The 406,131-nt window shown below is 39.7% G+C and overlaps 10 protein-coding genes and 1 long non-coding RNA gene across 29 annotated transcripts; 5 read left to right on the plus strand and 6 right to left on the minus strand.

Annotated features, from left to right (window-relative positions):
• The first annotated feature begins 11,976 nt into the window (after positions 1-11,976).
• On the plus strand, positions 11,977-62,010 carry LOC135492476 (myomodulin neuropeptides 1-like). The gene is made up of 2 exons (XM_064778983.1): positions 11,977-12,298; positions 59,235-62,010. Exons 1-2 carry the CDS (start codon positions 12,241-12,243, stop codon positions 60,269-60,271), a joined length of 1,095 nt encoding a protein of 364 aa, XP_064635053.1. The 5' UTR covers positions 11,977-12,240; the 3' UTR covers positions 60,272-62,010.
• Positions 62,011-63,659: 1,649 nt separating this feature from the next.
• On the plus strand, positions 63,660-70,214 carry LOC135492571 (1-aminocyclopropane-1-carboxylate synthase-like protein 1). The gene is made up of 14 exons (XM_064779115.1): positions 63,660-63,793; positions 64,404-64,463; positions 64,660-64,730; positions 64,845-64,914; positions 65,025-65,091; positions 65,469-65,566; positions 65,988-66,065; positions 66,247-66,347; positions 66,612-66,747; positions 66,950-67,094; positions 67,291-67,433; positions 67,577-67,739; positions 67,903-68,007; positions 69,050-70,214. Exons 1-14 carry the CDS (start codon positions 63,695-63,697, stop codon positions 69,202-69,204), a joined length of 1,491 nt encoding a protein of 496 aa, XP_064635185.1. The 5' UTR covers positions 63,660-63,694; the 3' UTR covers positions 69,205-70,214.
• A 9-nt stretch (positions 70,215-70,223) lies between these two features.
• On the minus strand, positions 70,224-80,536 carry LOC135492572 (neuronal acetylcholine receptor subunit alpha-7-like). The gene is made up of 9 exons (XM_064779116.1): positions 80,404-80,536; positions 75,192-75,331; positions 74,737-74,781; positions 73,452-73,561; positions 73,085-73,265; positions 72,670-72,943; positions 72,213-72,299; positions 71,920-72,035; positions 70,224-71,697 (listed from the first exon to the last, which is right to left on the minus strand). The coding sequence occupies exons 1-9, from the start codon at positions 80,465-80,467 to the stop codon at positions 71,383-71,385; spliced, it is 1,332 nt and encodes a 443-aa protein (XP_064635186.1). The 5' UTR covers positions 80,468-80,536; the 3' UTR covers positions 70,224-71,382.
• A 13,228-nt stretch (positions 80,537-93,764) lies between these two features.
• LOC135492500 (ankyrin repeat and KH domain-containing protein mask-1-like) lies at positions 93,765-96,287 on the minus strand. The gene is made up of 2 exons (XM_064779013.1): positions 96,143-96,287; positions 93,765-96,023 (listed from the first exon to the last, which is right to left on the minus strand). The coding sequence occupies exon 2, from the start codon at positions 96,015-96,017 to the stop codon at positions 94,695-94,697; it is 1,323 nt and encodes a 440-aa protein (XP_064635083.1). The 5' UTR covers positions 96,018-96,023; positions 96,143-96,287; the 3' UTR covers positions 93,765-94,694.
• Positions 96,288-97,610: 1,323 nt separating this feature from the next.
• Positions 97,611-103,691, plus strand: LOC135492011 (zinc metalloproteinase nas-14-like). The gene is made up of 11 exons (XM_064778067.1): positions 97,611-97,719; positions 98,101-98,167; positions 98,548-98,641; positions 99,474-99,595; positions 99,850-100,037; positions 100,408-100,611; positions 100,873-100,999; positions 101,420-101,653; positions 102,010-102,156; positions 102,490-102,615; positions 103,390-103,691. Exons 1-11 carry the CDS (start codon positions 97,672-97,674, stop codon positions 103,554-103,556), a joined length of 1,524 nt encoding a protein of 507 aa, XP_064634137.1. The 5' UTR covers positions 97,611-97,671; the 3' UTR covers positions 103,557-103,691.
• A 135-nt stretch (positions 103,692-103,826) lies between these two features.
• On the plus strand, positions 103,827-106,828 carry LOC135492010 (UDP-glucuronosyltransferase 1A1-like). Its single transcript, XM_064778066.1, has one exon. The coding sequence runs from the start codon at positions 104,340-104,342 to the stop codon at positions 105,921-105,923; it is 1,584 nt and encodes a 527-aa protein (XP_064634136.1). The 5' UTR covers positions 103,827-104,339; the 3' UTR covers positions 105,924-106,828.
• A 128-nt stretch (positions 106,829-106,956) lies between these two features.
• On the minus strand, positions 106,957-124,721 carry LOC135492012 (tektin-3-like). Of its 6 annotated transcripts, none has more exons than XM_064778070.1 (11): positions 121,005-121,147; positions 120,022-120,109; positions 114,802-114,969; positions 114,398-114,576; positions 112,854-112,939; positions 110,996-111,133; positions 110,569-110,639; positions 110,120-110,263; positions 109,554-109,776; positions 108,955-109,109; positions 106,957-108,776 (listed from the first exon to the last, which is right to left on the minus strand). In XM_064778070.1, exons 2-11 carry the CDS (start codon positions 120,102-120,104, stop codon positions 108,542-108,544), a joined length of 1,482 nt encoding a protein of 493 aa, XP_064634140.1. In that variant the 5' UTR covers positions 120,105-120,109; positions 121,005-121,147; the 3' UTR covers positions 106,957-108,541. The 6 variants fall into 6 exon arrangements, with proteins under 6 accessions (XP_064634140.1, XP_064634141.1, XP_064634139.1 ...); XM_064778071.1 differs by lacking the exon at positions 112,854-112,939 and adding an exon at positions 113,237-113,322; XM_064778069.1 differs by lacking the exon at positions 112,854-112,939 and adding an exon at positions 112,192-112,277 and having other exon boundaries at positions 106,958-108,776.
• Positions 124,722-140,606: 15,885 nt separating this feature from the next.
• On the minus strand, positions 140,607-142,324 carry LOC135492038 (uncharacterized). The gene is made up of 3 exons (XR_010448013.1): positions 142,243-142,324; positions 141,245-141,669; positions 140,607-140,701 (listed from the first exon to the last, which is right to left on the minus strand). It is a non-coding gene; the product is annotated as an uncharacterized LOC135492038 (long non-coding RNA).
• Positions 142,325-144,165: 1,841 nt separating this feature from the next.
• Positions 144,166-216,599, minus strand: LOC135492405 (uncharacterized). 4 transcript variants are annotated; one of them, XM_064778872.1, is made up of 13 exons: positions 216,428-216,599; positions 204,679-204,802; positions 166,236-166,368; positions 154,838-154,962; positions 152,983-153,803; positions 152,295-152,348; positions 151,773-151,911; positions 151,210-151,325; positions 150,659-150,743; positions 150,256-150,434; positions 149,740-149,930; positions 149,188-149,344; positions 144,166-148,950 (listed from the first exon to the last, which is right to left on the minus strand). In XM_064778872.1, exons 2-13 carry the CDS (start codon positions 204,791-204,793, stop codon positions 148,918-148,920), a joined length of 2,148 nt encoding a protein of 715 aa, XP_064634942.1. In that variant the 5' UTR covers positions 204,794-204,802; positions 216,428-216,599; the 3' UTR covers positions 144,166-148,917. The 4 variants fall into 4 exon arrangements, with proteins under 4 accessions (XP_064634942.1, XP_064634945.1, XP_064634946.1 ...); XM_064778875.1 differs by lacking the exons at positions 204,679-204,802; positions 216,428-216,599 and adding an exon at positions 197,247-197,539; XM_064778876.1 differs by lacking the exons at positions 204,679-204,802; positions 216,428-216,599 and adding an exon at positions 180,591-180,717.
• Positions 216,600-226,425: 9,826 nt separating this feature from the next.
• On the minus strand, positions 226,426-402,689 carry LOC135493029 (tumor protein p53-inducible protein 11-like). Of its 11 annotated transcripts, XM_064779780.1 has the most exons (9): positions 245,779-246,812; positions 242,263-242,356; positions 241,066-241,173; positions 240,828-240,927; positions 240,490-240,591; positions 239,629-239,768; positions 237,046-237,075; positions 234,410-234,463; positions 232,629-232,759 (listed from the first exon to the last, which is right to left on the minus strand). In XM_064779780.1, the coding sequence occupies exons 1-9, from the start codon at positions 245,925-245,927 to the stop codon at positions 232,757-232,759; spliced, it is 780 nt and encodes a 259-aa protein (XP_064635850.1). In that variant the 5' UTR covers positions 245,928-246,812; the 3' UTR covers positions 232,629-232,756. The 11 variants fall into 11 exon arrangements, with proteins under 11 accessions (XP_064635853.1, XP_064635852.1, XP_064635851.1 ...); XM_064779784.1 differs by lacking the exon at positions 237,046-237,075; XM_064779786.1 differs by lacking the exon at positions 234,410-234,463 and having other exon boundaries at positions 232,693-232,759.
• Positions 354,063-405,643, plus strand: LOC135493028 (uncharacterized). The gene is made up of 7 exons (XM_064779778.1): positions 354,063-354,267; positions 376,664-376,819; positions 378,046-380,909; positions 387,787-387,963; positions 388,129-388,312; positions 388,746-388,910; positions 404,092-405,643. The coding sequence occupies exons 3-7, from the start codon at positions 379,565-379,567 to the stop codon at positions 404,513-404,515; spliced, it is 2,295 nt and encodes a 764-aa protein (XP_064635848.1). The 5' UTR covers positions 354,063-354,267; positions 376,664-376,819; positions 378,046-379,564; the 3' UTR covers positions 404,516-405,643.
• Positions 405,644-406,131: the final 488 nt, after the last annotated feature.

The following is a 406,131-nucleotide window of genomic DNA, read 5'->3' on the forward strand; positions in this document are numbered from 1 at the left end:
TGATAATGGTGTAAATAATGGGAAGGACTCTGCCTGTAATACGGGCCAATGACAACAATTATGAAAGTACATGTACATGGATTTCGACTCCACCCAGTGGAGCTGGGCGCAAAGGCGCCAAAATAGTTGTCATTAAATTCTGCACCGAAACAAATATTTTTTCGCAAGGGTTGGCAAAACGGGTAGTGAATACAAGTGTATGCATGAATCATCTCGCACGTTTTATCGATCCGTTATATCAAACGCATGTGACAAAACCTTGCTGGCGACTGCACTTGATAAAACTTCCTCACACGCGCCAGGCACATGCGTTGACAAAACGAGTACACCTGGCGTAGATTTTGATCATTGGAATTGGGTTTTCAAGGTGACAGTCAAGACATTGATGCGTCAGTAGTAATTGAAAAATCGAAAAGTATCACGACGGCTGCAGCAAAGCGGAGATGCGTGGATTTCACCCAGAAAATGGATAAGAACCTCCATCATTGCCGTCACAGACTGTTGATTACGCCGTGTGGTTACTGAAGCCGGTAACACGCTGCTACACTTATAATCCGGCGTTGATATCTTCTCATAACGGGTCCTCCGTACGCCTACCGAATCTCTTGATAGATTTATGACGTTGGTAGCGATCGAATTCACGGCGGGAAGCGGAGGCGTCCCGTCCACACACGCAATCATCCATTCCATACCGGATGCTCGCCTCGTGGAGACCATAAGCAAAGTCCTGCAATTTCCGCCGGTCTTTTATTAAAGCGTTACCGCCTGTCAGACTAAAATTCATTCGGAGAAAGCGAAAATTGTGAGAGTTTGTTGGTTCTGGAGATTATCGTTGTTTATAAGTTACCCTATAGAGGGCCGAATGAAGCCAGCAATGCAAGCTGTTTTGCCAACACTTTAGATTGCTAGACTCAAACATGGCACCTTGCTTTCTTTATTCCGTTTGCGACCAAGTCGTCAAATCTTCGCCGAAGCTTTTTCAAGGGCAGAAATTGCGCAAGAAGGCATTGAAACCTGTGCGTTCTCACCTACAAGTAATTAAAATAGTCCGCGCCAAAATAGCATCCTAGAAGTTAATTCAATAGAGTCGAGCCCTTTTACAGAATGAAATCCAGGCATTAATATCAAACTACAAAAAGGTAACCCTAGGAACGTACGCACAGTGCCTTTGATGACAGCGACTACATCTTAAGATGAAAGATTTTTTAAAATTTTCAAGCTGCATTGTCATGCGTCATCCCACTATCAAGGACCGACTGCCTCAAGGGTCCAGCTTTCTGTGACCCATTGCATCGAAACCCTGCTTCTAAGTGTTGCTTCTTTTGGGAAATTATTGCAGAAGGCTGGTTTTCTGCAAATAAAGTGGCTCGTGGCCTTCCGATTTCAAGTTGGGCAGCGTTTGTACCGCAGCGGAGCCAATACTCTATCTGCTTATCTTGCGACCTGCTGGTTGCACGCTGCGGGTGAAGTTTCGTCAAGTCTTCACTACGAGAAGAAAAATACCCTGAAAGAAACATTTCATTACCGTACGTGTACTTTGATAGAAAAACACCCGGAGATACTACAAAAAGACAATTAATATAGTCTCCAGTTTCAATATACCAATAGGCCTACCGTTGAATGCGGCTGAGGAAGAAGCTGTAAACGCTATCGAAAAAAAGATTTGGGGGAATTCTCGCTCGTCTTTAACTATTGCCTTTTTTCAACACCGATGAGACAAATTGGCTCAGAGGCTTTTTCTGTTTAATCGTCATGGCTACTGTAAAACACCAAATATATATTCGCGGACAACCCCGATTCGCGAAAATAAAAATCGCTAACGTTCATGTTTTCTTTAATTTGAAAAAACCGAAAGAAATTTCAAAATCTGCCAAAATAAAAACCATGAAATTTAGATTTTCCATTAAAAAAAAAAAAAAGGCACGAAATATAAACGCTAAACAAGAAGCGAAATCTGACTCGGGGCAATATCCTTCCAGTCAGCTTCCACGGCATTTTCTGAACACCTTTAACAACCAGACGGATGTCATCATCGGAAAGATTAGATTGTTATTTGACCATCATATGTATAGAGGCAGATTGGTTTTTATGCCTCTCGCTTGGAGACAGCAATGAAAGGCCAACGCTGGCGAACTTGGATCTAATGACAAAGAACAAAGGAGTACATGTAGGCCTTTTGTTACATGTAAAGTGCTCGATTCGTCTCCCGACGCGTTCCAGACAGATTCTTATCGTGAATGCTGCTAACGGCGTATCATAAATAAAAATGAATAGGACAGGTTACCCGTGTATAGGCCTATTTATAAACATTTAGTTTGAAAATGCCATCAATAGGTCTAAAGTCATTAAGATTTGTTTTCGCGTCAATATTTATGCCTTTTTGATGAATGGGAAAATCGGCGGTTCCTAAGTAAAATTTTTCGGTGACCTTTTCGGTGACCTTAGAGGAGGACAATACAAGGCGCGTCTATGAGATTCCCTCTCTGCGGCACTTTGATTTTCGCCGAACAAATCGGATGTACAAAGTTGCTTTTTGAGTCTCCCACGGTCACGAGCGAACCAGTCTGAGTGATCTAAGTTGTTTTTTTCTGAAATGATGATTGTTATCGACCAATCACAAAGGAGAGCCAAATTCTGCGTGAGGAAAAACCAATCACAGGAACCAGCCTATCGCAAACCACGCACCTCACTGCGAGATCTTGCGATATTTGGGTAGTTGATCGCTCCGTTCTGTTCTTGAAAAGAAGGACGAAATACCTTCAAAATTACGTACGAACATGTATGTAACCGAAATAAATGTTCCTTAAACGTTTATTGGTAGCGTCTATACATTGTATCCGTTTTTTCAACGCGTGCGTAGCTTTCCTCATGTTTTACAAGGTATCATAATTGTCGCGTGCGTTGACAAAACGGATATTACATACACACCCGACGTCCCTCCGCATTCGAATTAGTGGTTTGAATATACATTTTGTTTCACCAATATTCTTCGACCACTGAAATATCTCGGGACGCTCTGGTAGGCACAACTCCGTACGACGCTTTACGTTCGCTTAACACCAGAATCCTCGTTGAGTGCCCATCATCGTAGCTAGAAGCACGATGATTACCCGCTATCACTTAATGGAGGCTTGCTAGGTCATTGAATTAATTGGCAAGAAAGACAATATTGAGTACCTATGATTAATCAAGATGATATCGGCGTCGGACAAATTGTTTCTTGGTGGACATATAGCTTCAATGGACCTATCAGAGCTTCAGGAAGCAAAAAAAAACAGGTCTTTCTTGGCAATTTCTACGATGAGATGAGTGCTAGATTTCAATGAGATGACCAGATTTAATAAATGGGTGCTAAAACACGACCATTGAAGTGGATTAATGCGATTTGTAGTGGCTGGTGACACGCCATGAGAGAGGCTGGTGTTTCAAAAAGGAAAACCAGGGACGTAACAGCGCTGTTTGAGCAAGCGCTTTGTAAAATGGCTTGCATTTTCTCTCTCAAAAAGTGCTTTCAGCAACTTTTTTCTGATGAAGGTGAAAAAAATCTCTTTATCCTGACATGATTTCAGCATTACACTGGTGCCGTAGAAATGATTACTCTTCCGATACATGTGGAAGGTCACTCACATCATTTGCATTGAACTTTTTTCCTGCGATTTCGCCGCAGATTAGTCTAGTTTCAGCTTGGTGCTGGTTTCTGCTTCCAGAAGTACTGCATGTGTGCGGCAATCACAGCTTCAAGAACTGGTATGCTACTACTACAAGCCAGCTCTTACGGATATATACTGTCACCGCAGTATAGCCACACTGTAAAGGCAATTATCCGTTTATTCAGCTGACACAATCACTCCAAGAATCATCCGAATAGGTATGCTAGATGTCAAGGAACGACACAATCGGACCTAAACATATATCGAGCTGCAACAGGAGACGTATCACTCGTTTCTGTTCGGACGCCTATGTGTAATACCAAATGTATAAATTATAAGAATGTGGAAACAATACAACAGCATCTTATCTAGCACTAGGTGCCAAATTCGGGGGATTTTACAAGATAAATCGGACCCTACCCCAATAGCTATCGCTCGTTTTTGGTGGCCGGTAAATAATATTTGTCATCTTCACATGAAATCAGCCCGTCTATATGCAAAAAATGTGACACATTGACCGATTATGGGGAATTTTATATGGTACAAAGCGCTAGCCTGAGCTACCAATGCTTCTACCAGGATGAAAGGTGAACGTTTTTTCCTCTTTTCCTGGTGCAACGCGTAAGAGTTTTTGTTAGTTGCTTTGATGGCAAGCAATGCAAACATGGGCTTATACCCAGGGGAGTCGCGGCATTAAAATTATCATAGACTCATTCCAAGGGTCGTATTGCCATTGGTCATTCTCCATGTATGGAATGCAGAGAAAAAAACGTGCAATTTGACATCACAGCTAGTGCATGTAGGCTTGCAGATGTAGATCCTGAGAAAATACAGTTTAACACATTCAAAGACATTCCCATCTACTTGAACGATTTTTAGCTGTATCAACAGCATTCATAATGCGAAACTGGCCATGCTCTTCGGTTGACTGCTAGATCTGGATTCTCACGTGACTCAAGTTAAAGCTCTCCTCGTCTTGATTCTTGTTGAGGGAAAAGAACCGTGATTCGCTGGTTGTTCCAACACTAACCAATCAAAGATCGTCCTACAACTTATTTGTTGTTGCAGAATTTCCATGTACATTAAGTTGCTAAATGAGAGCGGATGTAATGGCCATGCCTTGACGTCAAAGGTATTTTATGACAAATTTTAACATCTTCGAAAACTAAATCAACAATCTACCTGCGTTGTCGACTGCCGTTCCAGTTGGTTGTTCCCTGTCTGTTACATTTTCACGTCGGGGATACCCAGCGAAGCGGAGCAGCAAAACGACAGAGTTGGCGACATTTTGATAATGTATCTGGCATGTCTGGAGAGCTCGTTTCTAATATCATACAGAACAATCAAACAAAAACTGCTCTCCGGAATGTAATCCTCACGATTCACCATATTTGCCCGGTGAGGTGCAAAAGCCGACTCGGACGCTCCAGGTTGTGGCCAATCACTCCATATACAGTACCTCAAAAGCGTATGTCTTGGTCTCTCGGAGTAACGGTGGCTGTAATCGGGTCCATCAGCCATTATCGCCGCTAATAGTCACTTCACACAGATTCTTTTCTCACGTATGAAAAATATGAGGTTTGATTACATCGAAGGCATTTGTGGAAAGCTTGCGTGGTAATATTGTTCTGGCACTTGCAACATTCTTTATCTGCGAATTACCAGTGAACATATGTCACCTTGAGATAAGTGCTTTTTGACCTATTACGTTGGTGGTGCTAATATCGTATCACATCACTCTAACGCAAAACTACCTTGCTGATTTTTAATTACGGCATCTGTATACTCCTTGACAAATACAAACGTGGCTGTATTCCCCAAGTTCTAGGCACTGAATCAACTGATATCATGGGTAAATAACTCCTATTTACCTCTGCCAATATCTATTGGGTTTGGCGATTGTCCGCAGATGCACTACAATGTGGCGATGTCATGAAACTTCTATTTGCGAGTGCCATGTGTCAGTTATGATGACCTTGGTGTAATGTACCTGGTTGACTTTCTGTTCCAGCATATTAATTAAGTGCGTCAATGTTTCATTGGTATGATTGCGTTATAAACGTGACCATACTATTGTGCATGTTTTCGTTATGACTTATTTAAATCTGTGATAGTTTGGAAAACGGTCAACCCTGTGACGACGACAACGATGATAATGATGATAAGTACTGATGATGATGATCATCATCATCATAATCATGTCATGGTGTGATGATGAGTATGATGATAATGATGATGAAGATAGATGAATATGATTCGTGGCCCGACTACATGTATTGACATGTACATGTATTACGAAGACAAATGAACAACAATGCTGATGACAACGATGATGATCGGATGTCGACGACGATGATCGGTTGTCGTCGACGTGATGATGAGAAAGATAATGAGTTCTCATGCGCAGTTGCCTTGTCCCTGGAAGAAAATAGTGGTCTTGGTTGCTTCCGCTTGGCCTTGGTGCTCCTCTGATGAATAGAGCAGCAGCGCGCAAGTCCCATTCAACTTGTCTTTTTCTGAGCCTTCGAGCCAATGTCAAGAGTCCCAAACCTTCCTTTCATTACGGAATGTATCAAAAGCACAATATAAACAAGTTAATACCAAGGTAGGAGAGTTCCTTCTCATTGAACTCTCCTGGTATTTGCTTCCGACGCAGCGATAGCCTGTTTGCGCTTGCCTATCCTTTCTGCGACAATACCATGACATCTACCCGTAAATCCCTGTCTGGCATCCCTGTCTGGTTTTTATACTCGGACTGATATACAACAGGTCTACTTATAAAAGGAACTAAAAACGAGGACCAAACGCACACGCTATTAAGGCTAGAGATTAGGGCACATAATGGGTTGGCCCTGATTCCTTTCCGTAAAAAATAAAAGTGCAGCCTCCAAGCGCTAAAAGTAATGGAGAATTAACACTAGGTAAACAATATTGCTGTATCATTTGTTTCAAAGGGCAGGAGCCAGGTTATTACTTATTTTATTTTCTCCATACTTCAATGGACTGTAAAAAACGCACATAAAGTGCACTAAAATAGTCTTGTAAAATAAAGCACTGAGTTTTAGTAAAACCTTTGCTCGAAATCATCTTCTTAAGATGGCAATTAAAAATCTAACAATACTTTACCTTTTTAACAAAAAAATGGAGCAGAAAATCGAACCCATGCCTCACATTGTGACGCTCGGCAACACATCTTTGAAGTGCCTCGGAAAAAGAATTCAAAATTTTCTTGGAAGCTTTATCAATGTTTTGTGTTAAGTCTCGTTGTTTACTGGTTTGTATATAATTAATGAGGTTTTTGTGTATTTTTCATATTTTCGTCAAGAAAATGCCATTGGCATTGTCATTATTATTACGTTTTCTAATGACTTGCTTCTCTTGTTATGGGAAGACATAATGTAATGTTTACCATAACCAGGGAATGTTTGTTTGTAACAGAAAGGCCACCCTCATAAACCATTATCGCTATTTTTTATCGTCATCCATCGTTATGTTATTTCAATATTTGAGTCGGCAGTATTTTCACGAGATAGAATCATCTTTGTCGATGGCATCAATATCATTATCGTCATGTCATCGTCATCGTCGTCTTCGTCTGTATCATCATGATCACGACCATCGTCGTCGTCATCAATCATCATTACTGCATTTGTTTTGTTATTGTCGTCGTTGTCGTTATCGCTACTGTCATCGTCGTCGTCGTTGTCATCTTAATCGTGAACGCCATCGTCATTATAGCAGATACTAGATTTTTTTAAGTAGAAGGAATACCCTCTCAAGAGTCACTTGCTAATGTCATACCGTCTTGTTTTTTTCGATATCTCGAAAACATAATGTCGAAAAAGGAATGCGAAAACAATGTATGCGAATGATCGAAAAGGTCCACATAAATTGCCTTACGAACAAAAATTCTTCACTCGGATGACGTTGGCGTTGGCGTTAAATTATGGGTTCCTGAAAGTGTTGTTGTTCATACTTCAGTAGCTTCTCAATTTACTACGTTTTTTCACGTGTTGGTTGCTTTTACAGTCCTGGTTTTCGTTTCGATTAATGGTACACACGCAATTATTACATTTTCCGCACATTAGCTTCATGCTGTTTCGCATCGGTTTGTTTTGAAATAATAGCATACGTCAGGTTTTTGGGCTTTTATCTGTGGATAGGAATTAATATAGCGTGAATGTCCTTTTCCCCAGACTGGCTTTGAGAGTGAAAGTGTAATTTTGTTGAAATTAAGTGAGAAAGGTAGCGAAAAACAGGAAATGTTATTATACGTCTGATACACTTTATTTCTGAAAAAACGTAACTTAACTGCTGTTTGCTATTGCTGCGTTCTCGTGCGTGACATTCTAAAATATTTCGCGTTGGCCATGGCGTAAATTCTTCTACTTACTACATGTACGTGTAGTATGGTTCAATCATGATCTCGAGAATTAACAGCAAAAAAGCCCCCCCCCCCAAAAAAAATACGAGAATGAATCGTGTGCTCATGCTTTTTGTGTAATTTGAGAAACTTTGATAGTAATTCTCAGATAACTCTGCAGAAACACCTCGAACATAGAAACATCCTTTGAAGAAAAGATAATGACCATCCCATTCAACAGGTTCAAGGTCGAATCTGTGGCAGGTAATCAGAAGAATCAACTTCTCAAACCCCATGAGAATGATAGCCAAGTACCTTCACCAACCTACTACTTTGCACCTCCCGGCGGTGTTATTACTCTGGAGAGCTTGGCGTCCTCATCATGAGATACAATAACAACGTCCAAGGACCAACATGTATACAAAATCGCGGAATTACATCTCACAAAATGTCTACCGACCAGTCATCTATGGCCATACTCCCACTACACAGTCAGATATTAAAACAGAGCACAGCAATGGACAGTCAGAAACTATTCTTCGTATAAGCGTTGAGTGTCAGGGAAAATTGGAAAGAAGAGGAAGCACCACAAAGAGAAGGGGTGCAGATACAAGGTGCACCATTTCGGTCCAACATAATCTGGTGGCTGGGCGTGTCATAACATCATCAGGGAATAGATTGCTTCGGATACATTCAAAGGGCCCCGGTGAATTCTAATACCTCCGATGTGGTGCAGAGAATCCGAAATGCGGACAAAAAGTCCGTGGAAGCGTCTTGGTTATGCTGCCAACTTGAATTTGATACCAGAACGCGCCTGTGTGACTCTCAAGAAATCGTCGCAGGAATTCCAAAACATGTAAAGTGAGATGTATCGCGTTTGATAGCGATTAGATCTCATGAATATCACTTGGGACTGGCTGGGCTTTGATACTTTTACCATTCCTTCTATCGTAACGTGATAGCCTGGTATGGAGGGTAAATTAGCATACAACAGATAACAGCGTCACATTAGAATTTGCAGTTGCGATACAGATAATGCTGTCATCCCTCGTGTGCAATGGGTAAAATGAGGCATCGTTTAGATAGCTTCTCGTAGCATAAAGCATGTTAAAGGCGAGGCTCCATTCATGTTGATTATTAATAATTAGAAACACATATAAGTATCGCCGTAGTGTCGTTACCTTGAAACTTGGTACGCAAAGGATTGCTGTATAAGTCTACGCAACGGCATGGTTGAAATTTATATCACAATTCGTATGTAGCTGCAAAGTAATTTAAAATTTTCAAATTCAAGCTTTAAGTCAAACCTTTTCAACAATCGAACCTAGTCTTTGATGGGGGGTTCTTTTGTGTCCATATCTACTCACGTGCCAAAGTTATTGAATGAGAAACATGTAGCAAAAACATGGTCTATTCAGTGACCATCCCCTAGACAATTGACAACCCGACACCACGTAGCCCATTTCACGAGAAAAAACCCGAAAATGCTTCGGAAAATTTGTCATTAGTATCTCACTGGAAATGGCTCGTTCTATTAAACTTGGTGGTCTATTGTCCTAGTCTGACGAACTAAGCCTTTGAAGTTGCAGACGAAATATGACACTTTGATCAACTGCTGCATCTTCTATATGAAATCCTCCAAGTACATGTATCCTAGTAACATTTTTTTGTGAGATGGACGATGGTAAGTTCCTTTCCATTAACGAAGTTCCGTTCAATACGTTTTTTTTCGCTATAAAGTATAAGTAAATAGATCCCGACCTCTAAGTCTTCTCGAATGCGGTATCAAAGTGACAGAGGGAGAATGTTCGAGGATGTGGTAAAAAGTTTGTGTCAATTTACATGTGAGAAGCCCTTCTTACAATCCTCTACTGAGAAATCCAAATAAAAATGTTCTAAATTCTCGTGAAGTTCTCAAGGTTTAAATCAGGATCATAAGTACTTAGCAGTCTTGTAACTGGATTATCATTTTCAATTTCGCATCAAAGGGATGTACCGATTTATATCATCTATAAATCTTCGGTGATGCGATCCTTTTACGAATTTTTCTTCCCTCTTTTGTCTCTGTTATAAGAAGGCGGAAGAGTATGAACTAGAGCACAAGGCAATCACCTATATCCAAAGAAGTTACGTTATCATCTTGAACAAGTTTTTCTGAATTATCCTAGGTACTCCGTATGTAGCCATCTCTCATATAGTAGAGTACAAAACTTGAGATGTGAAGGTCTGCACACTTTAGCTAATATAGAGCAACCGAAATTCGCGAAAGTAAAACGCCCGCGAAAATTTACGGTTTACAGTATAGTCAATATATATTTGCGTGGCCTGAAGTAGTATAAGTTCTTCTATCTCTGCCTCTGTAATCCGCCACCATAAAACTACAGCATGACATTTGATTTATTCATTGAAACCAGTCATTTATCAACAATAAATAGCAATGGAAGTGTATTGAATTTTCATTATTGATCAATTCGAATACTTTGGTGTACCGGTAAGATGTTATACGTCTATTGATGTTGGTCTCAATTTATCAATCGGATATCATGATCACTGCTGCGTGTACACGTAGTTATGGTCAGCGTCAAGTCATTTTACAAGGATAGAAGTGATTACTTTGAAGATACATTAGTATATACGCCAGGGTTGAACCGCTTTTTAACCCATTCCTAGACGCAAAGGCAGCACGGAGAACATTTCTGACAAAAGATGAGTCGCCTTGAGGTAGACGATAACTGCACTAAGCCATTGTGTATAACTGCATTTCTATTTTCCCGGAGCACCAGTAAATACGAACTGCGAACCTTTAACGTGCTGTAGATACGCCAATCAGCTCTACTCGATGAAAATTAATTTGGTCCGATCCACCTAGCTGGCCCGGCCTAGTATTTAGCGAATCGCTGACGCAAGCGGCCTAGTGATGGATTCCTCGCTCATGCCACAGTCAGTGGTGGAATCCTCGCAAGTCGTATAAATTGGTATTGTTATCCGAGGTCATGTTTTTCTGACGATCTATCTCAGTAGGCCTAATATAAAATGTCAAGGAAGGCACTAAAAGATTTTCCTTAAAAAGGAGAGGGATGAATAATATGTGACCTTTTAATGGATATGCCCCAAACTTTGATCTTTTAACGGCATTCTCGTGTTCTTTATTGCATAATCTAGCAGCGTTTGACATACTTGTATCAGCGTTATCTATTATTGTCCTTCATTTCACAAACAATGCGTCCTTTTTATCTGATATGATAAAAATGTGAGTGATGGTATAAACTTACAGCAAAAGGGCCTTATAATGATTTCTTACGACCAGATATTCATAATGAGTCGCTCATCTTACCTTTGTGATATGACCAATGCACATGAATATGACCTTGATGTATATGGCAACTCCTTGTCGATTTCGCCAAGTTGCATTTCATCAAACATACCGATTTTCCCATCTCTACGTTTAAGTGTAAATGTACGCAGATGATGCATGCATGTATTAGCATTATCAGGGTATACATTCCAATGCTACACTGGACAGGTATTGGGATATTCAACTTTAAATAGCTGGACGCTTTTTCTTGCACACCCGATATATATGCTTCATGATCATAGTTATGTTGATATAGACAGGCATAAATCCCCATTTCCATCGCTAGGCAAGTTTTCTTTCACTTGTATCCAGTCATTCAGATTGATAAAGAAAACCCAGAGAAAGACCAGGCGGTTAAACAATATGATCTTAGTCGACACCAGAAGCTTAGTGGCAATAATGGGTAGGATAAATATCATATAGTTTGTCCTTTCCATGAATATCAGCGAACTATTTCTAAAATAAATTGATGAGCTTTGACGTCTGCGTGATTTCCTCCCGTGATTCATAGCGTGCGTGTCATTGATTGGTTGATTTGAATCCTCACAGGCGCTGCAGTGACAGGGCGTTACCAATACACAATGGTGGTATGCGCTACACATCATTAATATCGAACCCCAGCGCCGCGGAATCTGGAGAGAGATCACACGCATCGGGAATGCGATTCGCTTCAAATATCGTAACGGTAACACTCATTCGCTAGCAACTCGAAGTGACACAAAAAGTGCTTAAGTACACCGTATCTACTTCGTCAGGTCATTTGCCATTTGACAGCTCTAGGAGGAACATCGTGTTGCGCTTATAAAGGACTTTCCATTCATAGAAAGGCTAGAACTACAGGACCAGATAAGAGGAGAAAGTTTTAAGAGAATATGCCATCCCCCGTGGTCAAGCTTACGCTTGGCGTAGCCATCCTGACATTTATACAAGGTAAAGTCATTTCTTTTATAAGCCATTCTTTGTCCAGTTATGTTTTCATCTTTGTTGTTCGTATATTGTTTTTTTTCTTTCTACAGTAAGCGCATAATAAAAAAAGATTCTTGATTCATATTATAAAAGTCAACGATACTTAAATAATCCATTAAGGAATCGCTATCAGAACCGTTGTAATGTTTTTGAGTGTTTCCGTTTTTGAGTGATTCCCCTCGGTGTTAAGACGCTGACTGACAGATTGACACGTTTTTATTTGTTTCCCCCTGTTAAGATGGCATGGTCTCTGTAGTTATTTATTGTTTGGAAATACTGAAATGTACGGAACAACCAAAAATGTTACTGCGGGTAATAGCTGCCTTAGCTTGTAAAAGACAAATACGTGTATGTCCTATTATGGTTCGATGGGTTCCTATGACTTTAGACATGTCGGAAAAGGTTAAACTCGATTGAGCACTCTAAAATCTGCCCCGAGCCCCAGCGAATTCAGTATGGTGTTTCAAATTAATATGCTAGTATATGCCGCAGTGGCAGGCCGTAACAGACTAGCGAAATCATTTAAGGCTGGTAAACGTAGGGGCGAAAGGAACTGAAAGAAGTGAATTTCAACCTTCAATAAGGCCGTCCGACGAAGCAAGCCCGTAACCGGTCTATCAATCTAAATCACCTTCCTGGGATTACGCTCGTGAGTGATGTGATACAGATCCGTGTCAGCATAAAAATCACCATCAAAACAATAGTATGTTTGATGGTACGCTATTTTATAACTAATGGGCTTTTCGCCCAAGGTTTATCAGTCAGGATAAGTCTAAAATAGGTGAGCTTGGCGACCTCAAATGAAAAATCAGCAGACGTCCTCAGTATATTTCCAGTCGTTCAGTTTTTGCTGCCCGCTTTATTTAGAAATAGGTTTGTCCGTCAAGCGATGTTTTCCTTCCTTAAGGCCATATGAAGATTATAACTATGCTTCTCGTCCACACTCATAAGAAAGAAAGAAAGAAATTCCCTAAATTATGGTATCTATAATATATGTTTGATCCAATCAGGAAGGATATACATGTACAATACATAATCAGCGGTATTGACAACACGACGGCACACGTCTGGGCTGACGTAAAACGCAATAAAGTGGTGGCAAAAAACGAAAACAAAGATAAGGAAAACAACTTTTTGGCGGCGGCAGTAGAGAACGGAAGGAATAGTTTATTTTTAGCTGGCCTTTAGAGACAAATAGAGACATTACACTTCTTTCAAAACACCCTCCTACGCGGAGCAGCATCAACGTCTGCAGACATGTCGCACTTTTTGCAGTAAAATATTATTTTACAAAGAAGCCTACTTTTGTTTCCTGTCACGATACAGACACAAAAGAACATGTCTGTCTATCATATAAAATCACTGAAATGAAAATATAGGATACGGGCGACGCCCTGGAGATGCACGCGATTCAACGTATTTTTTCGTTGGCGTCATCATTTTACCGTAATGCCTACAGAGGAGGTTGGCATGTGTGCAATTTTATTTAGTTTTGTCAACAGACTGTTCATAAAAAGGTTTTCGAGCCTTTAAAATATAGCGGTGTACATCAAGAAGTTTTTTTCGGGTACATTTTTGTGCAGGCCGAAAAACCTTAAGATTCGTCAAAAGCTAAAAACCTTTATATTTCAATAGTAAAAAGGGTCTGTGTATCAAAGGACTTGAGAATAAAACGCCAAGAACTATTTATCTTTAAGAGTTAAGGGTCTACATAAGAACATAAAGCTCAAAACATTTTGTAAATGTTTTTGACCATAACTTCGCCGAAATATAACTTACTACATGTATACGGCCAGCAGGCCACTCAGCTCAGTGCTCACGGATTATATTAAGCTTTCCTTCGTCTGCCACTCCATCAGAGGCTGTAGTAGCCCTAAGCTAAATAGTGTATTTTTAATTGTCGCTAGTTTTCCGGGCTATTGTCTATTTCAATTATAGATACAGACAACGTCAAGAAGACCAGTGTCTCGCAGGATTTATACCATTAGTTTCCCTTTTACCAACTAGATTGTACAATTGAGTAGCTGTCCGCATTTCAACAGTTTAGGCACTTCCTCACCAGTGTGGTTGCAGTGGGCGTGAGACAAAAATGGAGTTTTATCTCCTCCTCTGTCAAATAAAGTGGTGCAATTATAGCCCTTTTAAAATTATTATGTGTTAATTAATGTCTGCTGCCAGCTTTTTTTGGACGCTAGAGGGGATATAGTTGTCTAAAATATACAGGTTGTCAGTAAAGATGGATATCTAGAACGAGAAAGCGAAATTAAATTCTGTCAAAAGTGTCATGCAGGAAAGAGGACTACAGTGTACACACCTTCAGACTCATCCCTATTCTCAAAGCAGACTCCTCCTCTGAAACAAACACAAGCAGTTTGGCCAATGTTCCAGTACGTTGATTGCGTTACAGGAAGTCCAGTCAATTGACAAATGTTCTTTGCTGTTTCGGAGCAGCAACTTCACAGTGATGCCGTGATGTAAATGTACTAACCTTATCAAGGGTCAGTTCGTTGTCAAATCGTTCATGAGGGTTCAGGGCTTTGACACTAGAATCGGCACGTTCGGCGAACATTTGCTTGTAATACAGCTAACTAACGTTGCTGGAACAATTTGGCCTATAGCTGCTGACGACAAAATCGGCAACACTCCTCAGCCTCCGGGATCACTTGGAAAATGTAAAACCAGAAGTAACCCACTCTCGGGAATAGATTTAAAAGCACGCTTAATGTTTAATCAGAGAGGTGTTGTTAAAGACATGTTTGCAAATCATTCTTTCGTGTTAATGTTTTAACAATTGAAGTCTGTAATGGAATACCTTCTTCCTTTGTCTCAGACGCTTCAGGTAATGTTAGGAAGTATGAAATAGTAATGTGCTTAATTGCGAGAGATATCAACAACTACATGTCCTGAGGCAACAGATCTCAGACTGGAGAATAGCTGTACTGTGTATGGCTTATTCATTTGTAGACTGAAGAAACTGTCAACATATTTTACCTCTGATTGGTAAATTCTTGTCATTCGAATAGCCAGGGACGCCGTTACATCGTCGAGTGTCTTCGAAATGTAAGCCACCATGCTATTGGTTCCTCGCAGCGAGTTTAAGCTGCCTCAAGAACTTGATAATGTTATTCGAACAGTTAATGTCAAATGAACTAATAGAACGTTCATCATTACGTACACACAAAAGAAATTTAAACAGAAGGCATTTGTTTGCTGATACTAAGAGTACATTCTAGAAAGGACCAGACGGCTCAGTTGGCTGAGACGGCCAGTCTTTTCACTTCCCGACATTTTCGACTGTTATGAACCGCGAAATAAAAATTAAAGTTCTACATGTATTTCTAATATAACGATAGGTCCTTGCTCCAAGCGCTTCGTCATCCCAGACAATTCAAGTGTAATGTCGAAAAGTTAACATCGTGTTGGCGCTCATCAACTGATATTTGAACTCAAGGCCTCTCGGTCCGGAATGCAGCACTCTAAACACTAGGCCACCGCGTTCCTGTTATACTACCCCTAGATTATCAAAATAGTTTCATACTCCGAGAAAACATGAGTTGTAGAACCGAAGCTGTTGTTTTACAGTGTAATTATTGTCAAACTGGCATTATCCGTCCCTTACGATCTTTGAATGTGACATTTTTAACTCTGCTTCTGCGCACTTTCGCCAATTATATGTTTTAGTCGCTTTACAGGCGATAATGTTACCTGAATGGCAGGGTATGTATGAAATGTCACCTATTGTTGGTATAGTTATTCCCAGATATGACAGTCAGATGTGGTATTTAGTTCATTCCAACAAAAGTTGCGATATCCGTCCTACATGTATCTGCATATACTACGTGTCAATGAGAAACCTACCTTACTTTTGATTCTTAGCGGCTCCTTTGGCCTGCTGGTGAATCAAATGTAACCAGATTTCTTAAATAGAATATTCTCTATGAGAATGAATAGATGAGAAAAAAAAAAGATTTCGTACTCAAAATCAACTAGAGAATCATTGCCAATTGTGAAAACACTTTTCTTTCCGAAAGGGAACAATGAGCAGCATCAGCTAATAATTAAATAACACAATATCTCCACAACATATTGCGTAGTGTCTTGTTTGGTTTGAACATTTGATTAATTTTCATTAAAAAACAAGGGGGTTATTTTAAGAATAAAAAGGTAGTGCTTGTTTTATTTGACACGTAGTACATGCATGCTTTAACATGTCTAATGGATCATCATTTCCCTGTGTATACTGTTTATCACCTTTAGTGTTGCTAGTCAGGAAGAGATCAGCCTAATTCGTGCATGACACCAAAAATGTCAAAGCACCTTTAATCTGTCGGAAAAGTATTCCGTTGTCTCCATTTACACTGTGATACATGTAACAACAGTATATTTCATATGTGTGATTTGCGACTACAATCCGCTGCCGCCAAAACGAGGTATCAAGCAATTGAATTGAAAACAATGCTACACTGCAACCAAGGTGGTTTAGAACTTTACTCAAAGCCGTTTGTGAAACTAATTCAATTAAATAACACCTTGTTTTATGTCTTAACTAAACAAGATCGATTTCAACCATTCGGCACCAAGGTTACGACACTATATTGGTTTCCTTGCAATTTGTGGACCATCAAATGATAACTCCGTCGCTAATTTACTACCCAATGCTATCCTCAAATTAACTTAAGACATCGCGAGCAGTACACACCGAACAGATCGTTCTCAATGACCGTTATTGGTGACATTACTAATCTGCAACCTGACTCTTGATTTAATTAGATGGCTCGGATACAACCATGCATGAACAACCAACAACATGAAAGCGGAGCCTCTTAACACTGAAAAGCAATTGGAAGTAATTATACGCCAAACAGATAGTTTTTTCGACTTCTTTGGTGAAACTAGAAAGTCGTCTCTTTAGTAAAATCGTTTCCTGGAATTATCCTTGTTGAGGAAATAGTAGATACTACAATTTAAGTTTGATGGAGGGAGCCCAATTGAATTCGGTAAAAGTAGAAATGATCAAACCATTTTTGCGCAGATTGATGCAGAGCATCCCTGTTACTGCCAAAGAACTATAAAACTGGGTGTTACAAACTCTGTGGAATACCTTCACCAGGAAGAATTACATTTGAGTGGCCTTTTTCGGGACGTGCATTCATGCTGCGGTCGATTCTCACTTCGTTCTGCCTAAGCGGTTGAAAGTGTTGTAGCGTAAGATTCGAATGTAACTCTATTCATCAAGCTAAATTTCGTGGGAGGCAGCCAATACATAGATTTTGATACGATGTGCTCCTACCTCCCAAGCATGCCTCCCTATCACACCAAACATTTGATTTTTTTTAAAATTACGACGCGGCTTTCGTATATACATGTTTGTACATGTACATTAATCCCAAAGGTACAGTATAAATGTGTCATATTAAGGAAAATATTTATGAAGATTAAACAACGCTATGTCCAAAGGTACAGTATAAATGTGTCATATTAAGGAAAATATTTATGAAGATTAAACAACGCTATGTATATGATTCTAAGCAATTGGTGAATATACATTTTTATTGTACATTGAAAAGGATTTTTTTCTTCTTCAAAATTGAGATGTCTAGCACATTAGTGCATCAAGGGTATCTATTCTTAGTAATAACACCAAAAGCAGACTTTGAACTAAAGCGCGTTCACTCAGAAGTAAAACCTTTCCTTGAACTACGCATTGCTAAAGTGTGAAGTGGTGTCTTCGATGCTCTGGAACAGAGGAACGAGTCCTAAAAAGGAGCGGACTCACACTGGGAAATAGACTATGAAACGTCTCTCTCTTTTACAGCAATACGAAATATCCTTTTGAAAGTCTTTTGATGTGATACTGACTAAGAAAATAACAGATTGCTTCAATAGTGCACTGGATGCCAATTAGGAGTTGATTCTGGGTATGGTTGACATTTATGTCTGAGGCATATGTTTGTTAGAGAGAGAGACAGAATCACGGCCGATATATGTATAGGTTTGCCTCTAATTAAAGATACGTGCTTACTTTCAAGAGGAAATGCCACACAATAGAAACAGACAAGTATAGAGCTTGTGCAGCGCATTGTTTCTTCTTACAGCTAATACTCCTCAGATACTAGATTTAAAGGGCCTGGTCTCAGTTGTGTGGTAAGGGTAAACCGTGAGAAAACAGCATCCTTTTTTTAAAGCCTCTTACTTTGGCTAGACGGCTTGAACTCTAGACATGTAGAACACAATAAACTGGTTTAAACTGATAAAAGGTCATTTTCTTTTGTCTTCAGCATATATCATGGCGGCTGTATATACTAGTATATATGATGAAACCAGGCAAATAGAAGTGGGTGGACTTTGGTTGAAGCTTTGGTGTGTTTTCTGCTCTCAGTAATTTATCACCGGCAGTAAACCTTTCTGTCAAACAGCAAAACAAGAACCATGGACCAGCGGTCAAGAAGTCCCTGGTCCCTGATCAGTAAGAATTGGTCTGGATACTTTTATCCTTATCAGCAATACATACAGGTGACGGTCTTCTTTACAAAACCACACGGCAGTATTGCATCTTGATATCCCAAAGAACATATTCCTGATTCAAGCCATGTAAATGAAAATGATCTTAGCTTTGATGGAAACGACTTCCAAATTTCATTCTTTTTGTCGTCCAGTCAAATCCTATATTGACAGGACTACCATGAAATCCCATCCCTTAAAGATCAAACGGTAACGTTGAAATACAGGATCAATCTTTCAATAACAGTAATATAATACGGTAAAAGAAGGTTCCGACATTTCCAATGTCGCGTTCTGAAGTTTGGCGTCTCCTGAAACCGCGCGCGCGACGATGCACTCTAACTTTCATTCTTTAAAATACCAATCTCTTTTGCTCACCACCATGAAATAGTGGAAGTATCGTACTGAGTAAGCGCTTTTATCTCATTTATCACATGAACATACGAGCCCCTGGTAAATAATCGGCGCGATGAGAACCCGGTGCTTCCTAATCGATAGGTACTGTCAAGTAGCGGAGACAAACCTAGAATATCTTCATCCGATCGGGTGCACCACGTCTAAGAAATGCAACTTATTAGCTACAAGGCTGAGAATATGACTAATTGTTGAAGCAATGCAATCTTCCTGAAAAATAGCCCCAAACGTTCCATATTCAGATTACAAGCTAATAAAACAGGTCCAATAATAACTATTGGTATTATATCAACAGAATCTTCCTCTCTGAGAGCAACGGCCTCTTTCTTTTCACCTTTTGTGCACTCCTTTGTTATTTGAGGCCACTCGTAGCCGCTGCCTTGGCTGACGATCTTTCTCCTTCTGTCCGCATGAACAAAGATAAACGCGGATGACTATTGAGTTCTAGTCTCGTCAGCTAAACCTTTTCGCATCCAAACAAAATTAAAATTTCTTTGTACAAATGAAAGCAGTATTTTCTTCTTCCTTTCTACACACAAGTTTTTGCAGACTGATGAATTCGTGTACATGTATACATGTACATCATCAGCACCAGGGTTTTTTTTATTTCTAAGTTGGTAAAAAAGAAAGATTCAGGATGAAATTGTTTTGAAGATGACATTAAGAGAACCTTGATACTGTGAACAGCCACATTTATATTTCTGCGATTCGCAAAAATTTTCACGATTTTTATTTCGACGATTTTTCAAATTTTTTCTACAATGTTTTTTCTGCAAAATTCGGTGTTCCAGATCGATGGGTTCAATCCCCAGCACAATATCGCCCCAGGTCACGATAGATTATCACTAGTATCATCGGATCAAGACGAACGACTAATATTTATCTGTAAAATTGCATGTCAAATTATACCTATACACCATATTCCCTTGTATAACGCCCCTTGGACTTATCATAGAGCAAAAATCCTTTTACTTCAAAGTAATAGTTTTTTGCATGAAGCTATAATGTACGTGTACACAAAATTGTGTGCAATTTCCAAGTCAAATTATAAGTTAAGATGAAACTTGGAGGTAACATCAGAAGATTAGAAACATTTTTGACTTGATAAACATCGGTAGGACATAACAATAGATGGTTTTGGCAATTATGGGCTTTGGTTACCAGAGGTGTTCAAAGACACACAAATCCAAGCCATCAGTATTGCTGTTTAAGTGCTTAACACTGGTCATTATATGATAGGATTTCTGTTTTCAATCATTGAAGTCATATTTTAGGTCCTTTTTTGACTGATTAAAAATGCGATTGGTAAAAATTGGTGTTGGCTTCAAAGACAAAATACAGGGAGAGAGATTAAAATGAGTGGCAACAAACTTTTTTCAAATGAATCTCCAACCTGGGATTTGTCCTACAGCTCAAGCATGTCTAATCCAAAAGCTCTAACGTGTATTTAACTGTCCTTGCGCAAGCTCTGTCCTAAATACAATATGCACATGTTTTGACTGATCTCATTAATCTCAGGGACGAACCCCAATTACATGACGAAGCAATTAGTCATTAATCCATCTCACCTTAATACGTTTCAATGGAAGGTAAAGTGAACATGTATGTTAACTGCGGAATGGAGAATTTGCGCGGAGTAAATCAGGGAAACTATTTGTTTGATTTGCCTAAAAGCATTTTAGGGATTGTAATATACTCGAGCAATTTCATGATGAGGCATTTGCGCTTTTTAACTGGTGGTTTTGTTTTATGTTTGTTTTTATTGTCATTTTAAAAGTAAAAATGGTCTTATTTGATTGATGAAGGTCTGGTTAATGTGGCAGTCGTAAAGAGATTGGGCCGGGGTCTTTGATAAAAAAGATGTAAAATAGTATGGAATTGACCAAGCCAACCGATTGCCATTAACCGCATGTGATTCACTTCTGTGTTCGTCAGGCAAATTCCTGTCGTATCGTATAATCAACAAAGTCCGTGTAGGATGATTCTCTCAAATACTTGTTTTTCTGCTTCCTCTGCAGTACTTACCTTTTGACCAATTAATTTATTAAGAAAACAATACGTTATTCTTTTACGTTAAATACATCTGGAAACATGCTTCTTTCCAAAAATTAGAAGACAGTGATTCATCCCAGGTAAAGACATCTAACCATCTTCAGCGAATCACTGGAGAATACTTTATTATTATTATTATTAAAAACATTTTTATAGCGCTTAACGTTGTTAAAACTTCTAAGCGCTTTACAATTTATAATAAAACAATAAAACATTAATACATGATAGAATAAAAGTCATTACTAAAGAAAACGTGCAATAAAACATTAATACATGATAGAATAAAAGTCATTACTAAAGAAAACGTGCAAGTGGGATTTAAAAAAAAAAAAAAAAAGAAAAAAAAAAGGATTCAAAAGAATTTCTTAAAAATATGAGTTTTTAGTGCAGTTTTAAAACGACCCAAGGTACTCTGGCCACGAACACTATTTGGCAGCTCATTCCATAGCTTTGGTCCCGCCACTGCGAATGCAGAGGAGCCTATCACCCGGCTAACTACTAACGTAATAGATTCATGAGCGGAAACCTGAAAACATAAGCTAAATTTTGGGAGAGTATACGAAAATTTGATCAACTAGAACCTAGAATTCCAATATATCCAATAAATAGTTTCATGTATAATCATAGAGTTATAAATGCATAGGCTTTCACTGCACTACTCATGACGAATAGATCTGATTTAGACATGTTTCTTTTTTCTCAAGGATATGTATTTACTTTTACGTCACAAAATTATAACTCAATAAATCGTTAAAGTTCACCTATCATCCGTGTTGATGGTCTGTAATTTGTGAAAGAAAACCAATAGGTTTCCATCTAGCCTCCAGCTACCAAACAACATCTTTTTGTTTTCAACTTTATTTGATGTGTGGCTCATGATACTTGATTGAAAACTCAATGTTATGTTTTGAGTGAATGTTTGGTTCGATTTATCTCTTAGGGGTACTTTTAAGTATACGATTTGTTTTACCTAGCAATGGCAATATGTCCACCATAGTTAATGGGTTGGTCATAGAAACACTTGTTTTATTACACATGTATTTATTGATTTTCATCTTTTGCCAAAGGTCAGAGCGGGAGTATCTATTTGAAGAAATGCATCACATATTAACAACATGAATAAAGACTAGTCTTTTATTAAATTTTTCGGGAAGACAACTTTTATTTTCGATTTTTTTGACGACCCATATCCATTTGAGCACATAACGAAATAAAATGAGTATTTTTTTTCATTTGATAGAGTCTTGCTGTTATATGATATATTCATGCCTAGAATATACTCGAATAATCTAGTTATTAGTTTTACTATTGGTTTCTGATAAATTTGATTGATTTCTCAGTTACTTCTGCGAGTGCGTTTAAATTTTGATAAGATGTATTGGTCTGTCATCCGACTCGTTATGTAAACACGTTTTTACAAGAATCAATTAATACGGCTTCTGACTTAAATAAACGTAGGTGCGTGATAGAAAGGATTCCAGACCCAGAAATTGACTTTAAAGGTTTTTAAAATTTTCAAGAATTGATTTTTCCAGATTTTGGTCAAAATCGATTTTCATTACATAGCATATTCATATAGAAACTCCACCTTGCATTCTGTTGAGGTAGTTATCAAGATATGAAAATACTGAATCATCCATGCATAGATATGGCTATAATAACAGTATATCCATATCTCTTTTGTGCTTATAGTATCTCCACCCGTGAATATGATCTTCAGCGGCACCTCCCCTAGCGAATACCCTATCCATTCAGTAAGGATGCCCTCAATAGAGAGGTTCTACTGTTAGTTTAAAGTTCAATGTCAAAGGAAAGAATTTCAGCGGATTAAGGATATGATCTTTGAGGTATTGACGGCCATGGCCTCTATAGAACCATATACATTGTACCATGATAGTAATACGTCAGAATACAATCAGCCGGACTCTCCTTTGGGAGGACATTTTCTTCTTCTGCATCGGTAGTCAACTTCAGATAAGACTGTCTGTAAGAGACACGCATTCAAATCTGTCTTCGCCATCGCAATTTATTTTTTAATATCCAAGAGAAAGAAATTGGTATCATCAGCGTTTTTATTTACTTTGTCTCAAATATCAACATCACGTTCAAATCTCGTTCCATATCCGAGTTGACGTGACCCGACTCAAACATATCAAGCAAATACAGTGCGTCGATCAACAAGTTTCTGTCCCTTCGGCGCAAGACAGTAAGACAGCTCACGAGTAATTAGGGTACCAGGGCATCGCGTATCATTGATAGATTTTATTCTTATGGCCGCTCATGCGATTAGTCGAGATCTCGTCAGTGTCATACGTCATGCGCTCTTGTCGAGTATTGAAAGGGAAGGACTTCAAATTGAAGTGGGTGTTCCGGGTGCTCGATATCACTTCAGAGAGACGTAAATGGAAACCATTTCCTAGATTAGAATCGATTTCCCATCTGAGACTTCAATTTGAATTTCATTCATGTTCTTCTTTTAAATATCGTTCTAATGTGAACAGGTAAACTGAGTAGCGTCAGAGAAATGAAAATGGCGGCATTTTATTTCATTCTAAAATCCTGTACCGAATATTGCATCAATGAACAGTAGTGCATTTTTTAGAATTGGAAACTTCAGGTGTTCAGTTTTTTTCGAAGGCGATTTCATATGCTTATTGAAATTTCCTTGAGGCCGGATGGTATGGCTGTTGAAGTTCCGGTCACTGAACCATCAACCAATACTTTACTCGCCTACTAAATGGTTTACACATGTCGCCAATCTCCCTTCGTGATTTCATTAACTTGTAATACCTTGGATGTACTCTGATGGCTATGTATACCCAGGCGATCAGCTAAAGAGACGGATGTCCTAAAGTGTATCATCCGCTGGCCGTCGCGTCTGTTCGAGCTAGACTATGGGTTACCTTTACGTTACTGCTGAACAGTTCCCTTGCCAAATAAAATGCAACGAAAATGTAAAAAAACAATGGTAGTTATAATAATGTTCCGGGTTTATTTCCGAGAAGATGCCTTGCGATGCACTCAGCTGATGAGAAGAGAGTTGCCAAAGTTCATGATATAGCACTTCGTTAGTCATCACGTCCATTACAAATGGATTAAAGAGAAACCAATGTAAAAAAATTCGTGAAATGGCTTATTTTGTTTTTGGCGTTGGTTGTCATCAAAATCCTCATATCAAATGTGCTCGAGTTGGATCCACTACATGGCGAAGAATTGAGTTATATGACTTGTTCGACTTCCACATTTGGGGAGGTTCCTGGAAGAGATTTTGGAAGAATGCCTAAAGAAACAACTCTCCCCACTGTACCCGATGACGCTTGGCTTTTACCATAACTTACATGGAGCACTACACAGTTTATAGCACACAGTATAATCGTTCATGTGTCAATTTTCCTGTTCAGACACAAATAAATCACCACAAAACGCGCAGTGAAAGTAGGGGACTTAGTACGTAAACAATCTCTGAATCTTCTCAGGAAAACCTATTTTCTCCACTGTATCTTTAAGCGCCACAAAATGTCAATTTCTCTAATGAGCTTTTCGTCTTTGATGAAATATTGGTTTTAAGTACATGCACATGTATACTCCTGTACATCCTATACGTCAAACATACATTTAACTCGCCTATTCATTTCGTCATTGACACATGATGGACTGCGATACATTGTACATGTATGTGTTCTTTGTGTGAAACAGTTACCTTAAGACAATGCGTCCCAGAACGCCAATGCAATTAACGCAGAATTGATTAGTTATTTCTGAAGACACATGAAAACAGATTTATCCTTTATGGTTCCAACGTTGACAACATCTAAAGCATGAGAATATCAAAATGATAATCTCATGCTTTAGAACAAAAATTAGATGTTGTTCAACAATTATGTCTAGATTTACAAAATTTAAATGTCAGATTAACAAGACTTAGATGATTTTCGATTTTAGTCTAGATTTACACGTTTGATGGTGGCCGAACTGAAGAATAAATAAAGATGAAGTGTTTAACCCCCACGGACAGGAAGAATGCCTGCTGTAAGAAAAATTCCACAAGATGCAATTTAGCATTTTAAATGGTATGCAACCAATTACAAGCCATGCGCGCACTTTCGATTAGTTTTCAACCAAATGCACAACCTGTAAAGATCGCCTGCTGACTGATATCAAAACTCTTAAAATGTCATCTAAACATCTTTTCTACCATTTAATAGGATGTCGTGTGATTGGTAATATCATTCTTCATATTCATTATTGGGCTATGAACCCGATTATGAGACTGACACAGGACAATAGATCACATGGGAATGCCTATAAATTTGAATAAAGAAATTTATTTCAGTGTAGAATAATAAACCATATTGATTTGAAATTTACGACAACATATCTGAGACGGACCTTTTTGTGATATTGCATTGGAACGATCTAATGATCAGAATAGAGAAAAAATCGTAAGTAATAGCAAAACTACCAGAAAAATCCGATGTTTGCCTGACATTTGGTTGATCAAACAATGCCATTATTCCCATTTGCAAATGATGCAATCATGTCTTATAATAAGAAATCGCTCTTCATGTTCTGACTTTCTTTTTGTTATTACCTAGAACTGGTGATGCGGAGATTGCGGATAAAAGAAAAACTATACAGTTTCCATTTCCAAAGTTACATTTAGTGAGATATTCTTTAATTCTTGGTTCGTGCTGGTAATTTTCAAGACATAACCATCCGTTTCAGACCTTATGGTGTTTATGTCTCCTTTTACCATCATTGCCAAACATTTATTTTCCCTACATGGTGTATCAATGATAACACACTCTGAATTTATACCTGTCCTTTTTGCCATGTTATATTTGAAAACTTTCACATATACGACAAAAAGATCAAACTCAAAGCAATGGTATAGTGGAGTTGAAAAAGTGGTAAATCTGAACATTGATGATTATGTTTTGACTACTTCCTGTTCACTCAGACAAGCTGCGTCCTGTGTGGGCGATCCTATGCAATTTTACGACATATAATTGCCTGAGAAAAAGCCAAATAACGATCATACTGTTTCTTAATTTTAATATTCTTTGAGAAAGAAAAGAAAGGAAAGAGAAATGAAAGAAATTCTGCAGGGTTCATCGAACCCAAATCAAGTATTTCAACCACAATCTTGACAACAACGACCCCCACGAAACTTCTTTCCGAGTGGACGATACGGGTAAACCGACAGAGGCTAATAAATGTAATATTCTGGAAATAAAAACCCTTTAGGTTTTAATCTCTAGAGGTTTTTCTGTTCATTGATATTATTTGAAGGTTGTCGATCGTGGTAAAATCCTTCAAGCTTTTTCAAGAGCTTAAAAAACGTTTACTTTTTGAGAATGATGGGATGTGTAATTAAATGGCGTCCAGGTGATGTAAAGCAAATTAGTTTAACTCGAGGGCGATGACGTAAATAATGAAGTAAACCATCATTCTTAAGGTGGTGATTAGCTGATAATGAAATGAGAAAGCCAACAGCTGTTAATGCATCTATCAACCACTCTGTATATATAAGGAAAGCATTAAATTTAGAAATCTATTTTACTTAACACCAATGGAGCATGCACTTGTTGTATTAAAACCATTCATTGCGTTTAGTTCATTTAATTTCATGCTCATTCAGCAAATGCAACTTCTATTTGCGTTTAACTTGCGCGGTGTGGTAGCTCATTGTTGACAACGAAGCCAGTAAATTGGCAGAGAATTGATTCAATTTTCGCTAAATGATTTTCAGCAGAAACTAGATGAACCGTAATGTCTGCAACTTCAACTTATTGAGAGGGTAAAAAGTAGAAGTGCTCGAGTTAAGTGGTTTGATTTTGTACGCGCTTGGTTTGGTTGTAAACCTTAAGGCGACGAAGCTGATCGTTGCTGAGACATTACAATATTGTACACTCGAGCCGGTTGCGGCGCAATGTGTTGGATGCCGTTGTACACGTACATGTACCGCGATTGTATTCGAGTAACGGAAGGCTTGGATTTAAAGAAAGGAAAGGCTCTATGAAAGCGTTCACTCGTAAGCATTGCGACCAAAGACGCAGTTCGTCATATGTGGCTATTCTTACGTTACCGTCGTCATCATTCTTCAAATAAAAATTGCCAAGTCGCATTAATTGTAACTGCGCATGTGCGACCGAATCTCACGTAAGAATAGCCTGCGAGGAATGGCCTGGTTTACGGATACGCAAGAAGAAGCAACGCAATACATTTTTCTTAACCCACCGCTTCCCACGCCCTTCATGACAACTACCATCATCATAGCTGCTCCAATATTGAAATCGTATTTTTTTAATCACCAGCGAACTTTCAATCATGCGAGGGAGGAGAATGCAAGACTGTCACTTCTACTACACTACCTTTGCGAACAACGTCACTAATACGAGGTACAAAATACAATAAAAACTCCTCTTGCTCATCACAGTTAAGTTAACTTTCTTATCAATGCGACAGGTGTTGATGAATAATGGAAACACGCAATATTACTTGGTATTGAGATTCTCTGGGCGTTCTATCTGGATTACTACCTAATCTCCTGGGCGTCGTAGCATTTTGACAGATTCACTTTATGCAATTGTTGTCATACATTTACGTATTTACGAAATAGCGCAGGCGATGTTTCAAAAACTGACGGAGATTGTATAATCGGTACCTTCGTCCCGAAGTAGTTTAAAACGATGATTAGAACCCCTTAATTTCCCTTTTCTCATCTCACTGAAGTTAAATCTCATATCATTGCGACAGGTGTTGATAAATAATGGAAACATCCTACGTGGAAATGAAACACTTCGACAGATTCCGTGATAAGTTTCGTGCAACAGGTGAGCCTTGCGCCATGGATCGGGCTTGTGTCATTGTTCTTTGGCTCCACATACGCTTAAGCTTTGATTTAATGTATTGAAACGTAACCGATAAACATATTCCAGTGTGCGTTGACAAAACGTATTGTATTGATAGTTCGTTTCTACTTGTGTTGTCAGTCAAAACCAGACATGTGCCAGAGCCACACAGTCTCGGTGTCACGCCATCCAAACTTGTTGCGATTGGTCCTATATGATAATCACTACACCTGGACATCATCACACGCCCTCTTACACACCGACGTTTGGGCTGACGAAAAAGGGCCAGTCAACATGCAACCAACCCCATTCCTAGACAGTGCACGAAGCGCATGTCAAGATTTTGACGTTACACGCTTGTGGCTTTATCATATAGATTTACTGTTCGAGGTCTTAATCATTGGGCTGGCTCAGCAACCTCGCTTCCTATTTACTTGTATAGTGCCATCCGAAATATAAAGTTCTGACGTCATAATCATGCTTAGTAGATATCAGATACAAACTCCAATGCATCTTTTTATTCTATTGCTAATTCTGCACGTGTGTGCCCATTGTCAGAAAACTTTCGACGTCGAGATTTGAATTTCGAATTCGAGTTTTGTATTTCAAAGTCATGTTTTGAATTTTGAAGTTGTGTTTCGAATGAGTCTGGGCTTTCGTATAACAGAGAGAAAACCTGGGCACACGGTATGCTGAAACGTGACTGCTGCGTCTGTAATGTGTTCGCTTCTGAAGATTAGGAAAGTGGTCTGTCCGTCGCCAGAAGTCGAGAATCATCTTGACTTGTTTTTATGTCAACATCACATGACACTTGCTGTCTCGACTGTGTACTCAAATGCCAATGCATCACTCACGGTATCGCTCATTTCGATGTGTTTGAAATCATTCCTTAGGATAAACATCGGACGATTGTTCCAGGGGATCCCGGACGTAATTGTTCTCATTGAAATATCAATCATAGTGTCATATACGATCCGTTTTATGATGGATTTCAGGCGATTAAGATCTATTTTCTTCCGCCTCCACATAGAAGGATTCCATCGAAATTTAAGTGGATTATACTTAGTATTGCGTCTGTATTCTTTTTCACGTGGCAAAGTCCGTGAGCGATCGATGCAGCTTGCAGAATCTTTCGCACCGTACTATATATATATATATATATGGATAATGGAACGGATATGTCAGTGCCAGCAATCGCCAATGCACCTAAAAGGCAATTAAAGGGCCTGTTGCCAGAACTATTGTGTGTTTCCCAATATTAGTTGCCCTTCGCCCGGTGAGACAGACCCGATACAAAGAATGTTGATTGTACGCATTGTCTCCAGTGCATACATCCCATTTATCAAGCTTCCTTTGTCAATAAACCACTTGTTGTCCTCATGTATTCGTACACAAACCTATGATCTTGAATCAGGGACACATCATAGGTAGCAAATAAGAAAGACTGAGAGCAATTCAATTGTTTTATCAAATTCTTTATTCACCTGTCCTTTGACATTCCTGATAAGGGAAGCGTACACAGGAATTTGTAAAATGTTGGGATGATTTCAACGACATGCCTTTTGGCGCATCCTTTGGCATTGAGGCACCAAACAGTCAAAGACTTCTATGAAATTGACACGAAGCTGGAACATGGTGTCATGACCATCGGATAAATTAGTGTTATCACCCACTGTCAATCCAAATTTTCAATGACACCAAACGATCATGTGCATAATAGTTCTCTTTTTTTCGACTGTTTCAACGGTCTTCGATTGGTGAACTATAGTATCATAAGATACTTGGTAAGCAACCCAATGACCTTTCTCGGAAAGGGAAAGAGTGCCTATCTTATTATGAGGTCAACTTTTCGACTAATATGAGGTCATGGTCGAAACTGATATGAGGTCATGGTCACAACTGATGGTAGACCATGGTCACAACTGACAAGACAGAGCCAGATCTCACCATTTCAAACAAAATGTATCCGCCGAGTTCGTTATTAAGTCAAACGCATCCCAAATACACACCTGTCTTGACGAGACTATAGCTAACCGCAAACCACTTTAACGTCCGTGGGGAATCTGACACTGAGTGGAAAATGCGTTTTAATGGGATAGTTTTACTGATAATCACTGAAAAAGGAATTCATTTAGGGTACTCGAAATTCTTTTTGGGGCTTGGAATTATTTTAGGTTACTAGGAACTTAGGGTTAAAATTAATACTAAAAGGTATACCAAGCATTTCATTGAGTCCTCAGTCCCCAGAGCATTTATGCTTTTGCAACTAGTTCATTGTCTGGCTTGTAGTTTCTACCGCTTTAGTATTGTATCTGGAATACAGATGGACGTATCTTCTTCATCGTGGAGAAGGCCTTTGATATTTCGCGAAAAGTTGGATTATCATACATGCAGCACATACTGACATGTGTTGGTCATGTTCGCAGCCTGCAATATACGTCCTTCACAATGGTGTGACGTTCTGTATCCTTTTTCCTCGATCGCAGCCTTTCAATCAGCACTCAACGGATTAAGGTCGCCTAATCTTTAGCAACGTCATTTACCATCCAAAAATCACTCTACCAAAGAACATCAAGAAAGGTAACATGCATAAGTCATGCTCTCTACCCACGTAAAGAAGGTAGCGCACTGACAACATTTCAGGAAAATGTATACAACATTCTTGGTTGCAACAAATGATGCATAGTGTGTACAGAGGAAAATGCATGTTTTGTAAAAATGTTGCAGATTTAAAGCAGGTTCTTCATTTTAATATGTAAAGGCCTATGTAATATTATAATCTCGCTGACAGCGTTCTGCTAAATTTACAAAATCCAGAACGGATATTCAGCGAAGATGCACGCGTTGACCACAATGTTATACCAAATTGAGCCTGTAGCCATGAAAGTAAAGATGTCTCGTCACCTAATTGGGCCACAGCATCATGACAAAGAAACCATTATCCGCGGTATCACTTTCGATTAGTCGGAGTCTGCTTTTTGTGTGATATAGTTCAGATGCCAAACACGAGATCGTAGAACAGTCGATGGAGAGGCAGCGTACAATTGTTAGGTACAGTTAACCTGAAACGCATTGATACAAGTTTCCAAACTGTATAATGTGTAGGTATTTGTATAGGCCTTTAGCGATCAGTATGACCTTTATACCTCGGTAACCATTCAGCTAAGCATGTATCGTGTCTTCGTTTTACAAGAAAAAAGAGCGCGCCATTTCGCTAGACAAATGACTAGTAAGGCGTCCATCTTTGACCTTGACCCAGCCTTGACCTTGATCTTGAATAACCCCAAAACAATATTTCACTCACGAAGCATGAAATAGCGTTTTGTTGCTCGAAAATTTGCCATTAACGAAAAACGCACGCTGAGGCGTTTACCGGGCAGAAAGTATGGATTCAGTGACAATTTTGCTCCATTATTGCAGTCGTGATAATCACCTAATCGTGAGGATCGTGGTGGAATATGGCATAATCACAGCGGCAAAGTCTCTTGAGGGATCAATTTGATTCGTCCCCTGTTTTGTCGTTTTGACCACATGCACTGCATCGCCAGATGATCATTAAAAAAAAAATTCACGGCGGTATGCAAAATAATCGACATTGCAAAGCTTTTTTTGTTTCGGTGAAATCAATGGTTGTACTGACGCGGACTTTCATTATCACAATATCTTCTACAGGTAGGTTTGGTGTATCGAAAGCACTCCGTAGAATGTAAGGGTAGAATGACTAAAACGATTCGCGAACTTACTTACTCCGACTGAGACTTAATGACAAGGATATTGTGTTGTACAGATGAAGCTCTATATAATTACGAGCGAGTAGACTTAGCAGACGTAATTACGTTATTATACATCAGATCTCTTCATTTCATATGAAACAATTGATTAGCCTAAGACATTAAACGAAACTACAGACTATCTATAACCATACGCATGTACAAGTGATGAATTCATATGCGTAATCAATTTGCACGCAAACTTAAAATTTGATGGCATGATACCCATGATAGCTTTGGGCACAAAGTCATATTCGACGCCTACTTTTAATCGTGCGAATAATACAGGCTCAGACATATCCAGCGGTTTATTAGGGGGCTCCTTACACGCATACCTCATCAGATAGCGTTCGATTACCTATTAATTTGTTATAAAATCTCGTAAATGCAGATGATGTATTTCGAGAAATATTATAGCATGTTTTTTTGTTGTTTTGCGAAATCATAAAACTCAGATAGGAGGGAGGGGAGCAGCGGCTTCTGTCACACACAGTCGCCGCAAGTGTTTTTCACCCCTTTTAACTACGACAAAAATCTGAGTCACGTCCTCTGGTTTCTTATAATAGCATTCGCCCACGAATTATATCTCTCACTATCAAAAGCCTGGCAAAAGTCATTAAATGTTTTCGACATACCGTAAATCTCCTCTTTGCAAAGAAAAGGTGACCAACGACACGACATTACGGTAATCATATCTCACATGAAAACATTAGAAGAAAAAGTAACTCCAGTGGTTTGAATTCGGTGTAAGATTATGTTGGATAAACCGATTCGGGTCTCGGAGGATATGTCCGGAAGAACATTTTTGCTGGAAGGCATGATGAAATAGTTGATATTTGCCAAGTACTCAGTAAAAGCTACGACACCAAGATTAAGCTCTATCAAAGTAAATAATGGTAAAAAGGAACCATGGCTGACGAACTCGCACATTTTTGTAGTTGTTAAGGCAGCGAGCTGTTGATTGTCTTATTTGTTGGTACCCGTTGAAGCAACTGATAGAAGATATTTGATATTTGCCAGACAACTAACTCATAAAGGTAATCATCATTAAGTAAAAACCATCCATCAATAATAATGCTTTATGTTTTCAGACATCCCTTTTTTAGATATTATGCGCGTAATAATGCAGTATCATTCTGGGAGAGCGGGATATTGACATTCTTGAAAGCGATAACCTTCGGAAAGTGCATAGCCTTTACCCTGAAGCTCTATCTGCACTTTAGGACGATGGGTTGAAAGGCAATTATTAAAATCCCGAGACGACGAGACGAGTCAACGAATATCAGCTTGTGTTGTCTTGATGGTAATTTTGATGGTAAAGTGAAATTTGCGGCAGTTATCATGGTAAAAACTGTTCAAAATTGTGGGGTATACGGAATATCGAAACGTACTCCGATCTCATTAATTTAGTAAAATACTGTTAAATGTAAGAAATGTAACGTTTTCAAGAAACATTACGTCGTCTGGGGCATTAGAAGACACTGTCGATGATTACAAAGAACGATTCTAAATGTCACCCCATCCAACTTAAGCTTGTTGTGATATAATTACTCGTACCTGGCCGTGTAGATCCAAACCAGAGAAATTGTGCACGCTTTACACGTTACGATCAAATTCCTGGCATACCGGTACCTATATTCTGATTAATCAATAGACTTCATTGATGCGATAGGGCGATGCGCAAAAGCAGTCTGTTTCATTTTAGTACCATCTACTTACATATAATTGATAAATGTTCACACAAAGAATGCTTTTAATTGTTATTTTGCTGTTTTTAATAAATGACAAATTTAGATAATATTGAAGTGCCTGGAGAGTCTGCTCTTTGATCTTTTTATCATTAATTTAGAATAATTATACAGTCAGTGCAAGATCAGTTATGTACATGTAGTTGGCATCCTTTTACAATGAGATATTCCTGCAATGTTTTCCTACCTCCGCCTCTGGATAACACTAGCCGAGACGTGTTGTCGCTGCTGGGCGTTTCGCGCGGAATGCTCGGCTGACCACCGCTGGCCGCTGGGTGGACTGCTGGCGCTGACTTTAAAACAAGAAGCTGCATTCTTCTATCAGCGGAACTGCGCCGCTTGGGTTGCAGTGACTTATGCGGTAAGGTGGCAAATACAAAAAGATGTAGCTATCATCATTTATGAATCAGATTAAGTAATACATCATTGTAAAAACAGCCGTGTTGCCTTTCCTTTTATAGACCAAACCTCTTTCTGAAGCCTCACCCTAAAAAATATAGCTGCGGACGGCTGGGGTTGGCTGAAGCAGCTAAGTTCTGTTAGTTAATGAATTCAAACCTACAAGTAAAAGTGTTTTTGTTATGCGGATTACAACCATACTTGATTTAACCTGAATATACCAGTTCATAAATCACTGTCGCATAGGAATATAATGCATGTCCTAATCGGCATCTTCTTAGCTACGTTGACGAGTGCCTGGTAATCAAAACCAACGACCCTCTACCTAAAATCGGATAATTCCACATTTGTCCGCAAAACATGACTTTAATCCTGGATGAGAATTTTCTAGTACATAGTTTTAAGAAGTTTATGATACTCTACCCGGTCCATTTGTTTCTCTTTCCGGTTTGCTGTCCCTTCGGCGCGGATATGACAAGTTGACATTCTGCGTTAGGAAATGATATACCGTATACTCTCGCCCTTAATTACAGCCAGTGAACCTTCTCTACGCAATGGCTCATATAGCTACATCTTTATCGTATCGAACATCGCCATTGACACCTTATAAACATGACTGCTCAGGATATTAACAAAGGCGGAAAGAAGGTAAATACGACATTTCAGGCAGATGAAATAGCCAAGTTAAGTAGATCCTCAATGGATTCCGATTGATTTTCAGACTGAGTGTTTGGGATGCTTGCCAATGTCTCTTTTCCCATTACTCTATAAACACAGGAAAAATTAGCGAATAGCCATTACTTCATTGGATTGATGTCAGCTTGGTGAAGTCAAATTGATATCCACCGATTTTCATTGTACTGTATATGTCAGGCTAAAGATCGGCATTCGTTCTTGGCGGTCCTTTTGTATTGTTCTCAAAGCGAGACCAGCTTCCATCTATTTGGCTTAGCAGTCTCTTATCAACGGTCAGTCTTGTTTGCTGCAATTAATTAGCCTCCCCTAATTAACTAGTGTTAATGGGATTGTTGCGTCTGTCAGGTAAAGATGAAAGATATGGATGATATCAGATTAACGTAATGAATATTATAGATTAGGGGCTGGATCATAAAAAGGATGCTTTAATGCAGAGGTTTCTCTTAGCTGCCATCTCGGACCTGAGAAAATTCATTGTCGTGGTGACACATAAGAAAATCTCTGGTAAAGGGGTATATCCGGACATTGATCAGCGATGGACTCATTAGACGAACTTTCTGCGCGAGCCTCCTGTCACCAATTGAGGCAGATTAACAATGTATTAGACCACATAGCCTTGTATGTGAAGATCGTGTAACACCTATCCACATCTAGTACTACTGCATCCCTAACTAGATCAAATAATCGATCTCAAGTACGATTAAATCTTTCTTTATAGTCACGAAGGGTCCACCGAGATCAGCGCAGTTCTTTAATTAGACGATTAGTTGTAAAACTCATCAAATTAGTGATGATGTGGGACTGATGAATCCTTTTGTGGCATGCCTGGGAATATTTAGTGCTATCATGCCGATGCAGGTACAGTCCAAGATGGCAAGGTGACGACGGCTTGTACCACATGGGTCGAGTATCTGTCGGACAGTTGCGGGATGCAATGGGCTGATTGACTTCTTAACACGACGGCAAGGTCACTGCTTCTTTAGTTGCATCCGAAAACTCTCGCGTGCCAGCTATCCGAAAACACCACAATGCCGTGTACAACATATTGGGAGAGTAAAAACTATTTGCTACAAATACGTCATGACATTTGTAGGAGATCGTTTCCCGAAGAGTCGTGGATGACCTTCAAGTCCTGTGATGTCCTATAATCCATTGATCAGCAAGTTCCTTTTTATTCCAATCCTTTGATGCGGTAAACTATCGAAAGAATCATTTGTGGTTCGTAAGAGATTGTCTGACCTAACTTCAAAGCGAATAACCAAAGATAACAGGACCCGATTTAAGAGCAGAGTAGATTATTTCACAGGGTGCACCAGAAATTGATCCCAGTCCAATTCTGAAAGTCGTCTGGGTTCTGACGGAGATGATCAGTCAGATCGTCAGCAACCTTGCCAAAGAATGTCATACCGGAATAAAAACGCTATTCCGCGTGATGCCAAGAAAATAACGAATATGTCACATTCTATCGGTGCCACCGATGTCACCGCATGACCTTTGTGATCAGTTTACATACAATGACCGTTTGCCAATGTATCAAATATAACCCTTTGTCGGGGGTCAATATGTCCGAGGCCATATCACATTCTGAGAGAAGAAAAATTCATTTCGCTCGAGAAAAAGAACTATACATGTATCTTTTTATCACATGACTATAGTATATACTAGCAGATGCATTTTCGTATATAAGAGGTGTTTTTTTCTATTCTTGAAATATACAATATACTTGTATTCCTGTAGTAGCTTCGAATGCTAACAATCTTCTCTTGGTAGAATCGTCACGGATGTATATTCATGTACCTGTAAAATATATCGAACACTGTATATCAACACATGGCAAAATGTTTCTCTTGAGTGAATCATATAAGACTGTAGTAAGCCGTTCGAGCATGTTAGAGAGGAGCCAAAATATTTCAATCATTTTGTCACCACAACACAAATGTTTAGATTGGAAGAACAAGCAAGCCTTGCTAGTGTATAAGGAATGTTTCAGTAGAATATATTAGCTCAAGAGTGTCAATCAAATAAAATAGTTTTATTCAAGAATGGCACTATAAAGGAGTATAATCGGTGTCTCTTTTCGTTAACGATCTTTCTGATGCGTGTTAAACGATTAGATCACTAATGGATCTGTTTAATGTTCTTCTTTCCAGAAAGAGCAGAGTCGCTACAATCACTTAACCTTCGACGCCGACGACGATTTATCAATTGATATTTCAAAGTGCAGGTTAAGAGATGAGTTGAGGAGAAAGTATATATTTGGGTGACGAAATGTACAGTACAGTATTGAGAAAATACAAAATATAATGACTGCTTATATTGCGTAGTATCAGTCAAGTGTTTGAGAACAGAGACCGTGATATGAATTATCCATGTTGTTTATTTGAAAGGTTGAGTTGTCGAACGTTCAGATCCACACGCGAGGATCAACAACCGAAAATTCTGTTTTCTAATACAATAGCAAATGTTTTTGAGAAGTGTACTACATGTACATGTGCATATTAGACATTTGAGCATACGAATGCCACATCGACGGATCCTCAAGCCATGTCACAGCTGCCTTATACCTTTTAAGATCATATAGTTCCACTTCCCCGTTGAATACCAGCCAAAGGTTAGTCAAGGTAACGAGGAATGTTACACCACGATAAACGTTTGACACGAGGACAGGTACTGCAAATCGTAAAAGTGCCCTGTTATACAGATGCTTTCGCTGTTTCTAAATGACAGTTGCAGCGCTGAAAAGATAGCCATGCTATCATATCGTCACCCTCATAAAACAAAAGCCTGAGTAATTCTTTTGCCAAATTGATATTTTCGCCTATGTCTGCTCTTTACCACAAGAGTCACATGTGGTAGAAGTGCTTAATACAATGTCTCAATGGAATAACTGCCTAAGGCAAGCTTTGGAATTAGGCAAAGTGTCCCCAGGAATCGAACCCGCAACCTCTTGGATGATGTCTTGCACACCAATTGTTTCAAATACTAGATGATAATATGATAGTTATGCATTTGAATTTTCAATCAACTCAAAAATTATCGTATGATTCACCCAGTACGAAAATTGGTGACGAATTGTCGTGACGGAAACCACCTTGTATGATCGTCCATTGTCGTTCAGCGAAACACACTGCTCACCCACGGCAAAATATGTGGGTACTCCTGTTAGTTTGTATTCATAATATGTTCGACCACGTCCCCCGTCAAGCCCCGTCGTTACACCGGCCCTGAGTCAATAAGATAATCCTGGGAGTCCACAAGCCGATATCGCAAACACCGGCAGATATTTGCAGTATATTGACGAAGATACTTTGAGGAGCGCAAGCAATTGGTAAACGTGTTCCTACTCCAATTACCCTTGTTGTCGCGATCGGGCTTCCATGTTACCTGTACGTAGCAGCCAGTCAAGTCGCTCAAAGGAGTTTTTGTGATAAAAAAGATACGTGACAATGGCTTCTGACTACTAATGCATAAACAGTTACATGTATGAAACAATATTGAACGCTTCACGTCGGGTCATTTTTGGTATTTCCAAACAATTGTCTACAGGTTTATGCCATATAGCATATCATGGTTTCGACGGCTGGTCATTGACCTTCGCAGATATGACATCAGAAATTGTGGTGTGTTTAGTATAAGCAGATGGTATAGTATAATCGGTTTCGCGATCACTGCACTCGGAAGGCGCCGATATTGCAGGAGGCAGCATGTATTCACCATCAGCTACACGACGTTTTGTCAATCAGACCCCAGCAGTTTTCTACCTCTCCAAAACATTTGCCAGTGGTCTTCTGAAACAATACCTGTACACCAGCCTGATGAACCATTGACCTATCAATAATGTCATTTGTTGCAAAACCCTTTACACACAAAGTAAGCGTTTGCGACATGGATGATTACCCTAAGGCATTCATCATCGTAATTCTTCTTGATATGGCGTAATTTTCACCTTCATCACGGCCCGGAACATCTTTCGGTAATATGACAGGTGTATTTCGGTAATTCAGCTTCTTGTACAATGAGCTGCATTTTACCGGTAAGTAATACTAACTGCAAACCGCTAATTCGCCAAAAGTGTCCAAGAACAAATGATACGTAGCCGTTTCTTAAAAGTGTCAGCTGCAGATCTGAAAAGTGATACTCCAAAATATTTTGACATTCCTTCGTCTTGAGAGGAATTTTGTTTTTCTTGAGATGGGCCTGGGGGCATGATGATGAAATTGAATGTCATGTCCAGTCAAAAAACCGAATAAGTTCTTGACAGAGACACATCTCCATCACTGAATCACATGTGTTTCTTACTCCGAAAGAAAGAAAACATTTTATGTTTTTTGTCGAAGTATATGCGAACCCAGATGTACTTTTTTCACTTTCGAGATGACGCTCTTTTTAATTTCCCTTGCTAAGTACCGTGTTCACACTCTCTCTTATATTCAGGAGATGCTAGAATCAATTTATTATCTAATAATGTCGAGGTGGCGAATAGTCAAAATCTTTTTTTACACAAAGGCGTGCGAAATCAGAAATTGTGACGATTCGTCACTCCGATAAAGCATCGATGAGTTTTCACCGACGAAAATCCGGTTCGATTTTGACATTGCAAAATCTTCATAAGTTGAAAATTTACAAAGGATTTGGGGAAACAATGTTGGTTCAGTGTGTATTCTATCATGTGGCATCCCTTTCTAAAGTGGCAGGACAAAATCGCAATTTCCGCCTAGTCCGACATTTCTTGAAAATCCCATCGAGTTCTTATCGACCCGAGGTCTGGGTATCGAAAGATTTTGTATGATTTGAAACATCATGCGAAAGTGACATCAATATCGCATTTTGTTGAGAATCTTTGGATTGATCTCTGCGGTGGCTGGGAAAGGACATCACATGATTTTTTTTTTCAACATGAAATTTTTTTTTTTCAGGAAGTATCTCGATCGATGGACTTATTATCTCGATCGCTCGAGATATTGAAAAAAAAAATCATGTGATGTCTTTTCGGGTGAGGCTGAAACTAAAAATTCAGGTTGTTTATTGTATTGGACGTCATGGGAGGGGGATATTCGCTGACTGAAGTACATTGTACTACTTAAATTAATATATAATTCAAAACTGTTTCCAGCAACTTGCCGTCAAAACATACCGGATTTTTTAACAAGCAACTTTTGCAAAAAGGGAACTTTACGTGGGAAGGGGGGGTACGCACCCCCTGCACCCCCCCCCCCCCCCAGTGGATCCGCCCCTGCCCCAAGCAGGGGCTGGCTGCCCTAACAAGTCGGCTTAACTTTACTCTGAGTTGTGAACATAGTATAAGCGTGAAAAGTACCATGAGATATTTCGCCAACATTTGCAACTTTCCCCAGCATACCTGTCCTGGCTTCTGCTTAGAGTATCTTGTTCTTGCCAGAAGCCAATTACATCTATTTCTTCTCTCTTTGCATAATAGATTAATCGCGATACTTTAAAACATCAATACAATAAACATACGTTTTTTGATGTCAATATTATCGGATTTCTAAATATATCATATCAAATCAATTGAAATTGTTCGATCTTTTGATATTGAATAGAACTGAATACTGCTATTGTCTTATCATTAGACACTCATAGACTATTCGAGAAGAAATAGCTGTCAGTGTTTACAAAAATTACTATTTCAGCAACTTATTACCCCTTTTCATCTCCCCGCTCCCCTATATTCAAGGGTCAATTGCTGATCGAACGACGCATCGTTTAGTTTTGTCACAAAATACTATAAACGCATCATTTTGGAGGTTATTTTGAGTTGTTTAATACATACGCCATACTTGATATTACTGATGGACATGTTAACCCGACATGTGCACAGTGTTATAATGGAGAATGGTAAATGCAGGTGAACTGTGAAGACAATGTCAAAGAAATATTGGCACAAAATATTAGTTGCTCTGCTCAGGAGGCATCAGCAGAGCATCATCATTCGTAAGCAAAGCGGTTCTGATTGGTTTATATGGCCTGTTGTTTACGTGCTGGGAATGAACGGGAGGTTTTTCTTCCAAGGAGCATTTTGTTGAGTCGGATCAGCAAAGCCTCAATTTCATCCTGGAAGAATCTGGAGGGTACAATTATGAATGAGTTTCTAAAATGAATGCCGTCCGACACTTTTTGTTACAATCTAATGAATTACTGTGACAAATTTGTTCAACTGAAATCTTAGAAAACTATGTCTGGCATAAAGCTTTTGTAAGTGCTTTCTATCTGGCACCAATTCGGTTTTTGCCAAGAGCATCTTTGTAGCTATAAATTCATTATCATGTTGCGTAGTGACAGTTGTATTACAAAAAGAACAAGAAGCTACGTGTATCTGCGTTGGCATTATTTATTGCTTTTTATCGCTCAACGAGTTTTATTTCTCCAATGTTCATCACTTTTTGATGTTCAGGAACATGGCTTAAGTAATTTTATCGAGTTATATTTCTCCAATGTCCATCACTTTCCAATTTTCTGATTCTCAGAAACATGGCTGAAGTCACTTTATCTGACAACAAACAGCACATTTCTCACTGGAATGTTTCATCAAAGTCGTTTTTCTCATCTAAACCAGAAATAACACAGCAACAACCTGCCTGGACATTGCGTAACCGCTTCTTTCCACGCCAATAACTATGTCCACGACGGGACTCCTACATCGTTTGGCATGGCGAAGAAACAGCAATGAGAGCAGAAGTGCGAAATGATGATTTATCTTAAAGGAAATAACATGAAGACGCCAGCTTCCTTTCTGAGTCTTGGGCAATTGAGGCTGGCAGGTGTTGGACGATTTCGGATATAAAGATTTACGAGGATCTGTCATAACGCGCAGGTTTTTTTTGTCACATTGTTACAGGGTGTTTCGCAAAATTGTGATGTCGTACATTCTTTCGAACAAACGCGGAGTAAACCAATACACGTCTTATCATCTGTTTGTCATCGTTTGCGTTAAAAGCTTTGTTTCGGTGCAGTGCAGCATAGAATAGCAATAAACTTTTATCAGGATAATGAAACGTACATATCAGGACAAATGTACATATCACTTCATTCTATGTTAATAGGAACCTGTGGTATCGAAAATCACTGACCGGTATTTTTTTTCTGATACACCCCATAGAACGTTAATTGGTCGATCAATCTCCGACTAATCTGAGGTTTTGCGCAGGTCAGTTATGACATTTGATTTGCAACATACTGCCGTACTTCTTAATTATAGATACCTGAAACAATAAAGGAGAGACCTTGTGGGTGTTTTGGTGCGGTATGAATCGTGGGGGACAAAAGGTCATGACGGATAATCCTGTCTAGCATGTCTAGTTTGATGTCATTTCCATCAATTTTTGGGAAGTCTATTGATACGTCAATAATAAGCCTTTTAAGAAGAAGTCATTCAAGGATGGGCAGCGTTTTTTTTAGTTCTAATTGAGGGTATATCAATATATCTATCATTAGAAAGACAACCTACATCACTGTTTTTTTTGCCGGGGATTAAAAACCCCTTTCCTATCCTCGTTCCTCGAAGTCATCCTGCTTCCCGGCGCGCGGTCTCCGTTCAAGCCGTCTGTTGCCTATTACAGTTATTGCTGGTTGTCAGTATTTAGCGAGTGTCCCGCTCTGATCTTGTCTGCATCATTTATGGCTAACACATTCCAGCCATCTCTTTTTCTGTTCCTCCCTGGACACCGGATCGCTTTCTCGTCATATCCCTTGTCCCAAATAGCATGTTTAACAAAGAGAGTAACAATTACCTTTTATTTGTTATTGTACATTAACAATATCAACCCTTTAAGGGGAAGAACTTGCTTTTCTCCCAATGTCGATTAACAATAAGAATGACAATGCTGGCGCTACGTTGATTGAAAACAAATGAGAATTAAGGAATTCAGAACAATCACCGCCACAACGTGCGCTGTTCCCGCCGGGATTTAATCCGGTATCGCCTCACTCCAATGTCTTGTCTAGATGGCCACCAAAAGGAATAACAAGTTAAGAGAACACCACGAACTATCCGTTATCTGGGATCTAGTATCCATGTAATTCGTGAAATCTGACAAAAGACAATGTTTTTTCTTCTTGAATATTAACTAATTGTAAGGTGGAAGAAAGACGTATCTTAAAAAGTGTGTTTTTAGGCTCAGTTCGCCTTTCCTGGCGCCGACTGATGTCAAAGCGACCGCAAGCAAAATAGCTTCGAATGGCTGAATATTGATCACATTACATAGAATGATATGTACCTAAAGTTTTGCTGCATACCATAGAAATACCTAACAGTACATCGACCACTCACTGGTCATCCCATAAATATCTAGATGTTTATGCGGATCGTCCTTTGGTAGGGTAGATCAATGTCTATCCCCGGGCGCTTCATACATCCCAAACAGGTATAAATTCTGACTCAGTGATTTTCTGTTGCTTGTCCACATGTACTTATCAACCACATTTTATTATCCATTTTATCAACGGATGCGATCAAATCCTTGTCTGGTTGCAGTAGTGCGGCCTTAAATAACAAACGTTTTGCCGACTGCGTTGACAAAACAGATATCAAAAGGTGCATGCATACACCACAACTTACTTGAAGTTGACCACTTCCGTATTCGATATCCTTGGGCTCTTGGCGGCCTTAGATGACGGCAACACGATCTTAGTTATTGCTAATATACTTGGTCTTTATTATTTGGCCGGGTCTATTTGGCAAGCCGCTCGCCGAACAGGCATCTTTTTTTGCCAAACAGCACTAAAAAGCCACCCTGATCGGCCAGCCGGGCTTGCCAAACAGGTAAAAAATCTACCCTGTTTGGCGAGCTGGAGACTTTACTTTAATATTAATGAGTTCGGCTCTCCATTCAGGACAAGAAAAAGTCGCTGTTTGGTAAGCCGGGCTTGCCAAATACATGTAGTCACTTCCTTATTATTTATCTCATTTCTATAACGATCTATTAACATGATAAATGGCTCGGGAGTGGAGCAGGGTTGTCCATGATTGGAAGTAAAAAATCTTAATATACATACATACTATGTACATACCTTATGTGGAGGTGTACTTTAATGCTTAAACATGCCGTTACATGTACCCAATGTCCTGGTTTTTCACAGTTAAAGGTTCCGACGGATGATAAGCCAACATCTTCACTAATTAAAGACGTAGCTCTCTCACATCCGCCGCCTGCCATACTCAACTAAACACACACAATATCATGTTCATCACCATAGATTATCTAAACGCATGGATGACCGCATATTATCATGCTGAGAGCTTTCTAATTATCCTATTTGTTGGGGTGTGATTTGATGATGTGGTTTGATTATGAATGTCGAACATCATCAGCGTGTTAGCGGAATAGTGGCGGTCGGTGTGCGTATGCAACTGTTATGCCTATAGGCAATGCATGAATGGAAATATTGTGCATGGTTTAATGTAACAATACTTTGAAATGAACTCGTAAATATTCGGAATGGGTAAAAATATGTTTAGATTGATAGATGCGCGCAAGTGAGTTTAGTTGTACCGAATACATAGTCACTTACGTCAGAAATTTAAAAAAAAGAGCTTTCCACATCCGTGAAGACTTCAATTCAAATATTCAGCGAGAAAGATATTACACAGCGATAAGCGAATATATTTTACAACGAAAATGATCCACGTATCATCATTGATAGCAAGATTGAGTTACAAATGTAGTTGTATATCTTTAGGGGGAATTGTGGTGAAATAAAGGCGTCCTTGGTGTCTAACTTGTCTGATAAATTTGTGACAGTGTTCTGGCTTTTATCCAAGTATCTCATATTCGTCCAGAGGGGATAAGCTGAATTGTTTCTCGTCGATCCCTTGGGTAATATCTAAGCGGGTTATTGACATATTCGAGTTAACAGGTTTCTTTTACAGGTTGCTTCCTTTTCGTGAGAATGATTGGCATTCTTAAAATGACTGCAATTAATGTGGCAGTTGATTAAATTTATCTTTATCAATGTTCATTGATGTAATTATCTCAATACCAACGTGATTGGTGCATTATTTCAACATATTGTTGTTGTGGTTGATCTATCCTTTGTCTTATACTGGTAAAGGGAATCTCACTGTTGGGGTCTTTGTTCTGAACTTCCAGTTGTATTTCTTCCGAAGCTTTCTCCGCAAATTGACGCCCGCGTTCTTCGAAAGCTAATGTAAGGATATTCCGAAAGCAGTTAGTCGAGTCAAGATGTGGTTAACAATAAGAAAGCGAAAGCATCAGTTTTTGTATACAAGATTCGTTTCCTTGTAGACTTGAGCGCATTCGTGGTCATGTGGAAGTTGGAAATGGTTCGAAAATTCGGTGACAGAGACTGAAGATTGATTTGAGGTTAGTCCCGTCGAAACCTGAACGAAAATTTAGAACCTTCCCCATGGCAGACACACATGTATTGGTAACGGTACACCTAAACTGTTATCAAAGTACAGCAGAAAGTTGACTATACGTTTTTAGGAAGTGGGTGCAATCCGTCACTCGTGGGCAAATTGAGATGACGTCAGACCACTCATAGAAACCTTGCTAAGTAAGAAACTATTTCCCCCGCACTGATCATGACGCGCTGATTTGATCGTTAAATAGATACAAAGTGTGTTTAACCTTTTGGGGGAAACACTCGATCGTATATCAAGCGTAGATGACTCTCGGTCTCTTCTCTGACTCATTTCACTTGTTTAGCAACTGTACTTTATCGGGCCATGGCGTTTTAGCGGAATCTTAGGAAACTGGGCGAAAACAACCTAAAGCAGTATGAGAATATCGATATCAAAATAGATTTTTCAAATATTCGCCACGTTTTGTCTTCTCTCCACCAGGGCCGATATGGAAAATGGTCCGAAACCAAAAAATGACGACCATTTTTTCATGCATTTTCCTCAATACATGATAAATATTGCGGTTTAAACTATTTGATACCATATATTTGATACCAAATATCTGCCATATAAATATCTAATGTTGATATTCTGATAGTGCTTTTAGGCTGTCTTCGCCCAGTTTCCGCAGATTCCGCAAAATTGTCATGGCCACTTTATTGACTGACAATAAATGATACGGGAGTGCTCGGCTTTCTTAATGACCAACGGACATGATCGCTCGGTGTGTGAATATCTTGATAATTGCATGTGAGAGAGGAGGCGTTGTTTGAAGGCGTTACTTGGTGTTATTCGCTGTACCCTTTTCAAAAAAGCACAGTAAATCGGATAGTTCTTGGCTTGGTCACTTTTCACGTGGGCTCGCGGGCACGTGGGTAGCGGTCTCGGGTAAATACTTTCTATCGAATACTTTTTATATTTTTTAAGCAACAGGCAATTGAACCGAACGTATGACGTCGTCAGTCTTTGAAAGTTGTTTTTTAGCACAGAGGCTGGGTGAGCAATCAGGAGTTTGTAATCAAAACTTCTTGGTCAACGACAAAATATAACGACTTTCCATTGGGGAGTACTCGGAACACCAATACCACACCGTATTAGCAAATATTACCTTAAGGTTGGTTGCCCCAACACCTTAAGAAGGATTGCGTGTCGGTATGCGGTCACGACGGAAACAGTCCCCTTGAAAATAAAAACGAACAGGAAAAAGGAAACAAATCAGTCTCAATACAGTGTATATGTGGAATGAAATCAAAGCTTTCTGACAAAGAAATCAGTCGTTCGACATCACAGATAAATAAACTAAAAAAATAACTATCAAGTAGATAATAAGGCTTCCGATTTATCTGATATTGGGTTAGATTTACAATTCCCAGGGAGTGTGAAGCTAAAAAGCCATTTGACATGTGATAAATTCCTAACTTTCTTTCATACGAAGGATATTTTTGTTTGCATTTTATGATGACGAACGTTCTAGAGATAATGGTAGTTTTTATTTTCTGATAGAGACCGGTTGGCAATTAAGTAAATCAGACAAAATTAAGTCAAATATTTGTTTCAGTGGTAACAGAACACATTTTTCTTGGTAGAATAATGACTTTCATTGTATGTCGTCGGTTCCCTCGTCATTGACGGCTCCCTCCTTCGACAGAACGACGATCGACCACGCTGGCCGGTGTGGTCATCCACAACAAAATGCAGCCAATACTGCTTGAACACCAACCATCAAATGTTCTCTGAAATGAAAAAAAAGTTGTGATCGAATCTTCAGTTGCCGTATCAGAGGGATATCAGTGCAAATCTTGATTGCATCGCCCCCCCCCCCCCACGTAACGCATTTCACGGGGGTCCATAGGCCTTAATCGGCAAGCTAGGGCAAACAGACGTTATGTGCTTGTTCTGAGAGGATAATTAGTGTAATCTTCCGCACGCACTCACACTGTTTTTACGGTAATAGCACAATTGATAAAAGCCCGAAGGCGAAATCTACCAATCGGAAACAAATAACCGAAAGCCTTCTGTCATCGAGCTTCCCTCTGAGGTTCATCGATCCGCAATAATGTATCAATTCGCCGGGATTTTCTCACATAATTTTTTGTACAATTTATTTTGGTTGTGTCAACAGTTTTTTTGATTGATTTATCATTAACCTGACAGACGAAAGGTTATTGGTGAATATTTGATGTGGTTTATCGTTAATCGACATCCCGTATTAAATATTAAGCAGAATATAAACATTTTTAAAATTATGTATTCCGTATATAAGTGTTCTTTTTTTCGTTACATGCAATGCTTAAAAAATTCTGTCTATTTTTGTGGGTTTTTTTAAATATCGAGTCAAGAGCACGTGAACAGTTAATTATTTGCTCCTTAGACAATATTTGGGTGAATTGTGTTGTAGGAGGAAACCGGGACCCCAGAGGAAACCTAAGCTATCGAAAAAAAATAACAACAATGGATTTGTCAAAGTGTTTTGGCATTTGCTGCTCTTACGCGTATACCGATAGATTAACACCTTCCACATTTTGCGCTCGATGCAAATCGTTTACAGTCGCATCGCTGGAAAACTTAAACATTAGATTTTATGATGAAACCGTTTTCTGCAGATTAGTTCATGCCTTGATGCCGTGTGGGAATTTGAAATTAGAAAAGACACCTGGCATATACGGTCGATTTCTTTAAGTAATATGCCCCGATGAATTAAGCTATGAATGGTAGTTTGCACAAAGTTTTACTCTGACTAAGACAAAAATGGATATTTTTCGAGGAATCTAATCGCCGTTTGACTGACTGGAGAAAATTAATGTGCAAACTATTGTTTATTTCTTATAAACTATCGGCGCGACTTATTTGCAAGGGAATCCAACGACATCCCTTTGCAAGTTTTGTAATCAGTTGTGTCAACGCATGCAGCGCAGCGTAAAAGACAAAGTTTTGCCCACTCATCAACACACTAGATATCATGACGTGCATATTCGAACTTTTTCAGATGCACGACTGTTTTACCAGCGATCGATTTAACATTAATTTCATCATTTGTGTTTACTCTTGCAGAAATTACCGATACTTTGTTTTATTGATAACAAACGCATGCAAGTGTTACAGACGGTATGTCTGTTAGGCAGAAGTCAGAGTCTGTTAGATATCATCCCATGAAGTGCGATATGGGGGATTTTTAAGGAACTATACATGTAGAAGTTTTTAGTCACCAAATCCACAACATGTGTGAGAACTCATGCTTACTACCTTGACTGCACGTTAATTGAATGATCGTATTCAATCATCGAAACCGCCGTAAGGATCGGGTTCATCTCTGTCAGATCACGCCAAAGGTCCCGTAGAAATTAATTTCGAATTGGCCCCCAGTGCGTGCAAATAATGAGTTGTCATATTCGACAAACAAAATCCGTTTGTTCGGGACCCTCGATGGTCCGCAGAGAATTTGAATAAATCGAAAACAAACCCGAGTTCAGGTTCGAGAGTTGTTGCCCTATTATACATAGCCTGATGATGGTAAATCTAGGTTGCCTGTAACGAATTTGTGATAGCCCGCGGTTATTCAATTAATGAATTACTCTCCAATTGTACTGGTTGGTTTCTTTGGCAATCAATGGCTAACCACGCTCGTTACACTGGGTAACGCAAAGATAGACTCAGACGGTTTCGACTTTTTGAAATGAGGTCTTGCACCCTTCATTTTGTCTTAAAGTCGAGATAGCTTATACTTTGGATGTGATTTTTTTTGAGATTCAAATCATGTTAAATTTATACCAAGTAGTAGTATAATTAGTATGTCTAGTTCGAGAACAAGAAACTGCGCAAATGGCATAGTTTAGCCAGAGAAAACACGTATCAGTAATGTGGCACGATGATAGAAGACCTTGAAACAATCGCCAAATATCTTGGTGTATCATTTGTACCTCTCATATTGACCTATATAATTACCACTTCTTGCAAATATCATGTCCAAGCACTTTGTTCCTACTTGACTTCCAATTTTCCTCTCAACAGAACAGAAGCGATGATTACCTGGCGATTCTGTTAGACGATCTACCGCATCACTACCCCTAACTTCTTAATGGTCCTTCGGAATCACGTCCAACGATATCCCCATCGCAATCAAACTAACGTTAATGGAAAGGTAACTGCCGACTTCCTGACTATTTCTGGCCCCAACCCCCAGACCAGCAATTCCACTTAGCCTGCGGAAAAGCAAGTCGCGTGACAAATGCAATGCAAGAGTTAACAATAAAAATTCTCTGTACCTGAAATTAGAGTTTTCATTAAGTTGTCGCGAAATCGTGTAATGTTGCTCGGTTATTTTTTCCTCTCCATCCTTGAGTGATTAAGTAATCATGTGGCTATAGTTTAATTGCTTGAATGTCCTAACGTGATTCATGGTAATTGTGGAACGTTTGTTTCGTGCAAATTCTTATCAAGACATTTGTTGCTGCTTTGTGTTTATTCCGTTTTTTTTCAATTAAAAATAGCATAAATATGCATGTAACCTGCATGCATGTAATTGAGGCTTTCCTGGATATATTTTTCATCTAATTCACTATAAACGTAGGTTATTTTGTACGAATGATATCAATTGATATAAAGTATACCTGGAATTTTACATACGGTAATTTAAATCTTATTTATACGGTAATTTAAATCTGTACTCCGTCGTTTATAAGTAGGAAATAGGCAGGTTCGCAACCCACTACGTACGACGAAGTACGAAAAATGCAAATTGACTTTTATTTCACCATCGCAATTTTATCAGGACTTAGTTATTCGAAACAGCGTAAGCGTTTTAGCTTGCCTATCCACGTTGTATTATACAGACACAACCGAGGAGATATTTAACGCCAGGTTTCAGCCAGCGTTTGTGACTTAGGATTTTATCAACCGGGCTATGATGTATGTGTATATACATATGATGGATCATGATTATCTGAGAACGTGTCCCTTGAAACTCATGATATAATACATGTCGTCATCAAAAGCGATTATGGTGTAATAAAAATGTCTGCTTTAGCTTAATCTCAGCCAAAATTGTCAATATATTTTTACAGTTATCGGAGATAACTGTATTGGGAAGCCGTGGAAGGCAGCTGTGATAGGTCTAACCGCGCAAAGCAAAAATGTTCTGCAGGTAACGCCGGGGCCATCGCGTTGTGTTGTTGGCTATTCGTGACTGCACGGCCATTGTCGTGATGATGATACGCGTTATGGGACTCGCACTGTCAGGAATAGTCAACAGCTCATACTCATAAACGATTGGAGAATAAAAAGGGCAACTGTGTTTCGTAGCGTTTTCAAAATGTTAGTCTCCATTAAAGGTGCTGTCACATACTGACATCTCCTATAATACTCTGCCACTCAAATATCTCTCAATGACCTTTCCCTCCTTTTGATCAGAATTGTCGAAATTTGACACTCAGTATCACCTTTTTTGGCGATGACAATCTTTCCTGAAAGACCTGGCGTAGTTGAAGTGGTAATAGGCGACACCGTTCTGTTCCGATAGTTCTTGACAAAAGTTTCATCTTGAAGTACTATGTCGAGAACCTGATAGATTCCATAAGACGATGGAGAGGATCCAAAGTAGGGCTCATATTGGTTTCACAAGAAGAGCATTAAGAATACGAAAGGTTATTTTTTATCACAAGCAGTGTGTGAAATAATCTCTAAACACTTCGGTTCCACAAGCGCTATGACCAGCGCACTGATCGTCATTTCAAGGTAAAAGAATTGCTTCTGTTGAGGTTTACATGCATCACGATAGCGAAATGACGTTCAAGCCAAAGGGCCTTCCTTCTGCTGAGGTAATGACATGCATCTGCATGTACAAAAACAGAGGAATATAAAAAAGGTTTTCTGTATTTCCGATAAAATGTTTTGGAAGCTGGGCAACAACGGAAACGTAAATTGCCCCCAGCCTTACATGTACCTCTTGTTTCATACGCAGTGAAGATTTGAAGAACCACTTTTTATAGTTTAATGCGTATGACATGTTTTAAGAAAATTCCGGCCGTGATCTCATACACGACCATGAGTGATAAGAAGTTTGTTACATGTATTATCGTCTTCTCTCACTAGTACCGGAAACTATGAAAACCTTATTTCCAATGTTTTGCGTGTTCCTTTTTTTCCCCCATGGTAATACATCGTAAAAGACCTTGATGACTGGTAAAGTTGGCAAATCTGATGACTGGTAAAGTTGGCAAATCAAAGGCATGACAGAAAGTGTCAGAACCAACTCCTTCTGTTTTTTACATTTTTTTGCCTCATTCACTTTATCTGTATTTATCTTTATCAGTATTTTCACTTAAATTACAGTGTCTGTCACGTCTGTACAGTGCTAGTTCTGATTTCTGATCCTATATCACAGCTGACTTCATGCATGATTGAAACTTCAACAGAAACCTATAAGCAATCCCATTTGTACATGTACATGTCCATGTATCTCACGCAATCCCTGAGAAAGGTTAAATGGTGACGAGGTTAAAGTGGCATGATAGAATTTTTCAAAATATGTATTGAAAATCGTTTGAATACCCTTTCGAAAAGCCAGCGTTGTATGGTATATAATATTACTAGACGTCTACATGTTATTATGCACGTTAAGCCATCCACCCATTTGATTCACGCAAGCTGCAAAATATTTGTTACTTGACGCTGTTATGTATACAAAAAACGCTACTGGTACCTACTTTGAAAAAAAAAACACTTTCAAAAGTGAAGAAAAATAGTGTCGTAATTCTGCTCTCAAAGGTCACCGGCCTGTGCAGTCCATATCGATAATATCACAATGACCAATAAAAAGAATCCCGTTGTTGGCTTTGAGTTGATATTGTCTAACTTGACATGACCTGTCCATTGGCTAGTAAATTCATGCTATCAAGTTGGGTCTTGGTGTCAATTCCGTCGTGGAGTTTCGCCATTAGGCAGGTTTCGCAACCATTACGAACGACGAAGCACGAAGGACCGTGGCCGTGTCATCAAGTCCCGCGTCAATTCACTTACGGGACACTCGTAAATGATCTTCTATTTGCTAACGGTAATCGAGGAATTAAAAAAAATAGTAGTTGATAAAGTACATTTACATACTATGTACTTCGTTCATCGTAGGTCTTTGTAAGGGTTGCGTAATCTCACTATTATCTCCCTGGCTAACCAACCCCGTAAACAACGAACTTCATTTAGTGTCAATTTTAAGGTTTTCAGTCCCTCCGTTAAAATAAGACGTATAAGTATCTTACAGTAATGATCTTTAGTGTGAGTCCATTGACAAAAATATTTCATTCAATTTGTCAAAACGCTAAGAAAATTGCTTTGAAATCATCTTTACGACAAAAATGTTTTGATATCACGCTGAATTCAATAATCATTCACACGTAATACGTGTAGGTGGAAATAACGAGTTTTTAAATTAAGCCGATCACGCTGTACACACTGATTAAAATGCTCAAGATGCCTTCAGGTGGCAGTGCCATACAGCTGTAAAGAGCTAAACATTCGTCTTTTTAAACTAAGATAGATTAAAAATTAAACTTGATTGAAAGCAACGGAGCCGCTGCGGTGGACTATCCCATCCCTGGTGCGCTTCTATTTGTTATTAGCCCAGCCACCTCTAAGTGTGATGTGGATAGTACCAAACTGACACGGTATGCTGCTATTGGCTCTAAAGCCAATATCAGAGTAAAAAAGCAATGAAGTCAGATCTAGGCACCCCGCTATTGTGTCGCTAACCGGTTTAAGTGATTATGAAGCCAACTGACACACGACCTGGCGTAGCATTCTGGACGATATTGGTTTGCCTTCCTTCTCCATGCTTTCGATTTCCTTTTTCAATCTAAGAGGAGAAAGGATTTAATGCGCTGAATGATTGCTGGCTAAATAAGGCAAACGCGAGGCCCGGGTCGGTGAGAAAACGAAGGGAAGCGATGACGCAGGGGGGCCGGTCAACTAATAGGAAAACCTATCCATATTGATCCAAAGTTCCTCTCCCTAATGAATTAATTGAGCTCAAAGTAATCGAGGACTTAGCCATTTTCTTTCGCGGAGAAGATTGAAATTGAGATGACGGGGAATGAGATGTTATAACAATATAGAGGTAATACAACTGGGCCGTGATAAATGCGAGGTTTATGGAGTCATCTCAGAGTCAATACAACTCGACGGGGATCGCCACTCCGATGGAAATTGCCTTCAAGACCAGTTAGCGAAAGACTTAGCGCGTTTCGGACATTCATCATCGTAAATTGAGCTGCAATACCAATACTTATACAAAGTTTTTGCCTACTCACAAGACACGTTGATATTCCCATCTTGCGAATCAATGCTTATGGCTTCAGTTATAGTACACTCGGGAATATTACGTTCCACCTTAATTAAGACTATTGGTGTGTATGTTGTTCCTTGATGATCAGCATGCATTACCATCGGACCTTAAAATCACCGCACACCAAGATAACATTGACCAAATAGAAAATTTCCATAGTTGTTTGCAGGTTTACGTGCAAAAACAAGGATGGACATGCTTAAATATTTGAGGGTCAATCACTGACAAAAGCATATGACATAGTACATTAAATCAATACCAGGCTGGGTTGTTTAACAGAGTTCTTCTCATGTTGAGGTCATGATCATGAGCGCTGGCTTATACGCAATCACAAATAGCATTTCCGACCGCCTTTCTATAATTAAAACGTATTCACATTGCCACAAAACATGGTCATTTTACCATTTCCAGGTATCATTTTGAGAGATGAAACTGCAGAAAAAAACATATTCCGAAATATTAACAGGCTTCCTCAATACGTCTATTAAAATCTTTTAGTTTCTCATGATCAGTAATCCCACGAGAACGCTAATGCCACAATCGACATTTCACAATAGGACGTAGAAGAAAATTGACTTGATGGAGCTTAAAAAAAAATTCTTGGTAGTCATTTTTTATACATATGGTCCTAATGGATAAGCTATTAACAAGAAAAAATCTTCCACTCCATTTTATGGTGAAGGCGTCACCCGTCACAACATTTGGATAAATCAGAAGGGGTTGGTTTGCCCCTTTTATATTTGATTCAGAACAGATGGTTATCATGGCTTTCAGTCCAGCATTCGACAAGAGAAAACAAGATTGAAATTTTACATTCTCGAGCTGACGGGATCCAACCCATTTCACTGTAGTCACCAGTACATCATTTAATTTTTTCGTATGTTATTCGTCACTGCCTACGGAAATATGTCCTAAAATGATACATTGACTATATATACATCACCAAATTATGCCCTTATATTGTATCCGTGCCATACGGTACATTTTTTAATTGATTATTTCATGAGTACTTACGTCACCTCCCAGATATCAGGCCCAATGCACAGCTGCTTGGTTCACGATATCTTCCTGCTATTTTTATCTTAACCTTCGCACGGTTTTCCCAGTAATCTAACCTTGTCGCTCTTACCGATGTCAAGATGACCAACTTCCCCAAGCTTTGCACGTCACAATCACAAAAACTAATCTATTTTCCTCTTGACCAAACGTGGCATGTTCTTACAGAGCATTAGCGTGATTTCCAGCATCCCGACGGACATTCGGGTGACCAGATAAAGACGATCAGAACATAAGACAATTCACCTTTTTATTATACAATTGTCTAGCTGTTTCTTGCACTCGCTGTCCTATTTGATGTTCGAATACTACAGCCTTGAAAGTGATGTGCCATGAAAGGATTGAACAAGATCTAGCGTATACGAACCCAACCTGCATATCAATGTTGGCATATCAATATCACCGCCACTAGAAATGCCATAAGGTAATAATAAAGTAATTTCAAGTTCGCATAGAAATTGCGTCAAATTATTTGAAATAGATATTATTCAAAACTAAGTATGTAGGCTTCACGACCCCCGTGTCCATACACATAAATCATTTTTTTTACAAACTAAATGGAATATGGAATATGTAGGCTTCACGACCCCCGTTTTCATACACATGCATCCACTTTTTGGACAATAATGGCATAACCTCCCTATTAAGGGCACCTCTACTTTACGGACACCAACGCCCAGTCCCATTGGTGTCCGCAATAGAGAGGTTGTACTGTACAAGCTTTGGCTGTCCAATCATATCGTGGGCTCAATGTTGTGATACAAGTAACCACTCCGACATGGGTGAACCGTGCGACTTTACTCTATTGACGAGGAAAGCACTTAAATGGAAAAAGAAGAAGAAGAAAAGGGTGTTAGTCTGTGCTACGTTTATTCGCCCTCTTTAACGAAGAAATACATGTATACTTTCGTACAAATGGACGTCTTTCACCCAGAATCCAGGAAACGACGGTCACCGTTTCGGAAAGATCGGCAAAATTGGCATTTATATATCAAAACGTGTTCTTTTTTATCATAACTTTGACTTGAAGTTTTGACTATCAGATTTCAATCGCCGTAAATTTCTATAAACAAGCAGCTGTTTCCATAAACCTGCGCCTTAGCAAACATCCCAATCATGACAATTGGCCAAGATCTGAAATGACAATCTTAATCATGAAACTTAATGATTATTCCAAGCCAAATGCAAAAAGGCACGATGTGACAAATCAGACTTCAAAGAAAATTGAATTCTTGTCATTTCTATTTACCTGATGAATAAAGGTAGCTCCTTCCAAAATTGACATGACTGGGCAAACTTCCCTCATAAAGCAACACAACGGATGTGATAGAGCCATCATTATGGAAGCCCATCGGGTGGTACGCACCGCCGTATTTCAATCAACATACAGCTCTCGCGCAGCTGGTGAGCGACGAAGTTTAAAATTCACTCAAAGTTTGCTATCTACTTAGCTATACTTGCCAGCACCGGCTCTATCCATTCGTTCATCAACGATCTTAGCATAAGGTTGCTTTCATCATACGCACTTAGGGAATGTCAGCGACATACAACAAGCTAGAATTACATGTACATGTGTACATATATTGATATCTAGCTTCACTAAAATGTATATTTTTCAATCTAAAATAAATTTGTTTTAATTGCCGACATTGTTTTGCTACCATCTATAAACGATGTCTCACGCCGCCAGTGGAGATCAAACCAGGGCATGATGGCCGGCTAGTTGGTTAGGGACCCGACCCACTACAATATCGTGCGTGGCTCTTTCTTTTTGTCGCATGCGATTGCAAGTCACAACGATTTAAATCTCTCGTTTGCGGGGCGCTTAAAACTATTTTAAGAACCTCTGGCACAAACCATTTGTAATCTACGCTATTCAGCAAAATCTAATTTAAAATTGGATGATTCGAAGTATGACATCTCAGTCAACGCAAAGTGCACATCTGTAACATAATATGAGGAGCTCTGCGAGAATAATACCCGTTTTTTGCCGTCAGACACATATCAAGTCAAAAATAACACTCGGGTGTTAATAGCGGAAAAGGAATTTTTCGGATAATGTTAAAACGCAACATGGAGACTGTATTCTTATAAGCCACCTTTAGGCGTAATGATATCAGGGCCACTTTGAAGTGATATTTGCGATTAATCAAATATGACAACTGGATCTGTTAGTCTAATCTAATAGTCCTTGCTATTTAGATGCGCGTTTTTAAGGGAGTGACACTTACACTAAAATGCGTGGTTCTTTAGCAGTCGCCCATTGTTTGTCACCAAAATTTTGTCCTTATAGTCAGAGCTGTATCATGATCCTTATATTGCTACCTGGACATACAGACGTTTAACGTATTCACGCTGCAACAAAATCCAATTACAGACTACTCCCTGTCGGCAAAATGTTTTGCCGTCGCCAAAATGACATTATGCCTAGTATGTATCTTACCGAATTTAAAAAAAGCCCGTGATGAGTTGTCGTCTTATTCAAAATGCTCTTGTGCCCAAATACGCTGTTAAAATGTGTTTTTGTGTTTGAGTAGACTCCAACCAGTGCATTACACATTGAAGTGCAGTATGTATATTGCAGCACTGGTACATGGTCAGGCGAAAATGCCGCAACCTCGTGCTCAGAGTAGCAATGAACACTAGTCGGTCTTGGAGGCGAAGGAGTGTGTCATAGAAATAAAGGTTTTTGAGCTTTTCTCTGCTGAGTGCATATTAATGTTTCGGCTTAAAACCCTTTTTACGCCGGATTTTTTCAGAACTCAAAACTCTATAATTCTATGAGTTGTTCAGGTGACAAAAGTGGATCTGTTATTCTGAAACATGATGATCAAACAGCATATTATTGCCTGACAAATGTATAGGTTGGCACGTTCAAGGGTTTCAAAGGACTAAGATGACAAATTAGTGTTCAAACAACTGACCTGTGAATGTTTGTTATCAATATTCCGTCAATAAACCATTACCAGGACTTACGTGACTAAGCAGATGCAACAGTTTGTTTGAAGTTTTGAAGCATACCATTTGCTAGTTTAATTTGACCGTTAGAAAGACAGTAATTAGCAAATGACTAAGGAATTAATATTACTGAAGTGGCGAACAGACTCAGACTTTTTTTCATTTTTTGAACTTCTCACAGTTTGGTGGACTTTTCCGCATCATACTGGTGTGCCACTTTTATACTTACTTTCTTTCAATTGAAGCTTTTTCCCAACATTCTCCGACTAACGTTTCATCACATTGGTGAGAAGTCACAAACCAATAAATGAAATGTGTGCGACGAAATATGATTGATGACAAACAATAAGCACGGAGTGGCACAACGATCAATCTTTGATTTGACTAATTGACTAATTGATGTTTCCGTCATCAAACGGGGAATCTGACAGGATTCCCACCACAGAAAGAAGCACGCTGGTTGGCTATTGTGTGGACCATTTTACAGTTTAAATGAAAATCAATACATCATTTTCGGCGAAATACAGAGTTAAACAATTTGTAGGGATTGGTTGTTACGGGAAAATGCAGTTGAAACCCTGTTGGTAATTTTATGGTTAAAAACGCCATAATACTGTTTTAGTCAATGCACACTATTTGTGTTGGCTACAGTTAGTCAAATTCGAATAATAGATATCATTTCGGCAAACCAATTTGCGATATGAATCGTGAATCGAACACGCAACAAAGATGTCAGCTCGATACCTAAGTATATGGCTTTGCATCCGTATCTATTATTCTGTATGGGCCTACCCCAGCAAACTCTTTCGTTTAAGAAATGGCAGCTTCGGACAGGAAGTGAATATCCGAAGCTCACCGAGATTAACCGAGGTTTTATTGAGAGAAAGTCTTTGAGAGTCACAGTTGACGTATAGTCTGATGATACCGGAAATAGGAATAGGTCAAAACACTTCACCTTCAGATGTCTACAGTTGACTACTTCTCAATGACAAAAGCCATCTTATCATAAAAAGGTATCATGGCTAAATAATGCTTACAATACTCAAATGTACATGTGTCCTTTTATGTTCTATAGAATGGACTTTTTCCTTGCATGTGCATGAAAAGGTCCACGCCTTACGATGGTGATTTGGGACTTCGTCATTGTTGTAATTCCTCTTCATTTGCGAAAGGTTTCTTCTTACAGATGGAAAGAGCGCACAATGATAGCAGCCCGTTGGGGTTCCTTTGCGATGAAGTAAGAACAGAAGTCAACGAGTAATCGGACCTGTATGATTCTTTCGAGTCTCCGAATCACGCGCCCTGCATTCAGACAACCCAGCTAACTGGGGCTCATCAGGCCTTATTGGCTTTTTTTTGTTAGGCGCCCAGCTCGTGTTACGATGGACAAGAAAATGTTCTCACTTTGTCTGTTTAGTTAGTTTATGTGAACACTGACGTACTATTCTCTACAATCTGCATCTTTCATCTATCTTTCAGTAAATAATGCTTAAACTTTTCTCTTACTGTTAAACACATGCAAACCGGAAGTGTACACACCGCTCTGACAAGAAATTGCACTCCGCAAAAGTGATTTTGGCGATAGCTCTTTTTTGCAACCCTTTAGTTGCATAAGAAAGGGCAGAGACGTGAAAAGAATCTTTAACAGAAATGGATCAGCTCAGCACATTTATTGGTCATATGGCTAGTGTTATTTTTTGTACATATATACTCATCATGTGTTTTCTTTGTCTTTTTAGGCGTGTGCTTGGGAACAGACAGCGATGACACAAGCATGAGAGAAAGACGAGCTGTCCCCATGCTCCGCATGGGGCGTAGTCTGGGCATGATTCGTATGGGCAAAAGGGACCTCCGGATGCTGCGAATGGGGAGATCATATCCCGATGGCGAAGATCTCATCGGAAGACAAGTCACTTATCCTCGAGTAGGGAAAGACCTCGAGAGCGAAGAGGTACTCCGTAGTAATCCGTCTCTCCCGCGCCTAGGCAAGGACTTAGGGGGCATTCCTGTTTATAACGGTTTACTGTTAGATCAGTTATTAAAGGAGGTTCATAATCATCAGAGGTACGCAAGGTCTGTAAAGGAAGAAAATAGCAACCATGTCTCCGAAGAGGATAGCAAGGAGAGGGCGATACCGTTCCCACGGCTAGGCAAGGACTTGACTGAGCTAGAAGAAGGTGATCGCGCCATCCCTTATCCGAGGATCGGAAAGGACTTGAACGAGCTGGAGGCATACAAGCGCGCAATGGGGATGATCCGAATGGGAAAGAAGGCCATGGGTATGATCCGGATGGGCAAACGTGAGGAGGAGGAGAAGCGAGCTATGGGGATGATTAGAATGGGTAAGAAGGCCATGGGGATGATACGGATGGGGCGAGGACAGGAGGACCCATCTCCGGAAGAGAAGCGGGCAATGGGGATGATCAGAATGGGTCGATCACAAATTGATGATGTTACTGATAAGCGTGCCATGGGTATGATAAGAATGGGCAAAAGGGACGATGAAATGGATAAGAAATCTTTGCGTTTAGTCCGTATGGGGAGAGCAATGGGCATGATACGTATGGGAAAACGTGACGACGAGGAAGCGGGCAGTGACGAACTTTCAAAACGAGCAATGCATTTAATCCGGATGGGACGTAAACGGGCGATGGGGATGATCCGAATGGGTAGGGCTAGCTCAGACGAAGGGACGGACGAGGAAAAAAGGGCAATGCACTTAATACGCATGGGAAAACGAAGCGCCAGTGAAACAGCTCAGAATGCAAAACAGTGAGTTGTTTTCACGGCCCATTTGCAGTGGTGGCGACGACGACGACGACAACAACATGTATTCTTTGCGGCAGCCATTGCAGCAAAGCGGCGCCATTGGTCAAGTACACTCACGTGATTCTGGTTTTATGCACACGTCATGGTAGGGATTCGCTTGCACTAGGCTAGAAAAGGCACGTCCTCGGGATGTTTCACTGTATATTAACCAAGTTGACTCCACCAATGACTCTGGATTACACGAGGGTATTACTAAATGGGAATAATGAGTAGACTGTAAATAGTTCTGTGTCACTGAGATGGAATGATTAAGGACAAATCACCTGTACCGAACTCATCACCGATTAATTCGCGCAACCAATAATGGCAGTTCATCCCTTGAATACCAAAATTAAAAATGGCTGTATCTCTTCCCTAGTCTTGTCAGTCGCGGTGATGCACCATTTGTTATCAACTGACAATCGGAGAAGAGGAACAATAAGACTCATCCTTTGACCTATATCAAATATCTCGAATCTGGGGACAGCGCCGGGCAGAAACTAGAGAGAACTAGATTGATTATGACACGTGGAATACATTCGCCAATGCTCTATTCGCAAGTTCAAAAGGAATACCGATTTGCACAGGACAGACTAAATGGTAATATTGTCCATAATGGAAAAAAAGAGTAATGCTGTGTGGTACATCGAGCTGTCTTTTGAAAAAAAACCCCCACAAGTATGAGTTGGTTTAGTGGTTTGACCTTTCAAATGCAGTGAATAAATACAATGGACTTTTCATAACAAATTGCAGCGATCAATGTAAACTATGCCCTCCCCTCACCCCTCGCAGGGGTCACAACTAATTTATTGCCGAATAAGTTTCGAATTCTGAGCGAACAGATTCTTCTGCCTGTCGACTTTCTGTCGACAACACGTACATCTACCTAGTGTCGAATACCCGTACCTGTCGACTTTATAAATTTAGCTAGGAATTGGCTCATAATCAGTGAAAAATTGTGGAAAATGTGGATGTAGGTGATTTTGTCGAATCCTGGTCCAAGAAAAATTTCAAAGGTCGGCTAATTGTCGATTGCCTGTACATGCAGGGCTGTATTTTCAACTGCATAAGTCATACTCACTTACCGGTACTCCCTATTCACTTTTATGAGGTCAAAAAAGTATCACTAACTATTCAGATATTGCCCACATCATTGTTATTGTGGATGACTAATCAGATGAGATGAGTGTCAGGCTGACGACAAATGAATGGATCGGTCTACAGAGACGATATGACAAAACAGCGCAGCTCATACTCGTGCGGAGGTGCAATAGCAAAAAATGATCGAAATTTTTTTTTAAAAAAGCATCCATCCATTTCCGGAAGCTAAATTGACCGGAACTAATCCCAGAGGGAGCTTCCTGATTGGGTCATTGTGTTGGGTGTACCGGTGACGCAGAATCCTACAGTTTGGATTGGGTAATACGATCGGAACCGACCAACCCTCAATTCTGATTTTTTGGAAATCCCTGAAATACTAGTACACTATCAAAGTATAAGACATTGATATCAAGGAATTAAGATGTCACATAATGGATATTCTCTTACGCTTTCTGCCTGGTAAGCCCCTGGCCTGAACATGTAAATTAACCCCTTAAATGTGATGATCAAGAAGTGTATTTTTGTTACTTCGTTATTTTCATTGAGATGAATTGAAGTATAGTCATTATGATTGATATTATAATAAAACCTGTCCGATATCTTTGACATGGCCTTCTTCATTTCATTTTCTATCAAATTGTCACAGATTCGACCTGAAGTCATGATTCAACTGCAGCACTTTCCCTCCACGGTGTGGCTGGCGTCTTTTGATCAGTGATTCTTTCCCGCTTCCCACTTTAGCGGGTAATTTTGATTATAAAATACCCGCTGGGACCGAGCAGGTACTATTTCACACTGATGTCATGATGATGTTCAATAACGATTTTTGGACATGGCTTGCGGCGATTTTTTGGTAGCCGTTCTAGCGGTGTATGCTGCTGGTTGCAATTTTTGCATGTAAATACGACTAATCTAGCTCCTCTCCCGAGTAGGGAAATCCATCAGTTTGACAACCATCCTGTGAAAGTAAAATGTGTGTATGGAAATCCATCACAAAATGTCACGTATGGAAGACCATCTCGTTTCTGACTGCTCAGTATGCACCGATGTAAAAGAAAGTTATTGCGCCTAGTGAGAAAGTCCCAATCGACGACAGATTAATGTGCATGGCTATACAAATCATTGAACCATCCTGGGATACAGGTTTTTGATACTCCTTCATCTTATGAGTATATTTAAAAAACTAGCGATGACGTCAGGATGGCATTGCACCAACTCGGTTCGAACGTGGCACGTGCAGGTCATATAGCATAAAATGACATATACCGTCATTATTAATCCGCGATGGCAGACGTACATCAGCGAACATGTCGGAGGCGTTTCTCTCCGTGGATGCGTCTTGAGGAACAACGAACAGTTAGGCTACTGCAATATTATACAACGACAACAAGCGCGAATTGTTACGAACCAGAAAGTAACACAAAAGTAGGTTATTGACCCTCCCTTCTCCCATCTCCTCATATATATAGGCTTAGACAGCCGATAATTTTGCTAGTCGGACCTGACAGTGACACACGCCACACTTTTGTCCGGCTAGGCGTTTTATATCCGCGGATTCAGCGAAGACCTTCGATTCTGTACGTCTATTTGCCCTTCAGGCTTAGCGGCTCCTTCGGAGGCTGTTCATTGGGGTCGATGTTATCAAGGTTTGTCCTCCTAACCTTACAGTAAAGCAGTGGGAGTTTAGGCCTAGGTGCCACCGGGACAATGATATATGGACTGATGTTACCACTGCGCCACTCCAATATCCCTTGGGGTGTCCTTAGGCCTGGAGTGGTTCTACTGTAACCCCTCCATTTCAAATTAGAAAATTTAAAACGAATTAAAAGTAACACACTACAGTTGACAGTTCTCATTGAAGTACATGTATATACATGTATGATGACAATGATGAACTACATGTATTTTTGTATCTCGATTATCTGAGAATTGGTTCTTGCTATACAGTTTTGGCCTATATATGTGTGTTTCAGTCAATGGTCTACTTTTATGGTTCGCTGGACCAGACCAATTTGAATAAAAGGTTTGATGATCACAAAGTGTATTGTAGGCCTACTTTGTAGGCAGTAAGTAGTACATGAAATATATGCTCTCTATCAAAGAATCACGATATTGATTCGTCGATAATCTTGAAAGTACTGGATTCTTAGTTAGCATCCAATACCTTCGAACTCTGTATATTACACCTGCTTGAATACGGCGTGACCCCTAACGAAGAAACGTGGAACTACAAAACTGCCCGTCACTAAATGAAGTCACATGATCAAAATATGTCAGCCACCGTGAAATAATGATTTCGAGACGTGGAAAGACGGAGTTTTCCAACTTTGCGGGCGATTATTTCGTGAAATATCAGCAAAATCCATACGATCCTGGTGCTAATGACACTGTAAGTTCATTATATGTCTTTATATGCAGATATTTCAATGATGAACACAGAAAAACGTAAAAATCGTCTATCCCCACTCCCACCGCGATTGAGCGGTTGCACGTGACGTCATCAGCGGGCGTGTTGGAGGGACACTCAAAATAAGGCAAGCCCAAAAAACCATGACAGCATTTGATTCAATTAAGTCAAACATGGCAAATCTTTGTTCTGCTCGAACATGGCTGACCGTTAAAACACTATAGACTATACTCCCGAGCCGAGGCAACCGCAGTCCATCAGTCATCCTAGACAAGGCTTGTCGAGTCGGACCAGTGCGTCTGGAGTGTATTCGTGCCCTAGCCTTACCAGCCAACCATGCAACAGGCTACCATCTTTTGCTAAAAATCAGCATCTTACATGGCCCAAAGCCTTGTGGCGTTCTCATGACAAACCCAGTGTACACATAGCCTGAATAAACACGCAGCGATTGGGAAACGTCATAGCCTTTATAGGCTTCAGAGCTCATAACCTACTAGTCGACTAAAACCTGAGTGCAGGAACAAGTGTGGTCTATCCCATCAGTCTGGTCATGGTAGGCCTCGAGTATTGATCTTCTCACTCTATTTTGCAGGGTATTGTCAATACTGGCACTGCTGAGAATTACCTATGCAAAGATTTGATGAAAGAACGGGTGAGTTCTCTAAGTGTCCTTCTCCATGTGGCGTCTGTTCTCTTACTATTGTTACTAAGTGACGTGACCAGTCTCCACCATCTCGGGTTATCCAAAGCATCATGATACTGACCCAACTTACCCAACTAACTTTGAGGTAACATATCACAAAAATGATGGCGACATGATTTGAATTCCAAAGAGTGTATATTTTCAGTTCAGTCGGCCAGATATGGCAACGTGGACCGAAGAAATGCAGTTCTACAATGTCGGCAGTGGAACTCTACAGTAAGTTATAAATAAAGAACTGCATAACGTCAAATAATATCCATCTTTTATGTGTTCATGAATGCCAAACACAAAACTTTTTTATGTATTTACCTCATTATTTATCCTTTTCAGCTTCAGGAAGTCCCTGGCAGAGTTTCTGACTGAGCAGCTGCAAACTCATGAACCTCTCAAACCAGAAAATGTAAGAACAGACTTGTGATATGATACTACATGTAATTACAAATGAATTGCAACAGCTCATGGCTGTGAATGTTCAACAACTTTGTAAATTCTAAATTCACTCTTCTTCAGATCTTTACTGGGACTGGTGCTAGTACTATCCTTGAACATCTGGCATTTTCTTTGGCTGATGAAGGAGGTGAGAAATATTTCATAAATGAATATAATCTTCTGAACCTTTCAAATTAATCATAAATAAAAGGCGCGTTATAGGGTGAAGATAGAGAAAAAATGAAGGAAAATGTAATAAAATCATATGAATTATTTTTTAAAGTAAAGTAAAATAGTAATGGCATTTTGAAAAAATCAAGTCGTTTTGCACAACTTTCAAGATAGATCATCCTTTTGCCAGCGGGGCTTACATTACATAACTCCTCTTTACGCATATTTCTGTATCGAGTGAAATGACCTGATACTGTCAGGATGAAGTTAAATGGGAGGACAGACACTTGTGCTAGAAAGCTTGATTGATATAAGTACATAAAGCATTCATTCATACCCATAATTTGATTTCAGAATATTTTCTTTGTCCTACACCGGCGTATTTTGCATTCTGGTATGATATGGGAGCAAGAGCTTTAGTTAAGCTTTATGACATTCCTCTGAAGGGTAGAGTAAGTTGGTTTCAAATGCACAGATAGATATTTTAAGGGAATTAGCGTATTTAGTGTATTTAGCATACATGTAGGCCATAGTAATATGCAGTCTCAGCAGCGGTTTCATTACTGTGTTGAGTTCTTGCAATTAGAGTCAGTGATATATTATCAATACTTTATCATTCATGTCCATAGGTACAGAGACCTACATCTTGTGGTCCACGTAATGGCATCATCAGCATGCAGTAGGCCTATCAGGTTTATATTTATCCAGCTCTGTAGGTCAGTGATGGATAAATGCATTATTGATTGATTGATTCAAGTTGAGTTTTTTGGAAAATTTTTACTTGGGATTTACCTAAAGTACTGTCCTGTATTTGCACACATTGAATGATGTGTTTTCAATTCATGCGTGTAACAGATGTTTTCACTTTTCTAGGACATTCCGAAAGGTGCTAAGCCATTTCAACTGACTGCTGAACAAGTGGAAAGCTGCTACAAGAAGGCAATGGAAGAGGTATGTCTGTCAGTTAGGCTAATGCCATGGTGGTTGGTAAACTGTCAAAAAGGTCAGACCTGTAATCCACAAGTACTACGATAGGGGCAAATAGCTTGTGACGATTCGCTTTGAATTACCCTAATTGGCATACAAAAGTTTTAGTTTCTGAAGCAGTATCCTTCTGATTTGCGTTTTCTAGGGGTGCAAGATCCGTGCAATCCTCATCTGCAATCCAGCAAATCCAATTGGAAGTATTTTAAATGAGAAAGAACTTGAAGACATATTACAGTTTTGTGCAAGGTAGGTATTTGTGTTCTTTGGCAATTCACTTCACTTCGATTCCCACATTCTTTTTTACTATAAACTGAGACAGAAAAGAGATTTCTTGAACCTGTGGGTATGCCAGTAAGGGCAAGCAAATGAGCTGATGCAATGGAAAACAAAGGTACATGTATATGAAGCTGGAGAAAGAAATTACCGCTATAAACAAATTCTTAAGGAAAACAGTATATCATATAATTTATAGTCGTGTGCTTGTACTGACTCATTCAAATTTCTTTTTAGAGTGAAGATTCATGTCATCGTGGACGAAGCATATGCAATGTCTGTTTTTGATGAAAGTGCAAAGTTCTGTAGTGCTTTAAGTTTGCGAAACATTCCTGACCCAGAGCGTTTACATGTTGTATGGACATTCAGTAAGGTATGTATCATAGGCAAAAAGTATGTGTTCCTGTTTGCAAGGAACGAAAAGCTGAACCAATCATAAGTTGTACTGACCCAGAAAATAATTGTGGCATTTCAGGTCCATGCATTCCAGGAGGATGGCGAAAACTTGGAGGCGATTGCAACCAGTGACCTTGAATTGATCATTAAAGATGACTTTTCATTGTTGATGTTTTCAGGATTTAGGCCTGTCAGGAATGAGATGTGGTCTAGTACATACTTGGAACAAAGATCTTCATGGTTTGTTATACACGAACTATACCTCTATGGCATCAATGTCTTTGTTGATCCAAAACAGGCTTACAACACTCATCAGTGACCGAGGTACGTTTTTTCTTTTAACAAAAATCACATATTGCCGACTCACCCCATGGACTGCTGACCAGCAGGATACAAGGTAGTAGTGTATATATATTCCACCTTTAATACCTAATGGGTTATGTCAATTTTTTAAAGCTGATGGTTCTCACTGATGAAGAAATGAATCCAACCGCTAATGACATATATGATTTATTCTAAGATTGGATGAACAATGTCTACTTTCCCACAAATCTTGCAAGAATGAGAAGAGCTCGCAAGTTAATGAAGGAAGGGCTAGAAGATGTAGGAATCAAAGTGTATCCATCCAAAGCTGGCTTTTTTATTTGGGCCGACTTTTCAGAGGTATGTGTTTCTTTAAGTCATTACTCGGAATTAACGTGGTTTCAAATTTAAATCCTTCAAAGCCAACTAACTGAAAGCGAATTATTTCATTCAACCTCCTACATTTTATTGTATTCATTGTCAGTGTTATGTGTTGCTTCTAGGTTCTTCACCCACTGACGTTTGAAACTGAGATAGCCTTCTTCTTGAAGTTGATTGAGCTGCAAAGTGGAGGGGTATACATGGTGCCAGGGAAAGAGCTTCATTGTGCAGAACCAGGCTGGTTCAGGATTGTCTTTACCCACACTGAGGAATTAATAAATGTTGGTAGGTACTGATGCTTCAAATAGTCACATTCATGTTATAAGGGATGACTACATGTACAGAGAAATGTCATGAAATAAGACCTGGCATTGGTGTTGTCCCATCTTCACAACTGATGAGTATAGTATACATGTGTGTGTAATAATGTCATTCTCTTTATCTTCAGCTATTGAAAGAATAAAGAAAGCTGTGGATATGATGCGATCAGAGGGTGTTTTGTCTAACCTAGCTGAGGCTCTGGCTCCTCCGAAGATGGAATCAGCTGGGGGTGGTGAGCACTGAGTTTCTCATCAATGGTTTTGACTGATTCAGCCTTGTACTGTTTGCTTTTTGTGAGACAACCATGTTCTGTGCTAATGTATGCCCATGAAAATAAGTTCCTTAATAGAAAAGGGACAATGTGTAGGGACTCCCCCAGCCTGTTGCACAGTCAGTAGGCCTGGCATGATTTGTCAGGATAGAGGTTAAAGTCGTAGTTCCACCTATCATAAAACCCCGTGTTTTTTCAAGACCCGTGTCTTCGCCGTGTGTCAAAAAACCCGCGGCGCACTTACACCTATCAGTTGTGTTAGATAATGGTTAATAGCCCCGGCGACAGGTGCGCTGTAGGTAGGGAACTCTCCTGTGTTTCTTTCCTGTTGGAGGGGGCGCAATACCGAGGCAACTACACCGCGCCATCTGTTGCCGGATCTTAGAACTTGCAATTGCCGTGTCTATTCAGATTCCACCTATCAAAAAACCTGTGTTGAACACGGATCTAAATTAGCCCGTGATTAGCCCCATCAAGCTCGATGGGGCTAATAGACACGGGGATTTGACACACGGGTCTATTTAGACACGGCAATTCATAGGTGTAAGCGCAAAAGACACGGGGATTTGATAGGTGGAAGTACGACTTAAGAGCCCCTCATCAGGAAACTGTGGAGGGTGCTCACCACTATACTATAGACAATAGAACAAATAGCAACTGCGGGAGATCAGAAAAGGCCCAGATTTCTATTTTATTTCTGTCTGCCATTGAAGCCACTGAATGAATAAGTGCGGTTTATGGTACTTAACAAAAGGCTCTTTTCAGTGGCGATATGTCAATGTTATTTGCCTAGACTGTATTTTCTGTATTGCCCACTTATTCCAAAGTCGACATGCATGTTCATTGTAGTACAGCATTGTACTATTTGAGAGTTGCAGTACTGGGAAAACATCTCTACTAGATCGCTACTTATTAATTTAGGATGCTATATTACATGATGTATGGTACAATCTAATGGGCAGTATTGCACCCGGTATCATTCTCTTCTTTATCTTTCTTCCAGGGAAACCAAAAGCATCCCTTGAGGACTTGTTATTAGACATGAGACTGAGCATCAAGAATACTAACTGGCTGGAAGCAAACACAGCTGACAAGTGGGCAAATGATAACCCAGATTTGGCAAAGGCATTCAAAGATGCCAAAGATACCTACAAGTAGTCTTTATCAGGCAGAATTACATGTACTGGTACAATTCATCATATCGTATCTCATATCTTGGGGACAGTATTGGACATAAGTTATCGAGACACAATGCACTTCATGTACAATGTCGATTGTGGTGTAATAATCAAGGTAATCTAAGACAACATTCACTTTATTGATTACAAATGGATTACAATAGAATTTGCAGACTGAACATCATCAATTGGTGATATGCATAGAGTTAAGTGGTATTTGCAGGCGGGGTTTGTCAGCCTCACGAATTCGGATTCAGTTCTGGTTCTGCGATTTTTATCCGAATTCGATAATTCGACTATTAGAGGTTTTTATGGCAAACGGACATGTAAACTCGTTACAAGATTCTCGTAAGATTCTTCGTTGAAAGCTTAGGCAAGAACTTAGTAGTATCGAATACACATGCACTGTGTTCCCTCTGGGCATTCATGCGACCCATACTAGTTTTTCATCATAAGTTATACAAAGGTAAGCTGGCAATCTAACATAAGATAAGATAAGGATAAGTTGGATAAGACTACGTTCAACTATTCAAATTAGGTTAACATACCTATACCAGTATACATCAAAACACACATAGAATGGATACTAGTAATACTAGTATACAAATCGTACAGAATATTCAAACAGGAATATCATTGCAAAAATCAAAAGTATAATCAGAGTCTTTCAAATTTGAAAGACTCTGATATACGGTATAATATATTCCATCATTGGATAATACTGATTCTGTAAAGAATAATACTGCATGGTTACATATATCTTACAATAATACTGAATTGGTAAAGAGTACTGCATGGTAACGTATTTCTTACAGTAATACTGACTTGGTAAGGAATATTGCTTGGTTACTTATTTCTTACAATAATAACTTTGTAAGGAATAATAACTATGGTTACATATTCCTTGCAAATCGTTACACGTATTTTATCCATATAAATATTGTAAATTGTGATATATAAAAAGTGAAGTTGTGCAAATGAAGCTGGCGTATACATCAGATTTTTTTACATAATAAAAACCCCATTAACTACCCTTTCTTCGATTGTGTTTTCTTCTCCCTAGCCTTCTACATGTACATCTACGGGATTTCTACATGTACAATCCTATCTCACTAACCTCGGAGGCCGGTTATCGTTACAAACACGTGGTCTCTGCAATGGGGAAGGGTAACGAATCGTACATGTACATGTAACTGCATCCGAGCAGGACTAAAATGTTCTTTACTAATCTCGAAAGGTAATCATTGAAAAACAGATCTGAACACAAATTGGAATTGTAAAAGTTGTCTCTTTTTTTAAGAAATTTCTTATTTAAATAGACGTGTACATTTCAATATCGTAAAGAATATTTAGCAAAACGTGCATGCAAGGCTTAATTTCAAAATGCAAAGTGATACAGGCCTATCCTGGGCGACTACACCCAGAGCCCAATTTTATAACTCGAGATTCGTCGTTGCTTCGAACTTTATTTTATTGACCAAGTCCTGACCAATTTGTATCCATCTAAATGTAGATATTCGTGTTGAATAAGAATTTAATACATTGGGCACCGGCCATCACTGGCCTTTGCATGCAGCCCGTGCGTTGTCTCGAATGCATTTCTAACTGAAGACTTAGATTTCAAGCGCACAGTCATGGCTGTTTCGTGTTCAAGCTATACATGTAGCTGTTAATAGGCGGTATTTTACCATAATGAGAGCTGTCAACCTATTCGCTCTGTTGAAATTTTATACAAAATTCACTTGGATATAAAACTGACGAATTCGTCCTAAAATTCTACCAATCCCGGTAGAGTAGATAAAAAGAAATGAAATTGCTATATGTATTTGGTTTATAATGATAATGAGACCACATTGTCCAAGAACGCTTCATAAAGCACACGACTGATCATCCTATACTGGATTATGAGTTTTGATACACAAATAATTAATGATATCGCTTATTGATTTCAGTTCTACCGGTTAATTATTCTTCTTACAGACTTAAACGACGTTGTTTGGGACTAATCTGATAGCATTGCGTGAATGGTTTATTTCCAGTTCAATTCCTGTCGCAATCTTCAGTTTCATACTTCATGTTTATCTGTGGTTCTCCGATTTCTTCCTCTGTTTTTAATTCTTGGTTTAGCCATAGACACATTTGGTGTAAATGCCACATTTTAGAAGGTAAGGATACCAATTGTGATGATCAGTGCTATCACCAGGAAAACCAGGAATGAGAGTCGGTTCAGCGAAAGAGCAATCAAGCGCCACTCCATAGCATGATTCCTCTCAGGTGTAGAGTTGACAATCTTGGTGTCCGCGGTCCCATCAGCATCACCCCCTTCGCCACCGTCAGCGGCGGCGTCGCCACTGGGCTTCCTGTTGGGCGCGGACTCGGCTCCTGCTGATTGGTTGGCGATAATGGGATCGGCGATCATGCGGTATTCCTCTGCCTTGATGCGGAGCACGCGGCCGAATGTTCCGAGGAAGACCTGGAAAATATCAGTGGACTTAGCCATGGAAGTGTGATAGAACCCCATTAAATAGTTAGTTCGCATTAGTTAGGCCCTATTGTTCTTTTGAAAAATGATAGCATTGGGTTATCCATTCCTACACGCCGCATTTTGTATGGCATTATTTTAGTACATGTACAGAATCTGAGGCGGGTTTCTCTGTATGAACCCGGTCTAAGGGGCTAGCTGTCGCATACTTGCCTTAGCAAGACAGTTTGGTGGTTTTGTGCTGGCCTTGGTCCTCCAAATGTTGGCGTTGATAGCCAAAAATATCACCGCCACGCCAGCAACAACGAAACCTGCTGCATAATAATGGACTGAAAAAGATAGAAATACACGCATTCAACAAAAATATAAAGGCTACAGGTCACAGGGCACAATTCTTAGTAGAGTAAGAAATAATAGAAGTCAGATGGGTTAACGTGGTTTCGTCGAAAAGAAAGCCTCGAACATCATTACTGTAATCCAGAATTATTTTCGTTACTGCTACTTACCAAGCAATGGACACGTTGAAAGTCCGGAGGGTAAGAACACCTCGAACATCAGAATCATCAGGAGTAGGGAAATCATGATACCGATACCTAAAATGAAGGTTGATTACTACATGTACTACATGTACGATCAGAAACTGAACACATATAATAATAAATCCATTCTTCGTCATATTCAAATGGGCCGCTGGTATGACCCATCCAGACTAGTCCTGTCCAGATGCACCAGGGCCAAGAAAGGATTCATTTCTTATCATCATGACCGAAGAGGGTGGTCTTTTTAGCCATAATCAGTCTGAACGATATATTGAATTTTAAAAATATGACAACTGCACTGCATTTCTTCAGGGGTACAATGTATAGGGACGAATGAACGGTCACACCGGCTGCTGCGAACAATGTAGAATTGGGGCACCTTTGGGTTGGAGTTAATAGACTCCTGACACTTTATACACGTTACCTCCAATCGTTTTCTCGTCAGTCTCAAAGGGCATCAAGAAAAGGAACGGAATCAGAAGAATGAGCAGGACGCCTGGCGCAACAAAGACATGGTTGTAGTAGGTTGATCTCCTTTCGAAAGTCATGCTGTAGGTGATGTCCGGGTAGGGTTCAGGGCAGCATTTGTAGCGCCTTTCGTTGCGCTTGCCCGCGAAGTTGTTCACCTCCCATTCGTCGTGCTCTTGGAAGACATTCAGGTCTGGAGTGCTGGAGTTTTCGTACATTTGCAGATCGAGCTGCGAATAAAAGAACGAAAAAGAGCGGTGAATCTCACACCTAGCTCGTCCTCCAATGACATCGTGTCGTACTTCAGCAATCTACTGTTTGCATCATTAAAACGTGTTGGCAAATTGTAAAATAAACATGACTTTTCGTACCTTCGTTCCGTCAAATGTCCAAGATCCGAATTTCAATTCGCATTTGTGGCTGTCCCTTGGAAATCTAAACAGGTTGATGGTGCAACTAGACTTCAGTTGCTGAATGGGAATCCATAGAATGTCTCCATTAGAGTTGACAACGGCGTTCGGACGATGGGCAAGACCGTAGGTGCGGTCGGCGCTGAAAATGAGAGATTCGGATGCAAGATTTGCACAGAATAGAACCGAAACCAGTGTCAATGATTTTCGCCACAACGATCATTATCATGTATTACTTGCAGTGGAGAGGCACTGCTTGACAGTGCTTACTGTTGCAATTATGTGAGAGTATCCGTGTTGGATATTTTCTCATGAGGCTGACACTTACTTGTTGTATAGCATTACATCTGGTGTCCATAGGTTTTTCGAGGAAACACGAATCTGTTTTTCTTTGCCGTACGCATTGGGGTCCCACTTGAGCCGATGGTCATTCCAGAACTAAATCAAGCACAGAACTATTAACATTTAACTCACTGATGTTTACATAGTCATTTGGAGGCAGCTGTACTTGGTAGGCCTATTATCTAATGCATTTGTGAGCCCATAACGGTATCGCGTTCTCTTTTCTTCTATGTAATTACCAGAAAGTTGATGACAATATCTGCCGCGGTTGTTTTTTAGCCAGCGCCGTTTATCTGCCTTGAGCATTATGCCAAGATAACAGGGCTGATGTCAAGCGGATACTAATATTGTACTAAAATATTGCGCGTTACCAGTATATATCTGGGCTACATATAGCTAAAGTTAAAACCTTCATATACATGTACACCTACGATCAATCTGCCTTTCAGCATTTTCATTACATTGCCACATATTACTTTCAAGAAGTAAGACGACAACTTCATATCGATTTCGACTACATGAACATGTTTCAAACATTAACCAAGCCCAGACAGTTTTCATCGCATTTTCAAGAACTCTGTGTTTTCACGCGGAGATGACAGGCTCTTCTCCCTCTGCGTATATCTAAGCCATATTGAAAAGTGCATCCTGAATGTATTCCCGCAATGTGTGGACAGGGAATGTAGGAAAGTGAAGATGTGCGTGCGTGTAGCATATTCAAGTACTCAAGTACGTAAGATTGAGATTGTACCGCTACTGCGGCATATTCTATAGAAATACTTATTTGTATGCAAATTGTCTAGACATCATGGTTAACCACTGGTGGCCAAAGAAATGCGGTATGTTAAACTAGAGTTTTTCAAATAGATTTATTTGAAAGACTCTGGCTAAACCAAAAGTCCCAGAAGGAAATCATAACGTCCTTTGCATACAGATATGCGCCACATCGGATCGTTTTTGTTAGCCTGTTCTTAACGATGCCGGCAAACAAACATCCATTTTAGCGCCATCTACTACATGTAGGTATTGTTTAAACCGCAAGATTTATCAAGCATCCAGGGGGAAAACATGCATGAATAAGTGACGGAGTATTTCTGGAGGCAGACAAAATCTGCTACTCTTCTTCCGTTTGCGAAGTATGTGCGTCTAAAAACGACAAATGCATACAACCACAATAATGTACCCCGAGTGTTGCGAACACTTACACTTAATTTAAATTCTTGAAAGAATTCTATACAATGTGTGTCGAAAATATTGATGAATTAACTTACATATCTGACCCAGACGTTCAGCGTCAAACATTGGTCCTTTTCGTCCTGTAAGTGTTGAAAAGAAAAGTCATCATCCAATAAATATAAGTATGTATATATATAAATCGTGCCTAATAATCATGACAAGCTTGCACCCAATAACCCTGGCACTGGTGCATATTCTTGAGATGGCCCCTGGTAACTTTCCACCGCCATCGGCGGACAAGGAGTTGAAGGAGGATGAAAACCGACATTTATATGAAAGGCGCTCTGCGGTTTCCCATGCACGGGCTATTGGTGATAATATTCTGCCTCCTCGAATACCAGAGTCAGTTATATGCTCCTCCCCTTTCACTCCTCTTCTGATGATAGAATAACTGTGGCTATGATTACAATATGCTTTTTAAAGTATTACATAACATTGCTTATAATGTAATGTCTCCTGTTTTTAGCATAATTGTCTTAAGCTGACTTACCAAGTCTGCTATGCTTATCAAAGCAACGCCAAATTTAAGGGTAAGGGTAGAGTCCATACTTTTTCTAGGGATGGTTGTTGGGTCATAATCTTTGAAAATTTCCTTTTTTATTTGAGCCTCTTTCGTTCCTTGGCCGAAAACTGAAATTGCAAAAGAAAGGCAAATCAATGTTAGGGAAAACTTTCTATTTTGAAGAGCTCTGGAAAGGCTGGGTAGGGAAGTAGTATAAATGCTCAGTGTGCTTTCAAAGCAAGGATGTTCGGTTGTGGCCAACCCATACCAACAATACGCTGCCATACGCTGAAACTTTCAACGCCATGTTGGAATAACACAGTCGTAGCGGACTGGTGAAAGCACTTCAAACCGCGCTAACATGAAGTGAAGTGCTCTTCAGTGATTTGGTGGAATCGGAAATCGTTTGGTGCGGAGTTTCGTCGACTGGTATGAAAAATACAGTAGCGTGTAGAAAATACCCACTGCTTTATTACACCGAGGAAGTTTTTCACATGTTTTTCTGTGGACATCTCTCATGAATATTCACAGTGAAAAACTTTCTTGATATGGCTCTGAGCTGTTAGCTATTAGTACTTATAATTGAATACCAAATATTTTCTGCTAGAATACGGACATCGCGATGATTTTTGCTATGAGGACACTTGGCGTTGAGTAAAGAACTTGACTCCAGAATTCATAATTTCTGCATTTCAATTAAAATAACACTCGGACAAATTACTTGTATAGAAATATATAAAGTTGAAATGGTACTCTCGAGATACGTAATCCTCGGTATAATTCATATCTACGAGCTCTTGCGAATATCATATTTTAAACTTTACAAAATGAAGACGTTGACAAAATATGATGGTATGTAGAATAACATTTTCAGACAATTTGGATGCCATTGGGTTCATTAGCGTTGATTTGAGCAATCGTGCATTTGGTTATTTGAACAAACTGAATGAAATCAAATTAAAACACTGCAAACCCGGCATGTCAGCCCGTGACTAAACTGACTAAACGATTATTTTCAAACATGAACACACATTCAAAATGTGCATGTATTACTAACGGTTTTTAAATGAGATCAAACATACCATTATTCAAATTTGATTCCCCTTCTGTGGGATTTTTAAGTTTGTTTATCTACTGTAGTGCATCAGGGATAGCGTGTAGATCGTTTTTATCATTATTATACGATCGTAGTCATCATATAAACCGCTATTTTTCATTTGGTCATTTTGATGCGGCGCCGACTCATTGAGAGGATTTTGGTGGGACATGCCATAATACTAAATTTCGAGAAAAACAGCCCTTAGTTTTCATATTACACTTTTCTTTATTCATGAGATTCGTGTATCGTTTCGTCAAACACTATGAGTAACACGTATAAGAAGGGGCGTATTGCGAATTAGGAGTATGACGCGTTTTTCTTGACTCGTAGTATATACAAGACTGTATATTATGTTTCTATATGGAGTGTCCAGTGCATCGGCTCATCACGATAGTACGAAACATCACAAACAAAGGCTCAGAATGCCAGTGTTTGCGATCTGTCTGAAGATATTAGTCAGTGTAGAACTACAAATAAGTTTCCCCTGCTGGGATCATCTGAACTGCTGTACGATATTGCTCGACGCCGGATGAAGTTGCAAGGGAAGTGGACATTTAATCAAACTTCGTTCAAAAGCCGTTTTCCTGAGTAGGCTCGTGGGACAGAATTCCATTTTACACCAGGCATGCCATGCCAGCCTGAGGACAGAATATGTTTGATGACAGCAACTCGGTCGGCCTACGAGTTGTACATATCCTTATCACAGCATCTAGTGGTACTTCAGAATACGCTGCCCTTATCAGGAATGCAGTTGTGGGTGAATTTAGTCAGGTGTACAGTTTTTAACGCCCCTTCGGTTAAAGTGTTTTACAATATTGTATGGTCACGTGACGGATTAAGGTATGGCCCATCTATGGAGACCTATGACATTCAATACGCTCAGAGATTCAGAGCGTGTAAGTATTAAAATCTTTGTCATCGGACATTTTATCCTACCACTGACACTGCACAAAAACATTTCAGCCAAGTACCTTCTAGGCTAAAATTCATAACAGTTAACCTCTATAATGGAAACGTATGGAGTGGCTAAAAACTCCATTTGATGCCGAGCAATGTAGCACTCCCATTCCGATGTAAATATTACTTTCACTATTATAGAACATCAAGTGAATTTCCAATAACTGTAAATTTTGACTCGTAGAAGTGCTCTTCTGTTGTTGCAATTTGTATCCGAACATGTATGTCTCTTCAAATAAATAATTTCTGAAATGCATGTAAAGCATTGTGGCCTTTGAAACAAAAAGCAATGTAAACTTGGATGATTGCTGAGTAAATCTTAGTTTTGTAAACTTTCTACATGTATTAATAGAATTATTAATTAGTGAGTGAAGAGCAGACAGTCAACAAGGACAGTATCGTATATTTAGTTCTACAATCAGCTGCATCATTTGGCGACTGTAATGTCGGTTAAGGAGCTCACTTTCATTATCATAATCCAGCCAAATGCATCCACAACACGTTCCCCACACCAACAACAAGGAGAGTGTAGAGAGCTGGTTGCCGAGCACTTCGCGGCGACGCATGGCAGCCTCCTTAACTGTTGTCAAGAAGTCAGTGGAATTTGATGCGGTTTTGACGCGTGCCAAGAGTCCGAAAGGAACCAAAACTAACACTACCTTGTGCAGGGTGTAGTGGATGGCAACCGCAGGTCGGCACCGTTGACTACGGTTCGACGATATTAGAGATTGAAAGGGACGGGTGAATGACCACAGATTTGATCATCTTCACACAATCAAATGAGCATAGTAGCCTCAACGGATGCATGGTTGTGGGACATGATGGTGATGATGATGATGATGATGATGATGATAATGGTTAACTGATCTATCTAGTGAATAATCAATATTGTTATTATAGTTTATTTAACATTTTTTTACATGGAGCTATGATCTTTAAGACAATCCCTCGGCTGGTTGCAGGCCCAAAGCTACATCGCACATTGAGTCAGGGAGTTTTCACTAACTACTATACTTCTCACATTAATGATGATTTAATTCAATAACGCATCCATTAGCAGCTGGAGCATGATTGAAATCAAAACACAATCCACCGGGGAATACTTGTAGCGTGCCAAAACTAATGCATATCCTAGTTTTAACCCCGCGCCTATCTTGTTAAAGGTCTACGGGGTCTCGTGTTCATTGTATTTTCTTGTGGCGCGAGTAAATAGAAATAAACACCGCCGTATAGTGCAGTTACTATATATGCACACAAGTTCGCTGCAACTTGTTATTTATACTGTACATGTAGTGACTGTATTTGTATATCAGTCTACAGAGTGGCTTTGTTAAAGATTTGTATTCAGTACCTATTCACACAACAGAAAATTTTCAAGTTCAAGTTTAGATATGTGAGCGAACGGAAAAGGCCTTCAACGGACGTGAGTTAGTTTTGATTACGGGTCCTAAGAGCACTTGACTACGTGTTTTAATTCAGTAACGGTTACCGTTAAATTGTTTTATAAATTACTACGTTACTATGCCGTCGTTTAAACAGTTTCTGTACTTTGAAGTTACTGACTAGCCGACGTTGCTAAAACAGTTGCACCCGTCAATTAAGCGGACAATAATTGTAACAGCTTTTCAAATTCGTCATTTTCTAAAAACAACTTTGCACCCAACTACCGTGTGGACCTCTTTTTACCCACGCGATCCAAGCGCACTTCAACCAATATGCAGCAGCTTTACTCCACTCAAAATGGCATTCACATCAACTGAAACAAAGCAGCCACTAAACTTTCAGTTTCATGTACAAATCGACCAGGCAACGCAATCTACTCGTATTGTTGCTAATTACATAGATTTATAAACTTTTTTCTCTCATGATTTTATTTCAAATACAACGTACAGTCAAATTCGACATACACGAACCAAATGCACATGTCCTTGCACATGTAAGTACTGTAAGTGGCAAGGAACAATGAATTGTACCAACCTCTGATTTCACTACACCTTTGATAATACACACGATACTGTCCGATTTCATGAATATTAATTTGTTGAACTGAAGTTACTTATTCTGAGTGAATATCAATATTCGAACTAAGTTCGGAAATTTTGAAGTGGCATGGTTTGTGCGGCGGAAGGCATGAACAATGGATGTTATTTGAAAAGCTCGTACATATTTACGTTGTCTAAATTGAATGCTGCCAACCAATGTGAAGTACTTCAAACTTGATTTGAAATATGCGAATGGGGAAATACTAGTATCTCAGCTTTCGTAATGCATACTCCTTTACACTGAATTTCACTTTGCAGTCATATAATCATGATACAAGTTTACTTTACTTTAAGTGTTAATCTGCATTAAACAGCCTGAGTTATAGTGTACTAGTATAATCCTCCAAAAAAAATTTAAATCATTGGCCTACAACACGTGTGTCGTTTATTGTTACTTCTTACTTCTTAATACATGTACTTGCGTTTAAGAGTCTGACTTGTCCAGCCGCTCGACCGGTAACCTCGGCAAATTCAAGATTATATGCGAAGTGTTTGCCGAACGATAAGAAACCTACTAGTAAGTAGCTTGAAGTAGGATTCTTCACGGAATACAACACCGCTTATAATTTGATGTCAATTCTATAATGCAAATCTGCAGATAATACGATGGAGAAGAAGGGGGGGGGGGTTGCCCACTGGTGATAACAAAAACACATTGAGGTAATGCGTTTTTGGTGAACCAATAGTATACACTGCGGAACCGTCAACTCGGAATGAAGTATTCCTTGTTGCAATAATAAAAGGAGAGACCACATCACTTCTGAAGCCGAGGAGCATACCGAAACTATCACTGCTGTCCCACATCATAAGTGAAATTAAAATTGTCTTAGTTAGAAGTATTATTGGATAATTGTATACATGTTCGGTATCTTCAAAAATGTCCTGTAATACCATATCGGAAGCAACGCTATGGTGCAAGGGCAAAACAACGTTTGAAGTTGCCAGCTTCCATTGTGTCCATCCGAACAAAGAGGTTGGATGCATGTACAACCAGCACATCCATCCGGGCATCACGCGGTACCGCACTGGTAGCAGGCCGCGTTGCTTCAAAGCTTCAACGGCAAACTGTAGAAAAATAACGAAACAAATTCCAAGTACTCACCGCTGATGACTTGCAATAAAATTGTAATCGCCACGACGGCTCCTAAACCCGCGGTCCACGCCATTTTAGCCGTTTCCGAAAGAACTTACAGCAGGATGACAAGAGATGAAAGCCAAGGGGTCCAGCGGCTGCGTGGTCAGGCTGTTAGGCAGGGCGTGGATTACGATGACGTAGACGCATAATTTGAAATGTTAATTATATTGATGGCTTCTGTTATGGGATGTCTCGAGGTACGCGTGTTTCAAACGTTCCTTGCAGTCAGTAGTTAAACATTTCTAATTCAAATTTGATGTTTTACTTAAGGTTTAGCATGTTTTTAACGAGATTTTCGATACAGTTATGGTCGTCAGATGGCCTGGCCTATCAACTTGGTCAAAATCCTAATAAGATTCATGACATTCTTATTTAACCTGGTTAAGACCTATTCAGTTATTTCATATATTAGCACATGGACAGTCTTAGCACGAGATTTCAACGAAGAATCATGGAAAGATGTTCGTGTATACAAAACTGACTTTTACCTGGGCATACCACGAAAAGTGAAGTCCGAACTTGCACAATTCTAGTTACTGACTGATGTTTCAATGCCAAACATCACGGATTTAAAACTAGATGTTTGCGTGTCAATACTGGCAAAGAAAGTGTTTTTCTCTGCAATTTCGGAAGAGCTGGACTGCCCTGGCCAAAACTATGCACTATTCCTTAATGCATGCCTGGCGGCGTTTTACGGCAACAGTGTATATCGAATAAAACGTGTTTTCCGAAATATCCGATTAGACGTCGCTTCGTTTTATCACTAACACTTTTATTTATTTTTTGTTTAAAATAAGGCTTATTCAAGGTATACAACTTGTCACTTCCTCTTGTGTATTAAAAGATTCATCAAGCAGTCTCCCAGTGCAAGTATGCCGCATGACAGCTAAGGTATTCAATATACGGACGCTCGCTACATGCTACTAGTAATAATGTCTCGTGAATCATAAGTATTTTTCATTTCCTCGCCCAAAATGTTGATCAATATATCTTACACAATGCTTGGTATGTCTGCCTTGACGGAGAGTCAGTCTTCGCATATGAAGTACGTGACGCCTCCGCTAGGCCGGAAAAGAGAAAGTTCGGTTTCTTATCGGCGTTGATCAGTAAGTCATGTAACTTGTCGAGGATTGGATCAAGTCACAAAATCGTATTATACGGTATTTCCCATTGGTCCAACGGTTGCACAAGAACGATGCTCTTGTTATTCTTCTTGACACGCCAGTGAGTGCTTTCTTGACCTTTATAAACATGTGCTGATTGACCGCACCACAGCAACACTGTGCATGGTCTCTCTAACAGCAAGCACCCTGTGTTTTGACAAATCTTTATAGTCATGTCCGGGGTCTTCGAATCAAGGGCTACATACAGTAATGGCCTGCTGTAGACACAGCTTTAGCTAACCTTATTTGCATTGAGAAAAGGCCTTTCAAAAGAGCTTTCTTAAGAAAATTTTTAACAGCCAATCGGCGATGTTAAGGAATCGGCCCGAGGAATTAATTTGATGCTGCCTTAGCTATTAGTTTAAAGTAAATTCATCGGAAGCTTGGCGAATGTAGTTTATAGCATATCGGGTGTGACCCATGGAGCAATTCTTCAAGTAGACACACATGTAGGCGCACACAGCGTGCAATATAGTTGTAATATGAGACCAGCCATGTTTTATCGATAATAACCTCAGTTCAACACAGCATATGTTTTGCTAATGTTACTCAGGTTGGACTCAAATTTTGCGAGGAAGAGATTGATACATGGTACACGTAGCCTTGACGACGCAATTATTAAAAGTAGACCCCTTTGTTAGACAGTTGCGTCCATTTCACGGTAGTTTTGCTATGATTCAAGATTTATCTGTTGCTCTCTGCTGTTCCATATACAATGAGCAAATACCATATAGTTTCGCCGATCTAAGACCGTTTTCCAAATATTCATCACCGCCGAATCGCAGGCGCCTCATGAAGTCTGATAAAGTGACTCCCATGTGAACTTTGCAAAATACATATTACATGTATAGCACGATAGGTTCATCTCGCCTGCTTTGTCCTTCTGTGAGAGGACCAAGCAGTTTATGTACGGGTTTAGGCGCGTAATTTGGCCCTTTTGATGAAAAATCCCGAAATTGCACCTAGGCCTAGCGTAAACTGTCAAAAATGGCGAACTGTGAATGTACCTAATGGGCCTCTTCGTACTCCGTCATGGTAATGGGCAATTGGGCAATTGGCAGTCACATTAGGATAGGCATATACTTGCAAGTCCAATGTTGTTGGGGGGGGGGGGTTACTTAGTATATGCTTGCCAAAGTCTTTACAAGGATAATTAGCACTAATTGTTCCAACCTTAGGGAATGCATCGGTGAACCAGAAAGTTTGTTTGGAAGGTCCAAATTAAAAGGAGTCAACCCGGAAATAAGACTACCCGAGGTCAGGCTGTTTTGTGGGCTCTGATATAAATATATCCATTGCTTGGCTAGGTGTCCCACCCATTTCGTAAACGTGAAGTTTGGATTTCAGTTTTGAACATGCCAGATATTTCCTAGTTGAATTGAAGCATTCTTAAAATGGCGAGCAGGGAACTACTTCTAACCATTTGGATTTTATTAGCCTGTTCGAAATTTCCAGCTAATGCGCTGAGCGAATCTTGTAGCCTTCAGGGTGCGAAATGCAACGACATAGGAGATTGGTGCCCAGAATGTGACCCGGATTACTGCATGACCTTTGGCGCAACACAATATCCTAGGCCTGGTACAGGCTCCTGCCATATCCTGTCTTCACCTAATTTGACCGTGTGCTTGGAGGAGCCGCAATTCCTGCAATTTCACTTCAAGGGCGCGATATTCGAATCGGAAGACTGTGTTAAGGTGGAGGTAACTTTAAGCTCCAGGCTGTGTAATGACTTGAATTCTCCGGAAAATGATACAGAGACGGAGACAGTTTTCGAGAAATGTGGTTCGGTGAATGAGTTTGTCTTTCGAACCGTCGAGCCCGGGTTTACCATAAGCTTCATACAGAATAGTTCCACGGGAAAAAATGTTGACTACAGTGATATTGTCGAGATTGGGCGTGGACGATACAGGCAGCCCTCGGTGACCGAAAACCCCGAATGTAGCTGCCCCAATGGTTTCGTGAGATACGGCTGTAGTTGCTATAGCTTGTTCGTAAATGACGGTGTGGACACCTGGCTTGACGCGGCGAAAAACTGTTCAAGTTATGGTGGACACTTGGTTAACATCAACGGAAAAGACGAAATGAGGATGCTTAAGGACTTTATGAGAACCGTCTGGTGGGAAAAGATCTACGTCAATAAGCCTTTACCATGGACGTTCATTGGACTTGATAACAAAGCCCAGGTTAGTAGTCGTTGTCTCATTTGGAAGCCATTTTGTTCTTTTTCATGCCAGTGACACACTTTGGCCAGATTTCTCCCAATAATTTCCCTCCTTGCATAGTCTTGCACGCAATTTACATTTTCCGTGAGGCTCATTACTCATAACATTCAGGTTGTCCTAAAAAGTAACGAATGAAGCCAGCAGCTTAATTGTGTATCCTATTGTCATCGACCGAAAAAACTTCTGAAAAAGCCAAATCATATACTCTTAGAAAGAAATAATATGTTGAGGTTTTAAAAAACCTTGAATGGTTTTTGGCCGACAAGAATTCTGCACTCCGCAGATATGTTTCGGTAAGAGCTGAAAAAACCTAATGGTTTCTGAGATATTGAAAAATCTCTAAGGGTTTTTCACTTCGCTGAAAGACCTCTACCTATTTGTGTTGACCGAAGGGGTTTTCAAGAGCTCAAACCTGCAAAGAATGTAGATTTGAGTGGTATTTAACAAAGGGAGGATCAATTAGACATTCCTCAGTCTTAATGACCCGAATATCTTGTTCCTTCTTTGCCCTCGGCCAAGTTTATACAGTCCTAATCATTATACTTGAATACATGTATAGGCATTTCAATGTTCGACAGCATGTACATAAAATTGCGTTTGATCGACGACCGTCAAATGTTGTCTTGAACCTAACCGATAGAAATGCTGGCCAATCACGGATGTAAATATTCGTATGATTGTAACCCAAGGCATATCGTCTGGGTTGATCCCTGAAAGAAGCTTGTCAAAATAAGCCTCGACATGATGGCTATGCAGCGAAACGATATCGCTCAAGCGAAACACAGGAGTTAATTTGCACTACCACCCGTCATACCCGTCTACGGCCTTCATGGTACATTTATGTTTTATCCCCTATCCCGGCTTCTTTAATCCCTTGATACATGTAGTTAGTATGACAGTTGAGGTGTGTAATTTATATAGGGTTCCCGAAGTAAATGGCTGAACGATGATTTTTATTCACCATGAAGAGTGGATGTCATCGAAGCGCTGCTAATTGGAACACCTTACAAAACATTATTTCCAACAACCATTTATTTTTTCTTGTAGCTTGGTTATTTTCGATGGCAAGATTCCAGCCCAGCCACCTATGCTGAATGGTTTCATCCAGCCTACGCGAGCTCAGTGCCTTTGATCCCGGGTCACCAGCTCAACTTCCAGCCCTCCGAGGACCCCGAACATCAGTGTACGTTCATCTATTTCAACTACGAAAACCTAGCAGGCAGCACCAACTGGTTTACTATTCCGTGTAACCAGAGCTTCAGTCCTTCGTCGAGGATATGTGAGGTAACAGCAACTGGAGCGCAGGCTATCGTACCGCCTACGATAGCTCCATCTGCTGACCCTTTCGTTCACACTGCCTGCGAAGATAACTGGGCGATGCGGAACGGGCGTTGCTTTATGCTCTTTACCGTAACAACGTCCGAACTCAGCCAATTCGAGACATTGTCAGCTCTTGAGCAAGAATGTGCAAAAATGAACGGAACAATAGCATCAGTTGCTAAAGGGAATAAATATATTCTGAAGGACTTGCTCAAGACTTGGAAACAAATCAAACCGTACGGCAACACTTTAGCAAAAGTTGACTCAAATTATGACATCATAACACCGCTGCCATCGCTCTCGGAATATTTGGACAACGAATTCCGTAAAGAGTACTATGTGAGCGACCAACAGGTCCAAGGGGATGTTACGTACAAGGAAATACCGGATTATTTCCCTGCGATACGGAATATAGTCTGCGAGAGACCTGCGCATAATGTCACAGTTAGTGTCGAATGCATGGACATGCAGTTCAAATGCACTGACGGCACGTGTATCTGGCAGGCTCATGTCTGCAATGGATACGCCGACTGCGCAGACAAATCTGATGAAATAGGTTGCAAAGTTGATGAAAACGATCTTAAGTTTACGTGTAGAAGTGGGGAGAAAATTCCTGTGTCGAAATTCTGTGATCACGGCGAAGACTGTTTGGATGGGTCCGATGAATCTGCATGTATTTACTCCGGTTGTCCTCCAAACAAATTTGCGTGTACTGATATTGGCCAAGGTGAATTCTGCATACCTAAGTCGCAGCAATGCGATATGGTGGAACAGTGTCCCGATGGAAGAGATGAGATTGGCTGCAACTGTACTGAATTCAGCTGCAGCAACGGCAAATGTATCCCTAATTCCCATGTCCATGACTTGTACAATGACTGTGGGGGTGAAGAATCCGAAGATGAACTCTTAACTGCTGCTGATATTTGGAGAGGGTACCTGCTTGCTCAGCGTGTAAACCAGACCGGGGTATTCCAAGATGTGAAGATTGATCCCTATTGTTCCGATTCACTGGAGTCACGATGTCGAATTGGTCATTCGAAATGTTTTAAACGAACAGAAGGATGTATCTACGATTATGGACAGCATGGTGAAATGTTGACATGCCGGGACGGCAGCCATCTAGACAACTGTCATAAGTACGATTGCCCTGGTATGTATAAATGCCCTGGTAGCTATTGCCTTCCAATCCGCAAGGTATGCGACGGGCATTGGGACTGCCCTAACGGCGAGGAAGAAGAAGGATGTAGCTCTGTTCCGACATGTCCTGGTCTCTTTCATTGCCAGGGACAATCTTTCTGCATCCCGCAATCAGAACTCTGCGATGGTATTGTTCAATGCCCATTTTCACGAGATGACGAACAGTACTGCCCTATTGTGAGCACGCAATGTCCTATCGGTTGCATGTGCACCCCATTCAAGACAGTCTGCGAAGGAGCTATACTAAGTTCACTCACTGGTATTCCACCAAAGACCCGTGTGTTATCGATCACGAACTGTAATCTAAATCTTACAGATGCAACTTTCAGTGACTATCCCTATCTCTATTATCTCAATCTTTCGAACTCCAGTATCTCTGAGATAGGTCCAGGCACATTCTCTAGACAACGGAACCTTCAGCTTCTTGAGATAAGTCAAAACAAAATCAAACGCATCTCAAAGGATACGTTTGCAGCCCAGTCCAATCTTCTTTTCCTTGACCTGCGTGATAACGAAATTGGTAACCTGGATTCTAATTCGTCACTCACTGGGCTATCAAAGTTAGAAACACTATTATTACAACATAACAGTATCCAGTCCGTCACTGATGCTAATTTCGCCCCCCTCGCTTCCTTGAAAATGTTGGATCTTTCTGACAATGACTTAACAGCTCTCCCGCCTAATCTCTTCATTGGTACACCAAGATTAGAAACACTTCTCTTACAGAACTGTAGTCTAAATTCGATAGATAACAACACTTTCGTTGGCTTGAGTCATCTCTCACTGCTTGATATAAGGAATAACTCATTGGGTGACTTGACTTCTGAAGTCTTTAAGCCTCTGCACCTTGACAACTTAAAGACAGACAGTTATCAGAGTTGTTGTGCAGCAAATCACCATACGAATCAATGCACCCCGGGAGCAGGACCATATGCTATTTACAACTCATGCACAGACCTTATTGCCATTTATCCACTGCAGATTATTGTATGGATTCTTGCTGGCTTGGCTGCGTTTGGAAACCTTGTCGTGTTGATAGTGATGTGCTGTCTGGTGAGGAAGGATGGAACTGTCGCCTGTATTATTCTCAACATGTGCGTTGCTGGCCTGCTGATGGCAGCCTACCTGTTCATCATAGCAACCTACGACTACATCTACAGAGGTTCCTACCTTGATCACGATTTCGAATGGAGATCATCTACTCTATATAGAGTGGCTGGGTTCTTTTGTTTCGTCTCCTGTCTTCTCTTTGTCTTTGGGTTATTCGTTTTTGCTATTGAGCGAATTCGGGCTGTCACCAGGCGCTACGCAGACATGAAAATGTCGCTGATAGCTGCTGTCATCGTTTTCATCTTAGCCTGGCTAATATTCTGTGTCGCCGCTGCTATCCATTATATCCTAAACGAATTCGGGATAACTTATTTGTGGATTCAAGACGCTGGCCTAAGCACCTACTACGGAAGTGTCGCGACGCCATTTTGGGTTTTGGGAAGTCTGAACATCTATAATGGTGTCTTCCTAGGCTTCATCGTTTTTCTCTTACTGCTGACTCTGGTACTTTTCCTTGCACTGTGTTGCATTAGAGACAGGGGAGATGGACACGAGTCGAGATTTGCCAAGGCTCTGTTCCTGATTTTCATACTGAACTTTATCTGTTGGATTCCGGTTGCTGTATTCCAGTTCATTGCTATGGCTGGTTTATATGTTCTGCCGGTCGAAGGCGCTAGCTGGATTGCTCTCCTCATCATTCCCTTCAATGCAGCAATAGATCCGTACCTTTACATTATCATCTGGTGCTGTACCCGCCATAAGAAGATGAAGGGAGGATATGGGTACTCACTTGGGGACGAAGAGATGGATGACGAGAAAAAACAATCAGACTCGTTCTTCGATCCATCTTCCAACGGAGGGAGAAGCAAGGCTCCAAACGGTGGGAAAAGACTCTCTGGAATTGAGAATGCAGCTTTTGGTAATGAAAATGCATTTACTCAAATTGACGCGTATGAGTCGGAACCTATTTATGAAAACATGCTGCAAAGAGATGGTGCGGCAGGCGTTGAAACTGCCCCAACTAGAGATCTCATCGTTACCGGCGAAGAGAGATTTGGAACTATTAAAGGCAAGGTACAGAAAGGGCCTGACTTTGTGAACCCTGTGTTTGATGACATCGGTGGCCAAGGTGACCTAGAGTCTCCCATTGCTGGCACTGGCGGTGATGTAGATGCAGATGCAAGTGTTAGAGCAGAAATTCCAGTTGTTTTAGGAGCCGCTTCTGAACCACCCTCTTTCAAACCACCTCCTGTTGAGGACTTAAAGTTGAGAGGTTCGCTCCCGGACATGCCGGATAGACAAGCCAAAGGAAAGGCAGGAAAATCGAACGATATTGCTGGCGTACATGCGGGAATATGTTACCCGGATGTAGAGTCAGATGCAGAGATGATTGTGTGCGATGATGGACCGTACTTACCAGACGGTGATGTCAGCATATCGAGGAACGCTGAAGTGAAAGCACGAATTCCCCGAAACGACATACAAGCAGCTGGAAATTTAGATATGAACCTGGAACCTAGGATGGATGTACCAACAGATGCTAAACCAGATATGTCATTGCCTGAGGTTGGCTTACATGACGATATCGTCATTGCAGCTGCTTCACCTTCCGTGAAAGTCAAAGGAAAATCAAGGAAAATTAAAGCTGATGTACCGAAAACTGAAAAGTCTAAGAAGAGGAAATCAAAGAATAAAGAGCCGAGCATACATAGAGCTGCAGTTGACATCAATGACGTGCCAGTGACAGCTGTATCCGCTGGCGTCGCTGTGGACAAACCAGACACAGAGACCGGGCTGAAGACTGGTTTGCCTGTAAATTACGTGCCGTGCTTGACTCCCATTGCTAAACCCGAAGCTTCAGTTGAGGTCGAAGCGAATCTTGACAGAGGTGAAATTATCGCCAATAGGGACTTGCCTGAGTTGAAAACGAATGTTCCTACTGTCAGCATTGGCACAAATTGGGAGCTGCCAGAGATGAATGCTGTATCTGCCGAGCTCGAACAGTTGAGTTCAACCGCTCCTATCATACCAGGAAAGGCTATCCGTATTCCAATGCGCACTGACCTTGATGTTGAGTTTTCTTCTGTTGCAAGTCTCGAGAAATCCACCACATTGCCAAATATCGACTCCGATATAACCCAAGAAGTCGATATGGATATAGAAGCTGAGCCTGTCATGTTGAATGACAGTGCGCCAACCATGCCAAACTTTGGCCTCAGAGGTGGTACTGACCTACATTCTGCTACTGCAGATTTAGACAAGCCTCTGTCTGTAGAAGCTGACTTCGAGGTGGAAGCCGTACCGGTGCAGTTCAACGACAGTGCCCCCACTATGCCAGAAATGACTGGTCTGACCTCTTACTTAAAGCCGGATATTGAATTACCACATCTGCCCAATGCTGAAGGCAAGGTTGATACGCCAGCTATAACTACTGAAAAAATCGCAAAGGATGTTGATCTGGAAGTCGAAGCTGAGCCAGTCGAATTGCAAGAGGCAACACCAGCTTTACCATCAGCTAAAATCGGATTGGTGGCCCCGAAACTTGATGTTGAGGGCAAAGAAAAAAGTCATAAGCACAAACACAAGCACCGAAAGCACGATAAAAAGCATAAACACAGGAAATCAGCGAAAAACGAATACGAATTATCGAGCGACGTAGGTGGTTTGATTCCGTTATCAGTTGATTTGAATGATCTACAAGAGACAAATCTTGATCCACCAAGTGAGGGCCGTCGGACAAGTTACACATTGACTGACATACCGACAGCTGTTGATGATAACATAGTAGTTCCTGATGTTGATACACCAATAGCTGCTGCCAAGATTGGGTTTACAACAACTGCAGATGCCAAAGTTGAAGTTCCTATAGTTGAGGCCCCAACAGCTGCGGATACAGAAGTTTCAGTTCCATCAGTAGATTTACCAACAACTGCAGATACAGATGTTTCAGTTCCATCAGTAGATTTACCAATAGCTGCAGATACAGAAGTTTCAGTTCCATCAGTAGATTTACAAACAGCTGCAGATACAGAAGTTTCAGTTCCATCAGTAGATTTACCAACAGCTGCAGATACAGAAGTTTCAGTTCCATCAGTAGATTTACCAACAGCTGCAGATACAGAAGTTTCAGTTCCATCAGCCGATATGCCAACTGCTGCAGATGCCAATGTTGATGCTCCTATCCTCAATATACCAATAGCCGTCGAAAACAAGCTCGGAATTGCAGATGTGAAATCACCAATAACTCTGAATGCCGAAGCTGAAGCGCTGGCAATAGTACTACCAACAATTGTGGACGCCAAGACTGAATTACCTAGAATCGACAAGCGCTTGCCATTAACTCTTCATGCAGAAGCTCCTTCACCAACAGATGAGATCCTTGCCGATGCCAATACTGATCTCCCAAGATCTGATATTCAAACCGCAATAGATGATATGGTTGACCTCCAGGAAGATGTTATGCCTTCCACTATTGATGCGAATGCTGAAGTCCCTCCCATTTCACAAGGAACTGTTGATGCCAATGTCGATTTACATCCCACCGACATACCTATTCCTGAGGATGTCACGGCTGATATACCTGAGGTGCCTGATGTCGAAGAGGACTTAGAAGTTGCAGTTGCTCCTTTACAAAATGCTGATGTAAATGCGGCCCCACTTGGCTTGGACAATTCCCTTCCTCAAAACACAAGTGAGTGCATCGTGGTACCACCTGATGCTGACACTAAAGGTGTACCTCTCACATTACCAGACCATAGTCCCCCGGAGGAATTCGTCACCGACCTACCAGAAGTTCCTCATGGAGTTGCCCGTCGTCTTAATTCAGTTAAACACCATGGTCCGACAGCAAGCTTCGATTTGGAAACAGAAGCAGAACTACCTGCACCAGTGGATAACCCAAGGGTACACCACACCTTACCGGAGGAGATCAACCAAGAAGAATTTGAAGTTGATCTGCCAGAGGTACCTCATAGGATTGCACTTCGTATTAGTTCACTGAAGCGTCACGGTCCATCGGCCAGCTTTGACATCGATGAAGATCAAGAAGTACATGTAATACCTGAGAGTAGTTTACCAGTGCATCATGAAGTACCAGATGAGAGCAAACCTGATGAGTTTATATCTGATCTTCCGAAGGTTGCCCCAGGAATCGCCACTCGCCTGAATTCGCTAAAACACCATGGACATACCGATTCGATAGATGAGAATGTCACCACTGTTGATCCACCGGAGGTTCAGCAAGATGCGCCCGAAACAACAAGTGATACCGAGCTAAAAGTCGAAGACAAAGAGAAGCCCACGTCTAAATATCTTCCACGCATGACAAGCTTAGATATTCAGATGTCTTTCCCGGACTCAATTGGGAATGATAAGCTCGGCCAACTTGATATTGCAGAGGAGGCAATTCATCCTGATGTGGATTCCCGTGTAGAATTTACCCCAGATATAGATACACAATGGCCAGAGCCACCTAGTTTTGAGAGAGGTGCTCAGGCAGATATTGTCATAGAAGGGTCAGCTGAGGACAAGGGGGCAGTTGAATTGGAAAGTCCAAGATTTACAACAGGAGACGACACAGATGTGGGCGACAGCGATGATAGCGATGACAGAGAAGGTCGATACGAGTTTATTACTACCGAGCCTAGTGTTGACGTTGAAAACGAAACAGAGCCACCTTCCACCGAAGAGCCTACTGCAAATTTTGATGTGCCCACAGCGGAAACACCAACTGTTAATCAAATAGAAGAGGCCGGTGAGGATATTGTCGTTCCAACTGATGCACCAACTGCAGAGAGTTCAGCTTTAGAATTTCCAGAACTTTTTGGCACGGGTGGCGTTCTTGGAGTAGCAGGTGCAAGCCCGAGTGAGGAAGGAGACATAGTTATTCCCTTAAATGGACCTGCATTCGATGCTGAAGTCCAACCATTTGAAGTACAAGCATCTGAAACAGAACAGACTGTCCATAGTCTGTCCATGGAAACACCAGACTCGAAAACTGATGCGCCAAATGCTCAACCTGAGCAAGACCTCCCCGTTGAATCTTTATCTCCTGTGGCCGAAGGAATTGAACTGAGTGCACCCGAGACTGAGACATTGGAGGACGCGCCAGCGGACGCACACAATCACGTAAAAGAGATCGAGGACATCAAAATCGTCATGAACCCACTTAAATCCCAGACGCTTGAAATGGCTTTGCCTTTTATGCCTATTCAGCGGGTCAATAGCATTGGTGAAACTGCAGTAATGAAACCAGCTGATAAACAACCGAAGGAAAGGGTAAGGGCATTAAACGAGACAGACGAAGAGCCAGCTTCAATAGAGTCTGAGACTGAGACATTGGAGGACGCGCCAGCGGACGCACACAATCACGTAAAAGAGATTGAGGACATCAAAATCGTCATGAAGCCACTTGAATCCCAGACGCTTGAAATGGCTTTGCCTTTTATGCCTATTCAGCGGGTCAATAGCATTGGTGAAACTGCTGTAATGAAACCCGCTGATAAACAACCGAAGGAAAGGGTAATGGCATTAAACGAGACAGACGAAGAGCCAGCTTCAATAGAGTCAGCCACGGTACAGAACGTAGAATCTGCTCGTACAAGTCCAATAGAATTGGCTCCGGTTCCAAACGTTAAGTCAGGAAACACGCCATCAATTGGTAAAGTTGAACCTGATGCACAAAACAGATATAGTATTGTGTTGGGGCATGGTGTTATACCCGACAATACCCCAGAAGAGGAATTTGTAACAAAACGACCTAGTATTTCTGGGGGTATTGCTCGGCGCCTGAATTCCTTAAAGCACCACGGTCCGTCCAAAAGCTATGATATCGACGCCAACCCGCCAATGCTACCAGAAATCAGAGAGAGGCATGAAGCACCGGCAGAGAGTCAACAAGACGAATTTGTTTCAAATTTGCAGCATGTTTCAACGGGGATTTCAAATAGATTAAACTCTCTGAAGCACCATGGTCCATAGGTGTCCGGTTATATGCCTGACCCATCTGTCAAAACGGAGATATAGCCATAATCCACTACAAACTAACGGTGGAATTGAGGCCTCGTCTGAGGGGAATTAGGTCAATGCTGCAAGACATTCCGGTGTAGGAAGCTTCGATGACTTGAAAAAACAACCTCACCATCGAAGATCAGGCGTACAACAGTCAAGTATTGCTGGTCGCCGCACACGCTACCCGCAGTGTTTAATCCTTTCCGAGTGATTCTCCTTACGCAGTGGAAGTTGGCCCACCGGATGAAAACAAGCCCGCAAGTCCACTGAAAGTTATGACTTCGATGTAGATGTGGTAATGGGTTGTCAACGAGAGACAAAATCAGTGTACAGGGCAACTCAATCGTATTATTAACTCCTAATTCAAAGACTATTAACTGCAATCATTCTGCAGCATCATTTCGATAACAAGATGAATTTAGTTATATTAAGATAGCTACATTGTGCTTGTACCTGAATGCAAAGATGTACATTGCCAAAGGGATTTTTTTACTTCCAAGTGAGACAATTCAGTGTCACATATACATCTATATAGACTTTATAACCCCTCACCATTACATTAACCTGGTGCTTAATACATGGTAACGGGTAAGAAATATTGAGCTGTTCCTTTAAGGATGCACGAATTCATTTACGCAACCCTCGCAACGCTTTCATACTTAGTAGCACGAGGATTCGGGGTCTCGAACTCTTCGAAAACTTCCTCGATAAAATTCCTTTACATGCCTCGTACTTTGTCGTTCGCGACCATTTCGCGAGGGTTGCGGAAACCTACCTGCCTATCGAATCCGATGTCAGATGGTTGGAACGAAAATGACGTTCAGGCCGGGGGAAATGTTTTTATATTTCCGTGTTTGCAAAAAAACGAATCAAAATATCATGTTAAAATCCCGCTTCATGCCGGAGAGGTCTATTTTTTCTCTCGAACCGTTGTCAGATTTTTAAACCATATCCAAAAAAGAATATCATTACCTCTGAGAAAATCAAGCTTCGCGTATCAACATATCTCTCGCGGCAGAGCGGCTGTGAAGGAGCAGAGAATATTTCGATTCAGAAATATTATGAGACGATAATTGTAAATTCTAAATGATACCATTGTTATACTAATAAAATTATTTTTATACATTGAATTAATTTTGATTTACTTTTCTAAAATATACATGTGGGGCTTTAGGCTAACAGTTGGTACCCAAGCCAGGTATTAACTAATTGATCAGAAGTATAAGTTAGTGAATGCTTTGGACACAGACATGACAGATACATGGATAGCGGATAGTACACACTCTCTTGTGATCAATCAAATGTCTTTTAGCAAAACGTAGTCCACAAGATGACGTGGTAGTTGGATTGTGTGTGATCCGATATTTCCGCCGCCCATTCCTCTCCTGAGCTGGATGCGAGCGATTTCCTGTAACGTGTAATAACCACACCTAAGAAATTTTTCAAGATATTGCTCAATTAAGATAAGATCTGTTCCTCGAACTTGAAGATGCAGACTACGTATTTCTGACCAGGTCATCAGACCTGCTTTTATATAAGTCCTAACAAGTTCGACTAGGCAGGGCTGTAGCGGAACCATCCAGGAGCAGAGGCGTCTACATAAAGGCATGAGGTACGATTGGAGTGATATGGAACGCAACGTCCCTCCAGCCCCAATTAACCTGCAGGCTATGCGCGTTAATATAGGCACAGAGTGTCCACACTGGTGCGGTTTGTTTTCCTCCGCGGCAAGTCTCAGTAGAGTTTCATCCAAAGGAGTCCTCCCATTGAAATATTGGGAGTTGACATCAGCGTCATTTAGCAGTAACAAGTCTACGATACGTATAGTGTCTTTGTTCAACCTGCCTAAGATTGTTATATGAATTACACCCATTCCCTCGCAGTTTGTTTGACGGACGTCCGCGCCCCTCGAAAGAAGTTCGTCAACTATGCGGTACCTCCCATACTCGCAAGCTTGCATTAGCGCAGAAGCAGCGCCCGCAAAAAACGGGTTACCCATCAGCTGATTGACATCAGCTCCTTTGTCCAAGAGTATATTCACCATGTCAAGGTCATCCTGCATGACCGCAGCAATCAAAGGTGTACCCCAGAACTTCGTATATTTCGGCTCAATGTTAACATTCGCACCGTGGTTGACGAGTATTTCAACCGCCGACTTTCTGCCTTTGCGACAGGCAAACACCAAGAGATTGATATCCCCCGCTTTGTCCGGTGAAGCCCCAAGGTTAAGAAGTCTCACCATAAGCCTTTTATCGTTAACACGAAGAGCTGTGATCATACAGTTTTCCAGTTCGTCCAAGTGCATTCGTTGCCTCAAACCACCACTATGTTCCGCTAGACGTTCAATCAACGAGTCCCGGATACATCGTTCCGTGAGGGCGATCCGGCTCGTCAAATCCCCGTGGACCTGGCTCCTGCTCTTTTTTTCCAGCTTTCCAAACTGTTCGGACAACATCTGCCCAATCCTGTTCGCTCGGCATGAAATAGGCTCTTTTGAAAACGTTGCACTCTCGAATAGGGCTTCCGAAATAATGTCTTCATCAGTTTCTGCGTCGACCTGGCAAACGCTTGATCGCTTCTGACCATCTTTTTCTGTGCACGGTGATCTGCTCACAGCCATTTGGACCTAGCAAAGAAAAATAGATGATTTCGCCTTCTGCTTTAAAGGGAGATCTACAGTCTGAACACACGGGTTAATTAAATTAGGCGCGAGGGGGGGGGGCTAAGGCGAAAATAAATGCTTACTTCGTCAGTGTCATTGGCGCCTTTAAGTTCATCGTTCCCCTTTCTTGGAAGGCATGTTTGGAAAACAGAAATGCTGACCCGTCTTTCGCGAAACAACTTCAATGAGTGAAGGGACAGTGGTCGAGACGCATCACATTGCTTTATCATCGTTTCGACCGTGACCCCTGAACTCTGGGCCGGGTCTCTGGCGAAAATATTGTCTTCACGTCCACGGCACAGTTAAAATGTGAGTGATGCATGTCTATTGTCACTTTGACTCGAGTTAGCCTACTTCTTGAACAACAGAAAAACTTTAATTGATAACTGCACATGTCCCTTTAACGTGTCGTGTCCCGGATGACAAGTATTTGTCTCAAGTACTAATGTATCAGCCAAAGCTTATGAATGGACACGACACACGTCTTGCATATTGATTTTTTTTTTCAAAATACAATAAACACCTGAGGAATTGTCGTAAACACTTATTGTAAACTATACACTGTAAGTAATTCTGTCTGGGACAAAGTGATGGCCACTTCACATTGATTTATGGAGATGATCGGGCCACAAAAAACGATTAGTCATCTCACCTAGTCGTGTCTGGCGGGAACTGTACAGGATATAGAAGAAAACACAAAATACGACACATACTGGTTTTAATGGGATGGTATAAAGCATTTATATGTGACCAGTGATGTGCTGGTTACTGCCAATGCACTATGCAGACTGTGGTACATTTATGAACAGCGGATCGACGAAGTGCCATATCTTTCGATCAAAATATCATCTGTTACCTTAACACTACCTCAGAGCATTTTATTGCATACTCCAAGTGTACTCAACATGGCACGGAACCTACAAAAGTGGACTCTCAACCGCCTTGACCATTATAAATCGATAAACGATAAATCAACTTGTCAAAGACAGCACCTCGTTTGAATAACGATTTGATTAGTTTCGTCAATACTTGAAGAAAAAAAGCAAAGATCGTCATGATGAGAGAAGGGAACCTTCATGTGAATATTATGCTCATATTAGAACGTGATAGAGTAGAGTTCTACATTGTGATTCAGTTGGTTACCCATAACCACAGTAGGCTATCATACCTTGCCGAACGAACATTTTCGTTTATTGTGTCAAAATCACGGTGAACTGCAGAATGTGCGTTAATATTTGAATAGGAGGATTTTGAGCAGCCAGGTCGAGGCATGTAGGTTTTGGCAGTAGCTACATTGGCCTCATTATCTATAGCAGCCAAGGCGAGGCTTGCAGGTTTTGGCAGTAGCTGCATTGCCCTCATTATCTATTGCTGCTGCATACTGCACATAGGGACTTACACATCGATACGAAGTTGGTACCAATTAGCGAAACATGGTCACTTGTCATAGTTCTAACAGTTGTTTTATGCTCTGGCCTACTATCGAAATTCCGAAATTATAACCATCCTATCAAAAGCTCTTCAGTATTTACCAATTACATAAATTGTTTGTAAAGTTCATCAGAGTTCGATTATCATCTGCTGTTTTTGAATTAGACGACCGAGAAGGGAGATGGGTAGAATGTTGTTACTTCTTCTGCTTGCCGCAGTCTTTCTAAAGGTTAGTATACACGTCTTGTACCTCTTTTAACAACAATCGATTTGTACGTTAACCAAACAGTAAGAACTGATTTTGGGAACGAGCTCTTCGGTTCAAGGAAGACTACAGTATTTTACAATAATATAGCCGAACGAATTTGCCGTGTTTCTATATTACAATTCACTCCTTTCGTTACAAGGTCAGATCAGATGAACCAGTCTGTAACGGCATTTGGTCACCTGGAGATCACTAGACCCCCAGACCCCTGCTTTATATCGTCCCCATAATATGTCATGTTAAACATATCAGCCTTTAATCACAAAGGTACGGATCGGAGGCGCGGATCCAAGGGGGGGGGGGCGCCCCACGTCAGTTTGTAACTGTTCTTAATCTCACGTACAGGCATCAAATGGACAATCACAGCCACAACAAACTATGGATCAACTAATCGCAAATGCTGCTGAATCGAGTATGTATAACATTTCCTAAACCAACTAATACATGTATTTCAAATTTTCAATACGAAAGTCTTACACTAAGTACCATCAGTATTAAACGAGTATGCATGAATATAATGTTTGTCTGTGGGACAAGCCATACAACTAAATATGGTGTGCTACTCTGGCCCTGTTTTGGTCAATGTTGGCGAACTTCATTGCTATAGGGTTGGACAATCCTATCTTGATGAATCTAGGGCTTCACTCACTCCGTATTTCGTGTCCGTGAGGAGGAATGCGAGCGAAACAGTTAGGCGAGTGCGATCGGCGACGACCTTGATAACTCACGGCAATGTCAGTTTCTAAAGAAATCGCTCAGAAAATTCTAACTGTCGGTTTTGAACTGTATCAGGCACAGCGATGGACTTCGTCCAAGGCAACGATGATGTGTTGGTTGAACTGGACATCAAGTACAAAAACGATGAATGGCAATGGATACAAGAAAAGTAAGAACAACCTTCAGTCTACGGTTTAGTCAGTGTTTCCTCTACTTAGTTAGGAAATCAAGTTTGGCCCTTGTGTTCCCTTCTCCTCTCCGGAGTAGCTGGGTCTTTGTCAACTAAAGAAATGCCATTGACCTCGTTTTGATACAAAATGTCATCCTGACTGACAATACTAAAAGTGCAATACATAATGTCCAGTTGTTTACCGCAATCACCTGAAAATACTTAAATGTAACAATAATCACGTCATTAACAGGAAATGAAGTAATCAAAATAACTTAAGGCATTATTGAGAACAATCTCAATATTGATTGCCCTATGATTGTTGGCAATGCTATTACGATCCACTCAAAAATGATATCGCTTTTATAATGGCTTGTTATTCATTGACAACAGAACTTTTTTTGCATCCTTGTTCTTTTTCCAACATCCCCATATAATAACTTTATAATGGTATAAACTTTTAAGGGCGACATTGTTTGAAACAAATTTTACCAACTCTTTCGATAAGGCTACGTTTTATAACACCTCCTAGTGGCCAATTCCGTGCGCGTCTGGTCTCCGCCTGTCGCCGTTCTTAAAACTACATTGGTGCATATACACATTGGTCTATAACTACATACGTTGGCCCTTTGATCTTGGTCAGCTGCCCTCCTCTACCGAGGTCTCAAATATGCTTGAAATGTCATCGACGAACCACAAAACGGTACCTTCTTCTGATTTTCGACGCCTTAAACGGACCTATTAAATAGTTAAAACTATGCAATTTATTTTGGGTCTTAAATGTTCCCCCCATAAGTTCACACCCTAATGATTTCGTTCTGTTATTTGCCAGTGGCCTTTACGAAGACGATGACTTGGATACTGGGAAGCGGAACGTGCGCACCAAGCGGAAAGCAATACACAACAAACGATGGACGAATAAAGCAGTCCCTTACATTATCTCAAACACGTTCTGTAAGTGTCGTGTGTGATGTTTCCAAATTTATTTGCTTTTAACGTTCTCTCAAACACGTGTGTGATGTTTCCAAGTTTTCTTCTTTTTGTTACGTTTTCTTAAACACGTTCACGATAAGTTTTGTGTGAAGTTTCGTAAGAGTTGTCAAACCAGCCTAACGGTAGCATTGCTGAGACATTCAACGTGTACCACCATCGTGGTGTTGTCGTTCTAAACTTTTTATTCGCCTCCTTTAATTTTTTCTGCTATACAGCATATAGCAATCGACAGACTGTCATGGCGGCCTTCAATGAATATCATAAGCACACGTGCATACGATTCAGGCAGGCTACCCGTAGAGACAGGAACAGGATTGTCATCCAAAATGGCGGTGGTTGCTCATCATATGTCGGGATGTCAGGTGGTTCGCAGAGTGTGTCGCTAGCTCGAGGCTGCCGAGTTGTAAGCATCTGATCCCTTTAATGACCAAACCAACAAGTACCATGTCATATATCTAATTACTTGCCTAGGTTGTGGTTGGGGTATAAAGGTGGTGGAGGTGATGGGGGGGGGGGGGGGGGGTGATGTCCGTAATAACCATGTCTTATCCCAGGTACCGATAATATTCCTCATAAGATTCTTAGTTCTTAGTTGGTACTCACTTGCGTAGGGACTACACATGTACATTATTTACGAGATTCTTGTAAGATTCTGTGTTGAAGTGTACAATCTTACTGAAGTTTGTAAAGATTGTACATGTCTCGTACATGTATATACACGAATCTTATCAGCATTTTCGACCTGGGATCTGTCATTCCAACTCCTTTTACAGAAAGGCATCGTCATCCACGAGCTGGGCCACGCGGTCGGCATGCACCACGAGCAGACCAGGCCTGACCGCGACCAGTACGTGACCATCATGCGCCAAAACATACCTCCCGGGGTACTCTTTAACTTCCAAAGATACTCTTGGAGTGTGATCAAGAATCTCGGGGTACCCTATGACTACACCAGCGTCATGCACTACGGTGGTACGGTAAGCAGCTATCAAACTACAAGTAGCAGTGAACATAATGCGTGAAATGGCTCATGTAACCGAATACCAGTGAAACGGCTAAACGTGTTCGCACGATGGTCAACAGCACAGAAGAGTCGCACTGTCGTGACTCATAGTCACCGGTTACATCGGCGCGATAAGTGCAACAGACTGAGTGACGAGATCATTAACCCAAGTCTCAATGCTAAGTCTCATTTTGTTCTTGTAGACACTAAACTTTTCCTATACCTCAACTTACAGGCATTCAGCTACAACGGACGACCAACAATCATTGCCAAGGATAGACGCTACCAAAATAAAATGGGCAATAGACAAGGGTTCAGCTTTCGAGATGTCAAGACACTTAATATCATGTATTCCTGCAATGGTGAGTAAGTAGAGTTTGATGGTTCGAGACGGGATGGTACTTCGAGATGGATGTTTGTTATAGAGCGCGGATAGCTTTCTTTTCACGAATTGAGCAAGGTAGTTATCAATAAGAAATCACTCGATTATTAAACCGTCATCTAGGTCGACTCAAAGGGCAAGCTAGTATATAATAATTGTAATTTTCATACGAAATGTCGAAGTTCAGCCTTGGCTTCTTCAAAGAAATATCTATCAGATTCTTTGTGCAAGTATGCATATTCACAATCAAAAAGGAATCATTTTGGTTTAACCGTTATTTCGACAGTAAATATTGATCTCAAGAGAAGTTTGCGAGAAATGAGCCTTTTTTACGGAGTGCCATTTCTGGTCCTTGATATCATATCTGCCCGTTTATTTTCCCTTCCCCTCCTTATAATAGCGCCTTGCAGAAAAAAACTGAATTGCCCTGGCGAAGGATTCCAAGGAAAGGATTGCAAATGTTATTGCCCGAGTAGCAGTTCCTCTAATCCTGTTAAGTTATGTGGAACTGGTGGGACAGGAACTGGAGGCGGAACCGGTGGAGGAACTGGGACTGGAGGCGGAGGAACTGGGACTGGCGGCGGAGGAACTGGGACTGGCGGCGGAACTGGAACAGGTGGAGGAACTGGATCGGGTACGCTTTCTTAAAAACCGCCCCTGGCCGTTTGATAGTTCGCCCAGTGTAGATTAGACCAGTCATAATTGGTACCGGCCAATCTGAATATGGCTTAAGCTTTTGATGAAAAAGCTTTCCGAATGATGTGGCGATCTATCATTCTTAAGCTCAAGCCTTCAAATTTATATCTTTTTATACAACACCTTTAGGGAAGAGGACACAGCCAATTATACAAACAATTCTATGGATCTCAATGTCAACAAATAAAACGCACTGCGGCATTATCAAACCATGCATATAGTTCCCAAACATCGTACATGTAGTGCGAATGGCACACATATGGGAATTACTATATGGTTTCTTCTTCTCTCTAGGTTGCAAAGACAAAAACCGTGACTGCGCTTCCTGGGCAGGACGAAGATACTGTACTACTGGTCGTTACACTGTCTACATGAGAACTAATTGCAAGAAAAGTTGTCGTCTTTGCGGCGGTGGCGGCGGTGGCGGAGGGGGTACAACAGGTACAGTTTGACCACCTCTGTAGGTCTGCGGCTGGCTTTCAGTGCCAAGTCACGATAATTTAAAATTGTGATCTTAGTTCCTTTTCCCGCCGTAGCGACTTGCACATGCCGTTTTAAGGCCGGACAAGTCCCCTAGACGCGGGTATTCTATCAGGAGTAATACGCTACTTGAGCAACTTAGTCAACTTAGTCAATGCATATTGAAAGAAACCCATAGAGGAGGTTGAATGATTTATAAAAATAAGGCCGTCGAAAACACGCCGAATCCAAGCAACTAGTATGTTCCCCACTAAGGAAATTTGTTTATACTGAATGAGTGAATTCTACTTTTAGGCTCCTCTTGTTTCGATATGAACGGTAACTGCAGATCATGGAGTACGAGGGGTGAATGTCGACGCAACCCCAGGTATATGTTGACCTACTGCAAGAAGTCATGTAACGTGTGTAGATCGGGACATGGTACGTATCCACACTGCTTGACGTCCCAATTCAAAACAAGTACGCGTACACTTGTGTTCTTATCCCGTTCTGACATTCTACTGATGGTCTCTATTCATAGACGGTGGTGAAGGAGACAATTGATTTGGATAGATCTCCGAACCAGATCAAAAAGCAAGTACTGGTACCGGTATACGCCATCGTTCAGGATTACGAAGTTATACAGTCATGACAGTGTGTTGTCGCATCGATAAGGTTGTTTCAACAGCGTGTGTGATTATACGCTCAAAGATTTTTTGGCTTAGATAAAAAAATCGAAACATTAGGTATTGAAATCCTTTTTTCAAAGGCATGTAAATGGCATGTACTTTCTGTACACGCTTGCTTCTTCACCGTGTTCGGTACATCATATCCGCTTCGACAAAAGCAGTTTTAATAGGCTACTTGTACGTAGAATTGCAGGTGCGAGTATACATACAAAGAGCGTAGCGCTCTAAGAGTATCAAACTTTTCTTCTTCTTCTGCGCTCTCAATCCTAGATGGATAGTTTTGTTCTGCTGACAAATGCTGTAGTCTGTCTTAATTCTTCCTGGTCCTTGATCCAGGCTCCGGAGGTCCAGAACTCCTCTCTCAGGGCTGAAAGTTCTCGGTATTTTGTCAGGATGAGTTTGACAGCTGCGTTATAGTTATAAGCGCATTCGTGAAAGTATGTCGTTAGTGTGTATGTTTTTCGCCTACAGAATACGAAAAAAACCACTTTCTTAATGTTAGTAACCGTTATCATTTTCATTCCAGCCTACGCCCTTGCTACCAGCCAACGCCCCAGGGGATCGGGGTGCGCGGATAAGAGTACCCAGGCTTCCTTGTGCCCTGGCTGGGCCAGGATTGGAGAGTGTACAAGGAATCCAGTTTACATGCATCTCTATTGTAAGCGTTCGTGCGGGATGTGTACTAGCGGTTAGAAAAAGTATAAACCAGATATGTTCTTAAAATTATATTCGTACATGTAGTCTTGAAATCGCGTATTATGCATGAATCGATTCAAGAGAAGACGTTAAACAAGAATAAAAGAGTAAGCCAAAGTCGAAAAGGTGTGTTGGTTAATTTTTAATTATTCCTTCAACCATTCGAATAATCAAAAGTTTCTGTCGAAACCTCATTCACAGGCGAGGTTTTTGGGTAACATCATCGGTAGATAAGATTTTTTAGAGTGGAAACCTCATTCTGTGCGACGATCACATAATAAAATCGAGTAAAGAAAAGTAGTCCACAATCAGCTATCGTCATTAACTACATGTATTACTAATCAGTTGGCATGATTGAAAATGTCCAATTCGTTGAGGTCAATCCCTGTGCTTTATCTAGGCAGCCTAATTTACAATTATGAGAATTCCAAGCTGGTAGATTCGATGTGTTCAATCGCAGTTGATATATATCCTAGCTAAGTAAGACACGTGCCGATTTCCGACTTTCTTTTTCCAATACAAAGACCGTTGCATTCATCTAGGAAGACATCTGTAAAAGCAAGGTTTCGGGACCTCATCCTTGCCATTGGAAGATGTAAGGTGGTCTAAGAAGGATACAGGTTATTCATACCAACTCCGATTAAACTACAAGCATTATTAACAAACGCTTTTTTGGCCTCGTACATTCTCTCAGCAGTGACAATCAGAATTACACGTATAGAAAGCGGATGAGATTTGTCGAATGCAATCAGTGAACAACTGCTCTTTACCTTTTAATTTATGACGCTGGTAGCAATGGTGATCAATTGTGAAAAACGTGTTGTGATAGTGATGCTCTCTGCGCTGACGCTTTTTAATCGCATTCATGGAAGCACCACTAAAAAGGTATTGGTACTTGCTCCTTCTGCACGCAGCCACCTCATGCAGGCCAACTCCGTGACTGATGGCCTGATAGACAGAGGACATGATGTACATACCATTGTTGACGTGAGATTGAAACTCCCAGCAGACTTTTTGCACCCCAAGGTCAAGGTCATCAACTACGATAATGGCGTCGATGTGATCTTCAATACACCGGAGTATCAGGTGGATCTCGTTGCGATGGGGCTGAAGGATATGTCAGTATTTGAAAGACTGAACCTTCTTTCGAAGTTGTATGGTTTATTAACGGGAGAGTGCCACAGAGTTCTCGGAAATGTTGATTTGTTTGACAAGTTACAAAGAGAGAAATTCGACTTTGTGGTCATTGATGGATTCATGAAATGCTTTTCGATATTTCCACACAGGTTGGGCGTTCCTTTCGTTTCGTTCCAATCGTTCCTCCCTTTTGACATACCTCACGCAGCACTTCAAGGTCCTCTATTGATCCGTGGTCCATTCGATGGTCTGCTCACCGGTGAGGATTCACCGGCCCTCTTGGCAACTACAGCAAAGGTGTTTCTTGTTCTTGCTGGGATGGATGCTTCTGCAGAATACTATCGGTACTCGAATAAGACTATTCTTGAACTGCAGAAAGAGGCCAAACTATGGCTCTACGACAAGAGCCTTCTTGTGGACAGCCCAATGCCGGTTTCCCCCAACGTCATTCGAGTCGGCGGCTTGAACATCCGCCGCCCCAAGCCCCTAACGGAGGGTAAATTGAAACACTTCACTGATTCGGCGGAGGATGGGTTCATTCTTGTGTGTTTTGGGAGCTTTGTCCAACACTTTCCGGATAAGGTGGTTGACACGCTGATCGAATCATTTAAGAATATCAGGTACAAGGTTGTTTGGAAGTGGAACAAGTCGTCTTTGTTATCGCGAGAAGTGCCAAATAACGTGTTGGTAGTGGACTGGATCCCACAAAATGATATTCTTGGCCATCGCAACATAAAACTTTTTGTAACTCATTGTGGTGGTAGCGGACTGCATGAGGCTCTGTACAGCGGTGTGCCAATGTTGGCAATACCTCTTTTCGGCGACCAAGTAATGAACGCCAAAACGATTACCACACTACATTTTGGACTGAATATTAGAATGAAAGATTTAACAAAGAGCCTGCTAGTTTCAAGTATCAACTCTTTAGTATCTGATGTGTCGTTTTCACGAAAGATTGGAGCGGCTTCGAGAATATTCCGGGATCAGCCGATGGATCCGAGGCAGACAGCAGCATATTGGATTGAGCACGTGATGAAATATGGCGCTGATCACCTTCAAAGCAAGACCAATGAAATGTCTTGGTTCAGAATCCTTATGATGGATGTATTGTTCGTCGTGTGTGTAGTGTTTCTCGTTTTGTGTGTGTTAATAGCTGTTGTGTGTCATATAGCGTTCAGGAAATGCTGCCTCAAGAGTAAACCCAAACTCAAGACCAAGATACAGTGATTGAAATAATACGGTCCGGATGGCCAGAACTCTGCTTTTATTGAACCTTTAACGCAAATGAATACAACTATCATATAAAGGGTAACAGCTTGAATATATCGTATGCAGCCCTATCAGCAAGCATAATCGGGGACGCCTGTAGCCAGCACGGGGAACTTCTACGGGAGAAATGTTCTCATCTAGTATAATGGCAATATGGAATCACTCGGTCATTTCGAGTGTGTCGCTTTATTTGCTTCGTTATATATACACTGATTGGCAAATTTTTTTTCGCAATTAAAAGGATGGCCTAAATCAGGTCTATAACAGGTCAACCAACAATCTTCTGTGGGTCATAATAAACTACACATGTATGTGATTGAATATACCAATCGATACACCGAATTAGCACAAGCAAGTTTACGTCTGTAGCTTTAAACTGATCATTATATGTCCAAATACGCTGTTCATTGAAATTCAAATATGTTACTGAAGTCATAAGTCGTGGTCATGGTGGTTTTTCTTTCTGTTTGACATTTTGCCACGGATTCTTAGTAATGTTCGATTTCAATATGATATATAAAGAGACAGCTTGCCATTTGCTCATTCATTTTCAACCTAAATCTCGTGCAATGACCGTCAGTTATATCATCGTTTCGAGACCACAGTTTTACAGATAGAATTCCGTTCTCGATAGATTGAGACCCTTTCTTCAGAAGACATCGTCATGAAATTTTAACAGATGAATAGATGATAAGGAGGCTGTATATTTGCAGCGAAGAGTACTCATGTTTTCGCAAATAAGCGTAGATGGGGACTGAAAAAGACAAGATTCGTGAAGTAACCGACGGTCACTACATGTACCTGCCTATACAGAGGTATTCTGCTGTCTGCGCTTAACTATCAGCTTGGAGGTGGGGGCTTCATAGGCTGCGTGCAGTATTAACCTCTGCAGCATAAAATGGTTATTGTTGCTTACTCTGGAGGTGCGAGGCGCTATTTATTTGAGGACGAAATAACACAATTCAGGTATTTTTCACACAACTGTTTCTTTATTGTGCAAAACAATAAAAAAGTGAGGAATAATTTAGTGAAACACTTATCAATATACATGCACAGCATATGCCGGTGATAATACTGCTGATCTTGAATGAGAGTTTCAATTGAAAAAGCACACATCAGGGAGGCGGCCATCTTGAACGAATCGTCGCTTATAACACAGCACAAAAAAAATTAATATAAAAATTTAAACTATAGCTTCATGACAGACATTTTCATCGTTAGTTGGAAATTCATTATCAACCAAAGCAGAATCAAATTCTCTTATTTTTCAAGCAATAGCTTATTTAGTGAAAAGGGTGAATAAAAACGGTATAAAATGCTTTGTCCCTCAGCCTATGGTCAAATTAGGAGCCCATCGTACCTCTCTTAAGAAATGTAATAATTAGGCTGCTAGTTTGGTATGACTGTCCAAGCTAAACATTATGGCGTTTTTTAAGTAACATCAATTCCTATTTAAATGACACCTCCATTCGAAATCTTGAGATACGATTAACAGGCCCCTAATGACCAGCTAAAGGCTAAATAGGCCCCAGAAATCCCGCTTACCCACCAAGGCGGCCAGTCTATCATCGCCACTTATATACGCATCCATTCCCGAAACAAAAGCTAAGCAGAACCGGGGCCATTGGCATTGCGAAAGATGTAGATTGACTCCAACTTCATATATACAATTTTAACGAACCACGTTAAATATCACAGCCTGGTAATTATACACTATATACAAAATTCACAAAAACAAAAGTGACAAAATTGTGATGAAAGAAAAACGCCAGATAATACGAACAACCAGGATTAACCCGTAAAAGCTCAAATGTATTTTAAGACATTTTAACAGGTTATAAACTCAGTTATTAAAAACTGGCTGGTTTTACCAATTGTTTACTTTAGATGCATAATCACAAAATCAAATAATTAATTTGGACGGATTACTGATAGGGCAATATGCAAATTAGCAAACATTATTGGCACAACATTTTAAAGACCACACACCCCACGATATATCACAAAATGCTTCTGAATTTAAAGCTGATTACCACTTCAACGGGCCAAAAGAGTTGTTTGGCCCAATTTCAAAATTGTGTGAAATTTTCCCTCTCAATTATTGAAACACTCGACGCACTACTTGCTGCGCACAAATCAGCTTCACACGTATTTTCACAAGCTACTACTTCAAAAGTTACACGTCTATTTCACAGAGACTACACAAAACTATAAAAAATCATGCGCAAAACAAACAATATCATCTCAGCGTAGAAAATGTTCATGAACGGTGATACGATTGTGTTTAACTCATACAGTGGACAGCAGATGGCCAATGTATCGAAAGCCATCTGTTATCCATTCTGGAAACAAGCTGTCCTTGTACGCGTATCAGCAGCAGTCCACTTGAAAAGTCTTAAAAATACCTGGTGAAGCAATAATGAAGATGAATCCTAACGTGCCTATTCTCGGACGGAAGTGACGTATGTGAAATTACTACGTGACCTAGTGACGTTGGATGATACACTTGAAGAGACCGATCTCAACTCAAGTCCAGAATGGCAGGAGACGAGGGGATGACGTTAGACATCACGTGATCAATAAGAAAGCGGCATGTTGAAAATTGGTCCGACTTTTGGGTCCATTGGAAAACTTTTCCTGATTCCCATGCAGGCTTTCTGGTCGATTGCTAAACTGTTTTCCTTGATGGAGATGTCCTCCTCGAACTTAGCTCTTGCTTGCAACAGACGGGCCAAGGCCTGTTCCGAGAGACGCAGACGTTCCTTCAAAGCCCGGATGGAGTCACGGATCTCGGCGACCTCTCTCTGGAGTCTGTTGAGAAGAAGCGAATGTATTTTCATAATGAGGCCCAGGGAATTATACATACAACGATAGGCTATAAAAGGGATGTGGCTTGGTTACGTCACCGTTCAGATCGATCATGTTGATCCGTGATAAGCATACACCCCAATGATATTTTTATCGGAAAGATCATCATGATAATACTTACGTCTTCATGACGGGGTCGTTGCAGCGCTCCACATTCAATCGTCTGCACCTCTCGTCAAGTCGGGTCTGTGCAACCTTCATCGGAGCTTCCTTATCGGCAATAGCTTTCCTTAGTAAGTCGATATTCTTCTGCATTTCAAAGATCTCTTGCATGGTCTGTAAAGCAGAATGTAAAATGATTTTATAGCGGATCTTTACAGCCTCTTAATCATTCAGTAGTTTAATGTTGCTGTTTTTGTGAACATTTCCATCAACTTGATCCTGTATGACTTCTTTTTCAACCGACGTTTCATTTTGCTGAGTTACGAACTATTGCTTGATTAGAAATGTTGCTGAATTGCAAAAATTCTTTGTTCTGATACGTCTATTTTCGTGGAACCTGCTTCCCATGATCACGGAATGCTGTTTGAGGCGGCACTTGTTGTCAAAAAGGACTGAAACTGGTTGATGCCTGTTGGCAGTTAACTTTTTTGGGACCAGCAATCCACAACCACGTACCACTCTTCTTTCCAGGAGACGGACATTACGACATTTTATTCTTTTTTTAAACAGATCAAAGGTACTTTGCAAAACAAAGGTCAGATGAAAGAAAAAACTTACCCTCTGGAGATGAGCCTGCAATTTGTTCCTAGCATCAGTTGTTTCCTTGATTCTCGTGTTAAACGAGTTGTTGACAGAGTTGAACTGGCTCCACATGTCGTTTGCGCATGCCCTGAGCAGAGCATCGATCTCGCCTCGGAGTCGTTCAGATGCCTCACGCATCTTCTGAGATCTCGCAATATTCTCCTGGGAGAATCGTGCCCAGGATTCTGGGATGCTGATGCTGTAAGAAGAAAAACCATAAGCCGATTAGGATGATTGAAATTCAAAAGGAAAAATTACTAAACCCATGTTAACTCTAAGTTTGTACTGTGCTGGGATTCCATAGGTTAATCAGAGACAAGCTTCAGCGACGGGTACTTCGGACATGCGCATCCGCACACGCTTGAAAATATGCGCATTCTTTAAACAGATAACAGGTTATTATTGCAACAGAAAACAAGTTATTTTCATCACCAAGGAGGTAAAACATTCAACCTCATGATTCATATATTGAAATATTTAACATGCTCGGAAGACTTATAGCGGACCTTCTAGACTAGTTGAATATCAAAAATGCAACTTACGTGTTGTCAACGCCCTCAACGCCTGGATGATAACCAATCCCCATGGACGAGTTCCTGAGCGAGTGCATGCGGTCATCCAAACCGTGGGCGTGGTGCTTGTCCTTGGCATCCTTCTCGAGCTCGTGCTGGGCTGCTCGGTTGAGTCTGAAGAGGGAGACATCGAGTACATGTATATCATTCACGGAGATCGCCAAATATGAAAGATTATTTTTTTCCATCCGGTTTGAAATCAAACAGGATCATCATCACTGGGTCTCCCCGTCGTATAAGTAGCAACACCGACGGCCTGGACAATGGAAATTTTGTTTTATATCTGTCTAACATTGGACCAGCCAGAAAAATCTTAAGTTAATTAACAATCTCTCGCAAGTGTAGAAATAGCTTGACCATATGATGATGCAGGCGAATGCGCTAGTGCGCTATAGCAAGAGTCGAAATGGTATGCTTACTTGAGTTGAACAGCAGACTTCTCCAAAAGCCTCTTCATCTTGTCCTGGCACTTCTTAATGATGTCCACTTCCTGAAAAAGTAAAGTAAGTCTAGTTCATTTGTCAATTAGTTTTGTAGGGTACAGGTAGTTTGGCAGTGTCTTTTCCTTTGCCATGATGTTCTCGAAATATTCATACACAATTCCTCTGTAGAAAGATGGCATGGCGTGTGGGCACTGCAAGCTTCTGGCAATTCCATTGGTTTCCATTGTATATTGGGTAGTTTTCGGAATCTCTCCGTAATGTTTAGCCCGATGATCCAACTTTGGACAAGCTACAAATCAAGGCTACAAAATGCACATCACCAATCACGACTGGGCTGCAATGAGTCAGGCATCTACTGCGCAGCCGGTTACTGGTGCTTTGCAAATTGAGTAGGTCCCCTTACCCTGACGAGGCTCTTCTCGACGTCATCGTGCACCATGTCAATTCCCCGACGCTTCTCCCTGTGCATCAGACACTCTTCAGCGATGTGGAAGGGGTTCTGGGTGTGTTGCAGGGCCGATTCCAAAACTCGTTTGTGCTCCTAAAAACAAAGAAATGATTCCAGTTTATTATCGTGTAATTTAAGCTGTCTTGTGCGCCTACGGTAACTAACGATGATGCATGGCAGCCAGTATTGATATAAATACGTTTATGATGCATTCTATCAAACGAATGATGCTTTGCATAACTATCGGTTTTCAACTCATTCACGGCTTTGTTCATCAACATCTTAATCACGTTTGACATGAGTTGTAAGGAATATTTCAGAAGATAGATTCCGAGGAACACAAGAATATACTTATACGCGCTTCCAATTTGCGGTACCTGGTCTCTTCTGCATTGCCATTACCATTTGCTAAAGTGATTTGGTTATGTCGTATGTGAGACGCAATATAGTAATGAAATGCTAAGCATTTAATGAGTCCCGATATTGTATCAGGTAATATAAATGACGGATGTCAAAATGGTAATAGGAAAAAAGAAAACTAAATTCGCCAAACAACAGTAATTAACAAAACTAACCTAAACAAACAGACAAATAGGAGTATCACAAAGTGCAGTATGGTTGGTGATTTGTGTGAAAATTATGCTGCTGACATGCTGTAAGCAAAGGGTGTGCACTGACGTCGAACCAGGTTGACCTTCCGTCGAAAGTATAACATTGTAAGCAAAATCAACAGACAGTTATCAATTTAATCACATGAAGGTTGTAAAGCCGATCATTTCTCTGGCGTTCAAAGCTTTTTTTATAAAGTGCCTTACTTTTACCCATATCCATAGTAGGAAGGCTTTGAAAGGTGGCGTGTCAAGTGTATTAAGCGATAACCCGGCGATGATTGAAAGAATGGTGTAGATGTCACTCCCTTTTCCAAGCATGTTCCCCATTTGTTGCTCACTGCTAACATATCCTCTCGGAGTATGTCTGAGGTTCGACACGTATATAAAACACAGAACTTGAGTGGTCAAAACTGATGAATACAAAATAATGAGTTCCCAATTCTCTTAAAAGATCATAACAAATTAAGAGTGAAAGAAAATGTGAATTTTGAATTGTGTGACCATGACGAATGTAAATGATGGACCAATTTATCAACAAACCTGAAGGTTTCCAATTTCATTTTGCATACAGTCTGTTTCGTGGTGAACTTCAGTTTTCCAGTGGTTAATGTCGCTTACTCTCTCTCCTGTGCAAAGGGGAAATTAGACGAAACAGCATGAACACACTATGAGAAAAACTACGTGTTGGTTAAGGAGTTAGACAATACAACAACATGAAATGTTATAGGATGTGACGTTCTCGCATCTAGTGGTGCATCCCTAAATAATACAATATGTTTAATATGTAGGAGACTACTGTACATAGGAAACAACGCCAAACGAGAGGCCCCAGTTGGTGATTTCAGGAGCTCCTCATAATCCAAGTTCCTGTGCTAAAATATCTTGGAAAATTACCTTAAGGGGGACATTTTTATGTTAGAAACTGTTAGAGCACAATCTTCGCCATTGCCTGATTTGTGAGTTAAACAGTGTAGTGGCGTCAGTAAGCCTAGGGCTAAAGAAAAAAAGTTTTTCCTATAGCGTCTATGAACTGATATCAAGGTTCTGCAGGTGGTGAGCGAATCATCCTAACCATGTTTTATAGTATAAACGTATAAAACTGGGGTAGGGGTAACTTATGAGTATAATGTTATAGAAAACACATGTTAAAAAAACAAATTTTATGTCCAAAACACTCGCAGTAATTTTAAGTATTAATTAACCTTGACATTCTCAATCTCATTGGCCATCGCATTGATTTCATTGTGGACTTCCTGTTTCCAGAAGTTGATATCAGTCACCCTTTCACCTGTAAGTATGACAAGGTGTATGGCCGAAGGTTATTTTGAGTCTAAAAACAAGTTTTTCAGGACCCCTAACTCTTTATCTAAGGTCCAAGCTACAATACTTTCGCCTCTTTTCTTCGACAGGCATTTGGAAATTCCAATCAGAAAAACCTCATGCTTTCTGCACCTACATGTATGTGATCGGTTAAATACATGAAAAGGAGTCCCACATTGCTGCTTGTAGAAAATGGCGAAAATGACTACTGAAACCACCAACTAGCTTCTCAGTCAACAAGTTCAAACTAAGCATATTGTTTAACCTGAACATTCTGGATTTCATTGGCCATAGCAGCAATTTCATTATGGACCTCTTGCTTCCAGAAATTTATATCTGTAACTCTTTCACCTAAAAACGGAGGCAAGTTAACTTAGTCATAGTCTAAATCATTGTCAAACTACTACGGAAGAAACACGTATGGGTCACCAAGACACCTATGACTATTTTCTGAAATATCAAATATGTTAGAAATCTATGTTGAGTTGATTATTGCCTACGTGTCGCCTGAAAGTGAGGAGTAATTTTCGTTAAAAGAAGCATGCAATTTCAATTTGCTATTCAATTTCATTGACAGTGATCATGCAAGCTACTGCTATGTCATCGACTAGATGGTGCTCCAAATAGGTGTCCATGTTCAAAGACAAGTACCTTCTTGTCAAGGCCGATAGTGAGACTGTCGTTCAGAAGTCGTCTCGAAAAGACGATGAAAAAAATCAAGGCAAAGCTGTCACATTGTGGAGGTCAACTGTTTATTCTGTGTTTGTTTAAAAAGCTACGGATGCCGCAGTATGGCAATCGGCACATGGCACTCCGATTATGTTTAAGAAATGCCGTATATCCTTAAGAACGTTTTAAGGTGGTGGCCAAAACTTAACAAATTACTTGCTAGTTCTACAGGATCTATGGCCTTCTGTGTATAGGAACACGATTTAGAGCACCTTCTGTCACGAATGTTATCATCGCTATTTAGGAGAATGAGACGCGAACCTCTAGACGCCCTGTTTCATCACAATTCAGATCTTTCTCTTTTATTAATTCTTTTTTCCAAAAATGGATATCTTCAACTCTTTCCCCTGAAAGACATCATGCATAGTTGAGCGGGTCGCATGAGCTTTAAAAATCAGCTACTCTGTCCATCATGCGATACGAAAGCACTCGCACACTGGTTGCTGAAATGCCTGGTTCGTTTAGCCAGGTATCTTTCAAATGTTTTTTTTCAAACTCTCTTTACTTAGTTCTTAGTTTTTTTAACTCTCAAGCTAGTTGTTAGCCACTTATCATGTATACTATTTTACCATGCCGTAAAGTGTTTGCCCGTCAGCTCAATAACATCACTTCATTTGGACCTTCAAAACGCCAATCTTTGCAACTCTTCTCCTCAGATGCAAATAAAGTCTAATACAATTAGCACAGCCTCTCTTACCTAATCTCTTGGTGACATCTGTTTGCCGATTCCTGGTCCTTGCATCTGTTGATTTCACTGCCCTCCAGCAGTCTGCACGAAGACGCTCGGCAAAGTTTCGCTCCTTGTCAGAAAGGCCAAACTGGGCATTGTTAGACGCTTTCCAGTCGCTTGGAGAAAATCTGGCATATAAAGAGTTCCTGGGGACGAAAGGAGCTAAATGTTAATGCTGTATCGGTTGAGGGGAAATTGCAATCCATCTCATCAGTTTCACATCTCCGTTTAGGATATAGTAAGTTACGCTGTAACCACAGTTGCCATGCGTATAAAATCAGTTACATTACTTTTCACAGCCGTTTCAATGTTATAGAAACATGGTTAGCGATTCCCAATTTTCGTTGAGAAAAATAGTCTTAGTTTTTTACCTCGCGGGGTTGTAGTATGTTTTAGCATGACTGACTTCGTACGATCTGCCGAGTTGCTTGGCAACCGTTCTGTCGGCAATGACCGGAAGTAGTCGTGACATTTCCGGTGTCATGGGAGTGACACTACGTGTGCGCACAACTGGCGAAGCAGCGTAATAAGCCGACATCCTGAAAAATAAAAAGGATGTCTGTGATTCATTCAGAAAATATTATTCCCGTCTTGCTTCTAGATAAGATTTTCATCATGTCAAAAGTGCATTAGATACAAATTATGATAATGTTTTGCGAAATATTTATTTACGTTTGATGAATTTTCCTTTTTCAAAAATATTATTGTTGATGGGTCATCCAACGCACTGACCAACCCAACTCTCGCCTGGTCGGAACAAAGCAAAGATACATTTTATCCGCAAAATCCATGAATAGAACGCCCGCAATACTTTAGCGGTTTACAATATTATCAGAATAAAACTTAAAGTCATTAAGTATAATATATGTTTAAAAACACATATTATACTTAATGTTTTGTATTGTCGCAAGCTTTTGTGCTACTGCAATAACAACTCACTAAATTGTGTCTGGTTATGATAGTTTGTTGCCATAACAGGTCTCAAGGGACCAATTAAAGCATTACTATTTTACCCAAATAGTTTACTTTCGCCAGTGTTGATAATTTATACCTATAATGGATATTGATCAAGAGTAATCTGTATTCGACCTTGTTTGTTTGGTTAAGGCTTTCACCAATCCTCCTCGGGCACACCGTCTACACAAGATAAAGAAAGTAAGACACTGTTTTCTTTGCCGAACACGAAATCTCGTGCGCGATCGTCCAAGTTCACCCATTCTGAAATCTGCCGAATCAGCATTTTCAGCAATAAAGTTTAAACATATACCTACAATCCAATCAGAAAAATGTGTCTCAGATATTCATTGAATGAAAGAATACGTTTCAAATTGAACGTTTTCAGTGAACATCTTTATGTATAAACGCAATTATAACAATAAAAAAGTCCGTCTGTTTTAGTAACAGTATGTATGGTTACCCTGCATTGACCCATTTTCGATATGCCAGCGTGTCCCCTGTAATACACTACGGAAATGCATGGTTTATTGCGTACAAACTGTTAGCGTAACTGTGACCAACTGATTTTTATTGATTGTTACAAAAGGGTATCCTTGGTTGACGACAGTGACATGCGTCTTTGCATGATTGTGTGAATGTTCGTAGTCGGTAAAAAAACATATATCATTACCAATAGGACCTGTAATTTCATCACGAAAAAGAAGATCGAAGGTGCGGAATATCAGCAGACGTATACCAACCCGTTGCTGGCAGATACGTTTCGAATTGAACGCTATTTCGCTAAATTACCAGACACTCTCACCAAATCTAGCCATGGCGCTAGACATGCATCAACACAAGCAGTGCATTCCCAGATCTCTATTTCCCAGAGGGGCTGTCTTAGGATAGTCTATTCACATTGATTCATCGAGAACGATATTAATGCAATATTTAGTACGTCTATGCTAAACTCGGCCATTTTCGCTTGCCTTTGCCAAGCGACAATGGCAAAGGTGTCGGCTAGTGACGTACATAGCGTGTTTAGACTCCCTGTTCGATGGCCATGCAATGCCTATTATTATATTAACCTCTTGTTCTTTATCATATTGTACTTTATTGCAATATGCGCCTGGAGGACTGGTGACTTTTATGCTAACTGACAATATTCTTAGATTTTTCCCATCGCTAAACCACTGTTAACTATCTACTGACAGTCATGTGCAATATGTTAGGCAATGATCATCTATCCGATGTTCTAGATATTTGAAAGTACATGTACTGGTATTTATTTGAGTTGGCTTCCTTCCTCTGTGGTTTTGTACTTAATTGTTTCATGTATAGAATAAATTTATTGCTCTGTCATTATTTTCATTGGAACAAAACATAGAATGCCATAGAGCGGAACCTGTTGGCTGTATCTGTCTGCTTAACATAGAGTATGACAGGTTTAATACTGTTAGGAAATTATTGTTGGCATGATATAAAAAAATGCTCGCCTTATAAATTTTTGATGATATTTATTGCGAATGTAAATTAGACTAGAGGAATAGAACAGTCGTGAGAAGTTAACTAGTAAATGAATTGTATACCAAAATAAACAGCAAATTATTTTTAAAATTGGACAGTCAGACAATAAGTAACAATTGGACACCTCTGGTTTGAGTTTGGTTTATTAACTCATGTGTATTAGTATTCCTCTTCGGTGATAAATGAACATTACAAAAACGCGTCATTAAAAAGACTAGACGTTTAACAGCGGAGTCAACCTCTACATCAACACATATCATAAGCCATTCCATTTCTAAATATTTGCAGTCTTCAAAGGTTTCTGAATATTTTATGGTGGGTGTTAAGTGCCCCTTTAAAACGTCACCATGCGATGGAAGAGCTGTCAGAAGGGCCAGTGTCAACAAGGACAGGCAAAATGTCAATACATTAAGGCTCCATTCTTGCTGATAGGCGGAAATTTAGGCTAACAAACAAGTTAGACACTACACTCGTGTTAAATTTGTCTTGCTTGGTCAGAATCGTTGCCATTGATAGCTATCACGGATATTAATTTGCATCACACTGGGACTTACCATCCATGATCGTTGCATCAAAGCATATTTTTTCGGAGATATATATGGCAGTTGAGTATTATGAACAAATAAAATATATCAAACAGATTTTCGCCAAGTAATGGAAGACCCCTCTCATGCTGAACATGCTAAAAGGAGAGTTTGTTTCTACAATGAAAATTAAGTCAAACAAAAGACTGAATATCCTTTTTTGCTGTTCCGGATCAGGAAGTCCCTGTATCTTAGACATGAAATTTGTGGTCGATCACATGCAGAGTGTTTGGCTTGTATTTTAAAACATTAAGAGTCCATGACAACGTTTGATTTAATCTGTCTGTCTGTGTATACATTGCAATTATCAGTATCAAAAATGACAGGTAAAACCATGTCTATTAAGCATACTAATACATGTACATGTCTATCAGCAGGCTTACTAAGGATTACCCAACCTGTCATTCCATTAAGCTCTCAATAGAATGCTTTTGTCATGATTGTTAGTGAGAACATTGAATTGAATATCAAATATCGATATGTAAGGGAGGTTTTGTATTAGCGGATGTTTCGCGCACATCCGCCGATATTTCGTTTGCGCAACTCAGCCATTACATTCACGTGGTTTCTAGCGCTACTAAATTAAATTTTTTCATGTATAATGATCCTGAATTCGTTCACTACCTCAATGTACGAAATCGTGCACTAATATTATGGTGATTACCAGTCCTAAGCCAAGAGATCGGGAAGGGGGATCCCAAATTGCATGTGCGTTAGCAGTTATTAGCCAATTAGTATCAGAATCACATGTACCAACAGATCAAACTTCGTTTATTTGATGATATTATGCCGTGGAGAAAGGGGGACTTTATCATTCGAACCTATTCGGTATATGATAATAGATTAAAGATATTCAATAACCTTTCTATTACCTGACATTCCCGTACCATGAAAGGGTTGAGACAAAGTAGCCTACTTCATAAATAATTAGGCTTCTTTAAAGAAGTTATTGATATTAAGGCTATTAGACATGGTCCCCCGCAGCCCTTCGGTAACAGTGAGCGCCAAGCTTTATCAATATTTGTCGAGTATGGCATAAAAAAAGAGCTATTGATGAATGCGTAACCAATTAGACCTTCATTAAGGATTCGATCGATTGTAGTTTATGGCTACCTGTTGCGGGCCTGATGGGCACCAGTCAATGCCACTGGGACAGCAACACTTGTATCTTTGGAGAACGACACACAGGTCTCCGAGACCGCAAAATTCTTTCAACGAGCTTTTTTTGACAAAGATGAATATTTAGTTGGAGAAGGAAATATGACATTCTCATCGCCATCTTGGAGAATAGATTTTTAAGGTGAAATCATATTTGGATACCGATTATAAATTGAGGTTTTGGTTTAAGTGACTAACATTGTATGGCAAATCGAGCTGAAATATGTTTATCAACTGCAAAGGTCGTCGACGTGGTCAATTAGCGAGAGCAAACAAGGAGAATCGGTCAATCTAACATTTAGTAAAATTGAAGTAAGACGTCAATGTTTGTTATAACTTTAGTCCCCGAACAACCCACGCCACCCGCGATGTCTCCATGACTGCCTAGTGGTCGTAAGACCATACATATGGCTTATCACCTGATTATACATAGGCCCCGGGCATACGCCACTAATGCTACGTCTAGATTAACTTATAAGTGCTACACAGGTCTAGAGAAATGGAAAATTATTATGATAACCACCTTAAGCGATACATAAAGTGAGAATGTATAGCCATGTTTTGATACCAGGCTTTTCACCACACTTGGAAATCCTTATTCAAACTAGGCCAACTATTCAGTTATTGATCAAAATGACAGATCTGTAAAAGGATATTTTTTATAAATGATATCGCTAAAATGGTGCGTGCTACGAGCTCGATTTTGTGATTGAACGAACGACAATGGTGCCCATCACGTCATCTTTCATATTGGCTCATCATATCAGCATTTGTAACAATCAAGAAATGATACCTGATAAGAAAGTCAGAACCCGGGCACAGGTGGAATTTGTCGGTTTGTCAACTTCATATATTAACTTGCCTCACACTTGTCAAGAGAGTGTTATGTTACTTCCCATCCCTACTCCGAAGGCTTCGTGCATTTGGTTAGAGAGTGATACGATTGATGCACTGCCATTCACTATCATTAGGCTAGATGTAGCTCTGTTAAACACTGGCTAAGGATAGTCAAGCCACCTTGGTCGGGTTTGTAAACCTTGGGCGTGGTCGGTTAAAACTACCAAGTCATGCAAGACGGACACTCCGTATTACAAATGTACGCAAAGTTTTGTTAATGATGCTTGCCCCCACTTAGCATTTTTAAATTGCCTTGAGTTAGCCGGCCGTTGCTTGTGCCACTATCTTCACTAATATCACAGACACCACTCTAGCTCTGTTTATCAGCGTCATTAAGTGGTAAAAGTTGCATCACATTCCTATAAGCTACTAGTATCATATTTTTGTGCGGCCCCTGTCCAGCTTTTAAATATGGGTTAGTATATTAATTGACTGCGTACCATCCTCCCCGTTATAGTTACACTGTCTAACGGACGAAACATTGCTTACGGCCTTCTTCCACAGATACACTTCCCAGAGGTGCACCTTCTTCCGCCTGTCTTGTTTGCCGTTTCTGCCTTAACCGTAGCCATGACACCTAAAAGTCATATCGATATTAATTTGCAGAGTTGTGGCCACTTATTTTCCCTTCAGTGACATAATATATGCACAAGTTTAACCACGGATGTAGAACAAACCTAACTTGGCATTATCGTCAACTAGATTTGGCGCTGTTTCTTTCGGTTAATTCCATCGATATTTTGGTAATGGTATAGTGTAAAAACGGTAGACCTGAAACTACCCATCAGGCAAGATGACATCAGAGTCTCCATTCATGCTGGTTGTGCGTCGCTTTTCATCATCTTTACCGAACACCGAGTCTTGGCGAATATTTGAAAAGTTGTTTTGATGTAACGACCAATTTTGCTGGGTATTTACCTACAGATAGCATCCAATAAAGAGGCGATGACGCCGAAGTGTCTTCAACATCTGTTTCAAAAAGATGTCCTTAGTACACGAACTGTCGGCTACAAACTTTATACAACATTTGATTTCCAAAGAAAGTAAAGGTGTACCAATTACAATGCATTTAGAAATGTATTCAGCATTCACTATAAAAGAAACCAAACACTTTACCGTTATCTATATCATGATAATTTCTTATTAAGGCCCTAAGTAGGCCTATATGTCTTTAGGATTAGCATGACCTGGTCCAATGATAGAGCACAAATCAACTGAAAGACGTTTTTGTAGACTTAAAGCCTTGGACAAAGGCGAGACAACGGCAATGGCCCAGAACCTTCATAAGTTTTTCATGGGCGATATTCAACCCATGTGACATACCTAGGCATATGTTTGGATAAAATAATCTGCATTTAAGCAAACATAAAGGACGAAGTCCCATAGGATAGAATGAATTAATATAGGCGAACATGTATGAGGTCTCGAAAGAAGTCCAGAAAATTCTCTTAAGAAGCGAATAGGTTTCCTACCTGTGGTCTTATAGGTATCTCCTAGGTTTTCCTCAAAGGATCCTTGGTCTTTAGCGTACCGTTTGGCTCGGCTTCTCAGCTAGTCCTTCACCAAAGTGTGACCACGTTTGATATCCGGGGACTCGTAACTTTAAGCGTCGTTGTCATGGCAAACGCCTAGACGACTACTTGTCACGTGATAAGCCACAGCGCCCACTATAAACAAGCGGACGTGTGTTAAACTTCGATAGAACTTGTTGATACAACATTAAATATTTATCACATGGTTTTGGTTGATGTATTTTTCTCGCTGCTCATGTTAAGTAATTACAAACCAAGTTCCTAGACTTTTCCATACTTTATTAAACTTATTTGATCATTTCAAGGAACACGATTTTTCAATCAGCAATAATTCGATATATATAGATATAAGGACTGTTTTGGTGAATGAATTTGGGCAATTGTTTGCCAAAATGTGCGTTCGGCGATACATGTAATGAAATGTAATTAGCAATAAAAAAAAGATCGATACGGTCCTAGCAACCGCATATTTGACTGTTAACAGTAGAATAGGTTTAACCCGCACAAAACACGTCAGATGTTATCACACCAGTAGCGTGTGGACCCATCAGGACGCTACAGACTGAGGAATCAAATATTAATCAGCCACTGTAATTACGCGAACCATCATACACACACACACACACACACCAAAAAGCTAGCTACGCCGCAGCATATTGATGGAAAATTAAGCCAATTAAACTATTTTACATGTTGTACATGTTGGTCGTGGCGGTGCAAATACCAGTATTACCCAATCCCGTGTAGAGCTATAATTTTAACATTTCGATATGTGGACGTAAGTTGAGTATATTTGCATTAAGTAGGCCTTCTAGCCTTAAACGCTATAAGCTTATGTACAAATCTTTCGTGCTCATTAATCGGCATATTATTTTTAATATAAAGTAACATTCGGGGCTTGGGTAAATAATTATATTTGTTTGAAGGGATCAAAACATTTTGCTCTGAAAGTAAAATGTCCTCAAATAGAGATCACATTCGAAATATCAACTAAAAGTAATAAGTCACCAAGAGCAAGCGATGCAAAATATTAGAGAGACAGAGTGTGTGCTCGTGGCTATTAGCTCAGCCGGATCATTACGATTGTTGCAAAATAATTATACACTGTTTGCCTCATTTGCAGCAAATGAATCGGTAATCTTAAATTTCAGGCCAACAGGGTGAGGCAAACTAGTCCAACTAATCTACCGTATATACATCTAATTCGCAATCATTTAGGCATCAAATCGAAATTTTGATACTTAGATGATTGTGAATTTCATGAATGAACATTTGGTTACATAAATGTTGGTCTTTTTGTATGTATGGTTTCTTCGTGTCATCTAGTTTACCTTTAATTCTAAATGTCAAACTGGACATATTTAATCATTTAAGTTGGCACGTTATGCTGGGATTATCCCCAAGTGGTACAACTATAGCATTCTTGATCAACTACAGGCATGCGGTAGGCGCGTCGGGGTGGTAAAGTTAATATTCGGATTGTAATAATGGATAATGCAGCCAACGCTTAAAAAGTCACCAAAATATTCTGAAACAATTCAGATAGACCGACTCTAAAATTTGTCCGGACGAAACATTTTCCCGTGCCTGGAAACTCCGGGAGGCGCACATTGAACTGGAATGGTTGTCTCGGTGGATGAAGCCGGTGTTTCGGTCTGTTCATAATGGAGCTTGATTATTGGTCCATCACTGTTGACTGCTGCTTTGGGCGCTTTGTTTCACGTAGCGCATGTCCAAACGTCCAAATAAGGTGTCGATGCATGCCAAAAGAGAGGCGTGTTCGTAATTCCAGGCGTTGGAGGGGGGGGGGGGGTCAAGGAATGGACGAACAATAAATGTTTCTTTACTTTCAAGATACCATTGATATGTTCCCTCTGCAAGCAACCGTGTCTGTAGTTACCTGTTGGCATCCCAATTTTGATAGGACGCATGGCGACATTGGCGCATGTACTGTACAATGTTAGGAGTTTTCAAAACATCATTACTTCTGAGGGTATGGCTACTGCCAATCTCTCTCCTTTTACCATCGATTTCAATTTTCGATCCACTATACCAGATCAATCTGACATTTTATCTGAACTTGAGAGCCGGATCCGGGGTAGCTTAAGGATGGCGCTCTGCCAGACCTCCATAGAAACGTGTAGCGATTTACTCTTACATGTAATATTCAATGCCGCTAGTCTGTAACATTGTATAATCGAAATATGCTAGCATGGCTACCTGATTACAGATTTATGAAGTATGACAAACTTTCTTATATGCACGATAGGCTTTTAATGAAGGTACAACATGAAATAACCTAAATTATGCATACCAGTAAAAGAGCTATACTGTATCTTTGAAGCAGTGTTTATATGCTGATAATGATTTTTCGTTTTTGTTTCATTGATATCAAAACAAAAAATCTCAAGACTTTTGTTCCCCATTTAGATTAACTTCACACATTACACTTACTTCTTCGGTCTGCACAACACGTTTTCTCGCCATTTTCGCAAACGAAAGTCATTTTCGTCTTGCAGTTCCCAAATTTCTTGCCTCATCATCTTTGCTGTGAATTAACTTCAGCTCATGTACATTTCGTTAAGGCATTGATATTGTGGTAACTGTTTAAAAGACAAATGTATGGTGTCATCTTGTCATGTAGATTTATCGTTTGGAATGCATGTCTTTGTAGTGATGCAGTTCAGTGCTTTTGGTTTGAGTTTACCGGGCCAGCAGTATCTCCTAACTGGCAAATGAGGGATATCAATTACTGGTAACAATAAAGTTGCTATGCTATGACGAAACAGGGTGAGGGATGTGGAGTACCACCTACTTTTGTCTGGCGATTAATTCGTCAAAATCATTTTTTAAAGGATTACAGCGTAATGTGAAGTACATGTATATGTAGAATGATAAAGTGTTCAGCTTTATTTCATTTATCGAGATATTTTAGAAATGTCCTTGTATATAATGTGTGCTCCAGCCAAGTTATAAGTCCAATATTTGGACAGAGCCGCTTGTTTTAACATAGAACTGTCATTATGTGTTAACTACACGCGCTATAACTTTCAACACTGCATTTATTGATGTATTTCACACAAAGCTGGTTGAAATGCTGTGCCAAACGGTGGGCTCTCCTATTTTGTCAAGACCATTTGTTGAATCTGACAAATTTCACAGGAAGCCTTAAATCGGTAACAATTACAACTGTAGTAAGTGTGCATATCATGCGAGTTGCCTTTGAAGACGATACCATCCCATAGGCGTAAGTAAGGGATGGAGTCGTGAGGCGCGAACACCCAACTCCCATTTTGAGAAGAAGCTGTGAATTATACCGTTAAAAATCGGAATCAGGCGTGAACATCGTATAAGTCATATGCGCACAGGCAGCAGCTCGTTAAAGGGACTTAGTTTGCGGTCACTGCCTAGCTTGGTGCGTCAAAAGTGATGTGTGAGTGAATATTGTTGATTTGTACATGGTCAATAACACACGAAAACAGATACCGCGTTGATCTTTAAGGGTTGGCGACCTAATTTAAAAGGCATGGTACTTTTCTTTCGAAGTTGTCATCTCAATAATGGAGAGTTAGTGACAAAGATAAAACTTACCTGATATTCCACGTGGATATTCTTAATTGTAAAACGAACTAACTGTGAAACCCTGGCGACCCGCTGTGTCCTTAAACGAAGTTTGTTGTTGAACGTAGGACGTGAAAGCTCTCTGTGAGGATTTCCTAAAGCGGCTTAAGGAGTCAGGCTGGCTGGAGCAACGCAAGACCTCTGACCATGCTATAGTAATCATATCGGCGAGATCGGTTTATATGGGGAAGGTGCTTGGCAATGGTGGCCAAAACAAAGAAACTATGGGCGACAATCGATGTCCAATAATTTACTGGTTTCCTCTATCAATAGGGCGGTGTGGTGGAGTTGTTAACTGAGATTTCCTATAGATTATTTACACGCTCCCTAATACACGAGAAGCAATGTATGCATCTAAATAAAATAAGAAACATGAAATTGCTAGGATGTAAACTGTAAAACCCCGAATATCAGAGACACTGACAAACACATCCTTTGTAGCCCTGGGTTAATGAATGAGTGGAACACATAAAACGTGTCAATCTATCTTTCAGCGTTCCTAAACGATTAGGGGAGACACTCAGGAACGTTACACCGGCATCACATCCCAGCCTAAACACTTAAAATGAATTGGTAAAAATATCTGCACTGTATGTTGCAATGAGTAATTCATGAATAAAATGATTTATCAGAAGAAAGATTGTCTTTGACTTGGTTATTTTAAGAGTGTATATGATATTGAATGGTTGTCTCTCCGCATGATCAATCCTGAATCCTTTGCTCGATTGTATGGCGAGACAGGCATTGAATATGATATTCAAGCTATATTATATAGATATATACATTCTTGAGAACAGGGGTGGCTTTGAAAAGTTTATCATATCTGTCCTGCATCTTTGGTGATGAGAAGAAGAGATGGAGTATTATGATGGTGGTCTTGACCGCCCCTTATCGAATATTCAACCCACCATTCTCTGAATCAACAGGCTCTGCATCCACCACCACCAGTTCGAATAGTCTTATGGAAAAACCTGGTAATATTATCACGCTATGTTGCTCTCTATCAGAGAATTCCAAACTTTTGGAACAACTGTTTTGAAAATATCTGCCTCATGTGCCCTATTTTGTTTATTGCAGAAATTCAAGTTGACATGTCAAGTGACCAGAAACATCAACCTTACTCCTTCTCTTTGACGAAACTGCCTCTCACCAACCATAAATGGTGTCTGTTCTGGCAAATACTGGATTTGTCACTTCACGGCATGAGTGAGAAAGAGAATCTTGTCCGCATGCTCATCCCAAAGCTGTGTCTTGAAGACAAAGTCATCTTCATATTAGGAAAGGAGCACATTGACAGTTGCTGATGTTTCGCTTGACAACACATGCAACTACATGTATCAATGTTGACAAGTAAGCTACTGAGAAAACGGCCCCTGAGGATATTGAAATTTTGGGGGCCAAGATGTTGAGTGGATGGGGTGGGGCCGATCTTAAGGAAACAAAGCTAAGTCGCGCGACGATTATGCATACTTTTGTCAAATTAGGCGGTGGTCGTACTTCCGAATAGGTATTCAAAGATGTTGATTCATAAACCATGATTCATTGCTTCAATAGACTTGGTAATAGGCATAGGCTTATTATTTCTTTCAACTGATATTTGATACCCGCATGGCTTAGCCTGCCCGCATGGCTTTCACTGCGGTCACAGATCGGAGTCACATGGATGAACGTGATTCGGGTGTGTATGTCTATCGAGTTACCTCATGATGTTCGTTACAAAATAACTACCTCTGATTGGTCAATGATATGGCGCATGGTCACATGATATGACGTAAGAAGGCATATGCCTACGTGGCAAACAACGAACCTGGACCTTTTCGGCGGCCATTGCAACTTTTTGAAAACAAAATGCCGATTTCTCACAAATTTTGCAGAAGGATATCAATTAATTCTGGTAAGTGTTTATAAATATCACATAAATTTTATTTATTTACGACTTGACGCGAAGTACATCCCTGTCTTCACCTTTATCAAGGTGAAAGTTGATGTCTTTCCAACATACGCCTTCTTCAAAATGCTTCACGAGTGTGTGTCAGTGAAGACGAAGAGTCCCAACTTTCTCCAAACTTCGATAGAGAAACCTTGTCACAGCTTAACTATGAAGGACGTTCGCCTGCAGACATTGAAGTGATTTCAATGTATTTTCGACAAATCGCAATGCCGGCATTTACTACGGTACCGGTTTATTTTGAAAGCACGTGGTATTTTCAGCTTTGGACAAGACGGTTGACCGCCATTTTGGCTAGACCTCGAAATCCTAAAGCATAGGCCCTTTGCCAGAGAGTCTGGCGTCATTTACCGTGAAGATCTATTGTAAAGATGGTTTGTTGGTCCGACCCTAGGTGATACCGGCGTATCTGGCAAAGGGTCTGTTACCGGTTTATTTTGAAACCACGTGGCATTTTCAGCATTGGACAAGAAGGTTGACCGCCATTTTTTCTTGGCATCTTTTTCAGTTAGTCGTCATTGAGTAATCCACCGTTATCTTTTACTAAGCCTTTTTCTGTTTTTATCGCCTTTTTAGTAATCACGATGCATGCCTCGCCTTCCGTTGTCCCATGATATCTGTAATGCCGACGCACAGCTTCTCACTGATTGGTATGGCTATCCCTGATGATGGTCCAATTTCTTACAAACGGATACAGTTCCACATGCATGGTAGGTATTAAAACAATTCGAGTTTCAAAGATAGAAGGGAATTGTTTTAACATCGGCAGGAGCCGAGATGACTGCCAAAGCAATGATATTACCGTGAAAGATTTGTACGGTTGTTCCTGGCCTAGTTTACAGTAAATCAGATCCAAAGTATAATGAGGTTGATTTTGAAAGGAATTGAACAAAATATACCTCTGTACGCATATCGCTAGGACAGTTGCATGCTGCCGTGTTGTTTTCCATTCGAATAGAAAACAAAGTTCTGACAGCTGTTTCAAATATTTCCTTTTCACCACAGGTTTCTAATGGCTATTTTATTTTTTTCTCCATATTACGCAACTGAGATGGGCTGTGTAGTCTGGATGCTGTAAAAGCGCTGCGGTCAGACCCATCATAGGAAATGCTGAAACGAAAGGACGATGGGCGTTCATTCAACATCAGACTCAATGTGTTCAATAGGACCATATGAAAAGGACGGGTAGAGCACCATTTGCATGGTAAGTATTTCATTTCGGACAAACTCCTCTTTTGTGTCCCTCGTCGAATCGACGGAATAAACGGAATGGAATGCCGCGGACCGACACAGAGTTACTGTTCAGATGACTGCACTTTCGCGGACATACACATGTACACCCCACAATGAAAGAATGTAGCGCAGAATGGTCCCGTTCTGCAAATATAGCTTTGCACGCTTGTTGTTCCTGACCGAGTTTACAGTTATTCGGATCCAAAATAATCTGTCGTTGAACTCGAAACTTCTTGTAACAAAATATAGCTCTGTACGCATATCGCTGGGACAGTTGCATGCTGCCGTCGCAGCCGTGTTGTTTTCCATTCAAATAGAAACAAAGTTCTGACAGATGTTTCAGGTTGTCAAGTCGATCCTTTTCACCACAGATTTCTAATTGCTATTTGATTTCTTTTTTTTCCATATTACGCAACTGAGATGGACTGTATAGTGAGAATGCTATAAAAGCGCTGCGGTCCGACCCAGCAAAGGAACGACGATGGTCTTTGATGCTCGGTTCATTCAACATCAGACTCTAGGCGTTCAGTAGGACCATATGAATAGGATGGGCAGAGTACCATTTACGTGTGGTAAGTAAATCATTCCATTTCGGACTAACTCCTATTTGCTGCTGGCCTCATTGAATTAACGAAATGGATGGAACGGATTGCCTGACCGACACTATTAATGATAGTATAGAGTTACTGTTCAAATGGCAGCACTAGTATACATTTATCTTGTGAACAATAATTGTATTCCTGAACCTTGTGCCAACCTACCGGTGTATATGTATGGCGCCCTCTCCACAGAAGCCACGTCATCTTCTCCCGCTGGTCCACCCATTAACTGGAAAACATCTTTACGAGTGTTTTAGGTTTTATCATGTTCCATCATATTCCGTTCATTCCGTTCTGTTTCGTCAATTGAATGAGGTAGCATTCTAGATTATTCTTTCAATCAATGCTTTAAGGCACGAAAGTACCACCTGCCAAAAAGCAAATGTGTTGCCTCAACAAAGTTACCCATTGTGTCACGTCGATTACGTTCTTCCTTCAAGTGCTCTAAATATTACTTTAACGCCTAAAAGGCCTATCTCAATTGTCTCTGTGTAGCTGACGTAGCCCCTCACAAGCGTCTATGCCCCCCCCCCCCCCCACCCAACCACCCTCTTTTGACCCCGAGGGAAGAAAGCCATCGGAGATAGCTCTGAGCTTGCTGAATCAACAGAGAAAAGATAACTCTTCTCCCTAGCTGTGTTTTATTTTGAAACTACCCCCTTTTCAGCGCAGCACTCGCCAACCCCCCCCCCCCCCCCCCCCAAAAAACACCTCCCGAAGTCATCAGAATGGCTTTGGTTAATAGAACGTATTGAAGGAGTCGGCTCCCTAAAGATGGCGTTTGAAGCCTTCAGAAGAGACAATTTCTGCTGGTGTGATATTGTAGTATATACTCTAAAACCTCGAATACAAGGTCTGATGCTCCGCCCCCATTGAACCCGAACTTTACAAACTGAAGATGATGATCTCACCAAAACTGAATACAACTGTTGGCCTATAATCTAAAATTTAGTCAAAAACCACCTTACAACACTGGCGAAAATCATTATTAGTGATCAGTCTTTAGTCTGTTGCTACATGAGGAGGCCCATGAGGTGAATAGGCTCATTGTCCTCCCGGTCAGCTGAATCCCACACCCACGTCGTCCAAGATGTGGTACAGATATTTAATTGAGTTACTAATTAACTAGGATAATGAAATGATTGGCTGACCCTGTTACCCAGATATGATACAGCAGTGGTTCAGTGATTTTCATTGAGTTACTGACTAACTAGGATAATGAAATGATTGGCTGACCCTGTTACCCAGATATGATACAGCAGTGGTACAGAGATTATCATTGAGTTACTGACTAACTAGGATAAAGAAATGATTGGCTGACCCTGTCACCCAGATGTGGTACAGCAGTGGTACAGAGATTATCATTGAGTTACTGCCTAACTAGGATAAAGAAATGATTGGCTGACCCTGTCACCCAGATGTGGTACAGCAGTGGTACAGAGATGATCATTGAGTTACTGACTAACTAGGATAAAGAAATGATTGGCAGACCCTGTCACCCAGATGTGGTACAGCAGTGGTACAGAGATTTTCATTGAGTTACTGACTAACTAGGAGAATGAAATGATTGGCTGACCCTGTTACCCAGATATGACACAGCAGTGGTACAGAGATTTTCATTGAGTTACTGACTAACTAGGATAATGAAATGATTGGCTGACCCTGTTACCCAGATATGATACAGCAGTGGTACAGAGATTTTCATTGAGTTACTGGCTAACTAGGATAATGAAATGATTGGCTGACCCTGTTACCCAGATATGATACAGCAGTGGTACAGAGATTTTCATTGAGTTACTGGCTAACTAGGATAATGAAATGATTGGCTGACCCTGTTACCCAGATATGATACAGCAGTGGTACAGAGATTTTCATTGAGTTACTGGCTAACTAGAATAATGAAATGATTGGCTGACCCTGTTACCCAGATATGATACAGCAGTGGTTCAGTGATTTTCATTGAGTTACTGACTAACTAGGATAATGAAATGATTGGCTGACCCTGTTACCCAGATATGATACAGCAGTGGTACAGAGATTATCATTGAGTTACTGACTAACTAGGATAAAGAAATGATTGGCTGACCCTGTCACCCAGATGTGGTACAGCAGTGGTACAGAGATTATCATTGAGTTACTGCCTAACTAGGATAAAGAAATGATTGGCTGACCCTGTCACCCAGATGTGGTACAGCAGTGGTACAGAGATGATCATTGAGTTACTGACTAACTAGGATAAAGAAATGATTGGCAGACCCTGTCACCCAGATGTGGTACAGCAGTGGTACAGAGATTTTCATTGAGTTACTGACTAACTAGGAGAATGAAATGATTGGCTGACCCTGTTACCCAGATATGACACAGCAGTGGTACAGAGATTTTCATTGAGTTACTGACTAACTAGGATAATGAAATGATTGGCTGACCCTGTTACCCAGATATGATACAGCAGTGGTACAGAGATTTTCATTGAGTTACTGGCTAACTAGGATAATGAAATGATTGGCTGACCCTGTTACCCAGATATGATACAGCAGTGGTACAGAGATTTTCATTGAGTTACTGGCTAACTAGGATAATGAAATGATTGGCTGACCCTGTTACCCAGATATGATACAGCAGTGGTACAGAGATTTTCATTGAGTTACTGGCTAACTAGAATAATGAAATGATTGGCTGACCCTGTTACCCAGATATGATACAGCAGTGGTACAGAGATTTTCATAGAGTTACTGGCTAACTAGGATAATGAAATGATTGGCTGACCCTGTCACCCAGATGTGGTACAGCAGTGGTACAGAGATTATCATTGAGTTACTGCCTAACTAGGATAAGGAAATGATTGGCTGACCCTGTCACCCAGATGTGGTACAGCAGTGGTACAGAGATTATCATTGAGTTACTGCCTGACTAGGATAAGGAAATGATTGGCTGACCCTGTTACCCAGATATGATACATCAGTGGTACAGAGATATTAATTGAGACACTGATTAACTAGGAGAAAGAAATTATGGACTGACCCTGTAACCAAGATGTGGTACAGCTATTTTGATTCAGTTACTTATTAACAACGACAAAACAATGATTGGTTGATCCTGCTGGCTAGATGTCAGATAGCTCTGATAATTAAGATACAAATTAACAAGCCCAAGGAAATCATTTGAACACCCTATTGCTCAGATGTCGTATGATTGGCTGATCCTGTTACCCAGATCTGGTACAGAGATTTTAATAGAGATATTGATTAACTAGAAGAAATAATGATTGGTTGTCCCTGTTGCCCATCAGATCTGGTACAGCAGTGGTACAGAGATATTAATTGAGACACTGATTAACTAGGAGAAAGAAATGATTGACTGACCCTGTAACCAAGATGTGGTACAGCTATTTTGATTCAGTTACTTATTAACAACGACAAAACAGTGAATGGTTGATCCTGCTGGCTCGCCGTCAGATAGCTCTGATAATTAAGATACAAATAAACAGGCGCAAGGAAATCATTTGCACACCCTACTGCTCAGATGTCGTATGATTGGCTGATCCTGTTACTAAGATCTGGTACAGCAGTGGTACAGAGATTTTAATAGAGTTACTAATTAACTAGAAGAAATAATGATTGGTTGTCCCTGTTACCCATCAGATGTGGTACACAAAGACAATATACACATTAACAAGGGCCAAGAAATGATTTGCACACCCTATTGCTCAGATGTCGTATGATTGGCTGATCCTGTTACCCAGATGTGGTACAGCAGTGGTACAGAGATTTTAATAGAGTCATTAATTAACTAGAAGAAAAATTGATTTGCACACCCTATTGCTCAGATGTCGTATGATTGGCTGATCCTGTTACCCAGATCTGGTACAGCAGTGGTACATAGATTTTAATAGAGATATAAATTAACTAGAAGAAATATTGATTGGTTGTGCCTGTTACCCATCAGATGTGGTACAGCAGTGGTACACAAAGACAAGATACACATTTACAAGGGCCAAGAAATTATTTGCACATCCTATTACTCAGATGTCGTATGATTGGCTGATCCTGTTACCCAGATGTGGTACAGAGATTTTAATAGAGTTATTGATTAACTAGAAGAAATAATGATTGGTTGTCCTTGTTACCCATTTACAAGGGCCAAGAAATGATTTGCACACATGTCGTATGATTGGCAGATCCTGTTACCCAGGTCTGGTACAGCAGTGGTACAGATATTTTAATAGAGTTCTTAATTAACTAGAAGAAATATTGATTGGTTGTGCCTGTTACCGATCAGATGTGGTACAGCAGTGGTACACAAAGACAAGATACACATTCACAAGGGCCAAGAAATGATTTGCTCAGATGTCGTATGATTGGCTGATCCTGTTACCGCAGTGGTACAGAGATTTTAATTGAGTTACTAATTAACTAGAAGAAAGAAATGATTGGATGTCCCTGTTACCCAGATGTGGTACAGCAGTGGTACACAAAGACAAGATACACATTTAGAAGGGCAAAGAAATGAGTTGCACACCCTATTGCCAAGATGTCGTATGATTGGCTGATCCTGTCACCCAGATCTGGTACAGCGATTTTAATAGAGTTACTAATTAACTAGAAGAAAGAAATGATTGGCTGTTCCTGTTGCCCATCAGATGTGGTTCAGCAGTGGTACACAAAGACAAGATACACACTAACAAGGGGCAAGAAAACAAGGGGCAAGAAATGATTTGCTCATCCTATTGCCCAGATGTCGTAGAGTAGTGGTGTACATAGATTTTAATCGAGATGCTAATGAAGTGGGACAAAGAAGTTATTGTCTCATCCTGCTGTCAGACAGCAGCATAGCAGTATGGTGATTTGTATTCGAGTTAATCAACTAACAACACATAAATGATTGGCTGATTCAGCTGGCTAGAGGGTAGCGACCTTATTGGCTAACCCACATGCTGCGCCGATAAAGGACAGCAGTGGTACAGAGATTTTAATCAAGTTACTAATTAACTAGAAGAAAGAAATGATTGGCTGTTCCTGTTACCCAGATGTGGTACAGCAGTGATACACAAAGACAAAACAATCATTAGCTGATCCTTTTGGCTATAGACGACAGATAGCTCTGATTTAGGTATTGTAATTAAGATACAAGTTAATGATATGCTCACCCTATTGCCCAGATGTCGTAGAGCAATACATACATTTTAATCGAGTTGCTAATGAAGTGGGACAAATAAGTTATTGTCTCATCCTGCTGTCAGACAGCATTATGGTGATATAAATCGAGTTAATCAACAAAGGACAAAGAAATGATTGGCTGGTCCAGCTGGCGAGAGATCAGAGAGCACTGGTTTCAGGATGTACTTTTTAACGAGGCCTTATTGGCTGACCCCCATGCTGCCCCGATAAAGGACAGCAGTGGTACAGAGATTTTAATCAAGTTATTAATTAACTCGAAGAAATGATTGGCTGTCCCTGTTACAGCAGTGGTGCACAAAGACAAAACAATCATTAGCTGATCCTGCTGACTATAGAGGTCAGATAGCTATGATTTAGGCATGGTAATTAAGATACAAATTAATGATTTGCTCAGATGTCGTAGAGCAGTGGTATACATAGATTTTAATCGAGTTGCTAATGAAGTGGGACAAAGAAGTTATTGTCACAAATAAATGATTGGCTGATCCAGCTGGCTGGAGGGCAGCGACCTTGTTGGCTCACCACATGCTGCGCCAATAAAGGACAGCAGAGGTACAGAGATTTTAATCGAGTTACTAATTAACTATAAGAAGGAACTGATTGGTTGTCCCTGTTATAGCAGTGGTACAGATAATATTTTAATTGAGTTACTTATTAACTAGAGGAGAAAGAAATGATTCACTGACTGATTAACTAGGAGAAAGAAATGACTATCACCCAAATGTGGTACAGCAGTTCCTCCCTTGACCCCCATAGCTTTGTCTCCATTGATGCACCGTATGGCCATGTGTCCCTCAGTGGGAAGTTGCGGAGCATATGCTCGGGTGTCTGAGTTGCTGTGGCACCTTCCGGCCATGTTGATCCTCTTCAGGTCGGCTTTAAGTCTGCAGTGGCCTGACGTAAGACGAAATATGGTAGTCGCCTCTTTTCTGTCTACATCTAGGAGAAGTTGCATCTATGGTCCCCTCTTCTCTCTTGCCAGGTGTTTTTGTAAACCTGGCTTTTCAATAAACGTAAACAGTACATTTTACTCCATAAGTCACAGTGACTTGTGGCATTATCTATTGGCCTTAAGGGTTGACCATAGGCACCACCATTTCGGCTAGAACTTGAAGCAATCGGTTCTTCTTCAAAATGGTGTGAATGGCGATTTCAAGGGTATGATTCTGTTTTCTGTAAAACAAAGAACTGACTTTTATCCTTGATTTTGGCATTCACTTCGTTTTGATAGAGTAACTAATTGATTTTATCGAATTTCAAGTTCTAGCCAAAATTGTGGATCCTATGTTCAACTCTTATTTTGAAACAAAAAAACAAAAATGATCACCGGAAAATTTTTAAAAAAGATCTCGGTTTATTTTGACTTTCTTTGATTGCAAACCGCGTACGGGGTTCGAACTCACGACTTTGAGGAAAAGAAGGCTCGCAATCGTCGGCTCTAACCACTAGGCCACGACGCCCTCCGCCAGGTTGGGGCATGTCTTTCTGACTGATTCTTGGACAATTACAATACACGTACGTCATCAATCCTTGCATGGGCCTAGTGAAAGAAATGATTACGTGTGCCATTCATGTCTGCATGCTTGGGTTGAGCGATGGTTATATCTCATGTCCAGGTTGTCCCTTAAAGTTAATATCAGTTAACCATTATACAGAAGACTCTTGACTGGAATGGTCAAGATTGACTCCACTAGTCTGAAAGTCCATACTTAACAGAGCGGTGTTAAAATATGACTTGTTTCATAATTATGGTCCTTCATCAACAGTGATGACTCAGTGGGGCCTAGGGATCACCATTTCGGCTAGAATTTGAAGCAATCAGAACTTCTTCATAATGATGTGAATGGCGATTTTTGGTCAAATCAAGTAAAGATAAACTGACATTATCTTTTTAAAATATTTTTTTCGCCGATCAACATATTGTTTCAAAATAAGGGTTGACCATAGGTCTCACCATTTCGGCTAGAATTTGAAGTCCTGCAAAATGATGTGAATGGTGATTTTTACTCAAATCAAGTAAAGATAAACTGACATTATCTTTTTTTAATATTTTTTTCGCCGATCAACATATTGTTTCAAAATAAGGGTTGACCATAGGTATCACCATTTCGGCTGGAATTTGAAGTCCTGAAGCAATGCGAACTTCTTCAAAATGATGTGAATGGCAGTTTCATCCACTTCGTTTTGAATGAGTTTTACTAATTGCTTTAGAATTTCAAGTTTCAGTCAAAATAGTGGAGCCTATGTTCAAGTCTTATTTTGAAACAATATGTTGATTGGAGAAAAAAATAATAAAAAAAGATAATGTCAGTTTATCTTTACTTGATTTCAGTAAAAACCGCCTGCCTTGATTGGAAACCGCGTATGGGGTTCGAACTCGCGACATTGAGCTAAAAAACGCTCGCAATCGTCCGCCCTAACCACCAGGCCACTACGCGCTACGAAAAATAGGGGCATTTCTTTCTGACCAATTCTTGGACAATAACCATAGACGTACGTCATCAAGCTTTGTGAAAGAAGTGATTACGTGCGCCATTCATGTCGGCTGGGTGACTGAATGCTTGGGTTGAGCGATGGTTATATTACTCGCACAAACATTATAATAGTTTCGATATACTGTGAGATAGGAGCGACCCGCTATCGACGACTTCATTTAAATGGCCATATCATGATAACGACCTAGCTTGCCACAGTAATTGCTGAAATCTGATAACGATATTCGGTTTCAGGGAGGACTATTGTTACACCCCGTTCTAGAACATTGTTTTATATTTGCAGTTGAAGGTGTTTTCCATTATCCTTTTTTAAAGGAAGGCAATTTTGAAACACTAGGATTTCTCATGTCCAATGTGCCAAAGAAATCAAGGTCTACCTGCAGCAAGAAGATACTAAGTTCCTAGCATATTTGAATAGACCATTTTAGCAATAATAAATGTCTAAAGTTTCTTCATGTTACGATTTCCAGGTGACGTCTTCGCTTGGTCTCGGCAGATGCAGATGGACACTCGACCAGTTTCGGGCAAGAGGAACAATTTGTGAAACTAATACGTGACATTACTCGATCTTGAACAGCGAACGATAAACAGATAGGAGGCAGATGAACACTCGACCAGTTTCGGGCAAGAGGAACAATTCGTGAAAGTAATACGTGTGATACTCGATCGTGAACAGCGAACGGTGAACAGATAGGACACACTTGTCTCGTATGCTAAATCATCAACAGTGAGGCTTTAAGGGATCACCATTTCGGTTAGAATTTGAAGTCCTGCAAAATGATGTGAATGGTGGTTTTTACTCAAATCAAGAGTAAAGATAAACTGACATTATCTTTTTTTAATATTTTTTTCGCCGATCAACATATTGTTTCAAAATAAGGGTTAACCATAGGTATCACCATTTCGGCTGGAATTTGAAGTCCTGAAGCAATGCGAACTTCTTCAAAATGATGTGAATGGCAGTTTCATCCACTTCGTTTTGAATGAGTTTTATTGATTGCTTTAGAATTTCAAGTTTCAGTCAAAATAGTGGAGCCGATGTTCAAGTTTTATTTTGAAACAATATGTTGATTGGAGAAAAAAATATTAAAAGAAGATAATGTCCGTTTATCTTTACTTGATTTGAGTAAAAACCGCCTGCCTTGATTGGAAACCGCGTATGGGGTTCGAACTCGCGACATTGAGCTAAAAAACGCTCGCAATCGTCCGCCCTAACCACCAGGCCACTACGCGCTACGAAAAATAGGGGCATTTCTTTCTGACCAATTCTTGGACAATTACCATAGACGTACGTCATCAAGCCTTGTGAAAGAAGTGATTACGTGCGCCATAATAGTTCTCATTGTATATCAAAAGCCTTTGAACTGTTTGTTCCTGTGCCAAAAATAAAAGTTGATGCTTGAAATGTGATCGTAATATATGTTGGTGTTAGAACCGAACAGAAAAGTATAGCATGCGAGGCCCAAAGGAAACTTGTGGTCCGTCCGCGTGTGGAAATCATTCACGCTTTTTCAACCCTTAATGGCAGTTGTCCCCCCCCTTCCGGTAATAGGAACAACTTGTGTCATCCATGCCCCATTATAACCTGCCACGGGTTGAACTTGTGTAGGAGTCCAAAGATGTATGAGTGGCTCAGAACAATAGTGTCATGTTTTTTTTGTTTTGAGGAAATTGACTTTGAAATAAATTGTAAAACTTTTTATATTGGACTAGAATGTTCTGAGCCCCTGATATATCCTTTGGCACAGTTGATTTTGGTTGTTAACATTCATCCATGTTCAATCAAAACTATTGCAGGTTGATGGGTACATGTTGACATCCATGCCAGGCTTTGTTGAACTTGTCCAGGACTCGAGAGACATATGAGTGGCTCAGAACAATAGTCTAATATTGGACTAGAAATGTTCTGAGCTACTGATATATCCTTTGGCACAGTGGCTTCGATTGAACATTGATGAATGTTATGAACAAAGACTATTGTAGGAATATCCTGGGTCATCCATGCCCTGTTCAACTTGTGGTTCAGAACAATAGTCTGATGTTTCTTTTAATTGATTGACATTGGACTAGAATATTCTGAGCCACTGATATATCCTTTGGCACAGTTGCTTCGATTGAACATGGATGAATGTTAAGAACAAAGACTATTGCAGGAATATCCTGGGTCATTCATACCGCTCTGTTCAACTTGTGGTTCAGAACAATGTTTCTTTTGACTTTTAATTGATTGACATTGGACTTGAGAGGAATATCCTGGGTCATTCATGCCAGGCTCTGTTCAACTTGTCCACTTGTGGTTGAGAACAATGTTTTTGTTGACTTTTAATTAATTGATCGACAATGGACTTGGAATATTCCTGGGTTATTTATGCCAGGCTTTGTCCAACTTGTCCACTTGTGGTTGAGAACAATGTTTTTGTTGACTTTTAATTAATTGATCGACATTGGACTTGGGTCATTCATGCCAGGCTCTGTTCAACTTGTCCACTTGTGGTTGAGAACAATGTTTCTTTTGACTTTTAATTGATTGAACTTGTCCACTTGTGGTTGAGAACAATGTTTCTTTTGACTTTTAATTGATTGATATTGGAATATTCCTGGGTCATTCATGCCAGGCTCTGTTCAACTTGTGGTTGAGAACAATGTTTCTTTTGACTTTTAATTGATTGACATTGGAATATCCTGGGTCATTCATGCCAGGCTCTGTTCAACTTGTGGTTGAGAACAAAGTTTCTTTTGACTTTTAATTGATTGACATTGGAATATTCCTGGTTCATTCATGCCAGGCTCTGTTCAACTCATCCACTTGTGGTTGAGAACAATGTTTGTTTAATTGATATTGGACTTGAAGAATATCTTGGGTCATCCATGCCAGGCTCTGTTCAACTCATCCACTTGTGGTTGAGAACAATGTTTCTGTTGACTTTTAATTGATTGCCATTGGAATATTCCTGGTTCATTCATGCCAGGCTCTGTTCAACTCATCCACTTGTGGTTGAGAACAATGTTTGTTTAATTGATATTGGACTTGAAGAATATCTTGGGTCATCCATGCCAGGCTCTGTTCAACTCATCCACTTGTGGTTGAGAACAATGTTTCTGTTGACTTTTAATTGATTGCCATTGGAATATTCCTGGTTCATTCATGCCAGGCTCTGTTCAACTCATCCACTTGTGGTTGAGAACAATGTTTGTTTAATTGATATTGGACTTGAAGAATATCTTGGGTCATTCATGCCAGGCTCTGTTCAACTTGTCCACTTGTGGTTGAGAACAATGTTTCTGTTGACTTTTAATTGATTGCCATTGGAATATTCCTGGGTCATTCATGCCAGGCTCTGTTCATCTCATCCACTTGTGATTGAGAACAATGTTTGTTTAATTGATATTGGACTTGAGAGGAATATCCTGGGTCATTCATACCGCTCTGTTCAACTTGTGGTTGAGAACAATGTTTCTTTTGACTATTAATTTATTGACATTGGACTTGAGGAATATCCTGGGTCATTCATACCGCTCTGTTCAACTTGTGGTTCAGAACAATGTTTCTTTTGACTTTTAATTGAGATTGGACTTGAGAGGAATATCCTGGGTCATTCATGCCAGGCTCTGTTCAACTTGTCCACTTGAGAACAATGTTTCTTTAATTGATATTGGGCTTGAAGAATATCCTGGGTCGTTCATGCCAGGCTCTGTTGAACTTGTGGTTCAGAACAATGGTGTAACGTTTCTTTTAATTGACATTGGACTTGAGGAATATCCTGTCCAACAGAAATATGAGTTGTTTAGAAGAATAGGCGACAGGTAATTAGAACATCCATGCCAGGCTCTGTTGAACAATGTAATTATTGTTGTAATGAATTAATAAAGTGATTTGAATAGAAAGAGAGAGTCTTTTTAAGTATATTGTATGGTTGTCTCCTGTGGACAGGATATGTGTTGGACCACGATCATCGGAGGATATCATGGGTTGTATCCTGTGGACGGGTCCATCATGGAGGAAGTGAAAGGGATACGAGGAGAAATTTTTTGGTGGATTTGCAGAGAATATAAGTGTTGGCACCTGCCAAAAAAAATTTTTGCGTGGATTCGCTCCGTAACTTTTGCAAGTATTTCGAAGTAACGAGGGGGTGGTTAGAGGGTTTGGTAGAGGAAGAGAGGAATGGGGAGGGGGTTAGAGGGTTTGGTAGAGGAAGAGAGGAATGGGGAGGGGGTTAGAGGGTTGGGTAGAGGAAGAGAGGAATGGGGAGGGGGTTAGAGGGGTGGGTAGAGGAAGAGGGTGATGGGGAGGGGGTTAGAGGGTTTGGTAGAGGGAGAGAGGAATGGGGAGGGGGTTAGAGGAAGAGGGTGATGGGAGGGGGTTAGAGGGTTGGGTAGAGGAAGAGAGGAATGGGGAGGGGTGGGTAGAGGAAGAGGGTGATGGGGAAGGGGAAAGAAATGAAGACTATTTTAATTCATGATGTTTAATGGAAATCATACAGAAATTGGAAATTGGAAATCGGGCTGCAAATCATACGACATCTGTCGCGAGGGTGAGGACGTCACCCTAGGGGGTTGGTTGGACCTGAAACGACACAAAGAAAAACAGACTAAGTTCAGGCAAAGTAAAACCGAGCAGCGAATGAACCAAAAAAACTATTATAAGTATGTTGAAACTCGCTAATGTTTAAAGCCAATTCAAAAAATCTCTTGTATGACCTATCCATATCGAGTTTGCGTATAATGTAGGAAATTTGTGACGCTAAACAATTAGAGAGGTTCAGATTTTGATCCGAGAGCGAGAACGAGAGCGAGAACGAGAGCGAGAACGAGAACGAGAACGAGAGCGAGAACGAGAGCGAGAACGACAGAAATCTAGGAAAGGGCACATTCTTCCATGACCAGTGCACATCTTGGCTCTTATGAACGGATATCCAACATTCGATGATTCAATTCAATTCAATTCATTTCAATGTATTAAAATCCAAGATCAACTATAAAAGGCCTATTACAGAAAGGTATACAAACTCATTTTGTTTATTAGGCAACTGCAGTTAACCATTACATAAAATATTTTCGAGGACAGAACCTTACATCATGCAAATCACCTATTGAATTGTCAACTTACCATCTATAACCAAAGAGAGAGACGTTCCCCATCTTCAACAACTCCTAGCTAGACTCCAGGGGCAGTACATTGCGTCACCCGAGTCATCCTAATTGAGTATCCCTCGATCCCTCGATCCACTCGCACTGCGCCCGGCAATTAATGTCCTTAATAAGCGACAGCACTTCCCCGATCCACTGCGCCCGGCAATTAATGTCCTTAATAAGCGACAGCACGGGGCTAGTCCACTATGTCTGGAGTGTACTCATCATATTTGAGTCTCCTTAATTGGCAACAGCACTGAGTCCGGAGTGTACACATCCTAATTGAGTCTCCTTATTTGGCGATAGCACGAGGCCGATCAACTGCGTCCGGAGTGTCCTCCTCGCAAGACAAAGTTTTTAGACGTCTCAGTATATACAGTGGTCGTCGGTATGATATCGTCCCTGAAAAGAAATCGACAGAGATCTTTAATGACATGACTAGAAAGTGACATGGATTTAATCACAACTATCAAAATTACGCCATTTTGTCATGCCCTTGACAGGCATGATAATTACCATGACATAAAGGTAATTTTTTTCAAAATATCAGTAACATTGGAAAGGATGGACAGCTTCAAGTAAATCGCTTTATATTGCAAAATCTTGGTAAACTATACGTTGCGTGAGAAAAGGGGTTAACAAAATGGCCGAAAGATATTTAAGCTTTTTTCAGATTTATGACTAAAAAAAAAAGGGGTTATTTTCCTTTTTATTTTAGGTCGTAATGCGGCGGTTTGACAAAGCCCAAATTACTGAAACAGGAATGTCGCACTTCGGGCAAGTTTTTTTTAGCTCAGGCAGGAAGGGTGCAACGGGTAGGCATACGGACATGTTTGGAGGAGAAACCGCCATGACACCCATCGACGGAAAAAAATTCAAAAAGCAAGTTTTACAGACTTTACTTGGGCGAATTGCCATTGGGTTCAATTCATCCTCAAGTCGAACATAATAGTTAACTTAATGATAAAGACTTACCACTGCAGCTGCAAGCTTTTCCGAGATATGGATTTGAACAGATCAACACACGCGGAGCTTCGTGTCCGATGGCCGACTTTTTTGCTCCTGAGGTCATGTCATGTGACCAGGGACAATGACAGAATGTTTCAGCGGTAACGAACATGGGTGATATTCACTTAGGCCTACAGCCCACATGCAGAAGAAGCGTCGATTTCGAGCATTGAAACCTTTTTAATCACAAGTTTAAAGTCAACAAAAGGAAAGTTACATGTTTTGAATGGGATGGGGGCAATAGGGTGGTCATTTTCACGCATCCAGCCAACCCGGTTAAGCCACTTGAAATATGCAACATAATAATCATTTGAATAGTCCTATCCTGAATTTGCATGAGCATACAGCATGGCCGTCTCGTTTCGTCATCATTTACATACACATATGCATTTGTGTTGCTGAAGTATTTATATTTCGTTAGCCTCATGGCATTGCCTAAGTCTTATTTTGGCCAAAATGTGAAAATTAATTGCCTATGTCACTTTTCTGTGTTATTCAAGCATATGTTACTTATTTAATGGTTTTAAAAATGTTGAGACATCTGCAATAAGTTATTGCTAAAGTTTGAATAAAAATTTCCTAAGCGTTTTCTAAAAAATTGTTTTCTTTAATTTTTCTCAAAACCTTCAAATATGAGATAGGCAATTATGCTATGAGGCTAACGATTTGGGGAAGGAATCTCTTCCGACAGTCGATTAATAATGTGACCTCTGGGAGGTTGTGGTAATTTCCCTCCTCCGAGCAGTGACGGGCTGGTGGGCTGGTTCACAGCCCGCGGCGACGTACACGTCGTTCGCCGCGTTCTGTAAATGATGTACAAGACTCGACACATTGGGCTAACCCACTCAAATCATACTGAACTTCCAGCGCTTTTGCCTCCGTCTACGCTCGCTGTCTGGCAGTTGAGCAGTCTCAATCGGCAGTCAGGGTCAAAATAATTCAAATAGGCTCCAATCCACTACGCTGCACTCTTGTTATGGAGCCGCCCAGACTGGTCTTACTCATGATAACCCCCTCCCCAGCAAGAAGACGCTATCTCTTCTTCATGACTATTTGCTGATTACGAGTCAGCCTGTAGCAGACACAGATGCCTTTGATGGCAACAGATGGGAAAATGAAATGGTGCCCCCGGCTCCTGTGATGTCAGCCAAGGATGATGACAAGAGGCCTCGCCAATCACGGTTCGGCGCTGTTGGGTTATTTTGCAAAACCAGGACTCCGTTCAGGGATGTGCATTTGCTATAATGAGGTAAACTCAGGCTTCAGCTTAATAGGCTTCATCCCTTCCAAAGAGGTAGTAGTGGACCAGCCTCGTCCTGTCGTTCGGTACGGAAAGACAATCATATTCTCATCAGAGTTTTTAATCGGCTAGATATTTTTAATAACGACACCAAAATAAAATTCGGTGACTCCTCATGAATTGTTTTTTTATTGAACTTATTTCGGCTGTACATGGATAGCGAGAAAGAGCTTCAATTGTGCCCTGAAATAACGATGATCTTATAGATTTTCCCCGTCGTTTCGTGACACCATTTCAGCCGCACAGAGACAATTGACAGAGGGAATCCCCAATTACGGGTTGTGCGTAGAATGTGGAATCATCAACCTAAAATGGCCCGTGATTTATATGCGCAAAACGGCATACTTCATAGACTTAACGTCGAAAATGTACAGTGATCAGGGCCTAGTGATTCAAAACCACCTTTTTCACTAACGTTGGCGTTAACTTAGCATAGCGTTATCTCCTTCACATAAGCATAAGACTTAACGCCAACTTAAGTGACAACAGCTGTTTTTAACAACTGGGCCCAGATATTTGATCAATCCTAAATGTTTTTGTTTTCGTTTCTTTTGTTTCATAATGACGGAGTAAAGGGCGAAAATCCTGAGTAAAAACAATACTCACCACGCCACTACGTGGTGACGTAGTCATATGATCTTTATTCTTTAAAACTCCAATAAAACTACAGTTTCCAAAAATTGCAATTAACACTCAAGCGAATTTCCAAAGAATTTTGTGAAAATAACACCTTTTAAAAACTATGTTGAAGAAAGTGTCTTCTTTCTTCAAAATTTCAGCAGACCATTGCTATTAACACTTGACTCATGAAGTAAATGTATAAAGAGAATTTCGTGACAGTAAAGATCTTCAAAGGCATTGGGTGATATGAATAAAGACTTCAATTCCTTAATCTGAAACTCCAGGTACATTTACAAGAAGCCTTTTTGTACAAAATTGAAGTGTACACTGAAAGCATTATGCTAGTCTTTATTTATAACACCGAATATTTACATCGTCTACACACTGGACACTTCAACAGCTGGGTATCAAATTCATAAGCAAGATGACATCTTCTTCTTTTGGGTGTCACATTGCGAATGTCATTCTCAGATCTGATGCACTTTCAAATGGACTCATGGTGTTCAACTAAGCTAAACGTATCGTTCTCTACACGAATACCCCATAACATTTTGTTGGGTTAGGGCGCAGGTGTTCGTGGATTTAGAATGATGCCACTCAATGTCAACCTTTGTCACATGGGCGCTGCAGTCGCAACGTGCTTTTTGCCAAAAGCCACTACCCTTGTTGATGATGAGTGCAGAACAGGCTGGCTTCGCTGTCATGGCGTCGTGCTATTGAAAAATCCAGTGAGTAGGCGTTACACTGTGGTACATAGTGGAGTCGTCGTGATCATTTTGAGACCGTGCCTCTAACAGCGATTTTCAGATCAAATAACTGCGTAAAAAAGCGGTTTATCTCATTATTTGTTACATTTCAGGAGGATATCGCTCAACATAGCCAAAATTACATTCGTACAAACAGCTGTGTTGACACGTAAAAACTGCACTAAGAATATTTAAGAATGCTATGGATATTTACCAAGGATCTGGGTAGGTACAGCTGTCGTAGAAAGAGGAAACCTGGGAAACACACCGTTATATCAATTGCAAAAACTATCATAACATCAGGACTACATATGGACTACAGAATTATTACTCGGCAACCAAATATATCTAAAATATTCACCAGGCCAACTGACACTTAAATTAACATTTCGACTAAATTCCTACTTCAATTAGTTACTTCATCCTCTGTGAATAAGACGGTTGTTCCCGAACTATTAGTATAGATGAAGTAGCCATGTGCTTGCTGTTTAAGAAATTTCGCCATCCAAGTTTAACAATGTTTGGTTCATCCAAGAACCGCAACAAATTGTATAGCATTGTGTTAAAGATTGTGCAAAATAGAAAAAAAGAAGAAGTTTATTAACACCCTCCAAGACATATGAAGTTCTAAGATGAAGTCCGTTCAAGCCCCCCCCCCCCCTCCGCTAAATTCATGCATGTTAACAATTTTGCGCAAGAGACACAAAATAACAATTTGATACCAACAACTTTAACGAGAATCGAAAACGGTTTTCAAAGTTACAAACAGCAAACTACTCGATAACTGCACGATATGAACTAAATACGTCATAATACAGATAACCAAGCTTTGTGGAACCGAACAATCATGAAACCAAATAAGAATTCCACTTAACAGAAAAAAACCTAAAAAATGGAATTTGCACCAACATCGAAATAGTTAAGCTGCACAACACATTTTAGTAAAAACAATTTACAGATTGTATTTACAAAGTTAGATTTAGGAGGACAGGGTTATATTATACAACATAGATATTTGGGATCAAGCATAACAATAACATGTCTGTACAATTTGCTAGTCAACAGGTTAGAATCTCTCATCCCGGCAATCGCCAGCGGTGGTCGATGGTAATATCCTCCTCCCAAACCAAGCTGGCGCGAAATACTACAGGTATTAATTTTCTAGCTTAATAACTGACGCAGGTCTCTGAATCATGTCAGCGTTAACTACATGAACAATCATCAAAGCAAAGTATATGCTTGTACACCTAAAAATGTACCCTTTGTGGTGATATTTGCGTCCAAAGCTGTTGAAGGACTTGTCATGAGCTCCACGTTGGGACGATTTATCCATGGAGGTATTATCAATAATGATGATACCTCCATGATTCATCTTACTCAGGTTCTTCTTCTGGTTTCTATTTCTTCCACCACTGGCATTTATTTAAGGAGCTAGTCTAGCCAGATTGATGAATAAACATCACCCCAGGCCAATCTGATCCATGGGCTACCACACAAAGATCTGCGAAATTCTCACCATTTCCATGACATTTTTGGCTTTTGCCGTGGAAGATTGAGACGGTTCTTCCTGTCGTGTCAAATTATGCACTGGTAATATTTCACGCCAGACTTAGATTAATGCCCCGTCATGACCACTAAAGTATGGCCAGTCCCGTTAACACACCCACCCTTTACACTTCTGAAGCTGGGAGCACAGAGAACAAATGTCTGCAAGATCGTGTCTCTTCTCCATCTTTTCATAGAAAAACGAAGTTTTTAATTTGTGGCACGTGTTGTCTATAAGTATAAGGTCGTAGCAACACCAACAAAACAAAGGGTTCATTTGTTTTGATGAATCAAATATTAAGGATTTTTTAGTCACATGCGCTATGAACTCTTAGGCATTAACCTCGGTGTGCTCTCAGCTTTCACGTTTCACGTTCACTTATATACATCGATGATATTCAACACAGTATTTACATTACGTATTTGTAATTTAACTATTCACATGAGAAAAACACTGAGATTCAATTTACATTATATTATCATTATATACAGACGAGTATTATTCCTGCATAGGCCTATGGTTTATAATCTGCGATATATCCGGTGGGCAGGATATCAAAAGTGTAATTAGAAAGGTTTCACATCCCTTACAAGCGACGAAAAACAAAAGTCGGTGGTCGCATCAAGTCCTACCCGATTTCAGTTACGCAACACACATGAATCGGCTTCATACTTAGTAGTAGTAGGCATTTGGGAAGCCTAAAGCGTTGCGGATAAGATACATATATGTAATAGTATAGGCATCTCGGACTCAATCGTTCAGAGTTCTTCGTAAGGGTTGCGAAACCAGCCTATAGTCAATCACTCGGTTAATGCACTTGTGCATGTTCTACCCCTGCAAGTACCTTCTACAGAATATCAGTATTACATACAACAAAGCAAGTAAATTTAGTTTAGCAAACCATTTGGCTACTCCCCCCCCCCCCTTGAGCGCTTTGTTACGTCATAATAGCCCTGGTGTAATTCTGAAATCTCCAGTAAAGCAACGAGATATTCATCATTAGTGAAACACGCGTTAATTCATATCATCAGCTACAGAATACTGCCATATTTTTCTTTGAAACATTTTCAATTTCACATTGGTCAAGCCTTGCAAAATACTTTGCCTGTTTTATTCAGTTCGATAATACAGTCAACTGTTTTTATACTGCAGCCAGCCATCAAGTATAAGATACATATCAAACACCTAGCGATGGTCTCCTCGCAAAGCTTCACCTTAGCAATGTTCAGCTTGCAGGGGTAGATCAAAGTGCCAGTGACTCTCAACGTGTTTTACAACATATCAATGCAAGGTGAGAATGCATAGAAATTATTAGTACCTACATTATTTTACCAACAACACCACCTTTATCAGGTACTATGTACTAAATGAGTTTTGAGATTGTTTTTATAAACGAATGTCAAGTTTAACAGTGCGATAACTACAGTGTGCTTTCAGATGTTTATATCAATGGCCCTCCGTATCATGAGAGTCCGTATTGTTTATAAATCACCTCGTCTAAAGAAAAAAAAGGGAAAAGAGTGAGGTTCGGAAAGCAATTCTACATGAATTGTACGAGACAGAATTACGTTTGATAAGAGAGGCCGACTATAGTGTCCTATTTGAGCATAATACAGCCCTACATCAAGATGTTTCTGTTTCTCTGTCTGATCCAACCACTTAATAATAACTTACTATTGTTTATGTGCTATATTAAATACTATACACGATGTACTTGTGTTAAACTTCTGAAATTACCATCGAGAAAGATCTATTAAAGGAAACGAGGAGAAACTAGTAATTTTATTTTGTTTCAAAATTATTGTGCTGGTAAAAAAGTGATCAAAAAGCGTAATGGAAACTAGATAAAATCTCAAAAAGAATGAAATGCTGTTAAGTCTATGTATGTACATGCAGAATGTTCTTAGAGAAAGAAAAATATCTACAAATATGATATCAAGTACTCCTTGATGAACGTTTGTCAACGTTTTGTCAACATCTTTTTTTACATCATTCTACTAATGTCGTGATAGCCTAACTCAAACAAACGGCCAAAATGAACCAACCAACGAAAGAGATGGCTCAATGCTTCACAGGTACATAACGTGTTTGCCAACATACACACATGGCTGTCAGTAATACAGCACTTCTTTTATCTTCCAAAGTCAAATTGGGGCTTTACTAGTACCTCTTAGGCCACGTGCTAATCACAAAATGATTCACTTCACGCATGTCATCTTTAGTTACAACCAAAACAAGCGATAACCTTAATCTTCTGAACAAATCAGCCTGCTTAACATTAAAATCAGGAATTCAAACCATTAACAATCGGTCGTGTACAAAATAAATATCACATTCCTGTAATCGAAACAACCAGCAGAATCCACCTGGGCCCTTTCTTTTATATTCCTGCATCTGTAACTTTAATCACGTCAGCTTTATGGCTTCCTTCATTTTCCTTTCTTGTTGCGTTTCTTAAAGCTCTGAAAAGAAGAATGAAATTGCCCATGAAGTGAAGAACTGATTTTGTTAATAGAGTTCGTCTCTTCAGGGAAAACTAAGATGATCACTTCAATTGATTAAATAAGTTACATTAACCCGAAGGTAACCCACGGCCTAATGATTTTCTCTTGATACATTACAAAATTATGTTACCTCTCAGTGTTACTTGCGCCTCGGACATGTTGATGTATTTTGTACCTAACACATTTCTGCCTTACCTTCTTGCTACTATAAAGGAAATCTGTCGTAGAGAATCTCCGAGATTTCAATATCTTGTCATCTTTGCGATTGTCACCATCGCTCTCACCAGTCTCTGCATAACTCTCATCACTGATTGCGCCAAGGTCGATGTCCACAATGCTGTCGTTCGAATTTCTGAAAACAATGCAACATGTACCATAGATTACAAAAGAATTAAACATTTGCAATAAAATGAAGTGAAGTGAGCCACGAGAAGAAAAATATCGCTCGAAGTTGAGCCATCAAAAGTAAGATATCGTTTAAAGTGGAGGTAAATATATTTATCCATCACTGATACTACGTTCACACTGAGAGAGTGGCCTCCGGAAAAGGGTTTGATTTAATCGCTTTCAAGCCGGTCGCGATTTTTTGGACCTTCGTGGTCAATTTTAGCATTTCCGCATTGAGGTTTTGCCTACGCCAATGAAGGCGCATGATACACTACCTCGTAGATGCAACGATTGTAACAGATATACCCAGATTGCCCGACCCGGTTTTCGCACAATTTGACACTTGCAAGCCATACCTACCTCCTCTCCAATGTAGGACTACCACTGTCATCAAAGCTGACGGACCCACAGCTGATCTCGATGCTGTCTGTACCAGACACCGTGGAGACCTTCCTGTCCCTGTGGCAGTTTCCATTCATGTGAACACTGTGGTTATTGTGGTTCGTGTACGCTGGTTCTTCTTCTATGCCCGGCATTAGTTCATTTTCAACCTTAAGAGAACGCAATTCCGTTTAAGAATTTTAAGTGCGTTTGCACTTAATAAATACTAAAGCTCATGAGCTAGGACACATAAGAGGTAAATGTCTTCGATATCATGTTGCAAAGGTCTTTAAAACCTTTGAATAGATGCAGGACGTTTTATGGCATCGTGCCATATTACGATCTTAAAAACTCCGCTGTCTTACATGTATTCTTCATATAATGAAGCTAGCTAAACGCGATATATTCAACTGCCGCCTCATGGTGAAGTTGACGGAACGGAGTAGAACTCCAATCTCCATCAACATTGAAGACAATTTTGAATCTAAATCCCACCTCTGCCAATTCGTCCAGCTCATCCTCGTCCCTTTCATCCAAAGTGTCCAAGTCAACATCCTCGATATCTGCTTCTTGTCGCGGCATGTGTGGATCGTTGCCTATCACACCAATTAGAGCCAAGGATGCCATTGTTGACATGGCGTTCACCGGAAGACTAGATTTGCGACGGCGGGATTCTACAAGGGAGAGCTGAATGTATTACGCACGGAGGACAGAAGTTATGTGCAGCATCAGTTTACGGTAACAAATATTCAAGCGCTAAGTTCCAATCTGACAATACGGTTGGCGTGTGGTCGCAAATGTAAGATTCAAAATAGCAATAATATACCTCTGCTACCAGGAGACACTGCTAGGCAACCTGGAACATGACGCTCATCGTGACCTTTGATAAAGTACTCACCAGTAAATACAAATGCACATGCATTAATCTCTCTTTCCTCAGCCCCATGTTTTCTGCACAGACCTTTCAGCGACTTTATCTGGCGCTGGAAATGGAGAAAAAAATAGTTGCAGTATTAAAATATGATCTTGGCAGATTTTCACCTTATGATATGATACATCCATGCATATAATGATAGGCTAAGGAAATCATTTTTACCACTGAGTGTATCTTACAGGGGACTGAGCCATGCAGGAGCGGTCTCTATTGACTTATCATATATATGAACAGAAAGTGTCTGGTTTACTTAATGATGAAAGTGTAAACTCTGTCGATGTACTGTGAAATAAGCAGCAGAGATACCTATTGGTAACATCGTGTAACTTAATCTGGCCCCATGGCTCCTGCCTATCGCCTCCCTTTAATTCTATGCGTGGGGGAAGTCGTACATTTATCTTATACCATGTGAATTGAATTCTACTCTTTCTAATGTAGGTGTTACGAGCTTCCGTGTGAAGCAAGTTGCACTATGATCGTGAAGCGCGTTTCCCTCGAATACTACAGGTACGAACCTTCAATCTCTCTAAGTGCTTCTTGAAGAGTTTGACTTTTTTCTGAGCTTTCCGTCTGGCGTGCTTCTGTAGTTGCATCCGTATATAGTGGCGTTGCTTCATTGTCATCACAAAGCCTGGAGAACAAAGAATGATGCGTTTATATCGGGAGAAACTCGCGGGGCGTTGGTAGCATTCTCCACTAAGATATAATACATGTAAAATCAAATATCTCGGCCACTAATGGCGTCCCTCGCATGAACTAAACACACAAATTTACGCAGCAATAATGCTCTGAACAAAATGCCGTAATGTGGCGATTTGATAGTAAAAAGTTTCGTGTCAGTCGTTATATATGAAACCCTGCTTAATAGAACGGTGAATATTTATTTCGGTTTTAAAATTGTTTGAAGGCCCAAAATTAACTTCGCTTCATATCATCATCTGCACAAAAAAAACCTCTGATCACACAGCAGTTTTCCATACGCTATGAAAATAATTTGCGTAATGAGTTCCAAATGACAGAGACAGTTGCGAAGAGACAACACGCATACTGGAAACCGAGTGAATATTATTATACTCACAGTTTACTATACGTATGACCCTCCAAGGTAAAAGACACACCAGAAATAAGGCAGCATCCTTCTCGGCTGTAGACCATATGCCTTGTAGAAAGACGATGTCCAGAATGAGAGATGATACCACCACGAAGGAATCAAAGATCTGGAAAAAGTTGAGAAAATGTGTAACTGTACCGCCTATTTATTTTGCGAGTTCTGCGAAAATAATCCTTTGAAAACGAACGGAATTTTGGATAGGTTCTTTGGATAAATCGTAACCAAAAAGGAAATTTAGCGCTGGACCCACTGCCCCAAGAGTTTGGTGAATGACTATTTTGTGAGTCATATAGGCTTATCATGTTTTACAAAGACACTTGTTAGGGTTATCCTAGTGTGAGAACCATGCAAGTGATTTCCACGTATCCACAGTGCATGCGAATGATCCGCAATTTACCCTCTGCTACTATTCACGGGGCTGGATAAGCAAGCTTTATCCATACAACACGACAGGTTAAGAGGGCAATTCATCTATTTCTTCAGACCTACCTCCATTTTTTTCTTCAAGAAGACCTCTCCCACGCACAATCCTTTCATAAATTTCTGTAAAATAAAGGTCAACTTATTAAAAGTATTCCATTTTGGTTCAAAAACGTACTATCTGACAACAGTAAATTTGAGAAATTCGATTACACTAAACCGAAGTTTGCAATTAGTTGCTAAGGGTATTGCAGTGAAAGAGCCCTGTTTTTGTTTACAGTCCAATCAGCTGAACAGAACACACCGACCTTTTCCCTGAACTCTGCCCTTATCCAAGTCTCCCAGATGGCTAAGGGCAAACAATTAGAGGTGCAAATGTAACATGTCACATCAGATCAGAGATGTGAATGGTCGTTGGGTTAGGTTTGCTTGGGTTCATAGTCGGAGAGTGTGCAGATATATGAATCGAATTTAAAACAACGTCTTTGTTTTCAACAGAGCCTGTCGATTTCTACTCATTGTCAATGCATTCGCTTCGAGTTTTATCAGCGTCAAAAAGATAAAGAAGAAGAGGAGAGACCAAAAACAGCCCAAAGAAGAGCCACAGATCACCATGAAAGTATTTTGGACTCGACTAGTTCAGAGGGAGGGAGTGCCTTAAGAAAATCAAAAGTGGCCAGGAGAAATTCTGATCAGCCAATATCATAGTCGGGGTAGGAGGGGGTGGAAGGAAGGAAGCAACCTTCATATGACTTACCTCTAACGTCATCAGCGTCAATATACATAAGCTTGCAAGATGAAAGGAGTGGGCTATTTCCATCATTAGATGGTCATGATGATCACAGACACACTTATCAGTAGAATTACCATCAAACACACAATCACAAGTTGTCTTATTCCCAAGTTTCGAATCGGAGTAATCCGTTTGATTGGGTTCGTTATCACTATACATAGATACATTAGGCACAGTATAACCTGTGAGACGGACACCATGGCCGCCATTATCCCGAGAATTGCCACCATCTTCGTTTACAGCACCACCTCTCGGTGGATTTGTTTCATGACTTATCACAGCGGCAGTGTGAGGAAGGGAGGTAGTCCGATGGTTCGAAGTAGCTCCAATAGGGGTGGTTACCCTTGCATTTATCCTCGGCGTAGCTGAATCAGAACCAGTCGGTAAAGTATTCCGTGAACTTTGAGACCTCCCCTCCCCGGACGTTGAAAAAATGGGCGCACCAGTGACGTCATCAAACGTCTCCCTAATTCTACTTTCCCCTCGTTTTCGTTTTCTTCTATTCCGATGAGATGTGTCCCGTTTTCGTTTGTAATTCCACATCTGTCGCGGTAATCCAGATTCACTCAATAAATTCTCACTTGATGGCGCGTGATTCTCGTTCACTGGTGCCTCTCGCGCGATTTGCTTGTCATGCGTGAGCCTTATGTGTTGTTGCTGTCCGTGTTCGATAGCGTGAAGTAGGTCTTCGATAGTGTTAACTTGAAAGCTGTCTATAGATGGGTAGTCCTTACGCAGTATACCGACAAGATGGAAAAGGGAATCTTCGGCTTTAGCAAATTTTTCTGAAATGATTAAAATCACCAATAAAAAGGGTGTGTTAATAAGGAGAGGCACCCATAGTGCTAGAAATGTCATAAAATTGCATTAATATTGGGCTATTATTGGGTCAACAAGGAGATGTAAAAAGACAGGTGGTCCAGCATGTTTGAGCAGCTGAATCGTTGAGTTGCTGTATAAAGTTGGTATATTGTTTATCGACTTATCAAGTGCGAATCAAAATGGCCGAGTTTCGATACAGAATCGGAATTCCACTCAAAACCGGCAAAGATTAAAAAAATATTCAGCACTTCTTTCAACAGGATACTGTGAGAATATCAGCTAACCTTATTCAAATGAAACTTGACCGCAGTAAACATGGAACCATTCCTCCCGACGAAACTACGAAAAGAATTTCGGCGCACTCACTGTAACAAGTTTTTAACTACGTGGCAATCACATTGATATTCCTTTCCTTGAAAACTTAGTCTAAATTCAGCATAAGTATTCTTGGATCACCGTAACATGATGTACCGCAAATCAATCAAAATGCACTGAAGTTTCAATATCTCACCTTGAGATCAACTCCTGATATCTACGATCAGTTAATAATGAATACCGTAGATATCATTAACTGCTTTGTTATGATGCGTTGAAGTTCAGAATGAGCATGATATCGTTGAAGCTATCGAAATACACCAATCCTAGATTTTGAACCGAGTGTGATTCCAAGGACCGAATTTTTCGTGATTGTTGTGAATGGGGATGGTTCTATCTTGAGTTAATGGATGCCTTTAGTTTTGTTGCATCTGTCCCTTTTAGTTGCGGTTCTGCTGTTATTCTCAGCGAAAAGCTTCTAAGAGTCAAAACTTCAGCTTCTGTTAACCCCTTCCTGAGCGTAAAGCGTGGTTATTACCGTGATAGGTACGAGGCGACCTCCTGAAGCCATATATTACCAAGTCAACAGGGCCCCGATTCCTTTGCGGTCATTGGTTGCTGAAACGGAACAATTTAACAAGGCGTATTCTGCCACAAATATCACTACACTTCCATTGCTTACCTCTTATGATGTAAAGGTCTATCATGAGCTGCCCTATAACCATTGCGGCGTCCAGGACTACCAGGACACAGATTATTATCAAGACATGGTGGCTGTTGAGGAATCGAAGTATCCGGCGTCTGAGACTGCAAATAGAAAAACAACAAAAGTTGTAAACTACTTGCCAACTAAAACCCTTTGATGGATGTGACACGCCCAAAAAATGACATGAAGTATATAAAATATCAAAGAAGTATGGAAATGTGTAGGACAACGGCTCGTTAGGTCACCGCTTGTTAACATACTTCTGAAAATGGCAAAGACAAATTAAAGATATGTTACAGAATTGAGGACATTGTTTTCTAACGACTCATCCCAGCCAGGCTAGGGATGATAATGCTGAAGGCGTGTGATTATATCACTTTTTCTTTATCGTTGAAGAAAAAATACCACAAACGTCAGAGCAACGAACAAGAGAATGTTTGTAGGCAGAAGAGGTGAAATATGGCGGCGGGGGGGGGGGGGGGGACGGGGGCTACGCAACCGGTACGTGTGTTATACATTTGTGAACTACATGCCAGAGTAGTTTCACACGTATTCCTCATCAGTGGCGGAATACACAGTAAGGTACAGTGATATCATCCGCCAAGCGATCACAATACGGCTACCGCTAGTGTATCGCAAAAATAGACTATGACAATCAAGCACAATTAACTAGAATGACACCACACATTGGGGACATTACCGTTGGACAGGGCCTAATTTCTTCGGAGGCAGCGTTATCGCCGGTAGCTCCTTCACTTCAGCATTGCCCTCCCCAGAATCCTTCTCTTTTGCCTCATCTTCCAACTGGGTATCCACAGAGAAACAATCATCCAGTGTCGCGCTGACTATGGGAGTTTCGTCCTCTTTGGTTCGTATCAGAACAGACTCCACAGAAGAATTACTGCCGTCCATTTTGTAAGTTATTTAGTTCTAATCACTGTCGATGCTCTTAAATACCATTGTTGGTTTTTAGCATGATAATTCGTGACAGCCTAAAAGTAATGCAATATTTTACTGCACTGTATCACATTCAAGAGGAATTAAATCAGTGATGAAAATGTTATGATGTTACGAAATACGCAGAGAAAACTCATACCATGCTGAGACTACAGAATTCTTTAGCGGCTTTATACTTGGCTACGAGGAAGCTGTCAAAAGTTAAAATACACTGGGCAAGCCTCGTGATTCGCCAACCGATCGCAGCAAAACTTCCTGTTTGAAATGTTTACATCGTTATCACAAAGTATGAAAGATAAAACCGATTCCTGTAAAATGAACAGCATCCTGAATCTTCCATCACTATATTGACCACTTGAAAGAAAACTTCAACGAAATGATTTGCCGGCCAATACCAGTACCTTAATACGGAGGCTGAATGATGTAGCCAAAGTTAATTCGATACTTCCTGCTCCTAAAATATCGAAGTTCCAATGAAATGAACACGATGTATCACGTCCGCTTCAACAAGTCTGTCGCCATTTTGAAATCTATATATAAACAACCAATGCGTACCCTAAATTAATTCATCGAACTGTCGGCAGAGAAAAGATCAGAGTACGAAATTGCTGATCATCTTAAGTATTTACTTTTAGGAAATATAATCTAAAAAACATCATCTATCGACTAGGTCACGATAATCCGTTAATCCGAACAGTTGTACCACGGCACAAAACACTCAAGTTCTATAAATATACGTTTGTCTGTTGCCGCTTTGGGCTTCTGATTTGAAAGTTGATTATTCCATTCGTTGCCATCAATTAGGTACATCGCCCTTTCATCAATTCCAACGAGTAGAATCCATGATGCCACTGCACAGTTGACACTTGAATATTCACCAACGAACACCAATTTATCATGCAGATTTGTGAATACAGAACGTCTTTAAATGCCTTTCATTTCATTGAAATGTGCCTAACATTCTGATAGCCAGAATGCTTCTGAGCCACATGTTACAGCGTACACGAGTAGCGCCACGAATGCGTCTCATCCAGAAAGTCGTACACCATTGGAAGCCTTATATGGAACGAAAACAGCACGCAAATAGAATGGCGTCTATTAATAGCGTTACGCATTTACAATCGTATTCCTATTATAGTTGTAGCTTCCTTTTCGAGATTTTCGACTCTTCTGCAATGATTCAAACTCTTGGAAAATATCGAAAATACGTGTACTCCGTAAGCTGTAAGCTGTTTTGCCAAATTCAACAGTTTTTCCTATCATCTACAGTATATGACTCCTTTTTTAGATTTGTACAAGTAATAATCTTGAATATCTCCTTATCTGGCAATCTGAAAAAAAGATGTTCCAATTTGGCTAGTTCTTGTTTCGCATTAAGTATTATGATTCGTCATATAACACACATTGTTTTCCACTGCCAGACAGACAGTGAATGAACTTCGTCATATCCGTAGAGACTATTAGTATATATAATTTGTCTTCACGCCCACCACGTTGTACAGTTATCGATATATCGAACAAAATCATGTGTTGTCGCAACAGAATTCCAATTCATCTACTAACTCCTATCAAATTACTGATTCCATTCTTCCAACAGGCGTTTCGGTTTCAAAGATCCCTTTTTGTTCACCTCTACTTTGTTCAGCTCTTTGGACATAAATGGGTGTATCCGTGTCTCTAGTTAGAGAATCTAATATAACTAAAGTCAAAACAAAACCTTACTGATCGTGTAGATGCCTTTGCGTCAAAAATTATATTTATCAAGTCAGTTTCTGCCCTCTCTTAAACATTAAAGTTTCATTCCTTTGAAAGTTATTATTAGGAATAAAAGCAGATAATGTTCGTTCCTCTTCGAAAGATGTCATTAAATAATGTATTCTTCCTTTGCATCGTATTCATCAAGTAAGACTCCTTCCTCTAATCACGAACTTGTACTGTAGGATTCATTCCTCTTCACAATATCACATAACTCAATATGAAAGATCCCATCTTCTTACCACCAACCGTATTGTCATGCAAGAGTCCTTTCTCTTTAAACATTATATGAATCAAGTAAGATTCCGTCCACTTCACACAATCCCATTATTCACTTAAGATCCCTTTCTCTTTACATAATCCAATTATTGATGAAAGATTCCGTTATGATCGGAAAATGAAATTTATCATTTATCGAAATCGTATTGATTATGGAAAATTCTTTCCTCTATCCTACGAGAAATCAAATACAGAAGATTCCATCTCAATAAAGACTACGCGGATTTTCTCAGCTGGTAGCATATGCTCCTCAGTATGTGGATCCAATGATGGCGCCCACAATTCACGTAGGCCTCATGGAGGAAGGCACCCTTATTCCACAATGTCCACAAGTAAGATAAAACACTTGAAATTCAATATTCAAATTAACATTTTCCCTATGATTTATCGTATAATCAGTGTCCATATGTAACAAAATCCTCAGAATCCACAGAACGTGTTCTCCATTCGTTGACTGCAACTCCCTCTCAGCTCAGCCTGTCTTTTCCATACCGTTACCAACACAACCTGATGTCATCCGAATCTAAGGAGACGCTCCAGCAGCCGCGAGCAAGGCACGTAGCAACGTCTTACATAATAGAAAAGCCAGAATAGAACATACTAATGTGTGGTACTGTCACGGCGTGTCTCTTTTGAGTCAATGTACCAATTACCGTAGTATTCCAATTATGTTGTTATGATTGAGGCATTCCTTTTAGGCTATAAGGCTATGCGCTTACTCCTTCTGCATCCTTGCCAATGAGTTCGCCTTCTTATAGGAGCATCATTGGTTTATTTCGTTCCGATGGAAAAAGCTTTTACCTGTGTGGGAAGACTTGAAATACCTCTTCGCTGTTTAGGGAAGCGCTGCTTTGGGAATTGGATCGGAATAGGGCATTGTCTAACTGACGACTTGCAGGAGCTGTGACATTTCTGTAAACAAACCTCGCAAAGGGCAACAAGTGTGAAATGTTTGGAATGTACTGAAGATCCAGGCTGGAGATGCACTGTAGCGTGTCAGATTATAAATATTTACGGAACACCCATCTTATGGAAACACCCATCTGTCGCATATCGAATTATCTCTCCTCAGAAATGAAACGTCCATGGTTGTGCCGGTACAACAGATTGCTTGCATTTTTATTTCAGCATTTTGGTCAAGTGATAAAAGTCACACCAAAGTTCATATTCATACCAAACCAATCAACAACAAAAAATTAAAAAACAAGCTTCATCCTTGAGTGTTTTATCTACTCAATTTTGCCTGGGGGATGGGGTGATGTCCAGGTGACAACTTTCCGAGGGGGTGACAGTTCTGTAAACAAATTTCGCAAAGGGTATTTAGTGCAGAATGTTTGGAATTCACTACAGCATATCAGATCTCAAACATTCATGGAAGCCCCATCATGTGGAAACACCCAACTCTTGTTTCCTTTAAAAATCATATTTTATTGTTGTAAAGGTCAAACGATCAAGAATGCACCAGAAGATCCATCAGTTTCCCTTTTCCTCTTCATAGTCTTTTCAGTTTTCAGTAACCAACCATGTAGGGTACCATGTTCATTAGCAACCAATTCAAGTTATCGTGGTATGCAAATACTTCAATTTACAACCACTTTCCTTTATCACAGAACCGGTGAGTCTCTCAAATGCAGCCAAGCAATCGGTAACTTATCCACATGAAGTGCCCACTCACGTCACGTACAAGAGAGTACCGGGGAAAATCAGAGCCACTGATCATTACATTTTCATAATTATCTCATGTTTCCATCTAGTTTAGTGATTTTATCAGGATATCGATTGAAACTTTCGATCAATAAAGGTCAGGTTCAGCTTCGAACTAGAAATGAAGTTATGTCGATTTTAGGTCACCGTTGAACAATTTCCGTGCACTTTAAACATTGCTTCATATTCTCGTGCGTTTCGACTTATCGTTGTCAGATTCTAAAATGAGCCGTGAGCAGAGATGAGGATGGACATTGTCAAAGTCATTTGATAAAGGCAAGTATTAATAAAGACTAGTCTTTATAAAATCTTGATAAAGGTCATGGATTGCAAAGATAGCTGAAATGTGTGTGGGGGGGGGGGGGGGGGGGTCCTCCAGGTAATTTATAAATCAACAGTGTTGGATGTGGTGTCACCTTGGTATCATGTGCAATCCTATTCTTTTTCCAGTTATTGCCATGGAGATTGATTTTCGTTTTTTATGTCAATCTAGCTGCCGACAAGTGAACTTTGGAACGCGTTATTCGGCCCTACTCGATGAATAGACTTGTAATTAACAAACCCAATTGCAAGGCGTTGGAAGAGGCCTAACTAACGTTGTATCACATGCAATCCGATCCCCATACCGATTCTAATGTAGCCATGGCGACATCTCCCAATGGTTTACATTTTCGAATGATAACCTTTTCTCATACCGAAATGAAAGGATGTTGTCTTCATTCGAACAGCGTGATGTCAGATGGAAATTGTGTAACTATCTATGTGATAGACGCGAGATTCACATATACGCCCGTTTTCTTATGCGTTTTATCAACGCACCGGGCATGAGGTTCTTATAATACGCTGAACTGTGGGTGAACACGACAGGTCTCATGCATTTCTAGCAAAAGGTTTCAGCTTGAATCACCTGGAAATCGGCGAGTTAACGCCATATTTCTATTTCACTAATGTCTCAGTTGGGGTATTTAACATTCGATATTTTGGACAAGACCTATTTCCCTACAGTAGGGCTCATATATTTGGCAATATAGGTATTTATATATTATGATTGTTTATTGCAGAATGCTCTTAATATGGAAATCGTTGAGAGCAATTCCCGATAAAAAAAAAGAAAACAAAAAGAGAAAGTTAGACCCGACAATTGATAAATAACCTGTCTTAATGTGGCATCTCTCCGTTTGCCTGAGATCGACAAATCATAGATTGAATCTACAGCCATCGGCAACATCATTACCATGGCGACTCATCGAAGTACGCCATCGAAGCAACTCTAGACCTGTCACACAGCCAAGACCATCGGATGTCGCCTGGCAATAGACTATTGGTTTTTCGACATAAGCACAGCACACGCGGCTAAATATAACACACGCGTCCAGGCACTTTACACTGAATATCGTCATCGGATGACGTCTAGTCTCAGCAATGACGTCATTGCTCCAACCCTACTCCTTCGCAACCAAAAAGCCCTAGAAACCAACGCGTTCTCTCTCTGCTATTTACGCTGATAAGATATCGGTTTTCCGTAGCTGAATGAAATTCGTGTGCTACCGCTATACTCGCTAATCATAATGCCCCTCCCACGTCAACCACGGCTGGTATGCTTGCCGAAAGCCATGGGTATTTTCACTATTAATAACGAGGTGGCTTGTGGCGTTGTAGTCAAATAACAAGCTTGTGTTTCACTGGAAAGGCTATAGGGTAATGTTGCTGATAATGATATGGATTAAATGAGAAATAAATTGATCCACGTGATTTTGGGCCGCTATGCCAAGACTACTGGGCCGATTTCTTCGAAGTTTCGTTTTTCTTAAATCCGATTTTGGAAAACAAGAGGATAGTTAATTCATTAACCATGGCAACGAAATATTTTTTTCTCTATGAGTGCATGGGAATCAAGTGGACATTTACTTTCGAAGCCGACTATGGGTCTAAATATAAATCGTCGGGGCAAAAGAGCTGCTGTCAACTCCGGAAGACTGTATTAAATAGCGATAACAAACTTTTAATAATGTATGGCATGACGTCAACAAAAATGCCCCAATATCTCGAGTAAAGAGTAAAGTTTAGTTTTTTCTCGAAAAAAGAGAACAATTTTGTATGTTACAACGCGGACTTCTAATTGACAAAATTGATGTCGTAAGCGACGACGTCATGACTGTCTTGATGACCATCTCAGTGAATGTGGATTCATAAGATGTTGGCTGGTGCAATTTTGAGGCGTTTGACCAGTAACTAACAACAATGTATTGGTACTCGTCTTGCATATGAAGTCACCTATTCCCGCCTTAACACCTTAACACGAGACTATGGTTTCCCTTTTTTTCTCGTGCATCTCCACGCGAAACCAAGTGAGTTTGACTGAGAAGCTACAAGTCGCCACAACCCCTAAATCACTGCTATGACATCTATAGGAAAATTGCCGTAGCGCTGCAGTCTCCACGCCTGATCGGCAGTGCAATGGGTAAGCAGGATAGTGGTCCAAACGAACAACCTGCGGCAACGAAACAGCGGAACATCCTGGTGAAAACCTTGAAACTACACGGTCTCCGAACAGTATTTAAACGGGGACTGTTCCTCGGACACCATCATAAACCCTGTCTTCTTCCTTTGCAAGACGATTGGAGAGTGCATGTGTGCTGCAATCGGAGTCTTACTGTATAATCCACCAATCAGCCACTGACATCTGAGTCCAACGCAAATTGATAAAATGTTAAAAGAGAGATGTGCTGGGAAATGATTTATTGAGAATGGTTGATAAGATCTCGTCTGGTGACCTTTTTATTGGGAATTGGTTGCGGAAAAAGAGCAATCTAAAGTATATCTGAATTTTAAACGCACTGTCTGTTATTGTGTTTCAATACGCGTTGATTTTGATTTTCTGTTTGCATCCGGCCTGAAGGCGCAATACATGATCTCACAAATCCAGCGATCGTGTGCCGTACAGTAAGGAGCCAAATCAGGGAGAGCGTCGTTAAGATTCTAGCCGGTTTGTTCATAAACAATTACTTGGTACAGTCATCTGAAATACATGGCCCTCAGAAGCTGTTGGTAGAACAGGCTTACTGCTGCGATATGGCACTTTCGTCTCCGGAACAAATACATTTATTCATAAATGGATCACTGCGGATGGAAGTCAAACTACCAGAAACCAAGAAAGTTTCTAAATTCACTCATTTTCTATTCTCTTGGGTCTCCCAGCCTAGATGAACCAGATACCTACTCCATGACTGTTCGACGTATATCATATATGTTGTTATACCCAAGCGTGTGATAAAATGGAATGGGATCAGAAATTCTGTTGCATAATTTACTTTACATATATCACGTAGACACATGGTCTTATCAAGTCCACTGATTTTGCAAGAGAATTTTTACTGGAAGTCTCCTTGATTAAACTTGCATTCGTCTCGGTAAATATTCAAAGTGGCCCTACAGTGATTTGGAACAACCGAAATAAGGGTAACGGAGGTCGCAATTAAAAAAAAGAAATGCCTCATTAATTTAAGAATGCTTCATCAATCGAGATATAGTTCTCATCTAATATTGACAAGTTGATGAAAAAGGAAAAAAAGTATTTCAAAACAAATTAATAGATCACTGCCTGATTTCTTCCGCCAATTTTCATTCTCAAACTTGCTGTGCACGCAACCGAATTACTCCTGTATTTGTTTGATAGCTCGTAACAACATTGACCTCTGCCATTTAATCTCAAGCAGAGCCAGGCGCAATTTGCTTCACCATTTTAAAATGTGTAATTGGACCTGAAAATACGATACGATACTACAAGACTGGGTTTCTCACTAGAGTTACGCAATATGTAATTGGCTTTCCCATCTGCAAGCGACGTGCTGAAAATGTCAACCGCAAATAATAGGGTTATAGATGAAAATAAGGTTGAATGTTGCATATCATTATGACGCAATTTCACACCATTGTCTTCTATCGATTACTTTTCGAAATACTCCACCCCTCGATATTCAATAAGAATTGATTCAGGTATTAAAGAGAGCGACTGTAATGGTGCTGTAACAGAAAGGGTTTATCAAATCTTAAAGAAACTAATAATTCAACGAATGTCATCAAAAGAAGGCGGTCAGTTGGCTGACACACTTCCGATGTACCCATGACTGATAAATGTCCAGCGCCACTCCTTTGTCCTATTGCCATGTTTACTAGAATTGACGCCCAAGACACTGACCCGCCATAACCTAATCTGACGTTCATCCGCAAACGCGGAGATATGGGGATACATGCAGGAAACCCAACCTCAAAGTAAAGCTCGACGGTCAAATTGTGCAATCTATCAAAGATGATGGCTCAGGAAGCGACCAATTTCGCACCGAAGGACAAGGCGGCTGACAGGTATCCGAAATACGCTCTTGCTCACTATAACATGTTTATGATTGCCAGAGTCAGATTTGAGGTGGTGTAAAGCGTTGTTTGCTGTTCATTTTTTTTCCAAACTGAAATGGAATGGCAACTTAAACTGCCCGACTCCATCTGCTTGCAGAATCCTTAGGGATGTTCCCGGTATATCAGCCAGAATCAGTTAGCAATGGAATTATCCAACTTTGGCCAGTGAAATAAGATTAGTGACAACGGCACAAACTCGTTACCGGCGACTATAGATACTTCAAGGTGAACGAGGAGGTAAACAATGCGCGAAGGCTGCATCTAAAAGGATGGCGTGCCAACTGATTCTGTCATTCCTTTTCGTTAGTTTAAGGTCCGCACGCAGTGTTTTCTCAATAGATTGCAATTTGTAACTCTAAGCCTTTCTAAGCATTTAAATCTTAGATGGAATTATTATAGCCCACGCATGCACTGGCCACGTCAAGGGATCGCTGTTGATAAAAACGTTTCATTCTTTTCACAAAGTAAAACTTAGTTGAAATTGAGATTGAGGCAGAATCAGTGGGAATGGGTTGAATGAAGATGGGTTCAAGCTTCGAGGCGACAATTCGATCGAGTATAATGGAGTGTTATCGAAAGGAAATGGACGTAGGGTAATTGCTGTGGAGGTCAAAATATTCCCATGGGCTACGGTAATGGATACTAAATGGGTTTCTTAAGCAAGTTTATCACTCGATCAGGAGTCTCTTGCAGCATTTTGACCAAACACTGGCCTTTAGACTAGAAGAGCAACCAAAACACTTTCGTTCAATTCTTATCGCAACATCTTTTTCATCAGACCTTGCAACATCCTGCGTCTACCCGCGCACTTGCAAATTAATAAGGAGGAAGAGGAAGTTCTTCCTGTTACTACTGCCTTTACAATAACCACCATTGATAAGTGCAAATTAGATTTCTTAGAGGTCGAACAAAGGACTCCAGATTCTCGTCTCCGAATCGAATATCCAACAATACTGTACATGTATGCCGTCAAGGGATACCTTATTGAGATAAATCGAATGCAATTGAATAAAAGTCCTTTCTCGTCCTGTCAGCAACAGTACTCGTCGCCCTCACAGGAATAAAACCTTTATCTTTACAAGGCATCAGATGATACGTGTTCAAACCAATGAGTTTTAAAACAACCGTATCCATTGCATCCTTACGGGGAATTTTTTTCCGCTGCATTTGTACATCTTCAGAACATTGCTGATACATGTACATGTAATTCCTCTAACCTGTATTGCTATTTTTGCACTCCAACACTTCGACACCCTCGAATCTGTGCAGTCAATATGTATGCTGCATTATTTCTTTTGTACATCTCTGGGAAATTGCCAATAATTTCTCTCACCTGTATGGCTTTTTTGCACCTCAACACTTCTACCCACAAGAATAATGCGCAGTGTATGTTGGAAATAGGAGCGACAAGTTGTATTTGGAGCAAACTGGAAGTAGCGAAAGCATGATTTCGACCCGACATACCTATACTCTGTGCACATTCGAGTATGGCGAGGGCAAAAGCATCATTTTGATCTGATATACATATGCTGTGCACATTCGAGTGTGTCGAGTGCAAAATAATCATTTCGATCTGATATACATATGCTGTGCACATTCGAATGTGTCGAGTGCAAAGGCATCATTTTGATCTGATATACATATGCTGTGCACATTCGAGTGTGTCGAGTGCAAAGGCATCATTTTGATCTGATATACATATGCTGTGCACATTCGAGTGTGTCGAGTGCAAAGGCATCATTTTGATCTGATATACATATGCTGTGCACATTCGAGTGTGTCGAGTGCAAACGCATCATTTTGATCTGATATACATATGCTGTGTAGATTCGAATGTGTCGAATGCAAAATAATCAATTCGATCTGATACATATGCTGTGGACATTCGAGTGTGTCGAGTGCAAACGCATCATTTTGATCTGATATACATATGCTGCGTGTCGAGTGCAAAAGCATCAGTTCTTTCTCACTGTTATACACATTTTGTGCACAATCGAGTATGTCAGTTGGAGCGACAAATCATATTGGCCACCAAACTCGGCAACACGTGCCATCCCTCTTGTTCTCCCCAACCACTTGAATATTCAAATGGAGGTGTCGACTCAGATGTCAGATTTGACGATATGCGCCAATTTCAATTACAAGATCACTGATGAACACCCGCGTTAATTAGCTGCTTTATTATCTTCTGATTACAATATTTCCTTTTGCAGTTTCCTTTAATGGTCATGTAGGGGAGAAAACCAACTGACGTATTTCAACATACCTTTCTATTTTCGTTACCTGTTCAGGTTCCTTTTGTCGGAGTTGCTGCAGTTTTGCTTTCCTGGCATTTCTGTTATTGATGTTGTCCGCTATTTTCATTAACTCCATTGATTTCGGTTCACATCTTGCCACCACTTGAAATAGAAAATAGGCGATACAATTAGTATTTGAAATATACTTGATTTTGTGAACAAAAACGGTATACACGAGCAACACTAAACTCTTTTCTACTGAACTTTTCCCAAATGTAAGACACATATAGTGTATCTTTGTCGAAATGCTACAAGAGCATTAGTAAAGCGGACAATTTTTTATTAAGACAAATCAATACGATCATTTTGTGACGACCAACAAAACTGTTGTGGGACTGGATTTCAAAGCGGTCTCGACTTCACAAACGAGGGATGACAGAGATGACGAAAAGAACATTGGATACCGCATGGTTCAGGAGAGAAAACTCCGAAATCAAAAATTGTCCGCCGGCAATGACAACCAGACTATAGGGGACAAAAACTCCGGAACAGACAAAAGACGGACTGGGCACCGGGTATGGACGCAGCAACAGCCAAATGAACACCACCACCTCCAACCCCCGAGAAAAATGCCCGTGTAGCAAGTGTCCCCATATGTCACCTAACGAACAAAGCATCGATGATTGAACGCCAAAGCTGTCCTGTATGAGCTATCAACACTTATTAAATATCACTGACACTGTGTATTTTACCCACGTAGGTTTGTGATTTCCCCCGAGTGAAAATGGCACGCTGATAACACTCGACATCAATCAAGTGTGAGAGCAAACCTTTCAGTTATAACTACCGTGGCTGACTTTTCATACAAAACCTAAATTAATGCTTCTTCTTTCGTTATTCTTCTTTTCTCATTTTGATTGACGAAAGGAAATCTCAACGAAATCTCAGCTCGATGTGTTGATAGCGGGGCGAAAACCAGGGAGAAGATGGCATACTAACTTATCTACCAGGACCAATGTGCTGAACAACACATGAATCAAGTTTGTGGGCCAGCATTTCAGTTAGCTAACGGTGTTGACATTTTACAAAATAAGCCAAATTATGTTTAAATATTTCGAGTTTCACGTAAAAGAATTTGCCCAGGTTGACTGCAACATATCATCGTCCTGCAAGGGTTGTGATACTTGCCTATTATTGACAGATCAGTCATAACGGAGTGTCTGTCTTTAAGGGCACATAATGATCCTATATATGTAAATATCAATGAGATTTTACTACACGAGGTAATCTGAGTTAGCTGCATGGAACCAAAATGAGGTATTTCTTTATTACTTTTGATAAAATATCTGTGGTGATTAATTAAACGATATAAAAGAGGAGATGTGATCAATAACCGACGTTATCAATTAATTTTCGATGCACAAGGTCATCAGATCGACCAAGTAGTTTATCAATAAATAATCAATCATGATGATCAAAGAATGCTTCTTGGCAGTAACTGAAAAAAGGCAAATAAAACAGATCTTGCCAGTGGGAAGTCATAATTCTAGAAGGCACATTTCGTGCTTTTAGGAGGAGATGGTTCGAAGCGAGAGTTTTGAATGGTGAGAAGAGGTCGGTGTAGGTAGAGTGAAGTGAAAATCAAATCTTTTCTTTCATAATTGTTCTTTACTCTCACAGGCAGATCAAAAGCTTCCTGGGAAATTGAAGGGTACTTACGGAAAGGAAAGCTATGTTTTAAAAAGAGCGTTTTAAGATGATGATATAGTTGGCACTAGAGCGTCTGAATGCACAGACTCGGATGATATGAATCTCGATTTGCCTCAGTCAAAACGATCCGCCTTTGCAAGGCCTGCATATGAGATTGAAATATATCATGTCGTCTTTTCGCTCGGACTTGCGTCACCGTATTCCAGATCACGACCGCATATCGTCTAATCGAGTGAACGAACTACTCATACCTGAGCGAAAAATCTTGTCAATGTAATGGACAACAGTGCCAGAGTCTACAACGTTAATTATCAAACTATTTGATCAGGCATATTCGGCCGACTCTTGTTAGACATGTTAGAGGCCGAATCATTTGATTTTAGAACACAAAAAAGAACTTAAAGTCTCAAATCATTTTGTTGGGAAGTTAGGTAGACGCATATTATATTAGCCAACAGTAGGGAGTACTGCCTTTTCTGTGTTGCTTCGGACACACTTATGAATCAAATTCTACTCATTCCTGACTCAAACAGATGAACTTGGGCGGCAAACCAGATCTTTGAAAGGTTTCCGAACGCCAAGCTGTATATGCTTTGGTTACCAGTGGTTAAAGGACCAATGGGGTAAATAAGGGCATTTTACGAAGCTGTCAGCTGTCAGCTGCCGGTTGAAGGTGCACGGGGAGGAGGGAATGATCTATCCAGCGTCGCGGAAAACACATTTTGACTGATAATGGTAAAATACGCAGTTTGCCACAGCTCTCCGCCTCCCCCTCCCCCTCCCAGCACCACAACCAAAATGAAAACACTCGACACAGATTTGTGATAATGGATATCTCCATAAATACGTCATCAACAAGACTGGATCGTATGAGGACAGTTACTATACGTGTCCTTGCATGCAAATGATCCGAACCGATCATGAGCCTGATTCGACCCAAGGGATTATTTTCTGTACATGACCATAATTCCAGCAATACTGATGATGGATCATCGGCATTGGTTTACTGTTAATGGCACGTTAGCCTTGAGGGGACACCAAATAAGGATAAGTGCTGATTGAGGCAGTCAATAAATCAACCATGGCTAGCCGTGCTGTCACATAATTATGTAGGGCGATATTTGTCTTTGGTGTTGGCTGACACAGTAATGCCGAGGCTGTATGCACTTGATTTCTATTCTATTAGGTTTGAGCCATACCCAGGGCATCCCCAGTATTCGTGCAAGTTACAAAAAAACCCCAACGAGACAAAGATAACTGAAGAGAGCTTGACGTCTTATCGAGCTTCTCTTCCAAAAGAAAGACAACTGTGGTCCATTCTGTATACTGTGCTATCATGCAGGCAATGAACGTTAACCCGGGTCATTACTTTAGATCCGCCACTGCATTATTTAGATAGAACAATAAAAACAATGTTCTGCCATCGGATCATCAAATGAACCGAAGAAACTATCAGCTGGGGCTGTTGTATTGCAGCCGATTGCAATAAAAATGGAATGATTGATGGTAAAGTTGGTTGTTTTTAAAGCAGCAAAAACACTCGGAGTTTCTCGCTATGCGAGGTCCAACGGAAATATTATTTGTGCAGGCACCTATTAGAAATCCATCCTGACTATAAAATATACTGAAGAAGTAGACAGATTGACTTCAGTCGCTTTTCAAATTCATGGACGCTCACCATTATCTATACGCGTACTGAATGGTTTGCAAAGGCATAACAGACGCTTCTGTTGGCGTTGTTAAACGTCTTTTGTTTGACCAAATATTTCTGTGTTTTCACAAAGACAGCTAGAGTCACCATGACCTTTCAATCGGGGAAACAGAAAAAACGTATCAATCGGTATTTCAGGAAAGATCGCAGTAGACAGCAATATCCTGCGCAAAAGGATGGGGTCTTGCCTCTCTGTCCCCTAATTCAATTGTGAAAAATAATGATGGTAATCCGACTACAAGCGCGACCAAACGGACATCTATTTGCGCCCTCAGCCAAATTTATATTAATCACAGAATCACTGGTAGAAAGCAGAGAGACTGTCAGAAAAAGGTGTGAGCGAGTAAACAACGAATTATTGATGGAAGTCCTGCTTGACAACCTATAATAGAGATGGATAAATTTGTTGACCATGTTGGGAGAGAAGCAGATGTCGCTGAGGTTTAGCACTAAAAGGCGAGGCCAGATAAGCGTAAAAATATACAGTTCTCGGAACTGACTATGTTCGATGGCTAAACCGAGTGCGATAGATTAAGGAAAATCATTTACAACATAACCAATGATGATATTCATTTCTCGATAGGAAAGTTTATGACGTATACAATATTGACATGTCTACGAGAAGTATCACTTCAGGCGACATCTCCATTTCCACTCTTTATGTCGCCAAATCGTCTCCTCAATATAGAAGTACACCACGTCCCTTTTGTTTAAAAGATTACCACAATACCCCCGGGGGTTTCGAGGTTATATGGTGTCAGGAGACACGACTGCCCTTTCGCAAAACACAAGAGAGAATATTTAAACGAACATCAACGATTTTGGGGGGAAAATGAAGCGGAAGAAGTTTCAGATCTTTATATGTACTTCCGTCCATAACAAGATTGATCCGTTTGTTCGTAAAGGATGGAAAGCGTTGTTCGTAAAATACTGCCTCTTCTGTTTGCAGTGCTACATTAGTTCGTTTCCTGCAGGTGCCAAAAAGATCGAACGAATGGTGCTGTGGTACCAGAGCGATAGACGATCAAGAATGACAGCCCAGTCATCTGTTTGATGGTTTTATGGCAGATTTGGCTAGTGGCGACTGCTGTTGCATGATTTGCTGAAATTAAAGGCCAATAGGCTAGGTTAGGTTTACATCACTCAACGTTGTGTTTTTATGACTGTTTTAGACATCGCTAGCCTACGCGATGATGAAAAGCTTGTCTTTGCCGGATAGTGATTTATTTCGACAATTTGGTCAAGGGTAATGCCAAGCACGCCGCGCCTGAACCGATTTGATATAAATCAATTCCGAGACATATGGATTACGATCACATGATGTATCCGCGCAGTTTCTCAATAAACCAGGCCGCTCGCCAGTGGAATAATCAATCGCACTTTTACGAGTCTAGGGCTGGAAAAGAATGGAATTTGGCGCTATACAGCGTGGCCCTTGGATGTCAGGACTTCGAGCTATCGTGTAATTCGGTTATTAGAAGCTGACGTGATCAAATTATTGTTACAGTCCTTGTTGCCCTGACAAGACTTGAATCCGCCCTACAACCCTCCAACAAAACAGTACACATACTTTGCCGCTACCGATCTTGCAACAATCTCCTCTTGAAAATCCTGATGGTTTTAAGGTCGCCCCCTCGCCTGAAATAATGTGAAATGACTGAATCGTGAGGTCGCATACTGATAATTAATGATGAGCTATAGACAGACGTCACGGGGAATATGTGTTCGGAAACTGGCGTATCTTCCTTAATTATTGCATTCAATTTGTCATGTTTGTCAAATCTGATTGGGTGTTGTAGTGGATCTACGTTACTCGATGCACGAGTTGCTTCCTTGAGCGATTTGTCATTGTTATCAGATAGCTGATGATGTTATGGTGAGCGAAACCCGAATATATATAGTTTGTGTCGTATTTGCCTTAACAATCAACGCTGGCCACATTTTGTGACACTGACGAGATGGTAGAACAGTCATGGGGTCTAACTGTACAAAGAACACGATGAATCTGTTGGAGAGCCGCCAAATGGTACTTAGGGCGCAACAGTGGGTGTCACTTTACCCGTCTGATATGGCCAGTATGATGGAATGGTGCCAACGAATTATCGCCTCCGGCAACCAGTTGATTGATCGACATCCAGGGAGGAATTCGGTTAAAAAAGTCTTCGAGCTAGATGGCCTTGGTGACAATTGCAGAGGGGAGAATCTTACAAAGAACTGAATAAATCTTTAAGCTGACTCTCATAAGAATGTTATACAAAAACTTAATAATTTCTCACTTTAAGATAATCTTTAGATGTCACAGACGAGTTTAATACATAGCAGCCCAATTGTTTTCCCGATGCCGATTTTACAATGACTATCATGCACACTAGATATCAGACAATGGTTAATTATTCTTGGTAAACGTCTCTGTTTGTCGTAAATGTGTTCTTAGATTTCCCATGTTTGTCATTACCCTTGATGGGAAGGGTAAATCATTCAAACTCCAATATTCTTCGCACCATGAGCTCCCATGTGTACCAGCTACATTTTCTCGGACTACACGTTCGAGATTGAAGAGTCCGCAGGCATAACGGCGCAATCACTTGTGGGTGAAGATATACATTTTGCGATGGTATCAACCGATAGACATGCACATGAAATCAGTATTGTTAATTCCCGCGCTACTGCGGTACTACAATAAAAAACCCGACGCCGATAGTCGGCGTATGAATTTTGACGGGCTTACGGCATATTTCGCGCACAATCCGAATCGCCGGTATTTTTATGAGCAATTGATGAACTTTGGGATTTGACGTGTAAAGCAAAACTACACTGCACCTTCTGCAGGGCCAGCTACTCTAGTAACGGTACCACATTCAAAATAAACTCATCATCGCCAATGTTGACTTCAGCGTTGTCATCTTAGACTAATATCCCGGAAGTTTGATATCCTGATGTAAACTGCACCCAAATCAATTACATATTCTCCCGGAGGTAACATCCAATCCGCAGATTACGGTTATTATCCGAATTTTATAAAAAGTAACCATTCGCCGGCTATTGTTATTGACAGAAATTATGAACTTTGGCATTTTGTACACAGAATCATGCGCCGACCATGTTCTTTCTTAACCCACGCTAACCAGACGCGTCGATGTAATACACTTCAACATTGGCAATGCACAGTCTTTTTTGTATTTATCGTGGAATGGGCTTTAAGTTAGTTGCCGCCATCCTGAATTTTGCATTAATAATATCTAGCCAATTCTGACGTTTTTAATAAAGCAATGTAAAGTTACTTTGCTAATAATGGAACACCAGAATGGATTATATGCGTAAAGAAGCAAATATAATCGTGTAATGAATAGCGTCTTGTTATTTCCATTATGAGTAGAACGCGAAGTGACGAGCGCGTGTGAAATCGAATAGCGCACTTCTCCAAGGGAGTGAATGGTCCTCAGGGTAGTTCCACGGAATGATATTTCGGAGATATTTTCGAATTCTGTGCTCTTATCCATAATAGCGCACACGAGTTGTCTTGTTTTGATTCATTGGCGTTCAACAAATTAAAACGCGTATTTCTGTTTGTGTCTGACGCCACATACCTGAGGATTTAATTAAGCTTTCTTCCTTTCGGCCAGTGGTCATTTCATACGTCTAGAGGGAAAGAAAGCCAAAGTATCATTACAGCCTAGCATAATCCTCCACTATTCAGTCTTAGGCATGACCCAGGAAATGAGTATATACATGTTAACAATGCATCTATGTGTTACCAATCCTTTTGAATTCCTACACGTAGCCTGATTCACAAGTGAATTTTGCGTAACCGGATGCAGCTCCCGAAAATTCTGCGGACGCGGCACTGATTGGAAGTCCTCAAAAGAGTCTTCCAAGGATTGAGTTAAAACAAACAGAGCTTTCTGCAAAAACGATATTTCTTTATCACTTTCTTTGTGGTATTACCAGGCGAGGTTACATCTCGCATTTGGTTTCTTATCATAAGGTCGCATTATCTCTGTCTAAAAGAAGCTGGAAAGGTCATTGTATTATGATGAGCATGTTGTTCCGCAACTAAGAAAAAAGAACACTTGGTTGAAAGGAAGTTTTAAAGCCCACCAGAGACCCCAGCAGGCCGAAGGTTTCATATGAAAAATGTTTTCGGGAATATTATTTTGGCGAATCAATCAATATTTCACCCACATTTACTTTAGACTCATTTCGAAGACAACACACTCAGTCTATTCAAAAATCTATCAAAAGCCATTTCGACCGCCAAGTTCAATTTTATCGACTCGCAACGACAGAAATTGCGAGGTTCACGTAATATCAAACCACACTACATCAAACAAGTCGAGGTAACTTGGTACGTTTCTTCACGAGATCTGTCATTAAATCATTCTAACGCGCCTGTCAATACACCCCGCGCGAAGATTATGCACATTGATTAACTTGGAAGTAACCCTTTAATTAACGAATAGGTATTTTACCTTGTTTGCCCTTTCCACATTGGGTGTGACGGTGATGAAAATGAAAAAGTTAATGATTTTATGCCCGAGACAAGAGGGAACATGACCAAGGCGTTGTCTGAATGTTTGTATTGAGCGTATGATGCCTTCTGGCTGTTTTTCTAGATGATCATAATTTCTGTTATGTTATTTGATGAAAAATAAAATTATCTGTTGAAAATTTGAAATGATATGAAATCGAATCTGAGACGTCACTCTAACACTAATTGGAATCGAGCCATCAATCAATCAAGTAATTACCGTGGAAATGAGATGGGATAAACATTTTCAAAGACCAATAAGCTCATTAGAAAATGCTGCTTCAATTCCATCACCACTAGCAATGACAAATACATGTACATGTATGAGCGAATGTGCTTGATATGTACGTGCATGCCCACCTGCAGTAAATTAATTCTTGCTCCGCATTCCCTTGCGTATACAAGCTAGATATGAATTCTTACTGCCATCCGAGTTTTCTGTTTCAAATACATGTATGAAGCTTTGGTGCGTCGCAGGAAAAGGACATGAGACGAGCGCACACTTTTTCACTCGCATCGTTACCGATTGAGTACAGGACGGCATGTCATACACGACAAAATCAGATTGATATTCTAAGAGATTCCATTAATAATGATTGTTTCCAAGGAGATGAAATATGTTCTTTGGTCGACTTGCCGCAATACACTTAAAAATACATGATATGAGAAACTAACCGCCATTCCTTGGGAAACATTGCCAACGAGTAGCAAGCAAAAGTTCCCCGTTCTTCACTACCAAACTTGCCAGATAATTGGATAATTCACTATTACAGTCACCGTCTGCCGTCAAAGAACGAAAATTACTCATGATTTATTTTTTTCAGAATAGCTTCGTGATCAACCTGGCGCGAAGACAACAAATGACGAGTGAGAAAAAAAGCTACAGGGTTGGAGGTAAAGTGGCCATCTGAATTAGCAGCTAGCCGTGATTTATAGATTTCCTGGGAACATTTTGCCGCAGCAGACAAGGACGAAAGGGCAAAGGTGAACTGCGTCGATGAAGTGTCAAACCTGACTGATGAACATTAGTGATATTCTGCCATCGGCATTATGTCAGTAACGCAATAGGCTCTCTATTGATCTCGTGTGACCTCTTTAGATCGGAGACAGATGATACAAGTTGTGGGGATAGCGACAAAAAGTACAGGTGAAGAGAAGGGTAGTCGACCATCGTGTGCCACTAGCGCAGTCCGAGTACCGCCATTGTCATGTAGGTTGCCCGGATTGCCTTGCCTTACGACCGATGAGAGGGTCGTAGATTTTGGATATTACTATAGCTAGCACATGATCGTGATAACCTGGAAGTTGTGAGACCATAAAAATACCATAGCGGAGTCCTACTACTTGTTTTTCGTAGTTCGCTTTGCGTTTGGAGGTGTTGTTCTACAGAGAATATTCCTCCTCCAAGGTGGGAATAGTGTTATACATGCCACTTCGGTTGGGCAAATGTTGGGTTTATTGTCACTAATTGTGACTCCGCTTGAGGTGACCCCTTGTTGTGCCTTGGATGTCCGCCATTCTTTCTTACTACCAACATTGGTATTTTACTTGATATCAGGTGCAGCTGGTAGCTAGGCAAGTGGTCAATGAAACTAATAAGCCATGCCATTTACATTGGCTGCACGGTTGTAAAAACACTATCTGTGAACACAGGCGTTGCTCATGCTTGCTTGGACTTAGTTGGGATGGGTTGCCGGTAAGCTGGGGAGACGTGCTTTGGAAACAATGTCAAACAAAGTAAAGCGAGCGCTTCTATCATTTTAAAAGATTGTGACTAAATCCCATTTTAAAACCGAAAGGATAAGGAACCTGCCATGCCTAAATGGCTTTCTTAGAGCAGATGATGCTGGTGGTGCCAAGGGGGTTAACCGCCATTCAGTAACGATTCCAATCAATGGATTGTCTAGCACTGTCGGGTCGTTTGAGGCGGATTACAAAGACATTGCAAGAGTAGAAAGAAACAAATCGATAAAGGCAAGTAGGAAGCCACCAATGTTTAAAGCTCTCTTGGAAGCTTGCAAGGAAAAAATGATGTGCATTAGACACAACACACTCGACCTAAGGCGACGCTTTTCGGGTTGGATAATTTAGACACATTTGAAGAGAACTGTACGTTAGATTCCAGAAGCCAATGGCCTACACACGCCTTTTTACAAAATGGCATACGATGGTGGTCGACAAAAAGTATGCATCGAACTACAGTTTTTGTAAACCAACATGTAACTTGCTTAATATGAATCGCTTAAAAACGCTGATTTCGATGTTCTTGGGTATTCAGGGACACCAGCAAAGCTGTGCATAGATTTCCAGGTTCTGGCCCAAAAGTCCTCAATCCTTCCTCACTGCATTCTTCTGATTAGAACCAATCAAAAGGTCGTATCTGGGGTAACGTTTGCTTAGGAAAAGTAGTGAAATGGCTAGATAGGATGATATTCAATATGACAGGTGTTATCATTGACGCGATCAAGACTGTACATGAACAATCGATATTTTTTCTATTCATGTGGCGAACTGAGCCTGTCTCAGTACTAAATCCAGCGGATGAATTATTGTGCAATAAAGCATAACGGCCGTTCAATTCCTCAGAGGGAAATCTGTCACCGGGTTGGCAGCTATTGCTTATTTCTGTCACATATATCAGGAAAGGTGGGACCTATATGTTTCAATTGAGAATTGCGTCGAGAAAAATAAGACAGAAGGTAGTATTTCTGTGTTTGAATCGATTGTATAGCTGTAGTACTATATTGCATAGACGGCGATCAGACTCACCTGTTTGTTGTGTGATCTGTCGAAGGATATTTCGGCAACCGTGTTAAGAGGATAAACAAAACACGCCTGCAACTGGTTCTGTTTCTTTCGCCATCCCTTTTTCCATCGAGACACAACCGATGTCACACAATATTTAATACTTTGCTTTTATTTTAGCGCGTTTCTCGAACGCGCACGTTTATAGCATTGCTTTAGTGACATTTTGATGACATCTTATCACACCCACCCAACAGTCGAGCATAAGGGATATCATTAGAGGCCTTTTTTTCATAATAACCAAGTGAATGAGTTTTATCTGATAGACAAGTATTTTCGACTAAACGTTTCACTTAAATGATGGGCAGTGTTTTTCAATTTCCGGTAACTGGTTAAAAATTGAAAACTGATCATATTTCCAATTAAATGAAAAACGCCTGTCAGCAAAATGGCACAGACTAACTTCAGATGTCACGAGGATACATAAAAAGTTAATTGATCCAATGATACATGTAACAAAGTAAACCTGTGGTGAAGACCGTGGCCATGTTGATGGCCCAGAACTTGACAACCAGGTTTGTAAAGTTAAAGTGTCATTTCCCCGCAATAGACACGGTGTTATCCGTGGATGGTTACTTTTAAAGGGCTGATTCATTAACAAGCCGTAAACTTACGATCGTTCATATGAATATATATTCTTTCCTAAAAATAAAGTTTTTAAACCTTTGAAAGACTTTTATACCTCCCTTAAGGTTTTTCAGGGGAATTAGAAACCCCTTGGTGTTTTTAAAAGCTCAAAGCTCCATTTGTGTTGGTTGAAACAGTTCTTTCAAAAGCTCAACACCCTTTCTTTAAGAGTGTACAGAACAGAGATTAATGTGGGCGTATTTCTCCAAAATCCCGTGGGTTGTGGTCAGAAAAACAATCCCCACCTATTACAGCAGCCGAAAACTGCAACAAAAAAACAAATATACGAAACTAGATTTAGGCAATAATGAAACGGAAGATATTTACATATTCAAACGTATGATTAAGGACGCTTGCCTAAAGGTTCCAGAAATTCATTACGCGGTTCCCTTCATGCGTTTTCAAAGGTTGACTGATGAGATGTTTATCAAAAAGAAAATTGCATTTCTTAATGAAAAGTTCATTGTGGGAAATGATATTCCAGGCATCACGAGTTAATAGCAAAGAACGTGATGATGTATTTGTTAACTAGATTTTCCTTTTTAAAATTCAGTCATGCCGCTTCTGTTCAGGGCTTTTAGGGAAATGTACTTTTCAACAGATGCAGTTGCAGTTTTCATCGGGATCCAAGAAGATTTTTAAATATCAGTAACCATACCACATGGTTGCAAATACTTTCTTTCATCGAAGCTCTCCACAGATGCATTTTCTTATTTGATATGCAAACCACTTACCTAATTGTGTTGGATTCAAATATTAGATCAAGAACAATCTAACAATGAAGAAATCGGCCCTCTCAGTAACTTTTGCACAGCTACCCAAAGGGATGTTGAAACTATCAGGGAAACTGCCCACTAAATGACCACAAGGAAACGACTTCACCGGAAACGCTATCAATGAGGACCTAATGTTAAGGACAGGTTCGTGCCATGGTCATTTCAGATAAATGATGTATGTATGTAGTTGCAAAAGAATTTGAATCATGCGTAAAGCATACATGGCAGACCTGTATATTCAAATATCACGATATGAGATGCCCGTAATCATTAACCATGTGCAGTTGACACATTATAATTGGTCTTTAGGGGGCATGTCACTTTGTCAACTACATTAGCTAAAATATACACACGCTGTCCACTCTCCCATTCGCCTTTCGTGACGGACACAGCATTCAAATCATCTATTACGATCATGTCAACCTTCTCAAAGAAGAGTGAAACCTTATGTTTATTATTACATTTTTAGAGACATTTTTTAACGGCTTTTTGTAATGTGTAAAGGTGAAGGAAAAATCAAAGCAAGGGTTTTTTCGAACTGTGATTGAATTGGATATTTTAAAAATTGCCTAAAATTACGTTTATCGGCACAGTAAGGTCCAACTAATAAATAAACCATTAAACCAAATAAAAGTTTCTAATATTTTACCTGATATTGACATTTTTTACAGAACAATAAAAATTGATACATGCGTCCATGTAAATGTTCGACGACTCGCAGTATAGCCGATAAATATCGCTTATTGAGTGAACAACTCAGCCTGCTGCATTTTTAGCTACTACCTTGCAGCTTTGAGTTATCATGTATAATTCACATATTATTGATTTATCCGAGTATGATATTTCATACTTTGTGTACATATAGCCGTAAGAGATTTTGCAGTTTAGATCAAAGCTGGTTTCGTTTTGAGTGATATTGCATGTATTTTTACGATACATTTTATTTTATTGATTCATTGAATGAGATTGCAATCTACGGAGGCGTCATGCATATTAATACAAATGACAGTCATTTTTTAGTCAAACCTGGCCCAGACAGATTTTTTTTTTCGTGTTGATTAATTCCCAAACAAGCTAATTATACGGAAATCGACTATGACCATTCAATGAGAGAGTCTGTATCATAACATTATAAGCCGAATGCTTTCTTCTTTTCAGTTATGATTTATATATATGGTTAAGAAGTCAAATGCATTTTCTGGTATCTTTAGTTATCATTACTATTTCCGGGCCAAATCGAATCCCGCGCTTATACAATCAATAACATCCAACGAAGACAGATCCATTACATTGCGGTAACAGCATATTATCCATTTGATGTTAACTCAATTAATCTTCCACTTAAGTGCCACAGACGGTGCTGACAGTAATCTGGTTATAAAACAATTTATTCATTTTTTGACATTTCGAAGTCGCGGCGTTGTCAGGGCATAATTATCCGGTGGTGTTAATTGAATGTTAATTGAACATGGTAACGGGTCGATTGAAATCAAGATGGCGCATATCCTGTGGAGAAATACATCAAGTCATTAAGTTAAAAAAGAAAAAGTAAAAAAGGTCAACCTATTTCTGTACTTGAAATGATCTGCGAACCCGAAGCTGTCATTTACTGAAATCAAAATGCACCATGCACCGAAATGATGGCTATTCGTGCAATGCTTCAATCAGACATGGCATATCACCACTGAAGATCACTATTATTCTATCAACATTCCAGAATACGTTTAAAGTTAATATCGTATAGTATATTGACAGAAATCCCATTAAACTGTTTTTCGTTCCCGAGATTTCTCAATAGCATTGGCAGAAATGATTAAGAAATCTTACGTCTTTTATCTGTACGGGCCACATAAGCGTCGCCATGATTTGAAAATATGAAGCTCGTCTTCCACAGGCTGCAGTAAATTTGAGCACATAGTTTAAATGAATACGTAGAATGCTTAATGTAAAGAGCGTTAATCACGGCGTAAAACACCTATGTGGGTTCGGGTCTATAGGCAAGGAGAGCACTGCCATGAGCATGCCACTTCATTACTTGGTGGCAAGTTGAGATAACTTTAAACGTGTCCGAAGACACCAACTGCACTAGCTCTGGTGTAATTTCATAATCGTTAAATCCTGAATATCCGCTGGCGCCTGGCGTAGTTTTGTCGCAAGGGCGACCAGAGCTTTGCATGCGTGCAAAATGTTAGACTTATATTTTCCCTGAAGTTTAGAAATGACTTACCTGACACCACCCTGTTCTTTTCGGCAACTGCCCACATATGCATGGTGAGGTTGCAATATCCTTAGATAATCCGTTGACTATCAGAAACAGACATCAAAAAATGCATTGCAAAATAAGAAAGTTGCTGTTTAATCCATGCCAAGACCTAAGCACACTCCAGCACCTTAATAATGCAAATCCTAATCAAAAAGAGTGATATTCTATCCGAAATCCATCGTGTCGAATGTGAAAGAGAATGCAACAGTGGCCTGGGGTTGCAGTCGAGAGAGACCGTTCAATAAAGCGACACTAGTGACACCACTCTAGGCGATACTGGTAGAACTATTCTGATGCATTGTCGATAGAAATACGTATAGATTCCAAGCATCGATTCAGAATACGTATCGGCGGCCGAGGAAGTGATTAACAACCACTTGGTACGACATATCGTGCATGATAACGGGGTGAGCTGACAACAAGTGAACGAAAGAGCACTTGTTGTGGCAATATACTAGGAACGGTAGCGGGATAAGCTAATAACAAGTGAACATAAAGGGCACTTTCATTTCCACAGTGTAAGTAAGGTGAACTACTCACCAGGCAGAAATGATTGCCCTGACTGAAAATGTAGTAGTTTTCAATATTTATTAAAGCATCGCCGCGAAGTTTGTGCAATAGTATGATTTGCGTGATGCAAAAAGAAGGTTCCAAATATTTTCTTCTAGATTAAAAAAAAAAGTACTGTGGTCGGAAAGTTTCTTCTTCATTTCAAACGATGTCTGTGGTCATCGAGCTCTTTGCCTATTCTTTTACAAGACACCCGTCCATCATCTTTTTAGTTCATGAGTTAGTTGAAGGAGAACAGGTGAAATTTTCAATAAATCTTCGATAAAATGCATTTACATAAATGTACTTTGTATTCGTAAGAGTTGCGAAGTACTGTTTGCTTCACTTGGTAAGAGAAGATAAGTGTATAATGGTAAAAGATCTAAACTGCTCAGATAATGATATGACTGTGCATGTGTCACGAATCTATAATAAAACCCACTGTAGCGTGCACTGTACGTCATTGCTCCATTGGCAAACCCATACAAGTCGCTCCGTCTCGAAGGTACGGTGAAGATGTAATGATGACAAACGAGACAGGAAAATAGAGATTGTCACAATGTCATTACTCGGTTTCGGTAACGGCGTTTTGATGACGAAGGTGTTTCACATTGATCAATTACCGCGAGACCATGGCATTGCATTGTCAGATTACGTGCAGGTTCAATCAAAAAGGCTGACGAAAGATGGACACCTGGAGAAAACGTCGATTTATCTATGCTACAGCGGACAGAATGCTTATTTGAACCAAAAATCGACCATCTCGACCAGTTGTTGTTAAGGATATGTTCTTTGTATTAGTAGTTTATATCATGAAGTCTTTGGGGAAACGTGGTTCGGAAAACAGTGGACAATGGTGAAAGAGGATGAACAGAAGGTCAAGTGTTCGATGGTCGTCCAGTGCCAGTATTTTCAACTGGCCTGAAATAGCCAAATGTAGCGCAGGTTTCTAGATAAGGCCGGTGCTTAAACAGTATTGCACAGTATGAAGCAATATCAAGAACGTTTATTTTTCAGTAATATAATAAGTATTCTTATCACACGTCTCTTGGCCCATATGAGCAACAATTTTAGAAAACTAGGTCATTGACTGAAGCAGCGAGGAAAGCCATGGGGAAGTTGATGCTCAGGAAATTATCACATTTGCACATTAACGAGAATTTTACAAGTTACCAGCGAAGTGCGGGGATAATCGTAAAAATCATTAGCCGATACATTATCACCAGAGCACCTACGTTCCTCTTGGATTTCTACTTGCCACTCGACATTGATAGTGGATCAATAGCAATTAGACTAAAGTGCCATCGGTTTCGTTGAACACTTCGCAGAGGACGACATATACTCGATATGCTCATAATTAGAACTTAACCATTTAATGGATAAGAGGATGCCGAAGAAAAGGTCACTTGGCCTGAAGCAGTGGTATGAAACCGCCATGGTACACAAAACGCACACAAGAGCGAAAGCCGGCGAAGAAGAATGGTATGGGTTGTGTTGGTTCAAAATAAAGTCCCAAACAAAGCTCTGGTGGATTTACATAGGATGCACTTCATTGCCCGTTTTGCTAACGCATGCGGGCAAATCCTTTGTTTCATTGCAGCGTATGAATTACATAGCTTGACACGTGCGTTGACAAAACGGTGTAGAATAAATTTCATTATTCGACATCGTGAACAGGAGCTCGAATAAAGGAATAAATGTTTCGGAGGCTTGGCGAAAATAAACCCTTTTATTTTTACGGCCATACCTTGTATATTGTTCGACTAAAGTCAAAATTGAAGTGCATTAAAGTGCATATCAAAAAAGCAAAGCTAAAAAAATCGTCTAATTATTTGCCAATCATTCGCAACGTTGAACCGACCGAGAAAAAGCGACGTTCACTCCGGGGTTCACTTCAATTTCGAATTTAAACAACAAATTCATGTTCCGTCCCTTAATTTCGAAACATTCAGTCAATCATTCCATCTTCAAATGAAACGGCCAGGGGCCATTGTGCTCACCGTATAGATATTTGGTGCTTTGTAATTCATCCAGATTAAGAAACATTGTACATGTATAGTATATAGGTCAAACCAAAGTCGGTATGACATGTGATGTATCGTTGCTTGGAGTAAGTACCATAAGAATATCATCAAAAACAAGTCAATAATAAACGAGATATTGCACTTTTTACCTATTTTAGTTTTGGCCTCCTGGTGGCCGAGTTGAGTACCAGATCAGATCGAAATTCGGTGTCCGAAGTTACATGACGTAGGGAGTCATGTGTATCAAATTTCAAGTTCAAAGCTTTAGTGGTTAAGAAACGTGCCATAGTTACAATCAAACGACAAATTTACGCCATTTGACCTCTGTGACCTTGAAAAGCAGGTCAGATCAAAAACTCGTATGATATGTGATGTATCCTTGCTAGGAGAACCTACCATAAAAATGTTATTGAAAACGAATCACTAAAAATAAGCAAGATATTGCACTTCTTACTTTTTCCATTATGGCCCCCTGGTGGCCGAATAAAGAATCAGATCGAGCCAAAATTTGGCATCAGAGGTTATCTGATGTAGGGGGTTATATGCACCAAGTTTCAAGTTCATAGCTTTACTGGTTAAGAAACGTGCCATAGTTTACACTCTAACGGCCAATTTACGCCATTTGACCTCTGCGACCTTGAAAAGTAGATCAAATTAAAAACCCGTAAGATATGTGATGTATTCTTCCTAAAGGTACCTACCATAAAAATTTTATCGAAAACAAGTCACTTATAAGCGAGATATCACACTTTTTAGATTTCCACTTTTGGCCCCCTGGTGGCAAAGTTGAGAATCAGATCAAACTGAAATTCAGCACCAGAGGCTATGTGATATAGGGGGTTATATGTACCAAGTTTCAAGTTCATAGCTTTAGTGGTTAAGAAACGTGCCATAGTTTACACTCTAACGGCCAATTTACGCCATATGACCTCAGTGACCTTGAAAAGTAGGTCAAATTAAAAACCCGTATGATATAAGATGTATATTTGCTATGAGTACCTACAACAAAAGTTTCATCGAAAACAAGTCACTAATAAGCGAGATATCACACTTTTTAGATATCCACATTTGGCCCCCTGGTGGCCAAGTAGAGAATCAGATCGGAGAGAAATTTAGTGTCACGGGTCATCTGACCTAGGGGGTCATGTGTACAAAGTTTTAAGTTCATAGGCCTAGCGGTTAAGAAACGTGCCACTGTTTTTGAACTAGGATACGACGGACGACGACGACGACGACGACGACGACGACGACGACGACGACGACGACGACGACGACGGACGACAACGGACGACGGACACTGCGGTATTGTATAGACTCCCCTACGGTGAGCCAAAAACAAGAGTCGTTATTTCAGACAAGGTGACCTTTTCCGATGTAAAGAGATCAAACGCCTGCTGTGATACGGGCTTCACCTGCCTTGATGACCTTTCCGATAATCTTGGGCAAGCAGCTGGTATCGGAAACAAAGATCGACCTGGGAGAAAAACGACTGGTCCACGAAAGAAACCTAATGGGATGCTAGCCCATCTCGGGAAACGACTTACTCTCACCTCAACAGTATAACAGAATTTATGTTCAAGCAATCGCTAGGAAATGGAAATATCTATATCTTATATGAATTTGATACACATCTCTGGGAAAAAAAATCTCAAATCACGGCCCACTGAAATAAGGACAAAGCTGCTGTTGCAAAGCCAGTAGACTAGACAGCATATAGATAAAACTTCTGACCCCTCAGCCAGTCTTGCCATTTAAAACCAGCCATAGCCAGGGCGAGGCATTTTCCGAGGATGAGATCAGGCGCCTGTTAGTGGCGTGTGTTTGCTTTGCCTCTGTGACTTTCCCTGATATTCTCTATTGGTCTCACCAGGTTAGGCCAGGGATCGATCACGCCCCAAGCTAATAGGAACATTTCAATCGCCTTAACGCGTGTACTCATATTATTGCCGCAAGGGGAACCATTCTGTATGATATGATAAAACAAGAGAATGCAAATTGAATATCATGCTCGATTTTCATGTGACTTTGATTTGGCAATGTTGCAAAACTCGAAAATAGCGTTTTTTACTCACTGAGGGTGAGAGAGGTGAAAAATAGCCCAACTCAAATAGCAAAAAAATCAGACCGCTGACTCTCAGTAGGAATCGACTTGGTAGTATTCATGAGTGGCGACCACTCCGAGGCCGCACGCTTAACCCACGGTGAGCCTGCTACAGTGCTACGCGTGAAAAAAATTTCTTTGCTTATTTGTACTCAGATTGTTATAAGCCAGCATTTACTCAAACAGCAGTTTGCGAATAGATACGCAATTATTGAATATTGGGTCTTCTTATATCTGCAATTATTGAAACAAACAGCCAGGGAAATCTATCTCCAGGCTCACCTACAAATAGGCGGCAACCATGTAATACAGAATTGATTAAATAGTCATTTGATCGTGTCATTTGAGGACAGATAATCGTTCAAGGGATTCATCTATTAATGTTAGGAATTGATTGAGTCTGGTTGCAGTCTTCACAGGTGGGCTTGGACTCATGTGAGGAAGTGAGGAAGGATTGGGAAGGAAAATAAAACGGATTGGTTTAGTGAGATGTGCAAATTGAGAAAAAGATGGGGTATGATCTGATATCAACTGCGGTATAGGTTATCATCTCGCTTCACAAGCACCTTAACGGCGGTCTATCCTGAAACCGCTCAGTAGAAATCATATGAGTTGCCCTACAGTTATCGATATATACCCATTTCTACACCAGAGTGGAGGCAAGCGAGACAAGGAGACCTGCCCAGCATCAAAATTGACGTAAAATAGCCTACGAGAATAAATCTCATTACGATCACGCAAGAACAGCAATATCGAAGTTATATATATGCCATGGATGACAGGAGTCGCAGTCTAATGTTGCATTGGGAGAGAAAGCATCAATTGGCTATGCAGTCTATAGCTACATCTGGTGTAAGCGCGACCAACCACGGAGCAGAGACAATGCAAACATCAACTGCGCTAGGACGCAAAAAATTCTCAACGGTAAATTTTCGTTTATGATGACCATCAAGAACCATCAATTTAGTCAATTTTGTATTCCTTTTGAGTGAATCTTAGGAGGGCATGCTTAATTTTCTGTTAACCAGTAATTGGTAGACGATACTGATCAATGGATTCCAGGGTTGTGGATGGTCGATTTTTGAAAATTCGTGTTTATGAAAGGTTATCCATAATTCAAGTGCCTTCACGAAACACTAGCTGGCGATGCTGCTGAAGCGGGGACTATTGACCTTCAGATCGATACGGACTCAGACTCTGGTTACTGTGCTTGTCGAGGCAACCGCTAAGCCGCTTTGGAACTAGCAGCGCCAAAGCAACTGTAGCCGCCGTGGTTTAACGAAATCTAATCACGAATAAAGTGTGTCGCACATTGATAGTAAGATGAGTGCGGATATCAAGATATCTACAAAAAAAGGTACAGACATTTTGGAAAGTTCTCCGATTACCCAGTCCAACTCCACCTAGCTTTCAGACATTTTTTTAAAGTTAGTTCTTAATCAATACAGATTCGCTTCGCCAGTTCATCATCTTTTACTTTTATTCTAACGAATTTATTTCGATAATACAAAATCAATGTGCTTGTAACGGCAGATGGTAGCGGAGTGTGGATATCAAGATATCAACAAAAAGGTAAAGACATTCTGGGAGGTCTCAAGAAAATATAATCACATTCCATCACCTTGTAAAGTTAAGGTTGGTATGATAGGTTTTTTGTAGGCTTTTTATTCGGACTGGTCTAGAAAAATAATCAACTCTTATCAGCTCTCTAAAGGTAATGCATCTTCTACAGGAATGCCTCCAACAAAATCTAATTCCATTGTTGAAGCTATCAAAGATGAAAAAAACCAAGGGAAGATTCATAAATCTTGCATTGATTAATTTGATTTCTGGTATTCACTCAGCAGTAGTTAATACAGGAAAATGTATATTTATCCAAAAAGAAAACTCTCATTGCCTTGAATGAAGCATTTCCTCAATTTATGTACCATATTGTATACATTTGAATATTGACCTACTTCCTCCATTAACAATTTTATACAGTCTAGAAAATCATCATGGGGAAATCAGAGATTAATAATCGCTTCTTCGTCGGTGACGACACAAGTCTGGTTGCAGGGCCAAAGAAGCAAACATCCCAGATATTCTCAGAATGCTTTGAATACCATACACTACATTCTCAAAGCAGATCGAAGGATGTTCTCACTGCTAACGCAGACTGCCATCACACCATGACATAAGGTCCCAAATGTGGCACAGGTGAGATACGATATGGATCTAGCAGTCAAGAAATCAAAATCATCAGATCACTCGGCCAACGTCACCAAAAAACCGACAGAAACCAATGGTTACGAACGCATCGAACGTTTTCTGACACTTCCATTGCACTTTCCTAAACCTTAGTATTAGGGGTGGCGCATATAAAAAAACTAAACATGCACCTAACACGTGTTCAACTGGTGCATTACAAACTTAGACTCTACCAAACCTTTGGTCTCAGCGGTGGCTTTAAAAAGAAAACATAATTTCAAAGGTCAATCGGATATTCAAAATCAAAATAAATACGAGGATGGATTTGCGCGCAGCATCTTCCCATTGCCAAAGTAGACTGAAAAATGTGTGCTCTAAAAAGCCATGCATACAACGCTTCAGCATGTGTCTAGGTGAGCCTCCGTGATACCTTGAGGTAACTGGTTAAGTAACTCGAAGGTGATACGAGAAGGCGAAAAAACGCAATGCGCATTTTCTCTGTGCAAATAAGCATGCAGAAGGAGGACCATGTTCTTTCAGAAATAACTGTTGGCCTCTACTAACAGCCATACAGAATTCTGTCCTCATGCAATGTGGACAAGGTCTCTTATCTTTCTGGATTATACTGGTATAACTACTCGCAATCTACGTCCTGGCAAACTCAGATCTATATATTACTCTGATTTAAGTTGTTCGTAAGTAAAGATAGGTCTACGAGAAGAAACAATTTATCTCAAGCATATATAGATTTTAAATCAATACTAAGGACAGCATGTCTTAGCTGTTGACGGTCGACCATTTACCATAACCCGTCAGAATAACGCCACGGACTTTTTTCAGGGGGGCATTTTCTACTTCTACACTGACTCGAGCAATTGGCTATGTCTGGGAAGTACCACCAAAGAAATGTGTTTGTTTTAAAACAAGGTAAATGAGGAAGTTCGCCAATTATCTCACTTTGAGTCCCGACTCACTTGATCCAAAAACAAACCAAGCAACCGTAATGAAATTTCATTCGTACCTGGTACAATGCATTAAAATGGCTTACTCCACAGACAGGGTCATGTCTTGTGCTATGCGCGGAATGTTTGGAAGAAAATCATATCCTTCGAACTTTGGCGTTCAGCATTCAAGGAACTGGTCTTGTTTCAAGGAAGAGGTGGGGGTTCATTTACCAATATGGTTGTTTCAAATGTTGTTAGGGTACGGTTTCTTGTAGTTGGCTAGGCCTAGGGCAAAAAGTGAGTAATGCCGGTAGGAACGGAAAATTCCCCGAGACATATTTAAAATACATCACCTAGGTTCTTTGAAACAATGTTAACCACCTGCCTAACTCAATTAACTGACAACAACAGCTTGGAAATGATATACATCGCCAATTGTTCACCTTCAGAACGGTGACATATCCATTATTCCGCATTTTACCCGAATTAGCATATCCAGAGAACCACATAACTGGGTCGGCATGAAAGGTTGTGTCTAATCAATCAACGAAACAACCAAGAACAAGAACAGACATTTTCGAATTATCTCACCTTGAAATTTACATATTTTTAATCATGTTTAACCTGGGAGGTACATGTCGGCCAGAACGCTTCCAAGAAAATGTCAAGTTTTAGAAGTTCAGATTTTGCAGTTCCTCAGTCATCAATTTTAAGGTCACTAACGATATGCTATGCTTGTTTCCTTCGCGCAGATCCCCTGCTTCCGATAGGGACCAGCGGTAACATATGTCCAAAAATCTATGATTTATACATGTAGTACACCAGATTGAACTAGGATTGTGTGTAGGCAATACTACTAATAAAACCCACCACAAAAAAAATTATTTGCTCAAATTGGGTATCTATTGACAAAAAGCTGTATCGCTTGAATGTATCGCTTCGTGGAATTATATCTGTCGAGGGGTGGAAACAGATGCATAGCCTGAACATAATATAAGCAATGCTTTTGATTATGGGATTTGGGCGGGAAGAGGGGAAGAGGGGGTATGTCAAATTCAATTCTGTTATTGACCCGATTGATATTTACGTTAATAGAAAATTCCCGACGGCAATTCTGGTATCTGATCCACACTAATAAGCAATAGGCACACCTCTCCCCCGAGATCCTGCACTCAGTGCCCGACGAGACTATCAACGATCGCGCTGTGCACGTGGTGTTCCTCAAAATCTGTCAGGCAAAGAAGGACAGTTAGAGGATGCACCAATACCAATTATGGGCAGTTCATGATATCTCTTTCCGTCTGTCAGTGATCTTCGCCCTGAGATCTTTGCACTGACTGCACGTCGAGGCAATCAAAAACTGCCGAGCAACGCCGGCAGGTGGTGATCTTTAAAATCTCCAAGACAATCGAATGCATACCAGCTTCCAGCCTCCCACAAGTACTTTCTGAACCAGGAGAATAGATTCTTTACATGGTTCAGTTAGTCGTTTTCATCTAATGACTTCGAGAAGAAAACCAATATGATCAGCGCAAATCGGCCATTGTTGATTTTATCAGGTTTCCCACTTGGTAAAACAGCCATTTGCTATTAGAAAAGATACAACTGTGCTGACAACCCACTGATTGAGCGTTTGTTTTGCGTACCTGGGATGGTAACAGACAGAGATAAAGGCAACAACCGTAAACCGTACTGTCTATGCAGCGTCCTTTCGTTCTGGTATATTAGGCTGGTTTTGCAACCCTTACAAAGAGCGACGAACAAGGAAGTATTAAAGAAGACGTATTGTCGTGACGAATGCTATATATTGGATAACCAAGACACGGGTGAACCTTCAAACTGGTACTCCAATTGGTTTAGACTCAAATCTACTCTATATTTTTCTATCGCGACAGGTGCGAACCTTCACACTAGAACTATATCAGGAACGCGTTAAGTTATATCCAACCAGTTACTGGTTTGGAACGTGGGTTGTCCGCTGGTGCTTGCTGCTTCCTATAGTTCGTAGAAGACGACTTCAGGCTGGTTTGTTTTGTTTTGCAAAGGGCATTCACAAGCTCAAAAAACTTTGTTTCTAGGAGTGTTCGAACAGCCATGGAACGTTAGCCTATTATTTGAAGATGGTCTTCAGGGTAAGGATATCGCGAATCCCCTTTTATTCACACAAATCAATTACAGACGATGTTTTCTATGAAGGCTATATAAAACTGAATATTTCCATTTCAAATTAATTTATTCAAAGTTCAGTCACCAATAATGCACGATAACCGATGGAAATACATGTACTAATTTTTGCGGTTGACAATTGACGATTTACAGTACAGTGTACTTTGCCTTCAGATTACAGATCGCTTGCATTGCATGCCGTTAAAGGAAGGTGCTAACGATCTCTGTACTTGCCGTATTTTTATCAGGCAATCTGAATCGATTATTCACATCCCAGGGTATCTCTCGTGTTCTTAGGTGACACTGTCCTCAGACGCACTCCCGATCAACTAACGACTGCCAGCACGACGCATTCCTTATGCCCAAGGCGAAGGAGTGTAGACCCCAAGGCATGGGTGTGTCGTAATTTTGAGATATTACAAGCTGAAATCTATCTCTCGTCTAAGGAAAAGTGTATCGGTCAGTGGATGATGACATTCCTATTTTGCAGGTGTGGAGGTCATTGATTATCAGTAGCAGCACGAAACTGAGCATTCTAGCTCCAACATCAAGTCGGTTCGACTACCAGTACACGGTACTGGCATGGAGGACCACAAAGGCAGGAACCTCAAAACAACATATATTCGTCAACCGGTGCTTGAGATACATCTTAAACATCAGATGGGATGACAGAATTCAAAGGTGTATGTTTTTTCCACTGACGTATGGCTAGTGCACAACCTCGTCAGCCCAAGGCTGACCCGGCTTGTTTGGAATTAGCTGATTGAAGGTACATCAAAATGTGCGATCAATGTGAATGTCTTCAGGCTTTTTTGTGGGATGCGGAGGCGAACCAGCCTTGTTCTTGGCTAGGAGAACTTTGCTGAGTGTTAATATAAAGCACTTACTCTTGGCAAATTGTCTTGTTCTTTGCTTACGTTCTTCTACGAACAATGCGACACGGATTCGATACCCGCCGGGGACACCCGACGATGATTTTTTTGTTGTGATTTGCATTTTTTGTCATATCAATCTTTTTACGTATCATAAAAAAACTGTGTTTTATTTCTGGTTAAAATAAGTCATTTTGTAGGATTTCCCCCCACAACATTTAACCACTTCTATCATGACATTAAACCTATAAACCCATTGCCCTTGATGCATATACTGTTCTCTCGTCGAACAGTTCTTACCAGCCACTTCAACATCGAACTCTACAACGTCTTCCTTATCCTACTCAGCACGGTTAAAATATTTCTGAATCGAGAAATAACACAGTCTATACTTGAAGACCTATAATTCATCACGTTGATACCAACTTGATTAATCACGCCGTGAATGCATAAAAGTGAGGGTTTTTTTTCAAGTTCTGATGCGAGATGGAACACTGCTCACCAAATGATTCGATCGCATCGAAATAGGTCACGTAATTCCGTGGCTAAGAGTCTGTTACCAGCACTTTTTTTCATGCCGTCTTCGTAATTCATCGGAGTAATTCAAACAAAAATATGATATTAGCTTGCTTGCCAGGCTCGGCAGCTCTACCTTAGCTGTGGGAGAAAGAATTTGATAATCTACCCATTTCAACGGCCATGTTTACATTATCAAACTAGGGCCTACCGCACACTTTGATTGTGTGTGTTTGTCTTGTTAAGCAAGTTGCCCTAGATCTCTACCTGAAGAGACCGCCAAGTAAATTCAACAGCACAGGGTAATGATTTCAGGCCATCATCGGATACCTATCAAAGTCATCATTGCCTTCAGAGTTTTCTTCAGGGAGTTAAGAAGGTGAAAAAACGGACTGTTGTCTAAGTACGAAGGTGTACACCACGTACTTTAGTGAGGTATGGAGCAGTAACTGACGATCTATTAACCATTCTCTGATACGAGACTGCTTGGCAATTGCAATATTTAGATTCCCTTCACAATTAATGACATGTCTCAGATAGCTATTGATTGATAATTCTAGTACACTAGAAACATATTATGGTGGCAGCCGCAACTTCAATACACAGAGGCACGGCGACAGAACCGATCGACGTCTGATTAAAAAGGTTGCACGCAAGTTAGTAAGAGTAGTTCATTTCATGACTAACATCACAGAGACTCTTATTGCATTCGGCTCATTAGGCAGGGTAATTAACGGCATTACTGCCAAGCTGTCGGCTGCGCCCAGTCACGCCTCCCACACTACAGTTAGTTTCCATCACCAACAGAGGGGTGAACTTCCTAACGAAGCCGTACGACTGGTCTATGGTACCGACGCGCATGATCAAAAATGTTAATATGGCGGCGGCTTAACAACGTCAGTATCTGCATGGTTTCGGAATGTCATCAACGGACGACCTATCTGATGACATTTCGAGTTGTACAGCCTATGCACCCTTATGTATGCCACGAGTGAAAAATGCTTAACTTCACCAGAACCGAACCAACAACAGCTTTTGCTCCGCGAAGACATAGCCAACTCCTCGACAGAATGATTGCCAATCGATTTTCGTGATTTAGCTTAATAATCGCTGCCAAGTACTAGGTCGATAGTTGCAATCTTGTCTAACACGGATCATTAAACCCTGCGATACTTATATGATAATCGATACCTATTAATCTAAAAGCCATATTGCATGATGCCTAAGGAGGAGTGACCGGGAGTTCAATCGTGGCCATCTCTCATGAAGCAAAGGGCGGGTTCTCTTTGCTGGGAAAATTGGGTTACTTTCTGAATAATGCATTGCAAGAGTGAAAATGATATGCAATCATGTCAAATCAACAAACTGGGACATAAATTCCATTAATTTTTATCTTTAAATGGCCCAAAATGAGATAAATTGGAACATAACATCTCACTCGATACATGCACTATTTGTTAAAGCAATAATCAATCACTTGTAACAAAGAAGAACAAAATAGGTATACCTCGCCAAGTGTAAAAAAAAGTAACTTGCCAGTAACAAGTGTACAATGTATTGCTCTAAATTGCTGTTACTTCCTGCAGTGTACACCCGGACACAGCTCTGTAAAATCCTCCACGATTATACCGGGAAATCAGCAGCTGAGTATCAAAAAATGCTCATAAAACTAAGTTTGACTCAACGAGTCATTTCAGCCAAGTTTTTTTGCTTAAATTACGAAGCCAGCATGGCATGGACCGATGATGACAGGAATCTTGGTGTCAGACTTTTGTAGCGTATGATCGCTAAGTAATATCTTTTGTTAGCTGGAACTATTATCGCTAAGAGACAGAGGAAAAAGAAAGAAGTTACTATACAAATGAACTTTAACAAGAGCAAAGGGGGGGGGGGAGTCACCGACATTTTAAAAACGAGGTACACACCGTCACTGTATACTTCCGCCTTAGTGGGGAAATGTCAAATATCTCTTAAAGGTCTATTGATTTACCACAGGTCAATGACCTTTCATTAACTGGGCAGATACAAATGTAGCTACGTGAATAAAGGTCAAACACCTTGCCTGACATTCTCCTCAAGCCAACGTTGTTTACGCGTCCATCAAATGGTGGGCTGAAAGGACGAGACGGATTATCCCCCTTCAATGTGCAATTTGATATTGTAAACTTCTACACTACTGTTGTGTGGATGGGACTGGGCAGTGGACGGTATGGTAACTTCGTTTATTCTTTAATCGATTAACAATGATAGGTAGAATACATAGAAGGACCAGCTCAATATCATTTGATTGCCTTTTGTTTGAGGCAAATATGACTTCGATATGCACTGATCACATTGTCAAGCTGAGTAAAATGTTAAAGTTCACGACAGGTCTGGATCATTTGGGAAATTGCCGACGGTAATTCAAAAATTGCATCATCTTTAGGTAAACTTCCACGCCCCTTCTAAAGGTTGGGCTGGAAAGCGTTTAACAAAATCCTTTATAAACATTCCTAAGCCCCGTTAGAAAAAGACGAAAAGTAGGTCAACGAGACGACTTCTCACAGCCAATCCTTCTATTTGAAGGTAACTGTCTAGAATGTTTACGAACATTCACTGTTGGCAAAGGGTTTTTATACCTAAAACGTGTTCAATAGCAGATGCACGGAAATCATAAAATATTCGGGCTTCGTTTCGATGTTTGAAATGATGAAAGCAAGAAAAATCAAAAGAGCTGTTGATTGGTTGGCATGCATACCGAACGGTTATCCCAGGTTTTAGCAATAAAACGTGCATGAGGATGTTAGAGCTCGCTGGACACATCGCATGCTTTATTAACGTTGAAATTTAAACTGTGTTGCCGTGATATATACCAGTGAAAAAGTTTGTGTTTGTATAATAGCTGTATTACCATGAATGAAATAAACGTCAACTTAAAACTAGAATTGTATTTGAAGGAATATCAGGCACAATCTCATGTTAGTCTAGTCTCCATGCCCCGAGAACGCTTCCGGAGTTCCTAGATCCACAAGAGTGTCAAGAATCAGCCAATAAATCGTCATCAACAAATGATCAGTGCGATCGTAACATCACGGTCACAGAAATCGCCATCATATACTGCAGGTGTCGTATAAAATTGGAACAACTATTCTATTCTTAGTTATCATTACCATTTACAATCATCAGGCGGCAGTTTGCAAGTCATATTATAGGGAAAGCTTAAATATATTGGACATGTTTGATTCTAGGACCATGCCGCTGTACCCCACTCATGTTATGAGGAGAGAGAGACTCCTGACCTTTAGATAATAGCGCAATTTCGCATCCCTTACGGACTTCAAAGGACAAATGGAAAGACTGTGGTCATTTACTCGACATTCGTCAATCGGCTTTCATATACTTAACAGCACGAGGAGTCAGACCGCCATTGATTCAATACATTTACATACTTCGTACGTCGATGTTTGTAGCTCTTGGTCTAATGGGTTGGGAAACCCGCTTCCTACCTCGTCCTCGAAAGCACTTAACAACTACGGGTGTGCTCGTCGCTGGCATTTGCCTGGTCGTTCCGACAGATTAGCCGGTGCATGCCGTTCCGAATCATGGACAAGGTGATTACTAGAATATCGCTGTATCCAGTGTATCATCCTCCTACATGTATATAACAGGCATTTGGATCGTTTCTGATACAATCACACAAAGACCTCCTGTGGGAAGATATCGGTGTCTGGTCTTTAGGACCAATATCTATCCGACAATTGATATGTATAACTAACATTTCCTAATTCTGCTCATTTTCATGGCAGAAACAGGATGCAAGAAATATTTCGTAAAAAATCAGTTCCGTAAAAATTGTCTGAGGTTTATCTAAATTACGAGCATATATTTAATCTGCTAGGTGCGTCCGTTGATAGATTGCACCTGAAAAGCCTAGTATGCAGCCTTCTTACAGTACCTCAAGTATGCCACGTATCGTCTTAACCCACGCCTAACGAGTAAGAAGATCAGCTCCTTAATGGCCAACTTCATTCATATTCATTGTATTTTCTCACGTCTAAACTATATCTAGTGTACTAATCTAACACCAGGCGGTGCCAATAATTCAATATAATGTCGCAGTGATAATTATAGTGCATGCAAGCCTTGTGTGTATACTGTTCGTTAGCGCAGTGCGCACATCACGTTTTCGATAGTTGCGGGATAATTTAGGTGTGCTCTTGGATTGATATTGAGAACATATTACAGGTAATCGAATTATGCAAAAAATTGAAATTTTGCTATTGCGCTGTAAAACCGCTAACGGTGATATTTTCATAGCAAGAACCACCAAAAATATGACCAAGTCCTGGAACACATTGTAAAACCGCTAACGGTGATATTTCCATAGCAAGAACCACCAAAAATATGACTAAGTCCTGGAACACATTGGTGACAGTCCAATTAGGATACTTCGATTGGCAATTGGTTATTTCTCTTGTAGCAACGCGACTAAATTGCCTTTTATCGAAAATAACTTTAAGTCAATACACCATTCAAAGTAACGAAATGTGCCATGCGCAATGTCGATTAACCAATTCAAAAAACCAATAGTCGATGAACAAAAATAAACAAGGGAAAAAGAACATAACAATTACTTTCCCTTTCGGGTACAGAACACCTATTTTCCCCATTTTCAACAATGGGAAAATGCTGAAAATATCAATCAGAAGGTGGAATTTGATAGAAAAATCAATTGTTTCCAGGGTACGATACACCCTCACCGTTTACAACTGTGGTCTCATATTATGTCCAGGTTCGCTTCTTTTATACCCGGGTGTGAAAATGTATCCCATTACAATCAATAATTGTGATATAACAACCAAATTCAGAAAGTTGGAGGTCATCAGCTACACCGATAACAAAAAAAAACCATGAGATCGGTCAGAGGGTCGATGTACTAGGCAATCGTACGTGCAAGTCGGGGTATGCACAAGACTGCGAGTTTCGGCTTATAAAGCTGGCTTCCCAAATTTTCATACAAGTATATTATTAAGGCGTTCGAATGAAGTTGTTTTACTAATTGCATGCGTATTCATGATGCATTTCACGCAGCGGACGATGCTACGCGCTGATAAAGATCAGAAACTGTAGCTGCGGTATGTAAAGCGTGTCATCGCGCAAACGCAATTACAAATATATAATTTTATATCATTAACACCAAACACCAATGCACGAAACACCAAATGCTACCATCAAACTTCAAAAGAATGCATCGGAATTATTCTCTTGAACAAGCTTACCTTGACTTTCAGGTTGTACTCCTTCGGTTACTCCGTCAGATTTGAAAGGCAGGGGAAACAACATGTGTAAAGTCTACACCTTCAGACAAAGGTAATGAAAACGCATGAGAACATCAATCAAATTGTAACGATGATCAAGTGTTCGGATACAGAATTATCCAGAAAATTATGCATTGCACTTTTCCGTATTTTTAATGACTTAAGTTCACTTTCCTCTTCTCTATACTTTTGTTGACTTAAGTCCACTTGATGACAAAATAGGATGGAGAGTGAAGCTGGTCATCCCATGTCTCTACCAGGTGGTGCAGCAAGTGATTTCACGATTTGCTCCTGTGGAATTTTGTCATGATTGGAGAGTAGCTATTGGGAGATCGTAGGATATACATGTACTGTGCAAGTGACTTCGTCAGCTTATGCAGTACTCGAGGATTTCTCTTAAACATTTTGATGTAAAGGCAAGATTCGTTTAAAAACTATGTATTTGATATAAATTATGAACGTACAGCACGCATTAAACATAAATCTAAAAAAATTGGGGTAGACTGAAATCAAACGCTACGCGCTATACTTGCCAGTTTTCAGCGCGCGCGAGTGTCAATCTTCCCCATGCATTACAGTGATGCGCAATATATTGCTCCGTGTAATGCATTGGCGCACGGCACAAACATATTATCAAACGAAAGGTATTTTCCCAGAGCAATGTAAGTCAGGTGACATCTCAACACTTGCTTTTTTGAAAAATGCCAAGATATCCTAAAGGAATGAATGCCAACCTTGCGCAAAGGGAAGGAGCTGCAGCACTGAGACTGGGCTTGCAGGGGTACATGTAGGCCGGCCTATTTCTTATTACCAGCGAAAATGGCCACAGATTGAAAACATGATACTGGGAAACTCTACATTTGTTTCTTTTCAAGTGAATATACTAGTAATATGGCTTACTTTAGTTAATGGCGTCAGGTTATCCCTATAGTCATCTAGAGGGATAGGCCTGCAACTGGCGGTTACTATGACTCAGAGCTAGATTTCATTTTGATTTAAGCATCCGATACGGTTGATAACTTCTGTGAAGCTTCTCAACTCGATCGGTTTGATATGTACTCTAAGCGGAATGGGTTCCAAACCATGGGCATCTAATTACCTTTCTGTTTGTTTCTATTCTTTACTCTAATGGGTTCAACTGGTGCGCTGCATTTTGTGGAAATCCATTTCATGCCGATTTTCTCACCTGCTCTCGATGAGTTGACCAGGTTTAAACGTACTTGAATGCACGTTAACAAATCCGGGATGGCTCGCTATTACGGGCTGAAGCTTTCTCCGGCACGTTGAAGCTAGTGTGTTCTCAAACGCCTCATCAGCAAGAGTTGGGTGTGATACGCGGCCAGACATATTAATCGTGCGACAATAGCCCGAAGGACCCACGTAGGTGATTTGTAGGTGACCTGGCAGCCGACAGCTTGGTGATAGTGCCCTTGATAATGCCATTGGTCGCTAATGCAAGTATCAATGCGTATCTTTTCCCCCCTCCTCAAGGGTCGACAAGATTCGGCGCCGTTTCTCTGCCTAAGCTTGAGGTATTTTCTTCCTGGAATTGTCGTATTCTTGGCGATGAAGTGCGAGGTCGTTGTAATATTGCGCCGAAAGCTTAACGGCAAGATTGGATCAGCCGTGTTTTGTTTGCCGTAATCTTGGCGAAGACCCGGCGGGGTCATCGTCGTAATCTTGCCGGATTGGGGATTCCCCCTTGCGCATGCGTGGTACGCAATTTTTCGACGCTGTCACGCTTTTCATGCAAACTCGCACAGTGCCGAAATTAAAATTCAATTTCAGACACTGGAATTGGTAAAATTCCGCCATCTTGGATATCGGCATCCTGAGATTCAGGTGTTTTCAACACTGCGTCACCACCACTTCAAACTCCAAAGTCTTATCCAGGCCTAGTAAGTGCCACCTTCTTTCATAAAATGGCTTGTTTTATAAATAAATAACAAAATATGATCTTTGTAAATAAAACCCGAGATGTTCTGGTGTGTTTTTACGTGAATTTATTGCAAACTATCAATGCAGCGTAGTGCAGTCATCGTGTTCTCGGGCGTAGTGGTGATGCGATAGCCTCTTTGCAATTGTAAAGATTCTTTACATTTCCACATGCGCGGTACTGCTTTTCAAGATGGTGGCAATTTAGCAGTGCTAGAGCCGTTGTTTAGGAACGACATCAGCGCCTCTAGTGTCAAGATTGGCTTTTCATGCTGTTGTAGTGAACGCGTGTGTCGTGTGTTCTCGCATACTTTCGGGCTTACTTTGCAGGTAATTTGTGTTTCATTTTCTTTGTATCATATCATCGTAAGATTTGGAGACCAAGGACTCGCTGAAGCCCTGAGGTTATCGATATAATGGCCTAGATTTTTAGCCCCTGCGACCCTATCTCTGCTGTGCTGCTAGTGCAGTGCCGAGTTGTGGTGGTCGAACATCTTTGGTGATTTCTGACCTAAAAAGGTGATAGCATGTCGAACATCTTAGGAAAAGGTGGTTAGGTGTCGAAATCTTTCCACATCATTGGATAATAGCAAGTGATAACCTGACGATTTTCCATAAGTGTCTAATGAACTCCTGCCGTAGCTTAGGTGAAGTGCATTGGGTATATTGTCGTAAAGGTGTCGAACCCTTGAGGAGGGGGGGGGGGAAGATACGCATTGATACTTGCATAAATAATCTCTCGCTCTTCAGTAACAGTTCCCATCATCAAATCTATATTTCTGCAGCGCTTGGACAGAGCAACTCCACAGAGTGTGGGCGTAATCTCCAAAACGCCAGGAGAGGACAGGTCAACTTGATCGATACCCCTTACAGAGGAAACGTATTGGTGCGTTTGACTTGACCGTTTATTAACCGTGGAGAGACATGGTACAGTACTGATAAACATATCCTTGCTTTTCCGATTAGCTCTGACTTGATGACTTCATTGCCAATAAAAACGAATATGACACTGAGAGATCGAGATCAAGTGGTGTAATGGGGATAGAGCAGGCTTATAACCAGGGGTCGAGGGTTCTGCTTCCCTACGGGAACTAGAATAATAAAAAGGCACAGTCCGAATCATTGACCAAGATACTATAATCTTAGGATGATGATGAAGACGAACTTTGCCCCCGCAATACCAAGCCAATGATGTCAACCACATCCTGAGGGAGAAGGCCATCAAGAACCTGCATCGAGGACCAGCTTAACGGTGACTTGGACATATTAAGACAGGCCAGGATGCGGAAAAGAAGTGTTCAAATACATGAACAACACCAGCATCTTAAATATTATAGCTGAAAAGAAAATAATCCATGATCGGTGATGTCGAGAAGGAACCACTTTAACAGCCATACGAATAACGTGAGAGATTTCGACACACCCATGGATTTCATCCAAAGACGCCAACAGAACGTGACCATGCCACACAGCGTAAAAAAGGAATCCGAAAAAATATCAATGAGGAGGAAAGCAATGGAGTTACGATGATAAAGTAAGACCTTTTTTCAGAGAGCGTGCCTTGAATAGCGGATTCGGATTGACCATGACCAATAAATGACGAAACTTCGTGCTATAGAATAACTGCCCGAAATTTTGATGGCATGGCGCATTTTGTATGCGACGACCTTTTTGTGAAATCGTGTTCTTCTAGGAGTCTGATTTAACCTTTCTATACTTGCGGCGATGCTTCACGAATGCTGGTGCTGCTTGCTGACACACACACTGCAGGGCAGTCGCCAGCTTCGTTATATTAGCCGCGCCGCCTGTTTAGAGTTTGACTAACTGAAATCTGCAAATACGTTTCGATCGATCATACCATAGTCACCACTGGAGCCACAGGTTGGAGCGAATGCTAGTGTCAGCATCCACCACCAGACAGCACGATTCGTTCTGCAATGTGTAGTATTTGCCAGGAATTATCGAGTTGCAATCGAACTCCAAAGAAAGAAGAGAGGTTCTGATTTTGATTCCAGAACGCCTCATTGGTTGGTGCAAGAAAGGATGTGGTCAAGTGCCATTTTTGAATTTCGGGAGACTGGGCAAACACCACAATGAAGGATATGGAAAATGCATTTGGATAGCCAAGGTCAATGCGCCACACAAGATTTTCGGGCATGTTAACAATATCATTTATTGTGTTCACACCGGACCTTGAGAAGGCTACATGTACGTCAACATGCTACTAATAAAACAGTTTTTTTACAAAAATTGCAACTGACAACCTTTCTTCACTTGCAACGTGAAAGCTAAGTAAATTGTAATGAAATTTGAAAAAAATACTGGGTTTCAGCCAGTTTGTATAAAACGAATTACTGACATCTTGAAACTCTGTGCTTTACAATATCTAGTCGGGTACTGATAAATGGCATACAATCGTACGCTATATCGTAAGATCACAATGAGATGATTCTTAACAATATCCTCCATTTCACCACTCCCCTTACAAATGAGCAGTTCCGCTACGTGATGTGTGGTCTCAACGGTGTTTTCCGCAACCTTGCGCGTGGCCCTACATTGTAAACAATTACAGATTTTTCCAGTTTCAAAACATATGACGTCACAGCGTTCCTGTAATTTATTTTCTCATCTCCTGTTTGGAATGTGCCATTTATCGATCCATCGTCCCTACATAACGACGACCAATAATTGATTAGTGATTGCTACATGCTCTGGCATATTTAAAGAAGACGCTCAGAAGACACTTCAAAAGGTCTCTGTCATCGATGTGAGTCTGATAATCAATAGAAAACATGTTTTGCACCCTTCACTTCTTTGCTCATCTACCTTTTCCAAGTTTAGTGTAGCACGAAATGAGCAATGAAAATTTTGCTGACGAGGGTTGAATTGGAGTTGCGATCACGACAACATGTTTGCGTTTCAGTTTACCTTTTTTGCGTTTCAGTTACGTTTACGGATTTTCCTCATACATGTACTTTGTAGTAACAACCCAACAGCGTTTGCCTGTTATGGAACTGGCCAATCTTCATACAATCCCTGTATTAGTAAGTATCCGATAGTGCTTTCCTGCAGAGTTATCGGACAGTTTCGACAATAAATCCGAAACTTCATCAGAATTCGGCCAGTTATTTCGGAAACAAATTCAGGACTGTGTGTGTTTTGACAGGAATTCGATAATTCGTAATGAATGAAGACTGACTATTTGGCAATTTGTCATCAAATAGTGGGATTGACTGTCTGTAATGGATGCAGATGAAATGCACGTCCAATATAAATTGCAGGCTTTGTTTGATTAGCGTGCGGAATTTTATGGTGATTGGAGACTGATCGAAGCGAACACAGCGCCTCGAATATCCTACGAGTACACCGTGACTCAGAATTCCCCGACTCTCGCCAATACTCAGCTATGGGCAAATAGCCCGACGAAGACAAAAGGAGTGAGAACTACATGTACATGTACTAGTCAGATTCCTTTCGGGTTTGTTGAGATAGCAAGGTTTGTTTAGTAGCCATGGTAACGAATTCCATTTTTTGCATGTATTTGTGTACCCTTATTGGCGTAGTCCACCCTGTTCGGTTTATTTCTCAACCTTTGGATGAAGAGTTCATGATATTAATAAGATCAATGAAAAAAACAACCGTCAAAGAAATCCAACCAGTAGTTCGCACCGAAGAGCCAAAATGATGCGGAAAAAACTAACACGAATAGACTTTGTTCATCACGTCGGTGACTTTATGATAAAGTCACTCGTTACACATTATCCTAGATAGACAGCGACAAAATCATTTAGTCTTTACAAGCACAATGATGGCGCATCCTGACCAGATCTTTCGTAATCGATCCCCCTTCCCTATCAATCACATCACTATCGGGCTCAATCAATTAAGGGTTAGTCACCAAGGAAACAGTTTGATAATTGAATGATGGAGAATATATCTATTCCCGTGTGTCGTCACATAGAGTTTTATTTAATAAGGTTCGTGTCGTCACTTCAGAGAGAGCGAGATTGGCTTGCAATGAGTGTGTTTTTTCACGATATGAAAATAAGGCCCAGCGAAAATATCATTAGCCGAGTTGACTGTTTTTAATCGTTATTTACACAAATACGATTTCAGTCTTAAGTATTTTGACGCTATTTTGATTCGTGCAAATTAAAACGTTTACATGATGCTTTTGAACCAAACCAAAATAATCAAAATAAGCCAAAAGCGGACATCGTTCAGTTTAAAGTGCATCAACGTGAGCTTTCATCCTGTCTTTGAGCACATAGTTACCAGGAGTCAATAATACCTTAATCGAAAACCAAGGCCGCGGGATCGACCTGGTGTGTGATTTGATAAGACAGTCGGGACTGGAGTCGTTCAACCGCTCTTGCATTACAGAGAGTGGCCCGTGACTGGGAAATAGTGGCTACACAGCTGACCACCTTTCGGCTGATACGCCACCAGGCGGGGACTAATTAAATCAATCTACTCGGGGACGTGTCGTAGCCATTTTAAGCCCTAGTCAGCAGGGAGGCAATCAAATCGAAGTGAGGAAGGTGCACTTGACTGGCTCTTATGAAATATGAAGAATATGGCTTATTGCTCGAGTGTCAGTTAATTTAGATTTTGCCGTCACCACTCTCTTCAAGTGGCAAGCGTATATGAAGACTTCCTGTTGTTGGGACCTGTTATCAACACCCTCTGACCCTGATTCCCCAAAGCGGTCATTAGATTTGAGCCAATCTTCACAACGACACCGTGTCATTTCTACGTAAGGAAAATGGTAATTTCGAACGTCAAACTCGTCAGGTTTTCACGATAGTAACCAAACTGATAGTGACCTAATTAGTGATCTTAAAAGTTGTAAAAAGTTGTAAAAAGTTGTAAGCTAGAGTGAAATAATGGCGTGTTCATCGGAGTTCAATGCAAAAATCAACAATCTACTCAGTTTACATGCACGTCAGATATCCTAGGCAGAGTAACTAAATCAAACGTGCGAGACCATCCATTCGATCGACCGTGTGATTTCCTCTGACGTATATACTGACGATGACGGTTATCCGTCCCTCAAGGGATGCCACAAGTAGCTAAATTAGGGGAAGCGAAGGTGCTCTATAAGTCTAATCATCTTATTTTCTCGAAGTATGCGGTCCATTTCATCACACTAAGGACGTTTGGGAGAAGCGTGATTTTGCTTGAAAGTGCAAATAACGTGTTGTTGACACGAAGGTCGAGATAAATCAAGGATGCGATTGTTCGGAAGGTAATATAGGGTTTCAGGTAATCCTTTCTACTTTGAGGCTAAGATCTTCCTGATCGCATCAATGATGTGGTCACCTTTTTGGCGTAAATCCGGGTAAACCATTTTGTAGGTGAGAGTCGCTTTTTGATGGATAAGTGGACGAGGCTTCAATTCGACTCAGTTCAATTCAATTCAACAAATGGATGCAAGAAAACGAATAAAAAGACGTACCAAAGACTTTAGACGGGCCCCATCTCAATCTTTGTGGTTTGGGTTTCAAGAAGTTTCTTCTCGGCCCCCGTATGCCCGAATAGGGTATACTCCGCCGCGTGTTGTGCCATTCCATGGCAGCAGTCTGAAATAAGAAAAAGTGCTGTAATTTAAGGTCCTCATTAACTTTGCCATGAAGTAGTTTTGACAATGATTCTGAGCCATTAATGCATATTATTCTGATATCAAGATTGAACTTGGAGATTATTTGAATATTGTATAAATGTTCCTTCCTGTCATTCCTACCAATAGTTTCGGGGAATTTCACGACAACCCTTAGTTTGACAGAGCCTAAAGGCTTCTATTCTAATAATGTAAATACTCTACGGCTAATTCCTTCCAATTAATGTCATTTTTAATCATCAATAGCAGCACCAACTCCAAAAAGCGTTCAGTATTCACCACAAACACTGATATTGCATACTTCCACACACACCGTACATCATGGCAATGCACCAGTGTTGCTTCAACATGAAGTTGTAGGCCTTTCTTAGCAGTGATATCGTACCTCATAGCTTTGGTATAAGCCTGAAGCATGTGAAAATCTAGTGATTATTCTTCTGAGCACTATGACAATCAAGTGATCTGATAGGGGAGTGACCTGTTCTGGGATATTTCAACACAACGACTGATTGAAGTAAAAGCTGCGGTTTCCCCGGCAGGTCAAACAACAAGCATTAGATTTACATCTGTGAGAGCTCTATGGCACGCGAACACATACTTTACTAAAAGCCTTTTTATTCAATCTGACGGATAAACGTGGCTTTAAAATGATTCTGCAAACATTCTAAACAAACCGGCTGTTATATTAAACGAAAGTTAGATCTAATGAATATATTGGCGGTTTCCTAACCAATGCTGACTCTAATGCACAATCTAACTTGATGTTAACTTCATTATCCAACTCCAATTATCGTTAAGTATGCCTGATGACAAGAACGTTAGCATGTGGATATCATTTCGAGAATTAGCCGTGTTCAAAACATTGAGAGCTGCCTCTTCCTATCTGACAACTTATGATTCAAAGCGAGGATGGTCCGACATAGCTGTGAGAGACCAGGTGGTTTTATCGAGATGGAATTTCAGAATGGCTGCAAAATTTTTGAGCCGATTCGTATTTGGCCCCTAGATTTGGCCTCACCCTCCCAGTTTACCATACCAATGTTTATACTCCATGAACCTTATTACACAAAACTAAATGAGATCACAAAATTCGATTTGTACTTTGCGATATTATTGCATTCAGTCTCAAATAATGGATCGGCAAATTTCAATTATCTGCTAAGCACTTTGCATGGTGCGCACGTTAGATACAGAGGTGCAACCGCATCCCAGAACCGCATCAATAACGGCAATACTTCATTTAATAGTTTGAAGGAAGGACCTTCCATTTTATCCTGTATTTTGTGCGTACACAGCACATACGTAATCGCCTTTTCCTCAGCCGGCCATGACATTGAGAGTCATTGACATTGCCTCATCTCTCTACTTTTTCCAAGCCAGTACACGGAACACTTAACGACCATAAAGATAACATCACAAAACAAGAAAAAGAGCCTGCACTGGGTCTAGACTTCTCTTGAAGTGCTCAAGATAGAGATAAGAAAAACAACATTGTGCACTTACAATGCTTTTTTCAGAGATAAGATTCTGAATTTGTATTCTTTTGCCAGTGCAGTTTGTTGAGTAACTTGATAGATCATCCATGAAATAGCTTTTAGCTTCATCAGTGTGCATTTCTATCGCATAGAAGATAAACCACCTCTGCTTTAGATGAGGGGTCTATTAGCCTGAGATGTGCCTAGGGCAAGGCTAAAATCATCTCTACTTTAGATTAGGGTTTATCAACCCTATGTCTATGGAAAGTGCGTCTATCAAATTCGGAGATGAAGTCGGTATGGGAGTCGGAAGGGTACACAGCTACCCTAAAATTGGAAGGTGGACGTTGCTAATGTGTTACTGAGTGTGGTGCTTGGAGATGTCTTGTTTTAGCGAAAATTAGAGTTTTAACTTGTTGTGACTTTTTTTGGTCAAAAGTGTTGGAAGCGCAAGTGAAGTCCCTCTAGTGCGGCGACAACGTCTTCAGACAAGGTAACTCAATTTAGACCCGCCGGGAATTTTCCAACAGCCATTTCCCGTGGTAATCATAATCGTAATTTCTCAAAACAAGATAATATTAGGCCTGACCCATGGCATATGAAGTTTATGTTTTCCTAAATTTCGATAAGGTGATGGGAGCGAAAACTATTTCCTCGAAATAAATTGCAGCCATTTACTTTTTCGCAAAGCGAGTGTAACAAGTAACTAGTACGAGGAATAGCGCTAAACGTAATTTCCTGGACGGGCTTATTGATCCTCTACATGTGGCTTCCGTCGTTCGATACATATTTATGTATTAAAAAAAGGGCAATTAATTACATCAGCACCGTGTTATATTAATCGATATAATTTGACAAACCTGGGACAGTTACATGTTATATTCAATAAAATAACTTTGAATAGTCTGCAATAGGAAGCTGGACAGTGCAAATAATTAGGCCCATTCATGTTATGCATGCAAGGGCTTGACTAAGGCATATCTAAATCACCTCTCATTTCTCAAAATGCGATAGAATTCCCTATCAGATAGACTGATACACTTGATTATCGATAGAGGACATCATGCATGTAATCCGAGACACCATAAACTAATTATATCGGGGATAATGATCACCATTAAAGACAGCTGTTCCGAGCCTTAATTGCGTTATCAAAAATCGACAATATCTATAAAGCTGATCACTAATAATGATTTCCGCAAGTGTTGTGGGGTGGTTTTAGACATGTTTACGATCAGTTTTGGTGAGATCTTCGTTGCAGTCTGAAATCAGTGTGTTCAGGGGTTTTCAAGATTTAAAAAAAAAACATTGATAATAATGATGATAATAATACTAATAACACTAATGTACATGAATGAATAAAAAAAAATGTAAATGAAGAGAAAAAAATGCTGTGGACACACGGAGAGTCGAACCCGTGACCAGCAGATCGGAAGTCCAGCATTCTAACCATTGACCCACAGAGGCTTTCATGTTAGAGTGGAGATTTTCTTCGCCTGTAATAACCAGGCTTATTTCACATAAGCTTCAGATCATCATGATGTTGAATTCGTGGAGTTTTTTGTGTGGTTGCCACTTTGATGAAGGCCCTTTGCCAAAAATGAGTTATAGTTGTTTTTAATCAAACGTTGCCTTGGCTAGTTCCCACTCTTTTGTGGAAATTCATGTTTTAATTACACTGTGCCAGCTTATATACGGTGAGGAATCTGTAAGCACTTCCGCACCTATTCGCCTCCATGTGCCTGCTCATGTTGCCTTAACGTACCGGCCTTGCAGCGGGACATCATGACACTTTGCCAGGATTGAATATTGCCTCTCGTCATGCCTGTCTGCAGTTGTGATATGCGCCAAATATTAACCTTTATTTCTGAGCATCACGGAGCCTCCCGGCCTATGTTCTGATAAGTTGGACTGTCATAAATCCCAGAGCATTGACATCTTAATCAATAAACCAGTCGTATTAGTATACTCACAATATCACATGTTGTATAGATCATAAGCCAACTGGGAGAAACTTCGTCCTGAGTTGAGCAGGGATGCCAGTATGGCGTAAAATCGATAATGGGAAATTAATGTTACCCCGAGGTCCATTGCCAGACACTTTGTGATTGGAGGACTACCAGTTTGGTCACAAATCTATCTTGAACTACCTCCAGTTTCGGCCTACGGTGCGTTTAAGTCGCACGTGTCCTACTGTAAACTGCACAATTAGGTGCCTTTTTTAATTCCGCGCTTCGCGAATTCTTAACATTGAGACGTCTGTACAAGTGAGATTCGTTGTTTGTAATGCTTGAAGGTTTTTTATAACGTACATGCTACATGTACGTGGTCACTTCATGAAGATACGACGTTTCGAAATGTGCATCAGGTACATTTTGATACGTGTTCCGCGCCGTACATATCGATGCAATTGCCTTTAAACAGTCCCGTTGCTTTTATACACTAAGTAATTCAGCTGAGCAAAGATTCCTCATGAAACGAACACTCATCGTACCGCTGAAAGGAAAGGACGACATCAATCTTTGTCCGCGATTCTGAGCTGACAAAGGCGCCGAGCTGCCCATCTGAATGTCGAAAGCCATCAAAGAGTGATGAACATCCGAAATTAAGGTAGGATGATTTCTTGCCAGACTCCCCTCTGATTGATTTCCCCTGTGAGTTACATCAATCGATTAATTGATAGGGTGTTAGATACATGACGAGTTTCATCTATGCAAGATGGGATGGGTTACTAGGCTGGACAGCCTGAACGACAGACAATTTACCGATCGCAAGAAAACGCCGCAACATTATGCATTGGCACAAGATGACGGCTAATTACTATTAACAGACTGCACCAAACGGTACAGTCTTTTTCTTTTTGCCTTAGTCTACAGTATTTCAACATGCCACATACAGTGTTCAACTTCAACCTATTGTTTCGAAAGATTTTTTTCATAATTATTTGAACTGACTGACACGTGTTTCTTTCCGACTTCTTCAAACGTGAATGAATGTTTCATGTATAGTAAACTTAATCAAACAGGTCTTTCGGGTTTTTTTTCTTTTTATCTATGAAGTTTTAACTAATGGGAGTATTTATTGATCTTTTTATTCGTACCCGTAGAGTAAACTTGAACAACAGGTGGAATTTCGTGCAGCGTGCGTATATACATGTTGGTGCGATGTGAAATGTACAATAGGGTACAAAGATTACACTATATTATTGTAATGAGATAGCGGTAATAGACGCACATGTAGAACTGCAACGAATGTCTTCACCCCCACTGTACCCGCCAGCCGCTTAACGAAGTATTGAGGAAGACGTCACCACAGTTGAGGTGTTACTACAGGAAGTACGTTCAGTCTCGACTAGACTAGGACCAACTAATTAAAATGTATATGTATATCAGCATCACCACAGCCTCTGAAATCACCACACTGCCTTGACTGAGGAGAGGCATAATCACAGCATGTCAGTCCCTGTCGCCCGAAGTGATGAAATGCCATCACAGTACCGCCTTTGATTACTTCCGCTGGAGACAGAAAAGGTCAAGAGTACGACATAAATCAAAGTAGTTTCCGTTTTATTTTTTTAATTGGTGATTTTGACTGGTGTAAGAATTTGTCGATTGGTTTTGTTGATGGACAACACAACGACGCAATAACTGCGAGCAGTAGGCGTCAATGCATGTGAAGGACGAGAGAACAAACAGCAGCCGACAAAACCACGCTCCTGTGAAGATATCCGTATACATCAGCATCAACTCAGCCTCTGAAATCACCACACTACCTTGACTAAAGAGGCTAAATTCCAACCTGTCAGTCCCCGTCACCCAAAGTGATGAAATTGCGTCACAGCGCCTTTGGTGTCTCCAACACAATTTCCCAATACAATATCAGAAAAGATCAAGGATAAGACATAAATCCAATTAAAGTAGCTTCCTAAGGCGACAAGGAGAATTCGATTATGTATTCAGGTGATCAGTGTGGTAGTTGGATTTTCTCGCGCGGGTTTTCTGCTGCTGGTGATGAGGTGCTAAAAATAACTGTTCACTTGCATACACTGTATAAGAAGCTGTAACTGTTGGATTTCCTTATTGGATTTGAGATGGAAGAGGTTTGTCGATTTCACAGATCGTTGGGGGATTTCTTAGGAGCCATTATTTGATCGTTTGGTCCTATGGATAAAACAAATGATGGATGCGCTAAATGTAATTTACAAATGACCTTTTAAGCCATTCACAACAGAATGGGTGGAAAGGTTAGAACATTTTGAGAAAGAAACAAGTAAAAGCTGGACTTTCTTCATGTAGTCTTTACCTTTGTCGATTGAAGCAGAAGGTTAATTCAGCAGGTGAAATTCGTCAGTGCAACACCGTATACCCCGAATTTTACATCATTACCTTGAAAAGTACAAAATGCGAAATTGGAATCTCACTAATCATGGCACGATTCTTGATAGTAGCGCTAGTATGGTAAAGCCTGGAGCGGTTGTAAGTTAATTCCGCGCTATCAGGTAACCACACAATGCTCTGGTTTATTGAAGAATTGTTCTGATAAACAGATTTGAAAACGGTTACTAAACATGCAATCCCGATCATGACTTGGAATCTCGCTTATTCAGTGGGAATGGAACACGATTTTCAGTTCTCAAATCTCAAAATGAAAGCTTATCACGCCTTAGCCATAACACTAATAATCGTTTAAATCGCCACAAATTGTATAAGCATTTTTTATCGATTCCTAGGAAGGTTTACTCAACAGAGCTAGCTCCCGAGTGGATGCGCGATGTGGATTAGCTAGCGTCGGTAATTTCATCATCTAAGTCAATTTCGTTTCTCCCACCTGGCTACAGTACATAGCTTCAGATTAATTTTGTTCGTGACGTTCGTGGAGGTACGTGCGTTTTATAAGCAAAGCAGCCTGTTGCCACTTCAATTGTTCCAAAACCCTCCCCATAATTCGTGGAGCCCATCGAAGACGGAAAAGCTGACTACAATTGATTGGACCATGACAGGAGACGGAGTTCGCTGCCTTCCAAACACGTGTAGTGCATAATCTTGTGAGCCTAACATCGTACACTTTCTCTGACTTCTATTCTCAGGATAATGAGGCGGGCATGTCGCCAAAAATACTGGTATTATTTACAGCAAATGGTTGTATATCATGAAAGTGGGTGGGATGATACGTTGTTCAGCCAACGCTTTTTTAAACTGGTACAATAAAAAGGCCACCTGTTTCTTTCAGCAGGTCCAGTGATGTTAAGAGGCATACCAAGTTATACAATTACCCAAATAGGATCTTCCCCTCTACTACATGTAGCACAGTCAATGTGCCCCTGTACCACCGAATCAATGGGATCAATTGATTAAAAGGGTGAAGATGATTGCACGAATACATTTTAGGATATTTCGTACATTACTGATTTCGTTCGTCTGCCACTCTTTGTCTCCTTGCTTATAAGACTAACCCCATTTCGTCACGAGATCGGTGCGGATGATCGCCTTCCTTAGACTGCAGCCAACCCATTGACGCACGTTTTTAGCAAGAATGCCTATCTACGTCATCCCTAGATCCAGCCAAATTACTTTTATATATAGGCAGGACTTAGATTAAGACACCACGCTGCTCTCTGAGTATTGTTTTGCTGTGATTAATTACCATGATTGCGAACAAAAATGTGACTGATTAATGGTTGTTATCCCCAGTAGGCGACATAGCATGCATAGAATTTTGTATGAATCACTACTTATTTTACACATGTATCATGAGAATAATCACAGTATCTCGCGCACTTTTCAAGTCTATAACACTTTGACAATAGGCTCTCCAGATTTGTTTAGCTAGGGAAGCTGCCTACACCGAGCTAAACCGATCTTTCCGACCGGTACCAACCACAAGACGCATTTGTCAGAATTCCGTCCCGGGACAAATGAGCATCCAAGGCATTATCTTATTGTCTCATTATCCTGGTCATCCATGCAGTGGATACATCTTGTATAAAGGATGGGATTATATTGTCCACCCAAGTTCGCCTGCTAGGAGTAATACATGAATATGAGACTTTTTTGAATGATACTGTCTGTTGTCTCAATGCGGAGAAAGGCAATTAAAACAATCCGGAAAGAGACAATAAACCCCAGGCCAGTGTATGTGATCCCTGATTGCAGCCCCTTAAATGATATTTTCCACATAGAAAAAAAACAAATCGAACCTCTGCTGGATCAGTGTACTTCATAGGTTGTCTCGCAATAAATTGGGCTTTGGCCCCGGCGCCGGAAACTCCCTCGACCTACGGACTCGTGGGTTTCCTGGCCTACGGCCTACGACTAAGCAGTAAGTGTGATTTGCTGAGACGGAAATCCTACGAAGATAATTTTGCTTTTAGAACATTGTTGATTACTTGCCGTTCTTATCGGATGGCAACGTTTTACTATACATGGATACATGTTTACCGAGAAATGACGTTTATGCGATTACACTGGGACCTGACTATACATGTCATATAAGAAAAACTCCTAACAAGAGTTTCGTCCGAACTTGATTTTATTTAGTCCATTGTCCACCAAAACCTTCTTTTTGGAGACTCGGCGCCTCAGGTCATTCAAATTTTCCATCAAACGAATAAGATCGTTTCAAGACGGCAGCAGTACCCTCTAGGCTATAGGATGCAATCACCTGCACGGCAGATAGAACAAAAATCCAGTTTTTCAATGAGAGAAGGGCGTTTCATTCAAACGAACAGCATCATAACCACTCCAAATTAGATTACAATAACTGACAGAAAACATATCGGAACTTGAACTTGTCATATTTTAAACCAATCTCATATTGGTAAAGCAAGAACATTGAACCTCCAATGATAATTTGATAGGATTCAATAAAATTCTGAAAATTGGGATATTGACATTTTGATGCTTACAATAATGTTTATCAATGACATACAATACCATGATATTTGGATTTTATACTTCTCACATCGATACAATTTAATCCATTTAAACGACTTCGCATATTGACGATGTTTTGTTTGACCTTTAAAATGCTCCACTACTGCGATTACTACTTAAAGCTGACGGCTTCGTCTCGATTAACATTTTAATACATTTCATACTTAAAATTTGAAAAAAAAATCATAACATCAATTTCAAAATACGAAATTTATTAGAATGTTGTTCCGAGACCAACCTGATAATACCTTGAAGATATCAGAGACTATCGTCCAGTTACTTTAAAGCTACATATAGTTTGGTCAACCTTTCTATAGAACCAGATGCAGACGTTCCCTGCCAAATCATTAAATCTAAGAGAGAAGCAATCATCCCAATGAATAGAGAAATGGCTAGCTATTAACATTAAGACCTTCTACAATGGAGTCGGAGTGAATCTATATCCAGTGACAGCGAACTCGAACACAAGATTAGATGAAGACTTGACGCGCTGGCGATACGGCGCTATCGCTATTGACAGAAAAAACTCTTTAGCCAGCTCCGTAAGTCCCAACTATCTAGTAGAATTTGATCATATCTTGTACGAATTGGAATTGGATTTCTTATATAGTTACCACTGGTGTTAGAAGATCAACTGATGGAACAAGTTGTATCAGAAACGATCCCTTCAGAAACCACGTACTATAAGTTACTTTCTCTTCAGCGTTTGGAATTGTAAGATGCATGTTAGAAAGTCATCTTTTAGCAACTTTTGGCACCTAAACGTCCAAGAGAGGTATGTTTATTTTAACGAAATGGCCAAGTCATAATCAGAAGGCCGGGTTAAGATCACTTTTATCACATCAACGATCCTCATCGACCTCTTCCACACAAACTGCGCACTGCAAACCCTCCTTGAACAGCAAGTCAAAGGGCAAGGCTGTGGAGGCTTACAAGTGTCGTTCGAAGTGGTGCAACAACCCTTGATGAGGATTGCAACAGCAGGCCAAGAGAGGCAGCTTTTTGCGATGTACCTCAGACAGTGTAATGAACCTATAGAAAGGCCGAGGAAGTTTTTCAAATAGACGCGAAAAAGATTTTTCAGTGCACGCTGTATATATAATGTACCTTACAATGTACAAAAAGATACACGCATTCACAACGTCAGATACTAAGTCTTATCTCCCAAAATGACAGCTATACCATGTTTTGAGTGAAAGCGTTATAGCATTGTACAAGTTAGTAGTGCATACTCTTGTGTACTGATTTCATATATGTTCCAGTTAGTTTGTATTGTACAGGTATGTACACATGTGTACATGTAAATTTAATAAAAACGTGGCTGCATTATATTCTAGGGGCTGCCACATATTCACATGGCATTGTCCGTTTTGTTTTCGCATGACAAACATTTTGACTTGTTTTTTGTCGCACTGCACATTGCCCTTCAAAGTTCTCGATGCATGGGAAGAATGCAATGTATGAATTTTATAATCATAACGATTTTCATTGGTGGACATCTTCAGATTGTGTACTGCTGTTGCATCCAATCTATGATTAATCCATAATTAATTTTAACACTGTGTTTCCTAATCAACTTTAAAGGTCAGCGCTTGTAACAAGTTAGATATAACCTTTACACCAACCCACACACATGTATACTTTAAGCAATATTTCAATTACTTATCCAGGGTAACTGCAAATAGCAAATTTAGTCAAACCCAGCGGGTGATATCCTTTGTATAAAAAAACCAACAGAGCGTGAGTTTAAATCGGTATATCGTACAGACAATAAAGTGATGCAATGAGTGCCAACTTGATTAAGTGTTTCAGTATTTTTTTTTGTACGATTGTGATTTTGTTGAAAGTAAATTACAGCTAAGTCGTTAATTAGGTACTAAGTATGTTATTAGTCGGATTATTGTACGTATCTTTAGTTATGGCGTCATAGAATATTTGCCATGGGCTTTCAAAAAGTACCCATGCATTTCCATTAGGAAAAATAGTTGAGCATTACCACTCGTCCTTTTTCTTAGCGTTTGAAAACAGCCTCAGCCGTACTACATAAAGGGCAAAATGTCATCAGGATCGCTCAAGGGCCGCAATGAGTACATCCACTTGAATACTGAAACGATTGGATTCCTTTATCATGCATATCACGTATGCAGATCGAATGCTCCTGCATTCCTCGTTTGAGGACAGTCTACGAATTCCGACCAAGAAGGTTTGTACATAGTGCTGCTGAAGAGTCAAGAATGGCATTCCTTTAGTGTTACACCTGTTTATCGCTATACATGGTCAACAAATCATCACGAATGTCATGCTCGGCTTTTCTGCCGGGGCATATCACGTGAGCAAAGCGAACCCTGGTGAACGATCCCCATCATGGTATCATTAAAAAGCTTCCAGCCAAAGGTATAGTTGATCAGTAAAATTACAGGCCGCGTAAAGCGTAGACAACATATCGGAGGCATGTTACAGCGAACGATCAACATCGCCAGGCCGGTGTGCAATTGTCAACACTTGTCATTTAAGTAAAAAAGTCTCAAGCATGATCCTGCTTGTTCTAATTTCAGGTGAAGAAATATACCAATTTAAAATGATTCATTTCCATATGCAATAAATGGCAATTATTTCTGAAACAAAACGATGTGCCAGTGGCGTCAACACTAACTAATATAATAGGACAAGATGTAATGATGATCAACTGGCTCCGATTCATTCTTTGCCTGGTTGATACATGAGAGAGAACCGCACCTATGAACAAGACGCCAAGGCCAGCGGATTTTTAAAGTTTATTCAGTGTTAAAAAGAATGCAAGTGAAACTGGGTTTCATTGTATGTTCTCATGAGAATAATCTAGATCTGCAAAAAAATAAAAATAAAAAATACTTTTTTTATCGTGAGAACCGAAAGAAATTTGTAATGCGCTAAAAACTATTCCCGATTTTTTTTAGCAATTTTCACAAATCACATAAATAAAGAGGGGCGAAGTTTATGCTGTTCACAGTATATGAAGCGTAATGGATGAAGCTTTCATATCATAAGACGATGGACGGAGTCTGCGTAGGTGATGAAGTAAGTGTAAAATAAGATGATTTCAAATGTCACATTGGTGATTAATATCACGTTTCAGATCTATAATTTTATTACGTTTCTTTAGTTTCAAAACGTCCTAAACAACTGACTAACATCGCTTACCTCTTCTTCTCTACTCTTCACAGACAATCCCGACCAACTTTTTCCTAAATCTCCACATTATCATTTCCAAACGAATAAATGAGGCAATGTACACAAAGCACGAAGAGTGTATCCTAACACATAAATCCCCGAGAATCCTTCGGGTAGCTATTAGCAGAAAGCCTCCGCAGCAGAAATCGCGGCTAAGAGAGAGAGTAACTGGCTCAGTCTTGCCGAACCCAAGCTTTATTCCACCCGAGCTGCTTCGGAAACCTAATGATACGGAGGCGCAATTTGGCAATGCAGTCTGGGTGATTCTGACATATCAATCAATAGAATATCAGTGCATTGATCTGCGTAACCACTGCTCGGAGAACTGCGATCCGAAAACCTAATTTCTGTTCAAATCTTCATTCTTGAGTGGTAAGCGCCTGATTACACAAATGGGCATACAGTGCTAGTAGACAAGTCATATAATCTCTTATCGAAATTGTTTTTCTTCTGCAACTCAGAAAAAAAGATTGTTTTAGCTATGGGAGCTGAAGGCCGCAAGGGATTGATAGATCGAAGGTATTTTCACTGATTCTATCAGCGGGAAAGTGGTGAGTAGTGGTAATTACTTTTGGTTCATACCCTGGTCCTTCATGTACTTGGTGTGATTGATAATACTAAAAATCATTCTCATATGCCCTTTTTTTCTTTCCGCCTCCCCTCGGCTCCCATTTTTGTTCTTTTTTACGTCCCCCCTCATCGATCCATCGTCTTCAGCACTGTATCATTTTGCGACTGGCCTTTGATAATGGTGTGTCCTTGCTCTATGCTGGCATAGAACGATATTGGATACTGGTTTATCGATCAAATGATGGTGTGATCATGTCGCTATTAAGCTATACCAAAATGGCTCGGGCGCAATATCGTCCTTGGTTCTCACAGATAATGACCCGATGAACCCATGCAACGACGCAGCCTGCGGGTGACTTAGGTGTGGTCAAAGAATGGTACAAAGGAAATATATTGTCTTTAATCATTACAACTTGGTTTCTTTACCGGGCACTAAGCAGCGACCACAATTCATTACAACTAGATTTCGTTACTGCGTACTGGGCATTGGACGCTCTGGTTACTTGCCATTCTCGACGTGCTTGCCTCAATCAGTCTTGCCTCTCTTTACTTGCTAATATCGCCAATCGCCACAGGGCATTGGGCACTCTCATTATGCTTGGCTCGGTCTCTCGACACACCCATCACCCGCATGTCCCCTCTCGCCACATTTTGGATTGGAAAACTCCTTTATTTGCGGCAGATCATGGCCAATTTAACTTAGAGAATACATCGTGAACTGTACTACTCTACATGTATGTACGTCAGTTGACGCTGGCCCAAGAAATTATCACAACCAAAGGGTTCGCCGAGCTGCAGTATATTCGAAGTGAGCGGCACCAGCACAATACACTGTCATATACGGCATGATATGGAGATCAATATAATCCATCATGTCCTCTTCCAACAATCATAACAAGTTGTTCGAAGACAAAGAGAAGAAACTTCAAGGTTATGTCGAAAAAACGTCATAAACGACACAGGACATGGCTGAAACGCGGATCCCAAAACAAGAATCGATCGACATGCCCGTGGTTGTAATAAGGTTGCTAAGGGCGAACGCGGTGGAGTCTTCCTTTTCTAAATGCTTTTAAATATTTTGTTCGACCTCGTAGTTTTTTTACGAGACCAGCCAAAAAAGAACCCATGCGACCTGAAATTAGGGAAAATGCGTTTATGGGTCGTTTCTACAGTAAGCGAGAGTAGCGCAGTAACAAAGTCTACTTACTCTTCAAAGTGCAGTCGTTGATATGCGCCAATGGATTAATAAAACCACCAAGAAGACTGTCCAAAGCAAATCAAGTCAGAAGTGCATCGTTAATGCAGATATTGCACGCGACCTATCTGGAAAAAGCATCGTGCTAGGCCGAGTTAGCGTGCATAATTTAAACAAAGTGCTTCTTTATCGTCGAATGGGTGCTGAAAAAGTGTAAAAGACAAATCCCTGCCAAAAGTAATTACCCGGTATCGATGTTGTTATCCATCATGCAATAAAATGAACTACACAGTCCTGAACCATTTGACTTGTCGATGTGCAGGCCAACGCCATGTAGAATTTTCGAAAATACATTATGAGCTTTAAGGTTCAAATAAAACTTCTTTGTCTGACACCAAGACCTCAAAAATCTATTTACCAATATTTTAATATTATTGAAAAATAAGTTTAACTTATTCATTCAAACGCGGGTCTTCGCTACTTTCCCTATATCATTTGTTTACTTGGCATGTTTGGTCACATCTTTCCAATATCGATTCCTTGCCAATCATGTGAGCGGGCGTAATAAGTCAACAGGCCGCCCGTCCCCAAAGCGTGGAGAGATTTACTTTCGCTCTGGCTCAGCCAATAACGGGGTGCTGCTGAAGAAGACTCGAGTTTGCAATCTCACCAGATCAATACTGCAGCGCCAAATTGGCCATGAATGAATTTATTTATGCCAAAATTGGATGTTCGTCGTTTTGGCTGCAACAATCCTTTCATCAAGATATCTGTTGCCAGAGGTCGGTTACTATCGACCCTAAACTGTTAGAGGCCGTGGCGAGTAGCAGAGTTTCCATGTGTGGCTTATGTACCACATAAAGGTAGTCCAGTAGAAACTCTTCATTCTTTTTTGCAGCGTCCCAAAACAATGAGGGGTGGAAACACCAGAAAGTCTAAAGTATGAAAATGGAAATCTGTTTGAGACTCCAACGAGTCCTTAACCATATACCAACCATACACATACACTCCAGCATCATCAAAACTACTACAAATGCCAAGGTTGTCAAAATGCTTGTGGATAGATTACGGTTCTGTTTAAGCCTTGTGACCATCATCATGATGACCAGGCACACTCAGGACGGCTGGTACGCTTATAACAACAATAAGATAGCTGATTACGGGGCCATTGTATGATACAGAGAAGGGCAATCTGGGAATCCATGTCCGCCGCTGGTTTCAGTGAAGCTTTTATGCGTTATAGGCCAGTCAGCCAGACTGATGAGGTCGTGTCTTCCCATAATCCCGGGTATCGCAAGTGTCACCAACGATAATTAGAGATGTTCGAAGACTGACTACAGCACAGCAAGGACTTAGAAAATCATACGTAACAAAAGTGCATCATGATCTATTTGACGGGAGAATCTGAAACCTCAATGTTCCCTGCAACCATGAGAGCAGTCTCTAAAGAATTTCGCCCTCTTTCAATCCTCACAGCGCATTCCGCTCAACTCATTTGAATATTCTGTTCAATATTACACTGATGAAAGCGATAGCGTCGCCGTGCTCTATCATTTCTTCGTCACCACTGCACAGGTCTGATAACGTCTTCCCATCACTGGGTTGACAATATTAATAATACATATAAAGTCATCAATGGAGGGGAATGGGACGGCAGTGAGAAGCGGGAGTCTTAAATAAGAAAGGTTTGTTCAGGTGTTACATGTAAATGCAATGTACAGAGAAGATAGCTAACAGTTTAGAAAGTGTTATTCGCCACTCGATAAAACAATTGATATGACGAAAAAGTTAAAATGTATCCCTTTAAGCTGGATACTTACAATTATATTCGATTGATTTTGCTAAACTCTTGCCAAGTAGAAAAAATACAATGCGTTGATTGAAGGAATTATTTTAAACGTTTCAACAAAATAGTTTACCATTAAGTTTATTTTAATGGACTCTGTTGTATCTTCCCAATAATAAAGGCCAGTGCTAACAATACTAGTTTCGGAACATTACCCTGAGAAGAGGAGGAGCGGGTGGGGGCTGGAAATGGCCCATTGCATGAAAGTAGCCTCGACGTCTCCAAGCTCATTACAATCGCATTTTCGCGCAGCCTATTACTAGCAGAGAGTAAAACCCCTCCTGAGAATCCCCAGTGAACATTAGTAATACAATCATAGGATTTTTATCTGCCTATATTGTCAATAATCTGTCATGGCCGAGAATCGATAAACCAAATTGAATCTCTCAGCCACTTCCGACAGGGACGTTTTATCTGAGATGGGAGAATGTGACGCTTCCCCCGGCGGTTCATTCATTTCTGATTTTGATTACAAAAGGTGACGAACGGGAGAATTTGGCCTTAATTCGCCGCAGATTTGGGCTCAGGGCGAAATGGAGGGGAATTAGACTATTTTATCAATTTTTCCAATGGGAAGCTACAGGCATGAAATGGGTGTAATTGTCCCCAAGTGGTACTGGACATGGTGGGGATGAAGAGAGGAACGGGTGTAGCCACCGGGAACTGATGCTAAGTGTCTGATCCCCGGGCTAATACTAGGTGCCTTAATCCTTCGATGGACAATAGAGTATGACTAATATACCATTACCATTGACTACGGCAGGTGACATTGAGAGGGTAAAAAAGCACCATTTTAAGAACAGGGGTAAGTTCGTTACTCTCTGCAAGGGAATGGTGCGCAAAACAAACTATGATGTGATTCTCTTTCCTCACAGGCGGGGAATGGTGCAAAAAAACCACATCCTGTGATTTCTCAACGCGTTTTTCTTTCCCTCATGTCCATCTGGATTAGAAAAAATTGGGTAAGGCAAATACGGACACATATATGAACTCGAAACGACAATCAATCATTCGTTTCTATTGACTACTGATATGTTAGCAGATTCCAGCGGGATAGCAAACGGCCGTTGTGATTTTTTTTTAAGAGCATTGACCCGCATTGACAAGATGTCAGGCATACCGGGTAAGAGCCATCCCAAAATTGGTGGATATACTTGGGTCGAATTGCTTGAACACTAGATATTGCGTTTCTATTTGCTGCTTTCATAATATTCCGTCTCATTTCATCATTCTTCTATCAAAAGGGTTCCTTGAAGATTAAAAGAATATCTTTATGATACGACACCCTTCAAATCACTGACAATCGAACAACGAATGAAGCAGTGACATCCATGGGCAATACGGCATGTCTTTACTGCACTTGGCTTCAAACGGTGTAGTGCCTTTGAACACCCCATTGATTGCTACCTTCACGATTTTCACCGAAGAGAGCAACACAAATTACGAATCAGGTCATTGGGATCAATCAAAGGAACTTATACGTGACCTGCCCACCGGTGGCACATGGTCTGATGATACCACTCCCATGTCCCACAGGGCTGCTCATTGTATGTGGCACCTTCAAGCACCCTATTGGCTGTCACCTTCCTAGCATTCACCAGTTAACAGCAACACTTGAAGGAACTGGGCTTAATCGAATGCAGTGGCGATACCAAGCGGCCAGAAGGCACCTTTCCAAACTGCCCACTCCATCGCTATTACCCTGTATATTTACATTAGACGAGAGCAACATTTTGGGAGACTGGGATTAATCAATCGAGGGATTCTATATACGTGACCTGTCACCCACAAGTCACAGCTAAATATGGACCAGGAGACGATGATCGATCAACTATGATTGAAAATCTTTCCCAATCAAACTGACGAGGGACACGGACGTTGGAGCAGGATTAGGAAGATGTTAACTTTGTAATTACCATGAGATAAAGGACACACTCGACATCAAACTCTACTTTGCAACAATATATCGTAAACACGCTGGTCCTACGCAAAAGTGGTGGTCGACCAGATAGTTGACATACTAGACTCTTTGGGGCTGCTGTCCAGACATTTGCATAGGTTTTAGGAACACAAATAATTCCAGGACACAAATAGGGCCTCCACAACGTTTAACTGCTACCGTTATGTATAGAGATTCAGGCGACAGACTAAGGAGCCACAACCTCAGCTTCGACATCATTTTGAAGCTAAGGTCACTTACGCATCAGGACAGACAGGCGCTCATCTTTGATTGATGAAATCATCTTTATTGAGCGACCAAAAAAAAGAAAATAGAAGAACTATGTTCGCACAGGACAACATCGTTTACAATATTTATCCTGCTCCGCCCTAGCGCTTCGCAACACGCGATTTGATCAATGTCAAATAATCTGGAACAAGATCAGACTGATATTTATTATTCAGTGCAATCTCGGTCCGAAATTAGCTCTCCAACATTTTGATCCATGTGATCCAACAGCATGCAAAATCCTCCGAATATCTATATGAGAATTTGATCATGTTGTGTATTCTCTTAGCAAAACAACATTTTTGAGCTTTCGCAAAACCTTTGACCAGGGACTGTCCTGTACGGAAAAGTGAAAATGGCCTTACGTTTACAGTTTATGGGATATACCGTCCTTGAAAGTGACCGTCGCAAATCTTAATCTCACTTCTAGATACCGGAGATGTATAATACTGTCCGTCAATTTGAAAAAGTAACCATCATAGGGTTGTTGAGCGCTATCTGTTCCAAGACACAACATCCTCCGAGTCAAACATTAGGCTGCAGTAATTCATGACAAATACGTTCAACTGACACTAAATAAATGCTGTTTCCCACTATCACCATTAGATTCGTGCTACAAATTGTGATTGAAATGTTTTCCATTGCTTGAATAAGACTGAAAACGTCAAAGCTCGCTTGTAACACGTGATTGCAATTTATCTGATTTTTGATTAGAACTCGAAATCCGAGGCTGTTACTGGGTGTACTGATCGATGCCAGCTATTGGAGGATTTAAGGGCGCGTTGTTTGGGAGCTATTATTTATTTTAGAATGATCGATGTAGAATTGTACATTTAAAGCTTTGATTTAGGGAGTTTAACTTTAGCACGAGCATGTGTTGCCGACTGATGGCGGTTATGGACGCTAGCAAGACCATTGCTTGAAGATGTCAATTTACTCGGAGGATGTTTCAAGCTTTACCTGTTCTTATGTGGCGAATTTAGGACTGGTGGAATGCTAACTCTTTAAGGTTGAGGGGATTTTGATTTTGAAATGTGTTTCAGAATCGCTATGAAGCACGTCGAAGCTTTTTAGGTTGGGTAGCTTAGCGTTTGGAGAGGTTTATGACCATCGGTGTCCTTGATGCAAACAGCAGTGATTCAAAGATTAGAACTGGAAGACTTGATATCTATCGGAGATAGCGAATACTGATGAAGCAGTTTATTAGACTGCATGCGGTTTGATCCTTTTGTGTTGAATCATGGGCTTAATCCTCAACAGCAGCACACTAGTTTAGAGCCTTTATTCATTCTTGGTAATACCAATTATTGATAGATCCCTCAATGAAGCAAATATCGAAAGGACAGATAGAAACAGCACAAAGCAGTCATTCAAATGGCCATCGAGTAACGATCGCGACCACAGATCGATGCAGTGGTTCAAAGCTTAGATTGAAATGGAAGACTTGATATCTATCGGAGATAGCGAATACCGATGAAACAGTTAGACGGCATGAGGTTTGATCAGTTTGCGTTGAATCATGAGCTTTATCCTCAACAGTAGCACACCAGGGTAGTCTTTGTTTATTCCCCATGAAGCAAATATCGAAAGAACAGATCAGAACTGCACAAAGCAGTCACTCAAATGGCCATAGAGTAACGACCACGGATCGACCCAGCAATGTTTACATAAATCACTACCACCAGGACAAATAGCTGGACAAATATCAATCAGACATATATCAATGGTCGGGGCATCGGACCCCTAATCGTGGCATGACCCATCACCCTGGAGGCGGGACATTGATCGCGCAATCACCATGATCAATCACAACCCTCGTGCTCTCAGTAGAATCGTATCTCTGCATATTCGATGATGATCACGAAGGAGAAAATGAGATAGAAGAGGATCGCAATAAAGTCATTGTATGGTTACATGGACGAGAACTATAGCTTCTTCGAAAATATGGTTCTTCATTGAACTGGAAAGTACAGAGGAATAAAAGAATCAGCGCGTGTTCTGAAACCCTCTGGTTGCTCTGCATTTCATGACAATATTTTCCCAAAATATATTTGCAGAATAGATGAGTATTTGCAGTAGAGAATTACTTTCCGTGATGCCCATATATGTATATATATATGTATGTATTTGCAAGTATCGACCTGTATCGTTCTCGAAACCCTCAACAGCGAAAATCTAGACAGACGTTTATGGTATTCAAAAAGTTCTATTCTGCAGCAAGTCCGGTCAGATGCAGAGTAACGCGTTCAGCGTGAGCACTCGATTAAATATAATATGTATACAGCTCATCTAATGTTCTGAAAATACTGCCAAGCGAACACACGTCAGACATGTAAAACCAGAGGCAATGAAAAAATTAAAAATTAAAAACTGCGAAACAAACAAAAGCACAAGCGAGCCAACAACCTTGACAGTGATAAACTCAAAAATCTCGCGAATGAGGACGAGGATAGTCCCGTAATATAATCCTGATTGATTTGATTGGAATAGTATTGATTTCAGGAATTAATCAGTGGTGTTTCTGTGATCCAGAAGCCTGGCTTATTCCGCGTTTTGTAAGCCCCTTACATTGGCAATCGATACCGGAAATCAGATCTTTGGCAACTAATAAATTTTGGTTCATCTAATTTAAGAAAGAATGAAAGAGAAAGCGGAAACGAAGAGGCTATTTTGCAACAGATTTTTCTGACAATATTTTGCGCTCATCGCCTTCATGTTTTTTTATATGGGGCTTACATTTGAATTGTGACAGTGTCATTGGGGATACGGGCTAAGCAGTTGAAATCAGTATCAGTGAATGTAGTGGCCATCTTCAGACATTAAAGCAAGTGTGTCGTTTTCCGCCTCTGACGCGCTACTCAAGGATTTCTTTTTGGAAGGATTCGATTTTGCAGTTCTAGAATATAAAGACGTCGTTCTCAGGACCGTGGGGAATTTGTTGCTTTAGCAACGAGAACCATCAGACTCTGATACAAGTATAGAAAGCAAGAAGAATCTTACAATACTGACCGAACCTTCCTTTTTTCAAATGACTACACCAGAACTTATTACCGATTCCTTGGTGGCCAAAGCTGGTAATGGAAAAGGCAAAAAAAGAGACTAATCCGATGTCGACTAGAATTCGTTTTTTTGCCCGTAAGCTACTACCGCATACCACAGCTGGCTGGACCTACACTTAAAACGTCAGCGTTCCGGCTAAAAACCTGAAGCTTAAGTTTTTCTGCTGAACAAAAAAGGGAAACCTAAAAATATATCATATGTTACATCTCGACTCGACATCAATCGCTCTCGTCCAATCTCCAGAGCCGCCATGGCCACAGAACCAAGTCACTTACACAGAATCAATGATCAAAAGGACATCCTGTCAAGCGCTAACAGCAGGGGTTCATCTTTTTGGTCGCCACAGCAGAAAGATTACCAGCAAACGAGAGGCACCGTATGATAATGGACACGCACTTTTTTTTCCCAGGGCTGTTAATTTCTAACATTAAGGTAAAGACATTTAATTGTCCAAGAAACAGCAGCTACATCTGATAGATTCTCTAGAAACCACGACAAGCATAGGACACAAGTTGGTCGATATTCCTCAGAGATATTCCCTATTCCCGTTTAAATTTCTCAACCTATTTAGGTAAACGGGCGTTACCGTACCTACTTTAGCCCTACATATAGCTTTCCCGCACTTACCCATAGGTCACTAGCTCTACCTAGAATCGGGAAAAGTCATGCGAGTAATGGAGAATAAGTAGCTAAGGTTTGTCAGCATAGAATCCGTTTGCGAGCGGAGAAGAGAGCTTGGGGTATCTTTGCTTTCGCACTCTAAAAAACTAATTTGACTTACCTATTGGACTGATCCTCATCCTGCTTCGAAAGAGAACTTCGGATGCGGAATCCGATACATGTATCGTTGTCCAATCCATCGACACGGTTGTGACCAAGACTATCTTACGAGTATCGATCGCAAAACCATGTTCTTCCTTATTGATGTATGACATGGCGGATTATTTATTTGTTGAATTGACTCGTAAAAGAACATCGTTCTTTGGAACACAGCCTTTCGCAAGCCGAGGAATTGATACAACCCACCAGCATCATGCTAATTCACTTAACAAAAAATAAGCAAGATATGATTAATGGGAAATTGTCAATATATTTGTTTATTACGTTATCCACATGGTGATATACAATCTGATGGGGTGACACAGTGCAACACAGGTTTGGCGCAATGATATAACATGGCATATCAAAAATAATTAACATTAACATGGGCGAAGGACTTCTTAGCCTGGGCTTTTATAGGATTCACGATGTCACATCTCTCGTTTCGCGTACCAAATAATAGGGAGTTTTCGCAATGCCCCCAAAACGCCCGCGTGAACGCCTATCCCATTGTCCAAGTTCCTTATCTCGATCCCGAACAAGGTGATAGGCGTTGACGTTTTGGGGGCTTTATGAAAACTCCTTATTACTTGTCACGACCATGTACGATCATACAGTACATACTTCCTCATGTTCGTGTTTATGCACGACATATTATGTTCTCAAAGAACGGTGACAACGACATATTATGTTCTCAAAGAACGGTGACACGTAACTATATGTAAACCCGGCCACATATGATTTAGATGCTTGCATATACATGTACACCATCGTTTGAATTGAAAAATACAGTAATAATACCCAATTCATGTCAAAGTCATCACTACGACTTAATTAAATGTAGCATGTAGCAACTTACATGTAGCAACTGAAATGATGAAATATGAAATTATCAGTAAGGTTGAGATTCGTACCATGATATGAAATATCTGTCTTTCATAAATGATTTAAATCTCTAACAAACCAAATCTTGTTTGAAATACGTGCAGTATACATTATTTTTATTTTTCCACCATCAATTGCACGTACTAAATGTCAAAAGTGATGACCTACCAACCTCAATGAGGATGGACTTTTCAATCAAAAATGTGTAAGAACAAAGGATTTGCGTCTTATTACACACTAATAAACGCTCACTAGTTAAAAGTTGTTTATCAAAAATGTTAATCAGAGCGAAGAGCGTAGGATAGGACACCCTTTTTTAATTTCCGTGATTTTTATACTTATATAAAATAATAAAAAGCAATATTGCAGCTCAACAGCTGGACTCTGAAGAATATTGACATTTCTTCACCGGCAGTACGACGTCTACCCAAAGGAATAAATGTGTTGTCCTAAATACCAGGGAGGCCATTTTCGAAGCAGAAACAGAACGGTTTGATACTTGGCACATTTATTTATATTACTAATTATTTACTATTTAGGTATAATGAGTGCATTACAATCATTTCGGGATTACCAAAACAAGTTTAGGAAAATGGGAACACATATATTATTACATACACATGATATCACTATATTATGATAAAAACGTGAATACATACACGTGAAATGTACAAGTTTGATATAACATGAAAACGTATCACAAACATTGAAGCTATGGTATATATGATGTCCTTGCTATCAATACTGCAACAACTGACATATATTTCTATAATGGACAGAACAACTGAACCGTATTTCAAATCGTGTAGTAAACCCACATCAAAGAATGGGCATAAGGCCTATCTCTTATTAAGATATCAATGGAGGAGGCTTTCCCCGATAGGGACAACCTTCTCCTAAATGAAACTTGCCATACATTCAATGATTTCTGCCTAAGCCATACATCTTAGAATTGAAATTCAATATGAAGCGTTGGACATTCAATTAAGGGCAGATTCGATTGTTTCGATCAGGAGGTTGGCTTACTACCGAACAGTATTCAGAAAATGTTGGCCAGTCCTTATAAACAAATACAAATATGCTGTTTGTGTTCAGTACCCAGCATCTACATGAAACATCTACATATTTAGTATACATACACAGAAGGACAGGCCAACATTAAGGTTCACCTGACAATATATGTACGAAGCAGATATGTGGTCAGCCAAGTAAGAGAAGTCTATGCTACAAAATGATCTGAGTATAACATGATTTATTGAAAATAAAAGTTTCAACAGGTGTCCCTTTCTGAGTCATAACCTGAACAATTTAAGCTTGAACAAGACTTGTGCAGAGTGGCAAATATCGACATTATCCTTGTTATTAGGCACAGATAGATTAATTGGATGGTTAGCACGCTATTGGCTAAGCTTGATACCGGTGACAAATTAACCAATCAGGCTATACCGGCTGCGAGTGATCCAGTGCATACTTGTACAAGGCGTGTTTTTTGCCTTTAAATCAACAGAGTTTGTAATTACATACGTTATCTTAAAATCATAAGACTATCTAGTCCAGCTATCTAGTTTCTGAGTAAGTCCTCAATCATTTTGACCAAATACAATTCTAAACACAGACCCCATCACACAGGAATGACCACATACAATTTTGCCAGCTAAGTTGACACATAGACAGCGGATAAAAAAGCATGTGCCATTTTTAAACAAGTACTCTACCACTGAAAAAGACATGGAATAGCATATCACTTTACTACCCGGAAATAAGGTTTACAGCTAGATGGGAATTTTGGGTCGACAACTGGAAAAGAGAGAAGCACTTCTAATGAAATACCTTATTGAGGGAGACATTAAATGAAAGGTAGTACATGTTCCTCACCATGTTACCTACATGTGGGTGCGAGTGCTTAGTATACTTTATTAGATATATATATATTTTACAGAGGAATGCCACCACAGACACATGACAAATCTCAACTGAACAACTTTTTGATCCTAGAGGCTCCCATGTCTAGGAGAATGCCCAGGCTGAAAACCTTACTTCCTCTCCTAGAGTTTCAACTAAATCTGTAACATTTTTTCCTCTCACAGACAGAATTTTGATAGAGCTATATCCCTTAACCCAAGATCAGAACTGATCTTTGTCCGAGACCCTCCTCCAGAATCGACTCAATCATCAACGATACCATGGCACAAAGATAATGAATGGTCTTGTCAAAGATGACAAAACTTCAAAATTGTCTGTGTGGGCATCTTGCGCTTGGGACAGACTTCGGCAGCATTCATTTAAAAGAGTTTAAAATAGGAGGGACATAACGTTATCAAATGTCAATATGTGACATTTTTACAAATGGCTGTATGAAACTTCTAAGCATACGTATCTGACATCCACAGGCATATAACGATATGAAAACTCAACCCGGAGGAATCTGTTCTCCAGTGTGCCTTTCAACGTTTGTCAAAAATGCATCTTACCAATAAAGACCTATCTCAACATAACTGTTCATAATTTTACACCACATTTGCTCACAAACGATGAACTTGTGATTGTGTGTGTGGGTATCGGCATTAGGTTAGAATTGCATTTTTAGCAACTGTTACACAGCTAAGTAGAGAACACATTCTCCAAGGGAAACTATCAATGCAGTGCGAACAAGGGTATCAAAAGGTTGCACGACAAGAATACGAGAAGGGTAGCACTGTCAGGTTCATTTTATTGCAGTTTACCGTAAAATCTATTCTCATCAAAATGGCGGACAACAAAATTTCCCTCAGTTTTTCCAATATAGAAGATTCTCAGGATTTTTTATTTTGTAGATCTGTTATTTGTGGTCTACAGTGCATCATCATGACATTTCGATGCCACAAGTCCAACACCTAAGATAAACTGCACAACTGAAAAATGAACTAGACAGTGCTTTGTGCATGGTGATACACTTCAAGTGCTTAATTTTCTACAATCTCCTTGTGTACTCCTTGACTATCACCACGATCGAGGAAAACTGGCCTTTTCCATTTCCTTCGGACTCAAGGCTAGAGAAAGATTGAACAAATTGCAATAATGAGTGACGTGTTATTAATTACTAAGCAATGAAAATCTTATCGCAACATTGTTTTTTTATAATTTATCTCATAATAAATTCTTCTGGAAATCATGTCCTTGTGCACAAGCTCAAATGTCGATTAAAGTGGATTATGTTGATAGTCAAGATCATCATAACAATGGTCTATACATCATGAAAATTATGAATATGTACAATAAATGCTTGTCATCATCACAGGAGACCCATAACACATTACTGAAGACAAAACAAACCCCTGCTTCTTCTAAGGTGCCGATACTGAACATACTCTATCATCAGTGCATTATATATCATGGGATTAGCTCAAGTCAGATATGCAGCAAATCTAAGAAAAAACACAGAACTCGTACAAAACACAAAGTCAAAACGTTGCCAGGAAGATATGCTGTTATCAGATAGAATGTCCTCATATCATTTTGACTCCTTTGTAGCATTCGAGTGAATTCTGGTGTTTTTGCTTAGAATGGCAAAATTTGAAAGCAATTCGTTTTTTTGTGTCATTCTTATTAATATCACATTATGTTGCATGTGATATTACAAGATAACAGATTTTGATAATTGCCTATCACAGTAAGTGAAATTAGCATCTATAGCCATGGGGTTTAAAGGGAAATAATTAGACAGTGCCTTTTCAACCTGTTGTTCTGAAATGTAGTTTTAGGTGTGAACACTTTTTGGTCAAGAATGACAGCTCTATATTATCCTTGACTGTCTGTGGTCACTATCATGAGATGGACGTAAAGCAAAGAACAGTCATATTTAGGAAGCATTGTTCATCAAGTATAGGACGGGCTTGTTCTGGGGGTCCTAGGAGGTCAGGACACTCCGCCCTGCTCACTCAGAGTAAAGATTAAGTTCATGACATGTTCTATATTGTCAGTGATATTCATGGCTGAAATGCGTAGAAATAGCATCTCAAGCGTCCAGATTTTTAAAAGTTTTAAATATTGGCAGATGCCCCTAGCATGCATCAGGGACTTTCTGTTCTTATGTGCATTCAGGCCCTTCCTGCTCGGAATCCTGACATAACAGTGCATGGTCAGAACTAAGGAGCATTGCTCAACTCCTAAATATGTCCATTCATGATGATATATAGAAAAATTCAGAAACATTTGAAAGTTCAAATAAAATCAAACATGTTTTATCTCAACGACTTCTTGTTTGTGAAGCACTCGCTTCAAAATTAATATCAAATTCTCCACAGTGTTCCATCTCAGAAACCTTTTTTTCAACTATGGTTAAATATTGGTGTTGGCTGTGAACAGAAAACAAATATAGCAAGACACTGACCCCGTAACACCAAAAATAAAGCTTTTCCAGTAAGAGTATTATAAAGTACATTTGTAGTATTATAACTTTGGGCCTCTTACAACGATCACGTTTTTATTGAGCCCCTTTTTAATGCTTACTCAGTGTTTCTGAACCTCTCTAATGCTCAACATAGAGAACCAGTTTCCCAACTTGTTGAGAATATGTGTATTCAGGCAGGCCATCCAACTAAGTTTGCTTAGGCTGGAAAGTTATTTAAGGTTGGGATGGTTGCCTGATTCTTGGAAAGTTGGGAAATTGATTCACTAGGCTGATAAAACTATTGAAAATGGTGCAAGAATGGATAACTGGTTTTGATATGAAGAGAAGTGATGATGAAAATGATGATCATGATGATTGCAATGATGTAATGGCTCTACTCCAACATTCATGTATAGTGACCAGAGATGCAAGTGAATCACTGTGAATAATTGATGACTTTCAAAATTTTTAAGCGACTCCATAGTTTGTTTCTAATATAGTGACGAAAATAATGTAATGAACAAAATGAAGTCAATTTAATGAAATTAAGACAAAAAGAGGCAATCAAAGGCACCATCCAGTACAATAGCTTTACAAAGACAAGAGGATGAAGAAGTAATAAGAAAGAATCGGAGTTAAACCTTATCATCTAAAAGATGGAACTGTACTGTAAGCAATTTCATCATACAAGAGTAACACCTTAAACAGTTGTTACTGTGTAGACCTCTGACCTCTATTAGTAATCACATCTAGAAGAAATAAACATATGGCTTGCAACTGTCACCTGAGGTAGGGTTTACATAAGTCCCCTTGTTAGTTTCATGGGTTATGTTTAAAACAGTCACAAATAAATGGCTATGTAGCCGGCACTTTTGTGTCACATCATGAAAAATGCAAATGTGACATCTTGACTTCTATATGTAAACCTTGCCTTTTGTGTTTGTCTCTGTAGAAGCGCTTAAGTTTTCCAACCATCAGTGCCATCCTATTGACAAGTAATGCAGGTCCCCATTGGTGTGAAATCTGGATCACATGTGGGTTATCTCTGCAGGTTCTACACTGCAAACACAGAAGAAACTAGTTGATCTTCTTAATTTCAGAGGCAACGTTGGGAATAGTCATGCTCTTGCTAGCAGAAGGGGATGGCGAAGCTGATGGGGATACACCTTCCCCTGTCTTTTCATTCCCGGCTGTCTTGGTCACCTTAAAGGACTTGTGCCCAATTGCCCAGTAGAAGTAGTAACTAATACAACCAAGTGGAATACGGCATAGCTCTACGGAGAATGCTTTGGCACTGCATGTGTGGGTCTCGATCATGGTGATGATGGTCACTGAAAACAAGAAGGCAAAGAGAGTGAGTTTTGTCAGAAGACAAAGGCCAGACAAGTACTAAAGTGATTGAAATATCAAGCTTCTGTTTAAGCTGGTGTAGGTGAAGCTGATTCTGTTGAAAATTTTGAGAGTGCGAAGAATGCCAAAATTTGTCAAAAACCAGGGTCGAGAAGAAACAGATATCTTCGCCTGATTTAAGGACTAGTTAAAAAAGTCGATGCTAACAGTTGGTGATCGGTGACATGTTGCAGTCTAGACTGATAAGCTAGCATAGTGTTGGCCACATTGATATGAGAAACAGAAAAAAGTGTCACTGGGACTAGACTAATGTAAGGTGTAATGTTAGGGGGAAAAGGGTGTAGCATTGTCAGGCAGCTTGGTGCGTAAATGCCCTCCTGGAGGTTCCCTTAATCCCTGCAACAGCTTACCCAACATTCCTCTTTTAGATTGGTCCCCTCATGCACCTTGTCAAGTTCCAATGACATGTTCACAGGGTTAGTTTTTCGTTGATGTTTGCCATCATGCAGTAGATGAAATTGTTATTTCCTAACTTACAGTCCAATATCTGCATTGAATGATACCCTCAAGTGGCTAATCAATCCACATCCTACCCTACACCACAGTGATGTTACAAATATGACATGCTATTGACGTTATAATTACATTTTATGAAACAGACAAACACACAAATTGGTCAATCGCAGTAGTCACAAAAATATGCACAAAAGACGGGACATTGTATCTAATCTCGGTCTTTGCAGACTCATATAACTTAAATTGCAAGCAATGCAAAAATATTAATGACATTGTGAAACTTTAGAACCAATAGCACTAGCTTAGGACAGGACTGTTGTAGAGAATTGGAGCCTTGACAAATTAAGTTGAATTGATAATATCAATACCTGCCAATTAGATACACTGAATATGGTTAACACAAGAGGTGAACTGGCACCCAATCTTTGAAAAGAATGTTCAAACTTGAGGAAAATCAATGAGATGATAAAAAAAACTATTAAAGCAAGAGAGACTTGGTGCATAAAACTAAACCTAAGTGTGTGTTTTCTTTCCTGCAAACCTCATACACTCATGTATTACTAATCGTGACAAAACAAAAAAGTTAGAGTCTGGAAAACCGTCTAGAAATGAACTTGGACAGGACATTCTAACTTTATTACATAACATACAAAAAAATGAAATCCCCTATTCTATGCCTTATGTCAATCCTTGGCCAGATAATTGGAAAATTGTATCATATCGTTCCACTGGAAATTCGTGCACAACTGAGGAATTTCAAATAATGAACAATATCTTGCACTTGTCCAGTACTGTGTTCTTCTGAATCAACCAATACTGATACTAAGCAGTACCCATGGAAAATGTCCACATTGGTTTTGAATAACAGGAAGGGAACCTGTTTGGAGAAGGAGTTTTTAATGCCTTGGCCGGGAAAATGGGTATAAAAAAACTATTGGTATGCAAAATATCGTACAGGTTCCGCAATTCAAACCATTTCAACTGTTTTCTTTTGCCAGTATTTGGTTGAGTAAGGCATTATTGGCCACTGCTGTGTAGGTAGAGGCAAGCATTAGGGGTTGTGGGCACAAGGATTCCAGGCAAAAGAAAATATTTAAAAATAACCTAAACCCTACCTTCGTTTGCACATAATCAGGGATTTTAAACCATTTTTCAAACAGAGCATCAAGCTATAGAAGAAATGTGAAATCATTCAACGTATAATTTAGCTGAGAGTAATAATGAAACAAGAAGACCACTTCTTTCAAATTATAAGAATTTGAAAATCATTCAAATCTGAACTAGGGAATAAAATAATAGATCTAACTACATCAACCACACACCACTAATTTTATATAAGACTTTAAATCTTGTTTAAAATTAGAAGGATGTGGAAGATTGAAAGAAATACCAATCTTCGAATATGGAAACGCCTCAATTAATAAAACATTTTTCTTTTACAGAGGCCAAGGGTAAAGATACAACAAGAACGCCTGGACGGCAAACAACATAATTCTCTATCAGCACGATCAATGCTTCCATGGGTGGATCTGTTGATCTCCGACTTGTACAAATAGTCATCAAATATATTTACTGGAGATATATGAAACCGAAGTTTAAACCATTTTACAGCAGCGTACGTAAGCTTTCAACACTGTCCAGATCCTTCATCATTGTGACGTCACTTATCTTCACTCTGATGAAGGATCTGGACAGAGTCGAATGCCTAGGTACGCTCCTAAACTCTTTTATGCAGTAAATGGTTTAAACTTTGGTTTCATATATTTACTAGCTGCACAGTTGAAACTTTTCAATATATACTTGAGAACTTGCGATTATAGCACATTCCCTTTCATTTTAGTCACTTCCATGGTATTTTGTGGCACACATTTAAATTTTGGTATAACATGCAATAATCATAATCATCAGTTATACTCAGTATAATAAATTAAAAAATTATATCAACTGGAAAAAGACATAGAATGGTAAATAGAGTAAGATCATCATTGACGGTGATCATGCAACACTCTGCCAATAAATGAAACTGAAGGAGTGAATACAAGTCATACGCTAAAAATATAAAAAACCACCAGAGGAGAAAATTTGGAAAACATGCAAAATTAGGTAAGTGATTAGTAAAGGCTTTAGTTAATAGATGGCAGCAGCAGTATTGTGAGTAAGAGCAGTTTGGCAGTGGGTGGCGGTGAAATTGATATGTGGACGAGTCCATTATGGTGATTGATTAGTTAATTTGATGCGATTCTGGGTAGAGGGGGTGGACTTTACACGATGATTTGTTATCGTCTTTGGAGAGGTCGTGGCAGATGACAACCAGGCTATTTCAGGGACAACAAGGCCATTTTGGTATTCGGTCATATAACTCACAAACACTAGATAAACTTGTTCATAAGCTAAGCTGTGCATTCACAATGATGTTGGCATAATCAATATTTTGGAGTGTTCTTATTTTGCTGCACATGAAAATTGTGTTCACACTCATTTGTAAGAATGGACCGAATGTTATCAAAACAGATGCCTTTAAACATCAACAGATGTAAAAGTGACTTAAAAGTTTTCTTCTGATACAAATGCTTTTTTGAACAGTTATACAAAAGGATAATATTGTGTGCAACGGTCAAGTCAAAAGTAAATTTAGGATTTTATTATAAGACAATCATATATAAAAATGAGTGGTATTGACTAGCAAGGCAAAGTGGAAAGTCAAAGGGAAAATTAATCTAGTGAATGCATTTTTTTGAAAAGTTGCTCCACATTTTCAGAAAATTTTTCATATGGACTTTTCAAGTTTGTAACGGTAAATTCTTACCACAAACATGTATACTGTTCATGACAGTTATGCTATATTTTCACTTCGACCAACCACTAAAAATTTGTGGTGTCATATCTTAGATAGGGCAGAGATAGTACAAGGACCAACCATACTACTGCTGCAACTGGCAAGACCACATACGAGATTAACTAAAGCCTTTAGTGATATATGATAAGGCAAGGACAGAGTTAGAGCAAAACATCATGCAATAAATTTAGAGTTGTTTTGAGTGATATAATTGTCAAATTACAAGGCCATTGGACTGCAACAAAAACGTACTAAGATTTTTAACCCTAATATTCTTTGCATCTCTCTAAAACTACAAAATGAGTCGAAATTATCCAAAATTTTGATAACTCCATCATTAAACATTTAGTACGTGAAATACACTTCGAGTGACAACTCTTGGCTTTTTTACTCAACAGCTGTATTGCATGATGTATGTTCATGAGGTGAAGAAACAATAAGAATATTTTTTATGGATAGAATAAATCGAACCCCAGTCAGTCAAATTCATTGACTTTCGTCAACTCGAAAAACACCTTTCTAGCATGCGAGAGAGTACTTTAAATGAATGCAATTTATTGTGGAATCAAACATTAACAAGTAAGCTAACAGTTATTTGGCTTAAGAGAGGAAATATAAAGACCTTTCACAGCTGCAGTAGTTTTAAAGTTGAATAATATATTAAAGCTTTTTTCAAAGCAGTTTTGTGTTATGCACACTAAACAGAGGATGTTATGTCAGATCAGTAGACTAGACAAGGCATTTTTGGATTGTCTAATCTTAAGAAAAAATGGACACTTAAAAATTGGCAAAACATGCTTTTAATTCGCAAATCATAAGGTGTATTTTGCAATATCATCCAAAGCGAAAAATTTAGTTAATGATAAAAACTGTAGAAATTATCATATAATGCATTTTCATGATTGTGTTCTTTACCTGAAACCAGTTATGGTTCATAAACCAGCTCTGCAAAGGATGACAGATAAATAAAATGCACAGTAGGAAGAATGAGAATTTTAGAACAGGATGATACAAAATGACAAGGTTTTGTGGTTTTCCTAAAGAAAGACTTCAATTAGAGCCAGACAATTCTTTAGCATGGGTTGGAACATTTATTAGAAAAACAATAGGGGGTGACTGTAACTTCCACAAGGTTACAATGGCTGTTCACAGGCATGACAGATGGAAGGAATCAGTGAAGAATGGAACAAGAAAAAGAAGAAAAAAGGAAAGCATGCAAAACAGATCTGGTATTTTTTCAGTTTAAAATTTAACTCTTACACATACGCTTTTGAAATTTTACTCCGAAATGCGGACCAGCTTAAAAATTTACTGAATGAATTTTTGAATTCACCATAATAAATTATTATTTAACTATCCATTCCTTAATTTTAACTATTATTCTACTACTTTCAGGTCTTTGTGTCATGATGCTCACTACATGACATAATGCACTGCATCATGCACAAGCCGCAATGCGTTCTAACATCAAGAAATGGAATTTTAAGCCATTGTTTTGTAGGAAATTGGTCATAGCAAAAACAATTGGTTGAAGACAATTGTTCAAACACATAAGCACCATGAAAATAGAATTCCTTGATATTATTAATTCATTGAACACAGAAGCTCCAACAGCTGAGAACAAACAAGGTTCATTACCACTGGCACTGTTGGTACTTCCTGCAAATAAAACACGGCTTACAATTTGCAGGAAGACTATCAAAGAAAAACATGCCCTTGTCGCCACGATAAAGGAGTTGTTGTGCCTGATCCAAATCGGATTTTTCTCCTAATAAACCAAGAATGTAGAACAACTGAATTAATGATTCTGGCCTTTAGGCACATAACAGTCTAATCAAAAGAAAGTGACTCCTTGTAGTTTCTTGTAAACTTGTAATTCCTGTAAGGCATGCACAAATGGCTGCTGTGGGTGTATAGCTTTTGTATTAAACAGTGACCAAGTGCAGCGCTGACATATTTTATCATTGGTGGCTGTTCACATGATTTCATTTTGCCAACAAAAATGATTTTTGTAGTAGATTTGTTAGTGGAGCCCATTAGCCACGTTAGCATGTCAACAGCTCTTGGCGGGCATCAGCAATTTACAGCAGGCTTCCAATTACATGCAGTTTATGATGTGTAATGGCGGACTTCCCTAAAATAAATAAAATCACATTTGACAACTAAAAAAACAGAGAAAAAAAACTAAGCAGAATAAACTGGTCAGCTGGTTGTTTCATCGAATAACTGATATTTTTAAACCGGGTGACAAAATTGAAATAAGTTTTTGGATAGAGCTACATTCGCAAGCTTTTCTTACTGAAGACTTTGAATCAACACCTCCTCAGTCAGCAGAGGCCAGAACAAAAATCCCCAACTTTATGTCTAGTTACGCAGATGAATTGATAAGTAACCAAGGTTACCAAGCAGAAATCGACAATAACTTATTCATGCGCGTGAGTAACAGGACGCAAAATCTGGAAATTTTGCCCAAACGTCAACCAAGTCCTCAAAGGAGTATTAATGGCAAGTGTCCTATAAAGACGGCGTCCACTCAATTAATTATAGTCTGCTATAATACATAACTCAAATGAAAGAAACCCTTAACCTTAAACCTACAAGTTCACAAAACCATGCCAGAAAGGTGTAATGCAAGTCATTCACAAATCATCAAAGTAAAAGGTACGCATGATCAATTACCCCAAAACAGACCCAAAAAAACCTAACCCGACTATTTAAATATCACCTCAGAGAAACAAGTTGCTTCTACTTCAACATCAGATGAGACAGTATCACCAACTTATAGAAAATGTTATGGTGTTATATCATACGATTGATAGATGTGATATGTTAGACGTTACTGTGCCATATCATTGCATGTTGTGCCAAGGTAATATACATAATTTTATTTGTTATGAAGGAGAATGGATTTTAGCTCTACTGCCATTCTTTTAACATGAGGCAAATCATACTCATTTGACAGAAATGGGATTTTATGTGGTGACTTAAATGATTTAGTGTTTAGCTTTCAATCTGCAGCCTTCCTTGCAAAGAATCTGGAATTTGCCCAAAAAAACGTCATCCTAAAGTTCCATGATGTCTTTTTTCGAGGTGAATAAACAACACAATCTTGATGACTATGAATGAGTTTGGCAAAATTAGTACAAATCAATTTATTCAGTTTATGGGTAAATCATTGATGTAAGATGCTGGTACATTCAAAAAGATGATTTTGCAGCCAAGAGCATAGTATGCACATTTAGAGAGGTCATCATTTCATGGCTAAATCAGGATCTGACTAGCTAATCAGCTCAAGCTTATGCTATACCATACTGTCCAATGGCTGAGCTATGTGTCACCGCTTGACAAATCAGCAATCCTTATGATCTGCTTTAGCTTGACGACTAACCTGTTTCTCTGAGATGAGGTAAGAAAGGAGCAAAATACATAACTTGGAACTCAAACTTTTTTACATGACCATAAATATGTACATGACTATGTACATGAGAAAGTATGTACCTGTCCTTTTGGTCGTTGGTGGTCCTTGCCAGTTAAAGAGCAATAGAAATGGCTGCCCATGAACAACCCGCCTAACGTCAGTAGGCAGGTGAATATGGCTGCCAGACTAATGCCACTTTGGACTATTGATAATGAACAAGCTGAAATGATGAGAAGAAGATGTGAATAATATGTCAATGAAAGATGGAGAGCCACGGATACAGAAGGTCTGATACTTTGAAATCTTAGGTAAACAATGTAAAACTTTTCCCAACCCCCAAAATGAGGGGGGTATACCCCTGGAATTGGAGTTGAAAACTGACAATGCTCACAGCTAAATGTACGTCAAAATTATTTTATGTGATTTCATGGCCATTTTGTGGCCGCAACAAAACATTCATTAAAACATTTTTTTATCTATTGTGACAGCAATATCCTAGAACCAACCTAGAAAACATTTAACAGCATTTTGCAATGAGGAAAATTTAACCTGATCAAGTATAAAGTATACTCTACATTTCTTTATTAAAACAGTTTGTCCTAAGCTAGTATCTATTTTGTATAAAGAGACTCAGTGTGATTAATGTACAATCAAAAAGCACTATTCTGGCTTATTAATTACCTGCATGGACAAGAAAACCTGCAGCCAAGTCAGAAATACAAATGCCCTGTAACATAATGGACCCCACTAAGTGAGTCACAAGTTTACAGTTTGTGAGCCGCCAGGTCGGCAAAAGTACTTTTTCAGAATGCACAATTATGGTCTATTATGTTTCCATACTTACCTTGAATCAAATACAGCTTTCATGTCACAGAAATCCACCATCAATTTCTCCAACAACACCCTGCAGTTTCTCCCAACCCTCACTTACAATGACTTACCTACAATCTGAATAACAAAATACACAATGCTGGCCATAAGCGCCCATCGAATCACATCTCTATCCACTGACTGCACTGTACTCCAAAATACAATTGATAAGCCTGAAAGACAGATGACAAAAGATATGTTAGTTTTATACACCATCCACGCCAAGAACACTGAAAGCAATCATGGAATAACCGACTAACCTTTGGCTCTTTGATAAGGAAGGTCAGGACTGGCTTGTACTTGTTATTTCTCATCATCTTACAAGTTACTTCAGGCTGTTGGTTACAAGCCAGTGCCAGTAGGAAGTTGGAATTCTCATAGTGAGGTTTCATTGAAATATCAGACTTACTTAGTAAAGCAGCTCCATAAAGTCTTACTGGTAGTATGGCATTCCCACCCTCAGGCGTCTCAAACGTTAAATTAAACAGATTGCTTGGGAAGGACAACGCCTGAAACAAAGAAATCCAATGAGTATCCCTAAAGGTATAGAGCATACAAGTAACTAATCAAGAGTGCAAGTTGCAAGGCAAGTAAAGTCAAAATTATGATCAGTTTGAAGTTTATTGCATTAAACCCACAAAACTTACCCATAACGACACCACAGAAAACATGGTAGCCACCAGCACCTGCCATATTCGAAGTCCCCGAGGAAGCTTTACATATAGATTTTCACTATGTCCAAGGATTTGACTAAGCTGAAACGAAAATAAGTAAATACTGTTAAATTTTGATGAAGGAAGCAAAGCCTCGATGACTAAAACTTAAGCTACCCAAAGGAGTTGGAGGGCAGATCGGTCTATAACAATTGCAGTTGTACAGAAGAACATTTCAGATTCTGACTGATGAGCTGTTGAACTGACATAACAAACACTTCTTTATTTTACCAAACAAGCCAACATGTTTCCCCAATATTTTTATGTTGGCATCACCGAGGGCTTATCACATGCGCAAATATAAATTGATGCCACTCAGAATACAGTCAGTAAATTCAAAACTAATAAGCGAAGCAACCCATTAAATCTTGCAGCTAATATCACAAGATCATTATGGCATCCCAACAGGAAGCCATACACCGCACTAAGGATGTAGTCAGAGGTTGTGAAACCTCATACTGGCCATCAATATGACCATACCACTTATCCACTAAACACCAGCAGAGGCAGATAAAATGGGGAAAGGAAGTGTACTGTAAACTGCTGAATTTTAGCAGGAAGTTGTACCTTCACAGAGACGTGAATAACCACGATTGGCAAAATAAAGATACTGAAATTTTATGGAAAAATCATAAGAAATAAGTAGAAGTAAAAACCATTAAGATTATATTGCAAACTTCCAAAAATAAAGAGCCTCATATCTTTGGCGGTTTACAGTATCAACACAGTGCAAAACCTTGGCAGTTTACAGTTCATGTGCACTTCTGCAACAAGAAACATTTCAACTGGTCTGGCAATTTTGACAGCCTCTGTACCAAGGGAACTTTCACTTTGAAAAAAGTGTCTTCAGGTACCCGTTTCCTTACAACAAGATATGGCCATTAGTGCTGGAAACTCTTCTGTATCTAGGAAGAAAGGCCATCAGGCATTCGCTAACAGCATCATGAACCTATAATTGCATTTCTAATTTAATAGATATAATAGATTTATGAACACTGCCATAAGCAGTTATAGAGTTATAGCTGTGGCACCTTGACTGCATTAAACTGGAGGCATCATTCAGCTGCTATCATGATTCTTCTCTTCACTGTATCAGCGTTTTAGATTTGTAAACAAATCGAACAGTTTTACCTTAGATCTGTGTACATCGCCATCATCTGTCTCTCCCACACCTAGGAGCTTCCTAGTTTTCAATCGACTATGTAAATCACCGCTACTGTGTTTTCTGTAAGTAGAGAAATGATAATAGCATAAGAAATTGTCCAAAGATAGAATCACAAAAGACTAAACCACCCTTTTAGACATTTTCATACAATTAGCAGGTACAGTATCCAATCACATCCATGCTTACCCAAATTTAGCAAATTACCACATGAAAGGAGCACTAATGATGCGCTCTACTTTATGAAATGTATCAAGTCATATCAGGAACCACCATTGCTTTTATTTTTGGAGAGTTTAAACGATGACTTTTACTGACCAAGCTCTATCCTGCCTACAAGTACAATAAGTTGTTTCAAAAGAAAGGGTCATCTCTTTTATGTACCTTTAATAATGAGATAGAGAAATCACTTGGAGCCATACTGGAGCTCATTTATGTGAGGCTAAAGTGGAGCCAATTATACGATCTAATTGAAGTCTTTAAACCACCATTAACATCGGATGCTTCAGGGGAAATTCCCCCTTGTGTAATTTACAGTTCATTAGTGTATTTTATCATGAGCGCGATTGTCATGATTGTCATGATTGTAACGTGTTACACACAATCATGAGTATATGAGTACGACTGAGTGCGGTTCTAACTTCGAATAGTGATGTTAGTAGCGGTGCTGATCATGTTGAATAGCTTTAGTTACTGCATTGTTTTTGAAGAACGAGTAAAAATCTGATTGTGCGACGAAATCCAGATATGTACAGAAAAAGACAGAAACACTTCCACATGGATGATGTCCTTACAGACGTTTAGTTTTCTACCATTCATGCAGACTTCGGGACAGAGAAAAGACATAGATAGATGGCCCTTTGACAAAATGGAAGACTTCCTTCACCAACACACACTCTACCTTTAAGAGGATTCTAAATCAGCAGCAAAAGCGCTCAATCATGCATTAGCTAGTTCACCTTGATGGCCAATCATGCCAAAGTTAATCTACCATGTTTGGGGAAAAAGCGATGCTTTTAGTGCTGGAAAGAGGCATGAATGTCAGGATGATTATGCCAGCTTGAGCTGACATGGAAAACACGGTTGTGGGAAGCCCTGTGCTTCTGCTTGGTTGTGGTTGCGTAGGATGTGACGAGTCCAAGGAAATGCTAAGACAAGAAAAAGGGTTGATAAGTTTCCTTAGAGACGATCGTGGTTGATAAAGTAGCTTCTTATGCTTCATTTAAGTGAATGGACGACTTAGAGTCGATCGTGGTTGATAAACTAGCTTCTTATGCTTCATTTAAGTGAATGGACGACAAACTTGACAGTAACATTGGCTCCCCTTCCTCCTTATGATAAATGAAAGCAAAACAATATAGATATACATACATTCATCAAAAATGGCAAACATAGATGCAACTCTTCATCTATCAAATCTATCTAACATGTCCTATGGTGTGTTCACACTGGATGCGAATTGAAACCGAATTCCGTAGAGCGCTCTCCGGAATACGAATTGGTTAATCCAGTTTCAGAACGGTCGCGTCACACTGGCCCGAATACGCATTCAAATCGGTTTAAAACGCGCCACACTCAATGCGTACTAACGACGCGCCATCTATAAATACATCAGTTAACTAGTTCGGAGCGCTAGTTCCCGCGGTCAAAGGTCACTTTCCATGCGCCGGGCGCATGCGCAGTGCGATCGAAATTCTTAATTCGTATCAAGCGCGTCACACTTGAAATCTCAATACGGTTTCGTTGATTCGGATTAGCTGATTCGCATTCAATTCGGTTTAAGAACCGTGTTGGTTAAAGCGGATTGAGATCGGTATGAACCGAATTGAGTGTGACGCCCCAATACGTATCAACGTTTTAATTCGAATTCAATTCGTGTTAAAACCCCAGTGTGACCACGGCATAAGCTGTTCAGAAAATCCACACAATATCGGGTGCACACGCCACATAACAAGAGGAAGCCCGATTGCCCATCCCACAGCTTCCTGTAAACGTGCACAGTTTGTATGAGAAGCAATACAAACACCTCAGCAAAAACCTACTTGTCCACATTAGGCCGTGACCTTATCAGCAGGTATCTTGAGATAAACAAGAGGACAGATTCACATCCACGTATTAAAGGCTACAGGCAATTCATGTTGACTAACATGGTACAACAAACATATCACAGACATACCCTGCAGAAGAAAGCCTTTAAACCAAATCTTTGATCGACATTCGCCTTCAATTTTGGGATATTAATATTCCAGCACTTTCACTGATGCTATTATCTATTCGTCTACTTCTTCTTCTCCTCGATGACCACCCAGCCTTGTGGGATGCAAACAAGATTGGTCAAAATTTGTTATTCCTGATATACGTAAGTGCACCTTTTACAAGATTCTGATCAGTACATTTCCTGAGATAGGACTGGTAAAAGACAGATAAGGCAGAAAATAAATGCGATTGAGTAGGGTCAGTGTCATGTGAAAATATGAATGCTGGGCATCAAATAATTGCCCGATTGCTACATCACAAGCGACACCCTCATGCATAATCATCCACACTTTCAATCAAGTACCCAGTACGAACTTGACACTAACGAAGGAAATTTTAGCCAAGATTGATCGTCTGATCATGTTATGGTTGATGAAACCCGATCATCATCGCTGTTTCCCTGAGCCACATTAAGTAAGCTCATCAGTCATGACCATACACAACTTCAACTGGTCTCCTAGCTGTCCCCTGACGTTGTCATAGAGGAATAATGTTTTCTATAAACCTTTAGAAGATTAAATGGGTTGACCTCATCTGTTGTGGATGCAGAACAATTTCACCAAGAGAATGGAAGGGATTTTTATTTAGAAGAAGTTGGTGTTGTGATTGGTAAGGTTTGTGATACGCAAATTATTGGCGTTACAATATCAGCCTTTAACTGAACAAACCAACTAATTCATCATGTTATTTGGGTGATAGATAATTTCTTGGGTTCCTCAAACTCCTCTGCCTGCGAAATATATTTCCTTAGCTGAAAATAAAGTAGTCCTTTACCAGCATCAACAACAACACAACATAACCAAGTCAGTGTGAAATTGGTACAATATGTCACCGAAAGCCATAATCCGACAAAATGTACGGGGTGGAAAACATATTTGACTTGATATCAGAAACCACTAGATTCTTTTTAAGTTAGGAAGCATGAGAAATCCCTAGGCAACTGCATGAAAAGTACATGCCATACTAATCCTCTTTGCAGGTTGAAGGAAAAACAAACAGAAAAAAGTAAAAGAAGACCAATTTTAGCAGGCAACCCTCAACAACAATATCATATGAAAACAAACACCCATAGCAATCCCTTCATTAAATGTATGTAGTTGGTGTAATTCTACATAAGGAACTCTTGGACAGAATGCATCTGGCCTGACCATGGAGTCATGGGATATCCTCAGAGACAATGAGAAGGAACAGAACACAGTTTTACAGAAAGATGATAGAACAAGTCATACCTGTTAAAGAGTATCCTATACAGCTGATTCATGCTTGTAAAGCAAAACTCTGAATGATGTTGATTTTTGCTCTCCGCAAACTTGCTTCGACGAAGCATAAGGTCCTCCTTATCCATAGTGGGCATACTGCGATCCTTTTCACGGTGCATAATGAAACACCAACTCAAACCAAAAAACTCAAAGCACTTTTGAAAACACAAATCAATGTGTTTTTTAACTGACAGAAAACCAAAGAAATCTATTGAGGATTAATACTGAAGTTTACAAATCTCAAATTTAAACACCCCATGGTCTCACATGTTGTAATTATAATCCTAGTGTTGTAAGAAAATACAACTTTGGTCTCCAAGGTAACCCCACAACATTTCACTTAGCACGGTTTTCCACGGATCGCTAATAGTGCAAAATGTTGTATTTCTGAAGCTGTTTGATGTCTTTATCAATGCTTTTTATCAGCATTTGTTGAACATAATGTTATTCTTTGGCCGTTGGAAATCCATAGAAAACCATCAAATTATATCCTCCATTTCATCCAAAATCGATGCTCCATGTTTCATCATTTTTCGGATAAGTCAGATTCGATCAATGAAACAAGAATTGGATGTGTCCCACGCCTTTTCATAAATATGTTTCTTATCATAAGATATCATCTTGAGAATTCAAATATCTTGGGACATTCTTCACCTTAAGTTATTCATCTAAAGAGGTTTATCACAGATAGATCTAACACACATTATTTATCATCGGAAGCTATATCCATCACTTATAAGCTTTTCTTCAAAACATGTTATCTTGGATAGAGCTGATACATGTTCCTTGTCCTCTGAGGCTGCTACTAGTAGCATATCCATTCATACCAGTTACCTCGGATAGATGTTATACATGTTTTTCATTGTAAAAAGTTATATCCTGCATTTGTGAATCCTTTGAACACGTTGGGTTAAAATAAGCTACTCCGTTGTTGAGTGAGGCGGTCTTCCAGTCAAGATGGAAAATGATATTGGAAACTAAAGTTACTCTTATTTCTAGTTGTGTTTCAGTCAATAATTTTACTGGATACAAAAAGAACAATACATATGTCAGAATAACATTCTCAGTAAAGTTACTTGTCCTGACAAGTGAGAAAGTAAAATAACAAAGAGATAAAGGAAAATATAAACCATGGAGAGAAATCCAAATCCAATGATATCCAACAAGAGGACAAAGTCAGCACATGATTACGAACTTCAGTGCTGTGCCCGACTACAGACGCATACTAGCTCTGTTCTAACAGTCTCAGCCGCGCTGAGTGATGCAGCTATTTGATTATAACTTGCTGTCGGCAACAATCCTCCTAACACGACGGCCTTGTAGCTATGCAGTACAAGCAGGATGAGAGAAATATTGCGTCTGATGTCATTTGATGTTTAGGTGACATAGACAAGATGTGACAGGACATTTCACAATCGAAGCTCACTTTGTGCAGGTTTCAGAAATATCAGATTCAGTTATCAACAAGGGCCTTCATCCAAAGACGAATTTAAACTGAATAAAGATGTCGCAGGCAGAGACATTTTGTACAGGTAAGGTCATGGAGTAGCGCTGAAGTGCCCTGCAAACAAGAATTGTTTTGTTACACTGAATGACTTTTGATAATTGTCACATGTGACAGAAGTCCCCTATTTTGAGTGGTCATTGTAAGTGCCTGTGACAAGAATCAGTCATTGCTTCAATCTGCGATTAATATAAAACCCAGCAATGACCAGTTTTACCTACAGAGGAGATCATGCTCACTGCAGGAATCTCTATTATTGCTTCAGCAGTTATCAGCATTAATATCTCTCATTTGCTGTGGTTTATAGTCTGATACACTCATGTATGACAAGAAGCTGGATAAGCCAAGTTGACAAAGTCATCAACACTACTGCACAAGCCCACCTCCAAACATGATTTTAATACTCCCTAGTATTCTACTAAAATGTTGAAATGTTTGAAATTTAAAGATGTATCAACTCATTGCCACAGAAGCTGATGATGATGGGCTGTCTACCTTGGATTTATTTGAAAGAAGAATGTCAACTTACCGCTCAAAAGTCATGATAACTTTTCTCAAACAAAGCCTTTACATGAAGCTAGCTCGCAAAGCATCCAACAAAAAATATGAATGTAATAGGAACATGACACACCACCTCGGCAGGTGCAAATCAGCATTGCACAAATGGGAAAGGTGATAATGAAACAAAACAGTGTGCTATAAGTGTGACAGATTCACACACACACAAATGAAAGTGCAAGATGAAGGTTAATATTGTACTGGTAAATGTATTTGGCCTAAATGGATTAGGTAATGATTATCACACACATTATACCTCCACTGATTATCATTGTATTCTCTGTTTGCCTCATTTAAGAATCAATATTAAGACAACAAACACATTGATTAATATGAAACATCCTTGTCATTGAATGAAAAGGTTAGCTAAAGGGAAAAGTAAGCCCCCCCCCCCTACTCAAATGGTCACAAAAATGTGTTTCATAGCTATTTTGGCCAATTATCAGAATGATGGAAGTCAAAGGTTTTTCCTAGCCTCCCCCTTCTCCACCTAAAAAGCTAGCTACAGGGCTGTAATTGGACATCAAACATTGACCAATATCTAGAAGTACAGTATGCAAACATGCACAACCTTACCTGAAAAGAAACTTCAAGACATGATTCACAGCCATTTCACCAATATTCTCAAATCTAAAATTTTGATATACACGCAGTAATCCTTATATGAAATCAACAAGACTTCCAGAATAATGTGGAGCGTCTTAAATCACCGCAACGATAAGCTAATTAAATGTAGCCCATGGATACAACATGCGTCGCTATGAACGTATCAGTTCCCTACAACACTAAAAACCAAACACATCCTCCATCTGTTTTGCAGTGTTTGTGGGCTATTGTTTGTTTCTTGTACCAAGATCAACAGGCTTAGCATATGCTGCCGAAAGACAGATTATTGTAAAAAATGTTATTATCTGTAGTTGCATATAGGGTGCAGAGAGGCCGTTGGGTGAAAACATATCCAGACACTTTGAAGTAACTCAAAGAGGTGCTCAGACAGTGATGTATCAGACATTCCTCCAAACATGTTTTTCGGATTTTTGTACAAGTCATAATGCTAGTTCAACTGATTTTATAATATATGTGACTTGCCATACATAGGTAATGGTTAACAGCAGGGCCACACTCAGCCAAAATATTGTCCTCTCGGAATAATAAAACTTCTGGCTCAATACTGATCTAGGAAAAACTTGGGTTGTTGCAGGAAGTCACATTCCCAGCTCATTTCTGATATGTAATTTTGTTGCAATTCAGTTGCGGAAGTTTAACTATTCAGGAAGTGTGATATTTTCATACATTTTGCAGCTGAGCAATGTAGCAATCTTGTAAAGATGAAGCACAGTACCTGCATCAACTTTCTGACAGTCAACCACAACATTATGCAACCTGGCATGATAATACATCATTGAGGCAAAAATTAAAAAACAACTTCGAATATCATCCAGCTTAGATCAAATAGCTTGAATAAAACACCATGTTTCTGTAACTAGACATCATATAATGTCCCTGGGAGTTGAAATGCAATTATTTCTGCAAAAGAAATTGAAGGTGAGTATTCAGATTACAACATTGTCATTGTGAATGAAGGAAGAAATAGGAGTTGGAAATTTGATCCTCACAAGACAGAGCTGATGGTAATCCAAGACAATTAATGCTGCTTCTACTGTTCATATTACAAACCCTTTCATTCACTGTTAGTTCTATCTAAGGTCACCAGTGGAGGAGGAGGAGGAGGACGCTGAAAAATTAGAAGTCAACTGATCCAAATGGAGTGCATACATGTATCTCCAACATCTTAAAATTAGGTCCTCAGCGAAATCTTTTTTTGTTTTGTTTATCTGTTTATCAGATATTGAAAAATTGCAAGTTCGACCTTAGGAGAAAAGGAGCCTGTATAACCTTTGATGCCATTGGCAGATGAACCTCTTTACTCTGTCTTGGTAAAAGATACATTCATCAACTAGATTGCCAACATGAATTTCCTCTCACAGGGAAATTGCATCTCCTCTCAAGATCCTTTTATCGCACATGTTGTGAATATAACGATAGTGGCAGCACTTGACTTGGCAATGACCTTCTTGCTGGAGTTTTATTAAGAGGAGGAAAATGTTTTTAAAGAAGCAAGGGTATATAGTACAGACTCTTGATAATCTCCAGTGAACGAACTATCACGAGATTGGCATTTGAACGCATTTGGGTCTTTTTCATGCTTAGCTTGCCTAGGCTTTTAAAGCCATCAAAAAAATAAAAATGTCTATGTTTGTGAAACATGAAAGGTCACTTTCTGTTTTGTAGCTTGCTCCACTGGTAACTTAAGATGGGAAAATCGACTTTGCACAGCAAATGCGAAGATTTTAAATGGCCTGGGGTCATCCTTTATTTCTCCTGATAACACTCTGATCATGCACGAGCCACATGTTCCATAGCATATTGGACCTTGACAGTGCCTGAATCACCATGCTCTCCTACAGCTCTGCTTAGCTGGTGGTTCCGTGGCACAAATAATATCATTAGGGCATCTAAGTCAGTCCCCGCCATAATCCATTAGTATGTGTACAGCATAAGAGGCTGTGGCCATGACAACAGGTCCTCATGAAAGGGCAACGTAACAATAGGCAGTCCTCTAAGTAAAGCCAGCAGAATTGGTAAAGCCTTTTACGTTGTCTTACAGTTCTGAGACATGTTAGACGAAATATTTTTCTTCCAATTTACATAATGAAATGGTCCAAGGACCATATGCTCACCTCGGGTAATGTAATGCATGTCATTTGCAGTGGATATGGGGAGAACAGTTTCTGGCTAGTTTCACCAGTTTTGATTCCATTAATAATATTAGAAAGAAAATTACCAGAACCATCTAAGTAAAGCATTTTGGTTATAAAGTTGACTGAATTTCAGGGTTATTGAAGAGTGTACATGTCACATGGAAATTGGTTGATAATCTGTTCAACAGTTTAGGAGTAATAGGACTTCGTGGGATTTGACTGAAAATTAGGGATATTGATAGGAGTACATAGATACAATATCACATTAAGTTTGGTTACAATCCGATCATAAGTGTCGGAGTAATAGGACTTTGTTTAATTTTTAAGATGGCCGCCTGACGGCCATATTGGTCGATGGATTTGACTGAAAATCAAGGATATTGTAGAGAGTACACAGATATATAATCACATGAAATTTGGTTGTAATCCGACTGTGTTTAATTTTCAAGATGGCAGCCTGGTGGCCATATTGGTCGATGGATTTGACTGAAAATCAAGGATATTGTAGAGAGTACACAGATATATAATCACATGAAATTTGGTTGCAATCCTACTGTGTTTAATTTTCAAGATGGCAGCTTGGCGGCCATATTTGAAGTCCGGGCGGGAAAAAAATTGGGGTAGAATAGAGGGTCCTTAGATATATGTCCTCAAAAATTTAGAACCTTCTTGCTCAAATAGAAATGAAACGTGCCACCTATCGGTGATTTAGTGAACTTTGACCTCTGTGACCTTGAAAAGAAGGTCAAATCAAAAACCCAGGTGATATGTCATTTAACCTTATTAGATACATCCACCATAAAAATGTTGTCACTCTACGTACAACCACTAGCTTCAATGAAAAGGCCAGGGGCCATTGCGCTCACCATCTTGATATTTGGTGGTTAAGAATTCATGCTCTATAGTATAGAGCCAAATGCATATAGAGCAAGATGCAAAAATCTTGATGGTCAAGATGCAATAATGATGACATATTCCTCCTTTAAGAAAACTAATCTAATCATCATCCATGACAAGTAGTTTTATTAAAAGAAGAAAGGCATTGTGTAAGGACAAGAATTAGAATAGTGGTATGGCTAGCAGGACCCCAGGACAATGGACACTGGACAATGGACAAGGGATTAGATTAGATTCAACAATACAGTCATCAGGACGAATGAAAAGACTAAGAGGGTCAAATGACCTATTAGCTCAACCAGTTTTCTGGGGGGAATGAAATGGGGTTTGGTCATGCTCATGACTTAATTAGCAGAACCACTTCTAACTGCTCTGTGCATTTGGAATCAGACAGAACACAGCTTGTGCCTGGGCTAAAAAGGTGAGTGTCTCACATTTATGAGCTACAAGATCACATTTATGTCAAACATTTGAGATTTCTTTGAAGTTGAAGTGTAATCAGCATTACCAGGAACCCAAACTGGATTTCAACACTTGAATATTTCTGTTCCCTTCTCTAATTTTTACTTTCAGTTGATCATCTACTAGAGAGATGTCAGTCCACTGGTCAGCTGTACAAGAGGAGCAAGTATAATTTCTCTTCAATCAGGGTGTCTTTCAGTCTATTCTGCCTCTAACTGATTGAGCTAAAACTGCAAACAACAAACCAAGATTCCTGTTTACTATATTTCCATGAAGTCTGAAGTGGCAGTTGAAGTGATAGTCGACAACGATCATATGGCCAAGCACACACCAAGTTCTGAGTCCAGCAACTTCCTTATTTGGAAACCTTTTTCCTGATTTAGAAATTTCAAGATATAATACTTGCCTGGTTTCTGCTAGAGCATGATTTAATACAGTCCATATCAATGTTGTGAACGATCTATGCTGCAATGGCTCAAAGACAGAGTTTTTGGCAATAACTTTTTCTCGTAGAAGTCCGTCAGTGACTCAACTGAATGTTGACGGGACCGTTATAAGCCGCTGTGATGCTGTGCGAGACCTGGGTGCTTGGTTCGACCAACACATGGACATGAACGTCCATGTGAGAAAGATTTGTCAAAGCGCATTCTCTAATTTGCACAATATTGGCCGAATTAGAAAGTACCTCGACACCGCCAGTACACAGCGACTTGTCCAAGCGCTTGTGATCTCCCGCCTTGACTATAATAATGGTCTCATCCACGGTCTTCCCAAGAAGACTATTGCCCCATTGCAAAAAGTGCAAAACTCTGCGGACAGGTTAATAACAAAGACACGGAAACGCCACCATGTGACTCCAGTATTGAAGCGGTTACACTGGCTTCCAGTGCACCTGCGATCGCAGTTTAAGATCATCTGCATGGCGCATAAGGCCGTCTATGGGAACAGTTCACCTCTCTATCTCAGGGAGCTGGTCAGTCCATTTGTTCATTCCCGCACTACGCGTGCTACATCATCAGGATGCAGTCTTGCAGTGCGACGCACCAGAAGCAATTATGGGGACAGGAGTTTCTCTGTCTGCACTGCAAGGCTGTGGAATGGCCTGCCCGGCTCTCTGAGATCAGCTGAGGACTATGTGTCATTCAGAGGCCAGCTAAAGACTTGGCTCTTTGGGAAATTTTAATTATAAATCCAGGTGGCGCTTTTAACAGCTTTTTCCGTTTTGAGAAGCGCCCTAAAAATTATCTATTGTATTGTATGTATGTATGTTTTTAATGGTCAGTATTCTGGTCAAAATATGTATACTATGCTTTGGTTTGCCATCTGACACGAGTGATCAGGTTTTAATCGTCTGATCAGAGTAGTTCTCTAATAGAGCAGATAGTGAGTCAAATGTGGTTCCGCTGTCTTGACACAGGAAACCCAGCCGCAATTCTCTGGGCGAGTCTGGCAACCAGAGTAGTTCTCTAATAGAGCAGATAGTGAGTCGAATGTGGTTCCACCGTCTAACACAGGAAACCCAGCCGCAATCCTCTTGGCCAGTCTGGCAACCAGAGCAGTTCTCTAATAGAGCAGATAGTGAGTCAAATCTGGTTCCGCTGTCTGACACAGGAAACCCAGCCGCAATCCTCTGGGCTAGTCTGGCAACCAGAGCAGTTCTCTAATAGAGCAGATAGTGAGTTGAATGTGGTTTCACCGTCTGATACAGGAAATGCAGCCGCAATCCTCTGATCAGAACAGATTATGCTTTTGTCCACTGCAAAACGTCCAGACACAGGACAGTCTAGGTCTTTCTTGTGGTAGGGATACCAAGGTATTGGGGCATATATTGCAGGAGAGGAAGGACTCTCTTATCGTTGTTGACTTAAGACTGATGCGAGTCTTACTGTATGTTTCTGCAGAGGAAACCTGTGGTCTTGGTCATTTTGGGATATACCTTATACATCCTATCTTTAACTTTTTATGAACTGCCAAAAGTGATTCGTTCCCACTCTATTGTTTTTATCGGCCTTATCTAATGATACGTTTGCACGGGGGGAGTGGGGGAAGGGTGGAAGTGCCAGTCACCCCCGTGGGAATTATGATTCCCGAAAGGATGTCTTTGGAAAGGGTAAGCATTTGTTAGCCAATAAAGACAACATTTTAATCCCTCAGCTTCTTTGAGGCATTTGGAGAGACTTCTTGTCTAAACAGTACCATTTTGCCACCTCTAAGGCATACAATGGTAACTTATAAACACAAGACTTTGATACTTGTCTTGGAGGTCTTTGACGGCCTGGGCACTTCGAATCTTTATCAATGTTTTAAATGGTCAGTATTCTGGTCAGAATATGTATGCTATGTTTTGGTTTGCCATCTGACACAGGTGATCAGGTTTAAATCGTCTGATCAGAGTAGTTCTCTTATAGAGCAGATAGTGAGTCGAATGTGGTTCCGAACATCTGACACAGGAAACCCAGCCGCAATCCTCTGGGCCAGCCTGGCAACCAGAGCAGTTCTCTAATAGAGCAGATAGTGAGTCGAATGTGGTTTCACCGTCTGATACAGGAAACGCAGCCGCAATCCTCTGATCAGAACAGATTATGCTTTTGTCCACTGCATAACGTCCAGACACAGGACAGTCTAGGTCTTTCTTGTGGTAGGGATACCAAGGTGTTGGGGCATATATTGTAAGAGAGGAAGGACTCTCTTATCGTTGTTGACTTAAGATCGATGCGAGTCTTACTGTATGTTTCTGCAGCGGAAACCTGTGGTCTTGGTCATTTTGGGATATACCTTATACATCCTATCTTTAACATTTTATGAACTGCCAAAAGTGATTTGTTCCCACTCTATTGTTTTTATCGACCTCATCCTTCATCGGTGTGATGACAGCTTCCAGATACTGCAAGTAGGCCTATGTCATCTTTTGCCAGATTTTCATTCATAGTTCTTTTGACTTCTTGTCGGTGCTTATGTAGCCGCCCCCTTCTTTGACCGACCAATGTTTTGAAAGTTGCAACAAGAGTAATATGACATAAATTTTGTCATATTTTCTTGATGGGATATATTTTAAATGATGTTATAAATCAATCAATATGGCAACCACTATACTCGCCTAATGTGTCACACCGACTGTACTAGCTAAAGAGGGAGGTAAGCTGTTATGAATGTCAGATAGTGGTCTCCCTGGTATTTGCTTGCAATTTTTGTTGACATTCCACCAAGATCTCAAGGACCTGGCTTTATCTAATGATACGTTCACACGGGGGGAGTGGGGGAAGGGTGGAAGAGCCAGTCACCCCCATGGGAATTACAATTCACTAAAGGATGTCTTGGGAAAGGGTAAGCATTTGTTAGCCAAGACAAGATTTTAATCCCTCAGCTTCTTTGAGGCATTTGGAGAGACTTCTTGTCTAAACAGTACCATTTCGCCACCCCTAAGGCATACAATGGTAACTTATAAACACAAGATTTCGATCCTTGTCTTGGAGGTCTTTGACGGGCCTAGGCACTTCGAATCTTTATCATTGTTTTTAATGGTCAGTATTCTGGTCAGAATATGTATGCTATGCTTTGGTTTGCCATCTGACACGAGTGATCAGGTTTTAATCGTCTGATCAGAGTAGTTCTCTAATAGAGCAGATATTGAGTCGAATGTGGTTCCGCCGTCTGACACAGGGAACCCAGCCGCAATCCTCTGGGCCAGTCTGGCAACCAGAGTAGTTCTCTAATAGAGCAGATAGTGAGTCGAATGTGGTTCCGCCGTCTGACACAGGAAACCCAGCCGCAATCCTCTGATCAGAACAGACTATGCTTTGTCCACTGCATAACGTCCTGACACAGGACAGCTTAGGTCTTTCTTGCGATAGGGATACCAAGGTGTTGGAGCATATTCCAGGAGAGGAAGGACTCTCTTGTCATTGTTGACTTAAGATCGATGTGAGTCTTACTGCATGTTTCTTGAGGCAATCCTTGGTCTTGGTATTTTGCACTTGATACGTTTTGTCTATAAGCTTGTCAGGACTTGGTAATTTTGTGAATGGAACTCCATGTCCCACTTGATCGCCCATTTTCCCAGTTATTCGCAGGATCGATACGGTATGGCCGCAATCGGGATTGTGAGGTCAGAGGGACTAAAATGAGTTCAGGTGTTGATTAAGCAAGAAATCGTGTTGCCTATCAACCAACGGGCCTAGGCACTTCATATCTGGCCATGAGGAGGAACAGCCAAGGAAACGACGCTGACAAAAAATTTACCACGATAACTATTCAGAATGGTGTCTGTTTTTCCATCCGTCATCATGGTGCATGTTTCTCTTTAGCACGATATCTTTTCAGAATGGTGTCAGTCCTTCCATCCGTCAACACAGAATGGTGTCTGTCTTTCCATCCGTCAACATGGTGCACGTTTAGTAACCGTAAGACGTAGGCACTTCAAAACTAGCCATGAGGGACAACAGAAGGACTAAAACGAGTTTCAGTGTCATGTCACCTATCAACCAATGGGTTTGGCAGACTTGTTTATTGTTACTTCATGTTGAGTTGTTCTGCAGGGTTACGTCAATCGGGGATTGTAAAGTTCAGACAAATGTTTCTTTTGTTCTTTTAGGTAGAATTATGCAATTTTCCCACCAAATTGGTAAAAAATTATAATTCTTCGTTTTTTATCTTCCAGTGTTTTAGTCCGTTTGAAAGTTGTACTTACTGATTTATACTCCTGCAGTGTTGATCAGGTCCAGTCTCTACATTTCGCAAGAGTTCAGGACCCCATAGGACTATATCAGTGAAGAGAGAGGAATCAATGCCACACAATGATGATGACATTGGAGCCAATTTGATACATGTAGGTGGATCAGTAGCATATATATATATTGCCTCATATCAAACTTTAGACCCTTTTCTAAACTTGATTAATAAACTCTAACTCAAGCCCTGACCCATTGTTGGTGATGAATAAAACTGTTGGGGCTGTGCCCAGGGTGGAAATGTCTGCTGAAGAAGCAATTTAAACAAAGTCGTGGGTGTTATGTCTAAACAAGAGTATTTATTTGTTGTCTCTTCTTTTCAGGTAAGAATCAAATTCTGAGAGCATCAGCCGACCACTTTAGACCGAAGAGAGAATGAGGTTTTTTGGTTCAAATGGTGGCAAATTGGTCTATCAGCCTGGGTTACGGAGTAATGGCATCATTGGTTTCAAGTCTGGAGCCACACAGCGAGATTAATGCACAAAGTCTACCATGAAAGGACACTGGAAAGATAAATGATATCCATGGTCACACAGCAAACCTGCCCCTAACTTCAGTCACAATGCAGCTGATGGCTTGTCAATCGTTTCAGGCCATTTCAATGCTGCACAAAAGCTTTTCAGTGAGATTCTTTCAATCTTTTTCACATTTTTCAGTAATGCCTTACAAGTATTTGTATTTCGCTAGATATTTGGTGGTTAAGAATTCATGCAGAGATATTGCACTTTTTACCTTTTCAGTTTTGAAGTCGAGAATCAGATCGGACCGGAATTCATTGTCCGAGGTTATCTGACGTGGGGAGTCATGTGCACCAAATTTCAGGTTCATAGCTTTAGCGGTTAAGAAACGTGCCATATTTACACGCAAACAGCCAATTTACACCATTTGACCTACGTGACCTTGAAAAGTAGGTCAAATCAATAACCCGTATGATATGTGATGTATCCTTGCCAGGAAATATTATCAAAAATCAAAAATCAAAAATCACACTTTTAGGTTTTCACTTTTTGCCTGCTGATGGCCAAGTCAAGAATGAGATTGGACCGAGATAAGTGTCTGAGGTCATCTGACCTGGAGGGGCCTGTGTACAAGGTTTCAAGTTCATAGACTTACTACATGTAGCAGTAAAGAAATGTGCCACGGTTTTTGAAACAGGATACAGACGACAACGAACGACGACAGTCGATGACGGATGACTGATGACTGACGACTGACGACTACAGCGACTGTGATGACGAGGGCGACAGACGCCGGACACTGCGGTATTGTACAGATTGTGGGACCTAGACATGAATTATTTGCTGTGCAGTTGCAAGAAGGAGTACCTACCGTAACAATATTATTGAAAACGAGTAATTGATAAGATATTGCACTTTTTACCTTTTCAGGTTTGAAGTCGAGAATCAGATCAGACTGGAATTCGTTGTCTGACGTAGGGAGTCATGTGTACCAAATTTCAGGTTCATAGCTTTTGCGGCTAAGAAATGTGCCATACTTACACTCACAGCCAATTTACACCATTTACACCTCGGAATACCTACCATAAAAATATTATTGAAAACGATTCACTTTTAAGAGAGATATCACACTCTTTAGGTTTTCACTTTTGGCCTGCTGATGACTAAGTCAAGAATCAGACCGGACCGAAATCAGTGTCTGAGGTCACCTGACCTGGAGAGTCCTAGCAGTTAAGAAATGTACCACTTTTTTTTAAACCTGATACAGATGACATGGACAGTGAGGATCCTGGCTCTATTTCTGGACGTCTCATCAGAAAGATGAGATCTATGGTGGAGCATCTTCACAGTTAGAATACGCAGTCACGTCACACTTGGTAGCGACATGAGCTTCCAATCGTTTAGTAGCCAGGGTGCCAGTGATTATTATTATTGTGAATGACAGACTCCACTATAGAGCAGTCTGCTCTTTCACTTCCCTTCAACAATGTAAACACATCTAATTTTCCCAACACCAAATGACTTTTATCAAAAACAGCTCATTTCCACAGACATTCCTTTTTTGATTTCATGGTTTCTACTGTATAAGTGAATGGGAAGCTTCTCCTATTAAATGCCTTACTCCATTGAACATTCACTAAGTCAGTGCATTTTCAATCTGTGCATAAAAACCCTCCTCATTTCACCAACTTGTCATTTTTGCATCCTGCACTTCACCGCCACAACCTCTTGCTGAGAGCTAGTTCATGTTTTGAATGTATGTGTATTTTTGCAATATCTTTGTCCCAGATTGTTACCTTTCTCCGTGCCAACAATGTATTCCTTTGTCTCCTCAATGAATAGTTAGTGTGCAGAAACCTTGTGTAATTTGTCAGTTTTCTATACAAGAGTAGGGGTAGGAGACTCGAATTCTAATTGTATTACTTTGTTTTGTCATCTTGAGTTGTATTGCTTGATATAATAATTTGTATTATTGTAAGGGGCCGATGGCCTTAATCATTAATAAAAGTTTATTATTATTATTATATCAATATCGATATTATTATTATTATTATTATCATAGTTAAATAAGGAAATGCAATAATGCGAGCATCAAGGATCTGGGCATGATGTACAGCCGCCCAGACTGATACTGTGAAAGAGACAAAATTTCATTTCTCCATTGATTCCTCTTGATGTTGTCACCAGACAAAGTGAAGAAGACAGAGATAGACATTCTTCATCTTCATTGTTCACTGCTGTAATAGACTCGACATTCATTTCATTAGATAAGATGATGTAAAGAACTTCTTCGGTTCAGGACCAGCACATCAGATGCCGCTTGTGTAGTTGACATTGTTTCAAAGAGAGGATTGCAGCAGTCATGGGACCCCCTGTTCAACAACGTGAATGGCTGCAAGGAGGATACCGCGGTGACGTCATATCACATGATCACATCCCATATTACTGATCGCTATGGCCAATCAGATTCAGTCTACTGACAGCACCAGCACTGAACGCATCTCCACATCCCTGCACTGTCTGGTGCGCTCCTGTACACAAAAACACCAATAGACATGAAATATTGCAATACCTAGTATGGATTCTTCCTGTGTAAAATAAAATTTACAGAGCAGATTAACTTCCACGAATAAAAAAGACGTTTGGCTTGGCCAAAGTGCGGAAATAATGTCTTCGCTAAAATACACTACGAAATACACTAGGCAATGCACTACGCGATACACGGTAGAGATGCAGTTGAGTTTGTTATTGTTTTGACTTAGAAGCCCGCCCATATCATAATATATCCATGTATTCATGAAGTATGAACTCATTTCTGTCCCATACAACTCTAAGAACAGTCAATTTCTCCTTTAATCATCACCGAAACCGCGATATCCGCAGGAAGATTCCGTTCTAGTGTCCGAAAATGCATGATCTTACAGGGGCGCTAACTCGACAAATCGAGGGGATCTATGCGAGTTTTAGGTCCTACAGGTCTCGAACTTGTAAAATCTGTAAACATGCCTCCAAATCCCATTATGATAATGATGAGATTGCCCCATATCTGGGAGACTGTTTTGAAACCATCACTAATTTTGGAAGATCGGTGCCCGGCTATTTGGTTTTAAAAACCCTATTTTTCCCCATCAAAACAGCACTTTTCATTATTCAAATGATAACTTATTGTCTGAAGACTTATTTCATAGCAGAAAAGTACTATTAATAACTCTGATTTGATGCGAAAAATCTAACTTTGTTTGATGACTTGATTTTCCCTTGGCCGTGGATCGAGTTTGCACAATATGCAGCGCCATCTTGGAAAAGCCGTGACGTCACCGCGGTATCCTCCTTGGAATGGCTGGGTGTAATAGACGTAGATCTATGAAGAGGGAGGCCCAGAATTATTTTCCTTTGTACAATAGAATTCTATTGTGTATCCATTGTGTGAGGGAAAATAATTCTGCGCCACCCTGTACATCGCTAAACACTCAAGGTGTTAACATTCAGTGTTCAGCTTTTGAACCCAGATATCCTTGCTCCTTTACGAAGATGCCCCCTTACTATTCCACACATGACACACTTGTAGAAACTATCTCGACTGTCCTAAATACATTCTTCTCTTTAGTAAGCATGTAATTAAAAGTCAAGAATCAAATCAGACCAAAATTCATTGTCGCAGGTCACTTGACCTGAAGGGTACCAAGTTAGAGTTCAAAAGCTTGAGCGGTTACAAAACGTGCCCCCCATATCTAACGACGACGACGATGGACACTGCGTGATGGTAAAGGCTCACAGGTGAGCCAAAAAAGCCAATACGGCTTTTTCATTAGATCTGGTAACATATACAGTCTCAGATTCTTTATGCACTCAGTATCATTAAAAATTTGTAACATTTTACAGCTTAAAGGCTTACAACTAACTGCGTGTAGGTCCACTCTGTAGGTAGTTTTTCTATGACCAGGTCTAGTTGTTCACTATTTATACACACTATAAAGAATAAATGAATACTAAAAAAAACTAAGAATGTGGATGCACTAATTATTAGTAAAATAACATTTTTATCTTTGGGAGTTCAGCGCTAAATGAGGATCTATTTTCTTCGTCTTGGTCATATCCTCACAATAAATGAATTAAAACAACCATCCGAGTTCAGGAATATTTGTGCTTACATTCGAAAAATATTTTTCTTTCTTCTTCTGAAGTCCAGAATACTTACTTTTTATCAATTCTTAAACTATACCACATTTCGTTAACAAATATGTATCAATCTGTGTAGATAACAGCTGATAAATGTCAAAATGGTCAGGTTCTAAGACTAGTCAACATTCAGTGATATGGAGAGACACCTACTGGTGTTAATTTCATTCAACTTGAGGATGTTCAGCAAGACTTCTTTCCCGAAGAGACCAGACCAGTTGCCGGATTATCAAAGATAGAGCCATCTATGAGAATATGTGGAAACTGGAGTCATCAGGGTGGATTATACTCTGTTCCAGAATCAATGGTATCACTAGCATTGTTCCTGTAGTAAGCTCGACTGTCAGAGATATTTTCAGCATGCAATGTTCCGCTCAATAGGTCACATGTTTCGAAGTTCGTTTTAAGGGTGATAAGGTGAGATGACTTGGATGAAATGACCGGATAGTGAGGTCGACCACTATGGCCAAGCAATATCGATTTATTAGTATATGGGATTGTTTTTTTCGTTTTTTTTAAAACATGGAAAAATGAGATAGGCAACTTGTTTAGCAGCGTGACGATATTGCAGTTGTATTAGAAGACTAACAAGTAACGTATTGTGGCTGTGATTGAATCAGTTCTGTTTAGGCTCCACAGATGGAGACACAACCTTGGCGGAAATGACTACCTGGGCCTCCCTGGATCAGCAACTGGTAAAAATTGTCTCACTTGAGTGCTCAATGAAGGTAGCGAGTTTCCACTACCATTTATTCAGCTAAACAACTGTCAGCTGTCCTCATCACCAATGTTTTGACAAAACCTGTTGAATTAAGTTTGCCTGTTTCCAAGCCTTGGCCAGTCGTCTAGTGGATGTAACTTGGTTATCAAAGGAATTCATAGATGGAGACCCATGTTGATCTACCTCGCATCTCCTTTTTCATGAGGACCTATCCTTGGATTAATATGAGATAAAATGAGATATTCTGTCAGGAATCATTCAAAACCTTATTGCTGCAATAGCACCATGCTTGGGTCACTATTTTTGGGTTGCGTAGTGCCAAGTGACATCACTCTAATCATTTTAATCAAAGAAGTGTTTACATGACAATAATTGAGTTAATTTAAACTGATACTACAACCATCATCTAAGAACTGAGAGTAACTATACTAATTCAATGGGCAAATGCAGCTGGAAGTTAATTGATGGAAGAAATTAGCTGAATTTCGAATCATCACGAATCCTTTGGCATGTTTGGTTCAATTGGCCAAGTAGCTAATCACTATGGTATGTTCAATCATGCTGTCTTTGGCCTACCAAAGGATGCGTGTTGTCCAGAGACTGATCGTTGTTTATCAGTTTTCCGACAACAAGGATTGGACTTTCAGTGGTGAACATGGTGAAGGAATAAGTTCTAGAGAAACAAAAATATTTGGTATTTTTTCGAAACTCACAACTCTTGCTGCCATAAACCATTGTCATGAGTGACATCACATTAATCAGTATTCACCACGAATCATGTCCAATCAGTTCAGCCGATCGGACAGACACTGACCAATCTTACTCCTCGAGAATGCATCTCTGGGTAATCTTACATAGATATTCAATCACCACATGTTGGACTGGCCTGGTTGATAACCTTGATGAACATGCTGGGAATATGAAAAGCGTCGAGTCTTAGTTGAGATACAGCACTATTGGTATTGGACTAGAAGTGATATTTACTCTGATGTCAAAGGACATTGGTCACAAAAAACATCTTCTGAGTGGCATTTCAAAGGGCTCAGAACATTACCATGTTGAGATGGCCTGCTTGACAATCCTAATAAGGGTGCTTGATAAGCTTGTGAGAAATACGAAAGTGGCAGAGACAGTTATTGCCCAACATTACTGGAAGAGAAGGTACTCATGGACTAGAATAGAGATTTACTATGACAAATGGCATTGGTGACATAAACTGTTCTCCCAGAGGTCGTTAAATGGCTCAGACCATCACCACTTGCCAGAATGGTCTAGCCTGCTTCTAAACAGAACGACCGTGCTGGATGAGGTTACTGAGAAAAATCAAGTAAGAGATTGGTAGTAGACATGGGGATTTCGCCATTGATGGTGTTCCCAGTAGCTCAGAACAAAATGCTATCTTGGTCTGCCTGATAACCTTAGAAAGTTCTCTAAAGGAACAAAACATGCCATAATGTAATAGTTACTGCATCATACACTGCAGGAGAACACCATTGTATGTCAGTACTAAACATGGTGGAGCAGTACAGTATTCAGAGATGTATACGAAAAACAAATAACACCAGTCATCAGCTGCATGCTCCCATTTGCTTTTTAAGGAAAACAACATCCCCAATTGTCAGCCTGATAGCCTTAATATGTGAGTGTGCCAAGACTCGCACTGCAAAATCATACCGCGAGGAATGATATCGGACCTGAATTGAGACTTTCGTCCAACATGAAAAATGCAATGGCACTGATAAAGAGCTCATAGGGATTTATCCACTTTTTTTCGGTTGACAACTAGCTGTCGCGTTGATAATTCTATCAAGCCGATCATTCTATTAAGCCAATGGCTCAAAACGCGACACGTCTCGAATCCACAACTGCCTTGATGGGATTTTTTAGACATTCGCTCCGAGCTGCAGATAGATAATTCAAGGGGGAAAAAACTGATGGTTTGGGTTTGTGAAGATGGGAGGATGGCAAAGTTTAATATTGAGATTAACAGTGAAGCTAGAAACAGACAAGAATACTGGATCAGCAAATGTGTGTAGAATAGTCCTCTTTCAATACCTCTAATATCTGATTTCCCTTTAGAAGTTTTCCGCTTTGGTTGCCATTGTTGTAACGATACACTTGCCTGACAGTGAGCATTTGGGGAAAAATGCAAACGGATGACAAAATGGTGATAACGATGAAGACAGAAATTACCCAAAAGTCTGCTTGGTTGGAAAGGAAAGTATCATTGAAAGACACCAAATTATCAAATGAATACCGAGTCCAATTATACTTTTGCTGCAGTGGCACCGAAGTGTGAACATGAGCTGATGTAATCACTGCCTGTCCTCAAGGGTCATTCTAAAAACGCATGAATATGAGGAGACCACTAACTGAAGTCATCGACAGATCTATCATCCCTGAATGACACCAGGATATTCAATTTCCCTTTGTCGAGCCAGACGCCACAATAGCTGCGGCAAACACATAGACAATGGGTTTTGTCAATTGGGTGGGAAAAATATACATATACCTGAAGGATGAGGTAATGCATTCTTACTCGGCAACTATTGTTGATTGTCATCTCCATGGTGGCAACATTGGTTGTTTCTTTTGCCCGCTCCCTATCTGCACTAGACTGCAGCTTGTAAATTCCCCACTGGATCTGCACCAGACAAAACAGCATACAAAATCCAGTTCCTCCTGTACTGTACGAGCCAGTATTCCGCTGCTGCCAACATCTGTTCCTCTACAGAGTGTATCAAAAAGAATAAATCACTTGGAATATTAATTTGGTGTCATTAATTCTGGAACACTCAGTAAATTTGGTGGTATAGATATCAGTAAAGGTAGAAACCAGCTACAGGTTGCTGAGAAACCATAATTAAGCTAACAATCCATGGCTCCTAACCAGAAGGATAGGAAGAATAGACAACACACACAGGAATACAACTCAAAAAATACCATGCTAAAAATGAAAGCAATGAGCGCTGTGTCACTTCTTATTCCAGGAGAGAGAGTTTTGGAAAGAAACCCATAAGGCAGGTGGATCTAATTTCTACACTTGGTATTTTTGCTCAAATCAAGTTATTGGCAAGTCAAGTTAATGGCCATTGGTCATTAACTGACAGCTTCCCCTCTCTATTTACCCAAGCATTCACAGCTTCCCCATTCTACCTCTTAGAAATAAAGTCATTCATCAAGTGACTGGGTGGTAATCATGGTGATGAAAGAAATATATTGAATTAGTGAATGCTGGTCATGTACCACGAATCAACAAGGGATCATTCTATGAAATGCGGAGGGGTCAAGAGAGGGATGGAAAGCACAGGTTGTTTTGTAAAGAGGAACCTGTTGCATGTTGCTTTAAGTCTTATATCTGCAAAGAAAATACACATTCCCGAGTAAATTCTGCCTCAGTAAAGGCTCAACCACTCAAAAATCTCTCCAATTGATTACCTGTTCAACTCAATGCAGCTTTCCAAAAATACAAGAAAGAAGCTTCTTGTTCAATGGCGTGTATTTTATCGTTAATAGGTTTTCCTGCACTCAATCATGTTTGCCTTGTTTTTTCCACACTGGCTGGCTCTTTCAGCATACCTGACTATTTGATCGAGTAATTTTTTATCTTCCTGGGTGAATTCTGAATATCAAAGCTTCTTTTATACCCAGTGGTAATGTTGGCAATTTAAGAAATAGCCTAGTGCAGACAGACCGAATGGCTGCAGTAAGAATTTTATGTAGTGCTACTCTAGACAGACTGAATGGCTGCAGTAAGAATTATATGTAGTCCTAAACAGACTGAATGGCTGCAGTAAGAATTATATGTAGTCCCACTCTAAACAGACTGAATGGCTGCAGTACGAACATTATGTAGCGCCCTAACTAGGCAGAATATCTCCAGCAAGCATACTACATAGTCCTCCTCCAGACAGACTGAATTATTTAGCCCTATTAATTGTCTCCAGTAAGCATACTATGTGGCACTACTCAAGACAGACTGAATGTCTGCAGGAAGAATAAATTGTAATCCTACTCTAGATAGACTGAATGTGCAGTAAGAATAAATTGTAATCCTACTCAAGATAGACTGAATGTGCAGCAAGAATAAATTGTAATCCTACTCAAGATAGACTGAATGTGCAGTATTATAGAATAAATTGTAATCCTACTCTAGATAGGCTGAATGTCTCCCGTGGGCAAACTATGAAGCCTACTCACGACAGACTGAATGTTCTTAAGTAAGATTACTTAGCCCAACACCAGACAGACCGAATGCTGTGCAGTGAGATTATTTGGCCCTACTCAAGACAGACTGAATGTCAATAGGTACAAAAAAATCAGGTATCTAGTCAGGACAGGACATTAAACCACAATCATCATCATATACATGGGCCTAATTCTTATTCTCTGCAGTTTTTCTATCCATGTTTCAAATCCATCAATACTTACAGGTTAAATCTAATAGGATAATTCCTTTGTTCCATTTTTTCCAGATTTCCCCACTGTATATCCATGGCTGCATACATAAAGCCACTGTATTCTTTAGTAAGAATCTACATAAATCCCACTAATGTTTAAGCCACATCGCATCGTGACTCTTCGAGTTTAAAGATACAAATCAGTTCTATCAGGTAAAGTACAACATTTTCTTGGATCTCGTGTTTGGGATTCTGTTATTGGTTCAGGATGAGAGCCTCTTAGATGTTACAAACATGGTGAGAGGTCAGGTAAACTGCCATGAAGGAATGTTTATTAAAAACTTGATCAGATGTACCTCATTGGTAGAAATATTGATGCAAAAAAAACTTTGTCTCACGGAACAAAAATAGCGAGAATTTATGCCAAGGACAAACTTACATACTAAGAACATCACAACATCCAGGAACAAAACCTGTGTGAAGAAATATTTAAGAGTGAAAAGCCACGTCAAGTTGGAAAAGCTTGTACCATATTTATGAGGACCACATGTTGAGTGATCAAAAGAGACACTATACCAAAAGATGGTAAATACTGAGCCTTTTACTCAAAACATGCAAAAGGTCCCAAACGCAGACCGCAAGGTTCAAAGAACCAACAAATGGAATGCATTATTAAAACCCAGCAACATCGCCCAAAGTGACTGCTCATCAATGTCATTAGTGATATCTCTTGATATGTCATTAGTCTGATATTCCATTATTGATGTACTAAGTGCTAAGCAAGCGAATAACATCAGGTATTTATGAAACAAATGAGAATAGTCGAACCAATGCTTGTTTGATCGGGATAGAGGCCAGTTTAGTTCAAAAAGCATTGTGGGATTTAACTAGCCTGAACCAACCTTAACCGAACAGATGTTAAATTGCGATTGCTGAGATGGCAACCAGATGATCATAAGGTGGATAACAGGGATGTGAAATTATTCACAAAGTTGCTTTGGTGACGTTAATCCGATATTCTGAGTAATATTTACCTCCAATATTTGTGTGTATAGTCCATTTCATTAGTGGTCCACACTGAATGCAAAAGAAATGCCTAGAAATTACTAATGTGAAATCCTTCTGCTATGATACCTGGCTATCTCTCAATAAATATTGTAAATATATCAATTTGCAATCATAGATCCACTTCAGACACATTAGCAAGTACATGAAAATCATCAAACACTGAAGTAAAGTTCAACAGCGTTGGTGGATAATCTATCAACAAATCATTAGATCCTGTAACAGTAAGTCATTTTGGTATTTCAGTTTTATCAAAAATTCATGACTTTATGAATTCTTGGTTTTATGTATTCCTGGTTGGTCACCTTTTCTGACCTCGGTTCAAGTAATGTGTGGTGTGGGTGAGGGGAAATAAATTTGCCAACAATCGTAGCATTGGGATCGTGTGACCCTATAATATTTATACCCAATGAATAGGCTAGCATCATCTTCAAAAGCCAGGGAAACTGTACATGTTGCCAAGCCAATGCAAACCAACCCGTTGTTTGAAAAACAACTCAGACAAAAATCATTTGTCTGTGGATGGAAGTAGAAACTAGGTTTTCGGTATGGTAAAGCAAATATCAGCTGTTTATCTAAAGCCCTTCATTCGCTGATTCAGTTCATGCTAGGTAAAACTTCACTTCATCTTGAGTGTAATGAACTCATGTTGTACCTTGGCAGGTTGACTGGGATTCATTTACTTGGAAAGAGATCATTAAAATACCAATGGAATATACTTCTTCTTCATTTCCAAACTGAAATCAGTTCAAAGACTTAGTTTGCAGCCCTGAGCTAATTTTCTGAATGATAGACAACAAATTCGTATCAACCTTTCTCTGCAGTTAGAAGAAAGGTTAAGCAGGTATTGGAAGATTTCCAACTCTTTATGGACACACTTTCCTACGAGATCTACCTTATACATTATGTTGCAAATATTTTTTCACAGTGACAAAGACTTGATACAAGCATTTTCATTAACAAATACCAGGCTCATGACATTATGATAAATGTAGGTTGAATGACGCAATTCATGGCATTATGTCATTGTAATTAATGAAGCCGTAGAAAGCTCCACAAAAACAACAACAACAAATTAAAATGTCTTCGTTTAATTTAAATCACCCTACAAACAAGCTGTCGCGGTTTTTCCCACTGCTACATGTAATCATGATAGCACATGACAAAAATCTCTGCCTCTGGCCGTTATCACAATTAGTAGACTATCTTTGACAAAAATCGGTGACAATGCTGCGATCAATAAGAAACTGAGCGTTTAATGGATTTACTGTCAGATGAGCGATATTTTTTTGGCCCAATCCAGCAATAATTGTCGCAGGTTTAGTAAGTTGAATTAAATGAATGAAATTTTTTACAGCACTTTCACCAATGATGACGAACTAAAAAAAGATTATCTTGTTTCGGTTTAAACACACAGCGTAATGCATATTTCACTAACAATTTTTTCCCTCAAACATATTCTCGAATTTCAAATCTAATTTCATAAGTTTCTTACCAGATGCAATTACTCAAGCCAACCTCAATGTTGATACTGTTACCAATAGAAATATATGATAGAAAGACTCAAAATTCCAGTTGCCATGGAAACACGGTGATCACAATGATATGTATTTGTCTTTGTTACTGATAGTGGTTGGATGCAACCTCGACTTTGACGTTTCTGAAGGATCAATCAACCATGGTTTCGTTTTTATGATATTTTCCATCTTTGAAATATTTCATTACAAATCCAAGATCAGTGAAAGCATGATATGAGCTAATCATATGTGCTCTATAGGACAGGCGAATCACATCTGCTAGTTTTGTTGAAGAGAAGTTTGAACACTAGCAGCAAAATTAGATTGTAAATGATGGTCGTAACTAACACACCGGCCACGAATTTCTCTTCTTTTCTAACATAGACACAGCAAAAGATCCTAGATCCTAGAGTGAACAAACAAATGACTACAAATGCAAAGAACAAGAATGAGACTTTCGATCAACCAAGGAAACACCTCGCTGCGGCAGCAACGATAATCCACAGTGACAAGGTAACAAAAAACTGGAATAAGAAGAAACAAGCTGGTTGCAAGAAACGAATTAGGGAATCAAGCCAGTAAAAATTACACCCAACGAAAAACGTTAAATGCGTTACTTAATGTCAAATAGCCATTATCGAGGGGTAATCAGATAATGAGATAAAAGAGATTTTACTTAGCCATTGACTGGTCCTCCATTGCTTCATACTCAGGAACAAATTGTTGCCCCAGGCATTTTACAAGCAGGGTTGCTTTTTCTCAAATTGCCTCATTTTGCTTCTGGGAAAGATAAGGGAAGTTTTCTCTGGTTGCTGGAACAGTGTGGTAGGAACTTTAATGCTTAAGTATCTGTTTGGCTATATTATAAAAGAAAATACTTCATCTGGACAATAATTGCTTGCAAAATTGGCAAAAGTGCCAACACCAACTGTCTTTCCAAGACACCATGTATGAAAATGCCTATACCAACTGCCTTTTCTCGGACTAAATGCCAACACCAGCTATGTTCCTGGACTCAATGCATGAAAAGGCCATCACAATAAAGACTATCAATACCAACTGCCCTCTTCACAGCCCTCGATAACTTTTTCTGGATAAAGTATGATGGACTTTCCATAAACTGTAAATAAATCACATGAAAAGACTAAAATGTCATATTTAAGACAACACTCAGTTATAAAGTTGTCAATCCCCTCATCCACATAAGTAAAGAACTGTTCTGATTATTTAATCAACACTTATCAAGTCTTAGCTCAGATACTCTGGTTACCTTTTACTCAAATAATGACAGTGCAAATAAAATATAAATGGTTCATTAATTAACTGCCACCCGTGATAAATGATGGCAAAACTATCACAACAGCAACACATTCATCATGATTGGCTTGTATTCAGGGTTGGAAGAGCAAAGAACATTAGTAGTGGGAGGCTTCTGTTATGTGTTGTGTATGTCTCTGATAATAGTCTTACACTTGGACTGGAGACCAGCTAGGATGTCTGAAGCAGTCAAATGGAAAGTTTTGGGATAAACCGTTATTGTACCCACCCTAATAAAAACCCCAGGTATAGACAATACCTAATGGAATATATTGCCTTTGGGGTTCACTATACTAGTATACCAACTCAAATTTCTACTATGGCTATCAGAAATTCTCCTAAATTTAGATCTGTTCAAAAATTTCCTCTGGGAACTGAACATGCCAAAGTTAAATCATTATCGATAACAACAAGAAGGATGCTTTGCAATTATTCACTCTGCCTACTCATTCACTGCATTCATTGGCATTGCAGCAAAAAAATTCGATTAAAATTCTTAATATTGATGAGATGGTAAAACTCCTTTAACTGTCACACAGCTTAGGGATTGATCTGGCATCACAGGCATTCTGACAGGCTACACAAGAAATTAGATCACCATGGTAACGCTGATGTTTTCACCCAGCGAACTGTTTTTCTATTACTCTTACGGAACTGATCATCTTTCACCTTTCTTGTTGTAAAAAATGATTTCTGCCAATACCACTTGTTTACAATGACTTAGTCTCATTTGGGGAATGCATTAATGGGGATTAATTCTATCTTTAAGGTATAAGGCAAAGGATAGTGAACAGTGTAGTTTATATGATGATCTAACTATCATTCCACATAGACTTGCTCGAAACTATAAAACTAACTCTATAGGCCTGGGAAACACTAAACACAAGATGCCATGGGGTATATCATGCCCATGGCCAGCATATTTATAGTGACTGGCCACTGTATGCATGTAGGCCAAAAACTAAAACTAATGCCCTCATCCATGGCATACAAAAAACAAGCACAAGCGAATATTCAGAAGAAGATGATAAAGTTGCATGGAATGATAATAATGAAATTGGTGACGGCCTTACATGGTCTGTCAAGTACCCTTGTTGCCTTGCTTTTATTATCACCAACATACAAACAAGGAGTGTGGCTCATCACACTCGTACTCAGAGGGATCCTTCAACCAAATAGACATGACTACTGCCCACCAGGCATGCTGACATGTCTCCACAATCATGACAATCTGACAAGCATGACATAAAGCTTGAGATGTAATCTCCTTCGCATTAAACTGTAACCCTGGTTACTGGTTACTGACATGCACCTTTGGATGTAAGGCAAGAGGAAGCACGGAGATGGTCTTCATTAATATACCAGTACCATTTCTGACCCATCAAGCAGGAATGTTCTTGCACACGTGGCACAACATTTACTGGAAGATCCTGGGATGATGAAGTTCTTCGAGCTGGAATCTGTCCATAGAAAAGCACCAAAAGAAATCGAAGAACCCCCCCAAAAAACACATGTGGTTCTTAGGTTAAAACATATTAGGGTCAATTTCAGCCACATTTCAACTAAGATGGTGCGTCTGTCCATCTGCGCCAACCCCAGTTCCTGAGACTTGCTACAGACAAGTAAGCGTATCTTATGTTGAAGTTGAAGTCTTTTTATGAACATCTATGTAAACACTTGGAAAACTGCTGCACATACAGGTCTGACACAGCAAATATTTGAGAACGATAAAGACGAGACAAGCAATTTCAGATCCTCTTTCAAGGAACTGAAACTCTGTTCTTCGGTCCTGTAATTAAAAAAATTTTTAACCAAAGAGAAAACGTGATCGATATCCATGTAGTAACAATGTTTTTAACCAAAGAGGAGTCTGAAGTGTGGTTAATGAAAACATGTAATCGATATACATGAGGTAACCTTTTTGTAGATAACACTGAACATGAGGAATACCTGGCGACACCTATCGGCAATCACTGCATACACATGCGCTTTTTGAGGTACAACCCTCATGCGTACAATCATGTGATCTACACTGACATCATAAAAACATAAAACAAAGATGATAAGTAATTACAAGCTTGGAATGATGCTTTAGATGCTTTAGATGTCTCTAAAGGCACATCATTAGCCTTCATCATCTTAAAAGTCATATTATGGTTTTTTATCCTTAAAACGTCAAGACATCTTATCCTGTTGCAGAATTATACATATAGCAAGGGAAATGGGAATGATTGTTAGGCAAACTCCAAGCACAAGACACCTGAAGCCACAATCCGCCTGCCACAAAATGAACCGTAATAGAAAAAGGCATTTTTTCCCAATACTCCGCTCTTTTTGTAATTTCCTAAGGAAATATAAATAACCCTTTGCTCCAGGATCAAATGATTCCTACCTTTGATGCCACAAACGAAATGCTGTCGTCGTGAGTTTTTTAAGGTAGCAGCACATGTTAACCTTTGATAAGCGTAAATCCTTATGGGTCTCGTCTCGCTATGTGATTGATGTGTATATATAGAATAGCCAAAGAGTGCACTTGTTTTCGAAGTAAGGTAAGATATGAACTATTAGTTACATCCTTTCATTCTGTTGAGAATTCGATTCATTATTCTACGACAGACACTTTTTGTTTTCTTGGTTGAAACCAGTCTGATAGATGGATGATTGAAAATAAGATGATACAATACATAGTTTGTGGGAGTGAAGCAACAAATAATCACAAGATAAAAGAATAGAATGATGATGAGACGTAACTGATTGAAGCTTTTTCTTTTATGGTATCATTAAAGCCAACATTTTTAAAAAAAGTACCCCGTTCATGCATCCTTCTTCATTTCTATGGTATCATACATTTTGTCCAAGTGTATCATCCATTATTATTAGACTGATGCATCAAAGAAAAGCAGTATGAAATCTACATCTTACAAAAAAGAAGAACTTGATATATATATTGGCCAGTATTTCAGCTGGGTGTCTTCTTCTTCTTCTGCATTTTTTGGTCTGATTATGTTATTATTTTTGTTAGAATAAGCCTGCTTTATGCTAATGAGGAACCGGCGTTAAGATAAATGCCAGTTGCGGCGCCACAATCGATCGTACCTTCTGACGCCATGACGTCATTTTCTGGTCTGTTGACGTCGCATGAGGTCAATCACGGAAAACCATTGCGTACATTTTTGCACAGGATTTCAACAACAGAAAACGTGCCCAATAACTGGCATCGCGCATATTTTCCGCAAAATTATCTTAAGAAACTGATAGCTCAATTGATTTAAAACAGGAAGATGCAAACGTCTCCGAAATCGGTCGAAAATAAGCGATCGTTTTCGGGCTCAGAAATAACATGATAATGCATTGGAAATGGAGAGTTTTGGTATGATTGATTGCAGCGCCACGCGGCGGATAAATCGCGCCGGTTCCTCATTATGAAAGTACCGATATAGCTGGCATAGCCCTCAAGCTGACCAAATACCCTGATGCCGCCCAAGGGGATGAAATGTCAACCATACGCTACACAACCTAAGATATGGTATTGAAACAATAACTGACATGATGTGTTCCATTCCGCAATCATTGATTTATGGTAGAGTTCCTTTGAGCAATACACTATCCTCAATATTCCACAACCAGAGTGATCAGCAGTGGTGTCGGCCAATAATTCTTACTAGTGGTGCGAGAAAGAATCGAGCACAGTAAATTGCAGGTTATCAGCATGAACGGTTTCACAACGCCTTGAGATCTTACCATAAATCATACCATACAGTGTTATGTTTTTAAATCAATGCAAAACAAATCCTGTGTTTTCGTTTATTTCTAGCACTTGAACTTCTTGCTTTCCAGATGGAGATAGTGATAGAACTGCGGATAGCCTAAGCTTATCGTTCTGTAGTGGCTCTAACTTCGGCCAGGAGGGACTTTGACTAGTTGTCTGTTCAATGACACATACTCATTTACCAGCTTATTGCTGAGAGATATCAGAGGGATCCTGATAGCCTCAGCTTTTATTGCTCAGTGACTTTTATTTGAGGGGATTTTCACCAAATCTACTGGACTTATAGTATCGCGTGACAGTGTGAATAAGGTTCTCATTCAACACTTTTCCAAAGACTGTACTTGCACGGTGATGGTTGCGAATAACGACAACAGGACACAACACAAGTGGACACAACCAGACACAAAAAATTAGGCCTTGTATACACTAGGTAACAAGTTTGGATACATGTTTGGATACTTGCTGCTAGATGTGTCCAGAAAATGAGATTGACATTTTTGGAAACATCGTGTATGCACTTGTGTTGTGTCCACTTGTATCCTAAAATGTGTCCAGTGTACACAGGCCTTTATTCACTTTGTCACGGTGCAGATAGCCACGACTTTGACAACTTATTGGCCTGAAGTTGGAGTTGCAGTTTTAACAATCTTCAACACCAGTAACTTAGAAATATAGAGTCATGATACAGTCTCCATCCACGATACTGCTAGGTATTCCTGATGATAAAAGAAGGCAATACTTCAATGGCAACTTCTGACAACACTTTCATTTTCCAAACTTTTTTTTACAAAAGGGCTGCTATCATGATGCCATTGAACGATTACAAATTTAATTTTCATAATCTCCAGCCAGCTTCCAACAAATCATTAATCCTGATGACATTTTATTGTGAGTTTAACTAGAAAATGTATCTTATCATAGCGCGGCATGCAATGCTGCAAAAGCAGTAGCATGATATATGATCTGCCATTTGACAGGATTGAAGATGGATAGCATTACGAGTCAGGAAATCACCTTTCAAGTTGAAGTCTACCTTACACTGAAGAGTACTAAGCTCCAGCAAAAAATGTTAGACTGGAGAAAGAATACCTTTAGGGCAAATCTCACTTTCAAGTTGAGTGTTAATTTTTAGTTTGCCACAACAAGTGTTGGCCAAGAGATTCCTCCAAACTCTTTCGCAACATACTTTTTGAGGCAACTCCAATCTGGTGCTGGTTGACGAGTCTCTTTTGCACGTATGGGGAATTCGATTAGTCGTTTTGTGCCAGAGGAGTATTGGCATTTACTAATGCTCTGGCTCTCTTCAGTTCCATAATTTTTTGTGAATGAATCTTTTGGTGCATGCACCAGAGACAGTACAAACACGACTTGACCTTTTCCCAGTTGAGCAGCACTATAAGGAATCTGATCATGCCTTCATCCACACATGACGATATAGCTATTACGACATGTATGAACAGGTATGGACTTACATGTACGAACTAAAAAGGACATAGCCGTATATCATGAAATCATAATGATATCAAAGGCACCGACCGTGCCTGCATTACTTAGAATTAAAGTTGCAAACGGCAATAACCATGAAATTGCCATGGTAACTGTGCAATTATCAGCTGGTGCAAGGCTTTTTTCTTATTGAAACCAGCATGTAAGAATCTAATTCGGCATGCGGTATGGAGTTTTCTGAAAGACTCCATGTGTCATTTTCAGGAACATTTAAAAGGAGTATCATGTTTAGACAACAAGTGTCTGTGATCACTCATTGGTATGGCAAGCCAAAGCGGAATTTATTCAAGACTTTAGAATTACCATTCAAGAAGTTAAATATAAGTTCAAGAAGGAAATATATGTTCAAGACTAAAATATGTTCAACCTTGAATCAATTGTTTTCAACCTTGAATAAAATATGTTCAACCTTGAATAAAATATGTTCAACCTTGAACAAAATATATTCAACCTTGAACAAAATATATTCAAGACTCACGTGACCATATTCAAGACGCACGTGACCACAAAATTGATGACGTAGTTGCTCATGTTTTGATGCTTTACGGACTTTCCCGAACCCGCGTCCGGACTTTCCCGAACCCATGGTACTTGTGTTGCGTTTCGGAGCTCGAATTGTTCGCACGAGGTTTTGACACATGGTTGTACAAGTACCTAGCCGCCTACACCTGACATGTACTGTAATCCTAGACATCATGACATGGATGCCGAGTGAATGTCAGAGTCGATACATGTTTCACAGACATATCAGGCAAATTATAGGTTCAAAATGCGCAATGCCTCTCACCTTTCATTCTTAAGGCCGACACCACTGTATCGGATTCTCGTTGTCTTTTGACATGTTTGAGTGTTTAGGCTATACAGGCAATCAATCATGTCGTGAAACAGAACGCATCAGAAGTACCACAGATTCTACGCTCTACGTCATCAATTTTGTGGTCACGTGCGTCTTGAATATGGTCACATGAGTCTTGAATATATTTTGTTCAAGGTTGAACATATTTTATTCAAGGTTGAACATATTTTATTCAAGGTTGAAAACATTTGATTCAAGGTTGAACATATTTTAGTCTTGAACATATTTTTCCTTCTTGAACTTATATTTAACTTCTTGAATGGTAATTCTAAAGTCTTGAATAAATTCCGCTTTGGCTTGCCATACATTGGCTTTGCTTCATCAGCACCAGGGATGCCAGAATCTTACCAACGATACAAAATAATGCAAACAATGTACACATAAGGAAAGGAAAATGGCTAATGTATTGTCATAAAAACCTTCATTTTCTACAAACAATGTTGGTAAAGGCTTGTTGTTTTCTCCACACTTATTAATGAATATCTCACTCTTGTCTTGGAAGCTAAGCAATACTGCCAAATACATGTACAACAGGTCAATGAAGAAATAACAAAAGCTATAGGTTATCACCGAAATTGGCTATAAACAAGATATCACCATGACAGAACAATTGAATTGATGTTTGATCTATTGAACATAAATATTTCATGTCAACAACAACTTTCGCATGCACAGGTTGATAACCCATCCAACAGATGTATGACCATGTTCCTGGTTATGGGTTAATTAAACACGTGAATTAAAAGCACCAATGCACTTGGCAACCATACCCAATAAGGAATTAGCATAAAATTAAAACAGTCACACATGGGGAAATATCACAAAGTAATACTCTATCCATTAGTTTCGTGCTATTCCCATGTAGCTGCAAAGATTGCATGAAGCTGGAATATGACAAAAAAATAGGCACAGGCAATCAGTTAAAAGCTTTCAAAGCAACACCAAAAGAGTCATGTCGAAGGAGAACAATATGAAGCGTAGGGCGAAGTTAATGTGTTTATGTCATGTTTACCTTTGGGTCCATTTACAGACCGAATTCCTCAAGTCAATATGCTACAGATGCCTAAATGTGGTTGTTCTGCAAAGATTGTCTCACGCATGAATTACAATTCGGCAGAAATGACAAAGGAATATTGGTATAGTTGCAACAGATGCTGAAAGCATGAGCGATGGAAGGGATACTGGGAGGGGAAAGTATTGCGTACTACTGAGATATTTACCCTTGGGTCAATTTAAAAATTCTCCCAATGCTTGTAATGTACATTCAGTGTGGTTCCTTATCAAACTTTATATCAGACATGAATAGCACTTTAGCAATGTCAAAGGTTGCTTGAAGGAGGACTGAGGAGAGAACATCCCCTTATCTCTGGGTGGTCATAAAGTGCCTCATAATATGTGGTTTGTCCTCTCTGGTCAAGATGAGTACAGAATATTGAAGGTAATCAATGATCATTGGTGAGAAATCTGCATGTGCTAATGAAAAGATCTGTTTGCCATTTGTCTTATGAATACCTCGTGATAAATAAAGATCAAATGCAGCGAAGACCTGGCATGTCACGACCAGCTGTCAGTACGAGGTCACCGGTTAGCCATTGCGACAACATGTCATTTCCTCGACAACCCTTTAATCCACCGTGAACTACCTGCCAAAGCTGATTTTCATCCCTTAACGCCACAGATTGCCATTAATGAATAACTCCAGACTACTAGTGGATGTGCTGGGAAGCACTGTCCGCAATCATAGAAAATTACAGGAATTAGCATCATCTCAGTGCCGAGTGGAGGTAAACCCTAATCATTGCTGCGCCAGCTTCTTTTTTTGGTTCGAAGCATTACTTGGCATGTGATTAGCTCCATCAGGAATAAGTTGCATTACAGGAAGAAACCACAAGAAGAAATAACAGGAAGAAACCAGAATTTTTTCAAGGAACAATTGACCAGGGGGATAGTAATTACATGATATTTTAAAGTGGAAGAGAAAGGTTGGGATTAGCATATGACTTGTGGTAAACCCTATTGTTGCTGCTGCAGTTATCTATTGTATAGCAACGTTCTTCTATCTTGAATTAGCAATATAACTAGGGATGTTATTTCAAAAATAAAAGCATCGCTGAAGATCATTTACTCGGTTTCCCATCATGATTACATCACTTTTTCAAGGAAGGTTTTGCAACTGAAGAAAGGCTAACAGCAATCTTATCAAAAAACAACACTAGAAATTCTATTTCTTGAAATCAATTGGTGAACTTGACACGAAGTGCCAGGTAGTTATCACACAGTGAAATGTCACCATCAATTTTGCAAAAGACATGACAGAATATGCTCCTGAATTCTTTGAGAGGAACAATTATGGCAACCTTCCGATTGCCAGATTGAATATCCAATGACAAACAAATCAATCGTGGTGGCAGACTCTGAATTCAATCTGGATGCTGCGCAGACTCTTTGTGATTACTACTCTGAACTTGTAGGGGAGTAAAATGTGACATAGAATCACAAAACAGTACAAGCCACATGTTTATATCATTCTCAGTTTCCAGCTTTGATGCATCCTGGTGTTCAAGTACTCAAGTTGAGACACAATTTTACTCATTAGGCACAAAAGCCACTCACACTACTAGTTAAATACTCTTAACTCTCAAATTCGTTTTGCAGCAGTGCATAAATGAAAAAAGTTGTTTTTTGATACCTGGTTGACATTGCATTGTGTTGGCAGAACATGCCTCTATCAAAATTGTCTGACAAATCCGGATCATGTCTCTGAAATCAATCCTCCAGTAGTCCTTCTTAGGAAGCAATCATTCAATTACCCACCTTACCAGAGTCAATAGACAGTGATCAAGGAGTAAATAGAAAGGTTGCTCTATGATTTGCCTTACGGATAATTTGGGCAAGTCATTACAACAATGCTAAAGTAAAGTTCATTGAATTGCAGGTGTAAAGGTCATGCAGGAAGACAAATATGAAGGAAGGAAGCTAACACATTATTTATCAGATTGCAGACTACAACCGATACTTTTAGAACTATGCAATTGCTTTATTCTGCTAGGCTTGTTCTGAATTGCTTCCATGGTTTAAAAGAAGCCACTAAAATTGATGCACACACCCACCCCCATCCCATGGCATCGGACAGCTCAGCTGCAGGGCTCAAACTAAAATTCTGATATGCTTTTGAAGAGGCCTGCCACAACTACCGCAGGTACTTTAACACATCTCATATCCACACTAAGCAGTGGTTTCAAACTGCTAGTCCACCCTTCCGACTAATTACTTTTCACGCAAAGGTTACCCCAACCACAATCTAACCTTTGAGACATGCTAGACCTTATATCATACCATTCAAGTAATCAAAAGTTTTCACATATATCAAGGAGATAGAAATAGGAACTAATAAAAAGCATGCTAGCCGTAAGAACACTCGAGAAGGAAAAGTACTAATCACTGCCAAGAAGATCAGACTTCGAAAATTGATGGCCTGATGTATGGATCTTGGCTCAGATTAATTGGCCCCATGGAGATCCTTTGGCAGAATCATGAAGCCATTATAGCTTCATAGAAGTATTGGAGACAAACCTGGAGCACAACGAAAGGATTGTCATGTGAAATCAATGATTTGTCATGTGGAATATTTTCCATTTGTTCAGGGTGTTTTCATATTCATGATAACTTGCATGTGCGCTTGGACACGAGTGTCACATAGATGAATTCGCACAGGACTTGATGACACAACAGACCTTGATACTTCTGTCATTCGTCATGTTCGTAAGGGATCCAAAACCTGTCTATCAATTTTTTTTACGTTCGTGGCAGTGGCATTGTGTCATCTATGTCTACGTGTTAGATGTTGGATTTTTAAAGAACTTTAAAGACCTCTGCGACATGCTCTCACAGACACTTGCCTTTGCATGGTCTTAGTGAGCTTTAAGCCTATACATGAAGGCAAACAAGAAGAAACGTTCATGTCAAGGCTGTGCAACAAGCACATGTTCATACATGCAGCTTTGCCACTCTGCAATATAATCCAGACAAAGCTCACATCAGGCAAAGCCTTTATTCTCCATGCTTTGCTTAAAGGTCAAACTATTAGAAAAGCACCCGTTCTCTCAAGAGACAAGGAGCGACATCACAGTGCCTTTGACTTATACTGATCTCTAACTTATCCAACTGCTGCAAAAGTGTCAGATCCTTAATATGCATAAAGAAAAATTATCATCGGTCGATACAAGCATGCCAGGATGAGGTAGTGTGGGTGGGGTAGTGGATGCAAACTTCCTCGTTTCTGCACAAAATAATTTTTTTTTGCATTCCCCCTACACATTGGATCATCCCGACATATCCAGCTCTCCGTGACCTGGCTGACTGTTTAGTTTAGAAATGTCTGCTGCCAGTCTACATGGTCTGGGAGCAGCAATCAGAAACAGTCCAGCATAGTCTCTTCAGTACTGTCCTTGGCAACACCCAAAAAAAATATCGTATCTACCCCTGATAATTAGGAGAATGAAAATGGAGACACCTGAAGGTAAATGTCCATGTACTATCATGAGCAACTAAGTTTACAAACAAGGTACTGATATATAAAAGAACAGTGACTTTGTGACACTGGAGACAACAGGCCTATTTGATATGGTACCCACATTGGTGCCACAACCTTCAACTTCGGCTGTCTCTCCAAGTGAACTTACAGACTGATCCCACTCGCTGAATGTCAGGTAGTGACATTTACGCTGATCCTTTCATGGAAGAGGCTTTGAAACAACAGGAGGCCAATATTGTGTGGCTTGCAGAAAGCTTCTGTATGAGAAGTACATTCAATATTCCCTTAGCTTTTTCAGATTGGTTGCTCTTGCCTGGAGGAATCGTTCACCAGAAAATATCTATCAGACTAGTGAGTGCGTTTGCAGGCCAGAACAGTTGGTTGCCAATTGGGTAATTGCCCTGCTCCATCTTTGAACAAAGAAGTCCGTCTAAAGTTACTATCCACTTTGATGGCAGAGGCATACGGCACTCTGCACCTTTTGGTTTTACGTCTCACTTAGGATGCAGAATTGTTGTGATTGGTGCCTTGTTCAAATCAATGAGTCAAAACAGGAATGATTCACAACCTCCTGATTACCTCGGAGGCTGATCAAATATCCTTCAATGTGCATAGTTGTACGAGTAACCAATGGTCAAACAAGGCTGTTATCTAATCCTGGCACCCTGGTTTAAACCTTTTAAACCCCTCCCTTTCTAAATTTGAAAGATGAAAAGTTTCATATGGCCTGCTGGAATTTAAAAATATGCATGGGCGTAGTGCAGTAGATGCATGTGCCACCAATGAGACTCGCCATATTAAGTAAGCATATCATTGTTCAAAACAACTTTGTTAATTCAGTTCATATCAACATGATTGGACAATTTCACATTCAATTTCCAATTTAAACTTTTGAATAAACAAACTTGGCTTTGAGGCCCTAATATAGGAAGAAGCTCTGAAATCATCAGAAAAAAGCACCTACATTTTAAAGGGCTCCTCCTCCTTGGTACTATCCAATGAAGTGGCCACATTCGATGCCATATCCCGCTGCTGCACCAGCGCACCACAGCCTCAAACTCACACATATGCCAACAACATCCAAAGTGAAGAATCTGCACCACCGAGTCTGTGAACTGAATAATCCTTGACTACTAACATCCAAGGAAGGCTTGATCGACGTTCCACATTTACCGGCGACGATCGCTACTGAAAATGATGTCTCTGGGGTTGCCAGCGACAACTAAGAGAGGAGTCTGCAAGCATGTGTCGATGTGCGGGCTTGGGATCTGATCAATAGTCTGCAGCCTCTACTGTTGATAATTGCAGACTATATAGGTAGACTTCTCCTCTCCTACTTAACTTCAACAATACTGTGGCTATTTTAAGACTATAAGCATTTGAAAGAGAGAATACCACTAAGATTGATGCATGTCTTCAAACGATTACCCACCTGATCGGCTCTGCCAAGCAAACGGAGCAATTTCAAATTGGCTGAACAATATTTCAGGAGAGAATGATCAGTTAGACTACACCATGACACAACTGTTTTTCACTACTGCTATTTTGTATTTGATGATAATGAAAAGCATGAAGAACAATGAACATAGCTGTTGGGGTCCAACGTATTTTGGAGAAAGCAAGGCAAATCTTCTTGAGCGATTGGCACTTTCCATAACAGGAACTCCAGTGGCGGAGCTTTGTTGTTGGTGAGCAATTTGGCCGACTTGAAAAAGGTTTCAGGGCACACTGTATGATGTGTCCCCATCCTGATGCCAGGTAAACAATTTTGCCCGCATCCGCACACAAATCAGTGCATGTCCCATACCCCCACCCACCCACCACCCTATAATACGAAAATTGAAGTAAAAATACATGGGGATTCAGAAAGTCTAGTTAGAAGCTTTGCGTTGCGAGTTACATGAATTACTGTTGCATGAAAGTCCATCTATCATGTCCCTTCACTCCACTTGGTTTGCAACCAATATAGAAATTATTCAGGCAATTTTATGTGAAACAAATTAATTGATCCATTCATCACTTGACGACCCAATCGATTTCATAAACACTCCGTAAATCGATGGTAAGAACATTAATGCAGAATATTGGGGGAAAAACGAATGGCTGCAGGAGTGAAATTAAAAGAAAGTGCATTGCGTGGCAGGCTGATTCTTAGTAAGGGACAGATATGATGTGCAGAAGACATATCACCACCACATGAGACAGTAAAACAATGCCATTTATACATTATTTTAACAGTACTGCGCTCTGTGACTCCATATTACAATTGTTTAGCATCACATTAACATGCATGTCAGCAGTGTTGCCCTGACATAACCTCGTCATCTACGGGCTCAGTTTCTCAATGGAGAGGAGAATCAAAGCTGAGTGGGTTGGTGCTATGTACAGTACTGACTTCCCACGTAATGGGAGTACAAATATACTCTACATGTGAAGAGGTTGCATCATTATATTTTGAAGTTCAACTTCAGAGCCAGCACCAACTCTCTATCATGTCGATAGAGTTTAAAAGTGACATTTGTAAAATGACGATAAAGCCTTTTTACTCTGCTGAAATATTAAAAGTTCCATTACCATCACCAATATCTAGAAATAAACTGACATTGATTAACTAAGTAATTATAGATTGTGGGTGGCTGTTAAAACTGCTGGGCAATTTAAAGTTCCAGACTTTGACCTTTGCACATAGAACCATCGATATTGTCATAACCTCAACTGAACACATTTTGTGACTGAACACAGAAAGAAGAGAAATTAAATCATCAAAATAATCTGAATTTACATAGAATTCCAATATCTCAATGGAATAAATAGTTCTGAATATCCTTCCTTGCTATTCCACTGTTACATTTTGCTGTTTTTTTTCATTTCGAGAATTTTGATTACTTCACATCGGGTTCAATCAGAGACAAAAAAAACACATGCTGGAGTCTGCAGGTATATCTTCACTACTAAATATTTAATACATCAACAGACGCCATGAAAAATGACCATGGCTAGCAGGTTCCACATAACCTTCCCCAAAACTGCTTATTTGAAAAATAAACAATCTCAATTTTTCACATCAAATACCTAGTATCCCAGAAAGTTCTGTTGAAACCAATTTGGACTAGAACCTGGGGGAAGAGGTAACTTCACATAGATACAAGAGTACATGTTCTATTTTCATCATTTAGAATGTCAGATGTGCAAACAAAGTTTGTGAAACAAGATATGTTGTTTATCAAAATTATCGCAAATATTAGTATATCCAACATGTCCAAGTATGGATTATACTTGGTAGATCCAATAGTAAAATGACTTTCTGTACATGATCATTTGCCATTCTTGCCAATCTATACCCAACATAAGGATATAACACCCATTTAATATTGGAAAACGGAATTTTAAGTATTGATACCAGAACCAATATTTACAGATGTTAGGCAGTGCCCAATTACATCTAGGCAGGCTACACAATCTATTGATGAGAGATAGGTTTGCCAGATTAAGTTTTTAGGATGTTACCAATTAATTTCTTCAGGATAACTAGCAAGCTACTCCAAGTTTCAAGGATACTTCGAGAAAGCTTGATAAGACATCATACACCCCTGAGGGTTTAAAAGGATTTCTGGCTTCTGTACAGGGTTCAAAAGCAGCTAGGGCAATAAGTGTCTTGCATTTGGCAATCCAAGAAGAACTCATCCTAAATTGCCATGGCCAGTGGACTGAATTTGAATGTTACTGAGATTCAAAAGGTATTTATGTACGAGTAGGTACAAGCAAGTAAAAGGCCCTGGAGTTCGGAAAAAACAAAACCCAGTACTGGGCAAGTCAGCTGAATCAATGTCCTCACCTAATGCCATAAAAGCACGATGCCATCGATTATCTGTCAGGTTGTTGCCATGATATCATGGATCAATGCAGATCCATTGATATTGGAGAGGCTAACTAGAAAGCTATGACATTGGAGAATCAACAAGCTGTGAAATAAGGTGCAAGTGCTAAAATATTATTTCATGCCCCTCTTTTTGAAGTCTCGATTTTATAGTTTGGGACAAGAACCAGTGACATCAGCCATAGTTCAATAGCATGAACTAGCTTATTTTTGTCTGCTTTTGTCAGCAATCAGAGTAAGTAACAAACTCTAACAGCTTCTTAAAATGACAAGTTGACAAAATATTTATAGTTATCTGGGTACATCAGTTAACCCCGTGAAAGCACAATAATTGATTATATGCCAAATTGGTTTGGATATTTTGGACCAATGACAGTCCATTGATCTCAGAACCAGGATAGCATTAGAATACCATTGATGTCACTGACTCATCACGCCATGAAATTGGCAACCAACACCTGATGACCTACAAAAAAGCCATCACAAGCACATTATTAAACTGTACCTATATCCCAATCTCTCAAAAGAACGGCCTAGTGCCAGAAAAGCACAGCGATAGCATCGATTATCTGCCAGTTGATGCTCTGATATCACGGATCAATGACAGTCCATTGATCTCAGAGTCTGGCTCGCTGGGATTTACCCATTGATACCGAAGAGCCAACATGCCATGAAATTGGCATGATTTCACACTCGTGTTCATAATGGAATTCTTTGCTTGATGGAATTGGCATTTAAACAATTAAGAAGCACTGGGCATTTCATGAGCAATACCAGCAAAAGAACTAGAATTGTCGGTTGAGTCTGCAGGCAGACTCTGGAGTCTCCGTCAACTGTGGGGTGCTTTGTTGAGGAAGTGGAGGAGGCAGTATGTTTTGGTTAAAAGTTTATTGGGAAAATAGATATATACATATATACATAGTTGGAGATTAAAAGTCGGGTTACTGGTTTGTAGACCTTGGTATGAGAATTTTCTTCGCTGGCAAGGTTTGCATTGGGTTATGTTGCTGCTGTGTTAACGCTGTGTTGGGATAGCAGCGATGGTGCTGTTGTGGTTCACATGTGCCTTAAACACTATTCTGCACATGCGACTTGCGCATGACCGGAACTTGATCGTCTTATCAACGCCGTCGCCTCGCTCCAAGGCCCTGCCTGTATTGACCACTATTGTTGCCGCGAAAATTTGTTTGTAGCAAGAATAACGTATAACAACAATGAATCATAAAAGATTTCAATTTATGTCTAAGCAAGTGTGTTCCTGTAATCGTTGCTCTTAAGTACGAATTGATCAATTGCGGCCATTTTCAGTCCATTTCCACGGGCCACTTCCTGTCCAACATGGAAGCTATCGAAATTGGCAGGGAATATGGTCGCATAATACGTCTCGTTTGGAGAATGTGCAATGGCGGAAATCGAAATTGGCAGGGAATATGGTCGCATAATACGTCTCGTTTGGAGATTGTGTAATGGCGGATCAAATTTTCATGACCCATCGCCAAACGGCTGTCTCGTCCCCTAAAATATGTCGTTATTGCTCGCTAAATAATTCTGAAAATTCGCACTGCACACCTTTGATGTTTCGAAAAACAACTCATTATACTATTTGATTTACTTAATGTCCAGTTTTCCCTAAACTTCGCGAACACGAATCCACCTGGGTTCTCCAATCACCAATGATATACACAGTGCATTGCATACACCGTAGTCACATGGAACGGGGTTATAAATTGGGGGAATTTGCCTAGCTAAACCAAGAGTCTCCTTTCAACCCTACATACGTAGGTTGACGGAGACTAATAAACAACTACATGTAACCAAACTTAAATCTCATATGAAAATGATGTCATAACTGTTTACTAGATACCTGGCAATAAACCAGCCAACGTCAAGACTTGTCAATGATCTTAATGGTAGTACCCTGATTTATATGTGCCCTGACAATTGCTGTCACCCCATCACACACAACATTGTAAAACACGTCATTACTCCATGAAATATGGCTGTCCTTTATGGCTAATTACCTCATAAATACACTGAAATGATAATAATCTTATTTGAGACAGAACACATTTCCCTTTTGTATGAGGATCAATTTATGATTTGTGATGATACCATCATGAACTTTGATAAAATATGTAATTTGCTGCAGTCTTATTGGAAAGGTATTCTTCAGCAGTACTTTCAGATTGCAATACATGTGGATCAACATCATTAAGACCCTGTGATATCACATTGGACAATGCTTTCTGAACTTTCGACATTTTTGACTGAGTTGTTCATCAAAGGCTGGCAATAACAATAACCTTTGATTCAAATGTTATCTCTGTCAGTTAAATCCATTTTATAAACCAGTGTTAGACATCAAGGTACACCAGCTTTCTAAATGTTGATTGTGCAAATCGACAAGAGCATGCACAAAGCAAAGTGTAATTTAAAAGAATGTGTAGCTCAGCACAAAAGATGTCTGAGAGGGTAAATGATGGTCCAATTACTGAAATTAGACAACATCACAGGCAATAACTGTTAAGGCTTAACGATGAGTTTTTCCAAGCAGCGCCTTCAAATTGATTAGATATCAGTGCTAAGCATCATGAAACGGTAATGGTGTTATCATAACCTGATATTCAAGTTGATTTATACCACACTTGAGCTGATATCACTAATGTATATACTAACAGGTGTCTCATTACAAAAGATAAAATGCGATTATAGACACAAAGAGAGAAGCACTCTGTGAATGAGTTGCAAACAGAAATTCCAGATGAATATCTTCCATCAAAACCATTTCTTGTGACTCAACAAGAGGAGTATTTAGGAAAGACAGTAAAATGTAGAAATGTATTTTCACAGCATGATACCAGAATGGAAGAAGACAGTTTTCCCTTCATCATGATCTCTATGAAGGAAGAAGCTATATCTTGCTCACGGCCTCACTGAGTACACTGAAGGAGAACTTAGACAAATTTGGTTCACCGGAGGAGGATTGGATCTAACATGGTCTGGATGAAGTACATCAGAGGAGGAATGGATCCAACGAAACCTACTGATTATTAGCCGGTGCATTCCTGCTGTGTAGCCAGACTCTCAGCTTGCGGTCAAGAGGTCCAAGATCAGACAATAACTTTTAACTTTTAGAACACTGCAACAGCACAGAATTCAATATTGGATTATCGTTAACTTCATCAAAATAAAGAAAGGAACAGCTGGAACAAGGTTAATAGCTCAAGTGCAAGTTAGCAACAGCTGCCTCTACCAGCACATCACCCCACACAATTAGGGTTGACATGAAAGTTCAGCAACTGTCTTAACCATTTTGATCACGAATACCTTAACGGATATTGCCAGTTAAGGATCCTGGAAAATTGCTTCATTACCAGCCATTTTAACACAACAACTAATGTGATTCTAAGCAGGGTGTCAGAGACAAATGTAATTCAACATCCCCACATGGAATAACTGGTAGCTTGTCCGGTTAGATGCCTATGGGAGAGGCATGATTATACCTGCAACTGATGAAAGCTGCTGAATCAAATGACAATGACACCATTGCCAATTTTTTACCTTGAATTGTACATTAAATGATCGATAGCAAGTCATGCCAGCAGCAACATCATCAGTTTTCATTTTCTTAAACAAAATTGTCTGCCATCTATTCCTCCTGGGCTTTGACTATTTTGGAAATAAAGGATGGGTTTTCAGCACAACGCAAACTGAAGAAATATCGAATAATTCAAACCAGAATAGACTGTCACTAGACCTACTGCTGATATCATAACCTGACACATTCTCTGCCGTATGTTTGGTTAAAATATCGCTTAATACTAACAGCCATACCCAGGCACCCACAATTCAACCAATCAATTCCAGCCGGAGATTACTAGCCAGAGGCAAGGGTCTGTCCACCACTGTTCATCAAAATTCTTCCTGCTTTTCTTCCTGCTGAATATAGATTTGTCACCTTCGTAGGACAAAGAAAAATGTGGGTACTTGGTATTGATCAGTATTTGCCGATAGAAGCTGTTGTTGGGAGTCGTGGGGGCCGGATACAAGGCACTGAGATTTTTACCGAAGGGGAACACTAAGCACTAAAAGCACCTACACTGCAAATCTTGCACTCCAGATGGTTTCAGTTTTAAACAGCAATGCAACATAAAAAAATTAAATTTTGATAGCGTACAGATCGAGAGCCCAACTGATGTTACTGTTCAATTATGTGAGTAATTGGAACGTGACCACTTCTCAACACTACCAGCAAGAATCTTAATGTATTCTCTATAAGTGCCAAAGAACATTCAAGGGCTACCAGCCAGGAATTCCTATCACTGTATAAAACTTTTTCAGAGGTTGCATTATTTTTGGAGATAAACTGTAATATAAAACATCCCACAAGTCAGAAAAAACTCTCGTCTAGTCTACCATCAGGGCAACGGAACAGTACTTACCCTGCCATGTCTTGAATATAAAACATTATCCAGTTGATGGAATATCTGTTAGGGGAGATAATGGCCCAAGGCAAATCTAGAAGACAAGTTAAAGAGCTGCAAGAGGAGGTAATGAGATCTTTGGGATTTGCTGAAAATGTTAATACTTAATGGGTAACACTTTGGTGATTAATGAGAGATTGGCCATCTTTTGCCAAAACTAGGTTTAGATATGATGCCCATGATATCTAGACAGGCAAAGTCAGGTATAAATAGGGCAAGATATCAACGCCCTGAGAGGTCACCTCCAACGGTTCACCTCCGGGAGTTCACCTCTGACAGTTCACTTCCGACAGTTCACTTCCGACAGTTCACCTCCGGGAGTTCACCTCCGGGAGTTCACCTCTGACAGTTCACCTCTGACAGTTCACCTCCGGGAGTTCAACTCTGACAGTTCACCTCCGGGAGTTCACCTCTGACTGTTCACCTCCGACAGTTCACCTCTGGGAGTTCACTTCCGACAGTTCACCTCCGGAAGTTCACTTCCGAAAGTTCACTTCCAGGAGTTCACCTCCGTAAATTTACCTCCGACAGTTCACCGTGAGTTCACCCCAGAGAGCTCTCTTACCGATTTTACCCGATTTTATGCTGAAATTAGTCACCTTCAGAAAGCTTCAACTTGACCCAATTTGTCTAAATTAATAACAAAACCCGAAAGATGCTGACTGTATCAGAAGTGAATAATTTCAATTGTTTTAATTATTGTAACAGTAAAAAGCCCACAAACATGAGTAGCTAACCATGGCTTACCCGAGTTCACTTCTGAGCAATACTGATGCTAGTGTGTCAGACAATGTCTCGAGACTCGAATCAATCATGTTGCAAATATCTACAAGGAAATTGTGATACATATCATGAACATCCTAGAAGAGTATGTATGTAAGGAGTTGGGAGGCAAACACATCATGACATCATTTCTACAAGTGGCAAGGAGTCCAGTACACTTCTGGAATATTAGTGATGGTACAAACCGCAAGGAACCTGGATGCTGGCTAGCATACTGCCACCGACTTATTTTGCAATAGGTTTCAATGGCAATGCCTTTATAATCATACCCTCGGTTGATGACATCCACAACTCATTTACTTAGAGTCTTATATCAAATGTGCTTAGTTTTGAATATGGCATTTCTTCGGTAGATTTTCTTCCTGTTTCACACCTCATTATTGTTTTCTATTGCGAAAATTTCTGACATATAATCTTTTACAACTTACGACTTATATTTTGGCAAAAATGTAAAAAACAATATCCAATCAAAGATATTCTTTCAGAATTGAGGTTATGAAATACACAAAAATAAGGGGCTGGCAGTTTGGTTGACAGGAATTTAGAAAAACAACTAGATATTGACAACGTGCAGCATAGAGTCACCAATACAGACCAGTTGGGCTTTCCCAGGACATGCCAGAATGAACCAACTTTTAAAAATCTCCTCAATGCAGCTGCACCGAATCGATTAGAGTGCTGGATGAACAAGCTTTGTCCACAGTGATTGAACAATCAGCGATTAGAAACACGATACCCCATCACCATGGTTACATCACATTTTCTTCTGACCACTTGATTTGATTAGATTTTGATGACTTTCTTGAATTTGAAGGCAGTTTTTGATTAGGTTAAGAGCAATCTGACCCTAGGCATGCTGGCACAGACAGAATTAGCCTTGGTTGTTATGCCTCGCATTCTTTCAAGTCTTGGGCAGTAAGCTAAATGAAGTATAAACATGATACCGGAGCAACATCAGCGTAGGACATGGTAAGACCGATATACGAAATTAACATCAGTGTCTACTTCTTCAAGAAATTAAACAGGCAACAATCTTAAGCAGCATAGTTTCCTACTAGGTCTCCAGTTGTCTCGCACATTTCATCACGCAATATTCTCATGTAGCTACAGTTTTCCTATTGTATACCACTTCTTGCCTATTTAATATCTAATTGACCCAATTAAATTTTACTTTCACTTCGAAAGTTTGTGATCAATGTCGATTCATCGACGGAATGAAATAAGAGATTCACTTGACTGAAAGATCAGTCCCACTTTAATCTTCCCAAATGTTGCCAAATGTTACGTTCAGGCATCTGACACATCTTACATTTCAGGGATCATGTTCCATTGACGATGTAATATCTGAAGCACCTAACAGTTTCATCTCACCATTTCAAAAGCCAGAACTTCAAGATGAACTCTCTGGAAGCAAAATGATAAGACCACTCATCTAAAGCAAAGTAAAATTTCCAATCGAATAGAGAAGGAGATCTATTTCAGTTGCAATAAATGTCAGACAGATCAGATGAACCCCGAAGGAGTTTCAACAGACCAAGGAATATTGTATTTGATATACAACATGATAAAGAAAGTTGCTGATGACAAGATGTACTTTCCTGGGCAAAGAAGAAGCTTTGCACCTTAACCCATTGGTTAACAAACTAATAAATGTTTTGAAACTTGAAATCAAATACAATGAAATATTTCCCTGCGCCCTGTAAAACAATGTAATAATCAGAAGATGTTTTCATCAAAGGAGCGGAATGATGGGCTCACCCACACCATTTATATTGATATAATGAATTTATACGACACCTCATTGAAACTTTTTAACAGGAAGCAGTTAGAATCAATTATACAGCCCACAAAATACACAATATTTGCAATGCAGGAAGAGAACACTTTAAGAACAGAGTTTTAGAAAACATATCAGCCAATTAGAACCTGATACGACTGCAAAATGAAATAGTTCAGGCAATTATGTCACACGAAACATGTTATATGAAACAGACTGTTCAAAGGACAGGTGATATCCTAATATCAAGTGTCTTTGCGAATCTAGTGCAAGATTTAAGTCGATATAAATTGGCCATCGTATGAATTATTGGGAACTTTTCATCAATTAGATTTGAGATGCCCACATCATATACTAGATGAACGTCCTTGCTTTTTTGTCCGAGAGCTCTTTGTAAAATTTTCATTATTTTCGGCTCCTGTCACCCATCTTAGATCCATTTCCATTATGACCATTAACACCACCAATAACAATGAAATAAGAATCTTGTATGCAAAATTATATTTCTGATGCAACATAATGAGGTTGCATGCGTGTTTTGCAGCAATGTCAGGAAATTCGGTAATTGGATACAAGAGCCATATTCCAAATGAGTGTACTTTGCTGTCTGGGAGTGTTTGTGGTCATAGAAAAGTAGGAAATAGGTCAAAGTTAGATGACAGGCGCTTAAAATGTAATTGACAGAAGTCCGGTCAAAAGAAATGAGTTCATTATTTCCTCCAACAATACTAATCACCCACATTTGGTGAAAAAGAGTCAATGATGTTGTCTCAAATCAATATTTTAAAAGATAAAATTAAATGTGATGCACCTCACCTAATTTCAGTCACAAATGTCATCACCTCTCCAGAAATACCGATTTGAACTTCCGATGTGATTTCTCTTCACATCCTCCAATCATTCCCCACTTTGATATAAGTGTGTTTGATCCCGTCGTGTAATCAGATTATCTGACATTTTGATGTTTCGAGGTTGCAGCTTTAATCAGTTCTTTTGAAATATGATTGACTTGGTGATACAAGTGGTAGCTTTAATAAACGGATTACAGCTAACCTAAATGACACTAGTTCTTATTGTTTCAAACCTTACAAACCTATCAGAACAATGGATAGAATATAACCAATGCTGCAGCTTAAGTCCCAACCCGAGGCTCACAATGATAGTTCTGAAAATATGGATTGTAATTCATAGTTTATATTTCAAATGGAACAGAATTTCTCAAAAAGTTACGATACAGTTGTCATTGATCAACAGCTCACAATTGTGCAGAACACACTAGAGACATCTTCCAGACTGATAAAGAACTGAAATCAACAGGTTCTGGCTTCATTATATGTCCACATGGTCACTCATCAAAAGAAAGGTGCTTGTGTCACAGGCAGTCGATAGTGATAACCGGCTTTATTCTGTTACCTGAAAAACTGCCGTTGGAGTTCAGATCTTCTCAACTCAATCATTCGCCTGTATACTTTATAACAAAATTACGCTCAGCAAAGGCTGCAAATGCCTGTATACATACACCAGACAGCCCCCTTGTGGACACCATGTGTACGGTTTAACTGCCTAACTGCTCTAAGCAGGAAAACATGAAATACAAGTGGTAAAATACAAATCTCCGGCCAGACTAAATCACTCATCTAAGCTGTCAAAAGTGATGAGTGCAGTTTCCTGCTGCTCTAACCTGTTAGTTGCAGAACTTTGCATCTTTCATGTTTCACACACTTTCACAATCAATAAACTAAGGAATATTCCAAATCGTTCACCTGGCATAGTACAAGAGGAGAATGATGGTAGATCAGTTCCCAATCAATTCACTAGCTAGGGCAGTAGGAGATCAGTACTACTTCTCAATTAAGGTGTGCAATTTCATGCCTGAGTTTCAAAGGAAGCATAAATATTTCTGATAGTTCACAAGATGTTTTATTTGCCTAAAAGAGGCCATTTGGAACCCACTCACTTATCTTTTTCGGTAGGGGGGCTAATATTTTGCACGTGCTTGAACAGCACAAAATTGCTGTCAGGCAGGATAACCACCTATAGGACAAGCAGTGGAATGCTTCTTCTTGATTTGAAAGAATTATCTGCTTCGGATTCAGACTGTAGTCTTTGAAGGACAGGTATCCCCCTGTTCATCCTTTCATCTTTGAGTAACCAGGCTAGTTACTCTAAGCTTTTATTTAGTCAACAACCTCACAATAGTGCATAAGGAATAGCTGAAGCCACTCAACAGACCATTACCAGATCCACTTTATCCTGCCTATACTTCGTGAGACAAGAATATCTGAACAGATAAAATTAAAAATAGCAATGGAAAGCAGCAATCCAGACTGAAATTACCTACCTTCGTTCCCGATATTCAGAAACATGCTGGTCACCCATAGTTCACTAAATCTAGTACTATTTCCCTATATTGACCAAGCCAAGAAAACAGACAATTCGAAGTTATTCCAACACAAATATTTATGTCTATAAATTGTGTTTGCTACTACCTGAGAGAGTGAATAATTTAGGCAAAAAGAATGCAAAGTTCTGATGTTTTCTCAGACCAAAATCAGTAACTTCCGGCAACTGATCCAACTGTAAACATGGTAGGGTGTAGCAATTCACAGACAAACATCTTTCATCTAAGATCAACAAATCTCCGGCACAGGTAGGTACTCTGCTGAAGTTTCCAGTATTTGCCTCTCAAAGGAAACTATTAACATAATCAAATCTGCTGATAGAAATCTGCAACAAAACGTGATGTGCCTTCTAAACAGGAACTCTGACACTCCTCCTTTTAAGTGGAAAAGTTTAAAGCAGAAACTGCACTAAATGAGAAAGATATGTGAATTAAATCATCTACCTTTCACGCATTGACTCGTTCATCGTAGCTGGAGTTCGACTTCTTCGTCCATATAGAGAAATGATTTATATGATCTAGATGTTACCACCAAACAAATGACAAAGCGAGCAAAACACTACATAACTCATCAGCTATTTCAGTCTGCTGCGACTCTTGCTTTCCAATTAGTAATTGAATAACACTGCATCAATGATAATGGGCCGAGGTATCGTAAGATCCCATTAGTGCAGCTAGCGGAATTATTTCTGTTAATACCAGCCTCCCACTCTTCTAGACCATAACTGATGGCATAATCTAATGCCTGGACTTCATAGCAGATGGGATATATGGGGGGGGGGGGCACCCCCAGTATCAGTTAACTACCAATCAGAGGTGTATATCTATTGCAGTTGCACCCACTTTTCAGAAACCCTGTAACTAGTAATTGTCAGTCCATCTACAGGATACATATTCTAGTTTCACCAATCTACAACCAGTTTTAGATATGCGCATGTTCAAAATTGGATATGACACCATGTTCTAGCTCAGGATTTTGTTCCAATTCCAGTCAAACCAATTTCATAGGCATCACCCACTAGGTAGGATTACTAAAACATGATATGCGCGATAGGCATTTTTAGGCTTACTGTTCATAGGTTAAAGCAATGAAGAAATTAGGAATAAAAAGGAATATATGTAACAAACCTTTCGAGAGTGGTCGACATGGTCAGAAATGTAGGCTATCATGGGCAAGCTGCAATAAATGCATATCAACACTCCCTAAAACCAGGTTACTACTGCCTATGAATAAGGTCAGTAGTTTAAAGTGGGACAGAAAAACAATTGGGTCAAGTTTCTAAGGAAATACCCTGGAGGAAATATTCCTAGTGTATCATCACTGTATAGCGACCTACTTCCGTCTGTTAGTACTCTCATACAAAATTGACAAATTTACATGAAGTAATTAATTTTTTTAATAATTTGTGAACTGTCTGATATGAGATTGTAGTTGTTATACATACTGTAGCCAATATATGATAAATAATCGCTCTCATCACCCAATTTGCCACATTAAGATTCCGGGTCAATCCAGGTCAATCGCAGGTCATGCCAGCCAATAAGAGATGTGCTGATTACAGTGTTGAGCAAACGCAAATGATGATAAATTATTACTTGAAATGGCTTTCACACCCACATGTCTGATGGAAGTAACACCCTGGTATCAGATGTGACACTGGTCTTCTAATTATATAGTTCACTAGGAGCTACTGAGATGGCATGACAGTCTAGCTGTGTGTATAAACTTGGCTGTGACGTGTCCCCGTATATTTAGTGAACCCGCTAAAACAGTCCTACCTCGGGTTCAAGGACAGAACAGAGTTTCGAGAAGACCAGGATAATGATAACCCGAAAAAGAGTTTGAACAATGTTCAATTCATTGAGAGCCATACCAACGTAACATGTGTCAAATAATTTTGCGATCTGCATTACATTGAATATTGAGTGTTACTCTCTCACTGGTCTATGGAAGTGTCAACATTTTATGAACCAGATAATCAGTAATCCAGGGGAGGCACATAGCGGTGTTAACCCTACTTCTTAATGAAATTGTTGGAATTGGACAGTAACATCATCGTTTACTCTAAAACCACCACTTCAATAAGGGTGCCCTTCTTTTCTCTTCAGACTCCTGATCTGCACCTGATGAGCCTCTCCCAGCTTTCCTATCAGATTGCCTATAGTTCTCCTCTATAAAAAGTCTTCCTGGTATATATCAATTCTCCCATATGATCAAATTCTTTGCATGTCAATTTCCCCATCACTATTGTCAAGATGGCAATAGAGAAGCCCGGTACATGTGACTTACAATCCATATTCTAGCCAATAACAACAGGCCAATAGGGATACATCCATCGATCTTGGTGTTGTCGATTTGTCTAATAACACACCAAGACATACTGGAGAATGTTTGTATGAATCAATGTCAGCTAATGAAGACCAGGAGTCCCGGGGTTCAGAAAGGAAATCAACTGAGTCAAAACAGCTGGGTCCGTGGAAATATTTCTAGGGTGACTGAAGAGAGAGAGAAAAGAATAAAATATTGATGAGTGTGAAAGAGTGAAAAAATTCAGAAATCTTGATGAGGGTGAAAAGGTTCAACTCTGATAGTGATAACGATGCACTAATGCCTGTCGTGCACCATACACAGTATTCTAATATCTGATGCATTGAGGAATTTCCCAGGTTTGCGAGATGATTTTAGGAACAGCTCAAGGCACATCCATACACACTACTCTAATAGTGTCCAGCATTACAAGCTTTTTATTTTTTGGCAAATCCTCTTCAGAAAAGTCAGACAGACTGGAAGCCTTTTCTGAATAAAATGAAATGGCCAGGGCCATTGTGCTCACCTCATGTGGAGGAAAGATGGATAAAGAGCATGGTCTTGTGTCATGTAGTGTTAGGTTTGATGTAGGTCCAAGCAATTACAATTTCCCCAAAATGGCCAATTTACAGTACATTCGACCTCTGTGACCTTGAAAAGTAGGTCAAATCAAAGAAGACCCGGGTGACACATTGAATGGTTGTTAGAATTAGATGTACCTATGATATAAAATTGGTGCCAATCGGGCAAGTCATTACTAGGAATAATGGCATTTTGAAGAATTTAGGATTTGGCCCCCTCCCTGGAGGCCAAACGGCAAATCAGATCGCACCAAACTTCGGTACCTGAGATCACCTGACCAAGGGGTACATGTGTACTTAATTTGTGATCAATAGTCATTGCAGTTAAGAAACGTGCCATAGTTACGGCCCGACGGCGAATTTACGCCATTTGACCTCTGTGACCTTGACAAGAAGGTCAAATTAAAAACCTGTGTGACATATACTGTATGGTGGTTAGATGTACCCATGATATCAAATTGGTGGCAATCGGGCAAGAAGTTAAGGAATAATCACATTTTTAAGGTTTTTGGATTTTGCCCCCTGGTGGTCAAGTGGTGAATCATATTGGACCAAACTTTGGTCCCTGAGATCACCTGACTAAGGGGTAAATGTGTACCAAATTTGGTATCAATAGTCATTGCAGTTTAGAAACGTGCCATCATTACATCCTAACGGCCAATTTACACCATTTGACCTCTGTGACCTTGAAAAGGAGGTCAAATCAAAAACCCGGAGGATATATGATGCACCTTTGCTAGAAGTACCTACCATATTTTTTTCAAAATTTCCCGACTACTATTAAGGGAGATATTGCATATTTTCACTTTTAACGTTTGGCCCCCTGGTGGCCAAACCATGAAACGAATCGGACCGAAACTTGGTCTCCCAGGTGTCATTACATAAGGGTACATGTGTACCAAGTTTCAACTCAATAGCTCTAACAGTTACGAAACGTGCCCTGCTAACGGACGACGGACGACGACGACGACGACGACGACGACGACGACGACGACGACGACGGACGACGGACGCCACGGTATGGGATAAGCTCACCTCTGCTAAGAGGTGAGCTAAAAACAAACATATCACACTCAATACTTATCCGTTAAAGAGTTTTAGTGTCATACACCAGCCTGTTCAATCAGGAAATAAAATGTAACAGTCATCTTCAATCAATCACCGAGTGGATCGATAATGAATGGTATCGCACGCCAACTCAAATGGATAAACAGTTGTGGAGAAAACCAAAAGGCCACTGTCCGTAACAAATTGTTGCAGCCAGTGCCGCTATAACTTGTCAAGCATGACAATGAGAAATTGTGGAAAATATTTTGTCAAATATTTTCATTGTCATATCAGTTGAGACATATTAATTCATATGTAAACATCTGTTAACCATATTTCAGGTCTTTTAGTTTTATCACATGTCTCCAAATTGCTCCGAAGTGTGATAGTTAAATGTAAAGCCGGCTGGAGTACTGACGACTGCCAGGAAATATGGCAGGGCTGTGTTATTTGCACTTGTTTGCCATTGATGCTTTTCCTAGAGGTCATCGAAGTGTAGTGGTACCACACTGTCACTGGATATGGCCAAGTATGTAGGAAATCCATCTACTCTCCTTCAGCAATCACAATGATTTTTTCTACTCTGGGAAACTGGTCGTTTCGATAGCTTAGTAAATATTAGGTATGTCGGACCATCAACTTTACCCCGCAGTGTAAAGGTAATATCATTAGAGGGGACAATTCCATTACCAGCATGATAAGGTCTCAATGTCTTTACAAGTTACAAAATTTGTCACATATGTCAGCCACAATAATTCTGTGATTCACAATAATTGTATGAGCAGAGACTTAAAATATAACAGCTATAGACAACTGCTATTAACTGCCAAGAAACACAGCTGTTAGTAAAGACAGTCGAAAAAAGGATCTTCATTTTCTGATTGCCTTGAATAATGGAACATTTTCGCAGTGAACATCTTAATGCTCTTTAGTATTGTATTTAGTATTCAGGAAATGATTCTAACAACTCTGAACGAGTCAAAGTTTCAAACCATAAACTGTCAAGTTGTTTATGCTCATTAACCATAGTTTAAACCCCTAAACCCCCAGTTTAAGACTTTTAGAAATAGTTAATGCTCAAAGTGGACATTCAGCTTGCAATAGAAGCTGTTAACCTTAGGGAGGTGCCTGGGTTTCGGCCTCTGAACATTTCAGCTCCATCCTTGTGGTGTTGAGTGGGGTAACCAATACCAGTTTCTCATCAATTCCTTAGTTTATTTTTTTGAAAGGTATTGGAAATAATACGTCAAACCTAGCCTTAAAAAACAAGTGGCAGAAATTCTTGTGTGAAGATCAAAGTGTGCCCTAAAACCTGACAACAGTTTTGATGTTACTCGATCAATATGCCATGCCGAGACAGAACTATCGGTGACAAAGAACAAAAAATTAATTCAAAAAGACGAGCATGCACATTGAACAGAACCAGCTCTTATGACTGCATGTCTCTGTCTTGACACCTGAATTCTACCCAGATACTGATTTTCATGCTTGTTTGAATCAATGGCCACGAGCAGTGAAGCTACAATGATTAAAATGAAATGGCCAGGGCCATTGTGCTCACCTCATGTGGAGGAAAGATGGATAAAGAGCATGGTATTGTGTCATGTAGTGTTAGGTTTGATGTAGGTCCAAGCAATTACAATTTCCCCAAAATGGCCAATTTACAGTACATTCGACCTCTGTGACCTTGAAAAGTAGGTCAAATCAAAGACGACCCGGGTGACACATTGAATGGTTGTTAGAATTAGATGTACCTATGATATAAAATTGGTGCCAATCGGGCAAGTCATTACTAGGAATAAAGGCATTTTGAAGAATTTAGGATTTGGCCCCCTCCCTGGAGGCCAAACGGCAAATCAGATCGCACCAAACTTCGGTACCTGAGATAACCTGACCAAGGGGTACATGTGTACTTAATTTGTGATCAATAGTCATTGCAGTTAAGAAACGTGCCATAGTTACGGCCTGACGGCAAATTTACGCCATTTGACCTCTGTGACCTTGACAAGAAGGTCAAATTAAAAACCTGTGTGACATATACTGTATGGTGGTTAGATGTACCCATGATATCAAATTGGTGGCAATCGGGCAAGAAGTTAAGGAATAATCAAATTTTTAAGGTTTTTTTGATTTTGCCCCCTGGTGGTCAAGTGGTGAATCATATTGGACCAAACTTCGGTCCCTGAGATCACCTGACTAAGGGGTAAATGTGTACCAAATTTGGTATCAATAGTCATTGCAGTTTAGAAACGTGCCATCGTTACATCCTATCGGCCAATTTACAACATTTGACCTCTGTGACCATGAAAAGGAGGTCAAATCAAAAACCCGGAGGATATATGATGCACCTTTGCTAGAAGTACCTACCATATTTTTTTCAAAATTTCCCGACTACTATTAAGGGAGATATTGCATATTTTCACTTTTAACGTTTGGCCCCCTGGTGGCCAAACCATGAAACGAATCGGACCGAAACTTGTTCTCCAAGGTGTCATTACATAAGGGTACATGTGTACCAAGTTTCAACTCAATAGCTCTAACAGTTACGAAACGTGCCCTGCTAACGGACGACGGACGACGACTACGACGACGACGACGACGACGACGGACGACGGACGCCACGGTATGGGATAAGCTCACCTCTGCTAAGAGGTGAGCTAAAAACACAAGCATATCTGATGAAAGACAATTTTAAAGTGTCGATACTTTTATCATCTTTTATACATTTTTGCTGGCTGACTCGCTGACACATTAAATTACAGCCAATTTTGCCGGTATATCCTGCAAGAGGAGTAAGGAATTACTACCCAGAATCAGATCTGAAATGAAAGAAACGTTACAGTTCAACCTCATCAAAAGTGGGTATGAAACTCTATTGAATAAACCTGGATCAAAAGGACAGGGTTGAAATTCCATGCCTGCTTTCATTTGGTAGCTATTTGAAATCAAAATACAGTTGGTAAGCTACATGGTTTAGGTTAGGTTTTTCACACCACCCACTCGAACAGACATGGGACACTTATTATCCTCCAGCAAAAGTGTTAGATGGGAAGCTGTCTGGTTTTTACAAAAGTGCACTGCATATATGCAATATACACCCTTCGTATTCAACTTTTTTCACAAAAAACATCTTTTAGCTGTAAAATGAAAATGAATGCCTACGTGAAGTCCAATGTTTTGGTATGATGGTAAAAAATTATGTGGCGTGGGTAGTATAGAGGATAATACAGTCGACATCTGCAACAGGACTACTGAGAGATCACATACAATTCATCAGCCTATCCAAAATTCACATGATAGGGTGGGAAAGATCTGACTCCATCATCTCTCATCGCCTTCCTATGAAAACTTTCGTTCCTGCTCTCTAGAAGGTTTAATATTTGTTCACCATCATCAAAATTGTAAGCTCAATGCTAAAGAAACCAATAGACACTGGCAGTTACTCAACCTTGCTTTGTTTTGGGCTCATCTTTACAACTTTCACTGAATGGCCAGCAATACACTTTGACAAGTAACAGCTTACCCATATCAACTCAAACATCAATGCACTAGGAATTCAATGAATACCCCAAAGCACCAAACATACTGCTCAAAATTTATTGGCCCTTGTATTAATCTAATTAAAGGGATGGAGTCAATCAATTATTGCTTTAATTCCAGATCCTCCTCTCTGGTATTGAACATCAGCCACCACAGACATGCTTGTTCATGGCTGCAAGGCAGAATTCTCATGACGTTTTGATAGATATCAAATTTTCACCTTTGACATAGCTAAACAAATTTATCAGCTGATGTCCAGGATCTGGCAAGGAAGGGGCACAGACGCCTCCCTAAAATTCACCCAAAAATATGTTTTCGACAATAATTTTGGCTGATAAGGTTCAAGAAATGCCCCTCCCCATAAAAAGCAAGATATGCCAATGATGCCGAATCTGTTCTGGCGGTTTTAGCCTTTGCTACAGTTCTTTAAGAATTTCACTGATCTAAAGTCCCAAGTGACACTTGCAAGGTCCAAATCAATAATTTTCCAAAATGATCAACTGTAGTCTTAAATTCTATGGCCTTGGCCCTAATTCCTATTAAAACGGATGCAACATTAAATCAATAATCGCTTTAAGTCCCAGAAGTACATCATAACTGGCAGATGGCATCAATCAAATTTCCCCCTGGCAGTGGAATTTCAGGCGAGGCTGACTAATTTTGATGTTATGGATAAAAGGAAGAAATCGATCCATCATGCAATTTAGACAGCTTCGATTTCAAGGGGATTCGGCTGTGCCCTTTATGAGAATATAAAGTATAGTTTATTCGACGCTCATCAAAGTGCTGTTTTTATTTTTACGTTTGTTTTCTTCCAACACAAACTATATTGGTTTGGACATTGCTAATATTTTCTGTGTTTCTTACAACTCAAATATTTGTGATAGGAATTTCCAAAGTAACCAATTCCTTTTAAAATCTTTCCCACCAGTTGCTCAGTACAGTCAATAGAAGCCTTGAAATCATTCGCAATGTGTAGGGTAATTTTCCTGCTACCGAATTTCCATATATCTTCAGAATTTCTATGACCGCTTCATTTAACAAGCAAAAAATTCAACTCTTGTGTATCAACCATTAAATTGTGGTTGCGAGTAGGGAATTTTATCCACCAATCTAAATTGAGCATTCTTTGCATCACAGACAATTCCCAGGCTACACTTGCTACTCCAGGTAAACAACTCACTAGCATGACTATGTTTAGAGCACTCAAACAAAGAGCCACTTTGAATTTTTGTGAAAGAGCGAACATTGTGTTATATAGTTGTTCAGCACAACAACATCCTCTGTACACTTCCGTCCAAATTGATTTCGCTGTGCCCCTAATAAAGAGATGCAATTAGCAGAAGTGGTCTGATCAGATAGTGTTCAAGGCAACTGCATCTGTTACTTTACAATTTTCCTTGTCATATTAAACCTATTTGACGGCTGATTTCAGATAACACAATAGACCACCAGTTTCCACTTCCGACCACCACACCCTTATTCTATCTTCCCGATTATTAAAATGTTATAATGATAAGCGACGCAACATGCACTTTGACCATTCATACAGACATCAGCAATCTTTCCTAATGGGAGTGTGGCCACAAATATTGACAAGTTGTCCGAGACCTGACCGAATGGGGCGACGATACATTCTCCGGAATTGGCTAAAGCTAACCTGACATGTGCCTCTGTGTGATGGTAACTGGTCTAGCCATTCACATAGTCATTAACCTTTGTTGGCAATGAATAATGGCTGAGATAGAATTTAATCAAAGCTGTGGAATGGTTCACCCTCACTACAAAATCGCAGGAATGATATCTTAGGATAAGATATTAAACTGCTCCTTAATTATGACACATTGATATGCTGATGAAGAAGATTTTAACCACAAGGAATGGAAAATATTAGACTATTACTGCATAGTAGTCTTCTTAGTCTTCAAAAAATATTTCAGAATGTATTCTGAGCATCCAACATCAGTGACGAGCAACGCCTACGTATGTCTCCAGGATCTTTTATGAGAATAGATCACAGCAGTTAGGTGAAATGAAATAATAGGCATGATGAACAATATCGGAGTCATCACACCATCTTGGGTAAGTTGGCAGGATCATTGCCCCTGGGAAATGGATATCATCGGCATAGCTGGTGTGATGAAATAACGAGCTATCAGAACATTCACCTTGAGTAGAAACAGTGTAAATGACCTGAATATTTAGGCCTGCTGAACCAAACATTTATTGGCTATCTGAAGTGACACCATCAAGGTAATAGATCAAGTCATTGGAGTCAGTTATGATGTGTGAAAAGAGGAACACCAAATGGTGACCGCTGGCTACGTCATGCAAACTTGTAACATTACCAGACTCTGTCTTGGCACAAAGTTCATTAGGACATTTTTACATATAGAATTTCTTTCCAGGTGGATTTCAACCCTTTTCTGGAGAGAGAGGCGAGGCATTTTCCCAGATGATTAAATGATACACAAACTATGTGTGGTGCAAGACATTCCTACGTCTTCATAAATGAGGGATCTTGTAATACATTGCGTCCTGCACTGTGGTTCCCTGGTCGCATACACGGGGACACAAAAAAAGCTGAGGTACATGACGAAGGCGGCAATCACCACCTGAATCCATACCATTGATGTTTAAGTGGCTATATTTCATCAACATTCGATACTTTATGTAAATCTAAACTAAACCCTTGTAGCAGGTCTTTCATATCATACAGCAACATTACAGAGGTAAATTAAACAATGGGTTAATCCTCAACTCAAAAAGTTCATGCATACTATGCAATCTTTCCCCATCCACATACACGACAAACCAGAGGTGCTTTTTCTCTACAAATCACGCTTGAGGAACCTTATTACCAGATGAACACACCGTTATTCCGTTGGAGACACACAGTTTTTCCAATATCTCAGCAAGCCATTGAACTGATTCTCCAGGGTTATGGTGAGGAAGTAATGGGTAACAATGCATGCAGCTAAAATGACATGAATATAAAATTCACTGAGCTAGCATTGTAAGGTTTGTTCAGTAAGGACACTTTTGATTGTGAGAAGATGAATAAAGGTCAACTCTTCCTCAGCAGACCCAACGAAGTTGTGTCAATCCATGCATTTTTATTTGCAGTGAAAATCAGTGAGGACTAATGAATTGGTATTTATTCCATGGACCCACTGATCCCAGCACCATCTCTTTATTACCACACTGCAAGCAAAAACACATAAATCATTTTGATCCCCTTCCCGTTGCATTAGTAAAAAGTATAATGTATCGTAATTGCGCAATGAACTACCAAGCGATTTCAAATGAGCCATTTGTGCAGCTGGATATAAGGAAGTGATTGCTAGGGGCAATGGAGACTGATAATAATAGGTGACAGCTCAAGTCGCAGCCAACTATTAACACTTTGTCACTGCTAGTGGCCAATGCTTGAATGAGTTAGAGGGTGATCTACAAGGCTTGTGGTATTCGACTCGATGACTCGACGACGCGATGACTCGATGACGCGATCCGGTTGGAATCTTTTTAAAGAATATCACTGCTTGGACTGTAATTTATACATAGAATCATAAGTGGAGGAAAATAAAAAAGAACCGATCATTACCAACCCCTTTCCAGCTGTTTTCACCGTATCTAATCCGACCATTTTTCGTTTCCTACAAGTTCGCATTTTTGATAAAACCATGCGCCATGTTGCTATACAAGCCACTGGTATCTTACCGTCAATACAGCTAATACACCTAAATATAGCTGGTTCAGATCAACCTCCTACCCAGGTTCTTTACGAGCAGAAATTCCAATGTTAAAATGACACGCGATTTCCTGGAGACAAGGTTGGCTCTGGATATCCGTTCAGCACGGCAATATTAAATGTCCTATACACCTTTCCAGAAATGGGGCGCTGAGTGTCCGAAATAGTGATGTCATAAGGGGAAACTAGGCCTGTGGTGGAGGGACAAAGGAGATAGTCATGGTTGACCAACACACTTGAATGCCTTTAATGACGGACAAGGGGGAAAAAGTTAGTTCCAATGCAAGCCACCAATTTCGGAAAGCATGTATAGGGGCTGATGTATTGGAGGGGGGGGGGGCAGATGTCAAGGGACAGAAGAGGGACTAAGCGACTGAGTCTAAAAAACTGTACATATGCGAAATTCCGATTCTTGACAGACTACCACATGACATCTGACATTGGCCACTAGAAGCTTGTTTGTCAATTAAATCTCCGGTCATTTTGCGTGCTATGAAACTTCCACGAGTCCTTTAAATATCAAAATCAATCGCGGGGACCAATCTTCAGTGGCCATGGCTGGGGGGGGGGGGCACATCCTTCCACATACCGTAGCTGGGTATGTGAAGGCCGAGCTAAAACCTCTGCTGTTGCAGCGGTAGCCCGGAGACCAGGATCATGGGATTCCGTATTTTAGCAAAATCCATAGCAACGATCGCGTCATCGAGCCATCGCGTCGTCGAGGCATCGAGTCGAAGACCACAAGCCGATCTACAATACAGTAGGAAAACTCCCTTTTAGCACACAGCCTGGAGAATTAGTTCCCAGACCACATCATTTTTGATCGGAAATGTGCAATAATGCTGTAAAGGGGTTCTCTACGGACAATGGACACTGCGGCATTGTATAGACTCACCTAGACAGTGAGCCAAAAATGCATTGATAGACACAGACAGACTGTTCCTTATTTGGACAGAAGGAAGACATGACAATAATGAAACGGCCAGGGGCCATTGTGCTCACCGTATACATCTTTTAGTAGGCAGGATCATGCTTAGTTTAGAGGTGAATATGGTGAACACAATCAGGCATGAAGACTTTTTTTAGATGTGTATTGATGTCAAGTAATAAGACAGGGCAGTATATATAAGTTTATGATCCAACCAATAATTGTCTATGACATCAACAAGATCAATATCGTGTGATTGCTAAGAGTCCCTGCAATAAAAAATTCATCGAAAAAAAGTCATTAATAAGCGAGATATTGCATGTCCTACTTTTTCAGTTTTGACTCCCTGGTGGCCAAATCAAGAATCAGATCAGGCCAAAATTCGGTGTCAGAGATTATCTGATGTAGGGGGTTACATGTACCAACTTTCAAGTTCATAGCTTCAGCAGTTAAGAAACGTGCCATAGTTACACTCTAATGGCCAATTTACGCCATTTGACCTCTGTGACCTAGAAAAGGAGGTCAAATCCAAAAATCGTAGGACATGTGGTGTATCCTTGCTAGAAGTCCCTGCCATAAAAATTTTATCGAAAACAATTCACTCAAATAAGCAAGATATTGCACTTCTTCCTTTTTCCATTATGGCCCCCTGGTGGCCGAATAAAGAATCAGATCAGGCCAAAATTCGGCATCAAAGGTTATCTGATGTAGGGGGTTATATGCACCAAGTTTCAAGTTCATAGCTTTACTGGTTAAGAAACGTGCCATAGTTTACACTCTAACGGCCAATTTACGCCATATGACCTCTGTGACCTTGAAAAGTAGGTCAAATTGAAAACCCGTAAGACATGTGATGTATTCTTCCTAAGAGTACCTACCATAAAAATTTTATCGAAAACAAGTCACTTATAAGCGAGATATCACACTTTTCAGATATCCACTTTTGGCCCCCTGGTGGCAAAGTTGAGAATCAGATCAAACTGAAATTCAGCACCAGAGGCTATGTGATATAGGGGGTTATATGTACCAAGTTTCAAGTTCATAGCTTTAGTGGTTAAGAAACGTGCCATAGTTTACACTCTAACGGCCAATTTACGCCATATGACCTCTGTGACCTTGAAAAGTAGGTCAAATTGAAAACCCGTAAGATATGTGATGTATTCTTCCTAAGAGTACCTACCATAAAAATTTTATCGAAAACAAGTCACTTATAAGCGAGATATCCCACTTTTTAGATATCCACTTTTGGCCCCCTGGTGGGAAAGTGGAGAATCAGATCAAACCAAAATTCAGCACCAGAGGCTATGTGATATAGGGGGTTATATGTACCAAGTTTCAAGTTCATAGCTTTAGTGGTTAAGAAACGTGCCATAGTTTACACTCTAATGGCCAATTTACGCCATATGACCTCTGTGACCTTGAAAACAAGGTCAAATTAAAAACCCGTATAATATAAAATGTATATTTGCTATGAGTACCTACAACAAAAGTTTTATCGAAAACAAGTCACTAATAAGCGAGATATCACACTTTTTAGATATCGACATTTGGCCCCCTGGTGGCCAAACAGAGAATCAGATCGGACCGAAAATCAGTGTCAGAGGTCAGCTGACCTAGGGCATTCTGTGTACAAAGTTTCAAGTTCATAGCCCTAGCAGTTAAGAAACGTGCCACTGTTAGGATACGACGACGACGACGACGACGACGACGACGACGACGACGACGACGACGACGACGACGACGGACACAGCGCTATCGTATAGACTCCCCTTACGGTGAGCCAAAAAATATGGATGAATTAAAATGCAAAAATTTACTGATTCTTTTACTGAAAAATTTCTTGTTTTGTGATGCTTCCACCGAATACGTTGCAGCAACATGATGACAAATTGCCAATCAGGTGGATATATTAGACACTGATATCATAACTATCATGCAAAAATTACCTCTGCAAATTACACAATATTGATCATACAGAACATATGGCTTTCATACAGCAATTTTTTATTGCTCATGTGGGTATCTATCATTACAGCGATAGTTAATATGACAAATTGGCAGATTTTTAACAGCCAATTAGGTGCAGTAAATTGATTTGCAAAACAAAATAGCAACTACATGCAGAAACATAAGCAGAAAGACTTGAAGGCATAGATGACTTGCATGACAAAATGGTGGATGGGTCAGGAAATGCAACACACGTGAGGTGGCTCTGTTGCATTTTCTAGTGCCAATTATTTAATTTAATTTACCATAAGAAAAATTAACCAAAATTTTTCGAGATATATAATAGCACAAAAATATTCAGTGTACTTTGATTAGATGCTTCATATTTTAACAATGTGGTCAATCATTCAACCATGCATCATACCCCATGCACCATACCATGAAGACCACATTATTTTCTCCATCAAACACTTATTCATAACAGAAGAACTACATGGGTCTAAGCCACAGTTATATACGCATGGCCAACACGATAAGTCATCAGCAAAATATGATGTCTCCTGGGGGGCAAATAGCTGTAAATGACAACTGATGGTGTCATTGGCACAATTGTTCCTGTCACCAGGGATCAACTACAATCACTCGATCTTTACCGATATCAATCTTCAATTGATCCAAGTGGACAGTGAGAACACTAGCCAGTAGATCAATCAAAGGGGTAATGATTGTTAAGGCTAGTGTGACCTAAGCCTCCACACATAATCTTTACCGACATTGATCATCAATAACTGCAATGTCTGGATGAAGCAAAAATTTAATACAGGGCATGTTGATGACACCTCTAGGTGGTTGGAAGGAGGTGTCCAGTCTTGCAAAGCTATCTGCCCCACAGTTATGCGTGTGGCCAATTAGTCATAAGAGAAATATGATATATCGTGGGCAATTAGATGTAAATGACAACAGATGGAGTCATTGGCACGACTGTTCCTGTCAGCAAGGATGATCTTCAATCACTCCAGCTTTACTGATATCAAACATTGATTGACCAAGGCAGACACGTGAGCTACATGTAGCTAGAACAGTCAAAGATGTGATGTTTGTCAAGGTTGGTAAGGGCAGGACTTGGTAGCTACATTCACTTCAGCTTTGCCAACTTTGTTAATCAATATTGTAGTGTATAGTCGCAAGGAATGCTGACCATGTTGACGGCACCACCAGCAGGGCGGCAGGGAGGATTGTTGTCCTCAGGAACACATTAGTACAAATGTGTGCAAAATCGTTTCATAGAAAATTGTTAGGTTAGTGTGGCAAGGGCTTTAGTTGAGAAAAGTCGTCCAACTCCATCCAAAAAAACACAACATGATACACCTATATTAATGCCACATACACTTTCTCTATCCATTACTAACTGCCAAGCTCGACTTAATTGTCACATTTAGTTATTTCTAATACGAAGAGTGACATCTAATAACCAAGAGGAAATATCACGCCAGGCAATGATCCCCTAGATAATGCAGTAATTGCAGTGTTACAGCAAGTCGGTAAACGATTCTTACACCATTAAGGGCTTGAGTATAGTTTTCATGCACTTATTCAGAAATGACATGAACCATAGGACAATTCTGTTGCACAGATCCAAATACATCGATATTATGGCAGCATTTTTTTGGAATAATTACCCAGACCAGCGTATTCTCTAATATAATTTTATTATTCTCCAGATTATATTGAGAAATAAAGACCCTACCTTTCTAATTTATGCATGTGTGCCACCTTTTGATTCATCGGCGGAGGACCATCCATAGTCATCTTGGGTGACGGAGGCGGAGGCTCACCTGGCTTCCGTATCGTAGCTATATCCACAGGCATAGTGTCCCTTATCACTCCTGTCAAGCTGCTATAAACGACACAAGCAGTTGCTCGTCCACGCAAGAAGCTGCCAGTCGTAATCCTATATTAATATTCCATGAAGTCAAAGACAAGTAACACAAAATGCTCCAAGCGTGATGTTAATTTACTCCAGGGACGCTCAGACTGAAATATGATATAGAATCATAAGAAAATTTGCAGCTTTTGAAAAATCTGAGCAGCTATGGACGGAATTTCTAGTAAAACAACCTGATCAATTCAAAAGCTAGTAGTTGCAGAAACTGGGACAAAAATTTAATTGAAACTGAAGGTGATCTGTGGAGAGGCAACAGTTAGCTAATTAATTACAACAAGATCTAAGTTACTTTAGCTGGTTAATTATTACTTAGAACTATGTTTAACTACCGGATAGCTACATCAATGAAAAATTGTTCTAGCACTATTGTTGCACCAATATTTTATTTCTAGCTCACTAGCTTTGCCTAGCTGCAAGACAAGATATTGCGACATGGAAAATGTGTAATCATCTAAATACCATTTAAAGGCCTGCTGCTGTTACAGGATATTTCCTGAACTCAAAGGATAGGAGTCTAAAATTGCATGAGCCAAACCTAAGCTTCATCAAAGTAAATTCTTGAATCTCTCACCTTTTTCCCATTCTTCCTAAGGAAATAGGTCATATTATAAGAAGTGCAATATGTCTGCCATCATTATCCTTACACAAGAATCCCATTGTCACGAACCCCAAACACCTACTAAGTATCCTAGTTATCATGGATAAACACCTGCTGCACTAGTGATGAGTCAACCTGGGAAGGAGAACTCGTCACCATAACACACCTCCAGACACTCAATTAATTAGTGCTGCTGATGCTGCAATCATGATATTCAGTAAGTAAAAATTTAAGCCTAGTCTGGATAATCCAGTGAACACTTACGGGGACTGAGCAATCACATTTTTAGGAGAGGATGCAAGTCAGTATTGTAACAGTTCGCAACAACCAAATTTGTTGCTTCTTTCTGTTCACTTGTGGAACAAACAACGAGAAAGTTAATATTCAATTGTTCCTATTCGTACCTATTCTCTGCATTCCAACTTCACCAAGACCAAAACCATCAGCCTTATATCATACCCTGTTTGCATGAGAAGTGGCTAGTCTTTATAAAGATGTGATAAATCATTTAATAATATTATGTGATATATGGACCGAGGCTCTTCGCTGAATAATTACCACTACTGCTCCTTTTGCCACTGTCATGATTGATGTTCAACACTAAATAATAATCCAATGCTGCAAATGGCCAGTCACACAATGCCATAAACCAAAAAAAAAATGCCATAAACCAAAAAAACGATACCATTGGATCATTCACAAAATTGTACCAGAATCTCCATAATGATGATAAAGATACTGGTGAAGGGGAAAGGAGGTTCATGTATATTTCCTGCTGTCCCATTAAAATAAACACCCCATTTCAATTCACGCAATTTCAGCTGATTCCAAACGCAATTCATTAAATGCTCATCTTGAATCATAGTGCGACCTAGATTTTTTGGATACAAATTGAAGGCTATGAAGGGGTCAACCAAAACATAGTGGACAAGGCTAAGAAAAACACAAACCTAATCCCAGCAATCTGTTGTTCTTATCAGACCTCACTTGCCAGTTAAATACTCTTGGTTACATTAGGTAGCCACTACAATGCGAGACATGTGGAGATATTGGCCAGTCAACTGTGATAATATGGCAAGCAGATCGGCAATAGGGTTCAGTGCGGGATAATCTTGAGTAGTAGGGTCATGTAATTGCATCTTGGCCATTATAAGGCGATCGTTATTGGGTGTCATCCTGTGAATAGTAGATATAACATTGTCTTGACCATGTGATACGAGCAAAATGCAAACTACCAGTACTGCTGCGGCTGTCATGCTTACACTGTTAGAGTGATCTCATCCTTGCATTTTATTGTAACTTTGTCCACAAAAGACTGAATAGGGCACACACAGACACTACAGAATGTATCTCAATATACCCTAGTCATTACTTGGTTAGCTTATCGTGTTTCTATCACAGCATGTAGGGAAGTTACCACCACAATTTGTGCTCTGTACATGTTAATATCAACCATGAACGTGCTCAACTATTGCCTCAAGTCCACTGCCTGTGCCTGCTTATGCAGAGATAGGCCTTAGCTACTGCACCGATGCAACATTCTCATCATTCAATAGTTGCTTACAGCACTCTGCAATGACAGACAACCCTTCAGGTTCCAGCAACCGGTGTAATCTTTTATGTATTAACAGGAAGAAAAACATACGTCTACAAATCATATAGAGCACATCGCTTTGATCTCGGAGACGGCAATTTTGCCAGAGTTTTTCCCCAATTTACTTTTATTGATTTGTCTTTTGAAAGGTTGTAAGCTTTTCATCGATTATTTGTGTCACAGCACGCAGGTCACCTTGATATCAGTATGAACCCCTATTCAAGAGGTGATGAATCTGGTTGTAACTTTTGAACCTATGTTTTGTTGAGAAGGCAGTTGTGATATATATCCCAATTATATAGAGATTGGTTAATCTTATCAGATTGTATGTTACACGGAAGCATTCTTCGTTTTAGAGACCGTTCGTGCCTGACTATTAGTCCTGACACAAATATCACCAGGTAGAATGCTTTCATGTAATATATATGTATGCAATATTGGACAACTTACTTTTAAGCCCTCAAATGACTGAGTCATCTTTTTCGGGCCCTATGTTTGAAGCAACATGCACTCTCAGAACCGAAGTGAAATGTAATATCTTTGGAGATATATTACCTTCATCACCATCAATATCAGTTCAACAGCAATATCCTTTGGGCTGTCTTTTTGTCACACCATCCTGTCATTATAATCCATGCTCATACATCATCCATGTTAACCTGACATTAAAACGACAAAAATGTCAGTAACGGCAGCTTTAATACAGTTTTTGCAATAACCAACATCCATATTAAAACAAAACTGTATCATTTAATACCCCCCCCCCTCACACGTTTTCACAAGCCAATGGTTGTTTTGATGTTCTCACGAGGAGGAATATCTCCTAATAACAATGACAGCGACATTCTAATTTCTCATTTATCTATAGAGTGAGTGCTGAATACAGAAATGGTCAAAACAGATGATCAAAGCTGATTTAGCAATTATATTCTTACACAGTCAGCAAAACAATTGCAGCGGGAAAAGGAAAATAACGTGAGCCACATTGAGCAGCTTAATAATTCAAAATTTAATAACAAATTCTGACCAAGAGATAATGACCTGTCTCTTCAGTCCCCTTCAATACCTCACTTACACTGCAATTACATTTCTTTGATCACACACATCGATACTTTCATCTCACTAGCTTGGATCGTTCTCTTTATATTAAAGCTAATCACATCATTCAAATCTGCTAACCAGATGAAGTCAATTTCAAACCAAACTGACTTAAAACATCGATACATATATTTGGCTGAAGTGTAGACAACAATACAAGCAATTATGTCAAGCTAGAATGAAATAAATGCCCCACCTTATGTTGATAGAACAGTATGTATACTAGACCATTATGATATAAATGAATACATTGACAATTCGGGCAAACTAAGATGGAATGAACATAAGGGACTCTAACCAGAAGGTAGTCATAGTAGTGATGACTGTCTTGAAGGTATGCTGTTTCAGAGTGTGTTCTTTCTATACAAGACTGAGATGGAGGCAGGTGTTAGAAGCCATATGGATGTCTCTGTAGTCGATATCATCAAGTGATTTGCTTGCAATGTAGGATGCTAGTGCAAAACCCTTGTAAACGAGATAAAATAATGTGCAAGGTTCTTTGAAAGCAAAACAGTTCCATCAGTCAACCAGCCACCACATTCAAGACACAGGAGTTGTACAGTTTCATGACAAATGCTCTATTTTCACTTGTCAGGAAAAAATTCCTTTTATCGCTTCATGAAATTTTTGACTGAAAGCATGCTGAAAATTTACACTTTCTGCTTGATGGATTCATAATGCATCACTGAACTCAAAATGCTTCAAATATCAGTCAGGTTCTACAGGCTTATCAGATGCCATATTCATGATATTCATTCAGTTTTTATCACTGAGGAAAAACAGGCAGTTTCACAACATACATGGTTTAAAATGGGCAACTACGTACTGTGTGGATTCTGAATCGAGTAGCACAAGAGACACTGTCTTAGTTTTGTTATTGAAAACAGTCGAATGATTTTTAGAAAAAACAGAGTCTGGGGAAAGGCTACACACATGCCCCTAAAGGGCAGCAGAAAGCTCTTCACATCCATTTCCTTACAGGCAAGAGGGAACTGTCACTTCCATAAAACATGTTAAAGTAAGAGGCCCTCAGTAGCATCCAGTGCAACTCTTCTTCTGATGAACTGATATTACGGCTCAACAACCAACAAGCGTGGAGTGTCCGTCCCAGTCCCTTTGAAATCGTACCAATCAATCTATACCATTGTGGTCATCACAGAAGGGCAATTTATTGGCGCCGGTAACAAAATAACAATTTATTTGATCAAGCAACTTTGGGAGCGTTTGTTGGGACATATCCAATGATGTATTTGGGCCATCGATCATTACCATATATGGATCAGATTGAGAAAGCAACACAGCAGAAATAATTGGGGATCTGGTAACAAAATAAAACACTGTTTGGTCAAGGAAATTCAGAAGCTTTTATGGGTAATATTTCATGGCGTGACCAGACACTGTGTCATCAATCAAGACGTGATTGCAGCATTATTAGGTTGGAAATTTCAATAGACAAACTCTGATGGAATATTAGCAAGCAAATCTTGAAGTCTACAATGCCTGGCCGCTCCCACTAGAGTACGTGAGGTTATCTATGCAGTGCATTCCAATTTTCTAGAGGAGGGGGAAATGTGACAAAGCCGAAACTTAACCTCTCCTTACTTGGCTAAACGAGAACAAATCCCAACCATCCCATGTACTGACACTCAAAATAGATAGCTCACACCCTTGACCTGTGAGGGAAGGACCATCATGAAAACTAGATCAGGCAAGGGGCTCTTCCTCGATAACGAAAGCCTGTTTACTATAGAAGAGGATCAAATGATGTTAGAACCAAGGGCACATCCATTAGCACTCAACCCTTTTCGCTAACTCAATAACAGACAACCATGATCGATATTGCTGTTGACCTCTACTGACCCTGGTCAAACCCAAGGCCAAATGCATATTAATGCCACTGGTTTGCTGGAAAATTTCAAAGGATTAGCTTACTTGGAAGGATATTGGATAGAGATCAATATCAAGACTAAAAGCAAAGTTATGCCTATATCTCTTATAATCAAACACTTTCAGGTCAAATGTTACCACAAGACATATGCTAGAAGTCATGATTTTTGGGCATTTTTACCATGAAAGTCTCACTTATGTGAAAAGACGAAAAAGGTTTAAGTAATGGTAATACAGTTTTCTTCCTTATAATGTCCAATGAGTTCAACAGCTCAAATAATGGCACTGAAAGGTTTCTTCAAAATGACCCATTTTCAAACCAGCAATTTTAGTCACAATGAAATCGATATCACTGAAAAACAACACAACTGCATTTTTTTCTTTCTTCACAAAAGACTGGTTGACTTATACTACAGGTGGTGTGTGAAATTGAAATCTCTGTAAAATTAAATGGAAATTGCCAAGAGACTCGTGAAAAACTATCGGGGAGGAAATTAAACTTCCTGGGGTGGTAATGGAAAAGAAAAATTGCCCTTTCAGGTAATTGGAGCTGAAAAAGGTTTTTTTACTCAATTGTGAATGTGGTGATAGGATGGTTTAGGCTTGGCTAGATGCTCTACTGGTGATAATTCTATAACAGTGGGAGTCACATCGTTGAAACTAAACAGGACTTTCAACTGTGGTCAACCAAACCACAGTTGAAAGAGTTGCGTAGACTTTAAAAATTACTGAAAATTACAATTTTTGATCTCCAAGGACATAAAAAAAATTAGGGTGTAATAATTAAAGCTGAATTGGCATATGCTGATAAAAAATTGTGAATTGATTCAGTTTCATTCTGGACCAAACAAAGGACTGTCATCATAGTTCTTGCAGTAATCGAGGGCAGCAGAGCGATTTGCTTCACACAAATGATACTGAACCTAAGTGTACACCAACAAAGTTGAAGGCAATATGGCCAACTTGATATGAAGACCTAATAATGTTAAAGCCATTGAAGTGCAGCAGGTCAGACTGGAAGTATCAGAGACCTTTCTCAAAACCTCATTTTCAGTTGACATCCCAATATCAAGCCTTACGACGGCTAATCGAAATGACAAATGGTCCTGTAGGTTCCGGGCAGACTTGGCTGTTTCAGTCCCTATAACTTTTTGCTGCATCTTCGTTACGTGTTCATTGTGCAGAAGAAGTTAGTTGTACCTTGGTCTAGTGTAAAAGAACTCTGCCAACATCAATCCAAGTGGAGTCTATGGTATCAAACAAACCCAATGATACAGGTCTACAATTCAAGAAATCTCCGAAAACTCCTAATAGAGGCATTTCCCTACCTCTACCAGTTTTCAGCCATTTTATCACCCAATCAATCAAACACTTCTAAGCCAATGACAACAGATTGCCTATCTCAATATTCCATCGCCTAATGTTGGTTTCTAGGGAAACCTGCTTTAATGGTCCATGTATCACCGGTCATCATTTTCGTGCTTATATCAAGACCTAAACAAAGAAATTGCAGGTAGGCGAGTCTGTAAAGAAACCCTTAAGACATGTTCCTTTATTCCAAATATCAATACATGTATGTTGCTTCTTGAATCCTATAAAGAACCCACATTCTCCCAAAAGGAAAACATGACTTTCAGGTAGCAAAACATGCACAAAATGTAATCAAACTTTGTATCAAATTCCATTCCTCAGGCAAGATTCCCACATCAAAAGTGTCAACACTGCCCCAGAAGGACAGAGACAACGTAATCAGATAAGGCATGGGAAGGTGCCATCTCAAGGAAGAAGCTAGAATCTTGTTTAAGAATTTATAGGATTTTAGAGAGGATACCTGGCAGACAAGGTGATGCTCTACCAAAGCCTTATTGCTATCAGATTATCATGACGTTCCATAGACTCTAGAGGTAAAGAGTAACAAAATTGTTTTTGGGATAATAAGTTGTTCAGCTCTGCTTTCCTTTCAATCACATTGATGAACACAGGCATTTTACAAAATCATTACAGCTATCATAGGAAAGACAAGGATTCAAAAGATCAACCTAAACTCTGCTTAACAAATTTTGGCATCTTTTCCACACTTCAAGGATGATGTTTTGACAGGACCCGGTTGACAAAAATGAAGGGGATGATTTAATTATGTCTTCTTGAGTTTACTCAAAGCATATTTGAATGCTGTCTTCCCTTAGATAATGATGTTTCAGGTGTAAAACCAAAGAGGCAAATTGATCTCCGTATTTTATCCAAGCTTTCAGGGTACTATAAATTTGATAGGCACCTTTGGTTTTAAAGTGTTGATTAAACAAGATGGCACTTCATTAAGTACCTTCTACCTCGAGCAGATATTTTATCCCTACACTGCATGGGTTTTGAACCAAAAACCTTTCTGGAATGCCTCTTATCAGTGAAAGAAAATGCAGAAGCAACAGATGATGACCCAAAATGATTATTCCAGTCACACCCATGTGAGAATGTCAACAGGAAAAACACACTTGACTAATCCTCCATCAGGAATAGGTTTTCAACTCAATTACGTCCTACATGCATGATAAGTGAGCAAATGCTGCATGGGAATTCCACGATGAGGAGAATCATTTCTACAGTTTGTAGAGAGGCCAGAAGTTGTAGCTTCTTGATTAGCCTCTACAAATGTTATCAAATGAATAGCTCTGTGCATAGAAGTTTAAACCCATTCGTTTAAACCAAACTGTGTAGATAGTTGTTGATCCACCTATTCATGATGGAAATCATCATCAGGGTAGTGTATTCTTGAAAGGTTGACGGGGAGCTTCCAGTCTATTCAAAAAAATTAATTTACAAGCCAGTTTGCTGATAATCCAAATATTTGATCAGGTCAGCAGATACAAAGGAAACTGGTCAATGTACCGTGTAAACAGTCATGGGGTAATTGACTACCCATTGACCAAAACATTTACTAGCTTGAAATGTTCCCAGTTTGCCATGTCAGACGGGCAGTTCACACTCCGTGGTTACATTGCTACTTTATGAGCAAAATGAACATGAGAAATGCATTTTTGCACTTCTTACCTGGTACATAAACCATTAGAGATGCCTCTCAGGTAGTGCATACTGCCTCTTAAAGGGAACTGGAACCGCCGAGCGATTTATTCAACTTTTCGACTTTCACCGCCCGAGAAAGTCAAACTTCCAACTTCCTATTCGATTTCAGATTTGTAGCTCCGCCCCCAGTGCCCGGGCATGCGCAGTTCAATTTGTTATTATTGAGAATCATGTGAGAATCACGTGACTCATGCGATCTTTCATTGATGAGTTTTCGTAGTAAATTCCATAGTAGTGACGTCACTCAATGATTGACAGATGGGCGCCATGTTTCATTCATGCCTCGTTCTGATCACCCGATACGCGGGAAATGAAAACGAGGTCATACGAACTGGCTTGGCGGTTTCAGTTCCCTTTAACTTAACTTGTTGTCCAAGTGATGACCGAAACAAACTTGAGGGGCCAGGCAGAAATTCAAAAATACATGAAATGCCATTGATTTCAAAAAGGGTTAAAGAATGTAAGACAGCCTACCATATTCATATACAGATGAATACAGAACCGCCACACTTTCTCAGCGATCAGAGCTCCTGGCATTCTCAGCTTCTAATCCATTTTGCCAATACAGTAGAATTCGATCAGTGCAGCTGAGGCCATTCCCAGGGGCATCACAACATGAGGAGCCACACTATTCACTACTTTTTATATTCTCCATAGTATTGAGAGAGAGGTGATTGCTGTGATCAGTTGAAATATAAAAGTAGGGCTCAGTCAAGTACTAGAAATATACTTTTCTTAGCAACTTTTTCCCCAGATGTGTCATTTTGCCTTGAAATGTCATACTGAAAATCAGCAAATGCATTGGATTCCGAATTTTTTTCTCAATTTAAGCACTATTTCCCAAATAACCAAAAAAACAACATGAAAACAACACAGTCACGAATATTCCAGCATCAAGTAGGAAATTCCATCATTTCAAATGTAGGCTATGTCGGTGTTGTTAGTCCAATTATGGATGAATAATGAAATAATGGAGAAGGCCATAACACATAGGACTTGTCACGGAGAATAATATTTGACCCTCACTCAAAAAGATGCACAACCACAGGGCATTACGCCCTAATCACTACACTGAATGCTTTTTGCTTTGTATATTACCCATAGCATTAGCAATTAGTCCTTGTAATTGAGAAAGACCATCTCCACTGCTGCATTATCGCCTCAGAGAACCACATCGAAAGTCCATAACATAAAGACAGCGGAGTGATTGTCCTCGATACCAGTAAGTAGACATACGAAACTTGCCAACTATTTTGGAATTTATTGCTTAATTGGGGGAAGTCAGCCTCGGGTGATCAGCGCTGTCTTGGAGCCATAGATTCCTGAAAACTTGTACAGTACATGATTTTTTTCACATAGGATGGAGGTAGCTCTTTCATTGAACTTCCTTCTCTAAGCTCCATTACGTTTTCTCCTTTGACATCACCGAGTTCTATGCAGTTCTAAGGCAGCCAGTAAATTTGCCTCCGAAAAGCTACAAATACCTTGTATTTCTTTTTGTTCTACTACTACAATATTGTGCATGTCTCCTAGGATTGGGGTAACTCTTTATGATTTGAAAGCAGCTAATCAAAGGACAGGCCTCAGGTAAGTTCAATTCCATTGAGACAATGCATGTCTCTTCATCGCCACTCCACAAAGGCATGTATCGTGACTCTCAAGGCCAAGACCACTTCCATCAGTTTCTCATGGACCTCTCTGCATTCTTCAGCTGGTAAAGTAACGCATTCCTTCAGCAAGTTAAACTCCATCATTACACGATATTAAGGGACTTTTCTCAAAGCAGTTCAGGGTTAGACCAAGGATGATTCCTCTGCAATTCAGTTTTCTCCACAAAGCTCCCTTCACTTCTTTGGTAATGTTTTCTTGCTATTGCAACAAAGTAGAACATTTCCTGCCGCAAACCACCATTTCCTCTCGAACATTGCCTCTCTCAATTACGACAAACCAGCACATTTCCACTCAAGGAATTTCATGCTCAGACACCTGCATTATCATTTATTTATCTAAATGGATTGGAAAATCTAGTTGCTAGATGCAGTGAACCAAGATTCATTCCAATCAGTAAGTTGCGGCTTGGTTCATTGCACCAGCACTTCATATAAGAAACCATTTCAATTTTGCATGGCTACTTGGTTATTCATTTGGGAATAGTCTTTTAAATAGTGCCAGGCAGGACCAAAAATGATTGTCTGGATTTTTTGATAGACACCCTTACCAGCAGAGCAGTGAATTGCATAAGGAGTTATCCAAAGTAGCTTTTTGGGACAAGGTGTTCTTACAGAATGACATTAGGACAGGTATCCCCCCCCCCAAAGAAACGTGTGCAATGTTCATGGCCACTAGGTCCTTCTGCAGGAACACTTTCAGTAATCGCATTGACAATTCCAACACATTGTGACAGGTTGGACAATCTCGGGCTAATAGTTGTCAGAAGAAAGTGGTCTCAGTATTCATCAGAGCGGCTTTATTATGGTCGTGATAATACTTTCAGATTCAAGAAGTATCAAAGTTAAGGCATTTCTTGCTTAGTAAAGCATGCTCATTCATGCTAAAGTGAGTGATAGCTGATCTAAACTGACCATTCAAACTAATTGCTGTGGAGCGTGTTACCGGGAGGGGGTGGTCTTTTTTCAGGCTCCCGAATAGGTCAACCATCACTCTCTAAATATGGGAAATCACCCTTTGGGACAAGCAGTGAATTACGATGTGATTTTGCCATTAGTTCTGACAAGGAACCAAGGCAGATTTACTGAATAATTTAAACAGTTCTCATTCTCCCTCTTATGACTTCAAAAAAACTCCTAAGCCTCAACTTGATGAATATTGTTTTTAGCCAGATGGTCACATCAGGTATTTCGTATGGAACTGGAAAAGGCTTTTATTCATCTCCACTAGTCCTTCTTTAAAGAGAGATCAAAAGTTAAATTAGTGCAAGTGACAGTGACAACAGTGGATCTTATCATGCACAAGTTCAAAAAGGTCTAAAGCCTGTGCTCATGATCTTGTCAACCATATCACAGCAGGAGCTAATCATGCATGTGAACAAATATTGTAATCATCTCAACCAAAAGAGATTAATGGGTGGTACCTGACCAACCTATCAAACACATGAGGACTTGGGAGGCAATGGTGGCAATGTCAGCAGATGGTTAGCAATGTAAGGCTTTCAATTACGAATTGTCAAGAGGAAATGAAAGGAAGGACTGGACAATGCCAATAGATGTTAAAGACAATGCCTAGAATCGTTAGCAATTGCTAATGTGAGCTGCAGAATCCAATGGGAACCAACTTTCAACTAGGTGCATTCTCATTGGAAAGGCCAGCCACATATGTTTCAAGAGGGGCTAGCCAATTCGATATGATAGAAAAGCTATGCATTCTTTGTGTGACATTGTTAAAATTAAAGTGATAATGTGTGATTTTGAAGCTCTTTTCGTGACATTCAAAACTTATTTCTGCCAATAGATAGGCCGTTGTGATGGTGGGTCTGATACTTTGTCCATGGACACACAAGTGGTGCTGAGTATTTCTTCCATGGCTGACGACAACACAAGGACGAAGTAGTTTGCTATACACCAGTATTGAAAAGTTCAGTCCCTAAGTGTAACTAATTGTACCTGGGAGCGCAAAAGCTGTTGAGCTCAAGGAAAATTCAGACAATATCGATCGGATGAAAAATTGTATAATGACTGTCGGGAAAATTGTAAGATATCAGCAACATATACAACGATTCCTTTAGGCAGAACATGACGGTAAGTATGTTCCGATATAAAACACCAAAGGCAAAATATATAATTAAGTCTTCCATTCATCTTGATTTGTAGAACAACGCTCTTAGATTTCTGATGGCTACTATGCAAACGTCACAGCTAGTATTGTATCGGACATCAAAATAAGATTTGTTTTCAGAATGCAACCGACGATCATCATCGGGCAAAAGTTTGATGATTTAAAACCAATGAATATGGTAATATGGTATTATAGCCCACGCGGAATAAGTATCGCTGTGCTTTATAACGGTGAGAGGAAAAGCTTGGTAGACTCTTCGTGAAAAAGAGCAGTTGTGCTGCTGACAAACATAAGTTTAAGTTTAACCACTTAAATATGTTTTGATATAAGTAGAGGCAAGAGGAAGCCAACATTTGACCTTTTCATTCAGTTCGGTTTCCACAAAAATGATGCTAAAAACACATCTTAGCTTTCTCTGATTGAACCAGACTGAATGAATGGATTTAATTTGTCAAAGCGACAAAAATGCTTTTTTAAATAACTCACCTGGCACGCATTAAGTTTCAAACTACAATGCACTTAAATGATTAAGGGCTGAAAAACTATCGCCATGCACCGATAAATCACAGGCTATTTCTTAAATATGGAGCTGCTTATTGACAACAGTGGTCTTTTATCTTCTCTTTAGTTAAAAAGGGCACAAACCTTTGAAATATGATATGGTAAGGTAGAACAAAGCTAAGAGAATTATAGTTGCTAAGAGATATCTCGTCGATCTAAAAATTTGCTGCAATTTGCTCAACAAAACACTGCATCAGTAGAGATTCTGAGCTGAATTCAACTTGGAAAGCTGACGGGCGTTTCGTGCAAAGGATCCACTAAATAACCAATGCTTACCAGTGTAAAATCAGTGATACACATTTTTATTTAGTTTGGGTGCTTTACGATAAAGGTTTTGGGGTAAAAGGTAATTGAATCCTTGAACATTTGACCCCACTGACATCCTAAACCTCTAGGTTCGGGTTAGATAAATACATCCCAAATTATTGATTAGCAGAGTACATTTTATCCTTTGTCACCAGTCCCTGTGGTACTGTTTCAAGGTGATAAATTGATCCTTGCTCTGTTGTTAGACGCCAGGCACTGCATTAGATAAAGCCACATAATACACCGTGGAGCAACCTTCGAAACTTAACGACCATACATCCAGCAATAGGTAATGTTATTCTGATGGCACAGGAATGAGAGAATAGGAAACACCAATGACTTGTCCTTGCCAATGATGAATATAATGATTTTGTTGTATCAACTGGACATGCCGTCCCAATCACTATTGACATTCTTCCAGCTTCACCTCAGTGACGCACAACATACGTGAGAGTTGCGTGCCACTATATAGATTTGAAATATTATTATATTGACAGTCAACCTGTTGCCATATTACAGTGTCACAGAACCACAACTCTGCTCAACCAACTATTTCATGTTAAACCCCTCACAAAGTCACAGGCATGTCAGAACTCATATATTTCCTATGCGGTGTAAACATAATCGGTGCAGTATGTTGTTGACAGTTAGCCAATTTCCAATATCATGAACGGCCATTACGATCAAGACTCGCTTCTGACAATTCTCGGAACAGCAGCCATTGGCAGACCTGCCATGGCTTGTGTTCAGGCAAAAGATAAACTGCCATTAAATAACGGACAAGGTCAGATGTAAAACCCACAACAGACCATTCCTAAAAATGCTTGAAAACACACACCTGGTCATAGCTATAACCTGTGATGTTGCTGCAGTATTTTCCAACAGGGACAGACTCCACTTAAATCTTGAGCATTGCTTGCCCTTTTTTTGCTCGTCATCTAAAAGGTGCTCGACTGATATTTGTTTAGCCGCACTTCCTTTCGGATCACAAAGTATGCATGAAGGCTCTTACATCACCTTTCCATCAACTATTTCATCTCTAAATTTGCCGAGAGCCTTAAATCACCTCCAGTCACATAACTATCAGAACTTTATATTTCTTAGACTATTACCCAAAATCTAAATCATGCCTCATGAGCAGATTTCCATTTCATCTCCCTCCCTTATGACACCGCTGATCTGTATTGTGGTTGTGCGTGTCTTGGGCAACTTTTTATCTGAACCAACTGCCATAACAACCTATACCAGCAAACCAGGCCACTTCACTCAATATCATGAGAAACACTTAGTATATTTGGTCACGGCCAACCCTTCATACCAAAATCATAAACAATCTGATCCAATGACCAAGAAACATGACCATGCATACAGTGAGCCACTTCGATCGCCTCCACTGGAGAACCTTTCAAGGAGAGTCTAATCTGCACCAATCTACTTGTAGCCAGCAGCAAATAAGCACTCTCCTTGGCAGACACGTTAAAAAAACACCACCCACACAATCAAAAAGACATTGATATACAACAATGCACTCACTTTTTAAGCTTCCTTTCTAGATATTACTGTCTTTTTCTTTCTTTCCTAGCTCCCACACAATATGTTTACATTTTGCCTTTTACCGATATTCTGATGAAAACTGTATCAGACGTGTCAAATGGCTTTGCTTAGATCTTGCAGCCTATACCCCAACCCTTAGTTGTCTCAGCTATTGTCTGTTGTTTACAATCATACATAACGGTCTACATTTTATATATCACAGGAGCTTGACAGCACATCACATTGTGCTTCAGTGTAGCAAAATGGTGATGAGGTTTAAGAAACACTACCAACATCACAAAGACATGTCACTTCGGCTTCCACCCAGCATTACATTCATCATCCATCATCAACACTATCGTCACCACATCACCACCACATCATCAACCATGAGCATTAACCAATGACAGGGAGACAAGGCTATTAGAGAGATCCCTCCATTTTTACATACCACACATTTTCAACCATCGAGCATTAATTAACCTATCACATGGAGATCAGTTTATAACAGAGATGTTTTCATTTCCATCATCATTACATACCACACCATCAACAATCGAGCATTCAACTATCACAGGGAGATGAGCTTATACCAGATATCTCTATATTCCATCACTGCTATAGACAACATAATCAACCATTGAGCATTAACCTATCACATGGAGACATGGCTACAAGAGCGACGTCAATATATCCAACATACCACATCATCAACCATCAAGCATTAGCCAATCACCAGCAAGGCTCTAAGAGAGAGACTCCTCCATTTCCATCACTGTTACATACCACCATCGAACATTAGCCTATAACAGGGAGAAGAGGCTATCATAGAGACGTATATATCCCACATCATTACATACCACATCATCAACCATTGAGCATTAACATATCACAGAGAGACGATGCTATAATAGAGATCAATTTCCTCTGCACTACACACAAGACTGATGAAGCAAGGCCGTCACCATTGTGTTGCCAGAATTGCCCGATTCTCCATCGGATATAAATGCACACCGCATTCCACAGGTTCCTGGTTGTGGCGATCAATGTCATAATTCTTTTGTGCATGCCTTATCCGATGACAACAATGCTTCATTGACCAAATAATCATGAGAGCATCTACTTCTGTTAACTGTGGATCCTTGCTCATTGGTGTTGGTCTCTGATTTTTTTTCTGCGTACATGTCAGAATCATTTTGGGGCTTTAGTTTGATGATACGCAATATACAAGGACCTTTTATAACTCATGATTTGTAAAAGTGGTTAACTTGTCTTAAAAAATTATGCGAGCTCCAATTACATATTCAGCTCCATGGTCCATGTCGGATCATTGTCATATTCTAGGATGTAGGTCACTTACCAAGTCATTTAGCAATACCCATCTCAGAATTTCAAGTCACAAACACATAACATATCCATATTTGAATGCTCACAGCATGGCAATCAATGGCAAAAAAGGTCATAAATGCGTGCAAATATGATATCCATACCCCAAGTTCAGACTGTCAATACCAATATTGCGCCAATCACTTTCAGTGAATACAATCAATCTACCATTTTCCCTAGGTATCACATTGAGACTGGCGCAACAGACTAACCACTGTACTGCATGAAAGTGGTTGACTCTGAATGCGATATGAAATTCTGAAAAGTTCTTTGTAAAGAATATTTATTATCAAGACTTCCCCAAGCATGAAGTGTCAAGAGCATTCAAATTTTTACTCTGACACTAGACTTGTTGAGCAAAGATACTGTGACTGTGCAGCAAGCATACATATTGGTCAATGAAGCAATTTTTCATTAAGATCCCCATTTCTGTTGCAGTCACTATTTGCAACAAATTTCTGGATCGACCTAGACCTTGATGTTTTACCGTTTAAGTATTTCTAATCGTCAATGTCACTTTTTTTTATAAGTGAAATTCATATTTTCCAGATCCAGATCAATATAAACTGTTCAAAGCTAAGTGTTTTAAACCTACGCAATTTACTAACATCAATGACAATAATCAGTGGTAGGAAAGCTGCCCGGCCACTAGAACATTGATCAGGCATTTGTTTACCTTGTGCCATATCATGATATATTGATTGCAGGCAATCACTACCACCACAATCAATAGAAGTAAAGAGGGGAAGATATCAGATCAGAGTCTATACGACAAAGTAGCCAAAAGTTCAGATTCTGTAAGAGATTGGTCCTTCATGATAGTATGATCACTTCATCAAGTCTACTCCTTTTCATTTACTCTTGCCATGAGGATTCATTCTCAAACACGTTTTTCAGCATCACGACTTTCAAGTTCCTGCACGCAACTCCAGTTAGGCACCAATTGGGTTTATTGGCCTTGTGACTCCATCTTCAGCCAGGTTGAGGAAGCTTGTAGTGTCCAATTGGTCTTGGATGTGGTCTTTTGTTTGCCCTAGTGATGCACCTACTACAAGGAATCTACCTGTCTCATTCTGGTGGCAAAGCAAAGTATGGGTTGTTTATGGGTTGTCTTGTTTAAAGGTACGGCAATCAAACAATGGAGGTTCGTTCGAGAGTCCAACCTCCTGATTACGAGTCCAGCAGATACAATTCAACAGATATTGCTATTAAACCACAAACTGGGTTATCTGCAATATCAAGAATACATTACTCTTTGTGATAAAAAAGCGATCAATTAAAGAAATTACTGATATAAGGTTTTGCCTGAAGAAATATGCTGATGTATTGACAACAGATAACCATCAAACTGCAGCAGGTAAAACAACTGTTTAGCAATTACCAACACTAAAAAAAACTTTAAAAATATAAGGTGGGTGATGTATTTGCCAGGAGGTATTGAGATTGCATGATATCGACAACATCGTGGGTAGACTACATATTACAATTTCCACAGTTGAACTTTGAGTAGGTGTGGCTCTTTGTCAAGTTTTAGTTCCGATGTCTGAGGGGATGTGCCAGTATTGCGTCGAAGTAATCAACAACAATCAAAGTTCCAACTTACACAAGATTTAGTGAACTTGAATTGGGTAAAATCAAGGTAAACCATGAAGAGATGAAGAGTTTGTTCAGCATTTCAAGGGAAGGTATAAGCAAAAGCCTCGTTGGCCAGATTAAGCTTCACAGAGCTGCTTATAGGTTTCTCTGCTATCTCTGAGTAAACCGGCATCATTAACGAGATGAATATTTTTCTCACTTACTCAAATCAAACCCAGTTCTCTAACTTTGAGTGGTCACCAGCGTAAGAAGTACCAATTCTACCCCAACCCAAGCCAACTTTGACTGCCGTTCACACTGTTAAGTGACAGCTAATGGCATTTACCAAGCAATTGATCTTAGTTAAATGCTTTAGCGAGGTTACTTCCAACTGTATTTCTCCCATTACGGTTTCCACTGTTTCAAGTAAATCAATTCGATTTAATTGTCACCTACTTCCATTACGCTGCTCTTAAAACCACTTGAGACCACTCTGCTTTCTAGCAGGTAAGCTAGAATAACGTTTTTTTATTTTCTTACCAAAATTTTTACAACGTTGACATCATATCATGTCTAAACATTTTATCGGGTGACAGCCAACAGATGAAAGCTGAGGCAGCCGAAACTGAGTCTCCAAGCGACCATATGCATACAATGAATTCATGATATTTAAATTTTTGACGAACAGCTTTTGTTCGCGTAAAATATGCAACATATACCTTTGCAAAGAAACACAAATCTAAGTAATGTTAAAATTGAATACTTAGGGTAGATCCATCTTTTACATCGCATTTTCTTGGGTATTTATTTTCCTTAGTTAGCCGCTAGATTTGCCCACTGCAGTAGCATCAATGAACCAGTCTTGATTTAGCTGCAGATATGCAGCATGCAAGCTTTCTGCAAAAGCATAAATTGATATGGGACACAGGGACATAAATATTGTATTAGGTGTCAATTTAGTGAGTCAATCAGGCAAATAGATCGCCCACTCATCCATTAGCCATCATTAGACTGCCAGTACAGTATATAACGGTGTGGGCTAGTAATGGAAAGCAAGGCAAGCTAACATTACTTAGCAAGTACCTATGTAACAAATTTGAGTACAAATCATCAAACAGTGACTGATTGACAACAATATTGTTTCATCACAGGGAACCCTGGGCTCAGTACCTAGCCCTACGGTTGGAGGAACAGAAAGGAGGAATCATTTTCAGTCCACAAAAATAGAATTACATGAAAATTTGAATGGTGAGAAAAACACTTCAAATCAGAGTGCACAAAATATGCAAATTTATCAATTTGGCAGCATCTGTCTCATGGAAAAAGCCTTGTAATTAATGTAAATTAGTAACACTGCCTCCTTCAAAACATATTTAATGACAGCAGATTTTTAACCTCAAATAATTTGAGATGTTCCCCAAAGATTGTCCCATCCAGTTGCAATCGGACTTGACCACTTATCAGGCCATGTCTGCAGCAGCTGGTCAAACCTTTGAGCCATTCAAGACAACTTCCATCAATGATTCAGCATCAAAGCCGCCGTTAACGAGGTGGCTCCTGGGGATCAGGCTGCGGCGGATAAACCTTATAGACAATGTAGAGAAAGAAGGATGTTCTAAGTGGTGTTGTTTTTTTACCACACAACACTCATCCGTTGCTAAATATTGTCAGGCACACTGGTCGTTCAAGTAGTGTCAGGAACGTGATGCGAAAGGAGGATGTTTCACGACATGCAACATAAGAGCAGTGACCAACCTTAACTGGTTCAGGGGTAGCGATATATGGCAATCCAATGGGATCATATCGAACACAGAAAGATTCTCACCTTTCATCTTTTATAGAGGAATTAAGACACGGAAGTTTCTGAGAATTGATGTACCTTGCTTAAAGTGATTAAAAAAGCCATTACTCCAGCTTTCATTACCAGCTCATGTTTGAACGACCAAGCCACCATTACAAAATCACCATCTTGTTCATTTTTGCAATTTTGTCTTGTCGCATCGTGAATGCTGATTTTCAATTATAGATTGTTTGTTGATCTTGCTCAGCACTGGCATGAGATGAAATTAATTACAAGACATCCCATTCAAACCAAGGTGGATTCTATCTACAAATCAAAGAGCAGTATCAAAGATTTGGGTTATGTGGGTGTTGGCTAGGTGGTTATGGTAGTATAGCCACACATCAGCCACCCTAAGCCAAATGCAAGGGCTCTAAGCATACTAACTATAGTTAATAATATGGTTAAATCATCAAAGACTCTCCAATGTTTCGTAGCCCTGATGCAACCTCAACTCAAAGCGATTCAACAGGCTGCAATTTCTTGTTCTCATTATTGCCTAGAGTTGCGTGACTGTCCAATCAGGCTGCAATCATAAACTCGTTTACTCGCTTATTTGTAACATTAGTAGCAAGTAGTAGAATCCTTGGGGGATAATCACCAGCGCCCAAAGCTGTAGTATGTGATGGCAAGATATCAACAGGCCATCTATGCAGACATGCTCAGATTCTTAATTGTTCTACAAATGTCCACCTTTGGGCTTTAACATGTTTAAGCGACATCAACAAAACAACGGGCATCAGGTAAGTTCTGGTCAGGTTCTGACTTCTTAATGTTGAGGGATATAAGCCAAGTAAGCTTCATATGGGAACACCAGTGTCAGAGCTGCCAAAGATCCTAGTATAGAATGAAAGATTTTCATGTCAGTGGCAATCTGGAGAACAAACTTAGATCAGTGTCTGATCAAGTCCTAAGAACACGGCAATACTTTTCCAATAGCCATCCATCTGACAAAGTTGTTGCAGTCATTTCCAACTTAACAATTACCTTCTTCACCTGGAACACCATCATAAGATTAGAACAATGAAAAGGGCAAAATGACTATGAACTGGCTAAAGCAGGCAGTATAGTAAACATTCATATGGATGGATATATCGCTTCAAATCAGCTATAATTCTCTCAAATCATTAACACCAATTTTGACATTTATCAGAAAGCACAAGTACCCTCCAGCAGAATACTTCCGGGCAATTTTGCATTTATCACTGGGCATGGCTGTTAGGCTGTCATTTAGGTTTTAGGTCAGTTAATTTGGCAAACACAATTCAAATATGAAGTTTACAACAGTACTGAAAATAAGAGCAAAGGGACACAAGCCCTCAAGGCTTTCCACGCTTGATGCTGCAGTGGAAAGTTGCACTCGATCACTAAACCCCAACAAAATCGAATTGCATTAAAAAAAGATTAATTCTCCACTCAAGTCTGCAAAGCAATTTCCCATTGACATCAACAGATATGAACTCACTAGACAGACATGGTACAATGAATATGAAATTTAACACCACTGGACCAATATCATGGCATCCCCCTGGGGTTGCAGAAAGCATGATTGGATGGATTGTATGGCTATCCAGAGAGCCATCATCATGGTTAACACCTACTTGCGTGATAGTTATGTGTGAAAAAAACATTTTGAAAAGATACAGTGTCACACAGAGAGTCACCAACTGCTAGTAACAGCTTTGTTATTGTAATTTGCTTCAGTTTCGCCACTGCCCATACCCTGTTTAGATATAAAAAGGCGCTTTGTGGATACAGAAGATTTAGCGAAGAAGGTTGGTACTGAATTGTGTAGGTCAGCAGCCCCCTAAAGCAGTAACTTTTGCACACCAGCTAGTCCTCTTTTAGTTTTTCTGGCTATTTCCTGTCTGACCATTTTCTTGTCGTTATTGCCCATGATTGCCTAGGAAAAGAATATCTTTTGTGAGAATCTGAATGTTAACGACTGGCCCCACACCATGTGCACAAAAGACTAGCTCCAAGGAGCCACTGGTCAAAAGTGCTTGCTGCGTCAGAACCCCAACCTCAAGCAATATCCGTCTAAACTAAAGTCACTGCAGCCACCAATCCCACCGACTGGTATAAATTGTCAACTATCTTGACAGCGACAGGGACTGGCAATATGTGCAAAGGAGATGCTGTGGTCAAGAGGCTTAGATCAGACTCTTGACTAGCAGTCAAGAGGTCCCTGGTTTGACCACCACAGCCAGTATGAGACTCTATACAATACAATACAATAAAAACTTGTAAGGCGCTCAAATCCAGCAATTAAACTGTTCGAGTGCGCCCCCTAGCGAGCAAAGTACCTCTGAAATAGGACCGTCTTTAGAGTGTTCCTGAAAGCAAGGAGTGACTCTAGGCCAGGAGTGCTCAGATTGTCGCGCTTGTTGAGCAGCTCGTCCGTGGTGTAGTAATGAAAGGATAGACTGGGGTTAAAGTGTAAAAGTAAAATAATAACCTGTTGTAGTTGATATCGACCATAAACCTATATATAACTTTAACTTTTAACTTAGACTTTCAAAGACTAGTTGCCGCTTGTCAGCCCAGAATATCAATCTTACAACCAACCCTAGAAACAATGAGACCCAAGGGAAACCTAATGCTGCCCTTACCATTAAAGGTTGTGCGCCAAAATTACTGGCAGAGGAAGATCGATGGATTCCCCAAGAACAAACTGATGAGGTCTGGCCCAGCATGCACAGTAAATGTCCCCAACTTCCACCTTACATGCAGCTTCAAACAATTAGGCTGAACGTCAAGAGAATGTGAATATTAAGAACACCCTAGAGAACCATCAAATTATCACTATCTCATATACCATTTCCTATATCATCCTCTGAACAAACAGCAATAACATGAACATTAGGTTGTTTCAACATGACCAAGACGGTGTAGCAATCAGCAAAGGTATGTGTGGGTGTGGCGAGACAATGAGGTGTTCTTTGGCCAAAGTGAAATCTCCAAAGAGCTTTCGAAGTGGTCAGCAAATACCATTGTCACTTTGTGGGGTTGAGAAATGATTGAAGCTGGTATTCATTATGTCGTCACGCTCCTAAACAATGCTAAACAAGTTGCCCATCTCATTTTTCCATGTTTTGAGAAAAACGAAAAAAACAATCCGATATACTAATAAATCGATATTTATTCATGAATATATTTGGAAACATTAATTTATTACATAACAGCCCGTAGTGACTTTTAGGCAATTTTCATATGACTTAAGCAATTTTACAGCCTGAGATAGGCAAAACGATTGTCAGAATCAGTGACTTAGGCATTTTTCACCTCTTTGACAAAGTAACTCAATTCATTTGTGACACAGTAGATAAACTGCAAAAGTATTTAATTTGCTGATAATAATCAGTGATATGATTTGCCTACTCGGAAATCGTACTTGGGTCATTTTACGATTAGATCAAACATTTGTCCTGAAAAAGGCTGATTGAATTCAATGCAAATTGAACGGCAAACAAATTGTGTGGGATCAAACACACAGATTCTTCAAAAGCAGACATCTGATCTGATGTTTTTTTCACATCAGCTCTCTTGAACAGTGATTGGCAAGAACTCGATACTTCCTACTGGTGCCAGTGATATGTCATGAATTCGTATTTTATCTGGGTGGGAGGTAAGAGGAACAATGGTGTATCTGCTGCACGAACTTGGAACAGGAAATGTGCAAAGCTTTGTGAAAATAAGCACATCCAATGGCTTGGGTTGAATAAGTTAGTTTGCAAAAAATATATGAAGCAAAGGAGTTAAGCAACTCAAAATGTGGGGTTTAGATACATGTAGGTGAACCTATATTGCACTGGGCTGGAAGTTTGGAACAAGTGTACTTCCTTTATGCGAACTGTCTTTTACAATAATGCAAAGAAAATATATGAAGCCCAAGAGTAAGTGTGGTTAAATAGGAGAGCCAGCAGAAGGGATGACACACACCAGACTTCAGACTGACAGTGTTCGGCTGTAAATAAATGTTACATGCATCGAGATCAGGATAAACATGGATAGTTTGATGCAGACAACTGACATATGAACCTTCACATGAACTGGTCTGTTTTTCACATACTCTTCCTAACTTTGAATACAAACAGGAAACGTCCTAGGTGGACCTCTGTTAAAGTGATTAAAGCAATGATCTGAAGTCAGTATTTCACCTAAGCTCAAAGGAATGTTCTCTCCTCTGTAGTTGTTGATATGCATTCAGTAATTCAATATGTCTTGATTTCTGTCCAAACATTTTCAACTAGTTTTCAAACATATTTTCAATCTCCAAAACATCAAACTAATATATAAATACATCCACTGAGAGTGATTACCAATTCTGCTTTAAAAGTAAATCGTTTTTGAATCACATTTGGCTGATGAAAAACAAATTGATGTACATTACTATGGTTAGACAATTCTCACAGGGGATTTGCGTCAGAAATATTGCCTGGATAATTCCACAATACACTCTCCCTGGGGATTGCTGTTTATTTAAAATCAGACGCTCATATATCTATTCATATCAAGGCTGCCACAATCAGGGAGACCTCATTGCTTTAAAAGTTGAGTAAAAGCACTGCTTTAGACAGTGGAGAATGATTTGTAGTTGGAGTCAAGTGTCTATCGATTTCGTTGCATACAACTCATTTTTCAAATGTCATTCGAGTGCGAATATATAGTCTTCTCCAGGCTGTTATGATGTAACATCAGTGATAATGATGAGTTCTATCTAGAGCATCTTTAAGCAAGGCTATTCTGTCATTACAGAAAATCATCAAGTTCATCTGATTATCTCAGCGAATACATATAAAGATAAGATATTTGAATGGGGTTTTCACCAAAGGGACATTTTCCTGATATTTGGCGCGTGTGAAAACATCTGAATAATGCATGGCATATTATATGAGAAAACAATATCCCTCAGAAACCAAAGACAAGAAGTTCAAGCCAAATCGAAAGCGCCTCCAAGGAAACCGCTCCTCATCAAATACACTTAGTTCAGAGTTCCCTTGGCTGATTTCGATATTCTAAGCATGGTCACTGATATTAGCAAAGTGAGAAAGGTCGGAATTTGGGAAGGGGGATAATGTGTTGTCTATCTTATGAATGTCAATATGATCAGAATCAAATATAAATAAAAGTGAGTGTGTTATTCAAGAAACGTGTTGTATTTATCTTTAATGTTCCACTTGTGGACTTGATACTTGATAAGGTGGCCTACCCTCAATACAGTTAGGGTCAAAATGGCCATATAGCATTTTAGAGATGTCATTATTTTTCGCCCGAACTCAAGTTATTTTGCATGGACCTCAATGGTTTAATGCCAATGATTTAATTGCAAGGAAATGTTGAAAAAAGAGAGGAACAGAATATATGTATTTTGTTGTTTGAATCAAAAGACACGACCAGGCTTTCACAAAAAGTGGTGTCATTGATATCACTCGGAGCAAGCCATGAAGGACAGAGCTCATTATTTAGAAATGCAACAAAACCTCAGGTATATTATGTCCCAATATCAGTTGCAAAGAACTGTTGAAAAAAAGGAGAAAAATGTGTATCTTGGATCCCGATTGTTGGTTCCATCATGAGTCAAATGCTTGAATACCACAATGACCTTCCCACATAACCTATTTGCCCACATGCACTCCCTGCATATTGATGACAGCCAAGGTATCTTGAACAATCTTAAGGCACATAACAACATGCTCATCAATGAGGAAAAATGCAACATTTCTTCATTCTTTTGACATGCCAACCGACAATCCTGACGTCCCGAGGATGTTATCACAACAAAACAGCCATTAGTTCTCATTCCAACTACTTCTGAGTGCCTCCAGTGAGGTTTCTACCCATGTTAGATTGATAGGTTTTTCTCCTTTTTTCAACTGATGACAGTAAGATACCATACAGGGATCATGACACAAGATGGTCTCTGAAGAGACATTAATACCACATAATAATATGAAAAGACCAACTACACTGTTTCTTGCTTGGTAGGGGTCGATATTATCAAGATTTGCCTCGATAACTCATTGGACTAGGTGCAAGCAGGTTTTGTTTGAAGACAATAGACCAAGTATTTGTCTAGGCCTGATTTCTGAGGGGCAAAATAGCATACGACAATCGAGTTCAACCTGGAGTAGGCTTGGTTTTGCAAAACCGACATCATAATGACTGACTTAAAAACTGTCATTTGGTTATAATTTTTGACAGCAAATACAACAGTGATAAGCATTCATGTTAGAAACAAAGTAAGAGAACGTTAAAGCAAGGGTAATTGCCACATATTTTCGTCAGCTTATCTTGCCTTCATAAATCAAAGCACTTCTGGGTATTTTTTCAAATAAGACAAATGTCTTGCAAGAATACAGATATCAAATCTGAGAAGAAACACAAAGGCACTCTCAAACAACCTAATGTCAAATGACGCCTAGTTTCTGTTTTGATACCATCATCTGTTGCTTAGTTGGTATCAGCATCACAAAAGCTAGGTGAGAAAGCACATGCCATATCCATTACCATAGAGGAACAAATGCTTCCTTTGGTTTCTTCATTGTCTTGTTGGCTTAGCCGGTTCTTCATGTAAAGTACAAGAAGTTAACAATACTTTTGCCTTGACTTTTGCAAACTATTGTTGATTGCTGGCATGCAGTCTGAGTAAACAGCAGAGGTATATGCACTGACATTCATCAGCATACCACTTAATGTCCTTATGTCACTTAGCAGAAGATCCTTCCAGTAGGTTGCAGGAAGTATAAAACTTTTATTTGTCATCTTAGCCGAGATTGATAGAGCGAGCCATTTTTGTGGAGAAAAGATGAAAAAGAGCATGAGATACTTGGAACCTCTCAACACACTTTTGGTCAACACTTGTGCATAGAAACACAGTATGACTTTGAAACACCAATTAAAATATTTAAAACTCAAAGGGTAGTGCTTCACGAAAATAACCTTCAGGTCCACAGATTCACAAGAACTCTTGCTCTGTAAAGTCATTAATTATACATTTCTTTCTCAGTGAATTTTCTTCTGCAGTCTTGCCACATCCGACAACTTTGCCAATCAAACCTAATCCCACATTCACCTTCAAGTGAAAATCTTTTATAATTCTCAAACATCCCGGGAACGTCAGAGCAAAGAGAGATCCCTTGGGTAAATGAATGGCAAATGTCAATTTCTCACCTGGAGTTAAAAGATCAGAACAAAGCAAAGTAAAAATTATAAATCTAAGACATTAAAGGCTGTATCACCATAATCCACTTTTTCTAAGACTTGCTCTTAATTTCTTACTAAAACTTATTTTCCTGGTTTGCAACAATCAAAGGTAATTCGATTTTTTAGTTACATCTAGAAGGAGATTCTTTAACACCCAACAAATTTGTCTCTCCTTAGGCATATTTTATGAAAGAAGCATTGACTGATAATCAGGACGACTGACATCATGATACATGTAACAGAAGCTGTGTTGTAACACTAAAATACAGAATAGAGAGGAGAGCAAAGGTAGTGGGGACGTGTCACTTTGAAAGATGATGCATTCACATTACCCTAGTTAAAGCTGCCACCCACACAGACAAGCGAAGGTGTTTTTTATTCAACTCATGCAACCCACTGCGCCCAAGACAAGTTTGTTGTGGGATAAACTGCTTGTCAATCAATCAGGCCAAATCAATAATTAGTGCACGTAGAAGCCAAGATTGATTCTTTTCACTGGTAACTGCAATTACACCTACCGAAAAGCAAGATCAATGCAGTTAAAACAGCAGCTGCGGAAGATGCAGGTAATGCAATTAATGAGTTTTCTGGACTCATTCATATAGGAAAGTAGATGGAGGGAGGTCTTTCCCCTTGGAATAGATTCAACTTATCCTAGACATTGGCGTGTCTCTTTGACATAAACACTTACAATAACATTGCATGTTACAGAAATGCTTTGAAGTTTTGTAAAATGTTGGATGTCATGCAACAACGATAAGTGTTCATTCCCATCATACAGGAAACCTCTGAGTACAAATTAAGTCGAAATTTCATATTTTTGGCACTTTCCATTAAAAAATCAGCTAACATCAGTTTAGCATCTGGGTTTTGCCACTATTACGGCTATTTTGTGGTCGATACCAAGTCAATTGATATATTAGTGAATTAACCAATGCATGTGAACAGTTTTACGTTGGGCATCATGGAAGACGGCCTTATATTGTTTTGTTGGTTTTTTTTCCAATTTGTTAACTCTCTCATGCAGTCAGTCATATGGCATTTGGGCATTCCCTTGACAAAACACACTACAATTCAGTGCAGATAAACTGGCAGATCCAGATCGATATGCCCTCAGCAGCGGTGGATATGTGTCAATAACTGACAAATAAGCATCATTCCAGGGTTACTGATAATGAGTGCACCACCCTGTGAATTGGCTCATTAATATAACTGGCTGACACATTGCAGAGAGGGAGGTCTTATAGATATATAATATCACCAACATAGAGTCACTCTCTGTAGCTAACTACATGCCAATTGTTCCACATTAGAGGTGGAAAATGTTGCTTCCAGCTCACATATACATTTGAAAGAGGGATCTAGTGGTGGCACGGGAGTGCTAAAGAACCTATTAAGCAGATTTCCCAAATACAACTAATGTATGAAGACTGATTGTCATTGCCAAGACTGTATTAGTTGTGCTAAATAGAGTAAGCACGATACTAGTGATCAACAAATATTTCCACCACAAAGGATCGCATATGAATGCAACTTCTGCAAACTGATGTTAGTTATAACTATCACAAATAAACGACTCTTGCAGAAGCTGAATTTCAAATGGAGTCCAAAATCAAATGGGACATGTTTTATAAAATTTCTCCTGAAAAACATATTACTAGTTGAAAATGAGGTACCAGTATTTGATAAAAAGAAATAAGAATATCAACCAAGAAAAAATGTAAATCCTATTGATCTTGATCAGTGCATTTCAACTAGATTTCCTTTTGACATGCGGGACCAGTCACAGAAGTATTACAAGAGGCCACCAAAACTAGCTATTTGAACTAACTGCTATCTACTTTACTGCTATCTGTTATGAAAAATTACAATTTGCACTAGCTTATTTGGATATAACATTATTACCAGATCATTTCATTTTTTAGTTTAAAACTGTCACTCACCTTTAATGCATAAAATTTCAGGGAGTATTCCTAAATAATAGAAACACATATTCCAAATACGTTGCAAAGTAGTCGAGTCCTACAGTCAAAACCCCAAAGTACACCTTTCTGCTAGTCCTCTACGATCATCGGCAGTCACTATATCGATAAACCAATCCGCTGATGTATCCGTCACTAGGCTAAGCTGGGAATGATGCCGTAGCGCAGAAATGCCGCCACTAGCAATAACTACGTATGGTGCTAACCAATCGCACTGGCTTTTGGCGGCGATGTCATCTATGCCTTGATGACAAATCGATGTGAAGCAATCAAGAATCTTTGTTCGGCCCCAATCTGATATTGGAAATGAACCACATGAACCCAATCACTTCTCCTATATTTCCCTGAAAGATATTTTTCACAAAACGATCGTGGACGAGAGTTTCGAATAATTGATCTGGGATGCAAGCATTGTAATTTGCATGATTATTTTGTCTGATACCAGGGCTCCCAATTACAATGTTAATTGCCTTTTTAATGTGTTTGGGAATGGGAAGGGAGGGAGGGGGGGGCAAAATTAAAAATGGAATAAACAAAATAGACCAAACCCCAAATTTGTATGCTTTGTGTTTATCCAGGGCTTCTCCAAGCTACATCTTAACTTCCAGTATTGGCATTACAATGTGATGTTAGATACAACATGACGATGCAACAGGAGGGAGACACTGCTAGTACGAATCAACCTAGATACACAGATGGTGACTGAATTGAGCAACTTAGATTTTGTCTACTCCAATGTCTATACCAATCATAGGTTCTAGTATTTGGAGATTGACTGGTGTAACCATCATATTAACTAATACCACTGTGAAACGTAAAGAGGGCTGACTTGTCCCGTACGCGATTTAGACCGTTGTGATTGAGCGTTGCGTCAATCAGTGTCAATACCGTTGCATTGTCCAAAAGTCGCTGCGTCATCCGTGGATTCGGTCACGTCGGGTTGACCCGTGGTGTCGCTCTTCGTGGAGAGACGTTCCCTAACTAATATTATTAACTAATACCAGTCTGCATCACCAGGTGACAATTTGGGGTATGTCACACAAGTGGCTGGATGATAAGGCACTATGCACAGAAAGAAGACAAATTCACAACGGGGCTTAAATATCGCAATTCCAAAAATTCATCAGATCATTTAACTAATGTTAGACGCATTTGCTAATGTCCTTAGGCAACAGGCTAGCTTAGCTCATTGCATAAGCTTAAGAAGTTGCCATGTTGAAATTGCTTCAGGCATACATGGATCACTTCTGCTTGCATGCAACTGCATGTGACATACCTGACGAGATATGTAAAGAAAATGGCACATGCTGCAACTGAGAGAAAACAACCTTGAAATCAACAGCAGCCAGCTATTTCCATAAATGAGCACTACTCAAATGAAAATTGCAAATCAACCAGTTATCGAGCAAGAAAAATGTGAAATAACGCATTCCACAAGATTGAGTTAGTGGATAATGAGACACCATAAAATAAGTTTTATCACGTGTTGTTGGAAGGAATTTGAAGTGACAATGCTGTCATTGAAGAATTTATAGAATAATTCAACAGATGCAAGATTCTAATGCACTAATCGGAAATTGTCATTCTGTGGCATGCAAGTTGGGTCATGGAGAATTACAATTATTTGCATGGGATATTAATGGATATGATTATACCAGATTCTTCATATTGGAAGTCAGAATTATCAGCACTTGCTCTCATTAACAAATTTGAAGGAGGCAACCAATATCACAAGTGACTAAAAATGAAACTAATCAAGCAGGTTCTGCAGAATTCTAAAACCATTTTATCCAGGATATGAACTGTGCTAATTTGCAGTTGGGCCCATCAGCAATCTCAATTCATCTATCATGATCCCAGTAACAATTTCAACAATATTAAAAATACAATAATCAATACAACCAAGAACCAATATTTCACTAGTATTAACGAAATTGATTTCACTGATATGAATTTGATCAAAACCTGGTCTCATCTATAATTTCCTAATGTGTGGGTAAAAACCTTGAATAGCATATACTGAGTCAGATACCTTATATATATAGTATAATAGATATACAAAAAAAACAGGAGTTCCATAGTGAACAGTAGGCCTTTTTGATAACTATAAACTTCAAAGGCTCTGACATTTTGGGCAAATTATTCATTAATACTGGAAATGTTCCTATAATAGCATGAAGTAGAAAATACATCACCTTTTTCTAAGACATGAAAAATTTCCTGGGAGACCGGGCCAAGCAGTCAGACACATCATCCTTAGAAAGTTAGCGGGTGGGTTACCTTGTTTACATTTGACAGATTCTGCTCCAGCAGAAAGAGCTATTCAAAACTTTTTGACAGCCTCATCCATCAATTACTAGTTAAAGGAGGTAGCATATCTGTCTAGACACACAACAAAATCATTGATCCATTACATTTAGATTACTCAGGGTTGATAAGCATGTCCTGCATGTGTGTTAAAAAGATCAACAAAAGGTTTACAGAAGAACCTCTGAACGATATTTGACTATAAGCCCGAATCAAACTTAATTTTCTTTCAAAAGCAAGAAAAGCAATTTTCAAAAACTGAATCTACTTTTTCAGATCCATCTGTGCCATGACCATGGCCAAGCCATTGGTCATGTCAACCAAAGAGGAAGAAAGAATGAGAAGGAGGAGGCCAACAATGTTGGTGATGTGTGTTTACCAAGAACAAGGAAGCACCATTGGCTGAAAGATCAGGAGGAGGAAACCGTTAACAAGTTTATGGAAAAACATCCAGCAAAAGGCATGGGTAAAAAGCACCCACTTTCAGAGAAGTTTATCACGACGTCCATCAGCCAGAAAACAATCCCTTGTTCAAATACATCTTCCAAAAACCAAAACATTTTGCAAAAAGCTCTTCCTATTATTGGTTAAGAATCAAAAGAGACAAACATCTTCATAATTGACTCAAGTGAGATGCACATCAATAGCTAATGGAACATTTGTCTAAAATGTCCATTTATAATTTCATTTTTCAAGCTTTTTCAGAGAATAATGGATGTCTCGAATGACATCCTCCTTAGTAACCAATAAAAACCAAAATGACTGCTGAGGCGAAAAGCACTCAGGTGCAGAGATAAGGCAATACTGTAAACCTGAAAATGTCTGAACATATTAATTTTTGCGATTTGCAAAAATTCCTAAAAATATTAAAAGGGAAATTTCTTCTGGTTTTCCAATCAGATATAAATTTTTGGAGGTTTTATTTTTGCTAATTCAGGGGTATTTTTTTGAGGGGGGGGGGTTGAACTCTGCTTGATGAGCATGTAAATATTCTTTTTAATACACAGAGAATGACCTGAAATCACATATCAGAGCATCGATATTTTAAAAAGGGTAGATCAATGTAGAGTCAGTATACCAGCGATTAATAATGTCAATGTAGTCTAAACTCACATCACAGAGCATCTACTGTTCAAACACTAAATGAAAGGGGAACACAGACCCCCAAATTTGAGCAAACACAAATACTCGTGCATCTACAGTTTTAGACCATAGTTTGCTTACCCATCATAAAAAGTTTGCTTCAGGGACCTTCATTTATATGAGCAAAACATATATTATTCGTGTGACCTCGGACTCCACAATTCTCTCCAGCTATCGGAAACCTCTGCCCACGCCTCAATCATGCGTTGCAACAACATTTTTTATGAGAAGCGTTGATTACAAATGGAAGGTTTGAGGCAATATCGACAGAATGGTTGTCATGGGATGAAGTCGTAAACATGGTCCTGATCAATCTTACAGCTCAGCTCTACAGTTCCAATCTATCGCTCTTTAAATCGTGGATCTTTAATTCAAAGCGGAAATCCAACAGCAGCGGATGCTCAGTGACATTTTCATTTCTCATCCGTAACAATCGACAAAAAGGAAATCATCTATTACCCCAAAATCCCATAAAACACGTGCTTGTCAATTAGGATGAGCTTTTGCATCATTAGATTTAAGTACATTTGACCAAAATTGCATAGTAGAGAAGCCTAGCAGTGCTGCCGAATTCTTGAAAAAGGGCATAAATCACCTTGCACAGGGCTCAATGACACAACGTTGATAAAAAGCAGTTCTGATATTGTTTCAGTTGGTTCTCTTCTCTCTTAGATCGCTCACAAAAGGTCCATCTATTGGCTGCAATCGAAATTGAAATTGTCATGACAGAACTAGGCGCATCTGAAGTCTTGGTTTCGAAACTGAAATTAGGACGAACTGCTGCAGCCATTGTGATGGCAAAAAGGGTAACTTGATTTCAAAGTATTTACAAGTAAGACCTAAAGCTTATATTATTACATGGAAAATTGATCCATCACACTTGGTACCTGAAATCTTCATTTGCAGAAACATTTCTGACCCTGTTTTAAAAGAAAATGCAATACCAACATTAGCATCATTAGCAATTCGCTTGTAAAATATCATGCAAACAGTATTTTGAATCCTTACCAGCTTCTTTTATAAGATTCTTAAAAAAATATCTTACATTAATCTGGCAAAATTTGTACATCAGGTATTGTGGTACAAATATAGCCCCAATACAATTATGGCCCCTGTAGCACTGAAATAAAAGCTAGCAGTACACATTAATCCACAGAGAAGCTGAAGATGAAGACCCAGGTCACACCAATGGTTGGAAAAACAGGATCCCCTACCTGTAAGCTGTTATCTGGTCAGGACCATCAGCTTCAAGCATGTTCCCACTTGATTTTCGTCTGCTGGTCACTTCATCTCCAATATCAGCGGTAATTGCATCATCAAGCATCTTGATGGGGCAATCTCACCTAAAACAAAAAAAGTGAAGAAAAATTTAATTGATCTGTGGAACTATTGGTGGTAATCTACCAGCCTCCTACCCGATATAGCTGTGAGGATTCAATTTGAACACACAAGAAGACCTAGTGTCAACCTGACCATCTCAATGTCAAGGCATCAAGATAGTTAGACTGAAATGATATGTGACCCACCACTGCAAAATGAGTCGCATGTCGCACAGAAGATGATCCTAAAATGACACCTGGACATAATAGAAGAAATTGATATACTGAGATTTCACAAAAGGCAGACAATAGTGAAATGAACAACAAGTCCGTCTCAACCTGTCAAGCTCGGAGCGACATGCGACTCATTTTGCCATGGCGGGTCACATATGGCCGAGATCGAAACAAACCTAGCAGACCAAACTGACTCAGGAAAAGGATTTCAGCACCATCCCTCTCTGCCATCTACTGGAAAGAGTTGCCTCTACAAATATCTTTCGAAAACTGATAACAGTCTTTGGGAAATTACATTCTCAGATTCTGCATGCTGAATAATGGTCACAATTCTCAGTGCCACATGGCATGGAGCGACGAGCGCAACTTCATGTCCTGAACATAAACTTTTAGTTCTCTCTTTTGATTGAAGATGGCATTGCTGTAGCAATCACTACCACCTCAGTAAGCAGCCTAAAGTCAGTTGAGGCTGTAGGGTGTCCAGAATCTCCAGCCAGGATTTACAACCCAGTTGCCAAAAGGGTCAGCATCAACTATAGATCATTCTCTACAGTAACGACCTTCGAATTCACAAATAGTCAACAGTGTGATTATCATCATCAAATAGTGAAGCAGAGTCAGCCATCCACCCTCCCCATCCCCCGAAATTGGCATTTTGTGAAATTCAAAGTAATACTCTTCATCCTGATTGTCCCTCATGATAGGCGAGATGACATTTTCCTGCACAAGTCCTAATTGTTTGATTTGAGGGGTAATTGACTAATGCAATTGGATTTTGTGAATCCTTGCTATCTGATGGTGGCACTATGACGACTATCGTATCTGACCATGACCCATGATTCCCTGACTCACGGATCAATTCCAGTTTACAATTATAAAAAGAGGATTCATTGATGAAATTCAGCACTATTTCCCAGTCTGTGCAATTGTACCATTGCAATATATCATTCCCATTTTTCTTGTACTTACCTGAATGACCATTGTACCCCTCAAATTATCATAGCTAAAGTATTAGTCTCCTTCTGTGACATCACATGCAGATTATACAAGGAAAAACTACTTAAATCGGCAATTTTGCTTCCGAGTCAAAACACCAATTTGATCAGAAATTGGTGGTAGAGGGGTTAACCATTGATATTGGTACCACCAAAAGCCATCCTTCTATGCCCGGAAGTGTAGCTGGTATCGTCAATGTTCCATCTCCTCAAACTGGTGACAACGATGTTATCATTGCTTGACACTCGAGACGTAGATGACACTTGAGATGTTAGTCATCCAGTCCACGAGTACTCTCCCAAGCTCCCCGCCTTTCTTCTCTAAGAGTGTAACCATATACCACTCTTTGATGATCGATAAATACACAACCAAACAAGGAATCCAGTATATCTCGTGTTTGGCCATCGAGAGGACCAAGCAAGAAAACCAGATTCTCAAGTTTGGCCATGGGAGAGTCTTGTATGAGGTGGCAGGTCAAAACTTTACCTTAATTGTTTAACTTTGTAGGTGTACACTCAAGATTGGAGCATTTAAAAATAAAACTGGACACACACGAGAGTATCACAGAATACCTGTATCTATTTCTCTTTTTTACTGGGGAAGATGTAGATATAATGTGTCATCTTTTTATACCGAACTAACACTGGATGATTAAAGCAGCATTGCAAACGGAGCATTGGATTTGCTACAAGCAGTATCAAATGTCAAAATCAAAGGTAGTCTGCAGTAGCCCATCAACATCTGCTGCAAAATTCTGGAAATAAATACCACTTCATCCTAATTCTGAAGTTTTCACCAGAACATTCTTTGCAAGCAACAGAGAATGAGTTTCAAAAAGTTCCATCCGACACTTTCTTTTCACTTCAATGAATAACTGTGTTTAACTAAAATCTTTGAAAATTGTGCTATCACAAGAGAAATTTACCATCATTGTTGTGGTAGCAACTGACTTTTGAGGTTAAATCTTGGGTTAAGTGCATAGCAATATCACAATATGATGTTTTGTAGTGATAAAATGGGCAATAAAGTATTGATTGATCCATGTTTCGAATGAGAACCTCTTTTGTCCAGATAACCCCTTTAAAGATTGATTCAAATCAAAACAAAATCAGAAAACCTGGGGCAGATGAGCCCAGGTATCTTCAAGCACTCCTCCCACTGAAGCTTTCTTCCTGGGCAACCTTAGTTTTGTTCCCATGGTGACATCACCAGGCAAGCGGATCAGAGAAGATGTACAAACTCTGATGGATATGGACAGCGTGAAATAACGAGTAAAATGAGTGAGCCATCCTGATGAGTCAGCAACGCCCGACTGATCTAGACGCACTGGCACCAGTTTGAAGATAATGCACGGAGATATACCATGGATGCTGAGGGAATCCCGACGCTATGATGATGCATTGATGTGTACTTAGGATTTCTTATTCACTATTCTGTGGCTAATATTTGGTGAGTTTGATTTATTTTATCTCCCAGATGTTGGTAAAAATATTAAAGAGGTTTTTACAGAATTTTCTAATAACATCGTACATGTAAAATTCAATGAACTTGGTAAAGAGTGGTCAATAATGTCTTAAAGGCATGTTCATGTGTGTACATTGTTTACATGTGGCCTGATATCAATTTTCGTAACTCTGGCCGAAGAAAATTGACCAGAGTGTCTCTTTACCAGTCTATGCAACATTATGTTTTAGAGTTATACCAAAAACTCATCACTTCAAGAGTAAGTTGGTGTGAATGTAGCAGTCTATTAGAGGCAGTAGCAACCTCCTCTCATATGCGGATCTGGTTGAGTTGCAATGTCTATACCTCATCAGACATTCTATTAATAAACCCCAAGCAGCTGATATCAGTCACATTAAATACCTGGAGAGAACCAGGTCAATATGTTACTCTGCTGGTGGATGCTGTATTTACAAAAATATGACCTGCAATTCTTGACTAGCTTCCGATTATCGGAAAACTGCATCGGAATATTATATCCCAAAGCCTTTAGAATATTGAACTAGAAAGGAGTGCTGAAGCATTGCAAATGCGGATGCACTATCTTTGCAAAGTGATTTCAATTAAATCCTCCAACTATTGCAAGAATTAGAAATTCGTTACTGCACAAAAATATAAGCCCCATATTATCTTTATTAATTGGTTCCATAAATTTCACACCAGCAATAATTATCGGCAACAGTTTCTAAAAGCTTCTGCCTCCCACCATCTGGTCACAGGTGCAAATACAGGTGGACAATAAACTGACGATTTAAACAGTATGATTCACCAATTCTCAGCAGCTTTGATACCTTGGAATTGGCCTGTACATTCATGTCAGGCAATTTGAATAACCTCTGTCAGGTTTGGCCCCCTCATTACTTATCTTATTACATGATCGGATGTTGCAATTTAAACATTAGAATAGCTTGATTTATAAATCTGGGGTACCGTGGGAGTCACTTTACTACATTTATCTCATTTTCTGGATGACTTTTTGTGGTATTTGCACCTGAACTCTTCAAATTATGACAACTGGGACTGATAGAGCTGTCCCCAGTTTCATCGAATTGCCCTCACTGTTTCCACAAGTCACCTCACAACAGATTATCAAATTGTCAGAACTGTTCGGCTATACCCAGCTTGGAATTTACAGGGAGTAGTAAGTATCAATTTGCCTTTTTTTATCATCATCGTCCACATCCTCATTATCACAAGACACAAGTGCAGAATCAGGTGGGGTGTTCCAAATTGGAAGTTACATTTACATTTTTTCTCTGATAATCCTGAGCATCAAGCCAACTGAGTCATCTATACCAACATCTGCATGTTCCAAGCCGAGCCTAATGACCGCCACTCCAAAGCTGTCAACACCAACCAGAGGTGCACTCACTTTTTCATCATAAATATTCCTTTGAATTGCAAGGGCTGCAATCAGACAGGTCATTTGCCTAGCCTCATCCTCTCTATCTGCAGGAAACAAACCTATTCTGTAATTTACCCAAAACAGTGAAGTTTTTGAAGGACAAACATCGTCTCCCCGTTATCTGCAAATTCCTCCTCTTGCAAGGACAAGTCATCCACAAACTGTCTTAACACCAAAAAACACATACCGGAACTTATGGAGTTAAAATATTTTTGGCATTTGTTTTTTCTTTTTTTATGCAAAAAAACCCCGATTATCCTATGCATAACATCTAATGGCTTTTTAAAGTGACATGCAAATTCCAGTAAATTGCCATGGGTCATCATGCACATTAATGACATCATTATCCCGCAATTCGTTAAGCATTCATGATTCATTTCACCAGTTATCTGTAAAGCACATTATAGAAGGCATCTCGAGATAAGGGTGGAAGTCCATGCAATAGATGCGTTTTACTCAATTGGATATTTCCGTTGTGGTCTGTGTGAATTGTAGATTACAGATCACAGAGGGTATGAATTCCGAAATGATTTCAATTTATGACTTGTCCAGATTTGAAATTGACAAAGAACTTTGGTCACCAACCAACCCACCTTTATATTCAATGGTGTCCTCCCTTTCTCAGTCTTGATACACACATCCACCTTATGAACCTAATCTTGGGAGAATCAACCCAATTCTGCTGCACATCCTCACATTGCTAAGCACTTGCAGGTGATTGATGGTTGTCATCTTTAGTGTGGCTGTCTTAATAATTCATATGCCACAAAATATGGTTCAAGAAGAATGAGTCATCTTGTCCTTCAAGCTCTATCTAATAGTAATCTGAACCGGTAAGGTAAGTGGAAAGGCAAGACAAGACTAGAAATAAGTGTCAAAATTGATCTGCTGTATTATTGGATCAGAGTTTACTTGAGGTGACCAGTTTAAAAGCAAGGATAAGGGCTACAGCTTGCTTACAGGTTTCTGATAAAAGGTGAATTGGTCTACGGAATTGTTTATTACCAACCATGCAGTTTTGAGTTGTTCCTGGGGATAGGAATTCAACCTTTAACACAGGCAGTGGTAAAACAAGAAGCCTTTTAATGAAAGTGGGGGCCTCTCACTTCTTTTTTTCACAGATTCTCATGAATATTTTTCACCATGATGTCAATGAATAAATCCAAGAAAATCAGTACACCAAAGATTCTATATTCAAAGATTAAGCATTATTTTCTTCATGATTAGCACATATTGTATGTAAATGCATTAGTCACAAGAACACGAGGGGCCTCAAATACATGACTAACCACTCTCATCGACACTCGTAGATCAAGGGGATGCAAAAAACTTTAGAAGGTACTTAATATTTCATTAAGAGTCCTCTCTTTGAAAGTCAAGTCCACTCGAAAATCTGATTCAGAAACTTAGGGAAATGAAATTACTGTCAATGTTTTTGGAATGCATCTTTTAGTCAAGAGCAATGTTGATATGGGCTTGGTGCTTTTCTTTAAAAACTTCTGCAATGGGATTCATACGAAAGTTTTCTGGATTTTCTTTCTTTAGGAAAGTGCCACATATAGCCCGGCCTTTAGATGTATATCATATTTTTGTTAGGACTCTCACAGGAAGCCAAGTCCACTGGAGAGTGTGATTCATACACTTATAAACTGTGATATGAAATAAACTGTCAATGTTTTAGACGATGTTAGAGTACCTCTTGGATTCAATAGCAATTTTTATAGCTAAGTTTATATCTTATTTGTCACGGTTTTAGTTTTGAGATTTAGAATTTGCTCAAGGGACCTAGCTGCAATGGAATTCTGTATTTTTCATTTGAAAAAACCATGTCTAATCCTTAAGGGCTGCTCCAGTTGGTTCCTTTCCACCTTTGTATCCTCTGTGTTTATTTCAAGACATGATAAGGCCCAAATCTAAAGGTATACAAGCAGTGCAATCCATTTAGTTCTCCTTTTCTATATGAGTTCATGTTCAGTAAATTTTGAATTTTATTTTTTGAATACTAAAGAAAGGGGGCAAGCAACAATGCAATGGGAACTTGAATATAGCCTTTCATCGAAAAACCATTAGCAACTCTGCCTAAACTTCTCTCAAATCTTGAACCCCGCCAAAAGAATAAACTCTTGCTTGAAGTCAATGTTATTCCAGCTATCAGTAGCCATACAAATCTTCAGATCATCAGTCACCCTTCCTAATTCTCCTTAAAGTCAAAATCCCAAAAGAAACTTCAACTAAAATCTTGCTGGAAGACATAAGCGCATTCATATCAATAGTCACACAAAACTCCACTTCAAACTTCATATCCCCGGGATGTTGTCTCCATTACCTTTGAACTTGAATAAGGATGTCGCCACTGTTGATACCGTACACCGCAGGTCGTCGCTTGTCGATAATTTGATCATTGTTCCATTCAGTTGCCTCCAATTATAAGGAAAGGGGATCGAACTTTTGTGTAACTTATACCATTATTGACGTTAAAGGCAAGTTTGAGAGAGAGACAATCAAAACCTTTAGACTTGTTTCGGGAACAACTATCCTTCAGCTAGAAAGTACACTTTTTAAAGAAATTATAGCACAGGTTTTGAACAAAATTAAGGTCTTACTTAGTGGAAGCCCTTAATCTTGACATCATTATCAACCTGGAGGCAGGAAGACGATACTGCTTTTGGTCAAAACATCATCCTTCAACTAACTACTGGCAGTATTTAAGGGTTTTTTTTTATATGTCTACAAACGATTAAAAAAGCATGTGATCTTATCAATTTCAAGAAATGAAGGTCTCTTGGCATAAACTGGCCCTTTATTTGTTCCAAGGTTATGCCGGCATAATTTGTGTCAGTCTCATCCTATTCCATTTGAATGATATAGTGCAATCACTATTGAGTAACAGTCTGAGTAAATACCAATAGGTGGCTCTGCCTTTGAACTGACTGAAAACACCGCATTAATGCAGATCGACGGAATCTTGGGTTGATCAATCATTATGATTCTGGTATATTCGCACACCCCTGCCAAATCTCGGACCTATTCCACAGATTACGAGTGGTGGAACCACAAAGGTGGTGTGTCTTGACAGCCTGACCACACAGTTATGCAACTGTGCCGTAGGAGTCTACGAAGAGTTGTTGATCTAAGTCCATCCTTCTCCTTCTTCCTCCTTCTTCCTTCCTTGCATTCTTAAATGGTCATTCCTCTTTAGGTGACAAAGGTCAAGAGATGGGTCAACTTTAATCTGTCCCCGCATCAGTCATCCTCGGAATTAATGATGTTTGTACATTTTTCAAATTTGCTTTTTCAACTGGTCAACTAAACACTTCAAATGGATAGTAATGAGTGAAACTTGAACATAAAGATGTTTACTGTATCATTTTGATCACATGACCTCCCAATTTCACACCGAAGGTTTTCTCAGTATGACATAGATAACGATTTTCCCATCAACCATCAACATCACATGATATCAGGGAAGTCGTTAATAGCACGCAATGTCACAGATGGATGCTGTGAACATCGAAATCATATACAATAAGGTGCGAGAAATCGAAATTTTCTTTTTGTAATGGAAACCATGGGAATATTGAACTCTGTGCACGCTATTACAGACTCGACTTACCAATTATAATGCAGGGATGGTACAGACATATTGTCAATGTCGGTTGAAATATAGACGTGTGGAGTGATCTGTAAAGTCTTGGGAGAAATTCATTATCTGAATGTGATAAGGAATGCACAGCCTTCTGCACATAATTTACTCTCTTGCTTGGGAAAGCTATATCTTCAATTCCAAACTCAAACAAATTGCTGGTGATCTTTGGCATTTAGGCATTTGTCAATAGACCTAACAATATGTCAAAACACACAGTTTCGCAACTGCCAACAGCCCAACCAGAAGTCACTATAAAAAAAGAAGCTGAATGTCGGCCAAGCTGTACAATGGCAGACAGGATCAAACGCAAGCAGTTGCGTTAAAAAACTTGGCCCATCAATGGTTAACATACACAAATTGATCTGCTCATTTCCGGAGGGAGCAAGATCATGAGGTGAGAAGAGCAAGAGAATGAGAATTTGCTGACAATGGGGTCTGGACTATCATTTAGAGACTGAAGAGTTAACAAGTGCACAACCATCATCAGCAGGCCAAGGATTATCAAAAATCTCCCAATTTCCTCGAAGGAAATTGGGAGATTTTTGATAATCCTTATATATTTATAATATGAGAACACCATTTCCACCAGTGGTTCATTCAGAAGACATGTGATTTGCAAAATAAACATTGGCAAGTTGGTTACAAGAAAATGATCTTCAGATTGACTCAGGATGTATTCACATGGGATACTGCTTATTTATGACCATCATTATTAGCTATAACTCTTGCGAATATAAACAATTCACACATGCTGCATTACTCATATCAAGAAGGTGCAATGTCAGTTCTTTTTTGTTATAAACATCATCATAGGAAGCACTTTCTTTCAGCAGATAACTTCAGAAACCAGAACACCTCACCTTTTGAAATACAAGATATATGAGAATATGTACATGCCCTTCTTAAAGGGCCAGGTGAGGTGAGGCACCAACTGAACACTATAGGAACAACATGGTATTATAGTATACATGAAACAAGAAGTGCAAATTCCTGAGGAAATCTCCTCTCCTAAAAATACCAGGGGGACACATGCCTCACAGAAGAGAGACTATCTGTGTATTCATGGCCCTTTTAAGATATTCCAGGAAGTGCCTCAAGATACCAAACAAATTAATGGGGTAAACATGTCAGAGACACTTTAATAAAAATTTTCACATTCGAGTCATGAAGCTGATTAGCCCTGGTCAGTGTCAAGAGATGACCATCCAATGAAGAGGGATTACGGGGCTCCTCACAACCTATGACGGTAATTATATAAAGGAGTCCATACTCTGACATAGTCACTGGTTGCGTCTAAAAATGAAATTTTCCTGGGGTACTCTTTCTCTTCTTATCCTTCATTTCTATTTCTTCCTATCCTTCTGTTTTTTTCTTTCCCTTCTGCTCTTTCTCTTCTTATAATCCTGTTTGTTCAATTTGCAGTTTTCACTACAGCGTCATATCAAACCAATAAACTTAGCTTGAAATATGTTTGAGGATTTGAATCTGTTGGTAAGGGCCGCACAGCATTAAGGACTACCCTGGCACATCCAAGCCATGTAATTTTTAACACCAGTGGAATTTGTGATCATTCCCTTTATAAATACCAGATCACATTCTAGAACTTACTGATCAGAAGAGAGAAACATCACTACACAACCTTCCAAAACATGTGCAACTCCTCCCTGATTTGCCAAAATTCCTGTCAGGAACTTATTAACTCCAGTCTCAGTATCACGGGACGTGGGTCCAATCACGACTGATTATCAGACTCCACAAGAATACTACAACAGTGGCAATTGGCCTCAAGAGGACATAAAATACCACCATAATCAGTTTTGACTGATGAAGTACCTACTATATTCTAAGTAGTGGAGATGTGGTGGCAAAATATTTAAATCCTTCGAGGTCTTTGAATCAGGGCCATGATCGACCACATCATAATAAAAAAATAATTTCTAATAGTCTTCATTTATTCTTGATAATATAATATGCACACTCCTGCCGCTGTAACAGATGGGAGCACAGATTGTTCTCAGTAATTTGCCTATGTCTGCATTATTGTATGTACCAGCTATTGTTGAATCTGGTTGCTACACAACAGCATGATTGCCACATGCTAGAAACATTAGGCCTTTTTCCAGTGATCAAGAGTGCGAATTCTCAAGGTGATTTTAATCGTTTTAACTGTAGAGGTAAAGGGAAACCATCGTGTGTACCAACTTCTTTTACCAATTTGGCCAAGCTGATCAGAGAAAAATATCATTGGTTTAGAGATGGCCTAAACTGACTAGAATTGGAATAGTCAGGAAATATGTGAGTATGTATCTGACAACTGTAACGTTGCATGATATTGTATCGCCACGTCGCAAAAAGATGGTGCGTTATATCGCCACTTTTTAAAGGGAATTAACGACATAAATGGCCATATACGCATAAGTGGCAATACAATATTGCACAACGTCACTTGAGTATCAAATAAGAAGAAAAAAATAGAAAAAGTGAAATCCTTGCAATTTCTATTGTGCTGAACTGTTTAGCTGATGAAAAAGGTACTTTTGCACAAAACCCCACGGATGTGACCCAGATTCTGTTGTCCCCAAAGGAAGCATTCAGAAGCCTATATGCTGTCCCCCCTCTGGGTAGACTGCTCCAATGATCTAGATATCATTGCTGGAGAATGTCTCTTGTCACCTTCGTATTGTGCCTGGTGCTAAATTTATCACCACATGTGTAGACAAACATGGTTCTGGTGATCTCCATGATCTCGGCTCAGTGCTAGTGTGATCATTTGTGCTTGATAGTCGGGATAGGGAAAGAACTTTCAGAAGGACTCAAGTGCCGGCCAACCAGAGGAATATCTTGAAAATGCATAATTAAACAGGTACAGGTAAGACATCCAAATAGAATTCTTGAGTAGTCTACTAACTTTAAGTTGAACAGTTTTCAGAACCCTTAGCATGCAGCAGCACCGTCGCTGTCATTTCATCATTTCATGAATGATTTGAATGTGAAGTTGTCATCATGATTATATATGACAGCAGGAATAACTGATTACCGGTAATAGAACTTGAGGAATATAACACAAAAACTCATGAACAGGATTTGATGCAGATCAGGTAAGTCCTTTTTTTCGTCAATGCTCTGATCCGCAATTCCTCTTTGATAGCATGATATATGAAGTCACATTTTCTTCGAGAGCTTAAATAGCTTAAATCTTTTAACAAACTAAACTCCAAGGCTACTTATCGAAATGCGAGGCTTTTTCATTAAACTTTAATATGTGAAGACCTAATCTCAACTGATGTTCACAAAAAGGTCTTTATCAGGAAGAACCAATCAAATGCTTATTCTTCTTATTTTCAAATTTACCATCACAGAATAAGGATGAATGTTTGTCATTTTGGTTTCACGCCATTCTTCCAAACAAGACCATGGTTTATTATCATCCACAACTCTTAGAGACAAATGAAAACAACCAAATAAATCAATATCGCACACAAATTGTATCTTCCAAATGACACAAAATGTCTTATTCTATTCTGCCCTTTAATACCCAAACTTGTTTATCATCCTAAGTCTGACTGAATCTTTAGTCCTTGAGATATAATACATCATTACAAGATTTCAGAGTTCAAGCCATGCCAAGCTAACCAGATATTCATTGATATATACCAATACAAAAAGCAGAGCTTTTCCCGGTCAATTTGACTCAGAAATAAATCAAGATAGTGACAGAGACAATATGATAAAGTTGGATTCATAAGCATTTTATTGGTTACAGGATGCATATCATGAGTTGTGAATGCAGTTCCATGCATAATGCACACAGTTTCAGGGAACTATGACTTTTCATGATTTTTTTACACCATCAGTACCAATTCAATACTGGTCAAAAAGGTTTGAAGTGGGCCGAACATCGGTACAAACTGGCTGTTATCGTGAGAAAAACCTGGTTGGCCATGGCATGTTCTGCACAATATACCACAAAAACTTGAAATTGACCATAAAATATGGCAGGTGATTTGAACCACTTCAGCAAATATCACTATCAGCATTCCCTGATTGAACAAAGTAATAAAGTTGCAAAAGGTTAATTGTTTTGTTATTTTTATTATCACCACTAAAATCCAAGCTACTGTTAATGGTTGTTTTACATGGAGACTGGCATCACGATTGCAGTGATAAGCTACTCCACATGGTGCTGACCTGGAGTTCACCATTCAAGCATCATAAAGCTTCGACCCCTTCCGCCATTCCAGGATACTATGCAATAACGTTTTTACCTGAAATGACTCAACATTATTCCAATCATTCATAGCAACAGATATAGTTAGCAGAAGGAATTCCACACTAACCACATATCATACAGGGATCCATAGAGTGTTAGCAAAACTTTTTCCGTCACAATGAGCCAGATTGGCCAAAGAGAATTTCGGTCTACAGGATTCTGAATCTCACCAACAACATGATTCATCAATAGCCTTTCAGGGCTTACCATGACAGTTGAAAAATTAGCAACTGGACATTTTCCACCAATGTTGAATAAATAAATAACTATAGGAGGTAAAGTCTGTTATGGTTAACTAAACTTAGCCCGGATTCAAATTACCCAGCTTTTCAGGAAATGCAGGTAGTGAATTACTAAGTAGAGGACAAAGGTCATCAAAATATGTGACACTGGAAACGTAGATGATGGACGCACTCACACACTCTTCAATATAGAAGTCAATAAAGGTCTGTCCCCCCCTCACAAAGTGACTCAGCCGGAAATCAAACCCATGACCTCTCAATATGGAGACCACACTCTTCGACTCTAGACCACTGCCCATAAATAATTAACTAGACAGACAACACTGCAACTTGTTCCTCATACATGAGACTTAATGATATTTGCACGATTTCATTAGTACACGTGTGAAAAGACTGCCAAAAATCTTGACATCTCCAACACCCTACTTCGAAATAATGTCTGGGGTAAAACCATTTTAAATATTTATCAACACCACTTAATGGGCAATCATCATACATATGCGGTGGAACCTTAATCGAAGAAATAATCAAAAAGCGTAATAAAATCTAATCATAGTGTGACTGTATAGGCCTCTATTGACAAATAAATTATCAGTGGTCAAATTAGGTCAGGCCAATTAGCTGATATGATGTTACAATTTGTATAGACATTTTTAATGGCCAATCACTTCAGTGTAGGCACGAACACATCCCAGAACAACCAAAATGGAGATTTCATTGAATATCTCATGTAGTGTCTTCATTTGGACATTTTCAGTTTAATGACTCTGAAATCAAATCCAGGATAATCTAGCACATACTGGTCAAGGCATTCATCAATTGATGATGACATTTAATCTGTCGTTATTTCCTGTAAACCACTTAATTTTTGTGGCCACAAATCTTTGCAAATAAACGGATGCTTTTGAGATTTCACTGCACCATTATTTTCCATGAACATGATATTTCCAATGTGAAATGCACTGCATGCATCATTAATGTCCTCTACTGGAAACTCGCAACTCGCATTTACGGTATTCAAATGATCATTGCCTTGCATTGAACCTTTCTCGGTCATGAAAAAAGCAAACAAAAGTTTGTGGATAATATTTACTTTGATTTCTTTTTTTGGGAGGAATTCACTGTCATGAATGTCAATATTCAAATTGTATAAATTGGCCCGGCCCTGGACGAAGTGGCACCAGACTTGTACACAAACACTTCAAGTCCACTTATCCACAGTTGGTGGCTTATCAAGCCAATCGAGAATCACTTAATAACACATTATAGTTGTCATTATGGTATATTAAAACTAACAGGATAGGAGGTGTAATAAGGGAGATAAGGTCGGACATACTTTTATCGAGAACATACAAAATGGTCAATAAGTGGTAGAAGGATTTGGTAACAACTCATTGAAATGACATGAATGACAGGATGCTGCTTGATAGTTGGTAAGCTGCCTTTTATTTTGCATCCATGAGACTAGTTCTTTTTCACAAGACAATTTTTTGGGCACAAAACAGCATTAATACTGAGTTATAAAGAATGAAGAGTGTAATATTCAACGTTAACCTTAATTTGGTCCCCACCCCCATGAGGTCCATCATCATTGCAACCCTGATTAATTGACAACCAGGACCATCCACACACCTTCTTTTGTGTATGAATATGTACTTTGATACATTCATGAAGTTGGGCAGTCTCATTTTGTTTAGCCAAGTGAACTAACCCAGCATCACGACCAGTATTACAACATTATGTCACTGCAATGATGCGTTGCCATATTTTCAAAACCATTTGTATCTAACTCATTTCAGCCCCAATAGCAAAGGTACATTGTGAACTCTCTAATATCACTGAAACAAAGGAATTATTACAATGCATTGTGACCAGGTATGCAAGCAAAGCCCAGGGCAAGTTCCTTGAATCCTGAATGCATAATCAATGAAGAAATGAAATGCTATACATTTCTGTCAGGTTACTGAGGCATTTGAGACATGACATGTGGATTATTGCCCAAGGATCGCATTGTTCCTTGCGGCAAGGTAACAATGATGTTAATCAATGAAAATAAGATGTCCTTGTTTAGGCACTAACCCAAGGAGATTTATGTGGAAAATATTATGCAAATCTATTCTATATGGGCTGACTATGGAAGTCGATGACATATGTACCCTTTCATCCTGATTTAGCCAAAACCATGGGAACGATAGCACTGCTTTCCTTTTTCTTCAGATTAAGGGCAAAACAAAAGCCTATTTTGCTGTCTTTAAGGGCATCAGATTGGAATAGGCAAGATGTTTCCTAATGGTTTTTGGCCGGCTGCAGGTTTGACAATACATGTGCGAAATTATGCACGAAATCCTTGGACTTCATATACTCGATGAGTGCGATGTTGTTAGCTTCAGAATCTAACCTTGATGTTTTGGATCTTCACCATCAGTCGAGAGGATGCTTTTCATGCCATCAGGTTAGAATCAGCAGCACAATTTCAGCAAGTGCCAAAAGCACCTTCCCTTAACCAGATATACAAGGAGTACATTCCGTCTCACCCCAATTTTTCAAAGAGCGTAACCACTTCTACCAGAATTTAAATATACTCCTGTCAATCTTGTATGTCGATCAATGTTAGTTCACCAGAGAAAGAAAGAATTTAAGCACTGAGAACACAATGCCAACATTTAACCCCAAGATATATTGGTTCTCCCCAAGATATATTGGTTCTCCCCAAGATATATTGGTATTCAGTCTGGGAGATATTAGTTTTTGACTCGATGAGAATCTACTTGTTTTCATCCTTCCCAACCACAATGATTTGTGTACGTGACTATAAGGAAAACAGTTGTCCTCAAGTGCTGATCCAATTCTTGCAGTTCGATACCTACCTCAAAATAAATGCAGATAACTCAAGAGATTAAGGGTCCTGGTTGAGAATGCCATTTTGTAGAAGTGCTCTTGTATATGACGTAAAGAGAGGCACGTTATTGTACTTGGTGTGAAAAGTGCACACGGAACACTACTTCAATGCCTCTCCAGACATCTTCTATTTAAAATTACATGAAATATCATTTTATATAGGGTCGGAGATCTCTGGGCCTGTGAAACACCCAATCTGTTAAGTAGTGTTCCAAATAGTGATGGTTGTAATGCTTATAAGAAATTAGGGGATATAGGGGCCGAGTTTGGGCTCAATATTATTTGGTTGAATATGAAGTAGTTTCAGTGCAAGTGACGAAATTCCCAAAGCTCTTTTCGGAATTTTTTTGTCGTTTGGATGCTAAATTCAAATACAGCCATCCAGTCCAATTTTGACAGCGCGGAACAGAAAGATGTTGTTCAATCCTTAAAACACACAGAGGCTGACCTATATAGGAATCTGAGAGAGAAGTGTTTCTGATGGCAGTTTCCCAAAATTAAGAATTGGCGTGCAACCGGTGCGCCTTTCTCTGGATCGGTCACTTTAAAGAAAAACAATGACTGATGTATAGTGCTTTGAAAACTGGTACACCTGATTCAGCAGACTGGCCATTTAAAATGCTAAGGCCATTAACTAATAATGAAATGACTTATTTTGCTTCCAAACGTAAAAAAAGTATTTCATATTGCATATACGCCATCAACAACAAATAGTAACTCCAAAACATAAATTCTTGATTATCTAGCTGTTATCCACAAAATGACTAATTGAACTTTTGGTCTTTTTCTATTGTGCAGACTTCAATACGATATATACATGTTTGATTCAACTTGAGAATTAATTACACAGCGCTTCAATGGACCATTTCCTGCCTGCCTTTTTGTAGGGCACTTGAAAAAAAAATTTACCTCAAAATGAAAACTGCTCACACAAAACCAACACACTACATCAAAAAGAGCCATTTTAATCAAAAATGAGCATATGCAAAACGTGTGAAACAAGTTGTGAAAAATTTCAAGTCGTTATTACAGAGAAGTGGGTATCAGGACATGTATATTAATAAAATGGCACTCAAAACTACACGTGTCCTTCCCTGCGATATATTGCATTGTTCATTATGTTTGCCACTTGAAAAATGATGACAAAACAAATGATGCTGCCACAATGGTCGTAAGTGAACAATGAACAATGCAGTAGCAGCCACTTCTAGTCATGCATACTTTGGGTGAAATAGAGTATTACAATGTATCATCAACCGTAGCAAAGGTGTCACACCATTTATATCATATCGGAGAGGATATGTTGTTGGTGTTGGAACGGTGCTAGACATATTGCTGGTTTGGATATTACATTTGCAGTAAAAAGTAAGTATCAAATTTGTGTCAATTTAATGAGCTATGGTGTTCCATATCTATGTAGCTTCTGGCTAGGCATAACAGTAGGAGCACACACAATCTGAGCGGAAAACAAATATATTATAATCGCAGTTTGTTTGTATTAATGACTTGGTGATATACACTACAGAGATATGACAAAAGACAATGTGGCATCTATGTGATGGTAGCTCAAAATATTTTGCTAAACATTTCGAATACTAACATTCACAAAGATTGTTTTTCCTAGTCATTTTTCACTTTTGCTAGTGCATCAGAAAAACAAACAAAATAGACTTATCTGAAAATGTCAGCCACACCATACAACGATTCTCTAAAAGTCTGATTCTAGTTTAAATTCTAATTAAACCGGCTAAAAAAAATATCGAATTCTATATCCTTCCTTATAAGATTTAGAAGTTTTAAATCATGTTTGCAAGTTCCTAAATAATTAAATTAAATTAAGTGAAAAGTTGAAAAGACATGTCTGGAATTTGATATACATGTCGCAAAGGTTGTTTCTTATTTGATTTCACTTCAATGGACTTAATGGAAACATGCTTGTAATATAAATGTTGCTGACAAGCTGTGTAATGTACACAACACATTTAGGTTCGGGTCACTACTTATGTGTTGGGACCTTAGATTGAAGTTCATTCTGATCTGAAGAGAAATCTGGCTGATATCTTCTTTTTCTGTATACAAGTGGGCTTCTCTCTCACACCTCTTGTCCAAGGTGTTTACATTCCAACTCCATGAAATATAGTGTTTACCACCTGGGTTTATCATGTTTATAGTGAAACGCCAACTGGCCGTTTACCACCAACAACAGTTTACCCATCGGACAGTTGGGCTAGAAATGGTGTATATAAGCCATCTTGAAGGTACCAAGAGATGAAAGTATGAAGGAGACTGCTTTGGACAACTGTACAGGAACAGTATCCTGAGTGACGAGCAAGCCGTGAAGTGACCTTGAAAACTTTAACTCTAAACTTGTTTGGCTTGAAAATGGATATATCTCATTTTGGACCGAACTTCTACTAATGGCTAATACCCTGCCTGTTAAGAACTCCAACAGAAGCCTTTGCGACTGTGTCATTGGAGCCAATTTATTATTGGAAATTGCAGTGGAACGTTCCCCATTAGGCAGGAAATGAGAAAAGGAAATACATACATAGTGGAATCAAGACAAACTCAATATCCTGCCAAACAAATTTTGTCAATTTCGCACAGGTTTCCCACCAGATTGCAGGCCAAGGGAAATTAGTCAAAATTACAGCAAATTGCTCTCGTAAGCTGATAGTTAGCTAATTAGTCTCTCGTTTAAAACTGATGGAATCAGGAAGGTAAAACCCACGTGTTAACAACTCATGTAATCTAATGTCACCAATAGTGTATGGTCACCTCTAGTGTTGTTCTCGCCTTATGGATGATGAATGTCACTGCTTCAGCTCAAAATCTGATACTGTCGAACACATATTTTGAATCCAAGGTAGCAGCTCAACTGAAATCCAACTTCCTTTAGGATGAGAGGACGTGAATAAAAAATTCTGCCCAAGCGTCTCTCATATCCCTCCCCCAAGGAGAGCCAATCTGGTTGTGGAGAGGGCCACAGCTTCCTAAATCAGCCCCCTACACCACGCCAAACAATGGTTTGGCATTGTCCCTGGGTGTGTCCCAATCTGCTCCCTTATCCCAGAAGGGGATCCCAGAAGGGTATGATCTGGGTGATGGATTATGTAGTTTATTCATGGCAAGGTCATGCTTCGGTCACTACACAACACACCAAACCAGGATCACTTTGTCAACCCTCACACTTTACATTTGACAACCAAACAACCTTAACCTTGTAGTCACAAAACGGTTAAGCAGTGCAAACATGAGATATTTTGCTTCTTTTTTTCTATAAATTGAAAGACGGAGAGGTTATTTGAAGGATTTTATAATTAGGACTTTAGAGTAAAACATGTGTAATTCAAGCATTAACCAGGAAGGTTAGTTTTTAGCAAACTTCTCCACAAAGGATAAGTGGTTTGCTAATACGAGACATTTGACAGATAAGCCATTTTCAGGCCTAAAAACTAATTCCCCTGGCATAAATCTGTCTTTGTAAGGCCGTTTAAACTGTTTAATTATTTTACTTAAGAAGATACTTGAAAGGGCAACTAAACAAAGTAAAAGTCTGGGTGAAGTATACTATTTTGTTGTGCTTATCATTTCAAAGGAATTAGGCCCATTTCAATTTGAAAGCCAGCAATTTGAATCCATTTTCTGCGCAGTCGTTGAGATGTTATTCCTGACCAGTTAGAACAGTCAAGAGTTCAGGGAACAAAGATCTATCTGAACCGCTCTGGTTGGCTGAGTGTTAGCCTCAGGGCTGAAGTACAACACAAAGAGAATATCCAAGCATTTGTTGACACTGGTAAAGAAGTCCCAGAGATTTTACAAAGGAAAGCTTTTTGTACCAGAGGCATTTCACCAGTTGAGGCCTAAACATTTGGACATTTTAAGGTGTCTTTAAAGACACTTCTCATAAGAACACTGTCTGAGATAGGGAAAACTTGTAATTGGCCATAATGCGTTTTAAGACTCATGCCCAAATTAGCTGTGAGACGAGGCATGGACAATAAAGGAACTGGACAATTGAAATCCCTGTAGCACATCAAAGGCAGTGTTAACGATGTGCCATGTACAATGTAGTAGATCACCGGTAAAAGGAAAAGACACGAGTTTTGCATGTTACTCACATCAGCGCAGAACACGGGAGTAGCAGCACACGCATGATGTCCGCTGATGAGAACAAGGAATAAAACAAGCAGGTATTAGGATTATCATTAGGAAGAAAGGACATTTTTGAGATATGTGTCGAGTGGGATTTTAGTCGATACAGGGATGGGAAGCAAGAAAGTTGCACCTAGAACGATTATTGATAGAAGGAAAGGACATCTTTGATACACATGTATTTGATGGAGTAGGATTTCAGAATCAGGCTCAGCTTCAGAGTAAGGTAAGCAATGAGTTAAATGGAAAATTTATTGATAGGTAGGGTGTGTTTTTTGTTAAGTATGTGCGGGGCAAACTCCACCAGGGGGTCACGAGTCTTTCAGAAGAAATTAGGTATTGTGTTCAGGAGTTGGCTCTGGACATGATAAAGCAGGTGAGGATACAACTCACATTTCAGGTATATGAATCTTAAAGGGCACATGTACCAGTGGGAGCAAATGTGTATGGAAACTGTTTTTATATTGGCAAAGATGATAGCAAATATGCCGATTATGCAAGGGCTATTTAGTGAGAATGGAGATCATATGACACCATCCAAGCTGGAAATGGAATAGCTCCAGGCTGATGATAGCATGTAATGTACATCTACAGCAGGTAATCTCATCACTGTACTGCAGTTCTGAACCACTGCAATGCAGTTGTAAAAGTACATGGTGACCTTAGAGTGGAGAGTTAGGAGGAGACGAAGTTGTGGCAGAAAAATAGGAGGAGGAGGACAGTGACAGATGCTAGTGCGGAAATCAAGTAGTGAGAGGGAATGATGGAAGGATAGCTCCTATTGTTCCAGCCTACATGATGAAATCAGTTAATTGAGATAGCTAGCTGTATTGCTAATCAGCCATATTAATTGCTATTAAAACTGTTTAGATCAGGATGGTAGTGAGTGTGATTGGAGGAGATAAAGTCAGGGTGAAAGAGTAGGTGGCAGAAGAGTGAAGAACCTGGAATGAACACTGAGCTGGATGATGTTAAATGAATCTTGACAAGAGTTAAAACAGATGGACTTTATTCCATCTTGTGTTTACGAGCTATAATTCATGCTCTCTGTGTATATATCGGTACAAAACAATGGCAGTTTTTAACATCCTGGCTGGATAAGATGAAATCTGAAAGAACTCTGAAAGGCTGATGAGCTGTAATATGCAGAAGGATTTAAATCCACCTGAGTTGGTGGCAGCTTTAGAACCGATTATTACCAGGTGAGGGAGCACTGAACCTAACAGTGGTATTTTCAGTTGCAAGTTCAAGGAATGAAGACCTGATCAGATACAGTGCAGTTGCCTTTTTTATAAGGATTCAATACAAAAAGCGGATGAAGTATCAAAATTGAGCACAATTAAAAGGAGATACTCAAATTCCGTGGATTCATTTACAAGGGAAACCAAAAGTCAAACTGCAGATCACCTTTGCTGTATTGCCGCTGCCACCATGATGATGATTCAACCTTGAAAGCGGAGAGAAAAGAAACCTGCATGCAGCATTGAACAATGGTGACAGCTTTAAAGTTTCCCATAGTAGCATTGTCAGGGGATGACTATCTCACAGGCAGGGTAAGTTTATCAATGGATGTAATGTCAGCACATGAGGGATCTAGCATGCGGGATAACTGGTGAATTATTCATAAGATTATGAAGGAGATACCACATTCTGGTAAACTTGCAACAATGTTTGGAAAAGGTAGGGAATCATAGACTCCATTTTCAGAAGACAGTCATGTTCCTCGTGGGGGGGAGGGTTCAAGTTGAGACAAACAACAGTTACTTTTTACATTCTTGCCATGAACCAGAATGAGTCTCTGCTGAGAGTGGTGCAACTATAATCTATCCTATTTTGATCAAACTATTGCTCGCTGACTACATATTTTTTCAAACACATTCATTTTGTGGCAAATAGTACATTTATGTGGTTATACAAAAGCACACTGGACTTTTGTTTGAACATTTGTGGCCTGTGAACTGTCTGTGGCCATGTTATACTATACTAACAAAGAGGGTCATAGACCCCCTTAAACACATATATTTTCATGTAAGGAAGTTAGCTTTCTCTTTGATCTGATTATTAATAATGTTTGCATGGGAAAAACATGTTTCAAACAAATCTATTCAGCCAATGATAAACTGGGCTGCCACATTTTAAGATGGATAAAGGAATAAAGAGGTCCAACATAAAAGATAAAGGAAAATTGCTGTAAAAACAAGACTTAACTAGAATATGTAGTGTACCTGCAAAAGTTACAGAAGTGGCATTATGGATTGTTCTTGTGACCTATACATACTGGCAAGTTGCATGTACCTACAGACTTAAATTTTGCCTTGGAGGAAATGGTGAGAGGGACCACCTGATCACAAACTACCGTGCACCATTATGGTTGGTAGCCATAGTCCATAGACTTGATTATGGCATCATTTATGTAAGTAACTTGCTTCTTTCAAAATAAAATCCATGTGGTCAAGACCAGAATACATATTCTTTACTTTAGGATGTGATCAATTAACAGTCTTATGATTTTCAATATTTTTGTTTGCAACAAATCGTGATCTTTGGCGATGTTTGGGAATTGGTCAGGTGACCACCTTTCCTTTTCCTGTCGCACAACAGGGATCTCTAAGTAGATTTGTCAAGTATAGAAGGAACTTTGTAGATCTCAATCTAACAAACAGCTTACAAGCTCACCACCTTTGTTCATTTTGAGCTAACCTGACCGCATTTTGACCAAGTTTTTTTATCAGAAAGCGGTCATTACTGAAGTCGAGGAAGCATGGGGTACAAGTTTATGGCCCATGGATTTGTTTTTCTTTACAAAGGGTTTAGCTGAATGGCCCTGGTTTGTTATTAAAGGGGATATGCCTAACATATCAGGTATGTTTTACTACACAAGTTTAGGGACAGCCTGTCAATTGTTCAGATAATGTTGGGAATTTGGAAACGAATAAGTTTGCATTGAAAACCCTGCCAAGATGGAACCGTTCCATTGGTACTTGAATTATTCTACCTTTATTAGAAATTCGCTCAGAGGAAAAAACATTTGAAGGAGGGAATATGCTTCCACGAATATCTATATCGGCAATGTCAGATCGGTGGCTGGCTAAATTTTGGTTCACATAGCAGGGTAGTGTCTTCACGTTTACTTTTAAGAACCAACAAGCAAATTTCACACAAATTTCATTGATATAACCTGGGGCTGTAATGAGTCAGACCTCGCATGTAACAGTCTAATATCATTAATTCTCCATCATCGATATTCAAATCCTTTGTCCGCTCAGGCAAGTTCAGGGAGCAAGCCAGCAGGTTCAGCTGTGCACGTTTTACATATGGTCAAACAACAGAAGAAGAACAGTTGGTGATGGGTGTACTTCATCTTTGCTTTAATCAGCATTAGTTATATGGTTCTGGCTTGCAGTTCCTATTTACTAATCCACTAACAATAGCATAGATATCAGGATACCCATCAGAAAAGTGCCATAGTTTCACTCAAACAAAAACACTCATGCAATGGAAATGTTAATAGGAATACCACTGTGAATCTGATATGCACAACTGAAAAAAGTATGTTTCTATGGTAACAATGCATCTTTCATGACAATAGCATGGTGGTCATTACATAATCATGCAGTTCAAAAAAACAAAAAGGTCATGCATGACTGGCAGCATATCGTCTGAAATTTTTGATCATTTGCCACAAAACTGTGACGTACATTTCAAGCTGTCTTATTTAAAAACTAACAAATGCAAATTCACCACTTCGCAAAAAAAGAACAGTTTTGCTGTGACAAAAACACTAGGACTGGCAAATTTCTGCAACATTTGAAAAAACATTGTATAATAGTCTTCTCCAAAAAATTAACAACTGGTTGTATTGCATACTAAAATACAATTATTGTATTCTGCCGTTATTTCTCCCACATGATTTCATATTCAACAGCATCATTTACGATAACTATAACGAAAATTAACTAAGCAAATTCTGTAATTTGTATCCAAACCGGATAACAAGTATCTTGTAATACTCATTTACATCAAATGTTAAATATAAATCAAACTTTTTTTCTGACCAAAGATGATAATACAGGGTATATTTATATAAAGTTAAGCCAACCTAATTGCTTAGCATGTTAGTCATACTATGTTAAATGATTGACTGCTGATGTGTATGTCTAGACAAACAAGTACTAAATCACCTAGTTCTTTTCCCTTCAAATAAAGTCTCTGTTTCATCGCAAAGTTGAAGCCGAGTTGAGTATGTTTAATACTGAATATCAAGGGATATTGTAAGTCAGGAGCTTTTTGCAACGCTATTTCAATGAGCAGCACGCAAAATTCTAAGATCAATTGATATGAATTTAGACTTGCCAGGCAAGACGAAGTTGAGACACTCCGTCAGAGTCATTTGTAGAGGTTCGCCAACAAAAACAAAATGTCAACAAAGCGTTATTTGAAATTAGCTTATCTGTGGTGTTAGATCCAGCTAAGATATGGATAGCTCTCTACAGCAAGTCACCTTAATTGGCTCAATGACCCATAGAATACTGAACAGTCAGACATTATCAATACTGATAGCTCCTGTCACATACACCGGGTCTGGCCAGACACCCAGGCACCTTAGGTGTGAGGTGACAATGATATCCTGGAGAGATACAAAGACTGCTGCACCAGGTAGTCAATTCATTGCGAGTAGACTGAAAAATGTCTTGCATGACATGCACTATCATCAGACCTGTGATGATAATGCTATGAACGTTTGCTGAAACCAAGTTGCTGAGGAAAGGAAACAAAAGTCAGATCCAAATAGTAAGCAGCACTGATCCTGGCATAGCATATATAATGTTACATTAAACTTGTACAAGCTATTCAATTACTGACTGTGATAGCTTCTGTCACAAACCTAAGTCTGGCCAGACACCCAGGCACCTGCGGTGTGAGGTGACAACGATATCCTAGAGAGATGCAAAGCTGACTGCACCAGGTAAGCCCGACTCCATTTAATGGAGTAGTTTTATCATCTCGAATGAAAAAAAAAGTCTTGGATCCGCATGGCTAGTATCATCATTAGACCTGTAATAAAAGGCGTTTTTACACGGTGCGGGTTCAAGCCGGATCGAGACTAGTTCAGGTACCAGCCGGTTTATTTTCCCTCGTGTAAAAGCGAACCTACCGTCCTGAACCCTCCTGGTCCGAGGCGGGTTCCGATCGCCGGTCTCGGGTCGGTGCAGGCCGGTGTAGGCCGGTGGAGGAGGGTTTATTTATGTGTGTAAAAGCGAACCGGCTCCGAGCCGGTTTGCACACGGTACTCGCGTGACGTCATTCGCGGGAATAGCTGCCGTGTTCCTGGCATGAAATTTTCCGCGGAAAGAAACTGCTGTGAAATCTTCAATTTATCGAGAGCAAGAGCTTTCTTTCCATACAAATGCTGTGTACAAAGCAAAAACTCTGCATCTCACCGGCGCCATCGTAAACCATTTTGTATTATTTGTTGTTGTGATATTTTCGTAGCTCCACCGCCAGCAGGATAGATCAGCGCCACCAATTTACGATGTTAGTGACGAACCGGCCTGGAGCCGGATCGAGGCCAGATCGTCGGCCCGTCCCCGTGTAAAAGCGAAATGAACCGTCCTGAACCGAACACGCCTCGTGACGGTTCAGGAGGGTTGTCTTGAACCAGCACCGTGTAAAAAGGCCTAAAACGTTCCATTTGATGCTGGATGTTTGGTGAAACGAGACAGAGAAATGCTATATCCAACTAGTAATCAGAAAAGACCAGGGAGCATTGAATTAAAAGGTGCAGCATCGATTTGATGTTCAGGGATACTTTACACAAAATCTACCATTTTATCTCAGATCTCTTTAGAACATTGTTAAGGCAAATGAAATGGCCAGGGCCATTGTGCTCACCTCATGTGGAGGAAAGATGGATAAAGAGCATGGTATTGTGTCATGTAGTGTTAGGTTTGATGTAGGTCCAAGCAATTACAATTTCCCCAAAATGGCCAATTTACAGTACATTCGACCTATGTGACCTTGAAAAGTAGGTCGAATCAAAGAAGACTCGGGTGACACATTGAATGGTTGTTAGAATTAGATGTACCTATGATATAAAATTGGTGCCAATCGGGCAAGTCATTACTAGAAATAATGGCATTTTGAAGAATTTAGGATTTGGCCCCCTCCCTGGAGGCCAAACGGCAAATCAGATCGCACCAAACTTCGGTACCTGCGATCACCTGACCAAGGGGTACATGTGTACCTAATTTGTGATCAATAGTCATTGCAGTTAAGAAACGTGCCATAGTTACGGCCTGACGGCAAATTTACGCCATTTGACCTCTGTGACCTTGACAAGAAGGTCAAATTAAAAACCTGTGTGAAATATACTGTATGGTGGTTAGATGAATCCATGATATCAAATTGGTGGCAATCGGGCAAGAAGTTAAGGAATAATCACATTTTTAAGGTTTTTGGATTTTGCCACCTGGTGGTCAAGTGGTAAATCATATTGGACCAAACTTCGGTCCCTGAGATCACCTGACTGAGGGGTAAATGTGTTCCAAATTTGGTATCAATAGTCATTGCAGTTTAGAAACGTGCCATCGTTACATCCTAATGGCCAATTTACACCATTTGACCTCTGTGACCTTGAAAAGGAGGTCAAATCAAAAACCCGGAGGATATATGATGCACCTTTGCTAGAAGTACCTACCATATTTTTTTCAAAATTTTCCGACTACTATTAAGGGAGATATTGCATATTTTCACTTTTAACGTTTGGACCCCTGGTGGCCAAACCATGAAACGAATCGGACCGAAACTTGGTCTCCAAGGTGTCATTACATAAGGGTACATGTGTACCAAGTTTCAACTCAATAGCTCTAACAGTTACGAAACGTGCCCTGCTAACGGACGACGGACGACGATGACGACGACAACGACGACGACGACGGACGACGGACGCCACGGTATGGGATAAGCTCACCTCTGCTAAGAGGTGAGCTAAAAAGGGAAGAGCCAACTCAAAACATTGGTTCTTGGTCGTCATAGTGGGGCGGTCGCCGACCGGAGTTCCACTGTATTTCTCTTGGAGGCACATAATGGTAAAACTAAGAGCCCCAGGTGTTTCAGATGAAATGTCTTCATGCAATAATAACTTTCTGTTATGACAGACAATATTGTTTCATATTTTTACCTTGGAATAACTTATATTCAGTAGGAGCCCTTCAAGATTATTGGAATATGGGATAACTTTGAAAAAGCACTGTGAGGCAGTACGTCATGTATTTTCATTGACTACTATATCGTTACATTCTGTAGTGGCTACCAGACTCAATCAGAACTCCATACAAGATCAGACTATTTTTGAATAGACCTAGGGCCAAATTGAAGAGTTGTTAGCAATATTGCCGACCACAGTTATCCACATTGCTACCAAACCTTTAGATCACACAGGTGCACAAGGTAAATAATCACTGAGGCCTATAATATTCGTATCATCTTTCCACAGGCTGGAAAAGGTGCTAATAAATCCTCGTACCCCACTCATATCTTTGATTCTCCCACTTCAGCCTGAGAGGCCTTCCAAGTAGACCCGATACTGAAGCCTTCCCAATCCGAATCACCAAAAGTGCTCTCCATTTCAACAATAAGGCTTAAAGCTTACTATTCTGTTGGTGCCTTTGATCCTGAAAGATGTCTATCTCAGAAGCTGAGGATCAAACTCTGAGACGTTATGGATTACCCCTTCTGTTACCCCAACCAACAGCGCTGACTTTTTTACGCCAATTCAATCATTCATGATGTTATCTCTTGATTTGGTTCAGTGTCATTATCTAGAAAAGATTTCACTTGGCATTTACTGGGTTTTACTGTATTTGATATACAGTGCAGTCTGTAAGATACATGGATGATTCCCGTATCCCTGAGGTGAAATGAACTGTTTAGAGAAGCAAAAAGGAACTGCTCTTGGTAAGAAGTAATTGCCCTCGTGACATCTTGCCTACGTTACATAGAAAATAATGCGGTAGCATCTGACACCATGTTCGTCTAAGGTTGTGTGTTGATTCCTAAACACTCCAAAAGAGCTTTCTCTCTGACAGCAAACGCTTTCTTCAACCAATCCTTGCATTTCCCCCTACCCATCTCTACAATTAGACAATGTGCATGCATATCAGAGCCTGTGCATCAGAGCCAGTGCAAAAGCCTTTGCATTAATAACTTTCCAAAAAATATCTGTATAAGAATATTCCTTTCCCTAACGATCAATATTTCACAGTCAGAGTGTCACCAACCTGACATAGAATCTTGTAACATTTTCAAGATTATTGCACTCATAACTGTCTGCAGCATATTCAGACCTACGAGCCTAAGGGTCACTAAATGTATATTGTAGCCGTCCTTCATTAATCAGTTGATGTATAAAGACTTCCAGAGTATTGTTTTTTTTCACATTTGCTTTTGACCTTTATGGAAGAGCTTCTAGCCACGCTGTCGCCATAGAGAGATGGTTCAATACAAAAGTAATTACAGGACACAAACCTGAGAAAGGTTTGACATGAGCGGGTCCTCGAAAAATTTGCTTTGGTGTTTTTTCCAAAAGTTTTTAAAGAGATGTTAAAGTGTAGGTACTAGATCTTACGTGGATTGACCATAGAAGCTTGGAAAGGAACCAAACCCACACTCTCTTTGTTCTGAGCTCTCGTCACCAACAGCCACTTTGCTCCCCGAAATATAATATTTTACAGTCTGCTGAAGAATCATTAGTACTTTTCTTCTAGACACAAAATTGGGGAAATCAGTGGTCTTATGTTAAAGTACGGACTGCATGATGTTTGCATACAACCAAAAACTTTGTATGGACTCACCAACCAAAAGAAAAGAAAATTGACTCGGAGTCTGATTCTATCATCGAAAGATTACAGACATAATTGAATTGTGCAACGTATCTTATATTCGCATCAATAAATGCGTGAGCAGAGCAGTATTATTTGATAAAATTACCAAAGACGAGTACAAAGAATGAAGAATCAGATAAAGAACTTCATTAAATTATTTCATACCACAATAAGTCTAGCGGTGAAAAACATTCTGAAATTCAAGATCCAAGTCTTAAGTCTGGGAGCCCACAAATATACGTATGAATAACTTTGACCGACAATCTATCATTATCAGAATAAAGGATTTTGAGGCAACTCGAAGGACAAATTATAGGGAAGCGCTATATTCCGACAATGATTGTCAGTCTTGGATTATGAGATAGTGCCTACCCTATCATTATGGGAAGAATGGCCATGAATAAGAGAACAGGATATCACTGGAACTTTTTCAGCTGTGAAGTCTTGAAGAAGAGAATGAGATGTGATACAGTGTGTTCTTGTACAATGCTAGACTTAGTGCAGGCAGTTAACTATTGGCTGTTCCAAAGTTAATTGGACCAACCAAAAGTTTCCAGTATGCAATATCTTCTTGTTGGGGCGATAGCAAGATCTCGTGTAGAACACAGCAATATATTCTGGAATGGTTACTCAAAGAACTAACTCTCTGAGCAATGGCATACCTGAGCTTAGAAAAGCTGGAAACTTATTTTGCAATTCAAAAATTGGAGCCTTCTCGTAAATCTATTGGCACTTCTAGCAATCTTAAGCAATCTTGAACTGATCCGAACCACACCACACCTAATTGCAAGAATTGGGAACAATCAACAGATAGTTGCTCTTGGCGGCTACAGTAATTATCATGTCTCTGAAGGCGTGTGAGGAGGAATGTAGCCACTGAGGTTGCAACAACCACCTTGCTTCAAACAGGTGGCTCCTCTTTAGATTTCCTTTGACCAAGTTCTAGCCTTGGGCACTTTATTATACCAAAGCTGATAAACCACTGAAAATAACAGTCATTTTGATATTTCATGCAAAATATCAGTGGGAGTCTAAAATGTTAGCATCCTACAAGCCAGACAGCTGATATTGGCAGACTAGTTCACTTGAAATGAAGATTGATGAATGACTTACTGAAGAAACAACTTTTTAACTTGGCTCTTCAGATCATTTCTTCTTAATAGAGCATGTTTGATTTACTCACCCCATCAGAGAAAATCCTAATGAGGGTGACTTTCCAGGTAGGCAAGGACTTCCTCATAATTCTCCTGGGTTAAGAAGAATGGCTGGCAAGATCAGTGCGGTATGGCCACCAGAGACTCACCACGAGTGCCAGAAGTGTCACACCAGTAGGCTTTAGCATGTTATCCAATCCGCCTCAACCTGATCTAGATGATAAGATTTTCTAATTTTATGATTAAGACTGGTATCACCTTTCTCTCATTATAAGAAATTTGTAACAAAATGTGCGAGCAAATTGCATTCCTTCGCCTGGTGGCTCCATGGGTCTGTGAAATAATTAGTGACCTGCCAGTTAGGTTGTTTCTAGCATTAAGGGGTATTTAGACTTGATTACAAATCAGCAAAGTGAAATAACCTAAGTTCTCAAAATGTTTCAAACAATTCTTTAAAACCTGGATTGCAGAACTTCATTTCTTTTTTTCACAGAGTGACAAGTGGAGCTGTATATCATGACCCTTTTGCAAAGGAGTTTTAACCCGAGATGATGCAAATGAGACTTTACCTAATCTGTTTTTGAAAGGTCCACCACTTCTCTGCATTGCATTTGCAGCTCTGTCACAGATCAAGCTGAAACCTGCTGTATTAATCCATTCTCACATCCTATCCAGCTTCCTTCTATGGAAAGGAGCAAGGGTACATGACAAAGGGAAAGTTGCCATAAGCCTTAACTTTTAGATCCAATATGGACCAAGTGTATGCATATGTAGGTATAACTTTCGTGTGTGTTAGGTGCAAATTATGGCCCAAAGTTCCTGGTATGCCTACCTGCCAATTAAGAAACAAGTAACTGATCCAGGGACATAAACCTCACCGGTTACATGTGATACACATCCCAACACCAAGACTGACAGAAAAGGCTGCTTTGGAAATTGGTAATTAACTTTGTTGTCTGAAATAACGTTTATTATTCACTTCTCATTCAATAGGTGTAGGTAGAAGTGTAAACAGTCGTACCTTATTACACAAACATTTGTGCCTTTCACTCCAGGGACAATCTCAGAAACTGTATGTTCAAGCAATTGGTTCAAGATAATGATGGCCTATCTTTCCCGCCACAATCGTTTTCCATGAGAACTTAATTTTGGTGATTGGTGAACCAAAACGATGTTTTGGGATGTTGGCCCATTCTGAGAATACATTGAAACGGTAGTGAGGAATTTCTTTAAGAGAAATAGCCATTTTCTTCTTTCAATAAAGGTAAATACTGTGAATACGGTTAAAAGTAATCTCTGAGACTGTCCCGAAGAGTTGGCAATGATGAGGGAATAGGCAAGGGAACTGTGTGATACTGAACGGTTCAAAGCTGACCATTGGCTTACAAGCACAGGGTTGTTCCATCCGTCAATTTGGATCTCAAAATCATGGGAGAATAAAGTTGACGGATAAGATTTTCTTTTGGATGATTTATACTGTGAACACAGGAATTACACAAGAGGTGAAGTCACTTGTGAGGTCTCTGAATTTATTCTCCTGTAGTGGATTTCTTGCAAAAGTTCATGAAATATTCAAGTTGGCTATCATGATTGCATTGGAGAGAAAAGAAGGCTATCATTTTGGGTGTATTTTGTCAACATACAAAACACAACATTGCATAGAATGGTCAATATCATTTTTGCAATAAGGTAATTCACTTCATCAACAACAATGTTTTGATGCCGATGCCTCTGTGTGAGTGTCAGATCTCTTTGATTGTGCGTTTCCACCGTCCATCCACATCGTCATTGTCAAGCTATATCAGGAGCGCAGCTAATAAATGTCAAACGTAGCAAGTCTTACATGGTACGCGCAACTGACACGGACATTACATTCTCTCCGAGATGGTGACTTGCCTAAGGGTGTTGTGCAGACCATTGGGAGTTTTTACAGAATTAGATCATAGTCATTGTCATGATTGTGTGACAGGCAACAGCAGACAAGTCGGCTCCAGGGGAGGTCCCAGTTTCATAGCAAGCTTGCTCTCGATGGTGTTGGTGTGTGCATGGTTGGAAGACAATGAGAACTAGGAATGTTACATTTTATAAATATGATGGGAAAATGTCTTTATTTTTATGATAGAAAGTTCATACACATCAAAACAGTAACTAAACTACTGGTGGGCATTTTAAATATCAGACAGCTCCAGTGTCACCATTTGAAGACAATAATGCCTCAGACGCTTCTGCAGCAAAAAAAGCAAACAAAAGTTAAATATCTGTACTGACTGAGCAGTACAAAGCGCCTCACTTATCGAGCATGTCAATCGAGGAATTCACACCTATTTAAAGTCGAGATCTGTGAATAGATCAACGATTTAGCCTGCAAGTGGTGCCCTTTCAATGGATATTCAGTGACATGATAAAGTGCTCATAAATCTCCATATGTTGATTCAGGCCTAGTCTTGAGGGCAGTTTACGAGTCTCTGAGTAGCAGTATATATGACATTCTATTGTCATATTTTACAACTTCATAGTCGAGGCATGTCATCAGAACACAATCCATAGTAGCTCCTTTGGGCCCCTAAAACAAATCCTTCTTCTTCTCCTTGAAGGACTTGGAATCAGCACCTCGATCAACAGAAGCTGAGAAAACATTTGACATTTTGTACCCATTTATGCATGCGCATACTAGACTGTTACAGGTATCCAAATCTGATAATTTTGTTCCAATCTGTGCCAACCGGGGGCCAATTCAAAGTCCTCAAAAGACTATTGCAGAGATGCAGCAGCATCCTTGTCTTATTTTACACAATAACACTCGAAGGAATTAGCTGGTCACTCATGTTATGAGCCTTGCATGAGAATCAAAGACACCGAATAGTGGCTTCCATACTGTTTTACTAAAGCAACATCCCTCCATTTCAACCAGGTGATCTTATTTAGGTTTAAACATGTAGAAATCTGAAAAATCTAATCAAATAATCTTTTACTGACAGAACCACACAGGCAGAAAATGTGACACAATTCAGCTGTGACCACGGAGGCCTCATAGTGCGAAAAATCGCATGAAAACATGCATTCAAGAGACCTAATCGTGCAGCTCGCCAATGGCCGCATTCTCGTTTCAGTTACCTTTCACCGCTGCAGCATTATTATGATAAACCATTTTATAAAGCTCCTATTGTAATGGCAATATCGTACATGATGTATTTCGTGTTCTAGATGTATTTCGTGTTCTAGATGTATTTAGTGTAATATTATATAGCAAGGACCATGACCAAGTGTCACAAGGTTTAACTCAACACAAACTTGCATCTGTTTCTTCTCTGTACTGAACACCCTGGACTGATGATTTCCCATTCTCCAAATATGAGAAGGGTTGCCTATGACTGGTTCCTTGTACATCTTGATCAAACTCATAGTAACAAGCACATCTCCTTGAGTGTGGTTCAAGCTTTCAGCAAGTCTACTACCGAGAGTTTCATCTCTTTGGTGATCTTCAGGGGTCCCCTCCTCGTAGTGTGAGACATGTTTGGTTAACGGAAAGCATTCTCCATCCGATTGAGGGGAACATGAGCAAGAACAAAATAATCACACACCATAATCAAATATTTATTCAAAATGTTCCCCTTCCCCTTTTCCCACAGGCATGCACTAAAGTATTGCTTTTGCTATTTTTCAGATCTTGATGGATGCTCATACATATTGATTGCAACCAATAATTACATGATGGTTGCAGATTATGGGATAAAGGGATGAAGATGTTTCAGAGGAGGATCAAGAAAATATGTTACTGCGGAGTGTGAATGTTGTGACAGATTACTCGTAATTCCCAAAGGTGAGCATCTAGCAATGTTTCAGATTTTGCAAGACTATTGTACATGATCATTGGTTTCTGCTTCGACTTATAAGTTGGATTTATGATCTTAGTTATAAGCTGATATAAACTGCCCTTACACAGGGCAGCCTAAACATCTTGCAATATCTAGGGGGATTGACCCCATAGTTACCAGCAGTTTAAACTAACATTCAGCTCATACTTTACATTAGCAAGAATATCAGTGATACAATGTTACATAGAGTTCACGAAAGTTGAAACCATTTTCTTTGCAAATGAAAATCAGAAATAACATCAAATCATACCATCATAATCATCACACACAGAAAACTTTAAAGATATACTAACAATGACAGACTACATTGTGCAAAAGTTGGCAGTAGTAGTTAGCGGCCCAATATATCACAGAATCTTTTGTGCCTGAAATTGATATGGGCTAGAAATCTATTGCATATTCGATTGTTCACTACTGCCACCCCCGCTTATGCCGGTATTAAAAGTTCCTCATTTCATTAAGCAACTGATACACACAGCCAGATAATTGGATTTTGGCAGCAAAAACTTGGTGAACCAAGAGCGAATCTCTCAGACATGCAATTGGAACAAAGAATTAAATGTGGCACCATCAGTATTGAACTGATGTCCTCCATGGCTCATGTATAATAGTCAGTCTATCAAACAAGCATTAGCTTGGCATCATGCTTCCTATACCATATCGCCATGCACATCACTTACGACGATACATGTGAAATATACAGTTTACGACACCCTAGTTGACATGAGATTGGTAAACGTTAGGAGTACACTAAACTGTATGGCAATCCTTTCATCCTACTCTTTTAGATGGCAATTTTCATCAAGGTCATACTATACTGATATAGCTATTGCAAGCACAACCCATACGTACTGTAAATGCATTATTCTTGATACTCCCTTATGATAAATTAACTTCCCTCAAATACTGTAAGCCTGATAATTTCCTTGGCTAGGGATAGGGGGGTAGGGAAACTGCTTTCAGAAAACGGTCATGCCTTTTTGGAATGGTACACCGAGAAAGGTACCCCTTCTCTTAGTGGATCTTATGATTCGAATATGACTTACTAAAGGAATCTGAATTGAAGCAATATCCAAATGTACTGGTAGTGATTCTATTAAGGTAAGCAAACCCAGTAAAATATTTGGTGTCGACTATGATGATTGATTTTGTTTGTCTGTTTTCTTTTTAGGAGAATCTCATACATCACCAGGGATGACAAATTCAACGTGGCTTAAAAGGACACTTCAGGAACTAGTCAACTGGATATTTTTACAATGAATAAACTTCATACGACAATGAATATTGGATGCAGTGGCTGATATAGTTTTATTGTGACTTACAGGAGGTGGTGAATTAGTATGCAACAGTTGGCTCAGGAAACTCCAAATTGCCCATTAGGGAGCCACACTTTACTGAACTCAAATAAGTTAAATGATGGTTCTAATCAACACTTCGTATTCAGGACTTCCATAAACGTGTGTGGATTAGACCAATAAAACAGTGCATAACTAAGATGAACAAATTCTTTGAAGTTCAATTTTTCACGGAGTTTCCAACAGTTAATTGACGCTGCAAATAATACATTGAAAAGAAATGCAAATTCTACATTCTATGGAAGCATTTCCGATTTCGTGGTGTGATTGAAATGTGTGCACATTAGCAGATGAGATTGTACCAAACCCAATCATTCTTGTCAAGTTTTGAGGGCTGTTAATGTAATCACTCTAATGTGCCTTGAACTGTTGATTGCTCTTCGGGCATGTAGGACATCAAGAAATCAAGCCATTTACCATCAAGGAACGGAAAGAATTCATCGCGATGATAGCGTAGTCGTTAGACATGCAGAACAGGCAACAAACCAATAATCACCCAGAATGAATCAATGTGGTCAGGGTATTCGAACACTAAGTGGCAGCCGCGGTACCGTTGATGAAATAAGTGATTCCTCCCGCTCTAAACAGGCTGATTCCCTGGTACAATATATTCTAACAATTGAATTGGCGAGCTTCTGGGGTAAGTGATCAGACACATCACTAGACTACTGGTGCAAACTAACAATTCATGAATCGGGAGTCAGTAAGTTTTCAGAATCAAACCGTGAAGATCTGAGAAAAGAAGTTCAAAAACTGCTTTAAAATCTTTCACAATTTCTTTGTTGGCTTTGACTAAGTTAAGCTGTGCCGTTCCTCTCGCGAGATACTCACTAATGGAAATCAATACATTTTATAAGGAAATGTATTGGTTTGTGCACAATAAGCGGTAAAACATGGCCAATTGGCGTAATGCAGGCTAATTTGCAGGAGCAGTCGGGCCATTTGGCTCTAAACATATTAGGAAAGTCGTCAGATGTTTATTGACAGTATCGGAACTCGGAAGGAAGAAAATTGGTCAGCGGATCCACTGGAGTTGTTATCTTACATATAGTGCTGTGACAGAGGCATAGTTTGCTTTTTCATCACCCAAGGAACTAACAGATGTGTGGAAAGCATATTTGAGAATAAGGTATTGAAACAGTTGCACGCAGGATGTTGCATAATTTCTACTGGAAGACTACAGAGGTTTGCGAAAATATACGAATCATTGCTGGTGGAATTTTAAGGCATTAAACCAAAATATTTAAGATTATGTGTGACAAAGTTTGAAAAGTGTACACTTTTAATTTCAATGAAATAGTACCAGCTGAAAATGAAAAGTGATATTAGATTCTGATGAGAAGTTTCCATCTTACTGCCAAAATGGTATTCATTGGGAAATTGCGGAGATGGCGAAGGAAAAGTTTTATGGTTGCCATGGGAACTATTAGTCTCATCATGATTTTCCTAATGGTCAGTATTAATAGCTCGCATCAAAATTATCGAATACCAAACGATTATGACGTTCACTACATGGAGGTGCCAAAAAACCTCTTGGATTTGCAAGCTGGTGTTAAGACCAAACAACGTGTGTACCAGCAAAGTATTGTTCGGAGTGCTGTTCAGGAAAATGGGGTAAATCATATGGAGCGACAACCGAAATCAATGAAAAGTGGCAATCCATACGTGGATAGTGAAAGTTATCAGCAGAATTCGAAATTACACCCTGAACTGATCAAAGCTCTGTCAAAATTTTCGAATTTAGGAAATAAAGGATTGAAAGTGAACCCTCGGGGCCTACAAAATTTTCCACAGAAGCCAATGGTTTTGAAAACAGTGGATATAACAGATAAAACAAGAAGTCCTGAAGATGCAAATTATTACGAAAATGACCGCGATATTGATAAAGTTGTGCTCGAGGAGGATACCTCAGATGACACTGATGACGGTTATGGTAACAAGGAGTATGCAAATCCGCCGTTTAAAATGTCTTATTTTGAAAATATTTCGAATTACATGCCAACTAAACCAGACATGCAGTTTGAAGAAGTGCAGCCGAAGGCTGGGACCCAACATTCCAACAATCAAAGACAAGTTTCCAAATATTCCATGGGAGAGCGCCGCCACATGCAAATTAGGCACATCACGAACAACAAAGATTCTGATTATGTTAAACCATTGAATGATATCACCAAAACTACTGATAGAAATAAAATTTTACTGCAGCCTCCGAATAGGCCTAATGATTTTAAAACGACTATTGCCAAAAATATCCCAAGGACTTCTGTTGTGTGCAATAAGAAAGGTGAATGCCGGACACTACCACTGCCTAAAAAGGGACCAAGTCCCAAACTGCAGATAACAGAGAGTGCTAATAGTGCCATGAAAAGTACACGTACACGCACAAAAACAAGAGAAATCATTCCAAATATACAAACTAAAAATAGACACCAGGCTTTGTTGCCAAAAAATAAATTAAAGTTGTCACAATTTTTACGAGCAAATTATGACTTTGATGAAAGTTTTGACAACAGAGGGAATCAGACGAAGTTAAAACTTGTGACCATCATGGAGCAGAGGATGATTGAGAAGAAAGCTAGTAGAGACTTCAGTAATGTGACACTATTCAGTGATAAGCAGGTACCAATCGTGGAAGATAGGATATACTGGGCGAGGGAGGTGGAGAAACTGTTACCAAAAGGTAAGTTCAAAATTTATTTGAAGATTGGTTTTCTTGCACTTTATAGAGATTTCATTCGACACATTCCAGGCCAAGATTACACATTAACTCCAAAACCGAACAGCTAGCTATCGGGCCTACTTGTCGTAAATACTGAGTAGATAACTGGATCTGAACGGTCCTGTGTCTAGGTTACCAATGAATCTGAAAGATTCTTTCGATTAACACTGATGTTATTTTCAGTAACCTCTGAAGGACAAACAACCACCTCTAGAAATTTATGAGCAACCTCTCTATTGATCTTGATGCTCACTGGCTCCAGAAGACTTTAGTTGCTTCCCCTGGGGCCAGTTTAGGTGACACTGATGACCATGCATTTGTTACACAATCAAACATGCTCGACAAGTGACCTCCACTGGGGACGGGATAAACCATTCCGTTTCGCCAAATGCCAACATGGCATCAATAGATATTCTAGATATTGATTGGACAAAAGCAAATTATATTAATGGAAAGACCAAAGAAGCAACAAGGCCACTGTCTTGTTTTTTATGCTGCCGAGCATCTTCTTCTGCTTTATCGCTCTTTCACTTACCACTTACCTGAGCCCAACCTGTGAAGGACTAAGTGACAACTGGACTGTGATCCAAACCCAGGACCCTTCGATTGAGAGGAAGACACCATCACCAGAACACCATGAGGAAACAACCATCCAACTTGTTACATTGCTATCTGCCTCATGGAGTTCTGAGGGGAGGAGTGCATACCTTTCAATGTACCATTATATCCCAATCTCCTTCCTCCCATCGCGAATGTAGATAAATAGTAATCTAAGATCTGATAAATACAGACATGAATGTTATCTTGATTTTACAACAAATACCATCCGGGGAGAAACATACACTGGGGAAAGATTTCTCCCTGAAATTAGCCACAGCGTTGCATTCTTGTTGATCTATTCAGATAAAGAACAACACAGACACTGTAGAGTTCTGAATTCTGCACTTCCATCTTTGTAACGGAATATATTGCATACTGGTTACCGCTATTGCGATTAGATTCCACATCCCTCTGATAACATTCAGTAAGTTAAGCCACCATCCAAAAAAAGCATCTAGATCATACTTTGCAGCATAGCTAAATCTTAAAGACATTTTAGGTTCTCAACTCCTAAAATGCACGTGAGGCAATGAAACGTCTCATTTTAGAGTTTAGTCGAGTGTCCTGTCAGAGTTTGAACTGGGAATGGCCCTCTTTTCATAACAGCAGAATTAAATTAATTGCTGATAATTTTTAAAATTATTGTTCATTTGATGACCAATCCCAGTGTGTTGTGTGTAACTCCCACATGTGCAACCAAGACCATCCTTAAATTTCTAATTAGATCTGTTGAACAGGAAAATTTAAGGAATACCGAAATCATGAAAAAATATGCCAACTTACACTGATGAGGAATCAGCAAAAAACCTGCACACAGCAAGTTTCTGCAATATCTTGTCCATTGATAACCTCTCGCCCTCTAGTATAGCTGCAAACGACCTGAGAATTAGTCTGCCAAGAGGGCAAGAAAAACAAAGAGCACTGCTAGTGTGTTTTGACTGAAAATATTGAGAGTTCTGCTCAACACGTTTGAAATTTGATGGGGCGTATTTGATCGAACCCTAAGATTGGTAGTTGCGGATGATTTTATTTCTAATCATTTTAACATGAAGGAATGGCTTTGAGTCTCAACAGCAACTGAATGATAAAACTGAAATTCACAGAAGGGATTGCACACTTGCTTATAAAGGAGACACCACTCCACACCACCTTTAATTTAGAAATGCCCGAAGAAACCATCAAATCTGCAAGGGTTACATTTTTGGCAACCATAAATTGCTTTGGCAAGACACGAATGACAAACTAAGAGTATTAACGACATATGTGACCAGATGACACCTAGCTCATTGATCTTATTACAGTTTTCCGCCATGATCAGTTCTGTTTTGTTTGACTGGCTGGTCATCATATCATAACATATCGATCAGAACTGCTGAATGTGAATATGATGGATAGACCAGTAAACATAATGTCAATGCCCAACACGCTAGTCCTGGATATGAGTGGTACACTGACTGGACAAGTGGTTCGGTTACTTTATGTAGTCATTACTCTGGTCGTTCAGCATGACCCAGCTCTGCATACTAACCACCATACTGAACCAGTGATGAAAAAATAGCAGAATATAATGTTAATTTGCACTATGTTTATATGAACCAAATCACTTGAAGAGGATACCCTATCCCTGTTTGTTTGTTGGTCTCTTGCAGCCTCTCATTGCATCTCTTACTCTCAATCAAAACAGTATCCATCCCCCAATGAAACCAATCAAACATTCCTCCCAAGATATTTAATCTCACTTATCCATCATTTGAACGCCTCTCACCTGACCAGATCTGTCAATGTAAATAAACAAGCAATGACCTCTAGTTGCTTTCCTCCCTGTCTGATGCTGATGAGCTGCCTCCCCAAGACTCTGGAGCAGCTTATCAAATGGCCATCACAGGTGATGAGCCCTTTGATCACCTGGAGCCAGAAGTTATCTTCCATGAGCTACTATCGATACCATGGCCAACAGTTTGGATCAGGTTGGTTGCTTTAGCAATCAAACTGGCTTGTGGTTGCAACCAATCAGGGTATCATTAGAATTCAGTTATCTGGTGGTGCCACAAGTAAATTGGGCATGCAACTGGCGCAAATTCATTTATTCTGCCCAATAGTGAATAACTAGTGAAATTGAATTGAACAGTGGCATGTTTTTGTATAGTCCCTCGTTACCTTTTAAATCCATAACAAACATGCCGCTGGTCCACTCACATCCGAGTTAAAATTGGCGACAGCAAATCCATGATGTTTCTTTCACCCTGAGGAAATATCTATTTGCCTGACTGGCCACAGATTGGGAGGCTGTCAAGACAGTTTCAAAAGGCATGAACTACATGCGCATGATGTGGAATGACAGATCCAGTAATATTAGACTTGGCTATTAGCCTGATTCTTTTCTGTTTTGATCGTCATTAGCAATTAATGAATTGCCACTGTTATCAATTTCACCTTTGATAACCCGAAAAATTAAGGTTGGCTTAAATATCCATAGCAGGACATCCATTGAGCAACTTGCACCGATGAAAATGCTAAATACTATACCGGCACCAAGTCCCTGCTGAAGAAGGAGAAGGAATTGGTTATGCTAAAAAGGCCTACCGGTATAAAATGTGAGGTTCTGACTGACACGGACAAACTTAGATAATTCTCAATCATCACAAGCACATTTTGAAAAATATTTTGACTGGTCGACATGGACCTGAATCTGCGGGAAGTTTTTTTACCTTGAAGCAATCCGTAAACTTCAACTTGACGTTGCTTCCAATCCAAGCAATCAAAACCAAATTGATTTTTTACCAGTGTTTTGAAATCAAATCAGAATCAAGTAAAGCGTGAAAGGCTTCTCATTGAAGCAGAAGGTAAACAGAAGAGCAGAAGAATATGTTTTTCATGATGGTTTGGGGCGAAAAGAAGTGTTCTCCCCCCCCCCCCAAAGAGCCTGTTTCCCTCAAGAACTTGAAGGCCCTCAATGATAGCACACTGAGCACTGAGGAGATAGGGGTTGGGGTATGAATTGTAATCAGGAAAGGAAGCGAATGGCTACATAAAAAAAGAAAATTACTTTTGAGATGGCTGGAGGTGCTGCAGGTGTTGCCCGTCTGGTCAAATTAGCATTCCAAAAGTGTGAACAACTGAGAAAAGAAGAGTTTAAAGATATCATTCAGATCGAAAAACCTTGGTTTTACTGGCAGATGGATATTTTTCTGACAAAGCCAACAGCAGCGGAAGGCATTTTCAACTTGTTAGCCTTCTTCAGTTTCACCGACAAGTGTCAGCAATTTTAAATATTTTAGCATAGCCAATGGCTTATGGCCGTTGGCTTTTTGCATACTGCTCTCCCTTTGATCGTCAGGATTGTTTACAAAATCAAGAAAGGCTTACAGTTCAAAATGACTAAGACAAATTCTTTTGGTGGGATCCTTGAACCTGCTTTAAAATCATCTGATCTGGCATCCATGCCAAATAACATAAGTCGTAGTTCCACCTATCATAAAACCCCGTGTTTTTTCAAGACCCGTGTCTTCGCCGTGTGTCAAAAAACCTGGGGCGCACTTACACCTATCAGTGGTGTTAGATAATGGTTAATAGCCCCGGCGACAGGTGCGCTGTAGGTAGGGAGCTCTCCTGTGTTTCTTTCCCGTTGGAGGGGAATTTTGCGTGCGCAATACCGAGGCAACTACACCGCGCCATCTGTCGCCGGGTCTTAGAACTTGCAATTGCCGGGGCTATTCAGATTCCACCTATCAAAAAACCCGTGTTGAACACGGGTCTAAATTAGCCCCCCCCCCCCCCCCCGATTAGTCCCATCGAGCTCGATGGGGCGAATAGACACGGGGATTTGACACACTGGTCTATTTAGACATGGCAATTCATAGGTGTAAGCGCAAAAGACACGGGGATTTGATAGGTGGAAGTACGACTATAGCCTCTGTATAACATAGCCTCTGTATACCCTGCATCCCATGAGTTCTAAATGAGGTAATCACTAAATTTATGATATTCACTACCTTTTACAAGGTCAAATGAATGGTTTGTACTACTAATTCCCTAAGAGGAAGAGAAGAATTTGATATCTCCAACCAAAAGAGCCCTTGGCATCTTGTCTTCCCTTCAGACAGACGATGAAGCATTCCTCATATATGTTCTGAGCCAACCCCAACATGGGCAACATCTGCGAACACATTGGAGTCAACCAGTTACAAGAAAATCTCATCAGAGATCGATAATAGGGCAGTGGCTTGACAAGGTAGATTGGCCATCTTTCCTGTGACAGATAAGATCACACGGTTTCCCGGGTTCCTTCAACAGACATTGATAAAAAGTGCTTCTTAAATGGGCGAGATGGCGGTGGTAGGCGAGAGTGCATACCTTTGTGAGCACTACTCTCACATCCTAACACTGCGACTGGTTAAAAACCAATTTCTTGCTCCTGGAAACCAGATTTGGGCTGCTTTATTGTCACAAAGACACGACCATCAATTTTAGACAACACTATTTCTGATCAAATCGGGGAGTCTGTCAGCGGGTTTTTCAAGAACACAAAATAAATCGAATAGTGCCTTGTGTGATCAAAGCTGATAGGTCAATAATGATCAAAGCCGCATCTGTGACGAACAAGACGAGGTCAATAAAACGGACACGATGTGAACTACTTTTCCAGGAGGCGGAGAACGGCTGTCTCCTTCTGTCTATCTCATCAATATGCAGACACAATAAACAATCAAGTTTGCCTCAGTTGGATGAACTGGTTTCCCCTTGGTGACAGTACTGGTGTCAGTTTGTCAATATCAAGATTCAGCCCCTTACTGTTCGCCATTCAAAAACCTGAAAACTTTAACAGAAAGTGAAGTTTAATTAAACCACTCTAAATTGCAAGCACTGCATTATGTGAATCCCTTCACGGTGCACGATCTACCCTTAACAGTACACGCAGGATGAAAGGAGCAAATTATCCCAATATCTCTTGCGCATCACATATTTTATTTCATCAAAGGATAGTTGCCACGTCACCTTGACAACCACCATTCTACCATGTTTGCGCTGTATCATTGATTACCGGTGTCATCATTATCTCAGGAAGAATTGTACAGTGTCTTCCGACCCACAATCGATACATGAGGATAAAAAGGGGATCTCAGCAGACAGCAGCCTTACTTTTCTTAATTTTTGGAAACCTTCAAATTTTTTCTCCTCCGACAGTTCACCTTCGGGAGTTCACCTCCAACAGTTCACCTCCGGGTGTTCACCTCCGACAGTTCACCTCCGGGAGTTCACCTCCGACAGTTCACATCCACGAGCTCACCCCAGGGAGCTCTCTCACCGATTTTACCCAATTTTATGCCGAAATTAGTCACCTTCAGAAAGCTTCAACTTGAGCCAATTCGTCTAAATGAATAACAAAACCCGAAAGCTTCCAACAATGAAATATTCTGGCAAAGAATTATTCTATCAGTTTGGTATTAGCAAGTTTATCAGACTACCTTTTTAACCCTGTTTTGAAAGCACAAGCCAAGGTTTAGGCCCTTTATTACCAGATTCCTAATATGGTTAACTTCCTTGATTAAAATTATAAAACACATCTGAATCTTATCTTGGTGATATTGAGTGCTCGCTAACATTAGTGTTCCAAAATTGACTCCTTTCCTAGTAACTATCGATCGAAACCAATTACACCCCGTACAACTGCTGTGAATATCAGTGCCTAATTGAACTGAGGGCTTCCCTAATTTCCCCAGGGTTAACGACCACCAATTTTTAAACAACCAAGACAAGATTCCAGACAATGCTACATTGGAGCCATCTATAAGAAAGGAAATGTACCAAATTTTCAAATACTGGTATCAATATGGGCAAGTGATGAGAGTCTGGACGACATTTTTAAAAACAAAAACCAACCAAATTACCATTTTCTTGAAATGAACATTGCAGATTTCAACAGTAACGTTGTCTACTTTCCAGATATATTCTACTGATTAATGCTCACTCGCCTTACATATTTAGTTGGAACTCATGATATTGTATTTCATTTAGATCAGCATTCCCATAAGTATTTTGTATGGTTCACCTAAGTACCAAAAATGTATACCAGTACGTGGCTGACGCACTTTCAAGTTGAATTTCAATCACTGCCTTACCATGAAAACTGCAAGAAAGATGTCATATTCAGCCAAAAACAGCAACATTTGTTCTGCCCATATTTATCCACAATAAAATTCATGATTTCAAAAAAGATATCATATTTTCTATTTTTAAGGGATCACATCAGAAGAAATAGCCAAATTTCAGTCATCAGTGAGAAACATGCATATCAAGCAAATGTCACAGCCATTATGGAATAAATGTGGTCGCCCCAAGAACCAGTATATTGTGATGGAGAATGGTGTCTCAATGTGTGCGCGGTACAGGCATCCTCATGACAATTTAATCCAAGGTCAGTATTTATTAGCTATTATAGGGTTGACTGAAACAGCGAAAAAAGGAGAAAAAAAGTGATAATTATAATCATGTTGTGAATACCATTGTTTTTCTTTTCTGAGGTTGGGAACTGCCCCAAAGGTAATCCACTCATTTAATGTTCATATCTTATTTCTTGCAGGAGAAGTCCTGTCATTCTACCTAGCTCGCTTCCTCGGTCTCAACAATGTGCCAATAGTAGTGATGTCCCAGGTCAATACAAGCAACCAGGCCCAGTGGCAAGGCCACGACATTGAGAAAGCAAGATGGGAAGAGGGACGATATGTAGCACTCATCCAATGGATCCCGGATCTCCAACTGGCAGGGTGAGTGTCTGTCGCAGGTTGAAATTGTAAACAGCAGGGCTGCCATCTCTGGAATATTCTGACAACCACCAAACACAACAATACTTTGGCTTTGACTGATAGACTGTGTAGCATTGGTCAACCTTTTCTCAAATCTCGCAGGCATATACCTTAACCTTACTTAGTAGTCATGCCAATACTTCCAAACCCCAAGTTCAAACCCTTACAAATGTGACCCCCCCCCCCCTTCCAAATAGCCTATAAGGAAAATGTGAGATTGTGACTTCCTCCAAGTAAAACAAACCCCTATCCTTTTCTTTAATGGCAGAAAAAGTCACAATGACCATATATTAAAAGCATATGCATCCTTTCTTTGGCGGACACTTTCTACCAAAAAATCGTTTCACCCCTCTTCACATTCCTACTGATTTACTCCAAAACGTTTGCTCTCCAGATCTTGGGTGAAGATCCCCACCCCCTTGCTCAAAGCCTATGAACAACATAAGGTGCTAGACTACAGATCAGCCGACTTGCCTCATCTATCCAGCCAGCAGGTGATGGAATTGGCTCAGTGGAGTGATCTTATTCTATATGACTATATCACAGGCAACTATGACAGGTAAGCTCACATTTTTAGCTCACCTCTTAGCAGAGGTGAGCTTATCCCATACCGTGGCGTCCGTCGTCCGCCGTCGTCGTCGTCGTCGTCGTCGTCGTCGTCGTCGTCGTCGTCGTCGTCGTCGTCGTCGTCCGTCGTCCGTTAGCAGGGCACGTTTCGTAACTGTTAGAGCTATTGAGTTGAAACTTGGTACACATGTACCCTTATGTAATGACACCTGGGAGACCAAGTTTCGGTCTGATTCGTTTCATGGTTTGGCCACCAGGGGGCCAAACGTTAAAAGTGAAAATATGCAATATCTCCCTTAATAGTAGTCGGGAAATTTTGAAAAAAATATGGTAGGTACTTCTAGCAAAGGTGCATCATATATCCTCCGGGTTTTTGATTTGACCTCCTTTTCAAGGTCACAGAGGTCAAATGGTGTAAATTGGCCGTTAGGATGTAATGATGGCACGTTTCTAAACTGCAATGACTATTGATACCAAATTTGGTACACATTTACCCCTTAGTCAGGTGATCTCAGGGACCGAAGTTTGGTCCAATATGATTCACCACTTGACCACCAGGGGGCAAAATCCAAAAACCTTAAAAATGTGATTATTCCTTAACTTCTTGCCCGATTGCCACCAATTTGATATCATGGGTACATCTAACCACCATACAGTATATGTCACACAGGTTTTTAATTTGACCTTCTTGTCAAGGTCACAGAGGTCAAATGGCGTAAATTCGCCGTCAGGCCGTAACTATGGCACGTTTCTTAACTGCAATGACTATTGATCACAAATTAAGTACACATGTACCCCTTGGTCAGGTGATCTCAGGTACCGAAGTTTGGTGCGATCTGATTTGCCGTTTGGCCTCCAGGGAGGGGGCCAAATCCTAAATTCTTCAAAATGCCATTATTCCTAGTAATGACTTGCCCGATTGGCACCAATTTTATATCATAGGTACATCTAATTCTAACAACCATTCAATGTGTCACCCGGGTCTTCTTTGATTTGACCTACTTTTCAAGGTCACAGAGGTCGAATGTACTGTAAATTGGCCATTTTGGGGAAATTGTAATTGCTTGGACCTACATCAAACCTAACACTACATGACACAAGACCATGCTCTTTATCCATCTTTCCTCCACATGAGGTGAGCACAATGGCCCTGGCCATTTCATTCAAGAGTTTTTACATATAAAACCAGCTCATTTCAAAATAACAGTAGAATTCCAAATTGAGGACATCCTGTTGTGATCGACTAATGTTGTTCTTCAAAGAGAGGTGTACTGATTAAATAGATCACAAAATTTACCATACCTTAAAATACAATGGAGCTACCTATGAAACAGAAAGTGAACCGACCTTGTCTGTATATCAGATATGATATTAGGCTGAAGCTGGTATAAACTAGCCAAGGAACACCCATCATATAAAAAGACACCAAACCGCTAACATGGTTATAAAACATTTCTAATTAGGTTCACAGAAACAGTAGGTTATTCCATTCCAGATGGAATTCAGTGCAAATGTGGTTTAAATGACTGTCTTGTGACTTGTTCATTGCTTCTTCATGGCAAACTCCTACTTAGACTGCCATTAAGCCTTATTTATGGTAAAATTTGTCTAAATTGACTTGGGCAAGCTAACAGACTCAACCATTTGCTTACCAGACTAGTCATGACCAATAACAGTTAACAGCAGTATAGCCTATTTGTAAGTTTCAGTACAGAGAGTTCAATCAAAGATGCATGTGACACAATTTTTAATGTCTATTTTTGTATCACTTAATTCTGAAACTGAGAGTATCAATGCCTTAAAAAGATGCTTACAATGTTATTTTTCACAACAAAACAATAAAGAGGGCAACAAAAATATTCCTATTCTTCGTGTTGCAGCTCTACATCTGTAATCTTATAGCAGTAAACACAAATAGCTAATAATCTTTTTTTTAAATAGAGGCTTAAAAATCACTATTGGTGAAAAATTGCTGAATATCTAAAAGCACCGAAACGTGTTTTTTATGTTCGTGTCTTATTTGAATGAAGCTTTAACATGTATTCAGGTGACATAAAACTTGCTTTAATGCGACAGCTAAGTGAGCTTACTTTGATCTGACTAAATTCATACATTGGAAAAAACTAAGGAAGAGCTTAGTCATTCCATGGTGATATTAAACAAGGTCTAATCTCAAGGCACCTACCTATCTGCGGGCAAGGCAGGTACTTCTTAAAGGGGGACGGAGCTTTGTACAAAAAGTAACGGAGGGAGGGAATTATCGCATGTGTCTTTGAGTCATTTTGTTAGAGGATTGCAAACTTTATCAGGAAAGTCACTGAAGCCAAGATAATTACTAAGAAAATCCAGATGAACGTATGTACAAGAATCTGAGTGATGTTCTGAATGTATACATAAAAGCTTAACCCCAATGTTGCGAGCGGCTTCAATGAAGTGAAGATCCCTACGAATGACGTGCAATGGTTCTCATTATACTGAAAGTCACAATTATTTTTGAGACTGCCTACCTCTTATAATTTCTAATGAGCGGGCACATTGCACGAGCCTATGGTCACGCATCCAAAGTAAGATCAAGAAATAAAGTCAGAAAGGCGATATGTAGTCAGGCGAGTGCACTTCAGACGAGCCAAAGAAAAAAAATCATGGCTTTTTCTTGCGACAAACCATGATAAATCGTTGAATACGTATTTATTTTGATAAAAGGTTGGGATGCATGCAACAGGGTCCAATTTCAGCGATACCCTTAGGAACCATCCTGTTTAAGAGCAGGAAGTTGTATGACTCCATATCACTGTAAAAACTGCTTTCTGAACTGGAGACCACATGTAACATGACGTGAATTCTAAACAGCTTTCAATAATGTAACTATAGCATCATATACCTAGTTAGGTACCAATTTGATTCCAGACAATGATGCAGTCATCATCCATTTCAACATACCTAACAACCCATCTGCGATGCAAATTTAATTTTTTTTCCGCTGAATTGATGACAAGACTATTTGGCGTCTGATTGGCAATCATGATGTACACTTAGGATTGAGTGCGCCAAGATGTTTTCAAATTCCAAGGTGCCAGTTTTGCCACGTCTTGCTTATTTCATTTGAAAGAAAGGGTTACTTTCCAGGGCCGCAGGAGTGTGTTTAATTTTAGACATTCAAAGCCGAATAACCCAGTGGGGCTAAATATCCTCCTAAAATGCCAAGGGTCCCATAAATCCCAAGGGTAATCACTCTGTCTCTATGTCTTCCCAGTAAATTTCAAGGGTATTACATCAGACTAGAATTGCCTAATGAATATCAGGGGTATTTATTCTAAGAATATAATCAATTTAGGGGATTCAGGAATCATTTCAAAGAACTTAATTAATCTCGGGTGTCGTCTTTTCTGAATGTTTTATTTCAACGCAAGGGAAGGCCCAAATTCCTCTTGGGTATGTCTTCTCAAGCGCTTAATAATTGCTATTCGATACTTACTTCCGATGGGCCTAATCACAGGTCATAGGGAAATCACTACCAAATGACCTAATTCCATTGGGTGATAGCTTCCACAGAGCTCTATTCATCCCAAGGGTAATCACTCCCAAAGGCTAATTATTATCATGGGGCAATTACCACCAGGCCAACGCCCAAATGAACATAGTGGGTAATAAGTTTTACAAGCGATGTATATTCCTGGGTGTAATCAAAAATTGCTGCAAGAAATGATGTCCTCGTCCCTTACAACATTATGCGCTGCACAAATAATAAGTATTTCCCAATTACCAACAACTTATTGGTATAATGACAGTAAACAGTGTTATTGCTAAATGAGTTCTCTTCAGCAACTTTTCCTTTACATCATGGAATCAGAGAACCGAACTCAAATGTTGATGAGGTATGTCATCTCATCTCGGAAGTAACCAGATGCGGTACCGAACAGCTTCGTCTTCCTTTGTCCTGTCTCCTTTTCATCAAAGTAGAGTCCTGCAGAATGTGCTCTGGGGTTTGGTCGCAGAGTTGACATTTGCAGAGGAAAGCCCTAGTCTCTTCAGCTGCTATGGTCTCAGTGCTCTAAGTGACATAACAGAGTCATGGGATATAAGCTGCGCTTACAGCACGAAATATTGGTGGACCAATTGCACTTACACCACCACATTGCCGCGACAAATTGGTTCGGCAATCCATTGCCGATACAAATTGCCGAGCGAATTTGTCCCACCAAGCTTGATGGTCCAAATTCGCCCGGCTTGTTAAAAGCTCGGCTTTGTCGTGGTGTACGCGCAAATGGATCGGCAATTAGCTAGTTAGATGGTTCGGCTCCAGGCGGCGCTTTCAAAATGGCGCTTTCTGCGCATGCAATTTATTGTTTGCGCGCCATCTGTAGCCGGATTTTATAACTAGCTGCAGTGCTGGTGTAAGCGCTTGGTGGATTTTCGATGGTGCGGCATTGGTTCCCGAACCAAAATTGGTGGTCCATTTTCAGGTGGTGTAAGTGCGGCTATAGGCCTATCAGAGCCTCTCAGCATTTCAGCAGGTTTCAAGTACATGCATGCTGCCTCATCTTTGAGAGCCATCAAGCGAATTTAAAAAGAAGCTGTGCAATTCATTCAATCAAAGCCAACTCCTCTGCTGGTAGTACTCTCAAATTAATGGATGTCACGCTAGGTCTCAGTCTGGGAATCCGGCAGTTGAAAATTGTCTGAGACGTGGGTAGAATACCAACAGATGGTTAGAAGATTAGTGTTGTATTTATGTACAGATGTAGCCTGGAAGACCATAATACTAGAACTGAAGAGTATGAAGGAACACCTCTGCTGATTAGTGATTTTGTGCTTGCAACAAAAATGCTCCATCCTAGCATAGAAATAGATTTACATGAGGCATCAAATTAATATTTTTTCTGCAGACAAGCAGCTTTTTGTTGCAAGAGACTACAGTGTGCTTTAGCTGCAATAGGAAAATCTGGTTTTTCTTAAAAATCGAAAATCCCCACTGTATAGACACTCAGACCCATTACATGATTAATTTCATGCACGTTTGCACCAAAGTTATCAATTCCTGCAAAAAACGTAATTAATCGTTGCGTGAACAACTATCTGGTTAGGACAATATGTCAAGCTATTCATTTTCGATCAGTGACACCAGACCTGAACTGCAGGTATCGACAGTCCGATATAAGAAGAAGTCAATACATAACTTGCTTGGGATGATTTATGTGCATTAGGCTAATGTGGTCACTAGGCAAAATCCCATAATGTGACTGGTTTGCTTGCTTATCAACATCATCCTTCACATTCCAATATCTAATAACTTTTTATAGCAGACATATTTGTTTCTCTAGATGAGGTTGGAATGGTGTCTCATAATAGCTATTGGTGACTCACCATGACACCAAAACATAGATTAACGGCCAATGTGAGAAATGAAAAAACCGCAAACCGCAGTCGGTGCCCAAATATAATTCAGTTGTATAAACGCTCTCAACATCCAACATCCAACAGAGCTAGTAAAATCATGTTCTTGAACAGTTATGGATACGGAAGTGTTAACTTATTTTGTATGGCAGACACCACATATAAGTCTCTCTAGATGAGGTTGGAATAGATTCTCACTCGCTATTAGAGACTCAATCTGACACCTATACTTGGATTAATGGCCACTCCAAGAAAATCATGGCGCTTGCACCTGTACCCCAATCAGGAACCAGTGGAAAAGAAAGACTTGCGATAACGACCAGTGTATGAATATACAGATTTGGTTGGGTTTTGTCTTCTGATGCTTTAGTCAGCCTCTGAATGTTTGACAATAGGGTGGTTTCGCAGGCGCCCGGATAGCGCGACGTGAACGTTTAGCTAGACGTAACCGTTTTATTTACTGCTGCGTCATTTCTGCGGTTTCGCTGCGCACGAGAAAACGGTTACATTTAAGTCTAGGGGGCAACCCAACTTCATTATCTGTTTTTGCCTGCATGGATAGGCGATATCGACTACAAAAGCCAGTTATTTACAGCACAATATTCCTAATAACTATTACAGGTGCTGCTCGGGATGTACGACTTCTGTGTCAGTGAAAACTCGTCAAATTTGCTGTCCGTTTGCGTTTACATGTATCGAGCCCGCTATCCGTCTTTTCCCTCCGTTTACGCGTAGGGACGTTGCGTACGACGTCACGACACCGCAAGTAGTGATGACGTCACCGCTGCTAATTGTTCATGTTACTCTATCCGTGCGCCTGCGAAACCAATCTAATGTTGGGAGGCATAAGGATTGGTTACAGTACAAAATAAAGTGACAAGCAGTTTCTTGACACTGACACTTTACATTCATTTGGAAAGCTTCGTGGATCTTCTGATTTAAGAAAACCGGCTGCAATTTTTCATCTTATTTGAGTATAGTTAGAAAGATATAGCAGGAATTAGAATAACAGGAACTATAACAGGAATTAGAATCTTTGCAAGTCTATTAAAACATGACTGCGCTGATGCCAGATGGTAAGACAGGTCACAACAAAACCTGGGCTTGACTGAAATTCTCAGAGGCGTGTATACAAAACCTACAGCAGATATAATTGTGTGCAGAACCCAGGAGCTGATATCTCCTGTCTTAATTTTGCTGTGTGGTCAAAGACATGCTGAAGGAAGCAGCTGCAATGGACATCAATGCGAGATGTGTATGGCTTTTGAAGAAATGAAAGGTCAGCAGGTTAACCATTGTGAAGATAACGTTCTTCAGCTACTTTCAGATTTGCTAATCTTCATACCATTGCTCCAATACTTGACAAACGGTAAAAGAGTGACCATCCACAATTGCAATGTAGATGTTCATATACCCAATGTACGATTACGAAATAAACCAATTGAAATAAACATGTAAATTAAGACTTGTTCCCTATATAAGGAGGGACAAAGATCGGGTTATTTGCTTTGCATTTAAGCATTTTGTCTCCAAATTATCAAAATGTCGACCACTTCTTTTGACAATGGATCTGGTAGGCGTAATCTTAGGCCATCTGGTAATGAACAGGGCATGGATCGGGCAAAAGTTGAATGGACCACACCTACCTCAGCCGTTGGTCACCTTCTTCAGACAATCTTTGTCCAGATTAATCTAACTAAGTACTCCCTAATATAAAACCAGAAGACGATCTTGTAATGTCACTTAGCGCCACACACTTCTGGCCTAATCAGCTTCCATCAGTACGCATCCTGAAAGATGATATCATGGTGATGTGACAATCTTGCTACAAATATTGCGTTACTGGTGGTGGGCTGCCTTACATATGATACGATAGCCCTGACCCCTTCGTTCTGCAGCTGTTCTCATTAGGACAATGCAAATGGGTATTTTATGAGGGTTTAAGAGGAAGTTGCCTCTGCCTTCCCCATCCGAATATGCACCAATACAGATTGAAACAATATGGTGTGATTTGTCACTAGTTTTGGGAGTTTGGTTTTGTTTGATTTTCTGTCTTCATCAATGATTAGAAAACCAATAAAGTAGGAGGAAACCAGAGACCCCAGAGGAAACCTACGCTGTGGAAGAGATTTATTGCTCTCTGTATTACTCGAGTGTACTGGGACCAACCGGGAATCGAACATGGGATTTCAGAGGTTACAAGCGCTGATGATTCCACTATGCCACTCCAACAGCCTTTGATCGGTAAACTACCAACACAGCAACCAGAAGAGCCATATGCTCTAACAGGCATGTTGCTTTCATAACACAGAACTCAAAAAGTGTTTTTTTAAAGCTTCCTGATCTCATTGTGCAGCAAAGCTTGGTATCATGGCACACCAAATGCCTTAAAAGTCATACACGTAAATTGAATACCTCTCCTCCTTTGGAGTTTCACCCGAGCAAGTATGGATTAATGAATTGCACTCCCAGTGCAATCAAAATAGCATCAATCAAAAAAGGAATTTCCTTGGAAGACAATCATTGTCAGTATGCACTCTTTCATCCTACTCGGCTTAGAATAGAAACAACCAATTAACAGGCTTATTCCTGACAGAGCTGTCAAAGTCTAGTTTATCTACACCAAACCCCTCCATTGACTGCTAGAGGAATGCTTTGCTTTGAAAGACAATTGATGCCGGTACATGACTACCAATCATCCTATCATGCGCTCCAGGGAAGGAACCAATTAATATGCTTGTTGCTGATAGAAATTTCAGGATCAAATTTGGAAGAGGGTTAGAATTTAGACAAGAGTTAAGATTTTTTTCCAATTTATGTGCCATTTGATGGTAGAGTGGAAGGTGACTGGCAGCTGCCAGCTTGGTAATTATGCCCTTTACTCTGTTGGCCCCATAAGTAAAACACCACAAAGCCTAACTCAACATGACAGATTTGGTAAGATTTCACTCATCTGCCTTGGCAGCAAGAATCTACTGCATCCAGGTAGAGCCTTAACAGGCGAAATGGACATTAACCAACCTTAGGGTAGACGAACCCTCATAACGAAGGACACCATCGGAGACATTGCGCTGCAAGGCAGAAATTAGTTGTTTATGTTTGACATATGCATAACCATGGTAACAAATATAGTTACTGTCACCTGATTTATGAAATCAAGTAGGCAAAAAAATAAGATTTATCATTCACCTCATTTTTTACCATCGTAATCAAAATAATGGGGTCACCGCAATATTAGAACCTTCTAAAGGTGACAACACTTTCTGACAGGAGATAGCTCTCCAATTATTTTAACCAGGTACTGGTACTGTTGATTTCAGACATCAACCTCCTGTAAGAACATTGAAACTTCCTAATGAGCTCTTTGATTACCATGGAATGAAATGTTCCTGGTGCAATGACTTTGTGACACCTCTCACCTAGGGCTATCTCACCCCATTTCATCAAACACTATCAATATTACCCGAAGCGTAACTTTCAACACCAGGACCACCCATGTAGCAAGTGAGATCTGAACATGATCAATTGATGTTATTAGCAACCAGTTTTATTGTCAATTCTGTAAGAGGATGAAGCAAATACAGTGGAACCCCGGAAACACAACCACTCATGGGACCGAGGTTGAATGGTCGCATCACCGGGGTGGTCATGTTATTGAAGTTGAGTTTAGGGTCACCTCCAACAGTTTTTCAATTGTCAACCATGAAAGGAACCAATTTCGTGAAAGGGACTGAAAACATGAATGAACACATCTTCTTAAACTGAAACCACCCCACAATAACATTGCAGAGAAAATACCGATGTCAAATTAATCAAGAATTGATTGACGGATGACAAGTTTATCATGAAGGAGCAGACTCCAAATCTGTCAAAGTGATCAATTTTGCCTATCAATGGCAATGTCGATTGCTCTCACAAAGTTTGTTGTATCCCATTATAAAAAGCGGTATCTCTGCTGTAGCACTAGCAGTGCATGAACCACCCTGAACTGACAAAACCAAAATTCAATTGAGCTTGCATAGAAGAGTGCAAATAGCTAGCCATAGACATTGGTTCAGTTGATTTAAAAGTTCGTCCTAAACAATCCCAAGTGCAAATCCTAACAAATGCAACTGGAAGTACACTGTAGACAAGAAAAATAATAATTCCAAATGCACCAATTGATACAGCCTTACCATAAGCATTATGTATGATACTTCATGATATTTCAACTATCATTCACTTGTGACTAATTGCCTAAAGTTAGTACTTAGAATAACTTTAGATGGCAATTATTGTTAGTTCCTACCATTTTTCAATAAGCTGAGATAAGCTAGGATAGGTTACGGAAAATCAACTCTTCTGTTGACTTAAAGAGGCATTAACAAGTAACAGTGACTGAATCTGATTCTGTACAGTCATATCATGCCAATGCTTTGGATCCGATTACCACTGTGTAAGGAAACTCAGCATGCTGTATCCATTAGCAGCAATATTTGTAAGAGCATTAAATGTCATTCATTCTGTCCTTGTCCTTGTCCAAGGAGATAACGATCTCATTTTCACTGTAAAATAGACACAGTTTGCGAAATGCTTTCAAAAGGGTTTTAAAATGGTGCCTCATGAAATTTAATAAGATGCATCTGATAGATAGTTCAACTGATAGCACAATCCCTAATGAGGTTGGCAGAGTAGGCCTAAAGACTAAAGTGATTCATGTTTCATCCATACACTGTTACACAACCACTTCACAGTTCCAAGAAATCAGTATGCGCATCATTTTCCTCATCCACTCTGATTTATCTTCTGCCTATCGCTGCATCACATGGATAAGGGCCCAGGGCCAACCCAGTGGCATTCTAGAGACAGGCATAGCATGCTGAGTAGGAGATTGATGGCAGTGGCAGCCCGAAGTTCAATCCTTGGCAATCGACATTCAATGGAGATATTTCACCTGCCGGTTAATAGTGCAGAGCACAGGGATACTTCATTAAATTTTAACGACCAAGATCTGCTTTGGTGAGAAGCCAGGGCGAAACCTAGGGGCAGGGTCAGCAGTCTGAGACTGAGGGGGCACCTCACAAAAAGTTTTTTATGTCAACTGTAAGTCAATTTCTCAAAACACATGGTTAGTCAAACAATTTTCTCAAATAAGGTCAGCACACGACCAGTGCAAACGCTCCCTGGATCTGTGCCTGAAATTAAGAACACAATGCATAGTTTTCCAATGCAGTCACGCCTTAGTCATGCTTTTAGTCTAATTCAGAGCACAGAAAATCACTTGTTGTCCATAACAACAGGTTCCGACCTTGCCCAACCAAACAATTTTCTTTCCATTTCTGAGGCAGGAAAAGGTTACTTCTTTGATGTGTCAGTTCCAACCAACATAATGCAGGTATTTCTCTAACCTTCGGATGGTACTTCTGATCTTTTTAAAGGGAGAGAACTTTGATGAAAAATAGAACAAGCATTATTACTTTAAACTTTTGACACTATGTAACCCTAATGCGCAGGTATGGAGAACAACAGATGAAATAAGGCTAGTTAACTTTGTTTTTGGCAATGGTTTAATTCAACATGATAATTTAAAACTAGAGGTAATAATAGCACAATCATTCAGCCTCATCACCTGCAGACTTGACCTTTAAGGCTGTATTTACCAGCAGACGACTTTTTGATGGAGAAGCCAAACACGTATGTTCAATACACTAGTCTGGAGGGGGGTGGGGGGGGGGGGGGGTTCAGACATAGAGTGAGTTTTAAAAAACTACCAGGTATTTATCAGCTAATTTTATCGAATCCTTTACTTTCATAATCATCTGTTATTGACAATGTAGATTCTTGTTCTGTGTGCGACTGATTAAAATTTCTCATTGTTGTTCGGGAAACTGGCATTTTGACAAGCCCTGCTTCTGTTCCCCATAGTTTTTCACTGCATGGCCAGGCTTCCCCTCGGTTGATCAAGGAATGGTCCTCCAGGATGTGTTCTGTCATTTGGTCAGAAAAACTACATTCACAGATGGCAGAGTCACGAAGGCTAGTCTTCACCTTTTAAAAGGTTAACATGATATGTTTACCAGATGAGTTTTGAAGAAAGAAGCAGTACATATATATTTATGATAGATGGCTATCTAATTCCTAAAATGCACGATACACAAATGTATAAAGGGACCTAAAATAATTATATATCGATTGACTTAACTAATTATGGATTGAACTCCGGATAAACACTACCTTGATCTTATCACAAATTCCACTTTGATATCTGAACCAAATCGTTGGATTGAAAATAGATGTCTATACTACATTTATACAGCAATCAATCACTGTTAAACTTGGGTCTTTGTGAGAAATTACCTTGTCAGGGTTCTAAATTAAAGAATGAGTGATGAAGTCAATGACAAGAACACGTCTAATTAAACTTCAACGTATTGACTTTGTTGTGATCACAAGTTGCAACTCATTTAGAGTGTGGCAAGGATAATCACTCATCTGCATCTCAGGAATCACATCCCGCTGGTACTTAAAGGTCATAGTCGGCTCTTTGTCCGGTCCAGCAAAAGATCAGAGTCTAGAGGTTTTCAGCACCCCTGGATTCTGATTGGAAAATTTTGGTGAAGTTACAATCGAAAGCTCATCTAAACCGTTACACTTGAAAGCCAGGCGACAATCTAAAACAAAGCCAGTGATATCTTGAAAACATTTACAATCTTTAAACCCCATCTCAAGATAACTTGAAAACCATTATAATTTCAAAGCTCATCTCAAGACAATTCGAAAGCTATTACATTTCAAAAACCTCTCTCAAGCTGGGATCTCAAGACAACATAAAAACACAGCGATAATCAACAACAAAAGGACTACAGAAGTGTTACCAGGCAACTTGGGAGTCCATAGAAACTGAACAGCTCGTATCATATTATAGCATAATCTCATGCTGGATAAGCTGTTTAGTATTCAATTGAAGAATGTTAACTTACAGAGACACTGACGTCATTAATGTCATAAATCAGTGTCATCCGGATCTTGAGTGTCTGCAGGAAGTGCAGCGTGTATTATCACTGTTATGTTGAAATTACAACGCGATCTGCCCACAACATAATCGCATGAAATCTTGCTTGCTTCTGAAAGCTAATACAATTGATATGCATACTCCTTGATCATTCCACTATCAAAAAAGATATTTTGTTATTCCTCGCTCATGAAGTGAACTGTGATTCCTTTTCTGCTAAGGAAACAGTTACTGTTATGATATGTACAAAACTAAAGGTAAACACTTTTGCGAATGATGACATGATGACAAATGAGAAGATGAACGTTATTGTTCCGCAACATTTTTCATCACAGCGAGAACCAATGTTGGTTTCATCCATTTTTATCAAATCAACAACATAATCAGATTTACCAGCACAAAGAACGTCATGGAAATGGAATAATTAAAATCCAACTCACAAGACAAGAGAACATGCACTAATTACCCAGTAAGAATTGCAGTGTACAAGAGTTTCAAACAGATTCAAGGTTTTTTTTATCACAATGTTATCATGCCCAAGGAACTGAAGATCTAATACCAAACAACATTTAAGTCCAGAGGAAGTCAAGAAAAAAGGTTTAGAATGCCAAGTTGGATTTGCTCATGAGATAGGAAGATCAGTGACTTGGGGTTCATAATGAGGAAGTCGTGGGTTAGACTTCTGAACCGAATCGCTGCCTTTTGGTCCCAGCGACTTTGAGCAATGGTAACAAGATCAAGGTTCCTTGTACATGCACCTGTTGGCAATTCCAAGGCAAACAAATGACCCAGTGCTTCAAGGTGGACAGTAGCTTGAAATAGTCTCCTTTCTTTGGCCAAAGACAGATTCACTGGAAGAATCCAACAGGGGTCCAACCAATGTGGCATGCACAAATGTTCACACTTTCTGATGGTGGAATGCTCTTAAGTGAATGGGGAAGTCGTGAATTCTCGGTGTTACCAAAAAGAAAACAACTCAATAACATAAAGTTTGCAAGTAACATAATAGCATGTAGAAATTTATGAAGCCTTGATCTGATGTACGATGTATGACGATACTGAATATCTAGTTCTGTAGTGCAACTGGACACTGATGCAGTATGCTGAGAGATGATACAAAAACAGCCGAAAGAGACGAACGTCACAAACAAAAGAGCAACATCAACACGAGACAAAGTAGAGTAATACATCTTACATTGGATTAATCCTCGAGTACTCCGAAAATGATTACATTACATTCACTTGAATAGATGTCGCTATTAGCTTGATTAATTAGGATGAGAATGTCACAATGTCGCATGAATGGTAAGACTAGGCACTGACCATAAGAGGACTGCAATGTTGCTGAGAGATTGTAACTCGGGAGCAACCAATAAGACTTCCATACTTTAATAGGGATGTTAGGTGCAATACTCAAAAGGAGCGATGTAGCCGACAGGGAGGCAGGTTGCCATGAAAGCCAACTATAGCTAAACTTGCAGTCAAGTAGATGGATAGTCAAAAGTCAAGTCTATAATACAACTTACAAATTTGCACGGCTATTTTTATTAACAGTGACTCTCATACCCAGGGCCATGCTTCAATAACATCAACTGGCTAATTTCGGTCTTCGTGATGAAAACTCTAATTAGTAAAACTCTATATTCGACAGTGCATATTTCTGTTAACGGAAATAAAAACTTGTGTCCCAAGGGAAGTCAGCGTATTGACAAAGGAATATGTGGGAGCACGATATAAGAAGTTTGGTATTAATATACAACCCACCTTCACACGGCGTAGGCCTTTAAGGGGTAATTTCTTTTAAAACAATTATGATAGTCAGCAAAGCACCACTGAACAAACTATCATATCAACAATGACTAAAGCAACTCACAAATGAGCAAATTTAGTCACTGCAACCTGCACTATTTATCACATGAGACAAAAATCTCCTTTGCCTGGGTCGCACAGTTTCATTTAATAGCCCAGGCCTCGGTGAGGCGATCAGACAAAAAGATCAATAGTTTGGAGAAAATTGGCTATCGCAGCGCTAGGTTGCTGTTGTAAAGTGGGAGACCCTGCAACGAGCACTGCAATAATCATCGCATGTCGCTGCAATGAACATATCTCATTTGAGGAACTCGCATCTATTTTTCCAGATGGATAACAAAATCATTTTTGATGACAATCAAAATGGAAACTCCAAAAATAGAATACAATAATGGATGACTTTCAGCAATATTCAAATAGAAATCATAAAATAATTGTAGCTAGGGGCTGCCAGATTTACGTAGAGCGTGGATTAATGTTGAGAATGATGTTCATGACATCTAATAATCGATCTAATCATGTCTGCGTATGAATGTGGTGTTCTTAATTTTTTAGAAATGTGCAAAGTTAGAATTAATTGTCTCAGTCAATGGCCATTTTGTCAACAATTGAATATTAGAATGGTTGATAAAATACATTTTATTCATTTCTTAAACTAACAAATTGAATTATTGCTTTTTATCAAAATTTCAAAAGGGAAACATGGTGAATAACAGGAAAAGCATGAAATGACAGAAAAGAGTACAAGTAGCTTTATACTGTAGCCAATTAGCTTATTGGCTTATTGACCAAAATGCGTTCTACAAAGACAATATTTGATTGTCTGGTTAATTTTCTTTCTTGCAGAAAAATTATGAATATGATAGGTCTTCAGTGAAAAGCAGAACTTACCGATGTAAAACTTCAAGTTAAAAACCACTGGTTTTGGAGCAAATAAATGATGAAATACTCTAACCATTTTCAATTTGTCTCATTGCAGAGTTGCCAGCATGCAAGATGGTGCAGACCAAAACAAGAACCCAAAGGTGATGCATGAAAAGATTCGGAACCTGCGCCGATCGCCAGAGACAAGCAGCTTATGGCTCTTTGACAATGAAAGTGGTCTCTTTGATGGTTACGAGCTTATGTATCCACACAAGCCACGGCCGTCGGCGAAAAAATTTATCGACTTTCATAAGACAATGCTCCAGTCAATATGCATATTTCGAAAGTCGACTATGGATAATATTCGGCGTTTAACGACCAGTAATTCTCCGCAGGAAACGTTGATCTCATTTGCAGCCCAACACGAGCCGATGCTGCACAGACTACGCAACATTCACTATCATCGGCAATTCATGACATATTTTAATGAAAGGTTATACGAAGTGAGTGACTGGATTGAAAGTTGCAGGAAACGATAAAGTTGCAAGATTTGTAGGGACAAAATAATTTATGCATTTAAAAGGGCAAGATAATCTCTTATCTCTAGACCACAAGCATTTTTGTCAATGTCACTCACTGAGAAAAAACGCCGCTGTAAGAAACCCCCATCACCAACTTTTTCTGCTGCATGAAAAACGATGAAATACCAACTCTGTTTAAGGTAAAGCATGTGCGGCAGTTCCAATGCAGGCTTTAAAGTTTTCTTTTAACTTTCATAAAGCCAATAGTTTAAAAAACTTGTTTGTTGATTAATTTCTTGCCATTGATTTTGGGTTCTGAAGTCTGTAAAAGAAGCAGATACAAAGCACCCGCTGAGAAATAATCAAGAAAACGAATATTCAATAATTTCAGTTCAAAGACCAGTCAATTATGATATCGAAGAGAACAATGCAGCATGAAGCAGCATAAAACAATTGAGAGCAATTCAAAAACCATGACATAATAATGGCAAATATTAATTCCTAAGCTGAGAAATTTAACTACTTACGTGAATAATCAGCATGGATGGGGGGGGGCACCCTAATGGTGCAATTAATCCACAAAACTTACCCTAAGAAAGGTGATCTGAAAATGAAGGTAACATTGCATAGAATGAAATTCTTTCTAGACATTTTTTCAAGTGCACTGGAATTTGATAAATAGAAAGTTCATCCTACACAACGACAAGCATATGCCTTAGTTTTTTTTGTTAACCTTGTTATATTATTAAGTCATCAAAAGAATCAGACATATGATAACTTGATAACTCTGGCTATTTTTAAAGACTTACCTTCACAAGCTTTCTGTTTCTCCAAACTGTCATGTGATCTTGTCTTTAAGAAATAGTCAGGATGTTTCCCTGGTAGTCAAGATGCTTCCCTGGTAGTGTCAACAAGCATTGTATCAAGTCCTTTCAATCACGTTGGTATATATCTGCAAGTGCCACCACCAAATGATTTCTCAAGTTCTGAGTCAACCAAACCTTTTCAAACTTTCATTTCAAATCTCAATTTCCACACTTTGTGCATATCTCTCTATATTCGTCATGCCAAATGCTTCTTATGTAAATACTTATTTGTATATATAGTGAGAAAAGATGTGAAATAAATTATATCTCAAAATGAGTACATTTACTTTTTGTGCACTTTTCTGTTCCCAGCAGATCATGTCCCAGATGAAAAGATGAAAAGATGGAGGATGAACGGATGAACGGATGGAAATTCTGCTGGGAAGAAGCTAAGAACACCACCTAGGGCACAGCTGATGGCTATCAGCAAACCCTCCATTCAAGGAGTTGGATCTGCCAGGTCACGGTCAACACTCGAAAAGTGTCTTGAAAGCATGAAACCTGGCCCAGGACTCGGAACTTTGAAAGTTGTTTGGGCCTATATATACTATAAACATGCATGATAGGACTCCTGAGGTTTAGCCAAAACCTATCACATAAGTCTGGCTGAGTCCTTGATCGTTCCAACCTAGTGTTTTTCTCCCTGGATCTGCTCCTCCAGCACATGTATGAGCAGTGGATCTAGTCCTATTTGCCAAGAGGATACTGATAACGCAAAGGGAAGTCCTGACATCCTACTACAACTCTGCATAAACATACAGTGACCCC

Source organism: Lineus longissimus, chromosome 8 (assembly GCF_910592395.1).
Source record: "Lineus longissimus chromosome 8, tnLinLong1.2, whole genome shotgun sequence".
In the NCBI taxonomy this organism is placed as follows: domain Eukaryota; kingdom Metazoa; phylum Nemertea; class Pilidiophora; order Heteronemertea; family Lineidae; genus Lineus; species Lineus longissimus.

Coding starts and splice junctions, on each gene's coding strand:
- LOC135492476 (XM_064778983.1), top strand. CDS start 12,241: ATGCCATCCCCCGTGGTCAAGCTTACGCTTGGCGTAGCCATCCTGACA. Junction 12,299..59,234: donor CATCCTGACATTTATACAAG/GTAAAGTCATTT, acceptor TTGTCTTTTTAG/GCGTGTGCTTGGGAACAGAC.
- LOC135492571 (XM_064779115.1), top strand. CDS start 63,695: ATGATTTCGAGACGTGGAAAGACGGAGTTTTCCAACTTTGCGGGCGAT. Junction 65,567..65,987: donor ACATTCCTCTGAAGGGTAGA/GTAAGTTGGTTT, acceptor TCACTTTTCTAG/GACATTCCGAAAGGTGCTAA. Junction 68,008..69,049: donor GATGGAATCAGCTGGGGGTG/GTGAGCACTGAG, acceptor TCTTTCTTCCAG/GGAAACCAAAAGCATCCCTT.
- LOC135492572 (XM_064779116.1), bottom strand. CDS start 80,467: ATGGCGTGGACCGCGGGTTTAGGAGCCGTCGTGGCGATTACAATTTTA. Junction 72,944..73,084: donor GGACATTTGACGGAACGAAG/GTACGAAAAGTC, acceptor TTTTATTCGCAG/CTCGATCTGCAAATGTACGA. Junction 72,036..72,212: donor TTCAACGTGTCCATTGCTTG/GTAAGTAGCAGT, acceptor TATCTTTTTCAG/TCCATTATTATGCAGCAGGT.
- LOC135492500 (XM_064779013.1), bottom strand. CDS start 96,017: ATGGCTGTGAGCAGATCACCGTGCACAGAAAAAGATGGTCAGAAGCGA.
- LOC135492011 (XM_064778067.1), top strand. CDS start 97,672: ATGGGTAGAATGTTGTTACTTCTTCTGCTTGCCGCAGTCTTTCTAAAG. Junction 99,596..99,849: donor CATTATCTCAAACACGTTCT/GTAAGTGTCGTG, acceptor TCTGCTATACAG/CATATAGCAATCGACAGACT. Junction 102,157..102,489: donor TGGCGGAGGGGGTACAACAG/GTACAGTTTGAC, acceptor TTCTACTTTTAG/GCTCCTCTTGTTTCGATATG.
- LOC135492010 (XM_064778066.1), top strand. CDS start 104,340: ATGACGCTGGTAGCAATGGTGATCAATTGTGAAAAACGTGTTGTGATA.
- LOC135492012 (XM_064778070.1), bottom strand. CDS start 120,104: ATGGCTACGGTTAAGGCAGAAACGGCAAACAAGACAGGCGGAAGAAGG. Junction 114,970..120,021: donor TGTATCTGTGGAAGAAGGCC/GTAAGCAATGTT, acceptor TTTATTTTTCAG/GATGTCGGCTTATTACGCTG. Junction 110,640..110,995: donor TCGAGAAGAGCCTCGTCAGG/GTAAGGGGACCT, acceptor TTACTTTTTCAG/GAAGTGGACATCATTAAGAA.
- LOC135492405 (XM_064778872.1), bottom strand. CDS start 204,793: ATGGAATGGCACAACACGCGGCGGAGTATACCCTATTCGGGCATACGG. Junction 153,804..154,837: donor AGACCTTTACATCATAAGAG/GTAAGCAATGGA, acceptor TAATCATTTCAG/AAAAATTTGCTAAAGCCGAA. Junction 150,435..150,658: donor ATGTGCATTTGTATTTACTG/GTGAGTACTTTA, acceptor TCTCCCTTGTAG/AATCCCGCCGTCGCAAATCT.
- LOC135493029 (XM_064779779.1), bottom strand. CDS start 245,927: ATGCACCGTGAAAAGGATCGCAGTATGCCCACTATGGATAAGGAGGAC. Junction 240,928..241,065: donor TTTCTGTGGTGTCGTTATGG/GTAAGTTTTGTG, acceptor TCTTTGTTTCAG/GCGTTGTCCTTCCCAAGCAA. Junction 232,760..240,489: donor TTTTGTTATTCAGATTGTAG/GTAAGTCATTGT, acceptor TCTTGTTTTCAG/TGACCATCATCACCATGATC.
- LOC135493028 (XM_064779778.1), top strand. CDS start 379,565: ATGAGAAGTTTCCATCTTACTGCCAAAATGGTATTCATTGGGAAATTG. Junction 380,910..387,786: donor GGAGAAACTGTTACCAAAAG/GTAAGTTCAAAA, acceptor TCTATTTTTAAG/GGATCACATCAGAAGAAATA. Junction 388,313..388,745: donor CCGGATCTCCAACTGGCAGG/GTGAGTGTCTGT, acceptor TTTGCTCTCCAG/ATCTTGGGTGAAGATCCCCA.